We start from the raw sequence: 521784 nt of genomic DNA, 5'->3' as shown, positions 1-521784 counted from the left end.
TGTGGCACTATTGTCCCTAAAGCCTGTTTGGTGCCATGATATAGAGCTGTTATCATCGGCCCATTTGGAAATATCTTTTAATAGTAGGGATCCATATCATTTTGCCTCTGTGTCTAGGGAGCGCTCATTCTCTACTTTGAAGGCTCATCCCTGGAGCCCTTTTTAGGTTTCACCTACAGCGCAAATGCGCCTCAGTGAAAGCTATTGTAATTTTTTTTTTATCTTAAAAACTGGCTTAGAGTCTGCCCATTACTTACCGATACCTACTATTGGTTGGCTACCACATCATTCTTGTTCCCTTGCTTTTCATTGGTCACACCTCTTTCTTATTGCTCACCTCCTCCTGCATTCTTTTCGGGGCTTCTGTCTCTGTCTGTTGTTGCTGCTGCCTCCCCCGCTGTTTGTTTCAGAACCTCCTGCTGTCTGTTTTGTTTCCCCACATGCTTCTCCTCTGTCCGTTGTTTCACTTGCATGAAATTATTTTTTAGAATATATTTGTAAGGCATACATTGTTGGCATTTCCGCTTTCTGTCTGTTGTCGCAGAATTTCAACGACGCTAATCCTACTGCAGGTTTTCAGCTTTCTATAACTCTAAGCCCATGCACTAACATGAATTAAAAAAAATAACATCGATTTACACCACAATCAAAAAATTAAAACTAGCTGTTTTCCAGAGGGGCTCTAATTGTCAGACGAACCAACCATGTAGGTTTGAAATCATTTTTAGATGACACGTTCAGCCAGTTGTTTCGAACATTTGATGTGTCTCTGTGCCTACAGAGTCAAAGACGAACGTGGCACAGGGAGAAATGAGCATTTTGCAAAGCCAGTAAGTTTCACCTATGTAAAAACTATTGGTTTTGTCAAAGTTTTTTAGACATGTTGCACAGCAGTGAGGACTAATGTGCAACATGGCTTAAAGAGGCACTATGATATGGTCAGCGCTGTCCGCTTCATAGCATTCTTTCTAAAATGTAAGCCATGTTGCACAGCAGCTCGTGCTGTTGTGCAACGTGTCCAAAAAGCATTGACAAAAGGAATAGACCTCACATAGGCAAAGCCAATTGATTTTGCCAGTGCTTGTTATAATGGGTATAGTTTGATTCCTTTCCAGGAAGTTAGCAGCAGTCATGTTAAATAACAAATGTTAAATAAGGGATGTAGTTAAGAGAATCAATGCCCTTCCTTTGACATATATTGGGAGGTTGGGAGGCCATCCGGCCCCAGCTCCACTACCTGGGAGGCCGCTTGGTCATAGTACACCATCAGACTTTTGCTGATCCACTCTACTATAGATTCGACAGTCCACTGATTCATGTCTAGCTCCTTAGGCATAATTGAGGTATTTGTCAGGGCCACTGAAAGTATGCAGTCTTGCAGCCGAAGTGTTTTCTGCACAGTTATGGATTTTTTACATTTACCTCATAATCCATCATCTGGTGCATAATCTACAGATTGTAACCAAAACAAAATAGTTTGTTCAACGTTACTAGAAAATGTGACAAGATATGTTAGTGCACAGTGGAAGGGCCTTCGCTAAGGTTGACTGATCACCTTTTCTTGCTTATTTCTATAATTAGGTTTTAAACTGGTACTTATGATGTGTAAACGTTGCCCAGACCGTGTTAACATGAATAAAAATGTCGAACTAATGAAGTCATACTATCACAAACTGTGTTGCATTACGCCACATATTTTTACTGCAGAATAATTTAGTCAAGCCTGCTGCAAAATGTGATCATTCCCTGTTGCATAATTGCAGTGGTCCTGTATTTGGTGATGTTATCTTCCTGACTGCTTTAACTCTGTTTTGGCAGTGCAGTGAAGCGACATTGTTTCCCCATATAATAGCAGAGAGATTGTTTCCTGCAGTTTTGAGAGCTCGATTATCCAGGAAATTTACTTTGGCCCATTGAGTCCTCAACTTGACGTAATGCAAGTCCGCAGACCCAATATCCCTCCTTCTTACGTGTAGCTTCCCTGACATGCTTCCTTTAGTTTTTATGGAAGTTTCTAAGGGTTTCGAAGTATGTTGCATCAGCACAATTTGTTTTGGCTGTGTTAAATTTTAGCTCTGATGTGAAAGTCTGGCTATTTCCCTTTTTTAAGGGAATCTATATCTATTGGTATACAATAAATTATCCAGCTTTCCTTGGGTGGTCTTCAAAAATCCCCAAGGGTCGCCAAAGAGCTGTAATGACAGAAAGAGCAGCCACAGTCCACACACTAGCATGCAAATTGTCTGAGAATAATTGCAGTACGTCTTGTCATTTAGAGCGCCTTCTGTTCCTCTTTCCAGGTTTTTATTTTGCTATAAAGCTTTGTACTCCATTTTGGTCTTTTCAAACTTAGTGTGTACCAGTAAGTTGACCTATTAACAATGCTCTGGCTGTCTTCCTCAATCAAGCCTTCAGGTTTGCTGCCTGAATGAAGTGATCTCTTTCGAATCATTTCAGTATGTTGTGATCTTTTATATATTTAAACAGTGAGAGGATTACGAAAGTGCAATTTAGAACTACTGAACTATTCTTGGTAACTCTTGTGTACTGAGGTGGGCTATCCGGTTTCTCGTCGCCAATATACATTGCATTATCAGTTGCTATTTCTTTAACATGAAGGTCTAGCTTTGTTGCAGTATGTATATTGTTAACCACCTGCATGTTCTGGCTGTTTACACCCCTAGCTTACCCTGCAGGTTGTGAGCTAAATAAAAGCTGGTAATTGGCTTGTGGCCCAGGCACCATATTCTCTGACTGCAAAAAATGTGATGTGATATGGTCAGGTGTATGATACCATCACCTTTTAACGTTTGAAAGGCTGAAACATTCCATGACTCGAAATATAAGGAATCTGTCTTGTGTTAGGTTCTTGTTAGATTCTTGTTGGTGTGTTAGGGACAACGTTTCACGATTGATTGTTGAACTGGATTTCTCAAGGGGATGAGTATTCGAGATAACCAATTCCAATTGTCCTCATCATCATTTATCATTGGCTTGATTTAGCTGGCTATGCCTGTGTCCATCTGCCTAAGACTTTTATCCTTACTTGGAATTAATTTATTTGTGGGACCTTTTTCCGTTTTCAAGACTGGAGCATGAATCTAAGTATCCTTTATTGAGTTTATATCTTTTGTTGGAATTAAAGGAGTTGGCTAGAATAATTTAGCCAGATGTATACACTAATCCTCCACACCTTTAAGACATCCTTAGTAGCATAGACCAAATCTGCATCTGATTGCTTATACTAGTTCATAGCTGTTGTTTCAGACTTATTCCATGCAGACTGAGTGTTTAAAGTTACACTTTCTATGTCTACAAAGTTCACATGCTCCAGCTTTGGTTGGCACTTAAGTGAATGTAGCAAATGTCTCCCGTTTAGCGCATCAAAGTTCCCCTTTGATTCGTAATGTGGGGTAAAGTAGAGGACGTTTCTAGGCTTTTTTTCATTGATTTTTGATGGTGATGTTTTCTCGTGATCGCTTCCACCCTTTATTGAAATTTATTCAATACATGGTGAACGTAGCTGATCTTCGTAGCATAAAATATTCAATTCATTTTCTGGAACTATTGTCTTCTTGAATTGATTTTTATTGGCTTGTTGGTGACTCACACAACACTGGAGCTGTTTTGAGCATGTCTAATATTGGATTCACACTTATAAACACCAATTGTTGGGACTAGATACAAATCATTTAGAGACCGTGCCGTGCATACAGTTTGAATAATTATATTTCTGTATTGAGAAACAACATTATAGCTTTTACTTTCTATACCTAGTGTTTCTGATTGAGGAGTAAAAGGCTAAATCAGAATACGCTACATCCTGAAGCTTATTGGCTTTTGACAGACCCACTTACTAATTCAGCACAGGATATTCTCCAGAGTTGCTGATTGATCCCTGGTGTATAATGATTAGTTATGTTAATATTGCCTTTATGTCCTAACTGGTGGGAATTTACCTTTATTGCAGTCAGGCGTTGCCTTTGTAACTCATCTTTAATGATCTGCTTTTGTACTTGACTGTGCTTCCCCTGTGGTGTTTTTAGGTCTCGCCTTTACCATTCCGCAGGAATGGGAAATGGGGAGAATTCAAGTCGGCTATTTTCTCTTCAAACCAAAGGGCTTTCAGCCCCGCGGTTTTCATGCTGTTCACGTGAACCACGTGATAACATGCACGCGCATTCAGGGCCAGCCAGCCCAGCACATCAAAGGGCTTCTCCTCCCCTAATTATTCATGGCCGGCCGCAGGCCGGCCGTACTTTCAGTTTCCCGGAACGGCTTCTCCTCACCTAATTAGGGGAGGAGAAGCCCTTTGATGTGCTTCACACCAATGCGCCTCAGTCATTCCTCTTTTTTGTATTTGCTTCCAGACTCCGATCTGCTCATGTGCACAAGACGCTTTACACATTACACTCATCTGCCTGAAGTGGGAGTTTTAAACAAGCAAAGCTGGTCCTTCTGTACTTGCAGTTTCACTTCTAATGTGTGTTGTTATTTATCATGATTTTTAGCTGAGATGTATCACGCTCGTTCATGAATTTGATCTCTTCATACTGTGAAATGTTTTCTAAGTTGTTTTTGATTGTCTTACCGCTGGAGGTCTCCCTGTGCTACATTTAGCCTCTGACACATGCAACGCCACGCAACGCCACTCAACCATGCAACGCCACTCAACCATGCAACGCCACTCACACATGCAACGCCACTCACACATGCAACGCCACTCACACATGCAACGCCACTCACACATGCAACGCCGCTCAACATGCAACGCCACTCAACATGCAACGCCACTCAACTACGCCACGCAACTACGCAACGCCACGCAACTACGCAACGCCACGCAACTACCCAACGCCACGGATGCAACGCCACTCACACATGCAACGCCACTCACACACACATGCAACGCCACTCACACATGCAACGCCACTCACACATGCAACGCCACTCAACCACGCAACGCCACTCAACTACGCAACGCAACTACGCAACGCCACGCAACTATGCAACGCCACGCAACTACGCAATGCCTCGCAACTATGCAACACCACGCAACTACGCAACGCCACGCAACTACGCAACGCCACGCAACTACGCAACGCCACGCAACTATGCAATGCCACGCAACTATGCAACGCCACGCAACTACGCAACGCCTCGCAACTATGCAACGCCACGCAACTACGCAACGCCACGCAACTACGCAACGCCACTCAACTACGCAACGCCATGCAACTACGCAACGCCACGCAACTACGCAACGCCACACAACTACGCAACGCCACGCAACTACGCAACGCCACGCAACTACGCAACGCCACTCAACTACGCAACGCCACTCAACTACGCAACGCCACTCAACTACGCAACGCCACGCAACTACGCAACGCTCACACATGCAACGCCACTCACACATGCAACGCCACTCAACCACGCAACGCCACGCAACCACGCAACGCCACGCAACCACGCAACGCCACTCAACTACGCAACGCCACGCAACAACGCAACGCTCACATATGCAATGCCACTCACACATGCAACGCCACTCAACCACGCAACGCCACGCAACCACGCAACGCCACGCAACCACGCAACGCCACGCAACTACGCAACGCCACTCAACTACGCAACGCCACTCAACTACGCAACGCCACTCAACTACGCAACGCCACGCAACTACGCAACGCCACGCAACTACGCAACGCCACTTAACTACGCAACGCCACTCAACTACGCAACGCCACTAAACTACGCAACGCCACTCAACCAAGCAACGCCACGCAACTACGCAACGCCACGCAACTACGCAACACCACGCAACTACGCAATGCCACTCAACTATGCAACGCCACTCAACTACGCAACGCCACGCAAAGCCACGCAACGCCACGCAACTATGCAACGCCATGCAACTACGCAACGCCACGCAACGCCACGCAACTATGCATCGCCACACAACTACGCAACGCCACGCAACTACGCAACGCCACTCAACTACGCAACGCCACGCAACTACGCAACGCCACGCAACTACGCAACGCCACACAACTACGCAACGCCACGCAACTACGCAACGCCACGCAACTACGCAACGCCACTCAACTACGCAACGCCATTCAACTACGCAACGCCACTCATCTACGCAACGCCACGCAACTACGCAACGCCACACAACTACGCAACGCCACGCAACTACGCAACGCCACGCAACTACGCAACGCCACGCAACTACGCAACGCCACTCAACTACGCAACGCCATTCAACTACGCAACGCCACTCAACTACGCAATGCCACGCAACTACGCAACGCTCACACATGCAACGCCACTCACACATGCAACGCCACTCAACCACGCAACGCCACGCAACCACGCAACGCCACGCAACCACGCAACGCCACGCAACTACGCAACGCCACTCAACTACGCTACGCCACTCAACTACGCAACGCCACTCAACTATGCAACGCCACTCAACTACACAACGCCACGCAACTACGCAACGCCACGCAACTACGCAACGCCACTCAACTACGCAACGCCACTCAACTACGCAACGCCACTCAACTACGCAATGCCACTCAACTACGCAACGCCACTCAACCAAGCAACGCCACGCAACTACGCAACGCCACGCAACTACGCAACGCCACGCAACTACGCAACACCACGCAACTACGCAACGCCACTCAACTACGCAACGCCACTCAACTACGCAACGCCACGCAACGCCACGCAACGACACGCAACTATGCAACGACACGCAACTATGCAACGCCACGCAACTATGCAACGCCACTCAACTACGCAACGCCACTCAACTACGCAACGCCACTCAACTACGCAACGCCACGCAACTATGAAACGCCACACAACTACGCAACGCCACGCAACTACACTCAACTACGCAACGCCACTCAACTACGCAACGCCACTCAACTACGCAATGCCACTCAACTACGCAATGCCACTCAACTACGCAACGCCACTCAACTACGCAACGCCACTCAACTACGCAACGCCACTCAACTACGCAACGCCACTCATCTACGCAACGCCACTCATCTACGCAACGCCACTCATCTACGCAACGCCACTCAACTACGCAACGCCACTCAACTACGCAACGCCACTCAACTACGCAACGCCACTCAACTACGCAACGCCACTCAACTACGCAACGCCACTCAACTACGCAACGCCACTCACACATGCAACGCCACTCACACATGCAACGCCACTCACACATGCAATGCCACTCAACTACGCAACGCCACTCAAGTACGCACACATGCAACGCCACTCACACATGCAACGCCACTCACACATGCAACGCCACTCCAACATGCAACGCCACTCACACATGCAACGCCACTCACACAGGCAACGCCACTCACACAGGCAACGCCACTCACACAGGCAACGCCTCTCACACAGGCAACGCCTCTCACACAGGCAACGCCACTCACACACGCAACGCCACTCACACACGCAACGCCACTCACACACGCAATGCCACTCACACACGCAACGCCACTCACACACGCAACGCCACTCACACACACAACGCCACTCACACACGAAAAACCACTCACGTTGCCAATAGGTCTCGCAGTACGACAGTTGGAGCCATTACAATTGCAAATAACAATGCCTTTCACTTTGGTTATCATTTTAAATACATAAAGGGCTTTGTCATTTACAAAACCAATAGCTCCAACTTTCCTACTGCGAGACCTATTGGCAATGCCAGTGCTTGTTTTCTTTTGTGTGCTTCCCCTGTGGTGGTGTTTTCTTTTGTGAAGTATTTGAAGTGTTTATCTTTCCTTTGAAATGAGGTTAATGTAATTTGTAATCCAGTTTTGTTTATTTAATTTATTGAGTCTTCAATTGTTTTCTTTGAGCTAACTGGCTGAAATTAGGGTCATTTCTGTGATTGTGGTGGAGTATGTATGTTGCCTCTCAAGATGGTTACTTGACCACAGAATGATAAATCACTTGATGATAATTCTACACCTTCATTGTTGGCCTTTACCCGCTCTTATATTGAAGAGTTGAATCTATTTTATGTTTAAGTAAGACTGCACAGTTGTCACTTGCATTTTTATCAATGGCATAATACTGTTCTAAATCAACTGGTTTTAGAAGTTGTTTTAGCGTCCCTTATTATGGGCTGTGAATGCACTGTTAGTTCTGTGGTTATACAGTTAATGCCCATGATACTAGACTGGTAAACCTAGAGTGACTGTAAGGATGTAATGTTTTAACTCTTCTACCACAGTTTGAAAAGCATCAGGAAAAAATTGCAGTTTGTCCAGAACTGGTGAGCCTTTGCACCATGGAGGTTGAAATGTGTTATAAGAGTCTTATTGAGTACTGTTGGTGATCAGAGATCTTACTTTTTTGTCAGTCTCTGTAATTGCAGATGCCAAAGCCTGTAGCAGATGGACTTGGAATTCTATCTTGTGCAAATGTTGAGATGATGAAGCAATAATCGTTTACAATGTTTTATTCATTTCCTGCCAGAAAATGAACGGGTCGTAGCTTATAATTGGCCATCATTGCTGTCTCTCATAGAAATTCAAGGTTTGAAAGATCAGTTTCTGTGGGGTAATTTAGTGAACTTGCAAATGTTCCCGGTTAATGTTTCAAAGAAAAGGGACATACTGCTCGGTTGTACTTTCGTTAAGATGTTCTAGTCTAAGAATGAGCTGTCTTGCGTTATCCTGACCACCTTTGAATATGAATCTGTTTGATCTTTACCTGATGCTAGCCATTTAGAGTACATAGTTTAACTAACGGGGCAACTTTCCTTTGTTGTAGCTAGTAAACAAGGGAGACCTTGAAGAAAAATGATATTTGGTTATTGGATAGCTGTTCCTTGATTGTTTAAAACCAGATTTCATGGATGCTGACAAATTGCTTCTCAAACTACTGTGCTGAGGGACATAAGTTGGTCCTGATTTTGGAGTACTTTAATTAATAAGGGTGCAGTAGGTTTCCCACGGTCTCTGATAAATTTGAGCAATCTTGTTACTCCCTGCCTTGTTCATTTATCACCCAAGGAGAGTAGGAGAGGTTCCAATGTCTCGCTTCCGCATATCGTCCAACTAAATCAAGCTCTTTTCACCACAGAATGTGAAAGCTAAGGGATTACTTGTGAAAGTATTTTAAAAAAAACTACAGATAATAAGACACCTCACCCACCCAGTGGTGGCATGATTGGTTCCTCTTCTCACCTAGGTAGGGCGCTGCCACCCTTGGTCGGCTCAACCAAGTCTAGGAGCATATATATATATATATATATATATATATATATATATATATATATATATATATATATATAGCATGAACTGGACCTCTGCATTAGTCTATATATATATATATATATATATATCTGGACTAATGCAGAGGTCCAGTTCATGCTAGAAATGGTAATGGGATTATCCTAAATGTCTTTATTCAACAGAATCCAGTGATTATTTTATTGTGTATTTTATTATCAGACTGACTTAATTCTAGTCTCAACGTTTTTTTTAAGATATCAAAGGTAGATAAGATGTTCTGCAGCGGTTGGTTATCAAAGTAATCAGGCTAACAGAAAAGTACAGTGTTGCAAGCTCTTGAGTTCTTGCAGTCCCAGATGAAAGTAGCTAAATGTGGTTGAATCAAATTGAATCCAGTTCTCAGGTTGTAGTGCTTCACTGTGCTGCTGGTTAAATCTGAGTCTAGTTCTCAGGCAGTGTTTGACAATACAGCCATTCTGCTTAACTATCACAATTGCACTGTGGCCCAGTTTTAAACAAAGTCCTAGATAAAGACACACAGACAAAGAATAAAGGGGCACTCACAACCTCCAAGGCTGTACTTCGGCGTTAAATTGCCTAGAGTCAGCCCCCACCTTCACCAATGACTTTTGTATTAAATGATCTTATTGAATTCCAATGGACTTCTTACTATTTGTAGGTCCCAGATTGAGGCAGTGCCCTGACCAGACTCCACTGCCTCGGCTACAGTGTTCAAACTATATTACCAAAAAGGAGCCAGTTAGGGACAGGGGCTTCTCCTCTATTACGATGTTGCATGCTCTGCCCTGACCCCCCGAGACGGGCAAGCATAGTGGCAGGAGCAGGACGCAGAATCTAGCTGCAGCGGGTGCTAGAGAATATGAGATGAGAACAAATGCAGATAGCAAATGGGTGCACTTAAAGTGGGGTAGACTACACAACGAACACTGTTGACTACTGAAGCACAGCTGATATGCACTGACTCATTCTGGTTCCTCCGAGAGTGCCATTGACTTCAGAATCTTCTAAAACAGCTACTCACGAGTGATCTACAAAAAAAGCGTACCTAACGATCAAGTTTCAAAGCTGAAACTGAACAAACCATAATAAACACCAAAACTAGGATGCCAAGTAGCAGCGTTCGCGATTTACACTGTTTCTACTGCTGTGCGTTGATGTGTCAATGGACGGGCTTGAGCATGGCTTCGGGAGCAGTACACATAAAGGCGCTATTTGCTACAAAGAATTTCTAGACAGTACTATGAAACCTGCTTTACCTTTGGTGAAATGAGATTGGTCAACAGATGGAGGGAAGACCCCATGCATAATGTAGCGTAAGAAATTAAAGAAGTGATGCATCTAGAAAATGTGATTTTCGCAGATGATGGAGGTAATTGAATGGATCAATTTGACTCCCTTATTTTCTGAGACTCGAGGCACATGTTCCATGACCCAGTCCCATTCTTAATCCTCCCCATGTCAGATTCCATTTTGCCTTCCAGGTCCTGAATCTTAATTTTTACAGACTGAGGAATCTGTTTTGAAACAGCAGGAAGGAGCCTTGCCCCGGGAATGTTGGTTTCCCACTTTAAAGCGGAGATACTTTGTGTTACTGCCTGTTGGGTACAAGTAATTCAGTATCCTACAAGTCCACTGAACACATCTGTTGTTGTGGATGACTGTTTGGACTTGAGCAAAAGTCAGGATCTTGAAATGCTGGAACAGGAGGAATTGGTTTAGGTCTTAAAGCTCTAATATTTGGTAGAGTCCTCCAACCTTTTTCTGTCAACTGTATTGATTTAAGTGGCATGAGACATCAGCATATCCAACACATCTGTTTCTGAATTACCTTGTAATACCGAATGTTCAAGATATCACATTTTTGTGGGGGACGGTGGATATGACAAAAGAGATGTATAATAAGACAAAAAGTCTTAATCCATTTTATAGGATTGTTGATCTTTCTCTCTATCCCAGAAAACCCTATTTCGCCCACCTGTATCAAATCCCTCAATAAAAATAGCTTTATTTGTGATTTCTCGACTACGAAATTATACTGCTTTTTGTAAAATTGGGGATAAGTAGTGGGACAGGTACAGTGATTCTCCATTGCCTTAGAACACTGACGTTTGCAGTTAGCGAGATGGTCCATCAACTAGGCTTACAATTGATTTACCAGTACTTCCAAAAGAGCCCTATCTAACTGACAGCACAACATTCCTGAAATCCCCAACCACATAATGGCCATTGAGAAATGTGTTTGCCACACGTTGACTTACAAATGCTCTTTGGCGCTCTGGGTCACCACCCTAGATACCTTTTGTAGAGCATGGTGGGCAGGGAATCAATCCCGGAGGGAGGCTCAACCAAATTCAAGCCCATCATCTAAATGTTGCTTTTCGTTCACCAGATCCTCCCTTCAAGCCAAGCGCAACCTCTTGAGGAACCTTGAAATACAGAGCCACATTATATAAAGAGCTCTGTGCAGTTCATTCTACACACTGTTCAATCCAATTGTTAATTTAGCTTTCTTTTTCATTTTAAATGGAGCCACTAAACAAACAGATATTTTTATTTAAAAAAATATGTTTCTCTTGGATAAAGAATGGTTAGGTGACATAGTAGTGACGTTCCTTGTTGATGAATATCACTGACGATACCATTATGAAGAAAAATGTGTTTATCTGTGTTGTTCAGGACAAGTTCTAATTAGGGTCATAACTCCCTCATCATCAGCCTTTCATTGTTAACTAGTTTTTATTGTGTTCCACCAAGGTGGTAGGTATATACATATCACCTTAGTGGAACACAATAAAAAGGAATAGATTTGGGAGGCAGAGAACGCCTGCATGTGTTGGGGAAGAGATACTGGACTGTTGGTTGGGTCTGATTTTGTACTCTGGACACATTTTTGAAGGTTGGCAGGTATGCCTGTTAAGACAAATATTAGCATTGCACATTACACGCCTAGGAACTAAGTGAGGATGAGGGAGTTAGAATACAGAACGAGCTACTCCACCAAGCATCCTGTTCTTGTTTAATGACGAGTTGTAAATTACTTTATTTATTATGTGCTCTGTCACAATCTTAATTACCCAGAAGTAAATCATAACTTAGCAGAACGTAAAGTCCTTAACTTACATCAGTGCTTTGGGTAAGTCTATCTGTGAATAAACTGCAGGTTTACAGCTTGAATTTGACGAGGTCTACTCAGCTTTCTGTACTATATAGGGCAATATAAGGAGTTCTATTTCTAATAGTAATACCTGTAATTTAGCACAGTAAAATACAGAAGCATATTTAAAGTTGTTTTTCTGAATACGTCTGTACCTAATGGGACTAGCTTTTAGATATTAGCTCTATAATAAGTTAAATTATGTTTTTCTCTACCCTTCTCTACGAATCAAACAGAACCAAATGAACACGTTACTTTGGTAATTCTTTCTGTTGTATACTGTATCTAACCACAGATTCCTCACCTTTAGAATATCACAGTTTATTGCTTAAGTCTTTTCACTCGGATGCAGAGCACGAAACAATTGGTGGTATCCATTCCATTCCACCAAGCTTTATTCAACAATTCAGTCATAAAAGCATGGTACAAAAATATTTCATTACACACAACGCCAGGCTTGTTTATAAAACTTGCTTCTGGAAAATACATCAGATCATCATAAAAAACTAGATTTCGATAAAAACTTTAAAACATTGCTATATACTTAATTACAAGAACATTTATGAGCTTTTCATCAGAAGAAGCACAAAACTTTAGCCCTAAAGCTAATAACAGCAAAAAAAAAGTATACGGCTATAAATCCCCTGGTACATGTGCAAAACGTGCAATGGCGGATACCCCCTTATTATGTGGATAGAAAATGTGATCTTATGGCCCATGAACACCCTAGGAATTTTGCTACTGCTACAATAATGGGAGATGACGTATCAGTATGTAAAATTCATTCAGCTTTTTCGCTCCTTCTAGTGCCCAACCTTTTACAAATGGGCACCAGCCAAGCGCGTTGTGGGACACTATATGCTGGACAAGCAAACAGTAGACGTGCCACCGACTCCACATGTACCTGGCATAAAGGGCACTTATTATCGCCTGGTTTAGCCCATCTGGCAGTGAAAGCTCTTAGAGGCAATGAGCCCACCCTAAGCTGGAAATATAACTTTCAAACAAGTGGCTTTGTTATTGTGTCCGAGTAATGTTCTAGTCTCTCTATGTGTTTTATTTCCAGAAAAATTCCTGTAAGCGATGATGACTCGCTATTTCTCATGGTTTTGTGCATTACCATCTCCCAATATTTTTCTTTTAAGAGTATTTTGGGGAGGAAGCTAGAAGTGCCTGGATCATCCCATAGTGTTGTCAGGCCAATACTTATTAGGATGTCTTGAACCTCACTTAACCATTTAATTTGATGGAAGTTATCAGCCTTTATTATATCCATAAATCCTACAGTGCAGCATATGATATCAATTCAGGTGTTGTCCATAATTTGCGCCAGTATAGTAATGGACGTAATGTCCCAAGATCGTAACGTAGGGGACACTCTGAGGGACTTTGCTGGTGGTTAGTAATCTTACATAGGAACCTATTTTCTACTATGGTGAACTTTGACAGGTTCTCACACCCCCATAGTTCTGCTTTATAGAGGGCTGAGCTAATCACTTTCATGTTATATACCTGGAGCACCGGACTAATTGGTTTTGTGAGTGAGGTATTATACTCCAATTGGAGCACTCCTGCCAATTGTCGATGCTTTAGTGTCGCCAGATCAATTTGTTGGTTCCATTTTAAATCACTCTGTATATTAACCCCCAGGTAAGTAAACTCTTTAACTTGCTCCAATGGATGATTTTGTTCACTAAAATACTACCTTTAAAAGTTCTGTGTGGGTTAAAAGACATAAGTTCAGTTTTCGACACATTAACTTCCAGACCCCGCTCGGTGCAAAACTCCTCAAATATTAAGAGGGCTCGCTGAAGGAAACTAAGGGTCTTTGTATTTCAAAGTGTTGTCCGCGAACATTAAAATAGGGATTGTTTCACCTGCTAATATCGGAGCATCAGTAGTAGTAACTTCCATGCAGTTCACAATTCCATTGATAAGTTTCTTGCTTAAGTCTTTTCACTCCCTCGGATGCAGAGCCCAAAACAATTGGTGGTATCAGTGTGCAGATCTCTAATTTGGAACCTTTTTAGATGGTACAAAGAGACCACTCCATGGTGAGGTGGGAGGTCAGTGAGCAATCTAGTGGTAGACAGAGTAGTCGCCAGAAAGAGCATTACTAGATGTAAGCAATTTATACTTCTGATACCAAAGCAATACCTCCCATGGTGAATGGTGAGTAGAGTGGGCTGAGACCAAAGTGCCCTGCAGAACCAAGCACCTGAAATACCCTTTCCGCCAGACCTGCTTTGAGAACGTGTGCACTGATGCCCACTTTGTGGTCTGACAGATATTAACAGCTCTCAGCCCTGGAGGCTTTTTCTTGGCCAGTGCGTAGCAGGTCTTAATAGCGAAGATTATAGAGTCCTTTCCTGCATGACCTTGCTCTTTTTTACTTCGGAGAATCCCAGGAAGAGTTGATCATCCTCCCGGTGGTCTTTGCTGCGAATTATATGAAAGCTCCAAGCTCTCCTGGGATCCATCTGATGGAGTCTCTCCTGTTTTGAGCGGTGAGATGGAAAAAAGAATGTTGGGTTCTAAGGGGTTACATATACGAAAAATCTGGACCAAAAAAAGAGCCCACTGTGACATCACAAACGGTTTGGGAGGGAACCTCTTTGTCAAACCTTTACTAAAACGCATCACAAAAGGTGATTTACATAATGTGGCTGGTCAAGTGAGGGGGTCTGCAGCTGTTCCAGATGCGGACTAGCAGCAACCACTGCCGATCTTGTTCAGTCTCTTCTGAAGCCTGGATGAAATCCGACAGGTTTCCTTGACACTAGGCTCACAGAGACTTCAGATCCTGCTGCGGAGCCCATATATGCCACCTGGTGCAGTGGACAAAAAGGATACTTGAGGGCAGCAGGCCAAGAAGCCTTAAAACTGCTCTCGCCAAGACCCAAAACCAAGGCTGAAACATCGGGATCCCTGCCAAATGTCCTGGACTTATGGCAAAGGAGGAAAGGCCCTGCACTGCACCATGATCCAGAAGAGTTCCTATAAATGGAAGCCTCTGTGAAGGAGTCAGGAGTGGCTTTGGTTAGTTGATTGAGAATGCCAAAGATGTTGCAAGGTTCACCGTCATCTGGTGGTGGTCTACGGCTAACAGCCAGTCGTACAGATTGGGGAACTTCATAAAGATTGCCCAACTTCTGAAGATATGTGGCGATCACCGCCATCACTTTTGTGAATACTACAGGGGTGCTGGTAAGGCCAAAGGGGAGCTCGGCAGACAGAAAATGCTCTTGGCTGATCTTGAACCGCAGGTAATGTGTGTGAGACTGCATGATGGGGACATCAAAGTACACATTCTGCAGGTCCCAGGCAACCATCCAATCACGCGTACCCAGAGAAAACAGAACGTGATCTACAGTGAGCATTTTGAATTTGTGTGTTGGTACGAAGGCATTCAGAGGGCGAAGGACTAAAATAGGATGAAGGCATCTGTCCTTTTTCAAAAGGAAATAACAGGAGTAACAATACATGCATACTTCTGATACTGGAACCCTTTCACTGGCCCCTTTGAGCTGTATAGTCTGCTCTTCTTGTAGCAAGATGGATAGGTGCTCCTCTGATGCGGAAGGAAGCGGAGGTGGGTTGGAATGGAATGGTAGGGTGTAGACCTGCTGAACACTCTGGAGGACTCATTTGTTTGATGTGATGATCTGCCACCTTATAAAAAAATTCTTATCCTGCCTTCAACATAGTGTCTGTGCTCCGCTAATGGCAAACTAAAATGTCCTGGAGACTGATTACTCAAGGGTTGGCAGGGGCGGAATAGAACTGCGTCATTAATGACCTGCACAATGTCTGCTTGACCCTCGCCCCCAGCCCTTAAAGGACTGCAGTGACTGCCGCAGTTGTGGCGCTGTCTGGTGGTGCATTTACATCAGCCTTCTGGAAAGGGTTGAAACAGTCCGGCAGGAGTGGAAAGGCCCACGAAATGCACTGTGGCTCTGCTTTCTTTAAAGCATTTGAGTGCAGAATCCACCTTTTCACCAAAGAGGAGGCTAACATCCTTTGCAGATACCTGCATGCTAAATGGAAGAAACACAAGAAGATGATGGACGGAGCACTGAAACTTTTCAGACACTCATCCCCAGTCACAGATCAGGGTTGAATCCATCATTATTCTTTAGCTCACTTTGCCACCCCAGTTCATAACCAGCTATATGCAAATGAGTCTTCACCCTGTGCCTCATGGGAACAGTCCAGCCGGAACTGCCAAGTCCGGTATTCTCTGCAGCGGAAACAAGCATCCTGGGACCAGTTTTAGGATACCACTCATCATCCAGGCTAGCTTGAATCCAGTGGCAAATAGAGCAAGGGACCCACTTCTGGGCATACCCTAAAAACGTATGGGAAACAAAGCAAACACAAGGATGGAGCGATGCGTGCTGCCAGAAAAGGCAGTAAAGCGCATCCATGCGTGGCTGTGGAGGACCAGACATATTTTGCTGTATCCTGGCCATACTGAATGGTATGAAACAAAGCGGTCCAAAACTCATCTGGTACCGCTGGCAAAATCTGTGTGACCATTTCCCAGAGGGTGGTGCTTGTAATAGCCTAATAGACAGACCATACTGACTGAGCTCAGTGCCAAGCTGGCGGAGGAGAACATCCGCTTCCCAAACAAGTCAATCCTTTTTGACTCCTGCCTGGAGGGGTTGAGGGGAATGCATTAGGTTTGACTTTGCTGGTGGAAGCTTAGACCAGCAATGTCTCAGGAGTCTGGTACTGCATAAGAAAGTGAGAGTTGCCGGGTGCTGGTTGATGCAACTGGCTACCCTGCCTGGTCACTGGTGGGCCAGAGCAAGGCTTCACGCGAGTGCCCTAAAGGATGTCAGTCAGAGCTTCTTTAAATGGAAGAAGGGGCTCAGATGAGGCTGGCTAAGGGTGCAAAACCTCAGTAAGGGCATTTGTCTTGACTTCAGCTGAGACGGCTGTAGCTCCATGACCTCAGCTGCAGGTCTAATCACTATGGCAAATGATGCACTCTCCTCCATTGGGAGTTCAATGGGCCAAACCAACTCCGTGTCAGGGGAGGTATCCAACCCACTGACCTCCTGCAAGCCTGTATCACCATCCTAGTGTGGGGTTAAATCATCCCCAGTATCGTTATCAGGTTAATCACAATCTGTAGTAGTTCTTCTCATGTTGTTAATGCACTCTTTCCTAGTCTTGTTTAGATTCTTAGGTTTGAGCATTCTCATTTGGAACTGTATGTCTTTATATGGAATGTCACTGGTTACCTTGGAGGTTGGAACCCACTTGTAATGGAACAGTTGGAGGTTGAGCTGTGCTTCGTGGAGCCTGCGATGTGTTGGCCCTACTACCATGTAGCCTGTCAATAAACTCATCTCTTCAAGTACTTGTCTACGAGTTAATCACTATGAAAATCTGGCGAAGATCCTGGCTACATGGTGGAACCCCCTTGTTCTTTTTGCATTTGTTACCCCAAGTGGGACGGGTATGCCCAGACGTAAGTCCCATGCTCTCCATGCCACTGGCATCAAGCTATCCTAGCTGATGAGGGGTGAAACTCCAAAACCGGTCCTAGGATGCTTGTTTCCAGTCCAGGGAGGACCTGGCCTGGCTGGACACAGGGTCAAGACTGATTTGCATATGGCTGGGTTCAAACTGGAATGGCATGATGAGCGAAAAAACGATGGATTTAGGCCCAGATCTCTGTACTGGGGTGAATGTATGACATTGTTCTGCATTCTGTCCACCAATTGTTATTTTTGCTAAGACACTGTGTCCTGGTACTGGTCCTATCACTCCTAGGAACATTGAGGTAGAGTACTTTAGTTTATCTGCGCCTCCAGCCCACAAAAGGATTCTCTTTCATGCAAACTAGCAGGGATTCATACATCGGGGCCGTTTAACGTGCCTTGCCTCGTGCTCGCTCGACACCCACACCCACGTGCTTGCTGTTACCTGTTAAAATGGCTGTGCAGTCAAACCCGTCCCTGCAGTCACTGTCGTCAGCAGCTTTGTTACACGTGTCCTGCATAGCTTACCTGCTGCTATGTCGGTGTATCAACTTCTCACTGAGCGGGTGCGCGTCCTCTTACAAAGAACAACGTCCTCATACAGCAGCCATCTTCTACCTCATTTTCTCCTGTGACGCCGGCCACAGTTTGTTTGGCCAAGTTGGTGTGCGTCCCTGGTTCGTCGAACCACACGCAGCGTCCCTACATACGGCAGCCATTTCTACTAGTTCTCAGATTGAATTGTGTCACAGAGCGTGTCACTTTCAGAAGGTCTCTTAATGACGATACTCACATCTATGCATAATGTCATTCATTTGATAAGAGACGTCTAGCCGCAGATTCCTTATCTTAGAATATCCCCAGGCGGCAGACTGGTCCGGAAAACTTTGCGCAGCAGAACCTCGGCGTGCCGGGGGCGGCCTATACGGCTCCGCCCTGACGTCCTCCATGGATGTGACGTCAGCAGAGCCATATAAGCCCCGCCCCGCCGACATCGTTTTTCTTCTTTTCCGCAGCAAGACGCGGACCCTGGAAACCAGCAGTTCCTGGCCTAGTTTTGGGCCTTCACGACACCATTGGTGTAGTACCGGAACAGTGTGCAATGCCCTCCGGGTTTAAAGCCTGTGAGGCCTGTACGCGTCAGATGTCTGGCACTGCTCCGTACCTTCATTGCATGTAGTGCCTTGGTGGGCATCACGATTCCAAGCAATGTGGCGACTGTCAACAGATGAAGCCGAAGTCCCTTCGGGAATGCCGTATGAAGCTGTTGGCCGCACGGCTGTCAGGCCCAGCCTCTTCTCGTCGCGGCTCTCCCTCTCCAGAGGGGGCTTGTTCCTGATGCCACTCCCGCGACCGGTGCCCTAAAAAAGGTAAGCGGGGCTGCAAGCGTCCACTGAGTTCCACCTCCCATAGGCGTGCAGCTGGTGCCCATTCCTCTTATACGGGGTCAGCTACGAGCGCCCGGAGGTCACCTACTCCATATCCTCCTTTTCCAGGAGTTAGAGCGATGCACGCCCAAATGGAGGCCTACTCCCGGGCTCTTTAGGCCTACTTTTGAGTCCCCCTCTCTCCCTGGCGTGCCTTCGGGCCCCACAGAGGCGGAGGGTACTCAGGCCGGGCCCTCGTCGGTGGATCCTTCCCCCGACCAGGGTTGCACCGACTCTGAATCCGGAGCCGAGGCCCAAACCGTCCTGGTCGCTCTAGCACACTCTGCCAGTCAACGCATAGCACTGTGCGGCTTCCTGAGTGGACGGCGGAGGCGGTGTCTGCGACGCCAAGCTCGGTGCTCGGCTCCACGTCGGACCCAAAGACGGGCTCCACGCCTAAACCCACACCCAGCTCTAAGCCTGAGCCCACGTCTGGGGCAACACATCATCCGACGCTGGTCGACGTGTAGGTAGCGTCCCTCGTGGAGGCCGTCGATGTCCAGTCGACTCGGGCACGACGCCCACCGATGCCGCTGTCAACGCATCCATTGCCGCCGGTGCCCATATGTTCATGGACACCAGCGTCCATACCTGGTGTTGACCTCCCTCTGGATTCCTCGTTTCTGTCTCCTCAGCGGGGTCGGACAACTCCGGTATCCGCTACAGCCTTTTTGGAGGCTGCCGCTTCACCTGATCGGGGGCCACTGGTGCAGGTCCCTAGTGTGGCATGGCCTCCGGGTCGTTCCCCAGCCCGCTCTTTATGGCAACTGGGAGAATTAGTCTCCAACCGTCTCTTCCTAGGGTGACTACTGAGCTAGGGGCCGCCTATGCGTGGACTATCAACCGGGCAGCTGCTATCCTCAGCTTTCAGCCTCCTGTGGTACCCCTCATTTCCGATCCCTTAAAGGATCAGCTTCATCTTGAGCCTATTACCGTCTTGCTACTCCTTAGTGGCGCATAGGCACGGCCCTCTTCAAGAGCCCCGGTTGATCGGGCCATTGCTGGATTCGCACTGTCCCGCCCGGGGGATCCACTTTGCCTGTCCCTCCACCCTACTGCTCAGGGCTTGGTAATTCAGGCGGCTTTTGGGTTACAGAATTCCTCCACTTTGCCCTTGTTTCCTCTCACCCGAGAATCCAGGTGGCTGAATGCATGTGGAAGACAGCTTTTTGCTTCTTCTAGTGCTGCCATCCGCTCTTTAAACACTGCATGCGTGTTTGCACGTGCGTCCTCCGCACTCTGGTATTCCGTGGCTAACCTTCTTCCTTCCTTTCTGGAGAAATTGCGCTCAGACCTTCTCCGTCTTGTCCTTCACGGCAAGGAGATGGCACATTTTTCAATCCGCTCCTCCCTGGATACCACAGACTCTGTGGGCCATGCTCTTGCCCGGTTGGTGGCCTTGCGCCGCCATGCCTGGATGCGTGACAGCCAATTCCCTGATAATATTCGGGAGAGCCTCCAAGACATGCCATTTAACGGAATAGATCTTTATGGGTCCCATGTGGACTCGCCGATTTCCAGGCTTCTGTCAGGGCTACCGTAATTCTGCTGTGTCACTGACTGACTTTCTTCTTGGTTGCAGGTCTTTCTTACAGCCCCTGTTTATCAGAGACAGGTTGGTGTATGGTCTGTATAACCGTAAGGCTAATTGTTTTTGTATTCGGTCCTCTGTTTTGCCAAGAGGACCTCCCTTCTTGCCAGGGGTTGACCCTTGCCCTATGTGGGGTATTAGCTGGTGGCAGGTGTCTGCATCTGCCTTTGTTCTCTCCTGTGGAGTTTTCATTATGGGTATCCCTCTGGGATTCATATACCCCTTTACTGCGTCCCGCAGGGTCGCATTGCTCTGTTGTCTGTGGTGCTTCCACTCCTGGTCTAGGTCTATGCTATGTAGATTCTACCTCGCATGGCCTCGCATCATGCTTTTTGTCACATGGTCCGTTCTTTGACGCCGGCCCCTTCTGGTTTGGTTTTGCCGGTAAGGAGTTGCCATGGGCCTCTCTGTTATACAATTGTTATGGCCTTTTGGCTTATTCACCAGAAGTTTTCTCCACAACCCAGTTGCTTCCAAGCAGAGATTACTACGTTATGCTGGCATTCTAATGTGGCGGACTTGTGGAGCCGGTTCTCCTTTACCTCTGCTCTTCCTGGCATCTAGGACCTATGAGTTGGTCCTGAGTACTCCCTTGTTAGGCTCGTCTTTCCTTCGAACTGTCTGGCGAGGGGACTACCCTCTCTTCCGGACCGAGGCAGACGCTTCTTATAGCCTGGACTAATTCCACTTTCTGTATAAATGCAGGTACTTTTGACCGTACCCTAGTCCCTGGATTTAGCCGGGGTTCTGCATTCTCTCGGGACCGTTTCTGCACCATGTTCTTCCTAATGGCTTGTGCGGGCTATCCTGCTTTGGTCTTGGCCCTGTCCTCTTACATCACCAGCCCTTCTCTGGCGTTGTGGCCCGTTGCCATCTTGCTATTCTGCGCATCTCAGCTCTTCCTGCTGTCTTGCTTTCTAGTGCTTTTCTGTTATGGTACTACAGGCAACCTCTGGTCGCGTGTGAGCATCCTTCTGGTTGTGTATGGGCATCCTTTCAATGCTCTCACACATGTCTGGCTGGCGAGGGTCTCAGCAGTACTTTTCCTCTGTGGTACATGCGGGGGTGGTACGCGTTCTCTCCACCATACCACTTACCAGTCTTTTGGGCCCTTAGGTTCAGTTCTACTTCTTGCAAAGTGCTGAACTCCCTTTTCACGCCAGTCTCTTTACTGGGTGTGTGTTTTTGTTCCATATCGGCCCTTGCTGGACAGGGGTTCGTATCCTGCTGCCTTCGTATCTTACAGGAGCAGGGTCAACAGTGTTTTACGCTGTTCGGGTTGTTTAGCTGGGGCTAGCTCTGACTTCTTGTCGACACCTAGGATCCTGCAGATCCTTCATGCCCCTTTTGCTCGTCTTCTTTCGAAGTTCGGCATTTTTTCGCTCCGGCACCAGCATTCTGGCTTGGTGTTTTCCTTTTCTCATCCCCTTACATATAGGGATTTTCATGTTACTCTGGATGGGTTGTGGTGCCCTAGCCTCCCCTTGATTCCCGCTCTCTTCAGAGCATAGGGGTCTGGTAGTTTGCTGCGCTGTCATTTTTTGTCCCCCCTGTGGTTCGCCCTTCGGTTGGCGACACTCTTTTGGTCATCTTATTGACGGCTAGGTTCTCTCTGGACCTTTGTGGGGTTCGACCTCCTCTAAGGGTATGGCTTTGGTATCTATTCTAAGTTAAGGAATCTGCGGCTAGACGTCTCTATCAGATGAACAAGTTACTTACCGTCAGTAATGATGTATCTGGTAGAGACATAGTCTACCAGCAGATTGCTTAAAGCCTGCCCGTCCTCCCGTCCTGCGACAACCTTCTCAGGTTGGGCTTCTTGCCTTCGCCTTCCTTTGGGTGGCTTTATTCCTCTCTGGGGTGAAGTCCTCTCTTCACTCCGACTCACGAGGCTACATTCTGTTTCTTGGCTCTGCTCTACCCATCCTTGTGACTGGACGGTAGGCCCATATGCCATGTGTCCTTTGCATTCCTTACCTGGGTTGCCCAATGTGGGTCTACGGCCCCCCCGTCCTTCCCTTCTATCTTCTTCAACCGCTTGAGGACTTTTGCCTCCCCTGCATTCTAGCGGTCGCAGTCTCTGACAATGCTGCATTAGGTAGGTCCATTATTCGGATCTGATGTTTTCTTGTGGATGACTCCTTATGGTAGTTTGCCCTTACTCCTGGGTTCTGGACTGGTTGTCCTTCACTGTAATATATTATGGTTGCAGCCTTTCTGTTGGCTGCTGTGACGGTTCGCCAAGGAGCTATGGCTCTATGGTAAGTCTTGTGCCTCTGGTGGCACAGGCTCTCACAGGCCAAGGGTTTGGATCCTGTCTCTGCTCTGCATCTTATTTTTCTTCTACCTCCGGGGGAGGTATTGGACTTAACAATTGCAAGGGGTCCCTCCCAGAGTGCTTCTCTGTTCTTTTCCCATCCCTCAAGTTTACAATATACGGTGCATGGCACTGTCCTTCTATGGTGATGTTTTCCACCAAACCTTGTTTTTTATTTTTCTGCACACTTCTGACTGATGTTGGCATGCCGGGGCGGGGCATATATGGCTCCGCTGATGTCACGTCCATGGACGACGTCAGGGCGGCGCCGTACGGCGCAGCGCCCAGTGCACAGAGATGCTGCTGCGCAAAGTTTTCCGGACCAGTCTGACGCCTGGGGATATTCTAAGTTAAGGAATCTGCGGCTAGACTATGTCTCTACCAGATACATCGTTACCGAAGGTAAGTAACTTGTTCATCAGGTTCTGTTAGCATGGTATTTTTACAGCCTTCTTAACGATGACACACACATCCATACAACTGTGTGTGCTTGTTTACCATTCCAACAATTCTTTTGACAGCACGCATATCTTCCGGCTCTAAACACTACTCTGCTTTTGATGGTGTGTCACACGGTGATACACACACCCCAATTTATCCTTTCTCCAGGTCTCTGACACACACACTACTTAGAGTCTGCTGGTGCAGTCAGTTGTCTTTGCACATTACTCATGTGCACCTTACAATCTGTCAATCCTCGCCCAGCATTTTTGGACTGCCCTGGTGAACCACCAGTTTTGCAGCGTGAATCTTTCTGGATTCACTATGCTGTGCATATTCCGCGTCTTGTGGTTGGGTCGCATATTCCGCGGTCTTGTGGTTGGGTCTGGATTCGTAGTCTTTTCTTTGGTTTTTTTTTTTTTTCGTCGCCCAGGTGGGCGTCGGCGTCACCCCTCCTTGGGGGTATTTCCGGTGACGTCGGCATGCTTCCTGCGGAAGCTCCCACCCTTGGGCTCCATCTTCAGATTCTTTTTTCCGCGGTCGGGTCTGGATCGTTCCCATTGGGCTCCAGACATTTTTGGAGAAAGTACTAGGAAAAGATTGAAATTGGAGAAGATATCGAAAGAAGAAGACTACGAAAGACTTCGCCGAACACTGACCAGTGAAAGGAAGGAGAAATCATTGAGGACTTCGACGATCGTCGACGTCCGCGCGGCCAGGGAGGCCTAAACACTCGATGATGGACAACACGCCGTTCAAGTTCTGCCCTAACTGCCACCACAAGTTCGCGCAGAAGGACCAACACCCGGTTTGCAACCTTTGCTTACCGGTAGACCACAGAAGCGAGGACTGCAACGCCTGCTCCGCCTTCGCCCCGAAGACCCTTCGTGTGAGGAAGAGCCAGAGGGTAGCGCACGCCACCCTCCAAGGAAAAGCCCCGACGCCATCGCTGTACGAGCTGGGGATGTCCTCGGAGGAAGAGGACAACGCTGCCGCCGAACACGACAGCTACACGGTCGTAGAGACCGATTACACGAAGACATCTGATAAGGTAGGAGACTCGTCGTTCCACAAGAGCACGAGAGACTCTGAGTCTCGAAAAAACGAGGGCAAGACCCCGAAAGCGCCGACGCAGAGACACCTGGCGTCCGCGGCTACCCACAGGCCCAGCGGATCCTCTGAGAAGGAGTCCCTGGCGCCGAGAGCTGTTGAGCAGCAGAAGTCGTCGAAGATCGTCCCCGAAAAGGACCGATCGACGTCGAGGGAGAAAGACCCTAATGCCTCAACGCCGTACAGGGACCTGAAACCCAGTTCGACGTCCAAGTCCTCGACGCCGAAACTCTCACAGCCGAGCTAGGCGCCGAAGAGGGTGGCCGAACAATCCGACGCGGACAACGCGGCCGAGATGGAAAAGAAAAAACGGCGACTAGAAGCCGAAATGGAAAACATCTTGCAGCGGAAAAAAGATTTCGACGCCAAGATGAGAGCCTTCACGATTCCCCACAAGACCAAGCCACCCATGCTAGAACTGGTCGAGGAGGAAGACGAACACGTCGAGGAACAGGAGCCTGGCACCGAAATGGTCGACGACCAGAAAGAGGACGAGAATCCCTACGAGGCTTACAGCTATGAGGAGGAAGAGGACAGCAGGTTGGACGCCGAGTCGGCCTCTGACCCGCAGGAGGAGGATTACCTGGATGTCGACACCGAGAGCCCGGAAGAGGCGGTCGACACATACCCCTCGAGGCCATCGCCGCCGGACGACATCAGGGCTTACAACTCGGTGATAAGGTCTACGGCAGCAGCTTTCAAGCTCAAGCTCGACGAGGAGAAGCAGAAAGCGGACTTTCTCCTCGAGACATTACTCCCCACGCAAACAAGGAGCCAGTATCTACCTATGCTCGACAGCGTCTTGGCGCAGGAGATGGAGGCATTCAGGGATTCCGCAACATGCAAGGCAGCCACTCCCAGAACGGAAAAGAAGTACAAACATTCATCAAAGGACCCAGCCTACATTCGAGGCGTGGTCTCAGCTGAATCCATCATCACGGCCACAGCAAGGAAAAGGGCTAACGTGGCCACTACTTCTGGACCACCTCCAGATAAGGAGAGCAAAAGGATGGACTTAGTGGGCAGAAGGATCGAACGGAATGCCGCGACCCAATGGCGCATGGCCAATTCCAATGCCCTCATAAACAGGCACATGTACCAGATCATGGAGGAGCTAGGAAAACTGGTGAAAGACCTACCCCAGGAGGCCAGGCAGAAGGCCGAGAAACTGGTGGAAGACGGGAAGAATGCGGCAAATTGTTGCCTCAAGACGGCCCTGGATGGAGCAGACACCTCCAGCAGGCTCATGATGATGGGTGTCACGGAAAGAAGACACGCATGGCTCAGAATCTCGGGCTTCAAGCCTGAGGTGCAACATAGCATCTTGAACACTCCGTTCAACGGCGAGACGCTGTTCGGGACAACAGTTGACGACAAACTCAGTCAACTAAAGAAAGACAATGAAACTGCACGATCCATGGGAGCTTTGCAGTTCAGAGGCAACAAGAGGGGCACCCAGTAACGGAGGCCCGGCGGAAGAGGTGGAAACCAGCCAGGTACTTCACACCAGGCTTTCCAACAGACGCACCAGGCGGACTCGCAGGCGCAACCGAGTCAACAGAAGCAGTCCTGGCAGTACCAGTCAAGGGGCCAGTCCTTTCGAGGGAGAGGAAATGGACGAGGACAGCATAAAAGAGGGGGCCAGCAGCCCGCCTCTAAATGACTTCAGAGACATCCGTGTGCCCGCCAACAGAAAGGATCCCAGGGGGCAGCACGTACAAAGGAGTCAGGACACAATGGACAACTACCACCACATAACACGAGTGGGTGGAAGATTAAGATTCTACCTCCAGGAATGGAGAGAGATCACATCAGACAAATGGATACTAAACATCATCCAATTCGGGTACTGCTTAGAATTGGAAGAGAGGCCAACAAGCAGGAGACCAAAGTGAAAGCCACTAGCAAACATACAGCTATAGCGGCTTCAGGAAGAAGCAAGAGAGCTCCTACAAAAGGAGGCCATAGAACGGGTTCCCTTCAAAGAAAGAAACAAGGGAATATACTCAACGTATTTCCTCGTGCCAAAGGTCGACGAGACAATGAGACCCATTCTGGACCTCAGGTTCCTGAACACATTCATAAGAACACAGAAATTCAAAATGACCTCCCTGCAAGAGGTGCTACCGCAATTGCAGATTGGGGACTTCATGGTCACGATAGACCTCAAGGACGCCTATCTGCACATACCAATGAACGTAAAGCACAAACATATGCTCAGGTTCACGATCGGAGAAAGCCACTACCAGTTCACAACACTAGCCTTCGGTCTAAAATCAGCACCGAGGGTCTTCACAAAGTGCCTCGCGGCAGTCGCAGCGCACCTACAAAGGCAGGGAATACACGTATATCCTTACCTGGACGACTGGTTAGTGAAAGCAAGCTCGTACCAGAAATGCAAGGAAGACGCACATACAGTGACGAGCACGCTGATAAACCTGGGGTTCTCCATCCATTGGAAAAAATCGTCAATGGAGCCGGAACAAGTAAAGATCTTCCTGGGGGCGCAGATCAACACCTTACAGGGCAGGGTGTTCCCCAGCGACAAGAGAGCAGGGGCCCTGGTGAGGGAAACTCGCCTCTACCGGAAGGGACAAGCTCGGACAGAGAGGACTGCGAGCAAGATCTTGGGGATGATGGCATCATGCATCCACCTGGTACCAAATGTACGACTTCACATGAGACCCATCCAAGAATGGCTCCAGGAACAATGGTCACAAGCTTCAGGAAGTTGGGAGGATCTAGTGGTTGTGACGCATGCAGTGCAGAAGGAAATGACATGGTGGACCATGGAGAACATAGCAAAGGGAAAGCCTCTTACACCCCCAACACCAACAGTGACCATCACCACAGACGCATCCCTGAAGGGATGGGGCGCTCACATGGAAGAGCTCAAAGTGAGGGGTCTGTGGACACCAACAGATGCGACAAAGCACATCAAATATCTAGAATTGAAAACAATCTTCCTTGCACTGAAAGCCTTCCAAACAAGACTGTACAAGCACAGGGTGTTGCTGCAGACAGACAACACCACAGCGATGTTCTACATCAACAAGCAGGGTGGAACACAGTCAACAATGCTTTTGACACTGGCGCAGGAGATATGGAGATGGGCCATCCCCCTCAGGATAGACCTACTGGCCATACACCTACCGGGGAAGGAGAACATTCAGGCAGACTGGCTCAGCAGACAGACATCGGCATCCCACGAGTGGGAGCTCAATGCTCAGGAGACGAAGTGGTTGTTCAACAAGTGGGGAACGCCATCAGTGGACCTGTTTGCAACACGCCAGAATGCCAAATGCCAAAGCTTCGCATCCAGACAACCCGAAGAGGGGTCCCTTGGGAATGCCCTATGGATAGATTGGTGCGGGACATTTGCTTACGCTTTTCCCCCGATACCACTGATACACAGAGTACTGAGCAAGTGCAGAGCGAGCAACATGACCCTGATACTGGCCGCACCACAGTGGGCCAGACAGACATGGTACTCGCAGATCATGGAGATGGCACAGAGTGCACCCCACAGATTCGGCAGAAGAAAAGACCTGCTCTCCATGCACAACGGAGAGGTACTGCACCCAGAGCCAGAGAGCCTGAGCCTAGTGGCGTGGCTCCTGAGGACATAGAATTCGCACACTTGAGGCTGCCAGAGAGCACCCTCAGGGTCCTTCGGGAGGCACGAAGGCCCAGCACACAGAAGTGCTACGTGGCAAAGTGGAAGAGATTCACAATATGGTGCAGGAAGGAAAGACTTCACAATAAAATGAAGAAGGACTCCACAGTGCTAAAATACCTCACGCACTTACTGGAGAAAAAACTCAGCTCGTCCTCCTTAAGAGTCCACTTGGCAGCGATAGTCGCCTATACAAGGGGTGAGATGGGCAGGAGTTTCTTCAAGTCACAGGTTGTGAAGAGATTCCTGGAAGGAGCGAAGAGGATCGCACCACCCAGGCGGGTGCCGCCACCGGCATGGAACTTGAACATAGTCCTGACGGAACTCATGAAGGAGCCCTTTGAACCACTCCACAAGGCCTCACTAGAAATGCTGACCATGAAGACAGCTTTCTTGGTTGCAATAACGTCCTTACTCCGAGTGAGCGAGCTTCAAGCGCTAACGCTGCAGGAACCATAAATACAAATACACAATGACAGGGTTGTGATGAGGACTGACCCACACTTCTTGCCAAAGGTGGTGTCCAAATTCCACATGAACCAGGCCATACAGATACAGAGTTTTTTCCAAAAACCAACAAATAGCGCTGAGTGTGCCCTACACACCTTAGATGCCAGAAGGGCGGTCATGCACTATATCAAGAGGACAAAGGGACACTGGAAGACAAAGCAGTTCTTCGTGTCATTCGCCAACAGTTTCATGGGAAAGGCTGTAACCAAGAACACTATTGCGCGATGGATCGCGCAAACAATCCACAAACTGGCAGGGCAAGAACTAGCAGAGGGGCCACGTGCCCACTCCACTAGGAAAAAAGGTGCTACAATAGCCATCCTGGCTAATACACTCATACAAGACATATGCCTGGCAGCAACATGGGCTTCGGTGCACACATTCACGAAGCACTACTGCGTGGATGTTCAGATGAACAGAGAAGCACAAGTCGGACAAAGGGTGCTCCAGCACATATTCAAAAACCAAAGCTCATCTTCCACCCAGCCGCCACAGAAATGAGAAACCGCTACAAAATCTATGCACAGCATAGTGAATCCAGAAAGATTCACGTTGCAAAACGAATAGTTTCTTACCTGTCGATGTAGTTTTGCAGCTTGATGATCTTTCTGGATTCACTAGCGAACCCACCCACCTCCGCCAGAAAGATGAGGCTGGAGAAGAAAGAGGTGGTCAAAAAAAAAAACAGAAATGACTTTATATACAAAGCGGTTAAAAGAAATTTCACCTACATAGAACATTGCCATCACTTCGGAGACGAAAGAAACACGGAAAAAAGAATCCGAAGATGGCGCCCAAGGGTGGGAGCTTCGACAGGAAGCATGCCGACGTCACCGGAAATACCCCCAAGGAGGGGTGACGCCGACGCCCACCTGGGCGACGAAAAAAAAAAAAACAAAGAAAAGACTACGAATCCGGACCCAACCACAAGACCGCGGAATATGCGACCCAACCACAAGACCGCGGAATATGCACAGCATAGTGAATCCAGAAAGATCATCAAGCTGCAAAACTACACCGACAGGTAAGAAACTATTCGTTAGGTGGGAAATATAGCATGATGCATTTGAAACATATTTAGGGGCAATAGGTGCCTCAAGATGTAGTACAGACAGGAAGAAATGCTTACTTTTACATTGCTTAGGTTAGTTCAAAAACAGATTCAACAAGCAACTCAGTCTAATGGTACTCGGGCACAAATTTTTCCTAAGGAAGCAAAGCAAGGGAGAAGTCTTAAATTCCTACATTTCTGTTCTGCGAAGTTTGGCATCTGACTGCAAATTTGAGAACTTTACCGATCAATTAATAAGAGACCAGTTTGTTTGCAAGGACAAACACATAAGACAAAAGCTTTTAAATTTGGCTAATCTTTCTTTGGATGAGGCTATTAAGATTGCTAAAAGTAAAGAGATTTCTGTTTTCCTTCAAGGAGTTAGATGATAAGATGTGGAATGTGTGGGCGCCGTCAGTGCTGCAAAATCACTCACGAAGTGGGTGCGCATGCTTCTCCCAGGTCTGTGAAAGCAGATTTTCAAAACCTCAATCCTTCTAATGTGTTTGAGGTGTGAAAAGTCCCCTCAGCCCAAAAATGCCCAATGCTCTGCGGTCAATGGAACATGCAACTATTGTAAAAAAAAAGATAATTTTGCCAAAGTTTGTCTGAAAAAGAAAGGTTACAAAAAACCGGCATTCTGTACTGTAGAATCTGATAGTGGATCCGATACTGAAATGATTTCTGTTGTGTGGGATGAGAGCAATTCTGATGTCAAAGGAGATCCTTCATCCTGGAGAGATCCCATCGTAGACATTGAGGTAGGAGGCAAAACACTGAAGCTGCTGGTTGACTCAGGTGCCCGTGTAACCATGATTACGCAAAATCTTTTCGATGAGGTTTGGAGTGGTACCTACAGTTGTCTCCTCCTGATCGCTCCCCTGTCTCCTATGAGAGGCGGAAGATTGAGCTCCGTGAACTTTTAGTAGAAGAGATGATTTTTAAGGGAAGGAAAATCAGAGGATAAAAATGTATGTTGTGGTTAAGGGTTTGAACATCCTTAGTTGGTTTCACCAAGGATTGTTTGGAATGATTTTGAGGCCCGGGAAAATTGAACAAGTATTACTTGTGGGTGGCAATGATGATGATGCTGGACAGCTGTGGAAAGACAAGTTCCCATCGGGGTTTGGTGATGACTTGCAGAAGATTAAAGGTTTCAACCCAGGGTGCCACACCCATCAAACACAAACTTAGAGGTGTGCCTTACAGTATTAGGAGTGACCTAGACCAGGAATTGAAGGAGCTGTGCGCAAAGGGGATTATTGAGCCAACGGAGTCTTTGTTGTGGTTGTCTCCATTAGTAGTCACTCGTAAGAGGGGTGGTCAGCTCAGAGTGTGTGTTGACTTGAAGTCACTTAATAGAGAAATCTGGATAGATTCTCATCCCCTTCCCAAGATTAGTGACTTGTGAGCTTCTACCAGAGGAGCAAGATATTTTACCAAACTCGTCTTCATCATCTGGTTGAGCTCCTTCCTGATTCCCGCAATCTTACAGCCTTTATCTCTCCATTAAGGAACCTTTCAACATCGCTGTATACCTTTTGGCTTAACTTCTGCGGCTTCTGTTTTCTAGAGGGTTATGAAGAATATCCTCAAAGATTTAGACAGTGTTCTAGACTTTCAGGACAATGTTCTCATCTTCTGGGAAAATGCCACTGTTCACAATTGTGTTCTTGGCAAGGTTGTGACGTTGTTCCGTGAACATGAGGTGGTCCTTAAAGCAGAGAAATTTGAGTTTTTCTGTGAGAAGGTGGGATATTTGGGACATGTGGTCTCCCGGGAAGGTGTCAGTCCTAAGCCTGTTTGGCTTGAAGCTATCTCTAAGGTCCCTACTCCCGTTGACAAGAATGGGGTTGACTCCCTGTTACGTCTGCGAATATTACTCCAGGTTCATTCCTGACTTTGCCACCATAGTTCTCCCCATTAGCAATCTTCTCAAAAAGGAATGTATGTGTGCATTTGAACATGTTGAATCTTCATTGGAGGATTGTAGAGCCCTCAACCCATTTGAGCCCAGTCATACCTGCTGTGTCACTGTGGATGCCAGTCAAGTGGGACTGGGGGCCAGTTTGACTCAAGCTTTTGACAAAGTTGAAAACACCATTGGTTTTGCCTCTAGAGTGTTGAGAGTTGCTGAGCTTCAATACTCTGTAATAGAAAAGGAATTGTTGGCTTGTTGGGCTATTGTCCCTTCATTTGGGGCAAGCGTTTCCTTTTACTAACTGACCATTAGCCTTGGGTGAACATCCTGAATGGCAACATGACCAAATGCTGTACACCAAGGATCTTGAGGATGGTAACCAGACTTCTTCAATATCAGTTTGATGTGTGCCACATTTTGGGGGGAAAGAATAGTAGGGCTGATTTTTTTGTCCTGTTTCCCTTTTACAAGTGATGAGCATGTTATGTTAAATGTTATGTTAAAAAGCTTATACCGCGCACGTACACCGAAGCGGTTTCTTGGCGCTCATAACAAACATAGCGGAAAAGGGCAGGAGGTTACTCAAAGGCAGCTTTGAAGAGATAAGTTTTTAAAGTCTTACGGAAAAGCTCATAAGAGGAGCATGATCAAATCAAGTTCAAGGATCTAGTGGATAAAGATTGTGAGGATTGTTTGGTTGCGGGCATGGAAATACCTCAGTTGACTACATATTCTTAGGAGTGGCGGAGTGCTTGCCTTTAGGACTCTGTGTTACAGGATGTGTATGCTCATGCTATGAAAGTTTGGCCCAGGAAAAAGGTTTTGTCTTCCCTGTTGCAGCCTTATTGCAAGGTTAAAGGTGGGATTTCGTTAGAAGACGGTTTGCTGTTATGAACAGATAAGATTATTCCTTCACTGGCTTTCAAGGATTACATAATAAAAAGAGATCACAAAGGACATTTAGGAGCCACTTTGATCAAACGCCACATATGTGACACTTTATGGTGGCCTTGTCATTAGCGATTATAAATTGATTGCGAATATTTTAACATTAAGGTCAAACTGACCATTGTTTTGTCACTTTCTTAGCCTTCCTACACTTTTTCCAACACTACCCCTGCCCTTCCCATCCCTTAGGGGCACTTTAGATGTTTCAAATAATTGTGTATCTTATGAACAGTATACTATTGAATAGGTTTACACGTTGTAATTAAAAACAATGTTGTGATTTTTCATTTGGATTCATTTGTGATATTATTGATTATTTGTATTTTATTTGTTTATGTTCTGGGACCACTCTGTTTGTATCAACTGTTCACCCAGGTCCCAGTGACTTTTTTTGGGTTAACCCGTGTTTCTATAACACTTTATGGTGGCCTGCCATGGACACAGAGATCGATGAGGTTGTCCGGATTGTTGCATGTGCTGTGCTGCAGATAAAAACCTTAAGGTGTTCACACCCCGCTCCTTTTCATAGAATGGCCAGACAGGCCTAGGATGAAAGTAGGCATTGACATCATGGGACCGTATGACACACTTTCTGGGGGTCAAGGTTCACTTTGGTTCTTATAGATTATGCTTCCAAATGGCCTAAGATCAGACTGGTGAGGGAAGCCAATGCTGTAAATATCGAATTTCTTAAGGATGTATGCATAAGAGAGGGCTTTCTTGAGTATCTGGTTTCAGACCGCAGAAAGCAGTTTGTGTGACAAATGTCAGTCTTTTCTAGAGGCTTCTGGGATTAAGCATCTTAAAAGTTCCCCTTATCATCCTCAAACCTACAGCCTTGTTGAGAGGATGAATCGTGTGGTAGGGGAGTGCGTCAGATGGGCCAAGGCGGATAGCCACAACGTGCAGCTGGCTTTTGACAGCACATTCCATTCTTCCACCAAAGATTCACCCTTTGAACTCATGAGGGGTAGGACGCCAACACCAGTTTTATGCCTGGGTGGATGTTGAGGATGCTCAAATCCGAATCAGATGTGATGAAGTTGATGTCCTTTGTCAAAGAGAATATGTGTGCTACCTAATCCAAGCAGAAAGAGTTGTATGATTCCAAGAAGGGTGCCAAGATTACCTTTCTGCAGGTTGGGGATTTGGTCAGGAATAAATATTCTGTGTATGTCAAAAAGGGCGAAAGTAAGTACAATGTTCCCGTCAAAGTAGTTAAGTTGGTTTGCTTGCAATGCTGTGCAAGTTGAAGGAGGCCATTGGTGGAATTTGTCTAAGGTGGCTGAAGTTGTACAGTAATGTGCCTTGTCCGGTCCAAGGGACTGTGAACCTTCCCATTCTCCTGTGAAGGGCTCTTCCATGATGGTAAGTCCCAGAAGGAGTACCAGAGTGAGTGTCAGACCTGCCAGATTCAGGTTGTAGTTTGATCTTGCTATTTGTAAGTCACTGTTGAAAATGTTTTATTGTTTTTTTTTCTTTCCCCTTTGTTTTGTCTTTTTGTTTATTTTGGTTGTTTTGTTTTAGGAAGAAGGGAAGATGTGTAGTAGTTCTTCTCATGTTGGTACTACACCCTTTTTTAGCGTTGTTTAGATTCTTAGGTTTCAGCATTCTCACGTGGAACTGTATGTCTTTACATGGAATGTCACTGGTTACCTTGGAGTTTGGAACCCACTTGTAGTGGGACAGTTTGAGGTTGAGCTGTGCTTCGTTGAGCCTGCGCTGCATGGACTCTACTCCCATGTAGCCTGTGAATAAACACATCTCTTCAAGTACCTGTTGTCTACGAGTTAGTCACTACAAAAATCTAAGCCAAAAAGGTGATGAAGCCTCTCAGGCCTTGTGGATGAGCAGGTGTTTTGTCTGAATCAGAGCATCCGGGGACTCAGTGTGCTGGAGTGCTGGAGTGGAATCAAAGTGGATTCGGCTCGAGATCAGACACCAGAGTCGGCAGGGGCTTGACCTCCGGTGCCAGCAGTACCGGTGTTAGTAGATAAGGGACTGGCACCGATCTTTGAATGGAAGTCAGTAGTGGAAGTGGCGTATAAGCTGAGGCGGCTTCTAAGACTACAGATGGCATGGAGGATGAATCCACCAGCAGTAGCCCGACTGGCGGTCCCTGTGAATCCTTGGGACCCAAGGTGTGCCAGAACAAACCAAAAGAGTGCCACAAATAAACAGCCTGGCCTCTTTAAAGGCCTTGAACTGCCTTGGCATCGCCGACTGTGCAAGAAAGTATGGCACACTGGATTAGCTACTGAATCGGCTCCACGATTAGAAGTGAGATCAATTGGCACCTTGATGCCCTCCAAACTTCTTAAAGGACTGAGAGTCACATCATGGAGTGTCTTCTTCCTTTTGTTTCTTGTGTTTGTTTTTAGATTTTAACTTACGGGACAGCTTCTGATGTGAGGAGTGGCAACGAGTCTGCACCCTTGACTTGTAGCGGAATGTACAAAAGGTACACAACTTATTTTGGTGTTCAGCAACAGACGGCTTCGCTTCACAAAGGGCACATACTTTGCACACCTTGCAGTCAAATCAAATCAAAACAGGCTTTATTCGACTATTTGTAAAATAATCATAAAAGCACATTAAAAAACATTTTAAAATGGCATGTTAAAAAGAAGTACATTAACCGGGAAGACTGAGTAAACAACAGTGTATAAGGACTAATAGTTATATTATACAATTTAAATCAAATGATCACATAGAGATGGCCTTTCTACAGGAAAAACCAGACTTTAAAAACGTGGAGACAGATAAAATTACAAGTTCTTCCCCGAGGGATTGCATGACCATAAATGCAGGACGACATTGTCGCAGAGCAATTGATCTAAGCACAGGGAGTATCCATCTTTTCCTCTGTACTAGGTAAAATTTACAGAAAAATAAAGCATGCATAGTGGTCTGTGCTGATAACTCATCACATGGACATCTAATTAACTGTCTAGACCAGTCATTTGTGACTGGGAAGCTAAGTGATCTGTGAATGATGCCCAACCTAGAGCGTGTGAGCAAGAATCTTTCGTAATCAGAAGTAACCAGTTTTAAATAGGGCTGCATCTTAAGAGTAGTCAGGGTATGTTAGTGGGCAAGCACTGTAATTTTAGTAATCTCTTGATTAAATCCAATGTTTTCAACAAAGAGAAGATCGCTATCTTGCAGTCATGCCAGAGACCGTACACCAGAGGCACACCTTGTGAGGGTCTGTCTCTGACATCTGTTCCAACTGTTACTAAACGGGTTGAACGAGTTAGTGGGACATTGTTCTCTTGCACACTGAAAGCCATTTTGAAAGGAATTTGTCAGCTGACAAAAAGGGAGCAAAGTTTCATATCCCCATACTCAGGCACGGAAATAAAAGAACTGACTGATACTCGGGGGCAATGCTTATAGGCGTTCTTCATAAGATCACATTCTATTCTCTTCCAGCTCCTCGGCTTTCTACACACCTTCTTCTTCCTTTCCAGCACAGCACTTCTTCATATGAGAGCATTTCCCTCTCATCACTGCACCTTTTTACCTATATCCGCATTGTCCTTGTTTGCTCAAGTCTTGAAAGATGCTGTCGTTAAACAAACACAGACATACATGCAGGAAATGGACCTATTGGACTCTTGTCAAGTAAGCAAGGTAGCATGTAATAACTTTTGCGCTTTGGCAGCCAAGTATGATGTCAACACCTAAATGCTTTTCATCCTGTCCACAGCATTCAAGATGGGCATTCATAATAAAGTTGCTGAAATAATTTCTTTTCACTCTTGCAACAATAGGAAGATAGAGTGTTTGGCCTCTGTTGTGATCTTCACTTCTTGGGGTGCCCTCCCGTGTAGCGGTCATAGCACCAAGAGGAATTAAACGTAGTATACCTTCTTTAGAGAAAAGGGAACAGGCATGTGCCTCCCACCCATCTACAATGAGTTATGTTAGGAGTCGAACAACCCTGTCTGAGGAACTCCTTTCTAAGATGATTATTGTATATTGATACAGATCCCCACCTTGACCCATAGAAACAGTAGACGTATACAGTTGTTGCTATTTTAGAACAAAAAGTTATTTATAATGCACTATTTAAATATAAATCTTATGTATCAGAACAATGGTAATTATTATGGTAATCTTTGCAGTCATAATATAGAAGAAAACGAATTTTAGAAATACCTAAAATGTTTCACATCACACAGCCTTACTTTCTTTATTAAATTAGACTAGTCTGTGCCTAATATCTACATACATGTTATCAGCCTCATTGTGATTGTATTAGCTTCATGATTATTATATTTCCCTAACTATATGACAAGGTATATCACTCTGAAAGGTATCGGGTCTTCAGTCAGATACTCGTTTACTCATCTAATAAATTCTCTTCCCGCATTTTTAACTGTTCTTCGTGTTGCTCTTCTCCCCGGTCCACTGCAGCCTGTGCTGTTTGCTTGGAGGGAGTTCTCGGCGACCTAGCTGCCCGTTCTCACTTCTGGTGGCACGATTTATGTCGGCCATCTTGGAAGGGGCGGTTTAGTCTTTCTTTCTCTCTCTGCTGCATTATTGTATGAAAAGAGAGCTAAGGTGCTGCCGCGGAGGAAAGCTGTCACTTGCTAAGTGCTAGTGGTGCGTGAGTGGGGCTCAGTGCTGTACTTGTTGAATTTTAGCATTACGGGGTCTGGTGTTACTGGGCTCAAGCAGTGTTGTGTTGTTTTAATCGTCTAATAAATTCTCTTCCCGCATTTTTAACTGTTCTTCGTGTTGCTCTTCTCCCCGGTCCACCACAGCCCGTGCTATTTGCATGGAGGGAGTTCTCGGCGACCTAGCTGCCCGTTCTCCTCACTTCCGGTGACACGATTTGTGTTGGTCATCTTGGAAGGGGCGGTCTAGTCTTTCTTTCTCTCTCTGCTGCATTATTGTATAAAAAGAGAGCTTTGACGCTGCAGCAGAGGAAAGCTGTCAATTGCTAAGTGCTAGCAGCGCATGAGTGGGGCTTCGTGCTGCACTTGTTGAATTTTAGCATTACGGGGTCTGGGGTTACTGGGCTCACGTAGTGTTGTGTTGTTTTACTCGTCTAATAAATACTCTTACCGCATTTTTAGGTCTCGCCTGTCAATGCGCATCGAGCTTGCGAGACTATGGGGGCTTAAACACTCTTTAACCAACTTGCAAGGAATCGTGGCGATTCCTTGCAGTGCCCTTGAAATTTAAGCTCAATGCGCATGCGCATTGAGCTTAAAAGCGCGTGCACATGCCCCCAGCCGCCTGCCTTGCACTCCTCCCACACCCCCGCTCCGCCCCCTCCCCTGCCTGCCGTGTCGCATTTCTTCAGTTCCCTCAGCCGTCTGCCAGGCCCCTGCTGCTTTCACACCCTCTCCCCGCTCCGCCCCTCCCCTGCCCGCCGTGTCGCATTTCTCCCCCTCCCACCTCCCCTTCTCTGCCTTAAATCCGTCTTGTTTTACCTCTGCCCCTTCATTTTACATTTCAGACAAAACTGTTCTATTGCAGGGCAGCTGTTCTCCAGAGATAAATGTTCCTTGTCAGAATCACACTAAGTTGGAATTATTTCTATCTGTTTTTCCCTTAGTCTTCCTCGTCACCCTTATCAATTTCTGGACTTTTTCATATTTTTTTGCCTTGCTCTACCTCCTCTCCCTCGTCAGTGGTATCTGGCATTTTCTTCTGTCTTGACTACTGTTGCTATGTTAGGCGCTCCGATGCCTTGGGGTCGAGTTCAGGCGCATAAAACGGAGCAAAAAAATCTAAACCATGATGCCACTTCCATCACCACTAGCGTTATGGTGAATTAACATCCTTGGTTTGCAGGCCAGATTTAAGTGATAAAAAGTACACTCGTCCAATACAATCACGCCTATCCCATATGCTGACGCATGTCGAGCTCCTTTGAGGCTCCGCCCTGGGTTCTTGAGATTGGCTTCCATAGAGCTAGCAAACACGGCCTTATCACCTGCGGCCCCGCGCCAAATGGGGCAGCGTGATTAGCCACCTGAGAAGCGTCTTATCGCGGCTGCTATGGTAACTGATTGGTCAATTACCTAAACACGCTGGGAGACACCGGTTCAGTGGGGTTTGGTGGCGTCTTCAATATGACGGTGCGAGGACGGATTTTCCCGCAGTCGCCTTTCTTCGTATTTTCCAAAGAAGTCCGTCTGTCTGGCCTTTATGTTGATGTAAGCGCGTCATTAGGGCGTTAACCCTTTAACCCCATTGTCTCACCATTTTCGTTATTTACTTAATGCAGTTTTACTTAGCGCCAACTCTACCCGGATCCACAATTGTATTCCTACTTCTGTTTGTGTAATGTCTCCGTTTTTGTGTTTTTTACACAATATGTTCCCTCTTCTATAAATTCCCTTCACCTAGCAGCCTTTATCCCACCTGTCACCCCCCCCCCCCGATGAGCCGACCAACGCTTAAGCATGAGTTGCCGTGATTCCCTAAACCTTCTCTCTTTCCCTCGAAGTCTATCCTATGTATCACGGACATGATGTCCAATACTTGATTGTTTTCTTCCGCATATTTTTTGCCAAACTTCAGCGAACGTTTTTTGCAATGGCTAAACCTGAATTACTGTTCAAACATGACACTTACCTAGCTTCACTCCATGAACATGGCATGAATGAGAGAGAAAAAGAAAGCGAGCATTCGCAAAGCCAGTAACCGAGCCTGTCATCCTTCTGAGGTTGGTAAAGTGAGTGGTAAAAGCAACATCTGTTATTTTACAATGCTTATTTTATTGATAAATTATTAGGGTGCTTTCAAACACCAGGTCTCGTATGAAACGCTCTCTCTATATGTGCAAGCATTATAGGCATACATGTTTATTACTGCAGGTTCCTAAGTAATGCGGCGCAGTTTTACATATGGGTGTGTGGGTCTCTATAGGTGGCACAGGCTGATGGGTGCTATGGCGACATCTCTCCTTTCCATCGCGTCGTCACTGCCATCTCTCTTACCTTCTCCCATGTTCTCTCTCACCCCTCAGACCTTCTCCCTACCCCCCTCTCTCTCTCTGTACCCTTTCTTTTTATGGCCCCTCTCAACGCTCTGCAGGCTACAGCACCAATGCCCCGTTGGGCGCTTGGCCTGCCTTCTCAGCCTTCCATGGAGCGCGACGTCCAGGCCACCCCTGCAGCACGGTCCTCAATGGCCTCTAACTCACAGGAGGATGCTTGGTTTTTTTCGGGATGGCTTCGACCGTTGGTTGTGTAATGTACTCTTTGTTCGAAATTCCGGAAGAATTGGATCTGTCTTAGACACAAATACAGACACGAATTTAAATGTTATTGAAATAAGATCATCTGGTCACAAACCCTTATGGAACCCACAGGACCACCACACCCACCACCACTACATCCACCACCACATCCACCACAACCACCACCCCATCCACCACCACCACCGCATCCACCATCACCACATCCACCACCACTGCATCCACCGCATCCACCACCACACCCACTACTTCCACCACCACATCCACCACAACCACCACCCCATCCACCACCACCGCATCCACCATCACCGCATCCACCACCACTGCATCCACCGCATCCACCACCACATCCACCATCACCTCCACATCCACCATGACATCCACCATGACATCCACCGCCACATCCACCACCACATCCACCACCACCACATCCACCACCACCGCCTCCACCACCACACCCACCACCACTACATCCACCACCACAACCACCACCCCATCCACCACCACCACCGCATCCACCATCACCACATCCACCGCATCCACCACCACCGCATCCACCACATCCACCATCAACACCACATCCACCATCACATCCACCACCACATCCACCATCACATCCACCATCACCTCCACATCCACCATCACATCCACCGCCACATCCACCACCACATCCACCACCACCGCAACCACCACCACCACCACACCCACCACCACCACACCCACCACCACTACATCCACCACCACATCCACCACCCCATCCACCACTACCACCACCACCGCATCCACCACCATCACCGCATCCACCACATCCACCACCACCACATCCACCACATCCACCATTTATTTGCAAGTTTGTACCGCGCTGGCTTCACTCCCGGAGGAGTATCTCCGCACCTTTGGCTTCTACAAAGAATTAAGAAGAAGGGCTATTGCAGATGTTCTAATCTACTGTTTAAATAGGAAGGTCTTCAACATTTTCCTGAAGGGAACAATCACCATCACATCCACCATCACATCCACCATCACATCCACCACCACATCCACCATCACATCCACATCCACCGCCACATCCACCACCACATCCACCACCACATCCACCACCACATCCACCACCGCCACATCCACCACCACCACCACATCCACCACCACTTCACCAACGCATCCACCACCACCGCATCCACCACCACCACATCCACCACCACCACATCCACCACCACATCCACCACCACATCCACTACTTCCACTGCATCCACCACCACCACATCCACCACCACATCCACCACCACCTCATCCACCACCTCATCCACCACCGCATCCACCACCACCACATCCACCACCACATCCACCACCACATCCACCACCACTTTCACCACATCCACAACCACCACATCCACCACCACCACATCCACCACCACATCCACCACCACCACACCCACCACCACATCCACCATCACCACCATCACCACCACCACATCCACCATCACCTCCACATCCACCATGACATCCACCGCCACATCCACCACATCCACCACATCCACATCCACCACATCCACCACCACCACACCCACCACCACTACATCCACCACCACATCCACTACAACCACCACCCCATCCACCACTACCACCACCACCGCATCCACCACCTCCACCGCATCCACCACCACATCCACCACCACATCCACCATCACCACCACATCCACCATCACATCCACCATCACCTCCACATCCACCATGACATCCACCGCCACATCCACCACATCCACCACCACCACATCCACCACCACCACACCCACCACCACTACATCCACCACCACATCCACTACAACCACCACCCCATCCACCACTACCACCACCACCGCATCCACCACCTCCACCGCATCCACCACCACATCCACCACCACATCCACCATCACCACCACATCCACCATCACATCCACCATCACATCCACATCCACCACCACATCCACCATCACCTCCACATCCACCATGAAATCCACCGCCACATCTACCACCACCACATCCACCACCGCCACATCCACCACCACCACCACATCCACCACCACCACTACATCCACCACCACCACCACATCCACCACCACATCCACCACCGCATCCACCACATCCACCACCACATCCACAAACACATCCACCACCACCTCCACCACCACATCCACCACCACATCCACCACCACATCCACCACCTCATCCACCACCGCATCCACCACCACCACATCCACCACCATCACTTCCACCACCACATCCACCACCACTTTCTCCACATCCACAACCACCACATCCACCACCACCACCACCACATCCACCACCACCACATCCACCACATCACCACCACATCCACCACCTCCACCACATCCACCACCACCACCACCACATCCACCACCACATCCACCCCCACATCCACCACCATCACCACCACCACCACCACATCCACCACCACCATATCCCCCAGATCCACCACCACCACATCTATATGTGTGTGGCTCTGTGTGTGTGTAGGTGCAAATGCAATGTTCTTGGATTTTCGTCACAATAAAATATACTGAACATAATCTTCACAAGTTATTTACAAACGTTTAAGGTATTGCCATTATAAATTACAATTTTTTTTATTTAAGTATTAATTATTTACAAAATTAAAAGCCATTGTTATTTGTAATATCAATACATCTAAGTCACGTAAATACAACACACATTGCATTACAAATGCTATAGGTGTCACATTTGCAAAAGTCAAAACTTTTGACATTGTAACTGACAAAGCTATTAATTTTGCTACTTTCAAAACCAACACATAAATAAAAAAAGTGTAATTTACAATACCAATAGCTCAAACTTTCCAAATGCGAGACCTATTGCATTTCCAATGCTTGTTAACTGTTCTTGGTGTCGCTCTTCTCCCCGGTCCACCGCAGCCCGTGCTGTTTGAGTGAAGGGAGTTCTCGGCGACCTAGCTGCCCATTCTCCTCACTTCCAGTGGCATAATTTGTGTCACCGATCTTGAAAGGGGCGGTCTAGTTTTCCTTTCTCTCTCTGCTGCATTAGAGTATAAAAAGAGAGCTAAGGCGCTGCCGTGCCAAAGGCAAGCCCGTCCGCGCCAGTACGACGCCAGACATGCTGTCTCTTCCAGGAGGGATATTGCTACCTACACTCGGGAGGAACTGTTAGAGCTGGGGACTTTTGTGAGTGGGTGTAAGCAGGCTTGTGGGTTTGTTGTTGAGGGCCCTTTCTGTTGTTTACTATGTAGCTTTCACACATACTCTTCCCCTGTTCCACGCCCGTCTAAGTCTAGGATGCATGCGAGCATTTTCAGTCTTAACTGTCGCTCATTAGTTAAACATCATGCCGATATTCTTGACCTGCTAGAGGAAGCTTCACCGCATGCTCTTTTTCTTACTGAGACGTGGCTCTCTGATGCCACGACAGCTGAACCCAGCCTTTCGCTTCCTGTGGGCTACAGCATTCTTTCACTGAATAGAGCATCTAGAGGGGGGGGCATAGGGATAATAGTTAAATGTTGCTATCCTTGCTCCTTCATTAAACAGTCGGTTATCGGCTGTGAGAGTGCTCATTTTAAGGTTACCTTGAGCCCTAATTATACTATGTCTGGGCTCCTTGTGTACCGACCTTCAGGGCCTTCTCCAGGTTTTAGGGAGACCCTTGTAGATACGGTTAACACACCGGCAGTCAATACCGCTAATTTCACTGTGTTGGGGGACTTGAATCTCCATTTGGATAATACAGAGGACACTGATATAGTGAGTTTTGTAGCCGATCTTGTAGCGTGTCAACTCCTGCAGTTGGTCGTAGGCCCTACGCATAATGCGGGACATTTATTAGATCCTGTCTTTACTAATATATACCATATCACAATGTGTGCACCCATCAGGATGGGTTGGAGGGACCACTTTTTGGTCTCTATGTTCCTTCATGGAGTCATCCCCGCCCAGTCCGAGGGTCTGTTGACTTTGCTGAAACGGCCCTGTCACAAATTGGATTGGAATCAATTTGAGGCTTGTCTCCTGGCCACTCGGCCAGATTTGCCAGAGGACACCAATGAGGCACATAGGCTATTTTCAGAATGGATTAGTACCGCATAGTACCGTTACCGCGGCTCTGCTGGACACCGACAGAAATCCTTAATTGATCCTGCTTTCCCTGTACCATCGTAGTCACCAAAATCGGGGCATCTAACGCTCAGGTACAGCGCTACACACCAGCGGTGCTCGCGGGCGAATTACTGACCCAAGAGGAGAGAACAGGCCGATCGTTTTGGTGCGGCACCCGAAGCAAGATGGCGACCTCCTACATTGCACCTAGGTAGACCGGAGCTCGGAGGCCCAGAGTGCGGCTGTGGTGTCTGGACCTCTTCCGACGAGGCATACCGGCGCCGCCTGCACCGACGACTGCGATCCTGAGCTGGCGGTCTCAAATCGGCACTTTGGAGGAAAACACCAGCTGACGCTCCGGAGGACACGATGTACGGAAAGCAGAGAGACAAGCTGCTGCGACCCCCGGGGCCCTGAGAGATTTACTAGGCCGACGGGAAAACGACCCGAGAAACCCCAGAGCTGCAAGGACCATCTGCACTACGGCACAAGTACGGCCATACGATCTCACCTCAAGATGGCGCCTGGGATCTTTTCCGAGTTGGGCTGCGACATCTGAAGCTGAATCCATGGAACCTGCCTTCCCGCTTCCCTGATGGGCGCCGGCAACGGATTTTTATTCTGTTACACCATAGTAGTCTGATGCACGGAGTCCTGTGCATCAGACCTGCCCCCGGTTCAATCCTGGCATGCTGTGATTTTCCCTTCGCTTGTGTGGTCCGATGGCTGCGTGCGGAGGGCACCCAGCGGCCGCAGCAGACGTGCCAGAGAGTTTCCCTGGACCTTTGAGACACTTGTTGCCCAGGATTGAGGTGAGCGCCCCCCATCCCTGCCCGGTTCCCCAGCGCGAAGCTGGATGGCGGCTCCTTTCGCGCTGCCTTTTAATATCTAATGATAGACTGGCACCCCCCCCCCCCCCGCCCCCCCCCCCACCTGCAAAGTACTGCTGCACGCTCATGGTTTGAAAAGGGTCCCAATATGCCTGACCCTAACATGGCCGCCAGTGATGTCTCTGTTTTTCTCCCTTCTGATCTTCTTCCTGACATAACCCCTACCAGGACCACGCCTGACCTCAAGATGACGCCCGTAATTCTCTGGACCATGGGCCTCCCACGAACTAAGATGACTACTCCAGAGTCCCGAGTGCACTTTAGCTCTATCTCGACTGCGGAGTCAGAGCACCATGCCTGACACCCGGTGGAGCTGCTCTGCTCAGCTAAAGAGGAGATTGGCCTTGGTTCACCCCCTGACCGTCACCTACCCAGCCGGACCTTGGGCACAGTTTCTCGCCGTCTCCCAGTCTCACACCCCCCCTTCCTCTTTGTTTTTCTGCAATTTTCCTTTTATCCTCTCTGTCTATCCCTCTGCCCGACGACCGTTGGAGCTACTTGGCGAGCTTTAGGGGAGACTGGCAGTCGATTACCTCCTTGTGCCATTGCCTACCCACTCAGTTTCTGGACTGTCTCTCCCCTCCCCCCCCGTCTCTCATTCTTGCTTCCCCCGGTCTTGTCCCCTTTCACTCCCACTCTTTCCAAATTCTATCCTTTGCCCTCACCTGCCCTTCCCTTTGTCCCCACCCTGTTTTTTTGGGAACTTCTTTAATCACCACTTGAGACTGAACTATTCGGTTTGATGCCCGATTGAGCTACCTGGTTTAGCTATAGGGGAGATGGGCCGTGGATTCCCTCCTTGGTCGTCACCTACCCAGTCGGTCTTTAGACAGACTTCCTTTCGTCTCTCCTTGCTGTCTCTTCCTTCATCCTCCCTTTCTCACCTCCCCTGCGCCTCCACTACTTTTCTCTATCCTTTTTCTCCTCTCCTAATGTATTGCTTATTTTTTGATGTAATGTGTAATTGTTGATCTTTTTCTGTTACATTGTTGATTCTCATGTAAAGCGCTCTGATACCTTCGGGTCCAGCCAGCGCTATATAAAACTCTTTAAATAATGAAATGGTCAGGCAGTCATAAACCCAAAACAAGGCCTTGGTATAAGACTGAACTCGCTGATATGCCCAAGGGATGTAAGAAACTGGAGAGGATATGGAGAAGAGATTTCTGCCCGGTAGCCAAGGACATCTATCGGGCAGCAATTAAAAACTATCATAAAGCCATACACCAGGCACAAGGGGCTTTGTTCTCCAAACAAACCCGCGAAAGTGCTAATCCCTCTAAGAGCATGTTTTCTATACTTGCCAGTCGGCAATCCCAGCAAACTGGCGCCAGGTCTACCATCAAGTCCAACAAGCAATGCAAGGAGTTGGCCACCTTTTTTGTTAAAAAGGTGGACGATATCTATAGCTCCTTCCCGACCACACACAGTAACCTGCTGGCGACACCTTGTTGTCAACGGATAAATACCCTTCATACTTTTCCCCTGATCTCGGCAGATCAGCTGCGAGTACTGTGTAGTAGGATCAAGTCGGGCTCCCCTGCCGACCCTCTCAAACCTGACCAATTTAAGAAGGTACTGCTGACTATTTTACCCTCTCTGAATCAGGTGATCAATAGGTCCCTTAGTACAGCTACGATGCCCAGGGCTTGGAAACAGGCTGATGTAATTCCGTTTACTTAAAAAGCCTGCGCTTTATCGAACCATAGCAGAAAGTTATTGCCTTATTTCTTTGCTTCCCTGGGCAGCTAAGATCACAGAGGCATATGTGAACTCCCTCCTGTCCGATTTTCTTACCCTTAATAACATACTGGATCCCTCCCAAAATAGTTTTAGGCCAGGTCAAAGCACAGAGTCAGCCCTCCTGGCTGTGACAGAACATCTCTGGTCAGCCATGGATGAGGGGCAAACATCGGCGCTGATCCTGTTGGATTTGTGCGCTGCGTTTGACACGGTGTCGCATGATATTCTGCTGAGACGCCTTGCGGAGGTAGGAATCACGGGCCTGGCACTGGAGTGGCTTGCCTCATTTCTTCACAAGAGGTCATTGTAGGAGAGTAGGGTCTGCAATCCTATGATCACCCATATTTTTTTTTGCTTTTGTTTCACTGGTTTACGACTTTCTCTGGCTGTGGGCCTGCCAATCAGACCCACAGCCTAGCTGTTCTCTCACTAAATTGACATGTGTACCTTAGGTGCATTATCCAATTGGTACTGGGCCACCTTATCAGACCCTGTAACTCAGGGCATAGGTGTACCCAGGGCCTACCAGGGGCTGAAGCATGTATTATGCCACCCCTGGATGGCCATCTAAATCTGACACAACTGGCTGCACGACTGCTGGGGCAAGGTGGTGTAATCACCCTTTGCTTTAGATATAGTATACCTATATCTAACCCTAAAAATGGACACACAGATTCCTATCAGTCACACCTATGGCAGGCCTTGACAATCCTGAAGGCAGAGTACTTGGAATCGTGTGAGATGGTGCTCTGGCATGAGCTGAGCCCGTTTGCAGCTTGCGGAACCAAGTCCTAATAGCTGTTCCATGATAACGCATACCATATACTCTTAAGTGCATTATAATCCTCGCGGTTAAATGCTATCTTTGGTATCGCTTTATCAAAACATGTCGAGTAAGGTGTCATACGAATTGGAATACTAACCCCTCGCCAATTCTGGTGACGGGGTTAGCATTCCACCCTTCTAGAGGGACACGACATGTATGTAACTGTGAACCCCGGTTAAAGTTAACTGAAGCCTCAGCTCCACAAAATGGATGCTGCCACCACAGACACGAGTCTGACCTCCTGCTGCTGGGAGTCCTTCCAGCGAAGAGAGCTTGGACAAAGGGTTTCCTGTCAGGGGCGGTGCTAGCACCATCCCGGACAGGGTTTTGTGTATCCTGGGTAGGCAGGGCTTTACAGGAAGGTGACTGCAAGTGGCACCCCGGTGCTCACTACGCATCTGCCGGCTAGAACCAGTTCCAGGGGCACACCAGCCCCTGGCCTGGGGAAAGTCCAGCAGGGGAGAGGGGTGTAACCACCCCCCTTCCTGGTCCCACCCCTAGGGCAGGACCTAGTCGCGTACCTACCCCTTTCTTTAGGATAAAGGCAGGAGCGGGGACCCTTCCAAATTAGATCATCTTTGAATCAAGAAACTACTTTCTACGAAAGGAACTCTCGACTTCTTCTCAAGATTTCTCCCTTGTGGCTAAGGAGTAGTCACCCTGCATCCGCAGGCACCATCTAAGAACTCTGCGGTTTGCTGCACGTCCTTCCTCAGGAATCCGACCGACCAGCACGACGAGACCCGGCTTCCCTGGCACCTCTGACCTCTACCTACCTCTACAGCTAAGCTGAGAACCGTAGGTGCGACGAGACCTCGAGGGACCGGCCATCATCAGAACTGCACAACTTCTATCCAGCACGACCGCCGAGGGATCCTCTGGTGAGTGCTTTGGGGTCCAAAAAGCCCCGACCCTGAGCAGCTCCAGCACCGAAGTCCAGCCTCCCAGCATCTCCACGATCTGCGTGGGGCCCTTCTGCTTTTTGCTGCTCACCACGTTGTCTGGCTACTAGCCCGCTGGCTTGTGGCCTCCCCGACGACGATCAACGACGACAACACTGCTGGTCTGGTTGCTCCAGACTGGCCCTTGCTCCCTTCCAAAAGAGGAGCACCCCGGACCCTCCTGGTCCACTTCAGACGCCATTTTAGGTCCACTGCGTGGGCTTGAATTTGCCAAGACTTGTTGCCCCAATCCTGGGTCCAGCGACGTCGACAGCATCAACCATCGTGGGACAGCTCGCACCTCCATCCTGGTCGCCGACAACGCCTCCTGGTCCGTGAGACTGCAGAGCCCAGCGTCACCCACTCACCTAGTCGAGGTGACTACCATCCGGTGCCCTCCTGGTGCCCTCTGATCACTGGCTAGTGGTCACGAACTTGGTCCCCTCTGCTTTCAGGTGTCATCCATCTTCGATCCAGGCTTGGATCACTCGAACTATCTTCACTGGTCGCCTGCCAGCAACTTCTTTCTTCAGGCTTCTGGTTCGTCAACGAGGATTCCCGACGTCTTTTCAGACCTATGCAGCTGCAGCCCCTGGGCTAGGTAACTTCGGCATTTCGGTGCCCCAGCATAGCCTCACTATCCAAGGGTCCAGAGTCACTGTCGTTTTCGACCTACCTTATCGGGTTCGCCCGAGAACACTAACTTTGCATTTACTAGCTCCCATAGACTTTGTCCTGCATCCCGCGTGAGAGTGCACACTCTGCACCCGAGTCCCCTAGGCCTCCTACTAGTAATCTGAAGGTTCAGTAACGTAGTCCTAGCGATTCCAAAGCCTATTAGTACAGTACTTACCTGCTAGTAATTTCGCATTCCACTTCCATAGTATATGGTTTTCCGTGCCCCTCAGGCATTTGTGTAAATTGTGCAACTGAAAGTATTTTCGTAAGAGTTTTGTTGTGTGCTTAGTACCCTGTCCTCATAAAGAGTACAGGGCTGTTGTGATCTAAATAAATACACTGTTTATTTTCATAACACTTGTGTGGTGTCCTTTCACTTGGTGTTCAAGGGGTATATGTGATGGTATAACAGCTGGCTTAACACGCCCTCTAGAGTTTAGCCCGAAGACTGCTCGTATCCACGCTACTAGGATAGCTGGTCTATAAGGTTGACTTACAACCAATCACCATAAGGGTTGTTTGGACTGATACAAAGTGCTCACTAGAATAGTGAACATTATATATCAGGCCAACTTCTCACATTGGTGAGCAGCGGTTGGGATTTGAGCTTGCTGTTGTTTTACCACACGTATCCTAAGAATATCTTGTGAAAGATCACATAAGTATTCCAGGTACATATAACTTAGCTTAGAATACTCTGAGTTCTACTGAACCAGCTGTTGTAGCTCCTCAAGGCTTAGCACACCTTGGCTACAACTCTTAGCAAGGGATCAGTAGGCAAACAAATAGTGTAGGTAGGTGCATCACTTACACCACACTAGAATCAGCATGTCAGACAAAGGAGGAAACTCTGAGTCTCCCCTTGTGTCAGTGGACCCTCCACAGGTCGCTTCCAGATATGCTGCTCTTAGCTTCCAGGAGATGAGACAAGTGTGTACCTCCAGGAAACTAAAACAAGGGTCTAACCCCACAATCCCATTCCTGATTGGTCTCTTAGAGACTTATGATGCCAGGAGGGCTGGTAACCCAGACCCTTCTAATCCAGATGGGAACATGCCCCCCTAGAGGGAACCACAGGTGACCCTGACCTTATCCATCTCTCTGCAGAAGGTGAAGAGGAGGATGAGGATCTAGAGCCATCTGAGGACGAGGCAGACAAAGGTCCAGAAGTAGTTAGCCAGCTAACTAGGGACAACTTAAGCAGGCATGAGAATGGTACTAGGAGACCCCTGGGGCCCCTCTCAGGCCAGCTTAACATTGGGAATGGACGAGCTAGGTCTCTATCCAGAGGCTCTAACAGATCCATTCGAACCAATGGCTCTCAGGGCTCTTCTCAAAGAGGGATGACATCCCCTCAGAGGAGGATGTATGAAGCCAAAGTGAGGGAAGTCAATCTGAGGATTGAAAGGGAAGAACTTGCCCTGGCCAAAGAGAGACTTGCCTTTGCTAGAGAGCAAAAGTTAAGTGGACAAGATTCCACTGGTGGCAGCATTCCCCCAAGGGAAAACAGGAGTTTAGACACTAGACACCCGAGTAAGATAGTGCCCCCCTTTAAGCAAGGGGATGATATCCACACATGGATAACTGCTTTGGAGAGGGCCTGCACTGTACAGTGTGTCCCCCAGAGTCAGTGGGCAGCTATCTTGTGGCTCTCCTTTGAAGGTAAAGGAAGAGACAAGCTCCTCACTACTAGAGCTGAGGATGCTAATGATTACCAAGTCCTGAAAAATACACTGATAGATGGGTTTGGCCTAACCACTGAGCAGTACAGGTTGCTGTTCAGGGCTACCCAGAAAACTCAGTCTCAGGATTGGTCTGACTTTGTAGATTGTGCCACTAAGGCTTTGAGGGCTGGTTGCTGGGCAGTGAGGTTACTGATTATACAGGATTGTACAATCTGATCATGAGGGAACAGATTTTAAACAATTGTCAGAACCAGTTGTTGCATCAGCACCTTGTTGACTCAGATCTGACCTCTCCCCAAGAATTGGGAAAGAAGGCAGACAGATGGGTCAGAACAAGGGTTAAGCAAAACCAGGGCCAGAACCAGGGTGGTCAGAAGAAAGCAGACCAGAAGGGTAAAGATTCTAAAGGTGAACAAAATGACCAGAAGTCTTCAACAGGTCCCCAACAGCCCAAAGAGGGTGGGGGTCAGGCTTCCCAGAAAAAGAAGAATCAAGAAGGCCAGTCAAAAAGGTGGTGCCAATACTGTAAAAGTAAAACTCACTGGTTTAGTGAGTGCACCAAGAAAGGAGGGCAGACTCCTACTACTGCAGCCCCTAAGGCACCTGTGCCCCCTAGTACAGCCAGCAGTAGTAGTGCACCTCCCAAGGGACTAGTTGGGTTAACCTTGGGTTCTGAGGGGTATGACAACTTAGTTGGCACACTCACTCAGGCTGTCCTTGTCTGTACAGGGGATGTGGATATATCCCCTGATGTCAGTCCCAATACTTTGGGCAAATACAGACAGACACCTTTTATCAATGGCAAAATGGCTCAGGCCTATAGGGACACTTGTGCCAGTGTCACAATGGTGACACCTAACTTTGTGGACCCTGGACAGATCATGCCAGGTACAGATTTCCTGGTGACCAATGCAAGCAATGTCACTACCAGCCACAGTATGGCAATTGTTGCTTTCTCCTGGGGAGGGGTAATTGGCCAAAAGAAGGTGGTAGTTAGTTCAGACCTCCCAGTGGATTGTTTGTTGGGCAATGATTTGGAGTCATCGCAATGGTCAGAAGTGGAGCATAGGACTCACATGGAGATGTTAGGCTTGCCAGCACATGTGCTTGCTGTGACTAGGTCACAGGCCAGAAGGTGCCCCACTGAACAGGTGCTGGATCCTGGAACAATGGACCAGACACCTTCCAAGAAGAAGAGCAGTAGGGTTAAGGCATTGCCTTCCCCCTTGCCCCAGGTTGAGGATCAAGTCTCAGAGGAGGCTGACCTACAGGAATTGAGGGAAACTGAGCCTAAAGAATTTGAACTTGATCAAGTCGAATTTCTGGGCTCAGGGGGACCCTCAAGAGAAGACCTGGGGAAGGACCAATTAGACTGCCCTTCCCTTGAACCCCTCAGACAGCAGGCTGCTGCTGAGGCTGCTGGGAACGCCACAGGTACCCACAAGGTATACTGGGATGATGGACTCCTGTACACTGAGGCAAGAGACCCCAAGGCTGGCATGGCCAGGAGGCTGGTTATCCCCTTGTCTCAGAGAGGTTTCGTTCTTACCTTGGCCCATGAGATTCCCTTAGCAGGACACTTAGGCCAGACAAAGACTTGGGACAGGCTTGTCTCACACTTTCACTGGCCTCACATGAATGAGGATACCAAGGAGTTTTGTCGCTCCTGTGTCACTTGCCAAGCCAGTGGTAAGTCAGGTGGCACAACAAAGGCCCCCCTTATACCAATGCCTGTGGTGGGGGTGCCCTTTGAAAGAGTGGGGATTGACATTGTTGGTCCAATGGAACCCCAGACAGCATCAGGGCACAAGTTTATACTGGTGGTGGTGGACCATGCCACCAGGTATCCTGAAGCTATTCCCCTTAGGACCACTACAGCACCTGTTGTGGCAAGAGCCCTAGTTGGAGTGTTCTCCAGAGTGGGCTTCCCTAAGGAGGTTGTCTCTGACAGAGGTGCAAACTTCATGTCAAGCTACTTAACTGCTATGTGGAAGGAATGTGGTGTCAACTACAAGTTCACTACACCCTATCATCCACAATGCAATGGGCTTGTTGAAAGGTTCAACACAACCCTAAAAGGGATGATTCATGGACTACCTGAAAAGCTCAGGCGTAGATGGGATGTCCTGATTCCCTGCCTTTTGTTTGCTTACAGAGAGGTCCCACAGAAGGGGGTTGGCTTCAGCCCTTTTGAACTTCTGTATGGGCATCCTGTGAAAGGACCCCTGTGTTTGGTTAAGGAAGGATGGGAGAGACCTCTCAAAAAGCCTGCAACCAGTATAGTGGACTATGTACTTGATCTCTGCTCCAGGATGGCTGAGTATATGGAAAAGGCATCTATAAACCTTAAGGCCAGCCTAGAACTCCAAAAAGCTTGGCATGACCAAAAGGCTGTCCTGACTGTTTACCAGCCTGGGCAGAAGGTGTGGGTGTTGGAGCCAGTGGCCCCAGCAGCACTCAAAGACAAATGGTCTGGGCCCCACACAATTCTTGAGCAAAAGGGAGAGGTCACCTACCTGGTGGACCTTGGAACTCCCAGGAGCCCCCACAGGGTGCTCCATGTCAACAGGCTCACAGCATATGTCGACAGGAAGGACATGAGCTTGCTCATGGCCATAGATGAGGGACAGGAGGAAGAGAGTGACCCTCTCCCAGACCTGCTCACTCAGAATCCTGATGATGGGTCAGTAGATGGTGTTGTCTTTTGTGGCAGCCTCTCTGAACATCAACAGAAGGATTGCAAACAAGTTCTTCAATCCTTCAGGCATATGTTCTCTCTAACACCCAGTCAGACCAATTGGTGTACCCATGAGGTTGACACTGGTGACAGCTTGGCAGTCAAGAGTAAAATCTACAGGCAGCCTGATCATGTTAGAGACTGCATCAAAACTGAAGTGCAGAAAATGTTGGAGCTGGGAGTCATTGAACCCTCAGATAGCCCTTGGGCTAGTCCAGTAGTTCCAGTGCCAAAGCCTCACACCCAGGGTGGTAAGAAAGAGATGAGGTTTTGCGTGGACTACAGAGGTCTCAATGCAGTCACTAAGACTGATGCCCACCCAATACCAAGGGCAGATGAGCTTATAGATAGATTGGCTTCTGCCAACTACTTAAGTACATTTGACCTGACAGCTGGGTATTGGCAAATCAGGTTAGCTGAGGATGCCAAGCCCAAGACCGCATTTTCTACCCCTGGTGGGCATTATCAGTTTGTGGTAATGCCCTTTGGTTTGAAAAATGCACCTGCCACCTTCCAAAGGCTGGTGAATCATGTTCTCACTGGGCTGGATGACTTCTGTGCAGCATATCTTGATGATATTGCTGTCTTTAGCTCCACCTGGGAGGATCACCTGGTCCACCTGAGGAAAGTGTTAGAGGCACTGCAAGCAGCAGGTCTCACTATCAAGGCCACCAAGTGCCAGATAGGGCAGACACAGGTTGTATACTTGGGCCACCTTGTAGGTGGAGGCCAAGTTCAGCCACTGGAGAGCAAAATACAGTCAATCAGGGACTGGGCTCCTCCAACCACCCAGACTCAGGTTCGAGCTTTCTTGGGCCTGACTGGTTACTACAGAAAGTTTGTCAGAAATTATGGATCAATTGTGACTCCACTTAATGAACTGACAAGTAAGAAAATGCCAAAAAAGGTTCAGTGGACAGCAGGCTGTCAAAAAGCATTCGATGACCTAAAACAGGCCATGTGCACAGCACCTATGCTCAAGAGTCCAGACTACTCCAAACCATTCATTGTCCAAACAGATGCTTCTGAGTTGGGTGTGGGAGCTGTTCTATCTCAACTGAATTTTGATGGTCAAGACCAGACCATTGCTTTTATAAGCAGAAGGCTGACCCCCAGAGAGAAAAATTGGTCAGCTATTGAGAGGGAGGCCTTTGCTGTGGTTTGGGCCCTGAAAAAACTGAGGCCATACTTGTTTGGCACTCATTTCAGGATTCAGACCGACCATAAGCCCCTCTTGTGGCTAAATCAGATGAAGGGTGAAAACCCCAAACTGCTTAGGTGGTCCATTTCCCTACAGGGGATGGATTTTACAGTGGAGCATAGACCTGGCACTGATCATGGCAATGCAGATGGGCTCTCCAGGTATTTCCACTTAGAGCAAGAAGACTCACCTGGTCAAGGTTAGTTTATTGTCCCAAAGTTGGGGGGGGGGGGTCATGTAGGAGAGTAGGGTCTGCAATCCTATGATCACCCAGATTTTTTTGCTTTTGTTTCACTGGTTTACGACTTTCTCTGGCTGTGGGCCTGCCAATCAGACCCACAGCCTAGCTGTTCTCTCACTAAATTGACATGTGTACCTTAGGTGCATTATCCAATTGGTACTGGGCCACCTTATCAGACCCTGTAACTCAGGGCATAGGTGTACCCAGGGCCTACCAGGGGCTGAAGCATGTATTATGCCACCCCTGGATGGCCATCAATCTGACACAACTGGCTGCACGACAGCTGGGGTAAGGTGGTGTAATCACCCTTTGCTTTAGATATAGTATACCTATATCTAACCCTAAAAATGGACACACAGATTCCTATCAGTCACTCCTATGGCAGGCCTTGACAATCCTGAAGGCAGAGTGCTTGGAATCGTGTGAGATGGTGCTCTGGCATGAGCTGAGCCCGTTTGCAGCTTGCAGAACCAAGTCCTAATAGCTGTTCCATGATAACGCATACCATATACTCTTAAGTGCATTATAATCCTCGCGGTTAAATGCTATCTTTGGTATTGCTTTATCAAAACATGTCGAGTAAGGTGTCATACGAATTGGAATACTAACCCCTCGCCAATTCTGGCGACGGGGTTAGCATTCCACCCTTCTAGAGGGACACGACATGTATGTAACTGTGAACCCCGGTTAAAGTTAACTGAAGCCTCAGCTCCACAAAATGGATGCTGCCACCACAGACACGAGTCTGACCTCCTGCTGCTGGGAGTCCTTCCAGCGAGGAGAGCTTGGACAAAGGGTTTCCTGTCAGGGGCGGTGCTAGCACCATCCCAGACAGGGTTTTGTGTATCCTGGGTAGGCAGGGCTTTACAGGAAGGTGACTGCAAGTGGCACCCTGGTGCTCACTACGCATCTGCCGGCTAGAACCAGTTCCAGGGGCACACCAGCCCCTGGCCTGGGGAAAGTCCGGCATGGGAGAGGGGTGTAACCACCCCCCTTCCTGGTCCCACCCCTAGGGCAGGACCTAGTTGCGTACCCACCCCTTTCTTTAGGATAAAGGCAGGAGCGGGGACCCTTCCAAATTAGATCATCTTTGAATCAAGAAACTACTTTCTACGAAAGGAAGTCTCGACTTCTTCTCAAGATTTCTCCCTTGTGGCTAAGGAGTAGTCACCCTGCATCCGCAGGCACCATCTAAGAACTCTGCGGTTTGCTGCACGTCCTTCCTCAGGAATCCGACCGACCAGCACGACGAGACCCGGCTTCCATGGCACCTCTGACCTCTACCTACCTCTACAGCTAAGCTGAGAACCGTAGGTGCGACGAGACCTCGAGGGACCGCCATCATCAGAACTGCACGACTTCTATCCAGCACGACCGCCGAGGGATCCTCTGGTGAGTGCTTTGGGGTCCGATAAGCCCCGACCCTGAGCAGCTCCAGCACCGAAGTCCAGCCTCCCAGCATCTCCACGATCTGCGTGGGGCCCTTCTGCTTTTTGCTGCTCACCACATTGCCTGGCTACTAGCCCGCTGGCTTGTGGCCTCCCCGACGATGATCAACGACGACAACACTGCTGGTCTGGTTGCTCCAGACTGGCCCTTGCTCCCTTCCAAAAGAGTAGCACCCCGGACCCTCCTGGTCCACTCCAGACGCCATTTTAGGTCCACCGCGTGGGCTTGAATTTGCCAAGACTTGTTGCCCCAATCCTGGGTCCAGCGACGTCGACAGCATCAACCATCGTGGGACAGCTCGCACCTCCATCCTGGTCGCCGACAACGCCTCCTGGTCCGTGAGACTGCAGAGCCCAGCGTCACCCACTCACCTAGTCGAGGTGACTACCATCCGGTGCCCTCCTGGTGCCCTCTGATCACTGGCTAGTGGTCACGAACTTGGTCCCCTCTGCTTTCAGGTGTCATCCATCTTCGATCCAGGCTTGGATCACTCGAACTATCTTCACTGGTCGCCTGCCAGCAACTTCTTTCTTCAGGCTCCTGGTTCGTCAACGAGGATTCCCGACGTCTTTTCAGACCTATGCAGCTGCAGCCCCTGGGCTAGGTAACTTCGGCATTTCGGTGCCCCAGCATAGCCTCACTATCCAAGGGTCCAGAGTCACTGTCGTTTTTGACCTACCTTATCGGGTTCGCCCGAGAACACTAACTTTGCATTTACTAGCTCCCATAGACTTTGTCCCGCATCCCGCGTGAGAGTGCACACTCTGCACCCGAGTCCCCTAGGCCTCCTACTAGTAATCTGAAGGTTCAGTAACGTAGTCCTAGCGATTCCAAAGCCTATTAGTACAGTACTTACCTGCTAGTAATTTCGCATTCCACTTCCATAGTATATGGTTTTCCGTGCCCCTCGGGCATTTGTGTAAATTGTGCAACTTAAAGTATTTTCGTAAGAGTTTTGTTGTGTGCTTAGTACCCTGTCCTCATAAAGAGTACAGGGCTGTTGTGATCTAAATAAATACACTGTTTATTTTCATAACACTTGTGTGGTGTCCTTTCACTTGGTGTTCAAGGGGTATATGTGATGGTATAACAGCTGGCTTAACACGCCCTCTAGAGTTTAGCCCGAAGACTGCTCGTATCCACGCTACTAGGATAGCTGGTCTATAAGGTTGACTTACAACCAATCACCATAAGGATTGTTTGGACTGATACAAAGTGCTCACTAGAATAGTGAACATTATATATCAGGCCAACTTCTCACAGTCATTCTCGGTATCTGCCCCGCGCTTGTGTCCAGTGAATATTGCATCAAACAAGGGGTGCCACAGAGCTCCTCCCTTAGTCCCCTACTATTCAACATCTATGTTCAACCTTTGGCTGCTGTAGCGATGAGTAGGGGCTTGACCATGGTCTCATACGCTGATGACCCTCAGTTAGTGATGGTACTCTATAATAACACAGAGCAAGCCGCCCTTAAGTTTCAGGGCAACCTTGCAGCAGTGGCCGAGTGGATGACTGCTAACTGCCTCCAACTGAATTCCAACAAGTCAGAGGTGCTGTTAGTAGGTAGGGACCATGGTCTGTGGAGTGATCTCTGGTGGCCAGTAACTCTGGGCATGCCCCCTTTCCCCAAACAAGCGATGAAGAACTTAGGGGTTTGGTTGGACTCATCTTTTAACTATCAGGTCCAAACCAAAAAAACAGAAGGGACCTGCTTTGGACTTTTACGGGGGCTCAGACCACTGTTGGGCTTCTTTGATGCCTCTACACGTCAGGTCATCATCCAAGCGATAGTTCTGTCCAGACTTGACTATGCCTGTTCCCTCTATTTAGGGTCCAATAAAGGAGAGGTTAAGAGGCTGCAAAGGACACAAAATGCAGCAGCCAGCACACTCCTAGGCCTGCACAAGTCTTCTTCTGTGTCCAGTGCCATCCGTCGTCTTCATTGGCTACCCGTGGCCAGGCTTATTGAATATAAGGCCTTATGTACCTCTTTTAAGGTTTCAAAATCTTCTACCCATCCTATTTTGGCCAATCTTCTTTCACCATATGTTCCCTTATGGCCCCTTCGGACACAAGGCCAGCATTTGGTAGTGGTCCCTCGGATAAGAAGAGTTCGGGCTGGTGGCCGCTCCTTCCGTTATAGAGCTGCCACTCTATGGAAAGCACTTCCTGCGCAGATTCGTGGACTCAATAACTACTTGGAATTTAGGAAGGCCATTAAGAGTTTTCTTTTCTCCACAAACTAGCTGGTGTTAACTCTTCTGTCTGTCAGTTTTTCCTTTCAGCGCCGGGACGCCCCTTTGTTGGGGCAGCTGTTGCGCTTTTCAAGACACTATAACATAACATACCATAGCAGCATTTCGGCATGCCCCTCTAAAAATCATTCTTCATGTCTACCCCACCTAAATCAAGTTCTTACAGGGAACTCCTACACAGCTCACTTGCATCTCTTCAGACCACTAGCAATGCCTCTGCTGCAAAAACACATGGAAGGCAGGCAAATGCTGTCATTTCTATTTCCTTCGAAGCCTGATTAGTGCAACGCCGGATGGCCTTGCGTCTCTTATCATCGCATATCGTCCTGTAGCTTTCAAAGAGTGGAAAATTTCAGTTCTCCGTTTTGCTAGCGTGACTAATATCAGCTTACAGCTCTGCAAATAATGTCTAAAAATAATTTGGCGATCTTGCACACACCATTAGCATTGCCATTCAAAATATTATGTGCCTAGGCCATGAGGCTGACAACGACACACACACGTCCTCTAAAGAGTTAGTGCTCTCATGTTGGTATACAATCAGGCCTAGCTTGCATGCACAAACCTGCCACACACAACACTTAAGTGATCAATACATTGCTAATCTTATGTAATATGTATCTGTGGCTTCTAGCACCTGACGCAGTTCGGGATCTGCATTTCTGAAATACAAGGATGAGAATAAATTAATTGTAGAAGTGAATGTCCTATCCAACGCCACACAAGGTCCACTTTTCCATCACTGTGGGCTACCATGGAATGGTTTAATATGTAGAATTTGTGAAAGCTCAATCCCTTAGAAAGGAGATTTAGTTTTTGGCCAATCCCTACCCACAAGATATGTCATTTCTGTCCAGTCTCCTTGGGAGTGCTGCATACACCTGCCAAAATGCAGAGAAATGGTTTCAGTCATTATATAATTTCTCTCTTTTCATGGCTTCCTTGGTCTCAAACACGAAGTCTAAAGGTTGTATTTTCCATTTTAGGTTACTACAGAGTGTTTTACTTATCCAGACCACAGCATCTTCGGAAGCATGTATGGGTACACTGAAGAGACACCATATCTTTCCTGTGCTGCAAGAGCTTCATTGACTCCCACTGCATTCTGAATAGTTGTGCTCACTCACCATTTAAAAGTAAAAACTTATGTGCTTCCTCACATTTCATATTACTCTTCTCCAGGCCGCCAGTAATCCACACCTGCCTTGGGTGAAGCTTCTTTTCGGGTCTGGCCCACCAGACATAGCATATCTTCTGCTAATGTTGAGTCACTGTCAATCACAGAGGTTTTTTTAAACTTGAAAGCATTGGCTTTTTTTTTTTAACTTACAAGCATCTATTCAATCAGTATATTTTTGTCAGTTTTGCATCAACAGTTCTAAAGTAAAAGAGTGCCCTTCAAAAGAACATTGAAACCAAATCATGCTTCATTTCCTCCACTCACTGCAGTTCTTATAGGACGACAATGCCTTCCTTCTTAACGGTCACATCTCTCAAAAATAGATCATATTCCATTTCTTCGTAAGACCACAGCTTCCCATTTCATGTCATACTCGCTTCCGTCCAGTTATCATGGCTTAAGATAACGTCCTTCTCCCCTACCATCCCTGCTGCTCTTTACTCAAGATCAAATTCTCAGCTGAATCAAAGGATAAATACCACCTAGCATCCGCACAAATATATTCCACTCAAACATGCAATTTCGAGTAGTCCAATTGCGCACATTGCACCATTCTTACTACTCCAAAACCACACTGCACATTATTGAAAACCCCACCAACGTTCTGCTTGTGAGCTGTGGGGAGGTGGGGCCCTTTATTCATATTCTATGGAACTGCCCACGAATAAAGACTTATCGGTCTGCCGTTAGAGATAGCATGTGCACAACCACGGGATACCATGTGCCGTACACAATCAAATGCTGCATATTAACCCCTTCGACGCTGATGACGAGCTCAGCTCGTCATGAAGTACACCTCTCGTACGCTCATGACGAGCTGAGCTCGTCATGAACCGCAGGATTTTCAAATCTTCAGCGCACAGCGGGAAAAAGCGCTGCACCGATGGTGTTAATTATCTGGGGGATACTCCACCTCCTCGATAAAGTAAAATATTGCTATCCCTAGGACTAGGTGTGGCAAAAAGAAATATTGCTCAAAGGTGGGGAGCTTCGGAACCGCCACAACCACTGGGTTGGCACAATGATATGGGTTACTGCATGCTCACCGAGAAGACAATCTACAAAAGCAGGGGATGCCCCTAGAAGTGGGACTAGGTAGGTCTTTTTGGAGAACACAGGGAGGTGCGGAAGGTGAACAAGATGGAGACACTGCTGGGGATGAATAGACTGATGATATTGGTTTTGTGTTGACTTATGCTATTTCCTACTGCTTCTTTATTTGAGGTGTTTTTGAGAGCCAAAGTATGTTCTTTTGATATGTGCCTGCGATACAGTTATGCATGTTTGTTGGAATTTTTTCTTTATGTTAATAAAACTGTATAAAAAAAGATACCTTTGAAAAAAAATAAAAAGATCATTTTCTCTTCTGTCCAATCATGGAGCACTTCACACCGGATCACACTCCCTTCCGCTAATACAACTACTTCAGAATGAAATTCGGACTCTTTTGTAGAAATATTATAACATTTATTTGGTCTAAAAATCACAGGCTTACAAAATAAGATAAGGACACTTCTTCTCCCTCTGATCAGGGACTTCGTCTCTATCCAAGCACACTCTCCCCCTGTACAGTATATACCACTCTCCAGCCCTCTTAGGAACAGGGGAAAAAACATTCGGATCACCTTTTTTGAGGGGCATTCAAGATAGCACCATCTTATCTTCCTGAATGTGACTGTTCCCCTCAGAAGGGGACACAGTAGAACAGCACCATCTTTGAAACTTAAGAGGCATCAATTGAACACTCTTGTGGGACTCGACTCCATGTCAGGTTCTAATTCAGTGTTGACATGGAAAAGTGCCTTTTTAAGGCCTTCGTTACCTAAAAATGTCAATCATTCAATTTATTTTTAAGTCTTAAATGGCCACAACTTCAGTGACTAAAAAAATGGCAGTAAATAAACAAAATGCAAGGTGGGATCGGATTTGCAGTCATCCTAATTTGAGCCGAGAGAGCAGAGCAAACCTTTAGCCTTTTGGAGGAAATAGCGGAAGGTTCCATCAGTGCATTATATTCTAAATGCACCACCATCAATAGAATTGTTTTGGAGGATTTATTTTTAGATTTTGCATTTGAAACACGTCCAAAAGGAAAGAGGTTAAGTTAAGCATTGGTACCTTTCTGTGCACTGAACTGCATGTCATTCTCTCCCTTTAACCCATCTTCAACTATCATCGGATTACTTTGTGTTATGTTGAATTTCCGATCATTCATGCAGTTTAATCCATTTTTCCAACAGCAGTTTGAGGAGAAAATGATGACTTCAGCCTTGCAACACCATACTCAAAGGTTTACAAATCTGTCAAGGATTTCAAATGGAACAATGGCCACAACCAGGCGGTGCTCATTGTGGAGTAGTGCTCCCAGCATGCTCTATACTCTTGGTATAGCACTCTATGCACAAGAGATATAGCCCTATTTAAAATTCTGAAGAGCACAAAAATATGTGAAGGGCTGATTAAAAAGGGCTTGGCGGTGATAGGAAGACCAAATCTCAGCTGTGGCTGCCACTGTGTCCAAAGTAGCACACGAACAGAAGATGAACAGTTCATAAAGTGAGCACACTGCCTGGGAATACCCTCCCTCCCCATGCACTTGTCCTGATTTTGATGAAGATTTATCACAATGCCTCGAATGAATAGCAGTATTTCTGTCTGTGGGCTCGTAAAGCAGAGGCTTAAGAAATGTTTAAATAGTATCCTGTGAAGTTTAAGACTGTAGATAAAATGTGCCAGTAAGAATATTTTCTGGCACTAAATTTCAAGCACATTTGTCTTTCCTTTTCTGTCACTTCTTTTCTCAGAGTTTCCTCCAGCACTTTTGTCGTATCCCTTAAAACTGTACATTGTGTTCTTCAAATAAATACAGATCTTCAGAAGACAAGCTGGATGGAGTGTCTGCTTTGAGATTGAAGATGAAGACAGTCAGCCCCAAGAACTTTAATTTGTCTGCTCATTGAGTGATGGGGAATCCGCCAAATGTTATGTTTTTGTAGCTGGAGGGCACCAGTGGGATGAAAGCAGAGCAGAGTAACCCACAACGGAGCAGTAGGGGAACCTCTTGATATGCAATATGGTAAGGCTCATAAAACCACCACTTCATGGACTCTCGGAGTCACTCTTCTGGGCCAATTGGCGTGAGATGATTCTGTAGGCAGCCAACCCATTACGTTTACCACGATAGAAGGTAGATGGGTTGGTAGAGAAGGTGTCCGCTCCGGATCCAGTATCAGTTTCTGGAAAAAATGTAGAGAAGATATATTCAGAGAAAATTCAACATGGATAGTAGAGCCCTGTGAGCCACACTTAGAAAGTCGAGCATGCTGCACTCTTAGGGATTCTAATTGTGGGTAAATGGTGTCAGACTATCAACAAGTGGAACTGTAGTTTGCAGTACAGCAAGATAACATACAGCACAGGGAGAGGCACTGACATCTTCCCCAAAATGCCTACCAATGTGATTCGTCCCTTCCCATTCTTCTCCAAAATGCCTGTCATACCCATCAATTCACTTGCATTATCCTCTTTGTAGAGATTATGTTTAAAAGATCAGAGAGGAAGCCAACCAACGCAGAATCTTTGGCCATTTTTGTCAAAGATCATTTCCAGTGGTGAAGTTGACTTTCAATTTTTATTTCCAGCTACTCTTCTGCCTCTACTAGATGGATCACTTCTTATACACTCATACAGAGCCCCCGATAAATCTAAAGTGTGCCTGATTTTAAATACCAAGTTGAGGAAAATGTGCACTGACCAGAACTACCCCCCGATCTTCCTATACAAATTTCTGCAGGTATTATGTTGAGAAATTTGTGTGAGGAAAAATTTTTGGAAATAGGAAAAAGGTACAATTTGTATATGAGGTAAAATGGCATTTACATGTTATTCCCCATTCTGATTTAAAAAAAGAAATGGTTTGGATGCCAAAAAAACACCTGGGATAACACTTCAATTATCGGGGGCACAGGTTTTATACCTAGTGGTACTTAGGCAAAATTCCATCACTCCCAATGAGCTGCTTAGTCGGAAGTAAGCACACTTTACATGGCTATTCAGTTAACTCTCATTGCGCGTAATCCTCTCTATTATTGACATGAAAGTTCAGTCTCCATGTCCACAGATTCCTGTATGTCAGGAGTGCACATGGAAATGTCACCCCCAAAACTACATGGACTGTCGCAATTGGATATGTTGGACAGAAGTCTGATTGTGATGCCTGAGGTTGGAACACGACTCCAAGACCTTCAGCAAGTGCGCTCAGATGAACCCGAAGGCCATATGAGTCCATCAAGCCAAACTCAAAACCCAAAAACAAAAAATTGGAGCAGGAAACAGCCCCTTTCTCAAATTCTAGAGAGGGCGGGAAAACATTAAAGTGCCTCTCTATCTGCCTCCCGATTGCCTTCAGAGCTAATTCTGCATCTGCTCTCACCACACCCTTGGTGATGTTAAAGCAGGTAGAAGGCTTCAGGGGAACTACCTGTGTATTTCTGGCATTTTACTGGTGCCCTCTGGAATGGCCTTTGACCTCAAGGATCCACTAGCATGCCTTCTGTACTATCTGTGCTTCTTGGACCCATATCTGGTTCTGCACCAACTCTGGTGCTTGTTTAAGCTCCATCCCCTTTGCCAGGTCTGCTCGCATTGACACTGGATAAGCATATAAAGCCTCTAGTTCTATACAACTCTGTACTTAATCTGCCACAACCTCGACCGAAGATTCACCCAGTGCACAATCCCTCTGATTCTGATATCTTGCCCTTACTACATAGTAAGGCTCAAACTTTAAGCAATCTTTCTGGTACGGATTCAGAAAACAACAACCATGATGACAGAAACCCTATTATGATGAGGACAAATGGTATGAAGAGCTTGATTTCACATCAATTTGTTGGAGTATTGGGAGATTCATCTTGTGTTGAAGGCCTTCCTGCCCACCATCAAAGGAAGACTGGTGCAGGTGCTCACGGACAACACCACCACTAAGTGCTACTTCAACAAGCAAGGAGCGGTGGGATCCTGGGTCCTGTGTTGAGAGGCTCTGCGTTTCCGGTAGTAGCTGGACCAACAAGGAATGTCTCTGGTGTTAAACCACCTGGTGGGATCTTTAAATGCCTGGGTTGACAAATCTATCCATAGGCACCTAGCGGATTACGAGGCGCCTAATGGATCATGAATGGCGGGAGCAGGCACCTGGACACCTAGACTGCTACTTGCGTGTGGCCTCCAGTTCCTGCTAGCTCCAGCCTGATCCAGTTGCTGCCTTTTGAACTAGTGACACCGCTGCAACTTGGGTTTCCTCGCTCACCCTTCTTCCCGCCAACAGAAGCCCCACCCACACCAGGACCTTCTTAATGCAGGCCACAGCACGACCCTGCAGCAGATGTGCCACTGGCGTGCCGAAGGGTCAGAGGCAAGCCTGGCGGTGCCTCTTCATGCCTGGACCGTGTCCAGCGACTGGAACCCTGGCTCCCAGGACCATCCAATGCAACACCACAGGCGCAGCTGGCATCAGAGCCAACAAACACCACCAGTATTCCGCCAGCTTCTGCAAAAACGATGCTCCCATGCATTCTCCAGCACCATGGTAGGCCTCTATTCTGCACCCATTGCGACTTCACCTGCAACACCTCAGCCACTGACACCACTACCACCACACAACCGACGCATGCCACCACCACCCCACACCAACTGTTCGCCATGCTCCTCAATGTCCGATCCCTCGGGAAACACTTCACCAAAATCTGGGACCTCCTCAACAGCAACACACCGACCTTCTCTTTCTGACCAAAACATGGCTCCAACCTGGACATCGCCACAGCCATTCTGCTTGTTTACAAAATCATACACCAGGACCGAACCACAAACCAGACGGAGGACTCCCAATCATCTATAAAAACATGATTAACTGCACCACTTCCACGGATTCGGACACCAAACTCATGAAACACCTACACTTCAAAATACAAACTGACTACAACACCACCCTGAAAGTAACCCCCGCCTACCATCCCCCAGAGCGGAATTCTGCAACCACATCGCAGACCTCATAGCTCCCCAGTCCATGACTACATCCTCGGGGACCTAAATTTCTACACAGAAGACGGCGAAGACCCCAACTCAACAGTCCTCTTCGACAGCCTCAGCAATCTCGGACTCATCCAGCTCGTCCTAGGACCAACCCACACATCAGGCCACACCCTCTACTTTATTTTCTCCTCCAACAACAGGATCACCAGCACCCACACGATCCCACTCTCATGGTCTGACCACTACTTAATATATTTCAAGATACCCGCACACCAAGCCACCCCACCAGGAAAACCCAAAGCACCATCAAGACACTGGGACAAAATATCTGAAAAAACTGAACCAAGACGCTACAGAAATGCACACCCAACCACACCGGGACCCTCAATGTTGACACCAAGCTATTAAAAAAATGGCTCATCAACTGCACGAACATCACTCCTCCCACCAGAAACAAAACTTCTCAAAACAACAAATAACCAAGTTAGTACAGGAACAACCTCAGGGAGTCCAAGCACCATTTCAAACAACGTGAGAGAATACGTAGACTCGACAAAAACACCATCACAAGTTCCGCATACAAAGCCACCTTCAGCCTCTTCCACCAACACCTATGAGACACAAAGAAAAAGGCCCTAACTCATAGACTCAAAGCCAGCCCCAACAACACAAAGAACACTTCACCATCACCAAAGAGTTGTCCAACCCCGCAGCTGCCAACGTCGACATCACCTCTTCCAAAGCTCTCTGCAACAACCTGTTAAACTTCTTCAAACAGAAGACTGCCAAGATCTACAATACAATCGATCCACAGCATATGCATAGAAATGCCCAGAAGGATACCTCCCTCATTGCCTAACAGCATCTAAGCAACTGGAAGCCGCTCTCGAATGAAGACACTACCACCCTGATGAACACCATCCACTCAGGAGCCCCCTAGAACTCCTGCCCCCACTTTATATACAACCTTGGAAGATCCATCATCTCCCCACGCTCACCACTATTATCAACCCCTCCATAACCACCACCACCTTGTTGGAAAAATGCAGAAGTCAACACCCTATTGAAGAAACCAACAGCGGACCCCAACACCGTTGGTAGCTTCCCACATCTCTGGAAAACGTTCCATGGATGATGAGCCACTACCAAAAAAAATCAACCTGGATCCCACTGACTTAAAAAATGACTGTCCCATTTCCCTGCTTCCCACCCCTGCCAAAATCTTGGAAAAATACCGGAATATGCATCTTATGACATATATGGAAGAACGTGAAATACTGGATGGCTCACAGTTTAGGTTCAGAAGTAACCATGGGACTGAATCTGCACTGTTCTCAGTCGCTGACAACATTCGAACCATGGTCAGGGCAGGCTGTAGTACTGATCCTTTTTGATCTGTCAGCTACCTTTGATACCATCTCTCTGAGCCTGCTTGCCTACTGGCTGCAGGAATTGTGGCTAACAGACTCTGCATTAAAACTGCTAACTTCCTTCCTTGTGGACAGGTCGCAGACGGTAATTGTTAACCATGTCAAGTCTGATTCCATCACCTTGCCAAAGGGGGTTCCTCAGGGCTCCTCCATGAGCTCATAACTATTCAACATATATGTCTCGCCACTGGCCAAATTGATACAGTACTTTCTAATACAGGAGCTTTTGCTTGCCAACACACAAATAATTGTGTCTTATCACCAAAGATAACAAGGCCATTTCTGCTAACTTTAATAGCTGCATGCAGGCAGTAGCCACCTGGAGGGGCAAAAAATATCTTAGACTCAATGGGGACTAGACGGGGGTCTTGATTTTTGGTAGCCAACCATCCATATAGAACAACTCTTGATGGCCAGAAATGCTGAATACACTACCCACTTCCAATAATTCAGCAAAAAACCTGGGAGCACTGGTGGACAAAAACTTGTATTGACCTGCTTCTGGATCATTTATTTATTTATTTATTTATGGTCTTATTACGCGCATGAATCAGCCCCGAAGGGGTATCTCCGCGCGTGGCTTCTGTGAGTTGGACAAACCATAGATAAAGAGTAAAGAGTAAGGCCAAATTAATCTAGTGCGAATAAGTGAGTTTTTAGTTTCTTCCTAAAGTTGAAGAGGTTGGAGGTTTGTCTTAGCTGAGGAGGGAGGGAATTCCACAGCAGGGGACCTTTAAGGGAGGGGGCACGACCACCCTGTCTCGTTCTAGTTACTTTAGGTACGTATAGCAGCATGGTGTTGCTGGAGCGAAGGGTGTGTCCGGGAGTGTAGAGAAAGAAAATATCTTTTAGATATTTGGGACCAGACCCATAGATGCATTTATGCATGATGCAGCAGAGTTTGAAATTTACCCGCTGTTGTACAGGGAGCCAGTGAAGGAAGGAAAGGAGAGGACGGGAGGGGGTACGGGGAGGGGCATTCAGGATAAGTTCTGCACCACCTGCAGTCTGCGCAGTTGTTCCTGGTTGGCGGAAATGAGTAGACTATTACAATAGTCTACCCGTCCAAGGACTAGTGCCTGAACCAGCGTTTTCCTATGGACGTTTGGTAGGAAAGGGAAGATACGCCGTAGAAGACCAATTGTATGGAAACACGTTCCCGTAACCTGGCTGACATGGTCTTTCATAATCAGAGTTTGGTCGAGGCGTACCCCCAGGTTTTTGATGGTTTGTTTGGGCACTGGGACAGGTCCAAGCTCAGGTGGCCACCATTTCGGGGACCAGAGCAGGGTGGCCCCTCCAAACAACATGACCTCCGTTTTGGTCACGTTGCATTGGAGGAAGTTCTGGGCCATCCATCCTGCCACCGCTCTCATGCCGTCTTGGAAAGACTGCATGACTGCAGGTGTAATGGTTTGAAAGGGAAATAGCAGCTGAGTATCGTCAGCGTAGGAGATTGGTGAGAACCCGTGAGATCTGATAATCTCTGCCAAGGGGGCCACATATACGTTAAATAACGTGGGGCTCAAACATGAGCCTTGTGGCACCCCCTTGGTAAGCTTCCTGCAGACAGATTTATAGGAGCCTAATTTGACACCTTGTTGTCTGTCTTCAAGAAAGCTTTCCAGCCACGCAAGAGTGGTCCCCTTTACTCCTACTCCCTTCAGACGGTCGAGAAGAATTTTGTGCGACACCGTGTCGAAGGCAGCGGACAAATCCAATAGCACCAGAATCACAGAGCTCCCTCTGTCAAGTGACATTCTGATGTTATCTGTCACTGATAGAAGGGCTGATTCGGTGCTATGGTTGGGCCTAAAACCAGATTGCGAGTGGTCTAGGCCGCCCGCTGCCTCGATGTATTTGGACAGGTGTGCGTTGACATGTTTCTCGACCATCTTACTGTAGTAAGGTAGAAGGGAGATAGGGCGGAGGTTGGAGAGCTCCGTCCATGGGAGAGCTGCATTCTTGCGGATAGGGTTCACCACTGCTCTTTTCCATTCAGTTGGTACTTTTCCCTCTTTAAGAGACTGGTTGATAGTATCCTGAATGTAGGGGGCTAACAAGGTACGGAGGGGGGTTAGAGTTTTAACAGGGAACAGGGATCATTGGGACTCTTAGGAAAGTGTTCCCTTTTATTCCTCTGCTGGCGCTCAAGCAAGTGGCCCTGGCCTTGATCTCGCCAGGCCTGATTACTGTAATGTGCTATCCCTGGATATTAATAAGTCTACAATAGCTAGCTGCAGTTGGTGCAGAATGGAAGGGCAAGACTGATTCTTGATATACCGAAATACCATTCTGTCACGGCAGGGCTATCCAAGCATCATTGGTTACCAGTGAATCAGCACATTACGTTCAAAGCCCTGTGCATTGTGCACAAGGCACTGCAGAACACTGGTCCTGGAGGAATTAGAAATATGTTCCGTTGGTACATTCCTTCCAGACAGTTCTGTTCCGTAAATCACAATCGTGTGGTCGTCCCCAAATTCCAGAAGGCAAGTTGGGGAGGTAGAGCTTTCTCTATGGCTGCAGCCAAGCTCTGAAACTCCCTTATCTTTACATCACCTGCCTTCAGGCTCATGCCAGTTTTCGAAAAGTCTTGAAAACCTGACTGTTCACCCTTTAATGAAGACGCGATGACTCCATGAATATAGAGCCTCTATTCTCGCTGACTATGTTTCTCATCTGAACTAACCATACTTAAGTGCCTTAGTGCCTTTGGGCATTTATTGCGCTCTTATAAATCTTTCTTAATTCATTTCATGTCATAGCTACAGACCAATCTCTCTCCTACCATTTCCAGCTAAAGTCATGGAGAAAGCCATCAATACCCAACTCGCAGACCACCTAGAACTCCATTAACTCCTAGACAGCTCTCAGTCTGTCTTTTGCACCAACCACAGCACAAAAACTGTGCTCGTCATGATCAGCAATGACCTCAGAAGCATCCTTAAGGAAGGAGAAATGGTCACACTCATCCTCTTTAACATCCCTGCAGATTTTGATATGGTCTCCCACAACTCACTCATCAGAAAGCTTCAGCACTTGTGTATTTGCAGACCGGCCTTCTAGCGGATATCCTTCTTCCTCAAGGACAGAACTCAGTGAGTTAAGACTTCCCGTCTACATCTCAGAACCCAACAAACTCATCTGCAGAGTCCCTCAAGGATCGCCATTCAGCCCAACACTCTTCAACATCTACATGACGCCCCTCTCGGATATTGTCAGCAAGGCCGGCTCCTCCGCAACAGCGGAGGAGCGTCACCCAACTTCTGTATGCCTTCCCACCACTGCCTGTCCTGCCCTGAGTTCTACAGAAGATCAGGTACAACTGGGCCCAAATCATTCAAGTGGCACCAGACTGAACCAGGAGAGAGTGGTACTTGGAACTCCTTAATATGAGCACCTGTCTTCTGATCAAGCTACAGCTTTAGGACGATCTTCTGTCCCAGCAAGTCAGTGTGTTGCATCCAGGCTTCCACACTTTACATTGCTATGCTTGGAGATTGAGCACAACAGCTGACCTCCTTCAACTTACACTCTGAGGTCATTGATGTCATCTTGGTGCCAAGACGGCGCCCCACAAAATCAGTGTACGACCGCCGTTGGGACAAATTGCCCCTATACAGGCAAAGTTGTTTAAAGTTTTATTGTGTATTCTGTCACTAGACCAGCAAGGACGACTTACTTTAGATACTGTTAAATGCTACTTATTGGCCCTTCCAGCCTTTTTGCAGTTGCCAGATAAACCTTCTTTATTCAGATCACCCACGGTGATTAGTTTTTCTAAAGGTTTACAACATTTGTTTCTACCAGGCCCCAGTGACACTTGAACCTAGTCCTCACTTTCTCGATGTGCATCTTTTTTGAGCCGTTGCAGAGTTGTTCCTTGAGATATCTCCCCTTAAGGTCAGTCTTTCTCATCACTATAACATTGGTTAGACGTGAGTGAGCTTAAGGCTCTCTGTGTCAATCCACCTTATATAACCTTCTTTGCTGCTAAATTGACTCTAAGAACCCAAGCTACCTTTGTACAAAAAGTAGGCAAGCATTGCATGTCAGTCAGGTTGTAACCCTTATCACCTCGTTTTCTGTCTAAAATTCTTCCGGTGCTTCTGAACAGTATCACAAAACTATTTAATAGGTCACTGTCAACATCAGTGGTCCCAAAGATATGGAAAGCAGCCATTGTCAAACCAATTCTAAAAAAATGTACTGCAGACCCAAAACTTTTAACCAACTATTGTCCAATCTCGCTGCTCCCGGACTTCGAGAAGGTACTCGAGTCACTGGTTAACCGACAGCTCGTAGACCATCTAGAGAGTCATGGTTTACTCCATCATTCACAGTCCGGTTTCAGGACTGCCAATAGTACTGAAACGGTGCTGGTAGAAGTTACTGACAACATCCGACTAACATTGGATAGAGGGCAGTCATCTATTCCCATACTGCTGGACGTATCCGCAGCTTTTGACACCATATCCCATAGCACTATTGAACACCGGCTCTGGGATATTTGTGTCCGGGAGAAGGCCCTGAAATAGCTTTAAAGTTATCGAACAGATCGAGTCACTGCAGTACAGATTGGTGATTTAGTTTCATGTAGCAGGCCTGTTAAGATGGGAGTGCCACAGGGCTCAATTTTGAGCCCTACGCTATTTAATCTTTATATGACCCCTCTGGCCACGGTGATCAGATCATATGGCTTTGACGTAGTGTCATGTGCTGAAGATACTCAGATTCTGATCACCCTTGGTCCTGACCCTATGGAGACAAAATCACATTTTAAGAATTATATGTTCTGCATAAATAGATGGATGAACATCAACCACTTGCAATTAAACGGAAGCAAGAGCGAGGTTATACTTTTTGGTAAGGTTCACGAGCACTGGTTTGACGAGTGGTGGCCTCCAAATCTTGGTCCTTGCCCACCCCCAAAGCAGACTGTGAGGAATTTAGGAATTCAGATTGATAATCAATTATCAATGAAAAAACAGGTCAACCATATAATTGGCTCCTGTTTTGGCATTATGTGCAATTTGCGCAAAGTGTTTAAGTGGATCCCGCTAGAAGCCAGGAAACCACTGGTACAGGGACTGATTATCAGCCGTATGGATTACGGCAACGCTCTGCTGTCGGAAATAAATGTAGACCTCCTTTCCAGACTTCAGGTCCTGCAAAATACAGCAGCCAGGCTGGTGCTGAATCTTCCATCAGGCACCCCCTCAGCGCCCAGCCTTAGACATCTTCACTAGCTACCAGTAAAAAAGAGAACCTGTTTTAAGATCTTACGCCTAACACATAAAAACATGTATAGTAGAGGTCCGTGCTACTGGAAAAAAACTCAGCTGGTACCAGCCAAGCAGGCCCTAAGATCCTGTAACACTCTGCATAGAGTACGTACTGTCAAAAACGGGGGTTGGGCTTTTTCCTTTCTTGCCCCCACTCTGTGGAACAAACTACCTTTACACCTACGTATCACCTCTGACCATAACCATTTCCACCAGAATCTAAAACCATGGCTGTTCGATCATTAGCTCTGTCCCTCTTATGCTGACAACCCAGGAGCCGTCCGCCAGCGCCATGAGACCTTTAGGTGATGTGTGCACTAAATAAATGTTTTGATTTGATTATGGCATTCTTTGCTCCACCTCATGCCTCTAAGCAAGAAGAAAGACTCCCATCATTTTGATCCTAAAAGAGTTTCTATATCAGTTCTATCATGGACCATCGAATCGACAATCAGCTCTTTGAAGGGGTTTTGGAGCAAATAAAGGCAAAGCTTTGTAAAAATGGACCATCTCCCGATGGATTGTTCTCTGTACAAAAATCTGCTACAAGCTGGTGGAAAAGCAGCCCCCAGAAGGCTTGTGGGTTCATTTCACCAATGCCAAAGCTGCTGTAACTGCGTTAACAGGCAGAGTGCCTGTCCCGAATACCTATCAGGCAACTACATGGACATTGGTGCACATGTTCACAAAGCACTACTATCTGGACAGGTCAGTCCAGAGGGGAGTTTTATCTGCTCGTTTCTACAGGACTTTTTAAGCTGAGCCACTTCACAGACCCACCACCATAACAGGTATCTATTCACAAGGTGAAGAACCTGCAGTTAGAAGTATTCATTAAAAGAACAAGTACCTTTGGTAACGCTCTCTCGAGTGGATACTCTATCTAACTGCAGATTCCTCCCTTTTCTGTGAACTGGACTCTTTTCTCTCAAAAAGGTCCCAATTTAAAGATCTTAACTCTGGTCATACCATTTTGCCAATGGGCTCTGCCTCAGATGGCATGGACAGCCTAGAAAGCAACTGACAGTGTGCATGGGTGTCGTTTATATGCAACCCTGCTCATCGCTTACGTGATTTGTGACTTGTATGTGCCCATCACAATTGACCAATATACATTGGCTGTACATTTGCTGAGGTGGTAAAATAAGTTGTCAAAATCTGCAAGAAGTAACAATGAATAATCTTCTCTCCAGTTTGTAAAAGAGGAGACAGTGGATACAGATACACAGGCTTTCCAAGATGACAGACTTTCTAGAGCTGAAGATTACTGAAAGAAAATTGCCTTTTGGAAGGAAACCAAAGTTCACCACACTCATAATGTATTAACACATACGCCTCTAATGGGTGAATGCATGCTCCACAAAAATCCTGCCATAGCATAACCTAAAATAACTTAAGCTATTTCGGGTCATAGATACCTTGATCATTGGTGTTTCTATCAGTGTATTCTTTGGTTATTCTATCTTTGGTTGTATCTGGCCTTGAGAAGAGTTTTTCAGGTCTGCTCTGTAAGTCTGTTTTCTCATCAGATCTGCAGTCATTGTCTATGATAGTGAAGACATGTCTAGTCTTGGATCTATGATTTGTATGTGTTTGGGATCTCCACCTGGTAATTCTGTTGGTCTTAGCCATTTGTCTGCCATGTTTGTATCTCATCTGACCTTTGGGAATATTGCTAAAGCTGAGCTGCGTTCTCAGAGGTTTATCATTTCAAGGGTTTTTTTTGACTGAGGAATTCTGTTAAGACTGAACTTTTGTCTTTAGTAGTATTAGCATCTCTGACTCTTGTCTGGTAATTTGGATACTGTTAGGTGTTGGTGTATTAGGATTGTATGTGGTCCTCTCTTTATTATTTGTTGTCCCTCAATTGTGTTATCACTTGTAGGAACTGATCTATGGTTGAATTGTCTAGTATAGGCTTTGGTCTTTCACACTCAGACCCTTTTCGTTTGTTGGGGTGCGACTTTGATTTGATCTATAGATGTTCTTTCCTGTCCTACAGTATAAAGAAAGTTGTTCTTTGAAACATGATGTTTGGTTTTAAGATTTAGACTTTGACACAGAGGTGATCTGTGAGATGTATTACATGATTCACCTTCATTCCGTATAGGTTGGTCTCTGGTGCTCCTGTCAGATATAGGCTCTGACCTTCAGCCTCTGAGAACTAGACTGTAGGCTCTCTCGCTCTGTCATGGCCTGAAAGATATGTGTCTTTAACGCGATTTTCACAGCCCTGATCTTTAGTCCTTGGTGGTTGTATCGAGTCTGATTTTCATCAAGCTTGCCTGACCTTGTGGTCCTTTTCCACTTTCCTATGTCCTCCACTCTGCACTCTTGCACTTTCTCCTATTCACTACCACAGTCTGGCTGCCGTTGTTCTGTCGCCATTCTGCTGTTATCTTGCACTCTGCGCCTTACATCAATCCCTTTATTCACTGCTCAGGAGAGGATAATCCCACAGTGCACTAATCTATTACGATGATAACTGTGGAAGCTAATCTGATTTGAGGTAATCTTACTTGATTTCTCCAAGTTTCGGTGTTGCTCTTTGCTGCTACCCTGCTGCTATCCCACACATGAACGGAACTAAGGCGCTGTGATTCACTGCTCCTAGCACATTGACTAGTATTTTAATTAGCATTCTCACTCAGTGGAGTTTGAGGTTTTTAACCAACATTATGTTGTAATTGTTGACCATGTTCCTGCAAACACCATGTTTTAATTATTGGATTCTGCTTTGCACTCACTGGCTGTACCTCTGTTAAGTTTTTAATTAACTGAACAATAAACAATGTTGTCGTTGAGTCTGATTTTTATATATTTTCCGTTGTAGCTAGTGTTTTGTCTCTGATTTATGTATGGCATTGTCTTGTTCTATAATGATTTTGTTCGATCTATGCATTACTACACAGTAATTCTATGAGAAATGAGTATTGTCTTAGTTGATTTGCCTAATCGGGGATTTAGTCTCTTTTGGATCTGTTATGTTTGGTCTTCAGTCATCCAATTATTTTGTGATATCGGTTAGACTGGGATTTAATGCCTGATGGTTCTGCCAGATATAGAGGCAATTATCCAGTGCCACACTAGCAAAGTCAAGTCCGAGAACTGTTTGTAAGATTCATCTGGAATGTGCCCCAGGGTCATCCCCTTTCTGAAATCGGGTATCTGCAATTTGTGTAAGGTAGGTATTCCTAAATTCACTGACTTACCTGGTATCGGCTCCACTGATTCAACCATTTTACAACTGTAGTTCTTTATTTACTTTTACAGGATGCTCAGGCTTGAGAGTTATGGTTTTGCAAACCATATTTTACAACATTCTTTTGGGGCAGTAGCCACTCGTTCTACTATACCCAATGTTAAATTTCCATTGAAAACCAATGCAAACACAAGTCCTTCGCTGATGTTCGGATTTGCAACTGTCCAAGTTATATTCACAGTCAATAACAAATGAGTAATAGGATAGATCATTCTTTACCTGGCCAGATGATGGCTTCCAGCAGGGTGATCCTTCTAGTCAGAAGTCCCAGCTGAGCCTGCAGCTGGAGGAAGGACTCTAAACTAACAGCCTGCTGGGGAATTGAGAAAGAGGAGAGTGCGTATACAGTCACTCGCAGAGCTGGAAGAGTGCCCGTCGCTGAGAAGGCATGCTGAGAAACCAGATCATAAGAATAAGGAGGCAGGGGAGACATTAGCAAAAGTTGGGAATATTGAAGACCTTGTTTATTAATTCCTTAAAAGTGGGGCAAGGCAGAGTTTCAAATTATTTCATCCAATGAGTGATTTTTGATGATGCTGGAGATCCCCGAGTACCCCACCTGCAAAGGATTTGAAGGGTGTGTGTTGCAAAATTCTACTAAGTACTATGGGGCCTATTTACTAGAATGTCGTGCAGTGAAACAAGTCCCCTGGCTGCGCTGCGTGACTGGGAAAGGGCAGGAATGCGCCATATGTAATACAATACGGCACATTCCTGCCTTTTCCCCTGCGCTTGCGCCCTTTTGGCAGCCTAGTGCAGCAGTGCCTGCGCAAGGGTGCCTGCGTTGCATGCAAGATTGGTTTTGTGCATGAAGGGACACTTTCTTACACAAAAACAATCCTGAGAGGTACATTTCTCTTCCATTGTGTGCTGCAGAGTACAGCACACTTAGACAGAGGAAGTAATGAGGAGAATTAGAGATATTTCTCTTTTTACGCCTCACCTGAGAAGGTGCATCTTTTTGGCTTTCGCAGGTCTACCAGTTCTGGTAAATTTGGCACTGTGTCAAAAACCAGGGCAGTTGTAGGGGAACACTCACACAAAGCCCATGGAATGCCGTACCAGGGCAGAATAAGGCAAAGCAGCAATTTGCGCTACATTGCCTTACTCCAGGGTAATGGAGCCACTCAGGGCCACGCAAAGTGGCCTTGCATGGCTTTATAAATCACATGTAAGGTTTGCACTGCTCTTTATCCACGTTGTGTGGTGCAAGAGTGATGCAACCCGCCTCATACATAGCCCCCTATGTGTTAAATGTAAAATAATGGTAGACTAGAACCAATAGGAGGGTTCAGAGGATATGAAAATAACACTGAGCCTAGATCATAAATTGGAGTTTCAAAATATGATGATGCCCTAATAGCGTATAGATTGGGCATGACATTTGTATGGGTACTCTGGTGTGTATCTCTACACTAGTTATTATTCCAGGTGTCAGGCCAGATTGGGTTTAAAAAATAAGTAGTGGGAATACTAAGACCACGCAATATTGTTTTGGTTTTTGTGCCCAATTCTGAGTTTCCTACACGGTAATTGAGAAGAACATGACAACTGTCTTTTACAACTGCTATTCCCACACACATTACCCAAATTGCACTGCACTGGCTGCACACATTCAATCCCTTATTACCTAGAGGAAATTGTGTAGGCAAAAACCTGGGACCAAGTACATTTTGATTGAAGCCCATGATTCAGAACTGGGCCCAAACACCATTAGTGCTCAGTTTTACAGGTATGGTGACACTGGGAATTAGGGTGTTATTATTTTTGTAGTACAATGTACATGGAGCAACCTCTTGATTCAGAGTCTGGTGAAAATGAAGACACAGATAAGTGTCTTTGTTGGTGGAGAGGGAGTTCGGCATCATCTGGGAGCAATGGTTTGAAGGGATAGTTGGATAGCTCTCAGCACATCTTTAACACTCATGGGAGCAAACATTGCTAATGATCTGAAGAGCTCATCTGAATTATCAGTGTTTAGGCTCCACAGAAGTCTAAATCGTGCCTGCTGTGAAGATATTGCATTGCTGGACCATTCTATGACATCATTAGATTAGCGTCTTTTCCTGGTTCCTCCAATTGTTTCTCAGGTTAGGGCACTCTTCCGTTGGGTATATGGGCAATACAAAGATCTTGTTCCATAATATAAACAGCAGCAAGGCCTGATGTGATGTCTGGACTTAACACTAACATGCAACTATGCTCTCCTGTGATGCAATCAGGGTGGACTTCTCTAATGCCATAACTGAAAGTTGCATGTGGTATTGTCAAATGGAACACCTCATCCTCACTGGTAAGCAACTCTTTAACTTTACTGAATACTCAAGTTACTTCAGACATAGCAACTGTTTTCACACATTGGTGGCATTTGTGGTCATAACAGATGAAAGAATGGCGAATGGCCAACCACACAGTTCAGGGCCTCTTCCGAGCAGTCATCTGAAGCTCCTGTCCATCTATCTGTCTCTACTCACCATGAATCCCAATCATTGTCTCCAAGATTAATACTCTCTCTGCTAAAATCTTCAGGGCCTCTCGCAGCTGGTGCATCCCCTCCCCCTGTGGACAAAAGAGACAGGTACAGCTGTGAAGGAATTGACCCCAGCGGGGAGGAGGGGGCTCATGCCTCCAGCCTTACCCGCTGAGCTCCTCTCCGCCCTCAAATAAGAATCTGCAAGTAGAGAGACAGGATTAACAGCCTCCGGAGGAAAGATTTGGAAGTGGCACAAATTACTGGCATTACTGGGTAGTCAGTCTGGAAACATCATGCTCGTAGGGAAGGGTAAAGCATTCCAACATTAGCTTTGGGTAGTTGAAACAATGACACACAGACCAAAAGTAAAAAAGACACGCACACCCATAGACTGCTTCATAAGGGACTGTATGAGAGTTTGCGACTACAAGAAAAATCTGTTATACATCTTCTGATATGGAATGTTATGTTGAGCCCTAAATCTAGTATTCTTTAGAATTGGTTCTCAAGGACGGGAGCTATAGCTTTCCTTCCTTGGACTTTATTCACATCAACTCAAAATTCTTCCAGTCTTGAATGTGCTGCCTGACCAGTCAATGTTGTGCTTTTTTTAAACTTGGATTTACTTGATGACAATACATATGTCTTCCTGCCTGGCGCTTGGCTTGTAGGACTTGTCTACCTTGGACCTGATAGTCAGTTACTCTAGTGTGTCCCTGCTGTGGGCCACACAGAATTTTTTTTAATGCTTTGATACCGTGGCACTAATGTCGATGCCTTCCTGCCATGAAGCCCCTATCTATGCAGTGACTTCCTTCCTGCCTTGGGCTAATAAATATCTTTCTGTGTCAAGCCCATCGGGGATTAATCATGATTATTTCCTATCTTGAACCTCTCCTATTGTAGAGAATAACAGACTCAAGCTATTATTCCTCCTGACTTAAACAGTTTAATCTAGCTAACTCTCAGTGCACATCACTGGGTAGAGCAGTGTTTCTATCTGAAGGATCTTGCCTTTATGTGACCATTTAGTAAGACTGGTCTTTGATTTTTTGGACCTGATCTTTGAGAGGGATAGGGTCCAGCCTTCATTGTGATCCAGATCTCTAAACAGAATTTTTGTCACCCATGAGACCTCAGAAAGAGTCACTCTCCTAGGTTACGTATACAAGTACAAACCAATGTTCCGGTAGAATTTTTAAGCTTCTTCCACTAAATCAGACAGACATCTAACTGGTACAGATAAAAATGTTAATGTGTGCTCAATTCCACCATTTAGCTCCTTGAGCAATCTACATCCTAGTATATCCCTCCCTAGAACACACAGCTATGCATTCTCCTAAAAACCATCTCCATGCATTATACCTCACTCAGTGTGCAGCCCTACCAATCAAATGTAGATCATTATCACTACTCCTCTTGATGGTTTACTAAGTTACAGCCCATCCAGAAGAACACAGGTATCAAAAGATAGTCAAAGCCAACATACCCTGGGAAGAGAGGGTGCATGCATTATTATCCAGAGACAGAGAACATACTCCAACAAAGTGCCATTCTGTGAAAGAGCATTCAAAAATAAAGAAATAACAGCCAGATAGAAAGCCAGACACACTGATGGGACAAGTGAAAATGTCATCAGTTCACACCTACATGATGCCATGCTCGCAGACTGGATGTACAAGAACCGAAACATGCTGTACAACCCAAGCCATGCTACAACACATCAGGAAGTGGAGGCGAGTCAAGCCATGCAGCAGGTTCCAGGCCACCAGCTTTTCAATGGCACCAGAAGATCAACACAACATCCCAGCCAATCTGATCCTTTCCTAACCAATTCTGAACTGGATCTCTGCAGGGTGTAATATCATCTAATACCCTTGGAATGATCATCATGGGATGTTAGGGATATGAAGTAGAGGAAGTGAGAACAGAATGAGGGAACAGTAGCACAGCATGATCGGCGTTTGTGGATAGCGAGAACAAACCGGGTTTGTAGTGGAAATAAGCTCACTGCACGGAGGTGGTTTTTAGCACACCCATTCCTGGTTTCAAGGCTTAATGAGCTAAAGGGTACATAGGGTTGAGGCTTCATGACATCAAAGTGGTCCACAACCACAAAGCTTCATGATGTCAAATGCATTCAGGCCTCATAGGTCTTAGCAAAAAGGCTTAATGATGTCCAAGGTATGCATGTCCTTCATGACAACAATGCTTCATGGTGTCAAAGAATTAAATGCTCTTGAGGGTTCATCAAGTCAACGTGTCAAGGATGTCAAGGCTTCGCCATGTTGATGCTTCATGACTTTAATGTTTCACGACACTGATGCTTCATTATGCTAGTGCTTCATAACATTTTTGCCTTATGACATAAAGGTTAGTGATGTTAAGGCCCAATGTAGCTGGCAAGAAATCTACATGAGGTAGCAGAAGAGATGCCAGAAGCACTTGAGTAGGAGTGCAGCTCATCTATGACCCATTTGCTGATCCGCAGTTCTGATGCTGAGATCAGACACATTCTAAAAGATTTTAATCCTCATCACAGCAATAGCTGTTCCATTTCTTATTTAACATTATCAATCCATTGAGAAGTTAGCCCTCATCAAAACAAAATGATACAAAAACCTGGGGAAACGCAGAGAAACCCCCACTTTCTACCAATTTGACAATATGCCCATCAGAAGACTTCGACTTCTCTTGCTGAGAAAAAAGCTGAAGGAAAAACGTAGAGAAATACCACACCTATCAGAAGATATATTTTTGTTAGGAATCAAAAGTCTTAAAATGTTTCATGAGTTTTTTTCTGGACAGTTGATGTTGAAGCCCCGGGCTTCTACAGGCCATTAGAACCCTGGAGTACTCCGTTGTTTTCAATGGGGTGCTCAACAATACAATGTTCCAAAGCGAGTTTTAAACTGAGAGCACACTCCCGCTGTCAGGCTGCAGTCTTATTGGATTATTTCCCTCACTTTTCTCTTTCAAATAAGAGAACACGGAAAAGGTCTTTGGCAGCAGTGTATCTAAATGTTTTACCCCGGTTTAAATATTCTACTATTTATGATATTTCTCTTATGCATGTATATTAAAATTCAAAAATGGAAATATTGGGCCTCATGTACAAAGGCTTTTACCGTACGCAAGCCCTCTGAAACAGTAAGTTAGGAATCAAATTGTTATGGTATGTATTATAATTTAGGAACAAAACCTGGTCGCCAAAAAACATTAATATTTTACCACCAACTTACAAAAGGTGGTAAATTATCCACAAACTGGAAGGGGTACACATGGAACCATTTCCCCTTTGTGAACGTTGACAAAAACGATTTTAGGAGTAGGCAGTGGTCCATGGTACTATTGCCTACCCGTAAAGAAGGTTTGTCAACTTTTCAATTTTTTTTAAACACATCCCGTTTTCCTTTAATGAGAACAGGCTGAATTAAAAAAATCCTTTATTTAAAAGAAATCACAGACCTGGTGGTCTGCTGATCCAGCAGGTCACCATCCTGTGAATAATGCCAATCACACTTTTCAACCTAACTCATGACCTTTGAAGAGGTAGGTCGAATTGGGACCCACTACGATTCTGTATTTTGTGAACCATGTACATGGGCCGATTCACAAAATACCAATGCATTTGGTAGAAGTTGGTCCGCAAATTGCAACAACTTTTACCAAATCCATTTTAGTACATTACAAATAAGAAAATTGCACATTCCAAATCATTATTAGTCGTAATTTACGATTTTGTTATTTGGAATCTTTGTACAGGAGACCCCAAGTGTACATAAATTGGCAATTTTTACTTTTATTAAGATTTTTACTTCTACATTTTAAGTGCATTCAGGGATGCTGCATATAGGCAGTGTTCTTCAGTGTTTACGAATTTTAATTTCGATCGGTTGCTAGAGAAGGAAGACGGATTATACAAAAGCTGAAAGACTAGGAAAGCAATGAGTACAATTGACTTATCTCACGTTTCACCCTATTCTGACCTACAAACAGGAATGACTTACATTATAATGGAGTAAGGGAGGCCGACAAGATTCAGAAATGGTCTTGCCAAAAAAGTTCTATAGCTGGTCCAAACTGGGTGTAAGTCAAGGAACTAGAATCCAGTGCATAATGTTTGTAAAATGACCAGAGCAAACAGGATCTCGGTTGAGGCGTGATCCCAGGAGGCCCCACACTGCCATCTTGTGAGACTGAGTCCAACGGTGGAGACTCAGAAGGCCCGAAAGACTGTTCAGGACACTGTTAAGAGTAGACTGCACCAGGCTTGGGCCTGGAAGACCATACTACAGCACTTTTGGCGCCCATTGGAAATATTAAAGTGGCCCTAGAAAGAAAAATTGATCCAGTGGCTCTGGGGCGTCTTTGCACAGACCACAGGAAATTGGTGAACAGAGTAGGTGAAACAGAATCCACTGTGGCCCAGCTGCACCCCAGAGGGACCAACAGCAGGCTCACATTTCGCCAATTTCATAGAGGCCATGCGGTTGTTAGACCCTTGATGGGAAGAACATCCGGGGCAGTGTCAGTACTTGTACGCGTCCAGCTCCATGATGCTTCTGTCTAGACTAGACCATATCCTAGCACCGCACCACCAAATGGATAGGTTCAGTCACATGAGCTTTATGCCACATGGAATATCGGATTATTTACCCCTGATCACAAACGTAATCGGAGTCCCAGGCCTGAGGGGGATTTGACGGCTGGATGTTTGAGAACAGACGGACAGAGATACTAGACAGATGACCGCCACTACAACAGATCTGTACTCAGCAGACAGTACTGGGACTGTCAAGTCCGAGGTGGACTTGTGGGAAGCTTACACAGTAGTGACCAGATGGCAGCAAATTGCCCATTTAGTGGATAAGAGGAAGAGGGACGAGGAAAGTAGGGAGGTGGAGGAGTGGCTATTAAAGTGAAAGAGGGATTATGTTGCCTCGCCCGCCAGAGAACTGGCTCATAGAATTAAAGAGGCGAGACAACAGTATACAGCAGTTGTACACCAAAAAGCCCGAGCCCAGTTCTGAGCAAAGCAGGGCATGCTATACGAAGTGACTAATAAGGTGGGAAAACTCCTAGCCTGGTTGGCTAAAAAGAACGAAAGGCAGAGGTGGATACGGGGAATCAGAACGGAGACGTCAGTGATAAGAAGACTCCCATCGGAATTGTGCAAGCATTCGCTGCCTTTGTGGAAGACCTTTATAGAACCCGCACTGATGATAGGCGGCAAGACCTGGATAGGTTTGCCAAGGATATTTTGACCCCCAAACTTGAGACCGAACAGAGACTATTGTTGGAAGAGGAGATTACCGAAGGGGAGAATGCTGAGGCCATAACCCAAATGCATAGTGGCAGAATCCCAGGCCCCCATGGGTGTCCAACAGAATTCTTTAAATTCAAGAAATCCAGAGCTGTAGGGCCGCTGCATTAAGTTTTTCATAAGGCCCGAAAAGTGGGCAGGCTTCTAAAAGATCTCAGAGGGTTGACGATTGGTTTGATACATAAGGGGTGGAAGGTGCTTGATGACTGCGCCTCCTACAGGCCCATTTCGTTGCTCACCGTGGAAATGCAGATACTAACAAAAGGGTTGGTAAATCATTTGGTGCAGGTGGTGGAGTCCCTAGTGGCTCCGGATCAATCCGGCTTTATGCCTTACAGGGCTAGAAGGCATAAATTGAGGCGGTTGATGGGATGCTCGACTCATTGTGACAGATTGAGTGAATGGGGGGTCCTATTGGCCCTACATGCTGAGAAACCATTCGATTCGTTGGAATGGCCCGACATGCAGGCTGTCCTTGTAAAGATGGGCTTTGGTCTGAACTTCCTATCTTTGGTTGGGCTACTATATAGGGATCCTGTGGCCAGAGTCAACAGGTGGTTCTCGAGGGAATTTGGACTACCCAGAGGTACTTGGCAGGAGTGTCTGCTGGCCCCCCTGCTTTTCGCAGTGGCACTTGAGTTCCTAACAACTTGGATCTGCACAGATGTATTGATCCACTGCCTCTGATGGGATCTGAGGTGGAAGGACGTCATCTCACTATATACAGATGATATCCTGCTATATCAGGCAGACCCCAGCACTCCATATCAAGAATCATGTGCATTTTAGACATTTTTGGATCCGCTGCTTGAATCCTTATTGTCACAAATCTGTGGTGTTTCCGTTGGTGAAGGGCAATCTAAGTCGGGAAGGGAGGTACCCCTCACTCGGGGTTTCCGGTACCTAGGAATCTTTATAACACTACATGAGAATAATTTCTCCAACAAAATATGCTGAGGATCCTGGAGGCATATAGGAGCGATGTGAAGAGGTGGAGGAAACGATCAGTCTGTCTACTGGGGCGAGTGGCCCTCTACAAAATGAACTATCTTTCCAAATATTTGAATTCTCGTTGCAATATAGGGTGCTGGGCGCTTCTCTGAAGAGCAACGCAGTATCCAGGTACTTTATAACTGCCTTCCACCTCTTGACATGCTATGAGAAAAATGAGAGAGGAATCTGGGCAGACTTGACTAAGATGACTGGGTTATGGCGTGTTGATACCAGGGAGAGGTGGCGATCAGGGCAGGATTTTTGTTATTTTCAACTGAAACTCTCTCACAGGACTTACTATACAAGGAGCCGGCACTCCTGGATGGGGAGAACGGGTGATGACCCCTGTCTGCAGGGCTGTCTGATGCAGGGTTCCCTGATACATATGATTTGGGAGTGCCCAGGGGTCTGAGCATACTGGGAAAGAATAGGCAATAGATTATTGGTTGTGCTGGATTTTAGAGTGATGCTCACTTCACCCCGGGCATGCGCATTTCTTTTGAGAAATGTGCATGTGCAGTTTTCCCAGAGATGGCGATGAAGAGGAGGAGGGCAGCCCGGGGACGCTGCAGACAAGGTAAGTGTTTTTTTCTTTACTTTAAACTCTTTTTATTTAAGTTGTAATCAATTGTTAATAGGGGGTGTGAGGCAGGACTGGCCAACTCTGCCCTGCCATGGAGTGTGCAGTGATTTGCCTTCTCTGGGGAACGTAGAGCAGGCAAATCCCCACACACTCGGCAAGCGGAGCAGAGGTCTCCGCCCGGGGTTATGGTTTTAGAGGGCTTCGAAATGGAAGAAGTGAGTTATGAAGTTCTACATAAAAAAACACTTTTATTTTGTAATACTACTTTAGGGACAAGGATGGGTACCAGATAAGTTTTGCGGCATGGCAAGGGAAAACCTCCACAAGCTACTTACTCATGGTTGCTTTAAAATTGCATTCATGAAAATGGAAACATTAGTTCTATATGTTTGGCCTGAAAAAATGTGAACCTAATAAATATGAATAAATGTACTGCAAAAATAAAGTTATGTGCATCAAAATTTTCCTTTCTGTAATGCAATTTTTTAAAAACACATTCTATAATGTCTTGGAGAGGGGATCGTCTGATCTTGTCCAATAAGAGTCTTCCGGGTGGGTTTTGGTCATGCGGGCCACAGGTTAAATGCTTCTCCCTGTGCTCTGCATCACTGCTGACTTCACCAAAGTTTGATTCCGTACTAAGAGAGATTCTTAGTGTGCTGCAGCATTTGCTGGGCAGGTGAACTGGAGCTGCTTCCGGTGACATCAAAAGGAGTTTATTGGAGCCGCTGTGCCTGTACAGCAAGGTGGTGATGCTGTGTTTGCTCCAGTCCTGCTTGGATCCAAGATGGCCGCTGCATCAACCATTCTTTGAGGGATCCGGGTGGAATTAAGGGCCGCTGATGCACAGAAGTGTGGAATGGGGATTCCTTTGTGTCCTATTGTGGATTCTCTGGATTCAACGTGTTTCCCCATCAGTTCCCAGACTCCTTAGGACATAAAATTCCACCATCTAGAGAATGTGTGGTGGTTGTTGAGGCTATGAACTTTCAGGAGCATAAGGGTGGTATAGGCAGAGTGGAGGCATGCAGTGCAACAACACAATTTAAACCATGAGAAAAAAACATTTTCTATTGGGAGAGGTGCAAATGGAAAATAACAAAAATGGTCTATATAGGACAACATACAACAGAGGTAGACTTCAGAGGCCCCCTTATCATCTGTGGAGTACTATTTCCACCCTGACTGACACACTGACTCTGGAGTGCCTGAGGCGAGTGAACCTACTTGAGTAGACAAACACAGTACCATAGCAGGCGAGTGGGCATTCATAGTTTCATTTGAGAGCCTTCGCATGAAAGGTCAAGAAGAGATTGGCGGAAAAGTTGATTAGGCTGGCTAGGGTGGTGAAATTCCTACAGTCAGTAGAGAATCAAATTGCAGTCTTCAAGATTTTAGCAGCGGAACAGCAGGATTCAAATGGCTCTTATGCATATTTCAAGAGCTGTGCTATAATTTTGATCAATGCCGTGGAGGACTTCTTGGAGAAACTGGTGAAAAGCAAGAGGTTGCTGGGTTGAGAAGAACATGAAGGAGAGAAAGAGTTACAGACTGAGACCTTTCTTAGGAACACAATGGGTATGTATACCTCCTGTGGTTAGTACACAGGTCAGCACTAACCACAAGAACAACTTGTGGCAAGCTGCGAGGTCGTAGACCTGTGCTGCTGAATTTTTAACAGGCGCCACAATGGGACGTGATTCTTCGATAGGCTGCAAAACAAGGTAGAGTGCTACATGTAGCTCGGGGGCAGTTGTTTTCCCTTCACATTAGCCCTGTTATCATTGCCAAGAGCTAAGATTTCCATTAACTATAGAAGAAGGTCTTTGTCAAAGGAATCCCAAGCCAATGTACAGTATTTGAACTGACTAAGGGCGGTAAAGTGACCCTCTTCCGTTAAGTTGACTCAACAACGGCCTATTCAGACTATCTCAAAGCAGGAGGGTCTCCCTTGTAATGAGATTGCTTAATGTTATCACCGTTTCCCACTATGCTGTTGTTTCATGAATGTTGTACGTACCCACTGCACCTAATAAGTTCTGTTCATGCCTGTGGGGTCCAATGCCTTGGTCTTTGCCCTCGATCTTTAGGGAAGGTTCTAGTTGCAGGAGTTCCAGCTGACTCCAGGCCTGTCTCTTCTTTTCTCATTATTAGTTCTTCCCCTGCATGTAATGCTCGTGGCTGAGCTGTTGTTCTGTCTGAGGTTTATATCATTCTTGAAATGACAGATGTTAGTAGGTGGCGCGCTTGCACCGGATTGGTTCGATTCATAGGACAGAAGAGGCTGAGACATAAGGATACTGATGATATACAGAACATATGGTGAGATCTCTGCGGAAAGTACCCTTATTTTCAATGTCTAAATTATCAGGTTTAGAATACCTAAGTGTTACTACTAATGTCCTAAAAAGGCGACCTCACCTTGGTAAGACACGGGCTCTGGTCTCTGCAGCAACAGCAATCTCTGCTGCAGCAGAAACTCCTGGCCCAGGGATCCCTTCGGAGCCACAAAATTCTTTCTGAAGTGCTACATCAAGAATAGTTCTGACTGTGCACTAGACTGAAGCTCTCTAAAGAAAGATCAGAGAAGCTACTGTATCACATCCACTACACTCCATCAGAGGTGCCACAAAACATGACCTAAAAAGGTTGCTGTAGTAATTGACGACATATCACCATTTACAATTCAGAGACAGGCGATATGGGCTAGCCGTTGAGGACTGGGTTTAACACAGGAGCTCGATTTCAGCATATTAAGATCAGCCTTAGACAAGTAGCTATTCTCCCCATGTATCTCAGTTCATCAGCAGAACAACCGAAATGATCACAAGAGAAGTCTAAGTCTCACCAGTGCTGTATAGCCTCTTGTAGGCTGCTACTTGGGTGAAGTCTAAAGGCGGTGTGCCTCCTTTTGTTTTCTCTTGTCTAGTGTGACAACTCAAGGGATGAAGTGTTATGGAAAGGAAGTGGAAGCATGCAGTTATTTGCAGAGGCATTAATCTGATAGGGACACCGCAACAGGCATCAGAGGTGACATGCAGCAGGCAGTAAGCAAGAGGCAATATATTTCAGGCTTCACTGCTGTATCTCTCACAAGCTGCCTCAAGGAGGAGGAAAACGAAAGAAGTCTGGCACCTTCCACTTTCTTGTATGCTTCTGATGTTATCCATGTAAGACCATTTCTGACAGAACAGCTTATGTATTGTTTTATGCAACAATCAATTGTACCAAGCTCTACATGCAGACAACTCTACCCAACCAAATGCCCATTTCTGTCTCCTGGTGTCTGAAATGACAAAGGGGTAGAGCTCATTACTGGGATGAGAGAGCCTAGAAGAATCTAGCAGTGTAACTCAATGTACAGTAGGGAAGTGGGTGGCATTTTGGAAGGAAGCAGTGTGACGAATAAGGCACCCATTCCTCGAGGGGGTTTCCCCCATGCCAGAGAACAACTTTTGTCTTTTGTATTCTTCTCTCCATCCCACATCCAGTTGCTGAGTCACAAAGCATCTGGTCTTCCTCGACTGCCTGTGCTCTTAATTTAACCTTTTCATCACCCCCCAATTCCATGGAAGTCTCTTTGGTCAGGGGACACGACATCCTCTGCCTTGTCCAGCATGTGCAACACCAATGGGTATAAAAGTGGAAGATGCCTAGACTCCCCACCCGCACTGAAAGACACCCAGCTGAGAGTGACCTCGGAAGAGACTGGATAGCTGATCCCTGGAATAAGAAACATGATGGATGGAGTGGTACAGATGGAGTGTAATGAGAGAAGTGAGGAATGTAAATAATGGATGTAAATGTTTGGTCCTAGTGGGCCAGTTCTCTACTTTTATCTAGATTTATTTGAAATGCCAATTTATAGCCAAGTGACCAGGTTACTACTCACCTGAGTCACCAATTGGCCTTGAAAGCTCAGAGCACAAATCACTTAAGTGCTTTATTAAAGGTGCCAGTCAATGGAGAAAAATTATGCTTTTTACACAAAGTACCTTATGATGACTTGCTTGACTGGGTTTCACTCAATTTTGATGATTATAAATTTGATACACTCTTACTTTTGCGGGTACCAGGTAAGTCCGCCATTGTGTGGACCTAACTTTGCTGGCGGTATCATAAGTGTAGATTTCTCTTTGCACCATTAGACTGTGTTTACAAAGGGCTGAGGTGCAGAGAGATGATACAATTGTAACACAATGCCATCAGCAGTACGAGGCCCTCAAAATGGTCCACGCATGCAGACCAAGAAATGCATGAAGCCCAGAAAGAAACATCAAAATAAATGTTACCGAAAATCAATATCAAGTGCACCCTGTCAAAACTGGTCACCCTAAGGTACCGTTCAATATATCATGTTTCTGTCCTTATTAAATGTTAACCAATGGTAGACGACAGGCAGCCCAACATTAAACATTCCTCATTTCATTAGAAGTTTTTTTCAAAATAATATACTTAAGAAAAGATTTTTGAATGTCCAGATGACCTTAAGAGACATCAACCTCAATGTCATTAATTTAATTTAAACCTACAATTAATATTTTGCACCAGGAGCCACATCACTGTCAGCGCTTACTTACATTTAATAAGCATAGGTTGACTGGTCGCAATATCATTTTCAAAATATCAACCTGCAACAAAATCGGCTTCCAACTCCCACTATGTCACCCAGGTAATAGATGCGGAGTTAAGAATAGTACATTTAAATGTACTTATATATATTTACCTGGGCGATATACTTTAGTCGAAATACTACAGTGGGTGTAGATTGATATTATTGACTTCAATATTGTGACATACAATCATAAGAACTTAACAACATAGCTTAGTCGCAGAGAACATTCTTTTCAGAGTCTATACATTTAATGTACACTTAACATGATAATACATGCCTTATACCAGAAAAGAAATCACCAGTTGTCATTGAAAATAATGATTCCTCACAGTCATAAGAGATGGAAGACCATTTTTGTTGTAGGGCATTTGACAAATACATTATATGTATGCATTAATTATAGATATACACCCATTTTGTGAGATCTGTCACAGTGTGAGATGTCACCTCAGTCACAGCATCCATTAAATCATATAACATAACTCTTTGTACAGCTTAGATAACGCTTCCCAACTCCTGCTATTATACTATCTAGGACAAAAGCGAGAGGTTGGTTGTAATTCTGTTATATAACTTTGTTGGTACCCAGACATGGGGCATTACTTGACACCACCACTAAGATGGTGTTTACATTTACATTTAGGCACCGTAAGATGTACCTTTGCCCACAGCAAGATGGTGTTTGATACCATAAGAGACATCCCTCACAATCCAAATTAATATGTACCTAATTAAGATAACATCTTACACCATAGGAGACATGCCTCTTGCCATATATCACCTTATGACCAGAGCATGATAAGGTCATATGTCATAATGCTTCATCTGCACTGTGTGGTTTTTTAATGACCAGTATAATACATCTATAAGATAGCAGTATTGGTGTTATTTGCTAGAGTGAGGTGACATCTTACACTTAAGTGCTATCTGATATGTCAAGTTAGTTTATAGCTAGTGTGAGATTACACATTGTATGCCATGAACACACTGTAAAGGAGCTAAGCTTTCCATATCAGATTACCGCATTCTGAATGGCTATTGTCTTGGTTAATATCAACCTGGGAGCTCACATTTAGCTCAGAACACTCTAGGCTGCCCTAGGAAGATGCAGAAGGCTTTACAACCCTGATCTTTCTCATGTAGACCACAGGACTCTGTCCACCACCCCTCAAGGACTATAGATTCTGTCCTCTCTCTTAAATAAACAGCATTGTAAATTATTACATACACATTTAAGGAGGAAGAGAACCTGACTCTGGGATATACTATGAGGTACAGAAGGCCATGTTGTTCATCAGGAGCTTAGGATGCATACAAGTTTGATTGTGGATCACGGTTTGAGGGTGCAGAGGGAAAATTAATGATGTCTTAAGACACAGAATTATTCAAACCGGCGCTCTATATTTGAAGTCACAAATTTTGCTGGCACTAGATCAAGATTTTACTGAACAGAGGATGTATCTTGTTAATCAGAGGGTTGGACTTCACAATAGTTTATCAATGATTTAGAGACTTCAGGGTAAATAATGCTTTTGCTCTGAATTGAGTTTTTAAAAAACCGGAGAGTCTGATTTTTAAATTAGCCTTCCAGAAAGTAGAAGTGGTTTGTCTCTGGGTTAGTGTTTTAAGGAGCAGAAGAATTTGGTTCCTTATCGGGGCAGGTGTGTGGTTCCCTGTCATTGAAATACAAGGGTATTTTTGCAGGATTAAATACTAGTAAAAATAACTTACACATTGATAATGTGATATAACAGAAGTCAAGCGTACAGTGTAAACTACACGTTCATTGCCCAGAATATATCTTCATGCATTGTATGCTATAGGGTATAGCACAGTGTTCACTATCTTAGAAGTCTTTTGCTGCAGGAAGGGTTGGAAATCTTGTGTTGGCACACCGCAAAGTGTTGAAGCCCAATATGGAATTTTTTGCAAAAATGCTCATGGCACTCTGTTGCGGACTCTGGCAAAGTGCATCACAAACACCATTACCACAGATGGCCCATACTAAAGGGGAGAATTGTAGTGAAAGGAGCATCCATGTGATAACTGGAAATAAGGGTCATATAAAACATAAGATAGTCAAAGGCCATTTGGATGGCCTATAGCAGATAGGCAGGGTGTCCTACATCCTCTGACCCTCCACCTTTTACGCCCCAGGTTTCAAGCATTCTTTTTATCTCTATACATCTCTGTGTAAGTATGGTACTGCTGTGACAGACACATGTAACTAACGCCTTACAGAGGTTGAAAAACTTGTCACTAGAAGGGTTATTTTTTTATTTCTTATCCAAAAAAGACTTAACTAATTCCTACGGTCATAAGGAAGTTTGTGTCAGACGAAAATTATTGCTTATAGTCCTTACCTTAGCACTGTGGACCTCTTGTAATCTGTGGATTTCCATCGTTACATCTTTATGTTTACTGTATGGTGTTACTAAGTGGCATATATTTGTATTGCCTGGAAATTTCACAATAAAGAAAAGATGAACTTAAAAAAGATGATAAAGCACCCCCATAATAATGAACTGTGATATGGAGAATTGCTGTGGACTTTAAGCTGTGATTTCAGTGGGTCTATGATATAGGAATATGTGTGATTGTATCATGAAAACAATCACTTGGCATCTTGGTAAATGTAGGTTTAGCCGTGCCCAATGTCTCCCTGGTGGACAGAGTCAAACTCAGGATCGAACAAGGAAAGATGTATGATGATGATGTCTCTGGAAAAGCCTGTGCCATATACTTCTGATGGCACTCTCACTTCCATCAGTTGTGGATATTCTAAGCAATATATGTATATTTATTTGGTATAGTAGTCCTCAGGGCCTGAACAGTATATATATGAGACTGAGCTATGTTGATTTGACTTTTAGAAAATAATTCCTGGGTTCAGTTATTATAGAAGGTCTTTATCCATTTGGTAGAGATGTGTAATACAGATGTAATAAACTTTGGGGGAGATTAGGGGCCCCAGCTCTTTTAAGGCCTTAATGGATTGGTTAGTGAGTTTCTAAAGCACATTTGTACCCCAAGCTATCCTGTCGCTGGATTTTGTTCTGAATGAGAGAATGTTGGGGGTCGACCAAAGACTCCAACCTCGCCCCAAGAGGATGCTATGACACATAGGAGAAGGTTAAGGTTAGTTTTATGTTAACTCATCACTCTTCTTATGTGACTGTCTCACATTGTCAAATTGTGAGTCTCGTACCACCTAATGGTAGGGCTGGAAACTTTGTATGATAGCTTTTGAACAACAATATTGCATGCAGGGTCTAGACACGGGTGCCCTCATGCTAGTTTCCTGATATGAAAAAGGGTCCTATCTATGTTTTGATTGACCAGTGAATGAGGAGCTGCCAAGAGGCAATTGAAGAATGGGAGGGAGCACATAATCACTATGAAGATAACTATTGTAATCCTAAAGGAATTAGCAACCATCTAAGGCCAGTTTAGGGTTGAGGCAAAACCTAAGAACCTATTGACAAGACTGAGTATTGCTTCTGGATGAAACCGTAAGAGCATCAGAATCAGCTCAGCCTGTGCAACTGCACCATGAGTAACACATTCTTTCTTTGTAGAATGCCATGCTCTGGTTCTAACCATATAGAAATGAGCAATGCGCCTAACCTCCACTTTATATAGTTTTCCCTGCTGAAAAATATACTGAGAGAAAGATTTCTTCATTGAGTTTAAATTCTGGTAACACCATGTTAACAACATGATAGAGTGAATTGTTAATACCAACTGAGGCACAGAGGGCCTTTAGATCTTGTATGCACCTAGCAGACATCAATATATTTGTCAAATGATGTCTGCTTAGACTAGGTTCTCGTCGCACTTAGAATAGGCAACTTGAAGGGGAGAGAGATACAATTGACCACCGTGCAACAGAAACTGGTTCTCATGGTCTATTCCTGCAAATGCCAGTGCTTAGAAGGCAGGTTTTAGTGAGGTCTGCATGGAAGCCTCACTCTGTTGCATGTCTGGAAATAGATATTAAATCATCCAAAGAGTAGATGATCCATTTAATGTCTATAGGTAAAGCTGAGTCATGAACAGTCAGGCACTTGCTTTTGTACTGTGATCGGGCGAATGAGTAGCTGAAAAGATGTCATCGAAGTATTATAACTAGAGAAGTATTGCTGCGGTGAAACCTTACAATAAGGTAGAAAGATCTATGTAGCTAACCATAAGCTAAGCGGCTTTTCAGTTTCATGATTCACCGTTAAGAGAGCAATATTAACTAAACCTGTTTGCTTAAAGGAGAAATGTCAATTTGAAGAAACTCCTGGTGGGAATGACTCCGCAGCACCATATACCAGTATCAACTTTGAAGTGATAATGTTGTGTGGATAAAATAGTGGGACATTGAAAGGGTATTAACTGCAGGGTTTCCCACTTTGTTTCATCAACATTTTTTAGTATTGAAACTTAGAGTGGGCTTTAAGCGAGTGTTGGAACTGTAATGAAAAATGGGTGATTTGTATAATTAGTTTGCCCCTTAGTCAAAGATATCTGGGCAAAGTTACTGGAATAAACAACACATCTATAGGGAAAAAGTTAGACTCAAGAGACAGACATAGCCCTGACATTTAAGATTAGGCAATTTTTTAACTTAAAATTAACTGATTTAAGGATATTAATCTATTGCATTCCCGTTGCGTCACATTGGCCATTTGTGCATGGCCATCCTGGCTCTCTTACTTGTTCACTTGAAATAACTTTGGCTGGATTTGTTGGTTATTGCCCCTGACTGAATTTCAAGTAATTGGAATTTCATTACAAGATCGGAGGCTATCATAATGCAGAAATCTTCTATTGCTGCTCCAACATGAAGCTCTTTAAAGAACATTAATACATCAGAAAACATTAGAATGTCCAGTGAATTCAACTATCCAGTCATCATCCTCTTTTCATTGGCTGCTCCACCACAGATAAGTGCTTATGATATTGTCATGTTTCTTTTGCTGCGCATTCAGATAGAGCGGATTATTTCCTAAATCGAAGCCCTTTACCTTTGTCCCTTTGAAGGTACAATTCCAGATGCAGATAGAAAAATTCCAGTTCTATAAACCTGATCGCCCTCTTCGATCAAGTAACCAACTGCTATTAAAATCCCCGCTCATTAAGAAGACCATGCAAGGTGGCCGTGCCCTCTCCCTTATGGGGCCAACCTTGTGGAATAAACTGCCCCTTAGTCTCAGACAAAACACCAATCACATATCCTTCAGGAAAACGCTCAAAACAACCTTGTTCCTGGAAGAATAATGGCCCATAGCTCATCTACAGAGGTACAAACCTTACCATCCCGGCGTGCAAAGCGCGGAGATACCCCATTGGGGTCGATTCTGGCGCGATATAAGAAACTAAATAAATAAATAAATGTTGGCCTATCCTCTGCCTGATTGAGATCTTTTTAGTCCATTTAAACTGGGCTGATGGATTAATAGTTCAATGAGAACGGATTGTTACCAAGCAAGGTTAAGTTGGCTCTTGTCTTTAGGGGTACATCCTTGTCCTTTCTGCACATAAGCCTGTCTGTTATATCGCTATGGAGCCTACCAATCCCCAGGTTCTTCCTGCAGTTAATCTGAGGGGAGATTTCTTTAGGAATGTTTTGGAAGACGAACTTAGGTCCTGTGTGAGAGAGGCACAGGACGCCGCTCTTGCCAAGTAGAGGGGGACACCCTCTCAGATCAGAATTATTTTTCCTTCTCTGAAGGGGACTCCGCTTCTTTCTCTGATGCTTGTAAAAGGGGTAATGCTTCCCAGCAGAGGAAGCATATTGAGGATTGCAAAACCACACCTATGGTGCAGGTAATCCTGTGCGCTACAATGGAGGATGGTGCTCATAGCAGCACAAAAGGCAGAGGCTACCATGACGGGGTGCAGAGAAAGGTTGCCCATGGCGGCATTCTTAGAAAGAGTAAGTTTGATGGCACAACGGAGTTGGGGGATGGTCAGGAAACTCTGGAATATGATGATATGGAATGGGACAAATATTTTTTAACCCAAAAAAGAGTTCTGATCTCTTGGAGTTTAGATGATGATTTAGAACAGGTCTCTACCTCTGCTAAAGTAAAAGACCCCTTCAGGGGAAAAGTTTAATCCTACCATGATAAGACATCCACGGAGTGCGGAATGGTGGCCAACTGGCCATGTAACCAAATTCTTAAAGCTTTGGGACAGGAAGTCTTTGGACAAAGATACCTGCAATTTGCTCTGGGTGGAGTGCCCTAGACCTTCTACTGGTGACACAATCTGTTCTACTCTCAACCTGGATCCTGAGCTCATAGCCGTTTTGTTTAAGCTTGGCAGGGATCCGAGGAAGATGATCGAGAAGTGCCAGAGACAATGTCAAGATTCTTTGACTAGCGTTCTTGATATGGACGAAAAGGCTAGGATAAAAAATGACAGGTTGATTGTAGGTCTGTTGAGAGGTTGGGCACAACGCACCATTTGTATGCTGGGAATGCAAGCCTAATTGGATGAGAGGAGGAAGACAGTCCTAATGATGATGAATACCAGCTGCCTTTGGCCAATAGAAAGGACATGGGAGATCCGAAGGGACTGATTTTTGGGGAAAGCTTTGTCAAGTCCCAATGAAAATATGTTTTGACCTTTACTGCATTCAGCAAGGTTCAAACCAAGAGTCTTCCGCTCAAGGGCTGTTGTTGGACGGCCTGGAAGGAGGGGACTGGCTGTCAGCCATGGTTCATTCATGTTACAATATTATACCCAGTATGCCAGAAACCATGGCGGTTACAATAGGGGCTACCACTCCGAGACAAGCTTTTACCCTCAGAAAGGGAGAAATTCAAGATCCCATGGTGGAAGATTGAGGCCTTAGGGCCCCGGATCTCAAGTTGAGCTCTATTGGTTTTTCCAATGTAAAAGTTGGGGGGAAGGTTGAGATTCTTCATCCACAATTGGGAGAGAATTTAAGAAAAATATATATTTTTAAACATGTTAACTGCTTAGCAGATTTTATTGATTGATATTTTTGGCATCATGTGCTTGTAGATTAATTTTGAGTTTTTATTTCCAGGTAACTCTTTGTAAGGATTGGCAGAAAAATAAGTTATCTTGTTTTGTTGCACCTTAAAGAGGATGAAGACTGTGTGCACTGGAAATTTATAGTCACTGTACATTCTAATGTTTTATGATGTATTAATGTTCTTTAAAGGGCTGCATGTTGGGGCAGCAATCAAAGGTTATTGCATAATGTTAGCCCTCGTTGTCTTAAATGAAATCAAGATTCTCTTTGCATGTTAATGGGTGAATTACCATTCTCTGCAAGATGATTGGTGTGTACAAAATGAAATTCCTTATCATATGTGATACCGGTATTGTGACTGGGGGCTGGAAATGTTTTGGTGGATTGCAAAATAGTTGATACTTTTGTTGGTGACCTAGTACAAATGGTGATAGTGAAAGGAGCAAATTTTTTGCACTAAAGAAGTATGACTCTCCAGAGTTGGAGCAAAGGCAGAGCTCCGGGGAAGTTAATGTAACTGCTTTACCTTTGTTAAGCTCCAGGTTCCTTGGATTTGCCCCTACAGTCCTTGGTAACTGGGAGAATAGGCCAAAAAAGAGACTATGGTTGCGGAAAGCTTGGGACACATAATGGCCCTGGCCAAGAAATAATGAGGATTTACAAAAAGGGGGTGGTGATGAACAGAGTGTCTGAGTTAAACAGACCACTCTTACCCAGTCCAAAGATCAGGGCTTGATCCATCACCGTTATTTATCTCACTGCCCCATCCCAGCTCAGAACCTGGCTATATGCAAATCAGTCTGTCCCTGGCCCAGTGCATCATGGGAACAGGGCAGACTAAACTATCAAGCCAATTCTTCACCAGAAAGGAGACAAGCTACCGGGGACCGGTTTCTGGCATTTCAGCCTTCTTCGGCCCGGCTTGCTTGAATCCTGATTGAGCAGTGAGAAAGGGACTCATGTCTGAGTATACCCTGCCACACCTATAGTGGCCAAAAACGATTTACAAAAAGGGGGTGGTGATGAACAGAGTGTCTGAGTTAAACAGACCACTCTTACCCAGTCCAAAGATCAGGGCTTGATCCATCACCGTTATTTATCTCACTGCCCCATCCCAGCTCAGAACCTGGCTATATGCAAATCAGTCTGTCCCTGGCCCAGTGCATCATGGGAACAGGGCAGACTAAACTACCAAGCCAATTCTTCACCAGAAAGGAGACAAGCTACCGGGGACCGGTTTCTGGCATTTCAGCCTTCTTCGGCCCGGCTTGCTTGAATCCTGATGGAGCAGTGAGAAAGGGACTCATGTCTGAGTATACCCTGCCACACCTATAGTGGCCAAAAACGATTTACAAAAAGGGGGTGGTGATGAACAGAGTGTCTGAGTTAAACAGACCACTCTTACCCAGTCCAAAGATCAGGGCTTGATCCATCACCGTTATTTATCTCACTGCCCCATCCCAGCTCAGAACCTGGCTATATGCAAATCAGTCTGTCCCTGGCCCAGTGCATCATGGGAACAGGGCAGACTAAACTACCAAGCCAATTCTTCACCAGAAAGGAGACAAGCTACCGGGGACCGGTTTCTGGCATTTCAGCCTTCTTCGGCCCGGCTTGCTTGAATCCTGATGGAGCAGTGAGAAAGGGACTCATGTCTGAGTATACCCTGCCACACCTATAGTGGCCAAAAACGATTTACAAAAAGGGGGTGGTGATGAACAGAGTGTCTGAGTTAAACAGACCACTCTTACCCAGTCCAAAGATCAGGGCTTGATCCATCACCGTTATTTATCTCACTGCCCCATCCCAGCTCAGAACCTGGCTATATGCAAATCAGTCTGTCCCTGGCCCAGTGCATCATGGGAACAGGGCAGACTAAACTACCAAGCCAATTCTTCACCAGAAAGGAGACAAGCTACCGGGGACCGGTTTCTGGCATTTCAGCCTTCTTCGGCCCGGCTTGCTTGAATCCTGATGGAGCAGTGAGAAAGGGACTCATGTCTGAGTATACCCTGCCACACCTATAGTGGCCAAAAACGATTTACAAAAAGGGGGTGGTGATGAACAGAGTGTCTGAGTTAAACAGACCACTCTTACCCAGTCCAAAGATCAGGGCTTGATCCATCACCGTTATTTATCTCACTGCCCCATCCCAGCTCAGAACCTGGCTATATGCAAATCAGTCTGTCCCTGGCCCAGTGCATCATGGGAACAGGGCAGACTAAACTACCAAGCCAATTCTTCACCAGAAAGGAGACAAGCTACCGGGGACCGGTTTCTGGCATTTCAGCCTTCTTCGGCCCGGCTTGCTTGAATCCTGATGGAGCAGTGAGAAAGGGACTCATGTCTGAGTATACCCTGCCACACCTATAGTGGCCAAAAACGATTTACAAAAAGGGGGTGGTGATGAACAGAGTGTCTGAGTTAAACAGACCACTCTTACCCAGTCCAAAGATCAGGGCTTGATCCATCACCGTTATTTATCTCACTGCCCCATCCCAGCTCAGAACCTGGCTATATGCAAATCAGTCTGTCCCTGGCCCAGTGCATCATGGGAACAGGGCAGACTAAACTACCAAGCCAATTCTTCACCAGAAAGGAGACAAGCTACCGGGGGCCGGTTTCTGGCATTTCAGCCTTCTTCGGCCCGGCTTGCTTGAATCCTGATGGAGCAGTGAGAAAGGGACTCATGTCTGAGTATACCCTGCCACACCTATAGTGGCCAAAAACGATTTACAAAAAGGGGGTGGTGATGAACAGAGTGTCTGAGTTAAACAGACCACTCTTACCCAGTCCAAAGATCAGGGCTTGATCCATCACCGTTATTTATCTCACTGCCCCATCCCAGCTCAGAACCTGGCTATATGCAAATCAGTCTGTCCCTGGCCCAGTGCATCATGGGAACAGGGCAGACTAAACTACCAAGCCAATTCTTCACCAGAAAGGAGACAAGCTACCGGGGACCGGTTTCTGGCATTTCAGCCTTCTTCGGCCCGGCTTGCTTGAATCCTGATGGAGCAGTGAGAAAGGGACTCATGTCTGAGTATACCCTGCCACACCTATAGTGGCCAAAAACGATTTACAAAAAGGGGGTGGTGATGAACAGAGTGTCTGAGTTAAACAGACCACTCTTACCCAGTCCAAAGATCAGGGCTTGATCCATCACCGTTATTTATCTCACTGCCCCATCCCAGCTCAGAACCTGGCTATATGCAAATCAGTCTGTCCCTGGCCCAGTGCATCATGGGAACAGGGCAGACTAAACTACCAAGCCAATTCTTCACCAGAAAGGAGACAAGCTACCGGGGACCGGTTTCTGGCATTTCAGCCTTCTTCGGCCCGGCTTGCTTGAATCCTGATGGAGCAGTGAGAAAGGGACTCATGTCTGAGTATACCCTGCCACACCTATAGTGGCCAAAAACGATTTACAAAAAGGGGGTGGTGATGAACAGAGTGTCTGAGTTAAACAGACCACTCTTACCCAGTCCAAAGATCAGGGCTTGATCCATCACCGTTATTTATCTCACTGCCCCATCCCAGCTCAGAACCTGGCTATATGCAAATCAGTCTGTCCCTGGCCCAGTGCATCATGGGAACAGGGCAGACTAAACTACCAAGCCAATTCTTCACCAGAAAGGAGACAAGCTACCGGGGACCGGTTTCTGGCATTTCAGCCTTCTTCGGCCCGGCTTGCTTGAATCCTGATGGAGCAGTGAGAAAGGGACTCATGTCTGAGTATACCCTGCCACACCTATAGTGGCCAAAAACGATTTACAAAAAGGGGGTGGTGATGAACAGAGTGTCTGAGTTAAACAGACCACTCTTACCCAGTCCAAAGATCAGGGCTTGATCCATCACCGTTATTTATCTCACTGCCCCATCCCAGCTCAGAACCTGGCTATATGCAAATCAGTCTGTCCCTGGCCCAGTGCATCATGGGAACAGGGCAGACTAAACTACCAAGCCAATTCTTCACCAGAAAGGAGACAAGCTACCGGGGACCGGTTTCTGGCATTTCAGCCTTCTTCGGCCCGGCTTGCTTGAATCCTGATGGAGCAGTGAGAAAGGGACTCATGTCTGAGTATACCCTGCCACACCTATAGTGGCCAAAAACGATTTACAAAAAGGGGGTGGTGATGAACAGAGTGTCTGAGTTAAACAGACCACTCTTACCCAGTCCAAAGATCAGGGCTTGATCCATCACCGTTATTTATCTCACTGCCCCATCCCAGCTCAGAACCTGGCTATATGCAAATCAGTCTGTCCCTGGCCCAGTGCATCATGGGAACAGGGCAGACTAAACTACCAAGCCAATTCTTCACCAGAAAGGAGACAAGCTACCGGGGACCGGTTTCTGGCATTTCAGCCTTCTTCGGCCTGGCTTGCTTGAATCCTGATGGAGCAGTGAGAAAGGGACTCATGTCAGTGTAAGAATTGGCTTTTGTAGTTTGGTTTGCCCTGTTCCCATCATGCACTGGGACAGGAACAGACTAATTTGCATACAGCCAGGTTCTGAAACTGGGATGGTGCAGTGAGCTAAAAAACGGTGTTGGATCTAGCCCTGATCTCTTGACTGGGTGAGAGTATTCTGTTTAATTCAGAGACTCTGTCCCTCACCACCCCTTGTTGTAAATATTTTTGTCCACCCTAAGCGTGGAAGGGTATACTCAGATGTGAGTCCCTTGCTCATTGCACCATCAGGATTCAAGCAAGCCGGGCCGAAGACGGCTGAAATGCCAGAAACCGGTCCCCGGTAGCTTGTTTCCTTCCCAGTGTAAGAATTGGCTTTTGTAGTTTGGTTTGCCCTGTTCCCATCATGCACTGGGACAGGAACAGACTAATTTGCATACAGCCAGGTTCTGAAACTGGGATGGTGCAGTGAGCTAAAAAACGGTGTTGGATCTAGCCCTGATCTCTTGACTGGGTGAGAGTATTCTGTTTAATTCAGAGACTCTGTCCCTCACCACCCCTTGTTGTAAATATTTTTGTCCACCCTAAGCGTGGAAGGGTATACTCAGATGTGAGTCCCTTGCTCATTGCACCATCAGGATTCAAGCAAGCCGGGCCGAAGACGGCTGAAATGCCAGAAACCGGTCCCCGGTAGCTTGTTTCCTTCCCAGTGTAAGAATTGGCTTTTGTAGTTTGGTTTGCCCTGTTCCCATCATGCACTGGGACAGGAACAGACTAATTTGCATACAGCCAGGTTCTGAAACTGGGATGGTGCAGTGAGCTAAAAAACGGTGTTGGATCTAGCCCTGATCTCTTGACTGGGTGAGAGTATTCTGTTTAATTCAGAGACTCTGTCCCTCACCACCCCTTGTTGTAAATATTTTTGTCCACCCTAAGCGTGGAAGGGTATACTCAGATGTGAGTCCCTTGCTCATTGCACCATCAGGATTCAAGCAAGCCGGGCCGAAGACGGCTGAAATGCCAGAAACCGGTCCCCGGTAGCTTGTTTCCTTCCCAGTGTAAGAATTGGCTTTTGTAGTTTGGTTTGCCCTGTTCCCATCATGCACTGGGACAGGAACAGACTAATTTGCATACAGCCAGGTTCTGAAACTGGGATGGTGCAGTGAGCTAAAAAACGGTGTTGGATCTAGCCCTGATCTCTTGACTGGGTGAGAGTATTCTGTTTAATTCAGAGACTCTGTCCCTCACCACCCCTTGTTGTAAATATTTTTGTCCACCCTAAGCGTGGATGGGTATACTCAGATGTGAGTCCCTTGCTCATTGCACCATCAGGATTCAAGCAAGCCGGGCCGAAGACGGCTGAAATGCCAGAAACCGGTCCCCGGTAGCTTGTTTCCTTCCCAGTGTAAGAATTGGCTTTTGTAGTTTGGTTTGCCCTGTTCCCATCATGCACTGGGACAGGAACAGACTAATTTGCATACAGCCAGGTTCTGAAACTGGGATGGTGCAGTGAGCTAAAAAACGGTGTTGGATCTAGCCCTGATCTCTTGACTGGGTGAGAGTATTCTGTTTAATTCAGAGACTCTGTCCCTCACCACCCCTTGTTGTAAATATTTTTGTCCACCCTAAGCGTGGAAGGGTATACTCAGATGTGAGTCCCTTGCTCATTGCACCATCAGGATTCAAGCAAGCCGGGCCGAAGACGGCTGAAATGCCAGAAACCGGTCCCCGGTAGCTTGTTTCCTTCCCAGTGTAAGAATTGGCTTTTGTAGTTTGGTTTGCCCTGTTCCCATCATGCACTGGGACAGGAACAGACTAATTTGCATACAGCCAGGTTCTGAAACTGGGATGGTGCAGTGAGCTAAAAAACGGTGTTGGATCTAGCCCTGATCTCTTGACTGGGTGAGAGTATTCTGTTTAATTCAGAGACTCTGTCCCTCACCACCCCTTGTTGTAAATATTTTTGTCCACCCTAAGCGTGGAAGGGTATACTCAGATGTGAGTCCCTTGCTCATTGCACCATCAGGATTCAAGCAAGCCGGGCCGAAGACGGCTGAAATGCCAGAAACCGGTCCCCGGTAGCTTGTTTCCTTCCCAGTGTAAGAATTGGCTTTTGTAGTTTGGTTTGCCCTGTTCCCATCATGCACTGGGACAGGAACAGACTAATTTGCATACAGCCAGGTTCTGAAACTGGGATGGTGCAGTGAGCTAAAAAACGGTGTTGGATCTAGCCCTGATCTCTTGACTGGGTGAGAGTATTCTGTTTAATTCAGAGACTCTGTCCCTCACCACCCCTTGTTGTAAATATTTTTGTCCACCCTAAGCGTGGAAGGGTATACTCAGATGTGAGTCCCTTGCTCATTGCACCATCAGGATTCAAGCAAGCCGGGCCGAAGACGGCTGAAATGCCAGAAACCGGTCCCCGGTAGCTTGTTTCCTTCCCAGTGTAAGAATTGGCTTTTGTAGTTTGGTTTGCCCTGTTCCCATCATGCACTGGGACAGGAACAGACTAATTTGCATACAGCCAGGTTCTGAAACTGGGATGGTGCAGTGAGCTAAAAAACGGTGTTGGATCTAGCCCTGATCTCTTGACTGGGTGAGAGTATTCTGTTTAATTCAGAGACTCTGTCCCTCACCACCCCTTGTTGTAAATATTTTTGTCCACCCTAAGCGTGGAAGGGTATACTCAGATGTGAGTCCCTTGCTCATTGCACCATCAGGATTCAAGCAAGCCGGGCCGAAGACGGCTGAAATGCCAGAAACCGGTCCCCGGTAGCTTGTTTCCTTCCCAGTGTAAGAATTGGCTTTTGTAGTTTGGTTTGCCCTGTTCCCATCATGCACTGGGACAGGAACAGACTAATTTGCATACAGCCAGGTTCTGAAACTGGGATGGTGCAGTGAGCTAAAAACGGTGTTGGATCTAGCCCTGATCTCTTGACTGGGTGAGAGTATTCTGTTTAATTCAGAGACTCTGTCCCTCACCACCCCTTGTTGTAAATATTTTTGTCCACCCTAAGCGTGGAAGGGTATACTCAGATGTGAGTCCCTTGCTCATTGCACCATCAGGATTCAAGCAAGCCGGGCCGAAGACGGCTGAAATGCCAGAAACCGGTCCCCGGTAGCTTGTTTCCTTCCCAGTGTAAGAATTGGCTTTTGTAGTTTGGTTTGCCCTGTTCCCATCATGCACTGGGACAGGAACAGACTAATTTGCATACAGCCAGGTTCTGAAACTGGGATGGTGCAGTGAGCTAAAAAATGGTGTTGGATCTAGCCCTGATCTCTTGACTGGGTGAGAGTATTCTGTTTAATTCAGAGACTCTGTCCCTCACCACCCCTTGTTGTAAATATTTTTGTCCACCCTAAGCGTGGAAGGGTATACTCAGATGTGAGTCCCTTGCTCATTGCACCATCAGGATTCAAGCAAGCCGGGCCGAAGACGGCTGAAATGCCAGAAACCGGTCCCCGGTAGCTTGTTTCCTTCCCAGTGTAAGAATTGGCTTTTGTAGTTTGGTTTGCCCTGTTCCCATCATGCACTGGGACAGGAACAGACTAATTTGCATACAGCCAGGTTCTGAAACTGGGATGGTGCAGTGAGCTAAAAAACGGTGTTGGATCTAGCCCTGATCTCTTGACTGGGTGAGAGTATTCTGTTTAATTCAGAGACTCTGTCCCTCACCACCCCTTGTTGTAAATATTTTTGTCCACCCTAAGCGTGGAAGGGTATACTCAGATGTGAGTCCCTTGCTCATTGCACCATCAGGATTCAAGCAAGCCGGGCCGAAGACGGCTGAAATGCCAGAAACCGGTCCCCGGTAGCTTGTTTCCTTCCCAGTGTAAGAATTGGCTTTTGTAGTTTGGTTTGCCCTGTTCCCATCATGCACTGGGACAGGAACAGACTAATTTGCATACAGCCAGGTTCTGAAACTGGGATGGTGCAGTGAGCTAAAAAACGGTGTTGGATCTAGCCCTGATCTCTTGACTGGGTGAGAGTATTCTGTTTAATTCAGAGACTCTGTCCCTCACCACCCCTTGTTGTAAATATTTTTGTCCACCCTAAGCGTGGAAGGGTATACTCAGATGTGAGTCCCTTGCTCATTGCACCATCAGGATTCAAGCAAGCCGGGCCGAAGACGGCTGAAATGCCAGAAACCGGTCCCCGGTAGCTTGTTTCCTTCCCAGTGTAAGAATTGGCTTTTGTAGTTTGGTTTGCCCTGTTCCCATCATGCACTGGGACAGGAACAGACTAATTTGCATACAGCCAGGTTCTGAAACTGGGATGGTGCAGTGAGCTAAAAAACGGTGTTGGATCTAGCCCTGATCTCTTGACTGGGTGAGAGTATTCTGTTTAATTCAGAGACTCTGTCCCTCACCACCCCTTGTTGTAAATATTTTTGTCCACCCTAAGCGTGGAAGGGTATACTCAGATGTGAGTCCCTTGCTCATTGCACCATCAGGATTCAAGCAAGCCGGGCCGAAGACGGCTGAAATGCCAGAAACCGGTCCCCGGTAGCTTGTTTCCTTCCCAGTGTAAGAATTGGCTTTTGTAGTTTGGTTTGCCCTGTTCCCATCATGCACTGGGACAGGAACAGACTAATTTGCATACAGCCAGGTTCTGAAACTGGATGGTGCAGTGAGCTAAAAAACGGTGTTGGATCTAGCCCTGATCTCTTGACTGGGTGAGAGTATTCTGCTTAATTCAGAGACTCTGTCCCTCACCACCCCCTGTTGCAAGAAATAATGAGGCCTGGTTGATATTGACCCCTTGAATGTGTGCGAATCATGGACTCCTGGAAGACTTCATCAGTACTTCTGATCTGATCTGGCAATCGTAATATTAATTTTGTTCAATGATAATGTGCTTAGTGTGTATGAGAGGTCTGCAGCGTATAAAGAGGTTAGTGAAAGGAATTGGTTTGTACTATAGAAAAGCTACGGTTTGCATTTATACGCATTTGTGTTATAAGACAGGATTTCAAAGTACACCAGGAAGCTTGTAACAAAAGAAATATATTATAGAAGGATTTAGGGTACTTCATTGGTAAGGTGGCCTTATAATACAGTGTAATTGGGATACCGGTGAAATAGGACTGGTTTAGAGTGTCTGAGTTAGGAGAGGGAGGCATGTTTTACTCTTCAGAGATACAGTACATGTAGGGGTGGAGCAGGATGTAATGCTACTGTTACCAGTTAAGGGATGCTGTGATGGTAGGCTGAGATGGATTACCGTGTTGTTGCTACGGGAGGGTCCAATGTTAGCCCACTATATCAGCAGGGAATTGTCTGATGTTGCGGTGAAAAATCAATAAAATCATTTTATAAAAAATTAAAAATTAAAATACTGGGGTAAAGGAGACAGATTTATGTCTTACATTATACTAATTTAGTAGTTAGAGGGCTAGATTGGAATGCTGATGCAAAAGAGAGGGAGGTCTATAGTATTTCACTACTTTGGAAGAGGAAGGGATGGATTACAAAGCACAGGTAAAGGCGGGAGGGCTCGTTGAACAGTTCTCTGTTTATTGTAGAGATATGAATGGATCATCATGTTAGAGAAGGTTGTGGTCTATGTCTCACAGTTCAAGGTTTTGACAGCTGGACCAGGTGCTGGGGTGTAGACGTCTAGACAGAGGTCTCAGCAAAACAACCTGAACATAAAATAGGTACACCTTACCGGCTGGCCTCTGTCGCCCTGCTCCCCCTTCACGCCAGGCTCACCCTAAAACAGAAACATTCATTATCACAGGGGGCTAGGAGGGGCAAGAAGAGGAAGGCAGTATATACTGAGGGAAAAGTAACAGAGAGTGAGGAGCACATGAGAGAGAAGCAGTGAGTGAATGTCAGGGAGACAGGTTGGGCTGAAAAATGGAGTGAGCAGAACCATAAAGAGAGAGATTCGTGAATAGGATAGAAATTTGAGCAGAGGATTAGAATGGGCAAAGACTGCAGAAGCAAAACAGCATGTGGAAATGAATGAGGATAGAGTGTAGACAACAGAAAGAGGACCTGGAGAAATAGCAATTGGCAAAAGATAGTGAGACCGTTGAAAAGAGTATAGAAAGTGCAATCAAAACAAGAAGGAAGGGAAAAATCAGTAAACAGTGACAGAAAATTAAAAAGCAAGACTGCCAAAGACACTGTTCTAGAGCGATTATTCGAAAGAGGGAAACAGGGTGAATGAGATACTTGTAATAAAATTAAGCAGGGAAAAGAAAAATGAAGGGAAAGAGGAATCTATGTAATTAGCTACACGTGGAACAATTACCTCTCTGGTGATTCCTGTAGGCTTAGTCCTTGCACTTATTTCCTCACATCTGGTTAGGACCTACTTGCAGTTTGAGATGGGAGCGGAAACAAGCTTCTCTAATGAATCGTGTCACTTTGAAACATGCCTGAAACCCCAGCAGGGTAATCCTTAAGTGTTCCTGAGCTCTAGTGAGGCAGTTCACTCAGTTCCTACATGGTTTTCAAGCATGCTTGTGTTTTAAGGGCATGGGTTGGTGGGTATAGTGACGGTTGAAACAAGAGTCAAGTGTACCCGAATCCCTCTGAAGGTATTTTTCCTGTGCTGCATCCTTATTTTCCATATTCTTAATTGGCTGAGAATATTCCTCAAGTAAATCGGTTCCAGAGACTCTTCTGCCCAAAGACTACATATTTTCTGAAAGATGCACCAAGAGACTAACAAAAAGCATGAGGAGAGGCCCATGTTGCTGTAATAACACTTTCTGTAATGGGTATGTATCTACCGAAGGCCGCTGATAATTTATTTTCTCTGGTGGAATGAGAATAAAGTCTTGGATAGACCAGAGCACCATCATTTCATAAGACCATAAAATATGAGATGTTATTTCCTTGGGATTCATGTATTTTTTTTATGCAGGATGCCTATCACAGGTGATAAATTATTGGTGATAATTTATTTGGCAGATGTTCAAAAGCATACCTGAGCTTCCAGGTAACATTGTAATGCACAATAGAATTGTACATGTTATCATCTAAGAAAAGCAGAAGATTTAGGCAGTTTCCTGATGTAACTGCAATTCCAGTGGAGCCGTTGGAAGAAAGAAAGGACCCATCCACACATTGAAGAGTAAACAATCAAATGTCAAGGTGACAAGATGTATTGCCTTGTGGTCTATAACATGGCTGGTACACAATAAAGGAATATTCCTGTTTACCTCACCATGTTGGGTTAATTCTTTATGTGTGCCTCCTCTGAAGACACAGCATATTCTGGTGATGAGGATAACTTTCAAAAAGATAAAGATGCTGCTGAGCTGACTTTCAAAAAGATACAAGAGATGTCAAGAAGAGGCTTCTAAACAAAGGCTGATTCGACACACACCCATCAGAAGCAGCAGTCTATGTTGGCTGTTGATGAGGAGGAGCATGGGAAGCGTGCGACCTCTATCGCTGTAAAGAGCTGGAGTGGCGAGGCACTACTGCATCGGATAGAGTCATGACCCGTTGCCTAGTGAGGAAGGTGGTCTTTCTCCTACATTCCAGGAGGAGTGCTGTGGGACTGGCTACTTTTGGAGCCCTCTATTCCACCCACAAGAGGTGTCAGCCATTGGCTGCTGAGATGGCTCTCAGAGAAGTGGGCCGAAATGGTACTTCTGCAAGCAGTGTGTATTCAAAATGGGCATATCATTATAAGTATCGGTACAGTTATATCAGGGCTGTACTATTAGGATGCGAGGGTGTCTTCTTGCTTCTTGTGTCGTCAGTTGTTTGTATATGCATTTATAAAAAATGCTCCTCGGTCTGTGCCCAGATGTACATAGTGGATTCCACTTCTACTGACCATTTAACGCCTTCGATGCTCATGACGGAACGGTTTCGTCATGACCACGCCCATTTTCATTAGGGCTCAGCACCGGCGGCGAATCTGGACCGCACGGATGTGGTTAATTGTGAGTAGCTTTACAATTGCATTGTTAATAGAATGGCAATGACTCTGCGGCACACAGCTTGTTTATTTTTTGTGCTCGTATAACAATTCTGAGAACTTACAGAATTACATTAGGTGCACCATGTGCATAAAGATTTTACTAAAGACTTTTACGAGTGCTTGAAGATCTGAAAGCAGACTATAGATTGAGTTAAGTGTTCTTATCTATGAGAATGTATTTCTAAAAGGATAAATTTGTACAGGTGACTGAAAATACATAATCATCAAACACCCCACTCTTATTACCAAAGTATGTTTTATCTTCAGTGGAGTTGGGAGAGAAGGGGAAGATGTTTTCTGCCACTGTATGTTCCCCCTGGTCAGAACAAAAATGAGGGATGAGTCGTGGCTGCTCCTAAAGCAAAAACTATGTGTGATTTTACCATGTGGAATTACCGTACAGCAGTGTCTTAGATAAGCAGGGCGGCACAGACGCCGATGTGAAGGAAAGAATCAGCAAAACAAGTTCAGCCAAAGAGGATCTGAAGCCCAAAGGACTTAATGCTGCAAACCAAGATCAGACTTTTTAAAACAAATGTAAAATCGGTCCTTCTGTATGGAGCAGAAACTTGGAGGACAGCAGTGACCACCACCAACAAAGTCCAGCCCTTCATCAACACTTGTCTGAGGAAAATCCTCCAAATATGCTGGTCCAAACTCCATCAGCAACAACAAACTATGACAGCAGCCTTTCCAACTCCCTGCTTGGGAAGAGATTATGACAAGACGCTGGGGCTGGATAGGTCATAGCCTCCTCAAGACCTCATCAAACACCACCAGACAAGCCCTGACCTGGAACCCTCATTGGAAAAGGAAAAGAGGAAGGCCAAGAAACACTTGGCGCCAAGGCCTCAAGGCTGACTGCAGGAGATGGGCACACCTGGAGTCAGCTTGAAAGAAAAGCCCAGGATAGAGATGGCTGGAGAGTCCTGGTTGATGGCCTATACCCAAGGAGGATTAGTAGGCATAAGTAATTCTGCTTTACCTGACTCATAATGAGTGCCTACATTTTGGTTCCATTATAGGAAGTATTTAATATAGATTCCAATAATGGGATATGGGTGAGTATATAATGCTGAACCCATCATAAGGAAGTGGAAGAATATCCAATGATCATTACCACAATGTGGGGTGGGTGACTAAATAATGTTGATTTTCATAATGGAAGGTGGATGAATATCTACTGTTGATTACCACAATGGGAGGAGGGTGAGTATCTAATTTTGATTCCCCCAATTGTAAGTGGGTGAGTTTCTAAAGTTGATTCACACAATATGTGTATAGAAAATGTAACCATACAAAAGTAAGGGGGCGATTATCTACTGTTGATTCTCACAATGGATGGAAGAAGTATTTCAAAAGATGGTTTCCACAATGGTAGGTGGTTGAGTATCTAATGTTGATTCCCATGATGGGCGAGTATATAATGCTAGTTCCTACAGTTGGATATGGGTGAGAATCAAATGATGGAGATCCTAAAATACAACATGGATGAGGATAGATGTGGTTGCATAATAGGAACTGTGAGAGGTTCTTAAAAAGGGTTCCCATATTGGGAGGTGGTTGAGTCTCACAATAGGAAGTAGAAGAGGATATAATTTTGGGGTTTCACAATGGGACGTTTGTAAGGATTTAATTGTCATGTCCCACATCGGAATTGAGTGTGAGTAGAAAGTTCAGATCTCGCAAAAGGACGTTGATAATGTCCAAATGCAGAATTCTTACAATGTGATGCCACTAAGGATTTACATTAGATTTCCCACAATTGGAATATTGTGGTCATTGGAGAAGGATTTGTGTTAAAGCTGCATTGCCTCACTTACACTTTCTCCCTTAGCACCACGCTGACCAGGATAACCAGGTGCCCCCTAAGTGAAACAAAAAGAGAGAGGTGTGGTTACAATTTATGTGTTTATTACAGTTTTTATAAAATGTGTTACCTTTTAATGCACCCAACAATCTTCCATTATTTCCAACCTATATCACACATGTATGCCTCTATTTACCAAATCATTCCTCTATGATACTATCTACCCGTCCTTCAGATTTACTGTAGATAAATGGCTTGCTCGTGTGAGGGTTAGACATTTCTAAACCATAATTCATCTCTTCATACGCCCATTCCTCTAGCTCAACATCCACCACATCACTCTTTTCAGACATCCAAGCGACGTAGACACCTAGGGGCCTATTAGGATGACGGGTGGACTTTGTCCGCCTGTCATCCTAGCAGGGCTTGGGACTGCCTGCCATAAGGGCGGGGGTCCTGTGGCAGGCACATCCTGCATTTTTAGCATTTGCATTGACAAAGTGGCAGGCACCGCGCGATGCCTGCCTCTTTGTCTATGCAAATGCACCCTCCACCTCTCCTTCACTCTGGGGGCCCGCCACGGAAAGGCATCCACAGCAGGCCATCATAATATGGCTGGCGGTGTCTATTAGACACCGCCACCATATTAAACCTTTTCCGCCCCGGTCGCCTTGCGACCGGGGCGGAAAAGTGGCGGATGGTCTTTCCGTCCGCCGCGGTTCCCCCCCGCCATCCTAATATGGCGGGGGGGGGATATAGGTGCAGATGGCGGGCGGATTTCCCCCGCCAGGCTGGCGGTGGCTACCGCCAGCCTGGCGGGGGAAATCTGCCCGCCATCCTAATGGGCCCCCTAGTCTTTAATCCAGCCGTCAGCCAATTACCTCAAGGTTCAGAATAATTTAATGTACCAGCATCTGACAAAATACATAGCTTGAAAGACCTATAACTTCCTTTTATGTTTCTCTGTATTCTCTTTGAAGGAATTATCTCTCCATGTTCCACTGTTTTCATTGAGGCAGACAGGTTTGTAATTAAATTTCACAGAACAGGGTTGGGCCAGTGGTGCAGAGGTGAGACCGTATGGCTCAAACCCATTAGAAGAGTATAAAGCAACGATGCACATATAATAATAACAGACCACCCAAGGCTTAAGTTTAACACAATTATACTTATTCTGGGCACGCTGTCAATTCTCCAAGACAAGAGTGAATCCCTAGTCACTTCTGTTTCCAGGCAAGTATCAGTGTCTTTTTTAATATCACTTTGTATACTAGTGATGGCATTTCATTGGCAAGGGGTTTATTTCACTCCAACAATGTGTTAGCTGCATGCTAGCTCCCACAATAATGATACCAGTGGACAGGATGCCCATAATAAGAGTCCTTTAACTGTGATTCTTCTCAAAGCATGATCTCAGACGACTGACCACAGGAGAATATGCCTCATTTGGAGTATTTTATTAGGGCAGACTCCGGGGAAAAGTGGCCTCGAAATTTGAAACTTTGAGTTGATACGTCCTTAGGAGTGAAGCTCAGAGATGAATGTTCCCATAGGAGCACAGCTTTCCTTTTTTTCTCAGGAAAGACCATATAAGGAAAATGCTCTCAGAAAGTTAAACACTTGAGGCTCCAGGAGACTGCATGCAAAGAGTAGAACTTCAAAATGAGTGCACCGTTGATAGTTATGCATCCAGATTACGCCTGTTAGATGAGGAGAGCCCGTTTAGCTAAGACGACAAAATTATCAAAATTATAATAACTATTAGTACAAGGGACCCGAGGGAGACAATTCTTGATAAATTATGTCCTTAGGCTAATGCCTGAGAATGTCAATGAGAATGCCCCTGGAAAAGAGTGGAAAGGTGAGTCAAATTACCCCAAATGAGTTTAATTTACAAGTGAGTTGGACTCACAGAATTTTGGGACTCCCAAAACAAGCTTCCAGAGCCCCTGAGCCCCTGATGAATGCTGTCACAAAACTGGTATTCACAGTATAATGCTTCCGAAAGGAATGCATTCCTAGGAAAATGTTCTAAGAAGGGTTCAACATGAAGCGGTTTCCAGGAAAATGCTCCTGAGAGTGTGACCTGAATAAGAATGTTCCCACTAGAACTGGGCTACCAGAAGTCTTTCTCCATAGAGGTTACACCCTGACCAGTAGGACTTCTGTGAGAATTCGCTATATACGTTAGGGCTTCCAGAATATGCCAGGAAGTAATTTATATTCATTTGAGGGTAAATTAAGGTAAATAGGGCAGGGTCTAAATTCCCAAAACTGGTGGGGTGTAAAAACAGAGAGGGGTCAGATTTCCTATAGACAGGCCTGTTAACCACAACCATACACATAGTCAAGTTTTATTGTTTAGTAAAAAAAAAAATAATAATCAAGAGGGAGGGATCACTTGTCCTGCGTGAACCAGGGTATGCAGGAGATCGAACAACGGTGTCTCCAAATTAAACCCTCATGCACGTGTAGGGTAGCGTGGTAAGCGGTATATCTTGATTCTCCGCTTTTCTGACACGTGTGTGCATAATCATCGGGTTTTCGGTATGCAGCCTCCACCGGAGACCCAGTAGTCGGAATTTTATTAAGTCTGGGTTCGGGTGGATCCCATTAGGGGAATGCTCCAGTAGTGTGCGCTCTATTGAAAAAGTTAAGTTTTCAGGACGCACTAGCATTCAAAATAATTTAAAATGGCCATTTTAAATTATTTTTTAAAAAAATTTAAATTAAATTAAATTAAATTAAATTATTTTGAATGCTAGTGCGTCCTGAAAACTTAACTTTTTCAATAGAGCGCACACTACTGGAGCATTCCCCTAATGGGATCCACCCGAACCCAGACTTAATAAAATTCCGACTACTGGGTCTCCGGGGGATTTTTATCGTCCTACACTCCCTCCACATCACTGGGTCACTACTGTTTTTACCGAGGGTAAGATCCTCCTGGTGGAGGCTGCATACCGAAAACCCGATGATTATGCACACACGTGTCAGAAAAGCGGAGAATCAAGATATACCGCTTACCACGCTACCCTACACATGCATGAGGGTTTAATTTGGAGACACCGTTGTTCGATCTCCTGCATACCCTGGTTCACGCAGGACAAGTGATCACTCCCTCTTGATTATTTGTAATTACCTAAGGAAACTGAGGGATCAGCACTTTCCTTCTCCCCCTTCCATTTGATTAGCATCGTAAAAAAAAACACATAACAATACATGTATCCATACAAAAAGATAATACAATTATAAATGTTAAAATAGCAGGCAAAGAAGATAAATAATAAGAAAAGTTCATTAGCTAAAGGAAAAATTAATTTTATGATTTCAAATATGTTGGTAAAATTAATGCTACTCTTAAGTCTTAGTGTTCCCTGCAAAAGGCACTTGTTACAGGTGTTACCATAGTGCATACTCCCAGTACCACAATTATTCGTAAGCATATTTCAGCTGTTAAAAAGTGAGAGCAGCATAAAGTGCAATATCAAAGTGTTTTGTGAAGTGCAGAGAGATGCTAGAAAGCATTCATAAAGTTAAAGAATGTGATCCAACATCCTCCTTATGCCCCTTTTACCCTATACATTAACACATGGCAAAGTGCATATGATGGTTGCGGCCGCAGTTGTGAGTCAGGATTATCACGGTGGGGTAGCGGAGCTGTTAACCTTACTAATCGTGCCCCCACTAGCAGCCACACTGGTGAATAGTTGTGATAGACTAGTTGACTTTCCTTGTGTCCTTGCACTGGCAACCGTTACCAGGCTAAGTACACCTTACCTGCCCTACTGACACAGTTTAGTCCTTTTAGATGCAATAATCTGTTAGCAGCTTTTGGGCTGTCTTAGGGTTGTATGAGTGAGTGATATGAGGGGAACAACCATCTCAACGCATGCGTTACGACGCATGTATTGACATCGCGTGCATTTACAACGCACGCGACGTTACGATGCATGCGTTGTATACGCACGCCATTACGTGGCAATGGCTTTCAGAACGCATGCGTTTTACAACGCATGTGATGGACGTGCACCGAAACGGGTTACGGGGGTGTCGAGGCAGGCTCCGGGGGACACAGACGACAGGGAGACAACGCTGGAACAACGACAAAGAGACAGGTAAGGAGGACGGTCGTATTGGGCTTAGGGCTAGTTGCAGTATAGGTACTGTTTTGGGCTTGGGGATTAGGGCTTAGGGCTACTAGTCGAATAGTTGCTGTTTTGCGGTTACGATAGGGCTACTAGGAGAATAGGTGCTGATTTGGGGTTGTGTTAGGGCTACAAGGAGAATAGGTGCAGTTTTGGGGGTGCGTTAGGGCTTCTAAGGCTACTAGGTATATAGGTCCTGTTTTGGGTTGCGTTAGGGCTTCTAGGGCTACTAGATATATAGGTGCTGTTTTCGGATTGTGTTAGGGCATAGGGCTAGCTGCAGTATAGGTCATGTTTTAGCCGTTGGGGATTAGGGCTTAGGGATGAGGTCGTAGTGTACGCTTGCTTCACTGTTTAGGGTTTAGGGAAGTGTTAGATGAGGTCGTAGTGTACGCTTGCTTCACTGTTTAGGGCTTAGGGTTTAGGGAAGTGTTAGCGATATTTTAGGGTACTGTTAGCTGTTTAAAGGATTAGGGCTTAGGGTCCAGTGATGGGGATTGCGCATACGGGTAAAAATTGCTATGTAAAAGCATGCGGGGTGTCAGTATGCGATGTAAAGGTTTTGCGCATGCATTGCTATACAAGTGCGATGTTATGGTATGCGTTGTGATTGCTCGCGATCTAAGGGGACATGCGATGTAAGAAATGCGATGTTATGGCACACGATGTAAGTGTTTGCGATGTATCATCATACATCCGTGATATGTGGGTGCAGCTTGGCACTCAGTACATCAACAAATTTCCTGCGCTTTGACGGGACCCATGGCTCGGATTGAGTGAAACAGAGCATAGATGCTTCCAGGTAGGTTCGAGTTCCTTGGGCCAGAAAGATTGGCTTCCGCAATTTCCTCCTATGTATATCTAGTTTGGGACAACAGCACAGGAGGTGCAGACATGATTCGTGTCTGTAGCTGCACAACCTGCAAGCCCCTCCACCCTGATGGGCCCATGCACGGTTAAATTCTATCATTGGTAAACCTAATAGTCGCATGCACAGAATCGCTCTGCGGGTCTGTTTGTGTTTGGATTCCAATAGATATGGTTGTGGCTTTCTCACCCGGTAAGAGTTATTCAGCGGGAGTAGGATATCAGAGTTATCTAGGGAAGTCCTGGTCCCTTGAGAGTATCCTCAGGTGCCTGTTTATTGCCTTGTTCCAGGCTGTGTAGGGACCATCCCCATTCTTTAGCACAGTTTCTTCAATTTGAAGGCACACCATGGCATCCAGCAGATACTGGTGCCATGGGTTACTCTGAGTCTCAAAGATGCTTTTCAAGTGAGTCTTAAATGAGTTACTAGGGACCTTCAGGACCCTGATGTGGCAGCTTTAAAGTCTAAAGATTGTTTCACCAGGCCAAATTCCAATCTTAGTCTTGCCCGACTGATATAGTGTGGCTGTTGAAATATTTTCCTGTGCCCGGTACAATGAATAAGCTCCAAGGCAGGGGCACAGGCCGCGGGGAAGGCTTGGTGCCCATACTGCAAAGCAGGTAAGAGGGTTACGTTCAGGAGCCTGACTATGGGTGCGGCTGAGGCGCTACTTATTGTTGTGTTCAATTGATTTATGCCATAAACGATTGCTGTACCTTTCTGCTTCAAGGAGTTAAATGTGTGGTGTGTGTAGAATTTCTGAAAATGTCCTGATGGCCGTAAGGCCAGCCACATTTCATGATGTCATTATGAGGTGAGACACAATGTTTGTCTTTGAAGATCGATGCAGATGGGCTGTTGGGGTGCTAGGAATTATGCTCCCGACCCCCGCTAGGGAATGTGTTTACCACCCCTAGTCATTGTGCTCATTACGTGTTCTCGCACAGCGCACCTTCCTCCGATTTTGCGATGCCCATGTACATCTCTTACTATAAACCCACCCACCTTGTGGGTAGTGTTTTGTCGGGTAAGCCCCCACAATATCCTCATGTACCCGAGAGACATTGAAAAATGTCAAATTACTGAAACATGCTGCCACATTTGTTCAAAAATGATTTCAAAGTCCCCTGAGTATCGGCCATTACCCACCTTTATTGCTTCACCTTTGGATTCACCTTATTTATTTATTTATTTATTTATTTTTTGCATTTATAATGCGCACAGATACCCACAAAGGGTTTCCCGGCGCCATGGCTAAAAAGGACAAAGCACAGAAAGCAACTGTTGACAACACATTAACCGCTATTTATTTAAACAGTTATTTATTAAACAGCCAGGTTTTAACTTGTTTCTTAAAACTGGCATAGTTCTCCTCTTTCCGCAGGGCTAAAGGAAGGGAATTCCAAAGAACTGGTCCCAGGCGGGAAAAAGATTTACCTCCCATTCGGGCCAGTTTGAATCTGGGTACTGTGAAAGTTGCTCCATTTAAAGAGCGAAGATTGCGTACAGGTACATGAGGCTTAACCAGTTTCTGCAAATACCGTGGTGCGGTTCCCGCTCTAATCTTGAACATGTAGGTCAAGGCCTTAAACCGGACCCGGTTTTCAACTTTCAACCAGTGTAGGTCTCTAAGGTGGCTCGAGATCCTTGCTGTCCTAGGGATCTTACACAACAGCCTGGCTGCGGAGTTCTGGACAAGCTGCAACCGTCTGGTTACAGCTAAGTTGGAGCCCAGATATAGAATGTTACCGTAGTCAAGCCTAGATGTTATTAGCGCATTGACTACGGTCTTCTGGGTATCTACAGGCAGCATCCAGATAATCTTCCGCAGCCATTTAATTATCGTGAAACAAATGCCAGCCACTTTATTAACCTCCACATTGTTATTTTATTTGTATCCTACTTTTACTACCCTGAAGGGATTCTTTGTCATGAACTGTCTGTTCTGACTTGTAGTCTCAAAAGCCCACTGCACTTTCACATTGGCTATTGATTTATGCATCTTAACCCCTCCCATGCTCGTGACGGAACCGGTCCGTCACGAGCCTCGGGTGGGCTGTGCTGGTGACGGAACGGTTCCGTCACGGGCCGCTCGCCGCGCCTGCGCGGCGCGAATTCCGCACCTGCGCGGTGCTTTCTATTGAGCGGGCGGGGCCGTGATGGAACCGTTCCGTCACAAGCACAGCTCACCCGCGTGCCGTGACGGGGCGGTTCCGTCACGAGCACGGGACCGCTGCGCGGCCCCCCCACCCCCTTAGCACTGCGGCGTAATAGCCGCCGCAGTGAAGGGGTTAAAAAAGACATTTAAATGTTTATACCAACTTTAACATTCAATAGGCAGATGGTAGACCAGACATTCTATGTATACAATCAGTAAAGGGTGCCTTCTTGTTACCCAGGAAAACGTTCAGCCCTCTTCCCTCTCAAGACATTTCACAACTTGTATTTGTTCATTATCTTGAATGACAACCTAGAAAGAAACTTTTACTGCTCCTTCATTACATGTAAAAATCTGAAAACTCACAGGGTCGCCTTTCTCCCCTCGGAGGCCATTTGTTCCAGGAGTTCCAGGGATACCAGGTAAACCCTGCACAAAAAGGTAAAGGTAAAAATACACCCTCTGCTAACAAAGACTGCACATGCTCACTCTCTTGAGGGGATATCATTTTTCTCGGCCAAACAGAAGTCAGATTTCCAAGAAAGAGTACAGAGGGGACAGGATACTAAACAATGTCTGAAAAGGGATGAAGGGATGAGAGAGCAGAGGCCCAAGTCTGTACCCACAAGAGATAGAATCGATAGAGGAACCTGTCAGCAGTTAGCTGGGGAACAAGCCTCAAGGGATAGGGCTGGCAAAGGCCCACAGTGGTTCTTGATGAGTAAGGGTAGGAGAGGCACTAGCTGGTGTCTGGCAGAATGAAAGGCAGAGGCACCAGCCTGCGTATAAAAAGAAGTAGGAGGACAGAGGCACCAGTCTATGGCTGGAAGAGGATAGAAGAATTGACAAAACAGAAGGTGCATCCCAGTGGATAAGAAGTGAAATACACTATTTAGTGACTTGTAGGTAATGGAATGATGGTGGCACAAAGCTGTGCCTATCACCAAAGAATAGAACAGAAGTGCCAGACAATGCCTGACTTGAGATGGGAGTATAGCAGCACCACGCGGCTTCAAATCACTTACATTTTCTCCAGAGGGGCCTACAGGTCCTGGTGCACCCTGAGGTCCAGACGGTCCTGAAAACAAAAAGTAAAAGAAACTGAGATATGAAACAAATTTACATACAGCAGGCGCAAAGAGCAAATAGGCATAACTGAAATCTGTAATGGAGTATCTTCATTAAACATCTCATAAAAATGTAATTATGAGGAATTGGCGTACATGGCCCACGCCAATGTGAAAGGTCAGGAATGCACTGTATTCGTGAAATAAGGTGCATTTCTGGCCTCCTGCATTGGTGCACAATTCGCTGCCTAACGCCAAGGTCGGCACCCTTACACCATGGAGATACAGGGTTTTAGAGGGGGATGCTCCGCTCTTAAGCTCTTGAAGCTATTTACTGCTCCTCCGTCCGTGTGTGGTCAGAATATGTACAGCATGAAGTAGGTTATTTTTCCGAAGTTTACTTGGGTATGAATGTTTATGGGACAACTCTGCATTTATCTTCTCCTTCCTGAAATCCCTTCATCTGAAAAATGCAATAGAGACCCACCTACTGGTCCGGGAGGGCCGGGAGACCCTTGAATTCCTGTCCTCTCCGATTCAGTGAAGGTATTTGATAGAAGCGGGTCACCTACAATATAGAAGAGGAGAGATCAGCCAAATGCATGATATAATAGCACAATATCTTAACACCCAACCCCACACCCCCGCCAATGGGAGAGGGCAAAATACCAGACAGGCTCAGATAGAAGAGCCAATGATGGGCATCATGGAGGCCACTCTAAAGGAGCATTGATGAAATATTAAATGTCTGTGTTCAGATGGACACAGTGGGTCAACCTAAAGAAGCAAACACCTTAGGATAAGCCTCCAGGATCAAAACTGAATACACCCGAATGAACCGTCAAGAGCATTGATAAAAGCTTCAGGGTGAGCCTAAAGCAGCAATGATGCCTCACTGCATGTTTGCTCCCGCTTACCTGGGGTCAGAGGGGCATATTATCAAGGACCGGTGTTAAAATTATCGCCGTTTTATCGGCAGGAAAATGACGATAAAACGGCGATAATGGGCTTGATAATACGCCCTTGTTAATTCCCATTGAAGTCCATGTTCTGATGTTAACATGGGCTTCTCAGCGATAATTTTAACACCAGTCCTTGATAATATGCCCCACAGTTCGGCATTTCTAAGATCATTGAAGGTATTATTGCTTTGTTTTTGGTGTTATGCTGCCATACAGGGTCTTTCTGGTTTGAGGCTACGTGGGTTTGTGTGCTCTGTTTCCTGCACAAGTTTGCTTCCTGGTATCAGACTTTCTGTAGAATCACAAGCCCTGGGTGTATTGTTGTCTCTGTAGTGCTGCAGGCATGGAAGATTAGGGTTTAACAATTTAGAAGCTGATGACAGATTTTTTCCTTTGGTTAAGGTCTCTTTTTACTAGTATTTAGGTTTTGAATTGCCCAAGATAACATTGCGGCATATGATTTCCTTTTTCTTTCTACAAGTTTACTTCCTGTTTTGGCCTATAAAAAGGAGACCAAAACAGTTCAAACTAGCATTGTAGTTATGCTTGTTTTCCCGTTGATCGCTAGGGTCGGACTGGCCTACAGGGCGATCAGGCAGTGCCCAATAGATTGGTCTCATAGAGGGTGGAAAGTTTTTTTTAGCAGTTTGTGGGCCTGTTTTATGGTCAGGTGGGTCGGTTTTTAGTGTTGATTTCTCCGATATTATCACAGAGTTTGCCTGCAGCAAACACAAATGCATGCAGTCTCACATACGGTGCTAAAATACCTATACAGTGTGTCTTTAAAAGTTCAAATTTGGGCGGATTTGCAAATGTTGGCCGCTTTTTTAAGATATCTTTGTCGCTAATGAGGGCCACTTTTATTTTGATGCCCAGGCCTTTTCTTTGTTCCAGTCTGACCCTGTCGCTCACTCGGAGGACTTGCTAGTTTTCCTTCATGTCTAGCTTCTTTCTTCAATCTTCATTCCTATGTTTGCACTGGCCTTGTGAAAGACTTTTTTTTTTACTGCATCCGTTTTTTTTCTTTCATTGTGCTTCACTTCTAGTTGCATCTCTTGACTATCTGTGAGAAATCTGGAGTCTGGAGATGCTTCAGGAAGTGGTCGATCCTTCCTTCCCCTTAAAAGGAGGCTTCAGCCATCACATAAGAGACCTGCCCTTGACACTGGGGGCGAGCTTTGCAAAGCCATGTCTTCCCTGGACCGGAAACAAGCATCCTGGGACCAGTTTCTGGCTAATCAGCCGTCATCAGCAAGGCTAGCTTGAATCCAGTGGCAAAGTGAGCAAGGGACCCACGTCTGGGCATACCCTGCCAACTTAGGGCAAACACTGGGTCAGCCTAAAGGAGCAGAAATGAACTACAGGGGCGAGGATAAAGGGACAATGATGAGTGCATTACTGTCATCCTAAGGGAACAAGAATGGAAATTTACAGTAGCCAAAATGGGGCATGATGATTGCACCAGAGACAGCCTAAAGGGGCAATAATTAACATATCAGGGCCTGTCTGAAAGAATGAGGATGAGTATATCACTCTCAGACTAATGGGGCAATGAAAGACACATTGGGATGAGCATAGACGAGCAATGAAGAGCAGGCTCAAAAGACCAAGAAAATACTAAGTGAGTGATTAAGATTATTTTTAGTATACTGACACATTCACCTCAGAGACAGACATGTTTCAATAGACACCTGTCTCCCACATAAACATACCAGGCCTGCTTCACAAACTGCACTTTATAGTATGTTTTGTAGTATTACAAACATGATACAAATTGCAGTTCACAAACCACGTGCAGTTTTTTGTCTCCTCCTAACCCATACTTATGTGTGCAGAGTTCTTCACCTGACTGCAGAGACTCTGCACACTTAAGTATACATGTTAGTAGTAGCGGTAGAAATCCTACTAAAGAGGATGGGATTGGGGAACAGTACAAGGGGTTTAGAGATGGTCAGTGAGGGGTTAAAGGGACAGACAACACCCACCCACTCAAGAGTAAGCCAGTCGCATTACTCTGGGTTGGAGACATGTAGCTTGCACGTTTGTAATAGGATTACACTCTGACTTTGTGAATACCTAAAGTAGTGAACTTACTCCCAAATGTAAGTTACCTTTGTGAATCAGGTCTATTATTCATAGCATGCCATCATCCCCCACAGTGTCAATACCTTAATGCACCCCCTCACCCACAAGCCGTCTCTTCACACAGGCACAACTCTTCCCATACTCAAACATAGGCCCTTCCTCACATAGTTACAACACTCTCAAACACACATCCTCGCATATATTCCTCTTATCAATAAAGGTACACCTGTCATTAACAGTGCAATTTACAGACATGGCCATTACCCACAGAGGCACATTCCCAAATATTCCCCTTACCCAGCCAGAAACACCTATATCAGCAACACAGGCAGATGGCCATTCATTCCCAGCATTAGCACAAAGAACTCCCTTTCCTCCTCCTCCTCAGTGTGGACCTGCCGTTATGTACACCCTTAACCCATTGGCTGCTTCGAACGTTCTGCGCCAGTCCTAAACGTTCGACGAAATGGTAGTGCTCGCAACGACCGTTGGCCGACGGCAGCAGCCAACGGGTTAAAGATGGCCTGTAATAGTCCAAGATGAGATGCATTAACAATCATGCAGGAAGGAAAGAATTCTGACCTCTTCCAAAAACTACAATTTCCTATGACCTCGTAATTACTATGATTATGCATACTGGTGCACAATGCCACTTTTAGAACTTTTTCATGGGCCTCAGCAAATTTATCACGTAGTTCTCCTAAAACGTACTTGTCTAAAAGTGTCCTGTTCTAGCTACCAATTGTCATCTCTGCTATCAGATATCCCATAGTGTTGTGTACTTGGAGTCCTATGGAACCAATTTCTTTTTTATCTGTGATTCTGGCATTCTATCAAGTGTGTTTCAACCTCTGGACATTAACAAAGGAAGAGATCTTCTGCAGGAGAAAGGTGTTAATCACGATACTAAGTGAGTAAGGTTCCTCATAATGGCAATCGTCACCAAAGTCATAAACATGAAATTGCGCCACACAGGTTGCGGTATCCCAAAGCACTCGCAATAAGAGGTAAAAATCTCTTCTGAAACTGAATTTTTTTGCTTGAATGTTTATAGGAGGCAAACTGCAGACTCCATTGTCTGAGTTGTGTTTTTATGGAAAAGAAGTCAACAGCAACTCAGGGTTGATCTACATAACATGAAACCATAGAATGATTAAAGGAAAACAAGAGTAAACTGGCTGTTTAAGCTAAAATAAGCACTGAACTTTTATGTACACTCATAATGCCCTGTACCAGCAGTTCGTTTCCTAGCTGATTTTCAACCAAAAAGTAGGATATTGAATCCCACTTATTAAGAGAATGAGTTCAAAATACCAGGGAGGGAAGGGGGGGGGGTTAAAAACAGTGTTTATTTCTTCGATATAGATTCCAGAGATGGAGAATTAGTACTACAAGTAAGTAATTTTTTCTTCCTTATCATGGAATATTCAATGATTGTCCTAAACAAAGATAAAAACTGTAAACCCATCTGCAACAATAGTATCAGGATCAAGTAAAACATCTTAGAAATAAAAGAAACCACATTTATCAGCCAATCTGAAAGAAGTCTGACTCACTGTGACGTCTGCCTTGGAATTTGAATTTAGACAGTAGTGTCTAATAAGGGTGTTGATAAACCCCCAGATGGTCAGTTTTGCATTTGTCTCAAACTGTCTCAATTCTGAAACTAGGCTGAGTAGAGACTTTTACTCTAGCAGGTCTGTCTTTTGATTTCCAAGGAAGGGGTTTATTAGCTATTAGATAGCATACCCTTTTACGCCATTTTATATAAGACATCTTGCATCACATTGCTAGGTTATGACTCAGACCATTAAGATAAGACAATAACTAAGATCTGATGAACTTTTTTTGTGATGTTCTTCGAGTTCTCTTGATAGTAATGCAACACCTTTCTCACTTCTAATTTGTGGAGCTGACTCTCGGTTAGAGCAGGTGGGTTTTCGAAGAAGGCTGAAAAGGAAATACCTTGAGTTTATATAGAAACCATAGACTAGCCCTGGTGAAAGGAAGGATATATTCTCATGATTGCCCTGTTATTGTAGAAAAAAGTGTAGAGTTCATGCAAGCACAGTGCTTGGATTGTACTGATTCTATGCTTAAACATAATGACCACATGGAAACCAGGCTAAGAGTTACGGATATATAGTGTGCATGGGCTCAAACAAAGGACTTATACGTTTGGAGAGAACAATATTAAATTCACTTCTAGCTAAAGGGTAATCTTTCTTGATAGCTTCCAGATTATCTTCCACCAGTGGTTTGTAAATAAAAAGTCTAGTACATGACACTTTCTGTAGGACATGATATCAGCTGGGGGGGAGGTTTAATGGAGGAGAACAGTAGGCTAGGTTGGGCTAGCTAAACATTTTATGGCAAAACTGCTTTCTCCTGCCAAGTAGATCACGTGAATACTACTAGCAGTAGGTCATCTTACCCACGAAAGCATAGGATGTCCTGGTGGAAGGGAGCATAGTTTCTGTATGTATGTTCATACAGTCATAGGCCCAATTCAAATGGATGCATTGCAAGGCCTCTGGAGCCAGGATGCCAAGTTCAGTGGTAGGTTTGGGGTGTCTAGACAGGGCATTCCGTCAGCACAACAATTACCTTTGAGGCCTATTTGGCAAGTGAAGAAGCATGATAACAACCACTGACAAGGACACCACCAGAGTAAGCAGCAAAGCTATGTATCACGCGTGTACCCAAGAAAACCTTCAAGGGACTTCATATTATCCTATGTCAGGCGCGAGTAGTACATCTAGTTCACAATTACCCTTTGCTTCGACGTAGTCCTCTATTTATGGTAAGAATAGGATTACTGCATTTAAGAGAGTGTGAGGAACACCTTCATGTCCTGTGAGGGTGCCCGATGGTCAGGCAGGTTGGTGTGGGGTTATCGCTGTCTTTTTCCGTGGGTATGGCTCCAAGACCCAGTGATTCCCAGCCTGGGGTCCAATATGGGGGCAGCCAAATTATGGCTGCATCATCCCTTTCTGTGTAGTCCGCTTTAACAGTGTGGCAATAAGCAAAGCATGCCCCCTGCTGATCATTACACATACATCCAGGTGCAAACTTGACCTCCTTCTCTGGGGCAGTGCTACTGCCCCTGCATGAGAGAGCCTTGCAGAGTCAAAGCCTTATGCAGTTGTCATCCAGACTAACTCACCTTGCTCATAGAGCCGTGAAATTGTGGGTCCGACTGAAATCCCTGGCCCGGGAGGGCCTGGAGGTCCTGGAGGACCTGAGGGGCCTGGAGTGCCCCGCTCTCCGGGAACACCAGCAGCACCATCTTTTCCTGTTGGTCCAGGAGGGCCTGCAATGTAGAGGAAATAAAGACAGAAAATCAGGAACAAGGACAGTCCTACAAATCCCACCCTTCTGTTGGTCTGGTCTCACACAGCTCTTTGCAGTAATTTAGCACCTTCACCACCCTAACTAGTGCTCAGGAGAACCATTCTAAAGGCATGTTTAACAGATGTGCTTATTAATGTAGTCTGTGATAGGGTACAAGGCAGGACGTTTCATTTGGGAGAATATTATAGACTTATCTTACCATCACCTGGTGCTGCCTACCTCGCTAAACGGCCACCTTGATAAAAGTGGTGCAACCTTAAGTGGAATTTGGGAGCCATCAGCTCATCTGGAGGGACAGCAGTGTAGGCATCTCTTTTTTATTTATTTGGGTCATTTGTAATGCACACAAATCATCCCCAAGGGGATCTCTCTGCGCCTGAGAAAGACAGGCAGTCATTAATGAGCAGATTAGAAAAGCCAGGTTTTAAGCCATTTTTTGAATTGGGACAGATTTTGGCATTCCCGGATGTGTCCAGGGAGGTCATTCCAGAGTTTGGGTGTCAGATAGGAAAAGGCATGACCTCCCATTTTTATCTTCCTGATTTTCTGGCAGCACAGCAGATAACGATTGCTGGATCTAAGCTGACGTGCAGGATGGTACCATTTAAGTTTATTAGTCAAATAGACCGGTCCCAGTCCGTGCAGGGACCTGAAAGCCAGGAACAACAGTTTAACCCGTTTACTGCAGCTGTTATTTCGGCACAGTGTGGGCGTTCTACAGAGTGACTAGGCTCCACCATCATGTGCCCATACTCACCATCATTTCTGGAGTCTCAACCCTCATATGTCCAGGATCAACTATCATGTGTCAAAGTTTAACTATCATATACCCAGGCTGGCACCCCACGTGTCATTATCAATTCTCACATTTCCAGGCTTAGTTGTTATATGTCCTTTCACAAGCATCATATGTTCACTGCAGCCTTGCATGCACATGTAGAGCATCATGCTTTTCTTGGGGCATGTAGGTGCTCTGGTAAGTCAGGAGCCGTTTCTTTGGAGAGGGTGACACAATTGAGATAAACTCCCAGGCATGACTTGGTAATGCAGTACCGTACTGCCATGTTTCCTTGTAAACCCATTGTTTTCCTCCAGTTGGCTTGAAAACCATGCACGCCTTCTATAACTGCTCCTTCTATTTTAGTTGTGCTGGCTGAGTGGTCAACAAAGATTCTTCATTTTCTGAGTGAGCTTTCCGACTGCTTTTTCAACCGAGGTAATGGTGGAAGAGGGATTCTAGTTCAAGGGAACAGACTTTTTACCTGTAATCTTGTGGGGAGGCTCCATACTTTGGTGAATGCACAGTTCATGAGCGATAAGATGAAGTTCATTTGGACATGGTGTGCATGATATACAAGATGGGTGGTAAACCCACCCATCGCCGATTCCTGTGTTCAAGTGCAATGGGACGAGATACCGGTTTGTGTCTGAGCTCCATCCATGTAGCACCTGAGACCAGTTCAAACTGGTCTGACTGAGGACTGGTGGCTCAGAATGCCACACAATCATTTTTATGCTAATTCTATACTACACGCCTCGAATGGAACCAAAGAACTTTTCAAGATAGTTAGAGAAATATCAGCTCCAATATGCTTGAGCAACAAAGTGGTGGGATCACTGACAGAATATCGACAGTCAGAATATCGACTTACTAAAATATCGATGTAAAAATATAGAATGCCAGAATATCGACTTCCTATGTACAAACAGGTACAAAAATATCGACTCCAAAATATCGATAGGAAAAAATATAGACAGTCAAAATATCGAATTTTTTAAATATCTTAAAAGTAATTTAAAAGTAATATAATAATAAATATAATTAATTTAAACATACTTAAAATACTTAAATAAACTTAAAATTAATAAATAATTAATGTAACTTTAAATTTTTTTATTTTTTATTTTAAAACATATATATCTATCTAAACATATTATTAACAAAACATATACAATATTTTTTCCGTAGGATAGCGAGAGGGTTAAATTTACTAATCCCACTCCAGAGAGTGCAACAGTAGGGCAAGCGTTGGATAGTGAGAGGGTAAAAATTACTATTACCACTCCAGAGAGAGCAACAGTAGGGAAAGCGTTGGATAGCGTAGGGGTAAAAATTACTATTCCCACTCCAGAGAGCGCAACAGTAGGGAAAGCATTGGATACCGTAGGGGTAAAATAACTATTCCCACTCCAGAGAGTGCAACAGTAGGGAAAGTGTTGGATAGCGTAGGAGTAAAAATTACTATTCCCACTCCAGTGAGTGCAACAGTAGGGAAAGCGTTGGATAGCGTTGGGATAAAAATTACTATTCCCACTCCAGTGAGTGCAACAGTAGGGAAAGTGCTGGATAGCGTAAGAGTAAAAATCACTATTCCCACTCCAGTGAGTGCAACAGTAGGGAAAGTGTTGGATAGCGTAGGAGTAAAAATTACTATTCCCACTCCAGTGAGTGCAACAGTAGGGAAAGCGTTGGATAGCGTAGGGATAAAAATTACTATTCCTACTCCAGAGAGTACAACAGTAGGGAAAGCGGTGGATAGCGTAGGGATAAAAATTACTATTCCTACTCCAGAGAGTGCAACAGTAGGGAAAGCGTTGGATAGCGTAGAGATAAAAATTACTATTCCCACTCCAGTGAGTGCAACAGTAGGGAAAGCGTTGGATAGCGTAGGGGTAAAAATTACTATTCCAACTCCAGAGAGTGAAACAGTAGGGCAAGCGTTGGATAGCGTAGGGGTAAAAATTACTATTCCCACTCCAGTGAGTGCAACAGTAGAGAAAGCGTTGGATAGCGTAGGGGTAAAAGTTACTATTCCCACTCCAGAGAGTGCAACAGTAGGGAAAGCATTGGATAGCGTAGGGGTAAAAATTACTATTCCCACTCCAATGAGTGCAACAGTAGGGAAAGCGTTGGATAGCGTAGGGTTAAAAATTACTATTCCCACTCAAGTGAGTGCAATAGAAGGGAATGTAAATACTTCATATATAAATATAAATAACATAAATATTAATACCAATTACAAAATAATTAAAATATTTTACAATTTTATCAAATAAATTAATTAATCAATTAAAATTACAAATAAAAATTAACTAATAATAAAAATTACCTACTAATACTAATTATTTACCAATTACCAATAAATTAATTTACAATATAAAAATAAATAAAAATTTGACACAAAAAATGTTTAAAAATGTGATTACTTACAATTAAATTACTTCCCAAGCTATTCCCCTATAAGCCCACAACCCGCTATAGAAAATAAATTACTTAAATTAACATATTTATCAATTAATCAATTAAAATTAATTACCAATTATAGTTTAATTATTTACAAAGTAATAATTAATTGAAAAATAATTTTAAATACATACCAATAAATAAAATAACATATTTAATTAATTATAATTAAATTACTTCCCACCCTATTCCCCTATAAACCCACAACCCGCTACAGAAAATAAATTACTAAAATTAACATATTTATCAATTTATCAATTAAAATTAATTACCAATTATATTTTAATTAATTACCAATTAATAATTAATTAACAATTAATTCTAAATAAATTCCAATAAATAAAATAACATATTTAATTAATTATAATTAAATTACTTCCCACCCTATTCCCCTATAAACCCACAACCCGCTACAGAATTATATTACACAAACATTAAAAATTAATATTAACCTACCTTAAATTCGATATTTTTGTTGTCTATATTATGTCTAGTCGATATTATGTCCATTCTATATTTTTGATTCAATATTATGTCCATTCTATTCGATATTAAAATTTTCTAGTCTATATTTTGGTAGTCTATATTATGTCTAGTCGATATTATGTCTATTCTATATTTTTTACTCGATATTATGTCTAGTCGATATTTAAAAGTCGATATTTTGACTCTATACCAAAGAGGTGGCCTCCCAGGAATTATGCGATAACATTGCTTCGCATTTCCTGGATAAAGTGGGGAAGATTGTCAGCTCACTTGCGGAGAATAACACAGACACCCAGACTCCTGATCTACAGGAGATGGAGGGGCCCCCGGGTCAGCTATATACTCTTGACAGTTTTCAGGCCCTTACTGACCCTGCTTTTAATATTGTGGCGCAAAGCATTTCTTCAGGGTCCCCACTTGACCCCTTGCCACAGAAAGTGTGGAAAACCTATGGCCAAACGACTTTCTCTTGGCTTAGACAGATATGCAACCAGTCCCTGGAAGAAGGCATTGTCCCGGGGGGATGGAAGCAGGCGGTGGTGACACCTCTGATTAAGAAGCCCACCTTAGACTCGACAAACCCGGTTAATTTTCGTCCAATCTCTTTGCTCCCTTTTCCTATTAAAATCCTGGAAAAGGTTGTAAGCAAATCCTTATCCGGTTTCCTGGAGGAACATCAATTGCTGGATAAGGACCCGTTCGGGTTCTGGCCGGGGCACGGGACGGAGTTGGCTCTGTCAACCATGATGGACAATTTACGAATGCGGGCTGACAATGGGAATGGCAAAGTGTTGGTGCTTCTTGATATGTCGGCTGCGTTCGACACAGTGAGTCACTCAATCCTTCTAGAGAGACTGGAGAAAATAGGGGTGAAGGGACGGGCCTTGCAATGGCTACGGTCCTACTTGACAGAGAGAGAACAGACAGTCACCTTGGCACCATTCACATACTGCAAATCACTGGTTACCCACGGGGTCCCCCAGGGCTCTTCTATCAGCCCTATTCTTTTTAATGTGTATTTGCAGCCGCTCTTTCCTATCATTAAATCGTTCGGGGTTGACTTGGTCAACTATGCTGACGATACGCAGCTGGCATTCTCTTTGGAGGGAAAACAGGCAGTCTCCTTGGACCATTTCCAAGAGTGCATTCGTCGAGGAGGAGCTTCGTGGGCGACCAAGATGGCCGCGTAAGCTCGGAGCTCCGTGGACCGTCCGACCCACCGCAAATATCCTGCCTGAAATCCTGATCCACGTTGGTGGAATTGTATTGCTGGTGGCCTGCTGAGGCGAGGACTGCAATCGGCTTCCAAATCGGTGGTTCCTGTGCAAAGTTACGTCGAGCTGAACTCCGCTCCGTGACGGTGCCATTGTCCCTCCGGACTTCGCCACTTCGCACGATCGGACTGCGTAGTGCCCGCCTGCCGCCCTCGTTGGTGGAGTGATTGTGTTCCTGCTTGTGCCTTCTACACCCTGGTCTTGCCTCCTTGGCCCCACCTGCCTTCCGGCTGCGGACCCGGACTTGTGGACACCTTGCCTTTGTTCTCTCGTGCCCATCATGGCGGGCAGAGGTGACCCGGACAGGACATCGAACAAGGGTGGCCGGGGCAAGTCGCAAACGCAGCAGAATCGCATTGAGCGATATGTGAATCTCAAGTCGCCACCTACATCGGGGGCCGTTTCTAAAGGGACCCCATCGACGAGCCCGCCGGATGGATCGGACCCCACCCTTGTGGACATCATGGGTGCCATCACGAGCCTCCGGGCCGACATGCAGCAACAGCACGAGACCCTGAACCACAAAGTAGACTCTATGGCCGTTGATATTACCCTTATAAGGGCCGACTTGGGCAAGACCAACGAGCGTGTGAAGGCGCTCGACATCAAGACCTCCAGCCTAACCTCCGACGTTTCCGAGTTACAGACTGAGGTCTGCAACCTGCGGATGACCACTGATCTCTTCTCGAGGCGGATGGAGGACTTTGAGGGGCGAGCCAGGCGGCAGAACGTCCGCATAGTTGGTGTACTGGAGGGGTCCGAGAATGCCGCGGCGGACCTATTTGTGGAGGACTTGGTTAAAACCCATTTGGCGCCCTCTGGACTGAGCAACTTTTTCTCAGTGGAACGTGCCCACCGAGTACCGGGTGGCCCGCCGAAAACGGGAGGTGCACTTTTATCCGGACTTCACCAGGCTGGTACAGCGCCAACGCTTGAGCTACGCGGGAGTGAAGAGGCGCCTCAGGGATTTGGGTCTCAAGTATTCTATGATGTTCCCCGCGAAACTCCGTGTTGAACATAAGGGACGTGCCCTTTTCTTTGACTATCCTGAAAATGTCAGTGAATGGTTGGACACGGTTTCGCCACATCGGGATGAACAGGAGGATGAAGTTGGGGGCGCCTCGGGCGGAGCGGAACGGCGAGACTGAGCAAGGAGCTGATGCTACCCCTGCCTCGAATGACTGCCGGAATTGTGACTCGTTAATTAACGGTCTCTCCTTCATTTACATGGTGGGTGGCGGGACGTTTTCATGGAGATTCCTTACTCCTCTGGGTCTTTCGTAGAGTAGTTAATGGGGCGACAGGCACACTGCTGGTTGGGGGGGCTTTTTAGTCTGATGCAGGGGTGCAGGGTGGGGGGTATGTTGGGGAGAGTTATCTTGTTTGTTGGTTTTTCCTTTCTTTCTTTTGTGTGGCAATGGGTCATTTGTGCTCCTGAACTGTATTTGATACGGGTGTCTTGTGGGACTGGGTGGGGCGGGCAGTGGGGGGATGGGGGGTAGAAAGTTACGAATTCTCAGTTGGAATGTTAACGGGTTGGGTGACCGAATTAAGAGAGGGGTGGTGATACAACTGATCAAACGTCACATGCCTGATGTTGTCCTCCTTCAAGAGACACACCTGGTGGGCAATGCTTGTAAAGCTTTGAATCGCAAAGGCTACAAAATGGTGGCACATTCGGGGGTTCTCTTCCGGTTCCCGGGGGGCGGGTATCCTCGTGCGCGCGTCCCTTCCCCTAGAGATAGATGTCACCTTGATTGATGACAGGGGGCGTTACGCTGCCGTGGCTGGGAGATGGGAAGGGCGTTCCCTCACGTTGTTTTCTGTATACGTCCCCCCGGGGCTTCAATCCAGTACCTTTCAGGACCTTGGTGGTGCAATCTTGTCTATGCCGGCTGGCCGGTTAATAGTGGGGGGTGACTTTAACTCGGTTTGCTCTGGTCTGCTTGATCGCCAACCGCCCCCGGGACCTACGTAACCCACAGATGTGGCTGTCCTCCTTTCTCGAGTCTATGGGCCTGGTAGATGGCTGGCGTCTTCTACATCCTACGCTCCGTCAATTTTCCTTTCTTTCGGGTGCACATGGGAGTCTTTCCCGCATCGATTATGTCCTCACATTGGCGTCGGACGCATTGGCCGTTTCCGAAGCCCGCTTCTTGGCGCGGGGCATTTCTGATCACTCCCCGTTATGGGTCTCTTTCGACTTTGGGGTGGTCTTGTCGGAGCGACCGGCCGCGGTCAATCCGTGGTATTTTCGTAACATCAAGACCCGCTCTCTCCTGGCCAAAGCCATTGATCTTTATTTTTCCGAAAACGTGGGCTCGGTTAGGTCGGCCGTTACGTTGTGGGAGGCCTTTAAGACGGTGCTCCGGGGTGAGGCCCAGGCGCTCATCGCTGAGGCCCGCCGGACTAGAGATTCTGACCTGCTGTTTGTTGAGCAGGAGGTCCTGCGTCTCGAGTCCCAGTTGGGGCCCGAGCCGGACCCCTCAGTCTTGCATACCCTCTCGCTGAAACAAGCGGAGTACCACGATTTGGCCGCGAATGCCGCACTCACTCTGGCCAAGGAACAGCAGGGCCGCGTGTATGATGTGGGCGATAAGGCTGGGAAGTTGCTGGCTTGGTTAGACAGGAGGGAGATGGCCAGTCGGGTGGTACCTGAACTCCTGGGAGACGACGGTGTGGTCCTTACGGACCCGAGTGCCATTGTCGACTCATTCGCTGGTTATTTTCGGGGAGTCTATGAGTCTGCTTCGGACTTTTCGGAGGCGGATTCGTCGGCTTTCCTTTCGGAGATTGACCTTCCCTGCCTTTCTGAGGACGAGAGAGCGGACTTGGATAGGGACATCACCGCTGACGAGATTGCTTTGGCGATCCGCTCCCTACGGACCGGAAAGGCCTCTGGGCCTAACGGCATACCGGTTGAACTGTATAAAACCCGCCCGGATGCGGTGTCTCCGCACTTGCGGAAAATGTTCCTGGAATCCTTTGAGAGGGGCTGTCTCCCCCTGGATCAGCGGCTGGCTACCATTGTGGTCATCCACAAGGAGGGTAAACCACGTGACGTCTGTCGATCGTACCGTCCCATCTCTCTCCTTAACGTGGAACCCAAGGTCCTCGCCAAGTTGCTCGCCAACCGGCTGATTGGTGTTATTGGCGACCTCGTACACCCTGACCAGTCGGGATTCATCCCCCACCGAAACACTGCTCTCAATCTACGTCGGCTCCACGGTGTCATGGCTAGAGCCCACACCCTCGAAGAGCCGGCTGTCCTCGCGTCCCTCGACGCCACGATGGCTTTCGATTCTCTCGAGTGGCCATACCTCTGGGCAGTGCTGTCCAAACTTGGATTTGGGCCGATCTTTGTGAGCTGGGTGAAGCTACTGTATGCGGATCCGATGGCTAATGTCACGGTCAACGGCCGCCTGTCGACGCCATTCCCCCTACATCGGGGTACTAGACAGGGCTGCCCCCTGTCGCCCCTTTTGTTCGCCTTGGCCCTTGAACCGCTCGCAGCCCTACTGCGTGTACATCCTGACCTACGCGGCATTACGTGGGCCCCTGGCTTCGAAGACAGGGTATCCTTGTACGCCGATGATATCTTGCTTTATTTGACTTCCCCCTGCAGGTCCCTCATTGTGGCCTGTGATGTGATCAGACTTTTCGGACGGTACTCTGGTCTGATTATAAACTGGGCCAAATCGTCCTTATATGTCCTTAAAGGAGATACTCCAAGACTTCCCAGAGGCTGCAACATTCAGATTGCCACACGCGGTTTCAAGTACTTGGGCATCTACATCTCTGGTAACCCCAAGTTGCGATACGACCACAACTTACTCCCTTCTCTCCAGCGTCTGCAGCGTGATGTAGACAGCTGGCGTAAGCTACCGCTCTCCCTCCTTGGCCGTGCCGCTCTTTTTAAGATGATGTCCCTGCCCAGGTTCTTGTACGCCCTGCAAAACGCCCAGGACCCTGTCCCGGCGCGCTACTTTCGAGACCTTGAAGGCCTCCTTCGGACCCTCCTCTGGGATTGCGACCCCGCGTTGCCATCCACAAACTCACGCTCCCCTGGTACGATGGTGGCATTGCTCTCCCAGACGTGCGCCGCTACTATTGGTCTTCTCAATTTGCTGCCCTCAACCACGGGTTCTATGGCCCTGTGGGTAGTCCCGGTTATGCCATGGATAGATGGCTGATGGGCGATGGTAACTACTATCGGGCCCTATACTCGAAGTCTTTCGACCGGCGGTTGACGGGCCCTACTCGGACGGCGGTCCACACTTAGCGGGCGGTCACTAAGGCACAAGGTTGGCAAGGCAGACTCACAAGGTTCACTCCCCTCTTTGATTCGGACATCCTGGGTAGACTATGGCACACCAAGGGGTTTGATAAGTGGGACCTCATCGGCATCAGCAGGGTTGAAGACATGCTCTCCAGAGGCTCAATTAAGACCTTCCCCCAGTTACAAACCGAATACCAGCTGGGCGCGACGGAGTTTTTCCGTTACGCTCAACTGAGACATGCGCTGCTCTCGGCCTCACCGCCGGACGGCGTCATTCCTGAGAGTTCCCCTCTGGAGGACAGGATACTGGATGGGCACATGCCGGACAGCGCGATCTCCCTTTCATATAAAAAATTGATTAACGTGCGCACAGATCTCCTCCTCAGCTTGCGGGACCAGTGGGTGGCGGATGGCCTTGAACTTGATGATGAAGATTGGCAGAGTGCGGTTTCCTCCCCTAAGGAGGTTGCAATTTCCTCCCGTCTTCGCCTCGTGCAATTTAAGATCCTGCACCGGGTGTATATGACAGGGCCTCGATTAATGCGCATGGGATTCTCGCCTGACGGTCTCTGTCGTAGAGGCTGCGGAGCTCTCGCCACTTTCTTGCACATCCTTTGGGAATGCCCAGTGATAGCCTCCTACTGGAGGAGAGTGCACCGAGTCATGGAGGAGGTTACTGGCGTGGCTGCCCACGGGGAAGCTCGTAGATGCCTCCTGAACGTATGGGAGCCTTCCGACCACAGCGCTGCGCAGACTAGGTGGGTGACCCTTGGGAACATGGTGGCCAAGAGGGACATAGCTCAGAAGTGGGGTGCGTCCGCGGCCCCCCTGCTGGTACAGTGGAAAGCCAACATGGACTGGTGCATGTTCCGGGAGAAGACGGTCTATGTGGCAAGAGGGAGACCTCAAACCTGGAATAAAATTTGGGGGGCATGGAATGAGTACAGGGGGGACGTGTGCTTGCCGCCTGAATCAGTCAGCCTGCATGATAATGTGTCACCCTGACCTGTGACGCCAACTGAGCTCTGATGTACTGTATTCTCCTGGTTCTTTCCCCCCCCCTCCTCCTTCCCATTCTGGAATCTTATCCTTGATGTTCACTTCCCTGCCTTTCCTCCCCTACCCATCCCTGACGCCCAGCTACACATTGCCTCTATTGCCATTTTCGCGCCCTCGGGCGCCCTTTTGTTGAACTTTCATCTTAAATATAAAAAATAACCTTCGATGATTATGTCTGAATCGTTTGGCACTATTTCTCTCCTGTTGCCCCTGCTGCCTTGCCTCCGGGATGTCAGGCTGAATAGCTGTGTGCTCTGTTTTGAATAAAGGTTTTCAAAAATTAAAAAAAAAAAAAAAATAAAGAGTGCATTTGTCAGACCGCAGACTGGCTGCGGAGGAACTCGTTGCAGTTCAATGGTGGAAAGACTGAGGTGCTATATTGCTCTCTGGTGAGGCTGTCTACGTATACTCCGATGGAGTTCAGGCTTACCCCGGAGGAGGTGCCACTCATTCCGGCCAGCACGGTACGGAATCTGGAGGTCCTAATAGGTAAGAACCTCCAGATGGAGTCACAGGCAACTAAGACAGCTAATGTCTGCTTTGGTCTGCTACGCTTGCTACGCCGGATGCTTCCGATCCTACCAAAAGATTTGCTCTCTTTGGTAGTAAGCAGCACAGTGATGAGCAGACTGGACTATTGTAACTTTGTATTTAGGGGCCCCTCAGCACATCTTTCAGGGGCTGCAAAGAGTCCAGTCTGCAGAAGCAAAACGTGCTGAATTTGCGGCGTAATTCATCTACTACCTCTGCTCTAAGAGAGCTTCATTGGATACCAATCAAGAAAAGGGTTCTCTTTAAATCACTCTGACAGGTGTTCAGAGCATCACATGAAAAAAATAAAAGAGAAATTTTTGAAATTTCGCCTGGGGCTGTTGCCTTCAGCGGCCCATTTGCCTCCATGGCTACGGCCACCGTCACCAACCAGATGCCGACTTTGTGGGGAAGGAAAGGAAAACATAGTCCACCTGATCACCACCTGTACCGAGCTCACTCAAGATCGTCGAGTCTTCTTGCGACCGCTTTTTAACTTCCATAAGATACGGACCTGTAGACAAGCAGTTCTGGCCTGCTTTAAAGGGGACAACATCCAGCTGAGTTGTCGAATGGTAAAATTTCTTGAAAGAGCCGAGTCCCGCTTCAAAGGCTTAACGGTACCCTAGAAGACCTTCCCCCAACATTGACACTTCTTGACTCTCACATTAGTCTGTTTTGATAAGATGCTAGCCCCTTTCTATTGGAATGTCGATATTTTATTCAGTATTCTCGTTTATTTCCTTCATGTACAGAATTTTAAAATTTTTTTTTTAACACGTTTAATTCAGATACATATTTTATAAATCGAAGTTTCTTCCTTTGTTAACATTGTAAAGGTTTTAAATAACCATGTACAATAAAGTATTACTAATTCAACATGGGATGGGCCCAATCCCTTTACAGGAAAGGTTCTCCTGGTACCTTCCTCAGAGACAGCTCCGGTCCTCTGGTGCCAGCCTACTGGCAACCACAAGATTTAAATGCTCCCGGATGGGGGGGGGCTTTCAGTGTGGTAGGGGCCCAGTTGTGGAATGAGCTTCCACAAAGGATCAGACAGATTGATTCTCTAACTGAATTCAGAAAGAGCCTGAAAATGTGGTTGTTTCCGAAATTCTGATCCATACTTTCTATCCCTTTGCTTGCCATCATGCTGATCAAGTGCTCTGATATCTGAAGCGCCAGGATAATCGTAGGGTGGCAGTAGCGCTATACAAGCTCAGATACAATACAATACAATACAGGACAACACCTGCAAGATGCGCTGCTCCTGCATAGAAGGAATGCGTACACTTTTACACAAAGGAAACCCTCTTGTTCTGGCTTCCTGACTAGACCACCTGAGAGGTACAAATATTGTTCCCCTCAATCAGCAGTTGCTTCATCTTAATTGGTCTGGCCATGAGGGGTGCTGGTCACCAGTAGCACCTTTCCTTGGGTGCTACTCGTGCTCCAGTTTGGATCTGCGAAGTCGATGTGAAGCCTTGCCTCAGTGACCTGCAAATAGGGGGATGGCAGCCTGCCTCCCTGTCTGAGGGGCTGCACTGGCCCTTCAAGAGGACGCAACCTAATCCCAGGAAGGCCAGCACATGGCCCAGTGGGTGGGAAAATCTTTGTGGAGGATGCTTCAGCGGACTCAGGTTGCTCAGGGCTCGGTTCCCAAACCACAGCATGCCTTTGGGTGCTTACTTCCAGAGACGTTTTAAGGCACGGGCAAAGTGGCAGGGAGCTCCGCTCTGCTACCTCTGCCAATCTTGCAGTCCCCATAGTGAAATTGGCATCTTGGGGAGGGAGAAGCTTCGTGACTGGGACAGTGAAGCTGCGGAACTCACTCCCAATACGTCTGAAGACAGAAAAGAACATCATGATTTTCCGAAAATCGCTAAAAACCTTGCTGTTCAACATGTAGTGGCTATCTCTTTTTTGCTCCTGTGCACAGGGTCGGACTGGCTGTAGGTGGCACCGGGCATTTCTCCGGTGGGCCGCTAGGGTGGGGGCCGATTTTGGGCCCCTGGGGGACTTTTTTGTTGCAGGGGCCGATTTTGCAGAATAGCTGCAAAATCGGCCCCTATAACAAAATCGACCGAAACCAGCCCTGGCAAACAAATCGGCGACTCCCAGGGGGCCTGGCTGAGCTCTTTGCCAGGGCCAGTTTTGGTTCCTAGTCCGGCCCTGCCTGTGCAGGCTCATATTTGAGATCTGAGCAGCCGCGCCTAGACACCTCCGGGTAGTAGTGCTCATAACAAATCCCAATTTCATTTAATTTCAAGTGGGCTCTGGCCCAGGGCCCCAGCCTTTAAGGGGGCCCCCTGATTGAGCCTGGTCTGTAATGCGAGTCTTGCCCCGATGACCTTGAATAATTCTTAAATTGATTGTTTAAATTCATTTTTAATATGGTTGATGTCTGAGAGTCTATAAGAGCCATTTTGCAGAGAAATGTTTCTATGTGTCATGTAATATTCATTAAAAAGTTTTTTTAGACCAAACAGCATCTTACATATGAGAAATGAGAGGGTATCACTGAGATTTTGCAGTAGTATTAGTGCACTCCTGTTGTGTTACATTATTGAAAACACACATCACTAGCCCTGAATATTAGGTGTAAATGCATTTAGAATTCGGACCAGTGTACCTGTGCACTGCCAGTGACCTGGCCAAAGAGGGCATGAAAGAGCTAAAATTGGATTATAAATTCAAAGCTGTTCCGAACAGGGGCCCCCAAAATACATGTGGCCCAGGACCTCACAATCCCTAAAATGTCCTTGCTTGCATCCCCTTTTTCAGGAACAGATGGCCAGGTGTGAGGGGCAGAGGCACCCATGGGAGCCAGTCATCCATCGGCCCGCGATGTGGAATCTGGAACCGATGGCTTGAGGAAGTTGTCTCAATCCCGGAACTGCTACCATCACTCTTGTAACCCTGAAGGATTCATACATTGATTTTTGCAGTGAAGGCCAAACCTGAATTCCTCAAACCGGTCATGACTGTGACTGGTTGATCCCGAGATAAAGGCCTATGAAAAACAAAGAGGCCAATGGGACGTCCTAATGGGTATTGGCCAACTAATACGTCCATCACGTGCAAAGCATCACAGCCAGTTGTGCCCCAAACTGGAAGCAGGACTCTAGCGGGCTGTGTCCCGGGACCACCACTGAACCCCACTGAGTAGGAGGTTTTGTTGTTTCTATGAACTGGTCTGTGCAACTTCTGTGTTTCTCTTATATGCTCTTTTTTTGGTAGGCACAGATATCGTGTGAGTCTGTGGAGTAAGAATGCGCCTGGGTTTTGTGTCAGAGCTTGATATATTTGAATATTCAAAGACTGCCTGTAAAACGCAGGGCTTTTTAGTCAAAATATTTGAAATATAAAGTGCTGTAACATTCACCATTTCCCCACAGTAACACATTTTTCGGGTTGATTTTCAAAACAACCCCACCCTCCCCTAAGTGTCTGAGTTTCTAGCTTCTCTTTTCTCAATGATTCACATCGCTAAAACTGAAAAAGAATCGCACAATGTAAATGTTTTCAAAGTTGGCAGGGGTCCAGGCGCTTCCTTCCGCCTTCGCTACCTAAACCGAGCTCTGCGCGCTCTTAGCTGAGGTCACAAAGAGCACGTGACTGCCAGAGCACGAGCCAGCCAGCCCCCAGAACAGGAAACTCAGCAAAGTGATCGAGCCCATTTTACAAACCAAATGCAAAGCATTTTTTTTTCAAGATTGCATTCGTCCCGTAGCTGCCAAAGTGCCTGCCTTGGTGGGGTTTTAAAATAGGTGAAATTCTACAAAATGTTACTTGAAATGTTTCATGCAGTTCTCAAACATGATCTATCATCAATCAAAGGCCCACTCCAGTGACCAGTGCCTGTGGCCACCAGGGATTGTTGGGAACAGGGCGGTGCTGAATGGGGGCGAGGCACCAAGGGGCATATTACCAACAGTTAGCGATATCTATTGCCAACTGAGCTTATTATTGCCAATTATCGCTGGGATAGCGTCCTATTACCAACGTTTATCTCAAAAGCAATAATATTGCAGGCGTTAGCGTGAATATCGCTGGAAAACCCGCGGTGTTCACGCATTAGCGTGCAAATGCTGTTAGCCATGTTATCCACCTCCCATTGGATAACATGGCTAAGAACTGGTATTTGCAGGCGTTAGCGTTTGGCGATATTCGCCCTTAGTGCCAATATTTCCATCGCTTCGACTTTCTTGGTAATAGGCGATAGCGATGTTAGCGACTGCTGTCAGTCGCTAACGTGTTGGGTACGCCCACTTTGCATGTCATTAGCGATAAATATCGCTGACATGCAAAGCGGGCCCCAAACCGCTCACTATCGCCTACAAGCTGTCGCTAACTGGTGTTAGCGACAGCTTGGTAATAGGGCGATGGAATTATCGTCGCTTAGCGGCTGAAAATGGCCACTAAAGCGGCGATGATTCAATATCGCCACCCTTGGTAATATGCCCCCAAGTTCTTCCACTGATCACCGCTAACTGCTGCCCAGCCAGTCATCGCTACATGCGACCACTACCCGCTGACGGCCAGTAGGTGGCTATATTCATTCCACCTCACACAGTGCCGTCTTACCGCCAAACGACTGCTGCTTAGTTCCTGCTGCAGAGTGAGCACCACAAGACAAACCAGTGTGTCTGAGAAAAGATGACAACTATCTTACAACCTGCCAGTCCTTGCCCAGGGGTGTAACAGAGGCCACAGCATCCCCTGCTGCGAGTGGTTGGGCAACACCTCAATGGGCCCCTACTAAGTCATCATCCAAAGGATAATGAATATCTGTGTGATGGGAAGGTCCCATTACATTATGCGGGGGTGGCATCATTTTGTGTTACGCCACTGCCCTTATCTAACTGCATGAAGCGAGACGTCACACTATCAGAACGTATAAATTATTTACTTTTAACCTGCCTATCCCAGCCTATTGCCTTGATATGCTACAAACCCTAAAATCTCTAAGGCTGATGACTAGCCAGCATCATGGGTGTAGCAACTGGATGCCTGTAAGTAGCAGCTGCTACTCGTGGATACCCCTCTATGAAGTTGCTAGCCATATAAATACTTCATCAATCCAGTTGTTTTTTTTTACACATGCAAGAAATGTGATTAATACCTGGGATGGGTAACTACTAACCTCAAGGAATAACCACACCCCTTGTCAGGGTGAGCCCTCAAAGTCACTAACTTAACCTGAGCTCAACCCAATGATAGCTACGGCACAGAAACATAGGCTTAAATTGGGGGCAATGTGTAAAGTATTTATGTAGTAAAAAAACAGTAATAAGGTTACATAATTTAGTAGTGGATATGTTATGCAGTTATTAAGGTAGTATATTAGTATAGTTTAATATGGAATTTGAGAAGTGAACATGTTAGTCTGTTAATTTCGATTGAAAAGGATAGTGGAAGGATAAAAGAGTGAAGATTTTTTTTTAGGTCTTAGCAGTAGGAGGTGGCTTTTGGATGAGTTTAAAAAAGGAGTTTTGAAGGGGAGGACTCGGAGGGAAGAGTTTAGAAAGGTTTGTTTTAGGGGATCGGTATAGTAAAAGAGGTGTCAGATGATGCAAGGAGGGGTAGAGTAGGAGAGAGCCCAGAAAGGGTTCTTTTGGCAATTATAGTAGTGGTATGGGGTTTGGGATAAATGAGAGAGTGGATGTAGAGGATATATTGATAGATGTATAGGATGAGAGATAGGGTGGTGCATTGGAAGGAGTAGTAGAAGTTTGAGATGAGTCAGAAGGTTGGGCCAAAGATATATTGAGCGAAGTATAGGCTGAGAAATGGGGTAGTGCATTGGAAATACTCAATTAGAAGAAAGTGATAAATATATAGATCCATAATTACATTGAAAGTATGTAGATACATAAAGGAGGTAAGTATATGCAGATTAAAGATATTGATAGAGGCACAGGATGAGAAATAGGGTAGTGCATTGGCTTCTGCTTTTTCAGGAGAAAAGTAACAGACACACAGATCCAAGTACATGGAAGGTACATAGATGCACAATGGAAGTATGTACATGTAGACCAAAGTTGATTTTTATTTAATTATTATTATTATTTTTTCTCTCAACAACATAATTATTTTACATGTTTATACAAAGTAATACACAAAGATAGGTACATATCTATAGTGAAAACAAATGCTTGTATACAGAGGGATATGCTGTAAATTTCTGTTTGCGTATGGTGCTTATGTGGGGAAGAGCCAAATCTTGAGTAGTTTTCTGAAGATAAGGTGGGTGTCGGTGGACCTTATGTTGGGGGGTAAAGAGTTCCATAGTTTGGCTGCTTGAACAGAGAAGGATGAGCCACCCATGTTTTTATTTCTTGTATGGTGGGATTTTGAGGCGAGATGCTCGTTTAGAGCGGAGGTTCCTTTGTTGAATGTGTTTGGTGATTTTTTCCTGATGAAGGGTGGTCCCATTCCATATATTGCTTTGTGGGTGATACAAAGCAGCTTGAACGTGGATCTTCTGGCAACCGGTAACAAATGCAGGGTTTTCAAGGCAGGGGAGATGTGGTCTCGCGGTTTGATATGCAAGAGTAGTCTGGCAGCCGAGTTCTGAATCCGTTGTAGTCTTTTTATGGTCGTTAAAGGTGATCCGTAGTAGAGGCTATTGGCGTAATCGAGTTTGGACAGAACAAGGGAGATGGTAGCTTGGACCTTCTGTGGAAATCCCAAATGAGGGAGAAATAGTTGCAGCGTTTTTATAGTAGCAAAGCTTGATCTTGCTAGTTTATCCACTTGGGAGTTCATCGACAGCTTGGAATCCATGGTCATTCCGGGGTTTCTTACTTCTTTGATACTTTAGACAGTGATCCCCGTTCATCAGACTATGCGGCAAGCGGGTTGTAATGTTTCCAATCACCACATGTGAGTATTTCAGTTTTTGAGCCGTATTCAGTTCGATATGGCTCCAGGTCATCCACTGAGACAGATGAAAATTGGTGATTTTCCAATGTCTTTAGGGCATTCCAGTTGAAGGAGTATTTGCATTTCATCTGCATAGGTATAGCAAGTGAGGTGAAATTTATTGATCAGTACTGGTAATGACTTCATGTAGATGTTAAAAAGTATGGGCGAGATGATACTGCTTTTGTGGAGTACGGTTTGGACAAGAAAGATGGGGTATGGTTGACATTAGTTCTGTTTCGAAGGTAGGACGCGATCCAATCTAGAGCAGTTCCCTCTATGCCGGCTTCATAGAGTCTTTGTTTCAGAGTGTCTTGGTCAACCATGTCAAAGGCAGCGGAGAGGTCCAAGAGGAGTAGCGCAGCAACTCCGTTGCTGTCAACTGTATTCTTTAGGTCATCCCAGATGGCAAGGAGGGCAGATTTAGTGCCTCTTCCCGGACGGAATCCTGTTTGGAAGTCTGAAAGTATGTCATTCTCTTCAATGAATTGTGACATCTGGGCGAACCCTGCTCTTTCTATCAGTTTGCCCAGGAACGGTCCATTTGTAATGGGTCTGTAGTTGTCAGGGTTCAGCGGGTCCAAGTTTGTTTTCTTCAGTAAAGGGCGTATGTATGACTTTTTGAGTTCTTCTGGGAATATTCCAGTAGTTAAGGAATTGTTGGTGATTCTTCTTACTGGGGTGGCAGCAGAGGTTGTTAAAAGAATTGTCTTGAAAGGTTGTGGCGGACAGGGGTCAGAAGGGCTGCCGGCAGACCTGCTTGCTTTCACCAGGTCCATAAATTCATTGTGTGAGATGTGTTGGAAGGAACGGAGAGGGTTGATTAGAGCATTCTTGGATTGTTGTTTTGCACAAGGGTTAGTGCTGGTGCTTTGTTTCTTTTTTAAGTATGATTCCAATGTGTCTGCTTTGTCCGTGTAATGATTTGCCAGTTTGTCTGTGAAATCTTGAGTAACAGGATGAGTTCCTTCTAGGAAATTTGGTTTGCGAAATTCATTGAATATTTTAGAATTCTTTATTTACACATTTAGCGTTTTGAATTCTGTCTGAATAGTACCTTTTCTTAGCTTTTTTGACAGCAGACTTGTATAATCTGTTAATTTTCTGTAGGTGAAGTTTGTCTTGTTTGGCATTTGTTTTGAGCCAGGTACGCCGCAGCTTTCTAATTTGTTGTTTTATGTCTTTTATTTCTATGTTTCTCCAAGGCGCTCTTTTTCTTTTGTTCTGTTGTGTGGTTTTGAGTGGTATCAGGATGTCAAAAGCTTCCTGTAGCCACTCATAGATTTTGAAGAGAATTTATGGTTTCTAGATTTGTACTGGATGTTAGTTGTGTTTTCAAGAGTTCCAAATTGAGTTTGTTTCACGGCCGATAGGTGGATGGTTGTAAGGTAGTTTAAGGTGAGTCGCTTAGCGTTGTTTTATGTTGGAAGGCAGCAAGTGGTGGTCTGACCATGTGAATGGAGTTATAGTTTAAAAGGTAACTAGTTCAGTATTAGCAAAAATGACATCTAGGATATGTCCAGCGGTGTGTGTCGGATTGTGGACAATCTGATGCATGTTCAATGCGTCTAGGCCGGTGATTATAGTTTTTGGATGGGTCATATTGGGTTTATCAAACCAAATTCTAAGGTCACCAAGAACGCATAGGTTGGAGTGTATTGTTAACAGGTTTGAAACTGTGTCTAGAAGTGCGTCTGGGAATGTTGCCTTGCTAGGTGGAGGTCTGTAAAGGAGCAGGAAGTTACAGGAGGGAGACGGTGTAGGATTGCATCTTGTTAGAAGAGCCTCACAATTCTTTATGGAGATGTTGTCAATTTTAGTAATATGTATTGTTTGCCTGAATATAACAGCTAGATCACCTCCTTTTTTGACTATAAGATTTTGGGTGAATATTTGATAGCCTAGAGGAATGGCTTCATGCAGGACTGGGGCCATATCTTCTCCCAACCATGATTCGGTTATGAATAGTATGTCTGGTTTTGCATCGTTGAGAAGGTCGTAGATGTGATGCTTGTTTTTAGAGAGGGATCGAGCATTTATTAGTAGACAGTTTAGTGATGGCCTTTGGTGATATTGGTACTTTGTTTGGTAGAAGAGTGATCAGTATTGTATGGGCTTGAAGCAGGTGTGTTTTTAGTGCTGGTATTAGCTGTATTAGGATAGCAATCATGTAGCTGTTCTGTATTGTGTCCCTCCTCCAGCATGCTAAGAAGGAATTTTGATAGGTCTGCATGTGTATGTGTTGGAGATGGTGTTTGAGAGTGAGTTGGAGTTCTGTGTTGCTTTTGTGGTGTAACATTATTGTGAAATAGACATGGGGAAGCAAAGTTGTGACGTGTGGCATGTTGCTTATATTTTTTGTGTGTGTTTAAGGCGGAAGGTGTATGAGTCAGGAGAGGTGGTGCAGCATGTGGGTCATGTAGTAATGTTCTAAATTGACCAATGGATGAGAGGCGGATAGAAGAGAGGTGCTGTATTGCTGTATCTGTGTTAGGTGTGGTGGAAGAGTGAAAGCTTGGCATTGGAGTTTGTTCCTTTGTTTGGTTTGAAAGGTGGTTATATTTTTGTATTTTGTGATGGTATGTATTATGAGGTGTTGCGCTTTGAAGGTCTTGTTGTGCTGGTGTGAGTGATATGTTTTGCTTTTGAGGAGTAGTGAAAAAGGGTGCTGATGTATATGTTTCATGCAATGTATTTGGTTGTGTAGTATTGTTTGTGAGAGGTGGTTGTGACATAGAGGGGGCGATGATGTGTTTATGAGTGGAGTGTATGTTGTGTGTAGGAGGGAATGAAGTAGAGGTGAGAGTGTTTATCTTAGACTGGTTTGTTGCAAAAGTTTGTAATTGTGGTGGTGTGCAGTGGGTGTGTTGTGCGTTAGTGTTATTATGGTAGAAGGGAGAGGAGGGTATTTGTTGGACAACTGAAGGAAGGATGATTATATGTTTGTTAGTGATAAAAAGTGGTCTGTTAGGTGTAACTACAGCAGGGAGAGTGTGTCTGAATGGGATAAAGTTATGTATGGTGTTGATTGGCGTTGTGTTAATGATGAGTGTATTGGTCAGTGGTATAGGATAGAGTTGTGTACTGTTTGATGGTGATGTGTGGAAATTGGGATAGTAGGGTGTGTAGAAGTGGTTTGGTTGGGTTTGTAGTGCATGCTGGTACATTAATTTGTGCATAGTGTTGTGCGTGTTACATTTGGTGTGAGTGTGTTACTCTGTTTCTGGATGTGGATGGTGTGGGGTGGGTATTGCTAAATGAAAACAAGGGCAGCATTTCTGGCCCTAGTCCCGAACAGGCTCGAACAGGCTCAAACAGGCTCAAACCGGCTTAAACAGGCTCAAACCGGCTTAAACAGGCTCACACTGGCTAAAACGGGCTCAAACAGGCTTAAACAGACTCAAAACAGCTCACACGGGCTCAAACTGGCTTAAACAGGCTCAAACGGGCTTAAATAGGCTCAAACAGGCTTAAACAGACTCAAACAGGCTCAAACAGGCACTGCCCTTGTCCTCTTTACCCTTAGCCTCGACGCCCGGGCTGAGACACCCGAACCCTGTCCTCTTTTATAGCCCTAGTAAACAGGAGACCCTTTCAGCCAATGGGAATCCTAGCTCTTTCACTGGCTTGTGAACACAAAATGGTGGCTGGGAGTGCACTGTTTTAACATACAGGTCTTAGCACAGAGCAAAAGAGAAATTTGGAGGGAAAACAGAATTGTCACCAAGGAATGAGAGGGACAAACTACAGAGGTTGGACTGAAAATCCCACAATTCAACACGCTAAATGGAGGCAATCATGGGCAGGGAAAACTACAAGTTTAAAACACAACACAGGTGATAAAATATGCAATTACAGGCAGGCTAAAGCTACAATTTTAAACTGCAACAACCACAGGCAAAGACACTAAACACAGAAAGTGAAAATCGTTTTTTAAACAACTTTTTGTATTGGGAAGAGACAGCACTAGTCTGTCTCCTTACCACTTCCAGGACTCTGCTCACTGCAATCTGGGGCAGAGGTAGGCTGCAACTCACAAGATGGAGGAGAATGATTTGGGGTGCACCATCAAGGCCTTAAGGGGCCTGGGCAGGTGTGAGTGCCTCTTATTTGTTCCTTGCACACTTATTTATGCATGCATATATGTAGCGCTGACATTAGCCAAAGGCTAGAGAGATTGACAGTAGACGTGTGACGTTACATGTGAATTACAGAGGGTTTGAAATGATCAAACATTACCAAAAATAGTTACATGAGGTCGAGAATTACAAAATGGTAGATTATTACAAAAAAAGAAAATGCACAAGAAGTTTGAACACAAGAAATGTTTTTACAAGAGGTTTTGTAGTTCGGACTGGACTGTTCCTATGGGGCACAGGGTCAGAGCTGATTTGCATATCGCCATTGTCTAACCCAGGGTGGTGTGGAGTGCAAAAAAACGATGGATTTGGGCCCAGATCTTTGGACTGGGTTGAGTGTGTGACATTGATCCACATTCGGTCCATCACCTGTTGTGTTTACAAGAGGTATATACAGCAGTGAAATGAGGTAGTGCATTTTTCTGTGTTGAGGTTAGTTGCAATGTCAAAGTATCCTTAAAGGTAGCTCTCGGCATGACCCCCCCCCTCCCATCACAGGGTGAAATGTAATTATAAATTGGCAGGTCTGATGTTGTACTCCTGCCATTACATGGCAGAACAACAGTATGGTCTAGCTACCGTTATTGCTGCAATCATAACAGAATGAGCAAGATGTGGCATAAAGGCCAAAGGTGCTGACATCGGAGCTGGGAAATCAGGTTCAAGTCTAATGTCGGCTCAACATCTCATGAGTCTGGGTAAATCACTTAATCTCCCTGTGCCTACCAAGCAGGGTTGGATTGGGATACAAAATCAGCCCGGGTGCCCTAAAAAAAGTGGCCCACATTTGTGGACTGCATCTTTTTTTAAAACACTGCTTCATTGCTTTAAGTGTTATAAAAAGGAGGAGGATTCCTATAAAAGAGGCATGTTTTCTAAACTTCACTAAGATTTTAAAAAATGCAAACGTTGCCAGGTCTATTTGTTTACAGATTAGTTCACAATGGTGAACCACACCTGAATACAAGGGAGGCCACTTCTGCTCAGGCCCCCTGCCTCATGCGCAATCTGCATACAATAATGGGCAGGTCCAGCGAGACTGGGAATGTTACCTCCGCCCCTTGGTAAAAGGGAGGCAATAGAGGCCCATCTGCCTACAGAAAGGCTGCCTAGGCCCCCGCTGGGCCACTGGCGGCATCTCAACTGCACACACAGCTCATATAGTCCACCATGCTGGCCAAAACAGTGGATCTCGTATACCGACCATCGCCCTTTGCCCACCTTACCAATTTGACCCTGCTACCAAGAATGATTGTTGTACTGACGGAGCCACCCGGCCCGTCCACACACGCACGCACGCACGTATACAGCCTGAGGGCGGGTCAAGCCCCAGGTATAAATAAACGGGCGCGAGACCGCCTCGGGGTCTTCGGCCCTAACTGCAAGCTAGTGTCTGTTGTCTGTTGCTTTATGACTGTTTAGTTAGGCCCCACTCTGCGGCCTAGGTTGTCCCTACCCCTGCCAACTTTACACTGGCGACGAGGCGGGTCCTCTACCCACGCCTCGCCCCCGCAGACACGCCTGCTGTGTCCCGAGGTGTGTCGGACGCTGCGCTCGCGCTGCCTGCGCTCGAGCCTGCGGCTGCGGCCTACGCCGCCTTCCGTGAGGTTGGTGCTGCTGCTTGGGCCCGATCGGCCCCGTCGGCCCGGAGACCGGACCATCGCGCCTGCCTCGGCGCTCAGGTGAGCCTCTCACGCCCTCATCCTCGGGGCCTCACCTTGCTGTCGGCTACCATTGTCGAGTGATCTGACCACAGGGGCCCATCTCCTCGCGCCCCGTCCCCGACGGTCCCGCGCTGCTGTGCATGGTTGGCGGCTGCCACCACTCGAGGGCACCTGAAGTGCGTCTGCCGGGGGGTAGCATCGGCCCCCGACGCGTGCCCCACCCCGCGCTCGGGGTTCGCGGATGTGCACGGCCTGCCCTGCGTTGCCTCACGCATCTCACGGGCGCGTGTTTTCCCGCCTTCGAAGACCATCACCACAGCACGTGGCCCTCGTACCACTGCACCTAGAGGATGGACGTGGATGGCAACGGCAATGCGGCTCTGTAGCCCCCAGCTCCTCAATCGCCTGCGGCTCCTCCGCCTCCGGCCCAGCAACAAGTGGTCCCTCCCAATGCACAGGTGCTGATCCCCGCGGCCAACGCCGCGCCCGCCCCGCCTGGCCATGCCATGGCCGCGCCGCTGCCGCCGTTCAGTGAGCTAGCAGACCCGCCCACGGCGGCTGCGCGGTGGCGCCTCTGGCTTGGGCGGTTGGAACACTACTTCGTAGGTGTGCGGGAGACTGACGCGAAAGTGAAGCGCTCCCTACTCATGTGCTATGGAGGCGACGAGCTGTTCGAGACCCTGCCGGACCGGGGTGACGAGGATGACTACACGGCCGCGGTCACGGCGCTCAATCGCCATTTTGACCAACGCGCCAACCCCGACTACGAGTGGTTTAAACTACGCCAGGCCCGCCAGGCGGAAGGCGAGTCGATCGACGTCTACTATGCAAGACTTCGCAAGCTGGCTACGTCATGCGAACTGCCGGACCGGACTCTGGAAATCCGGGCACAACTCATACAAGGCTGCAGGTCTGTCCAACTGCGGCGTCTCATTCTGCGGCAGCCCCGGATTAGCCTTGACGAAATTCTCGTCCTAGCAAGATCGCATGAGCTCTCTAATGCCCGGGTTGAGGCTATGCAAGCGGCGCTCGACAGGCCCGCCGCGCCATCGAAACACGTGGTGGTGAAAGAAGAACATGTCGATGCTCTCCGTAGACGGCCTTACCAGACCACCCAGAAGCCCCAACAACCCGCGTCGCCGCGCTCGACTTGCGGAAACTGTGGAATGGATCACCAGTCGCAAGGTTGGTGTTTTGCGAGAGGAAAGACCTGCTTGAACTGTGGCAAGATTAACCATGGCAATCGCAGAACTGGCCAAAAAGGGAGGGGCGTCGCCCAAGGGGTGCGCCAACTGTCACTGGAGGACCCCGGCGACGACAGCGACGACGCTTAGTCAGCCTGCCGTGTTGACGAGGAAGATGACGAAGTGTTTTTCGTCTCGTTTGTGGGACGAGAAGGTTCGAGAAGGAGACCACCGCCCATGTGCGAGATTCAGATCGACGGATCCCCGGTGAAGGCGCTGATCGATACCGGAGCATCGGTAAATGTGATGGACAATGTACAGTACGAGCAACTGTCCCCCCGACCACCACTGGCACCCTCGAATGCCAGGATATACACATATGATAGCGATGACCCGCTACCTCTGCGCGGCGTGATTGATGTTACAGTCACATGCAATGGACAGGAAGTGAACACCAAGTTCCACGTGACCGGCGGCAAGCGCGGCACGCTCCTTAGCTGCCACATGGCGGAGGACCTGCAACTGGGTACACGAACGGCATGCGGAGACCATGTTAAATGAATTCCCAGCGCTCTTTCAAGGTCTAGGCTGCCTGAAAGGGAAGACGTTCAGATTGCACATTGACCACACGGTGAAGCCCACGGCACTGCGGCACCGAAGAGTCCCTTTTCACTTGCGGCCGCAAGTGGAAGCCGAACTGAAGAAACTAGAGGAACTCGGCGTAATAGAAAAAGTGTCAGGACCCACCCCCTGGGTGTCCCCCCTCGTAGTAGCTCCCAAGCCAAAGCAACCAGGGGCCATAAGACTCTGCGTGGACATGCGCCTCCCCAATAAGGCTATTAAGAGGGAAAGGCACCTCACGCCAACGATGGACGACATCGTGGCAGACTTAAATGGGGCTCGCTGGTTCTCTAAATTGGACTTAAATGCGGGATATCATCAGCTAGAGCTTCACCCGGACAGCAGGAACATCACGACCTTCTCGACCCACGTGGGCCTACGCAGGTACAAACGCCTGAGCTTCGGCGTCTCCTCTGCCGCAGAGGTCTTTCAAAATGCAATCAGAGAGACACTGTCGGGACTTCCAGGCGTCATCAACCTGAGCGATGATATCCTCGTTTTCTCCAAGACACTAGAGGAACACCATGGCCACCTGCGAGCCACGCTCAATCGACTGGCGGAACACGGCCTCACCCTACACCAGGAGAAGTGTTCCTTCTACAATGAATCGGTGGAATTCTTTGGCTACATATTCTCCCGAGACGGCTTGAAGGTAGACCCGAAGAAAGCGGACGCCATCCGGGCGGCGCCCAAACTGACCTCCGGGACCGAGGTCCGCAGCTTTCTAGGGATGGCCACCTACTGCGGTCGGTTCATCCCTAATCTGGCATCCCTCTCGGAACCCCTACGCTCTCTCACAAAGTCGGGGCAACCATGGCTGTGGACGGAGAAGGAGGACGGAGCGTTTCAGGCAGTGAAGAACGCCCTGATAGACGACCAGGTCATGGCCTATTTCCGACCGCACCGGCAAACAGAGGTTGTCGTGGACGCCAGCCCGGTGGGACTGGACGTAGTCCTACTACAGAAAACTGAAAATCAAGAATGGGTCCCCACAGCGTATGCGAGTCGAGCACTGACTCCGACCGAGATGAGGTATGCGCAAATCGAAAGGGAGGCGCTCGCGATCAAGTGGGCGTGCCAACACTTTCACCTGTACCTGTTTGGCCATGAGTTTAAAGTCATCACGGATCACAAACCACTTGTGCCTCTCTTTGGAGGCTCCGCCAGGCTGGCCCCACCCAGGATCGAAAGATGGGCCGTTCAGCTCCAACCATACCGATTCGAAGTCATCTTCCGCCCTGGAGCAGATAACCCGGCGGACTTCTTGTCAAGACATCCGGGGCAACCCTCTCCCGCGGCAGAATTGGCAGACGGAGAAGATGTCGAGGAATTCGTTAGGGCGCTGACTCAAGATGCCTGTCCCAAAGCGCTCACGCTGGAGGAGATAGGGGCCGCCACGGGAGAGGATGAATGTCTCCGAAGAGTAAAAGCCACACTCGCGGAACACTCCTGGAAGCGCTTCCTTGAGGGGTGCGGAGCGCTCACGCCAGAAGAACAGACTTTCCGGCAGCAGATGTGGAGAGCCCAGAGTGAACTGAGCATGGGGCCCCACGGCGTGGTGCTAAGAGGCACAACCATTGTCATACCCACGAGCCTGCAGAAAGAAGTCGTCCGCCTCGCCCACCAAGGGCATTAAGGAGTGGCAAAGACCAAAGCCCGCCTGCGCAGTCGGGTGTGGTTCCCAAGGATAGACAGTGCGGTGGAGACTGAGATCAAGAATTGTCATTCGTGCGCCATCACCAGCCAAGAACCAGTGCCACACCCCGTCATCACAGAAGACTTGTGTGAGACCCCGTGGTCCAAAATCAGCATGGACTTCGGATCGTTCCCGGACGGGCGACAAGCCTTGGTGCTCATAGACTCCTGCTCAAAGTTCCCAGTAGTTGAGGTGATTCAGTCAACCGCGTTCTCCCATGTGAAGCCCGCGCTCGACCGCACATTTGCCATGCTGGGCTTCCTGGATGAGGTGAAATCGGACAATGGACCGCCTTTCCAAGGCAGTGATTTCAAAGCATACCTCAGCAGGAGGGGAATTAACCACAGAAAAATCACGCTGCAGTGGCCGCAGGCAAACGGCGAAGTTGAAAGGTTTATGAGAACCATGAATAGAGCCCTTAAGATCGGAGTGGACCAGCGGGAAGCCCCAGAAGAGTGCTTGGCCCAGTTCTTAAGTGCCTATCGGCAAACCCTACACTGCACCACCAAATGCGTGCCCGCGCACGTCATGTTCCGCAGGACCCCGAGAGACTGCATACCGACAAGCCCGGCATGGAAGGCCCCCGAGCTAGACCACCAGGCGACCCAGAACCGAAGAAGGAACACCAATGAAAGAGCCAGCCGCACCCGGAATGCCAAGGTCCGACCATTGGCGGTTGGTGATCGCGTGGTGCTGAAGACCCATCAGCGCAGCTGGAAGTATCAAGCCACGTTTGAACCGGAGATATGGGAGGTCGTGAACGTTCACGGCACAATGGTATCGGCCACACACGGCAGGAGGGCGGTGACCAGGAATGTATCATGGTTCAAGAGATTTGCCGGAGAAAGCACTGAGAGGAGAGAAGAGTCCAAGGACGGGGAGGGAAGCGACGAATACCCATCGCCTCCGGGGACCCCGATGGTACCACCTGCCCGGGAAACACCGGAGTCCAGACCGGCCTCAGACTCGAGCACAAGTTCGGAATGTAGAGCATCCAATCATACGGAAAATGGAGCACAAATCACCACGCAGCCTGAATGCGAAGAGTCCGCGGCAGAGCCACGGAGCCACAGATACAACCTCCGACCTAACCCAACACCCAGTCAGAGGCTCAAGGACTATGTATGTGGTCTCTGCGTCTCTGGGACTGTAAAATAACCTGGACTAAAGAACTGTAGGTTTGGAGGGATGTACTGACGGAGCCACCCGGCCCGTCCACACACGCACGCACGCACGCATACAGCCTGAGGGCGGGTCAAGCCCCAGGTATAAATAAACGGGCGCGAGACATCCTCGGGGTCTTCGGCCCTAACTGCAAGCTAGTGTCTGTTGTCTGTTGCTTTATGACTGTTTAGTTAGGCCCCACTCTGCGGCCTAGGATGTCCCTACCCCTGACAACTTTACAAATGTGCCCTTGTGTAATGCAACCAGTGCTCGCGTAAAGCGCTTCGGTACCTTCGGGCCGAGTTCGCGCTTTATAAAACTGCAACAAAAAACTGCAGTAAGCATGAGAGGCTTTTAGTGATTGGAGGGCTGGGGCTAGCGTCGAAACAATGCCTGCAGACGGGTTCAACTGACATTTCAGTGCGAGGGATGCTGGCACTTCAGGCGAACACTGACAGCAGTGAGGTTTTGATACCAGTAGTGGTAACCCCTTCTTGCTTTGCTCATATCCTGTTTGGAAGACAGGCAAATATTCAATTACAATTAGCTCGCGGGCAAAGTAGCCAATCCGAAATTACACGTGTCTTTTAAACATTGGCTGGCCTACCAGATATCTAAACTTGAGCGGTAGTGCCCTCTAGTGGCTAAATAACAAAATACGCGTGACTAAATGAAAGGATTACGTGTCCTTGGCTAGAAATTTTATGAGAAGCTCAGACGTGTAGTGATATTTTTACCCTTTTATTGAGTGCGGCGAGTCGTAAATCAAGCGTTGGAGAGCTGTATAAAGCATTTGAATCGAAGGGTGGACCAAATTTCCGTGTTGGGTGTTACGTTGCCAGCCATTCTTTCATGGATATCATGAATATCTCTGGGTGGTGTAGGCCAGGGTGATGTCGAGGGAGGTAACATGATAATTGTACTGTAGATTTATACAGCGTTTACTATCCCTGACAAGAACTGAAGTGCTTTGAGGATGAGTAGTATAGGAGTTAGGTTGTAGTGTTAGTTGTAGGTGAAGCAGGAAGTTAGTCATATATTATGTAATGTACAATATGCAACATTAGATTTGACATACCTATCAGTTGTATGCATTTTCTACTTTAGAGGAAATTTAAATGCTTATGCTTCTTAATGAGGCAGATGCTATAGTCATGTATTCATTTGTGTCCCTAATTATACTCCTGTGATTAAAGGGAACAGAGAAAAAATGTATATTCTATAGTTTGTTTATCCCAATACACTGTGTTATTGTTAGGCCATAGCGTGGGTAGAGTATACAGTTATACATATTTTGAGTCCTGCTTGCACAGGCTTGGTTGGTGCGTCTGGTGGGAATAGCTCAGTAGTATTTAGTTTTCAAACGTCAAGCAAAGTAGAAAGAGACATGGATTTGTTTAGCAGGGGTATGAAATAAGCTTGCTATGCAAGTCAAGCGACAGCTTCCATGTTGTGTCACAAGTAGTAAAAGTACAAGAATACATTTTTATGGACGGTATTTCATTTGTAATTACAGAGGTGCATCCTTCAGATTCTGCAAGTACTGAAAGTTCTTCGAATTTCATTGGCCCTGTTTGAGTTTCTGTAAAGGTGTGTGAAGAAAACATGAATTCATCTTTGTTTCCAGATGCGGACAGTATGCAATCTTTATTGATGATGTTTTAGATGGTTTGTTCTGGGACACTCATTTCTAGTCATGGTCAGGAGTATGTGCTCCTTCTAGTTTCTCAGTGTTACACTCTTTTGCCACTGGCAGTGAGAACCCTATTCGTTTTAATACTCTGAGGTTGACGTGGGGAAAAGCCACATTTCAGCATCCTTCTAAACTCCAGGTGATTTACAATACCCGTTTTTTGTTGTTGCTGGGACTGAATTCCATAGTTTGGCTGGAAAATGTTTTTCTACTGACAGTTTTCTTCCTATGTGGTTGAACAATTCGGTGTAGGGCCAATCCGAAGCGTAGCATCCTTTTTCTAATTTTCATTTGCAGGGGTCATCGAGGTAGAGTTTCAGGAAGCCTATGGATGCTTCTCAGGGCTGCAGAGGGCAGTCATTTGAAGAAGCAATTGGGGATTGCGGGGGTTCCTCTTTGGGAGAAGTAGGTGTTGAAGGTAGAGGACAATGTAGAGGAGTTTTCAAGTGTTTGAAGCACAACCTCAGTATGACTGGAGCAGAAGTAGCCTCACCAAGGACAAACGCTACAAATGTAACTTTCCCTGAATCTATATTTAAGAAATATTTTTATCTCTTTCTGTTCTTCGCTTCCTATGTGCCTTTCTCGCTGTTCACTCTTCTTCTCTCTCTACAACCTCAATTCTGAATTCCTTCTATTTCGGTCCCTGGTCTATACCTCTCTCTGTGACACCTTCTCTCTCATTCTCCGGGTCTTTTCTTTTTCTTTCGTTCTCTATGTTATCTCTGCTTTTATCCCATTGCCTCTTAGTATCACATTCCCCTTGTTGTTCTCCTTCAACCCATCTCACAGTTTTGTATTCCCTTTCTAATCGGCTCTTACCCTCCCCTCTCCATTTAACCCTCTTCTCACATATTTTCACCCCTCTCTTTCCATGTTTCCTTTGTTCTGTCAAATAAAGCCTTTATTCTCAAAACCTAATTTATTTCAAATCTTTCTCTATCAGACTCTCCTCTCTCATACTCTGGTCTCTCACTTCCCTTCCATTCAGACCTCTCACTTCTCTATCACAGTTTTTTGTCTAACTCTTCACTTACCTTTGTCACACTCCCACCTCTTACTTTCTTTATTCACTCTCTTCTCACTTCTCCTCCCACTCTCCTATCTCTCAATCCCCCCTCAATCACATACCATATTGTGCCATCTTCTCAAACTTTTTATACCCTCTTCTTTCACCTATCTTTTTTTACTGCGGTGTCTTCCTTTCACTCTCTTTCTCTTGTGTTTGTATCTCCCAACCACATCACCCACTCTCCTCTCGCTTATAGTCAAACTACTTTGTCCAGATCCATCTTCCATTGTTTCACATGCCTTACTGTCTCTCTTTTTTTTTTTTTTAAACAATCTTTATTGCAGATTTTTGTTAACTATACATTTGGCCCAACCCCCCACCCACCGCCCCCCAGGAGACCATGTAGTAATTATACAATCAAACATAAGTAGATACAAATTACAGCTCAATATTTTGTTGAAGATATATGTAAAGATGTAGAAACAAAAAGGAAAAAATAAAAAGAAAAAAGAAAAGAAAGGAGTACATAAACAGGAAGGGAGAAAAGAAGACAATTTTATATAATATCAACATATTCCGGTTTCTAATGTCTCCGATTATTCCCCCTAATCATTCTCTTCTATCCAGTCAAGTAGGGGACCCCAAATCTTCATTCCTCTTCTACGAGTATTATACCCTTTGTTTCTATAGATAGCAACTTCAATGCTACATGTTGCCAGCAGTCTGGCCCTCCACTGTATATATGACGGTGGTATTGGATCAAGCCAGGCTGACGCAATACACAGACGAAGCACCCTCATCGCGACAAAAATTAGCCCCTGAATCTGTTTTGGCCTTTCATTGTTTGACACCCCCAGCATGATTTCTGATGTTGTGATGTTTACCTCATAATGCGCTATCTCTGTGAGAAAGCTTGATATTTCAGCTATTAGATTAGTTAGCGAGTCACAGGAGGCAAACATGTGAGTGGCATCTGCCGCTGGGAATGAGCAGCGTGGACAAGTTGTGCCTTTCCCAGTTCCCCACTTAGCTATTTTAGATGGAGTATAATACAATGAAAAATAGGTCTTATAATATTGTGCTTGAAGCCTTATGGACATAAGGCATGAAAGTGACAATTCATATGAATATGCCAAACTTTGGTTAGATAATCCAAGTTTGGTCTGCCATGCTATTATATGTTTGTTCATGTCATCTGGTAACAATATATTCATAGCCCCATAGATTTCACCAATTTTTGAGGGCGTTTCCCTATATAAGTTACCTATGAAAGAACACGGTTGAAATTTAATCCGGCCACCCCCTTTCTTCAGTAAAAAATCTCTCACTTGAAGAAATTTAAAAAAATCCCTATTAGGAATATTGAATTCTAACTTTAATTCGGCAAATGATTTAAATCCATTAGTCGAGAAAAAACAACCAAGATGGGTAATCCCCAGATCGTTCCATTTCTTTATATAATTGTCGTGGAAGATCTCAGGGAGATCTGAATTCTGATTTACGGGAGTGTAATAGGAATAGCGACCTATTCCTAATAGATTTTTAACATTCCCCCAGACTTTGCTTACATTATTGATAGTCTTAAATTTTACTTTTTTGAAATACCCGTCATTAACATGTCGCCATAGGCATCCAGCGGCCCCTTCTCCCAAAATAAGTTCTTGTGGTGTTAATATATTGCCGCTGTCTCGGTTACCAGTTATAAGACTGAAGCTATACCTTAATACTGTGGCCCAGTAGTATAACTTGAAGTTGGGGAGAGCCCAACCTCCACGTTCTCTTGAATTAGTGAGCCACCGCAATGCCCTGCGCGGTCGATTATATCCCCAGACAAATCCAGAGAACAATGTATCTATATTTTTAAATACCTGTGGGGAAAATTCTAAACAGATAGCCTGAAAAAAATACAGAAACTTAGGTAAAAACAACATCTTAATTACGTTAGTTCGACCACCAATAGTTAGATGGAGATTATTCAGTCTGGTCAGTTCTTTCTTGGTGCGTTGTATAAGTGGATCTATATTGATGCTGACAATGCACTCTATAGCAGCACAGATGCTGACCCCCAAATATGTCGCCTTTTCAGTTACTCTAAAGTCATTCATCATAATCTTGTTATTCAACACAATCTGTGTCTTACTAGCATTCAGTTTATACCCAGAGGCTTCACCAAAGAGTAGTGCTTCTGTTTCTATCACATTTATAGCATTTATAGGGTCTCCTGTAACAATGGCAATGTCATTAGCATATCCTAAGCATTTTGTATCCATATCTTGTACTAGGATAGGAGGGATTAGTGCATTATTTTCCAACCTCCGGATAAATGTATCTATATATATAGCAAATAGAAGGGGCGAGCAAGGGCACCCTTGTCTAGTCCCCCTAGTAATAGTGAAATTTTCTGACAGGATCCCGTTGATCAAGACACTGGCTCTAGGGTTTACATACAACTGTTTAATAGCAGTTATACATTTTTCACCAATACCACAGTTTGCCATTGCCGCCCACAGGAACTTCCAGGAGACCCTATAAAATGCCTTTTCTGCATCTAGCAGGATGAGTGCCATAGGGTCTCCTGTAGTTCCCGTGTAGTCAAAAAGAGAAATAACTCTTTGTACATGGTCGATAGTAGACCTTCCTGGTATAAACCTGTGTTGCCTCTCAGAGACTATTTTATGAATCAAAGGTGCCAGTCGTGATGCTAATAATTTAGAATAAATTTTGGAGTCCCCGTTTATCAGGGTAATTGTTCGATAAGATCCCATTTCCTGTTGGTTTTAATTTTTTTTAGGAAAAACTACTATTTTCGCTGATGACCATGACCTCGGTGGGTTCCCCCCTTGTCCAATGGATTGAAAAAGTTCTAAAACAATCCCCCTGATTTGTGGCGCAAATTTTACATAAAATTCTGTGGGTATTCCATCCAAACCTGTTGCCTTACCATTAGGCATGGAATTCAGTGATAATAGAATTTCTTCCCACTGTATGGGACCATCTAGTATATCTCGATCTTCTGTATCCAGCTGATCTTTGGTAGTTAGACCCAAATATAAATCGGGTTTACGTCCCACATTATCGGTTTCCTGATATAGGTTCTGACAGAACTTCTGGAAAGCAGTTCTAATATCAGAAGGTTCTACAATCAGGCCTGCTACCGGATCGATGATTTCTTTTATTAAAGTACTTGACGATTCTTCCCGGGTTCGGACAGCTAATTGGTGGCCTACCCTTTCGCTTAACTCATATGTTTTCTCTTTCTTAGAGTTTGCACTTGCAATCGCCTTTTCGATTAAAATTTCCGAGATGTAGTTCTTTGCGATTGCAACCCTACTTACAGCAGAGTCTACTTCCCTGCCTTCATGTACTGCTTTGATCAAATCCTCCTCAGCATTACATAGATTCTGATCAAGAGCTGTCATTTTTCTCCTCCTTTCTTTATTAAGCCGAAGAGAAAAACGCATGGTTTCGCCCCTAATACAAGCCTTCAGGGTATCCCACACTACATCCACTGTTGCAGACCCTATGTTTTCAGACAGGAAAACCGGGATCCATGTTCTCATATATTGACAATATTCTTCATTATATAAAAGTGCCTTTTCAAACGTCCATGTATTTAGTGAAGGTTTATCTATACCACACGTAAGGCTGAGTACTAGTGGATTATGATCCGAGAGGATTCTTGGCAGTTTTTCTATTTGGCACCCTGATTTCAAAACGTTAGACATAAACATATAATCTAACCTTGCGTGTTTTGAATGTGGGTGAGAAAAATAGGTATACCCAGGATCCCCTGGATGTTTCGCTATCCATCCATATACTAAACCATGTAACCCACACATATCTTTTAATGCTTGAAAAACTTTATGCTTCCTCCCACGAAATTTAAACTCTGGATGACTTACTGTCTCTAATGGCCCTTCCCTCACACTCCCCTCTATAGCTCAGAGTCTCTTGTTTCACATTCTTCCATCCTCTCAAAACCTCTACAACATCATCACTTTTCAAATCTCCTCTCTCTCTCACACACACTTTATCTGACCTCTTACTCTGCTCCAATCTGCTCAACCTTTCTTTGTATACTTCTTTCTTTGTTCTTTCTCGCATTTCATTTCTATCTCCTTCTCCTCACCCATCTTTCTTTCTCACTGTCTCGCCCTCTTCCACTCAATTCCACACAAGAGAAACTTTAGAAATTGGCGAATGACTTGTCTTACTCTGGTGATAATTCTGTAGGAAGGAGATTTCGGGGGAAAGGAGAAGACCGCTGCCAAGAGATCCTACATGGCCAACATATCAACATACCCCTGGCTTGCCATTTGCTTCCCCTGGTTCGCCCACTGATACCCCTTTCTTCAGGAGTCAAGAAGGCAGCAGCAGGAACAGGAAGTGCGCATGCTCAATGAGACAAGTTAACTTCCTGTAGTTTCCATTTCTTGTTCTTCTCTTAGCGTTTCAACAGCAGTCTGTCTAGGGGTAAGAGTTGGACAAGTAGTCAACCTGATAATTGTATCAATGGTCTAAAGGTGTGTCATATCACGTCTTCTATCTCTGGTGTTTTGGTGAATTGATTTTAAGTTCCTAGGGTCAACTGCCCAGTACTCCTCTTTTGCCTTACTTTCAATAAATCAAGTGCTTTAAGTTCTAGACTGACTACACAGAGAGATGTGAGTCCACATTGTTGCTGTAGGTCTACATTGGCGTCCTTGGGCAGAAATATCTTGGCTTTTCAACAGAAATATGAGTTTTGGGTCAGGCTTTAATGCAGTAACCCTGACATGGATTACGGCCCATGCACCAGTGCCATGACTGGTCTGGTCAGGGCTTCAAGTGAAAAAAAAAGATACAGTACTTGTAGAGCACACTTATCCCCAGAGACTTCAAGGTGCTAAACTAGGTCGACCTATTCAAGGTGACTCAGCAAAACAGCGGAACTTAAGTGTTTTCTAAAAGGTTTTATAGCACTTGTTTTGTTGCAAAATGGAGAAATAAAGAATTGAGGGTGCAACAGCAGAAAATATTTTATCCTCCTTGTCGAGGCATTTTAAAGTGTGGAACAATTAAAAACAGGTGAGACCCTGACCGTAAAGATCGACTCAATGCGTATCTGGAAATTAACTCCTGCAGTGTGCTACGACCAACGCTGCAGACGGTTTTATAAGCCATGCAAAGGGTTCTGATTGGTTATGGCTACCAACTTGTAGAGTAAACTGTGGCACACCTGAAAGAAGCGGTCATATTTCCTGATGCTAAAGACATCCCAGGACACAATGGTCTGCACTTTTAAGCCTATCAATGGCACCGGTTGGAAGGTCCAAGTAGCAGACATTACCACGATCGAGACATCAGTCGGGAGGTGACAAATGTTGACCTCACGATGAAACCAAAACACCAAGATATCGGAGAAGGAGGGTGTAAAGACATCCCAGATGTAATCATTAGGCAATGCTGAGTTAGTACTGCAAGAATGCATGCTTAACTTGTTGGACGACTACCCTGAGTCTCGAAAAACACTGCTGTCTCTGAGAATCTTTTCAAATACCACTATCCCTCCCTCATATTTCTCAATAGGCAACCCTCTAAAAATCGAGACTATTTCAAACTCCTACACCTCATCTTCCATGATCACCTCTCCTACATCAATGCAGCATATGACTGTCCTGCAGCGTTCAATGCTGATGACCACCAGTTCCTGCCAGCGCTCTATTTGTAAGTTGATCTGCAACAATAAGACGTGTCCTAGTTGAAGTCCTACTACAACCACAATATTTCAAACTTCTGGGCAAACTACATTTCAGTGTTGTTTCTGGCCTCACTGGAAGGGATTCCCCAGGATCCGAATCTGGGCCACTACTCTTTCATCTGCTCTCAACCACCTCATCCTGCATTTCGTGTTGTCGTGTGATCCGCTGCAGGTTGGCACACACATCTTCTATGTAATTACCATCAAACTTTGTGGCCGCATCACAGATTGGAGATCCACAATTAGGTACTGTAAGAAGAAACTCTCCTCTAAGGCACACACATGGATGTTGTTTTACCAAATTGCCTAGGGTTAGCACAAAATTACCCCCGGTGACACAAGAAAAAGGGATTTCAAGATTGTGGGCTCCAGAAACATTGGAGGAAATTATGTCACATGACATTTGACAACATTAAAAGGAAGAGCTAACTGTTATCTAAATTAACATAAGTTAGTAAAGCAGATACAAACCTAGTTACTACTGACGCAGCCATTCCCAGGCTCAATTGCGGCCATCAAATGACTAGGCTCCACCACCATGTGCCCCTTCTCGTCATCATTTCTGTAGTCTCAGCCCTCATATGTCCAGGCTCGAGTATCATGTGTCAAGTTTAACCATCATATACCCAGGCTGGCACCCCACGTGCAGTATCAATTCTCATTTCCAGGCTTCGTGGCTATATGCCCATACACACGTATCATATGTTCAGTGCAGCCTTGCATGCACATGTATAGCCTCAGGCTTTTCTTGGGGCATGTAGCTCCTCTGGTAAGTCTGGAGTCTTTTGTTTGGAGAGGGTGACACTGTTGAGATAAAAATCCCAGGCATGACTTGGTAATGGAGTACCGTACTGCCATGTTTTCTTGTAAACCCACTGTTTTCCTCCAGTTGGCTTGAAAACCAGGCACGCCTTCCATACTTGATCCTTCCGTTTTAGTTGTGCTCGTTGAGAGGTCAACAAAGATTCTCCGCTTTCTGAGTGAGCATTCCTACAGCTTTTTCAACCGAGGCAATGGTGGAAGAGTGATTCTAGTTCAGGGCAACAGACGTTTTACCCGTAACCTTGTGGGGAGGCTCCATACTGTGGTGGATGTACAGTTCATGGGTAATTTGATGAAGTTCATTTGGACATGGTGTGCACGATTTAGAAGATGGGTGGTAAACTCACCCATCGCTGTTTCCTGTGTTCAAGTGCACTGGGAAGAGATACCGGATTGTGTCTGAGCTCCATCCAGGTAGCACCCGAGACCAGTTCAAACTGGTCTGACTGAGGACAGGTTACTCAGAATCCCACACAATCAGGACAACACCTGCAAGATGCATTGCTCCTGCATCGAAGGAATGCATACACTTTTACACAAAGTTAACCCTCTTGTTCTGGCTTCCTGACTAGACCACCTGAGAGGTTCAAATATTGTTCCCCTCAAGCAGCAGTTGCTTCATCTTAGTTGGTCTGGCCATGAGTGGTGCTGGTCACCAGTAGCACCTTTGCTTGGGTGCTACTCGTGCTCCAGTCTGGATCGGCGAAGTCGATGTGAAGCCTTGCCTCAGTGACCTGCAAATAGGGGGATGGCAGCCTGCCTCCCTGTCTGAGGGGCTGCACTGGCCCTTCAAGAGGACGCAACCTAATCCCAGGAATGCCGGCACATGGCCCAGCGGAAGGGTAGATCTTTTGGAGGATGCTTCAGCGGACTCAGGCTGCTCAGGGCTCGGTTCCCAAACTACAGCATTCCTTTGGGTGCTTACATCCAGAGACAATTTAAGGCGCAGGCAAAGTGGCAGGGAGCTCCGCTTTGCTACCTCTGCCAATCTTGCAGTCCCCATAGTCAAATGGGCATCTTGGCGAGAGAGAAGCTTCGTGGCTGGGACAGTGAAGCTGTGGAACACACTCCCAATACGTTTGAAGACAGAAAACATCATCATGGATTTCCGCAAATCGCTAAAAACCTTGATGTTCAACATGTAGGGGCTATCTCTTTTTTGCTCCTGTGCAGCCTGATATTTCAGATCTGAGCCGCCGCGCCTAGACAACTCCGGGTAAAAGTGCATGTTACAAATCCCAATTTCATTTCATTTCAAGTGGGCTCTGGGCTCAGGGACCTAGCCTTTAAGGGGGCCCCCTGATCGAGCCTGGTCTGTTCTGCGAGTCTTGCCCCAATGACCTTTAATAATTCTTAAATTGGTTGTTTAAATTCATTTTTAATATGGTTGATGTGTGAGAGTCTATAAGAGCCATATTGCAGAGAAATCTTTCAATGTGTCATGTAATATTCATTAAAACGTTTTTTTTAGACCAAACAGGACCTTACATATGAGAAATGAGAGGGTATCACAGAGATTTTGCAGTAGTATTAGTGCACTTCTGCTGTGTTACAATATTGAAAACACACAGCACTAGCCCTGAATATTAGATGTAAACATATTTAGGATTTGAGCCAGTGTGCCTGTGCACTGCCAGTGACCTGGCTAAAGAGGGCATGAAAGAGCTGAAATTGGATTATAAATTCAAAGCTGTTCTGAACAGGGCCCCCCAAAATACATTTGGTCCAGGACCCCCACAAACCTTAAAATGTCCCTGCTCCAGGAACAGATGTCCAGGTGTGAGGGGCAGAGGCACCCATGGGAGCCAGTCATCCATCAGCCCGCGATGTGGAATCTGGAACCGACGGCTTGAGGAAGTTGTCTCAATCTGGAACTGCTAGAATCACCCTTGTAACCCTAAAGAATCCAGACATTGATATTTGCAATAGAGGCCAAACATGAGTGCCACAAACCGGTCATGACTGTGAGTGGTAGACACTGGTAGACACCGAGATAAAGGCCTGTAAAGAAGAAAGATGCTAATTTGACTTCCTAATTGGTATTGGCCAACTAATACATCCATCACGTGCAAAGCATCACAGCCAGTTGTGCCCCAACTGGAAGCAGGACTCTAGCAGGCTGTGTCCCGGGACCACCACACTGAACCCCACTGAGGAGGAGGAGGTTTTGTTGTTTCTATGAACTGCCCTGTGCAACTTCTGTGTTTCTCTTAAATGCACTTTTTTTGGTAGGCACAGATATCGTGTGAGTCTGTGGAGTAAGAATGCGCCTGGGTTTTGTGTCGGAGCTTGATATATTTGAATACTCAAAGATTGCCTGTAAAACGCAGGGCTTTTTAGTAATATATATTTGAAAAAAAAATGCTCTAACATTCACCATTTGCCCATAGTAACACATCTTCGCGGTGATTTTCAAAACAACCCCACCCTCCCCTGAGTGTCTCAGTTTCTAGCTTCTCTTTTCTCAATGATTCACATCGATAAATCCGAAAAAGAATTGCACTATGTAAATGTTTTCAAAGTTGGCAGGGCTCCAGGTGCTTCCTTCCGCCTTCGCTACCTAAACCGAGCTCTGCGCGCTCTTAGCTGAGGTCACAAAGAACACGTGACTGCCAGAGCACGAGCCAGCCAGCCCCCAGAACAGGAAACGCAGCAAAGTGATCGAGCCCATTTTACAAACCAAATGCAATGAAAAAAAATCAAGATTGCAGTCGTCCTGTAGCTGCCAAAGTGCGGCCATTCATTCACTCTTTTCTTCCCAATCGAAATAAAGGGCAGTCTGAAGCTTTGGTAATTCTGACAGACCCACCACATGCAATGAGCGAATTTTTAAAATTCGATTTCGACGCAACCTTTTCAATTGGTCTAAAAATAAAGTCTGGATCACCTTCTGATCAGATTTCCCCCAAAATCTTTTCTATACTTGCCCCTGCGCTAGTGGAACACCTGACTAGCCTTTTTAATAAATCTCTTTTAGACGCAGATTTCCCTAAAATATGGAAAGCAGCAAAAATTATACCAATCCTAAAAAAAAAGCCCACAGCCGACCCCAACATCTTGTTAAATTACCGACCCATTTCATTACTTCCGTATTTTGGAAAAATGCTGGAATCCTTCGTCAACACACAGCTTGTGAGTCATCTTGAAAACAATGGACTCATAGACCCGTCACTGTCTGGCTTTACGGCATCCCACAGTACGGAAACAGCGTTGGCCGAGGTTGTTGATAATATCAGACTGGCGTTAGATAATCACCAATCAACTATCCTCGCCCTGCTCGACCTGTCTGCGGCCTTTGACACCATCTCCCATCGCATCCTAATACAACGGCTGTGGGAGATTGGTGTCAGAGGAAATGCCTTAAAATGGGTTTCCAGCTATCTATCTGATCGGTCAACCGCTGTTCAGATTGACAAAAATACGGCAGAAAAAAAGACCTGTTAGAGTTGGCGTGCCACAGGGCTCGATTTTGAGCCCTACGCTTTTTTATGTCTATATGACACCACTGGCTAGAGTGATTGGGGGCTACAGCTTTGACGTTTTGTCCTATGCCGATGATACCCAGATCTTAAACACATTGGACCCAGATCCAAATCCAAACAACGTTTCAAAAACTGCTTGATCCATGTTGAGTCCTGGATGAATGCTAAACATTTGCAGTTAAATGGTAGCAAATCAAAAATTCAGCTTTTTGGCAAAGCAGCAGAATATTTGACTCATGATTGGTGGCCAATCGAACTAGGCAGCTGTCCAAAGCCCAAGGAGTCAGTCCGAAACTTGGGTTTTTACATGGATAATAAACTGTCCATGGAAAACCAAATTAATCATATTGTGGGCACCTGCTTTGGGCTAATGCAAAGTTTGAGGAAGATTTTTAGGTGGATTCCTGTTGAGGCCAGGAAACCACTAGTACAGGGTCTAATCATAAATAGAATGGATTATGGGAACGCGCTTCTACTTTCTATAAACGAACATTACCTGAACATACTCCAGGTTCTTCAGAACACTGCGGCGCGGTTGGTTCTTGGCCTCCCGCGACGATCTTCATCTACCCTCTGTTTGAAAAGTCTTCACTGACTTCCGGTATAGAAGCAAATTCTTTTTAAAATGTTATGCTTGATGCACACACATATTTATAAAAGTGGTCCCAGATACTGGTCTAAGAAACTGAGATGGTACAAGCCCCAAAGAGAACTCATATCCAGTAACGCGTCCCGGCTGACACCCTCAAGAATACAAACTTCAAAAAATGGAAGCCATGCATTTTCTTTTCTTGCCCCCGCCTCCTGGAACAAAATGCCCCTCGGTCTCAGCATTATCGCTAAACACAGCCTCTTTCGAAAAAAGCCGAAGACCTGGTTTTTCGCGAATTAAGCCATTCTACCATTCTATTTCCTATGTAAGAGCCTTCTGCTAGCGCCATTAGACTCCTCGGATGTGATTTGTGCGCAATACAAATGTCCCTGATTTGATTTGATTTGATTTGGTGGGGTTTTAAAATAGGTGAAATTCTACAAAATTTTACTTGAAATGTAACATGCAGTTCTCAAACATGATCTATCATCAATCAGAAGCCCACTCCAGTGACCAGTGCCTGTGGCCACTAGGGATTGTTGGGAACAGGGTGGTGCTGAATGGGGGCGAGGCACCAAGTTCTTCCACTGACCACCGCTAACTGCTGCCCAGCCGGTCATCGCTACATGCAACCACTACCCGCTGGCGGCCAGTAGGTGGCTATGTCATTCCACCTCACACAGTGCTGTCTTACCAAACGACTGCTACTTAGTTCCTGCTGCAGAGTAAGCACCACAAGACAAACAGGTGTGTTTTAGAAAAGATGACAACTATCTTACAACCTGCCAGTCCTTGCCCAGGGGTGATACGGAGGCCACAGCAGCCCCTGCTGTGAGTGGTTGGGCAACACCTCAATGGGCCCCTACTAAGCCTTCAAGTGGGCCCCATTCATCCTAAGCATAATGAATATCTGTGAGATGGGAGAGACTTGGAGGAAGGTCCCATTATGTTGTGCGGGGGTGGCATCATTTTGTGTTACGCCACTGCCCTTATCTAACTGCATGAAGCGAGACGTCACACTATCAGAACGTATAAACTATTTACTTTTAACCTGCCTATCCCAGCCTATTGCCTTGATATGCTACAAACCCTAAAATCGCTAAGGCTGATGACTACCCAGCATCATGGGTGTAGCAACTGGATGCCTGTAAGTAGCATCTGCTACTCCTGGATACCCCTATATGAAATTGCTAGCCATAAAAATACTTCATCAATCCAGTTGTTTTTTTTTACACATGCAATAAATGTGATTAATACCTGGGATGGGTAACTACTAACCTCAAGGAATGACCACACACCTTGTCAGGGTGAGCACTCAACGTTACTAAATTATCCTGATCTCAACCCAATGATAGCTACGGCACAGAAACATAGGCTTAACTTGGGGGCAATGTGTAAAGTATTTATGCAGTACCAAAACAGCAATAAGGTTAAATAATTTGAGTAGTGGATATGTCATTCAGTTATTTAGGTAGTATATTAGTATAGTTTAATATGGAATTTGAGAAGTGAACATTAGTCTGTTAATTTTGATTGAAAAGGATAGAGGAGGAAAAAAGAGTGAAGGTTTTTAAATTTTTTTTTAGGTCTTAGCAGTAGGAGGCTTTTGGATGAGTAAAAAGGAGTTTTGGAGGTGAGGACGCAGAGGGGAGAGTTTAGAAAAGTTTGTGTTAGTGGATCGGTATAGTAAAAGAGGTGTCAGATGATGCAAGGAGGGGTAGAGTAGGAGAGAGTCTAGAAAGGGTTATTTTGGGGGTCATAGTAGTGGTATGGGGTTTGGGATAAATGAGAGAGTGGATGTAGAGGATATATTGATAGATGTATAGGATGAGAGAGAGGGTGGTGGATTGGAAGGAGTAGTAAAAGTTGTTTGAAATGAGTCATAAGATTGGGCCGTGAGATATATTGAGCGAAGTATAGGCTGAGAAAAGGGGTAGTGCATTGGAAATGCTCAATTAGAAGAAAGTGATAAATATATAGATCCATAATTACATTGAACGTATATAGATACATAAAGGAGGTAAGTATATGTAGATTACAGATATTGATAGAGGCACGGGATGAGAAATAGAGTAGTGCATTGGATATGCTTTTTCAGGAGAAAAGTAACAGACACACAGTTCCAAGTACATGGAAGGTACATAGATGCACAATGGAAGTATGTACATGTAGACCAAAGATGATTTTTATTTATTTATTATTATTATTATTATTTTTTCTCTGAACAACATCATTATTTTACATGTTTATACAAAGTAATACAAAAAGATAGGTACATATCTATAGTGAAAACAAATGATTGTATACAGAGGAATATGCTGTACATTTCTGTTTGCCTATGTTGCTTTTGTGGGGAAGAGCCAAATCTTGAGTAGTTTTCTAAAGATAAGGTGGGTGTCGGTGGACCTTATGTTGGGGGGTAAAGAGTTCCATAGTTTGGCTGCTTGAACAGAGAAGGATGTGCCACCCATGATTTTGTTCTTGTATGGTGGGATTTTGAGGTGAGATGCTCCTTTAGAGCGGAAGTTCCTTTGTTGAATGTGTTTGGTGATTTTATTCCTGATGAAGAGTGGTCCCATTCCATGTATTGTTTTGTGGGTGATACAAAGCAGATTGAACGTGCATCTTCTGGCAACCGGTAACCAATGCAGGGCTTTCAAGGCAGGGGATATGTGGGGATCGCGGTTTGATATGCAAGAGTAGTCTGGCAGCCGAGTTCTGAATCCGTTGTAGTCTTTTCATGGTCGTTAAAGGTGATCAAAGGTAGAGGTTATTTGCTTAATCGAGTTCGGACAGAACAAGGGAGATGGTAGCTTGGACCTTGTGTGGAAATCCCAAATGAGGGAAAATTTGTCGCAGCGTTTTTATAGTAGCAAAGCTTGATCTTGCTAGTTTATCCACTTGGGCATTCATCGACAGCTTGGAGTCTATGGTCATTCCGAGGTTTTTTACTTCCTTCGATACTTTAGACAGTGATCCCAGTTCATCAGCCCATGCGGAAAGCGGATTGTAATGTTTCTAATCGCCACAGTTGAGTATTTCAGTTTTTGAAGCATTCAATTTGAGATGGGTCCAGGTCATTCACTGATCCACTGCTGTGAGACAGCTGAAAATTGGTGATTTTCCAATGTCTTTGGGGCATTCCAGTTGAAGGAGTATTTGCGTGTCATCTGCACAGTTATAGCATGTGAGGTGAAATTTATTGATCAGTACTGGTAATGACATCATGTAGATGTTGAAAAGCATTGGCGAGATGATACTGCTTTTGTGCAGTACGGTTTGGACAAGAAAGGTGGGGTATGGATGAAATTAGTTCTATTTCGAAGGTAGGACGCGATCCAGTCTAGAGCAGTTTCCTCTATGCTGGCGTCATAGAGTCTTTGTTTCAGAGTGTAATGTATAGGCATTTAATGTGTCATGGTCAACCATGTCAAAGGCAGCTGAGAGGTCCAAGAGGAGTAGCGCAGCAACCCCGTTGCAGTCAACTGTATTCTTTAGGCCTTCCCAGATGGCAAGGAGGGCAGATTCAGTGCCTCTTACTGGACGGAATCCTGTTTGGAAGTCTGAAAGTATGTCATTCTCTTCAATGAATTGTGACATCTAGGCGAACGCTGCTCTTTCTATCAGTTTGCCCAGGAACGGTCCATTAGTATTGGGTCTGTAGTTGTTAGGGTTCAGCGGGTCCAAGTTTGTTTTTTTCAGTAAAGGGCTTATGCATGACTTTTTGAGTTCTTCTGGAAACATTCTAGTAGTTAAGGAATCGTTGATGATTCTTCTTACTGGAGTGGCAGCAGTGGTTGTTAAAAGAATTGTCTTGAAAGGTTGTGGCGGACAGGGGTCAGATGGGCTGCGGTAGACCTGCTTGTGCTGGTGCTTTGTTTCTGTTTTAAGTACGATTCCAACGTGTCTGCTTTGTCCGTGTAATGATTTGCCAGTTTGTCTGTGAAATCTTGAGCAACAGGATGAGTTCCTTGTAGGCAATTTGGTTTGCGAAATTCATTGAGTATTTTAGAATTCTTTATTTACACCTTTAACATTTTGAATTCTGTCTAAATAGTACATTTTCTTAGCTTTTTTGACAGCAGACTTGTATAATCTGTTAATTTTCTGTAGGTGAAGTTTGTCTTCTTTGGCGTTTGTTTTGAGCCAGGTACGCCGCAGCTTTCTAATTTGTTGTTTTATGTCTTTTATTTCTATGTTTCTCCAAGGTTCTTTTTTTCTTTTGTTCTGTGGTGTGGTTTTGAGTGGTTTCAGGTTATCAAAAGCTTCCTGTAGCCACTCATATAGATTTTGAAGAGAATTTATGGTTTCTAGATTTGTACTGGATGTTAGTTGTGTTTCCAAGTGTTCCAAATTGAGTTTGTTCCACGGCCAATAGGTGGATGGATGTAAGGTAGTTGTAGGTGAGTCGCTTAGCATTGTTTTATGTTGGAAGACAAGCAAGTGGTGGTCTGACCATGTGACTGGAGTTATAGTTTGAAAGGTAACTAGTTCAGTATTAGCAAAAATGACATCTAGGATATGTCCAGTGGTGTGTGACGGATTGTGGACAATCTGATGCAGGTTCAATGCGTCTAGGCCGGTGATTATAGATTTTGGATGAGTCATATTGGGTTTATCAAACCAAATGCTAAGGTCACCCACAACGCATATGTTGGAGTGTATTGTTATCAGGTTTGAAACTGTGTCTAGAAGTGCGTCTGGGAATGTTGCCTTGCTAGGTAGACGTCTGTAAAGGAGCAAGAAGTTACAGGAAGAAGACGGTGTAGGATTGCATCTTGTTAGAAGAGCCTCACAATTCTTTATGGAGATGTTTTTTTTTGTCCTCATTTGCCAAACCCTCGTTCCATGGAAAACGCCAACCACCTTGAGTGTCATTAGGCACAGGGCAAGAACGTAATCTTTGCCCAAGCCTGAACAAAGATACCAGACTGGCGGAGGATGCTTTCAGGAATTTTTACCCCATCAAGGTGTCTTTCAGCCTGTTGGATTTAGTTTGTTCTCTTAATCGGGCGCAGCCACAAACAGGACCGTGGAGTATGTCGGCATAATCATCGGACCCGGGGGAAAAAAAAAAAACCCTGGCGAACCTGACGATCAATCTAACTCCACTGAACCAACAGGTTCCAAAAGGTGAGGTTTCGTTAGCTACAGGACCTAGCCAGATCCACCTTTGATGTTTTGTACAGTGACATTAGCCAACCTGCATGCAGTGGTGCCTTAGGATCGACCCACAATTTGCAGATCTGCCATCTCGCGAGGAGGATTGCGTAAAACAAGAAGGTCCTTGCTGGCCCGATAATATTGTCATCCAAACTAAATTATATTAGAGACAGGGAGAGTGATAGTGATGTTTTAAGGATCGAATCCAAGGTGCTCTTAAATTCATCCCAGAAAGCTTTTATAAGGGGACATTCCAAAACCATATGGATGTCGGAGGCTGCGGGGAGGTAACACTTGTTACAACACTTTCCTGGCTGAAATTTGGATAGACTTAGGGGGGAAAGGTAGGCTCGATGTACCGTAAACAAGTGGTTGCGCCTCAACCAAGCTGGCTTAACTGCTTTATACAGGAGAGTGAAAGATCTTGTTCATAAGTCCTCACACTGAGCTCCCAAGTCCCCTCCCCACAATTCTTCTGGGAGAGTAAACTCCCCATCTGCCTCCTCCAGAATAGTCTAGTACCAAAAGGCTACCTCTTTGCTACCCGCTTGCCTCTCTACCAGTTGTTGTTCCAAAAGGCTACTCCTCCCAACTGGAACCTTTTTCCTGATCAACTCCTGGGACCTACAAACAAGTTGTACATATTTGAATCTAGATAAGGCTGGGCCAACCTTCTCGTGTAGCTCCTTCCATTTTACCAATGATCCTTCTACTAGCAACTCTCCCCATGTTAGAATCCTTGCCTCCTTTACGGGGTCTGCAAGACTGTCTTTTAGGCACAGCGGAAGCCCTGGGGAATCCCAGATTGGGGCGAAATTTGAATAATAGGCTAACCCTACTCTGCTTTTTATTTGCGCCCAAGCCTACGCCAATGATTGTAAGATCTTCAACCTCACCTTCTTGAAAAACCTCTGATCTCCGAATTTGAATAGGAATTCGACAGGTGGCAGGTTCGCCCCAGTAAACATGGCCTTAAACATAATCCCCTTTGAAGAGCTTGATGGAGTTTTCAACAACATCCTTGAGTGGGACAGCAGGAATGCCCAAGCATAGTACTCTAGGTCTGGCAATGCTAGCCCTCCCTTTTCCCTCCTCCTCCTTAATTTCTTCAATGCCAGCCTGGTTGCCTTGTAACACCAAATGAAGGAATTAATTTCCTGCTGACATTTTTGCAGTTGTTTTGAGTCAAAGGCTAATCGGATGGAGTTGAAAATAAATTTTTACTAAGCTTTTTCTCCCGAGAACAGTCAAAGGGAGGAAAGACCAAGATTTTAACAGCACTCTACATTCTCGAAAGACCCAATCCAAATTAATCTGTGCCATAGAACTATTGTCCTGGGTAATCCTTATTCCCAGGTAGCGAATGGAAGGGGTCACTACAAGCTGTGAGTTGTCGATATTCCAGGTCATGATCTCGGTTTTCCCCACGTTGATTTCATACCATGAGATCCGCCCGAATTCCTCCGCCCTTTTTACGACTACGGGAAAAGCTTGAACTGGATCAATTGTATAGATAAGGATGGCATCCGCATAAAGTCCTACCCGCTTTACCCAGCCTCCGAATTCAAAAGGGGGAATGCTATGTTCCTCTCTCAAGATTTGCTCAAAAGGTTCAATATATAAATTGAATAAGAGGGGGGAAAGCGGGTAGGCCTTCCTCGTACTCCTCATAACTTGGAAGGGCTCAGTGAAGGCACCGTTGACCAGCAAACTGGCCCTAGGGTCCCTGTATAGAAGATTGATGACTCAACAAAACTTGGCCCCAACCTGAAATTTTCTCAATACCGCAGCCAGATAGGGCCAATTGACCCTATCGAATGCTTTGGTAGCATCCAAGGTCAAGGTGGCCAGGGGAAGAGAAAAAGTTGAGGCGATGTCTATTGCACCAACCAGGTCGTGGGTGAGGTCTGCCAGCTGGCACCCCCTTATAAATTCCTTCTGGTCTTGATGGATGATTGAGCCGATCTCGCTCCCTAGCCGTGCCAACAGGATGGCTTCACAAATCTTATAGTGGTCGTTTAGGAGCGAAATCTGCCGATAGGACCCGCAGTCAGTCGGGTCCTTGCCAGGTTTGGGGATCAAGACGATGGTTGCCTCATTTCACGACTCAGGTGGCGCAACGCCATTTACGAAAATGTCGTTAAATAGGGCAGTCCAAGTTGGAATAATGACGGGACCCAATACTCGGTACAGCTCCCCAGGCAGGCCGTCTGGCCCAGCTGCCTTCCCCCGCTTCAGTTTACTGGTAGCCTTGCTGACTTCTGCCTCTGATATTGCCTTATCCAAATGATCGCTCTGCTCTAATGAGAGGGTAGGCAGTCTGACCTTATCCAGCCACAAGTCCCTAGCCGTTTGATTTTCCATAATCTCCTCCTTGTAGATGTTCTGGAAGAATTCCTGAAAGACGCTCCCAATTACTGGGTTTGAAGTCCTAGTTGTAGCTTCCCCTTCCACCTTTATTTCCCTAATGTATTTTTTGGCCTGGTCTGATTTAACTTTCCAGGCCAATACCTTACCTGCTGCCTCTCCATACTTGAAGTGTGAGAGCTTACTGGCCTCCCACTTCTTAGCCACCCTTTCTTGGATTAAGTTTTCCAGTTTTTTTTAAATTCCACCCGCATTTCTTGATCAGCTGAAGGTCCAGTGGCGGAGCCACCCTTCTGATCTAAGAGAGACAGTTCATTCCCTATATTTGTGATTGCTTCTCTATAGATCTTCCCTCTATATGAGGGGCGGTTGGTTATACACCCTCTTAGATAGGCTTTGAATGCTTCCCACACAGTCACTATCGAGGCAGAATTTACATTAATTTCCCAAAATGAGGTGGACTCCACTATGAGAAAGCCTGTCTGCTCTTCCTCCAGCAGGATCATCCGGTCAAAAGACCAAGAGGAATATCTAGGCTGCTGAGAGAGAGTTAAGGTGAAGAGGATAGCTGAATGGTCAGACAGGTGGGAGAGGAGATAAACCAACTCCTTCAGTGCGTCTTTGAGACTATTACTGAAGAGGGCGTAATCGATTCTCAATTTGTGTTTGTATTTGAAATTATGAAAAGCGACCCCCAGAGCATTGCCCGCTCTCTCCCTCCATAGATCCGCTAATCCCAAAGTTGTCATTATTGATGTTAGGGCTTGCCTGGATTTGGAGTGCGTCAATGCTCTGGAGTTGGGCGACTTGTCCAACTTGGGATTTAAAACGAGGTTGAAGTCTCCAACCCATATTACTGGGCCTTGGGAGGAGATCAAATAGTTCTCAATCTTATTCAGGTAGGATGGGTCATCATAGTTCGGGCCATAATAGCCGACTAGAGTGTATGGTCTACCGTCTAGCCGTGTTTTTGAATAGAGCCGTCTACCACTGAGGTCCTCCTTATACTCCATGATCTGAGCCGTAGCCTGCTTTTTAAAGATAATGAGGATCCCACGTATGTTGGCATTATGGTCCGTACATAGAAATTTATCTACCCACTTCAGCCTTTTCACCATTCCGTTGACCTCAGTTTTGAGTAAATGTGTCTCCTGGATGACAATGACCTGCGCGGGGGAGTCTCTCAGATATTGCAGGATTCTATGTCTCCTACTCCTCACACGCAGGCCATTGACATTCCAGGATAGAAACTGCAACCTCATCATTCCCTTGTCCAACTCCATTCCACCGCCCACCTGTAGAATTATGTACTTAAAGCGCCATCTATTGCCCTGGCTTACCCTATTCGTGGGGTGTTTAAAGAAATTACAGATCAAAACAATTGGTGCGAGGACAGGCTTACGAGGACTTTTTAGCCCCCCCCCCCCCCCCCCTGGAAAACCCACCCTTGCTTACACTGGCCAGATGAATAGCCAGGTTTGCATCTGCGGACAGACCCTCTCCTCTTGCCCTGCCAACCCTGAGTACGAATAGGGGCCGGCTAAACACAAGCGTTCATAACTGGATAACTATTAAGCAGGTGTGAGCTTGACATGATGGGGAGTCCCGCCACCCCCCGTTTGTGGCAAAATTTAAATCAATAGTGGAGACATATATGTTTTTCTTTTTATTTTTTCTTACTTACTCGTGTGCATTTTTTTCTCCTTTTTTCCCCCTTAAGCGTGGCATTCCGTTGCTCGTTATAACTGTTGTTGAAGATTTCCCTTCTCGTTATTAACTTTTTACATCTTCTTTTTACCTCTTTGCTCCCCTTCTGTTCTCTTACCTTTATCCCCCAGTGTTTTATTCAGTATATTGTTTTTTCATAATTTCTTCTTTCTCTGTTTGAGGTTTTTAAAACGAGCCCATAACATTAAAGCTCTCTACCTGGGGATTTAAACTAGAAGCAGAAGGACCTTAGTGACCTCCCCTTGAGTGGTCGCTAATAGATGTTAATAGGTCGTCAGCCTCTAAAGGGGAGCGGATGTTGTGCATTTTGTTATTCTACATCACCCTCAGGAAGGCGGAGAACCTCATCTGCACAGTAGCCCCCAAGGCCCTAAACTTCTCAATTTTTTGGCCCAGTTCCCACTGTCTATCTAATGTAGTTTTTGACAGGTCGGAACGGACTTCGAAGGAAAAATCTGGGGCTTTTAGCGACTTTGCTTTTAATGCGAGGTTCAGGATTTTTTCTTTTATAGCGTAAGTGAGGAAATTCACAAAGATTTTCCTCAGCTTCACTCTTCCTGGGTTGAGGCGGGAGGGGTCTCTGTGAATTCTCTGGATGTCTTTCTCCAGATCTTCCGTTGTTTCGTCCAGGTTGAGGGCGTTCTTCAATAATGACACCACATATGCCTTAATTTCACCACCCTCCTTCCCCTCTGGGATCTTTAAGAGTCTAAGGTTGTTCCAAGGACTCAACCCTGTCCTTCATTACCTCCCCTTCTCTCCGAAGGCCTTGGATCTTAGTCTCTGCAGACTCCAAGCTGGCTTTTAACTCCCCCACTGACCCTTCCAGGCTCTCTGTTCTCTCAAAGAGACCATCCACCTTCTTTTCCAGAGTCTTGCATGCTGCCCTAATCTCGGTCTGGTTCTTCTTGGATTCTGCAAAGCCGCTTTTGATCTCCTCCCTCATTGCGGTCAGGAGTGCTTCCAACGGGCCACCCCCACTTTCTGATCCAATGGTGGGATCACCTCCGCCACCCTCCATTGAAAAGACGGTCACCCCAAGATCTACTGCTGACATTGACTCGGGGGCCTCTACTGTCGTAGCTAAGCTGGGGGACTCGCCCACCTGCATATTAATGTCACTCATGCTTCTTTCGTGGGGGTCACAAACCACCTCCGTGCTTTGTATAATGTCAAGATCTTGGGGCAATACTTTAAAGTAGGAACGCAGAGACAGCGTAATTCGTGTTGCACTCCTGCGTTCCCCCTTGGTTTTGTTTTTACCCCTTAACTGGGTGCCAGAACTAATGCTAGTGCTTGCTTTGAGATGGATAGAACCCTCTCTTGTAACAGCCCCTTGAGTCCTACCAGCGGTGGCCAAATCCAGATCCACAACCCCTGCAGCCTCAGCCTCAGGTACACCTGTCCCCTCTGTCCCCGCTTTGCGCTCTCCCTCAGGACCACGATCAGGTGTGCAGTTTGAAGTTACTTTTCTACCTCCTCCAGACCCATCCACAGATACACAGCCCTAAGAGCCCTTCCCTTGTTTTTTGCCCTTCCCCCTCGCTTTCCAAGAGTGCTACTGGTGGATTTGATGCATTCTTTATGGAGATGTTGTCAATTTTAGTGATATGTACTGTTTGCCTATAAATACAACAGCTAGAACACCTCCTTTTTTGGCTATACGATTTTGGGTGATTATTTGATAGCCTAGAGGAATGGCTTCATGCAGGACTGGGGCCATATCTTCTCCCAGCCATGATTCGGTTATGAATAGTATGTCTGGTTTTGCATCGTTGAGAAGGTGTTAGATGTGAGGCTTGTTTTTAGAGAGGGATTGAGCATTTATTAGTAGACAGTTTAGTGAGTGGCCTTTGGTGATAGTGGGACTTTGTTTGGTAGAAGAGTGATCAGTATTGTGTGGGTTTGTAGCAGGTGTGTTTTTAGTGCTGGTATTAGCTGTATTAGGATAGCAATCGTGTAGCTGTTCTGTATCATGTTCCTCATCCACCATGCTAAGAAGGCATTATGACGGGTCTGCATGTGTATGTGTTGGAGATGGTGTTTGAGAGTGAGTTGGAGTGCTGTGTTGCTTTTGTGGTGTAATTTGTTGTGAAGTAGACACGGGGAAGCAAAGTTGTGACGTGTGGCATGTTGCTTATATTTTTTGCGTGTGTTTAAGGTGGAAGGTGTATGAGTCAGGGGAGGTGGTGCAGCATGTAGTAATGTTCTAAATTGTCCAATGGATGAGAGGCGGTTAGAAGAGAGGTGATGTATTGCTGTATCTGTGTTAGGTGTGGTGGAAGAGTGAAAGCTTGGCATTGGAGTTTATTCCTTTGTGTGGTTTGAAAGGTGGGTATATGTTTGTATTTTGTGATGGTAAGTATTATGAGGTGTTGTGCTTTGAAGGCCTTGTAGTGCTGGTGTGTGTGATATGTTTTGTTTTTGAGGAGTAGTGAAAAAAGGTGCTGATGTATATGTTTCATGCAATAGATTTGGTTGTGTAGTATTGTTTGTGAGAGGCGGTTGTGATGTAGAGGGGGCGGTGATGTGTTTATGAGTAGAGTATATTTTGTGTGTAGGAGGGAATGAAGTAGAGGTGAGAGTGTTTATCTTAGACTGCTTTGTTGCAAAAGTTTCAAAGTGTGGTGGTGTGCAGTGTGTGTGTTGTGTGTTAGTGTTATTATGGTAGAAGGGAGAGGAGGGTGTTTGTTGGACAACTGATGGAAGGATGATTATATGTTTGTTAGTGATAAAAGGTGGTCCGTTAGGTGTAACTACAGCAGGGAGAGTGTGTCTGAATGGGATGTAGTTATGTATGGTTTTGATTGGCGTTGTGTTAGTGATGAGTGTATTGATTAGTGGTATAGGATAGAGTTGTGTCCTGTTTGTAGGTGATGGTGGATATGTGTGGTAATTGGGATAGTAGGGTCTGTAGATGTGGTTTGGTTGGGTTTGTAGTGCATGCTGGTACATTAATCTGTGCATAGTGATGTGCGTGGTGTACATTTGGTGTAAGTGTTTTGCTCTGTTTGTGGATGTGCATGGTGTGGGCTGGGTATTGCTAAATGAGATCTAGGGCAGCATTTCTGGCCCTAGTCCCGACCAGGCTCGACCAGGGCCGAACTGGCTCGAAATGGCTCGAACTGGCTCGATTAAACTCAAACTGGCTCAAACTGGCTGAAACAGGCTCAAACTGGCTGAAACTGGCTCAAACCGGCTCAAACCAACTTAAACAGGCTTAAACAGGCTCAAAGAGGCTCAAACCGGCTAAGGCTCAAACAGGCGCAGACATGCTAAAACATGCTAATACAGGCTCAAACCATCTTAAACAGGCTTAAACAGGCTCAAACAGGCTCAAAGAGGCACTGCCCTTGTCCTCGCTGCCCTTAGCCTCGACGCCTGGGCTGAGACGCCCGAACCCTGGCATCTTTTATAGCCCTAGTAATCAGGATACCCCTTCAGCCAATGGGAACCTTAGCCCTAACACTATCCAATCACAACACTAGCCCTATAATCTAGAACCAATAGGAGACCAGGACCTTACAGCCAACCTTAGCCCTAGACCAAGCACCCAATCAATTCAAAAACCCTGATGTCTACGTCCAATAAAGGCCCTAGCCCTACAAGTAGTCCCAAAACTAGTCCATGCAACCAATGGCACAGGTAGCCCTAGTCCCTACTTCTAATAGAAAGCCTAACCCTACTCTAAGTCCCATACTTAGTCCAGCAACCAATCACACCAGAAGCCGTAATCACTACTTCCAATTAAAGGTCTACCCCTAGCCCTAGTCCCACCCTACTCCCAACAACCAATAAAATAGGAAGCCCTAGTCCCTACTTACAATAGAAATCCTAACCCTAGCCCTAGTCCCAACCCTACAATGATTAAATCACAGACCCAGAAACCAATCCGAACCCTCAAATACCCAACCAATGAGGACATTAACCCTAATCCAATAGAAACACCAGATACAACCACCAATCAGTGTAGACATGTATCAACCACTAGCAGACCATATAAAGTCCCAGCGACCTCAGACAAGGTTTGCTGGCCAGGGAGTTGGAAGCTGCTTCTGCTGTTCAGAATCTCCTAGGAGACAGACAGGCACAATCCACACTTTGGACTTCAGCAGGTAAGGGCCTCACTAACTTGAAATCTAACAATACTGTTTGAATAAAACTTTACTCCCTCTGCTGGACAAAAAACGAAGTGCACAGGCACTAGTAAACATAGTTTAAACAGCTCACAGAAGCACCCTCTGGTGTAGAAAATCCCTGTTGCCTGGGGTGAGGCAGGGGGGCTGATTTCACTGGCTTGTGAACACAAAATGGTGGCTGGGAGTGCACTGTTTTAACATACAGGTCTTAGCAAAGAGCAAAGGAGAAATTTAGAGGGAAAACAGAATTGTCACCAAGGAATGAGAAGGACAAACTACAGAGTTTGGATTGCAAATCCACAATTCAACACGCTAAATGGAGGCAATCATGGGCAGGGAAAACCACAAGTTTAAAACACAACACAGGTGATAAAATATGCGATTGTAGGCAGGCTAAAACTAAAATTTTAAACTGTAACAACCATAGGCAAAGACAGTAAACACAGAAAGTGAAAATCGTTTTTTAAACAACTTTTTGTCTTGGGAAGAGACAGCACTAGTCTGTCTCCTTACCACTTCCTGGACTCTGCTCACTGCAATCTGGGGCACAGGTAGGCTGCAACTCACAAGATGGAGGAGAATGATTTGGGGTGCACCCACCAAGGCTTTAAGGGGCCTGGGCAGATGTGAGTGCCTCTTATTTGTTCATGCACATATATTTATGCATGCATATATGTAGCGCTGGCATTAGCCAAAGGCTAGAGAGATTTACAGTAGACATGTGACGTTACATGTAAATTACAGAGGGTTTGCAATTACCAAACATTACAAAAAATAGTTACATGAGGTCGAGAAATACAAAATGGTAGATCATTACAAAAAAAGAAAATGTAACAGAAGTTTGAACACAAGAAATGTTTTTACAAGAGGTATATACAGCAGTGAAATGATGGTAGTGCAGTTTTCTGTGTCGAGGTTAGTTGAAATGTCAGAGTATCCTTAAAGGAAGCTCTCGGCACGGAATCCCCCCACCCCCCTTCACAGGGTGAAATGTATTAATAAATTGGTTGTACTCCTGCAAATGCAAGGCATAACAACTACCTACCACTACTGCTGCAATCATAACAGAACTAGCTGTACCTACCAAGCAGGGTTGGATTGGGATACAAAATTGGCTCGGTGCCCTTAAAAAAAGTTTCCATATATTATGTAACGTACAATATGCAACATTAGATTTTATATACCTATCAGTTATATGCATTTTCTACTTTAGAGGAAAGTTCAATGCGTATCCTCCTTAATCAGGCAGATGCTATAGTTATGTATTCATTTGTGTCACTAATTATACCCCTGTGATTAAAGGGAACGGTGAAAAAAATGTATATTCTATAGTTTGTTTATCCCATTTTAGTGATTGGAGGGCTGGGGTTAGCGCCGAAACAATGCCTGCAGACGGGTTCAACTGACATTTCAGTGCGAGGGATGCTGGCACTTCAGGCGAACACTGACAGCAGTGAGGTTTTGATACCAGTAGTGCTGACGCCTTCGTAACTTGCTTTGCTCATATCCTGTTTGGAAGACAGGCAGATATTCAATTACAATGTGCCCGCGGGCAAAGTAGCCAATCCAAAATTACACGTGTCTTTTAAACATTGGCTGACCTACCAGATATCTAAACTTGAGCGATAGTGTCCTCTAGTGGCTTAATAACAGAATACACGTGACTAAATGAGAGGACAACGTGTCTTTGGCTAGAAATTTGATGCGAAGCTCAGACGTGTACTGATATTTTTACCCTTTTATTGAGTGTTTAGTTGTAGGTGCAGCAGGCAGTTAGTCATATATTATGTAAAATACAATATGCAACATTAGATTTGACATACCTATCAGTTGTATGCATTTTCTACTTTAGAGGAAATTTAAATGCTTATGCTTCTTAATGAGGCAGATGCTATAGTCATGTATTCATTTGTGTCCCTAATTATACTCCTGTGATTAAAGGGAACAGAGAAAAAATGTATATTCGATAGTTTGTTTATCCCAATACACTGTGTTATTGTTAGGCCATAGCGTGGGTAGAGTATACAGTTATACATATTTTGAGTCCTGCTTGCACAGGCTTGGTTGGTGCGTCTGGTGGGAATAGCTCAGTAGTATTTAGTTTTCAAACGTCAAGCAAAGTAGAAAGAGACATGGATTTGTTTAGCAGGGGTATGAAATAAGCCTGCTATGCAAGTCAAGCGACAGCTTCCATGTTGTGTCACAAGTAGTAAAAGTACAAGAATACATATTTATGGACGGTATTTCATTTGTAATTACAGAGGTGCATCCTTCAGATTCTGTGAGTACTGAAAGTTCTTCGAATTTCATTGGCCCTGTTTGAGTTTCTGAAAAGGTGTGTGACAGAAACAGGAAATCATCTTTGTTTCCAGATGAGGCCAGTGTTCCATCTTTATTTATGATGCTTTAGATGAGTTGTTCCAGGACACTCATTTCTAGTCATGGTCAGGAGTATGTGCTCCTTCTAGTTTCTCAGTGTTACACTCTTTTCCCACTGGCAGTGAGAACCCTATTTGTTTTAATACTCTGAGGTTGACGTGGGGAAAAGCCACATTTCAGCATCCTTCTAAACTCCAGGTGATTTACAATACCCGTTTTTGTTGTTGCTGGGACTGAATTCCATAGTTTGGCTGTTTGGATGGAAAATGTTTTTCTACTGACAGTTTTCTTCCTATGTGGTTGAACAATTCGGTGTAGGGCCAATTTGGAGCGTAGCATCCTTTTTCTGATTTTCATTTGCAGGGGTCATCGAGGTAGAGTTTCAGGAAGCCTATGGATGCTTCTCAGGGCTGCAGAGGGCAGTCCTTTGAAGAAGCAATTGGGGATTGAGGGGTTCCTCTTTGGGAGAAGTTAGATGCTGAAGCTAGAGGACAACGTAGAGGAGTTTTCAAGTGTTTGAAGCACAACCTCAGTATGACTGGAGCAGAAGTAGCCTCACCAAGGACAAACGCTACAAATGTAACTTTCCCTGAATCTATATTTAAAAAATATTTTCATCTCTTTTTGTTCTTCGCTTTCTATGTGCCTTTCTCGCTGTTCACCCTTCTTCTCTCTCTTCAACCTTAATTCTGAATTCCTTCTATTTCGGTCCCTGGTCTATTCCTCTCTCTGTGACACCTTCTCTCTCATTCTCCAGGTCATTTCTTTTTCTTTGGTTCTTGTAATAATGTATATTTGTAATCACAAGTTAAATCCAAGTAGAGGTTTATTTATAAGTTACAGGATCATAGATGTTGGTTACAAGCAGGATGATGGTTGGTTCAGGATCAATTCAAGTTTGCTCATGGCCCCACCAGGAGCTGCATCTTCACAGCTCAGCCCACTCACACCAACAGTCACTCTTCCAGTCCACCAGGCATACCAACATTCCACAGTGTCATCAAGCATTCCAAGGTTCCATACATACACACATGCAAACAGGCTGAGCTCCTGTAAATGTAAGCACAACAGTTCTCTATGTTATCTCTGCTTTTATCCCATTGTCTGTAAGCCTCCTAGTATCATATTCCCCTTGTTGTTCTCCTTCAACCCTCTCATAGTTTTACATTCCCTGTCTAATCTGTTCTTACCCTCCCCTCTCCACTTAACACTCCTCTCTCACATTCTCAACCCTCTCTTTCCATGTTCCCTTCTTTTCTTACTCTCATCTATCTCACGTTCCGTCGAATAAAGACTTTTTTCTCAAGACCTAATTTATTTCACATCTTCCTCTATCAGACTCTCCTCTCTCATACTCTCCTCTCTCACTTCCCTCCCATTCTGACCTCTCACTTCTCAATCACCTTTTTTTGTCTAACTCTTCACTTATTTTTGTCACACTTCCACCTCTTACTTTCTTTACTCACTCTCCTCTCACTTCTCCTCCCACACTCTCCTCTCTCTCAATCCCCCCTCAATCATATATCATATTGTGCCATCTTCTCAAACACATTTTTTATAACCCCTCCTTTCACCTGTCTTTTTTTTAAACTGCAGTGTTTTCCTTTCAGACTGTTTCTCTTGTGTTTGTATCTCCCAAACACATCACCCACTCTCCTCTCGCTAATAGCCAAACTACTTTGTCCAGATCCACCTTCCACTGTTTCACATGCCTTACTGTCTCTAATGGCCCTTCCCTCACACTCCCCTCTATAGCTCAGAGTCTCTTGTTTCACATTCTTCCATCCTCTCAAAACCTCTAGAACATCATCACTTTTCAAATCTCCTCTCTCTCTCTCACACACACTTTATCTGACCTCTTACTCTGCTCCAATCTGCTCAACCTTTCTTTGTATACTTCTTTCTTTGTTCTTTCTCTCATTTCATTTCTATCTCCTTCTCCTCACCCATCTTTCTTTCTCACTGTCTCGCCCTCTTCCACTCAATTCCACACAAGAGAAACTTTAGAAATCGGCGAATGCCTTGTCTAACTCTGGTGATAATTCTGTAGGAAGGAGATTTCGGGGGAAAGGAGAAGACCGCTGCCAAGAGATCCTACATAGCCAACATATCAACATACCCCTGGCTTGCCATTTGCTTCCCCTGGTTCGCCCACTGATACCCCTTTCTTCAGGAGTCAAGAAGGCAGCAGCAGGAACAGGAAGTGCGCATGCTCAATGAGAAAAGTTAACTTCCTGTAGTCTCCATTTCTTGTTCTTCTCTTAGCGTTTTAACAGCAGTCTGTCGAGGGGTAAGAGTTGGACAAGTAGTCAACCTGATAATTGTATCAATGGTCTAAACGTGTGTCATATCACGTCTTCTATCTCTGGTGTTTTGGTGAATTGATTTTAAGTTCCTAGGGTCAACTGCCCAGAACTCCTCTTTTGCCTTACTTTCAATAAATCAAGTGCTTTAAGTTCTAGACCGACTACACAGTGAGATGTGAGTCCACATTGTTGCTGTAGGTCTAAAATGGCGTTCTTGTGCAGAAATATCTTGGCTTTTCAATAGAAATATGAGTTTCGGGTCAGGCTTTAATGCAGCAACCCTGAGATGGGTGACGGCCCATTCACCAGTGCCATGACTGGTCTAGTCAGGGCTTCAAGTGAAAAAAAATTATTACAGTACTTGTAGAGCACACTTACGCCCAGAGACTTCAAGGTGCTAAACTAGGCCGATCTATTCAAGGTGACTCAGCAAAACAGCAGGAACTTAAGTGCTTTCTGAAAGTTTGTATAGCACTTGTTTTGTTGCAAAATGGAGAAATAAAGAATTGAAGGTGCAACAGCAGAAACAAGTTTATCCTCCTTGGCGAGGCATCTTAAAGTGTGGAACGATTAAAAACAGGTGAGACCCTAACCGTAAAGATCGACTCAATGCATATCTGGAAAGTAACTCCTGCAGTGTGCTACGACCAACGCCGCAGAACGCTTTATAAGCCATGCAAAGGGTTCCGATTGGTTATGGCTACCAACTTGTAGAGTAAACTGTGGCACACCTGAAAGAAGCGGTTATATTTCCCTTAATGCTAAAGACATCCCAGGCCCCAATGGCCTGCACTTTTTAAGCCTATCAATGGCGCAGGTTGGAAGGTCCAAGTAGCAGACATTAGCACGATGGAGACACCAGCTGGGAGAAGACAGATGTTGACCACAGGACCTCCCAGATGTTCTGGGATATAGGCCAGGATTTTCTTTCAGATTCTCATCTGGTAGCAGGATTGATCTGGGGATTCGAGCTGACTTCCTTATGCAGGAGAAATGCAAGCTTTTTACCTTTTCACCCGGGAAAGAGACAACACGTGCCAGGAATACGCAGCCAAAGCTTTGCTGACCTGGTACAAGCTTGTCCTCGTGCACTTCTCTGCATGTTTTTAGCTCCATACATGGATTTATGTCACATTATTTTTCCATGAGAGTGCTTGTTATGCACCAAAGAGAAGACGCTAGTCTCCAAGATGCAGGACGGATTCACCCACTCCAATCGTTCTCGTGCAGGCAGGGATGGGCCCTGCAAACTGAGAACACAAGTGCACACAGCAAATCCCTAGGTAAACAGGTGTCCTTCCTGGACCCACGCGCTGTATGTTTTCGTTCTCTTTTTGTTTGCACTGAGCAAATGGACAGCCCTTCAGACTGAAGAGTGAAGATTAACTTTTTGGCAATCATTTCTATATGCAGGACCACATAACACACAAATCTTTCGACAGGGCAGAGGTTTTCCTTAACTTAGTTAAAAGTTGTGGGCTACTGGGGAAAATGCAGGTAGTAAGGGTTGCGGGGTGGTGCGGGGTGAACACGAGCAAGGAAAGTGGGTACCGAACAGAAAGGTCCTCATTTACAGAGCGCTGAAATTAGAAATAATTGTGTTCAACAACATTTATCTATTTCGACTAGAGTGGCATTGCTGCATGTGATACAGTTTCATTGAACGGGAAATCTGTGCCTGCTGTAAACAGCAAAAAGCTAATGCTTATTTTGTGCTTGTAAAGTTGGAAAAACACACACAGATTATGTTTCTGCATTTTATCACGCATTTACTGCTAATCTACAGTAATATCATGACTACTGGTTGAGTTAAGAAAATTACCGAATTGTGATATTAATCAGACCGTCCCTAAATAAGGGCCACAGTGTTGGTTGGAGGCATAATCTGGTTTGGGACCTTCCCATCGCATGCCTCGATGGTGAGTGTATAAAGAAGGCAGACTAGTCCGCGCAGCCTGCTCCCACATCCAAATTCTCATTATGAGATATGTTACTGTTTAAGGGTTCCAACTGAGAACAAGTTTGCACAAATTCTAATTCGGCTTGCATCCATTTACAGCAAATCTGCTGTACGTGTTGGTAAACATGCTGTCAGGTGAGGAATAGAAGCGTCCACCTTCCTGAGCAGGGTATTGTCATCTCTCAATGTAATAATTTAATGGGTCATAACACACCTTTAGCACTTGCCCCAATTAGGAACTGGGAGCATATTGCAGTCCAGTTTTCCCCACATGTACCTACCCGGGCATATAGTGCTCTTTGGGACAGATGTACAGTCATTTAGCGTTCGCAAAACCTGCATTTTGCTAAATCACAGAGTTTGTGAATGTTATGTTTTTTGCGATTTATATAGCGCCAAATCCCTGACAGGTCTCTTGAATGCTAAATGACTTTTAAAAATTTATTAAATCCATTTTTCAATTCGGTAACTGGTTACTAATTTGCAAAATTTGGATTAGAAATGCATTCAAATTACAATTTGGAAGAGGTTTGCAAGTGCAATTTCGGATGCGATCCTTGATAGGTCATCAGCAGCTCAAAGATTAGGGCAACCCATTAGAAAAGGTTGAATGAAAATAAGTTGATATAGGAATGGGCAGTGTTCTAGGTAACCCTACCAACTCGTAAAAACTTTTTTTTTTAAAGTAATTGTTTCTTACCTTGAGGAAAATGTATTGCATTTTAAAAAGTACTTTATATAAAATACACTGAGAAACATGGTGGTCTGCTGACTCCAAAAGGCCACAATTATTGTGTTGGTATCCAAACAGAGTAACTCTCAATTTGCGATCTACCTCATTAATATTCATTTGATAGGTCATATAGAAACCCACTCCAAATGCGATGCAGTGCGCGCAACAAAATTTGTTTTATTTATTTATATGGTTACTTACCTGTTAAACTCCGTAATCCATACATTACTACCCCCCACCCTGCCCCTCCCTCTCACCACGTCACAGCCCTGCAGTTACTCCCACCACCGGCCGTGGCTGTTGTTAATGTAACAAGGTTTTTGTACTTGTATTTTAGAGTATGTTTCTCATTGACTCTATACGCAGTTTAGACCTTCAACATCATATAAATGCGTATCAGCATTTGTGCTTTTCTGAGTTCAGAATACTTTGCAGAAATTATTATCTCTGTCCAAGCCTGTCAGCAAAGGTCATTTCGATGGATGCATGCTCTCGCCAAATTTCAAAGAGAAAAGCCCACATTTTATGCTCTCCCTGCTAAGCTGGTGCATTGTTCTTCTGAGGGTTTACATCTTAAGGTGAAGGGTCGTATGTCGTCGGAGCATACACACAACAGTGGTTAATCAGTCACGCAGCCAGCGCAGTCTATTCCATATTATGGGTGGCCATGGTGGAAGGTGTATCCTGGTGATGTGCGAATGCCGCAACCCCTGCACGTAGCATGAACCCTAGCAGATGACATGAGAGTGCCCTCAGGGTGGACAATGCGTCACTGCATCTATTGAAATTAGGTCGTGCTCCGCAGCCATGTCTCTCCTTGTCCTGCTTCTCTGCTGTGAATACTGTCTAGGCCTAACTCTGAGCCAGGACCCTCGAAGTACTGCTGTTAAATCTTTAGTGGCCCTGCCCCTGGAAGCTGATGGGCCTTGTCTTGTTTCACCTCTCGTTCCTCCCTTCTTTGCGGGAGTTGGACCCTGGAATGGTTATCTGGGCGTGTTTGTTTCACCCTTTGACCTCTGGATTCACCTTTTGTACTGCTAAAAAATAATTTGACCTTGAGGGCCTGCCAAGGTTTGGACTACATCCTTTAATATCTTAATTCCCATAAATTCCAGATATCTGGACATTGCCACTAACTTATGCCATACAAAAGAACCTCTAGAGACTTCCCACATGTATCAGGGTTTTGTCTTCTATAGTATAGTATTCATTTGGAGGAGACGTCACATCCGTCTGTAACGTCATTACATGGACATAGGGGCTAAAGCTTGGAGTATTCGCCTTCTTTCCATCACCACCATCGTTCTTTCTGTTCTTACAACAAATCAGACCTCTCCACAAGGTGGGACCTCAGAAGGAATGGATATGCCTGGTCTCGTTGAAGGAAATCAGCTCTTGTCGAACTGTGTCATTTCCTCATAAATACATTCTGCCTGTACTCATTCTAAGAGTTGGGAATAAGAAAGAGGAGGAAAAGGAGTCAAATGCACGAATAAGGAAAAAAATAACTAGCTCCTGTCTGCCGAATGACCAAAGCCCTCCCATTCTCCCTGGCACATATCCAGGAAGGCTTCTTTAATCCAGATGTCTTGCCTAGTTGGACGGGGGGCTATGACGCATGTGGGATGTCAGAAAGCGAAGCCAAGAATGCACAGAAGTCCTGCCTGTGGGGTCCATGCCTTAAAATGTAAACATATGTAGAACTTACATTCCTCTGTTCCTCGTGAGCGTACTTCTAAAAGTCATGTGAGTGAGACCATCACCAGGCCCTCCAATGCTTGTTTCAATATTCAGTCTGTGACTATCAGACCCTGTTTGATTTCCTCACAACAGTCTTTACTTATTGAGGTGAATCCGCGCCCTGGCGACAGGAACCTCACTTGTCCACATAAAAATAAATGTTTTACCCAAAATTATGGATTATATATATATATTTTAAATTAGGCAATTTGCCTTCCTCTCCTTAAAAATCCCAAGATGCAAAACACACCCTGGACTGTTTGTCTCCGAAAGAGGAAGGCTCGAAGTGACCCCTTCGTTAGTGCATCTTTAGGTAAATGTATCATATTCATCAGCGCGTCTAGTACCATATTGCAGGGCCACAGATTCTGGAGGTTCTTTTCCTTCACACCTGTTTCTCCTTTCATGTGCTATATCTTGCATTTTGAAAGCTCTTTGCTATGGTTAACAGTTAAGAAATGTTTACTTGATGATAAGCACAGGTAGTTGTTTTACACACCTGCATTGTAAAAATGCAATTTTCAATATATTGTGCCATCATTTCCTCACAAGGATATAGGGTTTTTCTTCAAATTAAATCACTTTGGGACTCTGCTGCCTTCTAGCGCCATGCTTTCTCCCTGTTGCCAACAAAAGGGTTATTCTGTGGATGAATAATTTGCCACTGCAACATGCTGTCTCACACATGGATGAACGTGACTGAGATATCCGGCACGAGTATTCTACATCAAGGTAATTCTCAGATGCTGCACCATCATATATTAGAATGAACCTGACATCAGTTACTAGGGTCTGACTTGGGTGTCTCTGTCCTGCAGGAGAATCTACAGTCTAAGTAACTCTGTTTCTTCCATGCAACTGGCTGACCAAACTAGGTTTTACACACTGAATCTAAGCAATGGCACCGAGTCTTCGTCACAAGAGATTAAAACATTCAGGTGTGTAGTAATCAAAACGTTGAGAGTACCTATAATGCTTCCTCCCTTCTTTTGCACCACTATGGTCAATCAGCATCCCTTCCCTGCTTCCTCCGTCTACTCTCTCTCTCCACCTCTGTCCAGCCACCATCAATACATCCTCCCACCTTCTTTCCTCCCAGTTCAGCCTTTACACCTTCCCCTCTGCCTCGTTCTCACTCATCAATCCACTCTCCTTCTGCATCTTCCTTGGTAATTCCCCATCTTCTCTATTCCTACCTCCTATTTCCCATGCTAGTTCACTAAGCATTTCCAGACATCTGGGGGCCAGCCCCTGCACCCTGCTCATTCCCCTCTCTATTTCACTTCAGCAGCCTCTTCTTTCCCTCTCTACCACACCTTGTCTACCCACACCTCTTACCCACCACTCACTTGTGCCCTCTTCATATCACCCTTCTTCATTGCTTTTATTCAACCCATTCGCCCCTTCTCCATTTCCATCATCTCTTCTTTGTGCTCTGGCCCCACACCTCACGGCACCCAAAACATTTTCCTTAGCACGACCCCTTTCTTTCCCATCTTTTCACCCTCATACGCGTACCTAAGAGAATCCCAAGGGCTCTGACTCCTCTTTCACTGTTTTCCATCCAGTCAGGCTAATCTTTCTCCATCCTCAGGGTAAGCCACTTCTGCCAAAATATTTGTATCTGTCTCCCACGTTTCTCCTCGAGGTTCAGCTTTGTCTTCACCTTTATACTTCATTTCAGGGTCCGCACTCAGTCTTCTGACCACTCCCCTCTTTTAAATTGCAAGATCTTGTCACCTCCCCTTGAGCTGAAAATGTGCATCTCTAGTAGACTCCTTCCCACATGCTCGCTTCAAGGAAATTGTGTTCTTGGTCTCTGCTGCTGCAGTGATGAGAATCGTCCTTAACTTTTCATTGGAATCCAGAATCTTTCCCAAAGATCTCAGAGCCTCTTGCTTGCCATCAATGACCCAGACAATTATACATGGATTGCCAGGGATGTTTCTGGAGCAATCCAGTGACTTACATACTTACCAGCAGCTGACAGACTTTTTGACAAACAACAATCCCCTAGCTGTCCCGCAAGTGAGCTCTCACCACCATTATGGGCAGCACCGTTTCTTACTATCACCTGAAATGGACTCAAGGTCAAGGCAGATGGATGTGGTGCACTCAAGCTTATCACGCACACTCAGTCTGCAACCTTTGATGCAGTGCATCCCAGCCAAAGCATCTACTTTCCTTTTTACATTTCCTCCCCCACCCCCACTTTGATCTTTCTGGGGACCCATACAGATTCACCATCTCCTTTGCAACCAAGACCTCAGTCCCTCAGTCCCTCACCACTGGATCGAGTGTGATACTTCACCCAATAGAACAATGCAGATAAGATCTAAATCTGCATGAAATTAACACATTCTCCAAGGTTCTTCACTCAGTTAGAGAGAACTTGTCTCCTTGCACGTGATGACTGGATTACTAAGAACCACGTAAACTTGAATGCCAACACGACTTACATGATGTGCCTGGCTTTGTTTTCAACCCATCCTCCCCTGGTCTGCAAAACTGGGAGCCTCTCCTATTCCAACCAACTCTATGATGCATCTGGGAAGCTTTCTGGGTAATTCACTGTGAGACGCACACAACACACTGTGCGCTGGAGTTCGCCCCATAGTGAAATTGGCATGTTGTTACCTGTTTCACTCTTTCCAGCTGCTGATTGCTGCGTTTCTTTGTTATTTTGGAAGGCGTCGTGGAGAGTGGCCAATAGTGGGCTTGAGAGTAAGTTGCATTTTTTATACAGAGATATTATATGTACAGTAAATAGTTTGGTTGAAGATGTGTTTGAATTTACGTTATTTCTGCCCATGTTTTAACATGGTGCCAGCCAAGCACACATGCTCACACTTGCTGAGTATGCCACTGATTCTGCGCATTCACACTTACCTGGGGGTCCCAATGGGCCTCTCAGTCCAGGGGACCCGGATGGGCCTCGGTTCCCAGGTTCTCCCCTTGGGCCGGTTGGGCCCTGAGGTCCCTGTGTTCCTGGCTTACCTGGAAAGGAAGTCAGAATTATTAATCAGCAAAGCTTTTTAGAGGGGGTGGAAGTTCATTCCAAAACATTAGTTAGGAATATAACATTAGTGAACGTGGTGAGTGGGCCAGAGAAGCTAAATAAAGGCTTCTCTTTCCACACCCACTGAATTCATGGCTCTGTTTGGTGCGATAACTGACATGGGTTTCAAGGGAACCAGGGGGCATATTATCAAGGGGGTTTATCTCTGCTTTTTTGGCTTTAAAAGCCAAGAAAGCGGAGATAACATTATCTCCCTATTACCTAGCTGTCGCTAACACCAGTTAGCGAAAGCTAGTAGGAGATAGCGACCATCTTGGGCCCCGCTTTGCATGTCAGTGATATTTATCACTAATGACATGCAAAGTGGGCGTGCCAAGATATTAGCGACTGGAAACAGTCGCTAACATCGCTATATCCTATTACCAACTTTTGGAGATATTCGCGCTAAGCGCGAATATCTTCAAAAGCTAACACCTGCCCCTGAGCAGTTCTTAACCATGTTATCCAATGGGAGGTGGATAACATGGCTAAGAGCATTCGCTCGGTAATGCATGAATATCGCGGACTTTTCAGCGATATTCATGCATTTCGGCCGATTTTTATCGCTTAGGAGATAAACCTTGATAATAGCAAGGATCCTAAGCGATAAAAATCGCAGCAGCTCGGCGGTAAGAATATCGCCGCTAAACCAACATAGCGATAATTATCGCTAGTTGTTGGTAATATGCCCCCAGAGGCCTAGCATACTCATGTATTACCTCTAGATGGAGGAAGTCCCTTGCGTTCTCAGCTCTGCACAGGAAGCCTCTACACCCTCACCATGGAACACATACATTCTGAGAAGGGGTGGGCTACTTACCTTCCTGGCCAGGGAGGAGGGGGGCCTTCACCTTCTCCACAGGAACACCTGGACAAAACATATGTGGATGTCAGGTACATCCAGGGCAGGTGTCCAGCGCCCTCAGAAAGAGCAACGGTATAGCTTGGTCAGTGAGGCTCGAGAGGGGGGATGAATCTCAAATTTCCCAACTAAAACGCAATGGACTGCAGGGTGGAGGGGTGAGATGACCAGGGTTCGGGATGGCCTGTTTCCATGAGGAACAGTGTCAGTACAAATTTGCATTAGTAGGGCCTCCATCTGGAGTAGCACGGTGAGTAAAAAACAATGAGTTGGAAGTCTACCTCTATGGACTGCCACGAGTTAAACTATTTGAAAGCATTCATCACATCTCCTTTTGGGTGTTTGATTGCTAGTAAGGTGCCTGTAAACCTAAGACTGACACAGTTTTCCAAGAATAATATTTCCAATGTTTGTGGATTCAAAAAAGTTGTAAATTTCCACTCATTCAAGGAGTATGAGTTCTATAGGTGCACGTTTACTACTTTTTTGGTAAATTAGTCAGTATAAATATTAAAATCTCCGTACCATAACATGAACATGTTAAAAACAGTAGCGGCTGGTAGGGAATGGTGGCGGTGGATAAAGGGGGGAGTTGGGTGGTGTTGAAAATATATAAATCGACAAAAAATATAAAAAACATACCTGCTGCTTGCGCCGTCAGCTCTGTGAAGCTTCTCCTCATCGCAGAGGAAGCACCCGGACTCCCAAGCTTCCTAAGCCAATGATAACACTGCAATGCAGCGTTGTGATTGGTTCCCCTAAGCCAATCACAATGCTGCATAACAGCATTGTGATTAGTCTCAGTGCCATGGTTGGGTACTCAGACAGGGACAGGGAGCCTGTGCATGTTCTTCACCAGGCTGTGTAATACAGCCTGGTGGGGAACATGCACAATGTGCATGAATGTTTGGCCGGCCCAACAAGACTATCGGTCAACCATTCATACGCACTGTGAGTGTGAAAACTACTCCCCCCCCCCCCCAGCTCCTGCTCTGGCCACACTGCCCCTCCCAGCATCTAGGAAGGGAAAAAGGAAATTACAATAACTTATTTTGGGTATATAATTTTCTTTTTCCTCTGCACTGACTTAAAGCAGTGGGGCAACGCTCCTATGCCCTAGTGGAGGAGCCGCCCCTGGTTAAAAACTCTTAGTGAAATGAGGACAACCAGAAAAGCCACACAGACTTAGCATACCAGAGCCAAAGCCCCCATACAGAACAACCAAGCTAGGAATACATTTTCAAGGGATCACACATCAAACCTGCCTCCTCAACTACATCCCTGCCCCCATACCCCCACTATCAAGCTACGCTCCTGCCTGTTCCACCTGAGGTTGGTACTCCTTCCTGAGTACCCATGACTACAGACACGTACAACAGAACGGCCTGCAGTTGCTGCCCTTGGACCATTTATTTGAAATGTATTTTCACTACACACACTCTTCTTCATCTCTGCTACGAGTAGGCTCGATGGTAAGGTTATCAAATTGGTGCATGTTTTTGATTTTGATTTGACAAGCTTTATATAGCACTGGCTAGACCCGGAGGTATCAGAGCGCTTTACATGAGGATCATTGAGTTATAAGTTACAAGTTAATAATTACATCCGTTACAAGAGCATAGTAAAACACAGGAAAGAAACAACGGTACAGTAATTCGTCGGAGGAGGGGAGGAAGGATACATAGCGGGGAGACGAGGAGAACTGTGCCCAATGTCCAGCTAGGTAGGTGACTGCCGAGAGGGTGAACCAGGGCAGATCTCCTCTATAGCTGTCTAGCAGCTCCACCGGGCATCAGTCATGTTGCTCAGGTCTCTGCAGTCAGGAATAACAAGAATAACAGTTTGGCATAGTTACATTAGTTACAGTTGCATCGTCAAACTTAGAAGAAACAAGTTCCCAATAGAGGATAGAGGGAATTGGGGGGGGGGGTAGAAACAGGGGGCTGGGAAGCAGATCAGTTCTGGTAGACTGGCAGCGGATGAAGAGAACCTCATGGGGTCAAAAAGTTAGAGTAAGCAGGACCAAAAACCAGATGGGATCACATAGACACTGAGACTAGTGCCAAATTCAAACACTGCGCAAGGTCACCTCGGCATCTTATTTGAAATTGTTTGAAATGGGTCCCAGGGCGGAAATCCTTACGATGTGGAGACAGTCTTTAGGGAGATTGGGGGTAGAGTATGGCCACTTATGAGTCTTGAAGCAGCTCCAGTACATCGGCCCCCCGCATCGGCGCCATCCCATAAGAGTCCGCCCAAGGCTATATGGCTTATAAAGGCTGAAGATAAACAATAGGCGCCTATCAGGAAAGATTTGTGCCTGAAATGGAGGACCTCTTGAGGTAATAATGTAACATGACGGCCATCTTAAGGTCAGGCAATGGCTATGTGCTCCCATGTATCGCTGACCCTGTGTTTTCAGTCACATCTGCCCACGACAATACAGGGAGCCTTACTTATGTCTTCCTTACCCCCATGGGACTGCAGGGAAGCCTCCTGAACTCCTCCTGTGTGAAGGATGGCACCTGGCATTTTGGGGTTAGGCTGGACGAGAAGTGTGCTATACCTCCTTTACTGTGGTCGGTGTCGGCACCACCAACCTCTCAGAGTCCGCTGCGGCCTCACTGCTCTCTTTTTCAGCACAGTCCCTCGCGGATCACCGGGCCTTATTGCACACTCCCCTTCAGATACTCATTAACGGGATGCCATCTTGATGATGCCCGGCCTTGGCCGACTCCCGGGGCCAAACTCGTCACTGTAAAGTTCTTTAGAAAGGCAGCAGGCCACAGCTTAAGGTGCTCCCTCCTGCTCCTCACGCTTACCGCTACTGGCTCTAATTACGCATAGAGGTCAGGCGGCATTCCCAGGGCACTTTCCCTGGACTCGTTCTCCGCACGCAGTGTTTGGCTGAGAGTCGGAGTGTAGAAAAAGGTAGGGCTAGGACCTTTCTCAGGATTTGCCCGGCGCTAACCGCCCTTGTACCATTCAAGTTTTACCAAGCAATGAGGCAGGCGCCGGAGACCAGAAGGCAGGAAACAGAAGTTTATTCCGACGGAGCAGAACACATCAGATCAGACAACAAGGTATCGTCTCGAGGTGCTCTAACAGCCTCTCGGAGGCCTGGCCTCTTTTACACTGGTTTATGGCATGTGACCTTCCTTTATTACAATCAGAACTTTGTAAAGCAAGGAAAAGACATCCCCGTAATCCTCGTGTTAATCCCACCCCCATATACCTTCACAATAGAGGTCCTCAACCTGCTGATAAGAGGAGGGGGTCATCACGCAGCTGAGTGTTCCGTCGAGTCTTGGGATGTGTGCGCCTGATCATATCACAGGGGGTGGGGAGGCCTGGATCAATAGAGGGTCCTTTGAAGGAGAGCGACCTCATACAATAAGGGGCAGTAAATGATATCTCCCGGCTTAGGCAATGGCCTCGGACCTGTGTGGACAGTCGGACACGGGGTGAGGGGCCATCAATGGAGTGGTATTCATGCTGCGTGGACAATCCAGTGCAGAGGGGAGGTTTATCAACAGAGGGGCATTCATGGGAGGAGAGGAGGTGTTGGTCAGGCGCTGGCGCGACTCCCAAGGACAGGGTCATGCAGAAGGGTCATGCTCATAAGGAGGAGGGAGGGGGAGCCAGGGTGCGCGGAGGATGCTTGCTGGGTCAGAGGGGCGCGCTGGCGATCGATCGTGGACAGGGAGACCATGATATCTAAAATGGCTGCCGTGCACGTAGTACATAGGTGACCTAGAATGGCTGCCGTGCACGTAGTACATAGGTGACAAGCTGGCGCAGATGATGTTCAGATCGCAAACTAAAATTCCACAGTCCTCCCTTTTAACATGTCTCGCCAACTTGTCAGTTTGAATTTATCCCCATAAGGCCACGTATTTCTACTTCATAGAGGGGGCTCATGTGCTCATTTCGGAAGTCCAAAGTCTTTGGGCACATACAGTTAGAAACAAGGCCGCACAAAGGTGGCAGACATTGGATACCTAAGCAACACCCACATAATATCACAACAGGTATCAGTACGAAGGAAAACAACTTCCAACCCCAATTCTTCAAAGTGTCCCAAAACCAGCTCCCAAGCGACCATCCTTCCTGTTCTTGGTGAACCTCCGAGGAAAGTCTGTGGAGGTGTTCGATGGCTTTGTAGACTGAAGGCGAGTTGTCTGGCACGTAGGTGCAGCAGCTGGATCCGATGATGCGGCATGCTCCTCCTCGGTCGGCTAGGACCACGTCTAGGACGAGTCGATTTTGAAGGGTCACAAGGCGGACCGCCTGAAGCTCCGCAGTGTTGTTGGCGAGGATACCAGCCGTGATGTTGATCGTTGTTTCTACTGCCTGAGTCAGGTGTCGGATAGCACGGCTGTTTGCCATTGGGCCCCACAGAGGAACAAGTCCCTTTGCTGCATCCAGGAACTGTGCTCCGGTGGAGTCGGCTTGTCCAAGGTCGTCTGCACGCCTCTGCCGGTGGTGGTTGGCAGGGGCTACATATGTGGGTGGAAGAACGAAGGCAATGTAGCAGATACCTTTCCAGCCTCTCGGGAGCCAGGTGTAAGCTTTGGTGCCACACACAAAGTACATATTCGGAGAAGCAACAAAAGAAGGGGGTTCAGCTGAGTCCAATGTTCTGGTGATTCGGCAGGCGCTGTAACCCACCAGCTGCGTTCCCTGGCCTTCGAGACACACGAGACCTGTGACATTGATAACAGACAGGGCCACAGTTAGAGTGGCGGTAGTTTGTTTTTGCAGATGAGTGAAGGTGGTTCTGGCTGGATTGTGGAGCACCTGTACTTCGACTCGTTCTTTGGCTGGAATGTCTTTGATGAAGGTGGCGCCTGCGAGCGCAGGACACAGGGCAGCTGGGGTCTTTCCCGTTTTGTTCAGCCAGAACCCAGAGTAGAAGTGTGACACTGTCCGGCTGGAGGTGGCGTTGTCCCTGTGGCTCTCTTGCATGAGGATCAACCAGGCGAGGCAAGAGCCGTGAACTGAGAAGGGTGAAGGGATGAAGGGGATGGAGTGTCCAGTGGCATGCGGGAGCAACCCGCAGATCCAACAGTTCGTAGCGTTTGCAGCAAGGTTGTGTTGGTGCAACAGTTGCACGAAGGAATTGTTCCAGAATTCCCTGCGCCTTTCTCGGAGCTGAGGCGACAGAGAGATTAGGTGATGCTCTTTCAGGGGTGTTGGCTGTGCAGTAGGTAGCAATGTCTCATGAGCCGGTGTGCTTTTCTCCAGAATCTAGAAGGAGGTCATGAGGAGGAGGCAGAAGAGGAAGACAATGAAGAGTGCAATTGTCTTTGGTTTGTGCAGGTTGTCAGTCTTTGGATTTCTATACTGGGTATTTCCCGTTGCTTCCATCATCTTCTTATCTGGAGCTTCCATCATCTTCTTATTTGGCGCTTCCAACACCTTCAAGGGGCTCGGTAGTGGGCAGAACCACAGACTTCGTTTAGCTTCTCTCCCGGCGACCCTTGATTGTGTGTAGGTCACCGTTCTGAGATTTAACTTAGTCCGTGGCCTACTTAGCCGAAGCTCCCTCCTTTCGACGCAGGAAATACCCTTCTCTGGATGGCACAGTGGGATCAGAGAATTTTGCAAGTTCGAGTGCCTCAGTATCGGGATAACAGTCCAATATCGGTCGGTCTTTGCTCAGGAGCTCTTCTTGGGTGCTGACGTTTTCTGTCGTGGCCAGGTTTGCAGAGACCTTTCGGCAATGATGCGCGTGCAGCCAGTGCTTCTTCCCCTCCACTCGGAGTGCCGTTCGGGTGGTGATCAGCACTTGCCAGGGGCCCGTCCACCGAGGTTCCAGACTCTTGGTTCGCTGGAAATTTCGTATCAATACGAAATCTCCCGGTTGGATGTCGTGGCCGGGGCCCCTGGAAGCATCGGGGATGGCCTGCTGCACCTGTTGATGAATGACAGACAACGTTTTAGTTAACTTGCACAAATAATCAGACAGTAGGACGTCCGGGACGTCATGAATGGAGGTCGGTTTGGGAGCAGTCCAGAGATTCATCGGTCGCCCAAACACGACCTCGTAGGGGGTCAGATGGTGCTTGGTGGGAGTGGAGCGCATCGATAACAAGGCCAGTGGGAGGGCATCCGGCCAGTTAAGTCCAGTGGTGGCCACTATTTTTGCCAGTTTCAGCTTCAGTGTGGCATTATGGCGTTCCACTAGACCAGCGGATTGGGGGTGGAAGACCGCATGGAATCGTTGCTTCACCCCCAACCCCTTTAGGATTAGTTGGATAACCTCAGCTATGAAGTGGGGGCCATTGTCGCTCCATAAAATTCGGCAAAGGCCATAGCGAGGGAAGAATTCTTTCAGTAGTACTTTGGCAGTAGTCATGGCAGTGTTGTCACGGGTTGGATAGGCCTCTACCCATTTACTGAAGGCACATACAATGACTAGTACATACTTCAGGTTTTGGCATCTCTCTAGTTGGATGTAATCCATCTGAAGGACCTCAAAGGGGTGATTGGGGGTCCCAAACCCTCCCCGGGGCACTACAGTTCCTTTCCCGGGGTTGTGTTGCAGGCAGATAAGGCACTGCTGAACTAGACGTCTGGCTGAGTCAGGGATTTTGTCGTTATGCCAGACTTTGGAAATGAGTTCGATCATGGGTGCAGATCCTATGTGTGCGGGGGAGTGAGCCATTGTCAGTATGGGAATCAGATATGAGTCGGGCAGCAACCATTTGCTTGCATCCTTCGTTCGCCAACAACCCTCCTCATCCTTCAAACCCACCCTTGCCCACTTAGTCAGCTCGTGAGGGGTGCTGGCCGATTGTATGTCTCTGATCATTATCCTTGTGTCACTCCATGTTTCTGCTTGTGACCTGGTCATGTACATGCGTGTCATCGTCCTATTCTCAGCTGTGGTTCGTGCAGTGATGTCGGCCAACGCATTCCCTTGTCCGACTAAGTCTGTCACCCTTTTGTGTGCCTGACATTTTATCACCGCTAATCGTTTGGGGAGGAGAACTGCTTCAATCAGAGCGGAGACTAAATCTCCGTGGAGGATCGGGGTGCCGTGGGACGTCAGGAATCCCCTCTCCCTCCACAGGAGCCCGAAATGGTGGACCACTCCGAAGGCATACTGGCTGTCCGTATATACGTTCGTGGTGGTCCCTGCGGCTATGATGCATGCTCGGGTGAGGGCTATCAGCTCTGCTGCCTGGGCAGATCGTTGTGTGATGCAGGCTGTCTCGACTACTGTTCGGGCTGTCGTTACTGCATAGGCAGCTGAGGTGGTGCCATCTGGGAGTTTGATGCATGAGCCGTCTACCCATAGCTCTCCATCGGGGTCAGGAAAAGCAGTGTCTCGGAGGTCAATCCTACTCCTAGTTTGTTCGTCCGTGAGGGTCACACAGTCGTGGATGGGAGGAATGTCGGGGTCATTTTCAGGCAGGGGTAACAATGTGGCAGGATTCAAAGTCGTGCATCTCTTTAGTGTGATGTGGGGTGCAAGCAGAGTCAACTCGTACCCTGTCAGTCGTGCGCTAGTCAGGTGCTGGGTTTTGGTCTGGTTCAAGAGGGTGTCGACTGCATGGGGTACTAGCACTGTGAGAGAGTTGGAAAGTACAATTCCCTCGCTCTGACGGATAGAGACAGCAGCGGCGGCTACTGCTCGAAGGCAGGCAGGCAAAGCTCTGGCTACAGGATCAAGAGTGGCGGAGAAGTAGGCACAAGGGCGCTGCTTAGGACCAATTGATTGAGTTAGGACAGACAATGCACATCCCTCCCTTTCGTGGGTGAAGAGGGAGAAGGATTTGGAGTAATCCGGAGTTCCTAGGACAGGCGCTGAACAGAGTGCATCCCGTAATTCCTTAAAGGAGGCTTGACACTCAGCGGTCCAAGGAAGCGGGGAGGGGACACCTTTGGTCAGTAGGGCGAGTAATGGTTTCACAATGAGGCTGTAATTAGGCAACCACTGTCTGCAAAAAGAGGTTAGGCCAACCAAAGAGCGGACCTGCTTTTGTGTTTTCGGGATGGGGGTGTCTAGGATGGTTTGGATTCGGTCGGGTGTAAGTTTCCTCCCTTCTTTGGACAGAAGATGGCCTAGGTAAGTCACTTGTGGCTGGCAAAACTGTAACTTCTTTTTGGAGACCTTGTGGCCATTTTCTGCAAGAAAGTGTAGGAGTTGGACGGTGGCTGTCGTTGCAAGCGGGGTGGTGTCGGCCGCCAAAAGGATATCATCGACATATTGGATCAACACCACTCCCTCTGGTAGCTGGAAGGCATCCAGCTGTCTTTTGAGGGCCTGGCTGTAAATGCTGGGACTTTCAGTGTATCCCTGGGGAGCTCTACAGAATCGGTACGAGCGGGATTTTAAGGTGAAGCCGAAGAGATAACGGCTGTCTGGATGAATGGGGATAGAGAAAAACGCGTTTTTAAGGTCGATAACAGAGAAGGTGGTGGCAGTGGACGGGATGAGGGTCAGAATGGTGGTGATATCAGAGACCACAGGATATTGGGGTACAACCACTTTGTTAATCTCTCGCAAGTCGATGATGAAGCGGTACGCTTTCTCATCTCCTTCACCTTGCTTCTTAACAATAGGTAGGATTGGGCTGTTGCAGACGTTGCTAACCACCTCTTCAACCACTCCTGCATCTACCAGAGACTGAATGATCGCTACCAGTGCCTTCTCACCCTCTGGCGATATCCGATATTGCGGGAGTTTCGGGAGCATAGCGTCCTGTCGTACAGTTATGTGAATAGGATCAATCATCATTCGCCCTACATCAGAGTCATTTTTGGCCCACAGGTACGGAGGCAGGGTGTCAAGCAGGGACAGGTCAGCGTCAGTAATGGAGCACATGTGTCGTGGGGGAGGGGATCTGGGCATGTCTGGGTTGTCGTACAGGATGACTCGTATTCCATCTGGGGAACACCTAATGGTAGCTCGAAAATGTTTCAGTAAGTCAATACCCATAATGGCGTCAGGGGAGTTGGAGGAGAGTAGAAATGTCGCGTCAGTAGTGTTGTTTTCTAGGTCAAAGGTAATAGGTACGGACAGGGGGTTAGTGGAGGGCGTCCCATCGAAACCTATCGACGTTATGTGTGAGCCAGACAAGGGTGCCCTTGGAATCAGTCGTTTTGATAACACACTACGTGTCGCCCCAGTGTCTACCAAGAATGGAGACTCTGTACCCAAGACCTTAGCGGTGACATAAGGACCTTGCTGGTCAACACAGAGCTCGACTGGATCCCTCCCTTGCCCCTGGCAGTCCTATGCAAAGTCGGGGGCATGTTCACCTTCGGACAGCTGATATTGGTTCTGTCGGGGACGGTCAAACGTGTTCAGTCTCCCTGATCTGTCATTGCTGGTGTCGTTGGTGTGCCCTCGTCCCTGTACTCTATTCCTCGGACCACCTGCCACATCCCTGGAATCCCTATTTCTATTCATTTCTAGCAGAACCGGACACTGGAATTTCCAATGGCCGAGCCCTTTGCAGAAGGCGCATTGGTCATTGCTAACGTCTCTACGTCCAGTGTGGGGTGCTGGGGTGTGATCTTTAGGAGGTAGATCTCTGGGGGTGGTTGATTGGTAGTTCCCCCTTTGGTGTTCCCGTCCTAGCGCTATACCCTGTATCTGGGCTATCATTACCCTTTCCTTTAAATCTTTCTTCTTTTTCTCGGACGCCCTATCATTCTCATTCTTTTGGTGCTCTTAATACTGAGCCATCTGAAGGATAGCTGCGGGTTTGGAGGCCCCCCAACTACTCTCACTCGTCTGCAGTTTTTGGGAGACTTCTTGTGTTAGTCCCTTTACATAATTTTGCACAAACAGGTGCTGTCCGGTTGCGGTGGTCATGTCTTGGCCACTGTAGTCGGAGAACACTGTCTCAAATCGGGAGAAGTATTCTGACACATCTTCCTGGGGTTTCTGTCGACAGGCCGTGACTATCGACCAGTCTACTTTTCTTTCCTGGACCAGGGTTTTTAACTTCTGGACCAGTTTGTCTGGGAGTTCCAGTATGTCCTTCACTGGTTTACTCCCCGGCTCTCGCTGTCTATCTAGTTTACCGAGTTGATCCCAGGTATGTCCAAACAGATCCGTGTGGTCAGCCTTCCGGATTTGCTTCCACACATCAGCTGGCAGGCATAACCCAAAGAACAAGTCAATGTCCGCTAAAGTCATTATTGTCGAACCCAAGGCTGTGCCTAATTCGGTATAAAATGCCGTCGGGTTCTTTCTTAAGTCGGGCAGGGTTTGCTTAAAGGTCAGGATGTCTTGTCGGTCCCATGGTTGGTAAACCCAATTGTACACAACCCTCCCCTTTGCATTTTCATTATTAATATCATCGCTCGTTCCCTGGCACCGTGGCGGGATCCAGTAAGGAGCCGCTTCTCTGATAGGCATCATAGTATTGGCTACTTCTGCCGAGGTTGTTTCAGGGACCGTAACCTTGGCTTCTGGTTTCTGTTCCGCGAGGTGGCGGAAGACCTCAAGCATTTGCATGAAGAGCTCCGTCGCCTCACGTTCAGTCCCATCTCCAACATCAATCTTCCTATACAGTGTTGTTAGTGTAGCGGGACCCTTACTCTGATACCTATCTTCATACGCGTTCAGGGTGTGGTAGCTGAATCGCAAAATGAAATGCCGTCTGTGGCTGTCGGCATGTGAATTATATACGCTCATTGTGTATTCTTCGCTCTCCCTTCGTTCTACCAATGTCTTTGCTATTTCGTTGATCCCATCCCGCTCATCTTTGCTTAACCTACTTAACCTGGCTGATGATTGTTTGCTAGCCTCGGGGTCGTCTGACGAAGTTGTTAATATGGTTGGTGCGGAGGCCGTGAGGGCCGGTGCACTAGCACTAGGGTCACTTTCACTCACACTCGGGGCTTGCAGGTTTTGTTGGCTGGGAGCATATGGAGGGGGCATGTAGATGATTGGGGGACCTAGCAGTAACTCATCGTTTGCCCGTTGTTTGGAGGGTAGTTCAGGGTAGAGCGCAGAGGGGGTCCTAACAGGACATTGGCCTGTTGACCCTGATTCTTGGTTTTGTGTAGCTTCTTTTCTTTCTTTTATTTCTTCTTCTAGTTGTTTTGCGGCTAGGTGGGCTGCCTTTCGTAATTCTTTCCCTATTTTTGCTTCTTCTCTTTTCTTTCGTTGTTCCGTTTCCTTGCGCCACATGCCGATACTGTCGAGCATAGTGGGCGTGGTCTTATTCTTCTGGAGCGCTATTTCTAATGTTTTTATTTTATTTTCACTAAAGGAACCTATCAGTGGCCACTGACTTTCAGGGTTCTTTTTCGTATATTTATGCCATAGTCTAGTGTAAGCTATAGCGACTAGTCCATACTTAGTGAACATGTCCTTATTAGGGGTGCCCTCCAGTGGAGCTGGATGGTTCATCTCTAATAAGCGGTCCGGGCTAAACAGGCTACCAACCAGTGGGGAGAAGATAGGCATGACGGTTTACACCGGGGACAAAAAGTCTGCACTACCTATCTTATCACGGCGGGCAAAGACTAGACAGAATATTTCTATTCTCCGTTGTTTGCCGGCGGTGAATACCTCAAACGAACCAATACCGAACAATCGGTCAATCAAAACAATTCAGTGGGGAGAATAAGTGGGTACGAAAAGTTATCGTTACCCACTCTTTCTCTACCTGCAAAGAGAGACCTTGTTCTTCCCTGTTTGCAGACAAAGAATCTCCAGACGATAATCCACGAACGACAGTTCGGGAAACAGTGGGGGAGGAAAATAGGCACGACGGATTACAACGGGGACAAAAGTCTGCGTTACCTATCCTTCACTGTTTGCAAAGAGAGAGCCTGTTTGTTTTTCCCCGTTTGCAGACAGTGAATCTCCAGAGGTTTCAACAAAGCGTAATACTAGTATTATCCAAACAAAAACAATTTTCCTCAATTCGTCGTGTTTACACGACCTTACCCGGACCGCATGGACGGTTTCCTGTCCTCTGGATCCAGCGCCCGATCGTCCTCTCTCCTTCGTGATGTTCGCGGCACTCCTGATGGTTCCCAGTCAGGACCGTAGATCACTCGAGAGAGGTCTGTTCAGAACTAGTGAAGGTCGGATGATCGGCTGTCAGACGAGGGTCTATCGGACATGAGCTCTTCCCGATCGTTGCAGTCGTTCACTCTGTCATCGGGACCTCTCCCACTGGATCCACGTGTCGCTGATGGGCCCCACGCTTTGGGACGCCAATTGTAGAAAAAGGTAGGGCTAGGACCTTTCTCAGGATTTGCCCGGCGCTAACCGCCCTTGTACCATTCAAGTTTTACCAAGCAATGAGGCAGGCGCCGGAGACCAGAAGGCAGGAAACAGAAGTTTATTCCGACGGAGCAGAACACATCAGATCAGACAACAAGGTATCGTCTCGAGGTGCTCTAACAGCCTCTCGGAGGCCTGGCCTCTTATACACTGGTTTATGGCATGTGACCTTCCTTTATTACAATCAGAACTTTGTAAAGCAAGGAAAAGACATCCCCGTAATCCTCGTGTTAATCCCACCCCCATATACCTTCACAATAGAGGTCCTCAACCTGCTGATAAGAGGAGGGGGTCATCACGCAGCTGAGTGTTCCGTCGAGTCTTGGGATGTGTGCGCCTGATCATATCACAGGGGGTGGGGAGGCCTGGATCAATAGAGGGTCCTTTGAAGGAGAGCGACCTCATACATAAGGGGCAGTAAATGATATCTCCCGGCTTAGGCAATGGCCTCGGACCTGTGTGGACAGTCGGACACGGGGTGAGGGGCCATCAATGGAGTGGTATTCATGCTGCGTGGACAATCCAGTGCAGAGGGGAGGTTTATCAACAGAGGGGCATTCATGGGAGGAGAGGAGGTGTTGGTCAGGCGCTGGCGCGACTCCCAAGGACAGGGTCATGCAGAAGGGTCATGCTCATAAGGAGGAGGGAGGGGGAGCCAGGGTGCGCGGAGGATGCTTGCTGGGTCAGAGGGGCGCGCTGGCGATCGATCGTGGACAGGGAGACCATGATATCTAAAATGGCTGCCGTGCACGTAGTACATAGGTGACCTAGAATGGCTGCCGTGCACGTAGTACATAGGTGACAAGCTGGCGCAGATGATGTTCAGATCGCAAACTAAAATTCCACAGGAGCGCAGCCGCCATGTCAGGGTCAGGCGCAATGGTCGGGCAGTTCATTACTAGCTCGCAGCGGCACACTTAAGCCCTAAATTCACTAAAACTTTAACCGACTGTGGCAAAGCTAGCGTTTACGAAACTGGGCCCCACTATGTAATGATCACAGAAACTGGATACGTTCACCACCCTCAGATCTCCAGGTCCAGGCATCAATCCGTCCACTAACTCCTTACTGTCCGGGGTGCCCCAGCTATATGCCCGAGGTCACTGCGCCGGTCGCACCGGCCTCTCCTCTTCCCCCGCGGCCCCTCGGAACTCGGCGTCCTCGCAGATCTTAGGCCTCGCGGCACACTCCAGGGCCGCCTTTCACTTTTGAGGCGCCATCTTGAGGGCGCTCGACCTCCGCTGGCTCCTGTGGCCGAGCTTGCCCCCATTGTACCTGTGGGTGCTTGAGTCGTCCGATGCAGCCCTGCTTCGTCAGTAGAGTTACCGGGCCAGTTTCAGCCCTCTTCCCAGTCCCCCCGGCCACCAGTAATTTACGACAATATACTCGGACCGGCACGGAGCTCCAGGCTCACACGTCTGCTCATCCCGAGGCTCCTCCCTCCCTGTAGGCAGGGCTCCATGTTTCAAGTTCTCCTCTTTTACAAATCATTTTATCAAATGATTGGTGGCCCCATGTACTAAGACAAAGTCGCAAATAGAGGTGGGTGTGCCAGCATATTAATAGGGTGAGCCAGAGCCGAGCCAAGGGTATGGCTTGGCACTAAGATTCTGTGCAAGAGCCAAGCCATTGAAAAGTTTGGCATATACAACTTGCAACAAATATAATGTAAAGATATGATGCAATCTCTTCAAAATTCAAAAAGTATATTTCTTTAACATGCAGAAGTGTTTCACCTTTGTACCTCAGATTACATCTCTGCATAGACCTACATTTATCAAATGTAAACTTAAGAAACATGAATGGCTTGCTCCCTTGCCTCCGTGCCCCCCAACGACCATGCCTTTAGTGAACTAAGCGGCAAATTAGTAGTCATGTAAACCCTAAATGTGGCCTAGAGAAAACAAACATAAGATGTGCTTGTACAGTGCACATTCTGAACTCAAGTATTTAAAAGTGCGCTCATATGTGATAATTAACAAAAAGGATGGTCTTGAAAATAAAATGTTTGCCTAAGATCACACAATTTGGACAAGCAGGGAGGTCAGTATTGATTCCAGGTAATCTCGGGCTAGATGTAGGTAGGAAAGATTTACCGATTTTAAATTACCGAATTTTACCGATTCGGTAATTTAAAATCGGTAAATCTATGGGTCCGACATGTAGGTATTCCAGATGTGCTGGAATACCGAATCGGCTGAATTCGGTATTTACCGATTCGGTAAATACCGAATCGGTAATGCCCATTCATTCCTATGGGGAATGAATGGGCATTACCGATTCGGTATTTACCGAATCGGTAAATACCGATTCACACAAGGGTGCAGGGGGTGTCACTTTGACACCCTCTGGCATCCCCAAAACAGGCACGGGTGCCATGTGGCAGGCATACCTGCCCTAAGGGCAGGTCTCCCTGTCACATGGCATAGGTGTGCATGCACACATGTGCATGCACACCGGAATCGGTATTTTACCATCAAATTGGATTTGATGGTAAAATACCGATTCGTTAAGGCTCCTGGGACTCTGAAGAGTCCCAGCTACATATGGGTGGCTCCGAATCGGTAAATTTACCGATTACTTATTTTACCGAATCGGTAAAATTACTGAATCGGTAATTTTACCGATTCGGTAAAATAATGCCCCTTACATACCATTCGCCTATTTACCGATCGGTAACGGCCGAAAATACCGATTTTCGGCCGTTACCGACCGACCTACATCGGGCCCCTAGTTTCCTATTTTGAAATGCAGCCATCAGATGCATGAATTTGTTTCTCCTGTTTTTTCATCAAAGGTTACAGCTTCGTCTTTTATTGGTGGAGCACAACGAGAAAAACCAACACAGACCTTGAAGACCCGAATCAGGGCCCTCAGTCCCACCTGCCGGTCCAAGAAAGCATTTATTTAGGGGGTGTCACACCCCAAACACCCTTCCTAAAGCTGCGCCTCGGAAACAGAGAGCCACTCCGAGGCGAAAAAAGTGACAAGGCCATAGAAACGGTAGAACTGTGCGCTACGTAAATGTTATTAACATAACACCAGGATGTGGAAATGTGGCCGGAAAGCCTGAGGACCCTCCCCGGGCTTTATTCGACCTTCCTGTCTATTCTGCTGACCTCTAACCCAGTAGTTCCAAGCGAATGGGGCTGCTCAGACCGAGATCTGAAGCATGTCAGTGTCCCTTTTCTATCCCAAAGCACAGACAAATACTACAGTGACACCCTGTGGTCAAGTAGTAGACTGCAGGTGACATCTGACTCCCTAGCCAGTGCCATCAACCTGAAGCCCACGGCTGCACATTGGCTATCTCTGCACCGTTCTCAATTAACCCCTTCCATGCTGGTGACAAACCCCAGCCGTCACGCTCTGAGGCGCTCGTGTGCTGATGACGGCTGGGGTTCGTCACGGCCCGCCCTGTTCTTTTGTTTACCGCACAGCGGCGGAAACAGCTCAGCATGGAAGGGGTTAAGGAAAATGCAGCAGCATGATGCAGTACTACAGGCATCACAGGCTAAGGGAGATGGGTAATCCCTACGTGTCTACACGTGGCATTGCACTGAGCTGTACAGAGTGTCTCAGAGTTGGCCTCAAACGACATGGGTGAATAGGCCCTGGAAGTAGGTAATGCAGGGGGTGCTGCAGCACCCCACCATGAACGGGCTGGAGTTCAGAATGCGAAGGAGCAATAAAGATGCCTTTCAATTTAATTTTAATCTTGTGATATTCGCTATGCGTTCAAAGGCAGAGGTCAACTGTCAGGATATATGTTCTCTCAAATTGTTGCTTTTTCTTTTAACATGTAGATTGGTGTTACTTTTCCTCTCTGACTGCAAAGTAATTTCCCTCAGCTGTTTTCGTGTTATCGCTGTTCATTTTTCATATGGTAAACTGCCTAGAGAAATTGAGTTTTGGGACCCCCCTTTTTTCTCAGCCCCAGCATGACAGATCACCTCGAAACTTCCCAAGAAGGAGCTGAGGTGGATGAACTTTTTCTTCGGAACGTTTTGTGAAGATTTGTCGTATTGCGCCAAAGTCCACAGTGGCGTATTCCGTCACAAAGGTTAACTGGTCATCTTTCAGTTACTTATTTCTTTATTTGATTGTTAAACTGTCACTAATGAGGAGAAATCCTTGCCCGGACAGTATTACCTTCTATAAAAATATTAAAATATGTGACAAATAATTTGCCTTTTCCTGCCACATAGTTTAGCCAAAAATGATGCATAGTTGTGTGCTCCTATGCCACATAATTCAATGTGCCAAATCATATCTACTGAGCTAATTATAATGCCCTTTTCATCTATGGGTTTCTCAATGAATGTTTGTGTTTTTTAAAGTAAAGTAAGATCTTATTACAGTAAAATGTCCGCAATTCTCTCCTGATTGGGAACCAAGTACCCCTTTGTAGCTGTTTACTCTGTTCGGGTAGTGAAGCACAGCAGTTCAAGACCTACTTAGGTAAGGGAGTGTGGATTAGTAATCTCCATTCAATGACATCCATCATCAACGCTCAATAAATTATTGTCTGGTTAGTGCTTTTTCTTTAAAAAAGAAAAAGTGCATTAATACACATAGTACAAAATGATTTGCATTAAATTACAAATATGTACATTTGGTGCATGTAAATTGCTTTAATGACACCCTCAAATCACATTTCACCCCAGCGGGTCATGACCCCCATCATAATAACCTCCCCACCTATACGAAACGCAACACCACAATATAAGTGGCACCATGTCAAATAAGGCAGGCCTAGTGGCTTTGACAATGGGTCACCACATCAATATATAAAAGGCAGTCCTATTGGCGTTGTTAAGGGATGACCACATCAATATACAAGGCAAGCCTATTGGCTTTGTCAAGGGGTTACCATAACAATATATGAAGGCAAGCCTGTTGGCCTTATTTTTCCTGTGCTCCTGTCACGGGAGGAAGCAATGCAGTTTCCTGCCCACAAGAAGTGTGGACAGGAAGGGAAATAGCCTGTGCTACCCTCCACATCCTACATGGGCATTGGTTGTCAGCGTGCCCGAAACACCAACGTACTGTACCTGGAGGATTGGTCCCACAGGATCTGTAATTTGTGTTAGACCCAGGTGGATGGGGTGCCTAGGCCCAAAAATTGGTTTGGGTGCCCCTCAAAGTCCCTCCTACCCACATAAATAGTAAAAGTATGCACCAACCCTTCTGGTGTCCTTCTGGAGCCCCCGTGAAGGCTAGGGGATAAGGGTTTTCCTAGCCTGCCCCTTTATGTCCTTTTTAAAAAAAATATTCCACGTGTACCAAGTTTCCAAGTCCTGTAATGGCACCGCAACATTTCAAGTCATGTAACCGTCAGCGCATCAGAGTACTAGCTCAAAAAAAGGCCCCTGGGCCAATCAGAAGGCTTGCATTTTTAAACTGCAGCCCAACTGTCAAAATATCTATACATTTTGAACCATAATTTTTCCAAAACATAAAACGGTTTTATACCACAACCCAAAAGACACGCTTTCTTGGTAAAGCTCTAACTTTCTTCCAAATTTGGTGTAATTCTGTTCAGCCGTTTTGTCTGGAGCGCCATCTAAAATTCCCTATGGAAGTTGCATGGGGAAATTGCATCTTTGGACACCTCCTTTTTCTTGGCCTCCGTTTGACAGATCACCCCAAAACTTTCCACGGACGGACTGAGGTAGATTAACTTTTATTATCAAATGGTACCAAAGTTATTTGCAAAAAAAACAGTACCTATGGGGTCTGTGTTTTCTCTAGCTCAAACAGACTACCATAACAGGGAAGACTGCAGTGCGTTTCTTTGGATTACACCATAGACTCACAATAAACTTGTTACTTACAACATGTGAAAAATGAGAAATCTATACTTTTGAAATAACCCTGATAACTTAACGTGTATTGTATATAGGCAGGGGCGACTCCTCCGCTAAGACAGAGGAGCATCGCCCCACTGCTTGCAAAGCAGTGAAAAAAAGAACATTATAATAACTTTGTTATCATTTTGTTTTTGGTAGCTGCAGGCCTGGGTTAGGGCGGGCTGGGCTCATTAATGGGGGGGGGGAGAGTGGTGAGCACACTCTAAGTGGGCATGACTGCTTGGCCGGCCGTCTTGGGTCGGCCAAACAGTTGTGCGCACTTTGCATGTTCCTAGCCAGGCTGCATTACAACCTGGTGAAGAACATTCACAGGCTCCCATTCCCATCTGAGTGCCGAACCGCGGTGCTCAGACCAATCACAAAGCTTCATTGTAGCGTTGTGATTGGCTCAGGGGAGGGAGCCTGTTCGTGCTTCCAGTTCCTGCTTACGTTCTGGGATGTTGGAAGGGAAGCGAGGAGAGACGCGGCCGGCGAAGAGAGAAGTGTTTTTTGTGTGTTTTTTTTCCACCGACTCACCCCTACCATTACCCTGCCCCGCCACCCCGTTCCCTGCCAGTCACCACTGTATATTGGTGCTGTATAAAAGATGTTTATTGTTACCCATTTCAATGTTATTCATTTTGAATGGACCCGGCTTAATTTCGAACCCTTAACCGCAGGGTCAACTACAGATCACTGTAGTGAATGCATTACTCCACTAGCCATCAAACCCAGCAACATAAAAGAAACAAATGCCCAATAAATAACGGGGAAAAGCATACGTTTGTCAGACAGCAAAAAATTGCTAAACAAAAATTGAAAAAGAAGTAAATGTAAAATGTTGAATTTGTGGGCGTTCTGTGCCTTGCATGTCACTTAGAGGTTCCAGGAGTAGTAGCTGCCCCCTCTGCATTGCATAGTACTTCTGGCACATGCTACCCCTGTGTTCAGAGCCCTCTGAGGGATGGGTGGGAACAGCACGGTTTGCTTTCTGTAGTTGTTAATCCATGACCTTCTCTCTGCCCCTTTAGATAAAATAGGAACATCTCAATGGGGAGTCATAGTGCGCATGATGCCACCTCGCTACACCTCGGATTTTGGTGAATTTGCGGCCAAGTGTGAGCTGCCAGTGCCTGCCTTCTTCCTGGTCTATTAGCAGACAGCATGGCGGAACACACCAAAGGGACTCTGCAGTGACATGGGTGAAAGGATATCAGGTTGTTGGTGAGTGAGTCATGTGTATGCATGCAGGGGGAGAGGGCACGTGCATATCCAGGGACTGTGGTAGCCACAGTAGACCACGTGCAAGGGGAGAGGACATATGCAAGTACTGGGGTAGCCACAGTAGACCACGTGCAAGGGGAGAGGACACATGCATGTGCAGGGACTGGGGTAGCCACAGTAGACCACGTGCAAGGGGAGAGGACACATGCATGTGCAGGGACTGTGGTAGCCACAGTAGACCACGTGCAAGGGGAGAGGACACAAGCATGTGCAGGGACTGTGGTAGCCACAGTACACCGCGTGCAAGGGGAGAGGACACATGCATGTTTAAGTACTGTGGTAGCCACAGTAGACCGTGTGCAAGGGGAGAGGACACATGCATGTGCAAGGACTGTGGTAGCCACAGTAGACCACGTGCAAGGGGAGAGGACACATGCATGTGCAGGGACTGTGGTAGCCACAGTAGACCACGTGCAAGGGGAGAGGACACATGCATGTGCAGGGACTGTGGTAGCCACAGTAGACCGCATGCAAGGGGAGAGGGCACATGCATGTGCAGGGACTGTGGTAGCCACAGTAGACCACGTGCAAGGGGAGAGGACATATGCAAGTACTGGGGTAGCCACAGTAGACCGCATGCAAGGGGAGAGGGCACGTGCATATCCAGGGACTGTGGTAGCCACAGTAGACCGCATGCAAGGGGAGAGGGCACATGCGTGTGCTTGGACTGTGGTAGCCACAGTAGACCGCGTGCAAGGGGAGAGGACACATGCATGTGCAGGGACTGTGGTAGCCACAGTAGACCACGTGCAAGGGGAGAGGACACATGCATGTGCAGGGACTGTGGTAGCCACAGTAGACCACGTGCAAGGGGAGAGGACACATGCATGTGCAGGGACTGTGGTAGCCACAGTAGACCACGTGCAAGGGGAGAGGGCACATGCATGTGCAGGGACTGTGGTAGCCACAGTAGACCACGTGCAAGGGGAGAGGACATATGCATGTACTGGGGTAGCCACAGTAGACCGCATGCAAGGGGAGAGGGCACGTGCATATCCAGGGACTGTGGTAGCCACAGTAGACCGCATGCAAGGGGAGAGGGCACATGCGTGTGCTTGGACTGTGGTAGCCACAGTAGACCGCGTGCAAGGGGAGAGGACACATGCATGTTTAAGTACTGTGGTAGCCACAGTAGACCGCGTGCAAGGGGAGAGGACACATGCATGTTTAAGTACTGTGGTAGCCACAGTAGACCGCATGCAAGGGGAGAGGGCACATGCGTGTGCTTGGACTGTGGTAGCCACAGTAGACCGCGTGCAAGGGGAGAGGACACATGCATGTTTAAGTACTGTGGTAGCCACAGTAGACCGCGTGCAAGGGGAGAGGACACATGCATGTGCAAGGACTGTGGTAGCCACAGTAGACCGCGTGCAAGGGGAGAGGACACATGCACGTTTAAGTACTGTGGTAGCCACAGTAGACCACGTGCAAGGGGAGAGGACACAAGCATGTGCAGGGACTGTGGTAGCCACAGTACACCGCGTGCAAGGGGAGAGGACACATGCATGTGCAAGGACTGTGGTAGCCACAGTACACCGCGTGCAAGGGGAGAGGACACATGCATGTGCAAGTACTGTGGAAGCCACAGTAGACCGCGTGCAAGGGGAGAGAACTCATGCATGTGCAAGGACTGTGGTAGCCACAGTAGAAGACGTGCAAGGGGAGAGGACACATGCATGTGCAAGGACTGTGGTTGCCACAGTAGACCGCGTGCAAGGGGAGAGGACACAACCATGTGCAGGGACTGTGGTAGCCACAGTAGACCGTGTGCAAGGGGAGAGGACACATGCATGTGCAAGGACTGTGGTAGCCACAGTAGACCGCGTGCAAGGGGAGAGGACACATGCATGTGCAAGAACTGTGGTAGCCACAGTAGACCACGTGCAAGGGGAGAGGACACATGCATGTGCAAGAACTGTGGTAGCCACAGTAGACCACGTGCAAGGGGAGAGGACACATGCATGTGCAAGAACTGTGGTAACCACAGTAGACCGCGTGCAAGGGGAGAGGACACATGCATGTGCAAGGACTGTGGTAGCCACAGTAGACCGCGTGCAAGGGGAGAGGACACATGCATGTGCAAGAACTGTGGTAGCCACAGTAGACCACGTGCAAGGGGAGAGGACACATGCATGTGCAAGGACTGTGGTAGGGACAATATTGAGAGTCCTGCAGACTGATGCTGCAAAAGGCTTTACCCTGAATCTCCCAGTGCTTCCTCCAGCAAGCAGAGTCTGCTTAGGTCAGGGGTGAACTAGTCGGTTTACAGATGTTTCTGATCAAACCCAAGAAGGAAATCCTCGTGCTCTGTTGTAAATTAGGAACCCAACTAGGAAAGGAGGTAGCAGGGTAGAGGATTACACAGTCATGGTACAGGGAGGACAGAAATACATTCTTTCTATCCAGCTGGAAATGACAACCATGCAGCAATGGTGGCACTGGGTATACTCCAGCTACAGTTTGGAGGCTTACTCCTTCAGAAGCAGCCATAAACCCATACAGCTTGTGAGGTGCCAGAACCTCCCATCTGTAGAATTTGGGGCACAGTATCCTCAGTCTCCCTTCTTGCAATCAGTGCATTCATATTAATGTGCCTGGGCTCCGGGTGAGTGACTCCGGCTTCAGAAAAACAACACTGATCTCCAACTCAGAGGGCACCATCCTAACTGGGTCAAAGTTATTTTCGGGCACCCTTGTGTCACTGAAATCCTATAGAAAGAACATTTGCTTTTCTTTAGGAGCCATCAGTGATAGCTGTGAAGTTTAATGTGTGCACATTGTAACCTAATACAACTCGGGCTGGGTTATTGACTTACCTGGTCTACTGTAAGGGCATTGTCATTTTGGGGGTTCAAGAGGTTCGCCATAAGAATGGTTTGTAGATACTAGAGATTTGCAGGCCCTTTGGCGCTCAGAACCTTTAAATTGTATTCGAGGATAATTGTCATAAGACCTCACTGTGGCGAGAAGCAGGTTTTAACTGCACTTCAGATTAGATGTTAAAACCCGTGCTTTGCAATTACTCGGATGGTTAATGGGAGGGTGTTCCAACGTTGTGATGCCAATATGGAAAAGTGCTTACCAGTTCTGGGTGATTTGTCAACTTATGCCATTGTCAAAAGTTTACCTTGAGCTCGGGCACGGTAAGGGGACAAAGGGAGTGTAGGAACTATGAAAGGTGGAGCAAGGCAATGGAAGACTTCGTAAGTGGCTTCCATCAATAATTGGCCACAGTCAGCCAGTGTTGAGTAGACCAAGCCTGTGAAATGGATTCTATAATTTGATCTTCAACAAAAGCCAAATTGCAGCATTTTCTACTTTCTTTCAGTCTATCAGCACAACAGGTGGGCCCATATGCAAACTATTTCTGTAGTCCAGTCATAAAGAGATTCGCACTGTGGCCACTGAAGCCTGGTTTGTAAAGGTTTTACCTGTAGCATTATTCCCAATTGTTCAATGAAGGTTAAGTGTCAATCTAAACACAAAGGACTTTTGCTAATGACCCGGAAGTGGAACAAGCTGCCACCAAATCCAACTAGAGATATTTCAATCAACTTTTAGTGGGTTCTTCAAACACCTCACTTTCATCGTCCACCTGGTAATTGTTACATTAAGAAATAATATGTAAGTTATGTGCAATGTATGATATTTGGTAACAGAGGACAAAAGTACAAGTTGAAGAGAAGAAAGAATGTAAAGCTTTGGGATGGGTGGAACAAGAAGAGAAGGTGAAAGAGATTTGAAGGGTTGAATATCAACAGTCTAGAATAATAGCTATATAAAAAACAAGGGAACTGAGCTATTAAGGACAATGGTGTGAAGTTTTGCGGACTGATCTAAAAGTATTGAAAGGATTCCAAAGTATATTATTTTCTAACTAAGCACCAAATGCTAAATCTTTATTATTATAATCATTATCATTATAAAAAATGTATGTGCAATATTCACAGAAGATTTAAGAGCAAAAGAGAAATAAAAGTAAAAGGAACCCTTCAGGTAAAACAATGCTGTAGACCAAGTGTGAGACCCTGTACGAGGGGGCTCCAGCTGTGCGGTCTGGGGGCCGCTTGCCTCTGATTTCCCAGGGGGCCGCTTGCCTCTGATTTCCCAGGGACTACCCTACTATGGCTCTGAAAACCTGGGCCAAGTGGCACCACTTCAGCACTAGACTCTCAGTGAAGCAATGCAGAGCAGTCCCAAGCTTCTAGGGTTGGTAGTGTGGGGTGCTCAAACTCAGAACTCAACAATCGCAAAGCAGCACAATAACAGACTGTCCAACTCCGTGCTTTACTTTAATAACGAAAAATAGTTTAATACACACAAAACTCAATACTTCACAGAACAGGTCACAGGTGCAAAAAATGCTTTACTGGTACTGGGACAATTGCGCCTGGGGTCATGAGTCCCCTTCTCTACCTCCTGTTCAAGTTCAAGTTCAGGAATTTGTATAGCGCACTACTCACCCAGAGGGTCTCAAGGCGCTTGGGGGAGGGGGTGCATTATTTATCGAATAGCCAGGTTTTAAGTTCCTTTCTGAAGGAAATGTGGTTCTGTGTGAGGCGAGGTGAGTGGGGAGAGAATTCCAGGTCTTGGCCGCCAAGTAGGAGAAGGATCTTCCTCCCATGGTGGATCTGTGGATGCGCGGAACTGCGGCGAGGGCTTGTTTTGAGGATCTTAGTTGGCGGGTGGGTGTGTAGAAGGACAGTCGTGTGTTGAGGCATTCGGGTCCTAGTTTGTAAAGGGCCTTGTGTGCGTGGGTGAGGAGACAGAACGTTATTCTCTTGTTGACAAGAAGCCAGTGGAGGTCTTTCAGGTGACCGGTAATGTGAGCTTGGCGAGGGATGTCCAATATGAGTCTGGCTGACGCGTTTTGGATGTGTTGGAGTTTTTTCTGTAATTTGGTTGTGGTTCCGGCGTAGAGGGTGTTTCCATAGTCCAGTCGGCTAGTGACCAGTGCGTGGGTGACAGTCTTTCTTGTTTCAGTGGGGATCCAACGAAAGATTTTCTTGAGCATACAAAGTACGTTGAAGCAAGAGGATGAGACGGCGTTGACTTGTCTGGTCATCGAGAGGGAGGAGTCTAGGATGAAGCCTAGGTTACGTGCGTGGTCTGTGGGTATGGGTGCCGTGCCCAGGGCCGATGGCCACCATGAGTCGTCCCAGGCAGAGGGGGATGATCCTAGGATTAGGACTTCCGTTTTGTCTGAGTTAAGTTTTAGGCGGCTGTTTTTCATCCATTCGGCTACTTCTTTCATGCCTTCGTGAAGATTGGTTTTGGCGGTGATAGGGTCTTTGGTGAGGGAAAGTATCAGCTGGGTGTCGTCAGCGTAAGAGATGATGTTAAGGTTGTGTTGTCGCGCGATGGATGCGAGGGGACTCATGTAAACGTTGAAGAGGGTGGGACTGAGTGATGATCCTTGTGGTACTCCGCAGATGACTTCGGTGGCCTCTGATTTGAATGGGGGGAGTCGGATTTTCTGGGTTCTCCAGGCGAGGAACAAGATGATCCAATCCAAGGCTTTTCCTTGTATGCCGATGTTGCTGAGGCGTTGTATGAGGGTGCTATGGCAGACTGTGCCGAAGGCGGCGGAGAGGTCGAGTAGGATGAGGGCAACTGTTTCCCTGTTGTCCAGAAGCGTTCGGATGTCGTCTGTCGCTGCAATGAGGGCGGTTTCGGTGTTGTGTTTGGCTCGGAAGCCGGACTGTGAGGTGTCGAGGGAGTTGTTGGATTCAAGGAAGGTGGCGTGCTGGCAATTGACGGCGTTCTCAATGACTTTGGCAGGGAATGGGAGGAGGGAGATGGGGCGGTAGTTCTTAAGTTCAGAGGGGTCTGCTGTGGGTTTCTTCAGGAGGGCGCTGAGTTCGGCGTGTTTCCAGCTTTCTGGGAAGGTAGCGGAGTTGAAGGAGCAGTTGATGACATCACGGAGATGGGGTGCGATGATGGAGTCTGCTTTGTTGAAGATGTGGTGGGGACAGGGGTCGGTTGGTGAACCTGAATGGATAGAGTTCATTAGGCGGATGGTGTCTTCAGTGGTGATTGGGTTCCAGGCGCTAAGGTTGTTAGAGGGCGGTTTAGGTTCGGAGGTGGGTGGAGTGGACTGTTCATTGGAAATGTTCTCAAAGCTGTTATGTATGTCGGCTATTTTGTTGTAGAAGAAAGAGGATAACGAATCGCAGAGAACTTGGGAGGGAGTAATGTCGTTTGAGGCTGTGGTGGGGTTGGTAAATTCTTTGATGATGTTGAATAGTTCCTTGCTGTTATGGCCGTTGTTGTCGAGTCGATCCTTGAATGTTGATTTCTTGGTGGATCGGATCAATTGGTGGTGTTTGCGGGTGGCTGTCTTGAAGGTGGTCAGGTTGTCAGTGGTTGGGTTTTTTATCCATGTTTTCTCGAGAGTACGGCATAGTTTCTTGGATTTCTTAAGGTCATCGTTGAACCAGGGGGCCTTTTTGCTACCTTGTTTGGTTTGGTGGTTTTTCAAGGGTGCTAATTCGTCAACGCTGTGAGTGATCCATTGTTTGAGTTTGGTGGCAGCTTGGTGTGGGTCCAATGAGAGGGCGGGAGGGTTTTGTTTGAGCGATGTGAGGAGTTGGTCGGTGGTGATTTTGTTCCAGTTTCTTCGCGGAATAGGTTGGGGGGGGTTGTGGGTCGAGGTAGTTTAGTAGCTGAAGTGAACACAGCTGTGGTCCGTCCAATGGAGAGCTGTGGTGTGATCGAAGGAGATGTGTTTGCTGGAGGTGAAGATTGGGTCGAGCGTATGTCCGGCTACATGGGTGGGGGTGTCAACAAGTTGTTTGAGTCCGAGATTGGCCAGGTTGTCCAGAAGGGTGGTGGTGTTGCTGTCGTTTTTGTTTTCCAGGTGAAAGTTGAGGTCTCCCAGTAGAATGTAGTTCTCGGAGGTGAGGGCGTGTGGGCTGATGAAGTCAGTGATGTCTTCGCTGAATTGTTTACGGGTTCCTGGTGGTCTGTAGATGAGGGTGCCTCTAAGTGTGGTCCTGGGGTCGGTGTGGATCTGGAATTGAAGGTGTTCGGCGGTTGCGAGGTTATCGTCGGAGTTGGTCGTGATTCGGATGGTGTTCTTATGGACTATGGCGATGCCTCCACCTGTTTGGTTGGTGCGGTCTTTTCGGATGATCTTGTAAGCGTCCGGGATGGCTATGGCGATGTCGGGTGCTGATGATGCGTTCATCCAGGTTTCTGTAAGGAAGGCGATGTCCGGTGAAGCAGTGCTGAGTAGGTCCCAGAGTTCAGTGGCGTGTCTGTGGACCGAGCGGGTGTTCAGCAGGATGCACTTCAGGTAGTTAGAGTCGGAGCTGTGTTTGGAGTTAGTGGGTTTAGTGCGGGTCTTGATGCTGGCGAACTTGCAGGAGTGGCAGGCGAAGGGACCGTGGGTACGTCCTGGGGCAGCTTCGTAATTGTGGTGTGCGTCCGGGGTTAAGGGCTAGGAGGGTGGCGGCGTCATACGTTATACGGGAGGAGTGCGGTTTGCGGGGGCCAAGGGGTCTGGCGCTGGGCGCGGTCCAGGCGCGGACGGGCATAGACGGGCTTACCTTTGGCGCGCCTTCGGCGCGCATGGGGCGCGACCGCTGCGCATGAACGCTGCGCGAAAAGGCATCTGTCATATATGGATAGTGGAGGGGGCGGGGGCGTGGGAGGGTCAGCTGGGAGGCGGGAGCGGGGAGGAGAAGCGGGCCAGGAGTGGACACAAAAACAAAATGGCTGATAAACAGAAAGCGAAACGGGGCACAGCCGAAGGACAAGCAATGAATAATATTTAGCAGGCTACGATAATTCTATCACGACAATGCAGCGCTAATGTGCACAATTACAAATGAGCAGGTACAATTTGAATTTTTTTAATCAGCAGGCTACGATAATTATGACTCGGCAATGCTGCGCAAATGAGCACTATTTGCTATGAGCAGGCTACGATACCAGGCGCTATGTAAATACACGCGATCACGAATCCAGGCAGCAAGGTAACAGGCAGCAAGGAGGCACGCGATCACGAATCCAGGCAGCAAGTAAGGGAGCGTGGGGATCCTGGGTGGAGCACATGCCCAGGCTTCCATTCTCCATCTGAGCGCCGAACCAATGCGCTCAGACCAATTCGGCGCTCAGACCAATCACAACACTGCATTGAAGCATTGTGATTGGTTCAAAGGATCCTGGGTGCTTACCAATCACAACGCTGCATTGCAGCGTTGTGATTGGCTTAAGGGAACCCATCCTGCTTCCGGTACACAGTCAAAATATTGAGTAGTAAACATCGACCTACCAAAATATTGTGTTAGAAATTTCGAAGGTGCAGAATATCGATGTCAAGAATATCGTTGGACAGAATATCGATTCTAAGGTAAGTAATATCGAAATACTTTATATCGATGTAAGTAATATCGAAGTTAGTAATATCGATTGCATATATATCGATGTTACTAATTTCGATGACACTAATATCGATATTTGTAATATTTTTTCGTTTTCTATTATGTATGTGTTATATGTTTTACTTAAGTATTTAAATTAATTAATATTATAAGTGTATTAATTTTATATATTAATATTTTTATTTTCAAGCAAATTATATGTTTTAGTACCGGTGCGGGTTGTGGGTTTATAGGAGAATAGGGTGGGAAGTAATTTATTTATGTTAAATTGATTATTAATTAGTAGGATTTATTAATAAATTGTAATTAATTGGTAAATATTTTTAATTAATTGGAAAATTATTTTAATTAATTGATTAATTGATAAATATGTTCTGTAGTGGGTTTTGGGTTTATAGGGAAATAGGGTGGGAAGTAATATATTTAGGATAAATTAATTAATAATTAGTAGTTAATATTAATTAATTTAAAATAATTGTTAATTACATTTAATTAATTGGTAATTCATTTTAATAATTGATTAATTGATAAATATGTTCTGTAGCGGGTTGTGGGTTTATAGGGGAATAGGGTGGGATGTAATTTAATTATGTTAAATTAAAAATTAATTAGTAGTTATTATAAAATAATTTTAAATAATTGGTAAATAAATTTAATTAATTTGTATATAATTTTAATAAATTGATTAATAGATATATATGTTCTGTAGCGGGTTGTGAGTTTATAGGGGAATAGGGTGGGAAGTTATTTAATTATGTTTAATTAATTATTAATTAGTAGGAAGTATAAAATCATTTTAATTAATTGGTAATACATTTTATTTAATTGGTAATTAATTTGAATTGATTGGTAAATAATTTTAATTAATTCATAAATAGATAAATGTGTTCTGTTGTGGGTAGTGGGTTTATAGGGACTACAGTGGGAAGTAATTTTAATTTAATTAAGTAATAATGTATATACATTAATATTTTTTTTAAATAATATAATTGTATATTAATTATTAATTGGTAATTAAATATTATAAAATGGTATTTTTATATATTTATTTATGGTTAAATATATTTTGCTAATCATATCTTTTATAATTATGTATAGCTATTGTATATGGTTTATATTTATTTCATAGTTTATATTTTTATAATTTAAAAAAACTTTTATTTATAAGTATGTTATTTTAACCCCTACGCTATCCAACACTTTCCCTACTGTTGCACTCTCTGGAGTTGGAATAGTAATTGTTACCCCTACGCTATCCAACATTTTCCCTACTGTTGCACTCTCTGGAGTTGGAATAGTAATTGTTACCCCTACGCTATCCAACGCTTTCCCTACTGTTGTACTCTCTGGAGTGGGAATAGTAATTTTTACTCCTACGCTATCCAACGCTTTCCCTACTGTTGCACTCTCTGGAGTGGGAATAGTAATTTTTACCACTACGCTATCCAACGCTTTCCCTACTGTTGCACTCTCTGGAGTGGGAAAAGTAATTTTTACTCCAACGCTATCCAACGCTTTCCCTACTGTTGCACTCTCTGGAGTGGGAATAGTAATTGTTACCCCTACGCTATCCAACACTTTCCCTACAGTTGCACTCTCTGGAGTTGGAATAGTAATTGTTACCCCTACGCTATCCAACGCTTTCCCTACTGTTGCACTCTCTGGAGTGGGAATAGTAATTTTTACTCCTATGCTATCCAACGCTTTCCCTACTGTTGCACTCTCTGGAGTGGGAATAGTAATTTTTACCACTACGCTATCCAACGCTTTCCCTACTGTTGCACTCTCTGGAGTGGGAATAGTAATTTTTACTCCTACCCTATCCAACGCTTTCCCTACTGTTGCACTCTCTGGAGTGGGAATAGTAATTTTTACCCCTACGCTATCCAAAGCTTTCCCTACTGTTGCACTCTCTGGAGTGGGAATAGTAATTTTTACCCCTACGCTATCCAACGCTTTCCCTACTGTTGCACTCTCTGGAGTGGGAATAGTAATTTTTACTCCTACTCTATCCAACGCTTTCCCTACTGTTGCACTCTCTGGAGTGGGAATAGTAATTTTTACTCCTACGCTATCCAACGCTTTCCCTACTGTTGCACTCTGTGGAGTGGGAATAGTAATTTTTACTCCTAACCTATCCAACGCTTTCCCTACTGTTGCACTCTCTGGAGTGGGAATAGTAATTTTTACCCCTACGCTATCCAACGCTTTCCCTACTGTTGCACTCTCTGGAGTGGGAATAGTAATTTTTACTCCTACGCTATCCAACGCTTTCCCTACTGTTGCACTCTCTGGAGTGGGAATAGTAATTTATACTCCTACGCTATCCAACGCTTTCCCTACTGTTGCACTCTGTGGAGTGGGAATAGTAATTTTTACTCCTAACCTATCCAACGCTTTCCCTACTGTTGCACTCTCTGGAGTGGGAATAGTAATTTTTACCCCTACGCTATCCAACGCTTTCCCTACTGTTGCACTCTCTGGAGTGGGAATAGTAATTTTTACTCCTACGCTATCCAACGCTTTCCCTACTGTTGCACTCTCTGGAGTGGGAATAGTAATTTATACTCCTACGCTATCCAACGCTTTCCCTACTGTTGCACTCTCTGGAGTGGGAATAGTAATTTTTACCCTTATGCTATCCAACGTTTTATATAATTAATTGTAAAAATATTAAAAGTATATTTCATTTTTTATATTTTTTACATTTTATTTGTGTTATTGTTCTATGTTTGTAAATGTATTTGTAATTTTCAATATACTTTATTAATTTATAAATTAGTAAAATAATTATTACACCTTATTGTTCAGTACATATATATTATATATACACTGTATATATTTAGTTAATGTATTATTATTATATATGTATTATTTATTAATTTTAAACATTATTAGATACTTTTAACTATGTAGATTTTATTTATTAGTGTTATATACTTTATTTTACATTTATATTTCAAAAGAAAAAAAACCGATATTTTTCACATCGATATTTTTAACATCTATATTATTTTTTCGATATTTTTGTACTTACCATTTTGTAGATAGGATGTCGATATTCTTGCTTTCGATATTTTTGACTCGATATTTCTGTAGGTCGATATTTTTGAGGTCGAAATTCTGTCAGTGATCCCCTGCTTCCTGCTTCAACAGATGCTAGGAAGAGGATGGAAGAGAGGCCCCGGCCAGCCAGCCAATTGGCCAGCAAGTACGTGTTTTTTTCTCCCCTCTTCCCTCCCTGCCCCACTACCTATTCGCAGGAACAGCCACAACTGAAATCCCAGCTGGTCCACTCAGTCTTTCATCCATTTAAGGTTGATAAAATGAGTACCATTGAGTTGGGTAACAAACATCTGTTATCCAGCGCCAAGATACTCCTTGGTGAACAAGTGCTTTATAAATATACGTTATGTTATGGTTAATCTCTTCTTGCAAGCCAGAAGCTTTCACAATACCTGGAAAACAATCATGTGTACTTCCTTCATTAAGGGAACCAAATGCAAATCCAAATAATTATTTCCAACTACAAACGTATTTCTCTCCATCCGGCCCCTTCGAAGATCCTGGAATCCCGTACTAATACGCAGGGGCAAAATTTCTTGAAGCTTTCAAAATATATGATACCCATCAATCTGAATTTAGATCCGGTTACAGCATGGAATCAGTTTTAACCTCAGTTCTAATTGAAATCAATCTAAGCCTGTACATTAGAAATTCAGCCATTCGGATCCTTCTTGACCTGTCGGCTGCCTTTGACATCGTCTCCCCCAAAAGCCTCCTCCATTGGTTGGCAGGTATGTGTGTGGGAGCCGTGCCCTTGACTGGTTCCGTTCTTTTCACAACCATTGAGAGCCGGCGGTTTTCGCTCCTCCTTACAGCTCTGACTTTAAACATTTACCGTGTAGGATACCGTATTGCTCTATTTTGAGCCCCACCCTTTTTATTAATCTTTATGTTGCCTCTTTGGCTGCAGGCATCTGTTCTTAAGGTTTTGGTTACTTTTCCTACGCTGATGATAAGCAATTTATAGCACAATCTGTCATCGTTTAAAACTAATTTTAGAAATGGTAGGATGGAAATTGCTAAACGGATGTCTGCTAATGCTCTTATTCTGAACTCCTCTAAAACAGAAGTTCTTGGTTTTGGCAATGAATTGGAATGATGACTGCTGGTCCTTTTCTTTTGGCTCTCGTCCAGAGCTAACGGCTAATTTTTTACATCAGGGGTCATTTTGACCCCTGTCCACATTTGTAAGAGCATATTTCTAAGCTAATTTTCACTTGCATTTTCCTGCTTCAACTCCTGAAAAAAGCACTGCTGTGTTTTCTGAGGGATTATAGGGGAAATAGCATCCAAGCCACAATCATTTTAAGACCTGATTACTGCAACTCTGTCTTGTCTTCTTCAGTCTCCCTCAGAAACGAGAGAGCAGCTTACAGAGCATTCAAATGCTGCTGGGGATTTCAAAATGTGATTGTATTCTTCTCATCTACACACTCTTCATTGGCTGCTGCTTAAAGAAAAAGTTACATACTTTTGGTACCATTCTTCTGCTAGATACTCTATCTCCTTGCAGATTCCTTACGTTTGAACATCCCTGGCACAAAACAGAATCTGGAAAACACCTGCAACAGTTTTTCATTACCAGAGGTTGGCACTGTCTATGTTTCGATGTCAGATGTGGAGTTGTGATGAAGGCAACTAAGCCATATTGCGTTAGGAACGTCACCTCAACTGTTCTGTTCTAATTATGTCACAACTTTTGAGGCGTATGCCAAAAGTATGATCTTTTTCTATTTGTGCAGTGAATTCCTTGCTTGACATCATATTATAAAGGGTATTAACACATTCTCCAGAAGAGGGGATGATGTGAGGGCCGGTGAGGAATCTGCAGCTAGATGGAGTATCTTGCAGAAAGATTGTTACCGAAGGTAAGAAACATTATTCTGATGGATATCAGTGTACTCAACGTCATTCCACTCTATGACACTCTAGGCTACTCCACAACACTCAGCACCACTCCACTGTGTACCACTCTATGCCACTCCACTCTACCCCACTCCACAACACTCCACTCTATGCTGTTCCACTCTACGATACTACTACTCTACTCTACGACACTTCACTCTACTCCATGCTACTTCACTCCTTTTAATCTATTCCACTGTACGCCACTACACTCCACGACAATCGACTCCACTTTCTCTAAGCCACTCCATTCCATTGTGCGTCACTCAGCAACACTATACTCCACTCTGCGCCACTCTGTGACACTCTACTCCACTCCACTCTATGACATGCTATGGCACTCCACTCTATGACACACCATGCCAGTACTCCACTCTACCCAACGCTACTCTACTCTACTATACTCCACTCTATGCCACTCCACAACACTATTTCACACTGCGACCTGCCAATCTCCACCAGTTCACTATACGACACCCCACTTTAGGGCACTCTAATACGTTTCAGTCTACACTACTCCACTCTATGCCACTCCACTCCACTCTATACCACTCCACTCTGACACTCTATTCCAGTTTATAACACTTTACTCCACTCTACTTCACTCTATGCCACACCACTTTACGCCACTCAACTCCACAACACTACTTCAATCTCTGGCACTCCTCTCTAGGACACTCTACTCAGGTCTAGCCATTCCACCTGACATCACTCTACTCCAAACTATGCAATTCCACTCTACAATACTGTACACCACTCCACTGTACACCACTGCACTCTATGACACTCCACAACACTATGATATAAACCACCTAAACCACTCTATTCCATTATAGTGTACACAATCTACTCCACTTAGTTGTAGGCCACTCTATACCACTGCACTCTACAAAACTACACTCTATTACACTCTACTCCACTCCACAACACTCTATACCACTCTACTCCACTCCATAACACTCCATTACACACCACTCCATGCCACACTCCTCTACTCTACCGAATTTTATCCATGCCGAACAGCAGCCACGCTGGTGTACAGCAGGCTAAAACACATTGGCAAAGCCAACAGCTCTTGCATGTGCAAGGCCTATTGGCTTTGCCAACGCTTGTTTTTGGATGTGGTATATTCACTGTCAGATTAACCCCTCACTGGCGCCAGGACACTTCCATACATGCCAATAGACATGATTCAGGTGGGGGATTCCTGTTTCAAGAAGCCAAAAATTGCATTCTTTTGGCTATGTCCCGCCTGTAATTGACTCTGCTTCAATAGAAGTCAATGGGGAAATACATTCTCCTGATCATTTTTTTTTTTAATCTCTCATTTTCCTCTTCTAAAATGTTGGCATGTATGTAGTTCTTGTTTCTGGGTTGGGTACCACCTTCATTGTCAGATTAACACCTTGCTGGTGCCTGGACTAGGGTGATCAGGTGTTCTAGAGTTGACGGAACAGTCCCTGTTTTCGGGTAGCTGTCCTGGCAGATTGCCCTTAATTCAGCACTTTGCCATGTTTTTACAGAGGGTATATGTTATGTCCTTGTTCTAGGTAGAAAACACGCTATGATGTAATGCAGTGACTGCATTAGAAACTATTGTACTAGAATTTGGTGTATGTCATATGGAATGTTTCTGTTCAATTACTGGAGCAGTTTACTTGTACTTTACTGGAACTGTGCGTCATGCTTATACTTGCTCCTCGATTCAGAAAAGGGGGTGGTGATGAACAGAGTGTCTGAATTAAGCAGACCACTCTTACCCAGTCCAAAGATCAGGGCTTGATCCATCACCGTTATTTATCTCACTGCACCATCCCAGCTCAGAACCTGGCTATATGCAAATCAGTCTGTCCCTGGCCCAGTGCATCATGGGAACAGGGCAGACTAAACTACCAAGCCAATTCTTCACCAGAAAGGAGACAAGCTACCGGGGACCGGTTTCTGGCATTTCAGCCGTCTTCGGCCCGGCTTGCTTGAATCCTGATGGTGCAGTGAGAAAGGGACTCATGTCTGAGTATACCCTGCCACACCTATAGTGGCCAAAAACGATTCAGAAAAGGGGGTGGTGATGAACAGAGTGTCTGAATTAAGCAGACCACTCTTACCCAGTCCAAAGATCAGGGCTTGATCCATCACCGTTATTTATCTCACTGCACCATCCCAGCTCAGAACCTGGCTATATGCAAATCAGTCTGTCCCTGGCCCAGTGCATCATGGGAACAGGGCAGACTAAACTACCAAGCCAATTCTTCACCAGAAAGGAGACAAGCTACCGGGGACCGGTTTCTGGCATTTCAGCCGTCTTCGGCCCGGCTTGCTTGAATCCTGATGGTACAGTGAGAAAGGGACTCATGTCTGAGTATACCCTGCCACACCTATAGTGGCCAAAAACGATTCAGAAAAGGGGGTGGTGATGAACAGAGTGTCTGAATTAAGCAGACCACTCTTACCCAGTCCAAAGATCAGGGCTTGATCCATCACCGTTATTTATCTCACTGCACCATCCCAGCTCAGAACCTGGCTATATGCAAATCAGTCTGTCCCTGGCCCAGTGCATCATGGGAACAGGGCAGACTAAACTACCAAGCCAATTCTTCTGGTCCCCGGGAGCTTGTTTCCTTCCCAGTGTAAGAATTGGCTTTTGTAGTTTGGTTTGCCCTGTTCCCATCATGCACTGGGACAGGAACAGACTAATTTGCATACAGCCAGGTTCTGAAACTGGGATGGTGCAGTGAGCTAAAAAACGGTGTTGGATCTAGCCCTGATCTTTTGACTGGGTGAGAGCTTTCTGCTTAATTCAGAGACTCTGTCCCTCACCACCCCTTGTTGTAAATATTTTTGTCCACCCTAAGCGTGGAAGGGTATTCTCAGATGTGAGACCCTTGCTCATTGCACCATCAGGATTCAAGCAAACCGGGCCGAAGACGGCTGTAATGCCAGAAACCGGTCCCCGGGAGCTTGTTTCCTTCCCAGTGTAAGAATTGGCTTTTGTAGTTTGGTTTGCCCTGTTCCCATCATGCACTGGGACAGGAGCAGACTAATTTGCATACAGCCAGGTTCTGAAACTGGGATGGTGCAGTGAGCTAAAAAACGGTGTTGGATCTAGCCCTGATCTTTTGACTGGGTGAGAGCTTTCTGCTTAATTCAGAGACTCTGTCCCTCACCACCCCTTGTTGTAAATATTTTTGTCCACCCTAAGCGTGGAAGGGTATTCTCACATGTGAGACCCTTGCTCATTGCACCATCAGGATTCAAGCAAACCGGGCCGAAAACGGCTGTAATGCCAGAAACCGGTCCCCGGGAGCTTGTTTCCTTCCCAGTGTAAGAATTGGCTTTTGGCTTTCTGCTTAATTCAGAGTCTCTGTCCCTCACCACCCCTTGTTGTAAATATACTTGCTCCTCAACTTAATAAAGGAATTTACTTCTATACCATGATTCAGTGTTCCCATACAACAGAAGCTGTTAGGTGTTCCCTTGCAGAAGTAGGTTCTAGCCTTTTCAGAAATCAATGTAATTAGCATTTATGACAGTGTGTGTGAAAAGGCGAATTTATTTAATTCCCCTTAGTGCCACGGTGAGTGTTTTCAACGTTGATGCGCGCTCTTTTTAACTCATTCTCTGTCCCGGTCAATGGGAAATTGTAGTTCTAGTTCTATTTCTGTGAAATGTCCCGTTTTTGCTTTTAAAAATCTGGCCATCATGGCCAGGACCCTTCTTGTTTCTAGGTGTGATGCCACTTTCACTGTCAGTTTATCCCCTCGCTGGTTCTAGATGTTTCTAGCTTCTGTGTGTGGTACCACCAGCGTGGGATTGGTAACGGGGGCATTCGGGCAATGCCCGAGGGGCCAGGGGCCGAGTTTCACCTGAGGGCTGCTTTTGAGCAGCTTGGGGGCTGATTTGGGCAGTGTCTCTATTGTTCGATGCCGCCAGCGGCCCAGTGGGTGTCTAAGTGGCCTCTCTGGAGGGAGATGGGCGCTCATTACCTCCCGTATAACAGCAACAGGTACAGGTGTCACCCCTTTTCTCTCGCTGGGCCTCCCATTAATGTAGGCAATACAGAGCGGGGCAGGGGGCCTGACCAGAAGTGGCCTCACTTGTTTTCAGGGGTGTTTCACTAGTGTCAACTGATACGTGCATATTCCCCCTCCCCCCTTTTTATGTAAAATTACGCTGAAGCTGAAGCAGTGATTTGTGGGAAGGCATTATGCAAATGTGGGCCGATTTTTTTATGCGTGCCTGGCCCGATTTTTCATCCCAATACCACCCTCCGTCCATTTTAACACATTACTGGCTGTGGACACTGTTCGCTGTGCTGTCCTGGATGTCAGACTTGACCACGTTGGCTCAAGGCACTTCCTGTTTATTATCCTGCGTCTACTTCCGGACCATGACAGATTTGGGCATGGCGTTTCCATTCTTTGCTCTTTCTGACAGTCCTGCTCATTCGCCCGCCCACTCTCTATCTTTAGGATGGGCTCAATACTGAGAGCAGGTGATAAGGCAGAGATATGGCGGATGCCCCCAGTGATGGAGGGGAGAGAGGCCGGAAGTGGAAGTTTATCCTTTTCCTGCCCAATCCCATTTAGCTTTGCCCTTTCCTCTCCTCTTCCCAGCATAATCCACGTGGCTTGCTGTTCCTGCACATTGACAGGAAACAATCAATTTGCGTTGAAGCGACTCATTTCCTCCCTGACACTCTGCAGGGCAGACGTGGTGGCAGAAGACACCCCCGGCCGAATCATGACAAGTTGCGCCGACTCCGTGCACAGCACAACCCCAGTGCCTGCTTTTGCAATGCGGAAGTACTCGAGTTAGTGCATGAACTTTGAACAGAACAAGCCAGATGCAAAGAGAGGCACTCTCTGCCCACCACTTCTATCTTGTTCTGCCTAAAGTTCGTGCATCAACCGTGAGAAATTACGAGTTATACTTGTGAACTTTAAACGTCCCAAATGCAAAATAAAATTCTTGGCTCAGCATTGAGCCAGTCACCTGATCATGGGCACCTGTGCCCAGTGAAAAACCCCTATTTTTGGAGAAGACTTTCATTGTCTCTGCTGCATGGGGTCACTTTGGCTTATGTCGAAATCAATTGGAACTATAAGGGGGTTTGGGGGCAGTGACAAGCGCAGCCAATCCCCCGGGCTATTTCATGGGAGGGAGTAGGTCGGGACAGGGTATAGGCTAGGGATAGCGGGTGAAGAGTCAGCCTCTCAACAAGTCCTTCACCTTGTTGTGATAGGGAACGTTGCTTGACCCACACACCCACCCTGCATGTTCTAAGAGTAAGAGCGGATGCTTTTAGTCCAGTTTGACACGGTTTGTGTGCAGTATGTTGAGGTAGTTTGGGAGGATGGAGAGTCAGATGAGGACGTATCCACCACTCAAGGGTCTTTGTGGGGCTTTGGAACAGAATAAGGAGGCTGCATTGGAGGATGTTTGGTAAGGTAAGTGGGAGAGAAACTGGGGAATGCAAGGAAGACGGTGAATGACAAATGAAAGAATGAGGGTGGGGTATGGAGACTTGAGGGTGTGATTGGTTGGTACACTTTGAGGATTTTGATGTACTGAAGAAATTGACATTATGTTAAAGTTGTGTTGAAGTTAACAATATTACTGCAAAACCTGTCCTAATAAAGTGGCCTTTTACGCTTCATCATGGGATGTTGTGTGATTATTTCACGATATTCAGTTGTCCTGTATCTAGGCATCATTTCTCACTCGGAAGTCAGAAGGCAAAGATATTTCTCATCTGTATGAAAAGGTGTGAATACTCCAAGTAAATTACACAAACATCTTCCATGTGCCCCGTGAACACCCCACTCCATCACCCCTCTTCCTTTTAAACCCCTACCTTTTCCCGCCACGATCTATCTCTTCATGTTCCTACTTCAGCCCAATAGGTCTCCGTCATGAGGGCTGTCACCTTGTTGGCTCACGTTTTAACATTCTGCAAAAGTCTGGCATTGATACAGAAAATCACCTGTATTCATTTTGAACACGGTCTTTCTGTCTTTGTTTAATTATCAGTCATAGATCAATACGGGAGCCCTAGAACACATTTTAAAGTACTTTCTTCTCATGTTTACTGTTTAAAGTATGTACTGATGATGAGAAACAATTCTGGCTTTAAGCGACCTTCCTAATATTTGCAGCAGCGAGGACCTTAAAATACTGGTCATGTTTAGGAAAGTAGGATCTGATTTTATGGTTACCCCCACTTTTTGCTTGATGTAATGCTAATCAAGACCCCAGTCTCTGCTTTCTCCCCTAAATTGGTAAGGTAAGTACTTAGGCACATCCCAGATTGGACACTGGTGTACACTTATCAGTCCCTAGTATATGGTACTAAGGTACCTAGGGCATAGGTACACCAGGGGTCCCCCATGGGCTGAAGCATGTCTTATGCCACCCATGGTTGACCACTTAATTTGTAACTACAGGCCTGCCATTTCACTCTGTGTAAGCTGGTGCTAGCAATACTTATGAAAGATATAGGTTTCCCTTTATTCAAGGTCACTGCACTAAAAACCTATAAGTCACCCCTAAAGCAGGCCTTTCAATCCTGAAGGCAGGGTGCTCGGTTCTAAGTGTGAGGGTGCTCCTGCATGAGCACGACACCCCTACAGCCTACGGATTCCACTCTCTCGGGTTGTGAGACAGCCATATAACATATGGAGGGACAACATGTCATTACGCGATGACCATTTTGAAACTGGTTGGTATCAAACATGTTGGAATCATACCAGACACCGTAAATGGTGTCAGGGATATGATTCCATGCACTTTAAAGCTCCTCCGGGAGGCCCTCAGCGCTCCCGGTAACAGTCTTCTAGACCCGGACAGCCCAATATGGCTGCTGCCGACCAGAGACATGAGTCTGCCCTTCTGCTGCTGAGCCAAGCTCGAGCAGGGGAAGGTAGAACAATAGGTATCCTGCCACAGGGAGGTGTGACCACCTCCCAGACAGGGGTTAGTGTATTGGGGCCAGGTGGGAGTGCTTGCTGGTGCCATTCAGTCTGGGGCATACTTGGTGACCTCCTTGCATAGTCCAGTTCAAACCAGCTCAGGGAGCAGTTGGCTTCCGCTCTGGCGAGAGACTGGACAAAGGACAAGGGAGTGTCCTCCCTACTGTCCGACCCCTCCGCTGGGAGGGAACCCTGAATCGTCCCAACCCAATTCTTTGGGTACTTAAGGACTTACATGAGGGTGGGTCCCTAGATTCATCATGGGACAAGATTCATTTCAAGACACCACTTCTTCAACCATCTGGGCACTCTGGACTTCACTCTAGGCATCAAGGCTGCAACTGGGAAGACTTGTGCTGCTCCTGATCGCGTCGCCCTGCTGGTCTGCTGCAACATCTGTGCCTGTGAACCACACATGAACCTTCCAAGGTCTTTGGGCATCCAAGATACCTGAAGGAATAGGACTCTCCCTTGAAGTGAAGGAGTCACTTCCCTGCATCTGCAGGCACCACAACTAAGCTGACTGGTCTACTGATCCTGAGCTTCCACAGACTCCGAAAGACTCAGCAACACAGGTGGTGGTTCTTCACATCCCTTGAGGCCTGCCCTGTTATCTCACCAACTTTGAGGCCAGTATACCTTGTCGGAGCCGCAGGAACCAAACTCCTGTGCACTGTGTCGACTTGCAGTTGCAAAGGCTTGTTGGCTTCCTTCCATCAAGATCTTTGGGCTCCAAGTAGCCCCAGCCTCAAGCATCTCCATTGACTAAGATCTTCGTCCTCACCATATCACTTCTACTGTGGGCCTGCATCTTTGGTGAGCTGCTTGAGGTCCTCTTGCGACCACATGGCCTCTGGCCTGTGGGTCCTCTTGAGAGTCATCTTTGAATTCTTTTAGGGCTCCCCTGATTGGTTGAGCCTGCCCTGACTCCCCTGCTTGTAGTGAGTCCCCTGGACCTTGCTGGTCCCGTCACTGCACTTTCTTTGATTTTCACGTTGTTTGCAATTGCCAAGGCTTGTTGATGCTCCCGAAAGAAGACGACCCTTCAACTCTCGACATCCGATGTGCAACAGTTTGTGAATGGCTCCTGGTCTCTCATAGCATTGCCTGGTCCTAACAGCTGCAGCTCCAAGGTCACGTCATCTCTCCTGCAGCACTCGACGTCAGTGGGCATCAGTCTCCGTGCCTCCTGGTCACTCCTGAGTGGCATAGACTCTGTCCACTCTGCTTGCAGGTACCTCTCAACTTGAATCCATCTTTGGGTTCCACCAGACACTTTCACCTTCCCCAGCAGCGGCATCTTCCTGAAGTCCTCCATGGGGTTCGACAGCAGATTCCAACGCCACTTCACACCTATGCACCCGGCTACCCTGGTGTAGGTATCCTGGTTCCTTGGGTATGCACGGGTGTTTTGGTTCTCGAACCTTCTATCTTCCACAGGATTTCTTCAGGGTCCAATGGGAAGGGTCCTTCTTCTTTCAAATCCAACCACCACTTACCCATTGACTTACATTTATCCCAGTGTTGTGTTCAAACCCTGCACACGGCCTCTGTGGGGCCCCTAGTTACTTACCTTGGCTGGTTCCTTGGGTCCCCGGCACTTCTACGTCTTCTGGGTATAGTCTTGACTCGAGTTGTGGTTTAAATTCCACTATTTTAGTATATGGTTTGATCTCATTCTGGTAGCCACCTTGTTTCTATTGAAAAGTAGTAAAGGTATTGTGTATATCTAGGAGATATCTGTATGTGTTAGTGAGTGTCTTATAATAAATACTTTTTTTTATATATACACTGTGTGATTCTTTTTCACTTAATGTATATCTATAAGATTATGTTCTGCTGAAACAAGCTGCTTTACACTCCTTCTGGACTAAGCCTGAAGGCTGCTCTCCAAAGCTACCACTTAGAGAGCTTTCCAAGGTTGTCTAAGACCACTGAAATCTCCATAAGGGTTGTCAGGATTGGTGCAAGGTGCCCAGTTACATAAGTGTACACATATACCAAGCCAGCTTCTCACATCATGCCAGTGAAAATCCAGCCAGGAGTCAACCCTAATCACTGCCTCTCTCACAGCCCAAGTATCATTTTTCCTGAACTCATCTAATAATTATCATAACCACATTACCATTCACCACCAGTTCTGGCCTCTAAAAATCCCATTAAGACCATTACGTTTTGTACCCCTCCCATCCTCCACTTATATGACAACCTCCCTTTCCACAGATCACATTTTAAGTTCTTACCTCCAAAGTCCCTTCTACTAACTCAAGTATTTCAATGGAATGCTTATTCCCCAAATCAACCTCATTTCCCCCAATTTTTAGTTCCCCATCGACCGTCCCCAAGTATGCTCTCCTTCCGTCATCATGCACGCTAATTCCTATTGCAATTCCTTAACTAATAACAATGCAGCATTAATGACCCCCACTGAACACCAACCTTTCCTTTTCTTGCCAATATACCTAATCTCCCAACCCCTTTTTATTTAAAACCTGCACAGCACCAGATTCTAACCAATTGCAACACACTTATTTCGTCATTAAAATGATTGCCAATTGCTCCACCCCTGACCACCTCATTGTCCTTGCAGGGGTTGTGCATGAAGTTCACCTGTTTGGTCATTGCACAATGACCATGGCACATCCAGCGTGATATGCAGCCATGAGAGTTGTGGATATAGTGTTTATTTTGATGGGAGATGCCTACAGTGTTGTGCTGGGCACCAAAATTGCACACTATGCAATTGTTGCAGTAGTTTACTGATACTTTTCTGCGTGTCTATACTAATGAATCAACTTATTCACTCATCCTTATGTTCTTGTTCCTGGCTATCCCTTAAAAAACTTTTCATATTCTATTACTACTGGACTTGGGCAATTTATTTTTGTCTTGTTACAACACGTGAAAGCCCAAGAAATGTGACGAACCGCTTTTTTTTGTTGCTATTTACACATCTCTGAACTTTCATCATGGTTTCCAGGTTAGCCAACCAGCAAAGAAGCGAGATATGCCACAGAAATCTTCGAAAGTATGAGAAACCTTCAGATTCGAGTTGACAAAACAAATTTTAAAAAATGTGTCTTATCGATGTCACAAGCAGGATTTATCCATGGGTGGATTCTGCATATGCCACCAATGTGTTTGCCCCATCAATACTACATCAACGTTCTCCCTTTCCACGGCCACACCCATTTTCTGATGCAGAATCTGACATTAACGCTGCACATGTATGGTTAATATATGTATCAGTAAGTGGATGTAAATCAGAAACAGAAGATGTACACAGCAATAGTTTGCTGTTAGGCGGCAGACCCGAGAGCAGAGGACGGCCCGGGACCAGGGTTCGATTCCCGGCGCGGCAGGTTTCTGGACCAGGGTCAGCGGACTCGATAATTCTCTCGCCTCGGTGCCCACTCTGATCAGCGATCCCACTCGGCAACTCTGGGCATTAGCTTGCCTCATCTTCACTAACGGCCCCACCAGACCGCCGGGGATGCCTGGTCTCACCCTGGAGATACCCATTAAGGGACCAGCTCTCAGGGAAGCCAGGAAGGGTTTCGCAGCGGTCGAAGCGCCTTGGGACCCTACGGGTAAGTAGTGCGCTATATAAATGCCTATACATACATACACTAGCCAGAGCAATGGCAATTGCAAGTAGAGATTCTCAATAGGTCAGGATGAACAAGGTAGTTACCACTGATCAAGCTCTTGTTGGTGGGAACTCTATCTAACTGCAAACTCCTCACGTTGTGAATACCCCCAGGCACCAGACTGGGTCTAGAGCTTTTTCTTGGCAGTTATCTGGTGTGCTGGTAGGTGATTTTAAGTGGCTCTACATCTGGTTCATCCCTCCCTAGAAATAGCTTCAGCAGGCACATAGAACAACCACCTCTGTGTGACACTATCAGCTTCTTTCTGATATTTGCCTGCGCCGTGGGACGTGGAGCCCTCAATAATCAGACTGACAGCGTGCAGATCTCTAATTGGAACCTTTTCAATAATACAGAAAAAGAGTCCATCCACAGTACGGGGAAGAGGAAGGGCTGGTGAGGAATCTGTGGTTATATAGAGTTTCCACCAGAAAGAGCGTTACTGAAGGAAAGTAACGTGTTCTTCTGATGAATACTAACCACAAATTCCTCACCTTGTGAACTGAAACCAAAGCAGTCCCCCAGGTGGTGCCTGTGTGGAGTGACTCAGACCAAAATGTCCTATAAGACTGAACGAGCAAAGTGCCCCTCTTGTCTAACCTGTCTATCCAGACAGTAGTGCTTTGTGAACATGTGAACTGACACCCACATCGCAGTCTGACAGATGTCCAAGACAGGCACACTGCACACCAGGGCTATGGTAACAGACTTGGCTCTGGTAGAATGAACTTCGAGGCCTTCCTGAGGCTGTTTCTTTGCCAATTCATAGCAAATCTTACTGGACAGCAAAATCCATCTGGACATGGTTAGTTTCAGCGCTGCTTTTCCATTCTTTGTCACAGAGAACCCCACAAAAAGCTGATCATTCACTCAATGTTCGTTGCTGCCATCGATGTAGCAGCTCAGAGCTCTCTTTGGATCCAAGCGATGGAGGCTTTCTTCCTACTTTTCTTTGGATGCGTTGAGGCAAAGAATGCCTGCAGAGTGATAGACTGCCCAATGTAGAAAGGCATCTCCTCTTTTGGGAGAAACGATGCGTTAGTTCTTAGCGCTAGCTTGTTCGAAAATAAGGTAGGAAGCATTGCTGGATAGAGTGCTAGAAGTTTATGCAAGGAGCTGACGTGATCGCTAAGAGGAACATCGTCTTAAGGGTTAGTAACCTTAGAGGGTAACTGTGCATAGGCTCAACTGGGCTACACACTAATGTGAGAACCAAATTCAGATCCCACTAGGGTATCACAAAAAGGTTTTTGCAGAAAGATGTGGGTTAGCCTTTTTAGAAAATATATCACAACAGGTGATTTAAACAAAGATGACTGTTCAGTTAATCATAGAAAATCTAATAAGGAAGAAAAAGTAACCTTTAACAGTTGCCACAGCTACGCCTTGCTGGGCTAAAGAGAGGGAGAACATCACATAACTGGACTTGCAATGGTTCGATATGCTGCAAAGAACACAAAATAACAAACTTCTCCCAGTGTCCTACATAAATGATTTTGGTGGAGGGCCACATGCCTACCACAAAGACATTCACTACTTCGGTCAAAGTGCACTAAAATAAATATGGGAAGTGTGATCCCGAGTACAAGGAGGTTGGGGTCAGAACGTATGGGGGCAGCGTCAAAGGCATGGCTACAAAGAACATATATTCTGTCTCTATGATGTGGTCTTTCACCTACAGGTAACAGCATATAAAAGAACACAACTTAATTGAAGAAACAAATTATAGTTAAACTCATCAGAGGAAAATGTACTATTTCACATTACAAAACCTTTATTGGTTAATGTGATCATTATAGATGTCTGTGTGTGTGTGTAATCCAAGAGCTAGAGAATTAACCCCTAGATTCATCAAAGTCCCGTTTTGCGAGTCCTTAATAGCGATCATTAAGGAATCGCTATTAAGGACTTGCAAAACGGGATTCATGTAGGAATCGCTAAATAAATTGCGATTCCTACACATTCCTTATTTGCGATTAGCAAATTGCTAATCGCAAATAAGGAATAACTCCCCATTCATTCCTATGGGCCACGTTGTCCATATGTTTGCGACATGCCCTAAACTCGAAACCTTGAAATGCAGTGTTAAAGATTTCTTAGCGAGCATGCTCGGCATGGAAATTGATCTTAGTCCTCAATTGATTGTATTAGGGATAGGAGATTCTCTCTCTCTGAATTTAAATCATTCTTTTTTATTTATTGCCTTTACAGTCTTTAGGTTATGTCTAGAGACTTTCTGACTCGATCCTATTCCCCCAACTGGCCAACAGTGCTTAGAAAGTTTTCTAACTATATATAGATTTGAAAAAGCTGTCTACGCCAGAAAAGGTCGTGAATTGAAATCTAAAGGTTTTGCTATTTGGGCCCCCTTAATGAATTGGACTATTCTGAATGAATAACAGTGAATTTGTTGTTTGCTTATTACTCTGCTTTGTATTTCTTATTGTTTCTGTATAAAGTGAAGTAAGTATCTGACACTTAGACTATATGTATTTAGCCGGGGGTGGTAAGGGTGAGGGGAAGATGTGGGATATAAATTGGAAATCTTTTGCTGTTCTACTGGACCTGGATATAATTGTGAAAATATTATTAAAGATTTAAAAAAAAAAAAAAAAAAAGAAAGTAACAGGTGTAGGAACCTGTCACAATTCTGATGCCAGCACCCTCTTTATGACTCCCTTATCCTAGATAGCCTGGACTTCCTTCTACAGAATGGACAAGTGGTCCTCCGGATGTTTGGAGGAGTGGATAGAAAAGGTAGTGGAGCACCCATCTATCCAATGTGATGTTCTACCCCTAATGGAGGTAACAACATTTTGCTTCCTCCAACTGTGTGACAATGCACTGCTGAGGGCATACTAAAGGGGGTTTGAAGCAGCAGGAGGTGGAATGAGGGACTGAGTAGTGTATTATCCTTGAAGGCCTGTATGCTGACGGCTGAAACCCGACCTCTACCTTGGAAGGGTTGGGGGGATTGTTGTTGCAGAGGCAGGTATTGGCGTGGCCTCGAAATAGATGTTGTTGTTGGGGATACTGCTGCATGGATGCAGAAAGGCTGAGAGAGAGTGTTGTAGCTTTACTCTCTTTAAAGCGCTCCAGGGCAGAGTCTGCCTTATCTCTGAAGAAACTGGTGCCATTAAATGGCATGTCCATGAATGATGCTTCAACATCACTGAGGAAGCTCACGGGTCTGGTCCAGGCGTGGCATCTGAGGACCGTGCTGGTACCAACTGTCCTACCCAAACAGTCGCTAGTTATCAGACCCTACCTAATCAGGTACTTTGCTGTGTCTTGGCCTTCTTGTATGATTTGTTGCAGATTGGCTCGAGGTCATCAGGGACCATTGGCACGATGCGCTCACCATGTCCCACAATACGTGTGAGTAACCCCCCAGGGTTACTTGAGTTAACTGATCTAACGTTGAGGTAAGAGGAGGAGAACATCCTTTTCTCAAAGGCCTCCATGCATTTGGACTCCCTGTCTGGAGGTGTAGGAAGGAATTTGGGTTCAACCTGCTAGTCGAGGTCTGTACCAAGAGGCTCTCCGCTGTGTGGGATGCCGGAGAAGGAAATATTGGTTACCCAAAGCTATCCTTTATCTTTTAGCAATCTGCCGATTGTCAGGGGGGCAATACCCTGGTTTTGCCCAGGTGTCTAGTTGTGTGTCTGAGAGGGCATCAATAAAGGAGGGAGGGAGCGGCTGTGAGGAGATCTGCCATGGCTGCAGGACCTCTGTGAGGACATTTGTTTTGACCTAAACTAAAGAAAATTGGAGGCTGAGGACTTATGCCACCCTCCAGATCACCATTGTGAAAGAGGCTGATTCCTCAGAGGAAGGGCCAGGTGGAAACTAGGGGCTGGTTTGAGTACAGGCTGCTGAGTGAAAAGGACGGCGCACTGAAGGAGTTGATCGTCTTTTGGGGCTGCTGCCCTTTCCAGTTGACGCTGTCCCCCACCTGCTGATCTGACCCTGCCTTTAACCAACGCCCAGATCCTCTTTTCCCCAGTGTCTCCACAGGAGTGGGGCTCCCAAATTGGTCCAGGGGACCTACCAGGACGTGAACTGAGGAAGGCAGAACATTCCTAAAGGTGGTGAGTGCTGCCGCCTCCAGTGGGAGGTATAGCCGGGTTGATGTACCCCTTAGAGCCCCTGCTGTCATCCGGAGCATTAGTGGGACAGGACTGCCCCTCACGTTACCTCTGTGAACCCAGGGTTTTCCACATGCTGCAGGAGCCCACTTATAAGTACCACAGCCAGCCCTGGATCCCCCTGCGCTTTAATCGCGGATTGACACACCGCTACAACCCCGGGAGATTCTCTTGTGTGTGGGGCCTAATGTACCAGATACCGGCCTCCGCTTTTGAGGTGATTGCTGCTGGGAGGTTTTAGTCATCGCTGCGGCCCGGTCTGGGAGGGGAAGCCAGGCTGCGCTGAAGTGAAACTGAGTGAAGACTAGAAGAGACGCTGGGCGGAGTCGCCTAGAGACCGAGGCTCCAACCCAGCGCGTCACTCTCCCGTGTTAGAGCTTCCTCTTCCTGCTGCCGCCGAACAACGCTGCCTTGCCAACTCCGGCGCTGTGGACTTAGCGGGGACACTGAGTGAGGCGGAGTTATAGAAGGGATTCCTCCCCTTTCTCCCGTGTGGGGGTGCCAGCCTCCGTTCATCGACAACAGTCCTCAGGCGAGGAGTGGAGGACCTTGTACACGCTGGGCCAGAGGTGTGGAGGTCTTGTTAGCGGCACCAGCAGGATAACGGGGGTGTTCTTCCCCACACTGTTGGAAGTCCTCAAAGAGTGAAAATTAATCCTGCCTACCTGAGGCCTAGAAAGATATTGCCTGCTCAGGAAAGGGATTGGAGAGAACCTGCCAAATAGGGGAGGGGGAAATGTCTATATCTAAGTTCCCCCATTCCAGTGGTGATTCTGCATGGGCCTGATCTTTTAGTAACCCTATATCACTACTTCAGTTACCTGGGTTCTCTCCCCAAGTGAACTTATTTGATCTGATTTTCCAGAAAGGTACAAGGAACTGTTACTCTGAAATAATACCAATTCCTGTTACTTTGGAAATTTTATGCCGAGAAGAGGGTTAATAACTATTGTGTCATCTTCTTGAACTTTCATGTAGGTCAAGTAAATAGATGACTAAAAGACTTGATGGTAACCGTATTTAATCTTCTTCATTGAGAATATTTATGTATTTATCTATTTATGTAATTGATGATGCAAAATACCAGCCTAATTCATAACCAACGCTGTTAATCCCTCGCTTGGTTATAGTGTACTACAAATGGCACATTGGCAATGTTATTGAATTCTGCTTGATAATGCTCTGAACCAAATGTAAAGAAATTCTCTTTTCCTTACTTAATGCTTATACTTGAATTTTGCATTTCTCAAATTTTAACTGATGAAATGTGTTGACAATTTCAAACCTATCGAACACAAAAGATAAACATTTCTATTTTTCTACCAAGGTGTGGTGTCATTTTTTAAGTGGAGGTTCGCTGAGTTGCTGTATTGAGTGTGACGCAAGTACGACAAGTTGCCTTGGAGTTAGGCCTTCCCACTTTGTGCCAGGCCACCCTGGGTGGACCGGTGACCCCGGGTCCAACAACGTGTCCCCTTCACATGGGATAATTTTGTAAAAAAAAAATTCTGTCAGTAACAGAATTGAGGGAGCGAGCTTTGGATAGGCATCGAAGGCGCAGAAAGAAAGAAACTAGTGCCGATATGCAGAAGTTACAGTTATATGTGGACCCAACATCCTTTCTAGGGAGGGACGAACCCAACACAGAGCCGCTCAAAGCCACCTACTGGCGTATGAGGGAACTGCTGAAAAAAATCTCTGGATCCAGCCTGGTGCATGGGGGTATTCACAAGGTTCCTATGTTTTTCAAATCAGTCTTGGCAGAATAAGAGGAGTTATTTGGGGATGATTGACAAAGGCTAATAGATCACATAAAGGCTAAGATTCCTGCTCTCCCTCGCTATACTGCAGTTTCCAATAAAGTTAATGCAAGTTGCTCGGAGAAGCCTTTTTGTTTAGTCTAAATAATACAGTGATGAATGCAAGTTTGCCCCTATGGTCTGTGAAGACTCAGAACATACTAGCATACTCCAGCTATGAGTGGCTGCGACTGGTATGTTAACATTTCAGTATTTATACAGTGCTTAATTTGTTCAAAAAAATTAAGTGCCAGGGCCCTTTTCAGGAGGCCATTGCAGCCTACACTACACATTGCTCTTGCTAGCCAATGACAGTACTAAACCAGCTACTAACCATCACACTCCTCCAACAATTGTGACAGTTCAGACTATTCCAGGACCCCAAAGTTATAAGATTAGCAAGGGTGGCAGGTATCAGTCCTTTTTAATGCATATTCAATTAGTATTGAACTGTTGTTTGTGCTCACTGTAACTCAGGCAAACGACCCACCACGTGGCAGACTGTCATATGTGCCAATTAAGTGCCGGTGCTGAGCACCAGAAACCACCAGCTCAAGTTAAGCACTGTTTATACTGTTAATGTTCCTTCGGTCAACTCCAGCCCCAAACTGAATACCTATTGAACCCCAGAGGCCTGGAGCACGGCCCAAGCACTGCTTACCTTTCACTCCTTCAACACCTGGACTGCCGTGTGCAGCTGGAGACCCCCAAAGCTGGACGGAATCTGAGGGAACCGCACCCGCATTGGCCACCAGATGCCTGTGATTTTGTGCAGGGCTCACAGAGTCCACAACCGATATCAACGCCACCTGCAAGAGACGGGAAACACCAGGCGGAGAGGGTTGAAGGCACCTCCAGTTTTAAGAAAACTCCTTTGCATGCAATCAGCTTTTTCATTGAGATTGAAACCTTTATTCAGTATTGCCAAACTAGGTGGCCAGCATTCAGAGGCAGAGTACTACTGTCATTTTGGTAAATAACTGGTGCTACTATTATTCAGTATAAAGGGACTTACTTTTTCGACCTCTGAAGGATTGGAGGCTGAAAGTGCCTCGCCCTTGTGACCTTTCAATTATAGATGTCAGCGGCGAGCGTTAAGCTCAGGGAGCCAACCTTCTGGCTGAGAGTGAAATCCAGTCAGGTTTACAGGATATTCACATCAAAGAATATGTATAGGGCACATGTTCATATAATGAATTTTAAAAGCGATTCCTTAATTTATATTAAAGTCTCTCTAAAAACACGACGGGATTTTGCTATTCTGTAGGGCGTCTAGTGTACAACCTTTCAGACTGTGACCTCGGAATGACCTTGTACAAAATGAGAGACTGCTTACATGGGGCATATAGTTACTCCACGGCTTCCATCTATCCCACAGGTACCTTGGCTGACACTTACCTTGGTCTCCAGGGCTGTGAGGCGCTCCGACATCTCAACCACTCGGCTGCAGTTTAAACAACCTGGAAAATGAAACAGAAGCAAACAGATTCAAGTGTCTGAATAAGAGTTAAATACATACTGTTAAATAAACGCGGTCGTTTTAACTGTATTGTTCAAAGAAGCGAATCTGGGAGTCCGGGTGGCTACCCGGAAAATATACAGTCTGGGTGTGGAGAAACAACGTGACAGTAGCTAGAAGATAGTATAAAAACCAATAGAAAAATCAAACCACTAGCCAATTCTGTGTCTAAAAATTTCGACATTACCTCCTAAATGGGGAAAGTTGTGAAGGACAATGTGACAAAATCCAAGCAGACTGACCGTGTTGTGTTATTGATACTTGTACAGCGCTCGAATCACCTCCCAGATTCAGTTGATTGAAATTTACAGATTAAATAGCCATGTTTTCAAGAGTTTCTGAAATACGGCTAAATTAACATAGAAGCGTAGGTTTAGTGGCAGCTGATTCCAATGATGGGGGGCCAAGAATGAAAATGAGCGTCTCCTATGTCTGACCGTACAGATGCGCCGGGGCGTAATAACAATAGATCCCTGGATCTCAGGTTGCTGGTAGGAATGTATACTAGCAAACTATTTTGTAGGTAACGTGGCCCATATCCAAGGATAGATCTATGGACCAGACAGAGAAGCTTTCTTACAGGCAACCAAAGGAGAGATCTCAAAGTGGATTCAGAAGGAGAACAAGACGGTAGGTTGCAAACCAACTGCGCTGCTGTGTTCTATATCACTTGGAGCTTGGAGAAGAGCCCCTCATTCATTGCAACCATTAGAGAATTTCCATAATCCAGGTGGCTCACAATTAGTGCCTGAATAAGTGATCTGCAAGGGTAGCCACTGAAAGGCTTTTCTGAGCATGTGCATTAGGTCAAAACAGGTTTCCTGAGATAGAGCTCACATGTTCTTTCATGGACAGATTGTCAACGATTAGAACCTCTAAATGTGTACTACTTTTTTTGGACTGGGAGTGGTGGTGCCCAATTCCCTAGACCAGCAGTCGTTAGGCCAAAAGGAATGAGCTTTACCGAAAAGCAGTATTTCTGTCTTGCTGGTGTTCATTTGAAGATGGTTGGCGGACAACCCTGCAGCAATCTTAGTCATACATTCCCTGAACCTTAGTTTTTTGCAGATTCAAGGTTTGGCTTCATGGTGATGACAAGTTGGGTGTCATCTGCATACGAGATGACCCCAAAGCTGCATGATCTTATCACTGTGGCTAAGGGGGCCACATAAAGGTTGAAAAGAGTAGGGCTCAAGGGTGAGCCCTGTGGCACACCCTTGTCTGATATCATAGTTCTGGAATTAAACGAGTCCAACTGTATTGAATTTGTTTAATGGTCCATGAAACTTTTCAACCAGCCTAATACTTTGCCCCGATACCAATCTGCCTCAATCTTTGAACTAAGGTTGCATGGGAGATGGTATTGAATACTGCAGACAGGTCTAGTAGAACCAGCATAGCTGATTTCCAGTCAAGCAAAGCAAGTTTGATAGGGTTCAGGGCCTCCGCTAGTGCTGTTTCTGTACCATAAGACGTCTGGAATCCTCACTGGGAGGGGTCCATCAGAGAATGAGTTTCTAAAAAAGTAATACGTTGTTGGCTAACTAAAGTCTCCATAACCTTTCCAAAAAGGGGAGCACTGATATGGGTCTGGGGCTTGCCAACTCTTGAGGGTCAGATGTAATTAAAAAAAAAGTTGGTCAGACACAGTTGATATGAGTAATGTTGTATCACTGCAGCTGACATGCCCCACACGGCCCCTCACAAACATTCCAATGAGTGCTGGATTTGGAAAAAAGTACTTGGGAACCCATAAACTGGGGGTCAAGGTGTGGCAGAGGAAAGAGGGTAGAGTCACAAGGGGTGGAGCTTGAAAAGCAGAGTCTGACAATCAACGTATATATGTATTTAAAACAAATCTGTGGAAAACAAACTGGTAACAAGGACAAATGTGACTGTTAATCTGTTCTAGCTTATTTAATTTGTCAAAAAGAGGCTGCATTTTAAAATATGTCACTGAGTTAATACACCTGGTGCAGAGATGTACCTGGCAATTGTGAGGGGATTATAATAACAGTAAGATAATGCTGTTGGCTAATGCAGTTCTGGAAGATGTCTGTGTTTTGCTCAGTTAGTTTGACTCATTAACTACCATAGATGGTTAAGGTGCCTGTTGTGAAGCACATTGTGTAACATGCACTTAAAAGACTTGTATTTTATGTAGATAGGTAAGTGGGCTTTTATTTTTGACACAGAGATAATTTTGTTACTTCCAGTTCATAAGTTACAGCCCATATAATATAGCACAGTGATCTATTTACCGTCATTAAGAAGCTATATGCAAACTGTAAGCCATGGGTTTAAATCCTTATTGTTTTTTTTCCACAATCTGTGGTTATTCTAAGATTGCAAAGAAAGGTTCCTTTGGAAATTAATAAAGTCTTGTTAGTAAAGACATCACCAGTCACTGCATTACGTTTTATATACTGAATGGGCTACTCCAGACCGTTCACTCTTAACATATAATGCCTACAAGAATAGACAATATGTGATTCCTACACCTTATATCCCTCGTTGTCTTAACCCCTTGCATGCTGATGACGGCCCCCAGCCGTCATGCACTACCGTGCTCGTGTGCTGATGACGGCTGGGGGCCGTCATAAACCTGCCCACTCGCGGCCGCATGGAAGGGGTTAAATAACATTTCCTGTACATTGATTTACACACTTGTATGATTTATTGTGTTTATGTGTAATGTTAAGTGCTCCGACACCCTACACTGGGATGAGTAGCGCTATACAAACAATAAATAGAAAACATTGCAGGTGCCATTTAAATCATTATTTGTGCAATTACTCCTACACATGGATCCATTTGGCATTCCTGCAGTGCATGCACTTCTCTTACTTAGGGGGTTTTAACACAGTGAAAAACCTGCCTCCAAGTCATAGTTTCTCTCAAGTACTTGTGAGGTGATAAGCTGTGGGGCCTTTGTTTCCTTCCATGGCATTAGTGTCTCGGTGTAAGTCTCGAGATGTCTCCAAGCCAGGATGATACTTCAACAAAAGGAGGGCTGATGGCCCTTTAAATCAGGCCATATTTTGTTGGCCCATTTGAATGTTAAAATAAGAAAGTCCCTTATCCAACTGCAGGTTTCTGCACAGAACAGAATACAAACAAGGTACAGCAACTGCTCAATTGTGTCCTGCTTTTGGAAAATTACACCAGGTCAAATTCAGCATATTTCACTGGGTTGGCCGACACAGAAATAGCTACAGAGACCAGGGTAGGGCAGGATCCCCCTACTCTCCAATAACAGACCAGAAAGTATTGCATTACACAAGGTCAACCAGTTCTAATTAGATAGATTGACAAAGCTTACATGAGTAAAGCACAGAGTCAAATGACTCATATCCATTCTGTGATACACCACACAGACACAGTCATGCCTAAAGTGCTTGGGGACCCAAGTAAAACATTTCATGCAAAGCCCCACACAACTACCCTTTTCTAAGTTGAGAAAATATATGGGCCTGCCAGAGAAATAGAACATTTGGCAGCTCTGGTATGTCTAGCGGTGTAACTATATTAGCAATTCATCTTTAAAACACAGGGCAGGCTTGCTTCAAAATCCATAAATAAATGTTGCTGCATAAGCTCATCGGTGTGGTAGAGGTGGGTGAGCCAACAAATGACAGGGCGAGCCAAACCAGAACTGAGCCAGGTGTCTGGCTTGGCTCTAAAAGCCCTGAAAATATTGGGCATGTAAGTCATGTGACAAACGTCATGTTAAAATATGATGAAGGTGCTTCAAAATTTAAAAAAAGAAAAGTGTATTCTTTAACATGCATATACGTTTCGGTACTTCTGATTATATCACTGCATTCAGAAGTATTTTAAAAATGATAGTTTTTTAACTTTCATTTAGAAGCATTTATGCCCTCTGCCTCCTTCTAGACAATGCCATTAGTGAACTAAGGGGTATGTCAGCTGTCATGGGTACTTTATATATTGTGGAGAAGTGTGGCTCACTGGTTAGAGCAGGCAGACCCTGAAGCAGAGGTCAGACCCGGGACCAGGGTTCAATTCCTGACGCTGCAGGGTCTTGAGCTCAAATGTCCATGGACTCGATAATTCTCGCTTCGGTGCCTGACCTAATCATGGGTTCACACTCTGCAACTCTGGGCATTAAGCTTGCTTAATCTCCACAACGCCCCCCCCCCGCGGCGGGATGCCTGGCTTTCACCTTGGGGATGCCCTGTAGGGGCTATCTCACAGGGAAAAGCCAGGACGGGTTCCCAAGGCAAGCGCGGAGATACCCCTTCGGGTCGATTCAGGCGCTATATAAGAAACATAATAATAATAATAATAGGTGTTGTAGATTTTTAATCCAGACGGAGGAACCCTATAGTCTCAAGAGGTTTTGTTATCGTGCACATCCTGAAACACACGTATTTGAAGGCTCTCTCAAATGTGAAGGTGAAGGAAAAGGGGGTCTAGGTGAACACAAATATTTGCCAGTGATCACACAATTTTATCAGGTGGAGAAACCGAGATTTCTTGTTTTACACTGTACAATTCAGCCACTAGATGGGTATCTGTTTCTATGTTTTACATCAACGGTATGTAACCAAAGCTTTGTCTTTATTTCTTGGCGTATGTGATGACAGCCTGAGGGCCAGGCAGCAGCCACATGAAAGCGTGCTGATTTTGCACTTGCGTAGTCAAGAGGACCTCGAGCTGAGCCAGAAATCTGGCTCAAGCCTGGCTCGAGCTTTCAGTGGCTTGCTCCCCTCTACGGTGTGGTGAATCACGCCTCCATTGCAAAGTTCGAATTGGCTAAGAGCTCCATATTTATATTTAAAGTTTTTATATAGCGCTGGCTAGACCCGGAGGTATCAGAGCGCTTTACATGAGCATCAGATCATAGTTACAGGTTACATCGTTACAAAGGTTACACAGTTCTTAGAGCATGGCAACATAGTTACTTGTAAGGTAGAGATAAACAATAAGCACAAATACGTAAGGGGAAACAGCAGGCAAGGTGAGAGATTCAGGGGAGGGGGGAGGATTGCGTTCCCATACTTTTTAGTTTAACAAAAACAGTGCCCGTACATTTTGTCAAAAGACAACCACCAGTACAGTTAAATCAGACAATTGAGATGCCTTAGCTGAAATGGAAGGTAAATGTAAAAAAATATGTAAATTGATACTTGTATAGCGCACTACTCACCCGCAAGGGTCTCAAGGCGCTTGTACGAATGCCGCTGTGGAACCCATCCTGGCTTTCCCTGTGAGGCGTCCACTCCTGGGCACCCCAAGGTGGAGGCCAGGCATCCTTAGCGTTGTGGGGGCCGTGGTGGAGATTAAGCAGGCTATTGCCCAGAGTTGCAGGGTGGGACTCCATGATTGGAATAGGCACCGAGGCGAGAATTATCAGGTCTGTGGAATTTTGAGCCCAAGACCCGCCGAGGCGGGGAATTGAACCCTGGTCCCGGGCTAGACCTCTGCATCAGGGTCTGCCGCTCTAACCATTGAGCGGGGGTGGGGGGGGGGGGGGTCCTGTGCTGTGAGGCCAAGGGAGGGACAGAGAAGTAAACAAGAAACAAGGCTTCTTGACAGTTTGTTTTAAGACTGAACACAAAGTAAATGTGTGCAATTAGTTAATTCTTAATCCAAAGGTTGTTTGGAACACAGGATTCGCTTTAATTGATGGAGTCACTTGAAGTTTCAATATGACAAAATATGTAATCTTTTTGAGAAGTATTGTAAGGGTGCTACTAGCTGAGATGTAGAGTGTGTACTATTAATGGACACATACAAAATGTTTGCAGTAGATACAGTTCAATTGCATGTTACTAAAATCTATATTTTGAAAGCACTGGTTTATATTAAACCTAAATCTTTTTGCACATTTTGCAGCAGCCTATCTTATACTGTGTGTAATGCAAGTTTAAAATAATGACTTACATATTCATATGGGACCACGTAGCACTAAAAATACACAAGTCGCTATTCTCCACTACACCAACAGGGATTACATTATGTGGCTTCCTGGTTACACTCACAGACATCAGCAATGATCACATTAACCAACAGCGGTTTGAAAGGATGTAATAGTGCATTTCTAACTGATTTGTTTAACTTGCATGTGGTTTTCATTTAGGCTGGTTACATTATTTTCTATGCAGTTACCGGAAAGTGAAAGCCCACCAAAGTAGTCACTGGATACGTTGTTCTTTTAAGCCACGCCTTTGACCCCACCCACAAATTCATTGACCCCACCCCAAGTGCACTGAGGATCACATTTCCCATGATTTTTTTCAAAGCACTTCGACCGCTGCTCCTTTGCCCCCCCCCCCCCCCCATCAAATGACCCGCACGGATAAAACAATAACATCATATCAACCTCATGCACATTTGCCTACAGATTACTATTGATCGCCTCCCCCTTCTTAACGCACAGCAGGGAAAACCCACAAAACCAATGCAGCCAAACTCTATACTGGGCATTGTTTGTCCACAGAGAGATGGATGGATGAGCCTGCATCGACAAACCCACATGCGCATACACAAATGTCTGCAAGGAAAAGTGATCAGGGATGAAGTAACTGGCAGACATGACCTAACCAAGAACGGCATAACACAACAACCTCAGCCAGACTGTTTCTGAATGTTTGACTTCACAAGTACTTTGATGACACTGCCTAAAACACAGCACATGGAGAACTTGGCGAGGCTAGAGGTTGACTCAACTAGTTCTGCTCTCCAAATTTTTCATAAAAAAACACTTTCAAATACCAATCACACAAAGCACCACTAGCGCAAAGTAAACAAGAATAGATACTTCGTCAGAGCAGCTTTACCTAAAATAATGCAAACTAATTGCAAGTTCTACACATTGCATTGATCAATACCGGTGAGAGAGATTCTACAAGTCAGCTCTCAACAGCACTCCATTCCCCACCCTCCTCCTGTTGTTAAACTCTCTATTGCAATTCTATCTTGAACAGCAACAACATGGAGACAGACTGCAGACTCTTAATGGACCAGGAGACTGTTGAAAACATATTTCTCCTTTGGGCTGAAAATTAATCTAGTAAGAGCTGTGTGAGTCTTTCTCCGCCATCTGACAGAGTAGGAGGGTAGCTTTCATCTCCTATTCCAAACAGTAAGCTATCCACCCATTGGTGGACTTAACAAGAGTCTACCAAAGGTGTCCTTGAGGAGGCTGTAAATGAATGGCCTCATTACACCTTTCTGCACAAAAACAATCTCTATTAGCGTTTTGCTCCTTCTATGTGTGCTGTAGGTTGCAGCACACATAGAAAGAGCAAAAAAAAGGTGTATATAAAAGTACTTCTCCTCATTGCACCACTCCTACGCTTCCCCTGTGGAGGCCTAGCATCCTGACACATTCACAGGTTTACGACAGTTTGTAAATCTGGGATTGCGTCAGGTTCCATGAATGCTGCGTGCAAACCCCCACAGGAACACCCATGGAACACCCTTTTCACACAGAGTAATGCGTTAAAGGGGCTCATATTTACAAAGCCATAAAAAGTCATTAGGGTGGCTTTGCGTGGCCTTGTAAATATTGGCAGGCACACTGCGCCATGACGGGGTGTCTAAAAAAGTGACGCACTGGCAGCACAATGGGCTTGTAAGTGAGGCCGTACGCCTCCTGCCTATGTTGTAGAAGATGCAACTTATTCTCAAGCTTTGTCACGACAAGGCATCCTATTTTGGTTCGCAATAAATTAAATAATTATTTTAATTGTCAGAATAGTGAAGACAAAACTATTAAACTCCCCAAATATTGAGACCAAAATACAAATTATTGGTACATTGTGAAAGGTAGGTATTTATATAGTGAAGTGTAGATTCACTATTCTTAAAACAACTACGTACTAACTTTTGACCATGTGAATGAATTTGCATGAGACCTGGTAATTTACTTTATCAGCTTCGTTTTAGTATACCACGTTTTGTGAAGACCTGCCCACGGGGGGAGGGAGAGGGTTAAGGGTGGAGTAGGGGCTGGTGAAATAACAAGTGATTTCCTCTACTTCCTATTTTGCATAATTTATGCTTCATCCTTAGTCTTAAAGATATATATTCACAGAAAAACCATACGTTTCAGGGGTGTTATAGTTCGCTGGCCATTTTACTCATACAAAACCATAGAAATTCCTCTGTTATAGTTAGTTCTGCTAACTATAACTCGCACGCCCGCAATGCACTGCTGATGATGTCACATATTGCATCATTCATGACATGGTCAGTGACATCACTGATGACATCATCCAGTGAATGTGGTTTAGTTTGAAATTTAAATATGTATTATATATATACCAATCTGTATTGAAGATTGAGTGAATATATTACTGTCTGGATGGAGGATTTAGTAGCTGTTTCACTGTCTGTTTAAGTGAGTAATTAAAAGTGTCTCACTTAATACATGGATTAGTAACTAAACTATGTGAATGTGTGCATCACTGTCTCTGTTGTTGTATAACATATTGCATCAGTTGGTCACTAACTACATGAGTGTGTATATTATGGATTAGTTTGGTGAGCATTTGTATGGGACACTGGGTTTGTGTGTGGTTGGATGGGGTGTGTGTAACTCTATGCATAGATGTGTGAATGGTTGATTGACTAGGTGTATAGGTTTAAGAGTGCTTGTGGAAACAGTTTTTTGGGTGACTGAGTGTATTTATTTGTGTGTTGGTGAGCAAATATAGGTTTTAATTGTACATCTTCAACAAAGTAAAAAAATAAAAGGCAGTGTAGTGTATGTGAGAGTTGGGGTATATAAATAAGTATATGTAAGAGTCAGTGATTGTGAGAGTAGCTATATGAATGAGTGTATAATTGTAATAGTGTTTTTTAAACATATTAACAATGAGTTACTATTTGTTTGAATAAATGAGGTGTTGTTGAATAATTGTGTAAGTGAGTAAATGTAAGTGTGATTCATTTTGTTCATGAGTGAGTAGGATGACTGCATAACCGACTAAGATGACTGCTGATGTGTCAATGTCTATATATGTATATAAGTGCATTTTGATAGTGTTCTATTAATTAGTGACGGCATGTATAAATGATTCTGTTGTTGAATGGGTAGTTGTGTGTGTAGACTTAGGAATCAGTGAGTGGGTATGTAGTAACTGATATTGGTGTGTCAATGGTTTCAAATATGATACTCTGTATTTTTCAGTGAGTGATGAAAGGTTACACTAGTGCATGGGTACTCACAAACTTTATCTCGGGGGCCAAATTTACAGTGTGGTTTGTGGCCGAGGGCCGCACCGGTGGGTAAGGGGGGCCGGGCTAGAGCAAAAAAAAAACTGTGACCATGAGGTTGAACACAGGCCCCTGCAGCGGACGCCTTCGCCCACTGAGCCACCAGACCTGGCATATTCTTTTTTCCTTCTCTCTCTCTCCATCTGTCTGCCCTCTGTCTGTCTGTCAACCTATGTCTCCCTCCCTCTCTCTGTATCTCCCTCCCTCTGTCTATCTCCCTCCCTCCCTTTGTCTCTCTCCCTCTGTCTATCTCCCTCTCTCTGTCTCCCCCCTCTGTCTCCCTCCCTCTGTCTCCCTCCCTCTGTCTCCCTCCCTCTGTCTCCACCCTGTGTCTCCATCTCCCTCCCTCTGTCTCCCCCTGTGTCTCCATCTCCCTCTCTCTGTCTCCCTCCCTCTCTCTATCTCCCTCTCTCTGTCTCCCTCCCACTGTCTGTCTCCCTCTCTCTCCGTCTCCCTCCCTCTCTCTATCTCCCTCTCTCTGTCTCCCTCCCAATTGTCTGTCTCCGTCTCCCTCCCTCTGTCTGTCTCTGTCTCCCTCCCTCTGTCTCTCCCTCCCTCTGTCTCTCCCTCCCTCTGTCTCCCTCCCTCTGTCTCCCTCCCTCTGTCTCCCTTTCTCTGTCTCCCTCCCTCTCTGTCTGTCTCTCTCCCTCCCTCTGTCTCCCTCCCTCCCTCTGTCTCTCTCTCCCTCCCTTTCTGTCTCCGTCTCTCTCCGTCTCCCTCTCTCTATCTCCCTCTCTCTGTCTCCCTCCCAACTGTCTGTCTACGTCTCCCTCCCTCTGTCTGTCTCTGTCTCCCTCTGTCTCCCTCCCTCACTCTGTCTCCCTCCTTCAGTATGCACTTCGTATCCTGGGGTCTGCAGGGTGTACACTGCCTCCTGTGCAGTGTACCATTCGATGAGTCCCCTGATCTGAGCATTCATTGTGTGCTCGGACCTCTGAAGCATAGGTTGCATAGCACGTGCCGCAAACACTGTTCATGGTGCTGTGCCATTACTGTGAGGCAGTCTTGTTATGAATCCCACACTGCGGCATGTGTTTCATTCTCTGGACCTTGGATTCTGAATGTGCCTCTGTGTGTAATGGTCTTCGTGTGTTGTCATCTGTACATCTGGCGGCACAGTATGTGTTGGCTGTCCCTTGTTCTCAGTCTGTGCTGTGTGCAATGCAATTGTGCTGCATATTGTTCACTGAATATGTACTCTGTGCTATACATTGCATGTTGTGTACTCAGCATACCTATGGATTTTCTCTATTTGCCACATAATCAAACATGTTGCATAATTTACAGGTTTCAACATAAGTTGAACATTGACAACGTCTATATGCCTGGCCTTGGCGAATTGACTAATTTTATTTGCAAACGTATCTAGTGTGTTGCCGACAAACTCTGCTCTATGGGGGTCGGGCGATTCCCTTACCCTTCTGTCTCCCTCCCTGCTGTCTTCTGTCACCTCACCCGAGCGTGGGTCAGCCTGGGCTGAGACAGCTTCCAGGCACACACAGCCGCACCCGAGTACTTCACAGGTCTTTAAAAAGACCAGTTACATGTTAAAGAGGCCTTGTTCTATTTCAACTCTTCTTAGGCCCCTGCAGCTACACTGTGACTATTGCTGGAATCGTCCTGGAATCGCCCGACCCCCTTAAAGCAGAGTTTCTCGGCAACCGGCGGTTTTTGCTGACACTCAAAAAAAAAAATACACAGGTAAAATGCAGCAAGGTCCGCGGGCCGCCAAGGAAGGCTTGCTGGGCCGCCACCGGCCCGCGGGCCGTACTATGAGTACCCCTGCACTAGTGTATGATGAGGTGTATCAGATTGTCACATGGATGATGTCATAAGTGATGTCATTTGAGATGTCATCAGTGATGTCACTGACCATGTCATGAATGATGCAATATGTGACATCATCAGCAGTGCATTGCGGGCGCGCGAGTCATAGTTAGCAGAACTAACTATAACAGAGGAATTTCTATGGTTTTGTACGAGTGAAATGGCCAGCTAACTATAACACCCCTGAAAACTATGGTTTTTTTCAGTGAATTTCTAAGGTTTTTTAAATGCTAATTTCTAATTATAACGTCTCTGAAACCTATGTTTTTTTCAGTGAATTTCAAAGCTTTTTTAAATGCTAATTTCTAACTATAACGTCTCTGAAACCTATGGTTTTTTTCAGTGAATTTCAAAGCTTTTTTAAATGCTAATTTTTAAGTGTGATAGTAGTTATACCTATTTTTTGTACTGATTTTCTACAGTTTTTAACTGTTTCTTTATAAATATTTTATTCATTAAATAACATTATATATTTTTCTGAAAATTGCAAAAAAAAATAAAAAATTCAAACTGAAATATTGATAAATGTTTTGTTTTCATTTTTTATTTTAATATATTTATATTATTTTTTCTTCTTTTTTTAAAAAAAAATCCCAATTTTTTTCGGAGTCGCGCATTCAAAGCGTACACATCACGGTGAGTGCGCGGATTCTAGCCGCCATTTTAGAAAAGTCGTGAAGGATCCGCGCACGGTGTGCGACGGCTGGGTGTTTTTCAGTTACATCATATACATTTAATATTATGTGATGTGTGCGATTGGTATGTGACCAGTCCACGACTCCTGCTCCCACGCATTCGTGACACATGCGCATTGCGGTACGAGATGCTTGCGTGGTGACGGGTCCCGCGTGACGTCATATACGTGCTGGGGCGCGCTGGGTGCGCGACTCCCGCAAAAAAAATGTATGTTCCAAAATGATATGTATGTGTCTTTAATATACAAATTAGGGCAAGAGATTATCTAAGATATTCATAAAAATAATATATTTGTACTTATAATAAATATGATTTTTTAATATATTTTCGCGAAGTCGGGTGCGTGCATCGTGAGCGCAGAGAACCAGGTCAGCAGAGGTGCTGTAAAGCCAGAGAAACCAGGTCAGCATAGTCATTGTAGAGCCAGAGAACCAGGTCAGCAGAGCTGCTCTAGAGCCTAAGAAGCAGGCCAGCAGAGCTCTCTAGAACCAGAGACCCAGGTCAGCTGAGCTGCTCTAGAGCCAGAGACCCAGGTCAGCAGAGCTGCTCTAAAGGCTGAGAACCAGGTCAGCAGAGCTGATGTAGAGCCAGAGAAACCAGGTCAGCAGAGCTGCTTTAGAGGGAGAGAACCAGGTCAGCAGAACTGCTTTAGAGCCAGAGAACCAGGTCAACAGAGCTGCTCTGGAGCCAGAGAACCAGGTTAGCAGAGCTGCTTTAGATTCATATAACCAAGTCAGCAGAGCTACTCTAGAGGCAGAGAACCAGGTCAGCAGAACTGCTTTAGAGCCAGAGAACCAGGTCAGCAGAGTTGCTTTAGAGCCGTAGAACCAGGTCAGCAGAGCTGCTTTAGAGCCAGAGAACCAGGTCAGCAGAGCTGTTGTAGAGCCAGAGAACCAGGCCAGAAGAGCTGCTCTAGAGCCAGAGAAACCAGGTCAGCAGAGCTGCTTTAGAAGGAGAGAACCAGGTCAGCAGAGCTGCTTTAGAGCTAGAGAACCAGGTCAGCAGAGCTGCTTTAGAAGGAGAGAACCAGGTCAGCAGAGCTGCTTTAGAGCCATAGAACCATGTCAGCAGAGCTGCTCTAGAGGTAGAGAACCGGGTCAGCAGAGCTGATTTAGAGGGAGAGAACCAGGTCAGCAGAGCTGCTTTAGAGACAGAGAAACCAAGTCAGTAGAGTTGCTTTAGAGCGAGAAAACCAGGTCAGCAGAGGTGCTTTAGAGTCAGCGAACGGGGTCAGCAGAGCTGCTCTAGAGCCAGAGAACCAGATCAGCAGAGCTGCTTTAGAGCCAGAGAACCATGTCAGCAGAGCTGCTTTAGAGCCAGAGAATCAGGTCAGCAGAGCTGCTCTATCTGACACTGACTGACTGACACTAACTGACTGACTTACACTGACACTGATACTGATTGACTGACATGCAAATGTAAATGTGGGTGTACTTGTAAAGCGCTCTGCGACTCCATGGAGTATCCTGGCGCTGAAGACCGCTGGGGAACCCGTCCTGATTTTCCCTGTGAAATGGTCCCTTTCTGGGTATCTCCAAGGTGAAACCAGGCATCCCCGGCGTCTGTGGGGGGCCGTTGTAGAGATGAGGCAAGCTTAATGCCCAGAGTTGCAGAGTGTGTTCCCTGGTTAGAGTAGGCACCAAGGCGAGAATTATCGAGTCCGTTTTGACCCTGGTCCACGACCCTGCCGCGTCGGGAATTGAACCCTGGTCCCGGGCCGTTCTCTGCTTACGGGTCTGCCGCCTCTAACCAGTGAGCCACACCACTCGACATTGACTGACACTGACTGACACTCACTGACTCACACTGACTTACACTGACTGACTGACACTGACTGACTGACACTGACTGACTTACTGACACTGACTGACACTGACTGACCGACACTGACTAACGCTGACTGACTGACCCTGACTGACACTGACTGACTGACACTGACTGACTGACACTGACTGACTGACACTGACTGACACTGACTGACTGACACTGACTGACACTGAGTGACTGACACTGACTAACACTGACATGACTGACACTGACTGACTGACACTGACAGACACTGATTGATTGACACGGACTAACACTGACTGACTGACACCGACTGACTGACACTGACAGACACTGACTGATTGACACGGACTGACTGACACTGACTGACTGACACTGACTGACTGACACTGACTGACACTGACTGACTGACACTGACTGGCTGACACTGACTGACACTGACTGACTGACTCTGACTGACTGACACTGACTGACTGACACTGACTAACACTGACATGACTGACACTGACTGACTGACACTGACAGACACTGACTGCTTTAGAGCCAGAGAACCAGATCAGCAGAGCTGCTTTAGAGCCAGAGAACCATGTCAGCAGAGATGCTTTAGATCCAGAGAATCAGGTCAGCAGAGCTGCTCTATCTGACACTTACTGACTGACTGACACTGACTGACTGACATTGACTGGCTTACACTGACACTGACTGACACTGATTGACTGACACTGACACTGATTGACTGACACTGACTGACTGACACTGATTGACACACTGATTGACTGACACTGATTGACTGATATTGACTGACACTGACTGACTGACACTGACTGACACTCACTGACTCACACTGACTTACACTGACTGACTGACACTGACTGACTTACTGACACTGACTGACACTGACTGACCGACACTGACTGACTGACACTGACTGACTGACTCTGACTGACACTGACTGACTGACACTGACTGACACTGACTGACTGACACTGACTGACACTGACTGACTGACACTGACTGACTGACACTGACTAACACTGACATGACTGACACTGACTGACTGACACTGACAGACACTGACTGACACTGATTGATTGACACGGACTGACACTGACTGACAGACACTAACTGACTGACACCGACTGACTGACACTGACAGACACTGACTGACACTGACTGATTGACACGGACTGACTGACACTGACTGACTGACACTGACACTGACTGACGCTGACTGGCTGACAATGACTGACTGACACTGACTGACATTGTCTGACTGATTGACTGACACTGACTGACTGACTGACACTGACTGACTGACAGATACTGACTGACACTGACCGACAGACTGACACTAACTGACTCTGACTGACTTATACTGACTGACTGACACTGACTGACTGACACTGACTGACACTGACTGACTGACACTGACTGATACTGACTGACACTGACTGACAGACTGACGCTGACTAACTGACACTGACTGACACTGACTGACTGACAATGACTGAAACTGACTGACTGACACTGACTGACTGAAACTGAATGACTGACACTGACTGACATGACTTACACTGACTGACTGACATTGACTGACACTGCCTAATATTAGGTATTACCTTTCATAAAGTTAAAGCCATTTGCTTTGCTATATAATACTATAAGCAAAGCAAATGGCTTTAACTTAATCAAAGGCAAGACCTATTGCATTTTCAATGCTTGTTTCCTTTGGTGGGTCCCAGAGGTGCATCCATAGCAAAAAAGCAGGCATCCAGGTAGACTTGGTACTGTGGCACCAGGTGAGAGATTAGATTGTGTTGTGGAATTTAACAGTAGGTAGTGGATTCGGAGAAGCAATACAGCTCTCTGGAGGTCATTGTGGGTCTGCCAGGTGACCTTTAAAAAACAAGAAAGTTAATATTTGTCGTTCACCTATACAAAGTTGGGGTACCATTTAGGGGTTCTCTCCGATTAAGATATCTGCTAGTCCTGCAAGACAGAATGCAGTGACCCTGAACATATATTTTATGGCTGTAAGTGGCTGACCCCTTACTGGGACCATATTGTTGCCCAGCTGAGTGAAATGTTTGATGTTTTTCATTGCATTAAATTTCCCCATGAAGCCCTGAGTTCGCCCCTGCATTCAGAACCGGACACAGCCCTCCTTGATCTTTTATTGTTGATTACAATAAAAGTCGTTCTCATTGACTGGAAATCTGCGCATCATGTCTCATTTCAAACAAGGTGGGCCTGGGTTACTTACCTTTTAAGTACACATTACCCGCAGATGCAGCTTATGGAAGACCCCAAGATATCAAAGGTTAGTTCATTCAGCACATCTGCTCAGTTGCTTGTTTCCCATTGATACAAGGCTTTCTAATTTGTTTGATATCATGTATCACAATGTCTTTGATCGCTGTGCTTATGTCTATACCTTTGTACCAATCCTGTGTTTATCCTAGTGTATTATTCTTGGCTTCTTTGCAAAAAATCTAATACATAATTTTGGGGAAAAATATTTGCAGCAGAACTGAAACAGCATTTTCCTGGAGGTTAATCATTGGTGTGGGGGGAGGAATATCCCAAAGCTTCGATACCTCTTGGGCAGTTCCTGTTTATGGATCCTCTGTGCCAGTTCATGTCCTCCTTGATTTCTGGTCTTCCCAGGCTCCACCCCCTAATCATCTACTTGACCACATATGCTAAAACCTCCCCATCAGCCCTAGATTTTAGCTAGTGTTGTCCATCAAGTGTCTACCTTTTGAACAGCTGGTTAGGGTACTCGTTCCACAGAGGGTACATGTGAAAACAGCGAACCGGCCTGTGGCCAGAGAGGGCTCTCTTCCATCTTAAGTATTTCCCCAGTCCCAAATCTTGTATCTTGTTGATAGCTGCTACAATGGTAGAGTCCATTTTGTCTAAATGCACTCCATCTCAACTTCATGGTTTGGTACCAGGGGCCAGATGTAACACCTGCTAAATAGCGCCTCGCAAATTGCGTCGCATTTGCAACTCACAATTTGCAGGTCGCTATTTGGCATGTACAACAGTGTGTTTAACATTGTTTGCGATTACCAATGGGGTCTCAAAATGCGAGGTTCATGAATATTAATGAGCCTCTCACAATTTGCGAGCCCATTAGGAATGACAGGCCCACCCAGGGATGGTAGCCTGCTGGGCTCAGCAGACCACCATGTCTGGGACGGCTTTTAAATAAAGCAGCTTTTTTTTTTTTAATGCAGCCCGTTTCCTAAAGGAAAACGGTATACATTTAAAAAAAACAAAACGTTTTCGTTCCATTTTTTAACCCCTTGGCCACGGGGGTAATTTCCTCGCTGTGCTGGGGGGCGCGCACAGCGCCCCGGTGCTAATGACGAGCTCAGCTCGTCATGAGCCACGGTGGCCGTGTGCTCATGACGAGCTCAGCTTGTCACGGCCACACCCGTTTCTTTGGAATGCTCAGCACAGCGGGGGAATTAGCCCCGCCTGCGAGCGTTGGTGCCGTTATGATGAGCTCAGCTCGTCATGAGCACACGGGAACCATGGCTCATGACGAGCTGAACTCGTCATGAGCATGGGAGGGGTTAAGAGCAAGGAGTGGTCCCTGGTCCCTAATTCTTAGATGCCATGCGCCCTGGCACTCAAGACATGACATTTGCAAAACAGCTTCCCCCAATAAAACAATTTGCTTTATAGTCAGTCAGCCAACAAGACTTTATTCGGCCCACATTTAGGCCATAAACGTAAAATGAAAAAGCATTTCACAAATATAACATCATAATACACAATGCACTTAATAAAACACTCATTCTCCATAAATCACATCATAAAATGCAATAACTGGAAGAAACACTTCATGAATAAAACAATATTATACATCAAACGTCATGATTGAAACACACAATATAAAACACCATCAGAGGCCCTAAGGGGAAACCTGGATTAAAATCAACAAACCTAAGAATCCTACTATATACAAGAGGGGAATCATTATACAGAGGCTTATCTATCTCTGACCCTCAGGGCAAGACATACAAAGATTCCCATAACCACGCATATCTTCATATTCTCCAACCTTTGCAAACGTACAAAAGAATCCTTATAAGATTCAATACTGAAGGAGCCAATGGTAGAGTGCAGAAAACGTTTCCTGGCTTGGGAACACAAACTACAAAATATGATAAAGTGCATTGTGCTTTGTTGTGAAGTATTATTGGATGGGCATCTCAGCAATAACAGACCCCAGGCTACCTTCCTCAGAAAAGCAACAAGAAGATGCAATTAATTAAAATGTATTCTAGTCAAGTAGAAGCTGATTCCCATTATGAAACCAGGAAAAACAGGACACAGCCAAATGTCAATTAATCAAATTGTAGTTGACGCCTGCAGACAATTTATCAAATTCCATCTGGTGGAGTCTGCTCTGCCTGCTTCGGAAAGGCTCCTTCTTGTTAATTATAGCCATAAAATACAAATCCACTGGGTTACTGGCCAAATGCGGCCGGCCCAGGTCAGTGAATTCCATCCTGATGTAACTAAGGTATAGCATATGCATTGTCCAGAGAAAGAAAGCAATCCTCCATTACATCTATCAGTAATTGTGCTTCCGTGTTTCCCCAGATCCTGAGCCACAATCAAAGAGGTTTTGGCTTTAACTTATCCCCCAAGGGTGCCAGGCCCAGCTCTGAAAGACACAGAGAGGCAGGGGTAGATTTTGAAACAGCCAGTAGTCTATGCAATAACTTGTTTTCTACCTGCTGCAATGGCCCCAGACCTTTATAACCCTACACTCCTGCTCCATAGCTCGCCACAGAGATAAACAAGCATTGGCATAGCCAATAGGTCTCGCCTTTGGGACCTTATAAGTGTTTAATTATCCAGCACAATATTCTTGGAGCAACAATATCAAGTGTTGCATGTCTAAACACTTATAAGGTCCCAAAGGCGAGACCTATTGGCTATGCCAATGCTTGTTGTATAAGGTACCGAAATGACTGTACAGCCTTGGTACCGTTTACATAGCGACAGATAAAGACAATGACACGTGGCTTTGCTGGGCGCACATACCTAAAGCGCAAGGACATTAAATAAATAAATCCATGCATATTCAGATCCCATTTAACCTGGTATATACAAACTAAATTATTTTGTCAAACATGGGTGCACAAGATCATCATCTTTATTAACACGTTGTCTCCCGGCGAAAATATTTTTATTTTAAAAAAAATTTTCACGGAGCTGAAAACAAACCCACAGGTGCACACTTCCTGTACAAAAATGTGCACCTCTTATTCCGAACATCTAAGGTAAGTTTTAAAACTTGCCACCAGTTTCAAGTTTCTCTCTTACCAAAAAAAAGTTCCCTGCAAAACGATATTCAACATAAACATATTTATTATCTTAAAGACTCAAAACTCAAGGGAACACACCTTCAAAGTAGATGTAAAATGTGAGGCATTCTTCTAAACTTTGAGTGCGTTCTTTAAATAATTGCTGCTCTAGATATTACAAACAAAATTTGAATTTATGTCAAGAGTGAAAATACATGTTTTTAGGAATGGCATTGGCAAATGGAGGGTATTTTGCTTTCTGCTACAGACAAGGCCCCGTGGTTTGTAAATGTCGCTAGGGCCCCGAGATGGCAACATAGGTCATTGCTACATGTTATATATTATGTCTTTTTATGTTTCAAGCGTAGTATGAGGTTCATTTCGTAAGAAAATGTATTTATAAGAAGGAAATGTTTATTGAAAATATACAGTAAAAACGTGGATTACACTGTGCGGTTGTCTTTCGCAAAAGAAGCACACACTAATTGTGTAGTTATGAATGTATGATTTTAGAAACAAAAAGCTAAATGTTGCCGAAAAAGAACAAAAAAGGAAGGAAATGCTTCGCGAAAATGTAAAGTTAAAAAAATGGACTACACTGTGTCGTCTTCTGTAAAAGAAGCACACACTAATAAATTGTGTAGTTATAAATGTAGAATTTTAGATAAAGACCCTTTATGTTGTGAAAATACAACAAAGAACAAGGGAAATGTTTAGTGAAAATATCATGAAAAAAAACATTTGACTAAACAGTGTGGTTGTCTTCTGAAAAATAAACAAACACTATTTAATTCTGCATCTATGAATGTAGAATTTGCGAATAATGACGCAGTATGTTGTAAAAATACAAGGAATAAAGGAACTGTTTAGTGAAAATACAAAGTAGAACAAGCATTGGCCGTGCGTGTGCGTGTGAGCGCGCCCGCAGTCTGCTCTTTTTCAAAGCACACACTCGTACCTGTGGCGTGCCCCTGCGCACTCCCGCAAGCTGTATGACGCCACAAGCATGAGTATGTGCTTTGGAAAAGAGCTGTACGACGGCTAAAGGTCTCCTAGGCAGTGCATGCGCGCTGCGTAGGCAAGACCTAAAAAGGCTGATCAACCACCTTTCAATAACTGCCACTGTCCTTCAATCTGACAGCCTTACCCAAACCTTCCTAAGCAGCCCTTCTCAGCTCAGATTTCCTGGCCTCCAGGATAGCTTTGTAGGACTGCTGCATATCCAGAATTTCTTCTCTGAGGAGGGGTGTTTTGGATAGGACTTTCAGCTTCTTGCGGGCCGTAGTACATGCATGATTGAACCAACCAAGTGGGGTAATGATTTGGCTGCTCGGTTGCGCCTCAGTCCTTTATTGTACTGCCGCACAGAAGGCACTAAATGTGTTACTGATGGATTTAGGGGATTCCTCCACGAGGTCAGATTTGAGAAAGAATTCCAATTTCTCTTGACCAAGTTGGTCATAAAGGGCCCTTTATTTAAAGACTCCCATTTAATTCTTAACCCTATGTTATGAGAGTTACATAGTGGTAAGGTCTCCCGGCTCCCTGCATTACTCCCCAGGTGCAAATTGAGGGCCAATGCCAAAGGAATATGGTCGCTAATACTATTGGCATAAACCTCATACCCCAATATAATATCAGTCAGGTCCACGGATAGGATAAACAAAGCCTATCTCACTTCCCTTAGTGGCTCCCGAAAAAAGGGGGAGCAGCAAATGCCCATCCATTCTAAATTCTTTTGCAAAGACCCGATTCCTAGATGCCATTATCCTATCCATAGAGTACTCAACTTATGATTATTGGAAATGCGGAATAACCCCATCCCCCCCATCCTTATCATTAGCTACACAGGGTGAGGGTTCATTATTACCAAATGACCTGATGTTAAAATCACCCGCCCGTATTGTGAGCTTCTCCTCATTATAATCTTCCATAGTGGTTTATAGGGTGGTCTCCACGCCCTCAGTTACCTCTGTTAACCTTGGATCAAATACATTATTATACAGATTTATCCGAATCAAGTCAAATGAGTACGGGGTCTGCAACAAAATCATCAGAAAATGAGTTGAACAGCTAATGCTACTATGTGAAATACCTGCAGCTTTACAGAAATCAAAATAGCTAAGGCCCCCTTAGCTCACCTCGAACTAGATGGGGAATCTGTGTTACAAAAGGTATGGTATCCATCAAAACTAAAATCATCCAGGGACCATCTTTCCTGCAGTAAAATAATGTCTGCTTTATCTATTTCAGATATCTAGTCCGGATTTGCCAGTTTGTTGTGAAGTCCAGCAATGTTCCTTGACAGGAGCCTAAACCCCTGCCTTCCAGCCCCGATACAGCCAATACTGTCCAGGAGGGCTATAGAAGCCCCTAGGAATCGGTCATCGAGAGCCCCTCTATCTCCACAGACACTTGATCCCCCGAACCCATTATGTTCTTGTGAGAGCCTGATTGCATGGCACCTCCCGGCTATGAAAGAGTCAGTCCAGATCTTCTAAAGAAACAAGTGATTTGAACATTAAACTCTTGAATCATAGGCCCTGGCTGGCAAGAACTCCCTTTTGCAGGTATAGGGGAAAAGCCTTGGTCGAAAAAAACGTATATCCCAATGGTAGAACATGGGTGGATCCTAAGTCTCGACATTGAAAATAAAAGATTCTACCAAATTCAATCAATCAATCGGGGTTTATAAAGCTCGCTACTCACATGTGAGGGTCTGAAGGCGCTGAGGGGTGGGGGGGGGAGCGTCGGAGGTTGACTTAGAGCTCGTTCCAGGTCTTTGCTGCGACGTAGGAGAAGGCTCTTCTGCCTGTTCTGGTTCTGCGGATGCGTGGGGTCTTTGCCAGGGCGAGGTCGGCGGAGCGGAGGTTCCTTTTGGGTATGTGGAAGGAGACTCTTTTGTTGAGGTATTTGGGTCTGATGTTGTGGAGGGCTTTATAGGCGTGGGTGAGTAGCTTGAAGGTTACCCTCTTCTCGATGGGGAGCCAGTGGAGGTCTCATAGGTGCGAGGTCATGTGTTTGTGTCATGGGGTTTCGAGGACGAGTCTGGCGGCAGTATTCTGGATGGTTTGGAGCTTGTGTAGCAGGGTTTTGTTGATTCCGGCATAGAGGGCGTTGCTGTAGTCCAGTCTGCTAGTTATGAGTGCCTGGGTGACGGTCTTTCTGCATTTCTGGGGGATCCACTTGAAGGTCTTGTGGAGGGTGGGGAGGGAGTTGAAGCAAGTCTAGGCGACGGCATTGATCTGGCGGGTCATGGTGAGGGAGGAGTCTAGAATGATTCTGAGGTTCCGGACGTGGTCCGTCTGGGTCGGGCTTTCCGAGGGCAGGGGCCACCAGGAACTGTCCCACACTGGGGGGAGGGTCCAAGAATGAGGACCTCGGTCTTCTCCGAGTTCAGTTTTAGGCAGCTGTCACTCATCCAGGCTGCGACGTCTTTCATTCCTTCTTGGAAGCTGAGTCGGGTGTCTTCGGGGTACTTTGTGAGAGAGAGGATGAGCTGGGTGTCATCTGCGTATGATACTGTGCTGAGCCCATGCTGTCTGACGATGGCAGCGAGAGGGGCCATGTATATGTTGAAAAGCATGGGGATGAGCGAGGATCCTTGGGGTACTCCACAGTTGATCGCTGTAGGTTTGGCGAGGAAGGGAGGGAGTCTGATCCTTTGGGTTCTGCCGGAGAGAAAGGAGCGGATCCAGTCGGGGGAGATTCCCGGTATACCGGCGTCGTGGAGTCTGGCTGGGAGGGTGCGGTGTAAGACGGTGTCGAAGGCCACGGAGAGGTCTAGTAGGATGAGTTCCACAGTGTGGCCCTGGTCGAGGAGTATTCGGATGTCATCAGTGGCGGCGAGGAGGGTGGTTTCGGTGCTGTGGTTGCTGCAAAAACTGGACTGGGAGGAGTCGAGGATGGCGTTCTCTCCGATGACGGTGGTCTACTGGGCTTTGATGAATCTCTCTGTGACTTTGGCTGCGAATGGAAGGAGAGAGATGGGCCGGTAGTTTTTTAGGTCCGTCGGGTCGGCTGAGGGTTTCTTGAGGAGGGTCTTGACTTCTGCCTGCTTCCAGTTGTTGGGGAAGATGCCCGATTCAAGGGAGGCATTGATGGTCCGGCCAAGTTTGGGAGCTATGGCGGCAGTGGCTCTGTGGTAGATATGCGGTGTGCAGGGTCCGTGGGGACTCCTGAATGGGTATTCTTCATGGTCTTGGTGGTGTCTTTGGTGGTAGCAGGTTTCCAGGTGGTGATGGTCGGCCGGTTGTTCGTGGTGGAGAGGGGGGTGGTGTCCGGAGTCTGTTAGTTGAAGTTGTCGTAGAGGGCCTTGATCTTCAGGTGGCAGTAGGAGCTGCTCTTGTTGCATAGGTCCTGGGATGGAGTGATGTCCGTGGCTTCGCTGGGGGGGTTTTGTGAATTGCTGTATGACGTTGAAGAGTTATTTTGCGTTACTTGCGTTGGTATGATTTTGTTCTTGATAAAGGTCCTCTTGGTAGCTCTTATGTGCTGGTGGTATTTGTTCATGGCCTTCCTGTAGTTGTTTAGGTCTTCAGTGGTTTTCTTGGTCCGCCAGAGTTTCTTGACGTGTCGGCAGGAGCACCTGGCTTCTTGGAGTTCGGTGGTGAACCAGGCGGCCTTCAGGGGGCGCTGATTGACGGGATGGGGGAGGGGATGCGAGCTTGTCAGCTCAGCTGGAGATCCAGCGGTGTAGTACTGTGACTGCGGAGTTGGCGTTGATCGTGGCGTAAGGGAGTTCGTGGAGGAGGGCGGTGTTGAGGTGTTCCTCTGTGATCTTGCTCCAGTTCCTCTGGAGCAGGTGCGGGCGGGCTTGGGTGTGGTGGTGGTGTTGAAAACGAAGTGTACGCAGTGATGGTCTATCCAGAGGCGCAGCGTGGTGGGGCTGAAGTGGATGATTGTCCCTCCTGCGAAGATGGGGTCGAGGGTGTGTCCGGCTCTGTGGGTGGGGGTGGTGATGAGCTGCTTCAGTCCGAAGTTGGGGAGGTTGTCAAGGAGGGTGGTGGAGTCGGGTCGCTGTGGGTTTCGAGGTTGAAGTTCAAGTCTCTGATGAGGATGTAATCCGTGGAGGTGATGGCGTGGGGTGCGAGAGGTCGGCAATGGTGGTGGTGGAGGAGGTGCGAGGCCCAGGGGGGTCTGTAGATGAGGGTCCCGCGCAGCGAGGTTCTGAGGCTGGATTGGATCTGGAAGTGGGGGTGTTCTGTGTTGGAGAGGGGGTCGCTAGTGCTGGATGTGGAGAGTCGGAAGGATCTATTGTGTGCGATGGCGAGTCCTTCTCCTGGGCAGTAGGGGCAGTCCTTTCTTTGGATGTTATATCCGTCAGGGATGGAGGTGGCGATGTCGTGGTGGAGGTGGCATTGGTTCATGTTTCCGTGAAGAAGGTCCCAGATCTCCGTGGCGTGTCTGTGGAGGGAGCGTACGTTGAGGAGTATGCACGTCATGGGTTCAGCGGCCATGGGGGGGCTGTTGATGGCGAAGGATAGTCAGCAGTGTGGACAGGAGAACTGGCCATGGGTGGTGTTCGGTGTCGATCTGTGGCAGTTGTTGTTCCTTCCGGGGTTGGGTGCGAGGTGGGCAGCTGAGTCGTTGCGGTGGATGGGCGAAGAAGCAGGGTCCCTGGCGCTGGCCGCAGTCGGGCCATGGATGGGCGCAGACGGGCTTGCCTTTGGCGCGGTGGCCATTAAGCAGGGGAGGAGGGGGGAAGCGCAGCTGGGTGGCAGGAGGCAGGAAACTGGCAGGGGGAGGGGCTGCTGGGGCAGCAGCGGCGGGAAGACAGTAGGCAGGGGGCACAGGGACAGAAAGGGCACAGAGGACACAATTAGTGGCAGAAAAGAAGAAGTTATAACATTCACACAGAAAGAAGGAAGACAGGAGGAAATGGCACAAAGACAGGAAATGGCACAAAGACAGACACGGGCACAGAGACAGAAAGACAGAGAAATGGCACAAAGGCAGACAGACAGACACGAGCACAGAGGCAGAAAAATTACCCAAAGACAGACACAGACAGCAGTGGCCAGCAGAAGAGCAAGGCTCTCCCACTGGACCACCAGGGATGAGGTGCAGGCAGGAGCCTGCGGGTGGAGGAGGGCCTCAACGCCTACCTGTGCAGTGAAAGGCACTTAGGAACGGAGCTGCGCGGGGACAGCAGGTCTCTGACAAGGGGGTATGGGGTCTTGCTTGGGTGTCTTGAAGTTGATAAGGAAGCAGAAGTTTCCTTCTTACCCGGCCCAATACAGGGATTCTTCTAATCATTAAGATTAATTGATTACATTGTTTTTCAATGCAGAGTAGCTTTCTCTGATTTGTGGTGCCAAGACTGGTACATCTTTCAGGACTAGAAAAAGAGGCTTGAGGGAGGGAGTTGAGGAAAAGGATTAACAGTAGGATCCCTCATAAGTTCAGATCGCCCCCTGTGTTGCTCAACAGGCTTTTCTTTTCCCACTGCACAAGCCTGAGGCCCAGTCTCCCTTCACAGGGGTTACTCCTGGCCCCTAATCTTTGGTCTCGCAGATCATTACTTGACAATCCAAAATCACCAAGTACTTGAGAGAAAATAGGCAACAGGGGAGTCATTTGGGAGAAGGGGTGAGGGGTCACAGGGGGGGTTTGACGCCTCAAAAGTAAGATTCCAGTTCTCCAGCTCTTTCTCAATATCTAAAGCCTAGCAAAAATCGGGTTCAATACGGCCGCCATGGAAACCATGACACAAGTCCACAGGGCCTCTGCTGATTCGGGGGCTCCATCCCTGACCCTCCTTACCTTGGAGTCGGGCTTGTCGGTTGAGATGGTAGTTGAGTCAATAGCTTGGAACAATGTTTGTTTGGTTTTACCCCTCCCTCAGTTCTCTTCCCTGCTTGGCCCCTTGTCTTAATCCCATTAACATGAGTTTGAGCATGAGTTCCCCCCCCTTGTAGAATCCCGACAGGCTCACCTACCGGTGCACTAACTCCAGAGGTAACAGCAGCAGAGGTACCTGCCTTTGCTTCCTGCAAACACAAGGTCACGTTTGCATCAACAGGAGATGGAACGGGCAAAAGCTGAATGTGGGGGGGCGCTGTGAGGGAAAGACATCGCTCTGCCAATTCAATCTCTTTGCTAATTACCCCCGCAGACAGGGGAGAGAGCCTAAAGAGGAAGGCCACCAGGCCGTATTCCAAAAGGAATTATTGGAACCAAAAAAGCAGAACTTCAGTTTTTTCAGGGTTAAGCATCAAACTTATTTTTTTTGCATCCGCCCACAATTTTGGACAATCAATCCTTGAACTTGGAAGCTACGACATCAACATCAGAGGAGATGGCTATCACAATCTGGGGGTCATCTGTGTAAGACACAACAGCAAAGCCGTACGATCTAATAAGTTTAGCTAGAGGAGTTACATAGATGTTGAAGAGTGTGGGCGAAAATGAGGAGCACTGAGGCACCCGACAGAGCAAAGTGAAGGAACTGGAAGTAAACTCACCAAAGATCACGCTATCATTCCGATCCGCAAGAAAGGAACTAAGAACGGCTAGGGCTGCGCCTCTGACCCCGATCCCCTATAGCTGGCTGATTAACAGTGTATCAAACGCAGCAGACAGGTTGAGAAGAATCAGCGCAGCCCTGCTACCTGAGTCCACATGTCGCCAAATCTCCTCAGTAGCAACCAGGAGTGCAGATTCGGTACAATGGAACAACCTTAACCAATGCTGAGAATAATCCAAGATGCTCTGGGTCTCAATGAAAGTCGGGAGGTTGGCACTGAGAGCCTTCTCCAGTATTTTAGCTGGTAGAGGTAATCTAGAGAGAGGTCTATAATTTTTAGTATCCCCTGGATCTAAAGTAGGCTTTTACAGCACAGGGTGCCTTATTGCATTCTACTGGAAAATGACCAGATGTTAAGACTCTTTTGAGCAGTATAGTAAGATGTTTGCCCACCGCTTTAGATAACAAATGAAGGATCGAAGGTGAACAAGAATCCAGCAGAGATCCTGATTTGGTAGTCTCAAGAAGACTCAAAGTCCTGTCCTCAGAAAGAGGAGGGAAATGGTCCAAAATAGCCTGGCTAGGATCAACATCAGCTATAGGCTCTTGAAAAAAGGGAATGGAAGCAGGAGTTACACATGAGCGAGGCTCATTAGATAAAGAAAAGAATTTGTCATAAATCACTGACACCTTAGTCTGGAATTATTCTGCTAGCCTATTGCAGAACTCTTTTGTAGGTTGAAAGGATTTGGTTTTGTTATAGCTGGTAAGGGAGGTAACTGTCCTAAACAGTTCTCTAGTAGGATTTTTAGCTTAGCAGATTTTATCCGTAAAATACCTGCATTTCTCAGCTGCGATCAGCATTTTATACTCATCTAATGCAGTTTTATAAAGCGCTTTTTTAGGTTTCGCCTGGCCGTAGCACTGCGCAGCAGTGCTCGCGCAGGCGAAATCTTTTGATCTACAGTGTGGGGCTTTGTCCCGCCTCTCTCTTCCATTGGCTAGCTCCATAAATGGAGGCTAGACTTTGGAAGAGATGGTTGTCAATCACTCTTTTCCCCGTCACGACGCGATTCGTGGGCGTTGCTGGGTCTTTTTTTAAGTCCCGCCCTCTCCTCTTCCCATTGGCTGGAATTTTACCTTCCAGCCAATGGGAAGGGGAGAGCACGAAAAACACGCCCCCGAATCCCAAAATGACCTTGCGTTTCTCCGAGGCATTTCCTGCTTCGCCTCGGAGAAACGTGGTGGTGGGAGACGACAGCAGCGTAACATGTACGGCCCAAGAGAGGCTGTCATTGCCCGGTACGTGGCTAACTGACCGCAATACCACCAACCGAACCAGACGCGCTCAAAACTGAACAGTACCCGCCAATTAAAGGAGGACGGCTCGGACTACACCACTGTCGGAGTTCACAGTCAACAAGCATGTCAGAATTGTTTGTGGCGTGCTTGGATTGGTTAAGCATTGGGGAGAATGCACGGGCAGTCCGTGTAAGTGGCAGACAAGTGGTTTCCCTAGTACCTGCCTTCATGCTTGTTTTTAAATGGTGGCTCTGCGCTCGTCACTGCTTCCACCCTCCCACTCAAATACAGGGCGTGCTGTGCTTTTGCTTGTTGATTCTATTTGCGTGTACATCGTGCCCCCATTCTGCGCTCTCCAGAAAGCAGAATTATCAGCTTTTTTATGCAGCTCTATCGGTTTTGTCGGTGCTGACGGTGGTTCCTTTGTTCTGCATCTGACATGCGCCAGAATGCTCGGAACGCAGCAAGAGACTGCCTTGATTTTCAAATTGAAACTTAAAATACCAGAACTTCACCCTTTCGTCTCCTGTCGCAACCTCAGCGTCCCCAGCACCCCCAGCCCCCCCTTCCAGTCTCCCACCGTGACGACAAACTTCAGAGCCGCCCCTGCCCCTGGGCTAAGATAGCCTCTGGCTCTAACTCTTCATTTGAAGCCGCTGGTCCGTCATCTTGACCGAGGGAGGCTCTCAGTGTGTGGACGGAGCGCCCGCCGGAGGCAGGAAGGACAGCGCAGCACAGCCTCCCAGGGAATTTCCTTACTGTTGAAGTTATTTGGCAACCTGTGTGTTCAAGAACCGTCTCTAATTGTGAATCTCTCTGACGTCGGGAGAGGCAACGGGCCCCTCTTGTATAAAATACACACTAATAAATCGTGTGTTTGTTCAACACTGTCGCTTTATGCACCCTCCTTGCTGATAAATTTTGTTTATTTTTGGCCGACCCTCTTCTGTTCTCGGCGTCTTCCTCTGTCTTCTGTCTCCGCACTCCCCGCTCTGCTCGGTGTTTGTTGATATTAGATAACTGTACCCCTTTGCTCCTGTACAAAGTTGTGGCGTGCCACGGGACCCTGCCGCAGTTTTAAACTGCACAGATAAACAAGGGGCTGCACCTCAAGGCACGACAGGCCGACGCCAGAGCCCCTGACCCCCCTTCTGCTCTCACGCTCGTACATTACACCTCCCTGCTAGCTGTACCTCACACTGAACGAACGGTAACCCCATCCAAAGTGCCGGTGAGATTTCTTTGGTAATTTTGTTCTCACCCCTCCTTCAAGAAAACTGTTTTAGGGTGTCGTTGGCAATGGGCTTTCTGGGTATCTATAAATGCGACAAGGAAGATCTCAGTTTTTGTCTTGGATTCTTGGCACATTGTGTGATTCCCGTCAATTAATAGTGGTGCCATCAGCAGTTTTATTGCCTATTGAAGGGAAAATGAGGAGAGCGCTTAGAAACCAGCTTCGCTCGGAGTTTGTGAGCTACGTACTGCTGTTAAACGTTGCTTAGTATGAAATTAACGTGAAAATGTTTGCGCATAACGGTGATGCACCTGAAACAATCTGATTGATTCAGATGCTCCGTCCATCACTACCCCCTTTTGTACCGCTTTTGGCCGCCATAAGTGTGGCAGGGTATGCTCAGACGTGAGTCCCTTGCTCACTTTGACACTGGATTCAAGCAAGCCGGGCTGAAGACGGCTGGAATGCCAGAAACCGGTCCTCGGAAGCTTGTTTCCCGTCCAGGGAAGACATGGCTTGGCAGTTCGGGCTGGACTGTTCCCATGAGGCACAGGGTCAGACTGATTTGCATATAGCATGTCTGAACTGGGGTGGCAGAGTGGGCTAAAGAACGGTGATGGATTAAACCCAGATCTTTTGACTGGGTGTGAGTGTTTGATTGATTCAGATGCTCCGTCCATCACAACCCCCTTTTGTACCACTTTTGGCCGCCATAAGTGTGGCAGGGTATGCTCAGACGTGAGTCCCTTGCTCACTTTACCACTGGATTCAAGCAATCCGGGCTGAAGACGGCTGGAATGCCAGAAACCGGTCCTCGGAAGCTTGTTTCCGGTCCAGGGAAGACATGGCTTGGCAGTTCGGGCTGGACTGTTCCAATGAGGCACAGGGTCAGACTGATTTGCATATAGCCATGTCTGAACTGGGGTGGCAGAGTGGGCTAAAGAACGGTGATGAATTAAACCCAGATCTTTTGACTGGGTGTGAGTGTTTGATTGATTCAGATGCTCCGTCCATCACCACCCCCTTTTGTACCACTTTTGGCCGCCATAAGTGTGGCAGGGTATGCTCAGACGTGAGTCCCTTGCTCACTTTGCCACTGGATTCAAGCAAGCCGGGCTGAAGACTGCTGGAATGCCAGAAACCGGTCCTCAGAAGCTTGTTTCCAGTCCAGGGAAGACATGGCTTGACAGTTCGGGCTGGACTGTTCCCATGAGGCACAGGGTCAGACTGATTTGCATATAGCCATGTCTGAACTGGGGTGGCAGAGTGGGCTAAAGAACGGTGATGGATTAAACCCAGATCTTTTGACTGGGTGTGAGTGTTTGATTGATTCAGATGCTCCGTCCATCACCACCCCCTTTTGTATTTAATTATTGGTGTATGTGGCCAGAGATGGATGGCAGGCAGATGTCACATGAAAGTTTGGCTCGCTTTGTGCTCGAAGGTCCGAGAGGGTCTAAGAGGGCCTAGAGCTGAGCCAGAGCCAGGCATCTGACTCGAGCCTGCCTCGAGCTTTCAATGGTTGCGTTCCCCAGTTCCAAAGTCAAACTCTCTGGCCGTAACAGCGAGTGCAACCAGTCCATTTGCTTGGCCCAGGGACATCTTAAGGATTTTGGGGGCCATCTTAAGGATTTTGGGGACCCTTTGCCAAACGAATTTTGGGGGCCCCAGCTTTGAACCTATAGTCCGATTGTAGCTCTTTCATGCTCTCTTTGGCCAGGTCACTGATAGTGCACAGGCATATTAGTCCAAATTCTAAAGGTGTTTACATCTGAGAGTCAGGGACAGCGGAGATGTGTGTTTCCAATATTGTAACACAGCAGCAGCTCACTGAAATTACTGCAAATAATCTCTGTGATAACCCTCCCATTTCTCATATGTTCGATCCAGTATTGATTTAAAATATTTTATATGGATGTTGCACAAAACAAACACACTTTCTCTGCAAAATGTCTATTATAGACTCTCATATATTACCCACATAAAAAATTAATTAATGGAAAATGTTATTTAATCTATTTAAGAATTATTAAAGGTCATCAGATCAGGACAGAGCTGACTCTATCAGGGCCCCCCCTGAAAGGCTGGGGCCCTGGACCAGAGGCCACTTTGCCCATGCCTTAAAACGTCTCTGACTTGGCCACATTGTATGCACAGTTAGAAACTGTTGGAAGGAGGGGGGTAGACGAGAATTAATAAAGAAGGACAAGGGAGTTTAAAGGCCTCTCTGGATCAAGCCTGCGATCTATCCGGTTTCCGATTTGGGCTCCTTGAAAATTAAATTACAGCCGCTTTAGATTAACCCCTCCCCCTCACGGCTGCGAGAACCGCTTGCAGCTGACTGAGGCATCGGCACTGTCACCCTGGCAACACGAAGGGCAGTAGGACCTCGCTTGGAACTTTGCTCGCCCCCGCTGCCCCCTCCCGTGGCACGCTGGGTATGAATATTAATAACAGAGAACGCTGACAGTGGAAAGGACAATAGACGCGCGAGAGCGGGAGCCGTGCTTTGCACAAAGGAGCGCTGGCAAAGAGGCAAGCCGCAAATTCCTTAGGGGCTGCTGCCTCTGTCTGAAAAGACGGAAAAACCCTGAAAGGCAGTGTCAGGCTATGGTTGTTACTGACACCAAACCAACCCCCCCCCCCCCCTTCCCCCCCCCCCCCCCCCCCCCGCCTCCAAACCCCATAGAGTGTCATTGTCCCGGCTGAGGCGATGTGGGGGCTATGGTGCTAACAGGGAGGTTAGCATGTGTGGTGGCTGCTGCTGACTGAGTACACGGAGTCAGTGCCCGTGGGACTATGCCTTATAGTACTGGCCTATCATAGAGCTCCAACCTGAGGTGCTCAGAGCCAGTGTGGGTCTATGACCTGAGCAAAAACAGCGCCAGTGGGCCTCGAGGCGCGCAGGGCCAATGTGGAACTATGACTTCTGCTGAGAACAGTGCGCAGCGGCCCCGAGGTGCGAAGAGGCAAGACTGCTGCTCAGAAAAGAGTGCCAGGGCCCGGATGTGCGTAGAGCCAATGTGTAGGGGCAGTGACGGCTGCTGAATAAACAGAGCGCCAAGGTCCCGAGATGCTCAGACACAATGTGAAGAGAGCGTCAGGAACCTGAGGTGCGCAGAATCAATGTGCGGCCATGGTGGTTGATGAAAACTGATGGCAGGGAGTCATGTGGGGCACAGAGGCAACGCGAGGCCATGGCTACTGCTGAAAATAGAGTGCCAGGTACATGAGGAGGGCAAGGCCAATCTGGGAGCTATTACAGCTTCTGCCATTCCTTCAGAAGCGCGTTACGTGTGGCTGCTACAGAGGACACGGACACAGCGCTAACGTATGGGCCCACACTGTCTGACCTAGGACAGAGCGCCAGGAACCGGAGGGGCGCAGAGCCAATGTGAGACCACACGGCCTGACCTAGGAAAGAGCACCAGGAACCTGAGGTGCGCAGAGCCAATGTGGGGCCACAGTGCCTGACCTAGGACAGAGCGCCAGGAACCGGAGGGGCGCAGAGCCAATGTGGGGCCACACTGCCTAACGTAGGGCAGAACTCCAAGAACCTGAGGTGCGCAGAGCCAATGTGAGGCCACACGGCCTGACCTAGGAAAGAGCACCAGGAACCTGAGGTGCGCAGAGCCAATGTGGGGCCACAGTGCCTGACCTAGGACAGCGCACCAGGAACCGGAGGGGCGCAGAGCCAATGTGGGGGCACAGTGCCTGACCTAGGACAGAGCGCCAGGAACCTGAGGTGCGCAGAGCCAATGTGAGGCCACACTGCCTGCCCTAGGACAGAGCGCCAGGAACCTGAGGGGTGCAGAGTCAATGTGGGGCCACAGTGCCTGACCTAGGACAGAGCGCCAGGAACCTGAGGTGCGCAGAGCCAATGTGGGGCCACAGTGCCTGACCTAGGACAGCGCACCAGGAACCGGAGGGGCGCAGAGCCAATGTGGGGCCACAGTGCCTGACCTAGGACAGCGCACCAGGAACCGGAGGGGCGCAGAGCCAATGTGGGGCCACAGTGCCTGACCTAGGACAGAGCGCCAGGAACCTGAGGTGCGCAGAGCCAATGTGAGGCCACACTGCCTGCCCTAGGACAGAGCGCCAGGAACCTGAGGGGTGCAGAGTCAATGTGGGGCCACAGTGCCTGACCTAGGACAGAGCGCCAGGAACCTGAGGTGCGCAGAGCCAATGTGGGGCCACAGTGCCTGACCTAGGACAGCGCACCAGGAACCGGAGGGGCGCAGAGCCAATGTGGGGCCACAGTGCCTGACCTAGGACAGAGCGCCAGGAACCTGAGGTGCGCAGAGCCAATGTGAGGCCACACTGCCTGCCCTAGGACAGAGCGCCCGGAACCTGAGGGGTGCAGAGTCAATGTGGGGCCACAGTGCCTGACCTAGGACAGAGCGCCAGGAACCTGAGGTGCGCAGAGCCAATGTGAGGCCACACTGCCTGACCTAGGATAGAGCGCCAGAAGTCTGAGGTGCGGAGAGCCAATGTGAGGGCCACACTGCCTGCCCTAGGACAGAGCGCCAGGAACCTGAGGGGTGCAGAGTCAATGTGAGGCCACACGGCCTGACCTAGGAAAGAGCACCAGGAACCTGAGGTGCGCAGAGCCAATGTGGGGCCACAGTGCCTGACCTAGGACAGCGCACCAGGAACCGGAGGGGCGCAGAGCCAATGTGGGGCCACAGTGCCTGACCTAGGACAGAGCGCCAGAAGTCTGAGGTGCGCAGAGCCAATGTGAGGCCACACTGCCTGCCCTAGGACAGAGCGCCAGGAACCTGAGGGGTGCAGAGTCAATGTGGGGCCACAGTGCCTGACCTAGGACAGAGCGCCAGGAACCTGAGGTGCGCAGAGCCAATGTGAGGCCACACTGCCTGACCTAGGATAGAGCGCCAGAAGTCTGAGGTGCGGAGAGCCAATGTGAGGGCAACACTGCCTGCCCTAGGACAGAGCGCCAGGAACCTGAGGGGTGCAGAGTCAATGTGGGGCCACAGTGCCTGACTTCGGAAAGAGCGCAAGGAACCTGAGGGGCGCAGAGCCAATGTGAGGGCACACCTCTTGACCTAGGACAGAGCGCCAGGAACCTGAGGTGCGCAGAGCCAATGTGAAGGCCACACTGCCTGACCTACGACAGAGCGTCAGGAACCTGAGGTGCGCAGAGCCAATGAGAGCGCCACACTGCCTGCCCTAGGACAGAGCGTCAGGAACCTGAGGTGCATAGAGCCAATGTGAGGCACACTGCCTGACCTAGGACAGAGCGCCAGGAACCTGAGGTGCGCAGAGCCAATGTGGGGCCACACTGCCTGACCTAGGACAGAGCGCCAGGAACCTGAGGGGTGCAGAGTCAATGTGGGGCCACACCTCCTGACTTAGGACAGAGCGCCAGAAACCTGAGGTGCGCAGAGCCAATGGGAGGGCCACACTGCCTGACCTAGGACAGAGCGCCAGGAACCTGAGGTGCGCAGAGCCAATGAGAGCGCCACACTGCCTGACCTTGGACAGAGCGCCAGGAACCTGAGGTGCGCAGAGACAATGAGAGCGCCACACTGCCTGACCTAGGACAGAGCGCCCGGAACCTGAGGTGCGGAGAGCCAATGTGAGGCCACACTGCCTGACCTAGGATAGAGTGCCAGGAACCTGAGGTGCGAAGAGCCAATGTGAGGGCCACACTGCCTGGCCTAGGACAGAGCGCCAGGAACCTGAGGTGCGCAGAGCCAATGTGAGGCCACACTGCCTGACCTAGGATAGAGCGCCAGGAACCTGAGGTGCGCAGAGCCAATGTGAGGCCACACTGGTTGACCTAGGACAGAGCGCCAGGAACCGGAGGTGCGCAGAGCCAATGTGGGGCCACACTGCTTGACCTAGGACAGAGCGCCAGGAACCTGAGGTGCGCAGAGCCAATGTGGGGCCACACGGCGGGACCTAGGACAGAGCGCCAGGAACCTGAGGTGCGCAGAGCCAATGTGGGGCCACACGGCCTGACCTAGGACAGAGCGCCAGTAACCTGAGGTGCGCAGAGCCAATGTGAGACCACACGGCCTGACCTAGGAAAGAGCACCAGGAACCTGAGGTGCGCAGAGCCAATGTGGGGCCACAGTGCCTGACCTAGGACAGAGCGCCAGGAACCGGAGGGGCGCAGAGCCAATGTGAGACCACACGGCCTGACCTAGGAAAGAGCACCAGGAACCTGAGGTGCGCAGAGCCAATGTGGGGCCACAGTGCCTGACCTAGGACAGAGCGCCAGGAACCGGAGGGGCGCAGAGCCAATGTGGGGCCACACTGCCTAACGTAGGGCAGAACTCCAAGAACCTGAGGTGCGCAGAGCCAATGTGAGGCCACACGGCCTGACCTAGGAAAGAGCACCAGGAACCTGAGGTGCGCAGAGCCAATGTGGGGCCACAGTGCCTGACCTAGGACAGCGCACCAGGAACCGGAGGGGCGCAGAGCCAATGTGGGGCCACAGTGCCTGACCTAGGACAGAGCGCCAGGAACCTGAGGTGCGCAGAGCCAATGTGAGGCCACACTGCCTGCCCTAGGACAGAGCGCCAGGAACCTGAGGGGTGCAGAGTCAATGTGGGGCCACAGTGCCTGACCTAGGACAGAGCGCCAGGAACCTGAGGTGCGCAGAGCCAATGTGGGGCCACAGTGCCTGACCTAGGACAGCGCACCAGGAACCGGAGGGGCGCAGAGCCAATGTGGGGCCACAGTGCCTGACCTAGGACAGCGCACCAGGAACCGGAGGGGCGCAGAGCCAATGTGGGGGCCACAGTGCCTGACCTAGGACAGCGCACCAGGAACCTGAGGTGCGCAGAGCCAATGTGAGGGCCACACTGCCTGCCCTAGGACAGCGCACCAGGAACCTGAGGTGCGCAGAGCCAATGTGAGGGCCACACTGCCTGCCCTAGGACAGAGCGCCAGGAACCTGAGGGGTGCAGAGTCAATGTGAGGCCACACGGCCTGACCTAGGAAAGAGCACCAGGAACCTGAGGTGCGCAGAGCCAATGTGGGGCCACAGTGCCTGACCTAGGACAGCGCACCAGGAACCGGAGGGGCGCAGAGCCAATGTGGGGCCACAGTGCCTGACCTAGGACAGAGCGCCAGAAGTCTGAGGTGCGCAGAGCCAATGTGAGGCCACACTGCCTGCCCTAGGACAGAGCGCCAGGAACCTGAGGGGTGCAGAGTCAATGTGGGGCCACAGTGCCTGACCTAGGACAGAGCGCCAGGAACCTGAGGTGCGCAGAGCCAATGTGAGGCCACACTGCCTGACCTAGGATAGAGCGCCAGAAGTCTGAGGTGCGGAGAGCCAATGTGAGGGCCACACTGCCTGCCCTAGGACAGAGCGCCAGGAACCTGAGGGGTGCAGAGTCAATGTGGGGCCACAGTGCCTGACTTCGGAAAGAGCGCAAGGAACCTGAGGGGCGCAGAGCCAATGTGAGGGCACACCTCTTGACCTAGGACAGAGCGCCAGGAACCTGAGGTGCGCAGAGCCAATGTGAAAGCCACACTGCCTGACCTACGACAGAGCGTCAGGAACCTGAGGTGCGCAGAGCCAATGAGAGCGCCACACTGCCTGCCCTAGGACAGAGCGTCAGGAACCTGAGGTGCATAGAGCCAATGTGAGGCACACTGCCTGACCTAGGACAGAGCGCCAGGAACCTGAGGTGCGCAGAGCCAATGTGGGGCCACACTGCCTGACCTAGGACAGAGCACCAGGAACCTGAGGGGTGCAGAGTCAATGTGGGGCCACACCTCCTGACTTAGGACAGAGCGCCAGAAACCTGAGGTGCGCAGAGCCAATGGGAGGGCCACACTGCCTGACCTAGGACAGAGCGCCAGGAACCTGAGGTGCGCAGAGCCAATGAGAGCGCCACACTGCCTGACCTTGGACAGAGCGCCAGGAACCTGAGGTGCGCAGAGACAATGAGAGCGCCACACTGCCTGACCTAGGACAGAGCGCCAGGAACCTGAGGTGCGGAGAGCCAATGTGAGGCCACACTGCCTGACCTAGGATAGAGTGCCAGGAACCTGAGGTGCGAAGAGCCAATGTGAGGGCCACACTGCCTGGCCTAGGACAGAGCGCCAGGAACCTGAGGTGCGCAGAGCCAATGTGAGGCCACACTGCCTGACCTAGGATAGAGCGCCAGGAACCTGAGGTGCGCAGAGCCAATGTGAGGCCACACTGGTTGACCTAGGACAGAGCGCCAGGAACCGGAGGTGCGCAGAGCCAATGTGGGGCCACACTGCTTGACCTAGGACAGAGCGCCAGGAACCTGAGATGCGCAGAGCCAATGTGGGGCCACACGGCGGGACCTAGGACAGAGCGCCAGGAACCTGAGGTGCGCAGAGCCAATGTGGGGCCACACGGCCTGACCTAGGACAGAGCGCCAGTAACCTGAGGTGCGCAGAGCCAATGTGAGACCACACTGCTAGACCTAGGACAGAGCGCCAGGAACCTGAGGTGCGCAGGGCCAATGTGAGGCCAAACTCCCTGACCTAGGACAGAGCGCCAGTAACCTGAGGTGCGCAGAGCCAATGTGAGTGCACATCCAGGTGTGGCTCATGCCAGTCCTGCGATGGCATAATAACAGGTGAGACATTCACCTTTAATCAAGTAGTAATACGTGCCCAAGAGCTATGGACATGTAATACCACAAACCTAGTTTACCTGCTACTCTGTCCATGCAACCTAGGTTATGTTGGAGAAACTGCAAGAACTATGAAACTCCGCCTAACGGAGCATAGATCTGCTATTAAAACAAAAAAACTAACAGCGCCATTAGTGTCACATTTTTCAGATTTTAAACACTCTCCAACCCAGATTCGCTGGCGCATTCTGGAAAAGATTTGCACGACCAGTACAAATGGTGGTGACAAAATCAGGAAAAAAAGAGAGGTATATTGGATCTTTACTCTGGGTACATTTACTCATGGGTTAAATAATGATCTTCCATGGATTAATGCTATACTATAAATATGAAATTAGAGATATCTCGGTCTGTTATTCCTCAGATTAAGAAGTAGATACACAGCCCTCCTGTAAATTATGATTTCAGCATGTTCAACAACATTAGAATCATGTAGCCCATCCTAAATATACAGCCCTTCTGTAAGTTATGATTTCAGTATGTTCAATAACATTAGTATCATGCAGCCCATCCTTAATATACTTTTTTGTTTTAAGTTATCATATTTCCATAAAATTAAAAAACGGGGCAAGTACAAATTATAAATTGGAATAGGATTGAACTAAGGATACTGTTATGAAATACACGGCAAGGTAATATATCGGGTAAGCACATGAAACTGACATTACTAGCAAACATAGACCCTTTCCCTTTAAAAACGTGGTGGTGCGAAAACCAATAGACTTGCGTGGTATAAAGGCCAATTGAAAACGACAAAACAAACTCTTTGCCGAAGTGCCAGAAAACGTGAAAACGCCGTGGTGTACGGTCCGTGCCAGAGAGCAATAACGAAGGTAAGAGAAAACTGAGCCCCCCACCGAATGCAGTGTAGATGTTACCATACGCGCTTAATATTAGATAATAGACACAAAATAACGTTAGTGTCATCATGTTACCTTTCAGACCGCCCGACTTGTGTGACCTTTAGCTGAAATTATCGAAGCTGGCGCCGTGGTGTACGGTCCGTGCCAGAGAGTTATAACGCAGGTAAGAGACATCTTAGCTCCCCATCTAATGTAGTGTAGATGTGTCCATATGCGCTTAATATTAGATAACAGACAACATATAACGTTAGTGTCATCATGTTACGTTTCAGAACGCCCGACCTGTTTGAGCTTTAGCAGCAATTACCGAAGCAGGACCCGGACTATGAAAACCCTTTTAATGGTAAATAAACGGCTATGAAAAATTAAATGAAGCCTCTAAAAGTACTCAGCCATAACTTCAGACTATAATCAAGGGTAATAGGAAATATTTAGTGCTGTCTTGATTTTGTAGACTAAAAGAACCGTCATACTGCTGTAACCTTTGTAACCATCACCTGACGCTATTACTGGAAGTCGCCAGCTGATTAAAATAGACTACTAATAGGTAAATATGATAGTCGCGCTCATCATGTTAAAGCGCAATATACCTTTATGAGCCTATAGCCAATGCTGACTTCATATGTATTACAGATGGGTGACCCACAGCCAGGCATATAGTGTAACTATACACACGGCTTAGGAATCAACGCGCATGAGAACTATCTGGAAACACGGGGTAAGACAAATACAGAACTCAAAGTGATGATAATCAAATAGAGTAAATAGGCATTATATAAATGTACAGATAAATAAATACCTGTATAGTTATTTAGTAATAAGCAACATAAAGAACAAAACAGCTTACCTCAATAAGCATATATATAACATAGAGTGGGGTAGCCAGAAATGGGTGTATTCATGAAAGAATATTGTTATCTACTATGTATTCCACCTTTTTATCAATACAAAATCCTATAACTGTGCAAGTAATTAAATTATTCTTGTTTGTCCCAGCGAGGCGATAAGAAGTAGCCCAGTATATGAATGAAATTATCCAAGCTACCTATCTGAATATTCTATCAATTCTGAGCACCGGTCAATAATCAGGTAAATACTCTCACAACTGACGTACCCTACCTTAACTGGCTCCACTAAAAACCCACACTAAACAAATAATGTTTCCACTATGCAGGTTCCTTATCAATCCGCAACCTGACCTAGATGGCAAATTGATTACTATCCTCTTCGCAGCAAATATGCTCTTTTGCTTATATTAGGTAAGCTTATTTCCAAAATTAGAAATGTTACAACTATGGCCAAAATAGAATAGTAATAGAAATATAGGTGAAACACAGGATAACCTCACCTTCATAGCGATGTCATATATTGCTATGCCACGTATTCACCTGGCGTAAACAACATTCTCTACATAGAACAGCGTGCAACATCTAAAGTTAGATCCTTATAATCATATCTGCAAGGGGTCCTATATCCATACCTTCCGCTGCTCTCCCTACCTTAGAAAGTCATATATCCATGCCATCTGTGCATCTTTTTCCTTCTTTTTTTCTATCTTTATCTGTTCTCATTGTTTGGAGAGAGACATTAGTATCAGATGTACGATACTGTGAATAGATAGAAATGAACAGTATATTGTCTTTAGTATGATAACATTCGTCAAAATGAGTCTCTTATGATGTACTGCATTCAGCGTTTGGGCAGATTTATCAAATTGTTTAGGATATGTTATGAGTCGGTATTATCAACGATGAAAATAACCAACTATGAGCACATGTTAGAAAAATCTTGGCACTAATTGTTATGTACATAGTAATACAATATTGTAAAATCAATTTAAAAATCTTTTTACAGTGTGATGGTACAGTCCTGAGGAAGGCACACAAGTGTCGAAACGCGTTGACAAAAAAACAGGAAACCATCTATCTTTTATATCCAATGAACTATACATTTGATTGAAAATATACATATAGTTATGTCACTAATTCTTTTATCTTTTTTGTATAATTATGCATCAATTTGATCAAATATCATGTTATTAAATTTGTATCTTTATATGTACATGCATTGGTGTAGTATCTTTCTTTAAATATGTACTGATTTATTTCTTCATGTGATAGTTGGTTCAGGAAATTTGCCTGGGTAATTTTTCTCACACCAGAGCCAATGTGAGACCACACTGCCAGACCTAGGACAGAGCGCCAGGAACCTGAGGTGCGCAGGGCCAATGTGAGGCCACACTGCCAGACCTAGGACAGAGCGCCAGTAACCTGAGGTGCGCAGAGCCAATGTGAGACCACACTGCCTGACCTAGGACAGAGCGCCAGGAACCGGAGGGGTGAAGAGCCAATGTGAGGCCAAACTCCCTGACCTAGGACAGAGTGCCAGGAACCTGAGGTGCGAAGAGCCAATGTGAGATCAAACTCCCTGACCTAGGACAGAGCGCCAGGAACCTGAGGTGCGAAGAGCCAATGTGAGGTCAAACTCCCTGACCTAGGACAGAGCGCCAGGAACCTGAGGTGCACAGAGCCAATGTGAGACCACACTGCCAGACCTAGAACAGAGAGCCAGGAACCTGAGGTGCGCAGGGCCAATGTGAGGCCAAACTCCCTGACCTAGGACAGAGCTCCAGGAACCTGAGGTGCGAAGAGCCAATGTGAGGTCACACTGCGTGACCTAGGACAGAGCGCAAGGAACCGGAGGTGCGCTGAGCCAATGTGGGGCCACACGGCCTGACCTAGGACAGAGCGCCAGGAACCTGAGGTGCGCAGAGCCAATGTGAAGGCCACACTGCTTGCCCTAGGACAGAGCGCCAGGAACCTGAGGGGTGCAGAGTCAATGTGGGGCCACAGTGCCTGACTTCGGAGAGAGCGCAAGGAACCTGAGGGGCGCAGAGCCAATGTGAGGGCCACACTGCCTGGCCTAGGACAGAACGCCAGGAACTTGAGGGGCGCAGAGGCAATGTGAGGCCACACTGCCTGACCTAGGACAGAGCGCCAGAAATCTGAGGTGCGGAGAGCCAATGTGAGGCCATTACTGCTGCTGAAAACAGAGCTAGGTACCGGAGGGGCGCAGAGCCAGTGCAGGAGTTAAGACCGCTTCTGACATTCCTTCAGAAGCTATAAACACGAGTAGCTGCTACGGAGGATACGCTGCAGAGCCGGTGGGGCAATGCCTGCTAGCTACTGGCCTAGAACAGAGCGCCGGGAACCCGAGGTGCGCAGAGCAAATGTGGTGGCCATGACTGCTGCTGAGAGCAGATGCGCCTGGACATGTGACTGCTGCTAAGGAGACGGACTCGGGACCAGTGGGGCTATGGTTTGCCTTCTACAGACCCAGGAGAGCGCGCCAGGAACACGACGTTCCCATAGCCAATGTGAGGCCATTCCTACTGCTGAGGACAGAGCGCCAGGGTCCCGATAGGGGCAGAGCCAATGTGTGGGCCGGGCGGAGGCTGCTGCTGACTGAGGAGAAGGCGTCGTTCTATAAAGCGCGGGAAACGTATGCGCACAGCCAGTGAGGCTATGCTTGCCAGGCGTAGACTGAAGACAGAGCAGCAGCCGGCAGGCCTCGAGGTGCGAACAACGAGTGAGGCAATACTGGGCGAGGCTGACTAGCGCGAGCGCCCGCATGTGCGCAGAACCAAGGTGAGGCCATGACTGCTGCCGGGAGGTGCGCAGAGCCGAGGTGAGGCCATGACTGCTGCCGGGAGGTGCGCAAACTGCTGCCGGGAGGTGCGCAGAGCCGAGGAGAGGCCATGACTGCTGCCGGGAGGTGCGCAGAGCCGAGGAGAGACCATGACTTCTACCGACTCAGGACAGAAAGCAGAGCCTGGTAATATGCAGAGCCAATGTGGTAGTGGAGTGACGCAAAATTATGCCCTCTCACCCCTGCAGAATGTGATGAGGGGTCCCCGAGTGTCTTACAGTCACTGGCCTTGAGATGTTTGGCGGGGTCTTAAGAAGGGTTGCTCCACCCCCTCCCCGCCTGTGCGCCAGGGACAGTAGGGGCATGTGTCTGTCCAGCCCCCCCAGCTGTAACTGCTGGAGGTCTGGTTCAGCGCCAGGGCCCTGAGGTGCTTAGGACCACTGCCAGGCCATGACTGCTGTAGACGACGACACAAGCCAGAGCCTTGGACTCAGAGACCATGCTTGCTGCTAAGAGGACTGAATGCAAGGACCTTGCAGAGCAAGGAGCCAGTGTGAGGCTGACGGCGGCTGACCGCAGACAGTACCAAGACCCTGAGGTGCACAGAACCAGTGTGAGGCCCTCCCGGTCTCCCTTACCCTAAGAGAGACCCCTGCCGCTCGGCCGGTGTGATCCCGAGAGCCAGGCTGTCTTGGGCACCGGCTGGCGCTGTTTGAGGTACATGCAGTGCTTTAAAGGGTCCGGTACTCTCCTGTACTGAGTAGCCGCACTTTTTTTATTTTGAGAGGGAGAGTACACTATCCCTCTCAAAAGAAATGTACTTCTCAAGAGAAATGCTGTACTTTTAATTGGAGAGTACCATCACTTCTCAGAAACAAGCAGGTACTCTGGTACAGAGTACCTGCACTTCAATTTTTTCCATTTCTAGCACTGGCTACATGTGCCTAGGCCCCCTGATTAACCCGGGCATGTGCAGCAAGTGAGACGCCACACATCCTCTGCCTAGACCCGGCTACTAGAAGGAGGCGCGAGGCTAGCATGGAGAATGTTCAGTGAAGGGATATTAAGCTATTTAATCACAGTCCTATCTCCTGTGGGTTGTTACTGTTTATCTGACGTTCCTGGCTTCAAGTTTCAGAACCAGCTTCCGGAGACAGTCTGCAAACCCCTCTCTTGTCTTCCAGTATAGTGCATAGATAGTCAACAGCCCTCCAAGGAGCTCAAAACACTGTCAGAGAGGGGCTTTGATCAGTGACCAGTGTGCCGAATACTTCCGGAGACTCCCCACCTTATCCTCCAATTCTGCCACATACACCTTGACCCTGCAGCCTGTATTTCAACAAGTCATGACCACTGCTAGCACCCTCTTTATCTTGACCGGCAGGTCTCACTAAAGAGCAATGCTGGTGGTAGACATGGCCCTTTTTGCAGGTTTATCCCCAAACTTAATGCCTTTTGCCTCCTATTTTTCTGACCCTGTTTTTGTTGGTTATAGGACTCTGGCCTGTTTCCCACTGCCGATCAGTGCTAAAGTGCATATGCTCTCTGTGTAAATTGTCATTTTTATTGATTATCTATGATTGGCATATGTGATTTAATCTTAAGTCCCTAGTAATGTGCACTGTATGTGGAGTAAGTGGAGTGGTGTGGCTCACTGGTTAGAGGCGGCAGACCTGGAAGCAGAGGACGGCCCGGGACCAGGGTTCAATTCCCGACGCGGCAGGGTCGTGAACCAGAGTCAGCGGACTCGATAATTCTCGCCTCAGTGCCTAATCTACCCAGGGGATCACACTCTGCAACTCTGGGCATTAGCTTGCCTTATCGCCACAACGGCCCCCCACAAACGCCGGGGATGCCTGGTTTCACCTTGGAGATACCCAGGAGGGAACATCTCACAGGGAAAGCTAGGACGGGTTCCCCAGCGGTCTATAGCGCCAGGATACCTACGGGTAGCAGTGCGCTTTACAAGACACACACATTTACATTATTTACATTTATGTGCCTGGGGCCTGTAAATTAAATGTTACTAGTGGGCCCGTAGCACTGGCTGTACCAACCACCCAAGTAGCCTTTCAAAAGTGTGTCAGACCTGCCACTGCAGTGTCTGCACATGCAGTTGTAAAATGCCATGTTGATCTGGCAAGGGCACCCTTCCCTTTTCTTACATGTAAGACGACCCTTAAGGTAGGCCCAAGATAGCCTCATGGGCAAGGTGCTGTGTATGTGAAAGTTAGGACATGTACTGGTGTGTGTTATATGTCCTGATAGTGAAATACTGTGCATTTTGTTTTTCTTTATTGAAAAGTTTTCTGTCACAAAGGTTAACATGGGAGCTGCCTAGTAACATCTTACAAGTGTAACTTTTCATTGGAACATAATAGAGACAATGGAGTTTAGGTTCCCTGAACTCAGAATTTAAAGACACACCTTTTTAGTAAAGGTGGTTTTTAAATTATGTGTTTGAAAATACCACTTTTAGAAAGTGTAGTAAGAGAACAAGGGGACCCCGAAATGTGAACCTGGGGTGGATGAATATTTGAGAACTTCATTCTGATCTTCATGTCCCTGTGCATATTACTAATCGCTCCCTGAGATATTGATTATCAAGTAGAACTGTGGTACCTTGTCACCTTAACGGAGACTACCTACCTTGGACCTTGTTGGCCATTTCCGAACCACTGTTTTCTAAAATATACTTTTATAAAGTTGGGCATTTTCTTACTTTACCATTCTGTGTTCCTCTGGCTGTTTGTGTATTCACTGTTTGGGTTTGGAGTGACAGGAGAAGGGGATGCACATTCACTCTAGACAGTCTCAAGGGTCCTGCCTTTCCTGGGTGACTCATAGCCAGGCTGAATAGACCTGTCTGCATTTAGAGTGGTGGGAGGAGTTGTTACGTGTACCTGAATGGACTGTGGCTGCCTTTCACAATGCTGTCTCCACCTTCTGTAGTGAACCTGGCTTGAGCCAGGCAGAACTGGTTTATGCATGCAGCAGAGACTTTCCTTTGGGCTACCTTCACAAAGAAACATGGTATAAATATTGGGGCTCTAACCTATGAACTTTAGATCACTTCAGGAAACAAGAGGACCGTGCCAAGAAGAAATGCTGAAGAGCTGCAAAGAGGAGTACTGCCTCTTTGCTGTGTGCTGCTTTGTTGGGTTGGCCTGCAGTTGCTGCTTTTGTCTGTGGGTAGAGGAAAAGGACTGACACTTTTTACCCTGCTGTGGTATCCTACTTGAGAAGATCTCCAAGGGCTTGATGCAGAGCTTGCCTCCTGTTGGAAATCTCAGGGAAATCAAAGACTTCAAAAGGATCCGTTCCGGATTAAAAAAAAACCTGCCTGGAAGGAGAGTTGGGAGAGCTATGTGAGGAGCACTGCCCCTTGATGTGTGTGGGGTGGGTCGGCCTAAAGTTGCTGCTTCTGTCTGGAGCAGGAGAAGGACTGGACTGTTCTTTATAAAAAAAAAAAAGGAAGTGCGTGGCGAATGCTTTATTTCCTGGTGTGCTGGGAGGAGCCCGAGGAACTGTGTAAACGTGTGCCTTGACAGAAGCTGATGCAAAAAGATCTATTGATGGACAGAATGCAGAACAATGTCATACATTCACCCTAGTACAGCGATCTGGGCCTAATTCCATCGTTTGTTTGCTCGACATTCCAGTTTGGACCCAGCCATATGCAAATCAGTCTTCACCCTGCGCCCAATGGGAACAATCTAACCCGAACTGCCAGGCCAGGTCCTCCCTGGACTGGAAACAAGCATCCTAAGACCGGTTACGGGGTTTCACCCCTCTTCAGCAGGATAGCTTGACTCCAGTGGCATGGAGAGCAAGGGACTCACGCCTGAGCATACCCGTCACACTCAGGTGACAAATGCAAAAAGAACTATTGATGGACAGAATGCAGAACAATGTCAAACATTCACCCCAGTGCAGAGATCCAGGCCTAAACCCATTGTTTTTTTGCTCGCCATGCCATTCCAGTTTGGACCCAGCCACATGCAAATCAGTCTTGACCCTGCGCTCAATGGAAACAGTCCAGCCTGAACTGCCAGGCCAGGTCCAACCTGGACTGGAAACAAGCTTCCTGGGACCTGTTTCTGGGTTTCACCCCTCTTCAGCCAGGATAGCTTGATTCCAGTGGCATGGAAAGCACGGGACTGACGTCTGAGCGTACCCGTCTCACTCAGGTGAAAAATGCAAAAATAACTATTGATGGACAGAATGCAGAACAATGTCATACATTCACCTCTGATAGTTGGTTCCAACAAAATGAATTCCAGATGTAAAGACCACAGTTCAATACACATGTACGCTACTAAATGGCAATTTATTTTGAAAAAGTATTGTTTGAACACACTTTTAAATGAATCATGGGGTTCAAAAAGACAACACAATGTATAGAGGAACAATCAAAAGAAGGACACTAAAGTGGGATAAAATACCTCATACAAACCATCATTCATAATTTTCAAACATCTCACAATCATACCTCTCACATTCAAGCAATCAAACAATATACCCAACACCCACTGGGGAAAAAATGTAAACCAGTGGGGTGAGAACCGAGTCTGCTGTGTTATAAGTAGCTATTCATATAATTCACAACAGTACACTTTGATACAGAATTTTTTGTAATACAGTTCACATTTCAATCAATAAAGTTAGAGTGTACAAAAAAGTAAAGATGCACTAATTCCATTTAACACCAAGACCTAGACAGCAGACCACAAAAGGCCTACGCATTTCGAATCCTCACTGTTGACAGGATTCTCATCAGGGCCAGTAAGCTCTGTGGGAAAGAGGAGAAACATATGTCTAGTTTCAAGGGTCAAAAAAGTCAAGAATCTATCAGAGTACTTCAACACCAGGGTACTCAGTCAGCTTACCGAATGGTCCTTCAGCCAAAATTGGTGAAATTCAATGAGTGGAGTTTAGTCACCTAAAAAGGTGAAGAAGAAACAAAAAGGAAGGAAGAAAAGAATGAAAAGGTTTTTTTTTTTATTTTCAGTCGGTAAACGGTAAGTATTGGCAGGGACATGACAACGCGGGTGTCTTACCTACAGGAGCAATGGATCAGTGATTGATATGATTGTAGTCAATTTCAATGATGAAAAGTTTTAGTCTCGTCCTGGGACCTAAAAAACCAAGCGTGGCGGGTATAAGTAACAGGCTGTGCAGTATATGGCAACCCTGATGGTGACAGTAAAATCGATGTTGTTTTACCGAAGTTAATCCCGTCTCCAGGGGACTGCCGAAGTCTGCAGTATATGGATTGGAAAGGCGTCGTCCAAGTGGGCCGTGAGCTTTAGTCTTGTCAGCATTAAATACTTTATTTTTCTAAACTGATGTGATGTTCATTTGTGGTGTTTTTCACTGTGCTACTGTGCTACTGTGCTACTGTGTGTTTATGTACAAATGCTTTACACATTGCCTCTGAGATAAGCCTGCCTGCTTGTGCCAAGGTACGAAGGGGGTGAGCAGTGGTTATCTAGGTGTGTATCCCCCTTGCCCTGACTAGAAGGAATGGTCCCTGCTTGGACAAGGTGCATACCTCTGCCAACCTGTGACCCCTATTTCTAACAGCTGGTCTCTTCAGGGAAGGTTCGGGGAGCTACTTCAGCAGCACACCAGCTCTGGCTTCAAGGTGTCACTCAACATGCAGTGCGCGTCTCCTCTGCACTAGTATATGTAGTAGCATTGTTAATCCAGATGAACTAGTGACACAGTAGTACGACTAATGCTCCTATCTCTCCATGACAAACCCCAGGTGTTCCGTCAGCAGCACTTCACGCGCTGACCAGCAGGTGGCACTCAGAAAGCCATTCAATATGTGTAAAAGGTGGTGCGATGCACACCGGTGTACTCAATATGTAATCGTGCTTGCCGTTTCAAAACTGTAGCGCCGTGCAAGCTTGCTCTGCCCAAATAGCAGTAACCCTATGAACGAAAATGCGAAGGAACCTCCTTTGATTCCCGTACAAGCTGCACAGCCAAGTTTATCACTGAATTAATCCAATAAGTTGAAATGTATACGCTTAATTCACTTGTTCCACTGCTTACTCTTCAAACTTTTCCCGTTTTCCATTTAAATGTAGTCAATTTATTTTAGTCATTCCCATTCTTATGCAAAGTTCTTGATAAAACACAGGAACAAAATCTGTTTGCACGTGTCACATCTTTATTTAAAAGAACCCAATGCATTTCGGGATTTTTCCCTTCAAAAGAGGTGTCTACAATACAAAAACATACGTTGAAATATATCACCACCAACATGATGTGTAACACTCCTAATTGTTTGCATAAGCTGAATTTGTCAGTTTTACTATGCACCTGTATGTATGCATTGGCATTTATATAGCGCACTACTTACCCGTAGGGTCCCAAGGCGCTTCGACCGCTGCGAAACCCTTCCTGGCTTCCCTGAGAGATGGTCCCTTAATGGGTATCTCCAGGGTGAGACCAGGCATCCCCGGCGGTCTGGTGGGGCCGTTAGTGAAGATGAGGCAAGCTAATGCCCAGAGTTGCCGAGTGTGATCGCTGATCAGAGTGGGCACCGAGGCGAGAGAATTATCGAGACCGCTGACCCTGGTCCAGAAACCTGCCGCGCCGGTAATCGAACCCTGGTCCCGGGCCGTCCTCTGCTCTCGGATCTGCCGCCTCTAACCAGTGAGCCACACTACTTCACTCCTCATGGAATTATAGTAACTTACACAGACTTAAGCACTGTCACCCTCTTAGCAGCCTCCCTAAATCTTGAATGACTTACATTTTCAGCAGGCTCCATCTGCGGGTGTCTGGGGAACCAAAAGTAGCCAAGGAAAAAAAGCTCAAACCAACCTGTTCCCTTTGTCTCCTCGCACAACATCCATCCATCCATCCATCCATCCATCCATCCTCCCTCTCCTCTCTTATCGCTTTCTCTGCACCTCCCTGCTCTCTCCCTCTCTCTTGAAGCTCTCCATGCCACTTTCTTCTCTGCCCCCATACTCTTCAGAAGAAAGCCTCTCTAAGCAGCCTGTATAGCTTTTAGTGGATTCGCGATCACCCCTTTTGCTGCCTCCACGGACCTCACCAGAATCGCCCTCTTCCACATTTGACCGGCGTGTAAGTGGCCTGGGTGAGATTTTTTGCATCACTTATGACATCATTCGGTGGCCCGCACTGATGAGGTCACCAGAGGAGCACACAGCGCACTGTATGCGGCTCCGAACACTCACCAAGCAGAAAGGTAAACAGACCGAGACAGGCCCGGCCTCGAGTCAGACCAGGCCAGCCCAGGGAGCTTTGGCACACGAGAGCTATTTTTCATTTGTGGTTTTAATGACTTGGCTCCGTCATGCTTACAAATGGCAGTTTTCCAAATTTCCCTAAGTTCTTTTCCATGCGCACACACCTGCTGTACTTAAAACAACCCGCCCCCACCTCTTTACAGAAACCCGTCACGTGCACTCAGAGTTTAACATGGTTTATCTGAAACAAAATTCAAACTCCTGAGCAGATGGTGCCGCCGATCTTTGCGCATTTTTGAGGGGGCACTGGGGAGGGTGGTGTTTTTTTCTTACTGTAAAAACACACTGCATCATATTCAAACGTTCACCACATGTTGGCATCTGCAGTGGGCTTGGCAAAAAAAGACAGAAACACAAAAAAAAAATCAGCTCGGTTTTCCTCTGCCCCTGGGGAATCTCACATCCTGCACTGCCAAGAAGCAAAACTCTGCAGAGAAGAGTTCGGTAATTGAAGTTAATTGCTGTTCGTTTCGACTTTATTGCCTCCTTCAATCTCTCAAAGAGACAACGATGTGCGTCGTCCCGCGGACAAAGGGTTTCCCAAATCTGCTTTACAAGTCCGGTGGGCTGTGTGAATTTTATCACTGCAGGGTGGCCCGGCGTCTGGGATTAGCCGGGGCAGTCCCGGTTTTTAACCTCTGAAGTTTTATGTAATTATAGGCTACAGATGTCCGTGTTTTCAAAGAAAATTCACTAAGCACGCGGAGAGGATTATCTTGTGGGTTTATCTAGCCCCCTAGTAAGAAAGTAATTTATGTAACGCAGATCACGCTGCCCTCAAACTTGCATTTCACGCCCCCTTAGACGTAGAGCCTCCCTGTTGCATCTTTTCCACGGTTGTGAGTGCTGCCAGTTGTCATTCTGGACTGCCTCTCGGTCGCTGTGACATTGAACGATACTTGTATATTTGTCGCAAGTCCCTGATTTTGGTTTCAAAATGTGGTCACTCTGCATCATGGCCAGAATTCCTGTGATATTTAAAGGATGAATGAACCACCCAGTTTTATTTCAAGGCGGCTACAAATAGAGAGCTTCCAGTCACAGGACCACAATGCTTCAGTCCAGTCGCTTGTGACCGAAAGAGTTCTAGTCATAGGGCCAGATTGGTGCAGTCCCGTGTGACCACAGAGCTCCGGGACGCAAGCTCAAGCGACTCCAGGCCTGTGTGACCACAGAGCTCCCGGACACAAGCTCAGGCTGCAACAGCCCAGTGTGACCACAGAGCTCAGGCAGATCCAGTCCTGTGTGACTACAGGGCTCCCAGGCACAGTCTCAGGCAGCCCCAGTCCTGTGTGACCACAGAGCTCCCAGACACGAGCTCAGGCAGCTCCTGTTCTGTGTGACCACAGAGCACCCGGACACACACTCAGGCAGCCCCAGTCCTGTGTGACCAGAGAGCTCCCGGACACACGCTCAGGCAGCCCCAGTCGTGTGTGACCACAGAGCTCCTGGACACAAGCTCAGGCAGCCCCAGTCGTGTGTGACCACTCCCGGACACAAGCTCAGGCAGCCCCAGTCGTGTGTGACCACTCCTGGACACACGCTCAGGCAGCCCCAGTCGTGTGTGACCACAGAGCTCCTGGACACAAGCTCAGGCAGCTCCTTTCCTGTGTGGCCACGAACTCCCAGACACAAGTTCAGGCAGCTCCTTTCCTGTGTGACCATCGAGCTCCCAGACACAGTATCAGGCAGCTCCTGTCCTGTGTGACCACAGAGCTCCCGGACACGAGCTCAGGCAGTTCCTGTCCTGTGTGGCCACAAACTCTGTTATGTTGGAATTTTACCTCTGGTACCCGAAAGTCCGCGTGTGATTCCGATGTTCTTCCTTCTCATGATGAGGGTTTGTGTGCTGGACGTAGAGTATGTAAACCTCCAACGTATCTTAAAGATTATGTTACTTCTTAGTTTTTTTTTTTTTCTCTCTTCCCTTAGGAGTGGGATGGATTCTGTATCAATTCATTTTATCTTTTTCCTCAGATTTTTTTTGTTTTTGTTCTCTAGGAAAGAGGATGTGTTATGTTGGAATCTTACCAGTTTGTAATATTCTGTGCACGCTCTGTTCATCTTCTGTGTTCTTTGTGGAATGTCAGGCACACGACACTCGATAGCTGACAGTTGTTCTGCGCTGTCGAGGTGATCGGATGCCAGGTTGCTTTCTCCAATAAAACTTACCTGGAAAGGCCTACGTTGTCAGAGTTGTCCTTTCTGCATACGAAGAAGCATCACAACAAGCTCCCAGACACAAGCTCAGGCAGCTCCAGTCTTGAGTGACTACATGGCTCCAGTCCAAAAGGTCCTGGTCACAGCATGAAGCTGATGAGTCGTGCCTGAGGAGAGAGCTCCCTGTTCCAGGGACAGGCTGGTTCAGTCGTGAGTGACCATAGAGCTCCAAGTCAATGCTTCACGATGAACTAATCATATCTTATGGACAAGGGTCTGGCCATATGGCCAGTTTCCATCAGTTCTGGGTGACCATAGTACTTCCAGTTATTAGGTATCAGTCTTCACTAGGTCCATGTGTCAACACACCTACCAGATCTCCAATGACAGATTGTTCTGGCAGCAAGTAAGTGTAGATACCAACAACACCTGGGACAGACTGCTATGATGCTATGGTTCTGGGTAACCATGGGAACCTGGCTCCTTAGGACCAGTTCGTTTCTCTCATGGGTGACCTCAAGTAACCATATCTCCAAGGGCAGACATTGTCCCTTCTAGGTAATCAGAGACCCACATCAATACAACCTTACTTTGCAAGTCAACAATTACTGCAAAGCAAAGAGTCTATGTTGTGTTCCCACAGTACCCTATATTATTTGTGAAAATCTTCCTGTAGGAGACACATGTCTCTTTAACTTTATCCAAGTTTTTCTTGCCTGTCTGCAGCCTTTTTAGAGCCCAGCTAACAAGTGTGGGCTATGCACTCTTGCCCACCCACAAAAGTTTCAGATACAAGTACTTTGATACTATGCTGTGTAGCCACACCAGTATGATGTGTAGGTCCCTGTTATGAAGAAAAGCTTGTGAAGTGTTGGAAATTTAGTACTGCTTTGTTAAACATACGTCAGAAGGTAGGGGTATTTGTACAATGGAGCTACAGCCGTTGCCATGCCAATGGGTGCTTCTTTTTAACCTGAAACATTTCTGCAGTGTCAAAATGTTCTTATGTGTTGTGAGCACACAGCACGAACTAGCACACGACCTGCAGTCCATGCTGAACACCTTGTCACCCTAAATACAGGTCTGTGTGTGGACCATCACATTGGAGTTTTCGAACAAGATGTGTTTTGTAACACATTAAGAATGTTTGGATGACATGTCTATTATTAAATTGTGATTTTACAAAATGTTTATAAAAATGACTTTGAGAGGATAATAAATGTAGTTTACCTCTACACCCACACTGCTATCGACATTGGCAGATCCTAAAATTATTCTATGTATGCGATCTCTTTTAGTAATTAGCCTCAACAGATGGAGGCCTATTTTTGCAGGTTGTCTTCTTGAACATATTTGAAGTAACTTGCCTATTTAGCAAGAGAAGGAGCCTTCAGAGTCTTTCATGGATTCAAGATTGTTTGGAGGATAGAAAGGTAGCTCCCCTGACACGCATGTCACTGTTTTAGGAAGAGAGGGATCTTCTGCTTGTTGTGGGGGGTTTGTAACTGTGTGCCATGACCGGAATCCCTGAAGGAGCAGACCATGTTAAATATAGTGCTCAGACAGTATCAACTAGAAGGAACTCAGAGCCACCAGTTCGGCTTTATGAATCTCTTATTGAGTATGGCCGAAGAGCCTATGGAAGCTTATTGCAGTGGCCTCCAAGCATTGCACCCATAAAGCAGTAGGAGCTGTAAGGAGGACTGGTGTTTGTACAAGCAACCTGTGCTGCATGTAGGGTATCAGTTGGCAAAAGACTAAAAACATTTAAGTGTCAAGAGTTTTGACACCTAGAACCAGAACTGAGAGAACAAGATTGCTTCCTGGAATGTTCCCTCAATGTCTACCATGTGAAAAAATCTTCTGAGTCGTGAGACACGAGGAATCTGTCTAGCCCACAGTGAGTCTCTGCCAGAAAGACCTTTGAGGGCTCAGCCTGAAGGAACTTCAGGTCCAGTCCAGGCAATGCTTAACTGTCACCTTCAGACAAGTTCCCCAGTTCATTCATCTCTGGTTCAAAGTACCACCACACCATGGGCCAATGGTGCTCAAAATCAACATGAAGAGTGACTGTTGTCAATTACTGCAGCACCTGAAGAAGACTGTACATAATCACAAAGATCATGTATACACTCATCCACCCCAAAGCACCATGTGAGGCTATATTTTTAGGTCTGGATTAACAGCGCAGATATAAGAAGACCAATTTCAACAATTCTTTAACATGAACGCTGAGTGGGCTTTGGGTCCGCCCTACGGGAGTATTACCCACTCACCTCATGCTATGGAATGCTTGCATTGCAGTGCATTAGGGTCTATTTTACATTTTAAAACTTCACTGAATCATCATGGAATAAATTCTTTTCTCATTTAAAAAAAAAAGTTTTATATTGCACAAACTCGACCCGAAGGTATCAATGTGCTTTACATGAGCACCAGTTGCGTTACATTTGGACACATTCATTTTGTAAGGCACAGGAGCGTAAGTGATTTGCCCAGAATGACAGGATGTTCTGCGCCCCTGATGAAACTTGAAACCGGTTCCCCAACTTCAAGGTCGACCACTCTAGCCATTAGGCCACATCCTCATTGATGCACGGTAAGCAGAAAGCAATTGTTTTGTCATACGGTTCCTACGAATTGAGTAGGACTGTATATACGGACAACATAACCGCCAGAATATTGGGACTAAGTCCACACATATCTTCACAGTATGTTGACCCAATTCATAGCTACCTCACAGTGCCCCACCTGAACCTCTAAACTGAACAGGGCACCAGATGGTATCTGCAACCTTAGAATATGACCATTATAATTCTCCAAGGAAATTGTGGAAACAGAACTGCCATTTCATTGTTACTCAGGCATGCCCAAGGGAGACACAAGAAAGATACAAATTGGCTTTTCAAAGATTTATTGAAAGAATTGTATTCTTGTGTAAAAAGCATGAGCTGCAATTATTAGTTGGATGACACATGGCATTGTAACCAGCATTACAAGAATGGTGAAAAAGATGAACAGTTCAACCACTATGACATTATAGTATGAATATATAATTATATTCATACTCCTATCTAATACTACCTATACTAGTGGGGCATAGAGAGAGTATCCTCTGCCAGATCTATTGGGACATCCCAACCCCATACCTTTGTATTATGTATCAGGAAGCTGATCTGGTGAAGAGCAGGCTACCATCCTTTGCCGGATGAAGATTAGAGTCAATAGGGCTGCACCTCAGTCACATCGCACAGCGTTCTAGGATAATCCGCAGAAGGGCTCCTCTGCCAAATTTGGCTGAGAGGTGGTTTGTATAATAAAAGCACTGTTCCAATCGCACTGTGTCAAAGTTGCAGCGCTAATGTGATTGTCCTGAGACTCAGGGCTGTCTCCAACCGTACAACCAAATGCAAGGGCATCGTGTTCAATATACCTAGCCTAGGACAAAGTGTACAGACAACATGATAATATGCCTACTAAGAAATGTGCTACTTGCGGAACAATCTCTATAAAAGTATGCTTTTGTGTAAGTGCAAACCATGTAAAAAGTCAGCATTAGAAAAGATGTCAAGTTAAACGCATAGTTTAAAATGGAAACTTATGCACGGGCTATGTTGAACTGTACAACAGTTTTTAGGTCGAGCCTAGCTGCAGCGCGCATGCGCTTTTCGCTCTGCGAGGCATGCAGTAGTTTAGTATGCTGTGCAAGACTCACCTTCTCTCCGCCATATTTTTGATTGACTGGTGTCATTGTCCTTGGTAAAAGTTGGTTTCCGATTAATAATAAGGTTTGGTAGTCCCTCCTTGTTACCGCCCTGTCGCCATTTGTTACCTCCCATGAGGACTGGATCTTTTACTTGTGATGTTACACGCTCTCCTTCATAAGTCAGTAGCACTATTCTTTTTATTTAAAGCGCGGGCCGCTTTCACTTTAGCGGCCGGGCTTGTTTATTTATTTTACTTGCCGTGCGACCCGAAAGGGAGTCTTTCCACTCACTAATCTAACAAGCATTTGCAATGCAATAGGTCTCACATTTACGTGAGTTTCAGCTATTGACATTGCAAATAACAATGTCTTTTATTTTTGTTTTAGTTTTTAAAACATAAATAAAAGGCATTGCCATTTACAATGCCAATAGCTTAAACTCGCATAACTGTGAGACCTATTGCATTACAAATGCTTGTTTGTTCTGTTTTTCGGCTGCTGGAGGCTTTTAGAAATATTTTAGCCAGGTTTTAAAATGTAAGCCAGACATATGGACTTTGCCAACTCTTTTTTAGTACAGCAGACCTCTGCTGCTTGCCGACCTCTTCACAACCCTTCGAAATGTGGTTATACATTCATACACTGATGCTCTCTAGTGGACACTTAGGGGCCTATTCACAAAGTGTACTTTTTAGTATGTGTAGTAGTACTACTAAAGTACTAATAACATGCTACAAAACACTAATCACAAACGTATGTGCAGAGGACTGCCGCTGGTTCTCCTATTTTTTTCTGTGTGGAGATCTCTGGCCTGACTGAGAAGTCTCGGCAGACATAAGTATACATTTTAGTACTAAATATAAGAGGTACAGGGGAGTGTGGCTGGAAAATGGGGAATACTTATGATTGAAGGATAAGGGATGAAAGAGGAATAAGGAGGGGCTTAGGGTGGTTAAGCGAATGGGTTAGGTAGGGACATGCATCTAACCACGGAACAGAAAGCCCGCTGCTATTCACAAACAGCACATCTAAAGTTCCACAGCCAAAACTGACCCAAAACAATAATAAATGTACTTCAGTTGAGAGCTGGTGTAAGTCCAGCACCACACAAGGCCAACCACTGGTACTGCAACATGCTCCCATAGAAAATAATGGAGGTAGGGACATAAAATAAAACCCCAAAGAAATAATGTTACATTAAATTATTTAACAATAATTAAAAAATATGAATGAATATATTTTAATTTTTGAAAAGCATTTAAAAATGTTAAATATATTTTTACATTTTATTTTAACATATTATATTAACCTTTGTTAAATTTAATAAACAATTTGAAAATAGTTTTAGTTATAATATAATTATACTACTTTTAATTAATTCTATATATCACATTCAATAATGAGTATGAAATTCTTTATTGTATAGTTAATTAAAGCCCACACAATATTCCTGTACATAAGATACATTGTAGCTACATGATACGCTTGTGAATATCTCAGTTTAAAAAAGAAATGTTAGTTTAAACAACTAAAACACCACCGTTTTTGTTCAGTATATTAAAATCTAATTCATTATTGCTATTTACAATGTTTTGACTTTTAAAAGACAGGGAGAGTCCACTAAATGACGCTATGACCGCTATCACTGTGTTGTTAACTTCTTATAACAAATTAAATTTTTTATCAACTGGCAGATCAGTTGTGGGTCCTTTGAGCCCAGACTTTTTATTATGGCGGATCTGCAGGCGCACATGCCTCTTTCATTAAAATGTGTCCTCGACAAATGACGGCGATAGTGGCCTAAGGTTGGGCAAATACATATTAGATGTATAAAGTCTTTATTGGTGACCCACATAGGCTGCATGCTTTTGAGCCCTGGAACTTCCAGCTAGGAAGGTCGGCGTTGGAGGGACATAAAATAAAACCCCAAAGAATTAATGTTAATTTAAATTATTTAAAAATAATTGAAAAATATGAATGAATATATTTTCATTTTGAAAATCATTAAAAAAAATTAATGTTTTATTTAATTTTAATATATTATATTAATCTTTGTTAAATTTAATAAACAATCTGAAAATAGTTTTTGTTAAAATATAATTCTACTACTTTTAGTTAATTCTATATATCACATTCAATAATGAATATATAATAGCACTGAATTTGTTTACCTTAAGTGGGATTTTGAAAATGATTTAAACTAATGTAAGATATGTAAAAAAAATTGTTTTCTTTTAAGAACTTTTTTTCACATTAAATTGCATTTATTTATATTTTTATCTATTTGAAATACTGTAATTTAATGTAATATTATTTCCTAAGGGGTTTTATTTTAAGTAACTTAAACCGAAAAGGAGTTTGTTGCAGTACCAGTAGTTGTCCATGTGTGGTGCTTGTCTTACTACTAATCCCTTTTGGCTATAGTAGTTTACACTCATAAATTTGGTAAATATTCACCAGTCCCATGTGACTATAGACTTCACAAATGTAGGGTCAAAATCCTAAAATTTTGTATAACCATAGCCCTAATGACCACCAGTTCCACTATTTCCCATTCTGTTTTACCATATATTACCTATTTGGCACTGTCACATTTAGAGTACCCGTCCCTGATAGATATCACTAAGAGCAGCCTGTGTTAGTTCTTGTTAACCACAGAGCCTTATATGTATAGGGTCAGGATACTCCAGCCCTGGATACCCCGTCATCAGGACATGGTGCTCCATTCCTAGGTACCACATCAAAATGGACCGGATGCTCCTTTTCTGGGGACCCACATCAACAGGGACAGGGCATTCCTGTCCTAAATGTCTAGTTTCACCATCTGTGACACTGTAGGCAGCCACAAAAAATCCATTAGTCGTGGGACATGCTGCTCCAGTACTGGGTAACTCTAAAGCTCACAGATCCCAGGGCCAGGCTGCATCAGTTCTTGGGAACATCTGGTCACAAGAGTCACGTGTGTTTGTAAAGGTACTGCGCTCCGTTGCTTGCCATTTAGGTATGTACTGTAGTCCATACCTAAATGGGAAGCAACAGAGCTCTGAACACAAACGAGAGCTTAGAGGAATGACACATGGGGTAGTTACAAGTATGTTCTAGTGCACCAAGAGAAATTGCTCCTTGAAGACATGGGGCTTCAGGTTTCATAATTGCTCGATTCCTCTAGGGGAAGGCTGCTCCCACACTGGGCACAAACAGGTACAGTTTATGCCAGCAGGAAGCATCAGACCATCGGTCTCCAGAGAGATTGATGACTTTTGACAGGCTGCTCCTGCCCAGGAGATTACAGACCTTCAGTTCATTATAGGCATGTTTCTCCAGTCTTGGGATAATCACAAAAGGCTCACAATCATAGTGCCCATGCTATCCTGTCTTAGGTGACCACCCGTGACCGCCTGGTCACCATAGAAAGGCTGCTACAGACCAGTAGAGCCTTGTAGCTGCCATCCAGCTTCAAGATTTTACTACTCTGACGGCCAGTTTGTTGTACATTAGACATGTAATCTGGCATAGGCCGCCTAAAATAAATACAACATTTTCACAATGCATTGAAGCTAGATTTTCAGAGAAACATTGATACGGACCCTAAATCCGTAACAGCTGCAATGATTATTTACGCCATTGTGCTGCTGTAGGATAGATTGAGAGATGTAATTTAAACATCCGTGACAAGGATCCAGAAATACTTCCCCTGAAAACATGCTGAATCTCAAGAGGAAGCCAAGGGCACGTGGGGGTGTTGCATCTGTCTGTGACTTTGTGCACTAGATGTTCACTTGTACTCATATAGAATGTGCTATGAGCGATTGTAGTGCATGTAACCCATCAGATGAGATGCAAACATGTTCTTCGGTGTTTACACCAAGGGGCTATAGAAGTGTGTAACGAATAGACGTGATAATTGAACCAACACTTGGAACTGCAAAGGTTTCCTGCTACAAATCTGCTACATGTCTATTTAAGCTTTGATTGGTATTGAAAGTCAACAAGCCCCTGTAGTGCTAATGTGCTTTATCTCATTTTGGAGAAAAAATAAAACGGAGAACAGCAGCCTGACAATCACAAGCTAGTGAAACTCCATTTTTGAGAATATTGGAAATTAGAAAAGCCCTTTACTTGAAAAATTGGAGGACATTCCAGGAAAACGGCAGTGGGAAAAATGGAAGACGAAAACAGGTAAGTAGACAAGGGACAGAAGGGAAGGAGTAATCTAGGGTAAGGGTAGTGGCTAATGTTTTATGGTATTATGGTACAGGTAGAGACTGGAGGTAGTAAAGGTACTAGGGTAAAAGCAGGCGTAGAGGTTCAAGGATGTTGGCAGACAGAGGTAGAGGTGCAGGATAAAGTCATAGGGAAAAGATAGGCAATTGAATGGAGTTGGGTAGAGGTGCTAGGGTAAAGACAGAGATAGAGGTACTAGAATATAGATGGATGTAATAAAGTACAGGTAAGGATTGAGGTGTTAAAGTATATATACGGTTAGGGTATGGGTAGCCATGCAAGAGAATGGTTAGGGATCAAGGTACCAGGATTTAAGTAGGGTATTGGTGTCAAGGCATTGGTGATGGGGGAGAGTTACTAGGGGAAAATTATGGACAGAGATGCTAGAGTCTAGGTATCAAAGTATAGGTCGAGGTGGAGGTACAAGGGTAAAAGAGTATGTATATATGCTTTCGTTAGGTGCACGGGTGCTATGGAATACGTGTGGTTGAGAGTGAGGTTAAGAAATAAACTGCCAAGGGAGAAGGAGAGGTACCAGTTTGGGTATAGTAGCAGAGATGAAGTTGAGGAATAAAAAGTGGAAATTATTTCCCTCAGAAACAAGTCAGAGGTCATAGCTAGGGAAGAAGTCTGGGATATGGGTCTGCCTCTCTAAAGGGCAAACAGGGGATCTGGGTACGCCTGGAGAAAAAGTACTGGAAGGAATTTTAGGTATGGCGTTAGTGAAGACCTTTTGATTTTACAAAATATATAATATAGTTATAGGGAGTTTCAGCAAACACTCTTTGTTGATTGGTCTGTTACTGTGTCATTCACATTTTCCTTCTGCTCACAACAGCATACAGCATGGGTCAGCCCACTTCAGCCATTGGCTAACTTCACTGTGAGTGATGGATTACAACTCTTTCACAAGGAGCACATCCACAAATAAAGTAGTTCCCGTGAGTGCCAGATAGGGTAATTTGTGCTGTTTGAAAACAAAAACCTATTTTCTGCTTTTAACCAAGGATTGTTTGACTATTGACGATGGCCTGACGGGGCCCGCCCAACAAACAATGTTTTACCAAACCATGCCAAACCAAAACAAACATTGACACAACCAAGAGGTCGACAGCCAACTCCAGACCTGTCGGCTTTGCCAAATCTTGTTCTTCATGCAAAGCATTCACCAAAGATTCTGTGAATGCCATTAATTTGTGGAGAAAACAGGTTTGTGGTGAAAGATTCTCCAGAACAGGTCACATCAGGTTTGTTTTTCCAGAATTACACACCATCCTTCTAGGTACCAGCGGCAGTGTGAACGGCTGAGGTCCCAGCTCCCCCTTTTTCGGAATGCATGTCATTAAACTTACCTGCGTAGGCTGCTGGTCGGTAGGGGAACCTCCTGAGGGCCGTGCTAGGTCGTCCTGAATCCTGGACTTCTGCATACCTGCTCGTGTCTGCAAAGTAGATAGTAGGAAATTAGCTTCTGCTGTTTGAGGACCCCAACTGCAGTAAATTCTTCTTTAAGGTCACTGAGTATCAGCAGCTGCACCCCTCCTTACTGACCTGGTGGCTCACATCTGGTGACTGGCCCCAGCCCCACTCACGGGCCTAGACTCTGCCGGCTTGAGACTGGTCCAAGCTCTGTTTAATGACCTTTAGCCTACTGGCTGGATTATGACTCAGCTGTACTCACTTAGCCAGGAACTCCCAGTCTCTGACTGACCCAAGGCCTGCTTACAGACCCAGAGTTCCAACATGCTGATGTTTGTCCCCAGAATCCATGACTGACAGCCCAGGGCCTTCATCTCCTTAGGACAGGAAGGTGGTGCCCAGTCACTGCCGTTGGGCCCGCACCTGCTGGGGATGTAGTAACATTCTGGAGTGCTTTGGGATGTGAATCAGGAATCTAGCACAGTGGGCTTCAGATTTATATTTACCCCAACTTCAGTACGTAAAACGTTGTCCAGGCCTGACCAACTGGAATAACCTCCTGAAAAGCTTGATATTGGAAGATAGCAGGATAAACCCGCAGAGTCAGTAGTAGTGCACGTCTTTCCAACACATAAAGAAGAGGCACCGCAGCATCAGTGTCAGGGTCAGCTTCCCCTAAACCATAGAGAAGGGCAGGCGGGGTACAGCATAGAACACTCTCCTCACATGCACAGCAAGCACAGCAGCAGCAGCAATGCAAACTCATCTCACAGATGCAACACGTGTGACAGGGGGCACCAGGAAGGGGGCACAATCCAATTGCATGCAAGTGTGGTAGAAGGGGCTCTGCTAGAGTGCCCTTTAACCCTGAAGGGAGAGGCAGAGGGCTGCTTCAGGGTCCTTGTGCACTTACCAACATATTTAGAAGGGAAAATGGGGTCAAGGGCCTGTTTGGAGGGCTGGGACATGCTTTGCAGCTGGGACTTCGGTCACACCGCAGAACTCCTCTTTCATCTGTCAGAACCCTTCTATGTGCCAACCACTCCCAAGTGTTTTTTCTTACATCCCTTTGAGCTCCTTATTTGGCCACTGATGGTTCCTCAAGGGTCATCCCGTCACCCTCAGCCAGATGTTAAATTGGGACCTAAGCTCACCATCACACATTGTCTGTTGATTCTGATGTTCCCTTAGGTGGATGTGACATTACGTCAGCTTGCCCTAGACCCTCATGCGGCCCTCAAACATTCAGCCAGCCGTTATTAAGACACCCTTAAAGACCACCGCAAACCCTACAAGTTCCCAAGCTAAGCTGCAGCCAATCATACCTTAAGCACTGCGATACCATCCCATAAGAAAATCTCAGCTGATACTTCGCTTCTCACCTTCTCATAGTCATTTATCACGGACCCTCAGATCCGCCCGACCAGGGCTCAGAGACATTGTGTTGGTGCTCAGACCTCCAAACCAATCCAACTTGGCCTCACTCTCCCCAGGCACTGCTAACGTCCCCTGAGCCCACCATAAGTATCCTTCTGTAGGCTCTCAAGAGGACACACAAGACCCATACCCTGTTCTGTGAGACCCTTACTTGAACTCCAAAAACCCCATAGCTGACCCTCACTTTATCACTACTTGCCTACACAGCCCATACGATGCAACCCTTATAGACAATACGCCCTCCTCTAATAGCCCCACAGCCTCTGGGGTCTCCTCCACTCTCTTAAGGCCTCTCACACAACCTCAAAGAGTGCTACAGCCAGCCATCAGAGCTGGTCTGCTGACCCTCAAGTATCAGGAAATCATCCCTGCTATCCATCCAAATCTTACTTTGAGCGTTAGTAAATCTTTAGCCTTTCCTCAATGGAATTCACCTTTAGACTCCCTCCACTAGCCCAAATGACCTCCTTCTGGGCCTTCAAAACCCACTGGACTCCATACTAGCAAGCCCAGTACTAGCTTTTCAGCCTACCGAGTACCCTGGTACCAGCATTCACTGTGCAGGCAAACACTGCACTCGTTTGTAGCTCCTTGGGTACCAACTTATCGTCAAGCAAAATGTATAGTTTAAGCCTTGTTCAGGGAAAAACACTGTGCCCCTTGGCCGCAGTTTTATCAGACACAATGAAACTCGGCTAGCATCATTATGCATCTTGTAATTCTCCAAGTTGAAGTCCACTTTGAAGAATATCCTTGGGAAGAGGCGGTTTAACTTAGGGCTGTGGCTGATTGGTGGGGCCAATTGTGTAGCCAAGGCTTTTTGAGTACCAGGAGTGCGATGGCCTGTTTCAGAGGATCTAGTACAGCATCCTGAGACAGAGAGCAATTAATCAGTGTTGTGATTTCTGGAGCAGGTTTGCTAATATAGTCCTTGATCCCCGACGCCTCACAAAGTTCTATCAACTGGTTGGAGGCACAGAATTTTTTTAAATCAATTTTTTCACTTGGGCGAGTGGCGGATCCTTTTGAAGGGTGGAAAAAGGCATGTGGTCTGGGATTTACTATCAAAATCGATGATTAATTTTTTGGTTGGTGTTGATTTTTGCCTAGATATTTTGTATGGAAGGAGATTTGGAAATCTTCACGATGTTCGTCTGATCCTACAGATTTGGGCTTTAGATGGTTTGAGTCTATAATGGTGTACTTCCAGAACATATTGTGTTTCTACAATATCACAGCCAGAATATTGTCTGCCAAAATGTTGTAAAGATAAGGATACCTAAGTATAGATTTACTATGCTTAACACGTTTATACCGTGACTATTTGTATATACCGTAATGATGTAGAGATAAGAATAATCAATCTATACTTCTGGTAGCACAATTTTTTTGTGCTCGATGTTCTGACAGATAACCACCCCATATATTTGGAAGATCATGAAGTAAACTAAGGGTTGCATAGAACCAACATGGGATCTTGGGATAACTAGTAGATTAGTTTATTTGGCTCAGGCTAAGACTATTACTTCAATGTCTAAAACATGCATTAACAAAGGCAGTTTTTTCATCTGTCAATCTTGAGTTGTTTTTTGTGTTCTGTTAACAATGTTTTACATGGAATCTAAAGTCTAACCAAAAGACATTCCTTCGTTTGAGGAAAAATAATGCCAAAGAGACATTATCAGAACTGTATAAAACAACACACGCACAATGGCCTTGAAATTGTTGTTACAATTGCTTTAATTGTGTAATAGTACATATATCGTGCTTCATAACAGGCATTCTGCAAAATACTATTGGGAGGACATCTTTCCCTCTAGTGAATTTCTTCTGAATTCCCTTCTCTCATCCCCTCCTCTCTGATACTCTACTTTTCTAGCCATGCTGTGACCTCAAGCACTGCTTTCTAAAAGGAACAAATTAGGAGAAGAGGAGAGCTTGAAAGAGAGGCAGAGAGAGGTAGAGAGATGAATTTGAAATAGGTATGGTTTACAGAATGTTAGACGAGAGTGAGGCTGAGAGGGAAGTCGGATGTCTAGCGACAGAGAGAGTGAGAAAGAGATTAGTGGCACGAGAATGGTGTAGATGTCAGGTAAAGATAGGTGACGTAAATAAAGGTCAGATAGACAGGCAATGGTGAGGTGGACAGTGGGACTCAACAAGAGGTAGTCAATGAAAAGGGTACAGAGAGAGAGTTGTGGCAGAGGGAGAACGAACAATAGGTAAGGAAGACAGTGACAGAAAGAGCTTGCTTAGGTGCAGAGGTATAGGGAAAGGAGAAAAATAAATAATACACAGAGGTAGAAAGAGTGATGCGGAAGGGATAGAGAGGCGGGGAAGTGTGAGAGACCAAGAAAAAGAAAGGAAATGGTCCAAAACAGTGGCTCGAGGAAAAGGTAGAAAGTTTAATTCATTGCTACCATAGATGGAGCTGAATAGAACATGCGTCTAATTATGGGCTTAATGTGGTGTGCTCGCTTTTAATGTCTAATTCTTTGTATTTTACGTTGATTAGTATATTTGTATGCGACTGTATGCATCGGAATATGTGATGCAGAGAGATGGGGAAGGCTAAGGGAGGAAGGTCCACAGACAGCGGTGAGAATCTTACAGAGAAAGAAGAGACATAGAAAGAGAGAGTTGATATAGATCGTTGAGGGAAGCAAGGAAATGTGAGCTGGGGGAGAGATGTGCAAATGTAAAGGTGAGGAATGAACTAGAAGAAGAGTCGAGGTAAAGAGGGAACCGAAGGGGGCGAGGAAGAGAGAGGGGAAAAAGATGCAAACTAGGAATCCAGGGAACATGATGATGGGTGATTGGGGAAAAGCACAACACAACGCCCATATTTAAAGTTCGTGGCTTTAATTTGTTATTATTTGGAATATATGACCAAGTTACCATGTGGCAATCTAAAAGAGAACACCTCAAGGATAGCAGAAGATGAAGATACATTCTAGGCAAGTCCGATGCAGAAATAAAACATACCTTTGCAATCCTAACGGAGCAGAAAGCCAAGGCCCTTTGGTTTGTGTGTGTTCTCTGTACTCTCGACCACACAGAATCTTTAGTGGAAACGTGCAGAAAATTAGATTTATGGTTTAACTTTGACCCTTGCGGTAAGAACGAGAGTCAAAACGCCCCAGCTCAAAAAATATTTGCGCTGGCCTAGTATGGGATGTATCTTTGCACCCAATTATGATATATACACAAGAAAATGGGGGAAAACTCATGTAAACAATATTTTACTGTAATTAGCATTGCTATAATACTCGCTTTAATCCCGCAGGGCACACTTTTGCACAGGCAATTATCAGCTGGCGGGACCTGGTGGTAACAGCATGCGAAAGCAACGAATGGGCCAACTAGCTCATCTCCTGCTGCTGTTATTAAGGGCATTGTGCACTTTTCAGCACCAGTGTGTTGCAGAAACGTAAAGGTCTATCTTTTGAGGAGAGTGTGAAGAGGTTGCTGAATGGAGGTATGCTAAAGGTATGTATGTCGTTACAATGCATACTTTTACAACGCATACCTTTACAACGAATTTTTTACACCGAAACATCCATTACAACACATTCCATTACAATGCATGCTATTACAAGAAATTCTTTGAAACTACCTTTACAACGCATTCCACTACAACGCATACTACATTTACAACGCATACCATTACAACGCATACCATTACATTGCATGTATGGTAAGTATTGGATAGTGTAGGGGTAAAAATTACTATTCTAACTCCAGGGGGTGCAACAGTAGGGTAAGTATTGGATAGTGTAGGGGTAAAAATTACTATTCTAACTCCAGGGGGTGCAACATTGGGTAAGTGTTGGATAGCGTAGGTATGCGTTGTAATGGTATGCGTTGTAATGACTGCGTTGTAATGATATGTGTTGTAGTGGTATGCATTGTAGTGACATGCGTTGTAATGGTTGCGTTGTAATGGCATGCGTTGTAATGGATGTTGCTTTGTAAAAGTTTCGTTGTAGAGGTAGTGCGTTGTAAAAGTTGCGTTGTAAGTGTTGCTTCCCATACTAAAGTATATTTGAATTTCACAAAATGTTAAAATAATGACATAAATGCTTCACACTGAGGAAATTATCTAGGTTAAGATTGTTTAGGTCTGACTAGACAGCATAGCTGTCACCAGGACTTATGTGATCAACCTAAAAAGGAGCTTTTAGGAGTAGTACAGGAGAGGGGCTATGCCTCTTCTCACATGTCGGTGGGGAGGTGTACATGTTTTATTGGGAAGAAGTTGTGTCTTCCATAAACAAATTGCTCCCCTGCATACCTGTGAGTATTTTGTTTGTTTCTGTAGCTGCTTGAGCCAGAAGAAGTATGGCTGTCTAGAGAAATTCAAGCTTCAATGGGATACAGCTTGCCTTTTCGGGGGCACACTCATGGCACTGTAATACGGTTAAAGTGTCTTGGATAAGGTGATTATTTACAGTGTTGCTCCCCTGCATACCTGTGAGTATTTTGTTTGTTTCTATAGCTGCTTGAGCCAGAAGAAGTATGCCTGTCTAGAGAAATTCAAGCTTCAATGGGATACAGCTTGCCTTTTCGGGGGCACACTCATGGCCCTGTAATACTGTTAAAGTGTCTTGGATAAGGTGATTATGTACGGTGTTTGTTTTTCCTTGGCAGCAGCACAGATGGGAGGAAGGAAGTCATGAGGAATTAATTGCTATTTTCCAGTACCAGCACACTCCCCTTCTGCTCCAATCAATAACTTCAGATTTCAGAGTGCAGCTGCGTAAGAGCAATATGGGATGCCCAGGGCTCACTAATCTACATGAATTATTAGGTCTAGCTTGACAGCACAGCTGTCGTCAGACCTAATGTGATTATCAAAAAAGAACTTTCAGTACTACTGAAAGATGATTTGAATAGGCTGAATTAATTTGTGCTTCCACTAAAATGAGTGATTGCATTGTACCTTTTGGCGTGTGACAAAGCTTATACCCAATACAACAGGACTGAGTTGGTTATGGTGTCAACAAATGATTACGGCTCTACGCCTGATCTCTTTATTATGAAATGCTACCATAAAGGCAGCAGACCTGCCATATTTATGGTGAAAATAGTATGTTAAAGTTGATAGAGATTTTTGGGTGAAGTGTTATATTTTATATTAAATCTTACAGATAGCTATAAGGTTACATGAAATCTCAAATATTACTGTAGAAGGCAAAGGGGTTTTAGTGCTGTTACCCCCTGTGATAAACCATGGTTATAGAAGATTTGCCCTGTGAGAATCCTTGTTAGGCCCTGTTGGGAGAGACAGTATTTTGCTTATGCAACTGTAATTCTGTATACCTTTTCTACATTTCATGATTGTGTGCCTGGTGGTTGTCTTGTGGAAAAGCTTCTATTTAAAATACTAGGGGCCAGATGTAGGTAAATTAGATTTACCGATTTTTAATTACCGAATTTTACCGATTCGGTAATAAAAAATCGGTAAATCTAAAGGGTGGATATGTAGGTATTTCCAGATGTGGAAATACCGATTCTGTAACAATCGGTATTTACCGATTCTGTAAATACAGAATCGGTATTTCCCATTGATTCCTATGGGCTTTGAAGCCCATAGGAATCAATGGGAAATACTGATTCTTTATTTACAGAATCGGTAAATACCGAATTTTGCAAGGGTGCAGGGGGTGTCATTTTGACACCCTCTGGCACCCCACAAATAGGCATGTGCGCCATGTGGCACACAGACATGCCCTAAGGACATGTCTGTCTGTCACATGGCTAGGTGTGCATGCACACATGTGCATGCACACCTGAATTCGGTATTTTACCACACAATAGGATTGTGTGGTAAAATACCGATTTTGTAGGGCCTTTGGGACTCAGAAGAGTCCCACCTACATCTGAGATTTACCGAATCGGTAAAAATACTGATTCGGTATTTTACAGAATCGGTACATTTACCGAATCGGTAAATTTACCGATTCTGTAAAATTGTGCCCCTACATGCCAATCCTTGAATACTGGTCGGTAACGGCCGAAAATACCGATTTTCGGCCGTTACCGACCGACCTACATCGGGCCCTAGGTCTGGGCTGGTTTTGGTGTCAAGATATATGCCTGGTTGGTGCTCTGGGAAACGTTATGCGCATTGCTATAAATCTGAACTGCTTATTAAGAACATTTATGACAAAACCAGTAGGCCAAGCTTATTTATTGTGAGCATTTAGGCCTCCAAACCATCAAGAAAAAGACAGCAAGACTCATCCTCAACCTCCCCAGGAGAACCAGCACTGCACCCACCTCAGAGGCCTCCGCTGGCTCCCTGTAAAGAAAAGATGCCTCTCCTAACCTACGCTTTCAAGGCCCTCCACAACTCAGGGCCTACCTACATTAACAAGGCTGGACTGGGAACCAAAATCGGTCCTGGCACAGAGCTCGGCTGGCCTGGAGGAGGTTGGGCAGGGGTTTGCTGGCGAATAGCTTTGTGCCGCTTTTGTTGCTGTGAGGCGATATTGCAGCTATGATGCAAAACTGGCCCCTGGTAACATAAAACGCCCCCCCCCCGAGCCAAAAAACGTCCCTGGCGGCCCACCAGGAAAAATGCCCGGTGCCCTGATACGGCTAGTCCGGCCCTGCACATCAACTACAGCCTGACATTCCATCAACCCACCAGGGAACTACGCACCTCTTCCCTCGCCGGGGCTCACACACCCCTGCATCTGCCGGAACCGCAGCGCAGGTCGTTCCTTCTCCAACCTCGCAACCAAGTCCTGAAACAACCATCCCCTTCACCTCCGCACTTACCCTTCACTTGAAGAATTCAGGAAGATGTTCAAGACATGGCTCTTTGACCAAGGGTGTTAGGACCTAGTGCCTGAAGACTCCCCGAGGTGACAAGTCGTTCTTTGCAAGAACTCTTTGATTGATAGGTAACAGTTATAATCCTGGTTGGTTCACTAGGAAAATATATTTCAGATGCCATTGGTCTGACCTGTTTATTATAAACGGTTACTATTAAAGCTACAAGCTTGATATATTGATTTTGAGAAGCATATGTTAATGTATTTAAGGGTTGGTTATTATTACATTGTATTAAAGCCTACAGATAGGTATTTCATTATATGAAATCTCACAAGTTACCTTGTAAGGAAGGATTTTGGCGCTGGTTACTTACTCTTGACAAACTCTACAGGTAGATGTATGCACTGTAATAATTCTTGCTAGAAATTCTTCAGAAGGCATGAGAGGCTTAGCTGTTTGCCAAAAAAAATATAATTAAGTAATAAATACATCATATATAGCAACACCCATGGAATTGGTCCTGCCGCAAGAGCCAGCCAGCTAGAGCGCCGAAATTACCCGACTATGGACTGACCTTGCAACCTCGATAAAACGAACTTTAGGGTAATGGGCTGCCGCCAAACACTGGAGTTTGGTATGGTTCCTAGCAGCCCGAAAATGAAGGACTGCAATTGGAGCAACACCCCTGGAATTCACAGCAGTCCAGCGACACAGAAACAATAAAGGCACAACCTTTAAAAGAAAAATCGCAGCTGACAGGAAATACGGGACTACATCGTCCATCATGCCTGGCTAACAACAAACTGTGGTTGTCCACTAGAGGGCCGGCAAAAATAAAAGAAACACCCACTGTGTCCCGAGAATAGTTCCTGTCTGCCTGGGCTGACCTTTGAGTAAGTTTGCAGGAGCGAACAAAACGCGTCAGGTTATCTGCCCTACTGGTCCAATAAATTGCTTTTAGCAAGGTGTTGTGTGTGCGGCTCTACATCCTTACCAAGAAGGGGGTGAACTGTGGTGATATATATATATATATATACATATACATATATGCTCCTGTGGTCGGCGGGTTTCCTCCGGGCAGCCTTATCGCCAGTGGTGCCATGTATGCAGCGCTCCACCGTGCGCTGCTCTCAAATACACATGGTCGTCTCCTGTAATCCCAAGAAACCACGGCACTCCGGAATTGCTGTTGTCAAAAAAAACTTGTTTATTTGGCCAGCAGAGTCAATAACACACCAACGGCCATGACAAAGGTGTACATATATGTGATCAAGGCCCTTCTCGGGCTAAAACACGTAAAGGCGGTTTTGGTGTTGGGTATTTAATAAAAGAAAATTGCACCATTCAGGGGTTCGCCTCGTCTCATTGCTACACTACCCAAAGACGTTTTCTTTGCCTTATATATATATACTTATACACTGTTGTAAGTGTATCATTGTTTTACCATTCCAACATAACCAACATATTTGTACTAAATGACGTGGCCATGATTGAACTTTAAAACAACGATGGACTGTGTACAATACCTGTGCAAGACTGACACCTGCTATGTTTTGTTTAGTTTTTGCAATTATATGCCGCTGGGTTTAGATGACAGCATGTTTTGTTTTCTCTACTTGTATTCTTTTAATTTATCTTTCATACTTTGTGTTGTGTGTGTTTTATCGTGGTTGAGTCGGAGGGTGAACGCAAGAACCAGTCAACTCAGTGGAAGTATCAAGGGATGCATGAGTTCAAAGATAAGTGACAAAATGCATGTATGCGGACTTAATAAATGACTAAATCCCTCAACGACACAAAAGGCGCTTTCATTCATAAGTCAAACATATTGGCAATGCCAATGCTTATTTTCAATTTTTAGTAGGTTGTCTTGTTACCTTGGTTATGCAGTTGTAGAGCATTCCTTTTCATAAGCATGTTTTCTAGAGTTTTGCAAGCTCACTACTTTCTCCCACTTAAATCAATGAGGTGCAATGCATACCAATAGGGAATAACCATGTGAGGCTCTCTCCTATAAATCAATGCAGTGCCCTGCATGTCAGTAGCAAATGACCTTTCAAAGCCCTTTCCTAGAGAGTTGCACAAAATCCAATGCTTATCATTGGAGAATTGCTTGCAGAAATTGCTTAAGCGCCGGGTAAGCCACTGGATAATCAGCTTTCAACCCTTTGCCACATAGACCAAAGTCAAACAGAACACATTGCAGAGTCCTGCGACTAGTACTGGAAGTACTACCAGTACTACTGAATGACATCCTCTTGGAAGCTTTTTGAAGCAGATTGAGAGGATCTCTCTAGTCGCATCTGAAATCATCATCCCTTTGACCCTCATGCGGAATCTGCGGGAATCCATTTTGACTATTAAGACCTTTATGAAGTGGATCATCTGTTTCAGAATGGGTCTTTTTCTCTCCCCTATCCACCCTCCCCAGGCCACTGGGGGCCATGCCTAGCTATCTGGTGGAAAGTCTTAATATACAAAAAGGGTGTAAGCAGATTATGAATGGGGACTCCGTTTTAACAGGCAGCCAAAAAGGAATTGACTAGACTGTTTATTGTTGTTCCCACAAGCCCCATGCAAGGAGTAGATAGTACTTCGACAATGTAACTTTAATCTAAACTTTGCCCCTACAAACAATAGGCAGCAAACACTATCTCCACATAAGGGAACCCGATTGTTTAGTTGTGTTGTAAGTTAAAAAAAATGCTTAATTCGTCCTCATTTCACACTTGTGCAATAAAAATACTTAAGCATATACTATATAGCATAACAGGCAACGGTGTAATATAGTCTAATATTGCATCTAGAGCTTTTGGTTCCATTTATCAACCATAGGGCCGATGGTCGCCCAACTTGGTTGCCTTCAGGGTTTCTCCGTGGCTCTCAGGGGTGGCTGCAGGAGCAGCGGGGTAACTATTAAAGGGCATCTTGAAGTGTTTTCAATTACAATCAGTTGTGCTGATGTCTTCCGACAAGCACCCTTGGCTAGCAGGAGCAGCAGCAGGGTCAGGGACCGAGCCTTGAAATCGGGGACGCCAGCATGTATTAATTTACAAATTTGCACCTGACCAACATTTACAGTCTTGGGGGAATCCACATAACTGGCACTGCTCTAACCTTTAAGTAGACCGGAACAGAGTTTGTTGAGTTTTGCTATGTAGAACTCTGTGAAGTGACCAAAAACTCTGCTGCGCTACACAGATTTCTACAAGTGGCAGAGTACGTTCGGCCGTGCCGTTTGCGCTGATTTTTAGCGCTGGGTTTTTGTCCCACACTGGAAAATCAGCGCGAACGTCTGCCATTCTTGCTTCTTTCTGCCATTTGAGTAGATATTCTGCTCAAGCGGCAGCTTCCTCAACGCTAACGGAGGTTTTCTCAATGTGAGTGGTAGCGGCCATCAGCGACTGCCCCGATTGAGAAATCTCACCAGGAGGTGGTCCGGAGTAAGATTTTCCTCGCTTGTACTCACCAACTTAATGTTGGCGAGCGCGAGCGAGGAAAAAACTCTGCTATTCTATCTGGAGTTTTTCATAACTCCGCGTGCTGTGCGGAGTGGGGATAACCCTGCAAACTATGCGAGCAGAGCAGAATTTCACACCCAGACCTACCTCTAAACTGTGCGCTGGTAAATTACGTGATTACACAGGATTTCATTAAAACAGAAATGCCCAAATGCCACCCTCAAGGTTTACATTCACAACAGGTTTTCAGGATCACAATGGACTAGGATAATGCTTCTTATTTATTATATGTCTTTTTTTAAAATATATTTACAAATCAGCATTATTGTATTAGAGGTTACAGTTAATGCCTCCCCATCTTTGGCTTGTGGATCTAGAGCCCTGGGTGTGCTTCACAAAATAAATACAAGGTCAGGGAGATAAATAAAGGGATGAGGGGGTCCAGCCAAAAGTACGTGCAATTCAGATTATTATTCTTTTGGCACTCGTCGCTGAGCAGGCTCCACACAGCTGCACTATGCAAGGATGACACATTTTGGAGATGCTCAACATTTAATTGTAACACAGAGCACAATATCTGGAAGAAAAAAACCTCATTATCCACTTATTAGGACCAAGTTTGGCATAATCTTGAGTCTCCCATTGGTCAGCCACTCATGTTCTTCACTTTTCAATTTGCGGACAGCTTGACAAACATGCAAGGAAATGGCTGGTGTCTTCCTTAAAGGCAGAAAAAAATTTATCCTCCATTTTAGGAAAGTATTCTCTGGACTATCTCTAAAAGTGGATGACAGAGTTAGTCAATTTAAACTGTTTTGAAGCCATCTATCAGAGATTATATGACCAAGAGGCACGTTTCTAAGGCATTACAGTCCAATTCAAATAACTCTTACAACAGATAATCAATAGGAATCCTTTGATCCGGCTGACCTCTGCCCTCCACCATCCTCCAGTGATTCATTGGTAGATGAAACTGTGGACTATGCATCATTAAAGTGCCAACACACACTAACATAACATTTATCCAGCAACCACTGAACTTCGTTTTTGGTTCTGTTTGTTATGTTAGTTCTGATCGATGATATTGTCTTGATTTATTGATACCAATACCCTTCATTCATGATTGACAACTTGGCAATGACTAGACCATGTCTTAGTCACTAAATTAAAAGCCTGACGCGCAACTTACAGTTGACTTATACGTTCCATTACCTGGCACCTTTTCTGACAGTATTATTTTGAGTTATTTGATCTAGAAGCAGCATTTAAAAAAACATTTAATCCATAATTAGGTGGTAAAAGCCCCAGCCCCAGTATTACATAAATCCCCAGATCCTCACCATTGCACATTGTTTTATCAGCAATTTATTCATGAAAGAAAGTCAAAACCTAAAAATTCTAATTCAAGTGAGTGCCCACTGTTTTTAGTGGTTATAACTGGTTTAAATTAATAAGCAATTACATATGACACACTTTGATAACCCCTTGAAATCTTAAAAATGTAATGATCCTAAATCGTATGCAGTTTGTTTCAATTTTTTCGACTCAGTTCAACCCCTCCATCTGGTTCAAGTAAGGTCCATTTGAAAACGGTCTCACCAAATCCCCCTAGGTCTTATAGTGCTTGTGGGAGTATCCTCTGGTTTTATACAGTGGCTCTTCAGTACAGGAGCATCTATCCAAAGCTTGACACTATTCTTCCCTAGGCGGAGTGGCAATTCAATTACCCATGCCAATCATAGTTCTTTCTCATGACTTCCTCAAAATCCTTCCAATATTTCCAGTAACATTGATTTGGGCGATCAGTCTAAGGGCCTCATTACGAGTTTGGCGGACGGGTTACTCCATCACGTATTACGAGTTCCATTATAGCCAATGAAATATAAAGAAACTCGTAATAGGGCGGACGGGATATCCGTCATGTTTGTGATGGAGTAACCCTTCTGCCAAACTCGTAATCAGGCAAGTCTCTGCCCAAGACCTGAACCAGGTTATCTGTGCTATATCGCCAACATGGTTTAATTATCGAGCATTCCCAGATCACGTGAAGAGGATACCCACCTTTCCATGACATCTGTTAGAATTTGGTGATGGGATTTTCCCCATGACACAGACCCTGGCTGAGGACTGGTAGATTATGTGTAAGTAGTAGAATTAAATCAATCCCAATCTGGCCGAAATGACTACGTTTCTCAGGGTCTTTAGTGCTTCCCTCCAATCGGATTTTTCCAGTGGAGCCACATTATTTTCCATTTAGTTCCCGAAGTGGTTTAAGGGGCAATTAACTCTACTTACTTGAAAGCTTTAGAGATGGTACCCTGACCTAGATGTTCTAATGTAAATCTAGCTTCCAGTATGATAAACTCTGGGTCGGTCTCAGGTTCAGTTTGGCAGTGCGGCTGACCTGCAAATAATTGTAATTGTAAATGTATTTATATAGCACTTCCAACCCCTGATGAGGCATTGAAGTGCTTTTTCAGAGAGTAGCATGTTACTCTAGAACCCAAGATTAGTAGTTAGTATGTAAGTACAGTTTGTTTCGTTTTTTCTTGTGCATTAGTTGTGTTAGGTTTGTGCTCTCAATTTCATGCATATTTAGTAGAGTAGGGGTAAAATGATAGGATTGGATTTGAAAAAGGGGAGTTTGGAGTATTGATAGAATGATAGGGATGGAGTTAAAATGGGAAGTAGTAAGTATTTTGTAAGCAGTGGTTTTGCGTGCTTGGTAATTGGGTTAAATGGCTAAAAAGGAGGGGTGAAAGTTTGAGAAGGATGTTTGGGATTTCATAGTAGTCAGAAAGGTTTGGGATAAGACAGGTAAGAGGAGGTAAGAGAAGGACAGAAGGGATTTTTTGATAGCACAATGAAAATAATAAATAGATACATATGAGGCTTGGTAAAATTATGTTTAATTGATTAAACCCCTCTATATAAATAAGCATATGCACTTTGAAGCGGCAATATTTACATGATTTGATGTCCACATTTAGCTTGTCATACATTTATTATGGTTTCAAATATCTGTAATTAACATATGTATATAAATATACAAATGCTGCTGATTTTAGTTATAAGTAGCAGGCATACCCCTCTATATACACACAATATGTACATAGAAGCATGTAACCGTATCTTGTGGTGTAATGCATCGTTTTTGCATCTACAGATGTATGTACTTATAACAGGTATCATAGTTCAAAGTGCAATGAAGATTATTTGTACAACAAAAGCTCTTTTCCATACTGTGAGAACTATAGTTTGTCATGTGTGAGTATACTGTTGTGGTACATTAAAATTTTGCTTTCTCGTCTTGTAGAGGAGGAAAATATTTCATGCTGGCCCCTAACCACACAACCCGAGAACAGAGATCCCTTATGTCCCAGCTATAAAGCCTGAGAGTTGAGTTCTGTGCATTAGCCAGTTCCCATGCAATAGTGATGTTGCTTGTGTAAGTTTGCTATTCCACCACATCCATCTGGAGACCATTTGCCACCAATTAAAAAAAAACATTTTTTATTGGCAACAGGCTATTCTCGATTTCACAAACAAAAGTGGTAAAATTGAGTACATGTTACAGCGTAGCAAAGTACAATGTCTTTTCAAGTGGAGAAACTTAATTCAACCCCCAAACAGACCCTCCCCTGAATATTATAGAGAAACCCCGTACTAATGAAGGCATCTCTTTGCCTTTGAACCTACCCCATATTTCTGACGTGGGCACAGAGGCAAACATGCCTTTAGAAGGCACATTGGATGTGCCCCACAAAAAGGTGTCTCACTTTCAGTGCGCCTTCTAACTAAAATGAAGCCTTATAAAAGGGATGAAAGGGGGTCCCATGGACCCCCCCAGACATTCCTTTGCAGGCGGGTGCAGTCACTCACTGCACAAGCCTGCAAGAGGTTCTCTAATCCCTTTTTAAAGTGCAGGCGGGTTGCTGCCTGCACAGAGAAACATGTAGTAGCTTTAAAATAGTTGCTCTGGGGGCAGCTTATTCTTCCATATAGCGCGCACTTTCCATGTCTGCACCCGGCGCACCTGCTTAAAGGTGTGCGTAGCGCAAACATGTGAAGTTTGCACTATGTGTAATACGTGCCCTGGTTGCTAACAAACAATAGAACAAGCACCAATCTCCCAATGGGCAGTCTACGGGTATAAGCCAGGGGAAACTGGGGCGGATCCTGTCGCTCAAATATGGGGTAGACATCGCTCCAGAGATTGACTTGGGGAGTAGGAGGAAAATCAAGCTCCAATCCAGGGTCTGACATCATAAGCAAGACATGAGATTGTGCATCTGAGGGGTCCCAACCCCAAGTAGTAGAAGAGTGAATCTAGAAACCAATTCAGGCAAAGTGAGCCAGGGCTTAAGGTGTGTTTTTGAATCGTTTTTAATGTGTTTGTAGTTGCCATCAATGTAGAGCTAGTGTAGTTGGTGGTGCGAGCATTTTGGGAATAGTGATTCCTTAACACCTTAACCGTGGTGGCAATTCTGCCGCGGTTCGGGGCGTTCCATTGAGTAGGCGTGGCTTCGTAGGCCAACAGATGTGCGCAGCACTACGGAGGTAATGTTCGCGACGGCATTGGCCGACGGGCGCAACGAAAGGGTTAAAGGGTTCCTAGCAGCTTTACCTTAATCAAATCTGGTCTCTTTAGATAGAAGGATTGATCTCCCATCTCCAAATAACTGTTGGTTTATAATGGTCAATTTGGATGTGCAGTTTGATGTCAGCCATACTGAAACCTCCCTGATAGACAGATTGGGTGCAATTGTCATATGCAATGTGTGGTTTCCAAGAGAAAACCCCGGGGCCGCTTAAGCCATATGGGAACAACAAATGTTGCCTGAGTTGCTACATCACTATACTATGAGATTAAATAAGAATATTAAAAAGAATAAGAAGTTATGTTATGTTATGTTACAGTCTTTTGTATAGCGTGCAGCTGCCCCAGCTAAGGGGCGTCCTGGCGCATGGCAGGTAATATGCAACACCTACAGGGAACATAACAGAAAGAAAGACAGAGGCGAATTTATTAAAACAGAAAAGTTTTTACAGCTTTGCGAAAGGCTAAAAGGTCATCTAGCAACCGTATCTCTACTGGAAGAGAGTTCCAGAGCTCGGCCGCTCTGACCCGGAAGGATCGGCCACCGACCCGACACAGCCTGTATCGGGGGATCACAGTGAGAGCTTGACCCAGCGATCTCAGGGGCCGGGTAGGCACATACCAGGACAGAAGGTCCGCAAGAATTTGAGGACCCTCACCTCTCAAAATCTTGAACGCCAAACACAACACTTTAAACTGGATTCTTGCACTGATAGGCAACCAATGCAGTGATCTCAAAGTGCTGCAGACGGAACATGTACGGGGTAAGCCCACAATGGCTCTCGCCGCGGCGTTCTGAACGCGTTGGAGGCGGGTAACCTCTGCCACATTGGTCCCTACCAGAAGAGAGCTGGCATAGTCCAGACGCGATAACACCGTCGCCTGGACTATCAGCTGCCTGGTGCGGTGGTCAAAGAACTTCAGGACGGGGCGCAGCGACCGTAGGATACCGAAGCAACAGGCTGCGGTTCTCTTCGTGTGGCCCACAAAACTGAGGGAGGGGTCCATCCATACTCCTAGGTTCTTTAATTCGGTGACCGGAAGGGGGGGCGGCCCAAGCTCCAAAGGCCACCACCTGTCTCCCCATAATTCCGACCTCCTACCGACGATCATGATCTCCGTTTTCTTTGCGTTGAGCTGGAGACAGTTGTTCTTCATCCAGCTCGCCACCGCCCTCAGTCCACTCTGAAACCTGGGGGCATCCAGGTCCGCATCCCCGCTGATCGTAACCGCTAGCTGAGTGTCGTCGGCGTATGAGACCATAGTCGTGCCCCATAGCTTGACGACCTCAGCCAGCGGTCTCACGTAAAGATTAAACAACGTGGGACTCAGCGAGGAACCTTGCGGCACCCCCTGTTTCAGAGGATGGAATTGGGACTGGAACGGTGGAACGGCAACGCTAAAGAAACGATCGTCTAGGAAAGATCGGAACCACTGGAGGGCAGGGCCACCCAGCCCAATCTCCTCCAGGCGATGCAACAGGATGTGATGCGAGACAGTGTCAAACGCGGCGCTCAGATCTAATAAAACGAGCGCCGCTGTCTGCCCCGCATCCATCACCATGCGAAGATGTTCAGCCATGGAGAGAAGGGCGGTCTCCGTGCTGTGACCAGCACGGAACCCGTTCTGGGTGGGATCCAAGATGTTAGCATGGATAAGGTGGGCCGAAAGAACTTTGTTGACATGGGCCTCCAACACTTTGGTCGGCCACGGGAGCAAGGAGATAGGCCGATCATTTTCGGGTTTCTCTGGGTCCAAAGATGGTTTCTTTAAGATGGGAGAAACCACCGCCCGCTTCCAGCTAGCAGGTACCGTGCCTGACTCCAACAAGATGTTCATCAAGGAGTGTACCACGGCCCGGCCCACGAACGACTGATCTCTAAAAAGGGTCGGTCTGAGCGGATCAGCGGGGGACCCAGATTTAACCTGCTGGGCCAAGAGGTCAAACCCCTCAGGTGTCAACGGGGGCAGCACGTGCAGAGTGGTATCTCCAAAGATGTTAACCGGAGACTCAACTGGAGGCCCTGTATAGGGGAACGTCTTATAGATGTTTTGGACCTTTTCCAAGAAAAACAGAGCAAGAGCCTCACAGTGAGTGGCAAAACCAGTCGTCGGGGCACCGGCTCGTTTTGCTAAGAGATCCTTCATCACTTAAAGATGGTTTTGGAGGGGTTGGAGCTGTTGCCGAATTCAGCAGCATAATAGGCTGCCCGGGCTCGGCAAACAGCCCGATGGTAGATTTTGACGGAGGCGAGATAAATAGCTTTTTTCCCACTATCGTACGCCTTCCGCCAAGCCCTCTCTGCTCGTCTACAGCTACCCTTGAGTGTACGTAAGGCGTCATCGTACCACGGGCTTGAGTCCCTAGCGCTGATCTTACAGACGGTGATTGGAATGAGGGCGTCAAGCGCCTTGGTGATCCAGGAGCAGAACCTATCGTAACCTGTATCAACAGCTACCAAAGGTTCTAATGGCTCAGCGGCGAGGACACGATGTAAGTCCTCCAGCCGTAATTTACTCCAATGTCGTCTGGCGACCAACTTTGCAGGGGAAGTAGTAATCATTCCCGGCAAAGGGGTACAGATGGCAACCAAAGAGTGGTCCGTCCAGCCAAGGGGTGTAACGGCGGTGACAGAAGCATCTGCCAAGTTGGTGAAAAAAGGATCTAAAGTATGGCCACCTATGTGAGTGGGCTGCCGAACCAATTGCACAAGCTGGAGGGCCTCCAAATCAGCAAGGATGCCGCTTACCGTAGGAATGTTAGGATTATCGAAATGTAAGTTAAGGTCTCCCAAGATGGAAAAGTTGGGACAACCTACCGCCAAGGAGCTGACCACGTCGGGGAAAGCGGCTCTAAACGCCACATCGCTCCCAGGGGAGCGATAGACCACCATCCCCGAGAGTGAGAACTGTGGGGTGACCAATCTTAAACACCGCACTTTCACACCCCGCAATGGTCAGGCCAGACCAGCTGCAAGTGAAATTGGATCGCATGGCAAGAGCAATACCCCCTCCTCTAGTAGATCGATTAAGAGTAAAGACGGAAAAGTCTGAGGGGAAAGCCAGATTGATAATAGCCGCATCGTCATCCTTTAGCCATGTCTCTGTGATGGCCACGATGTCTGGGGCCTCTTCCTGTATCAGGTCAAACACGGCCTGATAATGCTGCACCAGAGACCTGGCGTTAAGACTGAAGATGCGAAGGGCATGCTCGGGGCGATTGCTACAATGAGGAATCGTTGGATTTTCATGTAGGATCGAGGTTGGAGGATCCAGAGTCCACCTGCCGCAAGCGCAGTGATAGGGGCCAACTAAAGGATATATAGGGGGAAGACTACAACTTACAGTCGAGCGTCCTATGTCCCGCAAAGTTTCGCTAGAGTACATGAACATGGCAGGAAGTGCCGCGGCCAGCCGTCAAATACAACCGCAGCCCGCTGCGCCCTGCGCGTCCTTAGCGCGGACGGGCGCAGACGGGCAGGACTCAGGCACGACTCCGGCTAAGCGACGGCGTCCCGCTGCGCGGGAAAGGACGACTTTAAATAGGCAAGGCGAATGTCACCACGAGTGAAGAGACACTCCAAAATGGCGCCCGTGCAAAAACCTACACAGCCCAAGGCAAGATGGCGCCCACCGACCCAACACCGGGACCAGGACCCGCCAAACGGCGGTGCGTCAACTCTTTAAATGCAGGTAAGGGGCGAGGGACTATCCCAAGTGAGAGCGCCTAAAAACAGGGGATAATAAAATAAAACAAAAGCAAATACAAAACTGGTAGATTAAAAGAGCAGCGCGACCTGCAGGAAGCCAGTACCTTGACCAAATGTCAGAAGATAAGTCCGCCTTAAATAGGCGAGGCGAATGTCACCTCGAGTGAAGAGACACTCCAAAATGGCGCCCGTGCAAAAACCTACACAGCCCAAGGCAAGATGGCGCCCAGCGACCCAACCCCGGGACCAGGACCCGCCAAACGGCGGTGCGTCAACTCTTTAAATGCAGGTAAGGGGCGAGGGACTATCCCAAGTGAGAGCGCCTAAAAACAGGGGATAATAAAATAAAACAAAGCAAATACAAAACTGGTAGATTAAGAGAGCAGCGCGACCTGCAGGAAGCCAGTACCTTGACCAAATGTCAGAAGATAAGTCCGCCTTAAATAGGCGAGGCGAATGTCACCACGAGTGAAGAGACACTCCAAAATGGCGCCCGTGCAAAAACCTACACAGCCCAAGGCAAGATGGCGCCCACCGACCCAACCCCGGGACCAGGACCTGCCAAACGGCGGTGCGTCAACTCTTTAAATGCAGGTAAGGGGCGAGGGACTATCCCAAGTGAGAGCGCCTAAAAACAGGGGATAATAAAATAAAACAAAGCAAATACAAAACTGGTAGATTAAAAGAGCAGCGCGACAGCAGCGCGACCTGCAGGAAGCCAGTACCTTGACCAAGTGAAAGAACTATGTTCTTAACCCCTTCGCTGGGGCGGCCATTCCGCCGCAGCGCTAAGGGGGTGGGGCGGCCGCGCGGCGGTACCTTGCTTGTGACGGAACTGCTCCGTCACGGCTCGCGGGTGAGCTGTGCTTGTGACGGAACGGTTCTGTCACGAACCTGCCCGCCCACTAAATCGTAAGCGCAGGCGCGTAATTCGCGTGGCGCAGGTGCGGCGAGCGGTCCGTGACGGAACCGTTCCGTCACAAGCACAGCTCACCCGAGGCTTGTGACGGAATGGTTCCATCACAAGTATGCAAGGGGTTAAAGAAATGTGTATATTGTAATTTGTACCTGATTGAGGGGCATCTTAAACCCCCCTTTTCTTTTGTAGATGTATAAGGCTGACCCAGAACTGGATTCTCAGGGGCACATAAGGTGGTGGGAGACGCTTGCAATAAGGCTGTTCCCATGAGGAGCAGGATCAAGGCGCCAGGATACCCGTAGGGTGACAGTGCGCGGTATAAATATTAAATACAATACAATACAATACAATACAAGACTGATTTGCATATGGCTGGGTCCAAACTGAGTAGCATGGTGAGAGAAAGAATGTTGGGTTGGGAAGCTACCCTGAGTGATTGCCAGATGTTAGACAAATTGCAATTATCCCTCCCATCACCTTTTGTGCGTTTGATGTTCCCCCCTCAGTGGCATGGACAGACCCATGCGTGGATCCGTTGCCCACTGTGCCAATGGATACAAGCTACACCCGACTGAATGAAGAAGTAGGGTCCAGACTGATTTCCATATGGCTCGGTCCAAACAAAGGTGGCATGGTGAGCAAAAGAACAATGGTTTGGGGGTGGCTTAGGAAGTTGCTCGAGAGATTGTCAGTGGTTAGACTAATCACTAGCATTTATCCTATCACCTTTTGTGTGTGTGACAGAACTGAAGTTTGCCATCAGAATCCCAGTAGCACACCAAGTTCTTCTTGGGTTACTTCCCTTGTTAACACCTTACGTGCGGCCCCGATTTCCTCAGTGTGCTGGGCCCCTATGTAAATGGGTGTGGTCGTGACGGAACCATTCCGTCATCAGCACAGCTCAACCGTGACTGATGATGGAATGGTTCCGTCACCAGCATCGAAGGGGTTAAAAAACTTAAAGCACCAAAGACAACTCCAAATCTTTCCATGTTACTCAAGGCATTGAGAATAATTCGGATTCTCACAGCCTTTGAGAGCTGCTGTGAACAAATTGGATTGCAAAACAAACCCGGACTAGTCCATTGAGCTAGTTACTTACTTAAATATTTCTTGAATAGATAAAGCTAGAGACTTCAGACTTCCAGTGCCCTTCTTCATTTCTACTGTAAATGAACTCCAGGTTGTTTATTAAAGTGTTGTCCCTTGTCAACATGCTAGCGCTGAGCGGCCATTAATCTTTACTATGTCTGATAACCAACTAACTTAAAATGCTCTTGAGTCAACCAATACACCACTTGCTATGAACTATCCATTGAATGCTCAACAATGCTGACCCAGAGAGTCAAGGGTCTTTGGATGTGGATGAGTCACGTAGACGTGTGCTCATGACGGCCGGGAGCCGTCCGAACGTTGCCGTCCCGCCCACACGTGATTAATTCCCCGCCTGTGCGGGAGAATTAATCAGTGGGTGGAGTTTGGACGGCTCCCGGCCGTCATGAGCACATGCCCACTGTTACTCATGACGGCCGGGAGCCGCCCTGAGTACCCGAGCGCCACGCCATGCCCAGCCCCGCCCCCCCTCGCACTGCAGCGGAATTTGCCACGCGGCGAAGGGGTTAAGGATCCATAAAACACATGATGTGTCCTTGGGTGAGGTCTCTACTGAGCCTGTGTCAAGACACGTTAGCATCTGCTCTTGCTGGGAGTGACACTGAAAGAGATGAAAGGACGGGCTAATTTATCCAATTCTGTTTTCTTTCTTCTGCTTATGTTGTTGATCACATATGATGGACATAACCACTGTTGCTTCTTACATTGTGCCCCCATGCGGGATGGAAAAGTAAGCCCAAATTCATGATATGGGCACTTGAGGACTGCCACCTTTATGTTCAGTTGCAGTCTGATGTAGTTTCCTGGTAGTGTTGGCGGTTGATGGTGTGTTCCCGCTTGAAGTGGGTCATCATCAAATTCTTGTCTCTCTTCTTCCTGTTGAGACCCTCTAACCTGACTCCACCATCTCTCCTCCTTGCAGGGTGGCAAAGACTCACCCTTCAATGCCTCGGGATCCTTCAGTGCTATCAGCAGCATAATGCCTATCTAGAGACCATCAGCTGAGCATCATCACTGACTCTCCTCTTGTCTGAGGTGTGGAGCTGGCGGTCAGTGACAGAGATGGAGTCCCTGCTGTCAGCATCCTGTGAATTCCAACTAGTGGAGAAGAAGGTTGACGTAAGTAAGGGCTCTTACGTACTCCAAGACCAAGGCTGAAGTAAGAATGGGCTCTTACGTACTCTCAGACAAAGGCTGACTTAAGTAAGAACTCTTGCGTACTTGAAGACGAAGGCTTATGTTTCTCTACTCTTATCCTCGCCACTGTCCGGTTCTTCTGCCTCTGCAGCAGAGGGGACTTGGAAAGCCCCTTCCGCAGCATCTAAACTTTTCTACATCTTCTCTTTGGCATCCATACCCCAATATTATGGGACTTGGTCTGTCCTGCCTTTGATTAAGGTTTGATGCCTGAAAGTTTGCTAATCACATGTTTCCGTTAGTGTGTTGGTCTATCGCGATCCTGGCTTAGGTTTCAGAGTCTATTCCAGGACAATGACTCACCAGCCTTGGCCCCGAAACAGTGGTAGTAGTTAAGATTTAATGGTACTAGTCATGGCATGTTAAGAAGCCTGAGAAGGCCTCTCGTGTAGCTGGTGGCTGTTTGTTTTAGTCTCTAGTTTCCACTTTAGGAGTTTTTGCACGCTTTTGAGGTGCTGATGTGCTGGAACAATGGTTAGTTTTTAGAATATATTGAGATTGCGCTAATCAGATTTTCGCACATTCAGGATTTTCCTCCAGCGGAAATGCGTTAAAATCACTTTAATCATGAAAAGAAGATGGGGCTTAATTTTGAATACTGAGTGGGGTGATTTTCAGGGGAAAAAAGTTCAGTGACGCAATTACATTACATTTTTGCACTTTATGAGAAATAAGAGTGACGTGGTGTTGCTGTGGGAATACCACATCGGACCAAGGAATAACCGTATATGAGCGCTGTGAGAAGTTGGCCCGATATGCAGCGTTCGCTATTCTAGCGACCGCTATGTATCGTTCCAAACGACCCTTATGATGATTGGTTGTAAGTCAACCTATAGACCAGCTATCCTAGTAGCGTGGATACGAGCAGTCTAAGGCTAAAGACTCGAGAGGGCGTGTTAAGCCAGCTGTTATACCATCACATACCCCTTGAACACCAAGTGAAAGGACACCACACAAGTGTTATGAAAATAAACAGTATATTTATTAAGAATCACAACAGCCCTGTACTCTTTATGAGGACAGGGTACTAAGCACAAACCAAATCTCTTAGGAAAATACTTCAAGTGCACAATTAAAACAAGTGTCCGAAGACACGGAAGGTTTAGTGGTCTCGGGCGGACCCGATAAGGCAAGTCGGAAGCGAGGGACTCGGGACCCTAGAGTAAGGAGGCTTTGCAGGCACCGAAATGCCGAAGTTACCTAGCCACGAGGGCTGCGGCTGCACAAGTCTTACAGGCGTCGGGGGTCTTCGCTGATGAGCCAGGAGCCGGAAGAAAAGGAGTTGCTGGCCGGCGACCAGTGATGAATAGTTCGTAGAGATCCAAGCCTGGATCAGAGATCGATGACACCTGAAAGCAGAGGGGACCAAGTTCGTACTACTAGCCAGTAGTCAGAGGGTACCAGGAGGGCACCGGTTGGCCGTCACCTCGACCAGGTGAGTGGGCGACGCTAGGCTCTGCAGTCTCACGGACCAGGAGGCGTTGTCGGCGACCAGGATGGAGGTGCGAGCTGTCCCACGAAGGATGATGCTGTCGGCGTCGCTGGGCCCAGGATTGGGGCAACAAGCCTTGGCAGATCTCAGGGCCACGTGGTAGGCCTAAGATGGCGTCTTGAATGGACCAGGAGGGTCCGGGGTGCTCCTCTCGGAAAAGGGAGCAAGGGCCGATCTGGAGCAACCAGACCAGCAGTGTTGTTTGTCGGATGTCGTCAAGGAAGGGCACAAGCCAGCGGCTAGTGACCAGACAACGTGCTTGAGCAGCGAGCAGAAGGGCCCCACGCACATCGTGGAGATGCTGGGAGACTGCACTTCGGTGCTGGAGCGGCTCAGGGTCGGGGCTTCTCGGACCCCAGAGCACTCACCAGAGAATTGCTTCGATGGTCGTGCTGGTTAAGAAAGCGTGCAGGTTTTGATGGTGGCCGGTCCCTCGAGGTCTCGTCGCACCCACAGATCACAGCTGAGCTGATGACGTGGGTAGAGGTCAGAGGTGCCAGGGAAGCCGGTTCTCGTCGAGCTGGGCCGTCGGATCCTTGAGGAAGGACTTGCAGCAAACCGCAGAGTTCTTAGATGGTGCCCGCTGATGCAGGGTGACTACTCCTTAGTCACAAGGGAGAAATCTTGAGAAGAGTCTCGAATGTCCTTTCGTAGAAAGTAGTTCTTGATTCAAAGATGATCTAATTTGGAAGGGTCCCCGCTCCGGCCTTTATCCTAAAGAAAGGGGTGGGTACATGACTAGGTCCTGCCCTAAGGGTGGGACCAGGAAGGGGGGTAGTTACACCCCTCTCCCCCCTGCTGGACTTTCCCCAGGTCAGGGGCTGCGCGCCCCTGGAACTGGTTCTAGCCGGCAGATGCGTAGTGAGCACCGGGGTGCCACTCCGCAGTCACCTTCTTGCAAAGCCCTACCTACCCAGAATACACAAACCCTGTCTGGGACGGTGCGAACACCGCCCTTGACAGGAAACCCTTTGTCCAAGCGCTCCTCGCTGGAAGGACTCCCAGCAGCAGGAGGTCAGACTCGTGTCTGTGGTGGCAGCATCCATTTTGTGGAGCTGAGGCTTTAGTTAACTTTAACCGGGGTTCACAGTTACGTACCTGTCGTGTCCCTCTAGAAGGGCGGAATGCTAACCTCGTCGCCAGAATTGGTGAGAGGGCAGCATCCCGATTCGTATGACACCTTACTCGACATGCCTTGATAACGCGACACCGAAGTTACCGATGTGGTACGCGTTATCATGGAACAGCCATTGGGTCTTGATTCCGCAAGCTGCAACCGGGCTCGGCTCGGGCTAAAACCTAGTTCACACGAGCCCACGCACTCTGCCTTCAGGATTGTCAAGGCCTGCCATAGGAGTGACTGATAGGAACTCGGGTGTCCATTGTATGGTTAGATATAGAGCTACTATACCTAAAGCAAAGGGTGATTACACGACTTTGCCCCAGCTGTCATGCAGCCAGTTGTGTCAAATTTAGGAGGCCAGCCAGGGGTGGCATAATACATGCTGCAGCCCCTGGCGGCCCTGGGTACACCTATGCCCTGAGTTACAGGGTCTGATACGGTGGCCCAGTACCAATTGGTAAATGCACCTAGGGTACATATCGTAATTTAGAAAGAGAACAGCCAGGCTGTGGGTCTGATTGGCAGGCCCACAGCCAGAGAAAGTCGTAAACCAGTGAAACAAAAGCAAAAAATCTGGGTGATCATAGGATTGCAGACCCTACTCTCCTACAAGCGCCACCAGCTAAAAGACTGTGGAAACCAGAGCTGAAGAGTTGCAGAAACACATCTGGTAACAGTGATTCCCACATTATGTCTTAATCGTTGGCACAGAATATTAAACCGTGGTGTACAGTTAGCAGTAATTCAGATAACCAGCATTTTATGCAAGACAAAGTCCGCAATATCGCCATCCCAGCAGCAGTACGGTACTTGAAGTGATGAAGGTATGTATGCTGAGGTAGCACCCCTCTCCCGAGGCACAAGTGATATTCAGGAAAGAGAAGATATAGTGGACGTGCAGGTACAGGGAGAAAGAGGGGGTACTGGAAAGAGCAGGGGGATTATGGAGAGAAAGTAAGGGAGAGGACAGGGGTTAGAGAGAAGAGATGTAAGGGAGGAAAGAGGGCACAGTGGGGGGAAAACGAGAGAGCAGGGGAGAATTGAGGCACTGGAAAGGAAGTGGGAGAGTAGGAAAGGAAGAGGTTATAGACGAGGGAAGGGGTGATAAAACATGATGTAAGGAGGGAAGGGGTGCTGGAGAGCAAGCAAGATAGAAGGATGAAGAACAGAAGAGGAGGTGTGTAGAGAATGATGTAAGAGCAACAGTGAAAGAAGGCAGTACAGAAGGGTGAAGAGCGTGGCATGAAAAGGGGATGGGAGAAATGAAAAGGAGAAAGGAGAGATGAAAAGGAAAAAGGAGAGATGGAAGGTTGGAGCATTCAATTAGAAGCCAGACGTGTGAGCGAAGAAAGAACCAGAGGAAAAGGAGGGAGAGAGAATGCAAGAGGGAGTCCATTTGAAACGAACGCTTGGGGCAATAGAGAAGGCAGGGGACCATCTGAGAAGGGAGGGAAAGTGAGTGAGGGGAAGTGAGGGGAAAGAGGGCATGTGGTAGTGGTTTAAAGGAGCCAGGGCAGTAGTAAGGGAGATAATATCACAGAGCAGGAAAGGAGGGCACAGAACAGTGGGTTAGAGAGGTGATGGGAGGTTGGAAATTGCATTACAATAAAATGCCCACAGGAGAGAGGGCTAGAAGGAAAGCTGGTCAAAGACCGAGAGGGTGGAATGGTGGGGGGCGGCCTAGGCACTAGCTTCGGTATATCGGCACAGCTACTGTGCCCTGAGACGTTTTAAGGGTTGGGGAAAGAAGACAATTGCCCAGGGCCCCCACGTTCTAAGGGGTCCCCTGGTGAAGTGAGTGTGAAAAGGCCTTTACATGTATAATTCCACTCCTGCAGGCTGTGGTGCCCTGTGCACAGTTGAGAGCTCAAATGCTTTTTTAGACACACGTTAAAAGGGACACCTTTCAAAGTCAGTAAACATCTGAAAGTAAAAGAGTATTGTTTTAAGAAAATTGCAATTGTGCTAGATCTGAAAAATACTACGTGAAGTTGCCAAACGAAATGGCTTAATTATGCTCAGTCATTCGTGCTTTCTTTTGGTACTATTGGAATGGCTCGCAACAGGGAGTTTGAGCGTTCGTTCCTTATTTCTGAATGTTTAATTCAATTTTGTTTGGCATCACTGGGACTTGAATTAGCAAAAAATGTGAATAAATTCAAATATGTTTCAAACAGCCGGCTCACAAAATACAAGTTGTTTGCGGGGGTGGGCATAAAACGTTTCTGCCTTTGCACCATTTTGCTGGCTTGAATAGCCGAGGAATCCCTCTGCACGAACCCCATCTGGGAACATCTGGAGGAACTGGCGCTGCGTCACCGGCTCCGCGCAGGAATATTCCCCCACGCAAGCAAGCCCGAGGGGGCCCCTAGAGAGGACACATTCCACAGCGCCCTCTAGTGTCTCCACGCGAGAAAGGTCTCGAGACTGACGCCATGGGAATGGTTCAGGTATTTTACAGCAGTCCCCCCTGGGCTCCACTCTATGGCAATGGAGCAGACTAGGGCCGCCGCGGTGTATTATGGGGCAGTGATGTCAATGCAGAGCACTGTCTCGGGTTCTCACACAGTGTGTGTGTGGGAATTCTCACAGAAGCAGGGCTGTCCTCAGCCTTGGGGAGCCGTCTCTGCAGAGGTCTCACGTGAACATTGTCATCTCTTGGACTTGGCAGCTTCTCTCTCTCTCTCTCTTGACGAGATCTTGACGAGATGTGTTCCTGTCTGGGGAGTATTTCCATCTGTTGAGATCTCACATGAAAAATGCTGTCACGTGGACCTTTGAACTGTCATTTCTCGCGAGGAAGAAGGGCTGTTTCCAGACCTTGGGAGCTATCTTGTCTCTTGAGATTTCCGTTTGCTAGTGGTGAACATACTGACCCCAGAAAGCATGAAACGAGGGTTTACCCTACGACCAGGATATGAACTGATGGCCTGTAAGTCACGGCAGATGTCAGCAGCCAGCATGTAATTCTCTCAGCCATCATGCCAGTGGTGGCAATGAATTCCAGAGAGTAAAGGGCAGCTAATTGGTTTTCATAACGGGAGGCGAGTTTGGGTAATGCAGCAATTTATTGAGAAATTTAGTGGTGAAAAAATGCAACAGTGTGCTCATTACTGTAGGACTCGGGTTTCCATGGCGAGTTTATAAGATCTGTGGGATGGAAATCAGTGATTCAATTATTATTTTTATGGGGCTGTAATGAGAGGGTTCAAGCCACTGAGATATGTTTGATGTGCTACTGATAGGGATGAGGGAAGATTTGTTGTCAAGGCTACAAGTCATTCAAAATATGGCAGCGCCGTTAATTTAATTTAATTTCCGGGTTTCTAACGCGCTAGAATCGACTCCGGAAGGAGTATCTCTGCGCAATAGACTGCTGGGGAACCCGTCCAGGCTTTCCCTGTGAGATGGTCCCTACTGGGTATCTCCAAGGTGAAACCAGGCACCCCGGCATGTGTGGGGGGCCGTTGTGGAGATGAGGTAAGCTAATGCCCAGAGATGCCGAGTGTGATCCCTGGTGAGAGTAGGCACCGAGGTGAGAATCATCGAGTCCGCTGACCCTGGTCCACGACCCTGCCGCGTCGGGAATTTAACCCTGGTCCCGGGCCTTCCTCTGCTCCCGGGTCTGCCGCCTCTAACCAGTGAGCCACACCACTCCGTTAGCATTGAATAAGCCAGCTCGAACGCCATCTCTTCCCCTACTGAGTGGTTACATTGGCTGCCGATAAAGAAAAGAGCAGTGTTCAAACTTCTTTGCTTAGTATTTAAAGCACTCCATGGACTTGGACCCATATTTCTCACACAAAAACTAGAATGGTATGTCCCAGCCCGTCGGCTCAGATCCAGCGGAAAAAATCTTCTTCAAATACGCAGAATTAAGAAGGTGAAAACGGGTGGCCGTGCTTTCTCTTACTTGGCCCCTAAGTATTGGAATTCTCTTCCGGAACACCCGAGGGCATGCACTACTTTGACTCTTTTTAAAGAGCACCTCATGACCTGGCTATTTTAGATGAGTATGCTGCTCTTTGGTCTGTTCGCCTCCTAGGCGCCGAGAGATCCCCTTGGGATGATTCGTGCATATAAATATAAATAGTAATAATAATAATTTTGACTACTTACTAAATCCTGTGCCCTGCAGCTACAAACCCAGGAGGGTACATGTCTCTTTCATCCTGCCCTGTTTCAAGGTTCGTCTTTCTTAGCGAAGTGAACAGATTCTATAACACCCTAAAGAACCTTGGTTCAGCTTCCTTCAGCCATTAGCTGCTCTTGCTCAGAAATGTCCATCCATTGGCTTAATAAAAAGTCAATAACATTTTAGCTCTCCCAAAGAAAATCTAGCTTTATCCTCTTTCTATTGGCTCTTTAATGTATCCTGCCTCATCCACCGCGAGAATGCACTCGCTCAGCTAAGTAATCCCCTTTATTTGCTTTGAACTACAGAAATAATGTAACTTTTGCTCAAGTAACAAACATCTTGGTTTGCTAACGCGTGTCAAGTTGAGGGCCTTCTTCCCAGTGGCCTTTACACCTCTGAGACTGGTGGAGGTGCGACACGTGCTTTCTTCCTCGTCACCAGCAGAGCACGCACGTACCAACCTGGCTGAGGTTTTCATACAGCATTGGTTTATTTCAGGTGTAAGAGAGCAGTTCATCAGAGGGAGGCTTTTTGACCGTAAGCTTCTCCGTTTTGCCCTGAGTCAGCACCCATCGTGTTAAACATGGCTGACACGTTGCTGCATGGCGCCCAGCAAGGCACCAAAGACATCAAAGCGTTAGAACGAAAAGAAACACTATACGTATAACATTATGATGGGCCGTCTCTGACAGCGCGCCAGATGTTAAGCCTTGCAGTTAATATGGCCGCCCTCCTGCTGGGGGTCTGCAGTATTTAAAAGGCAGTCAGATCTGAGGCCTCCGAGGGGCGCCAATAAAGCCTCCCTCCCCCGTAGCACACTGGAGACCCATGTATCCAGTAGAGTCATTCAGCATCCCCCCTCCCGTACGGGAGGAGAGGGGGCTGCGTCGATGTGCTCTGTTTATGAGATTCCCAGACATTTCATGGTCTTTATATATTCTGGCAAGCTGCTGAATTGGGAATATAAACTCAACTGGAGGCTTCAGAAGTGGCTGCTTTGCAAGAACCAGCTGGGAAAGAGCATCCCCGAGACCCTTCAGGGACAACAAAAAGACACTGCAGAAAAAGGCTGCCTGTAAAGTGAGCATAATGGTGCAGACGGCTTTAAGCAAAGTGACAAGGCAGCCGGGCCGAGGCTCCTGGAGAGCGGCCTTAATTTGGCGTGAGCTGCATCAATGCCCTGTTCAGACTGCACTCAAAGGGATCCTTGCCACCTGGTGTAAACTGCACACTTTCCCGAGCGAGGCTCCCCCCATGGGAGTTTTCACAGCCTGTGGTGAGCTGTGTTGAGCTGCAGTGAGTGCGCCAAGCATGGTTCTCTTAGCCTTGGGATACTTGCATTCAGGGTTGAGATGAGGTGTCCCGAGAGAGGCTCCCCCTGAGGTAACATGCGATAAACCTCAGGGATTGCCCATGTGGCTCCTAAACTCTCACGAGACTAACTACTAGTAACTGGCACCCTAGGAGAATGCGCAATTGGCACATGTAATTTCTTTTTCACTTTGATGTTTTCAGTTGATTTTTTCCTCAAATTTGGTGCCTCACTCAACATGGCGCCCTGGGCGACCGACTAGTTTGTTTTTATTGAAGTTTGCGCCAGTGTATCTAATAATTGTCAAGTGGCCCCATGCCATTTGTTACATTCTCACTTAGGGGCTCATTATGATGTCAGGCGAATCGCCATCGCCTGATAGGCGGAGGCGATCTGCCCAACATCTTTCCACGCCCTCCATTTACCCCTGCCATATTACAATGGCGGGGGGTAAAGTGGTAGACGGAAAGACCGTCCGCCGCTTTTCTGCAGGTCGGATTGCCGGCCGGGAGGAAAAGACACACAATATGGTGGCGGTGCCTTGCAGGCACTGCCATCCATATTATGATGCCTGTGGTGCGTATGCCCTTCCATGGCGGAGACTCCGCCATGAAAAGGCATACGGTAAATGGCTATGGGGGCCAGTTGTGGGCCCTCGGGGAGGTGGGGGTGTGGGTGGCTGCACTTGGGGGTACCCCCCTACACTGGCATTTACACGGTGGCAGGAACCGTGAGGTGCCTGTCACGTTGTGCATACCAATGCACAACATGCAAATTTTACATTGCGGCTGGTGCTGCTTACAGCACAGCCCGCCACAACGTAAAATGGGGTCCTGGGGGGGGGGGGGGCGACCGAAGGGAGGCCTTCCCCGCCCGGGGGAATTTGGGGCCGGGGAAAGGGGGGGAAGGGGGCAGAGATGGCGCCTCCCGGGGACAGGTCTATGTTTTGGTAGCTTTTGGGCTGGGGGGCGGGGCTTGGTTGGGCTTCTTTTGGGCTGGGCAGTTGGATCCGCCCGGCCACGAGGCAGAGACACCATCTTAAGTGAGGTGTCTCAGCCGCCGGGCGGGGGGTGGTTTCAAGTCGCGCGTGGGGAGAGGTACGTTCTTTGCAGTGGGATTTTTCCTGGCGGACAGGCTCTGGGGGTGACGCACTGTCTGGAGGACTTCTTTATGGGGACAGAGAGGAAGCACGGTCCCATGTCGGTGTGGTCAATCTCCGTAGTGAGCTCGACTCCATGGTCAGGGAGCACGCCCGCCAAAGGACAGGGGGGTCGCGATGCGCTAGTGAATATGGAAAACGAAATTAACGTTCAATGGGCCGCGGGCTTCCGAGTCGCGCGTGTGTGAGAGGTACGTTCTTTGCAGTGGGCTTTTTCCTGGCGGACAGGCACTGGGGGTGACGCACTATGGTGGAGGACTTCTTTCTGGGCGCCGGAGGGGAAGCACGGTCCCATGTCGGTGTGGTCATTCTCAGTAGTGAGCTCGACTCCGTGGTCAGGGAGCACGCCCGCCGAAGAACAGGGGGGTCGCAACGCGCAGTAGGGTCTGACGCCGAACGGTGCCGCTGCCATGTCGGGGGCTGCGGGGTATGGTGGGTGACGGGGGGGGTTGGGGGGGGGATCTGCGGCAGGGGTTTCTTCCTGGCGGACGGGCGCAGGTGTGGGACACGCATCCGGAGGGCTTCTCTCTGGTGGGACGGCCGGCGTCGGCGGACTGCCTGCAGGCGCTGAGCGGCTTCCCAGGCCTGGTGTTGACAGGGGAGGGCCCTGGGCGCCAGAGAGGGGGCACGGCCCCGTTTTAGTGCGGCATACCTCGTAGGGAGCTCGATTCCGCGGCCAGGAAGCACGCCCCGGGGGGTGACATCGACTGAGGGCATGGCCCTATACATTTAGGGACGGAGGGCATGGCCCTATGCATTGGCGACGGAGGGCATGGCCCTATGCATTGGCGACGGAGGGCATGGCCCTATACAGTTGGTGACGGAGGGCATGGCCCTATACATTGGGTACGGAGGGCATGGCCCTATACGTTGGTGACGGAGGGCATGGCCCTATACGTTGGTGACGGAGGGCATGGCCCTATACCATGGTGACGGAGGGCATGGCCCTATACATTGGTGACGGAGGGCATGGCCCTATACATTGGTGACAGAGGGCATGGCCCTATACGTGGTGGTGGAGGGCATGGCCCTATACGTGGTGACGGAGAGCATGACCCTATACATTGGGACGGAGGACATGGCCCTGTGGTTAAGGGGGAGGACCTGCCGGAGGTTCGAAGGCTGGGACCGGACAGCACGGGGCTTGAGGGGGGTCCGCGGCACGCCATATAGTTAGGGGGTGGTCATGCCAAAAGGGGTCATGCGGCACGTCCCGAGGTAAGGGAGGGGGAGTCCTATGGGGGGGTCGAGGACCGTTAGCACGTCCCTCGAGTGGCGGTTCTTCCTATTATATGGGGGAAGAGCAGGAGAACTGTGTGGATTATCGGGGGTAGGTCAAGCACAATAAAGTATTTAGCCAGGTGGAGAGGCAAATTGACGTCATGCTAATTGTTACTGTTTGTGGATTGTGGGAAGCAGTTAGGGGAGGGGGTGGGGGTGAGACGGGAAATTACATATTCTTGAGGTTTAGATTGTGCGGCGCAGGCCAAGGATGTTTATTGTGTAGAATGCACCTGCTTCCAATAAAGCGGCCTTTATCACACTTACATTGAGACTCGGGTCGGTGCTTTCTTTCCCCCCCCCCCTTTCGCCAATGGGCCCCAATGGGGTCCTGGGGGGGGGGGGCCGACCGAAGGGAGGCCTTCCCCGCCCGGGGGAATTTGGGGCCGGGGAAAGGGGGGGAAGGGGGCAGAGATGGCGCCTCCCGGGGACAGGTCTATGTTTTGGTAGCTTTTGGGCTGGGGGGCGGGGCTTGGTTGGGCTTCTTTTGGGCTGGGCAGTTGGATCCGCCCGGCCACGAGGCAGAGACACCATCTTAAGTGAGGTGTCTCAGCCGCCGGGCGGGGGGTGGCGTTGGGACAAAAATTTTTTCCCACCCTCCCTCCCTGGGTCATGATTCGGGGGGGGGGGGCCCAAGGGCAGGCATCGCTACTGACGGGGGAGCTCCCTTTGTGGGGGTGTTTGGGCTTGACGGGGATTTTGGGCAGTGTTTTGTTGGAGGCTGGTGCAAACAGGGGTTTTTTGGTTGGGGGGGTTTTCGCATGTCGCTGGAGCAGGTGTGGGGTGCATTCTGTATGTAGGGGCGGTTCTTCCTATTATATGGGGGAAGAGCAGGAGAACTGTGTGGATTATCGGGGGGTAGGTCAAGCACAATAAAGTATTTAGCCAGGTGGAGAGGCAAATTGACGTTATGCTAATTGTTACTGTTTGTGGATTGTGGGAAGCAGTTAGGGGAGGGGGTGGGGGTGAGACGGGAAATTACATATTCTTGAGGTTTAGATTGTGCGGCGCAGGCCAAGGATGTTTATTGTGTAGAATGCACCTGCTTCCAATAAAGCGGCCTTTATCACACTTACATTGAGACTCGGGTCGGTGCTTTCTTCCCCCCCCCCCCCTTTCGCCAATGGGCCCCAAGATGCACCCTGGTGGTCGCATCCTAATTGACCGCCGTACCTCTGGCGATCGGTCCCGTTTTCCGTTTTGGTGTCGGGCGGACTTCGTAATGGGGCCCTTAGTTCGGGCTTTTTAGGCAACAACTCACTGCGTTCTGAGACGTGTAGTTTCACTGTAAATATTGCATGTGCATGCTAAAAAACAGATTCCAATGGGCTTCGGCCCAAAAAGCTAGGACGGGCTGAAGGTGTCACACATTACACAGGCCCGGCAACCTGGCAGCTTTCCCACATGCGACCTCTCCCTCCCCGGTAGTATCACGACAGACTCCACTCTATCACGCCACGCCCTCTCTTCTGCCCATTCATCGGCTCCCTTCCGCTCTAGGGTATAGTTTATTCAGTCTCCCCTTTCATCCGCTTGAGCTGGGCGGGGTATCCAGGAGCTGTCGAAGTTAAACACACGGAGAGGTCCCTGTAGCTCAGGCAGCATAGAGAGGGCTGTGCCCAGAGTGACGTCACCCCTCCTCAGCTCAGGTGTGCAGCCCAGGGCGGTGGAGCCCGCCCCCTACAGACGACCTTCACAAGCCTGGGGCGGACAGGAAGTGCACAGAACTTTAAAGCGTTTCTCCACTACCCCCAGGGCTTTAAGTGGGCAGGGTCTCACCGGGTCTGAGCACCAGCAGTTTTTTTAAACCCTATCCGTGCTGTTGACGGAACTGCTCCGTCATCAGCTGCAGTGGCGCTGTGCTGATGACGGAGCGGTTCAGTCATGGCCTTGCCGCCGCGCCTGCGCGGCGCATTCTATTGAGCGGGTGGGGCCATGACAGAACCGCTCCGTCATGAGCACAGCTCAACCGCGGCTGGTGACGGAGCGGTTCCGTCACCAGCACGGCCCCGCCGAGCGGCCGCCCCGCCCCCTTAGCACTGCGGCGGAATAGCCGCCGCAGTGAAGGGGTTAAGGGGGCCTCGAAACGGATCTCTATTAGGTTCTGTTGTGTGCCCTGGCACAGGCGGTCCATTTTTTTTCCGGACTGCAGTGATAGCAAGCACATCAATGTGCACGTGGTGAGCGTTGCAGACGAAGGGAAATCCTTTAAAGAGAGTCATTTTATCTCTGGATTTCCCTTCTCTTTTTGAAACTCAGGAACAGCAACATTGTCGTGGTGTCACCAGGACTTTAAGTGGAAGTTTTTTCAATATTATATACAAGCCATAGTTGCTGCTTATTTATCTTATGCAACTAACAGCCATTGACAAAACCAATATTCCTGATCTGTAGGTATGATGTTACTTATCTGGACACAATGACAGGAACAGCAAAATACAAGTCGGGCGGCACACTGTTCTAAACACAGATGTTTTGAAGCCACACCCTTAATTACATTGACCACGCCCCTTTGTGACAGCCCAAGTTTTTACATTCCACTTAAAGCCCTGACTACCTTCAGACACAAAACGAAGACTTAAAACAGTTGCACCAAAAAGCAACAAGCAGATAGACCCGAACAGCAACAAGAGTGACAATGAACAGCACTCGGCGGAGGTGAACAGCAACGAGAGGCACTGAAATGCACCAAGCAGAGCAGACAAGCAATAAGTGATACTAAGAAACAATGAACAGCTCCAGGCGGAGGTGGACATGATACGAGTGACACTGAGCGACAATGAAAAGCACCAGACGGAGGTGAACAGGAACGAGTGGCAATGAGCAACAATGAACAGCACCAGGCGGAGGTGAACAGTAACGAGTGGCACCGAAAAGCACCAAGCAGAGCAGACAAGCCACGAGTGACACTAAGAGACAATGAACAATACCAGGCAGAAATGAACAGCAGCTAGTGACTCTGAGCGACAATGAACAACACCAGATAAGCAACAAGTGACACTAAGGAAGACAATGAAGAGAATCAGGCAGAGATGAACAGCAAGAAGTGACAATAGCAACACAAAAAGATGATGGACGGAATTTCATCCCCAATCACAGATCTGGGTTAAATCCATAATTTTTCTGCTCACCTAGCCACCCCAGTGTGGACCCAACCATATGCAAATCAGCCTGGACCCTGCTCCACATGGGAACAGTTCAGCCTAAACTGCCAGGTCAGGTCCTCCGTGGATCGAAAACAAGCATCCTGGGACCGGTTCTGGGGTGTCATCCTTCATCAGTCAGGCTAGCTTGAATCCAGAGGCATAGTGCGCACGGGATCCACATCTGGGCACAACCTTCCTTCTTAGGGTGAATATAGCAGCGCAAAAATATAATGGACGGAATGTTGAACATTGTCGAACATTCACCCCAGTCACAGATCTGGGTTACATCTATTGTTTATTTGCTCATCATGCCACCCCAGTTTGGACCCAGCCATATGCAAATCAGTTTTGACCAGGGAGGCCCTGGCCTTGCAGTTCAAGCTGGACTGATCACATGGGGGGCAGAATCAAGACTGATTTGCATATGACTGGGTCCAAACTGGAATGGCGTGGCTAGCAAAATAACAATGGATGTAGGCCCAGATCTGTGACTGGGGGAAAATGTTTGACTCAGCACAGTCCTTGATAAGCAGGGTCTCAAGGGTCAAGAAGGCAGAGGAAGGAACAGAAAGTAAACCAGGTTTATAGGGAAATGTTTTCATTTCATACTTTGCCCTTCTTGCTCAAACCCTAACCCCACAGGAGCAAGTAGGATGCTAAAGGGCTATGACAGGACAAAGGGTGAACTGAGTGCTGGGGTCTCAGTCAGTAGGAAAAGCTGCCTGTGTAAACTGAAGATATAGTAAAGTTAGAACGGTACTACTGGGGCTTTTGTGTTCGGACGGAAGATGTTTATTTATTAGGATGGCGATTTCGGCTCTCCTTCTCATTTGCATCTTACAGGCAGGGCTGTACTATGACCTGGGACCTCCTCAATGCTGCCTCCTCCGCAAAACCACAAAGAAAACAGCCATCCAAGACAGAATCAATGCCAACGAACACAACAGCAAAGAACTCTTTGCTATTGTCAAGGAGCTCACCAGGCGCAACAGCGAGACCACAGATGTCCTACTCTCCCAAGACCTCTGCAACAAACTCAGCACCTTCTTCCATCACAAGATCAGGCAAATCTACGACAGCTTCAACACCCAAGTCCCTGTCACAATGCCCGTCACCACTGCATGCACCCTTGCCGCACCCCAACAGATCATGCTCATCTGGACTCAGCTTACCAATCAACACCACGAAGAGCATCCACTCTGGAGCCCTACTGGACCCATGCTCGTGTCCCATCTTACATAGAGCAGTCACCTCCATTGCCCCAGAGCTTTGCTGCACCATCAACTGATCCCTTGAGACCGCCACCTTCCCCAACGACTAGAAACACACCGAGATCAACCCCCTGCTGAAGAAGCCATCCGCAACCCGATTGACCCATTTCTCTACTCCACTTCCCCGCCAAGGTCATTGAGAAGGTAATCAACGGCCAACTCTCTGAGTTCATCGAAGAGAACCACGTCCTGGACATCTCTCAACCAGGGTTCCGAAGTAACCACAGCACCGAGACTGCACTGCTCGCCGCAACCAACAACATCTGCTCACTCCTGGACCGGGGCGATACCGCAGCCGTCATCCTACTGGACCTCTCGGCCACCTTCAATACCGTCTCCCACTGCACCCTAATCACAAGACTCCACAACGCTGGCATGCGCGAAAAGGCCCTGGACTGGATCCACTCTTTCCGGCCGAACACAGCAAGTCAGACTACCCCTGTTCCGGTCAGAACCTACAGAGATCAGTTGCGGAGTGCCCCTAGGCTCCTCCCTGAGCCCCACCCTCCTCAACATCTACATGGCCCTCCTCGCGGACATCGTCAGAAACCAGAGACTCAACATGGTCTCCAATGCTAACGACCCTCTCCCTCACCAACGAACCCACAGCCATCAAAATCAACTTTCACAGCGGAATGAAGGCCTTTGCCACCTGGATGAAGAATAGCTGACTCAAGCTCAACTCGGACAAAACGAAGTACTCATCCTGGGACCCTCCCTCAGGCTGGGACCACTCCTGGTAGCCCACCGCAATGGGAACCCCTACCTCCCCCACAGACAAGGCACGCAACCTAGGCATCATACTGGACTCAACGCTAACAATGACCTGTCAGATCAACACTGTATCCTCATCCTGCTTCCACATGCTCCACCTGCTTCGAAAGACATTCAGATAGATCCCCACAGAATCCAGAAAGACGGTCTCCCACGTACTCATCAACAGCAGACTCGACTATGGCAACACAATTTATACTAGTGTTATCCAGAAATAGCTCAGGAAACTACAGAACGTTCACAACGCCGCAGCCAGATTAGTCCTTGAGATCCCATGCTGCAACCACATAACACAACACCTCCGACAACTCCACTGGCTCCAAGTCAACAAGAGAATCACCTTCAAGCTCCTCACACATGCCTACAAAGCTCTCCACAATGCAGCACTAGCATTTCTGAACCACCAACTCATTCCACGTACCTGCCAGGCAACTTTGCTCTGCCCATCTTGCTCTGGCCACCCTCCCATGGATCCACTAAACCAGAACCGGAGGATGATTCGTCTCCTACCTCGCCGCCAAGACCTGGAGCACCCTGCCCCCCACCTTAGGCAATCCCCGTCGCTGACCTAATTTAGGAAGGACCTCAAGACCTGGCTCTTCGACTGAACCTCTATGCCTAGACAGATCGGTAGTGCCCCTCAGTGCCTTGAGACCTTCCCGGGTGAGTGACCGCGCTTTACAAACCCCTGATTGATTGATTAATGGCCTAGGACTGTCTTTGACTCTTTTTTGAACCCAGACTAAGGAGTAAACACAAGGTACCATTGGTTAACAGCACTTAAGGAACCTTATGTCCTTATTAAGACAATTTCTGGGGGGAGTGAGGTCATTTCTGATTCAATATGGTGACATGACTGCTTTGTTCTGCCTGTGATAAAGTCCCACTCAAAGAGTCACCCATAATGTACTGAAATGTCACAAGCAAATTGAAAACTTGGCAGCTACCAACCAATGCTAAACAGCAATGAAAACCACGAAACTGCACCAAGTAGCACTGACCTGCACCAATTGGAACTCGCAAACACTGACCACAGTTTTGCAGAGAACAACACTCATCAGAAAAAGGCGGCACGTTATCTGTTGTCTTCGTATTCCCAGTCTGCATTCCAGTGTCACTCTGTGTTTCCTGTGGACAAACCACGTTTTTGAAGAAATCGAGGCATATCGGAAAAGATTAACTTCATGTTTCAAATCAATCTATTATATATAACCCCTGCCGAGATTGAGCAGTGGAATATATAAAGGGGAGCATGGCTTATGTGTATGCCAGCTGTAATGATACATTTCCCTGATCCATGAGCCCAGGCCTGCCACTGAAAGACGGCTCCATTTTTATAGTCTGACTTTAGAGTACAGCTGTCACCAGACAATTATGTGAGAACCACCAGGAGAGGTGCCTTGGCTCCGCCCACATGTTGGGAGCCAGGACTACATGTTTTGATTAGGCAGAAGTTGTGTGCTCACACAAAAAAAGTACTTGCTCTCATGCAGCTGTGATGATTTTGTTTATTTATGCAACTGCTTGAGGTTAAATTTTCAGGGCACACACATTGCATTGTAATGCTATTTGAGTGTCTTAGATAACTGGATAATTCATGGTCTTTTTCTCTGCCAGCAGCACAGATGGGAAGAGGAGATTCATTAACCTACATGGATTGTTTCATCTGGCTTGACAGTGCATTCATAAGCTTGACCTATTGGCATTGTCAGTGCTTATTCCGAATTGGTTGGATTTGGGGGCCATTATCCATGAAAATCTAACTGGTGGAGCTCACGATGACTTGATAATACAGATATGTTATGCTTTATTTGTAATCATCCTTGAAAGTCGATTTCTGCAATGTTTAATGTGGTTATTTGAGCTATGGTGAGCATATTAAAGAACTGGTAGTTAAATGCACTGATACGTCCAAACAATAGTTTTAATAGTAGTAGTTTGTGGATAATTTATAGTTGATTGGGGAACAAGTATATATTTTTTGAACCACCACTTTCCACTCTAAGTAGCAACAAAAATAGCAAAAAACTGTGGTCATCTTAACACAAAAGCTAGTCTAAACCTGGCTCAAAGACATGGACTTGGACCGATTTGAACACCAACTTTCACCCAATGCCTAGTCACTCATATTTGCCTGGCCACCAGTCTCATCTGGAAGGAATGCATTGCCAAGGATATTAGGACAGCCTGGCACCAGCTCTCTCTACTAAAGAAAGTGAAAACATTTATCCAATAAAGTGACTTCCAAATTGTTTAAGCTCTACTACTCTCTCATCTGGATGGCGGCAATGTTTTACTTAATCAGCGGAGAGGATGTGGCTTAACGGCTAGAGCGGTCGACCTCGAAGCTGGGAAACCGGGTTTGAGTCTCGGCAGGGACGATCAACATCCTGTGATTTTGGGCAAATCACTTAGGGCCAGATCTACGACCCTTACAATTTGCAAGTCACAAATTGCGTCGCTTTGCGACTCGCAATTTGCGACTCGCCAAATTGTAATTTACAACAGTGTCTCAGACACTGTTAGCGATTCCTAATGGAGTCACAAATATCCTGCCTCATTAATATTCATAAGGCAAGTTTCATTTGCGACCCCATTAGGAATGGCTAGCACTTCCAGGGATGGTGGGTGGCCTGTTGGGGTCAGCAGACCACCATGTCTGTGACTGCTTTTTGAATAAAGCAGTTTTTTTGTTGTTTTAAATGTAGCCCGTTTTCCTTAAAGGAAAATGGGCTGCATTTTAAAAAGAAAAATAAAACATTTTTGTTTCATTTTTTTTAAGAGTAGGCAGTGGTCCGTGGGACCACTGCTTGCTCGTAAAAAATATTTTCGCACACAATCACAAAGGGGAGGGGATTCCATGGGGACCCCTTCCTGTTTGCGAGTGGCTTACCACCTACTTGAAGTAGGTGGTGAACTGCAAGTGTTTTGCAACCGCAATTGCAGTTGCAAAACAATCTTACATTGCAGTGCGAGTCGCTATTATGGAGGGACACCCTTGGCACGCCCCTTCCTAATAGCGAGTCGCAAACCCGATTTTGAAAGTCGGTAAAAGGTTACCGAGTTGCACAATAGGGTTTGTACATCGAGCAGATCAATTTCTGCAGTCGCAAACGGGCCAATTTCCCATTTACTGCAGAAAAATATGGTCGTACATCTGGCCTTTAATCTCCACGTGCCTACAAAAATGAACGTGGCTGTCTGTCTATAACACAACTGGTGCTCATGTAAAGCGTTCTGATACCTTCGGGTCGAGTTTGTGCAATATAAAACACTTCTAAAAAAAAATTTGACTCCCAAACTCCACACTGGTCCTTCCTAACTGCATTGTACCTGCTGCTGAATCTCTCATGGACGGTCTTAAGAAATATGACCAAATCACCCCCACCCTAATGGAACTCCACTGGTTATCTTGATGGCCCACACCATTGTCAAAACCAGCTGCATAATTTCCCAAGACTTTACAACCAGCACCCCTACGTAGCTTGCTAGCAAGCTCACACATTCCAGTGGCTTTTGGCAGATGTGCAACTAGGACCACATCAGACTGGATAGAAAGAAGTGCAAAAGAAAAAAAAACAAGATACCAGACCATCTCTATCTACACACCCAGGATCTGGAAGAAATCCATGTATCCAACAGGACTGCCCCCACCCTGCTCCAAATCTCGAAAAAGCTCAAAACACAACTCTTTAAACAACTCAACATCCTGATGCAGTCACAATCTACTTTTACTCTTAGAAGCCAGTTCCCCTCAAGTCACACGTTCTTTTAAATAAAACAATTTAATTTGCTCTGTGAGACCAGAATACATACAATATTCTGAGTCAAAATATCAAGATAGTTTCAATGAAGTTATTCAATGTATAAGACAGAAGCTTTGAAAATCTACAAACGTGATTACGTTTACAAGTTCTATTTTCCATCTGTGTCGCAACAAACTTCAGCAGCAATGAACTAGGGCTGTGACACACATGAATCCATCAAGATCCCCTGATGTTGGCACCAATCCTTCCAGATTCTATAATTTTTTTGTTGCACCCTATAGTATGATAAACTCATTTTGCAAGGCTTATACAGTAATCCAGACCCCCTTTCTATCCCTCCAAAGGAGAAGGGTCAATCCCTTCCCAATGCCTGGCAATATTTATTTGGGCAATGAGAGGTTCCAGTCATAACAATGCCATTTTGTATTTGTTTGACTCCAGATCGACATTTATATACACAAGATGGTAATTTTGGGGTCTGCAGACAGCCTCCATCCAACCCTACCAAAGGCGACAAGCACCCCCTTACAGAAGAGGGTAATTACTATAGAGCCTCACATTGAGTGGAAGAGATCCGCTGTGTGATTTATACATCTTAAGCAGAGTGGAGAGACAATAATGCCAAATTTCCAAAGCCTAGCTTATGTAAGATAAGTGCAATGAAGGCATTGTAATTGAATAAGTCGAAATTGAGAAGCAGAGGATGAATTTCATGTGGATGCCTTCACCTCCCTCCAGTCGGTGTCAGAGTGCTCCCATGTCCTGTTCCTAAGCGTGGCACAACTGGTCAAAGAAGTCTAGGGGTATTTAAAACTAAGGAGTAATAGATTTGTGTTATTTTGTGGTCCCTCAGATCTCCCATCAGTACTTTCATTTCAGTCGATCTGAAGTCTGGAAGCTCCTCCAGGTCAGCTATGCAGGGTGTTAGAATTGATCAGCAATGAACATCCTGTGATTCTGGGCAAATCACCTGGGGCAGATGTATCAAGATACACTTTTGCAATTCTCAAATAGCGATTTTTAAGGAATCGCTATTTGAGAATTGCAAAATGGTATGTATGTAGAAATTCGCTATTTTTTAGCGATTTCTTAAAATTCTTTAATTGCTATTAGCAAATTGCTAATCGCAATTAAGGAATAATTTCCCATTCATTTCTATGGGCCAGGAGGCCCATAGGAATGAATGTGAAATTATTCTCAATTTGCGATTCGCAATTTGCTAATCGCAAATTAAGAATAATTTCAAGAAGCATGGGTGCACATGTGGTGCACATACATGCCCTAAGGGAATGTATGTGCATTACATGGCACTTTGAAAAATGCATAAATGGGCATTTTTCAAGAAATTCGCAAATTACCACCAACTTGAAGTTGGTGGTAATTTGAGATTCCTTAGGGACAATTAGCAATTGCATTTAAGGAATCGCAAATTTTGCTATTCCTTAAATGCAATCGCAAAATAAGGAATCGCAAATTTGCGATTCCTTATTTTGCACTGAAATTTGCTGCATACATACCATTTTGCTCAAATGAGTTCGCAAACGCCATTTCGGCGTTTGCAAACCCATTTGAGCTTCATACATCTGGCCCTTAATCTCCCTGTACCTAACAAAAATGAATGTGTCCTCATGTAATGCAACTGGTGCTATGTAAAGAATGAATGAATGAATGAAGGACATCTTGTATTGCGCAAACTTAGCCCGTGGGCATCAAGGCGCCTAACAGAAATAAAAGAAAACATATGTACCGGAAACCAATTTACAGATAAGCCTCTGCGAAAAGCCATGTTTTTAATGCCTTCCTGAAAGAACCAACAGAGGGTTGTGATTTTTATTCCAGAGGAAGAGTGTTCCACAGCACTCTGATAACCGATTCGGGTCAAGTTTGCGCTATGTAAAACTCTGTAAAAAGAAAAAAAAAATTATTGCCCCTTGCTTGTGTTTTGTATTGAGTTAAGTTAGCATCCATGCGCCATTTCATAGTAACAGCCATTCTGCTTTCATGATCGAAGCAAAGCCCCTCATTTTGCACGACTCAGCAGAAAACAGCCTCCATGCATCTTTCCTCTCTATTCTCCAAGGCCGAGTTAAGCTGCTCTAATGAATGTACTCTCTATTGTGACATACCTTTGCTGTTAGATAGGCTCGTTCCCCCCTCCGATAATGGCGGGCATGGGCAGAGCAACCTTGGAATCGAGAGAACATGTACCCGGTCCTAGGACTGCAGCTCATCCTTCTGTGCCTTCTTTGTTCGTTAGTGCATGGACTGGAATTTTCCAGTCTAGGCATGTTCTTAGGGGTTTGCAATTGTATATTATCTTGTGTTATGTTGTGGGGAGTCATTCCCTCGGCAGCGATCACATGAGGCAGGTCAGACTCTGCTCCGCTGCAGTGTAATACTAATAAATAACTTGGGTCTCTATTCTCTACTGTCTGACTGACTTAATTTGTTTGGAAGGCTAAGAGGTGGTCACGAGTGACCCGGGTGACGCCTTTCGGGTCACTTCCTTTAAGGGAGCGAGTGCATGTCGGAGATGGCGATAGCGGAAGAGCAGACTTCGATGGAGGCCATTTTCCTCCTGTAACACTGCTAAATATCTCACCATTCTATCTGTCATTATGTCCTCCAGCCGAGGGATGGCTATGATGTCCCAATGCCGTCCAATCACACGTTGAACTTGCCTTCGACATTGTAGATAGTTCTGCCTTTTGGCTAGGTTTATAATTTCTGCACACACACAGAGGAACCGTATATGCCAGGAAAAACACATAGCAAGCATAACATAGCTGAACTGACCAGCACATAACAGCAAGTAGTGTAATCAAGTATTATCATTTAATCTTTATCCCACAACAGAATATTTACAAGTAAACAGCTGTCCAATCTCATATATGACCTTCAGATTGTCCTGGTATTGCAGCCAACAAATATTTGTATGAGTGGACTTTGAGCACAACACTCTGTTTCCTAAAAACCCAAACAGACTGAAGTTGTCACACAAGACATGGGCCCCCTTGACAGGGAAATCAAAACGCTCAATTTTTCTATGTCAATCTGTGAGCAGTTATCCAGTACAGAGTCTTTTGCATTGTTGAACTAGCACGTCTGATTTTATAAAAGGCTTAAATGGGCTTACAATTTGGACTACATACGGACTCATGCACAGAACAGGCAACCACCCTCAAGCCAAAGAAACAAAACAAATTTAGCCTCGCCTTTCCTTCTATAAAATTCCTGATTTTGTGTGTTTAACTATCGTGGATGAGTTCTTTGTGCTTAGTTAAGTTCACATTTTTTCGTTGTTTTGCAGTTTTTGCTGTGTTTTGGATGTGGTATAGGGGTTCTTCTGCTTCTGCAGTCCTCCTGTGGTCATATCTAAAGCCCAGTTTATTGTTTATCAAGATAAGCTTTGTCAAACAGATTCTTATCCCTTAGACCCAGTATTCCCACAGAGTGTTTTTTGTGATATAGAGGCCACAAAACTTCCATTGCTGTAGCTTGCAGGGTTGTTTTTTCTTTACCAATCACAGGTCGTCCTATCTGTTATCACTCCACACAGGTCATTTACCACTTTTATCCCATCCTTTGGTTAGCGGTGCAGGAGGGACACAACTTATCGTGGGGCATACGAAAGAGCGTCTACAGTGCATAAGGCCATGTGGTTTGTGTTATTGTTTTAAACAAAGATGTTCCCTTTGTTTAAGACCCTTAGGTCGAAGTGGGAAACTTTACCTTCAAAAGAGGGGAGCGATGAACCCACCCAGGCAGGTCAATCTACCCAAACTTTTCCCCACGTCTCCCACACACCACATAGAACCTGTACCCTGCTAGAGGTGTGGAGAATAACAATTGGGTCAAATCCCCACTATTCACAAGCACAGGCAAGATCAAGCGGAACCCTTATATTAGTTCAAATGCCAGAGATGATCGGTCAGTGCACCTTTAGGGCTCCAGTCTAATTTTAGGAGGATTTGAGCCTGCCACCAGCCCAGGTTGCAGCCATGGACAGAATCTGGTCTTGGAGAGGCAAAGACCCAGCATACCTTTCACACAGAAAGACGATGAGCCAGAAAATGGGTCAATGCATGCCTTCTGATTGGATCCTGATCTCAGGTGGCCATTGGTGTAATCTAAAACACCAGCCAGCTTTTCCTCCACTCACGATCAGAGGAGAATACAGGTTTCTTTATGGTAGGATGCGCCAAGTACCTCCCTTTCGATCACACCGTTTGAGCTCTGGAAGGTGGCCCTGTAGCTTTCCTAGCTGTTTTTGGAAGGCTGGGTTTTGCTGGAAGCAAACCCTCCAGTTTATAAGGTCTTAGGCATAAATGATGTATTCTGGAAAAAATAATGTCCATTGTATATGTTTTTTTAATGGATCTTTCATCCGAAATAAAATAAGCATGAATTGCTAATTTTCTATTTAGATGTATGCAGATGTGCAGAGTGTCATATGCTTTTTATTTCCCTTCTTGAGTGTGGGAGGGGGCCATCACTCATGAGAGGCAAATTCCAGAGTGGGTCATTATACCTCCTCAACCTCAACAATGGTAATAAATAGCATATATATTCTGCACATTTGCATATATAATTTATGCCATGACACTGTTCATAGGCATTTGTTCTAAAAAACAACTATTTAACCACAACGAGGATGCAAGGGGATAAAGTATGCAGCGGGGTAAAGTCACATTGAAAAGGTCTCACGCCTAATAGGAAACGGATGCCCATCTGGAAAGTTACTTGTAGTATGCAGTGTGTGAAGCAGTAAATGCTTCAGTAGTAATAAACTGTAATTGGAAATAATAACGAGAATTTTGTATACTGCAACTGCTACGCAAAAAGTTTGACACAGAGATGAGAACCCCACAGTGGAATGTGTGATGGTATTTCGCGAGCCGGAATCACGTTATGTCTTCACAGCACCGTCATTAGAACAAATGCGTCTTCAGTACACATTCGTTCAGCACGCAAGTCGTTATAACGACTTGCCGAAGGGGGGTGCTGGATTTTGGGATAGGTTAATTTTCTATTTCAACTCCAGTATGCATAAAGGTAGGGAAGGTGTTGAAATTTAAATCCGACACCATTCCACTGATGTACCCACCTAAGGCAATTCATTATGATGACTTGCGTGCTGAACAAATTCGTACTAAAGAAGTGTTAGTTCATTTGCCGTCGCTGTAAAGGGACAGCAAGATTTCGGCTTTGGTCTAAAGGACGTTTCCCCCACAATGAGATGAATAACCACCTTTTGAGTTTCCTTCTAAATAACCGCTCAGAAACGTAGTTGTATACATTATGGAGCAGTGCATTCTAGTGCTTTTAGGCCAGAAAGGAGAATGGATGACCCCCAGTACAGGGTCTAGTAAAGCAGGGCTACACATAAGGCTGGATGAGCTTTTGTATATATGTGGGAAATATGTCTTGAAAGGAATGTATGATGTTACAACGCATACATTTACAATCAATGCCTTTACAACACAGTTTTTACAGCGCAACATCCTTTACAACACATTCTTTTACATAGCATGCCATTACACCGCATTTTCATAACCTGCCTTTACAACGCATTCCATTACATCGCTTTATACCTTTACAATACATACCATTACAATGCATTCCATTCCATTGCATTTAAGGTAAGTGTTGGATAGTATAGGGGTAAAAATTACAATTCTAACTCCAGTGAGTGCAACAGTAGGGTAAGTGTCGGATAGTGTAAGGGTACTAGGCGTTGTAATGACTTGCGATGTAATGACATGCGTTGTAGGGACATGCAATGTAATGGCTGCGTTGTAATGACATGGGATGTAAAGGATTTTGCGATGTAATGACTGCTACGTAAAGGTAGTGCGATGTAAAGACTGCGTTGTAAAGGTTGTTTGAAAACCATCCGCATGGCTTTAAAGATAGATCACATGTGCATGAACAGTTGATAAAGCTGCCTCCGGTGAGCTGCGATTGGCTGCCGGTGAGATGTTTAAAATTAAGCAGGCAGCAGAGACTTGGCCTGTTTCAAGCAGCTTTAGATGATAAGGTGGAAATCCCAAATACAAGGGGTTGCCACAGTCCAATCTAGTGCGACTAGAGCACGTACAACTGTCTTGTGAGTGGTAATAGGAAGGACAAGAAGCACTTTCCTAAACAGTAGGCGGAGCCTGTCAGTGGCGTAGCTAGCCCTATGGCTCAGTTCTTGCTGCGCTACGGCAGCCGCAGTGAAGAGTGGGAGGGGGTGGGCGGTGCTGGCAGGTATTTTCTCTGATTGCCGCCCCTCCTTGTGGCAAACGCATTGAGGAGACTGCAGGTGATAGCGGGGAGGCACCGCCCCCAAAAGTCGTGCCCCCAACCCTCCCCTTAGCTACGCCACTGGAGACTGTAGACCCAGGGGTGCATAAGACAGCTTCTGATCCAATCTTACACCTACTTTCCAGGCCCGGGAGAAAGGTATAGAGGGCTCTCACAGCTCGGATGCCACCACACATATGACCAGAAGGTTTTCTTGCCTTTGTACTGTAGTAATAAATGTGTGAATGTACATTTTATTAGTACAGCGGCTCCACATAACATGATTTATTATGCCACATTTATCTTTCACTTCCATTAAATAAATACATATACTTATTGGCATTTTAATTTCTAACAATAACACAGTACACTCCCTTTGGGAGAACACTTACGAGTGATTTGAAAAAAAATAATAATAATAGTAACCGTTTTACCCACCACTTTACCTTGGATTCAAGCGCTGCCACAGCCAAGAACGAGTTATCATTTAAATGTAGCTACATTAAATGGGGTCATGGTAACATCACTAATTAACAATGCCCAAGAGTGCAAATTGTCATAGGCGTGATATTAGTCTCTGTATACTTTTATTAGCATTAGTCAGCTGTGTGTGCAAGTGTGCTAGACTTGGCCTGCATGTACTAGACTTGAGCTGCATGTGCTAGACTTGGGTTGAATGTGCTAGATTTGGGCTGCGTGTGCTATTGAGCTAGACTTAGGCTGCGTGTGCTAGATTTGGGTTGCGGGTGCTAGACATGGGCTGCGTGTGCTAGACTTGGGCTACATGTGCTAGACTTGAACTGCGTGTGTTTGACTTGCTCTGCGTGTGCTAGACTTGGGATGCGTGTGCTAGATTTTGGCCTGTGTATGCTAGTGTGCTAGACATGGGCGGCGTGTACTAGACTTGGGCTGCATGTGCCAGACTTGGGCTGCGTGTGCTAGGTTTGGGCTGCATGTGGTAGTGTGCTAGACTTGGGCTGCGTGTACTAGACTTGGGCTGCGTGTGCTGGACTTGGGCTGCATGTGCTAGACTTGGGTGAGTATGCTAGATGTGGGCTGCATCTACTAGACTTGGGCTGCGTGCACTAGTGTTCTAAACTTGGGCAGCGTGCAATAGTGTGCTGGACTTGGGCTGCATGTGCTAGACTTGGGCTGCTGCACTAGACTTGGGCTGCATGTGCTAGTGTGCTAGATGTTGGCTGCGTGTACTAGACTTGGGCTGCATGTGCTAGACTTGGGCTGCGTGTGCTAGTGCGCTAGACTTGGGCTGTGTGTGCTAGACTTGTGCTGTGTAAGCCATACCTGGGCTGTGTGTGCTAGACTTGTGCTGCGTAAGCCATAATTGGGCTGCATGTGCTAGTGCGCTAGACTTGGGCTGAGTGTACTAGACTTGGGCTGCATGTTCTAGTGTGCTAGACTTGGGCTGCATGTACTAGACTTGGGCTGCGTGTGTCAGACTTGCGCGGCATGTTCTAGACTTGGGCTGCATGTGCTAGACTTGGGCTGTGTGTGCCAGACTTGGGGTGTGTGTGCTAGTGTGCTAGGTTTGGGCTACATGTGCTAGACCTGGGCTGTGTATGTTAGATCCGGGCTGCTTGTGGTAGACCAGGGCTGCGTGTCCTCGACTTGGGCTTCGTATGCTAGACCTGGGCTGCTAGATCTAGACTTTGGCTGCGTGTGCTAGACTTGGGCTGTGTATGGTAGTGTGCTAGACTTGGGCTGTGTGTACTAGACTTGGGCTGCGTGTTCTAGTGTGCTAGACTTGGGCTGTGTGTGCCAGACCTGGGCTGACTGTAGTGTGCAAGACTTAGGCTGTGTGTACTAGACTTGGGCTGCATGTGCTAGACTTGAGCTGTGTGTGCCAGACATGGGCTATGTGTGCTAGACTTGGGCTGTGTGTGCCAGACTTGGGCTGCATGTGCTAGACTTAGTTTGTGTGTGCCAGACTTGGGCTGCATGTGCCAGACTTGGGCTGCATGTGCTAGACTTAGTCTGTGTGTGCCAGACTTGGGCTGCATGTGCCAGACTTGGGCTGCATGTGCTAGACTTAGTCTGTGTGTGCCAGACTTGGGCTGCATGTGCCAGACTTGGGCTGCATGTGCTAGACTTAGTCTGTGTGTGCCAGACTTGGGCTGCATGTGCCAGACTTGGGCTGCATGTGCTAGACTTAGTCTGTGTGTGCCAGACTTGGGCTGCATGTGCCAGACTTGGGCTGCATGTGCTAGACTTGGGCTGCATGTGCTAGACTTAGTCTGTGTGTGCCAGACTTGGGCTGCATGTGCCAGACTTGGGCTGCATGTGCTAGACTTAGTCTGTGTGTGCCAGACTTGGGCTGCATGTGCCAGACTTGGGCTGCGTGTGCTAGATTTGGGCTCTGTGAGGTTGTGTGCTAGACTTTGCCTGCTTGACCTAAACTTGGGCTGCTTGTGCTAGACTTGGGCAGCACGTGCTAGTGTTCTAGACTTGAGCTGCATGTGGTAGTGTGATAGACTTTGGTTGCTTGTGGTAGTGTGCTAGACATGGCCTGCCTGTACTCGACTTGGGCTGAGTGTGCCAGACTTGGGCTGCATGTGGTAGTGTGCTAGACTTGGAATGCGTGTGCTAGACTTCGGCTGTGTGTGCTGGACTTGGGCTGCTTGTGCTAGACTTGGGTGAGTGTACTAGATGTGGGCTGCGTGTACTAGATTTGGGCTGCATGTGCTAGACTTGGGCTGCAAGTGCTGGACTTGGGCTGCATGTGCTAGACTTGGGTGATGTGGGCTGCGTGTACTAGACTTGGGCTGCGTGTGCTTGGCTTGGGCAGCATGCGCCAGTGTGCTGGACTTGGGCTGCGTGTACTAGACTTGGGCAGCTTGCGCTAGTGTGCTGGACTTGGACTGCGTGTGCTAGACTTGGGCTGCTGCACTAGACTTGGGCTGCGTGTGCTAGTGTGAAAGAATTGGCGTGTGTGTGCTAGTGTGCTAGACGTGGGCTGCATGTGCTAGACTTGGGCAGCATGTGCTAGACTTGGGCTGTGTGTGCTAGCGCACTAGACTTTGGCTGTGTGTGCTAGACTTGTGCTGTAAAAGCCATACTTGGGCTGTGTGTGCTAGCGCACTAGACTTTGGCTGTGTGTGCTAGACTTGTGCTGTAAAAGCCATACTTGGGCTGTGTGTGCTAGCGCACTAGACTTTGGCTGTGTGTGCTAGACTTGTGCTGTAAAAGCCATACTTGGGCTGCGCGTGCTAGTGCGCTAGACTTGCGTTGTGTGTACTAGACTTGGGTGGAATATTCTAGTGTGCTAGACTTGGGCTGTCTGTGCCCGACTTGGGCTGTGTGTGCCAGATTTGCGTGGCGTGTTCTAGACTTGGGCTGCATGTGCTAGACTTGGACTGTGTGCCAGACTTGGGCTGCATGTGCTAGACTTGGGCTGTGTGTGCCAGACTTGGGGTGCGTGTGCTAGGCTTGGGCTACATGTTCTAGACCTGGGTTGTGTGTGTTAGACCTGGGCTGCATGTGGTAGACCGGGGCTGCATGTGGTAGACCAGGGCTGCGTGTCCTAGACTTGGGCTTCGTATGCTAGACCTGGGCTGCTAGAGCTAGACTTTGGCTGCATGTGCTAGACTTGGGCTGTGTGTGGTAGTGTGCTAGACTTGGGCTGTGTGTACTAGACTTGGGCTGCATGTTCTAGTGTGCCAGACTTGGGCTATGTGTGGAAGTGTGCTAGACTTGTGCTGTGTGTACTAGAATTGAACTAAGTGTGCTAGACCTGGGCTGCGTGTGCTAGACTTGGGCTGCGTGTGCTAGACTTGAGCTGTGTGTGCCAGACTTGGGCTATGTGTGCTAGACTTGGGATACATGTGCTAGACTTGGGCTGCATGTGCTAGTGTGCTAGATATGGGCTGCATATGCTAGACTTGGGCTGCGTGGTCTAGACTTGGGCTGTGTGTGCTAGATTTGGGCTGCATGTGGTTGTGTACTAGACTTTGTCTGCGTGTACTACACTTGGGCTGCGTGTGCTAGACGTGGCCTGCATGTACTAGACTTGGGCTGCATGTGCCAGACTTGGGCTGCATGTAGTAGTGTGCTAGACTTGGAATGCATGTGCTAGGCTTGGGCTGCATGTGCCAGACTTGGGCTGCATGTAGTAGTGTGCTAGACTTGGAATGCATGTGCTAGGCTTGGGCTGCATGTGCTAGACTTGGGCTGCAAGTGCTAGACTTGGGCTGCGTGTGGCAGTGTGCTAGACTTGGGCTGCGTATACTAGACTTGGGCTGCATGTGCTAGACTTGAGCTGTCTGTACAAGACTTGAACTAAGTGTGCTAGACTTGTGATGCATGTGCTAGACTTGAGCTGCATGTGCTAGTGTGCTAGTCCTGGGCTGCGTGTGCTACACTTTGGCTGCGTGTCCTAGATTTGAGCTGCGTGTGCTAGGCTTGGGCTATGTGTGCTAGACTTGGGATACATGTGCTAGATATGGGCTGCATGTGCTAGACTTGGGCTGCATGTGCTAGATTTGGGCTGCGTGTGCTAGATTTGGGCTGTGTGTGCTAGGCTTGGGCTGTGTGTGCTAGACTTTGGCTGCGTGTTCTAGATTTGAGCAGTGTGTGCTAGACTTTGGCTGCGTGTTCTAGATTTGAGCTGTGTGTGCTAGGATTGGGCTGCGCGTGCTAGACTTTGGCTGCGTGTCCTAGATTTGAGCTGTGTGTGCTAGGCTTGGGCTGTGTGTGCTAGACTTTGGCTGCGTGTTCTAGATTTGAGCAGTGTGTGCTAGACTTTGGCTGCGTGTTCTAGATTTGAGCTGTGTGTGCTAGGATTGGGCTGCGCGTGCTAGACTTTGGCTGCGTGTCCTAGATTTGAGCTGCGTGTGCTAGGCTTGGGCTGTGTGTGCTAGACTTTGGCTGCGTGTTCTAGATTTGAGCAGTGTGTGCTAGGCTTTGGCTGCGTGTTCTAGATTTGAGCTGTGTGTGCTAGGATTGGGCTGCGCGTGCTAGACTTTGGCTGCGTGTCCTAGATTTGAGCTCTGTGTGCTAGGATTGGGCTGCGTGTGCTAGACTTTGGCTGCGTGTTCTAGATTTGAGCTGTGTGTGCTAGGCTTGGGCTGTGTGTGCTAGACTTTGGCTGCGTGTTCTAGATTTGAGCAGTGTGTGCTAGACTTTGGCTGCGTGTTCTAGATTTGAGCTGTGTGTGCTAGGATTGGGCTGCGCGTGCTAGACTTTGGCTGCGTGTCCTAGATTTGAGCTGTGTGTGCTAGGATTGGCCTGCGCGTGCTAGACTTTGGCTGCGTGTTCTAGATTTGAGCTGTGTGTGCTAGGATTGAGCTGTGTGTGCTAGGCTTGAGCTGCGCTCCCAAGGTTCCCTCTGACACTGAACAGAGCTCTGAGCGCGCGCCCCTTGACAGTGCACAGCAGCACCACGGAAGCCATGTAACAAATCAATAGTGCAATGAAAAATATGACACCACTCTGGAAGAGATACTGTAAACACGGGCTTGGGAAATCAACAGGAAGATAAAATAGGTATTTTTGGTTTTAAAAATATCCCTGATCGCCCTCGTTAAATCTCAGGTTCGCTCTCAAGGCACAGGAGCGCGCGATCGGCCTCTCTTAGGTTCATTTGTAAGAAGAAACACGAGCAGGCGCGCTTACCCCTCTCTTCCCACGGACTAAGTGAATCCCCTCTCCCTTTGAACATGTAAAGAAGCTGCATTGTGTCTGACAGCGCCTCCTGCAGAGAGGGTGGCAGTGCCCCCACCCCCGGTCCACGAGCAACGACAAATTCATCTAACTACACCTGTCCCTAAGGAAGGAAGATTTTCTCGCGCTCTCCACACACAGGAGCTGGTCCCCTCCCATGGTCTCCCAGAGGATTTAAAAAATAATGCATTTCATCCACATTCCTGCTGCAACTCTCATGCTGGGTCTGATGGTTCATCTTTGCCCTCCTCCCCAAGCAAGAGACGCTCTATGGGTTCCTCCTGGCTGTGACCTTATAAAGGAGACACTTCACACCTTTGACTTATATCACTCTGTGCAGGGTGGCAGCCTGGCTACTGGGAGGAGCCGCCCTTTCCTTTGGCAATCAAGAAAGCACTCGAAAGGCCTTCTCATAGGCCAGTTCTTAACATAGCCTCGGATATCTTATCACAATAGGATCCCTTACCTCTTCTGTATTTTTTTTGCAGGCTGTACTGCAAGGCGTAGATGTAGATGTTCCTTCCTTTCTTGACTTGTATTCAAATGAATTCTGGGCTTTGTTTTAACTTATGAATGTTTGGAGTAATTCATTTTTATCGCACTGCATAATGCAGCTTCTCCTCCTGGGGTGGTTTTACTTATAGCCATTAGCTAGCACTGCATGTGACATCAAAGTGCAGCGTAGTGTTTTTCTAAACGTAGGAACTTCAGTACGGCTTAGAATGGGGTTGGTGGTCTCTGCTTGTGACTTTTCCGACATTACTCATTCGTCCTTTTCTCACCATTTGGGGAGGGAAAGTTGTGCAAGGTTGGAACTGCTTGTTCCCGTTGGACTTGGGCCTCTCTGCTGTGTCTTCTCCAGTTTTTTGCCATCACTCCTCCATTTTTGCTGCATTCGTTTTTTTAGCCTTCGGACTCTCTCCTTAAAACATGGCAGCATTGGGTATATATCCATTTTGCAGATTTGATTTACTTGTAAGTCCCTATTAAAGTGGCACTACATGTGCCCAGGGCCTGTAAAGTAAATGCTATTAGTGGGCCTGCAACCATGATTGTGCCAACCACTTAAGAAGCCCTTTAAACATGCCTCAGGCCTGCCACTGCAAAGGCTGTGTGTGAAATTATAAACTGCTATTTCCACCTAGCAAAATAAACATTTTGAGAGGACCAAACCTTTATTTTTAATACATATTTCACACCTAGGGTAGGCCCTGGACAACCCAGAGGGTAGAGTGCAATGCAATTAAAAAGCAGGACATGTACTTTTAAGTTTTACATGCCCTTGCAAAGAAAAACTATTAAATTTGTACTTCACTACTGCAAGGCCTATCTCTCCAATAGGCTAACATTGGAGTTGCCTTATTACATTTTAGAAGTGTAATTTGCAAATGGGGAGGGGTGCCTAGTTTATGTTTGGTGTCTCAGGAATCCTAATTTGAAATCCTCATTTATGGTGAAGTCGGGTTTTAAATTACAATTCTGAAAATACCACTTGAAGAAAGTTGGCATTTTCTTGCCATAGCCATTTGGTGTCTGCAGCCTGTCTCTGGTCGCATGACTGGGTGTAGTTGGCAGTTGGGCTTTGTGTATTCCTCCTAAACAGCCACACGCAACAGCAGCTTAAGTGTGACTTGATGGGCCATAACTGGCAGGATGGGAGAAAAGAGCTGGGACCAGCCTCAATAACACCTGAATAGAATGTGTCCTGTCTCCACACAAAGGGCAGCATACCCCCTGTAGTTAGTCTGATGCTAGGGCCTGGAAGGCAGGGCATCTGTACACTTCAGAGGCATGCCTCTAGAAGATTTTCTTCACTCCTAAAGCACAACTGTGTTTAAAAGAAGGACCTCAGACATCACCACTTCAGTACACTTCTGGACCTGCAGCTGCACTGCCAGGAAGAAGGAATGCTGTGCTTCTACAATGAATCCACTCTGCTGGACTGTTGCTCTGAAGGAACCTCTGCCCTGCTTTCTACTGCCTGCTGCCCTCTTGCCTGAAGAAGAAGAACTGGACCTGCAACTTCATCTTGAACCCAGAACCCCATAGTGACGCAAAGGGCTAGTCTGCAGGCCTCCTGATCTGAGCCTCATGGACATAAAAGGCTCCCTAACAACTACTGGACCTGTCTTCAGTGAGCTCCTGACTCCCAACTGTTGCCTCTCAGGTCCTAGACCCTTGGTGTGGCTATCGAGCTCTTGAAATCAAGCGTTTGGGGTCTTTGCGATGGGGCCGTTCACACTGGAACAGAACCGCTCACATACCCGCTTCCCGCCTCTTCACACAGCAAGCATCGATCATCTGTGGAGGACTGCCAACTCAAAGCTCCAGTCCTCCTGTCTGCATTGCCTGGACTGCTCTTCGCACCACGCGAATCACTGCCCGCAACACTCTCCTTGCTCCCAGCAACCCTCTTCAACGCGAACGGGACTCTTGGCACAAAACTTGAGACGGTAAAACTTCAGTTGGATAATCTGGGACTGTATTCGACCCGCGCTCCATCACGGTCAGCCTGAACTATTGTCTTTGACCCAGTCCACCGTGACCAGATAGCCGCGGTATGCGTTTTATGCTTTAAGGCACTATATTGTAGTTTATTCTTTAAAAATGTATAACTTGGGTTCTAGAGATTGGATTTTGGTTGTTTTGGTCTTGTTTTATTTATGAAATTAAGCTCTATTTTTCTAACTTTGTGTTGGGATTTTTTGTGTGTTGTTTTAACTGTTTTACTGTTCAAAGTGTTGCACATATTTTACACATTGCCTCCAAGTTAAGTCTGACTGGTCGGTGCCAAGCTAGGGGTTGGGCACAGGCTAATCTGGGGTTTGCTTATGCCTTACCCTGATAAGCATTGTGGTTGCTGCTTGACCTGGACTCACACGCCAGTCAACCAACAACCCCGTTTTTTACAGTTCCTATCTTGACTAGTTAGGTTGATGACTGCCTTTGTGTGCCTACAGTAGATATATCATCACTTAATAATAAATAGGTGAAATTAAGGTTATCTACACAATTGTGATACTCTCAAACTACTTTCCAGTATAAAAAGTACTTGTGTTAAGACATTTGTCAGATCAACAAGTGGTGTCCAAGAACTGCTTAGGAGTAGAAGTAACATACATTTTAAATTGCCAAGACTGTATTCCAAAAGTCTTATTTAAGACCAATAAACTGATCTTGGCTCTTTCCAAGTTTTACACAAACTTTCCTTGTCTTATGGTAACCCCACTATTGTGAAATGAAATGAAATGAAAATGCGTTTTGTAAAGCGCAGATAGATGCCCGGAGGCGTCCAAGCGCTGTGACTAAGAAGTGTTCTTACAGTTGGGCAGAACAGCACAAGAGGATGAGGAGGGCCTATTTATTAAACAAAAAGGTTTTCAGTAATGTAATGTAATGTAATGTAAAAATTACTTATAAAGCGCGGCATACACCGGATGGTTTCTTGGCGCTGTTCACTTTATTCGGTGAGAGGCAAAGGGGGAGGTGAGAAAAGCTTATGTATAGACACTACGGAAAAGATGGGTTTTAAGGAGAGACCTAAATTGAGGATAAGAGGAAGAGAGTCTGAGTCCCAGTGGGAGAGAGTTACAAAATGAGGGGTCCAGAAAAGAAAATCTAAGACCTCCATGTTTTTTGCGCCTGAATCTGGGCACCTGGAGGAGTGCAAGGTCAGAAGATCGGAGGTGCCTGGGAGGGGCGTAACGATGCAGAAGGGAAGAGATAAAGGAAGGGCCGATGCCGGCCAAAGATTTATGAGTTAGGCAACCTAGTTTAAACTTGCAACGCTCCGATACAGGAAGCCAATGAAGGGCTTTAAGCAGAGGGCGGACATGATGATGTTTAGGTTGATGGTAGATCAGGCGAGCTGCAGTCTTTTGATTTGGTATTGTGGGATGCCTGCATACAAAGCGTTAGCATAGTCGATCCGAGAGATGACTAGGGCTAGCAGTGCCAAGGTGAGGGCTTCGGTGGTCAAGAAGTGGGCTATTTTCCTGATCTTCCTAAGCTGAAAAAAGCAAGAGGACACAGTGGCACTGACCTGATGCTTCATAGAAAGATCGTGGGAGATATAAACCCCCAGGCTTTTCACTTTATCAGCAGGACGAGGAGGGGGGCAGAGGGAAAGGGGCCAGAAAGTGGAGTTCCAGGGGTTGGATGGGCCTCCGACAAGAACAAGCTCCGTCTTGTCGGGATTAAGTTTGAGATGGTGAGCGCCCATCCAGTTACTAATATGGCAGAGGGTGGATTGGAAATTTTGGGCCGCTTCATCCGAGGAGTCAAGATTGAAGACAAGCTGAATGTCATCTGCATAATTAAATGCAGAGACATTCCTTCCCCGGAGGGAGCGGATCAGAGGGGTGAGGTACAGGTTGAAAAGAAGTGGTGACAAGGACGAGCCCTGCGGAACGCCGCAGGTGAGCGTCCTCCTGTCAGCCGAAAACTGGGAGAGTCGGACAGATTGGTGGCGGTTCATCAGAAAGGAGCGGATCCAGTTAAGGGCCGTCCCACTGATGCCCGCCTCTTTGACACGGTCGACCAAGATGGTGTGGTCGACCGTGCCAAAGGCCGCCGACAGATCCAGAAGAACTAAGGCTTGGCTAATGTTGGAATCAGCGCCTCTACGGAGTTCCTCCATGACAGAGAGGATGACCGCCTCTGTAGAATGGGCGGGTCTAAACCCGGCTTGCTGGGAATCCAGGAAGTTGGAGTCTTCAATGAAGGAGCTGAGGACGCTGGTCACATGTGTCTCAAGTACCTTACTCAAGTAAGGGAGAAGGGAGATGGGACGGAAGTTACCCATAACCCCAGAATCAGCGTTGGTTTTTTTTAATATAGGAACCACCTCAGCGTTCTTGAACTGGCTGGGGACCTCACCGAGCAAAAGAGAGTTGTTCAGGAGGGTCAGCGGAGGGGTGGGGCAAGCTGAGAAGGCGGCCCGGAGAATCACAGGAGGGCAACAATCTGTGGGGGAGCCAGATGAGACTTTATTGAGTAGGGAGAGAAAGTCTTCCTCTAATATGGGGGGAGCTGAGTGAGGGAATGGGGGTTAAAAGAGGGGGTGACCTCGGAGAGGGGCATCGCCGGAGATGCGGAGGAGATACTGTTTTTGATTTTACTAATTTTATCTATAAAAAACAGTTGAGGGAGTCGCAGAGTGCCTGGGACGGGAGGGGTTTAATGGTCACCCTGTCCGGATGTGAGAGCTCCTCCACAATGGCAAAAATTTCTTTGGATTTTTGCGCAGAGTTAAGAATTTTTGAGGAGAAGTAGGCAGTTTTAGCTGCTGAGATAGCCTGTTTATATTCTCCAGATAGTTTTAGGAAGTGAAGTTTCTCTAAAGGGTCGTAGTTTCTAAGCCAATGACGCTCAGCTTTACGAAGTCCCAGTTTTAGGGATTTGAGGCTATCTGAGAACCAACGATGTGCGTCATGGGGACGCTTGGCTCTAATTAGTTTGAGGGGAGCGACCTTGTCGCTGGCGGACTCTAACCATTTAATTAGTGCGGCTTCTTGAGAGTCTATGGAGCCTAGGCAGGGCGGAGCCGAAGATGTTAAAGAGGTAAGGAAGAGGTCGAGGTCTGCTTTGTTCAAATTGCGAGCCAGAAGGCTAGGGCCTCGGCTGCGGGGGGGGGGCGGTGGAAGGACCAAAAGACAAAAAGAGATTAAAAAGTGGTCCGACCAGTGGCAAGGTGAAATCGCGAGCGATTTGATTCAATTTCAGTTGTTTCCTGAAGGAGGTTAGGTCATGATTGGACCTTAAGTGGGGGGGGAGAGAGTTCCACACCTGGCCACATTTAGTGTGAAAGAACGGCCTCCCGCTCTAGTCCGTTTGACCCGGGGCACGATAGCAAGAAATGCATTGGCTGAACGCAGCTGTCTGCTAGGGAGGTATGGGGTGATTAAAGGGAGATTAATTGCTGGACCTGTTTCCCAGAATGACTGATGGGCAATACAGAGCGACTTAAAGATAATCCTGTCCATAACAGGGAGCCAGTGCAGTGTTTTCAGTCCTGGTCTAGCAGAAAGCCTACGGGGAATTTGCAGTAGGTTGCGGGCCGCACAGTTTTGAATAACTTGCAGTTTCCACAATGTGGAGTCGGGGGCTCCAAGATAAAGTGCGTTTCCAAAATCTAGCCTGGAGTGGATCAGTCCCTGTACGACGGTTTGTTTGGCCTTGAATGGTGGTATGCAAAAAGTGGTTCTGTCGGATTGTACTCAATCTCTTTGACTCAAACAATTACTTGTCTCATAGATTTTCTCATATGCATTTTTTCATGAAAAAACATTGAAGGAAAAAGCACACACCAAACGTTATTTTTCTGGTTCACAAAGTTGTAATTATTCAATCACTTTGCAAAACATTTGTTTTCTTTAGTATTTAAAAGGTGGTTGTCCATATACATTGAGAATATAACAACAATAAATAAGTGCAGCAGTGAATAAATGTGATCTGTGACTAGTGGTGACTGTTAGGGTGATACAGTTTCGTGACAGATGCAATTGAGATACACTGGTCCAACAATAACTTCAATTCACTCAAACAGTATTGCAAATCATATTTTTCTGTTGAGATGTAGTGAGGACCAATTGGTGGATTAGGGTCGACGTTTCGACCCTGCGGTATGGTGCACTTATAGCACTTATTTATTGTTGTTATATTCAATGTTTTTTCATGAAAAAATGCATATGAGAAAATCCATGAGACAAGTAATTGTTTGAGTCAAAGAGATTGAGTACAATCCGACAGAACCACTTTTTGCATACCACGTAATACCCAGGTTCTGAGTGTCACTGGGTAACCCCATTATAATTAATGGCCTTGAATGGTAGCAGGGGAAGTATCCTCTTTAACATTCTGAGAAGGCCAAAACAGGTGGCCGATAGCTTGGTGGCCTGATAATCTAAAGTCAGGGACCTATCCAGCCAAATGTCCAGGCTCTTAATGGCATTCTTGGGAGCTGGAGGGTAGCCCAGACAGGCTGGCCAAATTGAGCCCACTGAGGATGGAGCCGAGCGTCCCAACAGCATGACCTCTGTCTTGTCCCCATTAAGCTTGAGACAAGACATGGTCATCCAGCTGTTCACTTCGCTCAGGCAGCCTGCCAAATCCACCATGGCTGCAGAGCCCTCGGCCTGCGTCAGAGAGACCACTAGCTGGGTATCGTCCGCATAGGTAATGATCTTAATACCATATGGACGGACGATCCCAGCCAGCGACCTCATATAGACGATAAACAACGTCGGGCTAAGCGAGGAGCCCTGCGGGACCCCACAGCCCAAAGGTCTGCTGGTGGAGGTGGTGTTTCCCTCAAAAACCTGAAAGGTTCTATCACTCGGGAATGACCTGATCCATTTCAACGCTCCCCCCTGGATTCCAATGTCATAGAGACGCTGCAATAAGATTTCATGGTTCACTGTGTCAAAAGCAGCAATTAGATCGAGGAGGATGACTGCCGCCGATCCTCCTCGATCTAAGATTCTTCTAGTTTCCTCCAGAACTGCCAACAAAGCAGATTCCGTCCCATGTTTGGGGCGGAAACCAGTTTGTGAAAAGTCAAGCAACTGATTGTTTTCTAGAAAATTGGTCAAAAGACTGTTGATGTATTTCTCTAGTATCTTGCTGATCCAAGGGAGCAGGGAAATGGGACGATAATTACTGAAGTTGTTTATGTCCATGTTAGGTTTCTTCACGAGTGCCCTCACCCTAGCCTCTTTCCATGCTGGTGGGACCGTGTTAGTGGAGATAGAGGCATTAAGTACCTCCAACATAACAGGAAGGATAGTGTGGCTAGCGGCCATTAAGGAACTCGGAGGTGCAGGATCACAGGGAGAACCTGATTTTACTTGCCTCATTAAAGTGGTAAGTAGGTCCGGGTGTAGCAGAGGGAGCTCAACCAGCACAGATGACAGATTACCTAGTTTATCCTGCTTAGAGTTTGCCAAGATGTCTACTGGGGCATTTGAAATGGTGTTTGAAAATGATGAGTAGATGAGATCCACTTTGTTGTAAAAAAAGTCCGCTAGATCATTACAGCGAGCTTGTAAGTCTTCACTATTTACGGGGGGCTGAGGTAGTTTAGTAAGACTCTTTACAATCCGGTAGATCTCCTTAGACTTAGAGCTGGCTTCGGAGATTTTTTGTGTGTAGTACAGGGTTTGAGCTTTCTTTATCTCCTTCCTGTAGTCACTGATGGATTTTCTATATAAGATTTTGTCTGGGTCTGTGTAACCCAGACGCCACTTTCTCTCTAGCCTCTTACACTTGCGTTTGATGTCCCTAATCTCCTCCGAATACCAAGGGGCTGAGGTCCTGGATCTCTTTGCCAGAGTTTTCCTAACGGGGAGTATGATGTTCAGTGATTTAGTTATCCAGTTGTTGAATTCATCATTAGCTATCAAGGGATCTGCGTTAATGGGTGGTATTGTGGCTTGTAACTCATCGACCCACTTGTCAAGTAAAAGTTTGGACCAGTTTCGTGCTTCCCGTGGCCCTGGTGTCAATATGGGGGGTTTGTGATTGTTCCAAATAAGAGGGATTAACCAATGGTCAGTCCACGGGAGTGCAGTGGGAGACTCTGCCTTCAAATCAGGGCAGATACTGAACACAGGATCAAGCAAGTGCCCTTTGGTATGTGTGGGTAGTGAGACAAGCTGAGCTAGCTGTAACGCAGAAAAGTCAGCGATTAACTCTTGAGCCGTGTGGTCCCCAATGTCATTGAAGTGCATATTCAAATCGCCCAACAGTGTGAAATTAGCAGCGGTGGCAGCGAGATCTGTGACAACTGAGGGCAAAGAGCACAGGAACTGTTTGACCGGTCCCGGAGGACAATAAATCAGTGCTCCAGAAAAGCTAATATTTGGCTTTCCCAGTCCAAAAAGGGGCTGGGGGAGCAGCGGCAGATATAATGATCTTTAAATATTATTGCTAATCCACCGCCTTTTCCAATTGAGCGGTCTATCCTTGCTATTTGATATCCCTGTGGCAGTGTTTGTATTATGTCGGGTTCTGAGTGCGGAGTCAGCCATGCCTCAGTGAGAAAGAATATATCCGGGTTTAGCTCGTCAAGTAACAAGGATAATTCTATTTGATGTTTGGGCAGGGACCTGCAATTGAGAAGAAACATCTTGTAGATATGCTGGGTCTTAGTGGTGGAAATAGCTTTAAAATAGGTGTTGCAATACGGACATTGAGGTGGCAAATTTAGAGGGTGATAAGAGTGATTACATAATACCTTTGCTGGAGGTCGCAGGCTGAGTAACTCGTTGGAGCTGTATCCCCTAAAATAGCCTGGAAAAGGGGCAGGGATTGTGGCCCCTGGTCCCGTCCAGTCGCGGACGGGCGCAGACGGGCTTGACTTTGGCGCGCCTTCGGTGCGCCGCCGTCGCGCCCGCTGCGCCTGCCTGCTGTGCGGACGGGAAGACGTCATCTTTTTATTTCAATCTAGAGGCGTGTGGGAGGCGTCCAACAGCTCGTGCGCAACCCTTAAACCCCCCAATATGGCGTCCTAGAGCCCTGCCTCCCACAGCGTCAACACTAAATCTGCTGCGCTGGGAGCGGGATCAAATGCGGCAGAAACTGACTGGAGTCTTCGGAGATTTTAAAAGTTAAAGGTAACACAGGTGAACAAAAATTAAAATAAATGCACACAATTAAAATACAACCCCCGGCTTCCGCCTCAGGGGTATGAACAAGCTAGTAATCAGCGCGCTCGCACCTTAGTGTCGATATTTATACCTGGGCGGGCGGGAGGCGTTCAACAGCTCGAGCGCAACCCTTGATCCCCCCAATATGGCGTCCTAGAGCCCTGCCTCCGACAGAGTCAACACTAAATCTGCTGCGCTGGGAGCGGGATCAAATGCGGCAGAAACTGAATGGAGTCTTCGGAGTTTTTAAAAGTTAAAGGTAACACAGGTGAACAGAAATTAAAATAAATGCACACAATTAAAATAATACAACCCCCGGCTTCCCCCTCAGGGGTATGAACACGCTAGTGTTTAATAAGGGACAATTTACTTCTCTTTGTTGTACAGTTTATTTCCATATCGATAACCCTTAAATAGAGAACTAAATGACATTTAATTCTAAATTATATAGAATGCTTTTTTTTAAGCTAGGAGAAGTCAGAAGTCAGAGGTCCACATTTCACTTTCATTCGGGCATAACATATCTCTCTACCTCCCTCTTTAGCCTTCCACTGGAATTACGTTTAAAGTTTATGTCTCAACTTCACTTACTGAAGTAAAGGACATCAACCAAATTTGCCTTGGGTGAGTAGAGCATGGCCATATATGATATCAGCTTATTTCCGACTGGTACATACAAGCAGTATGGAAACGCCTATCAATCAGTTGACATGGCTCATGAAAAGAGCGGCTAGGGAAAAAACCTCCTAGTAAAATGTACAGGACTTGCTCCCTCTCCAGTATCCTGCATAAGTAGCAATTTATTTTCACCACAACCAAAAATTGTTGGAGCCACTCTAGCACTTAGTTTGCCACAATGTTTTAAAGTTTAGATAATTGTTTTTAGCTATGATAGAGTTTAAGGGCGGAAGGCTGTGGGATATGAATGGGTATACAACTGTTACAACGCAACTTTTACAACAACCTACCATTACAACGCAACTTTTACAACGCAAACTATTACAACGCATTGTGCTGGGGGGCGCTCTAGGATAGGGAATAGGTTAATTTACTATCCAATAACCTTCCCTACTATCCACGGGGACTGGAGTTGGAATAGTAAATTAAACTATTCACTATCCAGCGCCTAAAAGCATTATGCGTTGTAATGGTATGCGTTGTAAAAACCGCGTTGTAAAGGTAGGCGTTGTAAAAGTATACGTTTTAACATCATACATCCATATGAATGCTATGCCTGCTGACTATGTGCTTATAAAATTTGCAGCGCCGCCTCTGTGTTGGCTTTGGGATTGGGTAGAGTTCCTCTCTGAGGCAGATTTGTGGACCCTGAGAACGAACGACTCAAGCCGCATGGGTCCTGGCCACATGTTTGTGAGAAGAACGCCCCGCTCATATTGTATTGTGAAGGAGTGGAACCCGATCTTTATGCCAACATAAGCTTTGAGACACTCCTACTGTGCTTGAGTGCTGAAAGAGGAGTGAGGTAGTATGCTCTTGACCATAGAGGGCCCTATTCCCATGTACCCTGTGGCTGGAAAGATTCATAACACAGGAAACACTGTTACCACAAGGAGTTTTCCGGAAGCAGCCAGTGGGAGACCCAGGACTTTGGAAAAGCAAAATGTTGCCCTTAAGTGAGAGGTTCCGCCCACAACCGCTGTTGGTTTTCAGTCTCCTTGGATGGGCGAAGTTGCTATGGTGGAATAGCGGATAGGCGTCTTGGCTTGTCTCCAGAACAATGCCCTGGATCATTAGACCTGTGGATGAGCAGTCCCTTTTGGGCATCGAACAATGAGGGGGTTCATTGGAGGAGAAAAGTCAGAAGCCAAACTGTGACATGCCCCACACGGAGTATTGAAATATGCAAAAGACCACCCCCCTAGCACACACAATCCACAAATAAAAGAGTAAAGACTCAAACCAAAACCATCTTCAGACAATTATCCAGGGGGAATAATTAAATTGTAAGTGGAGAAATGTTGACTTTATATGCAGTTCCCAATGACAAGTTGTGGCAGTAACGTAGATTAGTCAAAGCTTAAAACTCTACCATATCTACTTTCCCCGGCAATCGCAACATCACGATGCAAACTAGATAGATGTGGTTTCTCTCGAGCAATTGTTTTGTGATTGTATTTACATACACCGTCACGATCCACAGATTCCCAAATGAAAAGAAGAGCCAAGCAAGGATCATAAAACAAGTATATTGGGTCACTAGTTTCTCAATCAGTATTTCCCATAAAGAAATTCATTTCTAGAGCTAGACCAAGTCCAACTGTGTTTCCTTGAAAAATAAATTTTTTTTTATGAAGGTTACATCTGTCTGTAATGCAGCAGAAATATGACCCAACTTAAACCGTAAAACAGGCTCTGTTTTTTCTTGTTCCTGGGTTTGAAAGTAGAACCAATTATTTCAACTGTATGGTATTTAGAGCAGTGCAACATTGGTCTCTAGAAACCCCTGAGCCCTAACATGCTAGCATTTCCTCTTGCTCTGATTACCGTTAACCGAAACACCTCCATACGAGTTATAAAATTCGCAGATGCTTCCACTTTCTCTCCTACAGTATGCTAATTCATCCCTTAGTAGTTTTCAAAAGAATGTATCATCTAATGTAATACCTAAGTAATCATACTGTCTTAGAAAATTTTTAATGCCTCTATCAATGTTTTTTTTTTACCTTTTATTAACTTGACCAAAGGCTACACCTTCAATCTTCTTCAAATGTATGTTCATATCCTCATCCTTATTATGGCAATCGAAAATCACAAGTTATAGTTGTAGGCGTATTGGGGTAACATCAAACAGCATCAAATCATCTGCGTATGGAAGCGCATTTAACATCTGGGACCCAAGTCTCATGGGAAAGCTGCAAACTTTACAATAGTAGGAGGTCATACAAATACAAGTTGAATAAGCAGGGCCCTAGGATATAGCCTTGTCGCAAACCTTTCGGTGTACTGATCTTCCTTGTATATCAACCATGTTGACTAAACTATACAGGCTTCGCTTTAGTTAAAAGGCAGTGTTAAGTCACTTAACATGGCCTAACGCTGCGTTGTAAATAAGGGGTGGGCAATGGGCAATGGGTGTTTCAGGGAGAGTTCAGCTGCAACACCCATTAATTTTGAAGCTGACCCATATTTACAAGGGTGTCATAAATATGAGGCAGCGCCAAAATTAAGTCCAGGGAAAACTTGGTCCTAACAGGGCACAATGAGGAGAAATGCTTTATTTCTCCTTGTTTTTGTGATCTGCATTGTTCTGCAAACATAAAAACAGCAAAAGGCCATGCATGATTGCTTGTGCAGGAAGGTGTCCCTGCAATGCAGTTTTGTGATTGGTCTGGGGGGCTTACACCCGTCTCCCTCTGCTCTTCTCTTCTGTCATGAAGCTTCTCTCTCAATTCTTCCGCTCTGTGCTGGTTAATTTTTCCCTCTTTTCCGTACCTTCTCTTTCCATTTTATTATTTCCTGGTCTATCACTGCACCCTGCCGGCGAGCCCCCTTTTCCTCTCCCACTCCGGACAGATCCATTTACATGGTAAACTATGTCTTTAGGTGGCAGGAAGGTGGCTCACGGCAGTGTCCGGCCTACAGAGGCATAGGAGCTCAGGGCCTGTGGTTTATTAGAGCCAAGACTCTGCAACCAACCACCCCACTGGAGAAGTAGACCATCCTAGAGCAAGTCTGTGCATCTGGAGCTCTAACTAAGCTAATCAGGGGGTCTGGCGGCAAGCCAGGCCGCGAGGCTCGCGATCACTCTGAAAAGGGCTCGCTCGGCTGTTCTTTCTTGGATTCCAGGCTCCTGCGGTGCTGCAGCTGGCCCAGGATTACAGTATAAACTCTGCCTTCTGCCAGGCAGCCGTCCAGTGACCTCCTTCTGGCTTTCCCTTTCTCCATCTTTACTAATCCCTGTCCCCTCTAAACCCCTCCAATGCGTACTGTCTATAGTCTTCGCCCTTCTTTCTCCCTTGACTTGACACTCCCTAACATTTTTACCCTTCTGAAACTCTCGCTGACACGCGTGCCCTTCTCAGACTCATCCTACCACTTTACTCTTCTCAGTCTCTTCCTGCCACTTTTATACCCTTCTCAGACTCTCCCTACCACATTTACCCTTCTCAGACACTCCCTACCACATTTACCCTTCTCAGACACTCACTACCACATTTACCCTTCTCAGACACTCACTACCACTTTACACTTCTCAGACACTCCCTACCACATTTACCCTTCTCAGACTCTCCCTACCACATTTACCCTTCTCAGACACTCACTACCACATTTACCCTTCTCAGACACTCCCTACCACATTTACCCTTCTCAGACACTCCCTACCACATTTACCCTTCTCAGACACTCACTACCACATTTACCCTTCTCAGACACTCACTACCACTTTACACTTCTCAGACACTCCCTACCACATTTACCCTTCTCAGACTCTCCCTACCACATTTACCCTTCTCAGACACTCACTACCACATTTACCCTTCTCAGACACTCCCTACCACATTTACCCTTCTCAGACACTCCCTACCACATTTACCCTTCTCAGACACTCACTACCACATTTACCCTTCTCAGACACTGACTACCACTTTACACTTCTCAGTCTCTTCCTGCCACTTTTATACCCTTCTCAGACTCTCCCTACCACATTTACCCTTCTCAGAGTCTCCCTACCACATTTACCCTTCTCAGACACTCCCTACCACATTTACCCTTCTCAGACACTCCCTACCACATTTACCCTTCTCAGACACTGACTACCACTTTACACTTCTCAGACTCTTCCTGCCACTTTTTTACCCTTCTCAGACTCTCCCTACCACATTTACCCTTCTCAGACACTCACTACCACATTTACCCTTCTCAGACACTCACTACCACTTTACACTTCTCAGACTCTTCCTGCCACTTTTACCTTTTGAAACTCTTCCTACTACTTTTACCCTTCTCAAACTCTTCCTCCTACTTTTAGCCTTCTCAGACTCTTCCTGCCACTTTTTTACCCTTCTCAGACTCTCCCTACCACATTTACCCTTCTCAGACACTCACTACCACATTTACCCTTCTCAGACACTCACTACCACTTTACACTTCTCAGACTCTTCCTACTACTTTTACCTTTTGAAACTCTTCCTACTACTTTTACCCTTCTCAAACTCTTCCTCCTACTTTTAGCCTTCTCAGACTCATCCTACCATTTTACACTTCTCAGACTCATCCTACCACTTTACACTTCTCAGTCTCTTCGTGCCACTTTTATACCCTTCTCAGACTCTCCCTACCACATTTACCCTTCTCAGACACTCCCTACCACATTTACCCTTCTCAGACACTCCCTACCACATTTACCCTTCTCAGACACTCACTACCACTTTACACTTCTCAGACTCTTCCTGCCACTTTTTTACCCTTCTCAGACTCTCCCTACCAAATGTACCCTTCTCAAACTCTTCCTCCTACTTTTAGCCTTCTCAGACTCATCCTACCATTTTACACTTCTCAGACTCATCCTACCACTTTACACTTCTCAGACTCTTCCTACTACTTTTACCTTTTGAAACTCTTCCTACTACTTTTACCCTTCTCAAACTCTTCCTCCTACTTTTAGCCTTCTCAGACTCATCCTACCATTTTACACTTCTCAGACTCATCCTACCACTTAACCTTCTCAAACTCATCCTACCACTTTATAATTCTCAGAATGATCCTACCACGTTACCCATCTCAAACTGTGCTACCACTTTTACCCTTCTCAGACTCTTCCTACCACTTTTACACTTTTCAGACTCATCCTACCAATTTACCCTTCTCAAACTCTCATACCACTTAACACATCTCAGAATCATCCTACCACATTTACCCTTCTCAGACTCATCCTACAGCTTTTACCCTTCTCAGACTCCCCCTATTATTTTTACCATTATCAGATTCATCCTACCACTTTACCTTTTTCAAACTCTCCTACCACTTTACACTTCTCAGACTCATCCTACCACTTTTACACCTCTCAGACTCATCCTAACACTGTTACCCTTCTCAGACTCTTCTTAAAGCTATTACCTTTCTCAGACTCACTATACCACTTTTACTCTTCTGCGGCTCATTCATCCATTTTTATCCTTCTCAGAGTCCCCTTACCACTTTTATCTTACTCAGTTGCGTTTCTCCCTGGCATCACCCTACCTTACTTCTATTCCCCTCTCTTCTTAACCATGCCCTCTTTAGACTTATTTACTCACCTGGTTTGTCTCGCTTAATCCTTTCTCTCTCTCGCCCTCTTCCCTCCTGACCATCTTGAATTTGGCATAGTTCCTTTAGGGTTCAATGCTTGCTTACACATGTGTAATCTTTCATGTAAGCCACTCCCCTTGCTTGGCTTGTAGTGTTTTAGACTACATTGCCCTAATCTTCGATTACATGTGCTGTCGCACGCTGACTTAATTGTGTAAGCCAGACCCCTTTCTTGGCTTTTTGTTGTGTTCTCTATGCAACCACAGATTTAGTTCCTGCAGACCCAGCTTTTGCTGTTAGGGCTTAGCCGTCAGTGCCAAGATACTCCTCACGGAGGGAGTTTTGCGCAAAACTAAATACCTTGATAAAGTAAAGGGATGCAGTGTTTTTTTACACCCCTTTCCTTTTCGTAGACCAATCAGGGATCTTCCTGAGCCCATGTCTCCTTCAGGTTAGCCTCACATCCTTTCTTCGCTGGACTCTCAGTTTTTCGGCAATTGCGGTCTGTTGTGGGTGGCGAACCATTGTTGGCTGGCCACACAGGCAGTTTTCCTCCCTTTTGAACTCCCAATTTCTCGTTACTTGTGTTTAAAATGTTTTTTATTATGCCCTACCTTAGTTTAATTTTTTCTTCAGTGCCAAGTAAATTTTACTTTACTTCACTTATATTTTCCCCAGCGAATTTGGTTAAATTCCTTTAAATGCCCTGATTTTTTTATATTGTATTGTTTTATACAGCTAGTCAAGTCAAGTCAATAAATTTGTATAGCGCGCTACATACCCAGAGGGTCTCAAGGCGCTTGAGGATGGGAGGGGAATTACATGTCGAATATCCAGGTTTTAAGTTGCTTTCTGAATGCTAGGTGGTTCTGAGTAAGGCGAAGGTGAATGGGAAGTGAGTTCCAGGTTTTAGCCGCCAGGTAGGAGAAGGATCTTCCTCCCATGGTGGTTTTGTTGATGCGAGGGACAGCGGCAAGGGCTAGGTTGGAAGAGCGTAGCTGGCGGGGGGGGGGGGAGGGGTGTAGAAGGGAAGTCGCGTGTTGAGGCATTCGGGTCCAAGTTCGTAAAGTGCTTTGTGTGCGTGGGTTAGGAGGCGGAATGTTATCCTCTTGTTGACGGGAAGCCAGTGGAGGTTTTTCAGGTGGCCAGAAATGTGGTCTTTACGCGGGATGTCTAGTATGAGTCTGGCTGATGCGTTCTGGATGCGTTGGAGTTTTTTCTGAAGTTTGGCGGTGGTACCGGCGTATAGGGTGTTTCCGTAGTACAGGCGGCTTGTAACCAGAGCATGGGTGACCGTTTTTCTAGTTTCGGTGGGGATCCAGCGAAATGTTTTTTTGAGCATGCGAAGAATGTTAAAGCAGGATGATGAGACGGCGTTGACTTGTCTGGTCATCGAGAGTGAGGAGTCCAGGATGACGCCCAGGTTCCGTGCGTGGTCCGTCGGGATGGGTGTTTTTCCTAGGGCCTCTGGCCACCAAGAGTCGTCCCAGGCGGAGGGAGAGGTACCTAAGATAAGGACTTCTGTTTTGTCTGAGTTCAGTTTCAGACGGCTGTGCTTCATCCATTCGGCGACTTCTTTCATTCCTTCATGTAGGTTGGTTTTGGCGGTGAGAGGGTCTTTGGTGAGTGAGAGGATCAGTTGAGTGTCATCGGCGTAGGAGATGATGTTGAGGTTGTGTTGGCGTGCGATGGTCGCGAGGGGGCTCATATATATGTTGAAGAGGGTGGGGCTGAGTGAGGATCCTTGTGGCACGCCGCAAATGACTTCAGTGGCCTCTGACTTGAACGGTGGGAGTCGGACTCTCTGAGTTCTTCCGGCAAGGAACGAGGTGATCCAGTCGAGGGCTTTTCCTTGGATTCCGATGTTTCTGAGGCGTTGTAACAGGGTGCTATGACAGACTGTGTCGAAGGCAGCGGAGAGGTCGAGGAGGATGAGGGAGACTGTGTCTCCATTGTCCAGTAGAGTTCGAATGTCGTCTGTTGCTGCGATGAGGGCGGTCTCAGTGCTGTGTTTGTCTCGGAAGCCGGACTGTGAGGAGTCGAGGGATTTGTTCGTTTCTAGGAAGGCGGCGAGCTGGTTGTTGACAGCTTTCTCGATGACTTTGGCTGGGAATGGTAGGAGCGAGATGGGGCGGTAGTTTTTGAGTTCAGTGGGGTCAGCTGTGGGTTCTTTCAGGAGGGCGCTGAGTTTGGCGTGCTTCCAGCTATCCGGGAAGCTGGCGGAGTTGAGGGAGCAGTTGATGACGTCTCGGAGGTGTGGTGCTATGATGGAGTCTGCTTTGTTGAAGATGTGGTGAGGGCATGGGTCAGTGGGGGATCCTGAGTGGATGGAGTTCATTAGGCGGATGGTGTCCTCAGTGGAGATTGGGTTCCAGTCATGAGGATGTTCAAGGGGGGTTTGGGTTCGGAGGTAGGTTGGGTGGGTTGGTCTCCGGGTTGGTTGTCGAAGCTGTTGTGGATGTCTGCGATTTTGTCGTGGAAGAACGAAGCAAGGGAGTCGCAAAGGGTTTGGGAGGGCGTGATGTCATTGGAGTTGGCAGTGGGGTTGGTAAACTCTTTGATTATGTTGAATAATTTCTTGCTGTTGTGGGCGTTGTTGTCTAGTCGGTCTTTGAATGCGGCTTTCTTTGCAGTCCGGATTAGTTGGTGGTGTATGCGGGTGGCGTTTTTGAAGGCGTCCTTGGTGCTGGTGTTAGGGTCTTTTTTCCAGGCCTTCTCAAGGGAGCGACAGAGTTTCTTGGATTTCTTGAGATCATCGTTAAACCAGGGGGCGTTTTTGCTGCCTAGTTTGATTTGATGTTTTTTCAGAGGTGCTAGGTTGTCGGCGCTGTTGGTTAGCCATTGAGGGTGATTAATGGCTGCTTGGTTGGGGTTCGAGGAGTGGGCAGGTGGGTTTTGAAGAAGCGATGAGGAGATCTGGTCGATGGTGATTTTGTTCCAGTTTCTTCGCAGAGTAGGTTGAGGATGGTTGTGCGTTGTCTTCTTTTTGTAGGTAAAGTGTACGCAGCTGTGGTCCGTCCAATGGAGAGCTGTGGTGTGACTGAAGGAAATATGTTTGCTGGAGGTGAAGATAGGGTCGAGTGTGTGACCTGCGGAGTGAGTGGGGGTATTGACAAGTTGTTTGAGTCCGAGGTTGGCGAGATTGTCCAGAAGAGTGGTGGCGTTTCTGTCGTTGCTCTTTTCCAGGTGAAAATTGAGGTCTCCCAGGAGAATGTAGTCCTCGGAGGGGAGGGCGTGTGGGGTGATAAAGTCAGTGATGTCTTCACTGAATTGTGCACGGTGTCCTGGTGGCCTGTAGAGGAGGGTGCCTCTGAGTGTGGTCTTTGGGTCGGTGTGGATCTGGAAGTGGAGGTGTTCGGCGATCGCGAGGTTGTCCTCTGAGCTGGTTGAGACGCGGATGGTGTTCTTATGGACGATGGCAATTCCTCCTCCTGTTTGTTTGGTGCGGTCTTTTCGGATGATCTTGTAGCCTTGCGGGATGGCAGTGGCGATGTCGGGGGCTGAGGAGGCGTTCATCCATGTTTCTGTTAGGAAGGCGACGTCCGGAGAGATGGTGTCTAGTAGATTCCAAAGGTCGATGGCGTGTCTGTGGCCCGAGCGGGTGTTGAGCAGGATGCATTTTAGGTGGTTGGTGTCAGATCTCAGTTTTGTGTTAGTGGATGATGAGTTGGTCTTGGTGCCGTCGTACTTGCAGAAGTTGCATGTGAAGGGTCCATGGGTGCGTCCAGGAGCGGCTTGGGCGCAGTTGGGGAGTCGGCCGGGGTTAAGGGCTAGGAGGGTGGAGGAGTCGTATGTAACTCGGGTGGGAAGGGTGGTACGGGGGCCAGGGGGTCTGGTGCTGGACGCGGGCTTGGCGCGGACGGGCGTAGACGGGCTTACCTTTGGCGCACCTTCGGCGCGCATGGGGCGCGACCGCTGCGCGTTAACGCTGCGCGCAAATGCATCTGTCATATATGGATAGTGGAGGGGGAGGGGCGAGGGAGGCTCAGCTGGGAGGCGGGGCGGGCTCAAGAGGACGGGCTTCTACAGAAAACAACAATAACAAATACAAAATGGCAGCGGAGGGGAAAGCAGAGCGCCGGGGATTATCGCGCTATTAATTTAAAAGGCACTGTTGCAAGCTTAGCGCACAGAAAGCGAAGCAGCAATCACGTGGCAGTTTTAAAGCCAAAAAGCAGCACAACAATACCAGTTCTAGGCAGGGAGCCTGGGGAGCGACCGCTCAGCACAGCAGCGATGAGGTGGTCACAGCGCTTCCAGGTGCGGGAGCGCTGTATGTAGTCAGTGGGAGGGAGGCTCAGCTGGGAGGTGGGGCGGGCTCAAGAGGACGGGCTTCTACAGTAAACAACAATAACAAATACAAAATGGCAGCGGTGGGGAAAGCAGAGCGCCGGGGATTATCGCGCTATTAATTTAAAAGGCAATGTAGCAAGCTTAGCGCACAGAAAGCGAAGAAGCAATCACGTGGCAGTTTTAAAGCCAAAAGCAGCACAACGATACCAGTTCTAGGCAGGGAGCCTGGGGAGTGACGGCTCAGCACAGCAGCGATGAGGTGGTCACTACCTTTCCCTGTTTTTAGGTTGAGCCTGGACAGCGCATACTCTGCTCTGTGAGGCATGCTGTATTGGAGTATGGACTTCGCCCACTCTCCAACCATATTTTTCATTGGCTTGTGTCATTGTCGTTTGTAAATGCTGGCTCCTGATTAGTTAAAAGGCTCGTTAGTCCCTCCTTAGTACCGCCTTGACCATTTGTAACCTCCTATGAGGACTGGCCCTTTTACATGTATTGTTAGTCGGTAGGCTTTAATTACAGCCTCTGAGCACCATTTCATTAAATGGTTTTCACCAAGCTCTATTCCTGCCACTGACCTCTCCCTCGTGCATCATCTTTCACAAACTCAAACTTAACCTCTCATAACTGCATCAAGAATAAAGTATCAACGCACGCAACCCTACTCTAGAGTGTAAGTCTCATACTTGATAACTTCTCACCGTCGGACTTGGCTTGCACAAGCAGAGACATCCCCGGGAGCCGATCCACGTAAGTGGAAGAGACATGTTCGGTGCCCCAGTCGTCCCATTGCCGATCCTCATTCAAAGTGTAGACTTTCACCCGGTGCCATGTGTCCGACATGCTGTGGAGTGGGTCAAGGGCCTCTGGGGGCCACACTTTAGTGCGGGAAGGACAACTGGACATAAGCCCGGCACCTGGCTTTTGCAAAGCAGGAAAGAGCGAGAAGTCGGTGAATGAATCTGGGAGAGAAACTGAAGAGAGATAGGACTGACAACACGAAAGCAAAAGCTAATAGGAGCTAATAGTGTGTCTGATAGGCTACTTGTTTAGAGTACTTATTGTCTATAAGTTTAAGTTGGCTTTTTATACATAAAAGAAAGGATGGCAACTGTTCTTTACAAAAAAATTCTTTGCAATGCAATAGGTCTTGCATTTGCATGCCAATAGCTTAAACACTCCTAAATGCGAGACCTTTTTTTTCTATTTTAATTTTTTTATTTTACAGAGTTTTATATAGTGCGAACTTGACCCGAAGGTATTGGAGCGCTTTACATAGCACCAGTTGCATTACATGAGGACATATTCATGTTTTTGTTAGGCACAGGGAGATAAAGTAATTTGCCCAGAATCTCAGGATGCTGAGCGTCATTGCCGAGACTCGGACACAGTTCCCAAAATTCGAGGTCGACGCCTAAGCCTGAAGTATTGAGGTTGCTGGAGATATTCTATGCAATATTGGTATTTTTCCCTGCTCTAGGAACCGCATTGAAGCAGGGGGTCCCTTCCTTTAGTGGGGTTCATTGAAATTCCGGTTGATGTTTGTAGCCTCTTTTTAGAGCCTATGATGCTAAGCACTATATGAAATCAATCCCAGAGATTGCAGCACAGAACCACGTAACGATGAGGAGATTCCTACATTGTGTAGTAGGAACGTGTAATGGTGTCCCTATGCCTTCCTTTCTTACAAGCAGTCTTTATCATCTACGATTCAATATTTCTATCAAATCTTCTGACGCCCTGTCCGTGAAATATTATGAGATGATGTTAACTAAGGAGCGGAATTTAAATTATATACATTTATATAAATATTGGCTCTTGTAGGCGTTTAGCGCTAAAATGATTTTAATCAGTTTTATAAGGGGTCTGGTCTGTAAACTATGATTGTTTCACAAATCTCCAGATAATGTTATGAGCATGTTAATAAAGCGATTATAACTCAAGTACAAGGTACTCCCTAAATTACTACTTTTATGTGACTATTACTTTAACAAAAACCTGATATCTCTTCAAATCCCTCCATCCCAAGAAGAATTCTTCTTGGGACTTCTAATGAAAAATTTGCACTGAATGTTAGGGGTGGCTGAGCTAAAATTATTCCCCCGATATCCGGAATGAGGATGTAATCAAGGTTTACTGGAAATATTATGTCATAAAATATGGGACTGTAAGGCGTGTGTATATATGGCTGATGCCCGGTGGAGTTGCAAGGCAGCTAATGAGGAGATTGACCCTGGTTTACCCCTTGACCGTCACCTACCCAGCCGGACATTAGTCACAGTAGTTCCTCGTCTCCCTGCCATGGCTCCTTCCTCCCCTCCTTTCCTACAATTTCTCTCAACCTCGTTGTTTGTTACTGTACCTTACTACACCATTTTAACTGATGCAACTTGTAACGCAATGTTCCTCTGATATAGCGCTCTGATACCTCCGGGTTTAGCCAGCACTATATAAACCTTTTTAGAGGTACCTTGTAATACAACGATCCTCTGGTTAAGCGCTCTGATACCTCCGGGTTTAGCCCGCTCTCTATATAAACTTCTCAAATCAAATACACTCAAAACTGGTTTTCCTGAATGCTGAGACCTGAGCAACATGGCCAATGACCGGTGGAGCTGCTGGACAGCTAATGAGGAGATTGGCCCTGGTTTCCCCCTTGACGGTCACCTACCCAGCCAGGCATTGGACATAGTTCCTCCTCGTCTCCCCGCTATCACTCCTTCCTCCCCTCCCTCCTACGAATTCTTGCAACATTGTTTATGTGTACTGTACCTTACTATGCTCTTGTAACTGATGTAACTTTAAATGCAACGATCCTAAATGTAAAGTGCTCTGATACCCTCTGGGGTTAAGTTCGCGCTATATAAAACTTTATAAATAAATAAATGTTTGAGGCAGCCCTTTCAGAAGGTAGTAACGAGCCATATTCGGGATCCTTGCACATTTCCTTACTTTTTATAAGGATAATGTGTGCCTTCACAAAATGGCATGTAGATGTTGGAAAGGTTCACGAAAAACATATACACCTAATTCACACATCTGAATGTAACCTTCTAGACATGTTTGAATGCTAGCACAGCTAAAAAAACATTAACATAATTTTTCTAGGGCTGATAAAACAAGTGCGCATGAGTTGGGTGGTGCATGGCTCCTAGCAAGAGGTGCCACACAGTTTGTTTTATATCGAGTTTTAAATAAACGGCCAGTATTAATGCAGTTAAACACACCTGCATACATATTGTACATTACATACAGTCTATGTTGAATAGACAAGCTATTTCCAATGCCTGTAATAAAGGCAGAACCAACTCATTGGCTCTTGTCTCTCATTGTTGTTCTTTTACTTTCACTCACGTGTTCTTCACTTTTTTTGTCAATCCTTTGTCTCTTTGAGAGATTTTGTAAAAGAAGAACACGTTCAGATCCTGGTCTTTCCCTTGGCTAACTTGTGAAGAGACATCGTACAGTGTCTTTTTATCTCTCCACCACACAGTGACCTCCTGAGTCAAGCCGTACAGTGCCTCACTGTGCTCCTTCGATGTTAGGATGACCATATCACTCTAGGTAACAACGGACAATGGCTCCAGTCCTCAACTTTTCACCTATAAATCACTGTTTCCAGGTGTTCGTCTAATTCAGGCTTCTCCAACGAGTAGCTCGTGAGCTACCGATAGTGCTCCAGCTACCTGTAAGTAGCTCTCCTGTATACAGCCTAGCCTACTAAACTTGGTTGAATTAATATATGTATACAAAAATTGAATAGTGTGTATTTGCATAAGTTGATATTTGGAGAAAAATGAATGAGTTTCAAAATAAATGCAAGTTTGTATTTAAGTGATGCAGCACTGTGGAGATTACGAATATTATTAACTTGGTGGTATCATTTGAATAGCTTGAGATATCTCCATTTTCAAAGAAATACCCCTGACTAGACATTGACATGTTTGGTGGTGGATTAAAGTGTCACGAGGTGGAATCAAGACTACACAGCCTTGGTATTCGGCAGCACGACCTTTGCTAGTGCCAGCCGTGGGCTTCCAAGCTAAACCTCGTACCCAGGCACATAGGGGCAGATTTACAAGCCCCTTGCGGCCCTTTTACGCCGCCGTTGCGTCACTTTTGTGGCACAGGAACGCCTCCTAAAAGTGGCCCATGCTGCGTCAAAACGATGTGCCTGCTTGAAGCAGGCGTAAGGATTGACGCAGCTGTGTTGGAATAGGGCCCCCCAAGCCTTGCTGGAGCTGCGTCGCGCTTGCGACGCAACTCCAGCAATGCACTGCTTTTACGGCACAGATGCTTCACGCATCTGTGCCGTTTTTGCCCCATTGTGCGCCGCATTGTAAGTGCGGAGCATCCATGGTGGCGTAGGCATGGCGCACAATAAGTGGCGCATCCCCTGCTGATATGCAGGGATGCGCCACTTATTGTAAATCTGCCTCTTATTCTTTAACAAACTAAGTACTGCAGACTTCGTAATGTGATAAGGAATAACACTGACAGAAAGGGACATGGACACTAGAACAGGGAGGCATAGATATGGGTGTGGGGCAACAAAGACCCTGAAAGAGAGAAACACAGACAATGTAGACAGACAGTCTGATTGGGAGAAAGGAACAGTATGAGACAGCTAAATGGACAATGGGATAGAAAGACAGTAACACAGGGAGAAGGACACACGAGCACTGAGACAGGGAGACACAGAATACGGGGAAGGGTGCAACAGACCGTATGACAAGATGTACAAAAACACAGCAATAGCGACACAGGGGAATTATAACAAAGAGGCAGGAAACTATTATAGGGTAAAACAGGCACTGAGACAGGGGCCACAACATCAGAGAAACATGGACACTGGATCAGCCAATCACCAGCCTTGGCAATGAGACGGGTCAACAAACACTGGAACATGAGACAGAGACACATGGACATGGGAGATCTGGAGATACAGACACTGGGACAGGGAGACACAGGTAGAGGAAACCAGAGACACTGTAAAAGGGAGCTAGGTACAATAGGGAAGTGACACATGACTATTGGGGTATAGAAAAGTGTACGCTGGGACAGATAGATGCAGCTACTGGTAACAAGAACAGACAGGCACTGACAGGGAGGCACCAGACACTGGAACAGGGGGCACAGGCTTTGAAGCGAGGACAAGGAGACACCGACACTGGGATAATAATAAGACGACATTAGACAAAGATGCAAAAACTAGGAATATTGAGAATGAAAGAAAAAGACAGGAGCAGGTAGACAACGAAACCCAGAGAGGAAGACATGGTCAGCAACAAAGGGAGAAATGGGAAGAGAGAGAATTGGGGATCGGAAACAGTGAATATGTGGAGAGAGAAATAAACAGACTTAGCTCTCATTTAAGGATTGACAGGCTGGGGTTAAGTCCACCTGGCTGAGGAGAGATGTACTCCAGTGTCCTGAGAGATTACAGCTTGCCAAATTTAGAAATCTCAGCCATGCAGGCAGAAATCTGTGATTACACAGGAGCCTCCGCCACAGCGGCTCAGACGAAGGCACTGAAGCTCTATGTGCACGTGCCATTTTCAGTGTGCTTGCACGGCAAAGTCTGTTGTTTTTCAAAAAATAACTTGGAAAGCGGGAGTTTGTTTTTTGAAAAAAAGAAATGTCCCTGACACACTAGAATGTCCTCCCATCATTTTAGGAGGTAATTTATTTGCATTCCTCTTTGGGACCTCCAGGTTTTTCCCGGCCTTCCTAAATAGGAAAAAAGATGCTGAACCATGAGGATTGTCTGAGGTACTATGATCTACAGGCCTATGTCAACCGGACTCTCGATCAAACATTACCACCAGTGGAGCAAATGGGAGCTCTGCCAGCACAAACATGGTGGTATCCTCCAAATCTGAATAGAGAGCAAGTTTAATGGACAGGGTACCCTATACCAGTCTAAACAAGGCCCTTAGGCTGGAAGAAAAAAGTCAATGGAAGAGTTAGAAGAGAGTTTTGGAAAGGGAGATACAGACACTGGCACAGGAAACACAAAGACGCATCCTATCAAAAATGAACATCATGACAACCCCACCCCTTACCTGTGACTTGGTCACAGCACTACCTCATACCTTCTAAGTTTCCCACCTGTAAGCCTCTTTGACAGTCAATCCGCACCACTCCCGCAGTAAAATCGGGCCTTGTAAACAAGTCACCAAGAACAATATGGAATCGGTGCCAGCCAATCTCCCCCTAAACTAAAAGCAAATCACCTGCCAAAAATATTAACATCTGGTTCACCAATGGCCGAACACCACATTTGACACAGGTTAACAAGCCACTCAGCTTAAGCAAGTCCATGACTTTGATATATGCTCGAACACCCGCAATTTACTTTAATCCTTCATCTTAAAGCGCTCTCAACCGATTCTACTCACACCCTTCCAGGTCAATCCAGCACCTCTGAAATTACTTGTAGTGTTCCACAGGGTTCGTTCCTGAGCCCCATCCTATTAAATATGTATCTGCCCCCCCTTGCCAGCATTATTATAAGTTTTGACTATGATGTTGTATCTTACGTAGGTGACGCCCAACTGATCATCTCCATATCAGATGATATCCGCAGAACCCAGTCCAGCTTTAAGTCATGTGTGCAAGAACTCCGTACACTGGTCCAATTATTGATGGCCTAAAGTGTTGGGTTCTACAACCCAACCTGTTAATTCAGACAGAAACTTAGGGATCACTGTCAACATACACTTCACAATAACTGGCAAAGACATTGCTGTCTGGGCATCTTGTTTCAGAATTCTGAAAATTATCCGAAAAACTTTTTCCTGGCTGCCAATCCATATTGGCAAATCTATAACTCAAGCCCCAGTCACCGGCAGACTGAACTACAGTAAAGCCCTCTATGTAGGCATCCAAAAATACCCAATTAAAAGATACAGGTGGTGCAAAATGTGGCAGCAAGGCTAGTATTGACTCTCTCAGTTCACTCATTGTTCTCCAAACATCTCAGGGCTCTGCAATGGTTTCTAGTGCACAAGAGTTGACTCTTTAAGCTCCTTTGTCCTACTTATAGGGCCCTCTACAACATCGTCCCTCACGACCTAAACAGGAGAATCTCCCTCCACAGACCTGTTTGGCTCCTAAGCTTCTCCTTGCTCCACCGAGCCAACATCCCATGCATTCCTCACTTGAGATTAGGTAAGCTGTGAGCTCTTTCTTTTATTTGGCAGCAAAAGCAGGAATCAACCCCCCCTATGTGAGCACTTTTCCAGAATTCAAAAAGAAACCCAAAACCTGGCTTTTTTATGTATCAATGTTTTCCTGCCAGCCCAGTAATTCTCTCGTGCCAGGATACAGTCAACCACAAGACACGTGCACTGGGCAAGGGAAAGAGTGGTACTGGTGCAGGGACACATACATGTTTAAATAGGAGGACACAGATATAGTAACAAAGAAGCATGGGCATGGGCACTGGGGTAGGAAGACGCCTACATTTGGACAGGAAGACAAGGATACTGGTACAGGAAGACATGGACAAGCAGCCACCGAAAAACACGAGAACAGTTGGACAGAGTGAAATGTATGCAAAGAGACAAGACAAACTAACATAACCCAGCAACCCTCAGTGACAGAAGCCCAAGGCATTGGCAGACACCGTGCTTTACGTATTCTACCTAGCAATAACAATAACAACCGCTCTGGGGAATCTGCTGGGCAAGTTCCATCTCATTATTTATGAAAATCGCTAGCGAATAGGCCTCAAGCAAAAAACATTCAAGATAAAGAGATCTATCACCACATCACGAGTTGAGGGCTGGCCCTCTTCCCATGCTGGGGTGTTCCTTATTTCATGGCATGACTGAATTTCAGCTCCTTACAAGAGATAAGCAAGCATTGCCAAAGCCAATAGATCTCCTGTCGGCTGACAGCCTTTTTGCTTTGGCAATATGTGAATGATTTTGTCATGGTTTTTGTAAAGCTTTATTGTTGTGTGGGCTGATTTGCCTTCCCAAATAACAAAAAGACCATTTCTAAAAGCAAAATTCTGTTTTGGTCTCAAAACGCACACATTGGCATTGTAGCCCCTACCAGTCGCGGCCGGCATGACTCACGGGTGAGGGAGTGGGAGGGGGGGAGGGAGGGGAATCACGCAGGGACTGAAGGTGTAATTTAAAATATTTTTAAAAAGTTAACTTAACTTTGCCGCCTGTTCCCGCGTTGCCTCTGCTCTTCCACTGCTCTCCTGCCTTCCGGAACAGGAAGCAGAGTGCCTCCCTCCCCTAAGCCAATCGCAACGCTGCAATGGCAGCGTAGTGATTGGTCGGGATGCCGACCAGCCACTCCCCCATGGAGAGGCCATTTTCTCCATTTAGGCTGCATGCAGCCTACATGGAGAAAAGGCAGAGTGCACATGACTGGTTTGGTCGGCCCTGGAGCCGACCAAACAGTTAGCGCCCTCAGCAGGGGCAAGCCACACCTCCCCATCCCCCTCGCCCCCAACCAAACACTTCTGCTTTCTCGCAGTGCGAGAGACAGAAACATACAATGCTAGTTTTACCATTTTATGTTTCTGCTTCTCACACTGCGAGAAAACAGTGGGGCGACGCTCCTCCACCCAAGTGGAGGAGCCACCCCTGAATGGAACTACTTTGTGTGAGGAGGCATTCCTTGTGAAGGAGCAGAATGACATCACTCACAGTGAAGTTACCCAACGACTCAAGTTGGCTGACCCTTTGCCCCATACTGTATGCTGTTGTTGAGGGAAGGAAAATGTGGATAACACAATAACACAATAGCAGGGGCAGCTCCTCCACTAAGGCGGAGGAGCGTCGGCCCACTAAGTACTAAAAGAAAACGAAAATGATAATAACGCACAGTTAAAAATGTTACGTTATTTCATTTTCTTTTTGGAACCAGGCAGGTTGGGGCGGGCTGGGATTACCTGGGAGAGGAAGGAAGAGTGGTTCCTGCTGCCTCTGACAGTTTAGCCGGCTGTCTGGGGCTGGCCAAAATTCTCATGCGCACTTCGCATGTACTCCACCCAGGATGCATTTCAGCCTTGGTGGAGAACATGCCCAGCCTCCCAGGCCTCGTCTGAGGGCTGAACCACGGAACTCAGACCAATCACAGCGCTGCCTTAACATTCTGGGAGTCCGGGTGCTTCTTGTTCCTGCGTCAGAGGAGGGGAGGCGGCGGCTTGCAATCGACTACAATAAGGTAAGTCCTCTTTTTTCCCTAAAGCCCCACCCTCCAGCCACCGCTCCCAAACAGCCGCCACTGAACAATAGATGAAGAGGGCTAGCTGAAACCCCCTGTAAGTAAGTATTTTAAAAAGTGTTATGTTAGCAAAATCAAAAGGAGGAGGGGTCATGCAGATCTGCTAATGGATTAAGTCAGCGATGATGCGAGCATCCCATTCGCCCCGTTGACATTCCCCCCTTTCAGTTTTTTCCTACCCCTTCTATGTTCACCCTATTTGATATTTTGCATAGCTAAACTCTTTAAAGGGGTAACAGAATAGGGTTCTCATTAACACGGATGCTCTGTTGGCTGAATTTCAATTGGAGTTCAGGAGGATTTGATTCGCCGAGCCTACCACTCTGCACATCAGCAAAGAACTGCAGGGTCTCAAAATTGGGTCAGACAGGAGCTCTGATCTTATGAGATTTTTGTATTATTTATTTAGCTGACCGGGCGGGCTGTGTCTCCGGCTGCCCAGCACACGGTGAGTAGGAGCTGTGAAAAGGGTCTGTGACTGGGCAGCATCCATGTGCATGGGAGACTAGCGTGGGGAGCTGCAGCATAGGGGGCAATTCCGCCTGAGAAAGATTTTTGTCGTTAATGATGACAATAAGGAGGAATGTGAACAACTTCAGTGAAGTGCTCCTAACTCAGCAGCATCTTGGTCCTAAATCAGCAACAGCCAGGCCCTCACCCGCAATGAAGTGTCTGCAAACCCTTTAATCTAGTTGGCTGCTGGGACACCAGCCTGGGAAGATTGACAGCCAGCATTGTGAGAATGCAAAGGATGAACTAAAGAGTTTTTCTTTTAGGAAAGCTTGCACTGCACAAAATAACAGGCTTTTCAAAGAGAAAGTCTTAAATTGCAAAGCACTAAAAGTGCAACACAAGTGCCATTGCATCTCCTAAGACGCAGATTGAGTCCTTGAGATCCATCATGAAAAGTGGGCAGAAAAGGGGCATTCGCCTTTCTTCGTAATTTCCAGGTAAATGTGTCAGTTTGTGGCCACACTTAGGGTCGCAAAGCACTGACACATAACTGGCTGGCCTTGTCAGTCAGTAATAAGTCTCACATTGGTACCTATCTGCGGTGGACAGCTTCTTTTTTTACTGTGCAAGTGGCCGTTGAGGGTTTTGGGGGCTGGGAACAGACAGTGTTCTATGGACAGCTGTCGCCTCCCCCATATCTTGGCATTGCAATCTTTGTCCTTTTAAGGAACCGACGTAGCAATACCAGCATTTTATGAAAGATGGAGGACATTTGTCCCTGGCAGGCCTCAATCTATGCATTTGCAGCTGTTTGCATGGAATTCCAGCAATCCTGGGCTGCTCAAACCATTGAGAAAGAATTTCGGCGAACCCTTGTCAATGGCCTTTTTCCACTGCACGTTAGATCAGTCGTCCTAAGAGAGTACACATTTTTGTTTGGGGATTTTATTGAAGATGATCTAGGCTTGTGCAGGAAGCCATAATGTTTGTTTTGCTTTTTTGCAATGCTGTTCTTCTGGGCTGGCCACCTTTTGGAACAGAGTTCTGAGGACGCTGCTGGAAAACATCTGATAAAGTTTGCCAATCGGAAGGACACACTGCCAGATGAGGTCTACTCCTGGTACCCACAGCGGGAGATTGTACAATTTAAATACAACAAAAGGGGGAGAGGGAGAGACAAGTGGATTCGGTCTCCCTTGGCAATATGATTAAACAAATTAGAATCCACTCAGAAAGTGGTAGTGATCCCTAAAGTGATGGGGAGCACACAGTGTTGTTTAAATGCCCCTCACACACCAACAGGCCCCTTGGTGTCATGCTTCATCATCGGGGCCTTCGCACCCCTCTACGGAGTGCGGCGTGCTGCGACTCACGACTACGTAGGAGCACTTGATAGTGAACTATGTGTAGGTGTGTATATAGGGAAGGAATGTGAGTAGTGAGGTGAGGTGAAAAAAGTGAGGTTTAATTAAAAAATATCTGGCTCGTAGGAAAAAAATGTTTTATTATGTCCTCGGCTGGTATCATTAAAAAGTGCAAAGTGAGGTTGATAATATACGTATTAGGGTATATCAACCATTAAGCAGCACGCCGCACTCCGTAGAGGGGTGCGAAGGCCCCGATGATGAAGCATGACACCAAGGGGCCTGTTGGTGTGTGAGGGGCATTTAAACAACACTGTGTGCTCCCCATCACTTTAGGGGTCACTACCACTTTCTGAGTGGATTGTACAATTTAACCTAACATATTGGCCAATATTTTAATTTGAAAAATCAAGTGGTACAAACTTCCGGGTTTCGTTAATATTTCTGTGTTACCAAATTCAAGAAGGATTTAGGATAGGAGTACACAGAGCCTTACTTGAAACACGTTTTTACTGATTTTGATGTTTTAAAAAAAGTATCTATATATAATTGTTCCTACTATTATGGAGTGAAAGACGTCTACATATTTTGGACATTATTTAACTATTATTAAGACAACGAATACTAAAAGCAAGCCCCTCCTGTAGAGTACGGATAACTAAAAAGGCACCAGTGGGCTGGTGTCGGAGGAAAAGGAGTCGACTTTAAATCCTTACAACACACATCTGTTGATTTTAAACACTGCACCATCACAATCATCTTCCGAGTGAAGACTGTGAACATGTCACCTCAGCTGGGTTAGGGTGGCTTGCCCTCCAACAATGAAATGAACTTTAATGTGCGCGGCTATTCTATGGAAGGCGGTAAATGTCCACACGCCCCCATATATCTCCCATCCATCAATGGTGCAGGCCGCAGCCACAGATGCTCTGACCCGTGAGTGACGTGGCATTGTTCTAGGGCACAATACACGTCAGAAGATAAAGAAACTGAACTTCCAGAGTACTTTAAAAACAGCATTAAAAAGGCATTTTTTACGGGGTGAGGCGAAATGTTTGGGCTTTCCCACATAGCTGATGTTGGTTGATTCTTTCTAATTTAAAGTAAAGAATGACTTATGTTATGCTTAATGTATATCGTGTTTGCATAGTTTGTCCTGGACAGTTCAGAGCCCCCTCTGGGTTAGTTCAAGTACAATATTAAATTGAGAATAAAAGTAGCAACAAAAAAAAGGAAAACGAAGTCTTCTCTACGGAATACTGACACAGGGATGGGGGCAGCTTTACTTCTTCTCCAATAAGAAACCTCAAACCGTTTAGAAAGGCCTCACTCCCACCTCTGTTTAGGGACTTAGAAGAATTTATATTCGTGTGGGGTTTGAAAACCAAGCATGGACAATTCAACTCTCTTCCCACTCAAGATTTCAAGAAATCAGGTGCTGGAAGCAGCAGCCTGAGGTGAGAATGAACCGGAAGATGCACAGATTCGATATTTGGGGGCATATGTGCCACACGAGGTGGAATATTATGGAGGGGTCCAGGTAAAAGTCAATAGATTTTGGGTCACAGTCCACTTTTCAGTAATGGGCTGGGGAATATTGGCCAAAATGGTAATGTTACCCAGGGGCCCATGTGCCCACTGTGTTGTTCCCACTGTGTGTGTGATGTTGCAGCTACTGCGTGCCGTACCCAAGTAGGGTGCTGGTAGGTGACACAGTGCTAATGCAAGCTGCCTTTACAGAGATGAGTCAATTGTGTCTTTTCTATGCCAGAAATACTTGGAGAGATGCATGACGCTCCGCAGAGTGCCACGGACTATGTTTCTGTGGACTGTGATACTGCAGGAAAAGCATACATATGTAGCTCGCTCGAGGGTTGAAGAAACGAATAGTGCACATGATGTGTCTAGGTTGGCCGACACATGAATGAGTCTTCAAAAACCATGTCTCAACTGGTGAAATCTTAGACTGCTGCATGTGAGATAGGGGTGTTGCTTTAGATGATCAAGATACTCGGCTTCTACAGTAGACTGGAGAAGGTTTAGGCTATTTTGAGGGTGCTTCTCTGCATGTTGGTGATGGGGCGTGAATTCCAGTGGTGCTGGAAGTAGGGATGCACTCCCATACATCTTTAAAGAGTTTAGGAGAATGAACAATGAAGAGGCCACTCAATGAGTTTTTTCTTCTGGCAGCATTTTTTTTTCTTCAAATACAGCCCACCAAATGCCCCTATGCCTTTAGTCAGGTGGCATTACTGGCCAGCACCCCACACTATGCACCGTTCAGCACCACGGGTGAATTCTCGATGCTGGTCTTTCCACACTTCCCTGGCTGGAATTCCTGTAGGTTGGCAAGGGAGGCGGTGCCTGAGCTCGCTGCGGGTCATCACTGGGGCACATACGAGAGCCCTCCCATACAGAGAAACCGCGTCTGGGGAGGTAGGGGGGGCGCTGAAGACTTGGTATCCTTGCCAGATGAGGCAGGGCCCCGACTGTGGAGCTCGAGGATCTGTTGGGCTCACGCTCTGGACCTTCTGATCGCCAACCCCACACCGAGGTTCAGTGCCAACCACTGCCCCAGCCCCCCCACCCCTACCGGAATCTGATGAGCTCAGAAACCAAGAGCTGGCCCAGGCCCCTCGCGCGCTCCCCGTGAGACCAACCCCAAAGCCAGTTCTGGTTTCGGTGCAACAGCTAGGCCGCTCTGCACGAGACCTGCTTAACGTCCTTCTTGTGTTACACTCTGCTGAAGGTCTTGCCAAAAACTACTCCTAAAGGCGCTCTCCATTTTACAAATTGGCCCACCTGCTGACAGCAGTGCGCGCGGCCCATCCAGGACTGCTTTATATTCATCCTGGGAAAGGTTCATCGATGCATGGAGGAAGTTGCCCCCCTCCCCGCCCCCTATGAAGCACTGTTCCTCACAGTTCACCCAGGCCAATTTTCCATTACTGCTTTGCAAAACACATTGCACACGCTGAGCCTCTGGAAGACGGCAGGAGCTTGAGTCATTGAGCACATCTTGGGGGTTTCATTTTTTTGTTTTTGTTTTATAAAGCGCAAACTCGACCCGAAGGTATCAGATCGCTTTACACGAGCACTGGTTGCGTTACAGAGGGACCCATTCATTTTGTTACACACAGGGAGATTAGGGGATTTGCCCAAAATCAAAGGATGTTGAGCGTCCCAGCCGAGACTGGAGCTCGGTTAGCCAGCATTGAGGTTGACCGCTCTAGCCCTTGGGCCACATCCTCTCCCCATTCCATAACGCCCTCTTCTAAATGAGGACCCTCGTCTCTTTAAAAGATGTTAATTTGACTGGACATTTTATTTACGCACTTTGGGGCAGATTTACAAACCCCTTGCGCCTCTTTTACGCCGCCGTTGCACCACTTTTGTGATGCAGCGGTGGCGCAAAAGAGGCGTCATGATGCGGGGTATTTACAACGTAACGCATCTGGGAGATGCGTCACGTTGTAAAGCCCTGCGCCAGAAGTAGGAGTTCCCGCGCAGGGCGGAACGCTCCGGCGCAGGAAGGCCTCCTAAAAGTGGCTGAGTGAAATCTACAAGATTTCACTCAGAACACTTTTTATGCCCATGCTGCGTCAAAACCCTGCGCCTGCTTGAAGCAGGCGTAAGGATTGACGCAGCATTGTATATATAGGGCACCCCGGAGCCTTGCTGGACCTGAGTTGCGCTTGCGACGCAATTCCAGCAATGCGCCTCCTTTACGGCACAGATGCGTCACGCATCTGTCCGTTTCTGCCCCAAGGTGCGCCGAATTGTAAATGTGGTGCATCCATGGTGGCGGAGCCCTGATGCACAATAACTGGCGCATCCCTGCTGATATGCAGGGATGCACCAGTTATTGTAAATCTGCCCCATGTGATTACAGTGTGATTCTTGTCTAATGCCTCCTAGAGTCAGGCTTCCCCTCTTACTGAGGCATTGCTCAAAAAGTTGCTTTAAATTACCACAATAGATGACGCCATCTTGATACATTTGTTGCCATTTTGCTTTTTGTATTTGTGCCCAGATGATACACAGCCTGTACTGCACTCTCGCTTCATAAGTATTCAGCCTCGCTCTCATTCTTGGAACTACTAAGTGAGGATTTATGCACGACTTACTCGGCATCTGGAAGTTTACACATTTTGTATATCTTTCAAGGTCCTTTCACACTTTCCACATGAGACCCAGGTGCACCTGCAATGAGTTCCGCTTTCTGTCATGTGTAGTCTCATTCCAAGCAATGCATGGAGAAACCTATGAAACGTCAGGCAAATTAGGGGGACTATACACTAGATTTAGGCTGTTGAACAAGCAAATTAACAGGGAGAGCCGTGCCAATGCCGAAACCCGTGCAGGAGCCGAGCCTTGGAAATATTTGGCATCTAAATTATACAACATACATCATATTAAAATATGATCACATGTCGCCAAAATGTTTTAAAAAGTGCATTCCTTTTAACACGCAGAAGCCTTTCGCCTTAGTATATTGGTCTATATCTCTGCATTGAGAAGTATTTCTTAAAAGTGAGAGTTTTGAAAACATGAACTGAGAACCCATCCTGCCACCGTCTTGATGGTAATACAAGTAGTGAATTAGAAAGCAAGGCAGTGTTATTTGCACCCTACATCGGTCAAAAATAGAGGCTAATAAATAAAAACGCAATAGATTATGTGCAGTGCACTTCCTGAACTCGCGTATTTAAAGGTTCTCTCAATAATGATAGTGAACAAAATGGAGACTTGGTGAAATAAAGTATTTGCCCAAGATTACACAATTTGGTCAAGCAGGAATGTCTGTAGTTTCCCCAGACTTTCCAGTTTTCCACTATGAATCAAGCCACTAGACTGGTTTCTCAAACGTTAATGCTTTGTCCTTCTTAGCGGATGAGATTATCGCGCGGGTAACTGGCCAGAATCCATATTTTCTTTGCCATATTTACATAGCGCAAATCTTGCCCAAGGTCAAAGGAGCACTTCGCAAGAAAAAAAAAAGACAAATGCACACTTTTATTTTTTTTACAGTATAGGGAGATGTACCAGGATTCACAGGATGTTGAACCCAGGCCGGATTCGAACCTGGTTCCACATTTTGCCTGGTTGGCAGCTGTGGCCTCTAGGCCACATCGCCTTGGGAAAGCTCGGTTCACTTTGGGATTGAAGGTCCAAGAGGACCTCGATCTAAGCTAGAGCCAGGTATCTGGCTTGAACCTGGCTCGAGCTTTCTGTGGCTCACTCGCCTCTGGCATTAGAAGCTCACGGCTAACAAGGGACAAGTTGTTGCTTTGATTTTCAATATTGCACTTAGTTTATTTTGCTGAATAAACTTATGCAGACTTAACGTAGCCATACAAGTAGTGCATACAATCTCTGACAATCTGGTGCTTCGGCCCGGAACCACCTATGTTTGGTAGAGGTGGGGGGGGGGGGGGAGGGGGGGGGAGCTAGTCTGAATTCCACATATTGAACACGTTTCTCCAGGGGAATTGGTTCATGGATAGGGGCACCGACGGACAGAGCGGGGCCTCATACTCCCGAGCGGTTGCCGGGTGAGGTGAGGTCTTCACCCACACAAGGCTGGGAAGAAGACATGCTTCGTTCCCGCCAGTGGACGTCTAAGCGTTAAAGTTACTGGTAGATATGCATCTGTCTAGTAGTAAACTCTTGGTTATTTTCCATTCACATATCACCTGTAGTTATAGTTGCAGTAGCCACTCTATACGTAGGGTCCTGAAAAAAGCCGGGGAAATCCCCCGTTGGCTGAAACATGTCGATCGTCCTGCACAGCGCCATAAGGTAGCCTCCCTACCAGGCGTGTTTTTAACCCTTGACACACCAACCTCTGTATGCACGCTCCTCAGGGGTTGTGTAGTCAATTTTATCCATCACAATCATATGAGCACTGCACATTATCTAGTCCACTTCTTGGTAAAACATCATGGCTAGTTTCCTGACATCCATTTTCCACACCGGCACTATATGGCCGGACCTGGTATGGACTGATCAGACAATTCCCACGTGACGTAAACTCCACCAAATGGGTGGGCTGATGGGAATTGTTCCAGCTGTGTTTTACCAAATTTGCAACAGCATTGGTCTACATTTGCATCCTACTGATTCATAGTTTCTGATATAGTCACACACCACCTCTTGACCTGTTCTGCTCTGTTGTGTGTTTTGTATTCTGACAACAGGGGAGCGAGCAGTCAGGTCGTTAAATATTCCCCTTGACCCTCCACACATGTTTTGTTTTTGATAGAATTGGTGTGAAGGCCAGCCCAGCACCTGACCCACTGATTAGGTTGGACACAGTGGCGTAAGGAAACTTGAGGGGGCTCCTGCAAGGTACACAATCGGGGCCCCCTCGGTCTTAATCAGGAGCTCTCAGATCAGAGTACTGTGCTGAGGGGGCTCCTGGAACTTTGGCCCTCCCCCTCACCATAGGGTCTGCGGGGCCTATGTTAAGCCACTGGTCAGACAGCATAAACACCTTTACATTTGCAACATGTGAAGTCTTTGCATGGGTATTTCTCTGATTCTAGGGTATGCTAAGGAGATCTGTAGTGTTATCTGGGTAGGAGACAAGAGGATACGCTGGAAAGAAAGGAGGTCTGAGACTATGGGTGTGAGATGCTTTCTGTCCTACCTTAAGGAGAACATTTAGGTGAAAACCACTAGACCCCCTTTGTCTGCTTCCCTTCTACCTTACCCCCTACAGGAGGAGCTGCAGCTCAACACTGGCAGACGCCTCTATGTGTTTATAAGACTGTGGGCCTGATTTAGATCTCAGCGGTTGGGTTACTCCACACACCGGTGGCGGATATACCCTCAGCCGATACCCCGTCCACCGCGGATGGGATATCCATCCCCGTTATGACGGAGTTACCCATCCGCCGAGATCTAAATCAGGCCCTGAGTGTGTAAAAGAAGTAATGATGGGGATTAGAAAATCTAAATCTGGAAACCCCCATGGAAAAGTGACTCTGATACATGTCATGTACTAGTAGTATGGAAAAAGCACCTCCAGGTTTTTAAAAAAGTGGAAGGGACTTACTAGCGAAGACAGAAAAAAATCCTTTCCGGAGGAAAGTAACTTTTATCTAGAGAGCTGAACAACCTTAAGAGATGGTTGAAGGATTCTAGAAATAAGATAGATACCATTACCTTCTGCTTTAAAACTTTACACAGTATTACATTTGCTGATGGTTTTCCTGTGCCATTGCAGGCCCAGCAACTATGATGTTTCATGTTGTGCACTGCACATTTTAGTAAGCGGTACCTCGTTTCCAAATTCGGCATTCTAGGGCGAGACACTGGGGGAGGTTCCACCAGAGCACGTGTAGATAAATGGGGGTGCATTGACTACACAACAGGCTCCAGGGGTACAAAAAGGCAAGCTAGCAGAGGGATGGGCACTGTGCGATTGACTGATGATGTGACTGGTGTAGTTTAATGAGTCTCACTCCATAACTTTATACTCGTGATGTAGATCTAGACCTCATGTCAGACTGCTCCCAGCGAGATCCCAAACAAATCCGGCTCACCGCCCAACTATTACCCGAGATCATCAGAGACGCCCAGTAAGCAGGCTCGTTACAGCCTCAATACTGAATGTCCCTGGGGAGCTGTGCACACTGTCTTTTAGTGAAATTGATGAAGAGGATCCACGAAGGGAATCGTCAGAGGCCGCCCTCCCCTAAGATAAGAGAATATCCAGGTCTGGGAGGAAGAATGACAGCACATGCGGCTGGAAGATTTGGTCAATATCGAAAAATAGTTCCCCAATATTTTTGAAAACCCTTTAAAATGCTAGGAAGAATTGCAGACTGTCTTGGAATGTTGCAAACTGCTGTAGTCAATAAGTCCCAAATATGTAGAATTCAATGTATTTATTTCTAGACCCCACACAGGGAGTCTCTTCAGCCAGCCAGCAGGGCTCCAACTGAATCCACTCCACATAGCAATCATGCAACAAAAGATATTACTGTGTTCCATACAAATACATACTACAACACCTCATCACACTCATACTAAATATACCAAGAACTTAAAACAAGAGAGTGTTTTTTATAACAAAATATGGGAGAATGGGGTACAGATCCAACAATATAAATAAGAGAAAGGGTGTGATTACAAACAGAAAAAAATTAGAAACATATTTAGATAGTAACATGTAAACATATTATTAACAGCGGTAGCTACTCCATTAGAGCGGAGGAGCGCCGCCCTCCCAGCCACCAACAGCAAATAGAACGGGTTTTAAGCCAGTTTTCTTTATCATTTTATTTTAATCCCCTGACCCGCCCTCAGGACTCTGACGAGTCTTTGAGGCGGGACCAGGGGATGACAATGCTGGTGTGGGAGTGGTGGGACTCCCTTCACAGCGCATGAGGGTTTAGCCAGCCTGAGAAGGCTGGCCAAACCCTCATGCGCAGTGAAGCTCTCTCTAGCTGCCTTGCTGGGGCTGGAGAGAGAAGGCAAAGGCTCCCAGTCTGCCTGGGAGTGCAAGTTGCCGGCGCTAAGGCCAATCCTGACGCTGCTTTCATGCAGCATCAGGACTGGCCACAAAGCATTCTGGGAGCCTGGGCCCAAAAGCAGGAAGAGCGCGATGCAGCGGGAGATGGCAGCAGCGTTAAGGTAAGTTTAAAAAAACTAACAAACCTTCCCAACCTCCCTCCTCTGGCCCGTCCAGACCCGCCACTTTGGTAGGGAACAGGCCGCTACTGAATATTAAAATACATTTGCATATCTACTATGAATACAAAGTTACGACACGTAGTCACTTAGTCTTGTAGGAGCCACTCTTAATCGGTAGAATCTCAATTAACCATATTTACAGCCCATCTGTTGTCCATCACCTGCTCCATCATGTGCCTCTTGGCACCTTGTCATAAGCTTTAAACACTCAACATCTGCCATCATCATGGCACCACTACAACTCTGTTTCATTTCCTTCATCCAGGGCTTGATCATTAAAACAATCCCTTTGATACCAAGTTACTTTGGGTCTATTCCAGCCATGGTCATTATGTAACATGACCTAATTCCCTCTAAAAGAGACGAGCTTGAATAGGTCTTTGAACTTGGATAAACCCACACTGATGTACCCCAGCTTTACTTTTTTTCAAATATCTTTTTGCACCCAACTGCTACCATCACTTAATTTGCGCAATTCTACATCTGAGTAAAAACACCTTAATTCATCATTTTCCGTGGCTAAGAATACATTAAATGGTTTTGTTGGTGAAGGATGCAACTTGATTCAAACCAATAGGTCTGTCGTTGGCTTACCACCAGGTTAATATGGATCCGGAGTCAAATTGGTCTTATATGCATGCCCTCTCATCATACAAAATGGAATTTGACCTGTAGTCCCGCTGACACAAGTATGATATATCAACTGTACACTTTCTCTAGCAACACTATTTTCAAACACCTTATTGGTGCTGGCTGTGGTTAGGCATAGCTTGCCTTAAATGCCCCTCATGCTCAAGTTCACAAATCCTCTTCTTCAAATCACCTGAAGGAATGAACCTGACTCCTTGCATGAGCACAATCTCATCCTTAATGGCAATTCATCTAATCCCTTAAAATATGGCCCCACTGCAACCTTGACCCAACTTTCTCTCGAACATCCCTTCTGCAACAAATATTTAAAATACTTTAAAATGTCAACATCTTGAAATCCTGCAGCGTGCTTATTTTTAGTAAATGACACTTCACACTCTGATACCACCTCTCCCACACTAATCACAATTTCGTCATTGTCTTCATTACTCACTTCTACTACATTTGGTAAGGGCATTCTTGAAAGACTATCTGTCTTCCAGTAATTCCATCGAGGAACATACTCTACTTTATAATGAAAAATGATCAATTGTGAAGTCAACCCAGCTAAGCGGGCAGACACATTTTTGTTTCTTTCTGGTTGGACCACCTTCAATAGGGATTTATGATCTGTTCGTAGGATTACCTCTATACTCGTCACATATATCCTGAAATACTCCATAGCCCATTCAATAACAAAAGCCTCATCCCCTTTATTATATTTATATGTTTGTTTATTCATTTATTCATTTCAATGTTTCCATGGAAACACTACAAATAAAATAAACAATCAATTAAAAAAAATCCTAAAATGACAATACTAACACATTTTACAATAATGAGTTATTACAATTTAAGAAAATAATTTCAACGAGTTTACTAAACTTAAACTTCCTAAATACCCTTCATACCAATGGACACATATTGGGTTTCAAATAAAATGTAATTCATATACATCTCACATTATAATAATTTAGATGCATTGTTTTTATGTTTAGACAATGCTGTACATCGTCTCGGAAACTCTTTATGCTAGATACTTTCATTAGCATAACCTCAGAGTATTGCAATTGTTTTGTGATCAATCCGGCATACTCACAGGCAACCCAAAAATGTTTTTAAAAAGAGTAATTCTAGTTAATGCCATTGTCAGGTGGCCACCAAGTAACTCTTTTTAATGTGTGTTATGAACTAACAAAAAGATGAAAAACAAAACAGATGATCTGAAAATATTTCTAGAATGTTATACTTAGTAATCTTAGTTCAAGTTGAACTATTTCAAAAGAACTTGAGCTACATAGACCTAAGTAGTGTTTCCACAGTTGGGTTTTAACTACAGACTATTTATCTATAGATACCATGGACCCTCGCTGAAATTATTGCAAGACAGACCTTAAGTAACAACTGTACATCTCTTTTACATTGATATCTGAAGAACGGCAATAAGCCCTACCCTGTAGTTTTTGCTTTCCTCAGTTGACAAAAATCATGAGTAGCCCAAGAAAGATTATTCGACATGTTCACTTCCAGATATGTATAATATTTTACTACTTCAAATCTTTCCCTAAGTATTACCAGGTACACAGAGTTATCCACCAACCATGTGCCCCATTACAATTATTTTAGTTTTTTCATCATTAACAGAGAGATTATCTTGATCAGCAAACAATGCAAGGGAATCAGCCTGTCTCTGTAACACCATAGATGTGAGGTCCATTAAGACTAAGTTGTCCCACCCACATACATCACTATTGATATTTCTATATTCCCTGCTGTAGGTAGATACGTATTGGTCTTTTTATTAGAGTTGGAAATTTTGATAAGTAAAGTGAAAATAATAACAGGGCTATAATAAAGCTCTATTTTAACCCTTTGAAAACCTCTATTTTGCCAGTATATACATTTGTTGTTCCCAGGAGCACTCTTGCCCACTTTTCAGAGTGTAGTTTTATCACAGGTTACAGTAGATCAGTTGGGGTGCCCAGTTAAATCAAGTTATGCTTTAGGTGCTTCTATCTACAGAATCAAACACCCCATAAAAATTAATTTTGAGGTGCCTTGAATACTTCTCTCTTCACATAGTTTAGAAAAAATATATATTTAATTGGTTTGTCAGCGTTTCAAAAATACTACAACAGACAGTGTAATAAGGTGCGTAACATGCATCTAACGATCAATCGGAAACAATATAGGAGGCACTCCCACACCCACTTCTCTTAACATAGCTAAACATAAAATATTATTAGTCGTGGGGCATCTTTCACACAAAAAAAAGATTGTTTAATCGGTAGGAGCTGCCATAAATTACCTCATGCTGTTTGTCACATTAAGAGACGTTTTGCAAACATCTTCGTCTGAAATCAAGAATACCTATAGGGCAGTAACTTTTTGGAATATTACGATATTCCTTCACGCAAAGTGGAATGATGTTACTACTTTTCGATGCCTGAGGAATCAGATGGTCACTTAAGCAATAATCAAATAAAGCTTTAAGAATTTCAGCCCACAAGGTTGGATCCAAGTTAACGAGCTGGTATACCATCAGGACCGTATGCTCGGCTTAATAATAATGTTTACTATCTCCTCTGTTGTCAAATCACCCAAGAGGAGCTACAGGAGGTAGGAAATAAGCGTATTTTTTTTTAGAGAATATAATCTTTCCAATTAAACACACCAATTCTCTTCATCTATTTGCATTGTTTTAAGGCAATCGTTACCTTGGTTTTTCACACTTAAATACCAAAATGTACGTGCATTACCACATATTGTTTCTGAGTATAGGGAGAACAAACTTTTATATATATTATAATTATTAAGTCTTTCTTTTGTGATTTTATATAAGATTTTTTTTCTAAGAGACATAAGATTGTCTTCTGGGTCAGTTAATAAACATACATATATTTCCAAACAAAGGAGGCTAAAGACTCCGAGAGATTCAGTGCATTTTAGACTACACAATTTCCTTACTAACTTTAACGTTTGAAAAACCTTCAAGGAGCTTGATGTCCTTTGTAGTGATACATTTAAGTTCATAAATATTATAAAAAAGATCCAAAGTGGCTTTATGGTTCAAGAAAGACTGTTTGCCTGGCATAAGAAGTAATTCAGTGAGTAATAATATAACATTATATTACAGTGAGTTTTACTGTAAATGTAAGTTTGAGTTGAAATTAAAAGTATCTCTTTTCACATTTATGAGGTCAACTACCGACTGAATAGAATTAGCTGTTGGGTGTAAGGTAGATTTTTCCAAGTTTTCAGTTTTTTAAGTGGAGTTGAATGCACAAAATAGTGACTATTTTTCAGATTGATAATATTTGGGGTCATATTAACTCCACTTATGTCTAGGGCCTCTGGAATTATGCAGCAGTGAAAGACTAAATTATGAAGCAGGACTGACTAAATTATGTGGCAAGAAAAGGGAAATTATGTGGTATAATGCCGCACATTTTTTGATGAATGAATTTTGTAATTTTGTAATTTTTGCACGTGGTAATACTGTCTAGGCAAATTTTTCACCCCATCAGTACCAGTTTAAAAACCAAATACAGATAAGTAAATGAAAGACGATCAGTTAACTTAAGCAAATGGCACTGTGCACCAACACTTCGCTACGTTTTTAGTAACGTTTGATCCATTTGAGCTACAAACAATTTTGGCTGTTAGAATCTGCACATTATGCAGCAGATAAAGGATCATGCATGCCAAATAAGGCAAATCCATAATTATGTGAAAAAAGACACAGAATCTCATGATTCCAGTGGTCCTGTTTATATCCAAGAGAATTTGCTCCATCCCGTAAAGGATGTATTCCAGCTTTTTCTTCCTGTTTAGACCACACTGGGGTGGGCACAATAAGAGAGTGAGACAGATTAGTTAAACTGATCTTTTTAGGAAGTTTCTTCTTTATTTTTGTGATCTTTTACGTTTGTTATTATTTAGTGCCTCTACCGACATCGCCTTCCTCATGGACACCTGAATCAACCCCTGTTTGGGACCGGACATTGCCACTGACATCCCCGACGGCTACAAAATCCCCCTAAAGACCGCACAGACTGACCAGGAGGAGGCATCGCCATAGTCCACAAGAACACCCTCTGATTGACCCAGGGGTGGCTCCTCCACGTCGGCGGAGGAGTGTTCCCCTACTGGTTTCTCGCAGTGCGAGAAGCAGAAACATAAAATGGTATTTTAAATACCATTTTATGTTTCTGCTTCACGCACTGCGAGAAATCAGAAGGCAGGGTTTGGTTGAGTGCGGGTAGGTGGGCGTTCCTGGTCCAGGCAGGGGAGGAGTGGCTTGCCTACAATTGTGGGCACTGATTGTTTGGTCGGCCCCAGGGCTGACCAAACCAGTCATGCACATTCTGCATTTCCTCTATGTAGGCGTCGCCGTCCTAGCCAGTTACAACACTGCTATTGCAGTGTTGTCATTGGCTTAGGGGAGGAGAGGGAGGCTGCCTGCTTCCTGTAAGGTGCAGAGAGAGAAAACGCGACGCAAGCGGGACCGGAGGCAAAGGTACGTTTATTATTATTTTTTTAACTAACCCCCCCTTCCCACACAACCCTCCTCCCCGCGCAACTCCCCCTCCCCCTTCCTCCCCACCCACAAGTCATGCCGGTTGGACTGGATTGACCACTAACTTGAACGATCCAACGACAAACATGGACACCTCCACTACCTGATCCAGATCAACCCCAATATCACACTCTGGGGCACCCTCATTTCAGGCCCACCAGGCCCGCCCCGCACTTCACCAACGGCATCGTAGACCTCATTGTACCTCAGGCTCTCTCATTCACTGATTACATCCTACTCAACTTCCACCTGGACAACCCCAGTGACCAGAACACTGCCTCCCTACGGGAGAAACTCGCAAACATCAGACTCAAGCAGCTAGTCACCGCACTGACCCACACAGCCGGACACACGCTCAACCCCATCTTCACCGCCAGTGGAAACATCACCTACAGCCACACCACCGAACTCCTCTGTACCGAGCACCACTGTGTGCATTTTGCCTTCGCCGCTCCCACAGTTCACCAACGCCAACCCCATCGTAGCTGGAACAAGGCCACCAAAGAAATACTCTTCAACTTCCTCAGCACGACCACTCTGCTAACACCAACAGACGCCAACACCGCAGCACAGACCCATCACCCATGGATCGCCAACTGCGCTGACACTCTGGCAACCATCAAGAAGACACCAGGCAAGCAACACTCCAAGAAAGCCATCTGGTTCGCTCTTTCACTGCCCTCAGTCCTAGATAATTGGGGACGGCGGAAACACTAAAAAGTAACACTCTACCATTTTCATTGTTGTTTACCAACTACACAATTCCAAGCCTGGGAAAAAGAAAGGTGATTCACAAAACACCAACTTAACCCTATTACAATACTCAGACAACTCCGCAAACAAAAAAGCAGTAGGAGTAATAGGTCAGCATAGTTAACAAACAAAAAAAGAAAGAAGTGAGCGTAAAACAGTGGACCGTAACTCACCCTCAACATAAGCCTTAACTTATGTCTTAACTCGTACTATACACTGGTAAGAAACTGCAAGCCCAGTAAATTCTCCCACTAGAGTTAGACTGGATGTATGCAAATATCCACACACTCAAGCTGGAAGTTTCCTTGGGGGCTTCCTTTAGGCACACAAAGTTTGATGACCCATAAGAGCCATAAAAACCATGAAGTCAAATGTGAAATTAAAGTGTCGGTGAATGTGAAAACTGTGGTCAATGGTCAGTAGTATATATGCCTTCTCTTCCTGTCTCATGCCACACCCACTGCCACTTTCACACTGATACTAATCCGACTGCAGACTGCTGAATTTTCGCTGTGCTACAAAACTTAACAGAATAAACTACTTCAATTGAGAAGTTGCTGGGGATTGGACATTTAATTACACTGTCCAAAAAGCACCAGAGTTCACTTACCTGTACCTTTTGACGATTATTCACCTTAAACAAAGTAGAGTTACAGAATGACGATCGATTTGAAATATACGTATCAATTGTATTCTATAATTATTGAATCTTTGGAAACACCATTCAGGGGTCAACTGTTAAATTTATGATAGTCCTGAAGATGGTCTCATGGACAAATGCATAGAGACCGAAACGTCGACACTCACACTCTCTTCTGGAAAATAATGTACAATGATAAGAAGTGTTTACAATAGTGGCATTGAAGGATTATACAATTGTATTTATTTTCCTCTTTTTACATTGTTTGTATAACTGTGTAGTACCCTTGATAAATTTCAAAAGATACAACTTTTTTTCTATATATATCCATGATTTGAATATTTATTGTTTTGTGATTGGTTCATTGGTTCTTATGTCCTCACAAGGAACAAAAATATTTCTTAGATAAAAGACATTTGAATAATATCTCTCTGGCGAGTTTATCAATGATTCTTGCAGTTAAAAATACATATCAAAAGCAATAGAACAGAGTATTCCAAATAAATCCCTTGAAGGAGCCTTTTACCCGTTCATTTGATTTGCCCAAGCACTCAAGGGCAGATTGAGTTTCCCATTATATTCAATTGCTTTCACACTGAGACTGCTCAATGCTGTAAGAAGTTGCAATATTGAGCGTCTCCTAAAAACACTCCCACTTCTGGTGTACGCCAGGCAGCACCAACCACTACTAACCACCACTATGTCTCCTTAACTCCCAGTACTGGGGAGTCCAACAGGCGGCAGCAAGAAGTCGGGGTGTCGCAGGCCACTCGCAGCGAGGACAGATGGAGCCAGGTATGAACATCCACTCGTCTTGTGGGGCACAAGCTTGGTGAGCTGCTTCTGAGAAAGGCCAGGCATGCCTCTCTGTCTCTGTCTCTGTCTCTGTCTCTCTCTCTCTCTCATTCTCTCTCTCACTCTCTCTCTCAATCTCTATCTATTACAGAATAATTCCTCACAGATTCTGTTAACAAGCAGGATGCAAAGTCAATAGTCTTTGCTGAACTACTGTGTAAATGAGACAGAATAGCCCCAATTCCCACTCCTCTTGCATTCACTGTCACACATGTTCTCCTTTTATTATCAAAAGCAACATTTTAGATTCAACAATTTCCCTTTTCAACAAATCAAATGGTTTGGTTTGTTCACCTTGCCACTCAAATGTTCTTCCTTTTCGCCATAAGATTCTTAAACGGTCTGTTAGTCCGAAACAATCTTTAGAAACTTAGCATATTAATCCACAAGACCCATGAAAGACCTCAAATCATCTTGGTCTATGCGTTCAGGGGCGCTTCTAATAGCCTCAAAAAGACCAGCTTTAGTTTTAATATTTTCTGTGCAAATGGTGTACACCAGACACTCAACTTCTTCTTTAGCCTCCTGAGCTCCAACCTAATCCACTCCATGTGGTAACAATGGAACTAATGATAACATGGTCCATACTGGTACATACAATAACAGAAGCCCAATTGGGCAGATATAATTCAGTTGTTGAGACTGGAGAGTTCAGAGTGAATGGAGCAATCGATTGGTAGGGAAAGGTAATTAATTGCCAAATTCACCCACTGATGATGCTGCCTTAACAACAGCTAATACCACAGTTTCAGGAGCAACTGCGTACTGTTTGCACTTGGAGGCAAATAATAGGTTTACCTGAGTTACTAACAGTCACTAATCAAAGCATTGCAGTGGAAGAAAGAAAAAAGAAATCTAATGAAACTGATGGTGATACATGTGCAGCCATTTTAACAAATCATAAAGGGAGCGGAAGGGAACGATGAACGGAATGGGAGATCAGAGAGGTTATGGTGAGAGATGGAGGAGGGTGAAAGCGGGAAAAGGGTACAAGGGGGTGCAGCCCCTTGTTCAAGTTGGTAAATCTACCTCATATCTCACTGATGCTGATGCTAACTGGTTAGGGTTTAAATGACTGGAAGTCAGGACCGGTGCTAGGCATGGGCAGCATGGGCAGCTGCCCAGGGCCTCGCGCTCGGGTGACAGGCAGGGGGCCCCCGCTTCACTGTGAAATTAAACACTTTCAAAGATTACCACCTACTCCAGCAGGGCCCCCTCCTCACACAATTACAATATACATGCGCTGCTTGGTGGCATTCCTGGGGGTGCCAGGGTGGTGGGGAGGGACAAACAGAGTGGGGAAGGCACAGCAGCCAGGCCAGCAATTATGGCTCACAGTGTCAGGGGCGGCCAGCACCTCTGTTAAGTACCGGCCATTCCAGCATTTTGTTGCTAGGAGACAGAAGGCCCCTTTGGGTACAGGACCAGCCAGACACAGGTAAGGAGAAGTGGGTGAGGGGAGGAGGGAGCAGCCAGATCAACTGGTGCTAGGGCAGTGTTTTAAGAAATGCCTCCAAGGCCCAGGGGAGGGGGCCCCCTTTCCCTGGGCCTCGCTAGAGCAAGCTGCAAGGTCAGGGTGTGAGGGCCCCCTTCCATAGGCCTTATAGCCATTACTTCCTCTTTCTTTTCCTTTTCTTTATTTGTTCCCCTGTGAAATTAATCCAAAAAAGAAAATCTTTTTTGCTGGAAAGGTCATCTTTTTTGTGACATTTTTCACTTCCAAAGTGCAGCCCTTGGGATGGAGAGAAATAATAGGTTCAAAATGTAAAAAAATAACTAAAGCAAGACAGAGTGGGTCGAAAAGGGGCCAGATTGATTTTATTCACACCCAAAACACATTAGTGCCACTCCACAGAGTTTACCAGTGAAGCGCTACTTTTGTTTTCTTGTCTTTCTCTGAACAGCATTGTTTTCCCCGGGTGGGGAAGAGCACCATTTCTGGATGTACTGCAATACCTGCTTGATGGGTGGACTGGAAAATAAAATGCATACCGCTACCTCAGTATTCACGAATGTGGTCTTTTTAATCCATATTGCTTTAGTTTTGTGAGGATATAAGCAATGGGCATTGAAGCTGGTCTGTTCCGGCTCTGTAGTCATGGCCTTAACTTTTCATGCAAAAGCACTCATTGATTTCTGAATATTAAGTGCAAAAGCGTTAACCCCTTCAGCGTGGCGCAAATTTTCGCGCTGTGCTCAAGGTTCTATTGAGCGGGTGGGGTTGTGACGGAGCGGTTCCGTCATGCGCACAGCCCAACCAATGCTCATGATGGAACCGCTCTGTCATGAGCGCCGAAGGGGTTAAGGTAACCATGTTGTTTCTGCTTACATTTCACATGCTTTAAATAATCTTACATTCCTTATGAGTGTTTGCTATTTTCAGAATGTTGTCACTTTTTTTTAGGCAGTATATTGCTCTTGTCTAGTGCGTAATTTGAATTGAGTCTCCTCCAGGTGTTTGTAGCGGGGCACAATTGGGTTGTAGTTGAAGGCAGTGCGAGTTTCTCTCAGTGGGGTAGTATGGTGTTCAGTGGGGGAGAAGATGTGGCACTATGGTCAGAGCTGCAGAATTTGGAACTGGGGAACCAGGTTCAGCCTTCATGACCAGTCCACCATACCACTCTACTAAGAGAGCACATTTCCATGCTAGACCTTGGAAGGACCCGCAAGACCTTAGAAGGCCTGATGTCTTAGCACCAGCAGGTGAACCCTAGCAGTGGCAAGTGTGGGTTAACCTTGAAGGCCTGTCTACCACAACCCTTATTGAAGCTCACCACAAGTCTTTTGGGCAGGCCTACGAAGCAGCACACCCTTGAGCAACAGTGACTCTGTCATTGAGGTCACAGGACCCTTGAGCAGGGAGGCTCTAGGGCGGTGCAAACGGTGAGATCACACTGAGAGCTGACTTTGGGTCATGTTTGCGAGTATATTATGTTTCTAAAAGCACTTGCTGCCTCCTTCCTGGCCTCCAGCAAATTTCGGAAACAATAAAAATGTCATGAAACTCGGATGAATAATGTTCTTCCGACAGAGAGATGGAGGCTTGTCAAGTGGAAGTTTTGACTTGTGGAAAGGTAGCACAGAGGGTTAATGTGCTTGCTGCAAAGAACATGTATGATGCAGATCACTAAGTCCACATAATGTAAATAGGCCAGTGGGTTACTGCTTTTGCCAGAGAGATCCGTTCGTAACTTGCAGTTTATAAGTCAAAAACAGAACAATGAGTTCTTAACTGTCAACTAAGAGCTGCATGCCAACTGCAAGGTGTAAATTACATTGTTATGGTTTTCTCCCCAGTGTTTGTTTAACATAATATTGCAACAAGGGTTTCATCTGAACATAAATCAATTCTGGTTATTAATGGGAACCCCCAACCATGGTATTACGTTCTAAATTCTGTGTTTCTCCAGATCAATCACTATTAAACTATACTGCCTACTAATATGGTTGTCATGTGACTCCTAGTCCTTTGTCTTATGTAATATTACCTATTGTGATTTACACAGGTATGATTGATTGTCTTTGTGTTATGCGTGACATAAAGTTCTCTGACACCCTGAACTGGTATCAGTGGTGCTATTAATCAAACTAAATGCATCTGAGAGAGAGTGTAGTTATGGAGACTTGAGGGGAACTGTTAATGGGTGGTAGTGAGGGAATCCGTGGCAGAGCCAGTCATTTTGTCGCTCAGGGCTCCACCAGCGTTAAAGCTGGCCACTTCTACTTCTACAGTTCTAATACCAAATCAAAAATGTTGATTTGACAACCCCTTGAATCTGTAGCATACCTTCAAGTCAATGTATGATTTAGCAGTGGTCTCAGTTGTTCTAAGTCTTTTTTTGTTTATTTACAAACTTTATTTATTTGCAATGGTGTCTTGTAATTTTGTACTAGTTGTGTTTTTGCACTTAACATAATTCTGGCGAATAAAGAGCACACACACACACAAAAAAGATTGCCCTACGCCTCTTAGCACGGGAGTGTGGAATTCTGGTGAGAGGACTCACGGTAAACAAATTACGGAGGGTTAATGTCCTCCTAAGGTAGCACAATAATGGCACAGAAAGATAAGGGAGCCTTTTGAAATGTTCAATTATATTTTGAATGATCCCGCCCCTCATTACCTCAACAGGATCTCCCCCTTTATGAGGCAGAACTGGAAAGTGTATCATGCACTTATCTGGAAACAATCAGTTAACGAGGAGTAAATAATATACATCTTTGTGAGACTGGTAGCTAGCTTTTCCATCTAATGAGACAAATGTAATCTATTTAATAGTTTTAAAATATATGGACTTATTTCATTTGTATATTTAGCTTTTTGTCCATGTTACTGATATCCACGTTAGGTCTCTTCAGTGATGCCAAATAAGAGCAATACTCCTGCGATGTCACTTTCTGTGATGTCTTTTCTTGTGATGTTACCAAGGGCGGGACCTCCACTAGGGCGGAGGAGCATCGCCCCACTGCTTTCTCGCAAAAGCAGAAACACAAAATGCTAAAACAACCATTTTATGTTTCTACTTCAAGCACTGCGAGAAAGCAGAAGACCTGCCCAGGACTCCGCAGGCACACGCCGGGAGCATTTACAGACCGAAAAACTTTTAATTTGTTGTGATAACTCTGTGTTTTTTAAAATCTAAGCTTACCTAAACAGCTGAGAGCGTTCTTTAGCACACGCCGGCTGCAACGTTTCCCTGACGCCATTCTGGCGAGAATTCTGGCCACGCCCACCTACAGGCCACGCCCCCCAGGCAGCCTATTTAAGCCCCAAACCGAGCGCTGAAAGCAGACCTGCCCAGGACTCCGCAGGCACACGCCGGGAGCATTTACAGACCGAAAAACTTTTAATTTGTTGTGATAACTCTGTGTTTTTTAAAATCTAAGCTTACCTAAACAGCTGAGAGCGTTCTTTAGCACACGCCGGCTGCAACGTTTCCCTGACGCCATTCTGGCGAGAATTCTGGCCACGCCCAACTACAGGCCACGCCCCCCAGGCAGCCCATTTAAGCGCCAAACCGAGCGCTGAAAGCAGACCTGCCCAGGACTCCGCAGGCACACGCCGGGAGCATTTACAGACCGAAAAACTTTTAATTTGTTGTGATAAACTCTGTGTTTTTTTTTTTAAATCTAAGCTTACCTAAACAGCTGAGAGCGTTCTTTAGCACACGCCGGCTGCAACGTTTCCCTGACGCCATTCTGGCGAGAATTCTGGCCACGCCCACCTACAGGCCACGCCCCCCAGGCAGCCTATTTAAGCGCCAAACCGAGCGCTGAAAGCAGACCTGCCCAGGACTCCGCAGGCACACGCCGGGAGCATTTACAGACCGAAAAACTTTTAATTTGTTGTGATAACTCTGTGTTTTTTAAAATCTAAGCTTACCTAAACAGCTGAGAGCGTTCTTTAGCACACGCCGGCTGCAACGTTTCCCTGACGCCATTCTGGCGAGAATTCTGGCCACGCCCACCTACAGGCCACGCCCCCTCAATTGCCTATATCATGTGTTGCCAGAGGAAGCGCAGCGGACGAGCGCAGCGGGAGCGCCTAAGGCAAGCCCGTCTGCGCCCGTCCGCGACCGACCGGGGCCAGGGGCCCAATCCCCTACATCTCCCACGCGCCACAGACAGTGTTACACTAGTAAGAGATTGAGAGACCTTTGCCCCGTTTTACCTACCCTCTGTCATCACACAATGGAGCCACTGGACCTAGGTCCATGCCCTCATTGTTCATTTAGAGGAAGCTGCTTAGCGCCACTAGTCCTTAACCCTGAAGCGACGCTTGTTAAGGGGGGCTCCTAAACTGCAGATCCATCAGCAAACACTCTCTTCAGCTATGGGATCTCATACTGGATGAGGACTTGCAGATATTGTTCTTAACGGAGACATGGCTGGGAGAACACTCTGATCCAGACATAGTGGACAATATCCCACCAGGCTACACCCTCCACAGACTTGATAGGATAAAAGGTAGGGGAGGCGGTATTGCCATTATCGTCAAACACCCGTTCGAGTGTGTCTTAAAGCCAGTAAAAATTGATGACAGCGAAGCAGGCGAATTCAGCATTAAAATGACTCAACATGAGAACATCTCGGGCATCCTAATATATAGACCTCCTGGGTCCCTGGGCAACTTCCGCAGTAGCCTACTAGAAGGGGTTGCTCAGACCGCAATTAAACACAATAAAGTTCTGGTGCTGGGTGACTTAAACCTACACCTAGAGGATCCCGTACAGAAGGAGGCAGAGGATGTTCGTCTGGTCTTACAAGAATTACAGCTCAACCTGCTAAGTGTCGCAGCTACACATCAGAGGGGTCACTGTTTGGACCCTATCTTTGCGAGCTGGGATATGATAAAAGTACTCACCCCTTGTCAGCTCCCGTGGACTGACCACTTCCTGGTCCCATTTCAATGCTTTTACCAGACTGCCAAGACCATTGACAATGGGAAAGGAAACACTATGAAACGCAAATGGAGACAATACTCCAAAGAAAACTTTATAGACGCCATCCAGAAAGCACAACCCCTACGTTCCATGGATAGTGATCAGGCGAACAAGGATTTTAATCTACTTGTAACTGCCACCTTGGATGAGCTAGCTCCCATGTGCAAGGGTAAAACTAGAGAGGGCAGACAACGCACTGCCCCATGGTTCACCACAGAACTACAGCAAATAAAATCTAACTGCAAAAAGCTTGAAAGGACCTGGAGAAGGAACCCGAGTGAACAAGCAAAAAACAGCTATAGCTCAGCTCACCGGAGCTATCAGTACACGGTGCGTAGAGCAAAAGCTAAATACTTTCAGACGCGTATTTAGGATGCCGAGTGCTCATCGCGAGAACTGTTCAAAATTTATAAAGAAATATCTCTAGTCTCTAGCTCTAATACCCCTACTAAGACCTCCATGGAAGAATGCAATAAAATCGCTGACTTTTTTTCCAATAAAGTCAAGAAGATTTACGCTTCCTTCTCTCAACAACCAGAAAAGGGTATAGATTTTACAGCAGACAGCTCACTGACAGCCCCGGATTCCTCACTACTAAAGTTCAATGTCCCCGCAGCTGACAAACTAATAAAGATCTGTCAAAGTGTGAAGTCTGGGTCCCCTAATGATCCGGCCCCGGCCTGGGTACTCTCAGAGGGCCTAACAGCCCTGGAACCTCACATCAGACACGTCCTACAAACCTCCTTTTCCACTCAACAGGTCCCGATGGAGTGGAAGAAGGCCATAGTACTGCCAATAAGGAAAAAACCGAATGTAAGCTTGGAGGTACTGGAAAACCTCAGACCTATTTCCTTATTGCCGTACGTGGCGAAGGTGGCTGAGAAGGTGGTTAACGCTCAGCTCACAGAGCACCTGGAAAAATGGAATTTGCTCCATCCCTCACAATCAGGATTCAGGGCGGGCTACTCCACGGAGACGGCCCGCTTAAGAGCTACTGAGACTTTAAGAGCAGGGGCAGATGCAGGGCATACTATGGCCTTGATCATGCTCGACCTAAGTGCGGCTTTTGACACCGTAGCACATTCCATCCTGCTACGGTGTCTGCATGAAGCCGGGGTCGCTGGTCCTGCGCTGTGCTGGCTGCAATCATTTCTGACGGAAAGATGTTTCCAGATACAGCAAGGGACTTGCCGCTCAGTGGAGATGTCACTAGACCAGGGAGTGCCTCAGGGCTCAGCTCTGAGCCCCACTCTCTTTAACCTATACATGGCCTCCCTAGCGAAAGTGGTTCACTCTTATGGGGTGGAATTGGTGTTGTACGCTGACGACATCCAGCTGCTTATCTCCCTATCGCAGAACGCCTCCAACACCCCTAACAACTTTAAATCCTGGATGCAGGCACTAGCAGAATGGATGGATGCCCATTGTTTAAAACTCAATGGATCTAAAACAGAGGTGCTGGTGGTAGGGGGAAAAAGCGAAAACTGGTCGGCTGAGTGGTGGCCTTCATGTCTGGGCCCCACCCCCATACCATGTCAGGAGGCTAAGAATTTAGGAATCTGGATGAATCCTGCTCTCTCATATGATGGCCACATCAGGCGTCTTGTGGGCAAATGTTTTGGAGTATTAAAGACTCTAAACAAAACTTTAGACCTCCTCCCTCTATCGGCCAGAAGGACACTAACGCAGGCACTGGTGACCTCGCGATTAGATTATGGCAACATCTTGTTCCTTGGGGCTACCGAGGGCAGCATAGGTCTCCTTCAAGTCATACAGAACTCCGCCGCCAGACTGGTGCTAAGAAGACCCAGGAGAGCCAACTCGAAAATGGCGCTGGATGCGCTTCATTGGCTACCTGTGAAGAAGCGTGTGCTGTATAAGTGCCTCCTCTTCTGTCACCGCATCGTCTGGGACAGGTCACCGACTTACCTAAAGGATCTAGTCAGCAGATATGAACAAACTAGGACCCTCCGTTTGAAGGCCTCCGGACTGCTGACAGTCCCTAGGATTAGGAAGGCTAGAATGGGTGGACGCTCCTTCGCACTCCAAGCAGCTCAACAATGGAACAAACTTCCCCCTGCTCTGAGACTGGAGAGCAGTGAAACTCGATTTAGGGCTCTGCTTAAAACTCATCTATACACTGCATAGTTCCTGATAGTTTGTCTGCTGATCCATGGACAGTGTCAGCGCGGGGACACGCCGTGATGGCGTTGTTGAGCGCTCTACAAACTTTATATTATTATTAGAAGTGTTTGGTTGGGGGCGGGCGGGTCTGCTTTAGGGCAGGGGAGGAGTGCCTTGCCAACTGCTAAGGGCGCTGACTGTTCGACCAAACCAGTCATGCGCACTCTGGCCTTTCTCTATGTAGACTGCAATGCAGCCAGCACGGAGAAAATGGCCTCCCCATAGGCGCCTGGCTAGTCGGCGTCCTGATCAATCACAAAGCTGCCATTGCAGCATTGTGATTGGCTTAGGGGAGGGGAGGGAGGCTGCCTGCTTCCTGTTCCCCTCCTCCCGAACTCATGCGAGACCCCCACCTGCGAGTCATGCCGGCTGCGACTGGAAGTTACCTGCAAACTAGAGGGGCCTCACATCTTCCCTTTCACCCGGGGCCCCAGGAGTTCTAGGACCGGCCCTGACTGGAGTTCCCTTCTTTGCCTCTCTCGGGCTTGTCCATTGATGTAGTTGGCATTTCCAGTACTAAGGTTCCACTTTACATTACCAACCCTGTTTCTATTACTTTAGGACCTATAAATGATCGACATGCTTTCTTGTTGAGTCCAACTTCATCTGCAAACTGTTGGGTGAGACTTATGTAAACTGAACTGCGTTGTGTACTGTACACATGACAGAGTATAATTCAATATACCCAAAGGAAATTAAAACAAAGTTTTGTCTGTTAGTGTGAATTGGAGTGCTGATCCGCAAAAATTGTGTACAGCAAAAAATTCTGAAGAACTGCTCAAACAAATGTCTTTTTCTTTACGGCCTGGACATGCAAATGAGGTGGGTTCTGCAATTTTTGCAAGGTTAGTCCAGAGAAGAAATGACCTTGCTTTCCACAGAATCACCGAAACCAGGACATGAAAGCTGGAATTCGATGATGTTTGCAGCGTTAATTGAACAGGGAATTATTAATACCTATTGTGAACATGTGTGACACACTCGTTCTCACGACACAAAATCAGGTAAGAAAGATTATTACTGTTTTGTAGATGATTTGAGGGCACTGAACAATGTTATAATACCTACCTTTCCTATGGTGGTCAACCCCACTTCCATCCTATCATATATTCCTGCCTGGGCAAATTGGTTTTCGGTCATAGGCGGGTGCTCCACTTTCCTCTCCATTCCCATTCACAAAGAAAGTCAATACCTTTTTGCAATACCAATTCGGCAGAAGCCAGCTTACATGGTCCCATCTCTGAACATGCATTGGCATAGCCAATAGGTCTCGCATTTGGGACCCTAAAAAGGTTTATCCATGCAGCACAATACAAAGATCAGAAAGTAGACAGAGCAACCAGTCACATTTCGTTTAACAGCGGTAGTTGTGCTAGACAATTATTTTTTAACTGCATGAGCTTGAAGCTTTGTGCTTATAAATTGATTTAAAATGTAATGATGAAATATTCAGCCTGTTCTAAGGCTAAGGTAATTTGTCTCCATGAGAGCATTGGTAACTTCTTAAGATGGCCCCTGTAAAAAGCAGTGGTGCACTATATTTCTGACCTTGAATCAGATTGGTTTATAGGAAATCAGAAGGAAGGGTCACTAGATTCCTCTGACCATAGCTTGCACCAGGATGACGTTTACAAAGTACAATTAAAGAAACTGGCGATTCAACCCCTCGACTTTATCATCAGTCACTGCAAAGTAAGCGCTTAGAGAGCTAAGCACAGGGCTTTTGTCATGTTTTTAGGCGGCTTAAACCACATGACAACGGAAGGAGTGATCCGAGTGTCAGTTTTGTACTGTAATGCTCCACAGTAATGGGCACATGGGGCTGACGTTCTCACCCTTGGGGTAAGTACAGCCTAGAGGAACAGAGGGCAAAGCTCTATCTTCTGTGTGGGGAGTGAAAAAGCATGCTACTCTGTTCTGGTGCAATAAACAACACCTGCAGTCAAATGTGAACAACCGAATGGCTGCATGCAAAGGAGCTGTTGGTAAACCTTTTAATAAGTAAATACATTGGCACTGAACTACGAACATGATTTGTATTTATAGGAATAGCCTGATTTGCCTAAGCACAGAAGGATTGTGTAAAAAACACAAAGGTAAAGGGGGGGTTGCAAATAATCGAACCACCTGCAATTGCCAGGCTTAGCTATCTAATCCATCATCCTTTTGCCCATAATGAATATGCAAATCAATCTTCTTGTTTAATGTAATGTCCCAAAAGACTACTAGTATGCCCAGAAATGTGTCTTGAGCTCTCTGTACCCCTGACCTCAAGCTGCACCTGAATAAAGAGGCCCAACTAGGCTGAAACTAGTTTCTGGCTGCTGATCTTCTAGTTCAGATAAGGCATCACAGTTCCACATAGCAGCAGTTCTAGACTCATTTGCATATGGAGGAGTTTAATCTGAGATTGCATAGTGGTAAAAAAAAAACGATGGGTGGGAATCCTACCCGAGCGATTGCTAGTGGTCTGACTGTTTGTGAGCTTCCTTTCTTTTCGAGCGTTTGTTCGGAATTATGTAGCCTTTGTAGCTCAAAGACCACTGTCGCTAAAGGGCATGGATTATTGTAATTCCATGCAGAAACTGAGGCCGCTTGTCGTGGGGGAGTACTGACTTTTATTATCCTCATGAAAATGTGCTAGCTGCTCATGAGATCCAGTGTTTTGCAACAGCTCCCTTTTCTTTTGGCTATTAATTTGGGTGCACAGGAGCGTGTGTGCATGCCCTTGCATGTGTATTTTCGTGAGCGTGTATGTGTGGGGGTGGGTGGTTAGGGTGCATAGCAGGGCGCAGTTGAATGTTTTTGTTGATTTTAATCACTGGTTGAACTCTGGCCCGTTGCTGCCAGATGCATGCAGCACTGAAGATTGCTTGTTGCCAACGCCACTGAGAAGTCTCCTTTAACCCCTAACATGTATACATGAACACACCAAAAATACAGTACTCCACGATGTACACTCAGGGCCTGTGCTAGGAGTGAGGCCTTGGAGCGCTATCTCACCCGAGCCACCATGTTGCTGCAGAGTGATGCTGCTGCGACAGAGCCACGTGCTGGTGTCAGCGGATGGATTTAGTCCGGAGCAGGAAGCAGCCCCTGCGCTCTTTAGTAACAATTTAGCGATTGTCCCAATGGCGTAAAAGGCTTTGCAAGACAAGCCTTGAACTAGGCTGGTGCACAGGGCTGTTGTTAAAGACCCAGGTACCTGCCCTCCTTTTTGGGGACTGAAACGTGTTTTCCATCATCAAAATGTGACTTGGAGAGAGTGCAAGGATAGGAAGCAGGATGAAGAGAAAGGTAGGAAAATAGTGAATAAAACAGAGACGAAACACACCATGCAAGAGTGAGATAAAGAGACAAAGGGGGTATGGGAAACAAGAGGCGTGCAGTGTATCTAGCGTGCCTTTATGTCCGCGCTCTCTGGCGATGTCTTTATAATGAAATGTGATAGACAGTCCAGAGGTGTGTAGTGTATATAGCGTGCCTTTATGTCCGCGCTCTGTGGTGATGTCTTTATAATGAAATGTGATAGACAGTCCAGAGGCGTGTAGTGTATCTAGAATGCCTTCATGTCCGCACTCTTTGGCGATGTCTTTATAATGAAATGTGATAGACAGTCCACTACGCCTTTCTTACTCTTGCTGTTGTCACAGGTTCAAGGGCTGAAGACGTGCATGACAAGCACGCGAGTTGTGCGCGTGCGCTAGACACAGCAAGCTATCTGTTTTCAATTATTGTGCCCGTGTCTGGGCACGATAATTGAAAACAGATGTGGCCTGTGCGGGTAACCGCAAGCAATAGGTCGTGGGCCGAGCAAAGGCAGAACATGCACCCGCCTTTGCCCAATTGATAGCTGTCTTTCTTAGAAAGACGCCCACGAAGCCCAATACCCTATGACACAAACAAAAACACACGCACGAGTGTGTGGTGAGCTTTCAGAAGCCCTTACATAAATTCGAGCAGAGTAGCGCATGCGCGCTGCGCTAGGCTCGACCTAAAAAGGATCTAATACTATAGTCTCTTCAGATTGCTGATGATTTGTTACTCACTTCTGCCACTCCAGACTAAACCAACGTTGATTCACTATATCTGCTCATTGAACTGGCTAAGAAAAGGCATAAGGCTTCAAAACTGAAATTAAAATTTTCTTTTACCTAGGTTTAATATTTAGCTCGCAACGTCTCCAAAGGGGAGTACCATGTGTATGCAGACCTGACTGAAGCCATGCATCAGTTGCCATGCCCAGTTACTGTCTTTCAGGTACAAACCTTCTTAGGGATGGCAGAATATTGTAGGCAGTAGATTTGAAATTTGCCATCTTGCCTCAGCCCCTTCAGGATTATGTTACGAAAGATACCTAAAAGCCATTGCAGTGGACTGAGGAGGCAGAGTGAGCATTGTACTGGTAAAAAAAGCATTAGCTTTTACCCCTGTCCTGGGAATTCCAGACTACTCCAAACCTTTTTATTTCAAAGTATTTCTATTAAGAATTTTTCCACATACATACATACGTCGCTTTTACTTCACGGGGTGACATCCCCAGCTGGTCATACCTGCATGAGGTATTCAATATGTTTACATGATCAGATGTCCCCCCTAGTAGTGTCCTACTGTAGGAGTAAAGGTGTGTGAAAAGATGGAAAGGAAAGAGTGTGTATAGGAAAGGAGAAAATCTGTATTGTCATGAATGAAATGGTTGTGCAATAGGAGTATTACAGATGATAATGGTAACCAAAATACAACTATTGTACATTACTCTTCTTGAGGTTGAGGTGGCAGGCATTTCCCTTTGCTAGCAGTCTGTGGCTGCCCTTCTTATAGAAGCATTGACAAAAAGTAAACAAAATATTTCTAATACCATTCTCTCTATATTAGACGAAAAGTGTTATATGTGAACCTCCAACGAATCATACTATATCACTCCGTCTGAGGGACACGTCAGCGATGGAGCCGAAATAGGCTTCATCGCTGACATACTCTAGGTCCGTCCACCTGTAAATCAAGTGGGCAGACCGAGGTTTTGACGGAGAGGGTACAATTGCCACAGAGCACCGACTCTGCCAAACTCTAAATGATGCCCATAGTGTAGATTTCTTATGTGTGTCCATCCATGGAAACTCACAAATGCATCAATTAATTCTGTAGTCTCACAGGACTGATCATGGTCTAGGAAGCAGCATCTCTAAGCAATATTAGATACTGTGTGGGTTACAGTCTTGCAGATTATTTGGCTCAGGTTGGTAACTTAGCTCAGACTGCACTTTGTGAGAGGCTTTGATTGTCTAAACTGGGCCATATTAGTTTAAGCTGCAAAAAGGTATCAAAACAAAAAGCTTCAGCGCCATTCTTGATAAATGACCTCAAGACGCAGAAGAACAGAGAAATTAATGTTTGTTTTGAAAGCAAAGGTCTCATGAGGCTGGAAACTTAAAAGACACAAATTCTGCACAAGTGCTAAAATTTAGGAACAGCTTAATATGTCACACATAAGGATTACGTAGGTAGCAAGGGAACAGGGGCACCCTTTTTCTCAACAATCAATTACCCCAGAGAGCGTTCTTTCCATTGGAATAATCATTATACAGTAAAGGCTTCTGTGTGAGATTAGGATTTTTGGGGGGAATGCAACTAAGTATCAAAATAAAATCAACAGGTCTGATTTACAAACTGTACATTGTAGTACAGTTTGCTGTACTACAAATTGCAATTCACAAACTACATCAGGAGTTTTATGTTTCCGCATTATGTGTGTGGAACGTTCCACTCTGACTGTGGAGTCTCCGCACTTTTACTAAATGTTTTAGAAGTAACGCTTGGTGAGACTTGAGGTAATATGTGTGAAAAGAGGCAGACGCACTACATCCCACACAAGAGTAAGCCAATTTCATTACGCTGGAGGGTAGACACATGTAGCTCATACTTTTGTAGTAAACTTACACTCTGAGTTTTTGAATATCAAAAGTAGTAAACGTACTCCAAAGTGTACACTTACGGTAAAGTGTAAGTTACCTTTGTGAGTCAGGCTCAACATGTTTACTTGCAAGTACTTGTTCACCCATGGTATAATTTGATGCTGATTAACAGATGTTCTACTGTTTCCCTTACTAGCAGTTTATTGACCTGTGAGAAAGAAAAACTAACATGTGACTATCAGGTCAAACACAGAGGTATCGGCTCACTAACCCCCCCTCCCCCTTTGCTCTCAGTGTCACTACAGCCTTGGAAGGAGGGAGGGTTTTGTCTCAGCTCCTGTCTACCTTGGCTCTCCTAAAGGAAGATAAATAGTTTGGCAGAGCCCAAGAAGAGTAAGGGGCTGACTGCTGTGTGCGATTAACTTTTAGACAGACAGAGACACACACACACAAATCACTGAAACTTAAGATGTGTTGTAAACCCCTTGCACCACTCAACACAGAAGCGAGTCTTTAATGGCTGGTATAGCCTGATACAACGGGCTATAAGGCTATCATAAACTTACAGAACTAGAGAATGCTCTGTATTATTCTGGTTATGTGCCCTTCTATGCTGACGGTATGTGTGATATTTACAAATGAAAACCAACCTTCAACAACCTTTTGTGCCAGTAATCCTGCTCCTATCAACTGATTTACCAGTATTCAAGCTATTGGTTATTTTACAATTATGCTATCATGATGTTTCCCCCCAAAATCATTAAATTAGTTACTTTCCAATCAACCATGCTATCAGATATTTTGACAATGATCAATTATGTAATTGGCTGCCTTTACAGTGATCAGTCAAGCAATCATTTCCAAGTGATCATGTTCCTGTCTCGCTAATAATCATGCTAACGGGATACACATTTTAAAGGTACTAGTTATCTGCTTCGGGAAAATTTATAATGGCTCTGCCACCATGCAATCATCTCCCGGCTATAACCAGATCTCAGAAACAAAGTTGGGTTCACAGAGCTGGTTAACTTGCTTGCATTTGATAATCCTGTTTCAGTTTTCTTGCCAGGAATTTTGTCCACATCGGCTCTTTTGCTAACAAATTTGTCCTCAAAATATATTTCATCAGTATTCATATCCTCATCGGTTAATTTAATTGTAACCATCCAGCATCATTTCATTTGCCATTCTTCCTGCATCCATCAGGTTTTGGCCAGCTAGCATATGTCGGGTGATAATAAGGTATATTTCCAACAATTATATCCCTATCAGCCGTTTTGTCTCTATTTATGACCAGGGCAATGCATTAGGCAACGATCATCTTCCAACTAATTGATCAATAATGACACTAAAGCCAGATCATGCCCACATCCCTAATCTAATCACTTACACCTTCCCCATGCATCAGTTTTCTTGTTAACAATCATTATGCATCAGCTATTCTGTCGGTAATCAATAAAACATCAATAATTTTACCAGAAGGCATTCTCCATTCTGTTAGTCATCATGGCATCAATCGGTCGCTCTCATGCTCAAGTACAGGTGGAATGCTAAGGCTTTATTTTGTGTTTATCCACTTCAATGGAGTCCCGAAAGACTTCATAATCTCCCCACCTTTGATTCTCCCCTCCAACGGACTGTCACTCTAACTGCTTCATGGTTTCTCACAATTTGAACTTGGAAGTAAAAGATGGAAGGTGCACCCCCCCATCCTAATGTATTCCACTTCAGTAGGCAACTAGATGATCCTGCAATTTTACTCAATCCCACAAGGCCCGTCGCCATGCAAATGACAATACACGACACAGGTCTGTAAACCAATGGCAAGAGAGCTTTGCTCCTACCTTCCTCGCACTGCGCACCCGAGTGTCCAGGGCAACACTTCCATTCCAGGGCAGTCACTGTTTTATACGCCACCTTATATGTCGGCCGCGCCACCGTTCTGTAACTGCAAGAAAAAACACATGGGACCAAATGAGAATGCGCGTGATGAGTTCCTACAAGCCGGTTAACTTGACTTGTGGTAGGCCCTGTCCTAGCCACTACATGCTTCCCAGTGTAGAGCACTACAGCATTTAGGAGGCTGTGTTTTCATGAAGGGAGAAGAGAGAAAGAAAGGAAGAAACTGTTATGTTGTACTAGAAATGTGTGCGTCATCTGTTCCAGCACAGATAACATATTTACCATTATATACTAAGATCTGTCATCCTGAAATGCTCTGTGGGTTCCTGGAGGAGAGCTGAAGCAGGGAGGTGGTGGAAGCTGTTCTCGGTTGGTGTACGTTTCTACCATTAAACTCCAATCACCTTTTACCTGAAGTGGTTTCGCTCCGTTATTGGTCATTTTAACAGAAACAAACAAACACAAAAGAAAGAAAAAAGGAAGAAAGAAAGAAAGAAAAAAGGAATAAAGAAAAAAGACCCTGGAAAAGAGGAAGCAAAAAAGAGACACAATGACAAAGATCAAGAATGTAAGGCGGAGAAATGCCAGAAGATAGATAGCCAATAAGAAACAGTGAGAGGTAAGGCGAGACAGATGAGAGGCTGTGGGGGAGAAGACAACACACAGAGAAAGAGAAAATAATGAAAGAGAATGAGAGGGAATTAGAGAAAAAAAATAATACGAGGGAGAGAAACAGAGCCAAATAAAAGTGAGGCAGCAGTAAGGAGTAAGCCAGATAGAGTGCAAGGAGTACATGAGAGTCGAGAACCAGGATGGTCGAATGAAATGAGAGAAGCTGTGAGAATGACAGAGGAGTTGTTAGGGGGAAACTGTTCTTACCTGCCCCCGACACAGCCCATTGGCCAGCGGCAGTTCTGGTACATCCTCTGGAGGTAGGTGCCATTTTGAACATGGCAGGAGACAGTCCTCGTCACAGCGAACGAACACCAGTTCCTGAAAGAGACCAGGGCATGGTCATATTTTATATCACCATCAATACGCTAAAAGGATTTGGCTTAGAGGTTCTCAAATAGCAGCACATATGCCAATATACAGAGAATATGTCCTAAGGTAAGCAATAACAAAAGCTTCAAAGTTTACAACACCTAGTCAAAAGTAACTAGACCTGTATAGCGGTGCCACCCTCTAGTTTTACTGATGACATGAACAGTACCAAGTGGTAATCCCATGTACCCTGACAGGAACTGGTCATGTCGAATTTATTGCTAAAGACCTCGACTGACGTCAACAAAAGGAGAGATACAATTATCAAGTAAAACAATAGAGATTAAAAACATTTCATGGCATTTCAGTGTTAACCGCAAAGTTAAAAAATATGTGATACATATAGTAATAGACATTTTAAAAAAACTCTTAAAACTGAAAAATCCAGAACCACATTTGTTCATTCATGTGGAAGCATCAAAAGTGCGTATGTTTCACTTGGAATAAAAATCTACCCATTTCGGAAAAGGTGGTAAAAAAAACCTACATTGTTGCGATTCCAAACGGTGACAGAAGGATTTCTTCCTGCCAAGCTAGTCCCGCCTAGCTCTGTTGAATCCCCAGACCTCCCGAGGCTTCGCCGGGAGCAACAACGCTGCCGAGGCGCGGCGCAACGATCTTTTTAAACAAGTGCTTGGACACTTTTTACTTACCCTGCTCCTGCTTCAGGGGCTGCGCTGAGGACACCGCGCACCCCCTATCTTCTTGGGACTTCCTGGTAGCCGCCTCCAGAGCGCCCCACGCTAAGCGTTCCCTCCCCCTCTGACGGGCAGGTCACGAGGGCGGGGACGGGCGTGTGCTTCATCTTGGGCTGCTCTCTGGTTGGCGGGGCAGCTCCTCTGTCCCTCCACCCCCTGCCACGCCCTGCTACTTCCGGTCTCCTACTTATGGCACCATTATCCCGGCCGCGCAGCGGACGAGCACAGCGGGCGCGACGAAGGCGCGCCGAAGTTGCGCCTAAGTTAAGCCCGTCTGCGCCCGTCCGCGACGGGCCGGGACCAGGGGCCACACCCCCTGCTTCCTTGTTGTCGTACACGCCTGCTCAACTTCTCTCCTACACCATTGATGTGCCTCTCCCCCACACCCTCACGCAGCATCTTGTTGCTTTAGATATTTATGTTCCCCGCTCAGACCGTGTTGTGTCTCCTCACCCAATTCTTCCCCTCCCTACGCCAGACACTGATCCCCTCCCCATTGGACCCTCACCTCCCCCTCACACTGCTTCCGCTTTTCTCCTCAACACTCGCTCGGCAGGCAAACACCAACTCGACCTGTTTAATCTTCTTACTACAGACTCCCCTGATTTTCTATTCCTAACGGAAAAATGGTTTTCGGAGGCTTCTCTCCCCGACATTCTTGCCATCCTTCCCCACTCCTACTATGTCCTTCGGGCTGACCGCCCCACGGACAAGGTTGGGGGGGGTGTTGCCATGATTGTCCGATCCACTATTCAATTTCAGCTTCTCCCCCAAGCACCCATTGCTGGAGTGGACTTCCTGGTCGCTCGCTCTTCCGATCTGCTGGCACCTCTCACCGTCGTCCTTGTCTACCGCCCTCCCCTGAACATGCCCCTGTTCGTGGCTTCCCTGCAGGAACTTCTCGCCACGCTGGTGGTTAATAACTCCTCTGTCCTTTTGCTTGGGGACTTTAACTACTGGCCGGGCGATCCCAGGGAGGACTCAGCATCTAAGGACTTCACGGCCACTCTCCTCTGTCTCAACCTTAAGTCCCACGTCCAGGTTCCCACCCATAAATTCGGACACATCCTGGACCAAGTCTGGTCATCCCAGGACATAGTCTCCCCCCCCAGTGTCCTCCCATGTACCTGGTCTGACCATTCCCTCATCTCTTTCTCTATCACTACTGGCTCCCCTCACAAGCCCCTTCGCCCCAAGAATGTTTTCTCCCGTAGCTGGAATCGTGTTGACTTGGCTTCCCTCTCTCACTCCCTTGCTTCTTCTTCCCCTGATCTCACTGGTATTCCCCTTGACTCACAGGCTGCTGCAGTTGGTAATTGGCTCTCTTCTGCATGTGATTTAGTAGCCCCCCTCAAGCTAGTCAAATCCATCCGCCCTCATGAGGCTCACCGTTGGTTTAGCCCGGAGCTCAAGACTCTTAAACTGGAGCTTAGACGCTCAGAGCGCCTTTGGCGCCGCAGCTACTGCCCTGACCATAAGGCCAAATACAAAACCCTACGCTGACGACCTCCAGCTCGTCTTTGATCTTTCCTCTTCTTCTCACTCTCTATCCTTTTTTCACTCCACCATGGTCTTTATCTCTGGGTGGATGAGCGCCAATCACCTCAAGCTCAACCCAGATAAGACTGAGCTTGTCCTGATTGGTGGCTCATCCAGTCCCTGGTCCCCTGCTTTCTGGCCTCCCATCCTTGGCCCCCCTCCCACCCCCGTTCCCTCTGTTAAAACTCTGGGCATCAAGGTCAGACAGGACCTGTCCATGCATGGCCAGGTCAGTGCCGTGGTGTCCTCCTGTTTTCTTTCCCTCCGAATGATCCGGAAAATTTCTCGTTTCTTTTCTCTCGACTCCCTTAAAATTATTATTTCCGCCCTTATCACTTCCCGCCTTGATTATGGCAATAGCTTGTTCGCTGGCATCCCTGCCTATGAAACCCGCCGCTTACAAGCTATCCAGAATCAGGCCGCCCGTCTCATCTTTCATTTGCCCAAAACCCATCACATCACTCCCGTCCTCAAATCCCTTCACTGGTTGCCCATTTTGCAGAGATCTCTGTTTAAACTAGGGTGCCTTGTTTACCGGGCCCTTGACCACTCTGCACCGGCTTTCATCAATTCTTTGATTTCCCGTCACACCCCTGCCCGCACTCTCCGTTCATCATCTTCTGCCCTCCTCACTGTTCCCCGCTTTCACAAATCTCGCACTGGTGGAACCCGTTTCTCTGTTCTTGCTCCCCGGTTCTGGAACTCCCTTCCTCTTTCTATGCGTTCGATCCCTATTTTTTCTCATTTCCGTAAAGCGCTGAAAACTTTTCTGTTTGCCCTGGCCTACCCCTGCTAAACCTCCTGGCCCTGTCTGTTCGGTTCTTCAGAGCTCCCAGCGCCAGGAAGCCGTTTGGCCATCGTGCGCTCTACAAATATTTTTCATTCATTCATTCATTCATAAAATTTGGTCCAAATTCTGCATACCAAAATTACAAAGTAGACATATCTGCTGGGCATAGGGTTGGTTCTTCCAGCATATAGCATCGGCGGAACTGTAAGCATGCACCAGTGGTATGTGCTCCCTAGTATTGTACTATTATAATAAGAAAGGTTCCCTCTCATCAGAGACCTAAAGCTGTCTTTAGCTGGACCATAACAGGATCAACCTAGTGAGTATGGAAAGTAGCACCACATACCATACCACAAAAAACAACAAAGGAAACTCTATGGGAGTAATTAGAAGAAGGGAAAGTATTGGTGGACAAGGTCTATAAATCCTTTATTCAATGAACCCACCTTATGCCTTCAAGATCAAAACAAAGAAAGACAATGCACATCCTATTTGATTTGACTTCTGCCAAATTAAAAAAGATGGACAGGGCTCTTGAATATGATGGACCAAGCTTCAGTCACCTGGGAAAACTACCTTTACAACGTGGTCAAAACACCGCATCGCTGTTTTTAAAACGGAGGTCGTTACAAAGACTTGCACTGGAGGGCGCTCTAGACTAAGGAATAGTGTAATTTACTATTCCAAAACCTTCCTTACTGTACGCAGACTGGAGTTGGAATAGTAAATCACACTATTCCTAAATCCAGCGCCCTCCAGCGCAAGTCGCTGTAACTACTTGCGTTGTAAAAACAGCTATGTAATGTACCGCAATCTAAATGATCGCGTTGTATCATCATACATTCCTGCACCTGGGTCAATAAGTACCACTCCCATTTCTCCAATACAAAGAGAGCAAACCAACCTCTGAACATTTGCACACTTACAAAATAGTGCCAGACCATGTGCACACTGCACTAATTACTTTCACAGAATCAGTACAGTTACACCCAACTCGATTACCGAGACCAAATTTGCAGCATTAGACATTCCTCATTGACAATAATTCACATTTACAATTACACTAATAAGACATTAGCCTTCAACCAGTCCTGCAACTCCACTAATATTTATAACTTAAAGGTTTTTCAGACCACAATTGCAGCCCATCTAGGAATACCACCAACATCTATGTAAAGAGGAATGTTATCACTCTGCGTACATCGTGAAATTCACTGTCACCTGCTGCAGCAGGGGGACACTGGATAATAACATGTCTCTCATCTAGCCTCTTGGGATCCACTTTCAGTCAAAATGGAGGATGAATTGGGAAGTAGTGTAAAAGATTATGAATTATTGGGATCATTGGACACCCTGAAGTCAGATGCTTGCTACAAGATAGTGACAGTAAATCCAGTTCCTTCATCATCTTGGATACCTGTTTATATTTACCTTCAAACAAGTCTTCCACGGATTCACATCCAAATAAACAAGAGAAATTCTCCAGCGACAAATTGAATCCCTGCTATGCTATCAAAAGTTGACCACTCGATTAAAAGATAAAAGGCCCACATGGAAACCTCGATAGGTAAGCTGTGAGCTGAATGGAAACTAGGATCCAGCTTTTCATCCATCCCAGAGAACTAGGAACCAACTAAAAATGTACAGCAGGGGACTATCAAACCCCCCAAAAATGTACAAAGCATGGGATGCTCACTAAGTAGTTTAATACATCAGCAATCATGTTTTAAGAGACACAGGTTATGAAATGTGCCAGATTCATCCATGTTAACCAATGTGTCTGATATATTTAACTCTTTTGAAAGGCACATTTCAAATATATGAAAATCAGTAAAAGATTTTCGACCTAATAAGCAGCATCCCTTTTAAAACTTGGGGGGCATCAGTGAAATGGTTATTTGTATTTCACTCCAAATTTCTCACAGGATTAAGACAAGGTCTTGTCCCTGTGTTCTACTGAATGCTTCCTATCAAAACTCAAATGCAGGTCACTACAAATGTAAATTAGAAGGATGAGGCTGAAGGGATAGGAGTTACGACGGCTATCCTATAAGTAAGGGTGAGGTGTACAGTGGGATTTTGTAGTCGAAAATCCTGTGATTTACAAACTCACTTGGTTTGCGAATGCAAAATCCCCTTTTCCAATGTATTAACCTAATGTAATGATTCAGAATGCTTTAATTGAATAGCAAAATGGGGTTTCTGACTCCTACCGAATCGCAATTTGGAATGGAAATGTTTTGTAAGTTTTCTCCAAATTGCGAGTTGGTAAGTTATGTATCAATGGTTCACAAACCATTGATCAGTTTCCGACTCCCAAGTTAGGATGTTCCTAACCAGAATATAGATTTTCACATCAAGTAGCCAAAATGCTCAACCACTTCAAATTTCCAAACCAGAACATTTGTAGAAGCAAAGTGAACATTTTTGAATGCAAGATTGGCAGTCTTAAACTGCACTCTAAGAGATAGTTGAACAATAAGAGTGATTTGAACAGATGGGTTGTAGCATGACATATCATTTGAAAAGTAGGAGAACATTTCAGAAGACATCCTTGCAAAGCACTGCATTAATCTCTCCTGGTTAAGAGCACAAATGCCAAGTTGTCCGATGTCGTGTTTGATTCAAACCCAGAGTGCATATTTTGTGAACTTGCAGTTATGCCTCACCCATTATAAATCCAAATCTACAAGTCGCAGAATACAAAGGAAAATCGATGACATAGTAGGCTAACCGGCACACGGCACACATGCTATTCTGTCACTCTCTCTCTCTGTGGATATCTCATAATTTGCACATCGCACGCTCTGTATACTAGACTGAGCACTGCCAGCTGTCTACAATACTTGCTCAGCACAAGAAACATCTTGTGCATGATCAGAACTATCAGCACCCACACATACAGCCAATATACCAAGATCCAGCTGCTGAATGCCACTAATGGCCCATGGTAATTCTTCAAATTGTCGAATTATCTCCCTCTTCTTTCAACAATGGTTCTGTGGTACGAATAAATGAACTTGAACATTCCTCTCGAGCTGTCCCAAGTGGGCTCCAAAATTCTTATAGCCTGATCTAGAGTTTTGGCTGAGGATTTTTTTCCGCCAGAGTGGCGGATCTTTCCTTAAATCACACTGACCCTGGAAAATGCAAAGTATTTTGAGTTTAGTGCTATGTCAGTTTCTCCATCAAAGTGGCTGCCCACACCGTGAGAGAAGCCACCACGTTGGGGGTGAAGAAGGAATTAGAAGAAGAATCCCACTAATGACCAGGTAGGGTGATGGAATTTCCTACCACCTTAAGCAGACACTGCAAAGGTGTCCCCAAAGTGGTAGTCCATCGTCATTGCTTCTGTCTCGATAACATGCCAGGGGGGCAGGGTTGCCTAGATGTAAAGTCTGCCACCTCTTCCTTCTTGCTTTGTGATGCTAACTCAGCCAAACACGGTGGTGGATTTGCTACTACAACTGACTGAGCCACTGCCACTACTGATAGAGTTATCATGGTCCCTTAGCAGCTCCAGAGGTGCCTGTGCTGGCAGGACATTTACCATGTCTGGAGCTTTGAATTAGGTGGATACGTTACCAAATGCACAGATGGAGGATCTGAACCATTTCTAGCAGATTGTCCCCCGATCTTCTTACTCACTTCCCAGTAGGCAGCAGCGATGAGAGAGAAACATATGGTTTGCTAGTTATTTATTAGTACATGGTTGGAAAACTATTCGGAGTTGGAAATTGAATGTGTCTTGTTGGTTGAGGCATGTATTCACATTGACAGGTTGGCTGAGATTAGGAAAAGAAGCAACCAAGCTTGCGAGAAAATTATTATACATGTTAGGGTGGAGAGTAGCAGCCCCTTAGCATAGCTTTAATAGAGCTATATTGGCTGCTTAAAATCCCAATCGGAAGATGTTTAGAGGACGGGTCTGGTATTAACCTGAGTATTAAGGACATGAGAAAGCTATAGAGTAGTATATTTAAGGTGTCAAAATCTATAAAAGTTGCATAGTTCTTTACTAAAGAACTGTGGACCACTCTTTGGATTAAAACACTGTCTTACACCCTACGAACACGTGCAGGCACCATGCAAATAGAAAAATATTGAAAGATATCACAAACACAACCTATAATCTCACACATATTGGTAGAGGACTTGGCCTCGTATGCAATTTCCCATGCTGGCATCCTCCTTCCATTGGGTCTGTGAAAAAGAGGTCACTGCCTAGGCGAGTGCTACTCTAGGCCATTATAGTCTGGTGCCTTACAGTGTCACTATCAAAGGCCTAAAGCAGATGCCAGATTTCATCGCATTGCCTAAAAGAGGATTGGGATGAGGTCCAAAATTGTAAAGATGGTCACAGCCTTGATGTGAGATGGTGCTCAGCTCCCACAATTATCATGAGGAAATCTTCCATAGGCAAGGAGGTTTCTATGAGTGCAACATGGCTAAACTTCAGAATGGCCTGATAATCAAGACAATTCTCAGAGAAAAGTGTGCTTGCGCTCTTTTTGATAAGCAACCAAACTACAATTCCAATAAAAAAACAATATAATATGACCTTGTGAATTACCATAGAAGCCCATGTTCTGGTGTGAAAATGGGCTTCTATGGGAATTCTCAAGGGCATATTATCAAGCCCATTATCGCCTCTTTAGCAGCAGTTTCCTGCCACTAAAGAGGCAATAATTTTAACGCCGTTCTTGATAATATATGCCCCAAGAAACTTAAGTGACATGGTGAATTATGCAGGAGGAAAAGTTTGTGGAAAAAAAAGAAACTGAAGATGGAGAACATTAAATAGTTCAAGAGATCAAATGTTATGAAGTAACACACAAATATTCACCATATGAAATAACAGGGTACAGATGTGTCTCTGTCCACTAGCAACATCTGAAAGAGGACTTTGTATCAGAATTGTGGACCAGAGGCTGAAAACACAGGCAAGTAAATAGGGAACATTAGCCCAGTTCTGTTTAAGGAGGCCCCCTGCTCACCGTCAGCATTTCTCTTGGGACTACGATATTATAGGACATTCTAGATTTCCCACTCTCTACGCACCATTATATATTATCCCCACAAGTAATCCCACCCCAGACACATCATCCAACAAACACCGAAATGCCAACAGGCCCACCCCTCCACCCTCTTTCTCTCATGCTGCTATGTGAACCTCAGATCTACCTTTAACAAAAAAAACGACATCCTGACGTAGGATTCCACTTCCCCCTCCATGTTTTTTCCATTGTAGAAACATGGACAGATCCGAAGGACATGGCCATGCGGCCCAAGCTCCCTGCCCCACAGAATACTCCACAGTCAACCATTCTCCCAGTTAAACTTCTGAGGGAGGCAGAGTCGGAATCCTCATCAGCAAATCTCTTACCTATTCGCCATGCGCACCCAACAACCTTGAGCCCTGGGACACCCTCCTTTTAATGTAGTCACCTCAGGGTAAGCTACAAATCAGCATTCTATACTGCCCCTTCCTTTCCCCCGATTCGTCACCTAATTTATTCCAATAGCTTGATTCTGGACTTACTTTTACTCCCACCCAATCATAAGGGACATCAACCTGAATATTATGAATTATCTTCTCACCAACTTGTTCTATGAACTCCTATCTGATCATTTTCTTTCAAGCACACATATGTTGTCGACCCACTCCATATTTAAACACAAGGCCTTATTCTGGTCAGTATCTGAACTACTCAACCAAACTCCTTATTTCTACTCCCGTCATCAAGATGTCAGTAACCAAAACATCTCAGTGAACATCATCCCTTTCTGACCCAAATAAACAATGGCATGACTTGCCAATCACACATCTGCATCTTTGGCGACCCCACCATTCCACTGCTGTTCCACCTCATGGCTCACTATCTCTGCAGCATTATTACCCACTCCATCCTCAGCCATTGGTCTGACCTCTCAGCCTAGTACCGTAAACCCAGATGCACATCGATCTAAGAAGAGCTATACATTCTACACCCAAGAGCTCATTGACTTATATGAAGGAGCCCTACAAAAAAATCTTTCACCTTTCATAGGCCAAACAAGTTGTAAATCTCCACCCGCTGCCTAGGTGGCCATCAACAACTTGTCCTTATTCACAAAACTTTTCAGAAATAAGTGCATCCAAGGAAGTGTAAGGCCCTACTTTCTAAGCATGACCCAGGAAAAGCTTTGTCTAATCGGTAAAAGACATTTTCACAAAACATTCAAGAAGTAGGTCTGGAAAGAAGCGACGGTCGCATATTTTCAGACATGATCCTGGGAAAGTTTTGTGAATTCAGTTTTTAGCAGAGGCATTTCAACAAAGTGCATCTGTACTCACAGAACGATTGAACTCATAATTTAATTTGTGCAATATCAGATTTTTCCCCCCTATTTTTCTCCAGGTGAAATACATTTTCTCAGTAGAAATACCTTTTCCGCAAAACACCCCTTCGCTACCTGAAAAGGCATGTAATGACCACAAGGTTTGTGCGAGCTCACACACTTTCAATGCTAAGCCATGAAACGCCACACCCCACCCCTTGCCTAAGATTTACTAAAATGTAAAATTGTAAGTTACATAATATAACCAACTGGTGGAAGCTTTCGTTGTACCTTGCCATGGGAAGAGACTTTGGGCAACACTTTCCTGAAGACTCACTTGCCCATATAGCATGTGGTGGGGAACCAAGGAGACCGAAACACGTGTTCATGAAGCAACACCCTACTTTTGAAGTCCAACTAGACCGAAACCAGTCTCTGTTGGTTGTGTCCTGGTTTAGATGGGATGTGGCCAGTGAGTTAGGGCTGAAGAATTCCTATTGGAGAGTGCCCAAGGCTGATTTGCATATGTCTGTGTCCTGTCTGAGGTGACAAAGTGGGTAAAAATAAATAATTTACTAAAATGTTACCCCCAAGACGTTTCCAAATGCTGAGATTAGTTCAAGAATACCTCCATCATATTTTTGTTTTTAAAACAAGAGGCATCTCACAGACTCCAGGAAAACGAGTTCTGCACTGGCTAAACTTCTGTGTCAGGCTAAATGGAAGGTAACATTACAAGTGACTTTTCTACAGGAGACAAATGAATAAACCTAAAGATCAAATGCCAACAACAACACTGAAGAGGATGGCACACGGCTTAAACCAACAGCCAGACCTTAAATTCACATATTAAAGGACACATCAAAAAGTACTTGTTGGTTATTCAACTTCGAAACAATCTGTTTCTGAAGATGATGTGTTTGCTTGGTGCTATGTCGTCAAAGGTGACGCTTTAGGTTATCTCCAAAACCGGTTTTGATAAGTTAGCTTTCAAAGAGGAGTGAAGGACCAGTTGGTCTTTGTTACTTCATTGTCAATGTCAATGCTCTTATCTTTCATTTCACATTCTAATAGTAATTTTGCGCTTTTTGAGCTAATATTAGTTGGGAGTTCCCTACTGAAGCCATAGCAGTGGGATGCTGCAGCTTCCGCAAAGCAAACAATAATGGAGCAATAAAGATGCATTTAAGTTGCCATTTTATCTTGTCACATTTGCTATGTGTTCATGTCTTCTGGCACAATGATGCTTATTCTTTTAACATGGATATTGGTGTTTACTTTTCTTTCTCTGACTGCAAAGTTAGAGGATTTTGTAAAGTGAACTATCTAACAATCATGCTAAGGTACAGGGAGTGTAAATAGAAAGGCTGTAGCAGGTCACACAACAACATTTAAAAACTTGTAAACGAACAGTACAAACATTCCAAAACATAGCAATTAGGAAAGAACTAATAAAGTACATTTCTTTTTATTCTGAAGTGTGATAGAAAACAAAGATTTTAATGGGATCAAAACAAATGAAGACACTTTGTTTTGGTGATGTCCAAATGATAAATCTTTGCTGAAACCCAATGTCCACACATTATTGTTTATGTGCCATGTAGTTTTCTCAGTAAAACTGCATGCCAGTGAGGATTGTGTAGCTATTTCAAAGGAAACTGTGCTGTCTGTAAATGACAATGTGCTCTCACACCATACTGTAATCATTTATTTGTGACAGTGTTCTCCAAAATGCACCACCGGCTACATACCACATATTTACCACGCTCCTGTTGAAAGGACATGGCTCATTTACAGCACTTGTACTTTGCGTGATGCTTGGATTTCTTTACAATCCCTATGACTTCAGTAATGTAACACTGACAGCAGCAACCCACTATGAAAATTGTTCCAGCAATACCACAGAGGGCCAAGCGATGGCGCAAGCCTATTCAGTTTTTCCTCAGGCTAAGACGCTTGGTCTGTTTCTACATATTCTACAAATCATAACCGTCCCCACACTCTCCTTTCCTTTATTGTTTCCACATTTCTTTCTCCACTGTCCCCATTCCCTCACTAATCTCCTTTCCCTTCCTCTCACACACAATTCTAGGTCTTTCCTTTTCATTTCTCTCATCCCCCTCTATCTGGTGCTTCACTTCCTCCATCTTTTCCATTCTGACTTCTCCTTTTGCTCCTTCCCTAAGTGTGCGTACACTTCCTCACCTTTTTTCTCCTCTCTTCTCTACCCTCATCCTTCTCTCTCTTTCACACACTCTTAGTGGTGATGCAAGCATGCTAAGGTCCTAACAAAAGCAGTGAAATCGAGACCCTTTTTTTCCTGCTGTGTACTAAATAAACAACTACAAATAGGATGCATTGGGCTCCTCACACTGCAGACCCTAAAAGCCCTATACCTGATGAGCTAATTACACCCATGGCCACTGGAATTATGCGGCAGGAGAGGGGCAAATTATGCAGCAGGGTAAAGTTAATTATGCAGCAAGAAAAGGCAAATTATGTGGTTCAATACAGCAAACTTTGTGATACTTATTGCTCCTTATGTTGACATTTTTACAATTGCTAACACTGTCAAGGCGTTGGTTGCACCTCATTAGTACCGGTTCAACACTGAAATACAGCTACAAGCAGCAGAAAGGTGACCAGTCAACCTTTCCAAAGTGCCTTTCACTGTGCTGCAACACGTGTTGTTCCAGTTTTTAGCAACTTTTGAGCCATTTGAGCTAGAAATATTTGTTTGTGTTAAATTCTGAAGAATATGGAGTATGAGGTAACTGGGGCAAATCTATAATTATGTAAAAATTGCTGAACCCGCACAATTGCATAATTTCAGTGCCCCTGATTATACCTACTCCCAGAAGTGTCAGGAGCCCCCACTTTACCTGCTTGAGGGGTGGTGCCACAGAGCATTGGTGTAACATTAAACCATTAAAAAGTTGTGCATTGCGTCTTTAACTTTTATTGCGTGGGTCTTCAAAGAAAAGCTCATCAAAAGACTGAAAAATAATAGCATGATAGAGATGCGGCGAAGGTAACACATGGAGCAAGAGTGCACTAAACAAAAGATGGAAAGGAAGGAAGGCAGCAGGTACGAAAAAAGGTCAAAAGCAATGATAATGGCGAGAAAGATGGATAGATGGATGCCTGGATTGGATGGAGAGATGATAGATTGAGGGAGGTATTGACGAGGAGAAGGGTGAATGCATACACAGCAAGGCAGAGAGATGGAAGAGAAGAAAGGTGGATAAAAGAACAGGTGAAGCGAAGAATGGAATGAGAGAAGGATGGGCAGATCGATGGAGAGAAAGAAGGATGGATGACTCGATTAAAGGAGAAAAGGATCGATGAAGAGAATGGTAGAAGGAGAGGAGGAAGGATGGGTAGAGAGAAGGATGGGACGATGGGTGGAGAAAGGAAAGATGGATAGAGAGATGGAAAAACGATAGATGGAGAAAGTAAGAATGGATGAATGGACTGGTCGGTGGATGATGAGAAAGAAGGATGGCTGAAATAAGGAAGAAGGATGCCCAAATTAATTGAAAACTGAGTTGTTAAAGGTATAATTTACATTTGCAGAATTACCTCGTGGCAGAAACCAAATGACTGCCCGTTCACTCACTTCACTCCATTTGGGATATGGTGCAAAACGGGGTGGAGGGCATTTTCTTTTTCTGACCACTCCCTTGCCTATACCCCTGCTCCTCGCTGTCGTACATCTTCTTTCCTGCACCCTTTCCTGCTCTTCTCTAACTCTTCTGTCTTACCTCTTCCAACCACATCTTTATGCACCACTCTTGTGTCATTGCATATTCATGTTGAGCATTCAAGACCTCTTTTATATACTTCAGTATATACTTCTATATAATCTTATACATATGCTTCTTTGTGGATGCATAGACCGCCCACTGCTTTAGTTTGTCTGTTGCAGTGTCCTTTAAAAAGCCTTGCTTGTTAATGGTTATTCCTTCCTCTTGTCCCTCTTTTTTGTCTTTTATTTGCTCCCACTTGGAGCAAATACCAAAGTACAGTATCCTTGCTTTTGGGGGACTACTTTACTTCTTTGTTTCCTGCTCCTCCCGTCCCTCAACCTGCCCGCTACGTCTCCCACCTCCTCCCATGTGTTACATGCCCGCCCCACCTACCACCGAGTCGCTGTTTGTTTAGTCCATAAAATTCACATTCATCCCACTAATGTACTTGTCTCCCTGTAGCTCATCCTTTTTTCACAGGCCACAGAATTCAAATACTGTTCCACTGAATTCCAGGACATGTAGTTCTTTTTTTCCGTTAAAATGCACTAAATGCACCAATAGCATGAGTTCCCGGGACTGCATGTCCTATCATGCCAAGAGCTTACTCACTGCATTTATGTCATCGCTATCCCAGCTGTGCGTGACAGTGTTTTCAATGAACCCTGGAGTTGTTGAGGCCATGTTTTTATTGAAGTAGGGAAATCCTGTCAGTTGGTTGCAGCCGTCACGCACCTTTGAAGCTTCGAACTTAGTATCATCATAGGCATCCTTTTCCACCCCCCCCCACAACATAATATACATTTCCCATAAATAAACACACAACACATTTTTGGTTTGGGTAAAGTGGCTGCAGGTTTATTACATACACTGTTATGTAATAGGTGGGTTATTTCACGGGCGATCCAAGGGCAGGCAACCAACTGGGCCGCCTGCCCACCTGATGAGCCAGGCAGCACTGGGGTGAACCCCGCCTATGCTGCCCTTACTAGTGATCCTCTCCCGAATCACGTGACCGTTGGTACATTACTCACGCCCCTTTCTGGGCGTAGCATTGCATAGCAAACCCCCCGGTTGTTCAGGCCCACAACCGCCCGAAGGACTAGCGGGGCGCCGACGTGATTTCAAGGACCCTCCCATGAGGCTCCTTGGATTTGGCTCTGGCACCCCCTAAGGTGCCGCGCAGGGGTACCCTTCTGTACCCATTTGCCCAGGCAACACTAGAGAGCTGACCTCTCGAGTGGCCCCCTGTGGGTGCCTCGGCCAGCTGCATTCCTAGTGCAGCAGTGGCATTCTCTGGACATGTTCCTGTCACAGAAGATGTGGGACAGATACGTGGATTCTTCCACTGGCATTCTACGGGGTATATGCTCTTGAGCTTTCCTCTTGAAGAGAATCTCATCTTGGTCAAGAGGTCCTGACAAACATTCTGCTCACACCTAAGCTGTGAATGCAGCCTTCAACGCTTTCTTTCATTTCTCATTGCTTTTCAGTCTGCACATCAGCCAATAGTGGGAGACAGTCAAAACATATGCCTGGGATATACTTACAGTGATGAAGATCTGATCAACGGTCGGCCAAACTGATTGGCGCCTTTTCTAAGTAAGTGAGCCTGCGAGATTGCCACCTGTGTGGTGGATATGGACGCGCCAGCATAGCGCATATGGGCATGTGCATGGCACTGAGCCTTCCAATAAAGCAGTTTACGTTCTCATCACTGAGAGGCGCAGTTCTGCGGATTGATATAGAGCGCAAATCGGTTGACCAAGAGTGCTCTTTTTTTCTTAATAAATGCCTAAATAATTAGTGAGAGTCAGGGTGTTGTTTCATTGTTGTGAAGCATTTGATTCTTTGGTTGTTTTATGTATTTCTTTGAGTTGAGTGGTAGTGGTTGCACATTTAAATTTAGCGAACATGGGCATCCTTTATTTGTCTTTAAAGGTTTATTTGCCAAACGTATTACTCTATCATAAGTTCCTCACAGGTTTCATTATTCAATAGCATCATGGTACTTGACATTTTCGAAGATACAACGGGGAAGCTTCCTTTGCAAACATAATATTGTTTTCAGTAAGCTTATTAAGCGCTCCCTTAAATCTATGTTCAAATACAATTTAAGATGTAATTCTTTTAAGGCAGCTGTATTTAAAACCATTAAGTCAGCTGGTGTAGTAAATGCAGTATGTTGTTTTTCATAGTGAAATGGTATTTTTCCAGACACAATTTTCTGCAAAAGTTGATTTCCGATGTTCATGCTAAGTAACCAGTAGATCTTGGTTCGTTTTCCAAGCTGTCTTCTTTGGTTTTACTGTCTTTGCGTCACTTATGTTAAATATTGCTTTAAAATTATGTGGATAGACTTAGCACTTAACCTTGGTTCTACTCCAAAACAATGGACTGGAATGCACTTCCTTTTAGATTCAGTGTAAAACAACCAATTGCCATCACATACATCATACAACATTACACACTCCAAAACACATAGGTAAAAAACATTTACATTACAACGCCAATAGCTCGAACTCTAAAAAATATGAGACCTATTCCATTGCGAATGCTTGTTGTTATCTTTACCTTACTCTTCTCCACTATCCGTTGAATTTGATCAAACCCTGATAGTATCACCCACCACGGGCCTCTGGTCTCCATAGCTCCTCCCTCTTTCTACGTACCCTCCCGTGCTTCATGTGCTCATATTGTCTCTTCCCTCCCCTCCTTCATTCCAATATCACCCCATGTCCTCGAGTCCCCTATTCGCCACCTTCTTCTGTGGATGGGGAGGGCCCTGGAGGCCTGGCCCGGCGCTTCCGGAGATTCCCATATGAGCTAATTGCAGGGCAAAGCCAAGATGGCCACGTGCCAGGGAAACGCGCATTCAGACCTGCGAATGAAAGGATGGGCCCAGGGCGCGCGGGCACAGAGTCAAAATTCCCTGGGACGTCTTGTGAGGTAAATGAAGTCGTAACTGAAAGGGCGCTGTCGGGAGGAGGAGGGATGTGGGGGGGTCGAGCGGAAAGTTGAAGAGATCCGAGAACTTAAGAACTCGGGTAGGTCCCATGCCAAGTGACAGTGAGTATTTTAAACAACGACAGATCTTCCCCAGAGAAGCGAGCGTTACAGTGAAAGCGGCCATTTTTTTTCTAATTGTTTCGGACCTCTGATAGGTTGGTTGGCTGGAGAATCAGTCACAGGCCAGACTTTGCCTGGGTGTCTCTGTGGGTAATGTAGATGTATTTGCCCCAGCCCGACAGGCCTGCACAGACCACGGACTGCTGAAGGGGCAAAAGTGAAAGAAGAAGTGGGGGCAGCAGAGGAGAGAAGTCTAGTGGTAGCAAAAGACGAATGTAACGTAGGGCACACCTTACTTCTTCTCATGTGGGGCCTAGCAGCAACAAAACAGTCCACAAAACGCAGCCCCCTCCCTCCCGCCCCCCCCCAAAGAAACTCTACACCTTTAGATCGCCAGAAAAGTTCTCCCTGTGTGCACAGAAGCTGTCTAAATCGTGGTATAGAACGACAGAGGGGCAATTATCCTAGTTGCCACTTATCCACAAGAACATATTGAAATGATATTGCCACATCAGGGAAGTGACTCACATGCCTTCCATCAGGTGTTGCAAATTAAACTAGTAAACCATGCAGCAAACTCATGAACTACTGTCTCACATGCATAAGACACCTCTAGAGAATCCCCCATGGGAAAACTCTAGCACAGGTGTCAAAAAGCACAGGAGGGACTTCCAATAGACATGAATAAATCATTATACATCACTGTGGTGAAAAGGCCACAGTACAAACACTCACTCAATAAAGACTGAGTGACTACAGAGAAGAATTGGAAATTGGCCAACACAGATCCAACCACAACCTAAAGAGGATACATTTTAACAACATAGTGACTTTGGAGAAGTGCATACTGTGAGATTCTAGCTCCCACTCTTCCACATCTACAAATACACTTGCTGCATTGACTTCCCACATTCCTCAAGGAAAAATAAGTCTTTCATAGTAAAACTGAAGAAGAAAAACTGTGCATTACCCTAGGAGCCCTGCATGAAATGGCAGAAAAATATGTGAGTGATAGAAAGTGACTTCACAACTGCTGTTTAGGCCTTCATACTTGCACATTTGGATGATGGTAATGCCCGACTCCATGACCTCCCTGATTTCACAGTGTCATTCATTGAGGGCATCCTACAAAACTTATCTATCCAGGGCATGAAGAAATATGATCACATCAACCCCATCCTAATAGAACTCCAATAGCTCCACTTGCCGCACTCACCATCTTCAAAACCATCCTCATCACCTACAGAGCCTGGTCAGAGACTCTGCTCTCCGCCCCAGCAGTTCAGCTGTTCTGCCGCTGACCCAACACCTCTCTGTAGGTAGGTGCTCCTCCACCCACAGGTTCCTACCTGCGCCTGTTTTGTGTTGGTGCCGTTTTCGGTCTGGTATCTGTCTTTTTTTGTTATTTGTACCTCTGTTTATTTTGCCTGTTTTTATTCTTTCATTGTACCTATGCCCTTGTTTGTGTCCTCCGTGCCTGTTTTTGCCGCCCTTTTTTCCGCCGCTGCTGCCCCGCGGCTCCTCCCCCCTGCCAGTTCCGCCTCCCAGCCGCGCTTCCCTCCTCCCTTCCCTATTTAATGTCGGCCACGCCACTGGTGCGCCGAAGGCAAGCCCGTCTGCGCCCATCTGTGACCATGCAAGAGACCCTGGCTCTCTGACCATCCACCGCTACTCCTCAGCTGCCCTTTACGCACTCAACCCTGGAAGAAACAACAACTGCCAGCTATCTATACCGAACACCACCCACGGCCGACACTCCAGACAATCCTTCACCATCCTCCACAACCCCCACACAGCTGCACTCACGCCGGACTCTAGCATCCCAAAAGCCCAGAGGTGCATTCTCCTCAACGTGCGCTCCCTGCATAGACATGCTATAGAGATCTGGGACCTCCTCGACACCCTCTCGCTAGACATCGCATTCTTCATGGAAACCTGGACCAACGCCTCCTCCTCCCCCGACATTGCCACTGCCATCCCTGGCGGATACAAGATCCAGAGGAAGGACAGCTCCAACCACCCAGGAAGAGGCCTCGCAATCGCACACAAGAGGTCCCTCCGACTCTCCACCTCCAGGACGAGCGACTCCCCATCCACCACCAAACACCTCCATTTCCAGATCAGCCCCAGAACGACCCTACATGGCACCCTCGCCTATGGACTCCCCAGACCTTGAACTTCGTTCAACACTACCATCGCCGAACTCATCGAGCCCCACGCCATCGCATCCATGGACTTCATACTCATTGGTGACCTCAACTTCCACCTCGAGAACCTCAGCGACCCCAACTGCGCCATCCTCCTGGACAACCTTGCCAACCTCAGACTTAAACAGCTCTTCACCACTCCCACCCACAAGGCAGGACACACCCTCAACCCCATCTTTGCAGGACGGAACACCATCCACTTCAGCCACATCACCCAACCCCCTGGACGAACCACCACTGCGTACACTTTTCTTGGATGTATGACGTTAGCACGCATACTATTACCACGCATACCTTTACAACGCGGTATTTACAACGAATACTGTTACAACACATAGCGCTTTGAGGTGCTGGATAGTGGTAAGTATAATTTTATATTCCAACACCAGTCCCCGTGGACACTAGGGAAGGTGTTGGATATAAAATTAAACTTATTCCCTATCCTAGAGCGCCCCCCAGCGCAATGCGTTGTAATGGTATGCGTGGTAATGCCTGCGTTGTAATGGTAGTGCGTTGTAACAAATGCGTGCTAAACGTTGTATACCCTTTTCTTTCACCCCTTCCCACAGCAACAACAGCCAGCCTATCATCGCCTCCTGAACCACGGTCACCACTGAAGATACCGCCACAACAATGAAGAGCACTCACTTAGGACCCCCCGCGGACCCGTGCCTGCTGCACATCTTCCAAATGTTGCCTTCACCATAGCGCCCGTGCTAAAACGCACTATCAACGCCACCTTTGAATCCGGGACATTCCCCGATGATTGGAAATCTGCAGGAGTCAAGCCCCTTCTCAAGAAGCCCTCTCCAGACCCAAAGTACCTGAAAAACTACCAACCCATCTCTCTCCTTCCCTTCGCGGCTGAAGTCACCAAGAAGATCATCAAACGCCCAGTTGACAAACTTCATCGAGGAAAACGCCATCCTCGACCCTTCCCAATCCGGATTCCGCAGCAACCACAGCACTGAGACCGCCCTCCTCGCCACCACAGATGACATCCGCATGCTCCTCGACCAAGTCCACAAAGCGGCCCTCATCCTACTAGACCTCGCCACAGCCTTCAACACCGTCTCCCACCGCATTCTCACATCCAGACTCCACAACACCGGCATATAGTGAACCTGCCGCGACTGGCTCCGCTCCTTCAACTACAGCAGTACCCAAAGGAACAGACTCCCGCCCTTTCTCTCTTAACCCACAGAGATCAATGGCGGAGTACCCCAAGGATCGTCGCTCAGTCCCACGCTCTTCAACATCTACATGGCCCCCCTCGCTGCCATCGTTAGACTCAGCATAGTATCCAATGCCAACGACACCCAACTCATTCACTCCCCCACAAAGGAACCAGACTCCGCTTCCAGGAATGAATGAAAGACGTCACATCATGGATGAGCAGCAGCTGTCTGAAGCTCAATTCTGAGTAGACAGATATCCTTGTCCTTGGGCCCACTCCCTCAACTTGGGACAACACCTGGTGGCCCACCGCCCTCGGCTACCCCCACCGACCACGCCCAACATCTCGGCATCATACGCGACTCCTCCCTCACCATGACCCGCCAAATGAACGCTGTCACCTCCACCTGCTTCAACACCCTCTGCATCCTTCAAAAGACCTTCAAATGGATCCCCCCGAATCCAGAAAGACCGTCATCCACACACTCTTAACAAGCAGGCTGGACTATGGAAATGCCTTCTACGCTGGAATCAACAAATCCCTGTCACGCAAACTCCAGACTATCCAGAACACCGCGGCCGGACACGTCCTCGGCATCCCTCGACATGAACATATCACCCAATACCTGCGAGACCTCCACTGGCTCCCCGTCGAGAAGAGAGTAACTTTCAAGCTACTCACCCATGCCTAAAAAACCCTCCACACACCGGACCCAAATACCTCAATAAAAGAGTCTCCTTCCACATACCCCAGAGAAACCCCTGCTCCGCTGACCTCGCAGAAACCCAGCGTATACGGTGAACCAGAGCGGGTGGAAGAACCTTCTCCTATATCGCAGCAAAAGCCTGGAACAAGCTCCCGATCAACACCAGATGCTCCCCCGCTCTGCACACCTTCAGGGAGAGCCTCAAAACCTGGCTATTTGGGTGACGCAGAGCTGCACCCCCACTCCCCCCAGCACCTTGAGGCCCTCACGTGTGAGTAGCGTGCTTCACAATTCCCTGATTGATTGATTGAGGGATCATGGCCAGCACCCCAAAAAAGAAGAAAAAAACTTCAGCAGTCCTTTTCCAACTATGCAACGAGGATCTCGGACAACATCCCGGTATCCTTCAGGACCACCCCAGTGCTCCTCCAATTTAGGTAAGAGTTGAAGACTCACCTCTTTAAAGAACACTACATCATCAAGCATGAACCATACATAACCCACATACCTCTCCTAGCAGTCGTTGACTTTATGCTTATCTTTGACCCTGTACAGCCTTACCTTTTGGCTCGATTCACTTAACAGAAATACCACATACATACATATATTTAACAGAGAAGACGGATCGTAACTCGAAATCATGGAGACTGGAAGCGAAACACAGGCCTGGTAGAGGCTCCAATCATTCAGGAGTAAGGCATCCATTATCCAGGAAACTTGTTCAAGGTGTTAGCTCACAAAAAGGTGAAGTTGGTGGTTGAAATGAGAGGCAAATATTTTCACCTCAAGGAGATTCCCAAAGATGCATAATCACCGGAAGGACAAAGGGATCCTGCATCCAGTCGCAGGTGTCCATCCAGGTCTGAGTACTCAACAGTGATAGAGTAGGAGAGCATCATTTGAAATTTCTCTTGGTCAGTAAGGTGCTTTGCAAAGATCCTCTTGCCAGAGCCTCTAGATTATTTTACCAAGTTCGCCCGGCTTGCTAATCATGTATGGATGAGATCTTATACTTTTACAGCACACAGGTGCAGCAGGATGGGTTTTGGTTTCTGGCTAATGGTTTGAACATTTTGTTCAAAAACTCCAAACAAGTGCTGTGGAGGTTAGATACCACTAGTTGTGCAACCTTGTAAGTTGGTGTCTGAGCCCAACCTGCTCATATCGCACTCCAAGGTACCATTTTGTGGGAAATAAAGATAGCTTTGCCATTACATCAATCGATATTGTTCAACTACTTGTGCAGTTCCTTGAGGGAATCTTCATCCAGAGGAACAGAAAGTCAATAGCAAAATTTATGTTTAAAATGGAGAATCTTACAACATTAAAGAGCACTGTAGGGAAAATGGATCCAGAAAAACTGGATCAAGGACGACAGGAGACCTATCCATCGGTTCAGGTGCCTGACAGATAAGAATTTCCAGTCTATCATCTGCTGGAGTGTACTTGTCAGAAGACACAGCTTCTTGCCAGGAAGTTCTACAGTTCCTATGAATTAAGTAGGACTGTGTATCTGAACTACATAAACGTCAGAATGTGGGAACTCTGTTCACGCATATCATTAGGAAATATTGGCCTAATACCTAGCTAGCTGGCAGTGGCCCATCTGAACCCCTAAACTTACCAGGGTGCAAGATGATATCTGCAACCTCGAACATGCCCATTCTTATTCCCCAAGGAAATTGTGGAAACAGATCTACCCCTTCAATGTTACTTTTGGCATGCCCAAGGTGAACTCAAGAAAGATACAAATCTGACTTTTCAAATAGTTATTGAAAAAATCGCATTCTTGTAGAGAAATAACATGCTGCAATTATTAGGCAGAAGAAACAGCATTTCAAGAATGGTGAAAAAGATAAACAGTTCAACCATTATGACATTATTGTGTGATTATAATCATACTCATAGCTAGCACTGCCTATAGCATAGTGGGAGTACCCTCTGCCACATCTCTTAGGATAGCCTTATGATGTGGCAGGAAGCTGATCTGGTGTAGAACAGGCTATCATTCTGAGCAGGATAAAGGTTAGAGACAGCAGGCTGCATCTCAGTCACAGTGTATGGCATTTCAGAATAATCCCAGTAGAAGAGCTCCTCTGCAGAATGTAGCACAGACTCAGATAATAAAAGCACAGTTCCAAGCGCACTGTGTCAAAGGCGCAGAGGTGATGTGATGGTCTGCCTGGAGCCTTATAGCTGTCTCCACTGGACAACCAAATACAAGGGCATCACATTCTATGTTCCTAGCCTTGGACAGAATGTACAAGCAACGCTGCATTAATGCCTACTAAGAAATGTACTGCATGCAGAATAATTTCTGAGGACATTATCTTGTAAATGTAAAACGTGTAAAAATGTACCATTAAAAAAAGCTGTCAAACTCAGAAACATATAACTAAAATGGAGACTTAGTGCAGGTCCTGTTGTATCCCGCAACAGGTGGAGGCCCATGGTGCATAGATCTTGGACCATCAGTAGCATGCTTTCGTTATAGATCACCAGTTGGAAAACATGGTGCAGAGATGGCCCACCACAGTGAGGAGAAGCATGGTGAAGCACCACAAAGACAAGGACAGGCCAAAGGGAAGTCATAAGAACTGCCACAACTGGCTGTCCCACAAAAACTTGAGAAATATTTGGTGATCTTCTAAGACTGGATTCAGAAAGTAAGCATCTGCCATATCCAGATGCCCCACCAAAATCTTAGCAGGAAGGTGTCTCCCAGACGATTATTCCAGTAATAATCTTCAAGTGTTAATTCATGACTCACTTGTTTAGAGATTTCAGGTTTTTTATAGACTGCAAGTTTGAGAGTGTTTTACTAATCCAACAAATCGAGCTGATAATGCCTCCCAAGTTGAGGCAACAACAATTACTTCATTCCTGATCTTGAAAGAAAAGATGTGACACAGGAACCGGCGGCACTGAATGAGAACTTCAAAAAAATCTGTGCAGAAACTTCTCACTGTTTGGAAGATACAGGGAATCAACTTTTCCACTTAGGAAGAAGAAGCATTAGTGCACCCACCAACATTTAAGCCTTGGCACAGCCAATAGATCTCACCTATGTGAGATCTATTGGCTTTGCCATTGTTTGGTAACCATGCTGCAACATAGCTCAAAGTAAATTTAAAAAGCTGTGTGACACAGCCAGCTTTGATAGTGTCATAATACTTTTTTTTAACTTTCAGCCATGCTGCACTGAATCTAGCACTGCAGTACATTATGGCAAAAAACTTTGATAAAGCCATTAGATCTTGCATAGGCGAGATCTATTGACTTTGCCAATACTTGTTTTCATTGAGTGAGCACATCTACGCCATTGAGCAGGCAACCAATATGTAAATGAATAGGATCTTAGACTGGAGGCATTGGTGAGGTTTTTGCTGGGTGCTTTGCTCAAAATAGCATTAAAGGATGATCTCGGAATTTTTCTAATAAATCTTTCGAGTAGGTTATATACATACTTTAGAAAGGGCCATCTTTAACTTGTAAGTATCAGCGGGGTGTCACTTACATTCAGAATGCAAAGCCATGTTCTAGATAAATAAATAAAGTAATTTATTTTCCAGGGCCTGTCTTTCAATCACAGCATACTGAGCACACCTCTGTAGGGTTCCTTTTGGGGTTCTTGCACATCTGAATTGATCTAAAAAAACATCCATTAATCTGCATGAGTCCCCCACTCTCCTCCCCTTTGCTGAAAGGGGAGCGCTCTACGGGATATGCGATGATGGTTGCTAAGAGCGATGTAGCTTTGTCATTGCAAGAAGGCCAGGAAGAAATGGGGGAATTGAGACAAATCACTGTCTCTTGAAGAACTCCTTTATGGCGTGGAACACCTTTCATGGAGACACGTATGTGCTACTTTAAAACAGCTTTCTTTGGTATGCTCCGTCATCATGCTGCAAACGAAGCAGCTCAGCAGCAGTCTGCATAGATGTACTTACGGCCACACTGGTACATAAACTGATCTGTGAATTGTGGAAAGGCCAAACAGGCTGGAGTGAGTCAGTCATATGTAATGAGTCTGACACAGGACACCTGTTGGCCTTTCAGCGGCACCAGACTGGTTGATAAACTTACTAGGATGCCACCATCTCTTTGAGTGGACTACATATAATATATATCTGTATTTTCTGCTCTTGCAAAAATAACCAAATGTGGAATACCTAATTTTAGAAATACCACAATCTTAGAAATCAGTCCAATATGAGCGCACAATTTAAATTAAACAATAGCAAAAAAAAATCAAAATATGCCATGAAGCAAACTAGCATGAATACCAGCTGTAAAATTTCTAATGCTCCTGTGGCAAAATGACACCATAAATAGGCAAACAATGTATCAAAAATTCAAATGAGTCCGACAGACATGGAGATACCTTAGCAACAAGAGGGGGAGGGTAGGTTTCAGTTACAAGAAAAACAAGCGCCCTCGGAAGACAGTGCCTGCCATTTGACCTTGGTCTATGAATGCCTGGCACATGTGATGAGATTAGAACATATTTGCATGCCTGTTTATTACAGAAAAGAAGTTGTGGAAGAATACTGTAAACACTGCTTTCACATGGGGAGGTACGAACTCAAGCTGGACAGACGAAAGCAAATAAAGCCAGCAAATGGGAAGCAAGAAAATATGAGTTACAAACCACAAAGCCAATGGCAAGCAACGGGCAGAATGCATTCCCAGGTCCACTTTCTGAAACTCCACAACTGTCTTTTGCATACCTCACAGCTGCGCTGTCTGGTAGGTTGCAACCTAAAAACAGGAAACTGAGCGGCAAGAAGCTTGCTGTCATTCTCGCAAATACATCTTACATCGTGTCAGAAGAGCATTGTCTTTCCACATTCAGCGGGTTTGGTGTGCCTTAAGGAAGGTCTCATTAGGTGTTGCTGGCTGCCTTGAAGCCGGAGTCTCTTCTATTAATCGTATGGTGCTGCGGGGTTTCACCCATCCATAAGACGCTGCTGAACTAGATAGAGCATCTGGTGAGCGACGTCTTGAAGGTCTCACATGCAGCGTTCCCAGACTGGTTTTTTAGGCTGAATTCAGTCCATAATTTACTTTTGAGAAATAATATTTCTCTTCTTTGGAGGGATTGTGTTTTACTAACTGAGCATGGCCAAATCACTTCAGGGCATTGGTTAAACTTTCACAACATAATCATACCTGGTCTGAGATCATTGCATCACAACACTGTAACTCCAGTTGCTTGCGCTGACCCAGGTTACACTTGTTCCTTTTTCTTTCTCTACAGCATGTATGCCGCTCATGTTTGCCTGTTCCAAGTCAAATCTGCCTGTGCTCAGAGGACTGTTTTACTGATCTTCAGCTTGGTCTTCCGCTGTGAACTGATATTCAGTATTTCTCCTTGCGTGAATGAGCTCCAGGGATTTTAGCCTGGACTCTGGGCAGGCTTATGGGAGCCTCAGGCCATATGCTGGAGGTAAATGAAGAAAGGCTACTCCAGAACCTTGAAGACCAGCACTTGACACTTGAATTCTGGAGGGATCAGAGAGGTTCACTTCTCTGCCTTCACCACCTCATGCACCCCTTTTGACAGAGGAAACTCTGGTTGGGCTGAAGCTGGAAACTTCTCTGTCTCTATGGCCATGACTGAAAACGTGAAAACAGCGATGCACCCTTGCCTGTTCCCAACCTCCAAAGAGAAGGCCACCAGACCAACCCAGCTAGATAAAGAGACATATAAGCAATCTCTTGTCCATCCGCTATTCTGCAATAATAGTAGCATTAGCAATGGGCATGAAAAAATCACTGTCTGAGCCCAGCTTCCCAGATTAGGGAGACTGGCAGTCTTGGGAAGCTTGTTCCTGCTTTTCAGAAAGTCTAACAAGGGATCTCAGAGGGTCTAAGACATACATAGCAACATTTCAGAACAGGAAAGTGGGAAATTTAAAACAAATAATCTGGGGAATATATTTTCCCCATTGACTTATATTGAAGCAAAGGCATTTTCAGAAGGAAGACAGCTAAAATAATGATGATGAGGAGGAAAACACCGAAACCGGTCCTAGGATGCTTGTTTCCAGTCCAGGGAGGACCTGGCCTGGCAGTTCGGGCTGGACTGTTCCCATTGGGCGCAGGGTCAAGACTGATTTGCATATGGCTGGGTTCAAATTGGAATGGCATGGGGAGCCAAAAACTATGGATTTAGACCCAGATCTCTGTACTGGTATGAATGTAGGACATTGTTCTGCATTCTGTCCATCAATTGTTTTTAAATTTGACAGCTGAAATAATGCCATTTTGGCCTACAAAAATTGGAAACCTCCCACTGAATCGGGTCAGTTGGCATATACACTAAGAGGTGGTTTCGGCAGGGCTCTACTGGGAAATCTATGCCCTGCAAAGGGTCCATACCACACTTCAACCAGCCCTCCAGACACCTGCGGTCTCCCCCCTGGCCCTCGCCACCATCCCCTGCATCCATCGTAATCGAGCTGGAGGACGCACCTTCTCCCACCTCGTGGCCAACGCCTAGAACGACCTTCCCATCCACCTCCAAACCTCTACCTCCCTTGCCGAATTCAGGAGTGGCCTCAAGGCCTGGCTGTTCGAGTAGCCCCACCCCTCGCAGCACCTGGATACACCTTGGGGTGATTAGTGTGCTCTACAAATACGGATTGATTGATCGGTTGATTGGTTGATTCATTCATTCAAGAGAGAGGAAAACAGGTTTGGGTCAGCATCTGGGGTAAGGACAGGCTTACCAGAACTTGTAGGTTCTGGGCATTAAGCCCAGAGAGTAAAAAACCCTAGTCTAAAGGGTTTGGAAGCCAGAAGTGGCTGAATGTTCCCATGTGAAGATTGGAAGACTGCTCACTGGACTTAGGGTGCTGTAGTTCAGCTGGGTCAAAAAGTGATTTTCCATCGTGGTCAAAAAAAGTGGAGGCAGATAAATGGAGGGGAGTTCCATTCGGTTGAAACTTAGCAAGATCCTGGTCAGAGGTGAGCATATTTTCAGCCTCCTCACTTATCACCTGGGGAGTTAATCCCAGTGCTTAATTTGAGCTGGTGGGGCCCATTAGTACTCATTACTGGGGACCACCACTTATTTTTCCTTATCAGAGTTTGACTCAGAGCAAAAGAGCGAAACCCGCAAAAGGTGGGAAGAAGGAGGAAGTGAAAGTCAGAAAAACAGTGACAAAAAAAGAATGGAGGGATGAAAAAACCTGGAAGAGTGAGATAAAGGAGCAGGGAGTGTCCGGTGTCAGATCAAAGAGGCTTGAGATGGAATCAAGACTTTGGAGCCTTGGTGCGGTACCCCGGTATTCAACAGTGCTGGCCATGGGATTTTAAGCACATGGGTGTAGATTTGTTGTTAATATTAGGAGGGGGTGAGTTTTACGTTTTTCAACAACCATGCTGACATATCATGCTAAAATACATTATGAGAGAAGCAGTGCAGAAGGAAGAGTTTAAGGGGCAGTGGAAAGGTACGGAGAGCAGATTGTAAGGGTTACTTAAAACTGAATATTTTGTATATTTGTCTTTTTTTAAATAGCTGACATTTTGAACGACCTTTATAACAGAGATGACAGGCGGAGTATGTGTGCATGTGCTTTTTTTGTCTGTGTGGGTATAAATCCCAGGGTAAATACAACATATTTCTCACCATACCTAACTCAAAATATCTGTACCCAACTATTTACTATAGAATAGATTTATTTGGATTGGTGCAACAACCCAAACACCCCCACTTGAGCTATGCCCCTGTCTGAGCATATCTTTGGGCCAGCGCACTTACACTTTTACAAATTAAGCACTAGTTTAGTCCCTTGAAGACATCACCAGGAGTTCTGTGAGCAGCATCTCAAGACTAACAGTTGGTTTATGAAAGGTATCATCAACAGGGAGTGGGTCCTCGAGACACTTAGCACCGTTACGAAACTAGACCTTAACATTACAGGAGGTCTTAGGGTTAAATGGGGGTTCTGGTGCTTATGCTTCCGCACAACCTTGTCGAAGGCCCTCTCCATCCAATTCTGTGTCTTGTAAACTGCTAGTATCTCGGGGCACCTGAGCATGGCCTCCCTGCAGGATGAAGCAGATGGGCATGTGTCCTTCTGAGAGAAGACAATAGAACGGGAGAATTGCCAAGAAGAGGGCAGATGCTCAGGAAGCCTCAAAGGTGCGCTCCAAATTTCACTCTGAAAGACCTGGTCCCTCGACTGGGAAGAGGACATGGAAGGGCAACGTATGTAGCATCAGTCTAATGCTCTAACGTGGCAGAATACAGAGAGGCGGCTTGCCTGGAGCAAGGAAGGAAGGCTCAATCCTCTGCTACAGGACTGGGCTCAACACAAACCCTGTGCTACTGCCCCCTTTAGCGCTCCTAGCTCATGATGCTGCTGCCACATTCTTACTGCATCACCTGGACTCCTTCAGCCTCTCTGCTATCCGAGCCCAGGAAGGGATCAGCAGGCATGGATGCTGCTCTTTTCTCTCTTTTTGAGAGTAAGCTGTGAACAAACTAGCTGGGACTAGATGCAGCCCCATTGCAGTGCTTTTAATTTTCTTTCTCCCCGGTTTATCGACACATATATTTAGATCAGACAGTATATGATCTTTTTGGCGCTCAAGAGATGCAAGGTTTGTGACAGGCAAATCCGCAGGCGAGCTGTGGCTTGGTTAAATCTGAAGACCTAACTACTATTTAATGAGGGTTTTTTCTCACTCAGTGTGGCCAGCTGACCTGACTCTGTAAGCAGGTGGGCAAGCAGGCACGAGAGACTTGTAGTCTAGTCTGAGCTTTTAGCATCCTCTGGTGATGAACACCATACAGTCAATGACGCCAACCATGCTTGAATTCAAAGACCTATCAAATCAAATTTATTTATTATGTTTTGGCTCTCAAAGAGGGCCACATAAACATATACAATACACAGCAACAAATACACTGAAAATACAAGAGTTTAAAAACAAAATTCAATCCGCAATAGCTATACATCAGAAAATCGATCTAACAAGGCCGGACAGAGAAAATATCTCCAGGGATATTAATAAATAGATAAAAATCCTTTAAAAAAGTTAAAAATATAAGAACAGAACATTTCGTTCGGAGGACAATAAAGTGCATGAAGGAAATCCTTTAAAGTGACAATGCTAAGGCGGATACAAATTACTTTTAGCCATCGATTGCGCAAATTACGTAACATAGGACAAATCAATAATACATGCATACAGTCCTGGGTGTTCAGTTTACATAAATTGCACAAAGCAGAAGTGCCATGCCATTTGGATAACAGTAGATTAAGTGGAATTAAATCATAGCGTAACAAAAACCAAAACCTACGTATCCCATGCGGTAGATTCCATAGGGCATAGGGTTGTGGCTGTTTCAACCTATAGGAGGAGATGAGAGGTTCCACATTCCTTTTATCACCAACTGATTTTTTATCGGAGAGGAAACAAAACTCCCACGAAGCCTCCTTGAGGACATGTTTTAACTGCGTGGGGGAGTAGGAGAATAGAACACTTTCATCAAGTTTCAGTATCTTTACAGCCCTTCTAAAGTTGCTTACGAGTTTAGAGAACTCTTTAAAATTGCCCAAAAGCTCATTTTTGAGGAGAACTCGCAGGGTACCATCTCCCGCTCTAGCCAAACTGGCCACCCATCTTATTAGGGCGCATAGACCCTGAACCCAGGTACTCCTGAGTCCAAAGTCTAGCCTACAGGCGGCTAATGGGCAAGCATTGTTTAGAGTCGAGAGGGATCTTAAGAGTTTCCCCTCAATCTTATGGCAGAAGTCCCAGTTTTTCACTTCTATTAATTCAATACCATACAAGATAGTTGCGGGGATTTTTGCTCTAAAAACTTCTAGAAGACTGGCAAAATGTCTTTTCCCCGTTGCCTGGTATAAGGACTTTAACCCATTGCCATGGGCAAGAGCTTTGCGGGAGCAGTGCTCTATATGGAGTTTCTCACTCATATTGGACGAAAATATTTTTCCCAAAAAAGTATAGGAAGTTACGACCTCCAATCTATGCCCTCCAATGGCCCAACCGTAATTTGTCGAGCGGCACTTCTTCTTACCCGCTATACACATCACTTTACTTTTGGTAATATTAATCTTCATGTAATGCTCACCAGCGAAGGCCTGTAAAGCCTGTAGCCGATTTGCAAGACCAATTGGAGTCAAGTCAAGAATCAAAACATCATCGGCATACATCAGGCAGGATATTAGAGTCCCTCCTATCATCGGGGCAATCCCCTCACTGGCAGACACGGCAGCAGGGAGGTCAGCCGTATATAAGGAGAACAAAAGGGGTGCCAATAAGCAGCCTTGTTTAAGGCCATTCCGAGATGGTATTTTGGCCGAGAGCCCCCTTTCGCCCCCCATTAAGACCCTGCACCAGGTCTCAGTGTGCAGAGCCCGCACCAGTTCCAACAGGGGGGTAGGGACCCCAAGCGTCGCCAGTTTTCTCCACAGCGTTCCACGATCTACTTTATCGAACGCTGTGGAGAAATCAATGAAGGCGGCATATACCACTCCTCCTCTCACCTGGACATATTTATCAGTGATCACCTGAAGGGCAGTCAGGTTATCTAGTGTGCCATGCTCCCTTCGGAAACCGGTCTGTTCAAACGGCAAAATATTGCCGTCCTCGACCCAATCAGAAAGAGATCTAAGGAGACATTTCGCAAAGACCTTTCCGATGGAGTCGAGGAGTGCAATCAGGCGGTAATTACTAGGGCTATCCCTTGTACCCTTTTTAGGTCTCGCCTAGACGAAAGCAAAAGCGAAGCTTTTGCTGTCTATGCGAGACAACTTATGTTGCCGCTTTTCTGGGAATATTGTGGACATCAGACTGTGACGAGCCTGTCCTCCTGGAGATTGCAGCTCGTGAGCGCGCACGTCGCGTCGCCCTGCCTGCTATTCGCATTCACACAAAGGCTCCCGCACGCATGCGCACATACACACACTGCATACACACACACGCACCCCCCTTTAACAGACACACGCGCAGACAGACACACGCACGCACAGACACACTACAACAGACACACGCGCACACCCCACCCCCACTCACCTCTCCTCCTCCGCAACAGTCTCTTCTCTTTGCGCCGCGATGGGGGCGGGACTTCCGGTTGGGGCCGCTCTGCGATTGGCCGGCTGCCCAACCGCTTCCGGGTCGTCGCAGGCAGCGCGGCGGCCCAGCGGGAACTTGTTGTTTATGGGGTGTAGTATTGACCCACGCTACAAATTGGGGACGTCTGCAGACATGTAAGCGGCTAGAAATTGAGGCATTAAGTGCTCAGCCTAAAAGTCATTGTTTTTTCATGGTGCCTGGTTCGCTCCCCTTGCTCCTTGTTTGTTATAACAGCAGGCACGCCTTATGTTTTGCATTCATTTTATACCCAGAACGCTTACCACGCTGTATGAATAACAGGGGCGCACACTTTTAACAATGCGCCTGTGGCTCGAAGCCCATCACCCCATCCCGCCCCCGGGTGCCGTGTGCTTTGCGCCGTGCTTAATGTGTCACTCGGCCCGCCTCCTTGTCCGCCTGTCCGGAGGTAGACATACCTATCGGGAGACTCACAGCCATGGCAGCTGCTGCGATGGCGGGCATGGGATGAGACAATAAAACAATGCAACCTGGGGCCGAGCACCTCATAAAGGGGAGAGCACTGTCGGCTCCTGCGATATCACTGGCAGAGCACTCCTTGTGCGGGCAGCAGAAGCAGCTACTTGCCCCTCTGTTGGTTCAGGAGAGGGTGAGGCTTGCGTACACACCTCCTTGTCCGGGCAGTGAGACTTGGGGTACACAATTCCCTGTCTGGGTTCAGCAAGGGACAGATACACGGCGGTCTGACCAGGCACAACACTCCCCCCTCCCCGCCCAGGTCTACAGAGGTTCAGGGACGGCTCCTGTGGTGCACAACTTCCAGTCAGAGTTGTGCGACGATCCAAGTGGGGCACAGCCACCCCGGGTGTTTCTTTTCAACAAAACTGGTGCAGGGGTGGGTGTCCATCATCAAGCAGAAAGGCTGCCGGACCGCAGCGCGGTGTAGGGCTTGTTGCGCGGGCTCCTGAATGTGCACTGCTCCAGGTGTGTGCCTGTGCAGTGCCGGGGTCAGCACTGCCGTAGGCTTGTTAGTATCCGGGCAGCGAGTTGTGCAGCTGGGAGTCAGACCCTACTCCCTGAACTGTGGCTGTGTGTCTGACCTTCTATTACCTGAAAGAAATAAGGGCTGGCAGTCGGGCCTCTCCTTGCACACTCACACCTGAGGCCATTCGTGTCGGAGGTCAGTGCCTGGTTTTTGAGCACTCGTTCTCCAGGCGCTATCTGCAATAGTGATTCTGATTACAGGCTCCACGCCCCTCGGGTGGCTCTCCTCAGGGCATCTCTTCACTCAGTCTCTGATCTCCACTGTTCTTATGAGTTCTGTAGCTCCCACTTCAGGACCTCACCTGGCCGTTCCCCCCATGCCCTGGTCCTTTTTCTCGCCACCACCCTCGTATGAGCTCTGGCAGCAGAATGGGGGAGCAGGGATCCGGGCCCCCAAAGGCACCATCAGAGAGAGGGACCCCGGAGTTCTCCCCCACGGCTGTGAACCTGCTGCTCCTGGAGATGCTTTCCTACCGGTGCAGGGCCGTCTTCTACCTCATACCCGTCTGTCCACCTTTGCGGATACCTGGGCTTGGGCGTCAGGTGGATGCTACTTGGCCTCCTGCTCAGGATGTGGTTTAAGAAGAACAATGGAAGCAATCTGAGACGCCTGACTGCGGCCTACGAGCTGCTGGAGCAGGAGAGGGAGACCATCTCCAAGCAGATCGGCAGCCATCACCTGCCGTCCTGGGTGAGTACAACTGGCATGGCCATACCCGCCTGTACACGTGGGTCTGTGGAGATGGACCCACAGGCTGGCAATGGAGCATTTCTAAACGTTTTTAACACCTAAGGTCTACCTAGTTTGAGTTTTACAAACACCTTATTAATCACAGTTATATAAAATATAAGATTATAAACATTTTGTTGGGAAAACAGAGATTATATAATGTATAATAGAACAACATTTCTAGAGCAATTCATGTAGAACTATGAATGATTCATAACATTAACGGAAGGCATGTATACAAAAATACATGCATGATCACAATGGAAATTCGAAGAAGCTACAAAAGAAAAAAGCATTTGCAATGCAATAGGTCTTGCATTTTCTAAACTTTTACCTATTGGTATTGTAAATGACTGCCTTTTATTATTGCAGGTTTTTAAATGGATGTATGACATCACAACGCATGCTTTTACTATGAATGTTTTTACATCGCAACTTTTACAACGCTTAGTGTTGAGGGGTGCTGGATAGTGAATAGTTTAATTTGCTATTCCAACTCCAGTCCCCGTGGATAGTAGGGAAGGTGTTGGATAGTAAATTAAATCTATTCCCTATCCTAGAGCGCCCCCCAGCGCAATGCGTTGTAATGGTTTGCGTTGTAAAAGTTGCGATGTAAAAGCACTGCGTGGTAAAAGTTGCGTTGTAAAGGATGCTTCCCTTTTAAACACATAAATTTAAGGCATTGCAATTTACAATGGTAATAGCTTAAAATCTCGCAAATGCGAGACCTATTGCATTGCAAATGCTTGTTAAAGATAGGGACCAAAATACTTCCTCTCCAGGAAGCAGGAACAAATTTGGAGAGATGGCACGCCTTAAACAAGGGGTACAAAATTTTGCTCCAACTTAAGGGATCTTGTTTGAGGACCGTCATAGGAAGCTCATCCGGACCCATGGCCCCAGAGGGCCGCATATTTTTTATAGCCGACTCGATTTCTTTCTCTGAGGGATGGAAGACCAGGTCTTCAGGGGCAGCATATATGGAATTATCAATACCTGTGGTCCCGTTCCCTGCATAGAGCTCTCGGATATGAAGGGACCATACCTCTTCTGGTATAGGAATGGGGATGGGGGGATGGCGCGTACCACATCCCTTCCCAATTATTGCCCAAAAGTCTTTAATATTACCATGTACAGCAGATTCCCTTAATTTAATCCAAACTTCATCCTCCCTTTCCTTTTTGATTTTTTGCTTGAGTCTGCTTCTCTTTCTTTTTAACCTGGCAATTTCTTTCCCACGTTCCGGAACCCTTTCTAAATACTGTTCGCGAACTAGTTTATTTAGTTCCCTATTCAATGTACGCAATGTATTGGGGACTACCTCTCCTTTCCTAGGGGGAGCAGTTTTTTTTTGCGTACAATAAAATCTTTTGCATGAATTCTTCAAAATAAACGAGTTCGCTACCATTCCACTCGTTTATTACCATTAGGGTATCGGCCAGTAGGTCCTGCACCCCATTAATGGCGGCAAAATTCCAGAAGCACCTTCCAGAAGAAACATGGAAGGTAGCCTCGTTGCCATTAAGCGACCAAGACGCCGTATTCAAAGAGTTTAAAGACATTGTTAAAAACAATATACTATGATCGCTGAGTGACGTAGGTATAATCTTTAGGTCTAGAATATGGGGAAACAGGCCATAGTCTGCAATAGCATAGTCCAGAATTGATGACCCAAAGGGAGATTTATGAGTATAATTAGCGGGGACGTCAGATGGAAATCTTCCATTTAAGATAATACCATCCCCAATCGCTAGTTCTTTTAACAAAATCTTCCCTCTTTTATTTGTCACCAAGTTCTCAGGGAAAAGCGTCTGGGGAATAAAATGAACCTCTTCCTTAACTTTATTCCTGAAGAGTTTCAGACTAGCATTTGAAATTTTGCAATTTAGATCCCCTACAAGCAAAATTACAGGGGAAGGTGGGGAATTTTTTAACTGTTCAATATATCGGAGAACCTGCTGCAAATTATCATTAAAACACTCCTCAGGGGGTATATACACATTAAAAATTACCATAGGATATTTTTCACCATTATGGAACAGATTTTCTAGAGTTATTGTGTGGAAAAGTCTACTAGGATCAATATAATGGGAGAATCTCCATTGCAATTTATTTGACAATAGGCAGGCAATCCCCCCCCTGGCATGCCCTTTCTTAGAGGGCGCAGCTGGTACTTCCAGGACATAAAAATCTTTTGATGGAGTTAGCATATCAATGCACCATGTTTCCTGGATGCACAATATATCCGCACCCAGAGAAGATAAAAAAGCAAGTTTCTCTGGGCAGCTGTGGAATCCAGCCGCGTTCCAGGAAATTATTTTTAACGCAGTGTTAAAGATGGTGAAACAATTTGGGGTTATCCTTTGTTTTTGTTGATAATGCACTATGGAGCCAATTCCACCGGTTAGTATCATCAATGAGTGAGGAGTTCTCAGTTAGTGGAAGAGGCTTCACGTGCGAAACTGAGCGTTTTCCCCTAGACACCCAAATTTTTAGGTCTCTAAGGGGAGAGGTTACCCCGTTTTGCTCACCACCCCCAAACCTCTGGTTACATAAAAGATTTGGCTTGCCTGGGTTGGAGATAGGGAGAATATCAATGCCTAAGCGCTGAAAATTTTCGGCTTGTTCTAGTATCAAGTTTGTTATAATAGGCGAATAAAATTTCACCCGTATACTCAATACCCTGCTTCCACCCAACAGAGACACCAATTCTATGTCTCTAGATTGAATATGGTAGAGACTTTCAACCTCACTAAAACGTTTGAGAAGCCAGGCTCTATTTAACAAAAGATCAGTATCAAATAAAGGTACAAAATCTAGTACACGTACGTCCACCGGGGCCTTAGTGATATTTACAGATCGGGCCGGAGGACAGTAATTTTCCGACTCTAGTGTTACAGCGAAGGGGGGGGCCAAAGGGTTAAGAGCCCCAGATGGATAAGAGATTGGCACTCCTGATGCGCTCCGTGAAGGAGAGCATGGGGGAGAGCCCCCTACTTGCGGTGTAGCTTCCTGAGAAAACAGCCCATATTGTTCGTTTTCCCCCTCTACAGAGGTTAAGGTAGTTAAGTTCAAATCAATGTCCACCTTTAAGGAAGTAGAAGAGGGCTCCACATTGATTTCATCATTCTCCCTTGCCGCTGAAGTATTTTGGAAAATAATCCTCCGCTGCTTTTTCTTTCTGTATTTTCGAATTGGTTTCCTCTTGTTACCTTTATTAATTTTTTGTTTACCATTTTTTCCCCTTTCTTCTTTTACCTCCAGTTTATCGTCCAGGGATTCTTTTCCGCACTCAGGCACGAAAATAGGAAATAACTCCTGGACCGCTTTAGGGCCAGGCAAAGGTTTATCCTCCTCCTCTATCTCCAGAACTGTGTTTTTGATACAGTTGGGAGCTGCAGTAAGAGGCATATCCTTGTGAGATTCCAGAGTAGGCAATTCAACCATCCTATCCAGTTCCCCTCTAGTATCTCCGGTTTTCCCCTCAGACAAGGAATGCTCAGACTTGGGAGGAGAGGCCTTCCTCATATCAGGCGATTTCTGCAGCAATGTCTTTAAAATTTGAGTGACTGATTCAAGAATACAGTCCGAGCTGCCTACAAATTTCCCCAAAAGCAGTAAGATTGAGGCTAGGAGTTGTTCCAGAGCGATCATGGACTCAGAGATCGGCTTTTCTCGTGCTTCCACAGTGCAGCAGTTATCCAAGAGATTAAGGTCGGGGCTCCTGGAAATATTTAACAGGTCGGATATTTCATGGCCAGTTAACGAAGGGGTGCTACTATACAACAGTAACCCAGAAGGGATGGCACCCCCTGAAGCTTTAAACTGCTCCAAGGACTCCACTTTAGCTGGGCTTACGTAGCGTCCCCAAAGTTCCAGGCCATTAGATAGTGCAGACAAGTCACCCCCCGGCCTATCGTTCATAGGTGACTGAGGGATCGGTGGTATATGCACTGGATCATCTACGGTCGTCATCTTCCCCTCTGTGGAGTCCCGTAAGGGAGACCCCCCCTACCATTGATTGTGGGGCCCCATGCTGTACCAGAGGTAGTTGGGGGTCTATGGTGGCTGTTGAGTGACATTCCCGAGCTTTAGTATCTGATCTTTCTGGCGTAGCAAGATTGGATTTTTTTAGGCCAGCTAGATCCCAGAGTTCAGATAGTTGGCATTGACCTTTCAACGGTGGGTTATTCACTGATTTGTTTCTTGTGCGGGTGGTAGTTAATTTTCGGCCAGGTTTTTCTCCCACTATCCTTCCTGAGCGTAGTGTTTTAGACATTTTCCACACTATTTTCCACAGTAATAGACTTAATCAAAAATATAAAAGAGTACAACTAGTAAAAATCTGGAGTGACGTCAGGCCCTGACCGGCCAAGTAAGTCCGAGCTACAGTATAGCTATAACAGTACACAAATCATTCACACACCTACGCATGTGGACACAAGTTCAATGAGGCAGTAAGAAAATGTAAATGACCGGGCCCAGCCCAGCCTACCTCAGCCACTGAGGGCCACAGAGGGCCCGCCCTTTGCCCGGGCTTAGCCCGGCGTCGCCCGCGCGCGTCCCGCGATGCGCGGTCTTCCAGCGCTAATGAAGGCAGGTGAGGGGGGCGTGGCGGCGAGATGTAGCTGGCCCCGCTGACTTGTGGCCAATGTGGTTTTCCTCACGCTCGTGCCGCCAACTGCCTCACCCAGCGAGTGTTTCCCGCGAAGCGGGAAACACGAGCAGTAGATCCCTATGCGCTGCCAGATAGCGCTTGTAGGGTGCAGGCGCTTAAAGTTCCTTCCAGAGCGTTATTTCTATTCACCAGCAATGGACACGCTCTCCGTCAGCACAGCAGCACTTTGAAAGAGGTTCTCCGCTCCTCAGCGGACTTCCAGCGCTAATGAAGGCAGGTGAGGGGGGCGTGGCGGCGAGATGTAGCTGGCCCCGCTGACTTGTGGCCAATGTGGTTTTCCTCACGCTCGTGCCGCCGACTGCCTCACCCAGCGAGTGTTTCCCGCGGAGCGGGAAACGCGAGCAGTAGATCCCTATGCGCTGCCAGATAGCGCTTGTAGGGTGCAGGCGCTTAAAGTTCCTTCCAGAGCGTTATTTCTATTCACCAGCAATGGACACGCTCTCCGTCAGCACAGCAGCACTTTGAAAGAGGTTCTCCGCTCCTCAGCGGACTTCCAGCGCTAATGAAGGCAGGTGAGGGGGGCGTGGCGGCGAGATGTAGCTGGCCCCGCTGACTTGTGGCCAATGTGGTTTTCCTCACGCTCGTGCCGCCGACTGCCTCACCCAGCGAGTGTTTCCCGCGGAGCGGGAAACACGAGCAGTAGATCCCTATGCGCTGCCAGATAGCGCTTGTAGGGTGCAGGCGCTTAAAGTTCCTTCCAGAGCGTTATTCAGACCCCCCAGGATATAGCGGCATGGATTAGCAAATTTAGCGGCACAAAAATGGAAATTTAGCGGCACAAATATGGAAATTTAGCGGCAATTTTGCGGCATTTTATGTGGCCATTTTTCCTACAACAAGCACAGATATCTTAGTTTTTTTAGTTATTTAACAACATGAAGCTATGTATATTTGGTTTCTTTACAATATAGACACTTTGGGGTAGATTTACAAGCCCCTTGCGCTGCTTTTACGCCGCCGTTGCGTCACTTTTGTGACGCAGCGGCGGCGCAAAAGATGCACCATGGTACAACGTGACGCCGGAGAGTACGGCCAGGGTGCGGATAGTACGGCCCATGCGTGCAGAATCCGGCCCACCTGCGGATGTAAAGATACGACTCGCAAACGATCTCTGTAAATACTAAAAGTCATAAAGTTAGACCTTTGTCTAAGATTACCTTTGGGAATCGGCCCATAAGTTTCTCATTGCTTAAATAGATGTAATTTCTGATATTTATGTTTCCCTCGTCTTCATTGCTTGATTTGCTTGTGAGAAAGTGTCATTCATAATCGTTGAAATGTAACTCATATTCACACTGAAAGTATGAAAATGTCAGACATTGCAATCTGAAGCCTTGACAGTTATGCTGTTTTATTTACGAATAGAGGCCACTATTATTTTGGCGCCAGCGCGTACTTTCTGTTCCAGAGGACACTGCTTGTTGGTGGTGCAGCAGATCGCAGAGTGTTGTCGCAAAAGGAAACGATGGAAAACCACTCGAGAAAGTTTTAAATCTTTCTGTTTGAGAAAATTCAACAACAACAAGTGAATCCCAAAAAGAAATTGCTGCTCCTCAACAAAAGCGTAAAGATGAGATCGTTATTCATTACCAATCAATGCTTGGTTTTAACATTAAATGTCTTGTTTACCAGAGAGGCTTTTAATTGGGCACCTGCAAAGAGAGGCACTGTGGCATTATATGTGCCTCGGAGATCAGCACCTCTCCCCCTTCGTGAACATCACGAAGAAAGGAAGGAAGGCCTGTCCAAAGAGCCAGCACCTGTCCGCCAGACAGTACGGGGGGGGGGGGGATAAGAGCAGGCGCCCTTAGCTCGAGCCATCAGTGCAGAAACAGCAGGCGGCCTTAGCTTTGACCAATGCGCAAAACAGCAGGCGGTGGTGACGGCTTGTAGGTTGGCTGGAGAGGCAGGCAGACAGCCACAAACACGCCAGGTACGGTAAACCACCCAATCCACAGGCGATAGCCACACAATTGTTAAATGGGCTGGCGCTGGGCTTGACACCTTCAGTCCTTCCTAATGTTTCTGTCACGCTGTGACTTGTAGGTTTGCAAATTCGTGTTGACTGAATCTCCAAGACGCGCTGGAGGTGTCTGATTTCACACGAGCCCTTGTGGCAGCTTTGCAAAGGAATCCCTGACAAAGATCTTTCAGCATGCTGTGTGAAAAGGATTAACGCTCACACGCATGCACGCACGCTGTCTGTCACACACACTCTTACGCACACATGGCTGTATGTGTCTTTTGATATGGTACATACACACAGACCCCCCAGGATATAGCGGCTTTTGTAAAAATGCCGCGATTTCTAGAAAAATGCCGATTTCGCGGGCACTTTTGTAAAAATCGCGGCATTTTTTCAAAATTGCCGATTTCGCGGCAAATCGCGAAATCGCGAAATCGCGATATCCTGGAGGGTCTGGTTATTTCTATTCACCAGCAATGGACACGCTCTCCGTCAGCACAGCAGCACTTTGAAAGAGGTTCAAAGACCTATATGCATGATGACCCCGGAGTTAGGCCCTCTGTTCTCTGTCCCAAACCCCCCGGCATGACTTGTGTTAAACCCCACCCTACCAACACACCATTTGCACTCTATCATGGCTGCATTTTAGGCTTTATGCTCTTTGCTGTGTAACAATACCTAGGCCATTGCTCCAACCCCATCTGCAACCCCACTGCAAATGTTGTTCTTGTATGAATCCCTGCATCCTGGCCCTAGCATCCCTTGCTTGTTATCACACAAGGATCTTAGTAGTACGTCTGCCCTCAAATTAGGTATGTTGGTCTCCCGTGCCACCACACAAGCACCTTTGCTCTCCACATGCCACCACACAAGAACCTTTGCTCTCCACATGCCAGCACACAAGGACCTTTGCTCTCCACATGTCACCACACAAGATCCTTTGCTCTCCACATGCCACCACACATGGACGTTTGCTCTCCACATGCCACCACACAAGGACGTTTGCTCTCCACATGCCACCAAACACGATCCTTTGCTCTCCACATGCCACCACACAAGGGCCTTTGCTCTCCACATGCCACCGCACAAGAAGCTTTACTCTCCACATGTCACCACATAAGAACCTTTGCTCTCCACCACACAAGAACCTTTGCTCTCCACATGCCACCACACAAGAACCTTTGCTCTCCGCATGCCACTAAACAATAACCTTTGCTCTTAAAATACCACCACACAAGAACCTTTGCTCTCCACATGTCACCACACGAGAACCTTTGCTCTCCACATACCATTACACAAGGTCGTTTGCTCTCCACATGCCACCACATAAGAACCGTTGCTCTCCACCACACAAGAACCTTTGCTCTCCACATGTCACCACACGAGAATCTTTGCTCTCCACATGCCACCACACAAGAACCTTTGCTCTTCACATGCCACCACATAAGAACCGTTGCTCTCCACCACACAAGAACCTTTGCTCTCCACATGCCACCACACAAGAACCTTTGCTCTCTGCATGCCACTAAACAATAACCTTTGCTCTTAAAATACCACCACACAAGGACCTTTGCTCTCCGCATGCCACCACACAAGAACCTTTGCACTCCACATACCACCACACAAGGACCTTTGTTCTCCACATGCCACCACACAATGACCTTTCCTCCACCCATCCCACTAATAAAGGGCATTTTACCCCACAACCCCAATGCCACAACACCAGGTTTTTGCTGATTTCATATGCCATCCGAGCCATAAAGTGTGGTTTCATTTACAACCACCTTCCACATTATGAAGGTCTTTCACCCAAGAATGGAGGCACATCGGCATATACGAGATAGCATTTTTCACTGACACTTCTCTCTCTCTCTCTCTCTCTATCCTGGCGTGAGAATATGATGGCCGACTGCCACAGTGTGGGGGCGCTCCTTGAATAACCAGAGACAATGCTTCTTTTTTTAACCGAACAAGGCTGTGTGTCTATTTTTTCTCACCCTAACGGCTACAACGACAACATCGCTAAGTAGCAGTGAATGGCTATGTTTGCCAGGATTTACAGGCGGCCTCCTCTTGGCTTGGGGACAATAGAGCTTTTTATGTCTTGAACTCCCAAGACCTGCGCCCCAACCCCTCAGACTCTTTGCCCTGTGCACGACCTCTGTCTGTGTCCAATACTACTATCAACGCTTCCCCTCAGACAGGGAGTGTGGGCACACAGGGCTCCTCGGTGCCAGGTATGCTACATTCGCATGGCTCAGATGCCCGCTTCCTGCCAGGCAGTGGAACCAAAGCCTGCTAGCACTGGTCTAACAACTAGCCTTTTCTTGCTGCAACAGTGACAGGCAAGCGTCCCTTGAGGGTGACGATAGAATTTCACTCACCAACCTGTGGGCAAATCAAGACAGAGACCGGGCACATCCCAGACTCAACCAACGGCTACGTAACAGAAGTGCAGGTGTATGTACATATTCACTGGGTAGATATAGTTAGGTCAGCGTTTCCAAGGGAAATGCTCCATGAAACTTTCAAAAAGGAGCTACTTTTCCACTAGTTTGTGAATAGAACATTTCGGGATGATCCGTCAAGCGGGCCGAGATAACAGGGCATCCCAAAACACAAAATACTCATGCATTTTCCATTTTACTTTTTTTTTTATCAATGAGCGGGGTCTAAACTCACTGCAAACTGACAATAGGTCTTTGGCAACTCTGGGAGGTAAGACCTAAAAAGGGTTCAATATTAGTCTCTTTGGCAGGCCCAACAAGATTATTGCGGCATGGTCCCTCGTATTCTTCCCTGTTCATTCTAAATTTTAGGTTCATTTTTGGCTTGTGATTTTCCCATCTCCAAGTGGGGGAGGTGTAATCAATCACAGGCTTGCCGGCGCAGGAGATGTGCAAAACTCTAAATGATCGTGTTAGTTTCCGCTCCTACTTAGCAGAAACTAGAAAACTGATGCAAGGCTAAAAGTGGGAGAAGAGCTCGACCTTGTTTTGTGGTCAGGGCGTCGAATGTGATGTCATTTCCGTTGGGAGACAATGGACATGTGATGTAATTTCCGATGGCGATTTAGTATATTGAAGTGTAGGTTTTACGTTTTTAATTCTCTCAACCCCCGAGAAGTGGAACTCGCGTAACAAATCTGGAAACCTTGAAGGGCTGATTTTTTACACTATAGTGGACTCTGCCCTGATTGGTTCACACAGGTGGCACTGACTTTTTCCTAAATCCGATATACTCATAATGTCCTTTTGGTGAAAATCCATTGGAATAAAAATATTCATAAAGTAGCGCACGCTTCCACGCACACGCTGTAACCAATTTAAACACACAGACGCAAATGCGCTCATGGCTAGCACAGGCTCCTTGGCAGCATGCCACGCGGACACGTGTCGCGCATGCAGCTTTTGCAACACCGGAGATGCTTCTTACTTGCAGTGACTCGTGCTGCTGGCAGTCGGGCTTCCTTCCCCGCGAGATAAAGCCCACATTCGGGGCAGGGGTGTCACTCAGGGGCACGTGCTTATCTGCGCTCAGGCGCTTTATCGGCCCCGTCAGCCCGTGACCGTGTCTCCTCAGCCCGGAGCGTTCGTGAGGTCATTTCACGGCGCGCGCTCCCCACGTTGTGGAACTCCCTCGGCGCGGTGACGGGATATCATCTGAACAACCAAGATGACGGATATGGGGGTGAACCAAGATGACGGATATGGGGGTGAACCATGACGGACTGGCGTCCTTGGGGGGCGGCCCTCACCGTCTGGCGCCCACGAGGCTGGACAGGTGCAGACTGACGGGATACAGTTAATAGACAGTGGGCGCTAACCGGGCCAGGGCAGTGTCTGCTAACCGGTTCAGGGCTGTACTCCGTGGCCGTTGCTGCATCACCTTCTTTTGAGCAATTATAACGAATTTAGACTCGGAGCTACTTCCGGCACCTTCAATGCATGGACTGGGTCACCTCTAAGGTCAGACTGGACTGCTCTGGGGGTCAGCACAACACCACTCCCTAGGCTGGGATTGTGCATCTTTACAGGGCAAGTGTGTGCCTCGCCATCGTTGCGCCACCATCAGGACAACGTGGTATTACACAGGCATCTTCCGTGACATGATCTGCATTTATACTGGGAACGACACAGCAAATACTGCAGGAGCAGAGCTGCAAAGGCTGCAGCACCAGAGCTCCATATTCTGCAGCACTAAAGCTTTAAATACCGCAGTACTACAACTGCAAATGATGCAGCACTAGAGGTGCGTATTCTGCAGAACCAGATATGCAAATACTGCTTATTAGAATGACATATACTGCAGTATAATACGTGCAGGTTCTGCAGGGCTAGAGCTGCGCATATTGCATTATAAGAGTTGTATATACGGCAGGACCAGAAATGCAAATACCGCAGCACTAGAAACTCATGCACTGCACGACCAGGGCTGCTCATGCTGCACATCTGGATCTACACGGCCTGCAGCATTAGATCTGCATATACTGTAGGTTCTGAACTACAGGTGGTGCTGGAACAGAAGAAAATTACAGCTGTAGAAGTGCACAAGTGTCAGAAGAACTACACACACCACGTGACCAAAGCGGCACACGGAGAAGTACTAGCTCCGACATCTGCTGGCCCACAACTGTACATACTGCTGAGCCAAACCCACTATTAACGCAGGACCAGTGCTATAAATACTGCAGGGCCCCAGAGAGACAAACACTACAGTACTAGAGCTAAACATGCAACAGGAGCAGAGCCACACATGCTGCTGCACCAGGGACAGACAGACAGGCAGTGTGTGTCACTCTCTCTCTCTCTCTCTCTTACACAAACTGCAAGAGCGGCACTACAAATACTGTACTCTGGCACTCACAAACATCCACCTTATTTAAAGAGTTTTGTATAGCGCGAACGTGACCCTTGGGTATCAGAGCGCTTCACAGTGCATGAGGTACTTTAGAGATACATCTTGTATAACACACTTTTCACAATGATATTAGAAAGGAGAATAAACAATCATAAATGTTACTCTAACCATATATATAAATATACATATGAGGTAAATATTTGGATAAATCTTGGAATAAAAGGAGTTCTGGAATTTCCAGTACTAACATAGTTCAGGAGTTTAATTTCCCTATGCAATATCCCTCCCTGAGCCAGTTAATGTTTCCCTCAAGTAACGCTGGTGACTTCTTTTACGTACAAAGCTGTTCTGTTTGGTGACATCTATGTCACGGTACTAGTGAAGAACTGTCTTGTCTATGGTAGGAACTTACTCATAAGACAATCTTAGCTTTCCTCTTAAATGTTGCTGTGTTTGGAATTTTCCTAATGTTTGGAGGGAGAGAGTTCCAGATTCTGGGGGCTGCACCAGAGAAAGCTCTATCATATGTTTTCTTCTTCCGGAAGATGGGTGGTCGCAGCAACAGCTCCTTGGCACTCCTGGCAGGTCTGCCTACTACTGATAACTCAATTTTTTGGGCCAGGTATCTCAGTGTATTGTAGTGGAGTGCATTTTGGGTAATGCATGCCATTTTTAGTTCAATCCTGGCTTCATACTGAAGCCAGTTTAACGCTTTCAGGTGTGGAGAGATATGGTCGAATTTCCTCGATCCAGAGATGAGTCTTGCAGCGGCATTGAGGCATGCTTTTAGTGGTGCTGTAGAAATTTTTGGTAGCCCTGCTAAGGTTGTGCATCCATATTCTATCCTCAAGATAACCAGGGATTGGACTGCCATTTTGAGATCTGCCATAGAGATGAATGGTTTCACTTTTCTAATGTAGTTTAGATGAAACGGGCACTTTTTGCCATCGTTTTGATGTGGGTTTTCATGTCAAGGTTCTCATCCAGCGTGATTCCTAGAGATTTCACTGAGTCCACAAGCGAAGTGGTGCAATTTAATGCTGTGATCAGTTTGGTCCATTCCTTCACTTCTGTGTGGTTCTTTGGTGGTGAGATTAATAGAAATTCAGTTTTTTGTGCATTTAACTTCAGGTGATTGCTAATTAACCATTGTAGTGACGTTTTTAGTGCCTCATTCATTAACTTGATGTCTTCGAGGGATGTGATCCTGATGTATATCTGCATGTTGTCTGCGTACATGTGAAAGGAAATCTTCGTGTTTCGGAGAATTTCTGTAAATGGTTCGACATACAGGTTGAATAGAGAAGGGGATAGTGTAGATCCTTGGGGAACTCCAATTGAGTTAGGGCAGGATGGTGATAGTGTCTATTTGACCAGGAATCTTTGTGTTCTATTCTGAAGGAAGGATTCAAACCATTTCAGCACATTTACAGACTTTCCCATCCTGTCATGGAGTCTGGTTAGTAGTTTTTCATGATTTACAGTGTCAAATGCAGAAGGCAGGTCAAGTAGGACTAGCAGACTCGTTCGATTATGGTCTAGAGCCTGTAATGCATCATCAACAATATGTAGGATTGCTGTTTCCGTGCTATGTCCTGTTCTGAATCCCGACTGATAGTCGTCCAGTAGCGTGAAATTGGCTAAGTGATTGCTCAGTTGATTTTGCACGCATTTCTCAATTCATTTGACAAGTAATGGAATATTGGTAACTGGGCGGAAGTTATTAGGATCTGCCGGGTCCGCTGTAGGTTTTTTGATGATAGGGACTACTTGCCCTGTTTTAAGGCAATCTGGGAGGATCCCTTGGGAAAGAGAGGCATTTATTATTTTCGTCCATATTGAAATGACGATATGGCTGATCTCTTTCATACATTTTGAGGGTAGTGGGTCGTTATAGTGGTTATTAGGTTTGAGATCCAGTAATATTTTGGCGATGGTATTTTGGTCATATAGTTTGAAGGTATTCCACTGAGCCTTGTTTTTTGTCCTAATATGGTCGATATTTGAGGTATTATTGATTAGTGAGAGTGGTTGGATAGGGAGGTTGTCCGCTGCTCTCCTGATCTCTCTTTCTATGTCGGCCTTGTCGGTGAAGAATGTAGAGAATTCCTCACAACTTAGTCACGTTTTTGTGGCTTCTTGGGTGGATTTGGCCAATTTATTCGATTGTTGTTTCAAGATCTCGAATAGTTTCCTTGGTCTGTTTTTGGCGTCATCCAGTTCTGATCTGATAAATTCTTTTTTGGAGTTGAGGATCTTTTTGTTGTATTCGTTTCTGATTTTTTTGAGGGATCTCAATTCGGGGGATGATGGGTGTTGTCTCCATTTTCTTTCAGCAAGTCTTAGTTTCCGCCTATCTTCATTCAGTGTCTCATTAAACCGTGGATTTTTTTATCTTTTCTGTGACTCTTTTCAGTTTTAGTGGCATGGTTTCATTGACTATATTCGCTACTGATGAGGTGTAGTGATCCGTTAGATCATTCACATTCTGCAGGTTATTAGGTGGGTATAAGTCCTTCTCACAGCTTTCTATTAGTCATTCAATGTTCAAGTCTTTAGTGTCCCTAGTCCATTTTTTATCTTTGATAAGTTGCGTGGTCTTGTTCTTTTTCACGGTGTGTATCTGCAAGGTTATGGTGGTCCGACCAGTCGCACGGATCAATTGCGTGGATTGAAGTATCCATATTACTTGATATTATCCAGTCTAACGTGGCTCCTTTTGAGTGTGTTGGCAGTGTGCAGGCTTCGGTGAGGTTTAGTTCCGACAAAAAGTCTTTAAGAGTGTTAATCTGTTTGTCATTATTGTCGCCCCAGTGTAAATTAAAATCACCTAGGAATATGTTATTAGCGTAAGTGTTAGAATGAGCTGGTATGATCTCCATTAGTTGGTCTATGAACGTAGCATTGTTTCCTGATGGGTGGTAAGAGCATGAAGGTTGCACCTTTGATTGTCTGCCGATCTTATATTAAGCCCTAGATATTCACAGGACTCGAGTGGGTCTGATTGTATTTGGCTGACCTTTATGTCCGATCGGTGGATGCAGGCTATACCACCTCCTGTCTTTTTAGTCTATCTAATCTCATGATAGGTTTCATTTTCCGATGCCCCACCCTTTAACATTTACATATGCAAGTTAGCATCATGTGTTTAACTAACGAAGTATATACTTATGCCTTTGCGTTTATTTTACTCTTCATGTGATTATTCATTTATGCGTGTGGTGATATTTAGTTTCCTTAGCTTAGCTTGTGTGCCTCCATTTTGAGTATTCTTCTGTGCCTGCGAGTCGCACTCGCTCATCCCCCTCCCGTAGGAATAGAAAAACCCTAATGCAGCAGTTTTTCGTTTCTTAGCTAGCTGTGGCCGAAACTAACAAGTTTCTTATCAGTAATGTTCTCATGCACCAGAGACGCTGAGGCCCGGCTCCGCGGCCTTGGGCAGAGATATCCAAATGTTGGTCCTGCAGGTGCAGATGCCTCTTGTATGATGCCATTGTTCCTCTCTCTGGGGTTCAGTATTTTTCCAGAAGGGGCGTGTTTTGCTTCGCTGTACCATGTTATAATGTATTGCTGTGATGATATGAGTTAGTCCTCTCGGCGTACTCTTAGGGGTGAGGTCGGACAGGGCCCTCTCATATGGGAGTTTGTGGCCTAATAAAAATACCTTGTTTTATCAGATGGTGCCCGAACAGGAACCCCGCGATTAGGATCTTTCTCACCCGTAAGTGGGTAGCAGAAGACCGGGGACCCTCTGGTCGGCACGGTGGGTCCAGGTACCCACTTTGATGCCGAGCTTGGTTCTCGCAGCGCTGCCCCACCCTGCTGATCGGCAGAGGTCCCGGTTCGGGATCCTACGCCGGGGTCCGGAAGGCGGAACTTGGAGCTGACCGTGTTGGTCATGGCAGCCGGAGGTGGAGAAAGGTAGAGGTCGGTACCGCATACGGAAGGTGAGTGGTCCGACTGTTGTTTGAAGGAGCTGGGGTGCTCCGAGAGACCGGTGTGTCTTTAACGGTTGGAGGAGCCGGTGTGCTCCTGTGGCTAGTGGGTTCTGGGGAACTCAGAGTGCGGGTGGCGCTCTGACAGACTTAACGAGAAGTGTGAGGACATTTGTTTGCGGTCATCCGACCGGGTGGCACTGTGGTGGAGGCGTGGCTAATTGCGGGTAGGCTCCAGAACTCACCCCGAACGCCTAGGGTGGCGATTCGGTAGGTGTGAGTCCTAGGCCTCCTGTGGTAAAGTGCGCAGCGAGCCGTAGTGCCGCTCGAGTGGCGGATGTGTCCCCTAGCCTCAGAACAGTCAGTGTACTGTTCAGTCTGCGGTAGGGTCCAGGTTCCCCAGGACTTGGTCGACGGGCCTTGTCCCATCTTGGTAACACGTGTTTGGCAGGATTTTGATGTATAGGATATATGTGTGCTTTTGATTTTGATGTATAAAATATATGTATGTATGTGTTCGGAGCGATTGTGTAGTGGGAAATTAGTGAGCAGATGCGAGAGAACTTGTGATAGGGTGCGATTGTATTGGTGCGAAGATGTCGTGTTTCAGTAAGTTGCGGTGTTTCGGATGCTGCTGCCGCGCCTCGGATGCTAGATTGGCTGAAAGCCAACCCGCCCCGGTAGAGGGCTCCCCTAATTTTGATATGTATGTGAAACATGGATTGACCCTGATTTTGTTTAGTACTTTGTGGCACAGATATACCAAGGGCAATGTGGATTTGCAGTGGCCATTGACGGGCTCTTTTGATGTGGCAAAATTAGACTATTTACAAGACAGACTGTTTGCTAGGCGTAGTCGTCAGAGCATGTTTGATTCATTACGAATATGGCAGAAGGAAGTGAGAGAGCGTCAGTTGAGAGAGGAGAAGGTGGCCCAGAAGAGGGCGGCGCAGACGATGGCACAGAAGGCGCGGGAACACACAAAGAAAGAGAATGAGCAGCGGATTGAGCGCGCAGACAGGCTGTTTAGGTTACAAGAGATTAAAAGTTATGTGGTGAGGGAGGAAGACCAGGATGAGGTGGAAGACATTTTGAATACTCGGCCTCCTCCCCCTTATGCCCCGCAGTCATTGTATCCCACGTTGCCGGTTTCGGCTTCTTCCGGTGGGGTTTTGGATCCACAAGCGAGTGCCCCCCACTCGTCCGGTGCCTCATCTTCTGTCTCCCCATCATTGCCTGCGCCCCTTGTTTCTTTGCTTGCGGCAAGCTCCCCCGCTCCCTCTGAGTTTCCCTCTGCACTTCCCGCTGTCTCTGCTAGCGCTACTCCCAGTCATGGGTTGCCAACACCAAATAGAGGTATGGGGAGTGGGTTGCTCACTCAGGTGCGAAAACTGCTTACGCTCTCTACAATTGGATTAGATGAAGAAAATGGTGGTGGCCAATCAAGCTTGTCAGTGGGCCAGAAATAATATTTATTCGTTCGAAGACATTTGGTCCACTATGAAAGATTATGAACCTCTGATGCAACAGCACGCTTTATGGCACATGTCAACAACATTAATAACGTTATAGGAACAAGGGTACGGAGGGGCGGCGCCTGCAATTCTTCATGATGTAAAGAATGGAGCCTATAGGGCTAATACTGGGGTACGGGAAGTAATGCGAAGTTTAAGGTCCTTGTTAGAGTATAGAAATGAATTACCATCTGCGGGTACACCCCATTTTCCCGGGATACATCCAATGCGTGAGGTACATCCTATTTTTAACCCTGAAGCCCCCGAAGTGATAGATCCAGTAACAAATGCTGTCACTAGGGCTCGTATAGACGCCCACTTCCAAGAACAGTGGGTATATGCACCTTGGAAGAGAAGCGAGGTGTTCGCTTTGAAGGCTCAGTTGCCTGATTCCAGAAAAAATCTGACTGCCTATTATAAAAAATTGACAGAAGCTGCCTCCTCGACTGTTATGACTTTAGCAGACATTGAATTATTTGTTGGATTGTTAGTCCCGGTGGACGTGTGGAGACAGGTGAAGGGCACTGATCACACGGAGGAACTGGGTGGTACCTGGGTGGAATTGCAGGATTGGGACAAGGAACTAAAGCCAGGGGAGAAGCCGAAAGCAGAGATTTTAGCGCTGCCGGGGCAGATTATTAAGTATATGCATTCTCTCATCCCCCCGAAGAAGGTGGTCTGGGATAAGTTGACGGCCTGTAGACAGAAAAAGGATGAAGCTGTTTCTGATTTTTTCACTCGGTTCGAAGAGACTTTTATAGACTTCAGTGGTCAGGACATTTCACAAGATGGAGGGTTACGACTTTTCGTTAACAGGTTCGTAATGAACTTGTTACCGGAAATATCGGCGAGGTTGCAGGCGTCGGAGAGTACGTGGACGACATCCACTCCCTCTGGCATTTTAAGCATGGCTCAGTATTATGAACATAGAGAGAATGAGAGTAAGGACAAACAGGAAAAGAAAGCCAAGGATTTGAAGACAAGGGTTTTGTTACAGCAGGTGTCCAAGGGTCGGGGACGAGGTGCCTCACCTACGGTAGCGGGACGAGGGGGAAGTGGTTACGGAAGGGGTGAGAAGAGAGAGCGATTGGGACAGAATCAGTGTGCAAAATGTAAGCAGGAGGGGCACTGGTGGAGAGATTGTCCGGAATTTCAGTCGAGTACAGGCCAAGGGAGAGGACGGGGTCGTGGCGATTTTCGTAGGGATGACAGACAGCCTGATAGGAGACCGGGAGGAAATTGTTTCGATGGTGACAGAGATCGACAACACTTTCAGAGAGGAAACGGACAGTATTACAATGACGACTATGCTATGGATGACTTGACAGGATTTTCTCATAACTAGGACAGCGTAGGACAGAGCGAGGGACCAGTTTCTGTGGATGTTGATCAACAAGGACCCTATGTGACAGCAGACTTGTCAGGGTCTCAGCAGAAATTTTCAGTGGATACGGGTGCTATGAAAAGTTCAGTGGCACGTTCTCAGGTCCCAGGGGCGGCTCTGTCTGGCAAGAATAATATCTCCGTAGGGTTCTCAGGTACTCCGGTGATTAGCCCCATCCCTAAACCTCTTGCTCTTACGATTGGCCCTTTTACTGTCGACTCCCCTTTTCTATTGACTTCAAATTGTGGTGAAAATTTGTTGGGTTTAGACTTGTTGAAAAGATTGCATGCCACCATTTATTGTTCTCCAGACGGTGTATACCTCACACTGGGTCCTGCTGTCGCGCGTACGCAGCAATGTTTTTCAAAAGATGAGCCTCTGCCCGCCGAATTTGATGGGTTCCCAGAGAGCTTATGGGCTAATAGCGATACTGATGTGGGAAAAATGGATATTGCCTCTGTGTCCATCAAGGTTAAGGTGGGAGCTCGATTGCCCAGAATACCCCAATATAAGATATCTAGGGATGGCGAAAAGGCCCTGTTGCAGATAATACAAGATTTGATTCGATCGGGAGTTGTGGAGGAAAAGGACTCTAACAGGTGTAATAGTCCTATTCTTCCGATTCTTAAAAGACAGTCAGCCGACGCCAGGGATGATGCACCTGATGTCTATAGATTCGTGATTGATTTACGCTACATTAACCAGGTGGTTGAACCCCATACTCGGTAGTTTCTGATATCACTACAATTTTAACGATGATTCCCCCATCGGCTAAATATTTTTCTGTCTTGGACCTGAAGAATGCTTTCTTCAGTATTATGTTGTAGTGAGGGGGCACTAGAAGATCCATAAATGGGGACGAGGATTCCGACAGCCATGTTTCTGTTAGTATTGTCAGGTCAATTTCCTTATTAATGATGAGGGCAGCAATGTCTGAAGCATGTTTCGCTGCGGACCGGCAGTTAATCAGTAGGCATTCCAGAGGTTTCCCTGAGCTACTGGAGTTCAGCTTTTGCGAGTCGGCAGTTAGCTGACCTGATGTAAGTTGTTAAGGTTGGGTTTCCTGTCATTATGTCTGGATGTCCTGTTAGCGTCGATTGGTACTGTTCTAATTTCCTCCCCTCTACTACTAAGGCTAGGGTTTCCACCTCCGATAAGTAATTACGATTTCTGTCTGGTCTCTTATACCTATCAGATAACGGCATGGGCATCTCACTGCTCTTTCTTTGTGAGTTATGTACTAGTTCTTGGATGCGCTCGACTTTGGAGTGAGTGCTTACCGTGTTTTCAAGTATTTTTTCCATCGCCTGTAGTGAGTTACGTATGTCCTGTGACAAATAGCCTATTTGTGTTTGTAGGTCTCTGATTTCTATCTGCATCTGGGATGACGAATTAGGAGTGTACATCCGCTCCTTTCGTGGTTCACTGTTAGTGTTCCAGTGCTTTAGCTCTGTTTTCCTTCCCGCAATCATTATCTTCTTGTCACTGTTTCGGTTGACTGCTCCGCTTCTGTTTGCGATGTGGGCTGCGTTATCTGTCTTGTGACCTTAATACCCTGTTTGGGGGAACTACGTTTCGAATAGCTCTAGGTGTCATTTGTGTTGTAGAGGAGGGGGGGTCTGGGAGGAGAGATATCTTCCACCACAGATGTTTCCATGATCTCATTGAGCGGCCTACTCGAAGGAGATGTCCCCTCATGGTGGAGAGGCGTTGATTCTTCCCTTTGCAGCCACTCCGGGTCATTATTCGCATATCGTGTAGACATTTCTGTTCTCTCTGTGATCTTTCCATTCAATGTTCCTCCTGTTCCAGTTGTGTCTCCTAGCCGCGTTGATTGTAGTGGTTCCTGAAAGTCTCTAGTTGGAATGATGACTGTGGTGGTATTGTTGGCGATATATAGGGTGTCTACTTCTGAAGTCCGCTGTTGTGGTTGAGATCTTGATTTCTCTACATATTCTTTTAAGGTTGAAAAAATGTTGTCAAATTGTTCTAATTCGTTGTTAGCTGCTTGTATAAGCACTATTCCGTTATTGTAAATAGTTAGGCATAGGTCTGCTCTGAGTCTTGGTGATGATATGATCGTACGTTTTGTGCCATGTGGGATATTGTTTGTAGTTTTTATGTTGAGCATTTTTGAAATGGCATCTCACCATTTAGCCGTTCTCCTAGTGAAGAATATCAGGTCATTCATGATTATGCCTTTGTCTATGTTAAAGGAGGGGTCAGTAATCAGCGTGTCTGGGTTTTTTCTCAGAAAATTATGTTTGAATTTTTTGGCTGCATTCTTGGATAGTTTGGTTGGGTAATTCATGACATGTGCGTTTATGCCAACTACCTCCAAATTGTAGTCTGCCATATTACTGATTGACATGACTTACCCTGGTGGTGCCCTCTCTTGAATTACTGTCTATCTCCAAACTCAGGGATAATGGTTTACTTGAGGTGTCTCCTTTGTTGTCACTTATCTAGTTTGATCTTTGGTGTGTTCCCTTATAATTGTTTAATTCTGAAAATTTAGGTTAAGGCGTAATGTCAGCATATGTCAGTAATGTGCTCCCTTATAATTGATTATTCTGTAACAATTAGGTCAAGGCGTAATGTCAGCATACGTTCAGATTACTTTCCCCATCTTTCCTGTCTTAAAAAGTTATTTCAACAAACACTTCAGCATAATTACCCATATCTTTCCTGTTTAAAATGTTCTTTTGGAGTCCCTTCAAGATGGCCGAAGTCTTGGTTGCCAAGCTCATCTAAGAGCTAGGTGCTCTTTTCTCTTTTTATTTAGTATTGACTAGTCCTCTTTTACTTGCTTTTCTTTTTGAGCTGCCATTTTGTAGATAAAGTGTAGATCCAGCCCAATTGTCCATAGCGGAGAACTCAGGGGTACAGGATCCTTTGCGTTAATGCCTACTATTTTTTTACCAAAGGGAAAACATTTGTGCACGTAGGCAAAGCCCTTTGCCTACATCCCCATAAATGGGGGGGTTGTTCATTCCCCTTCCCAACCTAAAAAGGAATTCACGCCAGCTCTTGGTTAAAGTCAAAATATGCCACTTGCCAGGGTGTGAAGTGGAAGGAGAGGAGTTTGTTAATGCCAACATGTCATTATTTGTGGGTGTTCACAAACTTCTAAAGCTAAGCACGCTATGGATTGCCCCCCTTTCCCATCCTTTTAGTGGGATTTGTCGGTGCAGAGACTCGTGGCGGAGATCTCAGAACACATAAATGGGCTGCCAATAACCAGTAACTCCTGGAATGCGTATGTAAGGTAAATCTGGTCATAGACATATCTGACAATCGGCAAAGAAGAGGCAATAAAAGGGATTCGGTCTGGCACACGTTCTCCCACACAGCAAGTGTCCATAAATGAGGATGAAGTTCCATAATGATGATTCACTAGGCAAAATTCTGGTCACCGGACACATGAGTATCAACAAAGTCATTCTCCATAGGAAACAAGACCCTCTCTAACCAAGGTGGCATGGTCCCTGATGAATTGCTATTGACACTTCAGAGGGTGTAGGAGTCAAGAAACATTTTGATCACCTGTTGAACTCTGGGACCATTATCACCCAAAGAATTCCCGCTATTTTTAAACATTAAGAAATGGATTCACTTTGAATAAATAAGGGTGTCTTCAGTTAATTTTAACTCTCCATCTTACAGCCCAATTTACCATTTTCAAATTATCCCTATTTATTTTAAGGGCATTTGTTTGGTTATCCAGACCACTAGGCAGAGGAAAAGATCTTCACCAAAGATCCGTGTCTATCTGTGCTACCTTTGTTATCCTGCATGGGTCCGGCGACCAGAATTTGGTCTAGTGGACCATCATTATGGAACTGCACACTCATTTATGGACCCCCATACTCGTATGTGCCCATGAGAGGATGTTATGGGAATGACCAGCTTTACCTTTGCGATTAGGCCCCACTGCTAAGGTGTTGACACATACACTATGGAAGAGCCACACACAGTGCTGGGGCGCAGGCCGACACACACAACAGGACCACTCACTGCAGGGTTATACACATAGATGAGGAGCTGAACAAGACATGCAGCAGAACCACACACCGCAGGGTAATACACAGACCAGGAGCTGAACAAGACATGCTGCAGAACCACACACCGCATGGTTATACACATAGACCAGGAGCTAAACAAGACATGCTGCAGAACCACACACCGCAGGGTTATACACATGCACACATAGACCAGGAGCTGAACAAGACATGCTGCAGAACCACACACCGCAGGGTTATACACATGCACACATAGACCAGGAGCTGAACAAGACATGCTGCAGAACCACACACCGCAGGGTTATAAACATAGCCCAGGAGCTGAACAAGACATGCTGCAGAACTACAGACCGCAGGGTTATACACATAGACCAGGAGCTGAACAAGACATGCTGCAGAACCACACACCGCAGGGTTATACACATAGCCCAGGAGCTGAACAAGACATGCTGCAGAACTACACACCGCATGGTTATACACATAGACCAGGAGCTGAACAAGACATGCTGCAGAACCACACACTGCAGGGTTATACACATAGACCAGGAGCTGAACAAGACATGCTGCAGAACCACACACCGCAGGGTTATATACATAGACCAGGAGCTGAACAAGACATGCTGCAGAACCACACACCGCAGGGTTATACACATGCACACATAGCCCAGGAGCTGAACAAGACATGCTGCAGAACTACAGACCGCAGGGTTATACACATAGACCAGGAGCTGAACAAGACATGCTGCAGAACCACACACCGCAGGGTTATAAACATAGCCCAGGAGCTGAACAAGACATGCTGCAGAACTACAGACCGCAGGGTTATACACATAGACCAGGAGCTGAACAAGACATGCTGCAGAACCACACACCGCAGGGTTATACACATAGCCCAGGAGCTGAACAAGACATGCTGCAGAATCACATACCGCTGGGTTATACACATGCACACATAGACCAGGAGCTGAACAAGACATGCTTCAGAACCACACACCGCAGGGTTATACACATGCACACATAGACCAGGAGCTGAACAAGACATGCTGCAGAACCACACACCGCATGGTTATACACATAGACCAGGAGCTGAACAAGACATGCTGCAGAACCACACACTGCAGGGTTATACACATAGACCAGGAGCTGAACAAGACATGCTGCAGAACCACACACTGCAGGGTTATATACATAGACCAGGATCTGAACAAGACATGCTGCAGAATCACATACCGCTGGGTTATACACATGCAAACATAGACCAGGAGCTGAACAAGACATGCTTCAGAACCACACACCGCAGGGTTATATACATAGACCAGGAGCTGAACAAGACATGCTGCAGAATCACATACCGCTGGGTTATACACATGCACACATAGACCAGGAGCTGAACAAGACATGCTTCAGAACCACACACCGCAGGGTTATACACATGCACACATAGACCAGGAGCTGAACAAGACATGCTGCAGAATCACACACCTCAGAGTTATACACATAGACCAGGAGCTGAACAAGACATGCTGCAGAACCACACACCGCAGGGTTATACACATAGACCAGGAGCTGAACAAGACATGCTGCAGAACCACACACCGCAGGGTTATACACATAGACCAGGAGCTGAACAAGACATGCTGCAGAACCACACACCACAGGGTTATACACATAGACCAGGAGCTGAACAAGACATGCTGCAGAACCACACACCGCAGGGTTATACACATGCACACATAGACCAGGAGCTGAACAAAGACATGCTGCAGCACCACACACCTCAGGGTTATACACATAGACCAGGAGCTGAACAAGACATGCTGCAGAACCACACACCGCATGGTTATATACATGCACACATAGACCAGGAGCTGAACAAGACATGCTGCAGAACCACACACCGCAGGGTTATACACATAGACCAGGAGCTGAACAAGACATGCTGCAGAACCATACACCGCATGGTTATATACATGCACACATAGACCAGGAGCTGAACAAGACATGCTGCAGAACCACACACCGCAGGGTTATACACATAGACCAGGAGCTGAACAAGACATGCTGCAGAACCACACACCGCAGGGTTATACACATAGACCAGGAGCTTAACAAGACATGCTGCAGAACCACACACCGCAGGGTTATACACATGCACACATAGACCAGGAGCTGAACAAAGACATGCTGCAGAATCACACACCGCAGGGTTATACACATAGACCAGGAGCTGAACAAGACATGCTGCAGAACCACACACCGCAGGGTTATACACATAGACCAGGAGCTGAACAAGACATGCTGCAGAACCACACACCGCAGGGTTATACACATAGACCAGGAGCTTAACAAGACATGCTGCAGAACCACACACCGCAGGGTTATACACATAGACCAGGAGCTGAACAAGACATGCTGCAGAACCACACACCGCAGGGTTATATACATAGACCAGGAGCTGAACAAGACATGCTGCAGAACCACACACCGCAGGGTTATACACATGCACACATAGCCCAGGAGCTGAACAAGACATGCTGCAGAACTACAGACCGCAGGGTTATACACATAGACCAGGAGCTTAACAAGACATGCTGCAGAACCACACACCGCAGGGTTATACACATGCACACATAGACCAGGAGCTGAACAAAGACATGCTGCAGACCCACACACCGCAGGGTTATACACATGCACACATAGACAGGAGCTGAACAAGACATGCTGCAGAAACACACACCGCAGGGTTATTATACACATGCACACATAGACCAGGAGCTGTACAAAGACATGCTGCAGAACCACACACCGCAGGGTTATACACATAGACCAGGAGCTGAACAAGACATGCTGCAGAACCACACACCGCAGGGTTATACACATAGACCAGGAGCTGAACAAGACATGCTGCAGAACCACACACCGCAGGGTTATACACATGCACACATAGACCAGGAGCTGAACAAGACATGCTGCAGAACCACACACCGCAGGGTTATACACATAGACCAGGAGCTGAACAAGACATGCTGCAGAACCACACACCGCAGGGTTATACACATAGACCAGGAGCTGAACAAGACATGCTGCAGAACCACACACCGCAGGGTTATACACATGCACACATAGACAGGAGCTGAACAAGACATGCTGCAGAAGTAGAACCATACAACTTTCAGAAACAGAGCCACACATACTTCAGAAAAAGAATCACACATGCTGCTGGATTTGAGCCACAAATGTTGAAGCAGCGGAGACACTCATCCTACTTGGCACAAACTCTGCAGATCAAGAGATCAGGAGCCACACAGTCAGGAGGTGGAGAGCCAGACGTGCTCTAGGACATAGGCACAGATACTGGTGGAGCAGACACACACTGCAAGGATATACACAAACAAACACACACCGCACACTCAGACACAGGAGCAGAACAAGACTTGCTGCAGAAGCTAACCCACGAATACTGCAGAAGTAAATCTGCACAGGTCAAGAGCCATAAATGCTGCAGGACCACAGCTTCACACAGTACGGATCTAGAGATGCACCTACTGCAAGGGCAGAGTTAGACCATTTCTGCGACCAAAATGACATTGCCCCCGGATAAGAGTTGCTCTGCATCCACAAACAGAGGACAGCTAAGTTTAGAGCAACATGACATACAGAGTACGCAGATGGCCATGGCTTCACCAGCCTGTCTGGCAGGTTTTCTTTTCTATCACACAAAGCAAAATCTTAATACAAATTACTGCTCTTTCCTCTGATTGCCCTTTTATTATCAAGCCTACCCACACTCTCCTGTAGATGCTTCACAGGCTAGTCCAATAGGACACTTAAACAGAACCTACCACACGCAACCAGCAACGCCCAGATGTGTCTCAAATGGCTGTCACTGCCCCCCCCCCCCCAACTGCTCACAGTGATAACCCAACCTCATACACAACACGTCAAACAGAACTCTCAACAAAAAAACAACAAACATCCACATAGCCGGGTGTCAATTTGCTCAAGGGAGCATTTCCAGCCAGATCATACCACACACCACTGCTCCACAGCACACATTAAAACAGAACTCTAAACATACACTCAGTACTGCCAGAATATGCAATGAACTAGCTATTAACGGATTTGTCAATGATGTAACGCAAATATTCATTTGGATGAGAATGAGCATATGTACCAATCAAGAAAATATATAAGAAATTGTGCTCAGCCCTTCAATCTCATGCACAAAAAACTCACAGTCATAACTCATTAAAATGGACGTACTCTACTGAGTACACTATGCTACACACCAAAGCGGACACTGTTGTGCGGTAGGAACTCAAGGACATATTAGGAACTACATACAAGCCGAGCAGAGACTCATTAATAGACTTCACCATAGAAGAATTAACAGCAGCAATAATATCTAATGCCAAGGATTTCCTCCAACTCCTGGGATAAGGTGTTCCACATCTGCATCTTAACCACTGCTCTGCGTTACAGGTGCTACCCTCAAATCAATTAACACAAGTAGAAACAACAGTGAACATCTGTGTGGAGAAGGAAACAATCGTCATTGTGTGTAGGTTACAGCACATATGTCACTCAGTGCATCGAAGGTGGAATGCCAATGAAAATGGTAAGAAGCAGGGCCACTTGAATTATGGTGCAGTGTCGGGCCAAATTATGCTGCAGGGTTGAGTAGGTTATGCAGCAAGGAAAGGCTAATTATGTGGCACTATGCTGCACATTTTCGGATAGGATTACTTCATTATTGCGACATTTTTCAGCTTGTTAACACTGTATGGGCATTAGTTACACCTCTTTTAAACCAGTGCAACACCCAAATATAGAAACAAGCTACACGAAGATGACCAGTCAACGTTTACAAAGTGCCTTTCACTGCACAACACATGTTTTTTTTTTAAACAAACGTTATTGCCTTTTATAATGCTTACATCAAACACCTTAGATTTAGCAGTATACATTGTTCTTAAGCGGGGAATACAACCCATTAACCTGTTGATGCTGTCCATTTCCTCACCGTGCCTCAACTGTACATGGCAACTTATAAGTTCACAGTATTCCCCTTAGCTATTGCTTGCACATTAGGTATGCCTCCCGTCCCCTCTCCCGGCAATAATAATAATAATAATAATAATAATAATAATAATAATAATAATGACCGCACCCAGACAGTCACCCTGGGTCCCCACCGGTCAGAGGAGTTGGAGATCTCAAAGGGGGTGCCACAGGGTTCTTGCTTAAGCCCGACCCTCTTTAATATCTATGTGGCCCCCCTGGCAAACATCATGAGAGCTCATGGGTTCATCCCTATGTCATACGCGGATGACACCCAACTCCTCTTTCCGTTCAAACATCTCACTGAGACGGTCAGGAACTCTTTCTCCTCGGGGATGAAGGCAGTGGCCCACTGGATGGCATCTAACTTCTTGCAATGCAACGTTGCAAAAACGGAAGTGATGCTGTTCGGTGAGGCAAAGCTCCTATGGTCCCCAGACTGGTGGCCGCAAGATCTAGGCCCAGTCCCAGAGCCAAAGCAGGTGGTAAAAAATCTTGGCGTGCGCCTGGATCAGGAGCTCTCCCTGAAACAAAACAGCAACCAAGTGGTGAGCTCATGTTTCCATGTGATCGCCATGCTGAGGAAAGTTTTCCCCATGCTCCCTGACTCAACTAGGAGAACATTAGTGCAGGCCCTAATACTGAGTCGTCTGGACTACTGCAACGGGATGCTCCTATCAGCAAATGAGGGAGTTATTGCGAGATTGCAAGTAGTCCAGAACACAGCGGCCCGTCTTGTACTAAATCAGCCACCCCGTACACCATCGAAGCCTCTTTTGAACACCTTACATTGGCTACCCATTAAACAAAGGGTGAAGTACAAGATTGGATGTACTATACATAAGAGCCTCCAGAACAGAGGGCCTGAGTATCTAAACAGCAGATTCTCCCTCTATAAACCTGTACGCTCCCTGAGATCTAGTGACCAAGCCTTACTACAGGTCCCAAGAGCTAGAAAGACCAGGCAAGGTGGAAGGGCGCTATCCATAGCCGGACCAAGGTTGATGAACAGCCTCCCTCTCTCTTTGAGACTATGCCAGGATTATCTCCCGTTCAGAAAACAGTTAAAAACCTTCCTATTTTCCAACTAGTGATACCTGTGTACCTACTGCCACAAGCTGCAAAGGTTTTCAAGGCGCGGAGATACTCCTTCGGGAGGTGATCCTAGCGCGGTATAAACCCGTAAATAAATAAAATAAATAAGGCCTCTACAACAGCAACCCCCTCCCCTCTCTGCTGTCTCCCCTTGAGTATCATTTAGATTTATTAATATGCTCACTGGTATTCTAGGCATGGACAGTGATGATGCGCCACAGCACACAACAACACATGTAGATGTACAGGAATTTATATAGCGCAAATCACCGAGCGGTTTCTAAGCGCTTGCTTAGGGAACCTGTCCTGGTATTCCCCTGTGAGATAACCCCAGCAGGGTATCCACAAGGTGAAAGCCAGGCATCCCGCCGCAAGGGGCTGTTGTGGAGATTAAGCAAGCTATTGCCCAGAGTCGCAGAGTGTGAAACCATGAATCGAGTAGGCACCGGAGCGAGAGAATTGTCGAGTCCATGGACATTTTTAGGACTCAAGACCCCGCCGAGCCGGGAATTGAACCCTGGTCCCGGGCTGACCTCTGCTTTCAGGTCAGCCTCCTCTAACCAGTGAGCCACACTTGTTGCTGTGTTTTTAGTAACTTTTGAACCAGTTGAGCTAAAAACACTTTTTTGGTTAAAATCTGCAGATTATGCAGCAGATGAAGGATTATGTGGCAAATCATTAATTATGCAAAAATCACCGCAGCCGCACAATTGCATAATTCCATATGGCCAGGTACAGCCTAGTCCCCCTCTAACTGTGTACCCCTCCCTGTGTGTAGATGGGGCCCACCTCGGTGTCCCAAAGTGCTCACCTCCCATCTTCCGCCAAAGCAAGTAATTAATTAAAACACAACTTTTTTGGATTAAGGGTCGTAAACCCCCGGCCGTATTTATTAAAATTAAAAAATTTTATTCAAAATTAATATTCAAACAATGCAGTATATGTACAGTATACAATACGCTGAAAGTCCAAACAGTTATATTGATAGGTAAATGTGTCTTGTTGAATAACCTTAACAAGTTTCTAATACATAGACATTCCTATCCTAAACTAAACATTCAAAACAAATATCATTATCTTTCTGCGTATCCCTGTTTGAGCCCACGGCAAGGCCATAACTGTCCCACAGATCCTGATCAAGTTATGCCCGCACTCTAACCGGAGTGCGCATGCGCAGGGGGCCCGTTTCCCCGGAAGGGTACTTCTCTCCCGAACACCCCCTACGCCCAGAAAATGATCTTCATAACCAGACTGCACATGCGCAGGGGGCCCGGTTTCCCATGAGGGTACTCCCCCCGCAAAACCCCCCACGCCCAGAGAATTATCTCCATAAGGGGCCCATGCAGTCATACCCAGCTTCCTTGCGCGCGTGCGGGGTGGCCAACCAGCAAACCGGAAAGCGTAACTCCACACCCCCCTCCGTACCCTTCCAGCCAACCGGCTGTAACTGTCCCTGGAGTTTTATGAGAGACCACTCGTCCCCGCCCGTCCCCCCCCCCTGGGCGTCCCCATTCAAAAAATGGCAGCGCCCCCAAAGACCTTAAATTTAAGCTCACCAACCATGCCACGGGCCAGTATAGTTGACCCTCTATCTGCCCCCGACTCCAAGAAAAGTCAGGCTATGTCCAGTGCCTCATTTTCGCATGCCAGTAGGCCTTCAACAAAACACCCATTGGCCCGTCTAGGGTGGTGTAAAAGGCCTTTCTAGGCATACACCATAGCATGATAGATCTTATTATCGCTAAGATGCCTGGCCCACTGAGACTAACCATGCCCTGTCGGTGTCAACTTACTTTATGCATAAATAGGCATTCTGGTCCATGACAGGGAAGTTTGCCATAGACTTATATGAAAGGTGCCTCTATCGAATACTTTGGACAGGCATATTGCCTGGTTCTTGATTGCGCAGGCTACCGTAAAGGGACATAGGTATCCGCTGTGCACCCGTCCCCTTAAACTTGGGGTGAACTAAGAGGAGATTAACCTACCATCTGGGAGCCAATAAATGGCCTCAAATTGATAGAAGCACAATGCACCCTACAGACATGTCGCATTTTTAGAATGCCGAGCGACGCCGGGATTGAAACCCGGCACCACAGTTCTACAGACGGCGGCATTGAACATTAGGCCACAACCTCACTTCCAGACATGGTACTCATGGCTAATGTAACTGCACCCATCCCAACGGTGTTGGTGCCGTATCGAGATAATGGCTGATCCATGAAATCGAACAAATCTTTGGAGGACCAAATTGACTAGGACCTCCTAGGGAGGTCCGAGGTCCGATCAGTTGAGGGAGCCGCGAGCAAAGAGGATGCTCTTGCTGCTCCCCAAGCCTCTTAAGGACATTTCCGCCGTGGGCTAGTTTAAACCAGCCCCCGGCGTCATTCAACACATGTGTGATCCGGAAGTGATTCAATCACTTCCGGGTGACGTGCTGAAAACAGCCAATTATGGAAAAGGGAGGCAGGCGTGCTCTGCGCCCACCGGCCTTCCTGCTTGTTGGCGGTTAATAAAACACACATTCTGTCACTCATCCATGCAATCTTACATCCATTCATCCACCCACTGACTCATTCTTGCATCACCCGCATACTCGACCATATTCATACAGGCACAGAAACTCCACCAGCATATGGACGGTAAATTAAAGGAATAATAGTAGTAAAAAGAAAGCATGACACCTACTAACCTTGGTGGTCATGTGCTTGTGATACACAAATAAAATGAAACACAGCAACAGGTGTCAGTCTTACAGCGGTATTGTCCATAGTGTGCCACCAAGGAGCTGGAACGCATTTACATGAAATGAATGCGACCTTTATTGAATCTACATTCTGACACCCTGCAGTAAATGACCCTTTGAATAATCTTTCATGTCACTGACAACATTACATTAAATTGCAATGTTAAACTATGTCTGCGACTGAGGCAATGAAACATTGAGATCATTAAAAGGATTAAACCTAGATGAACTGCAAACAAATATGTGTACCACCATGAACTTACTACATATTGAAAAAAATTATCATAGAAAATAACGTGGCTCCACTTACGTCACTAATGAACTCACCACAGCCAGAACGGAAAGCACTTATCAGGAAAACCTCAGGGCTTAACGATCGTTTGCATGACCTTTAAACGCTGCAGAACTGTAAACACTCTGACCTAACTCTCGCTTTACATATCAGCTCCCCATGACTATTAACATTCAAGCCTAGTAGCAGCTATTACAATTAAGTACTTGAGATTTAGGCCACTGTGCATTCCGTTAAGTTAATTTGAAGGATCCTGGAATGTCAAATGGCAAGCTACACCAAGCCGTCAGCTCTGGGTTAAAAAACGAAACCATTAACCCTATCATCTGTTTATGACATTTGCCAACGGATCAAGTTTATAACATGTTGCGTTGTTCATAAGGCACTCCAGAACTTGGCCCCTCCTACTTGGCGGAGAAATTTATACCTTATACACCTTCACGTGCTCTCCGCTCCAGTAGTAAATATCTTCTTGAAGTACCAATCATACAGAGGGCAAGAATGGGAGGGAGGCCCTCTCATATCTTGGCCCGCGCCTCTGGAACGAACTCTCTGTTTCTCTTAGACAGTGCCCAGAACATGCAAAATTCAGGAAATTGTTAAAGACCTTCTTGTTCTGGACCTATTAAGTACCTCAGGATCCTCAACCACCCCTCAGAGTCCGCTTAAGCGCAGAGATACTCCTTCGGGAGTTGATTTAAGCGCTATACAAACAAACAAATAAATAAATAAATAAGCGAAGTGACTTGATAGCCAAGCTCTAACTTTTTATCACAACTTTCAATGTATTTTTAATCATGCATAGTGTATTTTATTTGGTTTTAATGTCTTATATTATTATTTTTAACTATTGTAATTGATATATTGTATATACAAAAAGCATTATTTCACTGCATAGGGTATCATTGTTTTAAAGTTCCAACATAGCTGCCATATTTAGTAGTAATGTGTCTGCCATCTTTGAGCAGTAATAACAATTGGGAGGAGATGTGGCCTAGTAGGAGAGAAGATGTAGTTTAGCAACTCGAACTGCCACCTTTGGTACCCGGGGGCAGAGGTTCATTTCTTGACATCTGTTCTAGACCAAACATCATGTGATTCTGGGCCAATCAATTAATGTTTCTGTGGCAAAATGTGTGTAAAGTGTGTTCGCGCAATCCCTTAATCTAATCCATCATCCTCATACAATGTACAGTGCTCTATATGAATACCATTTCATTCATACATACATGCACAATACCATTAAAAGATTACCACTCAGTAAACATTGCACTGGGCAAACAACTTCAAATGCTTAAGTGTATAGGGTATCAATGGTGTACTGATCCACAGTGGCCAACGCAATGCTTCTAAACATGGTGTTATCTCGGAATGGTAAAATAATGATATACAGTGTCCAATACTATTACAAGATGGCCACTCAGTTCTCAAATAGTGGTAGCACAAGATGCATCACACTGCAAATGAAATGCTCAGCAAGCTAATGGTACAGTAGAACTCGCTGCAGAGCTATAGGAGTAAAGAAATGATAGGAAAAATGGAAAACGACAACACTATCAACCAGCACAGTCACTGAATCACCCTTATTTTCTATCAGATGTGCAAATATGATCAGGCAAAATCACAGGGAATAGAGCAAATGGCAGAAATGGGCTAGACTGTTGCCCCAAGCAGTATGATGCCAGGGAGAGAAGGAGTAGGTGACAAACAGACAGACGAAGGCTAACCCAACGGCCCTCATCTATGTATATGTATGGAGAGTTTTCTATGCTTTTTTATTGCAACGGCCTTGCAGACAATTACTCCTGCCAAGTCTTCCCAAGAGAACCTCACAAGAATTATCACAGAGCACATCTTCTACATCTATGGTTTGTCAAAGAAGGTAACCAGCAGGAATTACATTAATTATTACAATAATCTGTGAGATGCCATGTAATAAAGTGTCTGTCTACTGACATTAACACAGTTTAACGACAATCCACCCATAAAGGCTTATTGGATTTAACATATGCTTTTCACAATGAAATAAGTCAGGCCTGCTGTCTTTGTCATTATTTTTCACTTAAGGAGGTCGGTCTTATGGTATGTGACATACCTTTCCCAAATGAACCACTCAGACTTATAACCTTTTGTTGGTGGTTTGTCAACATCACTAACAAAAGCCTACCAGGCATCAGCTTTCGTACATGGCAACCATCAGGCAAACAGTCAGCAAAATTACAAATATATATATAATTACAATTGTCAAAATAATATGCAACCCCCCTTAAGAGCCCCTCTTAGCAAAGGGATAACCTATCACAGTGCAAATTTTATACCGCAGGGGGTTAACCAAGGGGGGGGGGGGGGGACCAACACCATAACCCTTTCCTCCTAAATGAATCTCTGAGATACCGTGTAACAAAATACCAGTCTATAGCCTTCCACAAAGTGTAACAACAATTCACTCTTAAATGTCGACTGGTTTTAATAAATGCATTTTGCCATGAGCAAGTCAGGCGTACAACGTTTGGCGTAACATTTTATAATAAACAGATCAGACCTATGGCATCTGGAAAAACTTTTCCCAATGAACCAATCAAACCTATAGCCTGCATCATTGGCTCAGTGCCATAACCGACCGAGGCCTCCTGCATCGCACCTACGCTGGCAACCATCAGGCACAGTTATCGAATTACAAATGTATACACAATTACAGTTCCCAGAACAATATGCAAACCGTCTGAAAAGGGCATAACAAGGATTATCACAATGCAACTCTTTAACTCCAAACACTTGTCAGCTGGGGTAACCAACACTTAAACCCTTTTTAGGTTTTGACTGGCCATGCGCTTTGCGCATGTGCCAAAAAACCTCTTGAGTTGTGTGTGTGGCTTTGGGTCGGCCCTCGTCATTGATTGGCTGGCTCCGTAAACGGAGCCTTGCCATTGGACGAGGGGCCTGTCCGTCAATGCCGGACCAGACACGGGGGCGTTCCTGAGATTCTTTGGCTTTTGCCGACGTCACGCGACGCCGGGAACGCCCCCGAGTCTGGTCCGGCCGGGCTGCAAGCAAGCCGGAAGTCCCGAGTTTCAAAGTTCTCCGTTCGCACTTTGATTCCAGCAATGTAAATAGGGGGCTTGGCTGAGGACTATCCAAGGGGGCCTTATGGGCAGTAATTTAGATTGGTGCAGTTTGCCGCCGAGACTCGACCCTGGCCCCCCAGCTCCATGCGAGATCCGGCCCCAATGAAGCAGCCGTGTGTCTCCAGCCAGGGCCGCGCTGGGATTGGCCCAGCCGGCCGAGCCTCCGCCACGTCATCCGGATAGGATTAGGTCGGTCGTTGTTTTCTTTCCCTGCAGTGGTCTTTTTCCCGCCCCCCTCCCACTGTCCGTGTTTGTTCCCGCCCTCCTCCCGCTGATTAGGTCGGCCGTTGTTTACTTTCCCTGCCGTGGTCTCCTCCCCCCCCCCCCCCGCCCTTTTGTCACTGGTACCCGAGCACTACGAGCTGGAGCTGTGGCCGCGGCTGGAGCCGGACGCGGAGGGCAACTTCCCCTTCTCGGGGCAGGTGAACATCACGCTGCGCTGCGGCCCGGAGGAGCGGGGCTCCGTGCTGCTGCTGCACAGCCTGGAGCTGAACATCACGCGGGCTGCGCTGCTCGAGCTGCAGGGGGAGAGCCGCGGCCGGGAGCTGGGCATCGAGCGGCGCTGGCTCTCGGCCACCCACCACTACCTGGTGCTGGAGCTGCAGGAGCCGCTGCGGCCCGGGCAGCGCTACCGCCTGCAGCTGGACTACCGGGGCCACCTGAGCCAGGCGCTGGTCGGGCTCTTCGTCTCGCGCTACAGCGACCAGGGCCAGGAGAAGTAAGTGTGGGCCGGAGGAGCGAGCACTCTTGTATCCGCCGAGGGCACTTTTAAAAGTTTTTCTATCAGTATCAACGATTTACGCATCCCTCCAGAGCCCTCTTAAATTATTCTAACTAAGTATTCCTTTAATGTCTGATGTACCCATCTAGTGTACTGAATATTGAGTATAGTTTAATGCAGAAGTTTCTGCTATCCTCTACATGGACACCATTTCTACCTCACCGTGTGCATGGTAGGTGCAGCCTGTGGTACACTGCAGTGCCTGGATGGGATACGGAGAATGAGGTTAGGACAGTGGCAGTATATAGCCATTGACTAGTAAATAGTAATCAGGTGTTCAGTCACAGGCCTGGTTAAAATGACAGTACTTGGAATAAAAAACCTAGGTACTACTATGATTTGAGTAATTTGAGTAAGAACTACCTCCCCAGCAGGGCAGAAATTGTCCAGTGAGTGATGACACCACTCCAGTAAATGTACAAGTGCTTGCAGAGACGCGCCCAACAGTCACATTACGCGCAAGGCACCATTTCCAGGGATTCCCACAAGTAGTTTGTCTCTGCTGCTGAGAAGTGAAGTGCTGTATTTCAATGGAGACCTGCCTGTCCGGTCGGCAGCCCATCATTGAAGTGCTGGATCTGGCGGTGTCCCATTTAAAGCAGAGCCACGCTTCCGAGACGGGCTGCTGCTGTCCAGTTAAAACTGTGGGATTTCGGAACAGACGAGCGGCTGGCTTAGTTCTCTTAAAGTGTAGGACCCCTGCTGACAAGTGCTGACACTCTCCCAGTGAAATCAAAGCAGTCTTCTTAGGAAGTGCTGGCAGTGACCCTTTCACCCATTATTGCCCAATTAATAATGATAATACTAGCAGTGCTGCTAAGAACTACATTTACTGCCCATTTAAATGACAGAAGCCCTACTGGGGGGTGCAAGTATTAGCTCATTAAACCCACCCTGCTGAGAAGAAGTCAATTTAAACATTACACATTAAAAGGACATCCGGCACGGTGAGACATGCTGTCACTGCCCCAATAAAGTATAAAAGCCTTGACAAAAGGTACTTATGCTGTCACATTACGTGTAAAGCAGAAACACTGAGGGATGCAAGTACTGCTCAATTAAAATATGGCATTCCTACTACCCAATTGCATCATTGGATCCTTCTGAGAGCTTTCTGTGCAGTCCAATACACCCGAAGAAAAATATGCCCCCATTAAGAGATGCCCATGCTTCTACGCTGAACTTTTTTCAGCTTTCCTACCTTTATGGTCCAATTGAAATTACAACAGCCCTGCTGAGAAGTACTAGTGCTGTCCTCTTTTATACATAGCTGTTGTGCTGCCAAGTGCACATGCTCTCTCATTTTACGTGTCATGTAGCAGAATGATCTGCTGAAAGTAAAATAGTCGTTCTAAGACGATCTGAGAGGGATACTTGAAAATAATCTTATTCTGGTTAAGGAGAGTTGTTACTAACCTATTATACATAAAGAAACAACCTTTGTAAAGAACTGGTCTTACTATATGAAAAGTAAATAATCCTTTCTGTGACTGGCAGTTTTGGACTAATTAAAGTTTGTCTTCCGTTTTGAGAAAGATAGTCTTGCACAGCAGGAAATATTGCATCCTTTTTAGGTTTTGACTGGCCATGCGCTTTGCGCATGTGCCAAAAAAAACTCTTGAGTTGTGTGTGTGGGTCGGGATACGCCCCCTCCTCCGATTGGCTAGCTCCATAAATGGAGGCTAGCCATTGGACGAGGGGCCTGTCCGTCAATGCCGGACCAGACACGGGGGCGTTCCCGAGATTCTTTGGCTTTTGCCGACGTCACGCGACGTCAGCCAAAAGCCGGGAACGCCCCCGAATCTGGTCCGGCCGGGCTGCAAGCAAGCCGGAAGTCCCGAGTTTCAAAGTTCTCCGTGTCCCTCCTCCCGCCGTCCCCCTCCCGCTTTCCAAGCGGTGGTAAGCACAGAAGGCAGCTTCATGGCCCCTTCAGTACCCACGGAAATGAGGGCATTAGCGGGCTGTAGAGTGAGGGAGGCTGTTGATCGTTTTCGCTGACGGATGAAGATTGAGGGTTTTTTCAGGCTAGGACAGAACCACTTTCAGGAGCAGGGCATCGCGTTCCCTTTGCTGGCAGAGGTGTACATTATGCTGTTCGCCGTCTACCTTAATCATACAAACAGCCCGACAGAGCTTTAATGTGGAATGTAGGTAAATACTTTCCCGCTGTCTTTTTCCCGCCCCCCTCCCGCTGTCCGTGTTTGTTCCCGCCCTCCTCCCGCTGATTAGGTCGGCCGGAGAATGGCTACTGGAGGACGTCAGGAGAGGTTGTGTGTACATTTATGGTGTGGATCCGGTGCCATCAACCTCCTCAGACTTGCGTCTGGTTCTTTGCACTGTGGATACCTCTGCTTCGGAGATCTGTGCGGGTGAAGGCAAGGAAAGCATCTACATGCAGCAACATGGAGGCCTGGTCAGGTAAGCCCTCGGTCACTCTTTGGAGCAGTGCTTTGGGTGACCTGCAAGGAATCCTATCCAAGAGGCATGGCCTATGTAATTAAGGGTGGCTTAAAACATGTAAACTAATATTGTAGGCCTCACCCATCATGTGACATGACCTGACCAGTATTTAGGTACCTGTGTGCGTTTTCTGTTATTCCTTCCAGACATAGAACACAACAATAGGAGTCTGCCTAAAGCCGAATCTCTATACTTTGACAAGGTACCTGCATGGGTCGTGATACACATATCACCAGAATGACATGTCAGTCGTGTCATCACACTTATTGTTTTGTAACCATATTGCACAGCATTGAGGGGAAATTACCCCACTGTACGGCATTACAAAAAGCCAGTGACCAAGCTGATGGATCTCAGTCACAGAGCCGAGGCATATTGATTTTGCCAGTGCTTAAGAGCTGCAAATACACATTATGTGCTAGCTTAAGTGATTGTCAAGAGTTAAAAATACAATAGATGCTGCAAATATGGTGATCTTTGAGTTGCATTGAATATATTGTTGCACAAAAGTAAACAGTTATTTGTACATTCCAATAGTGGGTGATTCAAGTATTGAGATTTTTTTAACTTCAAGAAATTCAGTTGACTCCGGGTCAGGGGCACTTGGACTACGTGATAATTGTAGTGAATGTGCGCAGACCTGCGGATCCTACTGTACAATAGTAGTTTGTAAAGCAAATTCTTTGACCCACTGCTTGATCTGATGTCTGTCTAAAACAAAGTTTTTGTTTATTTATTTGTTGCATCCATACTGCCAAAATCTTTCATTAAAATGTTTGTAATTAGTGGCAATAAGCCCTTTGTGTTTGAGGCACACATGTTCCTGTGGCTGCTCTAGTGCATTGTTTTAGAGGCTACTCGTGTTCCTCTGGCTGCTCTGCTGTCTTGTAAGACTGCTGCATTGTTTTTGATGCCACACATGCTGCTCTGCTGTCTTGTAAGTCTGGTGCATTGTTTTAGAGGCTACTCGTGTTCTTCTGGCTGCTCTGCTGTCTTGTAAGACTGCTGCATTGTTTTTTGATGCCACACATACTGCTCTGCTGTCTTGTAAGTCTGGTGCATTGTTTTAGAGGCTACTCGTGTTCCTCTGGCTGCTCTGCTGTCTTGTAAGACTGCTGCATTGTTTTTTGATGCCACACATGCTGCTCTGCCGTCTTATAAGCCTGGTGCATTGTTTTTTGAGGCTACACATGTTCCTCTGGCTTCTCTGTCCTCTCCCTGCCTGTTGTCGTGTCCCGGTGGCAGCAGGCAGCAGGCAAGAGCGTGCACTGCGTCCCCGAAGTAACAGCCCTAAAGCAAGCAAGAAGTACGCCCCCCTCCCACCAATCCCTGTTAGGTAGTGGAAACTGTCCAAACTGGGGTGCAGACAGCCCCTCTCACCTTTCGGCCTGGTACCACTGCACCAGCCGCACTACTTCCCTACTGACCGTTCTCCACTTCAGCCCCGTCTAAATTACAATTCCTGCTTGTGACCCTTTTGCCTGCTTGTGCTTGTTTTCGTGACCCTGTTGCCTGCTTGTGCCTCCGTGTGCCCCTGTTGCCTGCTTGTGCCTCCGTGTGCCCTTGTTGCCTGCTTGTGCCTCCGTGTGCCCCTGTTGCCTGCTTGTGCCTCCGTGTGCCCCTGTTGCCTGCTTGTGCTGTGTGGGTGTGTGTGGAAGGCTCTGTGTGGGTGTGTGGGGGGCTTTGTGTGGCTGTGTGTGTGGGGGGCTTTGTGTGGCTGTGTGTGTGTGGGGGGCTCTTTGTGGCTGTGTGTGTGGGGGGCTGTGTGTGTGTGGGGGGCTCGGTGTGTGTGTGTGGGGGCTCTGTGTGTGTTTGTGTGTGTCATTTGCGAGAGATAAAGCTAGTGGCATTGTAAATGACAATGCCATTTATTTGTTAAAAAAAAACATAAATAAAAATAATGTCAAGAGCAATGCCAATAGCTCTAACTTTAACAAAGGCAAAACCATTGCATTGTAAATGCTTGTTACTAAGATTCCTTGTAATACAATATTTGTCTACAGCCTTTCACACAGAGTAATGGCAATCCACCCTTGAAGGGCTTTTGATTTTAACAAACAATTTTACCTAATAAACATACAGACCTATGGACATATATCCTTCATCATCTGTGTATTACCACCCCCAATACAGGCCTAATGCATTTTGCATAAGCGTTCTCAAAAGGCGACCCTCAGGCACATATTCAGAAGATATATACACAAAATACAAAACAATATTCAACCACTCCTAAAATGGGTAAGAAGGATTAACAAAGTGCAAATCCTCTACCCACAAGATGTGTCACAGGGGGTCTCAGAGAGGGAGCCAGCACCAAATCCTTGCCTGCTACATTAGTATGTGAGAATGTATGTAACATAAAACCTAACTAAAGATTGTGGCACAGTGTAATGTCAATCCACCCCCAAAGACCTATTGGATTTAACATTTGATTGTACAATAAAAAAGTCAGGTATACATTTGCTGTAAGTTTTCATTATAAACTATTAGAACGATGGCCTCTGTCATAACTTTTTCCAATGAACCACTCAAGCATGTAGCTTTTATCACTGACTTGAGACCAAAAGCAACTCTGGTCTACTATATACCGCATACTTTTTATCAGAGGCAGCTATTGATATATACTCATACAAATACAAAGAACACAATTACACTTGGTAAAACAATATACCAACATTTCCGAAATGGCATACCAAGGTTTCTCAATGTGTAAATCTCCTACCCCGAGAGTTTGTCGCAGGAGGTACCAATATCAAAGACCTTGGCCACAATCTCAATCTGTGAGATTTCCTGTAAGAAAATACCTGCCTGCAGGCTTTAACACAGTGCAATGACAATCCACTGTTAAATGCCTATTGGCTTTAATAAGTACTTTTCAAAATAAACAAGTCAGGCCTTCCTCATAAATATCCATAGTCCTCCCTGACACAGTCTTCACAGACAGATATGCCCTGTCTTCAATCAAAGAGGAGATGTAGCGAAGGGCTGGATCTGCTAATGTTGGAACCGGTGAATTGGCTCGAAGTCCTATGATTTTGGCTGAATCACTTAACCCCGGAGTGATTAAAAGAAACCTGACATTGTGTAATATAATCAGGTGCTCATGCAAAAAAATGTCCTTAGACCACATTTGTGCTATAGAGACCTGTCCCAGAAAATAGTAAACAGATTAGACCTGAAGCCATGATCAATGCAGAGTCACTATAACCAACTCAGTCCTTCTGTATTGAGAATAAAAGTTTTCCTGCACAGCAAAATTGCTATTCAAGCACTTTCTCCACTGATGAGGGAAACTATCCCGAAACCCGGGCCATGCCTCGGGTCTAGAGATCTTGGGAACAATAAGTACTTAATTACACCAACCTTGGCGTACCACTTACGAACTTTGTGTCAACTCTTCATACTTCACGCACTACGAATACCAGAGTGCGTAGGGGCGATCCGGAGGAGGGGCTAGCGGTGTACGATCCATTGTTGTTTTCTACTTTTTTGTTTTAGTCTAAGCCACAACTTCTGCCCAATCAACATCTGTACTCAAGAGAATTAACATGTGGGCAGTGTCAAAGGGCCTATCTCAGTAGTCATGAAATTACAAACGTACAAAATTACAGTCTTCAAGACAATATACAGCCTTTTCTAATCTGGCATAAGAGCAGTCTCAAAGTGCAAATCTTCTACCCTGAAGGTTTGTCCCTGGGAGTACCCAGCACCAAAACCCTTGCCTGATATGTTAATCTGTGAGATTCCCTGTATAAAAATACCTTTATATAGGCCTTAAAACGGTGTAGGACAAACCACCAGAAAATGCATATTGCTTTTCACAATAAACTCTGAGGCCTACTGTCTTTGCCATACATTTTCCAAACAAACAAGCTTTATCAATGGCATGTCTCCATAACTAACACAGTCCTGCTGTGTTAAACCTAAGCTTTCCACGAGGCAATACCAGCACTCTTTTTCAGTGGAAGCACACAACCTCTGTAGTATCAAACTCTGTACTTAAGCAACATTGGGACGCCTCTCTCAGTGGTACGTTTTAAAGCTCTTTTTATGTAGATCACATAAGGTAAACAATATATACTCTGTCCAGCCGGACTTAAACATTGGGAAGCATCCAGTGCTGGTCTGCTTCAACCTCAACGCAGTTTTGCTTATCTCGGTGCGCTGAAATCAAATAAAATGAATGAAATACGTCAGTCATTATTGGGAACGTCCTCTGTTCGCCTAATCTACTGTCTACACCACTCCGTGCCTGCGACACTCCGCGCGTGCATCAACACTGTCTAACAAGGATATCACTACAAGCTCTGTTCTGCACTATTCACACTACGAACTCTGCTCTGCACTCCTCCCATGGGTCTGCACTATTCCAACCACGGGGTTATGGGAGCACTGGACTGCACTCTTTCCACTGTGAGCACAGGGTCACACTTTTCCTACTATGAACAGAGGTCTGCACTATTCCAACCAAGGGGCTATGATGCACACCTGTCTGCACTATTCCAACCATGGGGCTCTGGCGAGCACAGGTCTGCACTATTCAAACCAAGGGGCTATGATGCACACATGTCTGCACTATTCCAACCATGGGGCTCTGGTGAGCACTGGTCTGCACTATTCCAACCATGGGGCTATGATGCACACATGTCTGCACTATTCCAACCATGGGCCTCTGGTGAGCACTGGTCTGCACTATTCCAACCAAGAGGCTATGATGCACACATGTCTGCACTATTCCAATCATGGGGCTATGGTGAGCACTGCTCTGCACTTTTTCCACTGTGAACACGGAGTAGCAGTATTCCCACAATGAGCACTGATCTGCGCTATTTCAACCATGGGGCTATGGTGATCACTGCTCTTCACTCTTTCTACAGTGAGCACGGGGTAGCACTATTCCCACTGTAAGCACTGGTCTGCACTATTCCAACCATGTGGGAATGGTGAGCACCAGTCTGCACTATTCCCACAATGAGGCTATGGCGAGCTCAGTTCTACACTATTCAACCATGGGGCTATGGTGAGCACTGGTCTGCACTATTCAAACCATGGGGCTATGGTGCGCACAGGTCTGCAGTATTCAACCATGGGGCTATGGTGAGTACTGCTCTGCACTCTTTACACTATTCCCACTATGAGCACTGGCCTGCCCTATTCCGTCTATGGGGCTATGGTGATCATTGCTCTGCAATCTTTCCACTGTGAGCACGGGATAGCACTATTCCCACTATAAGCAGTGGTCTGCGCTATTTCAACCATGGGGCTATGGTGAGCACAGGTCTGCACTCTTTCCATTGTGAGCATGAGGTCGCACTAATAACCCTATAAGCACTGGTCTGCACTCTTTCCTTTGTGAGCATGGGGTCACACTATTCCCCCTATAAGCACTGGTATGCACTCTTTCCATTGTGAGCATGGTGTCGCACTATGCCCCCTATAAGCATTGGTCTGCACTCTTTCCATTGTGAGCATGGGGTCGCACTATTCCCCGTATAAGCACTGGTCTGCACTCTTTCCATTGTGAGCATGGGGTCACACTATTCCCCGTATAAGCACTGGTCTGCACTCTTTCAATTGTGAGCACGGGTTGCACTATTCCCCCTATAATCACTGGTATGCTCTCTTTCCATTGTGTGCTTTTGGTCGCACTATTCCCCCTATAAGCACTGGTCTGCACTCTTTCCATTGTGAGCATGGGGTCGCACTATTCCCCGTATAAGCACTGGTCTGCACTCTTTTCATTCTGAGCATGGGGTCGCACTATTCCCCGTATAAGCACTGGTCTGCACTCTTTCAATTGTGAGCACGGGTCGCACTATTCCCCCTATACACTGGTCTGCACTCTTTCAATTGTGAGCACAGGGTCGCACTATTCCCCCTATAAGCAATGACTGCACTCTTTCCATTGTGATCATGGGGTCGCACTATTCCCCCTATAAGCATTGCTCTGCACTCTTTCAATTGTGAGCACGGGGTCGGACTATTCACCCTATAAGCACTGGTCTGCACTCTTTCCATTGTGAGCACAGGTTCGCACTATTCCTCCTATAAGCACTGGTCTGCACTCTTTCAATTGTAAGCATGGGGTCGCACTAATCCCCCTATAAGCACTAGTCTGCACTCTTTCAATTGTGATAACGGGGTAGCACTATTCCCCCTATAAGCACTGGTCTGCACTCTTTCCATTGTGAGCACGGGTCGCACTATTCCCCCTATAAGCAGTGTTCTGCACTCTTTCATTTGTGAGCACGGTGTCGCACTATTCCCCTATAAGCACTGGTTTGCACTTTTTCAATTCTGAGCATGGGGTCGCATTATTACCCCTATAAGCACTGGTCAGCACTCTTTCCATTGTGAGCATGGGGTCGCACTATTCCCCCTATAAGCACTGGTCTGCACTATTCCAACTATGGGGCAACGATGAGCACCCGTCTGCACTTTTTCAACTATGAGTAATGGTGCACAGTCTTCCCACTATAAGCACTAACCTGCACTATTCCAACTATGGGGCAATAATGAGCAGTGGTCTGCACTACTCCCACCTGAGGATGTGGTGAGCACTGGTCTGCACTATTCCAACTATGGGGATATGGTGAGTATTGGCCTGCACTATTTCAACTATGGGGCTATCGTGAGTACTGGTCTGCACTATTCCAATTATGGGGCTATGGTGAGTACTGGCCTGCACTATTCCAACTATGGGGCAATGGTGAGTACTGGTGTGCACTAGTCCAACTATGGGGAACTGGTGAGTACTGGCCTGCACTATTCCAACTATGGGGCTATGGTGAGCACTGGTCTGCACTATTCCAACTATGGGGATATGGTGAGTATTGGCCTGCACTATTCCAACTATGGGGCTATCGTGAGTACTGGCCTGCACTATTCCAACTATGGGGCTATGGTGAGTACTGGCCTGCACGATTCCAACTATGGGGCAATAGTGAGTACTGGCCTGGACTATTCCAACTATGGGGCAATGGTGAGCATTCAACTGCACTATTTCCACTGTGAGCACGGGGTAGCACTGTTCCCATTAGAAGCACTGGCCTGCACTATTCCAACTATGGAGCTATGGTGAGCACTGCCCTGTACTCTTCATACTATGAGCACGGTGTAGCACTATTCGTATTATAAGCACTGGCCTGCACTATTCCAACTATGGAGCTATGGTGAGCACTGCCCTGTACTCTTCATACTGTGAGCGTGGGGTAGCACTATTCTCCCTATGAGCACTGACCTGCACTATTCCAACTATGGAGAGCACTGCTCTGTACTCTTCCTACTGTGAGCATGGGGTATTACTATTCCCACTCTGAGCCCTGGCCTGCACTATTTCCAGGGTGAGGGCACTGATCAGCGTGATTGCACGAGGCACGGTGCTAGCTTTACTCTAAGCACCAGTGTTAGACGGACCGGGAGGGTCGGCCGAGATTACGGGGAGAGGTCTCCAGGGAGAGCCGTCTCCAACGACTGTACAGATAAGTAACTTCCCCCCCACAGACGGACACCACACAAGATTGAAGGTTAACGAGATTTTATATGCACTTCTTAGGTTACGTTGATATAATACAAGGAGGTCTGGACTCGGGGGTCCCCTCGGTTCTGATCTCTGGTTGAGGAAAAGGGTAGCGGGACAGTCTTAGTTACCAATGAGTTCAATAGCTCTCAATCCTCGAGCTCGGCGTGGTTGCTGATCGGGCCGTGGAGGAGCCAAGCAGGTCCCGAGATGGATGAAGGGTGGTCGGCGGGCCGTGGAGAAGCCAAGCAGGTCCCGATATGGATGAAGGATGGTCGACGGGCCGTGGAGAAGCCAAGCAGGTCCCGATGCAGATGACAGTTACAACGGTCCGCGGCCTCGCCAGCAGATCCGGACGACGGTGAAGGATGAAGGTTACGACGGCTGTGGCAGCGCCAACAGGCAGGATGATGGTGCACAGGACAGAGCTACGGCAGCGCCAGTAGTCCGTCCAGGATGAGTTCTTCTTTCGTCTCTCGACTCCAAGATACAACTGCCTTCCTGTTCTGGAGCTGCCCCAGTTATAGGGCTGGCGTGCTTTGATGTCCGGACCCTCGCACTTGGAGGTCGGGAGGTCCGGGATGAGGGAGTCCAGACACCCAGCAGGGGGGTGGAGCCAGCGCCCGGGGAGGCGATGGGCGAGCGGCACTGGCCGGGGGAGAACCATCGACACCTCTTTCTCCCATTGACTGGCCAAGTAGCTCGCTCGCCTCCTGGGTGGAGGGTGGTGCCGGAATGTCTGAGGCCGGGCTAGGCCCAGGGTTGAGGTCGATCGGGGGCCAGGCGGCCTCGTGGCGAAGTGTCCAAGATGGCGGCCCGGGCTGGGCGCGTGGGTCGGCCGTGGATCGGACCCACGAGGTTATCATGCTCGAGGGCAGGTGTCCCTGAGGGGACGTAGGACGTGCAATGGTGGTGTGTGGTGCTTGTATGACTGGCTCGGGCTTGGTCGAGCCGGGGGAGAGCGGCCCGTCATGTGGCCTGTCCAACATGCGTCCCCCCCAGCTGAAGGCGGGGAGAGTTACCCATCCTCTTGGGGACTCTCTTCGTCGAGGCGGAAAAACCGGGACAGGCCATCCGCGTTGGCGTGGTCAGACCCAGGCCGGTGTTCAACGGTAAAGTCCATACCTTGCAAGGAGATGGACCAGCGTAGCAGTTTTGGGTTTTCCCCCCGCATATGCATCAACCACTGCAGGGGTCGGTGGTCAGTCTGCACCCGGAAGTGGGTGCCAAAAAGGTAGGGTCGGAGCTTCTTGAGGGCCCATACCACAGCGAAGGCTTCCCTCTCTATGGTGCTCCAGCGTTGCTCCCGTGGTAGGAGTCTCCGGCTGATGAAGGCCACCGGTTGATCAAGGCCTTCGGTGTTCACCTGGGACAGGACCGCCCCAATGCCCTGGTCGGAGGCATCCGTCTGGACGACGAACTCCCGGCTGTAGTCTGGGGCCTGGAGTACAGGAGCGGAACACATGGCGGCCTTTAGCTGTTCGAAGGCCGCTTGACACTCTGGGGTCCAGTTCACCTTCTTGGGCTGATTTTTCGACGTGAGTTCGGTGAGAGGCCCCACGATGGTACCATAGTCTTTCACGAACCTTCGGTAGTAGCCCGTGAGGCCCAGGAAGGCTCGCACCTCAGTTTGAGTGTTAGGGGGTTGCCAGTTCTGGATGGCGGCAATTTTCAGTTGAAGAGGGGCCACTAGACCGCTTCCCACTTGGTGTCCGAGGTAGGTCACTGACCCTTGTCCAATTTGACATTTGCTGGCCTTGATCGTGAGGCCAGCTCGCTGAAGGGCTTGCAACACTGCTTGGAGGTGGTGGAGGTGCTCGGTCCAGTGGTGGCTGTACACAGCGATGTCGTCCAGGTAGGCGGCGCTGAACTCTTCGAGCCCCGCCAGGACCTGATTGACGAGCCGTTGGAACGTCGCTGGGGCATTTTTCATGCCGAAGGGCATGACCGTGAAGTGATAGTGGCCATCGGGGGTGGAGAAGGCAGAACGTTCTTGTGCTCGGGGTGTGAGGCCGATCTGCCAATATCCTGCCGTTAGATCGAAGATGCTGAGGTAGCGGGCAGCGCCCATTCGGTCGACCAGTTCATCTGCCCGGGGGATGGGGTGTGCGTCCGTTCTGGTGACTTCATTCAGGCCCCGGTAGTCGACACAGAACCGGAGTTCGGGTGTGGTTCCGGGGGCGGCTGCTTTGGGGACCAGTACGACCGGGCTGGCCCATGGACTGTCGGAGGGCTCGATGACCCCGAGCGTGAGCATCTTAGTCACTTCCGCCTGGATGCAGGCCCGTACCCGATCAGGTACGCGGTAGGCCCGGTGGCGGATAGGAGGGCTGTCTCCGGTGTCCACATCGTGCACACACCAGGAAGTGACACCTGGGGTGAGGGAGAACAGGCTGGCAAACCGTGATAGGAGGGCTTGGCACTCTTGGCGTTGTTCCTGGGAGAGGGTCTCCGAGAGTCGGACCCCATCCACGGAGCCGTCTTGCTCCTGGGTCCGCAAGAGGTCAGGGAGAGGCTCGGAGTCGTCCTCAACCCCGTTGTCTGTGGCCATCAAGAGGCTGAGTTCTGTTCGTGCAAAGTGGGGTTTCAGTCTGTTGGTGTGGAGGACTCGGAGCGGATTCCGGGCGGACTCCATATCGATCAGATAGGTGGCGGGTCCCTTGCGCTCGATTACTTTGAAGGGTCCCGTCCATTTGTCTTGGAGAGCGCACGGTTCTGTGGGGGACATTACCCAGACCTGTTGCCCCGGCTCGAATTCAATAGATGAGGCGTTCTGGTCATACCATCTCTTCATGTCCTCTTGACTGGCCTCTAGGTTGGCTTTCGCTAGGTCTCTGAACCGCTGGGACTGGTTGCGGAGGGTGAGGAGGTACCGGAAGACATCTGGAGGACTCTTGGCCGGAGGCAACTCCCAGCCTTCTTTGATCAGGCTGAGTGGCCCCCGTACTGGGTGCCCATAGAGCAGCTCGAATGGGCTGAAGCCTAGGGACTTCTGTGGGACCTCCCGGTAGGCGAAGAGGAGGCACGGCAGCAGCACGTCCCACTGGCGACGGAGGGGTTCTTCCAATCCCCCGATCATCCCTTTTAGAGTGCGATTGAACCGCTCAACAAGTCCGTTTCCTTGGGGGTGATAGGGGGTCGTGAAGCGGTAGGTGACCCCACACTGTTGCCAGAGGGACTTCATGTATTTGGAAATAAAGTTCGTGCCTCTGTCACTGACGACTTCTCGGGGGAACCCCACACGGGAGAAGATCCCCATCAGGGCCCTGCCGACCACTGGGGCTGTGACGGTCCGGAGAGGAATAGCCTCAGGGTAGCGGGTGGCGTGGTCCACTAGTACTAGGATGAAGCGATGGCCTTGTCTTGTACGTGGGTCTAGGGGTCCCACAATGTCTATTCCGACCCTCTCAAATGGGGTCGTGACTACGGGAAAGGGTTGCAGGGGGGCCTTTAATTTGCGGCCGCTCTTCCCACTGGCTTGGCACGTGGGGCAAGATCGGCAATGCTGGTGCACATCGTTTCTCATTTTTGGCCAGAAGAAGTGGGTCACTAGGCGGCTGTAGGTTTTATCTTGTCCCAGGTGCCCTGCCAGGGGGACATCGTGGGCCAGATTTAGCAGGAAGTCTCTAAAGCGGAGTGGCACCACTAGTACTCGGTTGGCCCCCAGCTCGGCGATTCGTTGCTCGCTGTACAGTAGGTCATTGTCCCAGTAGACCCAATGAGTTCCGGAGGTATCCCCTGCGCTTTGGGCGAGCGCTTGTTGTCGGAGTCCCTCAAGGGAGGGACAGGTCTTCTGCTCCTGACGAAATTGTTCTTGTGTGGGCCCCCCTTCTTGAGCCCACTGGTCGAGATTAGCAAGGTCGGAAGGTTGAGCAGGTTCGAGGGGGATGCCCTGGTCGGGGGTCTCGGCGGGGGCGACCGGAGGCGGAGGCGCCGGCCATTCTGGTTCTTCCGGGTGATGGTTGGCACGGGCGGCCATAGACCGGGTGGTGACGCACGCCCAGTCTGGGACGCCCAACATCCCCAAGTGTTCTTTTCGCTCCACGGCTGCCCACGGGGAGCTTTCCAGGTCATTTCCGAGGAGGCAGTCCACGGGGGCGTCGTCTCGGACCGTTACTTTCAACATGCCGGAGACCCCTCCCCACTCAAAGGGGACGCAGGCCATCCGACACAGACTCTCCGAGTTGTCGGCTGATCGTACAGGGCAGAGAATGTTCGGTAGATATTGTTCTGGGGTCACCAGATGACAGCGGACGGCTGTCACACTGGCCCCGGTGTCTCGAAGGGCTTCGGCCCGTTGTCCATTGATGCTCACCCATTGGCTGTACTTCTGGGTGTTAGCGGGTAGGGGGACCCGCGGGACCATGTCTCTTCCCCCTAAGCACGCGAGAGTCATGGCGGCTGGCTCCCACCCTTGATACTCTTGCTCGTCTGTTTCTGGTTCCTCGGAGATCTGTTCTTCCCCTAGTGCCGCGGCGGCCACCTGGCGGGGTCTTGGGCTCGGATACTGCGGGCAGCTTGGGTCATTTGCATAGTGGCCTACTCGTTGGCATCGGTGACATGTAACATTGGCTCTGTATCCCGGTCGCGCCGGGGTGCTGCCCCGGTTGGCCGGGGGGGTGGTGCTGGTAGTGGGGGCGGCCGGAGTGTTGTCTCTTCCTCGTCCTTGGCCCCCTCCTCCTCCTCTGGATCGGTGGTGACCATTGTTGTTCCTGTTCTGCTCGTAGGACCCATTCCGGCCCACTCGGGTGATCTCCCACCGGTCAGCTTCGGCTGCGAGCTGCCGGGGATCGGTTAACTTGCTGTCGAGGAGGTGTTGGCGTAGTTCAATGAAGCAGTTGTTGGACAGATGCTCCCATACCATCAGATTGAACAACTGCTCGTAGGTCGTGACGTTGTTCCCTCTGATCCAGCCTTCGAAGGCTCGGCTGAAGTACGTTACATAGTCCACCCAAGTTGTACCTGGAATGCGTGTGCAGTCTCGGAACCTCTGACGGTACATCTCGGGCGTGAGGCCATAGCGAGTGAGGAGGGCCGCCTTCATATGGTCGTAGGAGGTCATCTGGTGGTCTGGGAGCTGTAACAGAGTATCGCGGCCCTCATTGAGGAATTTGCCCCATAGGCCGGCTCCCCAGTCGGCTCTATCGATCCGGTGCGCAGTCATCGCGATTTCATATGCCTTAAACCATTGCTGGATGTCGTCTTCTCGAAAATATTCTCGGACCACATCCTTGGGGATGTGCACTTTTTTGTCCGTGGTCCCGGGGGTGGACGGTCTGTCGGGCACCCCTAATTCTTTATTCTGTTTGCGCAGGTTGATCTCGGCTAGGTTCCGCTCGTGCTCGTACGTTAGTCTTTTTTCCTCGAGCTCCCTTTGCCTCTGTTTCTCCTCTCTTTCTTCTCGGAGGCGAAGGTGCTCTAAGTTTATTTTTTGCTCGGCCAATTTGAGTTCTATGTCCATCTTGAGTCGGGCCATTTCAAGTTCGTGTAGTCGGGCTTTTTCTCTTTCTTGGATCTCGTCTTGCGAGAGACCCGTTCTTTGCTCTTCAGGGGCCGTGTTGGTCTTTTTCGCGGTGCTTTGCTCCGGGGCTTCGACATCCCCGGTCTCTGCCCAAGATTCTAGGGCATGCTTAAAATCGTCCTTGGTACTTAGTCCGGTGGTAGCGATACCTAGTTCGATGCAGAACTGCTTTAGTTCACGATGGCTGTATTCCTCTAGCTTTTCCATTTGGAACTTCTCAGTTGATCCGCTCTCTTTAGTCGACATTGTTGTTCGTTGTGGGGTGAGCTACTCTCTGTACGTTATGCGGTGATTCGGATCGCGCCGCTGGCCACCAATGTTAGACGGACCGGGAGGGTCGGCCGAGATTACGGGGAGAGGTCTCCAGGGAGAGCCGTCTCCAACGACTGTACAGATAAGTAACTTCCCCCCCACAGACGGACACCACACAAGATTGAAGGTTAACGAGATTTTATATGCACTTCTTAGGTTACGTTGATATAATACAAGGAGGTCTGGACTCGGGGGTCCCCTCGGTTCTGATCTCTGGTTGAGGAAAAGGGTAGCGGGACAGTCTTAGTTACCAATGAGTTCAATAGCTCTCAATCCTCGAGCTCGGCGTGGTTGCTGATCGGGCCGTGGAGGAGCCAAGCAGGTCCCGAGATGGATGAAGGGTGGTCGGCGGGCCGTGGAGAAGCCAAGCAGGTCCCGATATGGATGAAGGATGGTCGACGGGCCGTGGAGAAGCCAAGCAGGTCCCGATGCAGATGACAGTTACAACGGTCCGCGGCCTCGCCAGCAGATCCGGACGACGGTGAAGGATGAAGGTTACGACGGCTGTGGCAGCGCCAACAGGCAGGATGATGGTGCACAGGACAGAGCTACGGCAGCGCCAGTAGTCCGTCCAGGATGAGTTCTTCTTTCGTCTCTCGACTCCAAGATACAACTGCCTTCCTGTTCTGGAGCTGCCCCAGTTATAGGGCTGGCGTGCTTTGATGTCCGGACCCTCGCACTTGGAGGTCGGGAGGTCCGGGATGAGGGAGTCCAGACACCCAGCAGGGGGGTGGAGCCAGCGCCCGGGGAGGCGATGGGCGAGCGGCACTGGCCGGGGGAGAACCATCGACACCTCTTTCTCCCATTGACTGGCCAAGTAGCTCGCTCGCCTCCTGGGTGGAGGGTGGTGCCGGAATGTCTGAGGCCGGGCTAGGCCCAGGGTTGAGGTCGATCGGGGGCCAGGCGGCCTCGTGGCGAAGTGTCCAAGATGGCGGCCCGGGCTGGGCGCGTGGGTCGGCCGTGGATCGGACCCACGAGGTTATCATGCTCGAGGGCAGGTGTCCCTGAGGGGACGTAGGACGTGCAATGGTGGTGTGTGGTGCTTGTATGACTGGCTCGGGCTTGGTCGAGCCGGGGGAGAGCGGCCCGTCATGTGGCCTGTCCAACAACCAGTTAAATACTACTGAGCCTTACTGTACGCGCCCACACCGCTATTCACGCAGCAGGTTTACACTAATCTTGTCTGCATTCCTCGAGTTTTCACAACTCTCGGTGCTGACACTAGGGTCACCTGACGTCTACACTGCTCCCAACGTGACCGTCGGCACGCAAGACTCTGTCTTAACCGTAGGACAGGACTGCGCTAGCTACCCCGGCTCTCAGTGTTCACTATTCTGTGCCTCGGTCTGCTTACCTGCTACTCTTTGTGCGCGGCTGGGCTGTAGTCTCAGGACACATCTCTGCTACTCACAGAGTCAGCCATTGCCACTTCTAGCGCCGCCCTCTGTTATTCATTGAGCGCATCTGTACTACTCTACAGCCCACCCTTTCAGTTGTTCTGTACCATTCTCCCCGCTGCTCTGCATCCGGTTCAGCGGTTGGGTGCCCTATTTTCTTACCTCCTCAGCACTACGCCTAGTGCCAGTCTGCACTATAATCTGAATTTGTGTGCACCATGCTCAGTTCCAATCTGCACTATTTTCCGAACTTGTATGCAATGAGCTCAGAGCCGGTCTGCACACTTTTCTCTATTTGCGCACCATTACTCAGCGACTGCTTGAACGATTTTCTTAACTCTTTTGATTCGCGCAGTGTTCGGGACTGCTGCACTATACTTTGAACTTGTGTGCACCATGCGCATTGCCAATCTGCACTATTATCTGAACTTGTATGCACTATGCTTACTGCCTATCTGCACTATTATCTGAAGTTGTGTGCACCATTCTTAGTGCCTGTCTGCACTATTAATGAACAGGGCTGTACTATCATCGGTCCCGCCTGCGCTCCCCTCAGCCCCCAGTCTATACAGTGACAGCGCGCCCTGTTTTCTTCACTCGCCTGCTCTATCAGTGCCGGTCTTCAGTGTTTTCTGAACGTGTCTGCACTATGCTCAGTGGCCGTCTGCACTATTTTCTGATCTTGCCTGCGTGATACTCAGTGCCTGTCTGCATTATTTTCTGAAGTTGTCTGCACCATGGGCAGCGTCGGTGTGCACTGTTTTCCGAAGTGGTTGCTCTATGCTTTGTGCGGGTCTGCACTCTTCCTGCGTTGCCCGCACTATGCCCAGCAGCCGTGTGCACTAGTTCCTGAACCTGTCTGCACTAAGCTCAGTGTCAATGTGCACTATTTTCTAGCACAGCTGCACTGTGCTCAGTGTCTGTGCGCACTATTTGCTAGCTCGGCTGCTATCCTCAGTGTTGGTGAGCACCATTTTCTGGGCTCGCTGGCAGTGCTCTATGCTGAGTGTCAGTGTGCACTATTTTCTAGCTCGGCTTCTTCCGTCAGTGTGGGTGGGCACTATATTCTGGGCTTGTCAGCACTACCCTCAGTGTGTTTGTGTGCACTATTTTCTAGCACGGCTGCACTATGCTCAGTGTCGGAGCGCACTATTTTCTAGTTCGCCTGCACCCTCAGTGTCAGTGTGCGCTATTTTCTGTGTATGCACTACGCTCAGTGTCGGTGCGCACTATATTCTAGCTCGGTTGCTACCCTCAGTGTGGGTGTGCACTATTTTCTAGCCCGGCTGCACTATGCTCAGTGTCGGAGCGCACTATTTTCTAGTTCGCCTGCCACCCTCAGTGTCAGTGTGCACTATTTCCTGCGTATGCACTACGCTCAGTGTCGAAGTGCACTCTTTTCTGGCTCGTCTGGGCTACGCTCAGTTCGTCAGTGACTGTGTGCGCTATTTTCTGTGGTCGTCAGCGCTACGCTCAGCGTCAGTGTGCACTCCTTTCTGAAGTGGCCTGCTCTACCTCCGCGCCTGTCCCTCTCCCCCCGTCAGCCCCCGCGGCGCTCTGCGTGTGAAGTCTCGCGCCTCGGCGTGCAGATGCGCAGCGCGCACACACATCGGAAGTGACAGGTCAGCGCAGGGGCGCGAGTCGAGTCCTCACCTTCTGCTGGAGGCGAGGTGCTCCTTCCCAGGCGGGGGTCCCCCGGGCGCGTGCTTGTACTGCAGCCCCGGGCTCCAGGTGGGGGTCACCTCTGGCAGCAGGGGGCAAAGGTAGACCAAACATCGCAGCAGCCAGCCCCAGCTGGCCGGCAGGCAAGTCCTCATGCTGGACGGCTGTCCCGGCGTCCAGGCAGGGGTCACCACCGCCCCCGGAGAGGCAGAGGGTATCAGAAGGCAACAGGGACTCCCACAGGTACCCCTCCTCGGGCGACAAAAAGAGAGGTCTCCAGCTCTCACAGTTCAAGCTCACCCCTCCACAAAGCCCCTGCCTGCAGAGAGCGCCCGCCGGGTGGGCTGGGGTCGTGAGGTAACTTTTTAGCACAGTGTATACAGAGCGCACACTTGCTACACACGAGGTGGAGGTGAGAGGGTGGGATGGCTGGGGTGCTTCAGGTCTCCCGCACCGGGTCCCTGGCTCCCTCTCACACGGGCCGGTGCTGTCTGCCTGCCTCCCTTGTCTGGAGCCGGCTTCCTCTGGAAGCTGTTACCGCTGCTCCCTCCTGGCCGAGGGGACTCTGGCAGCAGGGAGGTGATTAGACGGATCCCGGGCCGGCCCCCTTTTTTCCCTCTTTTCAATCCCGCGCTGGATTAAGGAACCCAAACAATCCCAGGCTTTCTTGAAAGGAGCCGGTCGCCCGTCCCTCGGCTGCCCCCACCACTGCTATCCCTGTGTGGGACAGTGCTTGATTTAATGTTCGCAGTCTGCCTGCCCCGGCAGCAGGCAGCACCCCCTCCCCTGTCTCCACTCCCCCTCTTTTACTTCCCATTGGTGACTCGTTTTATTCATAAAACTGTAGAGGAGTCAGCCCTCCCCTCTCCCACCACCCACACTTCCAAGCTCAAGTACACACACGATTGGTCCAATATCACACGGTGTGTAAGGGGATGGCTGCATTTTCAAACCCTTCACCAAACACTTATCTAGGTGACATCCCACCAGAATACCATGCTTTACACAGTGCAGACAGAATATCGACTAGAATATTGTGAAGGTAAGTACAGTGGCGTATTCAGTGTGTCATGGGCTCTTGTGCTCGGAACGAGATGGGCTCCTGGCTGCTGTTTGAATAATAAAATACAGCAATGTGGGCCCGGTGCCACTGCACCTGCTGCACCAATGGAATCTATGCGTCTAGGTGAGAATATGCAATTAGGTATAGTCTACGTGGAAAGTAAATCGATACTTACCTGTGTTAGTCAATATATTTTTGTACTCATTATTCTGACATACAACCACGTCAAGACCCTAGGCACATGGTGTGAGAGTGCATCACAACATTTAACAGTGGTAGAAACAATAAACAAGTGGAAGATAAGACAATTCACAACATCTACAGGATTTCCAGTATAGGAATACTGGTAATAATAATACCAGTATTTGTAAAGCACAAACATTTACCCAAGGGTGTCAAGGCGCTGGGGGCCATGGGAAAGATTAAATGAGCTATTGCCCAGAGTCACATGGTGCTGGGCTAACCTGCCCCTGGCACAGGGGATCGAACCGTGAACCCCGTGTTCCGGAGTCAGCTGCCCTAGACCCTGCCACACCTCTTTCAATAGATGCATTCCCCATGCACTTAGATGGGCTGGTCCTAGGTGCAGCTCTTGTAAGGTCTTTAAAGGTCTTTAAAGTGCTGTTCAGGCGCCGCCTGAAGGAGGAGATTCGCAAGGCCTGCCTATGTCTTTCGCATGTTTACAGCAAAAGACTGAGGGTAGAGGCCTTTGTGCCACAGATTTGGAGTTTTTGTGACACATTATGGGTTGTTCAGGCCGACCACCTTGTAGGTAATGTATGCATTCTTAGAGGATGAGTGCTATTCCATGGTAAGCCACCAAGTGGATGTAAGGACAGGTGGGATAAGCTGAAAGCTTTTTACATTAAAAACTAGGCAGGTGGTTGCGTACAGGACCACCTTCAGAGGAGGTAAGCGGTATTTAGCTGGGACAGTAAGAAAAACATTACCATAATTTAGCAGTGTGAGGACTAAGACATGCATGGCAAACTTCATGTATTGTTTTGGAAAGAAGGACCTAAAACCGCAGAGAAGTTTAACTGCATTTGGGGTGTTTATGGCCATATCTTTGACGTGAAGGCGGAGTAGTTTGCCAAGTGAAACCAATGGATTTTGTTGCGATGATTAATTTAGGTGTTAGGCCCTCTAGTTTATAAAGACCTCCTGACCTTTTTTGGGGAAAGCAGAAGAAATGTTGTCCTCTGTGGGTTCATCTTTAGTTTCATATTAGTCACCCAGGTTTGAATTTCGTTTAGAGTGGAAGCCAAGGCTGAAATCGCGTTTTGTATGTGGTAGAGAGTAGATAGACATCCTATTTTGTTCAGACATCACCTAGTTAGTAGCTCCGCATAGAGATTGAAAAGTAAGGGAGCGAGGAAAACCTCGAGGAACTTTAAAGGGTATTGAAAAAAGAATTCATCATTTTGATGCATTGTGATTTGTTTAGTAGAACATGAACCAGTTGTTTACTGTTCTTTAAAAACCCATCCTGTCACTGAGGATTTTGAGTAGTTTTTTGTGGTCTACAATATCATAGGAATGATAGGTCGATAAGTATCAGGGGGCAGGAGTTTCTTTCATCAAAGATACAGCAAGTGTCATCTGCAATTTTGAGGATGGAAGTTTCAATGCGGTGGACAGGTTGGAAACCAGACTGGAAATCCAAGAGGCAACAGTTACTGGAATAGTCTTTAGTGTGGTTCACAATTTTTCTTTTTCTAGGTTCATGGAGAGGAAAGCGGTGCCACTGATCTGTCTGTACTTGCCAGGCACTTTCAAGCCACCATTCGTTTTCTTAAGAAGAGGGCCAACCTGGCCATTCTTAAGAGACTTGGGAAGAGCGAAACCGCATGCAGCGATGAGTTTATGATTTAAACCCAGACAGAGGGCGATGCATTAGAGTGTTTAGCCCCAGAGGGCGCCTTGACGCCCTCTGGGGCTAAGTTGCGCGATACAAATCCTGCTTCATTCATTCCTTAGCTACAGAGGGTTTACAATGGCTTTCTCCATTTCAGTTGTAATTGGGGTGGAAGCGCTCCAGTTGCAGTGATTTATTTTGGGTGATATTAATATTTTCAGTAGCTGATATGAGTATGTAGTTTTAGCTGTGTCCTCTCTAATTGCCATGATTTTGTAGACGTGAATGGCTATGTTGTTGCCTTTAGATTCCAGCAAGAGAATTGGATTGGGCTGTGTAGATTCTTCCCATATGACCAGAGAGAGTGCTCGTGTGATTAGGAAACCTCAGAAAGTCTTGATTTCAGCAAGGGAGATTTTGCGAAATATATAGGTTGCAGGATTTCTCGGCAGATTTCACTTTAAGGAGGTGGGTGGATGTGGGGGTTTTCTCCATCTCATTTCAGAAGCTCTCATTGTTTTCCACATCCTGTTCAAGTCATCATTATACCAGATAGAGGCCATCATAGGCATTTTCAGTTTATGGGAAGTAGGTGCTAGTTTGTTAGTGATGGCTGAAGCTTCATCATCACATTGCTCAACTATCTTGGAGAGAACTATTCATTTGATCAAGTGAATAAAATAGACTTAGGCCTTTTTGTCAAGATGTTTAAGATCACACCCGTTTTCTATGACAACGTTGGCTTCAGCAAGTTGAAGCCATATGAAATATAAATTGTGAAAGGAACGAGGATGTGACCCGGCCAGTCCAACTGGAGAGGGTTACTAACTTCGTTTTGGTCTTTCTTCACAAAAATAGGACTCAAGGTGGCGTTCTTATTGAGAGTATGGGAGATATAATGCTGCGATAGGTTATTGTCAAATAGAAGGTGGAGATGGAAGTACTATGTTCATCCTTTTCCCAGTGAAAGGTGTAATGTCCCAGGGACATTTGATCTCACAAGTGTAGAAGAGCTGATCAATGCTGAAATAAATATGTCTTCGGTGAACCTCTCTTCATTGCCTTGTGAGCAGGATAGGATTCGCCGTCTTTGAGATTTAGGTGGCTTGTTGGTAATCTCCATAGTGAAGCAATGGAAAATGGAGGAGTTTAATGAGGTGATCACTTAGCATTTAAGGGACTCCTTGTGCATACGATCAATCTCCAAATCGATTATTCAGGTCTTTCATGTTCTCACGCTGCGGTTTCACAAGTAAACACATTACACAAAGACTTGTTGGCTTTGCCTTTCCTTGTTTCTGTAACTGTCACTAACTACAGTGCCTGTGGGAGTCACTGTTTTTGCTTTCATTTCATGAATGCTGCCTGAGCAAAGAGGCTTCTGCACATGCTTGTGAGGGTCAAACCGAATCCTCCTCAAGAAGGTGGCTTCCTCTTCGATAGTGGCGGTGTCACTCACTGTATCAGCTGTCACACAATGAAAGCTTGAGGTGTAGCCATGTACCCATCAGTGTGACCGGGGGGAGTAGGAACTTATCATTATGTGGTTCAATCGAGCAACTCACAAGGAGGTTCTGAAAGCATTTTACCTGATGAGTAGGCACTATGTTGAATATACTTAATATACTTGCTCTTTACCCTTTTTAGGGCCATTAGCCTCTGTCATGTGACCCCGAACTTGGGAGGTTAGCAATGATCTCTCAATACTACCTGCTTCCCTCCTCAGGTTCTGCGCATTCAGACCAACTAAAAACCCATGATTTTCCAAAGTCCCCGCATGAAAGTATATGGGAAATGAAGCATATCTTAAGAACTAGGGGAAAAAAGGGGAAAAAAGGGAAATGGTAAAGAGAAATTCCAAGCCTAGATTCTCCTTCTGGTGGATTTGTCTCACTCAGGGAAGGTTCCTGTGGGCGTCTACCAGGGGATACCAGAGTCTTCAAGGGATTCAGGACCAGTGGTCGAAATGCCGGACGGCACAGTAATGATTGTCAATCAGACCAGGATGCCAGGTGGGAATCCCAGGTCGCCCGAAGACCCGCTGGACACAGGCAGAGGAATCAAAGTGGTAAACAGAGAGCCAAGAGGAATCAAAGACACAGACAATATACCAAGAAGGGGGACCAAGGGAGAAAACTAATGGCAAGGGACAGGAAATGGAGAGAACTATAACAGAGCAGGAATGGATGACCAGTACACACAAATGCAAAATGAAAAACCACAGCAACAAAGCAACATGTCATCAGGTGTTTACTCTATCTTAGAAAAGGTGTTAAGTACTGACCCTTTACTTCTACCCCGGAAGTGTTCCTAGTAACCTGGAACTGATGACATCTACTAAAACACTGTATGCGGTCTCCAATGCCCTGCCTTCTATGAATTCCAGCCTTTCCAACCCTGTGTAAACCTTAATATCTGAATCGTGTCTGAATACTGACACTTCTAAAGACCATGTGGCACAACTTTCATTTACGCTTTGTAATGCTGGGAGCTTCATTGAAGACAAGCGAGTGGGAGAGGGCTAATAATGGCTTTCATAGAACTTTTTGTCCAACATTCCAATGGTTGTTTTTTGGTTTCCGTCTGTGTAATTTAGAGAAATGTACACTGAGTGCATGGACTGTTCTAATAGCGTTATAGTACATCTGCATCAGGTTTTACCAGTTGTTAAAGGTCATCTGTTGGAACAGGAATGTCCCCTGCATGATGTAAAGTCGTGGCCCCTGCTCTGTATTACTGCACTGCATATACCTGTGATCCTGGTTTTTGATTCTTGGGAATCCCACATACAAATACTTTGGGGCCCATTAGGATCTCTGGCAGATCGCCACTGCCCGCATGGTGGTGGCGATCCGCCCGAGATCCGTCCCCGCCCGCCACCCATTTCCCCCGCCTTATTACTATGGCGGGGGCGACTGCGACGGACGAAAGACCGTCCGTCGCTTTTCTGCCCGGTAAACAAGTTGACCGGGCGGAAAAGAGTTTAATATGGTGGCGGAGTCTGTCAGACACCGCCAGCCTTATTATCATGGGTGCGGAAACATGCCTTTCCGGGGCGGCATTGCTGCCACGGAAAGGCATGCAGTAAGTGCTTGCGGGGGCCTGTTGCGGGCCCCCAGGGACTCTGGGGGTGGGGGGTGCACATGGGGGGTACCATAGGTACCCCCCTGCAGTTCCATGCACAACATGGCAGGCACCGCGCGGTGCCTACCATGTTGTGCATGGAAGTGCACAACATGCCTTCCTGGCATTGCGGCGAGGAATGCAGGATGGCGGGCGCATCCTAATGGCCGCCACGGGACCCCCGCCCTTATGGCGGGCGGTTCTATTTCCCGATAGGATGGCGGGTGGACAAAGTCCGCCCGCCATCCTAATGACCCCCTGTGTGTGCACGTTAACCTAGGCCCTGCCTTTGACGATGATAGATTCTGGACCTTCTGAACAAGGTGGGACACACCAAGTGGAACTTCATAGTGACAGAACACTATGAAGGTGGTGCAGTACACGTTAACACGTGATTCTGTCAAATTCCTGTTTCAGTACTTGGAGAGAGGCTGTTGAAGCAATCCCCTTATATGTAAATTATTTCTTCTCAAATAATTCAAAACTTATAATACACATTGACATACAGTGCTGTTTTTTCAAATAGGAATAAAGTGTCTTACAATAGTTCAGTTCACTTTATAAGAAGTATAGCTCCAACAAGTTGCTGCATGTGCAGTGCAAAAAGTGCTTGTGCAATAAGGCAATGCATGTGAACCAGATATACAATGAAAGATAATCAATCTCAAATAGTGTCAGCATGACTACATAATGTAGGAGTGGGCTTCAGCTGGATAGGGATGGAACTAAAAGGGCTTAGGCTCAAGCGAATGAGTGTTAAGACCAAACGGGAAGCACAAGCTGCACCAATAAACAGTACCTCGGACTCTGGACCTTGGAAGGAACCCACATAAAGGGGAACACATGCGGGACAGGTGGAGGGGTAGCTGAGCTAGCTGGAAAAGACTGTTGGAAGCATGAAGACACACAAACACACACACACACACACACACACACGTAAGTCAAGTGTGAAAAGGGTTGTGCGTGGCCTAGTTTGCAGACCTATAGTAGGACAGGCTCTAGGTCAGCGGTGGTAAAAGACCTAAACATTCATGGCTGTGGCCCAATATCCCTGCTGTGGCCTCCTGAATAGAGTCTGACACTACCCCTCTCATTGTAGGTCCTCTCCTGTAACTTGGGTCTATACCTTAGGCCGAAGGCCTATAAGAGCAAGTATAGCCCTCAAAGGTGGACAATAATGTTATACTAAACCCCTGGTATACATCTTTTATTTATAACTGATATTATGCAGATGGTATGTGGCTCTGTACCTTACCTGACACAGGAGCCTTGAGTTACTCCCTTGGAATATGTCGATAACTACCTTGCTTGAGGCCCCATAAACATTTCTCTTTCATTAGTGGTATTAAGCGGCCTGTAATGCATGACCCTCTCATCCTCCCGCCAGGATAGATTACGACAACTTAGGTGAAACTGCCGGGGGGCCATCAGTGACAAGTTGCCAATACGCTCGCCTAATCCGATACATATGAGACAGACCTGAAGACCATTATAAGTTATAGGTTCAATATAAGCCGAAATAACTTTATGAAAGAACTTCCCGGAAAGAAGACATGTGAGTAGTAGACTTATGAATCAACAGTAATCAACGGTAAGGCACCTGTTGCATTCCAAACTTTGGCCTTGATGAAGGCTAAGACCCTTATAGGCACCATAGGCGGAAACATTTTGACCACCCACATGTGATGTCACGGACGATTAACAAGTCAGTAGAATGTCACCATTTCCATTTTAACCTTACCTGTATACTTCTACCATAATATTATTCCTATTTTTAGATACAGGAGATAATTGTATGTATCACTACACGGATCCCAACAGTACTTTCCCTTGGAAGGAGGCAGTACTCACCTAGGGAAGCGAGTACCTAGGTGCACAACCCAATGATGATGCTGCCCAACAACACACCATAGTGGTGATCACCTATACCACTAGTGGTAGATTGGTTGAGGGTTTTGGGTCGATACTGGAGATACCCAAACCCCAGGGGAACCAACAGAGCTCACTCTCCTTTGATTAAAGATGCTACTACTGTAGACGCGGAGGTAACCCTACACAAACTTTTATCTCCCCCCATGATTCTTGTTCTGCCTGGTATCAGGGAAAAGTGGTGAGCAGGTCGAGGGGGGCAGTAACAATAAGCAATCAATAAATAAATAACTTAGGGCCAGATGTAGGTAAATCATATTTACCGACTCTGAAATACCGAATTTTACCGATTCAGTATTTCATAGTCGGTAAATATGAAGGTGGGAGATGTAGGTATTTCCAGATGTGGAAATACCGAATCGTTTGAATTCGGTATTTACCGATTCGGTAATTACCGAATCGGTATTCCCTATTGATTCCTATGGGCTGTGAAGCCCATAGGAATGAATGGGAAATACCGATTCGGTAATTACCGAATCGGTAAATACCGACTTTTGCAAGGGTGCAGGGGGTGTCACTTTGACACCCTCTGGCACCCCAAAAATAGGCATGTGCGCCATGTGGCACACAGACATGCCCTAAGGGCATGTCTGTCTGTCACATGGCTAGGTGTGCATGCACACCTGAATTCGGTATTTTAACACCCAATTGGATTGGGTGTTAAAATACCAAATTTGTAGGGCCTTTGGGACTCAGAAGAGTCCCACCTACATCTGAGATTTACCGAATCGGTAAAAATACCGATTCGGTATTTTACAGAATCGGTAAATTTACCGAATCGGTAAATTTACCGATTCTGTAAAATAATGCCCCTACATACCATTTCTGTAATACCGGTCGGTAACGGCCGAAAATACAGATTTTCGGCCGTTACCGACCGACCTACATCTGGCCCCTAACTGCCTCTGGTGTCTTCTGCTCTTTTGATAGTGTACAGGCTGAGGCTCCCAGAATCCCCTATGGTCAATCCAAATGCTGCTGTCATGCTGGTAATAGTATTACCCAGCATAAGAGAAGCACCTGTATTGACCTGAGCAGGAAGATTTTGCGCTCCAACAGGGACTGGGAGCCTGTGCCTCCTGCTCCTGGTAACCTGGAAGTGATGATGAATACTAAAACACTGTGTGTG

The 521784-nt window shown here is 46.5% G+C and overlaps 1 protein-coding gene across 3 annotated transcripts; it reads right to left on the bottom strand.

Annotated features, from left to right (window-relative positions):
- Positions 1-61575: 61575 nt before the first annotated feature.
- On the bottom strand, positions 61576-513413 carry EMID1 (EMI domain containing 1). Of its 3 annotated transcripts, none has more exons than XM_086951002.1 (15): positions 512674-513413; positions 425061-425174; positions 424124-424227; positions 305612-305698; positions 244707-244768; positions 243970-244117; positions 192954-193061; positions 125753-125899; positions 120027-120107; positions 119498-119550; positions 118839-118901; positions 111312-111356; positions 107209-107253; positions 78615-78699; positions 61576-63366 (listed from the first exon to the last, which is right to left on the bottom strand). In XM_086951002.1, the coding sequence occupies exons 1-15, from the start codon at positions 512835-512837 to the stop codon at positions 63230-63232; spliced, it is 1443 nt and encodes a 480-aa protein (XP_086807128.1). In that variant the 5' UTR covers positions 512838-513413; the 3' UTR covers positions 61576-63229. The 3 variants fall into 3 exon arrangements, with proteins under 3 accessions (XP_086807128.1, XP_086807126.1, XP_086807127.1); XM_086951000.1 differs by lacking the exon at positions 78615-78699 and adding an exon at positions 76360-76453 and having other exon boundaries at positions 63084-63366; positions 512674-512973; XM_086951001.1 differs by lacking the exon at positions 78615-78699 and adding an exon at positions 76360-76450 and having other exon boundaries at positions 63084-63366; positions 512674-512973.
- Between the last annotated feature and the right edge of the window lie 8371 nt (positions 513414-521784).

Source organism: Lissotriton vulgaris, unplaced genomic scaffold, assembly GCF_964263255.1.
Source record: "Lissotriton vulgaris unplaced genomic scaffold, aLisVul1.2 SCAFFOLD_852, whole genome shotgun sequence".
Taxonomy (NCBI): Eukaryota; Metazoa; Chordata; class Amphibia; order Caudata; family Salamandridae; genus Lissotriton; species Lissotriton vulgaris.
The sequence above is the reverse complement of the archived record's forward strand: the minus strand, read 5'-3'. Positions and strand labels throughout refer to the sequence as shown.

Excerpts from the sequence above, each read along its gene's own strand:
- EMID1 (XM_086951000.1), bottom strand. The coding sequence starts at position 512,837 with ATGAGGACTTGCCTGCCGGCCAGCTGGGGCTGGCTGCTGCGATGTTTG. Across the intron at positions 425,175-512,673 it reads CACCTCGCCTCCAGCAGAAG|GAACTGGTGTTCGTTCGCTG; the intron begins GTGAGGACTCGA and ends GGTCTCTTTCAG. Across the intron at positions 193,062-243,969 it reads AGGTGTTGAAGGAGTGAAAG|GTAAGCCAGGAACACAGGGA; the intron begins GTAAGCAGTGCT and ends CTTCCTTTCCAG.